Consider the following 576,716-nt stretch of genomic DNA (forward strand, 5'->3'; position numbering starts at 1 on the left):
TATTCAATGATCTTTCACTTTTCTTCTAGATCTAAATGCAACTATCTTGAGATTCTTCAATTGAGATATTTTGATATAATGCTAATAATCAAAATTTATTTTTAGCAAAAATAATATATATGAAATATGTGTGTGTTTCTGTTATGTGTAGGTTTTCTTAAAAGGAAGGAAATTCACATTGCTGGTGCTCCTGGGGGTTTATACTGGAGTAAATATTATTCCTGTAACAGGACAATGATAATGCTGAATACTTAATACAGACCATTTTGGCTGAATTGCTGTGAGAGTCATCACCAGCACATCTACACTTCATAATATAATTAGGACTTTAATGAATAAATAACCCTTTGCTCCTCGTTACAAGGTGCTATTCAGTCATTAATGCAAGGGTCATTTGTGAGCTAATTTGGCTATTGCCCTGAAATGATTGGGTTGTTGAATTGTGATAAAGGAGGAAATCATAAACTGGATAAGAATTTTAATGGTAATTACCTTCATTAGCTAATGAGATGAGCTAATTACATCCTTAAATGACAATGATTTAGTAAGCTGGCCATAAAGGGTCCCAGATAGCAGTGCATAGGCTGGCACCTTTTTAGTAGGTTTTTTTTAAAATAGTGTAAACAGAGGCCCATTAATTGAGTAGCAGTCTTCAGTGGAGTTTATTGTCTACATACTATTAATTAAAATTGGCACTATAATTTATACTGTGCCAGAATGTCATGAGAAATATGGAAAGTAATGGATGATATCATTAAAAAAAAACAAACCAAATCAAAACAAATAAAAAACATTTTTAAGTCAACAGGTAATAAACATGACCATTAGGCTAAAATATATATCCTTAAAGTACAATAAAGTGATCATAGAGCATGATGCAACTAAAATTCTAGAATTTATATTAAACAGAAATAAATATAAATGATTGTCTCTAAAATAAAGCTGCCATTCTTTGCATTCATGCAGAATATTTTATATATACTGAATTCATTTTAGATAATCGCATAATTGCAAGAAAATTCAGTTCTATGGTTCCTTCTTTTCTAATATAGAATAGAAAGGAAGGAATGATAAAAGGAAGGAAAGAGGAATGAAGGAAGGGAGGAAAAGCTTTCTTTGCTTATGAGGGATAAATTGAACAGTTAGGCTAGATGTTTAAATATAAAACAAGAAAAAATTACATAGTTTGCTGTGCAAAAGATCTCAAAATACTAAAAGTATTCAACCCCAGAATCAAAAATAATAACTGCTATTTATGAAGAAAATATCATACTATCTTAAAATGTTGACATTTTTCTTAGATTAAAAAGAAAACAAAAAGTTTAATGACCATCATCACTAAACAAAAATCATTTTGCAAAAGTTTTATTAATTAGGAAAAATACTTGGCCAGGAAAGAACTGTTTCTTTTGAAGAGAGCATTCAATGCAGACATAATTCATATTTCCCTCACATTAAATATTCATTAATTGCTTTGGTTTCATCACAAAATTCAATGGTCCATGAACGTTCACAATGTTTTCTCATGTACCATGAATATGCATTATTTTACTGCACAATGTCCAAGATATAGTTTAGCTATGAATATTTATGTTCTTTATACAGATGCTATGAAATCTAATGATACATTGTACACCCTACATGGACAGTTCTCTCGCTATAGATTCTGAGCCACAATACACTGCAGAAATAACCACAATTTGTCATAGGCTTTAGTGGTACATTACCTGCTCCTACCAACTTACATGCCCTTTCCCCCATAGAGTAAGGTTTATTGATTCTATTTTCCACTTGAATGAAGAGAGCAATACATAGCTTTTTTTTTTTCTTTTCCTTAGTTTCTTAAAATGATGCAGGAAGAACTCCATTGCTAGCATATCCTTAATAATAAGATGTTTCAAATTTTAAATTTTCAAAGAGAATTATATAAATATATACCATATGCTCCTTGCCAGAAATATAGTGTTTTACAACATTTTCTTAGTACTAATTTTCTCTGCCCTTAAGCCCTCTTACCTCAAAAATATTTCCTTCAAACTGTTCTTCCATTCCAGTTATATAGGCTGTCATTAAACAGTGGAATCTTATTCTTGTCCCTCTGGGGCTTGATAAAGCCAGAAGGCACATTATATACAAATATCTGTCACCTCTCTACCTGTCCTTTACCAAAAAATGTAAAAAACCCAAGCCATGGTTTAGGGCAAGGAAAAAAGAATAGATTGAGCAAGCATTGATCTATTCTGTCCAATTTCTCAAGTATTTTCTCTAATTCTCATTGGCCTAGCTTAAGCTACACATGTCAGGGCAAAAATAAAAAAAAGAAAAAAAAGTTTTGAAAATAAAATCTAGAAATAGAGGCCACAGATCTTGTGAACAAAGTTCATTTTCTTCTCTGATGTCAGTGACTGAGGTTCATTAAAGATATGATTGATTGAATTTTGTCATGAATTTCAGCATATTTCCTATTAATACTATAAATACTTCCTTTGACTAAATATATACTAGGCATTCTTCCAACTCAAATATCACAGACAATTAATCTTAGTTACTCAGTTGTTTTACATCCCAACCTTTTAACATCACAAAATTGCAGGTGCTTTACTACTACAAATTTTAGTGAATAATGTTTAAGATATTTTTACTTGTTTCTGCTAGGATCAAAATAAAAACCCATCTGCTTGTCCATATGTTGGAGAATGTTGACTTTTATCATTTCTACAAGGTGAGAGTCGATTGCATTTATTATTAATGATAATGATAAGATTAAGCCTAAAGATAAGGTTCCAGTTCTTTGAATTTGATGTTTCTAATTGGACATGAGATAAAATAAATAATATTGTCTGCAGACACACTTCTTTATCCAACATGGTTTAAGGTTTATGTGTTTTTCAAGTTAGAATTACAAAAATCTAAAGAATTCCTGGAGAGATTTATTCCTTGATAAATTATAATTTATATGTATGTAATTATTATATATAATGTTTGCTTATTAAACATATGTTACACATACATATATTTCATTAAAATCTATTTTTCTTCCAAAATAATAAGGAAAGTGTACTAATTAAATGCTATTATTTTAACAGACATTTTGACTATATAATTGGTAGCAACAAGCATACATTTATAAAGTCTTATGTACTTTAAAAGAATGAAGAAAAAATAAATTTTCAAACAATTGGTTTTCTCTTCAAAAGCTACAAGACTTGAGGCCTATTAATTACTGGTAATAAAATAGCAATATCAACAATTCTCTATTCTTTATTCATGTAAAAAGGAAGAATAATATTTCTGGACTCAGTATGTTGACTAATGCAATGCATTATCTCCCAAATTGCTTATTCATTGAATAAATCAATTGGCTTCATCTTCTTGATAAAGACTTCATAAACTTTTCCCATTCATGACTCCTTTTCATGCAAGGATTTTTTTTTTTACATGACACCTACTCAGTTCCTATTTGAAACATTTTTTGTCAGTGTTTGTTTATACAAAGTACAAAATTTTCATGTTGTATGTTCAGAAGCAAGGCCACAGTGAAGTCATACAATGCATCAAAACAATGTTGCCAGAAATATCTTGGATTTATAAGTTTAATTTTGAATGTATTTGTTGTCATTGCATTCAGAAAACATTTGCTATTGCAAATTTAATGGGAATCCCCACATTGAATTATGTGACCCATCTGGCATTATGACCCACTAAGAAGTATTGCTTAGGTAGTTGCTTTGATATTGGGAAAGCTGAATCCTTGTTACCAAAAAGTTAAACATTGCCTGACAATGCCATTACTAGTACAGGCTGTCATCAGCTTATGTTTATATTATTACAATACTGCTGCTAGATAAGCCTGATTGAGTTTTTCCCCATTCCATTCTATTTTCCATTAAGCTATTAAAGAGATTTTCCTGAAAAAAAATTCAATCGTGTAATCTAATGGAACAATTCTAGTGACTTTGTATTGCTTCCAGTTTTTGCTTGCATGTTGTCTTCACTATTATACAATAAGCTCCTTGAGGACAGGGATTTTTTTTTTTAATCACCTGTACTTAACATAGTACCTGGTGCATAGTAGGAACTTAATAAACAATTACTAAGTAAGTGGCCCAAATCTAAAAAGTTGCTATCTTTCCAAATTAATATTTCTAGGATAATAGGATTATGTATTTGAAGCTGGAAGAAATTGCAAAGGTCATCTACCCTCACATTTTATAAAAGAAATGGAAGCCCAGTGAGGAAAGGTAAAGTTGCCATCTTTAAAGAAACCTAACACCCACCCACCACCACTTACATGTTCATACACACACACATACACACACACACACACACACACACACACTTTGTCAAAGCAAACAAAATTTCAGAGACCTTCCAAAGTATTTATAAAATATTTAAAACTCTCTACTTGAGGTAGAAAGGTAATTTTAAAAGGATTTCTAAATCAATGAATTATTAAAATTCAGGATAGGCAAATTAACAAATTTTGCCCACAATTGACAATTTTCATTCTTAACTTAATCATTTTGCTTCCTTCATCACATGGCATATCAAAGGAATGTTAAAAATATGCACATACAAAAGATAAATATGTAGCATTAGAATAAATTGTTAAAATGAAGTATAATTCTAATAAAAATTAGATCCCTCTTTTCCTTAAAATAGTTAGGAGCATATATTTAAAACCTTCAGTAAGCATCATATGCAATGGGGAAAAACTGGAACCTTTCCCAGTAAGATCTGGAGTGAAGCAAGGTTGCCCACTATCACCATTATTATTCAATATTGTATTAGAAACACTAGCCTCTGCAATAAGAGTCGAGAAAGAGATTAAAGGAATTAGAGTAGGCAATGAGGAAACCAAACTATCACTCTTTGCAGATGATATGATGGTATACCTAGAAAACCCCAGAGACTCTACTAAAAAACTATTAGAAATAATTCATAATTTTAGCAAAGTAGCAGGATACAAAATAAATCCCCATAAATCCTCAGCATTCTTATACACCACCAACAAAATCCAAGAGCAAGAGATACAAAGAGAAATTCCATTCAAAATAACTGTTGATAGCATAAAATATTTGGGAATCTACCTACCAAAGGAAATTCAGGAATTATTTGAGCAAAATTACAAAAAAGTTTCCACACAAATAAAGTCATACTTAAATAATTGGAAAAATATTAAGTGCTCTTGGATAGGCTGAGCGAATATAATAAAGATGACAATACTCCCTAAACTAATCTATTTATTTAGTGCTATACCAATCAGACTTCCAAGAAAATATTTTAATGATTTAGAAAAAATAACAACAAAATTCATATGGAACAATAAAAAGTCGAGAATCTCAAGGGAATTAATGAAAAAAAAAATCAAATGAAGGTGGTCTAGCTGTACCTGATATAAAATTATATTACAAAGCAGCAGTCACCAAAACCATTGGCTAAGAAATAGATTAGTGGATCAGTGGAAAAGGCTAGGTTCACAAGACAGAATAGTCAACTATAGCAATCTAGTGTTTGACAAACCCAAAGATTCTAACTTTTGGGATAAGATTTCATTATTTGATAAAAACTGCTGGGATAGCTGGAAATTAGTATGGCAGAAATTAGGCATGGACCCACACTTAACACCACATACCAAGATAAGATCAAAATGGGTCCATGACCTAGGCATAAAGAACGAGATTATAAATAAATTAGAGGAACATAGGATAGTTTATCTCTCAGACTTGTGGAGGAGAAAGAAATTTGTGACCAAAGATGAACTAGAGACCATTACCGATCACAAAATAGAAAATTTTGATTATATCAAATTAAAAAGCCTTTGTACAAACAGAACGAATGCAAACAAGATTAGTAGGAAAGCAACAAACTGGGAAAACATCTTTACAATTAAAGGTTCTGATAAAGGCCTCATTTCCAAAATATATAGAGAACTGACTCAAATTTATAAAAAATCAAGCCATTCTCCAATTGATAAATGGTCAAAGGATATGAACAGACAATTTTCAGATGAAGAAATTGAAACTATTACCACTCATATGAAAGTGTTCCAAATCACTATTGATCAGAGAAATGCAAATTAAGACAACTCTGAGATATCACTACACACCTGTCAGATTGGCTAAGATGACAGGAAAAAATAATGATGAATGTTGGAGGGGATGCGGGAAAACGGGGACACTGATGCATTGTTGGTGGAGTTGTGAACGAATCCAGCCATTCTGTAGAGCAATCTGGTATTATGCCCAAAAAGTTATCAAACTGTGCATACCCTTTGATCCAGCAGTGTTTCTATTGGGCTTATACCCCAAAGAGATACTAAAAAAGGGAAAGGGACCTGTATGTGCCAAAATGTTTGTAGCAGCCCTGTTTGTAGTGGCTAGAAACTGGAAAATGAGTGGATGCCCATCAATTGGAGAATGGCTGGGTAAATTGTGGTATATGAATGTTATGGAATATTATTGCTCTCTAAGGAATGACCAGCAGGATGAATACAGAGAGGCTTGGAGAGACCTACATAGACTGATGCTAAGTGAGAAGAGCAGAACCAGGAGATCATTATACACTTCAACAACGATATTGTATGAGGATGTATTCTGATAGAAGTGGATTTCTTTGACAAAGAGACCTAACTGAGTTTCAATGGATAAATGATGGACAGAAACAGCTACACCCAAAGAAGGAACACTGGGAAATGAATGTGAACTATTTGCATTTTTGATTTTCTTCCCGAGTTATTTTTACCTTCTGAATCCAATTCTCCCTGTGCAGCGGGAGAACTGTTCGGTTCTGCAAATATGTATTGTATCTAGGATATACTGCAACATATTTAACATATATAGGACTGCTTGCCATCTTGGGGGGGGTGGAGGGAGGGAGGGGAAAAAACAAAACATAAGCGAGTGCAAGGGATAATGTTGTAAAAAAAATTATCCTGGCATGGATTCTGTCAATACAAAGTTATTATTAAATAAAATAAAATTTAAATTAAAAAAAAAAAGATTTATATATAATTTAAAATGGAAAAAAAAATTAGATCCCTAAAACATGATTAACAAAATAAGAAAGGGATTAATGAACTATGTCATCATAAATCAGATTCTCAACAACTACAGAAACCCAAAACAGACAGAAAAGTACAAATTTGAAAAAAAATAGGAGAAAAATAGATCAATTTGATAACATATTAAATGTATATTTGATCATATTCATAAAGAAAATTTAAAAAATTATTCTTGGAAAACTGTAACAGAATTGGTAAATATTTAGCAAACCCAATTAAAATTATAAGTAAGGAAAATCAATTGAAAGCAAAATACAAAATAAAATAAGACTTAAAATTGCCTGTGCCTTAAAAGGCACTGGATTGTATAGGGGATAGAGTATCAGAGTGCCAGGCCTGGAGTCAAGAAGCCCTGAGCTAAAATGGATAAGATGATAGATAAAGATAATCACAAATGTTTGAGGGGATGTAGGAAAACTGGGACACTGGTGCATTGCTGATGGAACTGTGAAATGATTCAGCATTTCTGGAGAACAATCTGGAATTATGCCCAAAAGGCTATAAAACTGTATACCCTTTGACCCAGCAGTAGCATTGCTGGGTCTGTATCCCAAGGAAATCAGAAAGGAGGAAAAGAGCCCATATGTGCAAAAATGTTTATAGAAATTCTTTTTGTGGTAGCAAAAAATTGGACAATGAGTATGTGCCCATCCATTGAAGAATGGCTGAATTAGTATTTAAAAAGTGAATGTAATGGAATATTATTGTTGTGTTAAAAATGACGAAGAAACTGATTTTAGAAAGTCTTGGAAAGATATACATGAACTGATGCTAAGCTCAGAAGCAGAACCAGGAATACATTGCCCATAATAACAGCAAGAATGTGTGATGATTAACAGTGAAAGACTTGGTTCTTCTCAGTGGTTCAGTGATTCAAAGCAATTCCAATAGACTTTGGACAGAAAATGCCATCTATATCCAAAAAAAAAAAAAAAAAGGAACTAAGGAGGCTGAATGTCAATGAACACATGGCATGTTCACTTCTTTTTTCTCTTTGTTGTAATCTCTTCATTTTTCCCACTTTATCCTGATGTTTCTTCCCCAACAGGATTTATAAAACAATGTATGTTAAAGTAAACAAATTTTAAAAAATAAAGAATCTCTGAGTTAAAATCTATCCTCACTTTCTAGCATTTAAGCCTGGGCAACTCCCTGACTCCTATTTGCATCAGTTTCCTCATTTGTAAAATATGCTGAAAAACAAATGGCAACCTCCCCCTTCTCCAAGTAAGTTTGCTAGGAAATCCCAAATAGGGTCATGAACAGTTTTATACAACTGAAGAACAATATTCAATAATATATGAACAAAACTGAAAATATCAAATAGAATATTAGCTATGTATAATAATATAAAATGATCAGATTAGCAGAACAGCAAATAGAAATATTAAATACTGTAATTTTATAAAAAGAAACTAAATTAAAATCATAAGAACTACTGAGGCACAAGATTGAAGAAAACCCAGATGTAGATAGATTTAAAGGAAAATTATCAACATTTAAAACAAAAAATACTTAATATATAAATTACGCTCTAAAATTATCATAAGAAGGAAAACAAATGAACAAATTCCTTTCAGAAGACAAAAACATTTTTAATACATAAAACAAAGAAAAATGAATCAAATAAGGAGTATAGACTATTAATATTAAAAATGCCAATTTCAAAAATTAAAGTAAAATTATAGCAAAAAAGACTAAAGTAATGAGGTTTTTTTTTCCCCAAAAAAACCCTTTTCCTATATTCAGTCTCTATAGGATTTTTAATGTGGGTGTGACAAAAAAATGGCTCAACATTTCAAAAGCAATATAGCATAATAAATCATACTAAAATAAACATCCCAAACCATATGATTATACAAGAAGAATGCATAAAAACCTTATTGGCTCATATGAGTAGTCCTATAAAACATAAGCATTGAGGGAACCTTTAAAGTATAATTTTAAATGTCTATTGTAAACTAACTACTGCACTGAATATATTGGGAAAAAACTAGAAAATTTTCCAAAAATAGACTATAGTATATCAATGGTGTCTCTTTTCCCTGATGACATTTGATATGGTTCTAGAATTGCAATAAGACCAGAGAAAGACTTCAAAAACATTAAGGCAGGCTAAGAGGATCTTGAATTATCCCTATTTTAATGACATATTAGTTTAGTTTAAAAAATCATAGTGAATAATCAAAGAAACTGTTTGAAAAATTAAATGATTTAATGAAATGCCAGACCGCAAAAACCTTTTAGAAATCAAACATATTTCTATGTCATAATAAGAAATTTCATAAGGAGAAAATTAGAAGAGAAGATCAATTCAAAATTATTTCTAAAAATTATAAATGTGCATGGGAATCAATTTAATAACACACATACAATAGCAGTTAATTATAATGTTAAAATTATATTTAAATAAAGAATAGCATAGTTACTTCAGTCAAGTTACTGCAAGAAAAATGGCAATAATATCTAACTTTAGTACTATATGAATCAACTTTATAGAAAAAAAAACACAAATTCATTGGGAGAAAGTTAATTAAAAGAAAAAGTAGAAATCAAATGGGGAAATATGCATTTCCTCTCTTGGACATATCAGACTTAATTCATGTGATCTGTTCTACTGAAAATCTTCCTTAAGTTTCTTTGTTAGGTCTGTCTCTTTCTTAAATAATCAACTGTATAGTTCTTTGTTGACAGTAGGGCTTGAATTTAGTTTAATCTTTTTACTCAGAGCTCCCACCACAATTCTCAGGTGATCACTAAATTTGTTGTTGCTGGTTCAAAAATACGGAGAAAAAAATCAAAGGAAGAAACAGAAAAAAAAAAAAAAACCTGAACTCAATAGGCTAATATGTGATTTAAAAAAAGTTTCCACAAAAAGAATTCCCAAGTCACCAAAAACTATTGGGAAATTTGAAAAGCTATTTGACAGTAATTGGGTTTCAACCATAGGCTGACACTATACCTTAAAATAAGCTCAAAATAAATATGTAATTTCAATATTAAAGAATTCATACTATAAAATTACATGATAAATAGCAATTATTTTTTACCAGTTATGAATAGGGTTGTGAAATATTAAAAAAATAAATGATAGAGATTATATAAAATATACCAAATATTTGATTACATGAAAATTAAAAGTAGTCCTATGGGAAAAATAATAAAGTTATGTTAAGAAAGAAAGAAAACAAAAATATTATGGAAGGAGGATTAAATATATTAAATTTGATTGTATTAAATTCTTATCTTTCCATTACCTGAGATATAAAGGCAAGTAAGAGACATATGTAGGGACCAAAAGTCATTCTTCAGTAGAGAAAGCTGCAAAGGAAATTAACAAATTCTTTAAAGAATTAAACAATATCAATAACCATGTAAAACTGCTCTACAGAGATAATAATCAGTCATGGAAATCAAAGCAACTCCAACGTTTTATATCCAACAGATAAAATTAACAAAGGAGGAGAAAAAAAAAAGATGGGGATAAGTCAGTGTTGGAGGGATTATGGAAATATAAGCAAACTCTTATTCTGTTATGAATTATTCTATCCATTCTGGAAAGAAAATTTGAATTTCTCAAATTCAAATGCAATACTTGTTTAATTTCTTTGACGCAGAAACTGCATTACTAAGTATATACCCAAAGCAAGTCAATGACAAAAAAGCCCCAGATATATCTAAATATTTAGAGCAATACTAGTTTTATTATAAAACATCCCAGAATAAAAAAAAATCATTTATTGAAGAAAGGCTAAAAAAAATGGTCCATTAAAACAATTGAAAATTATTATTCTATACAGAATGTACTCAATGTACACAAATATAGAAAGACATAAAATGATGCAAAGTAAAATAAGCAATTACAGGAAAATTATATCAACGATTATTGGAACAATGAAAATGTAAAGAAAAATAACAATTCAGTCAGCTGAGAAACATGTATTAACCTGCTTTGTGCCAGAAACTATACTAAAGATGAGGGATTCAAAAATATATAAAAAATAGAACCTTTCCTTGAGCTTACAACTAGTAGAGTAAACAGCAAGCAAATAAATACATAAAAGCTATATACAGGGAAAAATTAAAAGAGGGAAGGAACAAGAAAGTTTCCCATATAAAATGAGATTATGGTTAAAAAGTGAAGGAATCCATTAATAGACAGAAATGAGGGGCCAAGATGGCAGAGAGGAGGCACACAGCTGTATAAGCTCTGCTTTTTCTCTCAGAATCCATTTCATTACAAGCCTCTAAATTAATGCTTGATTGAAAAAAAATAAAAAACCCACAAATAGTTATCAAGAGAAGACATCCTTGAAATTCACAGGAAAGGTGGGTTTTTGCTCAAAGTCGGGGAAGGTTTTAGATGGGCGCAGGCTGAGGGCAGGCAGCTCATAGCCGAGCAGACGAGAGAAGGGTCGTAGGTGATCTCAGTCATCTCTGCAGGGAGAGCTTTGCTACAGGATTGAATACTCTGCCCTGGCAGCAAGCCGTAGCTCAGCAGAGAAGCTAAAAATACAGGGGGTAAAGAATATGACCTCCGGATAGCTGAAGTCTCTTGGACCTGGTCACCCCTCCCTCACAGTGTCTCAGCACATTCTGGGAGTCTCAGAGGACAGGTGCAGCAAAGCCATCACTGTCCTGTAAGGGCCTCACTGCTGCCCCTCCGCCCTCCCCACAGTGTGTAGACAAAGCTCAGTAACACCACCCAGCCCAAAGAAGAAAGGAGATTCTTTTTTTGTTTTGTTTTGTTTTTTTCTTTTTCTTTTTCTTTTTTTCTTTGCTAGGTAGTCTTTGATTCTTCTCTGACAAAATGAGCAAAAAATTTAAATGGACCTTAACCATTGACAGCTTCTATACGATTAGAGAGTAGACTCTAAACCTGAGGAGACTAAAAACAGACTGTCTCCAGGTGAATCCCCAAAGGAGGAGATCATCTGTTCCTCAGCACAGATGAATCTCATAGAAGAAATAAAAAAGGCTCTCACAAGGAGCTAGAAGAAAAATGAGAAAAGAAGAGGGAGGCTTGACAAGAGAGTGGAGAAATCATCCCACACATTTAAAGACAGAGTGGATAAAGAAATCAAATCACTGAAAAATAGAATTATTGAATTGGAAACAGAAAATAGCTCTCTAAAAAATAAAATTGGCAAAATGGAAAAAAAAAATTCCAAAGAACAAAACAACTCACTTAAAAACTCAATTGGACAATTAGAAAAAGATATAAAAAAAGTGAATGAAGAAAATACTTCATTAAAAATCAGAATCGAACAAATGAATTGAATGACTCGAGGAGACAACAAGAACCAATCAATCAAAACCAAAAAATAAAACAATGGAAAAAATGTGAAATACCTTCTTGGGAAAACATCAGACCTGGAAAATAGATCTAGGAGAGACAATCTAAGAATTATTGGAGTCCCAGAAAAATACGATGAAAAAAAGAGCCTGGACACTATTTTCCAGGAAATTATCAAAGAGAACTGCCCAGAAGTCATAGAAACAGAGGGCAAAATAGACATTGAAAGAATTAATTGATCACCTACTGAAAGGGATCCTAAAATCAAAACACCAAGGAATATAGTGCCCAAATGCCAGAACTCTCAGATGAAGGAAAAAATACTGCAAGCAGCTAGAAAAACCCAATTCAAATATAGAGGAGCCACAATAAGGATTACCCAGGATCTAACAGCATCCACATTAAAAGATTGTAGGGCCTGGAATATGATATTCTGAATGGCTAAGGAAATCAGTATGCAACGAAAAATAACTTATCCAGCCAGAATGAGCATCTTTTTCCAGGGAAGAAGAAGGACATTCAATGAAATAAGTGAATTTCATTTATTTTTGATGAAAAAGCCTGAACTTAACAAAAAGTTTGATCTACAAATATAGAACTCAAGAGAAATCTAAAAAGGTAAAGATTAATCTTGGGAACTATATTTCGGCTATAAAGATGTACAAAGAATACATATATACCTTGTTCTATAAAGTAGATGTGGAAAGGACATTGTACCAGAAAAAGGGTAAAGTGGGGGTACTACATCTCAGGAAGAGGCAAAGGAAGCTTATTATATCTGAGAGAAAGAATGGAGGGGGATGAATATAACGGGTATCTTACTGCCATCAGAATTGGCTTTAAGAGTGAAATTTTAGACATATTCAATTTATGGTGAAACTTCTCCCACCTCACTGAAAAGTAGGAAGGGAAAAGTGAAAAGGGAAGGAATAAGCTAAGCAGAAGGGAATACTGAAACTGTGAGGGAAAAGAGTAAGACAGAGGGAGGAATTCTAAGGCGGGGGGAGGGATACTAAAAAGGGAGGGCTGTGAGAAGCAAGGGGTGCTCACAAGTTAAATACTAGGGAGAAAGATAAGAGGGAAAGAAGGGAGAAAAGCATAAACAGGGGTTAACAAGATGGCAAGTAATACAGAATTGGTAATTTTAACCATAAACATGAATGGGGTAAACTCCTCCATAAAGGGGAAGCAGTTAGGAGAATGGATTAAAAGCCAGAATTCTACAATATGTTGTTTACAAGAAACACACCTGAAGCAGGGAGATACAGACAGAGTAAAGGTAAAAGGTTGGAGTAGAATCTATTATGCTTCAGGTGAAGTAAAAAAAAAGCAGGGGTAGCCATCCTCATCTCAGATCAAGCAAAAGCAAAAATTGATTTAATTAAAAGAGATAAGGAAGGGCACTATATCTTGCTAAAGGGTAGCATAGACAATGAAGTAATATCAATATTAAACATATATGCACCAAGTAGTGTAGCATCTAAATTCTTAAAAAAGAAATTAAAAGAGCTGCAAGAAGAAATAGACAGTAAAACTATAATAGTGGAAGATCTCAGCCTTGCACTCTCAGAATTAGATAAATCAAACCACAAAATAAATAAGAAAGAAGTCAAAGAGGTAAATAGAATACTGGGAAAGTTAGATATGATAGATCTCTGGAGAAAATGTAATGAAGACAGAAAGGAGTACACTTTCTTTTCAGCAGTTCACGGAACCTATACAAAAATTGACCATATAATAGGACATAAAAACCTCAACCTCAAATGCAGTAAGTCAGAAATAGTAAATGCATTCTTTTCAGACAACAATGCAATGAAAATTACATTCAACAAAAAGTCATGGGAAAACAGACAAAAAAAATGGAAACTAAATAATCTCATATTAAAGAATGATTGGGTGAAACAGGAAATCATAGACATAATTAACAACAAAATGACAATAATGAGACATACTAAAATGTGTGGGATGCAGCCAAAGTGGTCATAAGGGGAAATTTCATATCTCCAGAGGCCTACTTGCATAAAATAGAGAAAGAGAAGGTCAATGAATTGGGCTTGCAACTAAAAATTCTAGAAAAGGAACAAATTAAAAACTCCCAGTCAAACATTAAACTTGAAATTCTAAAATAAAAGGAGAGATCAATAAAATTGAAAGTAAAAAAAAAAACAAAAAAAAACCTATTGAGTTAATTAAACTGAGTTTGTTCTATGAAAAAAAAATAGACAAACCCTTAGTAAATCTGATTTAAAAAAGGAAAGAGGAAAATCAAATTGTTAGTCAAAAATGAAAAGCGAGAACTCACCACTAATGAAGAGAAAATTAGAGCAATAATTAGGAGTTACTTTGCCCAACTTTATGCCAATAAATTCGACAACTTAAATGAAATGGAAGAATACCTTCAAAAATATACCTTGCCCAGATTAACAGAGGAAGAAGTAAATATCCTAAATAGTCCAATTTTAGAAGAAGAAATAGAACAAGCTATTAAACAACTCCCTAAGGAAAAATCTCCAGGACCAGAGGGATTTACATGTGAATTCTATCAAACATTTAAAGAACAATTAACTCTAATGCTATATAAACTATTTGAAAAAATAGAGATTGAAGGAGTCCTACCAAACTCCTTTTACAACACAGATTAGGTACTGATACCTAAACCAAGTAGATTGAAAACAGAAAAAGAAAATTATAGACCAATCTCCCTAATGAATATTGATGATAAAATCTTAAATATAATATTAACAAAAAGATTACAGAAAATCATCCTCAGGATAATACATTATGACCAAGTAGGATTTATACCAGGAATGCAGGGCTGGTTCAATATTAGGAAAACTATTAGCATAATCGACTATATCAACAACCAAACTAACAAAAACCATATGAATATCTTAATAGATGCAGAAAAAGCATTTGATAAAATCCAACATCCACTCGTAATAAAAATACTTGAGAGTATAGGAATAAATTGATGTTTCCTTAAAATAGTCAGAGCATATATTTAAAACCATCAGTAAGCATCATATGCAATGAGGAAAAACTGGAACCTTTCCCAATAAGATGTGGAGTGAAATAAGATTGGCCGCTATCAGCATTATTATTCAATGTTGTATTAGAAACACTAGCCTCTGCAATAAGAGTAGAGAAAGATATTAAAGGAATTAGAGTAGGCATTGAGGAAACCAAACTATCACTCTTTGCAGATGACATGATGGTATACCTAGAGAACCCCAGAGATTCTATTAAAAAGCTATTAGAAATAATTTATAATTTCAGCAAAGTAGCTGGATAGAAAATAAATCCCCATAAATCCTCAGCATTTTTATACATCACCAACAAAATCCAACAGCAAGAGATACAAAGAGAAATTCCATTCAGAATAACTGTTGATAGCATAAAATATTTGGGAATCTATCTACCAAAAGAAAGAAAGGAATTATATGAGCAAAATTACAAAAATGTTTCCACAAAAATAAAGTCAGACTTAAATAATTGGAAAAATATTAAGTGCTCTTGGATAGGCCGAACAAATATAATAAAGATGACAATACTCCCTAAACTAATCTATTTATTTAGTGCTATACCAATCAGACTTCCAAGAAAATATTTTAATGATCTAGAAAAAATAACAACAAAATTCATATGGAACAATAAAATTTCAAGAATCTCAAGGGAATTAATGAAAAAAAAAAATCAAATAGAGGTGGCCTAGCTGTACCTCATCTAAAACTATACTATAAGCAGCAGTCTCCAAAACCATTTGGTATTGGCTAAGAAATAGATTAGTTGATCAGTGCAATAGGTTAGGTTCAGAAAGACATAATAGTCAACTATGGCAATCTAGTGTTTGACAAACCCAAAGATCTTAACTTTTGGGATAAGAATTCATTATTTGACAAAAAGTGCTGGGATAACTGGAAATTAGTATGGCAGAAATTAGGCAGGGGCCCATACTTAACACCATATACCAAGATAAGATCAAAATAGGTCCATGATTTATAAATAAATTAGAGGAACATAGGATAGTTTATCTCTCAGACTCAGGAGAGGAAGAAGTTTGTGACCAAATATGAACTAGAGACCATTATTGATCACAAAATAGAAAATTTTGATTACATCAAATTAAAAAGCCTTTGTACAAACAAAACTAATGCAAACAAGATTAGAAGGGAAGCAACAAAATGGAAAAACATCTTCACAGTTAAAGGTTCTGATAAATGCCTCATTTCCAAAATATGTAGAAAATTGCCTCTAATTTATAAGAAATCAAGCCATTCTCCAATTGATAAATGGTCAAAGGATATGAACAGACAATTTTCAGATGATGAAATTGAAACTATTTCCACACATATGAAAGAGTGTTTCAAATCACTATTGATCAGAGAAATGCAAATTAAGACAACTCTAAGATAGCACTATACACCTGTCAGATTGGCTAAGATGACAGGAAAAAATAATGATGAATGTTGGAGGGGATGCAGGAAAACTGGGACACTGATACATTGTTGGTGGAGTTGTGAACAAATCCAACCATTCTGGAGAGCAATCTGAAATTATGCTGAAAAAGTTATCAAAGTGTGCATACCCTTTGATCCAGCAGTGCTACTACTACTGGGCTTATACCCCAAAGAGATACTGAACAAGGGAAAGGGACCTGTATGTGCCAAAATGTTTGTGGCAGCCCTGTTTATAATGGATAGAAACTGGAAAAAGAATGGATGCCCATCAATTACAGAATGGTTGGGTAAATTGTGGTATATGAATATTATGGAATATTATTGTTCTGTAAGAAATGACCAGCAAGATGAATATAGAGAAACCTGGAAAGACTTATATGAACTGATGCTAAGTGAAATGAGCAGAATCAGGAGATCATTATATACTTCAACAACGATATTATATGAGGATGTATTCTGATGGAAGTGGATTTCTTTGACAAAGAGAAGATCTAACTCAGTTTCAATTGATCAATGATGGACAGAAGCAGCTACACCCAAAGAAAGAACACTGGGAAATGAATGTAAACTGCATTTTTGTTTTTCTTCCCGGATTATTTTTATCTTCTGAATCCAATTCTCCCTGTGCAACAAGAGAACTGTTCAGTTCTGCACACATATATTGTATCTATACTATGACATATTTAACATGTATAGGACTGCTTGCCATCTGGGGGAAGGGTTGGAGAGAGGGAGGGGAAAAATCAGAACAGAAGTGAGTATAAGGGATAATGTTGTAAAAAATTACCCTGGCATGGGTTCTGTCAATAAAAAAATGTTTTAAAAAAAAAAAGAATGCTAACTGGGGCCCAGGAAAAAAGACAAGACTTTGAAAGAGGTAATAAAGCAATTGGACTTTTAAAAAAAGTGACTAGCTCATTTAATTTGATTTTATCAATCTATGTGATTTTCCAAGGATCAGGAAACCTTTAAAGACATTCTTTGAAGCTTAAGACATAATAATTCAAGCAATAAGGTAGGAATGTTATTTTGAAATAACTTCTATCATATGGAATATTATTTCTAATTCAATGACTTATGGATATTTCTACACAAGCAAAAAACATGTTGGGAGCTATAGTGAAGGCAACATTTTGTTGACCTATAATTTTTGTCTAAAATATACATTTGTTAAAGAAATAAAAAGGTTCATTTCAATCTAAAAAAAATAGACAGAAGTGAGGAGGGAGGACATTACTATGTGTGGAAAAATAGAGAAAATATCCAAAGATGAAAGATTTTCATTGAACAGAAGAAAAACCCCAGCAACAACAATATCAAAAACAAAAAGTGAAATAAAACAAACAAAATTATTATGAATTGTAGAATATGTTATCAGGAAGTATGGTAAAAGAAAACTGGACATATAGGAGGTGTTATGTTATAGGTAGCTTTGAATGTGAGAAGTTAGACTTTATATTTGGTCCTGGAGACAATCAGATACCACCAAAGGTTACTAAATATGATGATGGAAGATTACTGGTGGTGGAATCAGAAAAGTTGCTTTCTAGGGAATTCAGTTTGATAGCTGAATGGAGTTTTAGGGTTGGAATGGGGTCAGGTTGATGCAAACAAATTCTCCAACAGCATGCTGCATTAGTTCATATAACAGGTGGAGTGAGATGGAGGAGGGGAGAAGAGCAGAAAAAGAGGAGGGTTGGCAATACAGAAAAGAGGAGATACATAAAAGGTGTTATGAAGGTAAATTCAGTAAAGTGGGCAACAGACTCTGTGGGAGGGGTAAGAGATAGTGAGAAATTGGAGACAACATCTACCTAGATTTTCCATCTCAGTAATTGGGAGGATGATGTTACTCTTCACAAGAGGATCAAGAAAAGGGAAATAAATTTAAATTAAAAAATAATTAAGTCAAGTTTTGACATGTTGAATTTAATATCTACAGGCTATCCAGGTATAGTTATCTGAAAGACAGTAGAAATGGAAGATTAGGACTCTTTGGTGCAGGGGTATAGCCAAGATAGCAGATTCAAGTCAGAAAGCTGCTCAAGCTCCCCCAGTTTCCCTTAAAAACTGCATAAAATCAAACATCTGAATAGTCTGATGGAATGAAACCACTTTCTAGCTTAAGATATAATGGAAATTCTTCAAGAAAGATCAGTCTCCCTGAGGTGAAAAGGGTGCCCAACTCAGCTTAGAAAGACTCTGGGAAAACTGGCAAGAGCATCTAAATCAGAGCAAATAAGCAACTAAGATGCTCACTCATAATTCATCAGAGAATCAAATTAGTGAGGCAGCTTTCAGTCCCTAGTCAGAAGGAAACTGAAAAATCAGGTGGTTTCCTGAAAAAAAAAAAGTCAAAAATGCCCCCTGAAAACACAATGAACCTTTGTGCTCAAAGCCAAGGCTTAGAGCTGAACTGGTTATCCTAGAAAAAACAGATCAAGTTTAAATGTTAAAAGAAGAGAAAATGCCAAAAGAAAATGAAAAAAAAAAGAGCAAGAAACAGAAAAGAACACTGACCATAGCAAGCTACCATGGTCACAGGGTAAAGCAAAACAAAATGTAGACAAGGACAAAATGTGCACACAATAAAATCCAAAGAGTGATATGAATTGGTCTTAAGTCCAAAAAGGATTCTTGGAAGTGCTCATAAAAAAACTTTAAAAAGCAAATAGAAGATATAGAAGAAAAAAATGAAACATGAAATAAGAGGTATTCATGAGAGAGTCAAAGCTTGAAAAGAAAGGGGAAAATTACCTGAGGGAAAAAAAATACATATCTTTAAAAAGTACAATTAATCAAATGAAAAAAGAAATACAAAAGATAACTGAAGAAAATCACACACTAAAACTAGAAAAAAGCAAGTGGAAGCTAATGAGATTGTGGAATAGCAAGAATCAGTCAAAGAAAGAAAAACAATGAAAAAAAGGAAGAAAACATGAAATAAATCATTGGAAAAACAGCCGACCTGGAAAACAGTTCCATAAGAGCCCATTTAAAAATTACTGATCTACCTGAAATTCATGATTAAAAAAAAAAAAAAAGCCCAGATATCATTCTTCAAGAAATCATTAAGGAAAATTGCTCTGATATGCTAGAAACAAAGAGGGAAATACTCATTGAAAGAATTCATCCATCACGTTCAGGAAAGAGATCCAACAAGGAAAACATCAAGGAACATTGTTGTAAAACTCCAGAACTACAATCTGAATGAAAACATATTGCAAGCTGTCAGACAAAAACAGGTCAATTATCAAGGAGCAATAGTCAGGGTTACCAAGGATCTGACAGTTTTCACAATAAAGGACTGGAGGGCCTGGAATATGATATTCTGGAAGGCAAAGTATCTAGGATTGAAACAAGGAATTAACTATTCAACTAGATTCAGCATAATCTTTCAGGGGAGGAAATGGAGCTTTAAGAGACTTTCAATCATATCTGTTGAAAAAAAAGAACAAAATACAAAGTTTAATCTACAAATATAGGACTCAAGGGAAGCCTGGAAAGGTAAACAGAGGAAACATATATCTATATATATGTGAGTGTGTGTTTGTATGTGTGTGTGTGTGTATATCTGTATCTATATGTCTATCTTTATTAAACATTAAATGCTTTACAGCCCTAGATGTGAAAGCAACATTTGTAATTCATGAGAATAGTATCTGTCTCTGGTGCAGAAAGAGAGGAGCAACATATGGACTGAGGATGTAATTGTGATTAGAATCTGATGTGGTGACATCAAAGATAAAAACATTAAGAGGTGGAAAAAGGTCTATTCTGGGAAAAAAATAGGAAAGAAGAGGTATAATCGGACAATTCATTCACAGGAAGAAGTGCAAAAGACCCATTACAATCAATGGAAAGAAAGGATGAGAAGAGATAATGAGATTATCTGAAGCTTGATCTCATCACTTTTGACTCTAAGAAGGAATTATTTGATCATTCATTTGGCTATAGAAATTTATTTAATCTTATAAAGAAGCAGGAAGAGAAAGAGAAGAAAAAGGAAGGGGCAGGATAGAAGGAAGGACAGAAATACAAAAGGAAAGGGTAAGAGAAGAGGAGAGGGGTAATAGGAAATAAGGTAGTATGTCGGGTGGGTAGAAAAAAAAAAACAATACTAAGAAAAGGAGGAAAAAACAGACCAAAAGTATACACAGCAATGAAAGTAGGATGGAGGGAAATCCAGAGCTGGTAATTATAACTGAATGTGAATGGGGTGAACTCTCCCACAAAGTGGAATCAGATAGCAGAGTGGATTTAAAAAAAAGGATCTTACAATATGTTGTTTATAAGAAACATTTTTGATAGAGACGCAAAATAAGTAAAGATTAAAAAAAAAAACTTGCAACTTTATTATCCTTCAGCTGAAGTAAAACACACATACACACACACGCACACACGCACACACACCGGTAGCGATTTTGATCTCAGATAAAACAAAAGTAAAAATAGATGTAATTCAAAGAGCTAAGGAAGAAAAGTACAACTTGATAAAGGGTACTGTAAACAATGGAGTAGTAACAATATTAAATGTGTATGCAGCAACTGATAGAGCAGACAATTTTCTTGAGAAGTTTTTACTCCAATTACAGGAAGAAATAGATACCAAAATTAAACTAACGGGGAAATGCAATCTTCCACTCTCAGAATCAGAGAAGTCTAATCACAAAATAAACAAGAAAGAAATTAGGGACATCAATAGAATCTTAGAAAACTTAGATATGATAGATCTCTGGAGAAAACTGAATAGGGGTAGAAAGGAATACACCTTTCTCTTGGCAGTACATAGCACCTTCATAAAAACTGACGATGTATTAGGCTTAAAAAATATGTAATAAAATGAAAAAATACAGAAATAATAAATGCTTCCTTTTCCACCACAATAAAATTATATTCAATAAAGATCCAAAGAAAGTTAGACTAAAATCTAATTGGAAATTAAATAATATAATTCTCAAAAATGAATAGTTCAAATAATAAATCCCAGAAATAATTTATAATTTCATCCAAGAGAATAGTATTAACAAAAAAAAAACATACTAGAACCTGTGGAATGCAGGAAAAGCAGTTCTTAGAGGAAATTACATATCTTTAAAAAGCTACATGAATAAAATAAAGAAAAGAGAAATTAATGAATTGGGCTTGCAACTAAAAAAGCTAGAAAAATAACAAATTGAAATTCCCCAATTAAATACCAAATTAGAAATTCTGATACTGAAAGTAAAAATAAATAAAATTGAAACCAAGAAAATGAACTAATAAAGCTAAAACTGGTTTTATGGGGAAAAAAAAACAAAATAGATAAACTTTTGATTAACTTGATTAGAAAAAGGAAAAAAAAATTCATCAGCATCAAAAATTAAAGGGGGAAAATTTCCACCAATGACAAAGAAATTAAAGCAAAAATTAGGAGTTATTTTGTCCAACTGTATGGCAGCAAGTCTGAAGATCTAAATGAAATGGATGAATATTTATAAAAATATAATTTGCCCAGATTTACAGCAGAGGAAATAAATTACCTTAAATAGTCCCATTTTAGAAATATAAATTCAACAAACCATTAGTGAAGTCCCTGAGAAAAAATTTTCTAGGGCCAGATGTTTCACAAGTTAATTCTACCAAATAGTTAAAGAACAATTAATTCCAATATTATACATAGTATTTGGAAAAAAAATAGGTAAAGAAAGAGTCTTGCCAAATTCCTTCTATGAAAGAAATATGATACTGACACCTAACCCAGAAAAAGCCAAAACAATGAAAGAAAATAACAGACCAATGTCCCTAGTGTAAAATTTTATGTAAAATTTTAAATAAAATATTAGCAAAGAAATTATAGCAAATTATTAACAGAATAATACACTATGACTATATAGGATTTATACCAGGCATGCCGTGCTGGTTCAATATCAGAAAAACTATTGGCATAATTAGCCATATCAATAAAAATACTAACACAAAGCATATGATAATCTAAATAAATACAGAAAAAGCTTTGAACAAAATACAGAATCCATTCCCATTAAAATGCTAGCAAGCATATGGATTAAGGGACCTTCCTTTAAGTGATAAGCAGCATCTATCTAAAATCATAAGCAAACATTATTTGTAATGAAGAGAAATTGGACACATTCCCAATAAGATAAAGGATGAAAGAAGGATGGCCATTATCAACATTATTATTCAAAATTGTCCTAGAAATGTAGCCATTCTTAGCCATAAGAAATAGAAATTGAAGGACTTAGAATAGGAAAAGAGGAATTTAAATTACCATTCTTTGTAGATTATATGAAGACATGCTTAGAGAATTCAGGGAAATAATCCAAAAATCTACTGGAAACAACTAACAAGTTTTAACAAATTTTCAGGATATAAAATAAACTCATACAAATCATCAACATTTCTATGTTGCTAACAAAGCCCATCAAGATGACATAGAAAGATAAAATCCTTTTAAAATTAATGTAGTCAAATAAAATACTTTGGGCTATATCTACCAAGACAAACCATAAAACTGCATGAACACAATTATAAACCACTTCTCACACAAATAAAGGAAGATCTAAAATAATTAGAAAATACCAGTTGATAATGGATAGGATAAGGTAATAAATTACAAATGACAATTCTGCCTAAATTGATCTACTTGTTTAGTGCCATACCAACCAAAATGCCAAAAAAAGTTTTATATAACTAGAAAAAATAATAACAAAACTCATACGGGAGAACAAAAAGTCAAAAATATTATGGGAATTAATGAAAAAGAATACAAAGAATGGTGGCTTAGTAGTACCAAACCTAAAACTATATTATTAAGCAAGATTCATGTGGCTTAGAAATAGAGTGGGGAAATAAGAAAGAAGTTAAGGAGGTAAATAGAATCCAAGAAAAGTTAGTGAGGATAGACCTTGGGAGAAAATTTAATGGAGACAGAAAGGAACATACTTTTTTTCTTGGTTATACATGGAACCTATATAAAAACTGGCCATGTATTAGGGCACAAAAACCTCAAAATCAAATGCAGAAAGGCAAAAAAAAGTAAATACATTTTTCTCAGATTAAGATGCAATGAAAATTACGTGCAATAAAAGGCCAGGGGAAAATAGACCAAAAATTAATTGGAAAATATATAATCTAATCCTAAAGAATAAGTGGGTGAAACAATAAATCATAGACACAATTGATAATTTAATCCAAGAGAATGACAATGAGACAACATACCAAAATTTATGGGATGCTGCCAAAGCTGTTCTTAGGGGAAGTTTTACATCTTTATAAGACTATTTGCATAAAACAGAGAAAGAGAAGATCAATGTATTGGGCTTGAAACTAAAAAAGCTAGAAAAAGAACAAATTTAAAACCCCAATTAAATGCCAAATTTGAAATTTTGAAAAGAGAAGGGGAGAATAATAAGATTGACAGTAAGATAATAATTTAATTAATAAATAAATCTAAGAATTGGCTTTATAATAAAAACAACAAAATATATAGACCTTTAGTAAATTTGATTGGAAAAAGGAAAGAAGGAAATAAAATTGTTAATCTTAAAAATGAAAAGGGAAAATTTTCCACCAACAAAGAGGAAATTCAAGCAATATTAGGAATTGTTTTCCTCAACTATATGTCAATAAACATGATAATCTAAATGAAATGGAGGAATACCTGCAAAAATATAGATTGCCCAGATTAACAAAAGAGGAAATATATTACTAAAATATTCCAATTTTAGAAAAATAAATTAAACAAGTTATTAATCAACTCCCTAAGAAAAATGTGGAAATCAAAGTCTTTCAGAAATGAATAGAAAATAAATGGATAGATAGAAAAAATATACATATGAATAAAGAAATGGATGGATGGATGAATTAATAGTTAAGTTGAAGAAGGAATAAACCAATGTTTGGTGATTAGTCTTTGTAAATACATGGAAGCAGGTGGTATAATGGTTAGTTTAAGCAAGAACAAGTAGACTACTGAATTGAAAAGACAAAATGGGTGAAGAAAAGTATTGTGACATGTAATTTATGCTTAATAAATGTGTTTTCACCAATTCATTTATAAAGCCCAGAAATGTATTACTAAGCATTTTATCAATGACTTTAAACAAAAATGAAGAGTTTGTTTTTCCTAGAGACAAATAGGAGATATTGGAGTTCCCTAAGCACAGAATGAAAAGGCCAAATATCCTTTGGTTAATATTAGTTTAAAACCCTACAAAGGACTAATTAAGAGAGAGGAGATTAAAAGCCATTAATCAAACTAAGAGACTTTTGCAGCAGTCCCGATTATTGGTGATGGGGACTATTAGGTATATGAATAGGAAGAATGGGACAAGTATGAGATATTATATGAATTTAAAATCAACAAAGATAGAGACAGAAACAGAGACAGAGAAAAACCAACAGAGACAGAAACACAGACAAACCAAATAGAGATACACACACAGAGAAACATCAACAGAGATCGAAAAAGAGAGAGACAGACATAGAGGAAAATAGAGAGATATAAAGAGATAGAGAGAAACAGAAACTGACAGAAATAGAGTTACAGAGACACATAGAGAAACAGAGACAGGGAGATAGACACAAGAGACAGAGGGGGGAGAAAGGAAGAGAAGAGAGAGAGAGAAAGAGAAAGAGAGGGGGGGAGAGAGAGATAGAGGAGAAAAGAGAGAAAGAGAGAGACACACACACACACATACAGAGAGAGAGAGAGAGAGAGAAGGTAAAGGAGAAAGAACCCAATCATATAAAGTTACTCTGAAAAGTGGTATGGATAGGGTTCATCTTCACATAATGATTCTAAAGGAAAAGTGTTTTTCCTACCTCAAAGAATAATCATAAATGGTCACTTGTCCAAAAAGAATTAATAGAAGAACTCAAAAAAGACTAAAAATCACATAAGAGAGATATAGGGGAAAAATCCAAAAAACACAAGATGACTGTCAAAAGAAAGTCAAATATCTCTTTTGGAAAATTTTAAAGAATAAAATGACTCCCTGAAACCAAGAATTGGGCAAAGGGGAGCCAGTGAAATTATAAGAAACAATAAAATCAAATATAAATAATTTAGAAAAATAGAAGGGAATGTGAGACATCTCAGAAGATAAACAATGCATCTGAAGAACAGATTAAGAAGAGAAAAAAATAAGAATAATTCGACTACCAGAAAACTATGATAAACAAAAGCATAAACAATCTTGATACAGAAATACAAGAAATAATTAAGGAAAAATGGCCCTGAAGTGTTGGGACAAAAGGGAAAACTCAAACTAGAAAAAAAAAAAATCACCAGTCACTATCTGTGATTCTTTGAGGAAAATTACAGGAACCAAATAAATTCCCAAAACCGCAGGTCAATGAGAAACTATGACAAGCAACAAGAACAACCACAAAAACCTATTCAAATATGGCAGGGCCACAATTAGAATCACATAAGACCTAGAAGTGTCTGTATTAAAAGATGATAGGTCTATATATCAAAGATCAAAGGAACTGGGTTGCAGACAAAAATATCATATATAGAATGTTATGCATTATTCTGAATAAAAAATAAAGGGAAATTCACTGAATTGCCAGATTTTTAGGATTTTGTTACAAATAAAAAAGCCCTGAACTCAATAAAAGAAATGATACATGAGATACAATAAAAATATAAGGTAAAGATCAAATACTGATTTCAAAGAACTCAATATAGACAACTTGTTTATATTTTATAGATGAAAATGTAAATCCTATGTCTAAGACTGTCATTAGTTATTAGGTACTTTGTAAAAAAAGATTGGGGAAGAGCTGAGTATGATGTGATTTAAAAAAAAAAAACTATAGCACTGTGTAAAATAAAATGAGGAACTATGCTATATTAATGAGGTATGATAGGAAGATAATGCAGAAGAATTAAAAGGAGGGCTGGTAGTCCTGGAATTCTACTCTCATCAGAAATGGGTTAAAGGAAAATATTTATTTATATCTGTTTATTTGTCTTTGTATGTTTCTTTATGTGTGTATATACACATTTTATATATATATATATGTATATATATACATATATATATACATATATGTGTGTGTATAAAAGTCTTCTAAATTTATAAATCATTAAGAGACAGAGGAAATAGGAAAATATAACTATAAAAAGCTGTTCAGATTAAGGAAAATGGAATAAAATGTGAGACAAAAGTGATGGAAGAATATAAGGGAGGGATCCTTGGAGGAAGATAAGTTAAGTCATACCAAGATAAGGTATGTGAAATACAAACAATAATAATAATGATCTAGAGTAGAATTTATCAGGAAGAAAAAATAAGGAATGGTAATCATTGATCTTAGACAAAGTTACAGTTAAAATGGGTTTGATCAAAAGGGATAAATAGGGAAACCATAGTATATGCCCACCATATTAATTAACATTGTTTTAGACTATTTAAAATAACTAGATATTAAAGGTTGGGATGCTGTTGCTGAGGAGAAAATGAAGAATTGGTAGACTTAGAAAAATATGGAAAGACTTGGACTTATCAAGGATGATGTTATTCACCTTCAGAAAAAAAGAGGATAAACAAGCATAATTCAGCTATATATATATATATATATATATATATATATATATATATATATATGTATGCATACATGTATTTGTGTGTATGTTCATGTATGTGTGTATATATAAAACTCAGAATATAGATATTCCAGTAAGTGTATGTATATTTACATTTAAGTATATAGAGATATGTGTGTGTGTTTCTTGTGCTTAATTGGGGCCTTTTGGGGGGAAGAAAAGGGATAAAAGAACATAGTAGAGAAAAAAGGAAACCCTATGGGGAAGCAAAAAAAAGATGGACAGCTCTGAGCACATTGTGTAGGTGTAGTATATATTATATATGTCTTCTTGAAATAGAATTTTATTGCTTTATAGTTTGAATACCCTCTTACTGCTAAGCACATGGTATTTTTTTGTTTCCTATTTTGTATTCGTTTTAAATAAAAAATAAAATGAAGAAAAGTTAATTTATGAATTATTTCCTAATCATATATTGAGAACAATAAGTCTGTCAACTCATTTAAGCTAATGTAAACATTTATATTGTACCAAGAGAAAAAAAAAAACACCAACATTATATGGTGGGTCATATATTAAAAAAAGATTTAATATTGAATAATTTAAACAAGTTTTTGAAAATTAAAAAAAAAAGGAAAATGAAAAACAAAAATGAGGTTGGCACTGATTATAATATTGTCATCCAGAGTTTAATCCAATGTAAATTAATTGGTAAAATAAAGAGACCGAGAGTGAAGAAAACACTTTAGTCAACAAATACTTGGCTTACATGCCAAATATTTGGACATGACTGCCAAAAAGCAATACTAGCTTAGAATAATAAAGTGTCTGTAAAATCTTACAAAGAAACAAGACAAAAGATAATGGATAGTATTATTTCATAAAGAAGAGCAATTTAGTGGGGGTTAAAACAAAGTTTAAAGAAACTTTGGCAAAATATCCAACTGAGAAAAATAACATTCCAAAGACATTCAAAATTGAAGAGAGAGGGCAGAGAGGAGAAGACTGTTAACAGAAAGAAAAAAAAATGAAAAAAAATACAAAAGATATTTTAAGAACTCCCCCTTTCCAGGAAGGGCAATAGAATAACAACAGTTGCATTGAAACATCATAGTCACTGATATACTTATAGATGAAGTACAATATCTCTAAAGAGAACAGAGGTTAAAATGCAGTTATTTTGTTTAATGTTTATATAGATAGTGTATGTGCTGGAGTTAATATGATTGTATATGTTTTGAGGAAGCTATATTCAATATATTAGAAGGCAAAGAAGACACCGGAGGAATGGCAAATGTCTCTCACACTTGGGGCTGGTGAGAGTTAAATACACACACACACACACATATATATATATAAAATCAACTGAAGGACTATCAGTAGCTACTGACAATGTCAACTCTCAGATCTATGTAACAATTCATATATATATGAATATACATACACACATACATACACACATATACATATAAAGAGAGAGAGAGGGGGAGAGAGAGAGAGAGAGAGAGAGAGAGAGAGAGAGAGAGAGAGAGAGAGAGAGCATTCTCAAGAATAAGGAAGATTTTATTAGGGACTAAGCAAAATTTCACAATATTCACCAAAGGCTCACATCTTTGCTCTCAAATAACTAATTGGAACACACACACACACATATACATGCATGAACACAATTCATATACACATTAGGCATACTACATATATATGTATGTGTGTGTGTGTGTATCTGTATATATGTATATATACACGCAAACATACACACATATTCATATACTGATATATGCTTTAGTGTTGATGTTCAGTTTTTTTTTTTTTTTTTAAGAAGTGCTTCACTAAATAGAATAAAAGCTGCTTTGGGGACTCCTCTAGAAGGAACTATCTAACCTTCTGATAGCAAGAGCCTTCAGGATCCTTTTGAAGGTACAGCCACAGAAATAACTCTTTATAAAAACCTTCTGATTATATACATCAATGGAAGCTTTAAAATGGAGATGAATAATCTACAAAATTTTTTGCCAATGTGCTGGAGCAGACAAAATTTCATCATGTTTCTGAATGCATATCCTATAAAACATTCCAGATTGATATATACAGGAAGATGTAAATATAGTTACATAGATATATATTATATATAATGTATATTATACAGACATTGTGTTCTATATCATATATGTGTATACATATATATTGTGTGTATATGTATATATATATATATTAAATTTTCATATATACCCATATGTATACATGATTATATACCCTCTTTGTATATATGTATATGCAAACATATACAAATATTTGTATTTGTATATGTGTGTATGTATATAAACACACAGAGACCCAAATGCTAATGGTATAAAGATACACAAATGCATATGCTGTTGCTAATTTTGTTTTTTGTACTTCATTCTCAAAGGTGATCATAACATCAGGGAAGTGATGCCATGTCATGCAAGCAAATTGGATTTAAGTGAAGGAAGGCCATGCAAGGTGAGCAAGTTCACTTTCTCCTCTGAAACCATCTGGGTCCAGTGGCCAAATATGGAACTGAATGAATGGAGATGGCTTTGGATGCAGTAGAAGATCTTGGCCTTTTTAATGTCATGAAATATAGTCCTCCTTACCTAACTTTAATCACTAAATGAGTAGTTTCCTAAATCAAACTGAAACCTATTAAAAACCTTAGCTTAAAAAGTCAAGTAACTGCCCCACAGAGAACCAGGTAATATTGTTTCTTTCCTTCCTTATATCCTCATTATTTTGAGGATCAGAGTCTGGTCCATAATCTCAATACAAATATTTCATTAGTATTGCTTAATGGCAGAGATATGTATATAGAAGAAACTTTAGTAATGAGTGAAAGGAGAATCGAGAAGCTTTCTATGGTAAGCTAACTTCAAAATATGAACATCTTTTTCTCTCTGGTGACATTAAAATAGTTTCTGCTGGAGAAGTCTTGATGCTTTAATTCCATCCATCTGAAACTGAATTTTCCATTAACCTTTGACTGACTATACATACACACATATGTATACCTATACACATATACTTATATAATGTCCAAATGAATCACACAGAAAATTCAAAAAGTAAATATTCTATATGAACTAGATGCAATATCTAGCCAAAAAGGAACTCCTTAGAAAAATAAGAGTAAATGATGTCATCAAACCATTTTATGATGAAAAGGTAAAATACATTGTCTATTGTGTCAACATATGAGCATGGTACGGTTCATTCATACTTTCAATGTCAGGAGGAGAGTGCCCTCTAGTGAAGCTTTAGAGAACAGAGATGAGAATTGCATAAATTAAACTGGTGGCCTGGAAGGATTATAACTGTCACACTGAAAGGAAACCCTAAACAAGTTTTAGTCCAGATCTATTTAAGTATGAACATTTGACTATCACTAGTTGAAATCAAGTTATCAAAAATAAGAGTTATTAAAGCAAAAAGAAAATGAGAGAAAAAAGTCCGTAAAAATAAATTTAGGAACTTGTCCCAAAAAGGAATATATATAAAATTCAATATTTTAAAAATTAAATGTTTAATTTTACACAGGTTAAATTTTCCATCCCAAGGGACAAACTGATTGATGAATATTTCTAATTTCTATTTTAAGCTCTAGTTCTAAGATATCATGACAGTTTTCCTTGGTAATTTCTTGAAATATATAATGTCTAGGTTCCTTTGATGTGGTGGTTATTGCGCACAGAAGGGAGCAAATGAAAACCTATAGGGAAGCAATAGCCAGATAACAATAATAACAAAAAAGGAAGGCCACTCTTTATTGAAATGTAATTTTTTTTCCTTATATTTTGAATCTTGTCACATTTTGTTATATACATATTTTTTCAATTTTGTAAATATAAATAAATCAATTAAAAACAAGTAAAATTGAGTTCTATTACTGAGCTGGAGGGGCTATTACCCTAATCTTCAGGTTTTCAGTTAGCTCAGTTGGGATTAGAGAGGGTGTGTGCAAATTTAATGTTCTTCTAAGATATTATGACATGTAGTTACTATTCTACAATGTGCTCTGGTGTGTGAGTGGCCCAGAGCTTTTTCTGTTGTAGAATTGTGTCCAGAATTTCCATTCACTGGAACTGAAATCTAGAGCTGTCCATGGCCTAATGGTCTTGTTGTCACTGCTAGCAAAAGTTCCCCTACTATCTTTGTCTAATTGTCCAACCCCTTAATGTCTGTGGGTTGAGAGTTCCAGAATCCACAGAAGCTGATTCAATCACTTCCATGGTCTGTTGCTGCCTTACTGCGCTAACCTGAGCTGGTTCGATCTGCAGTAGACTGCATTTCACTTTAAACCTAATGAGACAGAACTTTCCTGTCAGCCTTCTAGATTTTTGAAGGATGGAAAATTATTTTGCTTTGTTCTTTTATTAGTTTTGCAGCTTTAGAATTCATTCTGAGGTGTTACTTTAATATTATTTTAGGTAAATGTGGGCTGGTTCAGGTTAAGTCCCTACCATTATTTCATCATCTTACTTCTGCACCTTTAAGCCATTAATATTATTAAGTAACATAAGCAACACCTGTGTAAAAGAATTTATTTTGATGAGAAAACATCATAGGCTCAATCTCTTCATATTCTTTAAGTTGGAAAACCTAGCTAAATTTAAAGTGATATTTACATATTACTTTATCCAAATTCAGTATTTTACTTAGTAATGAGAAAGAAAAGTTAATGTCCACATAGTCAAACAAATAATGATATAGCTATAAATCCAATTTTTTTTGGTAGGGTGAGGTGGGTTTGTTCTTTCTGTTCAAAGAAACAAGATAATATGATATAATAAAAATAACATTTGCCAAGAAAGACATACTACTTTCAATACTTACTTGCAGTGGGAACCATGCTAAAGTCACATTACTCCTAGGAACTTCAATGTTCCTTCATCTAAAAGAGGCTTATTAATGTCTACTTCAAATGATTTTTGTGAAGAACAAATGATTTCTTTGTATGTAGTATTATCTGAAAGTACGGACATACCAGAAAGAATCAAGTCTAGCAGAAAGAATAGCTATATGTTCCCTCTATGGACAGCCATTTCTTTATGAATTTTGGCTAGATCAGGATTTCTTAATCTGAGATTCACAGACCTCCTCCCTAACATTAACAGTGGATTGGTCTATTAAAAATATAGTTCTTTAAAGTTATAGAAATACTAAAATTAGTTAAAATAATATAGTAAACTGAAGTGGTCATTGAAATTGGAAAATTATCTAGGTATGCTATCATATCATCTGCAAAGAGTAACAATTTGGTTTCCTCCTTCTTTAATTCCTTTAATCTCTTTCTTGACTCTTATTGCAGAGGCTAGTGTTTCTAATACAATATTGAATAATAATGGTGAGAGTGGACAATCTTGCTTCACTCCAGATCTTATTGGGAAAGTTCCATTTTCCCCATTGCATATGATGCTTACTGATGATTTTAAATATATGCTTCTGACTATTTTAAGGAAAGTTCCATTTATTCCTACACATTCAAGTGTTTTTATTAGGAATGAATGTTGGATTTTATCAAATGCTTTTTCTGCATCTATTGAGATGATCATATGGTTTTTGTTTATTTGGTTATTGATATAGTCGATTATGCTAATAGTTTTCCTAATATTGAACCAGCCCTGCATTACTGGTATAAATCCTATAGGTCATAGTGTATTATCCTGGGGGTGATTTTCTGTAATCTTTCTGCTAATATTTTATTTAAGATTTTAGCATCAATATTCATTAGGGAGATGGGTCTATAATTTTCTTTCTCTGTTTTCAACCTACCTGGTTTAGGTATCAGTATCATGTCTGTGTCATAAAAAGAGTTTGATAGGACTCCTTCAATCCCTACTTTTTCAAATAGTTTATATACCATTGGAGTTAATTGTTCTTTAAATGTTAGGTAGAATTCACATGTAAATCCATCTGGTCCTGGGGATTTTTTCTCAGGGAGTTGGTTAATAGCTCATTCTATTTCTTTTTCTGAGATGGGGCTGTTTAGGATAATTATTTCTTCCTCTGTTGGTCTGGGCAAGCTATATTTTTGAAGATATTCTTCCATTTCATTTAAGTTGTCGAATTTATTGGCATAAAGTTGGGCAAAGTAGCTCCTAATTATTGCTCTAATTTTCTCTTTGTTTGTGGTGAGTTCTCCCTTTACATTTTTAAGACTAACAATTTGATTTCCCTCTTTCCTTTTTTTAAATCAGATTTACTAAGGCGTTGTCTATTTTGTTGGTTGTTTCATAGAATCAACTCTTAGTTTTATTAATAAATTCAATAGTTTTTTTTTTTTTTACTTTCAATTTTATTGATCTCTCCTTTTATTTTTAGAATTTCAAGTTTAGTGTTTGACTGAGGGTTTTTAATTTGTTCCTTGTCTAGAATTTTTAGTTGCAAGCCCAATTCATTGACCTTTTCTTTCTCTATTTTATGCAAGTAGGCCTCTGGAGATATGAAATTTCCCCTTATTACCGCTTTGGCTGCATCCCACACATTTTGGTATGATGTCTCATTATTGTTGTTTTCTTGGCTGAAGTTATTAATTAGGTCTATAATTTGCTGTTTCACCCAATCATTCTTTAGTATGAGATTATTTAGCTTCCAATTATTTGTTGGTCTACTTTCCCCTGGCTTTTTGTTGAATGTAATTTTCATTGCATCGTGGTCTGAAAAGGATGCATTTACTATTTCTGCCTTACTGCATTTGAGTTTGAGGATTTTATGTCCTAATATATGGTCAATTTTTGTATAGGTTCCATAAATTGCTGAAAAGAAAACATACTCTTTTCTGTCTCAATTTCATTTTCTCCAGAGATCTATCATATCTAACTTTTCTAGTATTCTATTTACCTCTTTGACTTCTTCCTTATTTATTTTGTGATTTGATTTATCTAATTCTGAGAGTGCAAGGTTGAGATCTCCCAGTATTATAGTTTTTCTGTCTATTTCTTCTTGCAGCTCTTTTAATTTCTCTTTTAAGAATTTAGATGCTCTATTATGCTTCAGGTGAAATCAAAAAAGCAGGGGTAGCCATCCTTATCTCAGACCAAGCAAAAGCAAAGATTGATCTAATTAAAAGAGATAAGGAAGGAAACTATATCTTGATTAAGGGTACTATAGACAATGAAGCAATATCAGTATTAAACATATATGCACCAAGTGATATAGCATCTAACTTCCTTAAAGAGAAGTTAAGAGAGCTGCGAGAAGAAATAGATAGCAAAACTATAATAGTGGGAGATCTCAAACTTTCACTCTCAGATTTAGATAAATCAAATCACAAAACAAATAAGAAAGAAATTAAAGAGGTAAATAGAATATTAGAAAAATTAGGTATGACAGATCTCTGGAGAAAACTGAATGGTGACAGAAAGGAGTATACTTTCTTCTCAGCAGTTCATGGAACCTACCCAAAAAGTGACCATATATTAAGACATAAAGACCTCAAAATTAAATGCAGGAAGGCAGAAATAGTAAATGCTTTCTTTTCAGATCAAAATGCAATAAAAACTACATTCAACAAAAAGTTAGTTGTAAATAGACCAAAAAGTAATTGGAAACTAAATAATCTCATCTTAAAGAATGATTGGGTGAAACAGCAAATTATAGACACAATTAATAATTTCACTCAAGATAATGACAATGGTGAGACATCATATCAAAATTTATGGGATGCAGCCAAAGCAGTAATAAGGGGAAATTTTATATCCTTAGAGGCTTACTTGAATAAAATAGAAAAAGAGAAGATCACTGAATTGGGCCTGCAACTTGAAAAGTTAGAAAAAGACCAAATTAAAAACCCCCAATCAATTACTAAACTTTAAATTCTAAAATTAAAAGGAGAAATTAATAATATAGAAAGTAAAAATACTATTGAACTAATAAATAAAACTAAGAGTTGGTTTTATGAAAAAACCAATAAAATCGATAAACCTTTGGTAAATCTGATTAGAAAAAGGAGAGAGGGAAATCAAATTGGCAGTCTTAAAAATGAAAAAAGGAGAACTTTCCACTGATGAAGAGGAAATTAAAGAAATAATAAGGGGTTATTTTGCCCAACTTTTTGCCAATAAATTTGATAACCTAAGTGAAATGAATGAATACCTGCAAAAATATAGGCTTCCCAGATTATCAGAGGAGGAAGTAAATCGCTAAAATAGTGCCATTTCAGAAAAAGAAATAGAACAAGCTATTAATCAACTCCTTAAAAAAAAATCCCCAGAACCAGATGGATTTACATGTGAATTCTACCAACATTGAAAGAACAATTAGCTCCAATGCTTTATAAATTATTTGAAAAAATAGGGAATGAAGGAGTCCTACCAAATTCCTTTTATGACACAGACATGGTACTGATACCTAAACCAGGTAGGTTGAAAACAGAGAAAGAAAATTATAGACCTATCTCCCTAATGAATATTGATGCTAAAATCTTAAATAAGATATTAGCAAAAAGCCTATAGAAAATCATCCCCAGAATAATACACCACGATCAAGTAGGATTTATACCAGGAATGCAGGGCTGGTTCAATATTAGGAAAATTATCAGTGTAATTGGCCATATTAATAATCAAATTAACAAAAACCATATGATCATCTCAATAGATGCAGAAAAAGCATTTGATAAAATCCAACATCCATTCCTATTAAAAACTCTTGAGAGTATAGGAATAAATGGACTTTTCCTTAAAATAATCAGTAGCATCTATTTAAAACCAACAGTAAGCATCATATGTAATGGGAACAAACTACAACCATTCCCAATAAGATCAGGAGTGAAACAAGTTTGCCCACTATCACTGTTACTATTTAATATTGTATTAGAAATGCTAGCTTTGGCAATAAGAGTTGAGAAAGAGATTAAAGGAATAAGAATAGGCAATGAGGAAACCAAATTATCACTCTTTGCTGACGATATGATGGTATACTTAGGGAACCTTAGAGATTCTACTAAAAAGTTATTAGAAACAATCCACATCTTCAGCAAAGTTGCAGGGTATAAAATAAACCCACATAAGTCATCAGCATTCTTATATATCACTAACAAAACCCAACAGTTAGAGTTACAAAAAGAAATTCGATTTAAAGTAACTACTTATTGTATAAAATATTTAGGAATCTATCTGCCAAGGGAAAATCAGAAACTTTATGAGCATAACTACAAAACACTTTCCACACAAATTAAGTCTGATCTAACCAACTGGAAAAATATTAAATGCTCTTGGATTGGGCGAGCAAATATAATAAAGATGACAATACTACCTAAATTAATCTATTTATTTAGCACTATACCAATCAGACTCCCAAAAAACTGCTTTGATGAACTAGAAAAAATAAAAACAAAGTTCATATGGAAAAACACAAGGTCAAGAATTTCAAGGGAATTAATGAAAAAAAAAATCAAATGAAGGTGGCCTAGCTGTACCAGATCTAAAATTATATTATAAAGCAGCAGCTACTAAAAACCATCTGGTATTGGCTAAGAAATAGACTAGTTGATCAATGGAATAGGTTAGGTTCAAAGGACAAAACAGCCAATAACTTTAATAATCTAGTGTTTGACAAACCCAAAGACCCCAGTTTCTGGGATAAGAATGTACTAGTTGACAAAAATTTCTGGGAAAATTGGAAATTAGTATGGCAAAAACTAGGCATTGACCCACAATTAACACTGTACACCAAGATAAGGTCAAAATGGGTTCATGACCTAGGCATAAAGAATGAGATTATAAATAAATTGGAAGAGCATAGGATAGTTTACCTCGCAAACCTGTGGAAGAGGGAGGAATTTATGACCAAAGAAGAACTAGAGATCACTATTGACCATAACATAGAAAATTTTGATTATATCAAATTGAAAAGTTTTTGTACAAACAAAACAAATGCAGACAAAATTAGAAGGGAAACAATAAACTGGGAAAACATTTTTACATTCAAAGGTTCTGACAAAGGCCTCATTTCCAAAATATATAGAGAATTAACTCTAATTTATAAGAAATCAAACCATTCTCCAATTGATAAATGGTCAAAGGATATGAACAGACAATTCTCAGACAAAGAAATTGAAACTATTTATAGACATATGAAAATATGCTCCAAATCATTATTAATCAGAGAAATGCAAATTAAGACAACTCTGAGATACCACTACATGCCTGTCAGATTGGCTAGAGTGACAAGGAAAGATGATGTAGAATGTTGGAGGGGATATGGGAAAACAGGGACACTGATACATTGTTGGTGGAATTGTGAACACATCCAGCCATTCTGGAGAGCAATTTGGAACTATGCTCAAAAAGTTATTAAACTGTGCATACCCTTTGATCCAGCAGTGTTTCTACTGGCCTTATACCCCAAAGAGATACTAAAGAAGGGAAAGGGACCTGTAAGTGCCAAAATGTTTGTGGCAGCCCTATTTGTAGTGGCTAGAAGCTGGACAATGAATGGATGCCCATCAATTGGAGAATGGTTGAGTAAATTGTGGTATATGAATGTAATGGCATATTATTGTTCTGTAAGGAATGATCAGCAGGATGAATACAGAGAGGACTGGAGAGACTTACATGAACTGATGCTAAGTGAAATGAGCAGAACCAGGAGATCATTATATACCTCAACAATTATACTGTTTGAGGATGTATTCTGATGGAAGTGGATCTCTTTGAGAAAGAGAGCTAATTCAGTTTCAATTGATCAAAGATGGGCAGAAGCAGCTACACCCGAAGAAAGAACACTGGGAAATGGATGTGAACTATTTGCATTTTTGTTTTTCTTCCTGGATTATTTATACCATCTGAATTAAATTCTCCCTGTGCAACAAGAAAACTGTTTGGTTCTGCACATGTATATTGTATCCAGGATATACTGTAACCTATTCAACATGTAAAGGATTACTTGCCATCTGGGGGAGGGGGTGGAGGGAAGGAGGGGAAAAATAGGAACAGAAGTGAATGCAAGTGATAATGTTGTAAAAAATTACCCTGGCATGAGTTCTATCAATAAAAAGTTATTAAAAAAAAAAAGAATTTAGATGCTACACTACTTGGTGCATATATATTTAATATTGATATTACTTCATTGTCTATGCTACCCTTTAGCAAGATATACTGCCCTCCTTATCTCTTTTAATTAGATCAATTTTTGCTTTAGCTTGATCTGCGATCAGGATGGCTACCCCTGCTTTTTTGACTTCAACTGAAGCATAGTAGATTGTGCTCCAACCTTTTACCTTTACTCTGTATGTAACTCCCTGCTTCAGGTGTGTTTCCTGTCAACAACATATTGTAAAATTCTGGCTTTTAATCCATTCTCCTAACTGCTTCCTCTTTATGGGGGAGTTTACCCCATTCACATTTATGGTTAAAATTACCAATTCTGTATTACTTGCCATCTGGTTAAACCCTGTTTATGCTTTTCTCCCTTCTTTATCCCTTACCTCTCTCCCTAGTATTAAACTTGTGAGCACCACTTGCTTCTCACAGCCCTTCCTTTTTACTATCCCTCCCCCCGCCTTAGAGTTCCGCCCTTTCCTCACAGTTTCTGTATTCCCTTCTGCTTAGCTTATTCTTTCCCTTTTCACATTTCGCTTCCCACTTTTCAGTAAGGTGGGAGAACTTTCACCATAAATTGAATATGTCTAAAATTTTATTCTTAAATCCAGTTATGATGGCAGTAAGATACCCATGATATTCATCCCCCTCCATTCTTTCTCTCAGATATAATAGGTTTCTTTTACCTCTTCATGAGCTATAGCACCCCCACTTTACTATTTTTCTGGACAATGTCCTTTCCACCTCTAGTTTCTAGAACAAGGTATACATGTATTCTGTATCCATCTTTATAGCAGAAATATAGTTCCCAAGATTTCTTTTTACCTTTTAGTTCTATATTTGTAGATCAAACTTTTGTTAAGTTCTGGCTTTTTCATCAAAAATAGGTTAAATTCACTTATTTCGTTGAATGTTCATCTTCTTCCCTGAAAAAAAGATGCTCATTCTGGCTGGGTAAGGTAATTTTGGTTGCATAACGAGTTCCTTAGCCTTTTGGAATATCATTTCCCAGGCCCTTTGATATTTTAATGTGGATGCTGCTAAATCCTGGTTAATCCTTATTGTGGCTCCTCTATATTTGAGTTGGGTTTTTCTAGCTGCTTGCAGTATTTTTTCCTTCGTTCTGGCATTTGGCCACTATATTTCTTGGTGTTTTGATTTTAGGATCCCTTTCAGTAGGCGATCGATGAATTCTTTCAGTGTCTATTTTACCCTCTGTTTCTATGACTTCTGGGCAGTTCTCTTTGATAATTTCCTGGAAAATAGTGTCCAGGCTCTTTTTTTCATCATATTTTTCTGGGAGTCAAATTCTTAGATTGTCTCTCCTAGATCTATTTTCACTATTTCCACTCATATGAAAGAGTGTTCCAAATCACTATAGATCAGAGAAATTAAAATTAAGATAACTCTAAGATATCACTACACACCTGTCAGATTGGCTAAGATGACAGGAAAAAAAATAATGATAAACGGTGGAGGGGATGCAGGAAAACTGGGACACTGATGCATTGTTGGTGGAGTTGTGAACAGATACAACCATTCTGGAGATCAATCTGGAATTATGCCCAAAAAATTATCAAACTGTGCATATCCTTTGATCCAGCAGTGCTACAATAAAAATCACATGCAAAATAAGGCCAAGAGAAAATAGATCAAAAAGCAATTGGAAACTAAATATTTTCACCCCAAAGAATGAATAGATGAAAAAGAAAATCATAGACACAATTAATAATTTCATCCAAGATAATGATAATAATGAGACAACACACCAAAATTTGTGGAATGTAGCCAAACCACCAATAAGAGCAAATTTTAAAAAATAGAGAAAGAGAAAATTGATAAATTGGGCATGCAACTAAAAAAGCTAAAAAAACAACAAATTAAAAACCTCCAATCAAATACCAAAATTATAATTCTAAAATTAAAATTAGAGATTAAAAAATTTAAACTAAAATATATTGAATTAATAAATGAAACTAAGAGTTGGCTTTATGAGAAAACCAAGAAAATAGAAAAACCTTTAGTTAATTTATTAGAAAAAGGATAGAGGAAAATCAAATGATTAGCCTCAAAAATGAAAAGGAAGAACTTTCCACCAATGAAGAGGAAGTTATAGCAATAATTAGGAATTACTTTGCCTAACTTTATGACAATATGATAACATAAGTGAAATGGAGAAATAGCTACAAAAATATAGATTGCCACTTCTGACCAAGATGGCGGAGAGCAGGCACATAGCTGTGTAAGCTCTGCGTTTTCTCTCACTATCCATTTCATTACAAGCCTCTGAATTGATGCTTGACTGAAAAAAAACCCCACAAATAGTTACCAAGAGAAGCCATCCTTGAGATTTGCCAAGAAAGGTCTGTTTTTGCTCAAGGGTGGGGACAGTTTTGGATCGGGCGCAGGGTGTGGGCAGTGGCAGTGAGAGCACAGGAGCAGACTGGAGAGGGGGTAGGGTGTGATCACAGCCGTCTCTGCCAGGGGAGCTTTGCCACAGGATTGGATACTTTGCCCTGGCAGCAAGCCAGCAACCCAGCAGAGAAGCTAAAAACACCGGGGGGGTGAAGAATACAACCCCAAACAGTTGGAGTCTCTCGGGACCTGGCCACCCACCCCACTCCACCCCACAGTCACTCAGCATGCTCTGGGATCTCAGAGCACAGGTACAGCACAGTAGGGCTAGTGCCTCACTGCTACCCCCGCAGTCTGTAGAGGAAGCTCGGTAACACCACCCAGCCCCACCCCCCAAAAAGCAGACGTCAATTAGGGGTGATTTCTTTTTTTATTTTTGTTAGTTTGTATTTGATTCTTTGACATAATGAGCAAAAAATTGAAGAGGACTTTAACGCTTGACAGCTTCTATACAGAAAGAGAGCAGACTCTAAATCCTGAGGAGACTAAAAACAGACAGTCTCCAGGTGAATCCCCAAAGGAGGAGATCATCTGTTCCTCAGCACAGATGAACCTCACAGAAGTAATTAAAAAGGCTCTCACAAGAGAGCTAGAAGAAAAATGGGGAAAGCAGAGGGAGGCTTGTCAAGAGAGCCTGGAGAAGTCATCCCACTCATTTAAAGACAGAGTGGATAAAGAAATAAAATCCTTGAAAAATAGGATTAGTGAACTGGAAACAGAAAATAGCTCTCTAAAAAACAAAATTGGCAAAATGGAAAAAAATTCCATACAACAAAAGAACTCAATTGGACAATTAGAAAAAGATTTTAAAAAGTGAGTGAAGAAAATACTTCATTGAAATCAGAATTGAACAATTGGAATTGAATGACTTGAGGAGACAAGAAGAATCAGTCAAGCGAATCCAAAAAAATCAAACAATGGAAAAGAATGTGAAATACCTTCTGGGGAAGACAACAGACCTGGAAAACAGATCCAGGAGAGACAATCTGAGAATCATTGGACTCCCAGAAAAGCATGACGAAAAAAAGATCCTGGACACTATTTTCCAGGAAATTATCAAAGAGAACTGCCCAGAAGTCATAGAAACAGAGGGTAAAATAGACATTGAAAGAATTCATCGATCATCCACTGAAAAGGATCCTAACACCAAGTCAAATCACCAAGGAATCAAAACACCAAGGAATCCAGTGGCCAAATGCCAGAACCCTCAGACGAAGGAAAAAATATTTCAAGCAGCTAGAAAAACCCAATTCAAGTATCGAGGAGCCACAATAAGGATCACCCAGGATCTGGCAGCATCCACATTAAAGGATCGAAGGGCTTGGAATATCATATTCCAAAAGGCTAAGGAACTTGGTATGCAACCAAAAATAACTTACCCAGCTAGAATGAGCATCTTTTTCCAGGGAAGAAGATGGACATTCAATGAAATAAGGAAATTTCACCTATTTTTGATGAAAAAGCCAGAAAATAACAAAAAGTTTGATCTACAAATATAGAACTCAAAAGAAATCTAAAAAGGTAAAGATTAATCTTGGGAACTATATTTTGGCTATAAAGATGTATAAAGAATACATGTATATCTTGTTGTAGAGACTAGATGTGGAAAGGACAGTGTACCAGAAAAAGGGTAAAGTGAGGGTACTACATCTCATGAAGAGGCATAGGAAACCTATTATATCTGAGAGAAAGAATGGAGGGGGATGAATATATTGGGTATCTTACTACCTTCAGAATTGACTTTAAGAGAAAAATTTTAGACATATTCAATCTAGGGTGAAACTTCTCTCACCTCATTGAAAAGTGAGAAGGGAAAAGTGAAAAGGGAAGGAATAAACTAAGCGGAAGGGAATACGGGAACTGGGAGGGAAAGGGGTAAGATAGGGGGAGGAACTCTAAGGCAGGGGGAGGGATACTGAAAAGGGAGGGCTGTGAGAAGCAAGTGGTGCTCACAAGCTTAATACTGGGAAGGGGGGGAAGGGGGAAAGAAGGGAGAAAAGCATTAACCCGGGATTAACAAGATGGCAAGTAATACAGAATTGGTCATTTTAACCATAAATGTGAACGGGGTAAACTCCCTCATAAAAAGGAAGCATGGATTAAATGGATTAAAAGTCAGAATCCTACAATATGTTGTTTACAGGAAACACACCTGAAACGGGGAGATACATGCAGGTTAAAGGTAAAAGGTTGGAGCAAAATCTACTATGCTTCAGGTGAAGTCAAAAAAGCAGGGATAGCCATCCTGATCTCAGATCAAGCTAAAGCAAAAATTGATCTAATTAAAAGAGATAAGGAAGGGCACTATATCTTGCTAAAGGGTAGTATGGATCTTCCGGTTAAGATGGCGGAGAGGAGGCTCACAGCTGCATAAGCTCCACGCTTTCTCTCACTATCCATTTCATTACAAGCCTCTGAATCAATGCTTGACTGAAAAAAACCCACAGATAGTTACCAAGAGAAGCCATCCTTGAGATCCGCCTAGAAAGGTCTGTCTTTACTGGAGGGCTGGGGCAGTTTTAGATCGGGCGCAGGCTGAGGGCAGCGGCAGTGAGAGCACGGGAGCAGACTGGAGAGGGGGTGGGGAGTGATCACAGCCGTCTCTGCGGGGAGAGCTTCGCTACAGGTTTGGATACTTTGCTCCGGCAGCAAGTCAGCAGCCCAGCAGAGAAGCTAAAAACACCAGGGCTGAAGAATACAACCCCAAACAGCTGGAGTCTCTCAGGACCTGGCCGCCCCACCCCTTTCCCCCCCCACAGTGACTCAGCACGCTTTGGGATCTCAGAGCGCAGGCGCACACAGTCCTGCTAGTGCCTCACTGCTGCCCCCTGCAGTCTGTAGAGGAAGCTCGATAACACACCCAGCCCCCCCCCAAAGAAAGACTCCAGTTTTTTCTATTTTTCTTTGGTAGTTTGTCTCTGATTATTAGACAGAATGAGCAAGAAGCTGAAGAGGACTTTAAACCTTGACAGCTTCTATACAGATAGAGAGCAGACTCTAAATCCTGAGGAGACTAAAAACAGGCAATCCCCAGGTGAATCCCCAAAGGAGGAGATCATCTGTTCCTCAGCACAGATGAACCTCATAGAAGTGATTAAAAAGGCTCTCACAAGGGAGCTAGAAGAAAAATGGGGAAAGCAGAGTGAGGCTTGGCAAAAGGAGAAGGAAGCTTGGGAAAAGGAGAGGGAGGCTTGGCAAAAGAGCCTGGAGAAGTCAGTTAAAGAGAGAGTGGATAAAGAAGTAAAATCCTTGAAAAATAGGATTAGTGAACTGGAAATAGAAAACAGCTCTCTAAAAAACAAAATTGGCAAAGTGGAAAAAAATTCCACAGAACAAAAGAGCTCAATTGGACAATTAGAAAAAGATTTTTAAAAAGTGAGTGAAGAGAATACTTCACTGAAAATCAGAATTGAACAAGTGGAATTGAATGACTCGAGGAGACAAGAAGAATCAGTCAAGCAAATCCAAAAAAATCAAACAATGGAGAAAAATGTGAAATACCTTCTGGGGAAGACAACAGACCTGGAAAACAGATCCAGGAGAGACAATCTGAGAATCATTGGACTCCCAGAAAAACATGATGAAAAAAAGAGCCTGGACACTATTTTCCAGGAAATTATCAAAGAGAACTGCCCAGAAGTCATAGGAACAGAGGAAAAAATAAACATTGAAAGGATTCATCGATCACCCACTAAAAGGGATCCTAAAATCAAAACACCAAGGAATCTAGTGGCCAAATGCCAGAACCCTCAGATGAAGGAAAAAATATTGCAAGCGGCTAGAAAAACCCAATTCAAGTATCAAGGAGCCACAATAAGGATCACCCAGGATCTGGCAGCATCCACATTAAAAGATCGAAGGGCCTGGAATATGATATTCCGAAAGGCTAAGGAACTTGGTATGCAACCAAAAATAACTTACCCAGCGAGAATGAGCATCTTTTTCCAGGGAAGAAGATGGACATTCAACGAAGTAAGCGAATTTCATCTATTTCTGATGAAAAAACCAGAACTTAACAAAAAGTTTGATCTACAAATATAGAACTCAAGAGAAATCTAAAAAGGTAAAGATTAATCTTGGGAACTATATTTTGACTATATAGATGTATAAAGAATACATGTATACCTTGTTCTAGAAATTGATGTGGAAAGGACATTGTACCAGAAAAAGGGTAAAGTGGGGGTAGTACATCTCATGAAGAGGCATAGGAAACCTATTATATCTGAGAGAAAGAATGGAGGGGGATGAATATAGTGGGTTTCTTACTGCCTTCAGAATTAGCTTTAAGTGAAAAATCTTAAGACATATTCAATCTATGGTGAAACTTCTCCCATCTCATTGAAAAGTGAGAAGGGAAAAGTGAAAAGGGAAGGAATAAGCTAAGCGGAAGGGAATACGGGAACTGGGAGGGAAAGGGGTAAGATAGGGGGAGGAACTCTAAGGCGGGGGGAGGGATATTAAAAAGGGAGGGCTGTGAGAAGCAAGTGGTGCTCACAAGCTTAATACTGGGCAGGGAGGGAAAGGGGAAAGAAGGGAGAAAAGCATAAACCGGGGTTAACAAGATGGCAAGTAATACAGAATTGGTCATTCTAACCATAAACGTGAATGGGGTAAACTCCCCCATAAAGAGGAAGCGGTTAGCAGAATGGATTAAAAGCCAGAATCCTACAATATGTTGTTTACAGGAAACACACCTGAAGCGGGGAGATACATGCAGGTTAAAGGTAAAAGGTTGGAGCAAAATCTACTATGCTTCAGGTGAAGTCAAAAAAGCAGGGGTAGCCATCCTGATCTCAGATCAAGCTAAAGCAAAAATTGATCTAATTAAAAGAGATAAGGAAGGACACTATATCTTGCTAAAGGGTAGCATGGATAATGAAGCACTATCTATATTAAACATATATGCACCAAGTGGGGTAGCATCTAAATTCTTAAAAGAGAAACTAAGAGAGCTGCAAGAAGAAATAGACAGTAAAACTATAATAGTGGGAGATCTTAACCTTGCACTCTCAGAATTAGATAAATCAAACCACAAAATAAATAAGAAAGAAGTCAAAGAGGTAAATAGAATACTAGAAAAGTTAGATATGATAGATCTCTGGAGAAAATGTAATGGAGACAGAAAGGAATACACTTCCTTTTCAGCAGTTCATGGAACCTATACAAAAATTGACCATATATTAGGACATAAAAACCTCAAACTCAAATGTAGTAAGGCAGAAATAGTAAATACATCCTTTTCAGACCATGATGCAATGAAAATTACATTCAACAAAAAACCAGGGGGAAGTAGACCAAAAAATAATTGGAAACTAAATAATCTCATACTAAAGAATGATTGGGTGAAACAGCAAATCATAGACATAATTAATAACTTCACCCAAGAAAACGATAATAATGAGACATCATACCAAAATGTATGGGATGCAGCCAAAGCGGTAATAAGGGGAAATTTCATATCTCTAGAGGCCTATTTGTATAAAATAGAGAAAGAGAAGGTCAATGAATTGGGTTTGCAATTAAAAATGCTAGAAAAGGAACAAATTAAAAACCCCCAGTCAAACACTAAACTTGAAATTCTAAAAATAAAAGGTGAGATCAATAAAATTGAAAGTAAAAAAAAACTATTGAATTGATTAATAAAACTAAGAGTTGGTTCTATGAAAAAACCAACAAAATAGACAAACCCTTAGTAAATCTGATTAAAAAAAGGAAAGAGGAAAATCAAATTGTTAGTCTTAAAAATGAAAAGGGAGAACTCACCACTAACGAAGAGGAAATTAGAGCAATAATTAGGAGTTACTTTGCCCAACTTTATGCCAATAAATTCGACAACTTAAATGAAATAGAAAAATACCTCCAAAAATACAGCTTGCCCAAACTAACAGAGGAAGAAGTAAATATCCTAAACAGTCCCATCTCAGAAAAAGAAATAGAACAAACTATCAATCAACTCCCTAAGAAAAAATCCCCAGGACCAGATGGATTTACATGTGAATTCTACCAAACATTTAAAGAACAATTAACTCCAATGTTATATAAACTATTCGAAAAAATAGGGATTGAAGGAGTCCTACCAAACTCCTTTTATGACACAGACATGGTAGTGATACCTAAACCAGGTAGGCTGAAAACAGAGAAAGAAAATTATAGACCAATCTCCCTAATGAATATTGATGCTAAAATCTTAAATAAAATATTAGCAAAAAGATTACAGAAAATCGTCACCAGGATAATACACTATGACCAAGTAGGATTTATACCAGGAATGCAGGGCTGGTTCAATATTAGGAAAACTATTAGCATAATTGACTATATCAATAACCAAACAAACAAAAACCATATGATCATCTCAATAGATACAGAGGAAGCATTTGATAGGATCCAACATCCATTGCTAGTGAAAACACTTGAGAGCATAGGAATAAGTGGACTTTTCCTCAAAATAGTCAGGAGCATATATTTGAAACCATCAGTAAGCATCATATGCAATGGGAAAAAACTGGAACCTTTTCCAGTAAGATCTGGAGTGAAGTGGGGTTGCCCACTGTCACCATTGTTATTTAATATCGTATTAGAAACACTAGCCTCTGCAATAAGAGTCGAGAAAGATATTGAGGGAATTGGAGTAGGCAGTGAGGAAACCAAACTGTCACTCTTTGCAGATGATATGATGGTATACCTAGAGAACCCCAGAGATTCTACTAAAAAGCTATTAGAAATAATTCATAATTTTAGCCAAGTAGCTGGCTACAAAATAAATCCCCATAAAACCTCAGCATTTTTATACATCACCAACAAAACCCAACAGCAAGAGATAAAAAGAGAAATTCCATTCAGAATAACTATTGATAGCATAAAATATTTTGGAATCTATCTACCAAAGGAAAGTCAGGAATTATATGAGCAAAATTACAAAAAAGTCTCCACACAAATAAAGTCAGACTTAAATAATTGGAAAAATATTAAGTGCTCCTGGATAGGCCGAGCAAATATAATAAAGATGACAATACTCCCTAAACTAATCAATTTATTTAGTGCTATACCAATCAGACTTCCAAGAAAATATTTTAATGATCTAGAAAAAATAACAACAAAATTCATATGGAACAATAAAAAGTCAAGAATCTCAAGGGAATTTCACATTCTTTTCTATTGTTTGATTTTTTTTTTGGATTTGCTTGACTGATTCTTCTTGTCTCCTCAAGTCATTCAATTCCAATTGTTCAATTCTGATTTTTAATGAAGTGTTTTCTTCACTCACTCTTGTAAAATCTTTTTGTAATTGTCCCATTGAGTTCGTTTGTTCTGTGGAATTTTTTTCCATTTCACCAGTTTTGTTTTTTAGAGAGCTGTTTTCTGTTTCCAGTTCACTAATCCTATTTTTCAAGGATTTTATTTCTTTATCCAGTCTCTAGGCATGGACCCACACTTAACACCATATACCAAGATAAGATCGAAATGGGTCCATGACCTAGGCATAAAGAATGAGATTATAAATAAATTAGAGGAACATAGGATAGTTTATCTCTCAGACTTGTGGAGGAGAAAGAAATTTGTGACCAAAGATGAACTAGAGACCATTACTTATCACAAAATAGAAAATTTTGATTATATCAAATTAAAAAGCCTTTGTACAAAGAAAACTAATGCAAACAAGATTAGAAGGGAAGCAACAAACTGGGAAAACATTTTCACAGTTAAAGGTTCTGATAAAGGCCTCATTTCCAAAATATATAGAGAACTTACTCAAATTTATAAGAAATCAAGCCATTCTTCAATTGATAAATGGTCAAAGGATATGAACAGACAATTTTCAGATGATGAAATTGAAACTATTACCACTCATATGAAAGAGTGTTCCAAATCATTATTGATCAGAGAAATACAAATTAAGACAACTCTGAGATACCACTACAACACCCGTCAGATTGGCTAAGATGACAGGAAAAAATAATGATGAATGTTGGAGGGGATGCGGGAAAACGGGGACACTGATGCATTGTTGGTGGAGTTGTGAATGAATCCAACCATTCTGAAGAGCAATCTGGAATTATGCCCAAAAAATTATCAAACTGTGTATACCCTTTGATCCAGCAGTGTTTCTATTGGGCTTATATCCCAAAGAGATACTAAAGAAGGGAAAGGGATCTGTATGTGCCATAATGTTTGTGGCAGCTCTGTTTGTAGTGGCTAGAAACTGGAAATTGAATGGATTCCCATCATTTGGAGAATGGCTGCGTAAATTGTGGTATATGAATGTTATGGAATATTATTGTTCTGTACGAAATGACCAGCTGTGTGAATACAGAGAATCTTGGAAAGACTTACATGAACTGACGTTAAGTGAAACGAGCAGAACCACGAAATCATTATACACTTCAACAACAATATTGTATGAGGATGTATTCTGATGGAAGTGGATTTCTTTGACAAAGAGACCTAACTTAACTTCAATTGATAAATGATGGATAGAAGCAGCTACACCCAAAGTAAGAACACTGGGAAACGAATGCAAACTATCTGCATTTTTATTTTTCTTCCCAGGTTATTTTTACCTTCTGAATTCAATTCTGCCTGTGAATCAAGAGAACTGTTCAGTTCTGCAAACATATATTGTATCCAGGGTATACTGCAACATATCTAACATATATAGGACTGCTTGCCCTCTAGGGGAGGGGGTGGAGGGAGGGAGGGCAAAAATCAGAACAGAAACGAGTGCAAGGGATAATGTTGTAAAAAAAAAAATTACCCTGGCATGGAATCTGTCAATATAAAGTTATTATTAAATAAAATAAAATAAAATATTAAAAAAATATAGATTGCCCAGATTAACAGAATAGGAAATAAATTACTTAAATAGTCCCATTTTAGAAAAAAAAGAAATAGAATAAACTAGTAATCAGCACCCTAAAAAAAATCCCCAGGACCAGATGGATTTACATGTGAATTCTATCAAACATTTAAAGAACAATTAACTCCAATACTATATAAACCATTTGAAAAAAAAATTGGGGAATGAAGGACTCCTACCAAAATCCTTTTATGACACAGGCATGGTACTGATACCTAAACCAGTTAGGACAAAAACAGAAAAAGAATATTATAGGCCCATCTCCCTAATGATGCAAAAATCTTAAATAAAATATTAGCAAAGAGATGACAGACAATCATCCCGCAGATAATACACTATGAGTAAGTAGGATTTATAGCAGGAATTGCAGGACTGGTTCAATATTAGGAAAACTATGAGCATAATTGACTATCAATAACCAAATTAACAAAAACCATATGATTATCTCAATAGATGCAGAACAAACCTTTGATAAAATCCAACACCCATTTATATTAAAAACACTAGAAAGTATAGGAATAAATGGATTCTTCCTTAAAATAGTCAGTAGAACCTATTTAAAACCATCATAATAAAATCATATGTAATGGGGATAACCTGGAATCATTCTCAATAAGATAAGGAGTTAAACAAGGTTGCCAACTATCACCATTACTATTCAATATTGTATTAGAAATACTAGCTTTGGCAATAAAAGATGAAAAAGAGATTAAAGGAATTCGAATAGGTAATAAAAAAAAAAAACAATTTATATCTCTTTGCAGATGATATGACAGTATACTTGGAGAAACCCAGAGAATCAATGAAAAAGCTATTAGAAATAAACTTTAGCAAAGTTGCAGGATAAAAAAATAATCCACATGAAGCATCACCATTTTTATACATCACTAACAAAATTCAACAGCAAGAGATACAAGGAGAAATTCCATTTAAAATAATTGTCAATAGGATAAAATATTTGGGAATCTATCTGCCAAAGGAAAGTTGAGAACTATATGAGCAAAACTACAAACACTTTCCATACAAATAAAATCAGATATAAACAATTGGAAAAATATCAAGTGCTTTTGGTTAGGTTGAGCAATTATAATAAAGATAACAATACTCACTAAACTCATCGATTTATTTAGTTCTATACCAATCAAAAACTCAAGAAACTATTTTGATGACTTAGAAAACTTAACAACAAAATTAATCTGGAAGAACAGAAGGTCAAGAATTTCAAGGGAATTAATGGGAAAAAACAAGCAAATGAATGTGGTCTAGCTGAACTAGATCTAAAATTATATTATGGCTAATAAACAGAGTAGTTGATCAGTGGAATAGGTTAGGTTCACAGAACAAAATAGTCAATGACTATAATAATCTAGTGCTTGACAAACTCAAAGACTCCAGTTTGGGGGATAAAAATCTCAGTATTTGACAAAAACTGCTGGGAAAATTGGAAACTAGAATGACAGAAATTAAGCATTGACCTATACCTAACACCATATACCAAGATAAAGTTGAAATGGGTTCATGATCTAGACATAAAGAATGATATTATAAACAAATTAGAAAAAACATAGGATAGTTTACCTCTCAACTCTGTGGAGGAAGAAGGAATTTGTTACCAAAGAAGAACTAAAGATCATTATTTATCACAAAATGGGTAAAAAGGTTAAAAAGGTTAGGTTAAAAAGTTTTTGTACAAACAAAAGCAATACAGACAAGATTTGAAGGGAAGCAATAAACTGGGAAAACATTTTTACATTCAAAGGTTCTGATAAAGGCCTCATTAGTAGTATAGAGAATTAACTCAAAATTGTAAGAATTCAAGCCTTTCTTCAAGTGATAAATGGTCAAAGTATATGAACAGACAGTTTTCAGATGAAGAAAATGAAACTTTCTAGTCATATGAAAAAGGTGCTCCAAATCACTACTGATCAGAGCAATGCAGATTTAAGACAACTCTGAGATACCCCTACATACCTGTCAGATTGGCTAAGATGATGGGAAAAGATAAAGATGAATGTTGAAGGGGATGTGGAAAAATTGGGACATTGACACATTGTTGGTGGAACCATTCTGGTGAGGAATTTGGAACTATCCTCAAAAAGTTATCAAACGATGCATATACTTTGACCCAGCAGTGTCTCTACTGGGCCTATATCCCTAAGCGATCTTAAAGGAGGGAAAGGAATCTACATGTGCAAAAAATACTTGTGGCAGCCCTTTTTGTAGTGACTAGAAACTGAAATCTAAATGGATGCCCATTAATTGGAAAATGGCTGAATAAATTGTGGCATATGAATGTTATGGAATATTATTGTTCTGTAAGAAAAGACCAACAGGATGATTTCAGAGAGGCCTGGAGAGTCTTAGATGAACTGATGCTAAGAGAAATGAGCAGAACCAGGAGATCATTGTACATGGCTACAACAAGACTATATGATGATCAGTTCTGATAGACATGGCTCTCCTCAACAATGAGATGATTCAAAGCAGTTCCAATAGTTCAGTGATAAAGAAAGACATATACCCCCAGAGAGAGGTGTGTGGTAACTGAGTGTGGACCACAACATAGCATATTCACACTGTTGATGTTTCCTTGCATTTTGTTTTCCTTCTCAGTTTTTTTTTAGATCTAATTTTTCTTGTGCAGCAAGATAACTGTATAAATATGTACATATATATTGGATTTAGCATATATTTTAATATATTTAACATGTATTGGATTACCTGACATCTAAGGGAGGGAGTGGGGCAAAGGAGGGCAAAATTTGAAACAGAAGACTTTGCAAGGGCCACTGTTGAGAAATTATCCTTGCCTATGTTTTATAAATAAAAAGCTTTAAAAATTAAAAAAAAAGAAATAGTATATATATATATATATATATATATATATATATATATATATATTTAACAAAATGATTGGCATATAATAGGTATTATATAAATGCTAATGATTTTTTTGAACTAATTTTCATGACTTGAAAAGGTTTTGGTGGCCCAAGGAAAAGAACATGCCTATTATGGGCATTAGCTTATCTTATTACTTTTTAAAATACCATAGATATTATAATGCAACAAAATAGTAGTGATGATTTGATTACAAACAGATATTTTTCATTGATATTGGGTCAAATCATTTTTGTTACAATTAGTATTCACAAGTGCTGCAGGGCTTGTCCCTTGGATTTATTTTATGTTAGAGGCAGATTATCTTACAAATTCCATAATAATATCATGTATTTGAATGACTTTATTAGTAGCATATATGTCTTTTGCTAATTTGCTGATTCCTGTAGCCATCATCCAAGCTTACTGAATTTTAATCTGCACAGTGGGGATGACCACAACAACACAGCATGCAAAATGACTCAGCAGGGTCAGGATGATATTTTTTCACTCCTTGCCCTTCCTCTCTGGTGGCCAAGTTTATGATCCAGCTCACTGAAGCCATTATGAGGCCATTGTGTATCCCCTAAGCAAATACAGTGGGAGCTGAGCACTGCAGATTGTGATTAGGAACAGTAAAAGACATTCAAGTGTATCACACTGTTTAACACAAACTTCCATCATAATTTTGTTAACCCTTTCACTTCTACTGAAGACTAGACCAGAGCTGTTCATAAGCCTTACTTTTCTTTACACAAGCTTAATAGGTCTCTTTTGCATTTGGGTAAGCATAATCTAATTCTATTTTTCCCCCTCTTGCTGACAGCTGACAGAATTGGACAGAATTTTTATCTGATTTTCCTCTTGGGAAGAATTTTCCCTAGAGATTCTCTGTGTAAACTAAATATTTACTGCTGAGTGCACTGAAATCTGCAGTGAGAAATAAAAATCTGTCAAATTTCAATTTTCCTTAGTTTGGAAGTGATTTGATTTAGAAAATGAATGCTATCTCCTTAAATCCTGAATTACATGAAGATGTCATTGATTCTTCTACACAATTCTACATACTATTGTGGTAATTAAAATGGAAATGGAGATAAACCTAAACCATAACCATTTGAGATTCAATATGTCAGATTTGGTTCAGCAAAGATGGAGCTACAAAGTTCACAATAGTATGTGAGTCACAGCCATTTAGTCAACAAACATTTAAGCAGTTCTTATTTTCTAAGAAGTGTAAAGGAAAAGATTTTAATCTAAAACCATTCCCTCCCACAGTAGCCCAAGCAAAGGAAATATAGGAACTTTCACTATACTTTTCAATTGAGAAGTAGAAGATATCTCAGAGGCCATCTAAGCCAAACCATTTATTTATTGATGAACAATTATTTTCTAGAAAAATAAGGTGACTTACGCAAAGCCATATACTTAGTAAGCTACAAAAGACACAATTGGGACACAAGTCCTCTGATTATAGCTTTTTGTCATAGCATCCCAGTTATAAACTAAATGTTTTTTTTTTCTTCTTTTTGATGTTACCCTTAATTTTATTTAAATGTTTATCATAAATGTTCTTATAAAGTTAAATTATTTAAAAATCTCAACATTAAAATTCAGCTAAGATATTTAAGTACTGCTGGTGAGAATTAAGGATTTGAGAATCAATAGATATATCATTTTCATTTCTACAAATACATAGGATTAGCCTAAACCTGAGTCATCACAGCAGAATAAAGATGAGGATGACAATGATAAACAGCAATCAAAATCAATAACCTGAGTAGAAGCATTAGCGAGCTTGATAGCCCTAAAGCATTTTTTCAAAACACTTATAGACCAAGGAGCATTTGAATAAGAAAAATGTTGTGCTTTCTCATTTCAAGTACAAAATGAAATAAATATACCATGCATTCCTTATGCCATTGCTAATTTAATAATAGAATCCCCAAAAGAGGAACTGACCTGAACAAGATTTGTTTTCTCTAAGCTTTTCTTGTGCAAGCAGCTGGAATCCTCAGTGCAGTGTGTGTATTCAATGTATAAAAAGCATTGCATAAGCAAGAAAGAATTTTACAAGGTCAGATTTGAAACATATCTAAATTTGCTGCTAACATGCAACAAAAAACCCACTAATATTTTGCAATCATTATGTATTTTTATGGAAGATATATGTCCTTTTCAGAACAAAAAAAAAACAAGTGTAGGTTTTTTTTAATAATATATTTTTCCTTGTTCAAAGAATAAAGTTCTTTCAATTCAAAGGAAGAATTTTCCTGCAGTGTCTGAGGAATAGGTTGCTGAAATCTTTCTTTACAATCCAAATGACTGAAAGTATGAATGACTATGACAGTATTTTGTTGCATTGCTGATATGACAGAGACCAGATAGGAAAAAAAAAAGTGCTACATGAAGGCCTTTATTTCCTTTCTAATCCCAGAGTAAGGATTGTGAATACTTGTAATGTGCAGGCTAGCTCTCTGGTGGTCCTCAGGGATCAGCCTGAGGTTTTGGGCTTAGTGAGGGAGTGAAGTGAAGAAGCCAGGATAGCAGATGTGACTGGTCAAAGATGGAGTCTGGCCCCTGGAGTTTGCAGCCCAAAGTCTTCTGTGGCTGAGATTGCAGCAACTGAGAGCCCTCTTTCTCTGGGACTCCCTTAAATACTCCAGTGGGACTACATTATGACACCACACTGGGTATGCACAATTGTAGACCATCACATCACCACGTTACCCTAAGTATATGCCAACTAGATTGATGACATCATTACATTACATCAAGTATGTACTTAGAGAATCACCATCTCACACCAAGTAGGTACTTAACTACAAACATCTTGAAGTCTTAGATTCAAGTACACCCTTTAAGAATCCTGGCCTGCTATATCTACTGATTTAAAGAGTGGTCATTGGAGCAAAATGCCTTTTATAATGCTTACATAGATCTTTTTATTTATCTATCTTTATGGTATTATTTGGTCTTCACTTTTTATCACTAAAGTTTCTAAGGTTATTGCAATGAATAAATTAATAGAAGTAATAGCCATAAAATAAGAGTTACAAAAGTTAAGGCTACTTCAATTCAATTTAACAATACATTTATTTGTACATGTATTGAAGTAATACAATTTAATAACACATATTAGTTCCCTGCTATGAGACAGGCATTAGATACACAAAGATGTAAACAGATTATTCCCTGTCCACAAGAAGGTTATATTCACTTTGGAAAGGAAAACAAAATCTATAGATAAATAAATTCAAAATATATTAAAAGTATCTATACATTTATTTTGGCATAGTGGGAGAATATAATTGAATGGCTGGGAAAGGACAGTACAAAGAAAAGCCTTACAAAATGATAGTTGGACTAAGCTTTGAAAGCAAAACAAACCAGATACAACAATTTGATCTCCTTTGCCATTGAATTCACTGTTTGGGTTTAGTGATACAAGTCTGAAATCCAATGTCAACTCAGCATTTTTTTTTAAATTTCTAAATGAAATATTGTTTTCTTGCTGTCTTTTACTGCACCTTATAAGACTTAGAGAAAAATTTTCCAGTACTGAGTTCTTACTCCCATTGCAGATTCTTAAGACAGTGCTCTCAAATTTCCACAAGAATATAATTAGCACTATTTGCTTATATGTTATCCTCCTTTAATAACTTTTGCTGTTGATACCTTGGTATGCAGAACCAAGATGGCAGAGAGGACACATATTTCTTTCTGAGCTCTCCTAGTACCCTCACAATAATTATGAAATTCATCCTCTGAAATAGTTCCAGACTGGCAGAATTCAGGAATATTGTGAGTGAAGCATATTAACAGCAGGAGATAATTTTGAAGATTGCCAGAAATGGTCTGTTTTGGTCGGGCAAGGGAGGTAGCTAGATTCAGGCAGCAAGGCAGAACAAGGAGGCCAACACATGTTGTGCAGACCCAGTAGTGGGGCGATCTCTGCAAGGTGGTGCAGTCTCCATGCTGTGGAGAATCTACAGGGAGGATTCTACCACAGTTTTGGCTACTTTGCCATAGTTGCAAGCCAGTAGATCAGCAGAAAAGTTATAAAACATCCAACATGAACACAAAAGGTAAAGAGTGTACTCCAAAGCACCAGAGTATCATGGGACCTGACCACATGCACCCAGCACTGGGAATGACTCAGTGCAATCCCACCACAGCTGCGGCCTTTAACTTCCTGGTGCCTTTAGAGAAAGCTTGGAAAGTCTTCCTTGCCCTAAAAGCAGATCCTGTTTTTTTTTTTTTTTCTTTTTTCTTTTTTATTTTTTTTTTAATGAGTAAAAAAGCAAAGTGAACTCTAACTATAGATAGCTCCTATGGTAAAAGAAAAGAATATATTTCAAACCCTGAGGAAACTAAAAGCAGTTTGTCTCCAGATGAAGCCCCAAAGGGTGATATAACCTGGTCCCCACTGCACAAGGCTCTCCAAGAAGAAATTAAAAATGATCTTGAAAGAGAGCTAGAAGAAAAAAGGGGAATGGAAAGAAAAATTTTGAAAGAGGGTTTGGAAAAGGCACATTACTTATTAAAAGATAAGTTTGATAAAGTGGAAAAATGAAACAACTCCCTAAAAACGGAATATGTGAAATGGAAAAAGGTAAATAACTTCCAGGAAAACAGAATTTGTGAATCAGAAAAGGTAAAGAACTCTGAGGAAAACAGAATTTGTGAAATGGAAAAAGAAAATAATCAAAAAAAATGTGAAGTGGAACAAAAAAAAAAACTCCATAGAACAAAACAGCTCATTTAAAAACTCAACTGGACAAATACAAAAATACGTTTAAAAAGTAAATGAAATGTAGTATATGAATGTTATGGAATATTATTTTTCTATAAGAAATGACCAGCAGGATGAACACAGAGAGGTTTGGAGAGACTTACATGAACTAAGCTAAGTGAAATGAGCAGAACCAGGAGATCATTATATATCTCAGCAATGATACTGTATGAGGATGTATTCTGATGGAAGTGGATTTCTTCAACAAAGAGATCTAACTCAGTTTCAATTGATCAAGGATGGAAAAAAAGCAGCTACACCCAAAGAAAGAACACTGGGAAATGCATGTAAACTGTTTGCATTTTTGTTTTTCTTCCCAGGTTATTTTTTTACCTTCTGAATCCAATTCTTCCTGTGCAACAAGAGAACTATTCGGTTCTGCACACTATACTGTATCTAGGATATATGGTGAAATATTCAACATGTATAGGAGTGCTGGGGGAGGGGGTGAAGGGAGGGAGGGGAAAAGTCAGAACAGAAGTGAGTGCAAGGGATAATGTTGTAAAAAAAATTACCCAGGCATGGGTTCTGTCAATAAAAAGTAATAATAATAATAATAATAATAATAAAGTAAATGAAGAAAATAATTCACTAAAAAATCACAACTGAAAAAAATGGAAATGAATGACTCCATGAACTATCAAAAGTCAGTTAAACAAAATTAAAAAATGGAAAAAAAATAAAATACCTACTTGGGAAAGCAACTAACCTGGAAAGTAGATCCAGGAGAGAAAATCTAAGGATTATTGGATTTCCTGAAAATCATGATGAAAAAAATAGCCTAGACACTATTCAAAGAGAACTGCCCAGATGTCAAAGAATCAGAAGGTAAAACAGCTGTTGAAGGAATTCATCTAACACCTCCTGAAAGAGACCCCCAAATTGAAATTCCAACGAATATTATGGCTAAATTTCAGGACTACTGGACCAAGGAAAAAAATATTACAACCAGCCAGAAAAAAAAATTCAACTACAAAGGAGTAACAATAAGAATTAATGGGATCTAGCAGCTTTCACATTAAAGGATTGAATGGCCTGGAATCTGGTATTCCAAAAGGCAAAGGAATTTGGACTGCAGCTAAATATAAACTACCCCACTAAACTGAGCATTTTATTCCAGGAAAGAAGATGAGCATTAAATGAAACAGGTGAATTCCATTTATTTCTGATGAAAAGACCAGTGCTAAACAAACAAAAAAAATCAACATCCAAATATAGTATTCAAGAGAAGCATAAAACTGTAAAAATAATTTTTGCAGATTGTATTTCTGTAATGGGTATACATAGGGAGTGCATGTAAAATTTGATTTTACCATTATAATATAAAAAGGAACTAGAACTGGAAAGGGGATTGTACCAGAAAAATGGAAAATCGAAGAAAAAAAGAGGGAATTACATCTCATAAAGAGGTAAAGGAAACCTATTATATCTGAGGGAAAGAAGGTAGGGGGATAAACATTGTGAGAATCTTACTCTCATTAGATTTGGTTCAAAGAGAAACTATTAGACATATTTAGTTTACAGAGAAACTTCTCTCACCTTATCAAAAAGTGGGAAGTGAAAGGCAAAAAGTGAAGTGGTAGGCTAAATAGAAGAGAATACAGAAATAGTAGGAGAAATCTGTAAGAAAAGTGGGGACACTAAAGGGGGAGGGATTCTAATGGGAAAGGGCTGCTTGAGGCTTATGGTAACCATCTTGATCTCAGATCAAGCAAAAGCAAAAATGTATCTAATTAAAAGAGATAAGAGATAAGGAAGAAAACTGTACTTTACTAAAGGATATCATAGATAATGAAGCAATCTTAATAATATATATGCACCAAGTGGTATAGCATGGAAATTCCTAAAAGAGAAGTAAAAGAAAGCTGCAAGAAGAAATAGACAGCAATGATATAATAGTGTCAGATCTCAACATTGCACTCTCAGAACTAGAGAAATCAAACCACAAAATACATAAGAAAGAAGTTAAAGAGGTAAATACAATACTACAAAAGTTAGGTATTATAGATCTTTGGAAAAAACTGAATGAAGACAGAAATGAATACAACTTCTTCTGAACAATTCATGGAACCTATACAAAAATTGACCATATATTAGAACATAAAGACCTCAAAATCAAATGCAGAAAGGCAGAAATAGTAAATTCATTTTTTTTTTCAGATCACAATGCAATAAAAATTACATTCAATAAAAAGCCAGAGGAAAATAGACCAAAAATAATTTGGAAACTAAGTAATCTTGTACTAAAGAATGAATGGATGAAATAGCAAATCATAGACACAATTAATAATTTCTTCTAAGAAAATGAAAATAATGAGACAACATACCAAAATCTGTGGGATGCAGTCAAAGTGGTAATAAGAGGAAATTTTATATCTCTGGAGACTTACTTGCATAAAAAAGAGAAAGAGAAGATCAATGAATTGGACTTGCAACTAAAAAAGCTAGAAAAAGAGCAAATTAAACCCCCCAATCAAATACTAAACTCAAAATTCTAAAAATAAAAGGAGAGATTAATAAAATTGAAAGTAAAAAAAAAAAACTATTGAACTAATAAAAAAACACTAAGAATTGTTTTTATGTTAAAAAAAAACAGATAAAACTTTGGTAAATTTAATTAGAAAAAGGAAAGAGGAAAGTCAAATTGTTAGTCTGAAAAATGAAAAAGGATATCTTTCCTAACCAATGAAGAGGAAATTAGAGCAATGACTAGGAATTACTTTACCCAACTTTATGTCAAGAAATTTGATAACCTAATGAAATGGTGGAATACTTAAAATAAATAGGTTGCCCAGATTAACACAGGAAAAAGTAAATTGCTTAAATAGTCCCATTTTAGAAAAAAAAAAGAAAAACCTATTAATCAACAGACAGCTCAGAGTCCTGGAGCAGCGCAGCTGCTGAGAAGACTACAACCACAAACACCAGGGCAGACAACACAGAGTCCTGGGGCATTGCTGACAACTCCACATGGCAGACTCGGCACCAGAAGTGAGTCAGCATTGACCCAGTGCAGCTGCAGTCACTTGGAAGCAGACCAGAGAAAGTCAGAAGCGGGAGAGAGAAAGCAAGTTCCAGGCCTCTGACCACAAATGCCAGCATAGACAGCTCAGAGTCCTGTAGCAGTTGCAGTCTCAAGGTGACTGAGCAGACTACAACCAGAAACACCAGGGCAGACAGCACAGACTCTTGGGGCATTACTGACAAATCCATGTGGCAGAGCCAGCACCAGGAGTGAATCAGCACTGACCTAGCGCAACTGTGGTCTCTTGTAAAACCTCTCCCACCCTAAAGACCGACCTTAACTTAACTTAAAAACAAAATGAATAAAAAAGTAAAGAGTTCTCTAAAAATTGACAGATTTTATGGTGAAAAAGAAGAGCAGATTTCAATCCCTGAGGAGACTAAAGGCAGATTGTCTCCAAAAAAACTCCAAAAGGTGAAATAATCTGATCCTCATCACACAAGGCTCTCTTAGAATAAATTTTAAAAGATCTTAAAAGAGAGCTAGAAGAAAAATGAGGAAAGGAAATGAAGGCCTTGCAAGAGAGTTTGGAAAAGGCAAGACAAAATAGACATAGCTAAATGGAAAAAAAGCATATAGCTCATTAAAAGATAGATTTGATAAGTTTCCTTCCTTATCTCTTTTAATTAGATCAATTTTTGCTTTTGCTTGATCTGAGGTAAGGATGGCTACCCCTGCTTTTTTGACTTCACCTGAAGCATAATAGATTTTGCTCCAGCTTTTTACCATTACTCTGTATGTATCGCCCTGCTTCAGGTGTGTTTCCTGTAAACAACATATTGTAGGGTTCTAACTTTTGATCCTGTCTGCTATTCATCTCTGCTTTATGGGAGAGTTCATCCCATTCACATTTACAGTTAAAATTACTAATTCTGTATTTACTGCCATCATAATATCCCCTGATTATACTTTTCTTTTTCTTGTCCCCTTCTTTCCCCCTTTCCCCAGTATTAAACTTATGGGGTCCACTTTCCTCACATAGCTCTCCCTTTTTTGGATCCCTCCCTTTTCCCTTTGAGTCCCTTCCCCTTTCTTGTACCCTTCCCTTATTATTCTTTTGCTTTTCCCTTTTCCTGTCCCACTTTTTAATGAGGTGAGAGAAGATTCTCTGTAAAACAACTATGTGAATTATTTTCTCTTTGAGCCAACTCTGATTAGAGTAAGATTCACTCAATGTTCCCCCCCTCCCCTCTAAGTTCCCTCAGATATGATAGGTTTCCTTTGCCTCATCGTGGCATGTAGTTCCCCTCTTTTTATCTCATTTTTCTTTTTTTCTGACAATATCCCCTTTCCGTTTCTACTTGCCTTTTTTATGTTATATCAGTAAAATCAAATTATACATGTGGTCTTTATGTATATCCACAAAAGAGATACAGTTCTCAAGAATTCCTTTTACCTTTTTCTGCTTCTATTGAGTTCTATGATTGGAGATCAATTTTTTTTTGTTTGTTTGTTTAGATCTGTTTTTTTTTTCCTTAGAAACAAATGTAATTCCTCTGTTTCATTGAATGTCCATCATCTTCCATGGAATAAAATGCTCAATTTAGCTGGGTAATTAATTCTTGGCTGCATTCCAAGTTCTTTTGCCTTTCAGAATATCAGATTCCAGGCCCTTCGATCCATTAATGCTGAGACAGACAGATCTTGAGTGATCCTTATTGTGGCACCTTGGTATTTGAATTGTTTTTTTCCTGGCTGTTTGTAATATTTTTTCTTTAGTCTGATAGTTCTGAAATTTGGTCACACTATTCCTTGGAGTTTTTATTTTAGGGTTTTTTCAGAAGGTCTTTGATGAATTCTTTCAATGCCTATTTTACCTTCTGATTTTATTACTTCTGGGCAGTTCCCTTTGAAGATTTCCTGTGAAATAGTATTTAGGCTCTTTTTTTTATCATAATTTTTGGGAAGTCCAATAATCCTCAGATTATCTCTCCTAGATCTCTTTTCCAGATCTGTTGTTTTTCCAAGTAAATATTTTACATTTTTTCCTAAATTTTCATTTTTTTTGGTTTTGCTTGACTAATTCTTGATATCTCAATGAATCATTCATTTCTATTTGTTTAGTTCTGATTTTTAATGAGTTATTTTCTTCATTAACTTTTTATTTTATTAACTTCTTTTTGTATATGTCCCATTGAGTTTTTAAATGAGTTGTTTTGCTCTATGGAATTTTTTTTTTCCATTTCAGTATTTTTTTTTTTCTCTGTGTGTGAGTTATTTTCTTTTTCCAATTCACAAATCCTACTTTTTTGGGAATTCTTTACTTTTTCCAATTCACATTTCAGGAAGTTGTTACACTCTTGCATAGCTTCTCTTTCTTTCCTCATTTTTCTTCTAGTTTTCTTTTAAGATTTTTTAATAGTTTCTTCTAGGAGAGCCTTTTTGTGTTAGGGACCAACAATTGTCTATAGACTGTCTGCTATTAGTCTCCTTGGGATTTCTGTATAGAAGTTATTGATTGTCCTTTTGATTCTTTTACTCATTTTTTTTTTTTTTTTGTAGCCTGAGGGTCTCCCTTCAGGGCCAGGACATTACCAGCTTCCTCTGCAGAACAGGGATAGATGTATGGACAGGTAGCTGTTTGCCAACTGGCTACAAGGAGCAGCGAGGTACAGGAGTGCTCTGAGAACTTTCCCATTGGGAAGTAACTCAGGCCTTCATGGCTCAGCTGTGGAAGTGCCCTGAGAAGACTTACTTGTCTATGCACCTTTCCCTCCCCAAGATCCTACCAGGAATTGGGCCAAGACAAGTCTAAACATGCTTGGAGGTCACTCAAACACTGGTCAGAGCCCTGGCTCTCAAAGCTCATTAAAATAAGATCCTAATGTTCAGGGATAAGATCTTTACTGTTAAGACTCCCACACTCACTGTTCGGGTTAACAACTGCCCTGGGGCTTGAAGCTGAACAGTGAAAGTTTCACTACCCCAGACCAAAGCTCACTGTGGGGCTGTGGGTATATCAGCTGACCAGCGAATACCTCCCCCCACCCCCACCCCAGGGACCAGAAGTGTCCCTCCCCAGGTAAGTATGGTTGTGCTGCAAAAGTTTTATTGCCCCAGGCCAAGCATCCCACTGTGCAGATTAGCTTCTGCCCCTGACTGTGCCCCCAGCCATGCAGATTTGTAACTGCCTGCAGAATGCAGCTGCACAACTGTTTTGCAGTCTGTGCACTTCCAGTTTTGGGTAGGTATAGCCAGATCTTGTTAGGTTCTGGCATTTTTTGAGTATCCTCTCCCTTGGCTTTCTGCTGGTTTGCTTTGTAATCAAGGCAGAACAGTCGGCCTATGGCAAAGTAGTCTCTATAATTTTTCTATAGACAGAGGTCACCCCTGCTCCTAGTCTGCTCTGGATGCTAGTTTCTCCTATCTCTTGCCTGCACTGGTCCATTCCCGCCCTTCAGGACAAACCTGCTCTGGTGATCTTCAAGATTATTTTCGGCTGATAAGTTGTTATGCTTCTAATCTTCATGAGTTTTAGCAGTCAAGTGCTATTTTTGAGGCTGAATTTAATAATTGGTCATGAGGATATGAGAGGAGCTTAGAGAGTTGCATGTGCCTTCTCCACCATCGTGACTCTGCCCCCCTCTCTAATGTGTGGAACAAAATTTATTATAATTTAGCTGAAGCAAAAAAAAAAAAAATCAAGGCTAGACTTTTTGATCTCAGATAAAGCAAAAGCAAAAAATAGATCTAATTAAAAGAGATAAAGAAGGAAACTGCATCTTGTTAAGGGGTACCATAGACAATGCAGTGGTATTGAAATTAAATGTTTATGTACCAAGTGGGACATTATTCAAATTTATACAGAAGTTAAGTTGGTTTTAGGAACAATTAAACTGCAAACTATTCAAGTGGGTAAAATCAACATCTACCTAACAAAATATCACAAAATAAAAAAAAAAAAAGAAAGAAAGAAACCATGCAGGGTAATAAAATATATATTTTTTAAAAAATTAGAGAAGATAGACAGAAAGAAATATACTTCTATGTAAGCTGTTCAAGTCAATCTTTAATGCTTTTTTTTTCCTTTCTACAATTTTAGTCCTTTTTGTCTTTGAAATTAGCAAATATTTTGTTCACTTCTGGATTTTCTATGAAATCTAAAGATCCCATTTCATTTAATTATCTCTTCCTCCCCTTTTCCCTTGAAGAATTAAGCTTAATTTTACAGAGTAGATTATTTGTAGTTGTTATTCAAGATCCTTTACCTTCCAGAATATCATGTTCTTATCCTTTAAAATTGTAGCTGCTAAATTCTGTATAATCCTGATTGTGGCTTCCAAATAAATTTTTGGCCACTTGGAATATTTTTCTTTCACCAGAGAGTTCTGAAATATTGTTATAATATTCCTCCTTTTTATTTTTACCTTGGTATCCCTTTTCTGAGGTGATCAGTGAATTATTTCAATGTTTATTTTATTCTGAAAATAGATTTTGCATCAATTTTCCAGAATGATATTTTTTCTAGTGGAGTATCTTATCCTTTCTTCTATCTTTTCATTTAAAGAAAGTTTTTTTTTTTTTTTTGATTTCTCAAAGAATTGCTACCTTTCACTTGCTTAATTATATCTTTAAAAGAGTTGTTTTACTCAGATTTTGTACTTTATTTTCTTTTTTTTTTTCTTTTTAAGAAGTTGTTTTCCTCAATGGACTTTTGTATCACGTTTTCTATTTGGCCAATTCTGTTTCTTAAGCACTAATTTTCTTTTTCCAATATATTGACTCCCTTTTCATAATTCTCCTGCATCATTTTCATTTCCATTCTTACTTTTTCTTTTATCTCTCTTGTGTAATTTTTGAGCTCTTCCATAAGTTCTTTTTTGGCTTGAAATTATTTCCTATTTTTCTTTGGATCTTTGCCCACAGGCATTTTGACATCATTGCCCTCTTTTAAGTCAGGGTGCTGGTTTTCCTTGTCACCATAACATTTGATCATCAAATTCTATTTTTGTTGTTTTCTGATCAACATTTTTAAGAATACATCCTTCCTTTTTTTCTGAAGCCTTTTTCTTTGGCAAAACTCCTAAAGTCCAGATTACCACCCTGATTAGAATATCTTGGTCCATGGCTTTACTGACAATACACCACTCTTCATTGGTGATCAGTTAAGTGGTATCCTGGATACACATAATGTACCTGCAGGGTGATTTTGTTTCTATGCTATTCTATTCATAATAAATTATGAATAATTTATTAAATATTTGAGTACTTGCATAAATTCTTGCATAAAAGAAATTCCATTAATTATATACATTCAATTTTCTTATATCAAGACTTGCTAGATACTTTAATACCTATGAAACAAATAAAATAAGTAGTTATCCAGTTAACAAAATGTAATAGTTTCCATTCAGTTCTCTTCCACTTTCAATGAACAGGGTAACCCTCAAAGCTTATAAATTTTTATCTCCAGTCTTTGTCAGGAAAGATAACCTATACTTTTATCTGGAGGCTGTATACCACATGCATTTGCACTGCAGAAAATATGTTTTTTTAAGGAAGATGAAAAGAATAGGAATCCATGGAGAAATCTTCATGATCCACAGGCCAGGAGCAAAATTTAGCATTTTGTTTGTAGATCATGACAGTGTCTCAGTATTGAGAAAGGCTTATTTGGAATTCCTACAAGCTATAAACTCATTATTCTTCTTCTTTGATGCAATTCAAGTGTAGTGCTAAGCTTATTTCTTAAATGTGGTTATATCAACTGAGTTATCTCATTAATTCCTTTTATATGAAAACTTGAAGATTCACTATTTTCTTTTCTTTTAGACAACATCATTCTCCTCTGAGAGTTATCATTTTAGATCATACACTTTTACATACAGCAACATAAAAAAGTTCTCAATTTAAACCCTCAGCTATACAACTGAATTTCACTGTAAGAAATGCCAATTATGAATGAAATACTAAGCTAAAGCCTGATAAAAGAGGATAATAGAATAGTAAAAGCTTTGGAATCCAATATATCTAGTAATTTAAATATATCAAAAAAGATAATTTTTATAGCATGGACCACAGGATAGTACAGATTTTATTGCCATTTTCAAATGCCTTGGAAAACATGGAACATAGGAAAAATAACAAGATAAAATTTGAGACAATTACAAATTGAAAATTTATTATTAAGCTGAAGTATATTTTAGGTTAAACTAAGGGATTTTTGTGATTTAGTATAGATTAATATTTTTATTTGAATTAGTTCATGCATATTGATTATCATATTTGACAGGATTTAAGTCAGGCAGACGAAACAGGTCAGATTATTACTAAATCATCATTAACATCATAAAAAAACTTTTTCTATTATCGTAGATCTATTTTGGCATTATATAATTTATGTCTTGATGATAGTACTTTGAGATGTACAATCTTATTTTTTTTCTGATTTTTAAAACAAATTATAAGAATATTTATAAAGACTAGAAAGCAAATAGCTCATTCTAAAAAAAAATAGAGATTACCTTTCTACAAAACAAAAGTCTTGTTATCATGATTAAGTAAAGATCTTATTATGTATACAACATTAATAGCATTGTAGAACTGATTTCTGTTTCTACAATATTCTTCAAAATGCAGCTATTTCTGATCTATTTTTACAGAACAGGAAATATAAGTATAAAATCAAATGAATCAACAATAACTAATAGGATATAATAAATGCATTTTTCATAAGTTGTAGCCACCATATTTTCAGTAATATCATTTACATGGTTAAAAAAATAGTTTTATGTGATTTTGTGAAACAAGGGAATTAAATCTGCTGACCTCTACTAAAATACAAATAAAAATGATTAAATTAACCTCTAGGATAATATCAATATGAACACTGATGATAAATTTGATAAAAACTAAGAGACATTTTATTCAAGGATATCAATTAAAACATAATTTCAGGCAGATCTCCTCTATGGCACTTCTTCTCTTAAAGAGCTGGTCTGAAGTCTCATATAGTACTTTTAGGCCAAGAGACACATATGACTAAGATTTCACATGGACTCATGGTACAGAAAGCCAGATGTAGCCAGTTTATGAGAGCCAACTCCCAAATTTACAGTATGAATATTTATTTACATCATAAGATATTGAGAAACACTAAAAATTAGGGCTTAATTTATTGTTTTGTTGATTGTTCAGACTTAACAAATGAAGAAAATTTAAATACAAATTAAATTTTTAAATCTCTTCTCCTACATGTTTTTGTTTTGTGTTTTTGTTTTTGTTTTTTAAGATCTGGTTGCTGTTCATCATTATGCTCCCTTCAGAAACCATACAACACTTTATGTCAATGATCAAAAGACTATCTGGGATGATTTTTTTTTTTTTTTTGCTAGAGAGTTTTTTTTTAAATATTATTTAAATAGAATAATAAAATAAATAAAACTATGTAACAAGCTTCATTCTGATATTCATTATATTGAATTAAGTAGCACCATTTGGGGTCACACTTAGATACAATTGAAATTGATTGTCATTCAGTCCTAAGCTTAGGTAATCCAGTGAACAATGGACTGGATTCTTCTACAATATAAGGCATTGCACATGATAAAAATAATAAATACAATGCAAGAATAATATCAGGTGAAAATTCATGCAAACCTATCTACCAGATAACAGGCATAATCCAGTTTCCAGAAGTCATGTCATGTACATATAATGACATCATTTTAGCATTCTATACCCAACAAAAACATTTCCTATTCTATTTTATACATCTCCACATAAATTCTATATGTCTACGTACATTGTCCAATCTGTAATGATGATAAAAAAAATTAGCAAAGGACAAGATTTTCTAAAGATATTTCAAAAGTGTAGGATCCTAGTTTTTTCAGCACAATTTTTTGTCAAATACTAAATTCATATCCTGGAAGCAGGAGTCTCTGGGTTTATCAAACAGTTAATTACTATAGTCATTACCTGATGTGTCTTGTGTATCTAAATTGTTCTAGCCACTTCGTATTTCTTAACCAGTACCAAAGGGCTTTGATGAATGCCCAAACTCTAAAATTCTAAATATCCCACATATTATGTGGTAGAATAACTGCTAGTTCTTTATATTCCGTCAATAAAATATACCCAACCAATCTGTCTTTCCTGCCCAAATCCTTCAGTCTCTGCATGTATATGTGCGTATGCCCAAATTTCTTACTATACAATCTTTACCATACTCATAATTAACTCAATTTCTCAGCAGGTTTAAAACAATGTAGTTCAATAATTCCCCAGTTCTGTTTACTCTTCCATTTGCAATCAATAAATTATCTTGATCTATGTATCTACATTATCCTCTTTTCTTATTTAAAAGATATGAGCTTGTGGCAAGTAATGGAGATTTTAACATATAGACAGGAAGGGGGTTGAACAGATAGTTAGAAGGAGATCTTTTTACTAGCAATGAAGAAAGAATCTGTTGCCTTAATACAGTAGAATTTACAGTCACAATGGAGCAAGGGTCCTCTTCAGAACCCTGAAGGGGCAGAAAAGGATGTCATTAGTCACTCACACATCACAATTTAGAGGAGCTAAAACTTTACATGTACCTAGAAGGATCTCTGAAAACAACTGTACAAAACACTTGAAGCTTGGAACATTATCCTTGACCTCGGGAACAGAGGCCTACTTTAACAAACCATTAAAATCTCAGTAATAAGCTGAGAAAATGAGCAAACAATGGAAAAAAAGATTCTGATGATTGAAACTCAGAAGATAACAAAGTCAAAGCTGCAACATAAAAAGCCTCAAAGAAAAGTAAGAATTGGTTTCAGCCACTGGTAGAGTTCAAATGGGATTTTGAAAATCAAGTAAGAGAGATAGAAAAAATGGAAAGAAGAATTAGAGTGATGCAAAAGGAAATCCCAAAAGCTAATAAGTAGAAGAATGCCTTAAAAAGCAAAATTAGCCAAATAGGAAAGTATATGCAAAAGCTCAAAATACAAAACAATTCCTATCATCAGAATTGACTCAAAGAAGAAATAATATAAAACTAAACATATATATAGAAATCTATTTTACCCTGCAGGAAAGTAGGAGCAGAAGTGGATATGGGAATGGAGACAAGCTGATAGAAGAGAGGACATATGGAGGGGGAAGTTTTGTCAATAGCAAAACACTTTTGGGGAGAATCAGGGTGAAAGGAAAGAAAGAATGTAATAAACACAGGGGAATAAAATTAACAATAGTAAATAGGAAAATAATTTTGAAGCAAATTTCCCTGTGGTATCTCAGAGTTGTATTAATTTGCATTTCTCTGATCAATAGTGATTTAGAACACCTTTTCATATAACTACAAATAATTTCAGTTTCTTCATTTGAAAATTATCTGTTCATGTCCTTTGACCAGTTTTCAATTGCAGAATGGCTTGAATTCTTATAAATTTGTGTCAATTCTGTACATATTTAGAAATGAGGTCTTTATCAGAACCTTTGTATGAAAAATTGTTTCCCAGTTTATTGTTTCCCTTCTAATCTTGCCTGCATTTGTTTTGTTTGTACAAAACTTTTACTTTAATATAATCAAAATTATTAATTTGTGGTCAATAATGATCTCTAGTTCTTTGGTGACAAATTCCTTCCTCCTCTAAAGATCTGAGAGGTAAACTATCCTATGCCCTTCTAATTTGTTTATTCTATTTACCTCTTTGACTCCTTTCTTATTTATTTTGTAGTTTGATTTATCTAATTCTGAGAGAGCAAGGTTAAGATCTCCCACTATTATAGTTTTACTGTCTATTTCTTCTTGCAGCTCTCTTAATTTCTCTTTTAAGAATTTAGATGCTACACCACTTGGTGCATATATGTTTAATATAGATAGTGCTTCATTATCCATGCTACCCTTTAGCAAGATATAGTGCCCTTCCTTATCTCTTTTAATTAGATCAATTTTTGCTTTAGCTTAATCTGAGATCAGGATGGCTACACCTGCTTTTTTGACTTCACCTGAAGCATAGTAGATTTTGCTCCAACCTTTTACCTTTAACCTGCATGTATCTCCCTGCTTCAGGTGTGTTTCCTGTAAACAACATATTGTAGGATTCTGGGTTTTAATCCATTCTGCTAACCGCTTCCTCTTTATGGGGGAGTTTACCCCGTTCACATTTATGGTTAGAATGACCAATTCTGTATTGCTTGCCATCTTGTTAACCCCGGTTTACGCTTTTCTCCCTTCTTTCCCCTTTACCCCCCTTCCCAGTGTTAAGCTTGTGAGCACCACTTGCTTCTCACAGCCCTCCCTTTTTAGTATCCCTCCCCCCGCCTTAGAGTTCCTTCCCCTATTTACCCCTTTCCCTCCCAATTTCCGTATTCCCTTCCTCTTAGCTTATTCCTTCCCTTTTCACTTTTCCCTTCTCACTTTTCAATGAGGTGGGAGAAGTTTCACCATAGATTGAATATGTCTAAAATTTTTCTCTTAAAGCCAATTCTGAAGGCAGTAAGATACCCACTATATTCATCCCCCTCCATTCTTTCTCTCACATATAATAGGTTTCCTTTGCCTCTTCATGACATGTAGTACCCCCACTTTACCCTTTTTCTGGTACAATGTCCTTTCCACATCAATTTCTAGAACAAGGTATACATGTATTCTTTATACATCTTTATAGCCAAAATATAGTTCCCAAGATTAATCTTTACCTTTTTAGATTTCTCTTGAGTTCTATATTTGTAGATCAAATTTTTTGTTAAGTTCTGGCTTTTTCATCAAAAATAGTTGAAATTCGCTTACTTCGTTGAATGTCCATCTTCTTCCCTGGAAAAAGATGCTCATTCTAGCTGGGTAAGTTATTTTTGGTTGCATCCCAAGTTCCTTAGCCATTCGGAATATCATATTCCAGGCCCTTCGATATTTTATTGTGGATGCTGCCAGATCCTGGGTGATCCTTATTGTGTCTCCTCGATACTTGAATTGGGTTTTTCTAGCCGCTTGCAATATTTTTTCCTTCGTCTGAGGGTTCTGGCATTTGGCCACTATATTCCTTGGTGTTTTGATTTTAGGATCCCTTTCAATGGGTGATCGATGAATTCTTTCAATGTTTATTTTTTCCTCTGTTCCTATGACTTCTGGGCAATTCTCTTTGATAATTTCCTGGAAAATAGTGTCCAGGATCTTTTTTTCATCATGCTTTTCTGGGAGTCCAATGATTCTCAGATTGTCTCTCCTGGATCTGTTTTCCAGGTCTGTTGTCTTCCCCAGAAGGTATTTCACATTCTTTTCCATTGTTTGATTTTTTTGGATTTGCTTGACTGATTCTTCTTGTCTCCTCAAATCATTCAATTCCAATTGTTTGATTCTGATTTTCAGTGAGGTATTTTCTTCACTCACTCTTTTAAAATCTTTTTTCTAATTGTCCCATTGAGTTCTTTTGTTCTGTGGAATTTTTTTTCCATTTCGCCAATTTTGTTTTTTAGAGAGCTATTTTCTGTTTCCAGTTCACCAATCCTATTTTTCAAGGATTTTATTTCTTTATCCACTCTCTCTTTAACTGACTTCTCCAGGCTCTTTTGCCATTTTTCTTCTAGCTCCCTTGTGAGAGCCTTTTTAATTTCCTCCATGAGATTCATCTGTGCTGAGGAACAGATGATCTCCTCCTTTGGGGATTCACCTGGAGACTGTCTGTTTTTAGTGTCCTCAGGATTTAGACTCTGCTCTCTATCTGTATAGAAGCTGTCAAGGGTTAAAGTCCTCTTCAGTTTCTTGCTCATTCTGTCTAATAATCAAAGACAAACTAGCAAAGAAAAGAAGAAAAAACTGCAGTCTTTCTTTGGGGGGGGGCTGGGTGTGTTATCGAGCTTCCTCTACAGACTGCGGGGGAGGGGGGGCCAGCAGTGAGGCACTAGCCCTACTGTGCTGCACCTGCGCTCTGAGATCCCAGAGCGTGCTGAGTCACTGTGGGGGAGGAGGGGGACCCCCCCGGCCAAGTCCCAAGAGACTCCAGGTGTTCGGGGTTGTATTCTTCACTCCCAGTGTTTTTAGCTTCTCTGCTGGGCTGCTGACTTGCTGCCGGAGCAAAGTATCCAATGCTGTAGAGAAGCTCTCCCGGCAGAGACGGCTGCGATCACTCCCCAAGCCCCTCTCCAGTCTGCTCCCGTGTTCTCACTGCCACTGCCCGCTCCCTGGGCCCGATCTAAAACCGTCCCAGCTCTCCAGTAGAAACAGACCTTTCTTGGCGAATCTCAAGGATGGCTTCTCTTGGTAACTATTTGTGGAATTTTTTTTTCAGTCAAGCATTAATTCAGAGGCTTGTAATGAAATGTATAGTGAGAGAAAACGCGGATCTACAAAGCTATGTGCCTCTTCTCTGTCATCTTAACCGGAAGTCCCCCTAATTTGTTTATAATATCATTTTTTTTAATTTTTAATTTTAATTTTGGAAGTAATAGGGAGCCATTACAATTTATTGAGTACATGGCTAACATATGTCTTCAGAAGCTTCTCTTCCTTTTATTTTATTTTATTTTCTTATTTTTAAAAATTTTATACTAACTTTTTATTGACAGAACCCATGCCATGGTTAGTTTTTTAACAACATTATCCCTTGCACTCACTTCTCTTCTGATTTTTCCTCTCCCTCCCTCCACCCACTCCTCTAGATGGCAAGCAGTCCTATATATGCTAAATATGTTGTAGTATATCCTAGATACAATATATGTTTGTAGAACCAAACAGTTCTCTTGTTGCACAGGGAAAATTGGATTCAGAAGGTAAAAATAACCCAGGAATAAAAACAAAAATGCAAATAGTTTACATTCATTTCCCAGTGTTCTTTCATTGGGTATAGCTGCTTCTGTTCATCATTTATCAATTGAAACAGAGTTAGGTCTCTTTATCAAAGAAATCCACTTCCATCAGAATACATCCTCATAAAGTATTGTTGTTGAAGTGTGTAATGATTTCCTGGTTCTGCTCATTTCACTTAGCATCAGTTCATGTAAGTCTCTCCAAGCCTCTCTGTATACATCCTGCTGGTCATTTCTTACAGAACAAAAATATTCCATAACATTCATATACCACAATTTACCCAGCCATTCTCCAATTGATGGGCATCCATACAATTTCCAGTTTCTAGCCACTACAAACAAGGCTGACACAAATATTTTGGTACATACAGGTCCCTTTCCCTTCTTTAGTATCTCTTTGGGATATAATCCCAATAGAAACACTGCTGGGTCAAAGGGTATGCACAATTTGATAACTTTTTTGGGCATAATTCCAGATTGCTCTCCAGAATGGTTGGATTCATTCACAACTCAACCAGCAATGCAACAGTGTCCCAGTTTTCCCACATCACCTCAAACATTCATTATTATTTTTTCCTGTCATCTTAGCCAATCTGACAGGTATGTAGTGGTATCTCAGAGTTGTCTTAATTTGCATTTCTCTGATCAATAGTCATTTGGACCACTCTTTCATATGAGTGGTAATAGTTTCAATTTCATCATCTGAAAATTGTAACCTTTGACCATTTATCAATTGGAGAATGGCTTGATTTCGTATAAATTCGAGTCAATTCTCTATACATTTTGGAAATGAGGCCTTTATCAGAATCTTTAACTGTGAAGATATTTTCCCAGTTTGTTGCTTCCCTTCTAATCTTGTTTGCATTAGTTTTGTTTGTACAAAGGCTTTTTAATTTGATGTAATCAAAATTTTCTATTTTGTGATCAGTAATGGTCTCTAGTTCATCTTTGGTCACAAATTTCTTTCTCTTCCACAAGTCTGAGAGATGAACTATCCTATGATCCTCTAATTTATTTATAATCTCGTTCTTTATGCCTAGATCATGGACCCATTATACTCTTATCTTGGTATATGGTGTTAAGTGTGAATCCATGCCTAATTTCTGCCATACTAATTTCCAGTTATCCCAACAGATTTTTTTTTTTGGTTGTTGTTGTTGTTGTTGTTGTTGTTGTTTTTTAATCAAATAATGAATTCTTATCCCAAAAGTTAGGATCTTTGAGTTTGTCAAACACTAGATTGCTATAGTTGACTATTCCGTCTTGTGAATCTAATTTTTTCCACTGATCAACTAATCTATTTCTTAGCCAATACCAAATGGTGCTGGTGACTGCTGCTTTATAATATAATTTTAGATCAGATACAGCTAGGCCACTTTCATTTGATTTTTTTTTTCATTCATTCCCTTGAGATTTTCGACTTTTTATTGTTCCATATGAATTTTGTTGTTATTTTTTCTAGATCATTAAAATATTTTCTTGGAAGTCTGATTGGTATAGCACTAAATAAATAGATTAGTTTAAGGAGTATTGTCATCTTTATTATATTCGCTCAGCCTATCCAAGAGCACTTAATATTTTTTCCAATTATTTAAGTCTGACTTTATTTATGTGGAAAGCTTTTTGTAATTTTGCTCATATAATTCCTGACTTTCCTTTGGTAGATAGATTCCCAAATATTTTATGTTGTCAACAGTTATTTTGAATGGAATTTCTCTTTGTATCTCTTGCTGTTGGGTTTTGTTGGTGATGTATAAAAATGCTGAGGATTTATAGGGATTTATTTTGTATCCTGCTACTTTGCTAAAAGTGTGGATTATTTCTAATAACTTTTTAGTAGGATCTCTGGGGTTCTCTAAGTATACCATCATATCATCTGCAAAGAGTGATAGTTTGGTTTCCTCATTGCCTATTCTAATTCCTTTAATCGCTTTCTTGACTCTTATTGCAGAGGCTAGTGTTTCTAATACAATATTGAATAATAATGGTGATAGTGGGCAATCTTGCTTCACTCCAGATCTTACTGGGAAAGGTTCCAACTTTTCCGCATTGCATATGATGCTTACTAACAGTTTTAAATATATGCAATTTTAAAGAATTTTAAAGAAAAGTCCATTTATTCCAATTCTCTCAAGTGTTTTTATTAGGAATGGATGTGGGATTTTATCAAATGCTTTTTCTGCATCTATTGAGATGATCATATGGTTTTTATTTGTTTGGTTATTGATATAGTCAATTATGCTGATAGTTTTCCTAATATTCAAGTAGCCCTGCATTCCTGGTATAAATTCTACTTGGTCATAGTATATTATCCTGGGGATGATTTTCTGTAATCTTTTTGCTAATATTTTATTTACGATTTTAATATCAATATTCATTAGGGAGATGGGTCTATAATTTCATTTCTCTGTTTTCAACCTACCTGGTCTAGGTATCAGTACCATGCCTTTGTCGTAAAAGGAGTTTGGTAGGACTCCTTCAATCCCTGTTTTTTCAATTTAGCATCGAAGTTAATCGTTCTTTAAATATTTGGTAGAATTCACATGTAAGTCCATCTGGTCCTGGGGATTTTTTCTTAGGGAGTTGGTTAATAGCTTGTTCTATTTCTTTTTCTGAGATGGGACTCTTTAGGATATTTACTTCTTCCTCTGTTACTTTGGACAAGCTATATTTTTGGAGGTATGCTATTTCATTTAAGTTGTCGAATTTATTGGCATAAAGTTGGACAAAGTAACTCCTAGTTATTGCTCTAATTTCCTCTTTGTTAGTGGAAAGTTCTCCTTTCTCATTTTAAAGACTAACAATTTGATTTTCTTCTTCCTTTTTTTAAAAATCAGATTTACTAAGGGTTTGTCTATTTTGTTGTTTTTTCATAGAACCAACTCTTAGTTTTATTAATTAATTCAATAGTTTTTTTTTACTTTCAATTTTATTGATCTCTCCTTTTATTTTTAGAATTTCAAGTTTAGTGTTTGGGGGTTTTTAATTTGTTCCTTTTCTAGAATTTTTAGTTGCAAACTTAATTCATTGACCTTCTCTTTCTCTATTTTATGCAAATAGGCCTCTAGAAATATGAAATTTTCCCTTATTACCACTTTGGCTGCATCCCATACATTTTGGTACGATGTCTCATTATTATCGTTTTCTCGGGTGAAGTTATTAATTATGTCTATGATTTGCTGTTTCACCCAATCATTCTTTAGTATGAGATTATTTAGTTTCCAATTATTCTTTGGTCTACTTTCCCCTGGCTTTTTGTTGAATGTAATTTTCAATGCATCGTGGTCTGAAAAGGATGCATTTCCTATTTCTGCCTTACTACATTTGCGTTTGAGGTTTTTATGTCCTAATATATGGTCAATTTTTGTATAGGTTCCATGAACTGCTGAAAAGGAAGTGTACTCCTTTCTGTCTCCATTACATTTTCTCCAGACATCTATTCTATCTAATTTTTCTAGTATTCTATTTTCCTCTTTGACTTCTTCCTTATTTATTTTGTGGTTTGATTTATCTAGTTCTGAGAGTGCAAGGTTGAGATCTTCCACTATTTTAGTTTTGCTGTCTATTTCTTCTTGCAGCTCTCTTAATTTATTTTTTAAGAATGTAGATGTTACACCACTTGGTGCATATACATTTAATAATGATCTTGCTTCATTATCTCTGCTACTCTTTAGCAAGATATAGTGCCCTTCCTTTTCTCTTTTAATTAGATCAATTTTTGCTTTAGCTTGATCTGAGATCAGGATGGTTACCCCTGCTTTTTTGACTTCACCTGAAGCATAGTAGATTTTGCTCCAACATTTTACCTTTAACCTGCACGTATCTCCCTGCTTCAGGTGTGTTTCCTGTAAATAATATATTGTAGGATTCTGGCTTTTAATCCATTCTGCTAACTGCTTCCTCTTTATGAGGGAGTTTACCCTGTTCACATTTATGGTTAAAATTACTATTTTACTATTCTATATTACTTGCTATCTTGTTAACCCCTGTTTATGCTTTTCACCTTTCTTTGCCCCTTATCCCCTTTCCCAGTATTAAGCTTGTGAGCACCACTTGCTTCTCACAGCCCTCCCTTTTTAGTATCCCTTCTCCCATTTTAGAGTTCCTCCCCCTTTCCCTCACAGTTTCTGTATTCCCTTCTGCTTAGCTTATTCCTTCCCTTTTCACTTTTCCCTTCGCACTTTTCAATGAGGTGGGAGAAATTTCACCATAAATTGAATATGTCTAAATTTTTTCTCTTAAAGCCAATTCTGAAGGCAGTAAGATACCCACTATATTCATCTTCCTCCATTCTTTCTTTCACATATAATAGGTTTCCTTTGCCTCTTCATGAAATGTAGTACCCCAACTTTACCCTTTTCCTGGTACAATAGCCTTTCCACAACTAGTTTCTAGAACAAGGTATACATGTATTCTTTATACATCTTTATAGCAAAAATATAGTTCCCAAGATTTATTTTTACCTTTTTATATTTCTCTTGAGTTCTATATTTGTAGATCAAATTTTTGCTAAATTCTGTTTTTTTTCATCAAAAATAGGTGAAATTCGTTTATTTTGTTGAATGTCCATCTCCTTCCCTGGAAAAAGATGCTCATTCTGGCTGGGTAAGTTATTTTTGGTTGCATACCAAGTTCCTTAGCCTTTCAGAATATCATATTCCAGGTGCTTTGATCTTTTAATGTGGATGCTGCCCGATCTTGGGTGATCCTTATTGTGGCTTCTCGATACTTGAATTGGGATTTTCTAGCCACTTGCAGTATTTTTTTTCCTTCATCTGAGAGTTCTGGCATTTGGCCACTATATTTCTTGGTGTTTTGATTTTAGGATCCATTTCAGTAGGGGATTGAGGAATTCTTTCAGTGTCTATTTTACCCTCTGTTTCTATGACTGCTGGGCAGTTCTCTTTGGTAATTTCCTGTAAAATAGTGTCCAGGCTCTTTTTTTATCATAACTTTTCTGGGACTCTAATAATTCTCAGATTGTCTCTCCTGGATCTGTTTTCCAGGTCTGTTGTTTTCCCCAGAAGGTATTTCACATTCTTTTCCATTGTTTGATTTTTTTGGTTTTGCTTGACTGAATCTTCTTGTCTCCTCGAGTCATTCAATTCCATTTCTTCAATTCTGATTTTTAATGAAGTATTTTAAATATCTTTTTCTAATTGTCCAATTGAGTTCTTTTGTTCTATGGAATTTTTTTCCATTTCGCCAATTTTATTTTTTAGAGGGCTATTTTCTGTTTCCAGTTCACTCCTCCTTTGGGGATTCACCTGGAGTCAGTCTGTTTTTAGTCTCCTCAGGGTTTAGAGTCTGCTCTCTATCCATATAGAAGCTGGCAATGGTGAAGGTCCGCTTCAGCTTCTTGCTCATTCTGTCTAATAATCAGAGACAAACTACCAAAGAAAAACAGAAAAAACTGGAGTCTTTCTTTGGGGGAGGGGCTGGGTATGTTATAGAGCTTCCTCTACAGACTGTGGGGGCAGCAGTGAGGCACTAGCAAGACTGTGTTGCGCGTGCGCTCTGAGATCCCAGAGCGTGCTGAGTCACTGTGGGGGGGGAAAGGGGGGTGGCCAGGTCCCGAGAGACTCCAGCTGTTTGGGGTTGTATTCTTCACCTCCCCTCTCTTCCCCCCTCCCCCTCCCCCACGGTGTTTTTAGCTTCTCTGCTGGGCTGCTGACTTGCTGCCGGAGCAAAGTATCCAAACCTGTAGCGAAGCTCTCCCCGCAGAGACGGCTATGATCACTCCCCACCCCCTCTCCAGTCTGCTCCCGTGCTCTCACTGCCGCTGCCCTCAGCCTGCGCCAGATCTAAAAACATCCCACCCCTCCAGTAAAGATTGACCTTTCTTGGCGAATCTCAAGGATGGCTTCTCTTGGTAACTATTTGTGGGTTTTTTTTCAGTCAAGCATTAATTCAGAGGCTTGTAATGGAATGGATAGTGAGAGAAAGCGTGGAGCTTATGCAGCAGTGTGCCTCCTCTCCGCCATCATGGCCGGAAGTCCCCATATACAATTAAATATAACAGTTATTGAAGATGGGATTATTACATTTTATTGTCTGTGCATACCCTTTGATCCAGCAGTGTTACTACTGGGCTTATATCCCGAAGAAGGGAAAGGGACCTGTATGTCCACGAATGTTTGTGGCAGCCCTGTTTGTAGTGGCCAGAAACTGGAAACTGAGTGAATGCTCATCAATTGGAGAATGGTTGAATAAATTGTGGTATATGAATGTTATGGAATTTTATTGTTCTGTAAGAAATGACCAACAGGAGGATTTCAGAAAAGAGACTTACACGATGCCTTACTGATCTGCGTGATGATAGACTGGTTGTTTGGTGTCTGAATCTTTTGCTTTATCTATAATGGAGATCATGATATCTTCAGTATGCAAAATATAGTCTTGTGAACTACAGTTGAAATCAAATCCTGTATTGAAAGTATTTTGCAAAGTTTGGAGCACCATATAAATGCATATATATTTTTTTCTTTTTATATGACCAGCTATTACGTTGCCAAAAACAATTATTCCCAGTGAACAATTTCCTTCTACCTTTGTAGATCTGTAATTCTTTTGTAATTAATAGCCTTACATCCTTGCTTGGGACATTAAAAAGAAAAGTGAATCACTTAGGTTCAATGGTTATGTATCAGAGACTGGATTTGAAATTAAGTTGCTCTCACTTAGAGAATGTCTGTCTATCTACTAGGCTCACTGCCTTTCAGATTATAGTGTTATCCTAATATTATTACTTTAAGAATCTAAAGCAATTTCATTGCAAATTATACTGACAATTTCACCAAAATAAAAACAGGGGCTTATCTCTTTCTTCTTTCATGCTTTTTGCTCATTTCCCTTTTGCATGTGTTTCTCCCTCCATCCCACCTGTGATATTAATGTGAAAATACATTTATCTATAATAAAATATTAAGTATTAGTAAAAATATGATATATTTGTCATAGGCTGTCTTTTTATGCATTGCAAAGTATGTAAAAGCTTTCTTAGAAGACAGATGCATTAGGTCTTGTTACAAGTCCTAATATTACAAATTTAAGTAGCTTTTGAGTTATCAAGGTTCATTACAGTGAAACAAAAAATAGGGTAAGGAAGCTTATTGGGGCGAGGGGGTAGTCATAAAAGCACAAGGTGGTAAAGGAAGGTGAAAACCAGGACATCTGCTGGGGATCTGAATGGAACAGAATACCCTGAAGTAGGTAAGTCTTCTGGCTTTTTAAAATATTTTTTATATGAATTTAGCAGAATTAGGCATCTGAGAAAGTGAGAACCATGGACCTAATGACTTTTTCTTTAGTTATAACAGTATTTTGTGGGGAAGGTGTATGGAAGTCTTCCATACTCCTGGGGAATTGGTGGCTAGTTCATATTCATATTATTAAGGAAAGGACTTTGGGGTATTGTTGCTAGTCTTACCTTGACAAGATGACTTAGGGGTTTTGAACTTCCCCCAAGGCATGATGATAAGACTACTGGGGTCATTAGAGGTCCAGTCTCTATCCTTTTCCCTCTTTTCCCTTGGGTTATACCTGGGGATATGTGTTGATCAAAAGAGAAAGCAGTGAGAGAATCAGGACAGGATTGTCAATCTGTGCATGCAGGTGAAGGAAAACCGTGCACAGCATTGTAGAATGAAACTAATCAAGCATTATTGCTTTTCTGTTTTTTCAGTCCTATCCAAACAATTATTCTTCTGATTTTTTACATACATATATACATCCACACACACACATCCACATATACATACATACAGATACGCACACAGAAATGCATATACAATTTTTGCAAAAATTTCTCAACTTTATTTGTTGAAATGATTGCTAGTAGGTTTTTCCAAGATTATGCTGGTCTTCTCTATACATTGTGTAATTTAGTGGTATCAATGCTCAGATTGGCTAACATGACAGGAAAAGATAATGATGAATATTGAAGGGGATGTGGGAAAACTGGGACACTGATAATTGCTGGTTGAATTGTAAATGGATCCAAATATTCTGGGGAGCAATTTGGAACTGTCCTCAAAAAAAGTTATCAAACTGTGCATACCCTTTGATCCAGCAGTGTTAAAAGGGGCTTATATATCCCAAAGAGAGCTTAAAGAAGGGAAAGGCACCCATATGTACAAAAATGTTTGTGGCAGCCCTTTTTCTAGTGGCTAGAAACTGGAAATTGAATAGGTGCCCATCCTGTAGAATGACTGAATAAATTGTGGTATATGAATGTTATGGAATATTATTGTTCTGTAAGAAAGGACCAGCAGAATGATTTCAGAGAGGCCTGCAGAGACTTACATGAACTGATACTAAGTGAAATAAGCAGAACCAGGAGATCATTATATACTTCAACAACAGTACTATATGATGATCAATTCTGATGGATGTGGCCATCTTCAACAATGAGATGATCCAAACCAGTTCCAATTGTTCAGTAATGAAGAGAATCAGCTACTTCCGGAAAGAGAACTATGGGAAATTAGTGTGCACCACAACATAGCATTTCTACTCTTTCTGTTATTCTTTGCTTGCATTTTTGTTTTCCTTCTCAAGTTTTTTTTTTTTTTTGACCTTCTTTCTAGATCTGATCTTTCTCATGCAGTAAAATGACTGTGTGCATATATATGCATGTATTGTATTTAAAGTATATTTTAACATGTTTGGCAGAAATTGGACTGCCTGCTGTCGGAAGGAGGAATTGCGGGAATGAGGGGAAAGGTTAAAGCTAAAGATTTTGCAGGGGTCAATGTTGAGGGGTTATCCATGCATAAGTTTTATAAATTAAAAGGTATAATAAAGGGAAAATAATTTAGTAGTATTTACATAGGATGATTTGATGCAATAAAAATTGTAATTAATCCTCATGGCACCTTGTACAGTAGGTAGGCACAACTATTATACTCATTTAGCTGAGAAAGAAACCTGAGAGTCAAATTGCTTAAGATACACAATAGGAAAAATATTTAAGATCCCACAAACAATTATGACCCTTTCATTAATTAGGGTATTTTACATATGTTATTGAAACATAGAACTTGTTAAATTAAATATAATCTTCATAAAATGAAACTCAGCAATAGACTTCTAGTATTTTGATTCTGAATTACCTGTGGCAATTTAGAATCCTTCAAGAACTGTTATGCTAAATATATAAGGGTATTGGATTTGTGACCATTCCAGACTTTGCTTCTAAATTTCCTCTTCACAACTTTATTATAGCAATTCATAATACTGAACATAACAATTTGCATTAAATTAAATTAGGCATTTTGATGATTTTGAAGACTTAAAAATAAAGTATCTTATTGAACAATAAGAAAATCAAATGGAAGATAAAGCAAATAAGATCAAGTTGACCTGTACTATATATCTTTGCCTTACAGCTGGTATTCAGCTTCAAATGTCAGCACATATTGAAAAATAATTCACATGGCAAATGAAAAGGAGAGTGATCCTTTATATTAAACAATTCAAATATAGAGAGGACATATTTTAAAGCCAATTTATTTTTTTTCCTAAAACATGACTTCACTCCAGTTTTTGATTTTTTTTTTATTTCTCAGCTAGACCCTAGTTAATTGGATATGAATGATATGAAAGAGGGGGAGCAAAGATAGCTAAGTAAAGGCAGAGACTCACTGAGCTCTCCCCAATAATTCTTTCAAACACCATTAAATAATGACTCTAATAAGATTTTAGAGTGTCAGAACTTACAAATATGCAGAGTGAAGCAATTTTATGGCTGAAGACAACTTATAAAGTCAGCTGAAAAGGTTTGCTGCACCAGCCTGAGAAGAGAGCACAGTTTGGCAGAGCTTGCAGCAGCAAAACCTTGGCTCCAACAAACCATGAGAAGTCCACGGGGGCTCTGAAACTGTAGTAGTAGTGGTTTCCATAGTTTTTTAGCCTACAGAAAGCAAAGACTGCATGGAAATTCAGCATTACAAGTTGATTACATGAGGGTGAGAGGGGAGCACAGTCCAATGCAGGGTATAACAGCATAGTCACTGCTCCAGCAAAATAGGAACAGGCATTGGAAATCTCTGAATTAGCAAAGGCCTCTTCTGGAGATATCAGCCCATGGACAGTAAGGGAATCAAACAGTTGTTCAAAAGGAGATTACAGAGATTTTTTGCTATCACCTATCAGATTTGCTATCAGGACTATATTGCTTAGCTCATCTCAGATATTAGACACAGTCCTAGGTCATAATCCTAGGATTTGGAAAAAAATACTTGCACGCTAACATTTAGAGCCAAGTGGATTAGGGACTATCCTCACAGTTCTAGGAAAGATAAGCTGGGTTAATGGTAAAAAACAAAACAAAACAAAACAAAATAAAACAAAAACAGCAATAAGACTCTTCTTAGGATATACCACCTTGAAAGACTGAAAACTCACATGTCCCTGGACAGTTATATGAAAGCTGCCCCAAACCCCTGAGGCTTGGAATATTGTACCTTCCACCCTGGAAACAGAGCTCTACCCCAAGAAAGAGATAAAAGTCAAGTAATAGTTTATGGAAATGAGCAAACAACAGAAAAAAGATTCTGACCATACATACATAGTTACTATGGTGATAAGGAAGTTCAAAACACATGCACAGAAGAAAATAACAAAGTGAAAGCTCCTAGATCCATAGGTTGCAAGAAACATGAGAATTGGTTGCAGGCCATAAAAACATTCAAAAGGGATTTTGAAAGTCAATTAATAGAGGTAAAGAAAAAAGTGTGAAGAGAAATGAGAGTTTCTTCAAAAAGAAGTTTTTATTTTAAAAACCAATGAAGACAAGAATGTCTTAAAAAGCACAATAGGCCAAATAGGAAAAGAAGATATAAAAATGATACAAAACACACTAATTTTTGTAAAAATTAGAATTGAGCAAAATGAAGCTAAAGACAGTATGAGAAATCAGAAAATAATAAAAATAAAACCAAAGAATATCTATGTCTACCTTTCTCTCTCTCTCTCTCTCTCTCTCTCTCTCTCTCTCTCTCTCTCTCTCTCTTTCTCTCTCTCTGTCTCTCTCTTTCAGACAAAGCAAGAGACAATGAGAGAGATTTAAAGAAAGAGAGCAAGACAAACACACACATAGACAAAGAGAAAGAAGGGACAGAGGTTTTATGAAAAAGGGTGCTAAATCACTATGGATTAGAGAAATGCAAATTAAAACAACTTGGAGGTACTACCTCATACCTCTCAGATTGGCTAACATAATAGGGAAAGATGATGACAAATGTTCAGGGGAACAGGGGAAAACTGGGACACAAATGCACTTTTGGTGGAGCTGTAAAATGATTCAACCATTTTGGAAAGATATTTGAAACTATGTCCAAAAGGCTCTAATACTGTGCATACCCTTTGACCTAGTAATGTCATTACTGGGTCTGTAATCCAAGGAAATCATAGAAGAGGGACAAGGACACACATGGACAAAAATGTTGCTAGCAACTATTTTTGTGATAGCAAAGAACTGGAAAATGAGTACATGCTCATCAATTAGGAAATGGCTGAACAAGTTGTAGTATATGAAGGTAATATAATATTATTATTCTATAAAAATGATGAAGAAGATGATTTTAGAATGACTGAAAAGATTTACATGAACTGATTCTGAATGAAACAAGCAGAACCTCCTGGTTGTACACAATACATGTTGTACACAATAACGGCAAGAATGTGTGGTGATCAACTATGAAAGACTTGTCTTTTCTCAGTGGTTCAGTGATTCAAATCCCAATAGACTTTGGTCAGAAAAATGCTATCTGAATCCAAAAAAAGAACTAACGATACTGAATGTAAATCAACTTATTTTTTCTATTTTTTTCTGTTTCCGAGGCTTTTTGCCTTTCGCTCTGAATTTTCTCTCCCAACATAATTCATAAAGTGATATATAATAAAAACAAATTAATTTGCTAGGAAAAAATAAATCTATCTTGCCCTAAAGGGTAAGGGGATAAGAGAAAGGAAGACTGATAGAATGGTGAGCTGATTTGGGCAGGGAAAGTCAGAAGCAAAAGACTTTTGAGGAGTGAGGTACTTTTGAGGATAAAAGGAGAGAGAAAATAGAATAAATGGGGGAGGGTTGGATGAAAGGAGATAGTGATAATAAAAGTGAAAAAGAATTGAAGCAAGTTTCTCTGGTAATGGTCTCATTTTCAAACATAGGGAACTGAGTCAAATTGAAAAGAAAAAAGTCAGTCTCCAACTGATAAATGATTAAAAGAGATGAACAGTTTTCAGATGAAGACATCAAATATATTTATTGCCATATGTTTAAAAGTTCTAATTCCATTGACTTGAGAAATGCAAATTAAAACAATTCTGAGGAACTACTTCATATCTATTAGTTTAGTTAACAGGCCAGAAATGGAAAATAAAAAAATGTTGAAAGAGATGTGGGGAAAAAAAATGAGACATTAATGCATTTTTGGTGGGATTGTGAAGTGACTCATTTATTCTGTAGAGCAATTTGGAACTATGTCCAAGGGGTCTTAAATCCTTTGACCTAACAGTACCACTCTTAGGCATATATTCCCAAAAATGATTAAAAAAAAAGAGACATGTTCAAAAATGTTTCTAGAAAGTATTTTCTCAGGGCAAAGAACTGGATTGTGAGGGAATGCCCATTGATTGGGAAATGACTGAACAATCAGTGGCGTGTAATTTTGATGGAATCCTATTGTGCTAATAAGAAATGAAGAGCAGAATGCTCTTGGAAAAAAACCTGGAAAGACTCCTGTGGGCTGATGCAAAGTGAAATGTATTCTGCACAAAGAAATAGAACAAAATGATCCACTGTGAAAGATTTGCTTATTTTCACTAATACAGTGATCCAAGATAGTTCTGAATGATTTATGAAAAAAATGCTATTCATATGCAGAAAAATAATTGATTGTTTCTGAATAAAGATTGAAACTTATTTAAAATTTTATTTTCTTGAGGTTTTTTTTTTGGAGGAAGATCTATATTTTATTTCATAAATGACATATGGGAATGTTTTACATGATTTCACATATTACTTCTCAATAAGGGGGAGGATAGGAAAAGAGAGAATCTAGAACTCAAAGTTTTAAAAACCAATATTAAAAATCACATGTAACTTGGGAAACATGAGTTATTAATTTTTGTAAAGAGAAAATGATTTTAAAGTGTGCTTATTTATGAGTACATTTTGAGGGACTTTTAAACATTTTAAAAATTTCCTTGGCATTGGTTCTTCATTTATTATTCATGTGACTGACAGAACATTTGCCTTTAAGAGACTATATTATACATTTTTAAAAGCAAGTGATTTCATTCTGTTTTACTAGAATGCATTTGGCATTAAGCAGTGCATGAACTGCTTTTATAAACACTACTATATGGTTTGTTCAGTACTGGAAATGTGGTATAGGGCTTAGATAATAAAATATGCTCTTGGACTCAGTTTAAGCAACAAAGGCATGACTAACTGAATACTCTCACATTGTCTGCTTTTATTTCATTGGGTAATCTTGAACATAAGAATATCTTGTTTTGTTTAGAATTTATCTTTCTTCCTTTTTCTTGTATCAACCAATTTTTCATGAAACTAAACAAATTTCTTTACTTTTTCAGTTTTTTCTATCTAATGAATTTCCCTTATGATTTTTCATATTTCTATATTTACATTAATATATTTGTATGTATGTGCACTCATACAAACATATATTCTTATACATACATGTGTGTAAGTGCATGTGTGTATATATGTTTATACAAACACATATAAAATATATATGTAAATGTTGTAAAATTTTTCAAATATCCCTTTCTCCTATTTATTGAAGGTATTCTGATCTATCAAGTTTGCAATCTGTCTTCTGTTGATTCCCCAATTTTTAAGGGATCAAGTTGGATTTCTCTCACATTGATCAGATTGTACTTTAGTTAATGTATCTCTTCTATCTTTCTACAGTATCAGCACCCCGTGGACAAAGACATTGTTTTATTTTTATTAGCTCCTTCCATGATCCCAACCAAAACATTATGAATATTGCAGGAACTATTTGTTGAACAGAATTAATATATAATATATTTTTATTAAATGATGCAAAGCTACAAGTTGAAACATTTAATTATATGTATCTGGCATTTAATAGGGCAAAGTTCCTTGCAACTGCTTAGTAGCTCAACCTGTGAAAAGTGGGTCACTTAGTATAGGGAAAGCTCTGTGCTAATAAAGCAAAGGTCACAGCTTTGACTCTTGTTTTGGCCAGTTAGTTCTCACCAGGAAAAAAAAAAAACCTGCTCTGCAGCCCCAGCCACAACCATCACCTCTAACCCAAGCCAGATGCTTCCTAAATGTTTGCCATTAATTACAAGGCAAGGGAGCAGAGTTTGTATCAGTACAAATGCAACTTCACTACTGTAAAAAATAACCGCACAGTAGCATGTTATCTCTGTTACGTAAACACAGATTCTTTAAGCCTGAGGGAAAATGTCATGCTACTTTTCAAATGAACAGTGGATACATCTGTAGTAACTTAGTTAATCATCAAAATTTATCATCAAAGCATTTTTTTCCTGCAGTAGTGATTTGAACACATATCTTCTTGACTACAGATACAATGCTCTATTCCCCAAAACACCTTGCTGTCTCTATCATTGTGCATGTGTGTCTATGAGAGAGACACAGATTGGCACACACAGAGAGACAGTGAGACAGAAACACAGAGATATAGAAACAGAAAGACACAGAGAGAGGTATACACAGAGAGAGAGGTATAACGAGAGAGAGAGAGAGAGAGAGAGAGAGAGAGAGAGAGAGAGAGACAGAAAAGACAGAGACAGATAATCAGAAACAGAGACAGAGACAAGGAGAGAGAGAGAAACAGATACAGAGAGACAAACAGAAAGAGACACAAAGAAAGAGACAGAGACACATATAGAGAGAAACAGAGAGGAGAAAGATACACAGAGAGACAGAGAGTAAGAGAGAGAAAAAAAGAGAGGGGATGAATAAAGAGAGAGATGGGAAAAGGGGGAAAGGGACACAGCAGGAAAGAGAGAACCTGTATGTGTGTGCTCATGTTTTTCATAACCCCCATTGGAGGTTTGTTGGCAAATAGAGTGAAGTGATTTACCATTTCCTTCTCCAGCAAAGTAAGACAAAGGATAAGAGACTTGCTCAGCGTCATTCACCTAGTAAATGTCTGAGATCATATTTGAGCTCAAATATTCCTGACTCTGAGTCTAGTGCTTTATCCATTGCACACTTGATTGACTCTAGGGAAACTGAGAGATTCTTTGAGGACTATACTGGGAATCAAGCTCGAATCAGGTTTTTTCATGAATTAGTGTATTACCTTATTTTTTCGCCACATAAAACAAAGAAATGCACTTTAGTATCACACACAAGGAAAAGAAAAAGGAAAGAAATATATGTTGTGTAGAAAATATAAAATAGAACTGGAAAAGACTTCAAGGTGTATAGATAGTAAAGTAGAATACATAATCAATGGCATTCATTTTCTGAGTAAAAAATAAAACATACAGCATGAATGGATGAATCAGCAGTTTATTTATTCAAAATCACACAAGGGCCAGTCATAGCAAGAAATAGGTTTAGAAGATTAGAATTGGAAGAGGTCTTTTATGCTACCGCATCCATTTCTTTTTTATACAAATGAAGATACTAAGGCTTAGGGAAATTACATAATATACCAGAGATCAGTCTCTAGTGCACTATCATCTCTCCCCTGATTAAGTAATGTGGCCTTTCAGGTTAAAACAAAATATCAATAAACAAATAAAAAAAAGCAACTCTGCCCCCCAAAACACCCACCAACAAATAAAAACAAGCAAAAATGACCAATTCTATTTGTTTTGCATTCTCTCAATATTAGCACCTTTATCTTTCTAATATTCCCCACAATTAAGGCTTATGACAAGCAAACTAAGCCATCACTCAAATCGGTCTTTTTAATATCCTTAGTCTTTTAGGTAATAATCTGTCCAGTTTTCAGTATACTTTCTCTCTTCCAGTCATAAGCTTCTGCTCTTTTCTTCCTATGAGAATTAACTGTAGAGAAAATTTAGAGAATTTTCAGCAAATCCAGAAAATCAGATATTTTTCTAATTATTGTTGTGCAAAAAACTTCTTTGTGTTGTCATGTTCATGTATTATTGCCTTTGCAAAAAAAAAATGCTTAATGTGGAGCTTGTATTATTGAAAACTATGCTAGTATGGCTCACATTCTAGAAATTTCCTTCATGCCATTATCATAACTCTTCTATCTCTCATAGAAAATTCCTTATCAGTTTGTTTTATATCTTCTTATTCTTTTTACCCACTCACACTCACTTCTCAATCTCATGTAGACTGACTTTTGATCCTGAAACTCAACTGAAATGTCTTCCTTCAATTTCTTAACTGCTAATTTGAGAGAATTTCCATTGTTTTCATTTTGATTGTCATGGCTTTTTGACAATGCTACTATTTCCATTTCTCTATCTCCTAAACATAAATGGTCTCTTTTCTTGTTTTCTTTTTAATTGTTGTTTTCTTTGCTGTCTAATTATTCCTTCTTAATTTCTTCTCTTCTATGCTCAAAGTATAGCTATTCCCCACAGCTCAGATCTGGACACTTATTTTTCTTTTTGTTTACACAGGTTCATCTATTATTCCTGTACATAAAATTTCTAACTCTATACATCCAGTCCTTTATTTTTAAACTCCATTCCCATATCACCAGTTGACTACTACACATGTTCCATATTCTAAAAAGAACTCAGTAAGATCTTTCAAAAAAAAAGTCAGAATATACTATAAAATTTACTGATTCCAAAGTGTTATTCAACATAAGATAGGATAGCAACAAATGTTGAAAAATATGCATCAGGAATAAGGAATGAGAAAGGCCAATGGACTGTACATGCTATAACAACAACTTCTGCTATAAATCATGACTTTTTTCTTTAGGAAGATAGTTAAGAGATAATCCAAACAGTAATCATTTTGAAACATCCCAATAAAATGAGTCAATTATATTGTGATGGAGAGGAAATGATTGGATATGGATGTGGGAATCAAATTCAAATCAGTATTCTGAGCACAAGCAGACTGATAAATTGGTGGAAACTCAGAGATCAAATGAATATTAATTTGAAGAAGGAAAAATGCAATTACAATTTTGGCATACAGTTGGGATAACTCCAACTTTAACCTATTTAAACACACTGATGAAGCAAAAAATATTTTAAAAAAAAGATACAAAATGCAGATTTTTTCCAATCTCTAAAATAGTTAACTATACCAATGTGTGGGGCAATTTTATCCAAAATTAAACTCTCAGGGGCATCTCAAGGTATAGAACAAAAGCTTTATTAGAACATTGTGCCTCAACAATGATACTGTATGAGGATGTATTCTGATAGAAGTGGATCTCTTCGATAAAGAGAGCTAATTCAGTTTCAATTGATCAAAGATGGACAAAAGCAGCTACACCCAAAGAAAGAACACTGGGAAATGAATATAAACTGCTTGTATTTTTGTTTTTCTTCCTGGGTTATTCAATTCTCCCTGTGCAACAAGAAAACTGTTTGGTTCTGCACATATATATTGTATCTAGGATATACTGCAACCTATTCAACATGTAAAGGACTGCTTGCCATCTGGGGGAGGGGGTGGAGAGAGGGAGGGGAAAAATTGGAACAGAAGTAAATGCAAGGGATAATGCTGTAAAAAAGTACCCTGACATGGGTTCTATCAATAAAAAGTTATTAAAAAAAAAAAAGAACATTGTGAGGGCTGGGCAGTCATCCAAACTCCAAGTAAAAGGGATGTTTCCAGAGCCTGGAGAGAGCTACTCCCCCTTCTCCCCCAGTGCCTACTTGCAACTTTTATACAGAGTACCCCAAGAAACAACCCAGACCCACCCCCAGTACCCCTTATATATTCTGACTGGCTATGTAGGTTGTGTTCCCTGATTAGGAATTGGAATGTTGACAGGTTTTCTTTCCCTCCCCTATTACATGATTTTCAAGAAACTGAATTTTAGGCCTATAGGTTTGATCTACTCTGGTTCATGCTTATGAGAAACTGAAACTTAGGCCTATAGGCTTGATGTACTTTAGGGTGATGAAAAATCTTCACTTCAGCTACTTGCACTCACCAAGTAAACATTTCTTCGGCTTTTGATCTTGTCACCAGACCTGTAAGACATATTTTCATTACTTTCATCCTATACAATCCCTAGCTTTCTTAAAATTTCAATTTAAAGGCCACATCTTACAGGAGGTCTTTCTTTACCCCTATAAATATTATAACCATGAAATTATGTTCTATTTTTATATATGTCTTTGTACATACATATTTTTGTACATGTATATACATACTTTCCCCCACTTCCCCAATAGAATGTAAGCATTTTGAGTTAAGGGAATTTTTTTGTTTTGTTTTATTTTTTAGCTAAGATCCTTGGTTGTCCAATGAATAAAATTCTAAATATGGAGTCAGGAAGGCCTGAGTAGGAATCTTGTCTATGATACTAATTAGATGTGTGACCCTGGGCAAGTCACTTCCCTTTGTCTCATTTTCTTCATTGTAAAATGGTATAGCACCTATTTCTCAGTGCTGTTGTAAGGGTAATATGACTCAATATCTATAAAGAATTTTTCAAAATTTTAATGCAATATAAAATTACTATGATTACAAATATAAATTCTATAATTTTATTGTTATTTTTACCTTTGAATTTCTAGCATTTATCAAATATGTGCTTAATAAATGCTAATAAATTGATTGATTTTAGCATAACACATATTTCTTAATTATAGTCCTTAGGAAGAATTTTTAAAAATAATTTTACTGCTGTCATCCTACTTAAGTCATACCTAAATTACTGAAATAGTTTCTTCACTTCTCTTTCCCAAGGTTTTTCATCAGAGGTCAGATTATTTATTTTAGATACTTTGATAATTTATTTGAATACAATAGCTTCTTTTGTGATCTTATAAATTTTTCTTTAGTCTCTTACTTGAAAATATTCAGTGGTGTTCCACATATGAAATAAGTATAAATACAATATACAATATTTCAAATATCATCTTACTGGTTCTTATATAACAATAATAGTTCCTTTATACAAATAATACATTGGAGATCAGATATGTCAAATAACTTGTCTATAGCCATGTTGATATAAATTAGCAAAGGAAGGATTCAGACCAAAGTTTCTCCTAATTCAAAAACCACAGTTTCACATTGCTTCTAAAATCTTTGGTAATGCATTAAAAATCTTAATTATGTGACTGTGACTGCAATTTTCTTGTAGTCAAACTGAATTTCTCATTAGTCTCTGAATTAAACTTATGCTTTATGTAAATTTCAAATATAAATTGTAAATTTAAACCTCTGATCATTTTATTTCCTTTATTTGGAATTTCCACACCTCAATCTTTATCTCTTAAAGTTCTTCCCATCATTTATTTTGCAGCTCAATTATCCCTGATTTAATGAAGCCTTCCCAAATACATCCATTTAGGAATTATTGTTCTAATTTCTGCAATTTGTACTAACACCATCAGATTGTATTCCTTTTATTCACATACATTTCATATTCACCTACCAGCTTATCTGCTTTGGGAAGGTAGAAACTTTCCATTAAATTTAATGATTTTATATATATATCTATATATATAATTAAATATATATAAATAAATATAAATATAATCATTAAATATATATATACACACATATATATATATATATATAAATTATATAAAATGTTAAATTAATGTTAAAAAATAAAACCACACATTTGTACTTCCAAAACTTACAATCTAATTGGAAGAATATTAGAAAAATTAAAACATAAAATCATATAGAAATGCTTAAAAGAAGTCTGTTGATTTTTTTAAAATGGTGAGGTTTTTGTTTGTTTTCAGTGTTCTATGTGATTTGGAAAGGGCAACATCACTAAATGACAGAATCTGGGAAAGTTGTCATTTGGCCAGGCTTTTTAGGGTGAGCAAAGCATCAATAGGTGATGGAGAGAAGCCCTAAAATAAAAATGCTAATAAAGATAACGCACATGGCATCATGGCATTATATGGGAGAGCTAGATAAGTAGGCCATCTTGGCTTGGAGGAATATGTGGAAAGAAGTAGTAAGAAATGAGGCTGAAATATTGGGATGGTAATTACAAAAATTTTTTACATTTTTGTGTCTTTTCACTATTCCCTGCTCTTAGCACAATGTCAAACACAATTCTTGGCACATAGTAGGTACTTAATAATGGCTTGTTAAACTAATTGACTAAAAGAAGGAATTAGAGAAGAAATAACAAATTACTGATTATGTGCTTTATTTCATCCATCTTCGGCTTCATCTTGTAATGAAACAAAGTGGCATTAGAGTAGGGTTACAGACAAAATAGGGTATATAAATACCCACATGATGACACAAAATATGTCCTCCCCCCACACAGTACAGGAGACACCTTTTGCTCTATTCTATTTTGTTCACTAAATTAGAACCTACTGTCACCTTAGCAAATTTAAATGATTTACCATATGAATATACTCAAAATCTCCCAGGATCCTAGAAATAAGCCTATTACCAGGAAATAGACTTTCTCTACTTGTGACTCTAGCTCTTAAATCTCTATACAGTTTGTTTTCTATTTGGATAGCCAGTCACAGAAAGCTATTTTGTATATTAACATAAATATTTCTTAACAATAAGGCAAAAGATAATGGTATTGAAGAGATATACATAAGAACAGGTCCCGAAAACAAATAAACAGAGACAGCATCCCCCCCAACACATGTTTGTAGATAAAATCAATTAGATGAATAATAAAACATCTTAATATATATATATATATAAAACTAAACATCACATATCTCTATCTCTATCTACATAATATATAGATATGTGATCTATCTATATAATATATAGATATGTGATCATATTTTATTTTATGTTGTAGAATGGGCACACAATTATAGGTAACTTATTAGGAAATACATGAAGGAGGAAAACTCACATAGTTAGAGTAACTTTTCCTTCTGGTATAGAGGTGTTGATGTTATCAGCTATTTGATATTATTTTTATGCACATTCAGGAAAATTTTCAGCATATGAAATGATTCTACTCATTTTTTGACTACTTATTTTTTTGTTAGAGAAATCCTTTTCTTTGTTTCTCTACTTAGATGCAGTACTTTCTAGCTTTTAATTAGCCATTACCCTTAATAGGACATCTAGGAAGTAGTAACTCTTAATGGGAATAGCAATTATCTTTAAGAAAGACAATTGAAAAGCTCATCAAAGTAGTTATTTCTAAATTATCTAGAACACATAGATATTCATCCAGATGTGTTATTTGATGTTTTTGGAGCTAATGGTGAAAGGATTGACCAGCTCATTAGAATAAAGGAAGCAAGTAAAAAAAAAAATCTTTTATTTTTCTTTTTCAAAGTCTAACGGTAATAGAAAAGAACACTAAGTCCTTCAAAGTTTCACTTTTCACTAACTCTAGGTGTCTTTGGAAGTCTGTCATCTTCGTGAGAGCTTTCATTCAATTAAATCAGTTCTCCAACTAATTAGAAATTACTCAGCTGAAGCCTTCTATCAGTGGACTACTGCTCTCTGCCATACCTCCCATAGTATAGTTTTACATTTTATGACTTTAATTTCTCCATTGGGTTCTTTTGTAACTAGATTCTTAGTATACTTGGATGTAATCTTCTCAATGACTCAAATGAAATGATGGCTTTCTGCCTCTCAGTGATAAATTTTTCTCTTTAAAAATAATCAGACAACTCTAAATTTGTCATATTAAATTGATAGTTTTTTTTAAATCAGACATCAAATTATAAATGATTATAGAATTTCTTCAGAATTATGTCTTATTTTCATGTTATAAAATGCCTTCAATTCTTTTCATATTCCTCTTCTAGTTGCTGACCTAGTCATCTTTTTTCTTCTATCTTAAACAAGAGTCTTTGACTCTGAATTGCTCATTAGTGGTGAGTCTCCTGACTTCCTCACTCCTCACACACAGATCAAGGCTGATCCCAAGATTGTCCAGAGAGCTAGTCTGGATAGGTATATTTTGGCACCCCAATTTGGGGGCTCTAAAAAGCACACTATATTTTGGTGCTCAAACAAGGATCTCCAGAAAGCACACTATAAGGGACTCCCTGTATTATTTTAAGGTAGGCATAAATTTATAATGCCTTCATCATTTAATAATATAAAACATTTTCTTTACTAAAACCCCACTAATTCTGCTTTTTTAAAAAAAGTCACCCTTTCATCTCATACCTTATAGTCTAGCTTTCTAAATTCAAATTTTGAATTTTTTTCACTTCACATTTTTTTTCTGTTCCCCTCTCTTTTCTTCTCTTATTAAGAAGCCAAGAAAAGTAAAACTTATTGAATAAATATAGTCATCATTAACCAAATTCAAAAAATAAAAAAGAAAGAAAAAAACTCAATTGTTGCTTTGAATCTACCAGTCTTCCTAGAGATGGATAGTATGGTTCAGCATGACTGCTTTGGAATTTTGATTGGTCATTGTTGAACAGAATTATAAACTTTGAAATATTAATTATCTTAACAATTTTCTGTTATTGTATAAATTGCTCTGGATCTTATCCCTTCTATTTACATCATTTTAGACAAGTATTCCCAGATTTTGCTGAAATTATGTTCTCCATAATTTCTTATGTCATAAATCCTATCATATTCATTTACCATAATTTGTTTGGCCATTCACCATTTGATGGATTCTCCTCAGTTTCTTTTCTTTTTTTTTTTTGTCAACACTCAACAAGCTGCAATAAATACTGCTGTACATATAGTTGCTTTTTCTTTCTTTTTGATATATTTGCAATATAAAACGAGGAACACTTTAGTGACTTTTTCATGTTTGTTGCAAACTGCTTTTATGAAGGATTATATTCTCTCTCTATCTATATATTACATATATAGATAGAGAGAGATAGAACCAGAAATAGATAGAGAGATATGTAAACTGATTTTTCAAAAATCAGTAAAACAGAACAAAAAATGAAAAAAAAAGAAGAAAATGTAAAATATTTCACTGGAAAAACTAGGAAAATAGATTCAGAAGAGACAATCTAAGAATTACTAAACTAACTGAAAACCATTATGAAAAAAAGAACCTAGAAAATGTCTTTCAAGAAATTGTAGAGGGATGCAGATTGTGGGGAACTTTGGGAAAAGTATACTTGAAACAAGGATACTTACAACAGGGTGTTTACTCAGTGTAATTGATGAGAAAATGGTTCTCTAGTTCACATGTACTTAGTGTGATGTAATGATGTAATTACTCTAGTTGAGTATATACTTAGTGTGATATGATAATGTAATGATTCTAGAGTTGGCACATGCTTGTTGTACTCTAGTGGTGTAATTGCACTAAGGTCTTTAAGGGCCGAGAGGACTGGAGACAAGAGTGTCTGCTCAAGACAATTCTCAGATGAAGAAATTGAAACTATTTCTAGCCATATAAAAATATGCTCCAAGTCATTATTAATTAGAAAAATGCAAATTAAGACAACTCTGAGATACTATTACACACCTGTCAGATTGGCTAGAATGACAGGGAAAGATAATGCGGAATGTTGGAAAGGATGTGGGAAAACAGGGACACTGAAGCATTGTTGGTGGAGTTGTGAATGAATCCAACCATTCTGGAGAGCAACCTGGAATTATTCCCCAAAAGTTATCAAATTGTGCATACCCTTTGATCCAGCAGTGTTTCTACTGGGCTTATACCCCAAAGAGATACAAAAAAAGGGAAAGGGATCTGTATGTGCCAAAATGTTTGTGGCAGCCCTGTTTGTATTGGCTAGAAACTGGAAAATGAATGTATGCCCATCATTTGGAGAATGGTTGAATAAATTGTGGTATATGAATGTTAGGAATATTATTGTTCTGTAAGAAATGACCAGTAGGATGAATACAGAGAGGATTGGTGAGACTTATATGAATTAATGCTAAGTGATATGAGCAGAATCAGGAGATCATTATATACCTCAACAACATTATGAGAATGTATTCTGATGGAAGTGGCGTTCTTTGACAAAGAGAAAATCTAACTCAGTTTTAATTGATCAAGGATGGACAGAAGCAGCTACCCCAAACAAAGAACATTGGGAAAAGAATGTAAATTGCTTGCATTTTTGTCTTTCTTCCCAGGTTATTTTTACCTTCTGAATCAAATTCTTCCTGTGCAACAAGAAGGATAATGTTGTAAAAAAAAATTACCCAGGCATGGGCTCTGTCAATAAAAAGTTATTAAAAAAAAAAAAAAGAGTGTCTGCTCGAGCTAGATCTCAGACTCAGAGATTTGGACATAGACACAGAAGAGACTACAGATTCCATCCTTGCCTATCCTCATGGTGGCTTTCCTGCCTTCATCACTTTTCCAGTAAAGATCAAGGCCCATCCAGAGAGCCTCTAAAAAGCTAGTCCAGACACTACATTTTAGCATCCAGACGTGGGGCACTAAATGTGGAGCCCTAGATGTGAGGTCCTAGATGTGAAGCTCTGAAGTAATGACCTACACTCAGCAGTTCAACTGACATGATCGTAAATTAAGTGAAGTCCCTATGACCCCGAAACAGGGTGAGTACAAAAATAAATAAACAGAAAATTTTGGTAAGGGCTAAACTAGTCATTTTCATTTTTTTCAGCTGAAATGGGGCAAAAACTAAGAACATAGTCTTTTCCACCCCTAGGGGTGTGTGTAGCATGCATAGTTAGGTTAATAAAAAAGCAAGATTTGTTGCAAACTAGAAACAGATCACTGGACTCTTAAATATGTTAGAGTGTATGACTCCTTGACTCTCTAAGGAAGAAAAATTGCGGCTAGATATGTGGAAAATAGTGTGAGAACAACTAATTGTATATTACAAAGCTATGAGTCCTGAATCAATTCCTGAGGTAACACTCTTCATGTGTAGTATAATACAATTGGCTTTAAAGAACCTCACAAGTTCTAAAAAAAAAAAAAAAAAAAGGAAAAAAAAATAATGTGGATAGCCAGACAACATACTGTAGTGTTCTTTTTCTTCTTTAAAATATATAAGATAAGATGGTTCTTTCTGGGAGAGAGAAGGTTTCTCAGGGAGGTTTTCTGGAGGCAGTCTTAGTATCAGTGAAGAGTAATGATCACCCAAAACACAGCTAGGTGATAAAAGTTCAGATCTTTTATTGTCTCCAATATAGCCCGGTTAGCTTTGCTTAGAGGCCTCTTTCTCTCCTTGGTTCTAAGAGCTCTTGCAACTTTTTCCTTTGCTTCTGCCTCTGCTTTTTTCAGCTTCCAGCCAGCACCAAGCTGAATCTGTCTTGCTTCCAAAGAGCTCTTGCAGCTCTGTCCTTTGCTTCTGCCTCTGCTTCCAGCCAGCACCAAGGTAAACGTTGTAATGAATTTTTCTTGTCTCCGAGAGAGGGCTTCTGGCTCTCCCAGAGTGCTCTGTGTCTGGCCCAAAGTGTTCCTTTCCAATGTAATTCAGTTGCACTCTCACCTGAAGGAACTAACTAACCCGAAGCTAAGAGCCTCTTTATATATGATCTCCCAAAGGTTGACTCCTCCTTCTGGAGGCACACCTAAGGGAGGTGAGAATTCACCAAGTTACAAAGCTTACTTTGTGAATCTCCCATACTTGTGAACTCCAATGAGTAAAGATGTGAACACGAGCATTGTATCAATTAGTTCTGCTTAGTACCTTGTTTCAGGTTCTGGCCCAAAACATCTCAACTCTAATGACTTAACACTTTGTAAAGATTCCAACAACATAGTATATTGGAATCCTTACAAAATGTTAACTCATTGGAATTGATAGAAACAATGCTTATGTACTTAAGTTTACACCTTTGAGAGTTCACACATTAACTCACATGTTAGAGTTCATAAGTTTGGGAGATTCACAAGTTATATCTCCCAAAATCCCACTCTCGGAGGAGGAGTCAACCTTTGAGTTCACACCTTTAACAGATCATATATAAAGAAGCTCTTGGAGCCTCAGCGAAGAGTCAGTTGAGGAGTCAGTTGAAGAGATTGAGAGCCAGAATCCAGTAGAGCCAAGATTCAGAGAGAGCTGGAGACTGAAGCTGGCAAAGGCAAAGGACAAGCTGCAAGAGCTTTTGGAACCAAGGAGCGAGATAGACCTCTAAGAAAACTAATCAGGCTATTTTGGAAGAGACAATAAAGGAACTGGACTTTTAACTGCTGGCTGCATTTGGGGTGATTATTGATCTGAACTGAAACTAAGGCTGTCTCCAGAAGCTCCCCAAGAAATCTGCTCCCAGAGAATGATCATATTTTAGAAAAGAAGAGAACATTGCAGAAGTATGAGGAGAAAGTGCAGATGGGGGATTGTATTGATTAAGCAGCTGAAAGGCATGGAGAGTTTGACAAGAAATGAGTTAAGGATGGAGCTAATGAGCTTAAGGAGTGTGGTACTTCTCACTTTCACAGCTCAGTTTCACTTCTGTCTATGCCCAAGCAGATGCCCTTAGGGCACTTCCCATCTCCTGATCCTCCTCCTCCCTCAACTTTGCCTTCAACTTTGGCAGAGGAAGGATCATGAATGAGAGGAGCAGTGACACCATCAGCACCACCCATGCAGCAGTTTTGTCCATTCCATACGACAGGATTACAAAAGGTATTAGTTAAAGCTAAAGAGGAAGGACAGAATACATCTGATTTGAGAATAGAAGCATACCCTGTGATTGAAGAGTTTGACTCTTCAGGTCAAGCCAGCAGAAGATACACACCTTTTAATTTGGAAATTATCAAAGCTCTGAAAAAGACTTGCACTCTTTATGGGTCTACATCGTCTTATATTAAGATGGTATAAAATTTGGCTAATGAAATTTTAACCCCTAGTGAATGGAAATTTATAGCAAAGATATGTTTAGAACTTGGACAAAAATTGCTGTGGCTTCCTGAGTATAGTGAACATTGCAGAATACAAGCCTAATGAAGTAGGCAACCTGGAGTTAATATACCAGTTACCTTTGATTAACTAGTAAATATAGGTCCTTATGCAGACACTTTAGAGCAAATTAATTATCCTATGGCAGCATATGAGCAAATTGCTTCTGTTGCTATCAAGGTATGGGCACTTTCCCAGGATGGCAAGATAGAGGGAAGTCTTCACAAAAATAGAATAAGGTCCAAATGAACTCTTTATTGATTTTGTGGGATGTTTGCAAACAGCTGCCATACAAACTATTGGTGAAAATGTAGCAACAAAAATTATAAGACAACTTGCTAAAGAAAATGCTAATGAGGATTGCAGAGGAATTATACTAGGACTATCAAAGGATGCTCCTTTAAAGGAAATCATAAGACACTATGCCACAGTGGGCACAAATATCTTTTATACTCATGCTATGATGCAGACTTTTCAAGATCTGAAAATGGGAAGACAGAGTCCCTTTAGCAAGGGACCTCCAACGAGACTCATCAGTGCTTTCAATGTGGTAATGTAGGGCACTTGAAAGCTCAATGTTGGTATACAGACAGAGTGAAAAAACAGGATGGGAAAACAAGACCCAAAACTCCATGTCCAAAATGCAACAAAGGCTTCCATAGCTCATCAAAAATAGATTCACTCAGGTAAATGGGAGGCTAAGCTCAGCAGCTCCAGGGCCTCAGGCAAAAAAAAAAAAAAAAAAAAAAAAACACACTTGGGGCATGATGGCAATGATGTTACACCCAGAGAATCTTTAGAAGTTCAATAATCCAACATGATTAATCAGCGGAGAAGCAACCTGATAGGAGAAAGGAAATGCAATTGGGGAGAACAGAACTGTATGCAGCTGGGACTACTGAGATATTCCCTGGAGAGGTGAAATCTGTCACTGTATGGCCTATAGATCTCTTGCCTCCACACACAGTAGGCATGACCATTTTCCCCCCTGAGAGTGCTTTCAAAACAGTGTCTATCCTTACACTGATTTGGGAAACTGAGGAATGTATAGCTAATCATCCCAATCACTAATACAGGTAAAGAATGCGTGACCCAGGAGAAGTAGTAGCATCAGATTTACTGATACACACTCTTAATAGGCAATTTGGTATTATTTACCCAGATTTTGATTCCAACAACAGAATCCAGGAATATTCTGGACTGCAATTATTATAGCTGACTGTCCTATGCTCACTATGTAAATGGCATACCACTGAAATGGTTGGTAGACACCATGCAGATCGTACAGTCATTAGAGGTGCCAACTGGCCCAGACACTGGGCAAAGATTATGTCTGGCATAGGAGGATCAATAGCAGCTGAAATTAGTGCTACCTCTTTGAGGTGGATATTTAATAGTGAAATAGCAGTTTTTACTCCTTTTGTAGTAAATAAAATCCCCATCAATCTGTGGGGGCTTATAAATGGTAGGATTTCAATTCAGTACTTCGGCTTTTTAAGCAGGGCTACTGTTGAAGGCCTGCCTGCACTCTCACCTGTCCCTATTTAATAAAAAACTGATACACCAGTGTGGGTAGAACAGTGGCCCTTAACAAGTGATACAATTCAGTCCTTATTAGATATAGTACAAAAGCAACTTGAAAAAGGACAATTGCAACCTTCTCTAAGTCCTTGGAATTCCCCTGTATTTGTTGTAAAAAAGAAATCTGAAAAATGGAGGATGTTGATTGATTTGAGAAAAGTAAATGAACAGATGGAAACTATGGGAACTCTTCAGCTTGGACTTCCATGTCCTACTCAATTGCCTGGATTATAGACATTAAGCATTATTTCTATTCTATCCCTCAAGATAAGGAGGATATGAAAAGATTTGCCAGCATTAATTTATCTGAGAGTTATAAAATATATGAATTGGCAGTTTTGCCACAGGGAATGAAAAATAGCCCTACTATGTGTCCAATATATATGGCTGCTGTTCTTACCCCAAGGGAAAAAAAAACATTTTCAAAAGTTATATTGTTAAATTACATTGATGACATCTTGGGGTGTGCATTTGAGGAGCAAATAGTAGAAGCATGTCACCAAAAGACCATTAGAAACAATAAAGAACTACAAATTACACATCAATCCAGAAAAAATTCAAAGGCTCACTCCTTTCCAACATTTAGGATATGAAGTATATCCTAAGATGCTTACAGTAAGAAAGCTTTCTTTAACAAGAAAACTTGGACACCTTAAATGACTTTCATAAATTGATAGGAGATATCTAGTGAAAGTGTCCAGTCTTAGGCTCAGCTACTTATCAATTACAACCATTATATGACATTTTAAGGGGAGACACTGCTTTAAACTCACCATGCCAGCTTACAAAATAAGCTCAAGAGGCTTTGAGAGAGATTGAACTGGCTTTATCCAAGGTGGTTGAAAGAATTGCTCAAAAAAACCTTGGAAATATCAGTTTTTGCTACAAAAGAGGTACCCACAGCAATCCTTTGTCAAGGAAATAAGGTGACTGAGTGGGTAATCCTCCCAGCACAACCAGAAAAAAGCTGTACTCCTTACCCAGTACTTCTGGCTAGAATCTTATTAAAGGCCATTAAGTAAGCAGTACAATTATCTGGGAAAAGCTCTGATAAGATATACACCTTTTATACCAATGAACAAAATGTCTGCTGTGAAACCATCCCAGTGTGGCAAATTTTATTGGCCACAGCTGCAAATTTTACACATGAGTCTCCATTAAAGATAATATAGCTCTTACATAATTGGCAATGGATTTTTGCTAATATTTTATTTAAGATTTTAGCATCAATATTCATTAGGGAGATTGGTCTATAATTTTCTTTCTCTGTTTTCAGCCTACCTGGTTTAGGTATCAGTACCATGTCTGTGTCATAAAAGGAGTTTGGGAGGACTCCTTCAATCCCTATTTTTTCAAATAGTTTATTTAGCATTGGAGTTAATTGTTCTTTAAATGTTTGGTAGAATTCACATGTAAATCCATCTGGTCCTGGGGATTTTTTCTTAGGAGTTGATTGATAGTTTGTTCTATTTCTTTTTCTGAGATGGGACTGTTTAGGATATTTACTTCTTCCTCTGTTCGTTTGGGCAAGCTATATTTTTGGAGGTATTTTTCTATTTCATTTAAGTTGTCGAATTTATTGGCATAAAGTTGGGCAAAGTAATTCCTAATTATTGCTCTAATTTCCTCTTCGTTAGTGGTGAGTTCTCCCTTTTCATTTTTAAGACTAACAACTTGATTTTCCTCTTTCCTTTTTTAATCAGATTTACTAAGGGTTTGTCTATTTTGTTAGTTTTTTCATAGAAGCAACTCTTTTTTATTAATTAATTTTTTATTAATTAATTCAATAGTTTTTTTACTTTCAATTTTATTGATCTCTCCTTTTATTTTTAGAATTTCAAGTTTAGTGTTTGACTGCGGGTTTTTAATTTGTTCCTTTTCTAGCATTTTTAGTTGCAAGCCCAATTCGGCAATGGATTTTTGAAGAAAAGGTCTCTAAAGTTCCTCTTAAAGGACCAACTATCTTTACAGATGCATCCAAAAATAAAATTTGTTCTGTATACTCTCATGACTTAACAGTAAAAAGAGTAGTGAGAACTCCTTTTCAATCCACTCAGCAGAATGAATTGAATGGAATCATGCTAGACCTTATTTATTATCCAGGAGATGTCTATATAACTGATTCAGCTTATTGAGTAGGTGTGGTACAAAAGAATTTCCACATCCCAAATAACATTTGTAGCTTTTCATATATATCAGCTCTTTAAAGACCTTGAAGAGCAAGTGAGAAAGCATTCAGGTAAGATTTATATCTTGCATGTCCTCTCTCATGGTGAACTTCCACGTCCTATTTTTTATGGAAATTCAAAGACAGATAGCCTTCTAACAATATTAGCCAATACTTCTTTATTTCAGGCAGCCCAAGAGTCTCATTCTAAAAATCATGAGGCTGCTCGAGGTTTATGTTTGCAATCTGGGATAACAAAATAGGAAGCTAGGAGCATAGTAAAAGCCTGTACAGTTTGCCTTCCTTTCCTAATGAAAGCTAGTCTTGACTATAAGAAATCATCAAGGAAACCCACCCCGATATTCTAGAACCAGAGGGTAAAATCACCATCGAAAAAATTCATGAACACCTACTTAAAAAGACCCCAAAACAAAAATTCTAAGAAACATCATAGCTAAATTTCAGAATTATCAGATCAAAGCGAAAACCTTCTAAACAGCCAAAAAGAAACAATTCAAATATTTAGCAGCCACAATTAAAACTATCCAGGACCAAGCAACTTCCACTTTAAAGGATCAAATGTCCTGTAATATGATATTCCTTCCTGAAGGGCAAAAAGAACTTGGATTGCAGAAAAGAATCAACTATCCAGCAAAATTGTGCATTATCTTTCAGGGAAAAAAGATGAGCATTGAATGAAGCAGCTAGATTTCATTTATTTCTGATAAAAAAAAGACCAGAGCTGAATAAAATGTATAATCTTCAAATATAGAACTCAAGAGAAGCATAAAAAAGTCAAAATGAAGGAAAAAATGACTTTCTCCTAAAAGTTAAAAAGTTCACATCCCTTTATGGGAAAACAATATGCTTAATTCCTGAGAACTGTATCTCTACTATATGTATACTTAGAGCGTGTAAGAAGAATTTCATTTTATTATGATGATATAACAAAGAAAAATAGAGGCAGAAAGGGGATTGTATTAGAAAAAGAGGAAAATGAAGGTAACATGAGAAATTAAATCTTATGAAGAGGCAAAAAAGACATATGACAAAGGAAAGAAAGGATGCTCTCATCAAATTTGGCTCAAAGAGAACATCAGACATATTTGGCATTGCAGAAAACTTGTCCCACCTATAGGGAAGTAGGAGAGGAAAGGGGAAAGGAAAGGGGCAGGGTAATAGAAAGGAGAACAGAAGAAGAAGGGGAAAAGGTTAAGAAAGGTGGAAAAGCTATAAAAGGGGAGAGTTGTTTGAGTGAGGTGGTAGTTGGAACAAAACATTAGGAAGCAGGGAAAGGGGGTAAGGAAAGAGAAAAACATAATTTAAGGAAAATAAGATGGCAGGAAATACATAGTAATTTTAACTTTGACTGTGAATGTGACGAATTCTTCTAAAAAATTGAAATGGACAGCAGACTAGATTAAAAGTCAGAATTCCACAATATGTTATTTATAAGAAACACATTTAAAGCAGAATGATACATACAGAGTAAAGGTAAAAAAGCTTTATTATGCTTCAGTTGAAGTAAAAAGGAGGGGCAGAGATCTTGATCTCACATCAAGCCAAAGCAAAAATAGGTCTAATGAAAAGGGATAAGGAAAGAAATTTGCTAAAGAATATCATAGAGAATGAAATAATATGAATGATAAACACATATGCACCAAGTAATATAGCATCAAAAATCCTAGTGGAGAAGTTAAGAGAGTTGCAAGAGATATTAGACAGTGGGAGATCTCAATGTTGCTCTCTCAGTACTAGATAAATAGAACCACAAAATAAATAAGAAAGAAGTTAAAGAGATTAATAAAATTTTAGAAAAATTAGTTATGGCATATGGAACTTACACAAAAATTGACCAGATTATTAGGTCATTAAAAATTCCAAAATCAAAGGCAGAAAGGCAGAAATAGTAAATACAATTTTTCAGATCATAATGAAATACAAATTACATGTGATAAAGGGCCAAGGGATAATAATGTAAAAATTAATTGGAAACTAAATAATCTAATTTTAAAGAATGAGTGGGTGAAACAACAAATCATAGACACAATAGATAATTTCATCCAAGAGAATGGAAATAATGAGACAACATACAAGAATTTGTGGGACTCAGGCAAAGTGGCAATAAAGGGAAATATATCTCTAGATGCATAATTGCATAAAATAGAGAAAGAGATCAATGAATCGGTATTGCAACTAAAAAAAATAGAAAAAGAATAAATTTACCCCTCCAATTAATACAAAATTTGAAATTCTGAAAATAAAAAGAATAATAAAATTGAAATTAAGAAAACTATTGATCTAATAAAAAAAAAACTAAGTTGATTTTTATTTTAAAAATGCAATTGAAAGTTGCCTAGCTATACCAGACCCAATAATATAATAAAAATCAGTGTTCATCAATACCGTTTGCTACTGGGTGAAAAATATAGTCGTTCAATTGAATAGTTTAGGTTCACAAGATACAGTAGTAAATGAATATATTAATCTAGTGACTGATAAATCCAGAGACCCCAGCTTCTTGGATAAGAACCCAATATTTGATAAACATTGCTTAGAAAATTGGAAATTAGTATGGTAGAAAGTAGGCATTGGTCCACACCTAACAGCTTATGCCAAGATAAGGTCAAAATGAGTTCATGATTTAGACTACTCTGCGGTACTACTACACAGCTCTCAGACTGACTTAAATAATAGGAAAAGATAATGATGAATGTTGAAGGGGATGGGGGAAAACTTGGACACAAATACATTGTTGATAGAGTTGCAAATTGAATCATACATCCTGGAGACCACTTTGAAACAATGCCAAAGTGTTATAAAACTCTATATCCTATTTCATTCAGCATTGTTTCTACTGGGCCTATATCACAAAGAGGTCACACAATAGGGAGATGGACCCTCATGTGGACAAATGTTTGTGTCATACTTCATTGATGGTAAGAATGGTAAGAATGGTAAGAAACTGAAAACTGAGTGGAAGCCCATTAGTTGGAGAATGGCTGAATAAGTTATGGTATATGAATTTTATGGATTATTGTTCTATAAGAAATGATCAACAGGATGATTTCAGAGACACCTGGAGAAATTTATATGAGGAAGGCTTATAAACTATTATGAAGTAAATAAATCAGAGATATAATTTTATAATGATAAATATTATATATACATATATATAATAAATTTTGAAAGACTTTATAACTCTGATCTATACAATGAGCAATCAAAATGAAATCTCCTTTAAACTTCTTATGATAGAGAAAACATTGTTTACATTTGCAGAATGAGACATGGATTTTCAGACATTAGCAATACAGGGATCTTTTTTATGAGACTATATTAATTTATTATTGTAAGGAGCGCACCTGAGTAAAGAATATAGGACATAGTAATAATATTTTTAAAAGAAAAGAAAAAAAACGTGCATTCAAGAATCTTATATGTGAAATAACTTTTTTTTTCAACTCTATTATGAACTACTATCTTTAGATTCAACCTGTTCTGATTGACATGTCTGATCCATCCCATCTCTTGTTACTTAAGTTTCTACCCATTCTTTAATACATAGTTCAAATGTCATTGAGTCTTGAAAATGTTTTTAAGAATTTAGTTTTTCATACCTCTTTATTTTTAACCTCTCTAATATACTTTTTTTCAGGTATAGCTATCTTATAACTTTAAATTCTATAAGATATATCAGAAAAGGAAAAATTAACTTGTGTTTTTAGCCAATAAGATAAAATACAATTTCCTTATTCTATCATTCAATACCTTCTATAGTCATCTTTTTGTCCTCATTTCACTCTAATCTCCTTTCATGAAGTTGAACTTGTCCCACTCTCTTCTGTCTCCCTACTTTTACAGAGGTCATCTCTTGCAGATTCTCTTTTTATTTCTGTAGAAATCACATTTTTTTTCCTTCAAATTCAAATGTGTTTCCCCTTTATTGATTTTTATTTTTATTTTTGCAACTGAATGTAATCATTCACTCTTCATATATTTTTGAAACAAGTTCAGATTAAAGTTCCAGACATTCTAAAGTGTAACATATAATTGAGAGCACGTATCATATCAGTAGCCCACATTTGAGGATAAGTTCCTTGAAAGAAGAGCTGTAAATTAAAGTTTCTGAAAAAGGCCTCATTTCCAAAATATATAGAGAGTTGACTCTAATTTATAAGAAATCAAGCCATTCTCCAATTGATAAATGGTCAAAGGATATGAACAGACAATTTTCAGATGAGGAAATTGAAACTATTTCCACTCATATGAAAGAGTGTTCCAAATTGCTATAGATCAGAGAAATGCAAATTAAGACAACTCTGAGATACCACTACACACCTGTCAGATTGGCTAAGATGACAGGCAAAAAATAATGATGAATGTTGGAGGGGATGCGAGAAAGCTGGGACATCGATGTATTATTGGTGGACTTGTGAGCAAATCCAACCATTCTGGAGAGCAATCTGGAATTATGCCCCAAAAGTGATCAAACTGTGCATACCCTTTGATCCAACATTGCTACTACTGGGCCTATATCCCAAAGAGATGCTAAAGAAGAGAAAGGGACCTGTATGTGCCAAAATGTTTGTGGCAGCCCTGTTTGTAGTGGCTTGAAACTGGAAAATAAATGGATGCCCATCAATTGGAAAATGGTTGGGTAAATTGTGTTATATGAATGTTATGAAATATTATTGTTCTGTAAGAAATGACCATCAGAATGAATACAGAGAGGATTGGTGAGACTTACATGAACTGATGCTAAGTGAAATGAGTAGAACCAGGAGATCATTATATACTTCAACAACAATATTGTATGAGGATGTATTCTGATGGAAGTGGATTTCTTCGACAAAGAGAAGATCTAACTCAGTTCCAATTGATTAAGGATGGATAGAAGCAGCTACACCCAAAGAAAGAACACCGGGAAATGAATGTAAACTGTTTATATTTTTGCCTTCTGAATCCAATTCTTCCTGTGCAAAAAGAAAACTGTTCAATTCTGTACACATATATTGTGTCTAGGATATACTGTGACATATTTAACATATATAGGACTGCTTTCCATCTGGGGAGGCAGTGGAGGGAGGGAGGGGAAAATTCGGAACAGAAGTGAGTGCAAGGGATAATGTTGTAAAAAAGTTACTCAAGCATATGTTCTGTCAATAAAAAGTTATAATCAAAAAAAAAAAAGAAAGAAGAGCTGTATTGTCATTTTCACATGCTCATTTCCTAGGCTAGTAATTTTCATGTTGTAGATGCTTAGCTAATATTGATTAACTTAAATAATAAATATATACCAGCAGGAGGTGCACTATTAAATGTAGTTCTAGTAAATCATTTCCAAGATACAAGCAAATTTTTATACTTCTTAAAAGAACAAATACCAGTATTTCCACAATATAAGCACATTCTAAACATATTTTATGTGACCATACCAGTAGACAGAGGAACAAATAAATGCAGAACAGTTGAGCCTATTGAAGAATGCATGTGAGGAAGGAGGTAACCGATTCTCTTCCCTGAATAGTCTATAAATGAACATTCAAATCATACTCCATTCTTCCCTATCCAAAATGTTCTCAACTCAATGCAATGGGGGAGAATGGCACTAATGCATATATTCATTAGATATACAAAATTAAACAGACAGAAAATTGCATTGTTATGATTTTATGAGAAAGATTAAAATGCAGTCACTATTTTTCATTTTTAATTAATGTGCAAATTGAATTCATTAATCAACATGAAAGGTCTTTTTGATAATTGACTATGTAATTTTCAAGACTTCTCTTCAATATAGTCAAATTAAATAAAAGTTTAAAAAATGAACAAGACAAAGTCTTTCATAGAATAAAAGGTTGCAAATAATATTAGAATAATTTTAAGATATTACAAAATAAATCAAGCAAATTGCAGACTCTTCTAATTAGATTTTTCTTTTCATTTGTGGAGGGGATTTTCAACTTTATTTCTACTGTGAAGCTTACTCTAAGTATATGGTTTTATATACTCATTGCATATCATACATCCCCAATATTCCTTATCTTCCTCAAATTTGTTTTCTAAATAAATGAGATGATTTGACATGATGAGCTCATCATGATTAAAAAAAAAAAAAACTATTTCATTAGGTAATGAAAACGGAATTCAGTGAAAATGTAAACAAAATCTCTATTTTTGTAAATTCTTAATATTACAGACAATACTGATATAGATACATGTATGTGATATATAACATACAATTAACATTAAAACAATTAAAAGTGTAAATGAAACATTTATCTAATTCTGATATACATCAATGAATATTGTAGAGAGCCACAGACAGTGGGGGACCTCTCAGTGAGGTATAAGACCCTACAGCCCAGAGGGAAACTGCTGTGTCTGGTTCAACTCTCATCTCCCCCCTTGGGGTATCTCAGCTTTCCTGAGATGTAGAGGGGAAGAGGGGAACGGGAAGGCGTAACAACCTGTGTTCTACTTGAAGCAGGGATATTTAAAGTAAAATAAGCATTTACATAATAATAGTAGGGTGCTATAGTTAGCACATGCACAGTATGATATAATGATGTAATTGTACTAAAGTATTTAGGGTTGAGAGAACTTGAAATAAATGGACTCCATTTTTGAAAATCATGGGTGTCTCTGCCTCATCGCTCCTCCATTAAGACTAAGGACTTGGGCTAGAGTCCTGATCCTCCAAAGAGCTAGTCCAGATGATATATTTTGGCATCCCAACATTGGGGATCTAGAAAGCACACTATATTTTGGCACCCCAATTTGGGGGCTCTAGAAAGCAAACTTCGAAATATTCCTCTCCTCTCCTCTCTTCTCCTTTCCTTTCTTCCACTAAGAGGTTGACTCAAGTTTTCTTTCCTAGCTCATATACAAAATCATAGAGAAGAGAAAGGCAACACTGAAATTGTCAGTAAAAAGAGGAATGATTACAACAACATTCATGAGGAGATACAGGATTATAGATTTAGAAGTAAAAGGGATGTTAAAGTAAACTTATTAAAACTTCATTTAATAATAATTAATCATAATCATAATAAATTATTAAACCTATTAAAATAAATCCAACTTATTTTTTGGTATTTTATTTTAAAAACAACATAATTAGATAGATAGATAGATAGATAGAGTGTTCTAGAGAGGTGAAATGACAAGGGAACAAAAGAAATTTGCTTTAGAGCCATGATAGGAACTCAGGTCTTTTGATTACTATTCAATTGTTGTTACTCTAGCATCATGGTCTTTTGGTCATTGTAACAATGTAAAAAAACAAATAACAAAAAAATAATCATGCTGTAAGTCAGTAGCTTATGCAAACTACAAGCCAAAATACACATACATCCTTCTATCTATTTTTCTAAAACTTGTAAGGTAAGAATGTTTTTCCCCATTAAAAATGTTTATATATAAAACCATTCTTGGGCATATTTTTTGACTGATTCAAGATCAGGACCCCTTCAGGATCAGGAAGGGGAGCATTCAAGGTATTCTGAAAGTAGCAATTCACTGCATTTGTCATATTCTATTATAAACTGGCATGACATTTTAATATATTTAATGAAAGTGTACATTTTAAAGATAGTCAGAAGCAAACATCCAGCTCAATAAAATACATTAATGTTTTATAAAATTACTATGTTTTATATTATTTCAGCTCTTATGACCAGGAAATATTAAAACAAGGAGGACAGGATGTGAAAATTCAGAGGAAATGTAAAGGCTGTTTTCCTTTTAAGTGAAATAATGATCAAGAATCACAAAGTAAATCTTAACAAAAAGTATTACTGTTTTTTTCTACATATCATACTTTTTCTCAGAGTTCAATGTGATACTTAGGTTATATTTTTCTTATAGCTTCATTATTTCATTCATCAGTTATTATTTCAAATATTTCTCTTCCTGTTTCAAGCTTCACATTTCACTTCCTTTATTTAATCATTATTTTCCAGCTTCATACTTTATTTCCCCCAAAACAACAACAAAAAAAACCTGTCTGTTTCCTAAGAATCATATCTTGTCCCACACTTTTCACATCATGCAAATATTTCTACACAGTATCTCCTCCCTAAACTTTGTCTCACATTAAAAATGAACCTCCATTACTAAGAAAATTCCCTCTATAAGTTAATAATATACCCCCTCCATTTTTAATAGATTGTTTCTGCTGTCATCTCCATTCTCTCTCTAAACTTTAATCTCTCCCTGTCTACTATTTCTTTTCTAGATATATTAAAACATGTAGATCTTCTGATCTTTACAAAACTCTTTCAATCTGACCATGACTGCTATTAATTTTCTGATATTTCCTTCTATCTAGATTTAAACTTCTTGAAAAAGTTGCCTATATTTTATGCCTCAATTTCTACCCCAGACACCTTCTAAACTTCTTCAATATGATTACCAATCTCATCATTGGAAAATAAAGAAACCAACAACCACAACTACAACCAAAACCAAACCAAACAAAATAAAAATGAAAAACCTGCTCCTTCAAATATTACTTTGATAACTGCCCAGTCTGATGGCTTTTTATTAGTCAGTTTTCTTTTTGATCTTTGCAACATTTGACACTGTTGATTTTCTACTAATGTATATTTTATTCCTTATTTTGTGTGTGTGTGTGTGTGTGTGTGTGAAACTGCTCTCTTCTGCTGCTCCTTTGATCTCTCTGATGACTTGTACTCAATCTCTTTTGTTTCTTCTTTATCTAGATCACAACCACAAATCACATATACTACCCATTACTTTCCCAAAAGATCCATACTAAGTCTTCCTTCTTTTATTCTACATTATTTTGTTTACTGATCTCATCACTTCTCATGGTTTCATCTTTAGGAGATGATTCTCAGAATGATATATTTAGATATAATATTTCTTCTGAACTATAGTTCAGCATTACCAGCTGTCTCTTAGACACATAAAAATGGGTATTTCATAGGCATTTCAAATTCATCATCAACAGAACTTATTATATGAATTTCTACAACCTCAAAATTTTTAGTATCAGGGTTGCCTCACAGTCACCCAAAATTATAATACACTATACTCACCCTATATATTTATGACCAAGTTTGGTATTTTTTAACTTTGCAATATTTATTGTATATATTAATTCCCTCTACTCACAAAGCAATAATCTTTATAAATAGAAACAGATCATTGTACTCCTGGACAGTTTGAATATTCTTATAAGTCTGCTTCTGCCTCAAGTTTATCCCCATTCTAATCCACTGAAATACTCAGTTGACAAAGTACGTTTTTGATGACTGTTGCAAGTCCATGTATATTTCTAAACATATTCCAACTTTTATAGAAGAACTTTTTTGGTCACTTATTTCTCGTTCCTTCCCTCTACATTGTGTATATTTTTTTTTATACATACATATTTGCATGTCATTTCTGTGTTTAGGCTGTTAAATTATTATTTGCAGGGACCTTTAATTTTGTTTTCTTCCATATATTTATATCTATATGTATATCTATATTTATCTATCTATTTATTTGTCTGTTTGTCTATATATCTATTTATCTATATCCCCAGAAATTATGCATAGTACAATAAAAAAAAAATTATCCCAAGGACTCCTTAGCTTTACTTACTGTACCAAGATTGTGATTACCAAGAAGTTTAATCAAGTGATAGAAATATAATACCGCTATCCAGTGACCAAAAACACACACTGACACCAATAGTAACCAAAATATTTACCACAACCATTCTAGATAAGCATAAGCATTTAGACTACATATGGTTCAGTTTGTCTTTTATCTACTAACCTTCAAAGATATTCTAATTTAATACATACAAAGTATTACCTCTGATTTTGAAAGTATAGAATTTTTAAAAGTTATAAATCTGTACATGCCATTTAATGGTAGTGATAATAAACAATGATAAATGAGTAGGACTATACTTTAAAAAAATAGAAAAGGTGACATATTTATAAAGATATTTGCAGTTGTTACCTTTGTGGAATGAAAGTGTCAAAAATTAGGGAAAATACATTAATTGGGGAATGGCTAAACAAGTTATAGAATATTAATTCCATGGAATACTATTGTGAGAAATTATAAAAAGATGGTATCAGAAAAAAACCTGGAAAGATATATATGAAATGCTGCAAAATGAAGTTAACAGAATCAGAAGAAAAATTTACACAATAACAGCAATATTATAAAGATAATTCAACTATGAAAGTCTTAGCAACTCTGATCAACACAATGACAGTCACACTTCCAAAATTTCCATTTTCCAAATTCCATAATAATACATTTCATCCTTTTCCATATAAAGAATAGACTCAGAGTAAAGATTAAAGCATATTTTCTTTATCCTCTCTCTTTTCTTCTTTACTTCTTTTGTTCTCCCTCCCTCTCTCTTTCTCTTTCTGTTTCTTTCTCCCCCCTTTCCCTCTTTCTTCTTTTCTCTCTCCCTCCCTCCTTCTCTCATTCTTGTTACTGTTCTCCTTGTTATTGTTCTTTTTCTGCTTGTTCTTGTTGTTTCTTCTCCTCTTTTTCTTCATTCTTCTTTTTAGGCATAGCTAATGCATTTTTTAAATAAATTATTACACATATTTTATGGATTTATTTTATTTTTATTCTCAATAATTGGGAGAGGGGAAGGAAAAAAATAGAGCCAATAATGTGTTTTAAATTAAAAAAAAAGACTTTTAAGAGTGATTTATTCAAAATGGCTATTATTTTAAAATTCTTTATTGTTGTTGTTGGTGGTGTTTTGTATTTTCAGTTGTGTATGATCTACCTGACATTATTTGGGCTTTTTTTTTTTTTTTTTTTGGCAAAGCTACTGAAGTAGTTTATTTCCTTTTCAAAATCATTTTATAGATGAGGGAACTGCTGCAAAAAAGGTTAGTGGTGTTGCTCAGAGTTGTGTGGGGTAAAATTGAATTCAAGGAAAACAAATGTTCATAACTCCATTCCCAGTGATAAGCTATATTTTACCAATTGTACATTACTACAAATCATCTTATACTTCTATTTGTGAAAATACTTCAAGGTACATTGATTTTAGATAATTGTTTTCATTAACATGTACACAGTCAAGAGAAAGAAAGGATAAATAGCTGAGATTAAAAAAAATAAAGCTGAAAGACTCTTTCCAGTGTCTTCTATTCTCATTCTCAAAAGTACAAAGAGAAATGAAAGAAGTTCACCATACTGAAGAAGGCAATAGTAGTCCCTACTTTATATGTTTCAAAACCAAAACAAAATAGATCTTAATTTCATGTGATTGCAAGTTGATATGATATCAATGAAATATATGGCACTCACAATATGTTCTAGAATCACTCTGCATTTTTATCTATTTTTAGAATTTACTGTTTTTTTTTTTTTTTAAATCTGGGACAACACAGGGAATATCTTTTCATCTTCTTGATGAAAGTAAGTGTTTGATCTAGTATATATTAGAGTTCAAATGCCCAGATTTAAAAAAAAAAAGCTAAAACAGTGAATTATTAAAGGAAAGTTTTTGTCTTTGTATTTTACAAGAAGTGAAAGTATAAAAGGAAAATATTTTCAGTTTGCTGAGCCATGGGGATATATACATATTATAAAATAAGATGTTACTGCTGCCTATAAATAAATTTTGATAAATATGATTTATTTATATAACATTGCATATGTTTAATTTTTAAAATATCAGAAACAATACATTTCAAACTGAGAAGAATTTATATTCATTATATAGTAATACAATAAAAATAGTCAATATCATCAACACTATTTGTAAACACCGTAGTACTTTAGAACATATGCATTCATACATAAAGAAAAGTGAAGCTAAGCTAAAATTAATAAGCTTTACTATGATATATTAAATTATATTCTACCTCTTCTACCATAATTTTTTTTATCACCCTAGAGTTTTGAATAAAGTTGGTCTACTTTTGAAAAGAAAGATTCATAAAACTATTTGGGTATAAACTGCCCACTGGGGAGACTATGAATAGAAGTTTCTCTGTACTTTCAATGAAGTAAGTTCTTTTTTGTAAACTTTTACACTCATATTAGTGTTTCTCAGTATATGGTACAATGATCCTAAAGAGACCCAAGAATAGTGTTTCTTTTCTTTAATATTTGTGGTAATACAATATATACATTCTTTTTATTATATTTTAGAGAGACCTGATTTTTTACAAAAAAATATTTAATCACAGACAAGAAGTGTGTGGGTATGCAAAGTTTCAGAATAACTTTTAAAGTCGTTTCAAAATGGATTCAAAGTTCACCTCCAGGACTTCCAGCCAAGATGGCGGAGAGGAGGCACAAAACTGTGTAACCTCCATGTTTTTCTCTCACTATCCATTTCATTTCATGCCTCTGAATTAATGCTGGACTGAAAAAAAACATACAATTAGTTACCAAGTGAAACCATCCTTGAGACTCGTCAGGAAAGGTCTGTTTTTGCGCGAGGGCGGGGATGGTTATTATATCGGAAGCAGGCTGTGGGAAACAGCGGCAGCGAGAGCACGGAAGGCGGCTCAGAGCCGAGCAGAGCGGAGAGCGGGTGGGGCGTGATCGCAGCCATCTCTGCGGGGAGAGCTTTGCTACAGGATTAGATACTTTGCTCCAGCAGCAAGTCAGCAGCCCAGCAGAGAAGCTAAAAACACCGGGGGTGAAGAATACAACCCCAAACAGCTGGAGTCTCTCGGGACCTGGCCACCTGTCCCCCACAGTGTCTCAGCACGCTCTCGGATCTCAGAGCGCAGGCCCAGCACAGTAGGGCCAGTGCCTCACTGCTACCCTGCAGTCTGTAGAGGAAGCTCGGTAACACCACCCAGCCCCTCCTGCAAAGAAAGCAACCTCCATTCAAGGGTTTTTTCTTCTGTTTCTTTGATAGTTTGTCTTTGATTATTAGATAGAATGAGCAAGAAATTGAAAAAGACTTTAACCCTTGACAGCTTCTATACAGATAAAGAGCAGACTCCAAATCCTGAGGAGACTAAAAACAAACAGTCCCCAGGTGAATCCCCAAAGGAGGAGATCATCTGTTCCTCAGCACAGATGAATCTCATGGAGGAAATTAAAAAGGCTCTCCCAAGAGAGCTAGAAGAAAAATGGGAAAAGGAGAGGGAGGCTTGGCAAAAGGAGAGGGAGACTTGGCAAAAGGAGAGGGAGGCTTGGCAAAAGAGTCTGGAGAAGTCATCCAACTCAGTTAAAGAGAGAGTGGATAAAGAAATCAAATCCTTGAAAAATAGGATTGGTGAACTGGAAACAGAAAATAGCTCTCTAAAAAACAAAATTGGCGAAATGGAAAAAAATTCCACAGAACAAAAGAACTCAATTGGACAATTAGAAAAACATTTTTAAAAAGTGAGTGAAGAAAATACTTCACTGAAAATCAGGTTTGAACAAATGGAATTGAATGACTCGAGGAGACAAGAAGAATCAGTCAAGCAAATCCAAAAAAAATCAAACAATGGAAAAGAATGTGAAATACCTTCTGGGGAAGACAATAGACCTGGAAAACAGATCCAGGAGAGACATCCTGAGAATCATTGGACTCCCAGAAAAGTATGATGAAAAAAAGAGCCTGGACACTATTTTACAGGAAATTATCAAAGAGAACTGCTCAGAAGTCATAGAAACAGAGGGTAAAATAGACATTGAAAGAATACATCGATCACCTACTGAAAGGGATCCTAAAATCAAAACACCAAGAAATATAGTGGCCAAATGCCAGAACCCGCAGACAAAGGAAAAAATACTGCAAGCAGCTAGAAAAACCCAATTCAAGTATCGAGGAGCCATAATAAGGATCACCCAGGATCTGGCAGCATCCACATTAAAGGATCGAAGGGCCTGGAATATGATATTCTGAAAGGCTAAGGAACTTGGTATGCAACCAAAAATAACTTACCCAGTGAGAATGAGCATCTTTTTCCAGGGAAGAAGATGGACATTCAATGAAGTAAGCGAATTTCACCTATTTTTGATGAAAAACCCAGAACTTAACAAAAAATTTGATCTACAAGTACACAACTCAAGGGAAATCTAAAAAGGTAAAGATTAATCTTGAGAACTATATTTTGGCTATAAAGATGTATAAAGAATAGAGATATACCTTGTTCTAGAAACTAGATGTGGAAAGGACATTGTACCAGAAAAAGGGGAAAGTGGGGATACTACATTTCATGAAGAGGCAAAGAAAACCTATTATATCTGAGAGAAAGAATGGAGAGGGATGAATATAGTGAGTATTTTACTGCTTTCAGAATTGGCTTTAAGAGAAAAAATTTAGACATAGTCAATCTATGGTGAAACTTCTCCCACCTCATTGAAAAGTGAGAAGGGAAAAGTGAAAAGGGAAGGAATAAGCTAAGCGGAAGGGAATACGGAAACTGGGAGGGAAAGGGGTAAGATAGGGGGAGGAACTCTAAGGGGGGGAGGGATACTAAAAAAGGGAGGGCTGTGAGAAGCAAGTGGTGCTCACAAGCTTAATACTGGGAAGGGGGGGAAGGGAGTAAGAAGGGAGAAAAGCATAAACAGGGGTTAACAAGATGGCAAGTAATACAGAATTGGTCATTTTAACCATAAATGTGAACGGGGTAAACTCCTCCATAAAAAGGAAGCGGTTAGCAGAATGGATTAAAACCCAGAATCCTACAATATGTTGTTTACAGGAAACACACCTGAAGCAGGGAGATACATGCAGGTTAAAGGTAAAAGGTTGGAGCAAAATCTACTATGCTTCAGGTGAAGTCAAAAAAGCAGGGGTAGCCATCCTGATCTCAGATCAAGCTAAAGCAAAAATTGATCTAATTAAAAGAGATAAGGAAGGGCACTATATCTTGCTAAAGGGTAGCATGGATAATGAAGCACTATCTATATTAAACATATATGCACCAAGTGGTGTAGCATCTAAATTCTTAAAAGAAAAATTAAGAGAGCTGCAAGAAGAAATAGACAGCAAAACTATAATAGTGGGAGATCTCAACCTTGCACTCTCAGAATTAGATAAATCAAACCACACAATAAATAAGAAAGAAGTCAAAGAGATAAATAGAATACTAGAAAAAATAGATATGATAGATCTCTGGAGAAAATGTAATGGGGACAGAAAGGAGTACACCTTCTTTTCAGCAGTTCATGGAACTTATACAAAAATTGACCATATATTAGGACATAAAAACCTTAAAGTTCATCTCCAATATTTAATAGCAATGTGACTCTTATGAAGTCCCAGGAGTTCTCTGAGATACTTTCCTTGTGGTGTTCTTCTTCTTTTGTATAATATCAGATGGTTCTCTCTGGGATCAGGTTTCTTGGGGAGGTTTTCTGGAGGCAACCTTAGTTTTAGTTCTGTGTAATAATCACCTCAAACACAGCCAGGAATTAAAATCCAGTCCTTTATTGTGGCCTTCAAAGTCTTGAGCTTCAGCCCCTAGCTCCCTCTGAATGTCTCCAGCCAGCACAAAGGTGGAATATGGAATGAATCTGTCTCTGCCTCCGAGAGTGGGCTTTTGTCCCTGTCCCTGAGAGTTTCTTGCTTATATGCTGCACATTGAGTACACACCAATCATTATGTCACTGGGAAACCTTTATTTGTTGTAGGATTATATCAATTCTAAACTAGATTTAAGCATTGTCTCCTCAATTTCACTTAGTACCTTGCTTCAAGTTCAGGTCCATAACATCTCCTTGTATCTCGAAACAAAGGAAAAGACCCAAGAAACATTGGGTGGTTCCATTGCTGTCTGTACCCACCACTGAAAGAGCTTGGCAGTTATGAAAATTAACTCATGAATATCAAAAATTGTTAATAAGACTGTTATAGGACTTCAAAACTTATAGGAATCATTGGATTCCCTGACATATTCAATAATAGACAATTTATTTTGGATTTTCTCTTGGCAACTGAAGAAGGTGTATGTGTGATTGTTATTTTCTCTTGGCAACTGAAGAAGGTGTATGTGTGATTGTTATTTAAATGTCCTCCTTCTAGGACTTATGAATATGTATAATTCCTCATGTTAATTCATGTTATTTGTTACATCAATATTAGCCTGTGTTATATTACTATGTGCTTATGTAATACATCCCATGCTGATGGATTTATATATACCTGTTTCATGTAAGACCCTCCAAATTTTGGGTCAGTAATAGATCCTGCAAATTTCTAAAATCAATCCAGCTTTTAATCCCCCTTTTCAACTCTGAGCTCAAGTCATTGTCAACACTATGTTTTCACAAACAGGAGCATCTCTAGGGATTAACCATGCAGAAAAAATGACTCCTTGATTTCAAATGGATTTTCTTTACCATAGTAGTGAATAACTGGAAAATATACATATGCTTGTTTAAAGTCTCATCTGATTTTATTATTAGAAAGTCAAAGAAAAGGCTAGTTTTTATTAGCATCTCTTCTAAAGTTGTTGAATAGTCTTGTTTTATGGCTGTTAACTTGGCATAAAACTAATAAGAAGAAAGTATTTTTTCCAAATTAAAAAAAAAATCAATAATGAGTTTGCTAGGAACTTATATCATCTAGTCTTTGTTGTTGTTGTTGTTGTTGTTTTAGTTTATTATGAGATGGTAAAATTATATTTCATTGTTGGATATAGTTTGTAGAAGTGGCAATGTTTTATTAAGCTGGCAAGCAACTTAAACCAATATTAAATCATGATATCATTGACTTAAAACTAAAAGTGAAATTAAGAGACCACTAAATTCAACTTTTTCACTGAACTGATGAGGAAACTAAGACATAGAGAGGGTAAACAACTTGCTTAGGATCATGCAGCTAATAAATGAAGAAAGCTTATATACTGGGCCATGCTGTTTCCAATCCACTGCCCTATCTACAAATGCTTTTCAGGAATAGACTTCTGGGCTCTATCCAATTGGAATATGTCATAAACTACTTTTCATTTTATTATGCAGATAGGTTATTTTATTATACAGATAGAGGGTTTTTTGGTAGTTTTAATGAGACCAATGTTGTTCCGTATTTGTGGAAAATATAAATATAAATGTACATAAATATATAAATACATATATAGAATTTTCTGTTATTATTTTTATGCTCCAGGTTTATTTGAAAAAAATGCTTCCCTGGCAATAATCTGTGTGCTACTGTGAGTTTAAAATATATCATTATTAAATACAACAAAAATAATTCTTTAAAACTAATAAAAACAATTATTTTAAAGATAAAACTATGATTTTTTTAAAAAACAAAATATAATTCTTTAAAAATTCTTTAAAAACTTCTTGGGGGAGATGTTTTAAGCAATAGAATAATTAAAGGACTTTTTGTGCCACATTCTTAAGTTTCACATGAAAAGAGAATTTGAGAGTTTTATTTTGATGTTTTTGTTTGTTGCTCCTTTCTTTAGAATTAGTTTTGTACCCATGCTGAGAACACCCTAAGGCTATTCTTTCTCTAAGTACATAAATCCCATTTTTAACTGCAGCCTTTAAAAATAACCATTATTTGCTCTTAGATGCATTTATCTTTGCTTTTTTGCAGCATCTATAAATAATGTGAGAAGGATGCCTAGATCTAAGATTGGGACTCCATTTCTGAAGTAAGGTCAGCATGTTTTATAGTATGCTTGTCAACATTTAATTTCTGGAATTCAAATTTTATTGTCATTGATTTAATAAAGAAAATTCGTTTGTGAATGGCTTCCTCTCTAGCTTTCCTTATTCATATAAATTTGTCTCTTCGTTCATTAAAACATTCATGCTTTTTAAAAATGCTTTATCAAGAATTGTTATCATTAATCAAAGACATAACTAAAATATTTGCTGAACTTTATAATGAAACTCTAGATAATCTATATGTTGCTTCTATGCATTGGACTCATATTTCATTAACATTCATTTCATAATAAGGACACTTTTCCTAAAATATATATATATGTAATAATAAGAATAAAACAAAAATGATCAAAGACTGTCAGATGAGGACCATCACAGGAAGTACCACAGTCAGTATTCTGGTTTGTCTTGGATAAATTGTGTCATAAACAATGTTCCAGAGCATTTGTAAACCTTAGATTAAAGTTATTTAAATAATTGTGCCAAGCACAAAACCATTAGATCAATATGGCATTCGCAGTAAGTAAACTTACAGAAAAACACAAATCCAAAAGCTCCATTTCTAGGAAAATAATAGATTTGCCTTTTTGTCTGAAGTGTTCTCCCCTAAATAAATTTCAAGGTTAATCCACATTATAGGTAGATTAAAGTCGATGTATCCTCTTTATGCTGGCAAAGCTTTTCAGAACATATTTGAAGATTTATAACTGGGAAACCTGCCCTTAGTTAACATATTTGATATGTGAACAAGGCCTCATGGCTTCATGAAGTCCTGTTCATCTGCTGGATGGGCACTGTTCCCAATGACAGTTGGATTGGCATGCTGCCCCAGGCCTCAGGAGCCAAGTGGCAAAGCTTTAGGTGAAAAACTGCAAACGATGCCTCTCTACTCTTAGAGGGAGTTCTGCCTCACAGCTAGTCCCCATTAAGCATGTCTTTACTCTTAGTCACAACTTATGAACTTGTATTTAAATATACCTAATGAATGAGACAAAGATACCACTGCACTGTTTCTATTGCAAAACAAAACAAAAAAACAAACAAACAAAAAAAAAAAACCTGTATTATTTATCAATGTAAATTGTTTATCACAATACACAATTTGGATACTTTCTTTTCTGTCATCTAAATAAATCAATTTTTGACTATGTTAGAGTCATATAAATACTGTTAGAATAAAGTCAAAATTATAAAAAAAGAACTGGAGAAAACAATTGTCTGGACAACTATCACATAGTTGGCATGGCAGGTAGCACCATGATTTGAGACATTGGTGCTAGGGCTGTCTGAGTCTATGATCTCATTTATGTCAGGGACTGTGACAGGATTCAGAGAACTTAAGAGTTTATTCATGAAACTTGGGTCTTCTAGTTATATAATGTAATTCAGTAGTCCTATATGTAGGGTGGTTCTTTGTTATTCAAAGCATCCTTGACTTTCACATTTCCCTTAAAATCATTTGGTTTTCTCTGAGAGTATGTCACGAAGAGCATACAAAGAAGAGAGAGAAATGTTTTAGCTATGATCACCCAAAGAATGGCCCTGAAGTGATAACTTAGAGGTAGTATTGGAGAGATTTCAAACTTAACATCTAACTTCTCTGGAAAGAAATAAGAGGTTAATAAATGATTGCTAAATTGAATCAGTTATATTGAATTGGATTGATGAGGCTGTACTATTGAAGGGAGAAATAACAGTGTTATTTCTACGCATGTACTTATGAGTTGGAGAAATAATAAGAAATGACATTTATATGTGGTTTTAGTAATTTTTAGTAGCAAAGTTAGGATCAGGTCTTTCCTATTTTAAGACGTTTTATCTATTAAATAAGGGTAGCAGCCTGGTAGCAGTCATTGACAATATGTTTTGTAAGGCTCTATCTTCATTGTTGATTTTAGGAAGAATGATTTACTAAATAGTAATAAAATCTATAAAACTTAGGTCTTGAATTTTTAAGTACAGACTAACCAATTTGGTAAAATAGTCAGTTCTTTTTTGATCAATATTTTCTTGAAATTCTGATATTTCAAAGTATTTAAGTTTTTTTTTTTAATACTTATAACTTTTGATTGACAGAACCCAGGCCTGGGTAATTTTTTACAACATTTCCCTTGCACTCATTTCTGTTCCAATTTTTACCTTCCCTCCCTCCATCCCCTCCCCTAGATGGCAGACAATCTAATACATGTTAAAAATGTTACATTATATCCTAAAATGTATCCTAGATACAATATATGTGTGCAGAACTGAACAGTTCTCTTGTTGCACAGGAAGAATTGGATTCAGAAAGTAAAAATAACTGGTAAGAAAAACCCAAATGCAAACAGTTTACACTCATAAAGCAGTGTTGCTTCTCTGGGTATAGCTGATTCTGTCCATCATTGATTAATTGGAACTGAATTAAATCTTCTCTTTGTCGAAGATATCCATTTTCATCAGAATACATACTGATACAGTATCATCGTCTAAGTGTATAATGTTCTCCTGGTTCTGTTCATTTCACTCAGCACTGGTTCATGTAAGTCTCTCAGAGCCTCTCTATATTCATACTGCTGGTCATTCCTTACAGAACAATAATATTCTGTAACATTCACATATGACAGCTTACCCAACCATTCTCCAATTTATGGGCATCCATTCATTTTCCAGTTCCTATCCAATACAAACAGGGCTGCCACAAACATTTTGGCACATACAGGTCCCTTTCCCTTTTTTTTTTAATACTTTATTTTATTTTATAATAACTTTATATTGACAGAATCCATGCCAGGGTAATTTTTTTTTTACATTATCCCTTGCATTCGCTTCTGTTCCGATTTTTCCCCTCCCTCCCTCCACCCCCTCCCCTAGATGGCAAGCAGTCCTATATATGTTAAATATATTGCAGTATATCCTCGATAATATATATGTGTGCAGAACCGAGCAGTTCTCTTGCTGCACAGGGAGAATTGGATTCAGAAGGTAAAAAACAACTCTGAAAGAAAAACAAAAATGGAGATAGTTCACACTCATTTCCCAGTGTTCTTTCTTTGGGTGTAGCTGCTTCTGTCCATCATTTATCAATTGAAATTGAGTCTTTGTCAAAGAAATCCACTTCCATCAGAATACATCCTCATACAATATCGTTGTCGAAGTGTAAAGTGATCTCCTGGTTCTGCTCATTTCACTTATCATCAGTTCATGTAAGTCTCTCCAAGCCTCTCTGAATTCATCCTGCTGGTCATTTCTTACAGAACAACAATATTCCATAACATTCATATAACTTAATTTACCCAGCCATTCTCCAAATGATGGGCATCCATTCAATTTCCAGTTTCTAGCCACTACAAACAGGGCTGCCACAAACATTTTAGCACATACAGGTTCCTTTCCCTTCTTTAGTATTTCTTTGGGATATAAGCCCAATAGAAACACTGCTGGATCAAAGGGTATGCACAATTTGGTAACTTTTTGGGCATAGTTAAAGATTGCTCTCCAGAATGGTGGGATCCGTTCACAGTTCCACCAACAATGCCCCAGTTTTCCCGCATCCCCTCCAACATTCATCATTATTTTTTCCTGTCATCTTAGCCAATCTGACAGGTGTGTAGTGGTATCTCAGAGCTGTCTTAATTTGCATTTCTCTGATCAATAATGATTTGGAACACTCTTTCATATGAGTGGTAATAGTTTCAATTTCATCCTCTGAAAATTGTCTGTTCATATCCTCTGACCATTTATCAATTGGAGAATGGCTTGATTTCTTATAAATTGAGTCAGTTCTCTATATATTTTGGAAATGAGGCCTTTATCAGAACCTTTAACTGTGAAGATGTTTTCCCAGTTTCTTGCTTCCCTTCTAATCTTGTTTGCATTAGTTTTGTTTGTACAAAGGATTTTTAATTTGATGTAATCAAAATTTTCTATTTTGTGATCAGTAATGGTCTCTAGTTCATCTTTGGTCACAAATTTCTTTCTCCTCCACAAGTCTGAGAGATAAACTATTCTATGTTCCTCTAATTTATTTATAATTTCGTTCTTTATGCCTAGGTCATGGACCCATTTTGATCTTATCTTGGTATGTGGTGTTAAGTGTGGGTCCTTGCCTAATTTCTGCCATACTAATTTCCAGTTATCCCAGCAGTTTTTATCAAATAATGAAATCTTATCCCAAAATTTAGGGGCTTTGGGTTTGTCAAACACTAGATTGCTATAGTTGACTATTCTGTCTTGTGAACCTAACCTTTTCCACTGATCCACTAATCTATTTCTTAGCCAATACCAAATGGTTTTGGTGACTGCTGCTTTATAATATAATTTTAGATCAGGTACAGCTAGGCCACCTTCATTTGATTTTTTTTTTCATTAATTCCCTTGAGATTCTCGACTTTTTATTGTTCCATATGAATTTTGTTGTTATTTTTTCTAGATCATTAAAATATTTTCTTGGAAGTCTGATTGGTATAGCACTAAATAAATAGATTAGTTTAGGGAGTATTGTCATCTTTATTATGTTCGCTCGGCCGATCCAAGAGCACTTAATATTTTTCCAATTATTTAAGTCTGACTTTATTTGTGTGGAGACTTTTTTATAATTTTGCTCATATAATTCCTGACTTTCCTTTGGTAGATAGATTCCCAAATATTTTATGGTATCAACAGTTATTCTGAATGGAATTTCTCTTTGTATCTCTTGCTGTTGGGTTTTGTTGGTGATGTATAAAAATGCTGAGGATTTATGGGGATTTATTTTGTATCCTGCTACTTGGCTAAAATTATGAATTATTTCTAATAGCTTTTTAGTAGAATCTCTGGGGTTGTCTAGGTATACCATCATATCATCTGCAAAGAGTGATAGTTTGGTTTCCTCATTGCCTACTCTAATTCCTTTAATATCTTTCTCCACTCTTATTGCCGAGGCTAGTGTTTCTAATATGATATTAAATAATAATGGTGATAGTGGGAAACCTTGCTTCACTCCAGATCTTACTGGGAAAGGTTCCAGTTTTTCCCCATTGCATATGATGCTTACTGAATGGTTTTAAATATATGCTCTTGACTATTTTAAGGAAAAGTCCATTTATTCCTATGCTCTCAAGTGTTTTTATTAGGAATGGATGTTGGATTTTATCAAATGCTTTTTCTGCATCTATTGAGATGATCATATGGTTTTTGTTTGTTTGGTTATTGATATAGTCAATTATGCTAATAGTTTTCCTAATATTGAACCAGCCCTGCATTCCTGGTATAAATCCTACTTGGTCATAGTGTATTATCCTGGTGACGATTTTCTGTAAACTTTTTGCTAATATTTTATTTAAAATTTAAGCATCAATATTCATTAGGGAGATTGGTCTATAATTTTCTTTCTCTGTTTTCAGCCTACCTGGTTTAGGTATCAGTACCATGTCTGTGTCATAAAAGGAGTTTGGTAGGACTCCTTCAATCCCTATTTTTTCAAATAGTTTATTTAGCATTGGAGTTAATTGTTCTTTAAATGTTTGGTAGAATTCACATGTAAATACATCTGGTCCTGGGCATTTTTTCTTAGGGAGTTGATTGATAGTTTGTTCTATTTCTTTTTCTGAGATGGGACTGTTTAGGATATTTACTTCTTCCTTTGTTAGTTTGCGCAAACTATATTTTTGGAGGTATTTTTCTATTTCATTTAAGTTGTCGAATTTATTGGCATAAAGTTGGGCAAAGTAACTTCTAATTATTGCTCTAATTTCCTCTTCGTTAGTGGCGAGTTCTCCCTTTTCATTTTTAAGACTAACAATTTGATTTTCCTCTTTCCTTTTTTTAATCAGATTTACTAAGGGTTTGTCTATTTTGTTGGTTTTTTCATAGAACCAACTCTTAGTTTTATTAATTCATTCAATAGTTTTTTTTTACTTTCAATTTTATTGATCTCTCCTTTTATTTTTTGAATTTCAAGTTTAGTGTTTGACTGGGGGTTTTTAATTTGTTCCTTTTCTAGCATTTTTAGTTGCAAACCCAATTCATTGACCTTCTCTTTCTCTATTTTATACAAATAGGCCTCTAGAGATATGAAATTTCTCCTTATTACCGCTTTGGCTGCATCCCATACATTTTGGTATGATGTCTCATTATTATCGTTTTCTTGGGTGAAGTTATTAATTATGTCTATGATTTGCTGTTTCACCCAATCATTCTTTAGTATGAGATTATTTAGTTTCCAATTATTTTTTGGTCTACTTCCCCCTGGTTTTTTGTTGAATGTAATTTTTATTGCATCGTGGTCTGAAAAGAATGCATTTACTATTTCTGCCTCACTGCATTTGAGTTTGAGGTTTTTATGTCCTAATAGATGGTCAATTTTTGTATAGGTTCCATGAACTGCTGGAAAGAAAGTGTATTCCTTTCTGTCTCCATTACATTTTCTCCAGAGATCTATCATATCTAACTTTTCTAGTATTCTATTTAGCTCTTTGACTTCTTTCTTATTTATTTTGAGTTTTGATTTATCTAATTCTGAGAGTGCAAGGTTAAGATCTCCCACTATTATAGTTTTACTGTCTATTTCTTCTTGTAGCTCTCTTAATTTTTCTTTTAAGAATTTAGATGCTACACCACTTGGTGCATATATGTTTAATATAGATAGTGCTTCATTATCCATGCTACCCTTTAGCAAGATATAGTGCCCTTCCTTATCTCTTTTAATTAGATCAATTTTTGCTTTAGCTTGATCTGAGATCAGGATGGCTACCCCTGCTTTTTTGACTTCACCTGAAGCATAGTAGATTTTGCTCCAACCTTTTACCTTTAACCTGCATGTATCTCCCTGCTTCAGGTGTGTTTCCTGTAAACAACATATTGTAGGAGTCTGGGTTTTAATCCATTCTGCTAACCTCTTCCTCTTTATGGGGGAGTTTACCCCGTTCACATTAATGGTTAGAATGACCAATTCTGTATTACTTGACATCTTGTAACCCTGGTTTATGCTTTTCTCCCTTCTTTCCCCTTTCCCCCTTTCCAGTATTAAGCTGATGAGCACCACTTGCTTCTCACAGCCTTCCCTTTTTAGTGTTCCTCCCCCCGCCTTAGAGTTCCTCCTCCTATCTTACCCCTTTCCCTCCCAGTTTCCGTATTCCCTTCATCTTAGCTTATTCCTTCCCTTTTCACTTTTCCCTTCTCACTTTTCAATGAGGTGGGAGAAGTTTCACCATAGATTGAATATATCTTAAGATTTTTCACTTAGAGCCAATTCTGAAGGCAGTAAGATACCCACTATATTCATCCCCCTCCATTCTTTCTCTCAGATATACTAGGTTTCCTATGCCTCTTCATGTGATGTACTACCCCCACTTTACCCTTTTTCTGGTACAATGTCCTTTCCACATCAATTTCTAGACCCAGGTATACATGTATTCTTTATACATCTATATAGTTGAAATATAGTTCCCAAGATTAATCTTTACATTTTTATATTTCTCTTGAGTTCTATATTTGTAGATCAAACTTTTTGTTAAGTTCTGGCTTTTTCATCAGAAATAGATGAAATTCGCTTACTTTGTTGAACGTCCATCTTCTTCCCTGGAAAAAGATGCTCATTCTCGCTGGGTAAGTTATTTTTGGTTGCATACCAAGTTCCTTAGCCTTTCGGAATATCATATTCCAGGCCCTTCGATCTTTTAATGTGGATGCTGCCAGATCCTGGGTGATCCTTATTGTGGCTCCTTGATACTTGAATTGGGTTTTTCTAGCCGCTTGCAATATTTTTTCCTTCGTCTGAGGGTTCTGGCATTTGGCCACTATATTCCTTGGTGTTTTGATTTTAGGATCCCTTTCAATGGGTGATCGATGAATCCTTTCAATGTTTATTTTTTCCTCTGTTCCTATGACTTCTGGGCAGTTCTCTTTGATAATTTCCTGGAAAATAGTGTCCAGGCTCTTTTTTTCATCATACTTTTCTGGAAGTCCAATGATTCTCAGATTGTCTCTCCTGGATCTGTTTTCCAGGTCTGTTGTCTTCCCCAGAAGGTATTTTACATTCTTTTCCATTGTTTGATTTTTTTGGATTTGCTTGACTGATTCTTCTTGTCTCCTCGAGTCATTCAATTCCAATTGTTCAATTCTGATTTTCAGTGAAGTATTTTCTTCACTCACTTTTTAAAAATCTTTTTCTAATTGTCCCATTGAGTTCTTTTGTTCTGTGGAATTTTTTTCCATTTCGCCAATTTTGTTTTCCAATTCACCAATCCTATTTTTCAAGGATTTTACTTCTTTATCCACTCTCTCTTTAACTGACTTTTCCAGGCTCTTTTGCCAAGCCTCCCTCTCCTTTTGCCAAACCTCACTCTGCTTTTCCCATTTTTCTTCTAGCTCCCTTGTGAGAGCCTTTTTAATTACTTCTATGAGGTTCATCTGTGCTGAGGAACAGATGATCTCCTCCTTTGGGATTCACCTGGAGACAGTCTGCTTTTAGTCTACTCAGTATTTAGAGTCTGCTCTCTATCTGTATAGAAGCTGTCAAGGATTAAAGTCCTCTTCAGTTTCTTGCTCATTGTGTCTAATAATCAAAGACAAACTAGCAAAGAAAAACAGAAAAAACTGGAGTCTTTCTTTGGGGGAGGGGCTGGGTGGTGTTACTGAGCTTCCTCTACAGACTGCGGGGGGCAGCAGTAAGGCACTAGCCCTACTGTGCTGCGCCTGCGCTCTGAGATCCCAGAGTGTGCTGAGTCACTGTGGGGGGAGGAAGGGAGGGCGGCCAGGTCCCGAGAGACTCCAGCTGTTTGGGCTTATATTCTTCACCCCCGGTGTTTTTAGTTTCTCTGCTGGGCTTCTGACTTGCTGCTGGAGCAAAGTATCTAATCTTGTAGCAAAGCTCTCCCCACAGAGACAGCTGCGATCACTCCCCACCCCCTCTCCAGTCTGCTCCCGTGCTCAGTGCCGCTGCCCACCATCTGCGCCCGATCTAAAACTGTCCCAGCCCTCCAGTAAAGACAGACCTTTCTTGGCGAATCTCAAGGATGGCTTCTCTTGGTAACTATTTGTGGGTTTTTTTTTCAGTCAAGCATTAATTCAGAGGCTTGTAATGAAATGGATAGTGAGAGAAAGCATGGAGTTACACAGCTGTGTGCCTCCTCTTCACCATCTTCCACCTCTAGTTTCTTTACGTGTATTCTTTATATATCTTTATAGCAGCAATATAGTTTTCAAGATTTCTTTTTACGTTTTTTAGGTTTCTCTTGAATTCTATATTTGTAGCTCAAACTTTTTCTTTAATTCTGGTTTTTTCATCAAAAATAGGTGAAATTCACTCATTTTGTTGAATGTCCATCTTCTTCCCTGGAAAAAGTTGATCATTTTGGCTGGGTCAGCTATTTTTGTCTGTATACCAAGTTCCTTAGCCTTTCAGAATATCATATTCCAAGCCCTTCAATCCTTTACTGTGGATGCTGCTAGATCCTGAGTAATCCTTATTGTGGCTACTCTATATTTGAATTGATTTTTTTCTAGCAACTTGCAGTATTTTTTCCTTTTTCTGATAGTTCTGGAATTTGGCCACTATATTTCTTGGAGTTTTGATTTTAGGATCCCTTTCAGTAGGTGATAGATGAATTCTTTCAATTTATATTTTATCCTCTCTTTCTATAACTTCTGGGCAGTTCTCTTTGATAATTTCCTTGAAAATCGTGTCCAAGATCTTTTTTTCGTCATCTTTTTCAGGGAGTCCAATAATTCTCAGATTCTCTCTCCTAGATCTATTTTCCAAGTTTGTTGTTTTCCCAAGAAGGTATTTGACATTTTTTTTCCTGATTGTTTCATTATTTTGGTTTTGCGTGACTGATTCTTGTTGTCTCCTTGAGTCATTCAATTCCATTAGTTCAATTGTGATTTTCAATGAATTATTTTCTTCACTCACTTTTTTATATCTTTTTCTAATTGTCCAATTGAGTTTTTAAGTGAGTTGTTTTGTTCTATGGAATTTTTTTTCCATTTTGCCAATTTTATTTTTAGAGAGGTATTTTCTTTTTCCAATTCACTAATTCTGTTTTTCAAGGATTAGATTTCTGATGAATGTTGGAGGGGATGTGGTAGAACTGGGACACTGATGCATTGTTGGTGGAGTTGTGAATGAATCCAACCATTCTGGAAAGCAATCTGGAATTATGCCCAAAAAAGTTATCAAACTGTGCATACCCTTTGATCCAGCAGTGTTACTACTGGGCTTATATCCCAACGAGATCTTAAAGAAGGGAAAGGGACCTGTATTGCCAAAATATTTGTGTCGGCCCTGTTTGTAGTAGCTAGAAACTGGAAATTGAATGGATGCCCATCAATTGGAGAATGTCTGGGTAAAGTGTGATATATGAATGTTATGGAATATTATTGTTCTGTAAGAAATGACCAGCAGGATGAATACAGAGAGGCTTGGAGAGACTTACATGAACTGATGCTAAGTGAAATGAGCAGAACCAGGAGATCATTATACACTTCGACAACGATATTGTATGAGGATGTATTCTGATGGAAGTGGATTTCTTTGACAAAGAGACCTAACTGAGTTTCAATTGATAAAAGATGGACAGAAGCAGCTACACCCAATGAAAGAACACTGGGAAACGAATGTGAACTATTTGCATTTTTGTTTTTCTTTCCGAGTTGTTTTTACCTTCTGAATCCAATTCTCCCTGTACAAGAAGAGAACTGTTCAGTTCTGCAAACATATATTGTATCGAGGATATACTGCAACATATCTAACATATATAATCTCCTTCTTTATGCCTAGGTCATGAACCCATTTTGACCTTATCTTGGTGTACGATGTCAAGTGTGGGTCAATGTTTAGTTTCTGCCATACTAATTTCCAATTTTCCCAGCAATTTTTGTTACATAGTGCATTCTTATCCCAGAAACTGGGGTCTTTGGGTTTGTCAAACACTATATTATTAAAGTTATTGGCTGTTTTGTCCTTTGAATCTAACCTATTCCATTGATCAACTAGTCTGTTTCTTAGCCAATACCAGATAGTTTTAGTAACTGCTGCTTTATAATATAATTTTAGATCTGGTACAGCTAGGCCACCTTCATCTGATTTTTTTTCATTAATTCCCTTGAAATTCTTGACCTTTTGTCTTTCCATATGAACTTTGTTGTTATTTTTTCTAATTCATCAAAGTAATTTTTGGGAAGTCTGATTGGTATAGTGCTAAATAAATAGATTAATTTAGGTAGTATTGTCATCTTTATTATATTTGCTCGCCCAATCCAAGAGCATTTAATATTTTTCCAGTTGGTGCCATTAATATTCTTGAGTAAGATTGATCTAACTTGTTCTCAACTTGCTCATATCTACACTTTATTAATGAATAAACAAATCTTTGATAATATCCACTCTCCAGAATTCATTTTTCTCATTATAAGATTATTTAATTCATAAATAAGCAAGTAACAAAACTGAGATTTGGGTTATAACTCAAACTTTTGGAGCTAATATAAACAGTTTTGTAATGATCTGATGTTATTAATGAATCTTTGAAGGGACTCTAATTTAAAACCAGAATATATTTTAGTTATTGGGAAAATCTGGCTTACTAACTCAATAAATTGAAAGGATAATTTCCTAAATTAATAAATGAATGAATGAATAGAACAAATCTGCCAGCCATGATGTGAGAATACCTAACAGAGAACATGATTTTGCTATATTTTAGAAAACATTGGGATCTTCTTAGATAATATGGGCACAAACCTTTTTAAACAAATTCAGACCCCATAATATCTCATACAACATACTTATCATCACCCTAAAATCTATATTATTATCTATGTTTTTTATATATTGGTGTACTATTTGTTATTCCTGAAACTTGGTCCCACTTGATAACATAGCCTCCTGGGCTGTAACGGGCTGAGTCTTGATTTGATGCACTGAGGTCCCAAGCATGTGAGGCTAAATAATAATTGGACCATGCTCTATTAATATATATGCTTGGAGAAAGAATGGCCCTGCCCACTCTTTGTGCAAGTTCTGATGTGTTTTATAGGAAATGACGTTTTTGGTGGGTGGAGGCAGGGGAGTGCAAAGGGAAGCAGAAGGAGAGACTGTTGGCTGGCGTCTTGACACAGCTGCTCACATAACTATTGCTACAACCCTTCATCTCCGATCTCCCTCTGCTAGCTGGCTTCTTGTTGCAGCTGCCCATATTGCTATTGCAATCCCCCCTCACCTTTACTGAGAACAAAGATTGAAGATTTTTCCCTTAACCTGAATTCCTGACTCTGACTGATTTTAAATATACAGTCATCACACTTGGCTACACTTTGCAGTACTGGATTCATCTTCACTCATTGCCTTTAGCTTACCAAGTAAAGCAGGTAAACCAGAATGATTCCTACTCTTGATTGCTATTTTTGACTTTGTCCCCATTTTTGTCCTCCTTCTTTGAGGGTCTTGCAATTTATATCTACCACTCAATCAAAACTCTGATAGCTATCATTTACAGACCTCCAGATAATTCTTATTTCTTCCTTCGTGTTTTAGACAACAGATTTATAATTTTCCCAGCTTCCCAAGGTCAGTCTCATATGAATCTTCATATTTTGAGCGTTTAACATATATAATGGCTCTCCATCTAGCAATTAATCACTTATTTCCTCAACATATTTACTCCCTGGGACCTATGCCTCTAATTTACTTTAGCCACACACAAATGATGATAAAACCTCAATCTTTCCATCCACTTACAAATGCAGTACCTCGAGGGTGGAGTCAAGATGGCGGAAAAGGCACACATGATTTTCTGAGCCTCTCTCATGCCCTCACTACCAATTATTAAATTCAGTCTCAAAAATAGCACTTGACTGGTAAAATTCACAAAGATTGGAAGTGCAACAACTCACCAACTGAAGATAATCTGGAAGATTACCAGAAAAAGTTTGTCCTCAGCAGCAGGAACAGACCAGCGCAGGCAGGGATAAAATTAGAGGCTAGCATTTGTAGAGAACTGGAAGCAGGGGCGGTTTCCATGCTTGGAAGGAAGTGAGTTCTCTGGATAGGCCAACTGTTTTGCTTTGGTTGTGGAGTAGTGGACCAGCAGAGAAATTATAGCCTAGGATAGAGGGTACTCTGAAAGTATGCCAGAGCCTGACAGGATCAGGCTGTGCCCACCCAGGACCAGATGTCACTCAGCATAGACCATATCACAGCTCTGCAGTGGTATTCTGAAACTAGGGGCTTTTGCTGGGACAGTCACAAATCTGCACATCATGAGGCACAGACAGGGGCAGCCTCTAATCTGCACAGTGGGCCACTCAGCCTGGGGCAGTGGAATTTCCCCAGCTTGACTATACTTCCCAGGAAGAAGATACTTCTGGTGCCATGAGAGGTAGGGCAAGAGCTAATACTCAAAGCAGGCTTTTGCAGGGGAAAGTGATACTTTTGTTGCTCAGCCTCTAGCCCCAAGACAGTCTCTACTCCTCACAATGAGGCTGCTCTCAGGAAACTCCCGCAGCTCAGCCCTTGATTCCTAGGCCTAGTCACTTCCAGTTTGGAGCCTTTCCCAGAGCACTCCCAGAGCTCACCCACTCTCTGCAACCCATAGACAGGACAGCTACTGTCCATATACTTATCCCTGCTCTGCATAGGAAGCTGGCAATCTCCTTGCCCTGCAGTCAGACCATAAAGGCTTTAGAAAAAATGAGTAAAAGAATCAAAAGGACAATTGATAGCTTCTAATCAGAAAGAGGGCAGATTTTAAACCCCGAGGAGACTAATAGCAGTCTCCAGACAGTATCACAAAGGGGTTCCCAACACAAAAGGCCAAATTTCAGAACTATCAGACTAAAGAAAAAAAAAAATTACAAGCATCCAGGAAAAAAACAATTCAAATACTGAGGTGCCACAATAAGGGTCACTCAAGATCTGGCTGCCTCAACATTAAAGGATTGAAGGGTCTGGAATCTGATATTCTAAAAGGCAAAAGAACTTGGAATGCAGCCACAAATAAACTATCTAGCTAAGATGAACATTTTCTTCCATGGAAGAAGATGGACATTTAATGAAACAGATGAATTCCATTTGTTTCTAAAGAAAAAATCAGATCTAAACAAAAAAATTGATCTCCAACCATAGGATTCAAGAGAAGCAGAAAAAGGTAAAAATTCTTGAGAATTGTATTTCTGTTGTGGATATACAAAAAGAGTACATGTATAATTTGATTTTACTGATGTAACATAAAAAAGTGAAGTAGAAATGGAAAGGGGATAGTGTCAGAAAAAGGGAAAAGGGGAGCTAAAAAGAGGGACACTACATCCCATGAAGAGGCAAATGAAACCTATTATCTGAAGGAATTTAAAGAGGAAGAGGAACATTGTGTGTTCTTACTCTCATCAGAGTTGGCTCAAAGAGAAAATAATTGATATATTTGTTTTACAGAGAAACTTCTCTCACCCCATTAAAATTGGAGGGTTAAAAGGGAAACGGAAAAGAGTAATAAGAGAAGGGTACAAGAAAGAGGAAGGGATTAAAAGGGGGAAGGAAGAGATCCTAAAGAGGGAAAGCTATGTGACGCAAGTGGTGCTTATAAGTTTAATACTGGGGAAGGGGGGAAAAGGGGTGGGGCAAGAAAAAGAAAAGCATAATCTGGGTATAACAAGATGGCAGGAAATACAGAATTAATAATTTTAATCATAAATGTGAATGGAATGGACTCTCCCATAAAGCAGAAGCAGATAGCAGACTGGATCAAAAGTCAGAAAACCTACAATATGTTCTTTACAGGAAACACATTTAAAACAGGGAAATGCATATAGAGTAAAGGTAAAAGGTTGGAGCAAAATCTACTATATTTCAGGTGAAGTCATAAATGCAGGGGTAGCCATCCTTATCTCAGATCAAGCAAAAGCAAAAATTGTTGCAATTAAAAGAGATAAGGAAGGAAAATATATCTTGCTAGAAGGGTAGTAAAGACAATGAAGCAATATAAATATTATACATATATGCACCAAGTGGTATAGCATCCAACTTCCTAAAGAAGAAGTTAAGAGAGTTGCGAGAAGAAATATACAACAAAACTATAATAGTAGGAGAACTCATCCTTGAACTATCAGAATTAGATAAATCAAACCACAAAACAAATAAGAAAGAAATTAAAGAGGTAAATCGAATATTAGAAAAATGAGGTATGATAGATCTTTGGAGAAAACTGAATGCTGACAGAAAGGAGTACACTTTCTTCTCAGCAGTTCATGGAACCTATATGAATATTGACCATATATTAGGACATAAAGACCTCAAAATTAAATGCAGGAAGGCAGAAATAGTAAATGCTTTCTTTTCAGATCACGATGCAATAAAAACTAAATTCAACAAAAAGTTAGGGGTAAATAGACCAAAAAGTAATTGGAAACTAAATAATCTTATCTTAAAGAATGATTGGGTGAAACAGCAAATTACAGGCACAATTAATAAGTTCACTCAAGATAATGACAATGATGAGACATCATTCCAAAATTTGTGGGATGCAGCCAAAACAGTAATAAGGGGGGATTTTATGTCTTTAGAGACATACTTGAATAAAAGGGAGAAAGAGAAGATCAATGAATTGGGCTTGCAACTTAAAAAGCTAGAAAAAGACCACATTAAAATTTCCCAATCAAATACTAAACTTGAAATTCTAAAATTAAAAGGTGAAATTAATAATATTGAAAGTAAAAAAAATGAACTAATAAATAAAACTAAGAGTTGATTTTATGGGGAAAAAAAACATTAAAATAGAAAAACCTTTGGTAAATCTGATTAGAAAAAGGAGGAAGGAAAATCAAATTCTTAGTTTTAAAAATGAAAAGATAGAACTTTTCACCAAATAAAGAGGCTATTAGAGCAATAATAATGAGTTACTTTGCCCAACTTTATGCCAATAAATTTGATAACCTAAGTGAAATGGATGACTACCTCTGAAAATATAGGATTTCCAGATTAACAAAGGAAGAAGTAAATTGATTAAATAATCCCATTTCAGAAAAAAAAAAAAAAACATATAGAACAAGCTATTAATCAACTCCCTAAGAAAAAATCCCCAGGACCAGATCACTTTACATGTGAATTCTATTAAAAATTTAAAGAACAATTAGCCCCAATGTTATATAAACTATTTTTTAAAATAGGGAATGAAAGAATTCTACCAAATTCCTTTTATGACACAGTTATGGTACTGATACCTAAACCAGGTAGGTTGAAAACAGAGAAAGAAAATATATCACTCTTTGCTGATGATATGATGGTATACTTAGAGAACCTCAGAGATTCTACTAAAAAGCTATTAGAAATAATCCACACCTTTAGCAAAGTTGCAGGATACAAAATAAACCCACATGAGTCATCAATATTCTTGTATATCCCTAGCAAAATCCAACAGTCAGAGTTACAAAGAGAAATTCCATTTAAAGTAACTACCGATAATATAAAATATTTCAGAATCTATCTGCCAAGAGAAAATCATAAACTATATGAGCAACACTATAAAACACTTTCCACACAAATAAAGTCAGATCTAACCAATTGGAAAAATATTAAATGCCCTTGGATACCTTGAACAAATATAATAAAGATGACAATACTACCTAAACTAATCTATTTATTTAGCACTATACCAGACTCCCCCAAAACTATTTTAATGACCTAGAAAAATAACAACAATGTTCACATGGAAAAACAAAAAGTCAAGAATTTCAAGGGAATTAATGAAAAAAAAATTAAATGGAGGTGGCCTAGCCTCCTTGCTTTCTCCAAAATAGCCTGGTTAATTTTTCTTAGAGGCCTATCTCTCTGCTTGGTTCCAAGAGCTCCCTCCAAATGTCTCCAAATCCAAAGGTTTGTCCTTCATCTTCCAGCCAGCACCGAGGTGGAAGATCTAAATTTATATTGTAAAGCAGCGGTTACCAAAACCATTTGGTATTGGCTAAGAAATAGACTAGTTGATTAGTGGAATAGGTTAGGTTGAAAGGACAAAACAGCCAATAACTTTAATAATATAGTCTTTGACAAACTCAAAGACCCCAGCTTTTGGGATAAGAGCTCACTGTTTGACAAAAATTGCTGGGGAAATTGGAAATTATTATGGCAGAAACTAGGCATTGACCCACACTTAACATTGTACACCAAAATAAGGACAAAATGGGTTCATGACCTAGGCATAAAGAATGAGATTATAAATAAATTAGAAGACCATAGGATGGCTTATCTCTCAGACCTGTGGAAGAGGAAGGAATTTATGACCAAAGAAGAACTAGAGATCATTATTGATCATAAAATAGATAATTTCAATTATATCAAATAGAAAAGTTTTTGTACAAACAAAACTAATGCAGACATAAGGGAAGCGATAAACTGGGAAAACATTTTTACTGTTAAATGTTCTGATAAAGGCCTCATTTCCAAAATATATAGAAAATCGACTCTAATTTATAAGAAATCAAGCCATTCTCCAATTGATAAATGGTCAAAGGATATGAACAGACAATTCTCAGACAAAGAAATTGAAATTATTTCTATCCATATGAAAAGATGCTCCAAGTCATTATTAATCAGGGATATACAAATTAAGACAACTCTGAGATACCACTCCATACCTGTCAGATTGGCTAGAATGACAGGGAAAGATAATGTGGAATGTTGGAGGGCATGTACGAAAACAGGGACACTGATACATTGTTGGTGGAATTGTGAATACATCCAACCATTCTGGAGAGCTATTTGGAACTATGCTCAAAAAGTTATCAAGCTGTGCATACCCTTTGATCCAGCAGTGTTACTACTGTTCATATATCCCAAAGAGATCTTAAAGAAAGGAAAGGGACCTGTATGTGCAAGAATGTTTGTGGCAGCCCTCTTTGTAGTGACCAGAAGCTGGAAATTGTTTAGATGCCCATCAATTGGAGAATGGCTGAATAAATTGTGGTATATGAATATTATGGACTATTATTGTTTGGTAAGAAATGACCAGCAGGATGATTTCAGAAAGGCCTGGCAAGACTTACATGAACTGACGCTGAGTGAAATGAGCAGGACTAGGAGATCATTATATACTTCAACAATAATATTATATGATGATCAATTCTGATAGATGTGGCTCTCTTCAAAAATGAGATGAACAAATCAGTTACAATAGAGCAATGATAAACTGAACCAGCTACACACAGAGAAAGAACTCTGGGAGATCACTAAGAACCATTACATAGAATTCCCAATCCCTATATTTTTGCACACCTGCATTTTTTATTTCCTTCACCGGATAATTATACAGTATTTCAGAGTTTGATTCTTTTTGTACAGCAAAATTAAAAAAAAAAGAGAATATCAGTCATTAATTGAATCAGTAATTGAAGAAAGTTTTGTAAAAGAAAAAGTATTTTTCTTTACAAAGAAAAGTCAGGGAGTAATAGGGGTATAAATATATTTCTATAGATCCTTATTTCTCTACTGATTCAGGGCTATATTTATTAATCAAGAAATGGTTGGGCAGCTGGAGAAGCCACAATCAACAAAAGGAAGTCCTTTACTTTGCTTCCCCTGCTTCTTTTCCTCTCTCCATACTCAGAAAACAATTGGGTTGTTAGAATGCTTATATAGCTTATATGATGTAAGAATCATCAACACTATTGCATTTAATGAGATGCAGATCCTCCAAATTACACCATTTTTTGTGTGTTTCTTTTACTATCTACCATGTCACTCCCTGAAAATGTCTTCAGTATTGTCATCTGAGTTATTAATGCAACTTAATGAGCAGTAAACCCTTACATTTAACAACCTGATACGTATGTAAGACTTCTAGGCTCTTCTATCATTTTTTAAATGAACTTTCTTTTTTATGTGACCTTTGGCCCAATTCAATGTGTGCTCTTTGAGAACAAAGACTATCTCAATATTTTTTGTTATCTCATCTCTTAGTATGGTGATTGGTCTATAGTAATCACATGACAAATACCTAATCATTCATGTTCAAATTTATCTATCTATCTATCTATCTATCTATATACACATAATGCATAAAATACACATAAAGTATTTATTTCTTTACGATTTGTAAAACATTTTACATATGTTTACTCATTTGATCTTCACAATATTCCTGAGGTAGGTGTTACTTTTATTTCTGTTTTATAGATGAGGAAATTAGAACATGGAAAGACTTACACAAAATAATTAAGAATGAAATGACCACAACCAAGCAAACATTGCATTGCATACTGTAACAATAATATTATTTTAAGAAAAACATTGAATAAATAAGTTATTTTTTTCTATTAAAATACTCAAATTCATTATAAAAGATATAAGAAGAAAGATGTTATCTACATCCAGAAAAAAAGCTTTAATAGAAGTTTGTATAGAATAATTGTACACATGTATATGTGAATACATACATGTACATATACATTTATGTGTATACACACACCTATGTGTGTCTAATGATAGCCATTTCTGGTGTGGCTGTAGGAAAGAAAAAAAAGAAAAAAAGAAATTTACATAATAATTTTGTCGTATATTTAAAAAGAATATCTAATTGTTGTTAGTGTATATAGTATATATAGACATATTTAATTTGCATAAAAACATATATGCAAATATATACCTATGTCAGTGTCTATCTACCTACTTATTCTAATTGACTATTTTCTTCAAATTTAGATGATCATATATAAAGAGGCTCTTAGCTTCAGGTTAGTGAGTTACTTTGGAATATTGCCAGGGATCAGAGAGGAGCACTCTGGTAGAAAGCACACAAGTCCTCTCTCTGAGGCAAGAGAGATTCATTGCATCTTCCACCTCAGTGCTGGCTGGAGGCTAAAGGACAAACCTTTGGATTTGGAGACATTCGGAGGGAACTCTTGGAACCAAGCAGAGAGATAGGCCTCTAAGAAAAATTAACCAGGCTATTTTGGAGGAAGCAATAAAAGATCTGAACTTTTAACACGTGGCTGCATTTGGGGTAATTATTGATCCAAATTGATACTAAGGCTGCCGCCAGTAAACCTCCCCAAGAAACCTGCTTCCAGAGAGAACCATTATATATATATTTTTTTAATTTAATTTTATTTAATAATAACTTTGTATTGACAGAATCCATGCCAGGATAATTTTTACACAGCATTATCCCTTGAAATCACTTATGTTTCGTTTTTTTCCCTGCCTCCCTCCTCCCCCCCCCCCCCAAGATGGCAAGCAGTCCTATATATGTTAAATATGTTGCAGTATATCCTAGATACAATACACATTTGCAGAACCGAACAGTTCTCCCGCTGCACAGGGAGAATTGGATTCAGAAGGTAAAAATAACTCAGGAAGAAAATCAAAAATCAAATAGTTCACATTCATTTCCCAGTATTCCTTCTTTGTGTGTAGCTGTTTCTGTCCATCATTAATCCAATGAAACTCAGTTAAGCCCTTTGTCAGAGAAATCCACTTCCATCAGAATACATCCTCATACAATATCGTTGTTGAAGTGTATAATGATCTCCTGGTTCTGCTCATCTCACTTAGCATCAGTCCATGTAGGTCTCTCCAAGCCTCTCTGTATTCATCCTGCTGGTCATTCCTTACAGAGCAATAATATTCCATAACATTCATATACCACAATTTACCCAGCCATTCTCCAATTGATGGGCATCCATTCATTTTCCAGTTTCTAGCCACTACAAACAGGGCTGCTACAAACATTTTGGCACATACAGGTCCCTTTCCCTTTTTTAGTATCTCTTTGGGGTATAAGCCCAATAGAAACACTGCTGGATGAAAGGGTATGCACAGTTTGATAACTTTTTGGGCATAATTCCAGATTGCTCTCCAGAATGGCTGGATTCGTTCACAACTCCACCAACAATGCATCAGTGTCCCGTTTTCCCGCATCCCCTCCAACATTCATCATTATTTTTTCCTGTCATCTTAGCCAATCTGACAGGTGTGTAGTGATATCTTAGAGTTGTCTTAATTTGCATTTCTCTGATCAATAGTGATTTGGAACACTCTTTCATGTGAGTGGTAATAGTTTCAATTTCTTCATCTGAAAATTGTCTGTTCATATCCTTTGACCATTTATCAATTGGAGAATGGCTTGATTTTTTATAAATTTGAGTCAGTTCTCTATATATTTTGGAAATGAGGCCTTTATCAGAACCTTTAATTGTAAAGATGTTTTCCCAGTTTGTTGCTTCCCTACTAATCTTGTTTGCATTCGTTCTGTTTGTACAAAGGCTTTTTAATTTGATGTAATCAAAATTTTCTATTTTGTGATCAGTAATGGTCTCTAGTTCATCTTTGGTCACAAATTTCTTTCTCCTCCACAAGTCTGAGAGATAAACTATACTATGTTCCTCTAATTTATTTATAATCTCGTTCTTTATGCCTAGGTCATGGACCCATTTTGATCTTATCTTGGTATGTGGTGTTAAGTGTGGGTCCTTGCCTAATTTCTGCCATACTAATTTCCAGTTATCCCAGCAGTTTTTATCAAATAATGAAATCTTATCCCAAAATTTAGAATCTTTGGGTTTGTCAAACACTAGATTGCTATAGTTGACTATTCTGTCTTGTGAACCTAACCTTTTCCACTGATCAACTAATCTATTTCTAAGCCAATACCAAATGGTTTTGGTGACTGCTGCTTTATAATATAATTTTAGATCAGGTACAGCTAGACCACCTTCATTTGATTTTTTTTTTCATTAATTCCCTTGAGATTCTCGACTTTTTATTGTTCCATATGAATTTTGTTGTTATTTTTTCTAAATCATTAAAATATTTTCTTGGAAGTCTGATTGGTATAGCACTAAATAAATAGATTAGTTTAGGGAGTATTGTCATCTTTATTATATTCGCTCGGCCTATCCAAGAGCACTTAATATTTTTCCAATTATTTAAGTCTGACTTTATTTGTGTGAAAACTTTTTTGTAATTTTGCTCATATAATTCCTGACTTTCCTTTGGTAGGTAGATTCCCAAATATTTTATGCTATCAACAGTTATTTTGAATGGAATTTCTCTTTGTATCTCTTGCTCTTGGATTTTGTTAGTGGTGTATAAGAATGCTGAGGATTTATGGGGATTTATTTTGTATCCTGCTACTTTGCTAAACTTATGAATTATTTCTAATAGCTTTTTAGTAGAATCTCTGGGGTTCTCTAGGTATACCATCATATCATCTGCAAAGAGTGGTAGTTTGGTTTCCTCATTGCCTACTCTAATTCCTTTAATCTCTTTCTCGACTATTATTGCAGAGGCTAGTGTTTCTAATACAATATTGAATAATAATGGTGATAGTGGGCAACCTTGTTTCACTCCAGATCTTACTGGGAAAGGTTCCAGTTTTTCCCCATTGCATATGATGCTTACTGAAGGTTTAAAATATATGCCCCTAACTATTTTAAGGAAAAGTCCTTTTATTCCTATGCTCTCAAGTGTTTTTATTAGGAATGGCTGTTGGATTTTATCAAATGCTTTTTCTGCATCTATTGAGATGATCATATGGTTTTTGTTTGGTTGGTTGTTGATATAGTCAATTATGTTAATAGTTTTCCTAATATTGAACCAGCCCTGCATTCCTGGTATAAATCCTACTTGGTCATAGTGTATTATCCTGGTGACAATTTTCTGTAATCTTTTTGCTAATATTTTATTTAAGATTTTAGCATCAATATTCATTAGGGAGATTGGTCTATAATTTTCTTTCTCTGTTTTCAGCCTACCTGGTTTAGGTATCAGTACCATATCTGTGTCATAAAAGGAGTTTGGTAGGACTCCTTCAATCCCTACTTCTTCAAATAGTTTATTTAGCATTGGAGTTAATTGATCTTTGAATGTTTGATAGAATTCAGATGTAAATCCATCTGGTCCTGGGGTTTTTTTCTTAGGGAATTGATTGATAGTTTGTTCTATTTCTTTTTCTGAGATAGGAGTGTTTAGGATTTTTACTTCTTCCTCTGTTAGTTTAGGCAAGTTATATTTTTGGAGGTATTCTTCTATTTCATTTAAGTTGTCGAATTTATTGGCATAAAGTTGGGCAAAGTAACTCCTAATTATTGCTCTAATTTCCTCTTCATTATTGGTGAGTTCTCCCTTTTCATTTTTAAGACTAACAATTTGATTTTCCTCTTTCCTTTTTTTAATCAGATTTACTAAGGGTTTGTCTATTTTGTTGGTTTTTTCATAGAACCAACTCTTAGTTTTATTAATTAATTCAATAGTTTTTTTTACTTTCAATTTTATTGATCTCTCCTTTTATTTTCTGAATTTCAAGTTTAGTGTTTGATTGGGGGTTTTTAATTTGTTCCTTTTCTAGCATTTTTAGTTGCAAGCCCAATTCATTGACCTTCTCTTTCTCTATTTTATACAAATAGGCCTCTAGAGATATGAGATTTCCCCTTATTACCGCTTTGGCTGCATCCCATATATTTTGGTATGATGTCTCATTATTATCGTTTTCTTGGATGAAGTTATTAATTATGTCTATAATTTGCTGTTTCACCCAATCATTCTTTAGTATGAGATTATTTAGTTTCCAATTATTTTTTGGTCTACTTTCCCCTGGCTTTTTATTGAATGTAATTTTCAATGCATCGTGGTCTGAAAAGGATGCATTCACTATTTATGCCTTACTGCATTTGAGTTTGAGGCTTTTATGTCCTAATATATGGTCAATTTTTGTATAAGTTCCATGAACTGCTGAAAAGAAGGTGTACTCCTTTCTGTCCCCATTACATTTTCTCCAGAGATCTATCATATCTAATTTTTCTAGTATTCTATTTATCTCTTTGACTTCTTTCTTATTTATTTTGTGGTTTGATTTATCTAATTCTGAGAGTGCAAGGTTAAGATCTCCCACTATTATAGTTTTACTGTCTATTTCTTCTTGCAGCTCTCTTAATTTCTCTTTTAAGAATTTAGATGCTACACTACTTGGTGCATATATGTTTAATATAGATACTTCTTCATTATTCATTCTACCCTTTAGCAAGATATAGTGCCCTTCCTTATCTCTTTTGATTAGATCAATTTTTGCTTTAGCTTGATCTGAGATCAGGATGGCTACCCCTGCTTTTTTGGCTTCACCTGAAGCATAGTAGGTTTTGCTCCAACCTTTTACCTTTAACCTGCATGTATCACCCCGCTTCAGGTGTGTTTCCTGTAAACAACATATTGTAGGATTCTGGCTTTTAATCCATTCTGCTAACCGCTTCCTCTTTATAGAGGAGTTTACCCCGTTCACATTTTTGGTTAAAATGACCAATTCTGTATTACTTGCCATCTTGTTAACCCCGGTTTATGCTATTCTCCCTTCTTACTCCCTTACCCCCCTTCCCAGTATTAAGCTTGTGAGCACCACTTGCTTCTCACAGCCCTCCCTTTTTTAGTATCCCTCCCTGCCCCCTTAGAGTTCCCCCCCCAACTTACCCCTTTCCCTCCCAGTTAGCGTATTTACTTCCACTTAGCTTATTCCTTCCCTTTTCACTTTTCCCTTCTCACTTTTCAATGAGGTAGGAGAAGTTTCACCATAGATTGAATATGTCTAAAATTCTTCTCTTAATGCCAATTCTGAAAGCAGTAAAATACTCACTATATTCATCCCTCTCCATTCTTTCTCTCAGATATACTAGGTTTTCTTTGCCTCTTCATGAAATGTAGTACCCCCACTTTCCCTTTTTTCTGGTACAATGTCCTTTCCACATCTAGTTTCTAGAACAAGGTATACATGTTTTCTTTATACATCTTTATAGCTGAAATATAGATCCCAAGATTAACCTTTACCTTTTTAGATTTCTCTTGAGTTCTGTGCTTGTAGATCAAATTTTTTGTTAAGTTCTGGCTTTTTCATCAGAAATAGATGAAATTCGCTTATTTCTTTGAATGTCCATCTTCTTCCCTGGAAAAAGATGCTCAATCTCGCTGGGTAAGTTATTTTTGGTTGCATACCAAGTTCCTTAGCCTTTCGGAATATCATATTCCAGGCCCTTCAATCCTTTAATGTGGATGCTGCCAGATCCTGGGTGATCCTTATTGTGGCTCCTTGATACTTGAATTGGGTTTTTCTAGCCGCTTGCAATATTTTTTCCTTCGCCTGAGGGTTCTGGCATTTGGCCACTATATTACTTGGTGTTTTGATTTTAGGATCCCTTTCAATGGGTGATCGATGAATCCTTTCAATGTTTATTTTTTCCTCTGTTCCTATGACTTCTGGGCAGTTCTCTTTGATAATTTCCTGGAAAATAGTGTCCAGGCTCTTTTTTTCATCATACTTTTCTGGAAGTCCGATGATTCTCAGGTTGTCTCTCCTGGATCTGTTTTCCAGGTCTGTTGTCTTCCCCAGAAGGTATTTCACATTCTTTTCCATTGTTTGATTTTTTTGGATTTGCTTGACTGATTCTTCTTGTCTCCTCGAGTCATTCAATTCCAATTGTTCGACCCTGATTTTCAGTGAGGTATTTTCTTCACTCACTTTTTTAAGATCTTTTTCTAATTGTCCAATTGAGTTCTTTTGTTCTGTGGAATTTTTTTCCATTTCACCAATTTTGTTTTCCAGTTCACCAATCCTATTTTTCAAGGATTTGGTTTCTTTATCCACTCTCTCTTTAACTGACTTCTCCAGGCTCTTTTGCCAAGCCTCCCTCTCCTTTTGCCAACTCTCCCTCTCCTTTTGCAAAGCCTCCTTCTCCTTTTGCCAAGCCTCCTTCCCCTTTTGCAAAGCCTCCCTCTCCTTTTCCCATTTTTCTTCTAGCTCCCTTGTGAGAGCCTTTTTAATTTCCTCCATGAGATTCATCTGTGCTGAGGAACATATGATCTCCTCCTTTGGGGATTCACCTGGGGACTGTCTGTTTTTAGTCTCCTCAGGATTTGGAGTCTGCTCTTTATCTGTATAAAAGCTGTCAACGGTTAAATTCTTTTTCAGTTTCTTGCTCATTCTGTCTATTAATCAAAGACAAACTATCAAAGAAACAGAAGAAAAAAAACCCTTGAATGGAGGCTGCTTTCTTTGGGGGAGGGGCAGGGTAGTCGTGAGGCACGGGTCCTACTGTGCTATGGCGTGTGTGCTCTGAGATCCGAGCGCTCTGAGATACTGTGGGGGAGGGGTGGCCAGGTCCAGAGAGACTCCAGCTGTTTGGGGTTGTATTCTTCACTCCCGGTGTTTTTAGCTTCTCTGCTGGCCTGCTGACTTGCTGCCGGAGCAAAGTATCTAATCCTGTAGCAAAGCTCTCCCCGCAGAGACGGCTGCGATCATGCTCCACCCCCTCTCTGCTCTGCTTGGCTCTGAGCTGCTTTCTGTGCTCTTGCTGCAGCTGCTGCCCGCAGACTGCTTCCGATTTAAATACCGTCCCCGCCCTCGCACAAAAACAGACCTTTCTTGATGAGTCTCAAGAATGGTTTCTCTTGGTAAGTAATTGTATGTTTTTTTTTCAGTCGAGCATTAATTCAGAGGCATGAAATGAAATGAATAGTGAGAGAAAAACACGGAGGTTACACAGCAGTGTATTTCCTCTCCACCATCTTGGCCGGAAGTCCGAGAACCATTGTATTTTAAAGAAGAAAAACAACACATTTCAGTGCTCTGAATGTGGGGCTGACAGGCCCCCTCAGTGGATTTCAATGGAAAAGCCTCTGATCCTGATCCAGTGGAAAAGTCTCCTCAACCCAGAATTTAGGGTGAGTACAACAAAGAAATTTTGTTAAAAGAGTTAAAGTAGAATTTCAGTTAAGATGGGACAGATGTTTAGAAAACAACCTTCTGTTTCTGTTCAAGGAAAATGTTTAGAGAGCCTTGTCAAAGTTATGGAAAGCCAAGGTTTGATTATAATTTTACAGCAGATCACTGAACTTTTAGAAACTGCAAAGAACATATGTCTTTGTTTCTCTCTGGAAAAAGAATTGGATCTAGATGAGTGGAAATTAGTAGGAGAGGATCTTTGTCAATTCTATAATAAAAATGGACTTAACTCAATTTCCAAAGACATACTTAATACATATAATTTAATACAACTGGCTTTAGGGAATTTTATAAGTGTTAAAATAAGGAAAAAGAAGAAAGTGCCAACTAAACTAAGTGAAAAGCTTTGGAGTGTGATACTTCACAGCAGGAAAAATTAGATCATTCCACATCTCATGACCCTTCCCCCTTAATTAACCCTTCATAGGTGGAGGAAGAAGTAAGAGGGGGAAAGGGAATAATGCAATCAGAACCACCTATTAAGGCATCTCTTATGAAGCAGAATATGACAAGATTAGAAGAGGCATTAATTAAGGCAAAAAATGAAGGAGAAGATATATCTGATTTTATAAATGCATATCCTGTGATTGAAAAATCAGCATGCATGAAACCATTGATCTTCCAATGTTACCTTAGACTCATCATATCACCTCTACAAATGTGTTTCCTCACATATTAACTGAGGAATTTAGACTACATGAACTCTACAATCCCTTCCAGTTCTAAAATTAGTAATGTTTATTTTTTTATGGGCATAGTGGCATATTACTGTATTTTCTTATTATGGGAAAGCTTAGATTATGAATCGCTAAGGTTTTCTAAAATGAAGTAAAAGTCATTCAGATGTCTATAAGAAATTTGGCACTAATATTGTGATCCTCCTATAATACAGGGGCCAGAAATGGAACAATCAAATCTTTGACAATCAATGGGATTGGCCTCAGAAATGGCTTGCTGCACTCGCAAAGAGGGTGAGACTGTTAAACCTAGCTAAAAAATGAATGCATGAATTTGTTTGTTTGTTTGTTTGTTTTATTATCAGTTTATTCCTGAAATTTCAGTGTCAAAAAAAAGTTCAGTTGAACATAGGTAACTACTAGTTTATTGAAGACTAATAAGCTATCATCTAATAAGAATATAATTGTTTCTCTTGCACATGGAGAAGTCAATTAATCTATTGATTGATAATAAACAATTATTAAGTAATTTTATGTGTCAGGCACTTTGCTAAGCAGTGGGTCTACAAAAGGATTCAAAAAAAAAATTCTCTGTCTCCAAGTAGCTTACAGATAACATGCAAACAAAAATATTCAGAACAAACATATTTTTGTCCATATTTCACTGTTGTTTATAATAAATCAATCTGATTTATTGAAGGAAAAGGAGAAAATAAAGAAATCATATTGGAATTTAGAAAAAAGTCAGAGATTATAAAGCACAAGGATAATGAGACAAAGAACACCAGGCTGATAGTCTGAGCTCTGCTACATTGAGAAAGTCCTCCAAGCTGCATTCTATATGTGTCATTCTATTCTTGTTGCTTAGTTGATTTTCCATCTTGTCTGACTGTAACATCTTTGGGGATTTTCTTGACAAATATACTAGTACATTTTTCATTTTTTTTTCTATCTCATTTTTAAAAGGAGGAAACTGAGTCAAATAGAAGTAAGTGACTTTTTGAAGGAAATTCAGCTAGTATTTGAGGGTAGATTTACATTCAGGTTTTTCTGACTCTAGGCCTGAAACTCCACATATTTTGCCACCTAACTCCACTTACTTTATTCTGTTTCATTCCCTTCTCAATTCTATTCTCCTTTTGTCTTCTCTTTGCCCCCCATTCCTTCTTCTTGTGTTTTCCTTTTGTTCTCTTCTAAAGGAAACTGTGCAATAAGACCTAAACTCTCTAACACACTCAGTTTTCTCTCCCTTCCCCCCATAAAATGGGAATAATAATACTTATATTACACACACACATATACTTCATAGTATTATTGTGAAGAAATGTTTCCGTAAAACCTACATAACTGTAGATTGCAAATGTTCTATTCTGAATAGTTAGAAGCAGTTTATCATTAGACATTAAAGAAAAACAAGAACAGATTTTGATACATCTGAAAATTTCAGTTAATTTCTATTCATTTGGGTGTACTGCTTCGAAATTACTTTGGTAAAGATTTACTTTTTTACTTTTTTAAATATTCATAATTTGGCTTTGATAAAACAGAATTAAATCTTACAGATTTTAGCCTCCAAATCAAAGCATCGAATTTTGGCCCTGAAATTCAGAAAAATAGAACATTCATAACTTATATTATAGCCAACACTCTAAATCAAATGCCAATAGTGACTTTTCACATTAAAGCCAATTGTCATATCTGGTCGACAAGGTTCTCCATCTGTGTATTGACTTGCAGTTCCCTAGTTGAACATAAGGTAACAACCTCCACAAAATAGACAGCATCAAATAATTTACTTATTTGTGGTTTAAGAGAACAACAGCCACATTTTTTTTTAAAAAAGCTGTTTTTTTTTTTTCTTTACATTTTTTAATTCTGTCTGACTTTGTCTTTCATTTTAGGATTCTGCTTTGATTTTTAGGCAGAATGATTTTTTTTCCCCTCCTCTCTCAGTCTGTCCTTGACAACTATGTACACAAGGGGGAAGACCATACAAAGCTTGAACAATTGATTTTTAGTTGGTCTTGAAAAGTATAATTCAGGTTTTCATGATTAAAACATTGAAATAATTGTTTTTGTTTAATTAGGGACAAATTTCTTAGAATTATAGCTCTAAAAAGGAAAAAAAAATGCTGGCAATGTTTCATCTCTTGGGTGTCACTATAAGTGCAGTTTTCTAACTGGTATGCTCAAAAGCAAAGAAATAAAAATTAGATATTGACAAGATGTTATCTCAATTGAAAAAAAAAAAAGCCAAGAACAATTCATTTGACATATTTTGATAGGTAAAGGACATGTTCCTCTTTTTCTTCTTCCTTTTTTTAATTCAGAAAATGCTTTTGTATTCTAAGTCAGACTAAAGTTTCTTTATCTAGTTAATTTGTTTTAAAATTAGCTATTAATAAGACAGCTTTTTCAGGGTTGAGCAACACCACCAATATGCACACAGGGAGCAAGAGACCTGACTGAAAGGTCCATGGGTAGTACCAAGAGTGAGAATTGAATAATCAAAGTTAACTTATCTTTTTGTTTTTGAAGTCCCTTTTTCACTGTCCCACTGTGCTAATTACCATATGCCATGTGTAAGTAGTGATGCGCATTTTCTACTAGCTGTTCAAACAGCTGTTAATGAATCCTGTCACCATCAGTGATTCTGTGGAGCTTTGAATTTTTAATAAAAGCTAAAAGAGAAGTTGATGCAGCACTGCAAACTGAAGTTTTGGTCATGTTGCTAGAGTTTTGTTTTGTTTTGTTTTTTAATATGCTTCAAATAATTCATTAAACTGTTAGCTCTTTGAGAGAAAGCTCCTTGAGAGAAGGGCTTATCTTTTGCCATTCTTTGTATCCCCAGCCCTTTGCACAGTGCTTGGTCCATAATGGGTATTAATAAAATGCTTATTGATCTTCTGGATAAATAAAGAGATTTTAAATCATAACCTTCATTGTATTCATTAAAATTATAAAGACAAGAAAAGTCTTTATAATTTTAATGAATACAATGAAGGTTATGATTTAAAATTATTATATTTAAAAACAAATAACCAAAACAATTAAATAATAAAAGAAATTGAAAAGAGAGAGAGGTCAAAACAATGATTCAATTCAAAACAAGTTAGGGAAATTTTTATTTACTTTTATTATTTTGGATTCAGGATCATTCTCCCTGCAAATCTTGGTAAACTAAATTCTACCTTAATATTAACTTCATCTGAAAAAAATCTGACCCATGGGATGTAAAATTTTATTTGAGACTTTAGCATTCCTTAGCTAAGAGGTAAAATGATGAATCTCAAGTGTCCCTGCCTCTTTAAAAATATGTAAATCCTCTTCCTTAATTAGTGTAATTGTAAATCCTATCAATTTACTTTAATTTGTAACATGCTTCAGTTTGACTAGCATTCAATGAAGGTTTTTTTTTTTTTTTCCTTAAGAGATATATGAGATCATGATTGTTTAATCAAGTTTGTTCAACTTTTATGACATCAGAGGAAGTACAGGACAAAGGATATATCTTCTTAATTTTTACAGACTAAGAGGAATATATACAATTTCATTATGTAAATTAATTTTCTCTATTATTTTGATATAATGTTGTCCATAAAATATATATTTTTTCAGAACCCCTTCATTGTTCAGGTCATTTCTTAGACTTGAACATATATTTGAACATAATAATAAAAGCTGGGTTTTTAACTCTATAACCTTTACATTATGGAAAACATATATTTGGTAGTAGTATGTTACTATATGCTCTCAGAGAGACAATGAGAGCTTGTCCCATATCAAACTGTTCAAATTTAGTTTCCATTTATCAATTTGGTGCTTCAGCTATATGTGTACACACATATAGCATGCAATTTCTGAAATTTTCTCAATCAAATAATTTGACTGTTATTTTTGGTTAATTTTTCTTAATATAACTGATTAAAAATAGAATTTCAAAATATTTGCTATAGGTTTTAGGAATGATTAAGAAAATTTGGGGCAATGCTATAAAATAACACTTTTTTTTTCTTTTTGTCATTTTAAATTAAGCATTTGAAGTCAATGTGAATTGACCAGGTCGATTCACTGTGCCATTTATTTATTTATTTTTTCTTCCTTAACTTTATTTCAATATTGGAGTAGCATGGTTTTGTGAATAGAAATTTGGGCTAGGACATATGAATGGATGGATTAAAATTCCATCTTTAAAAATCAGTGGCTGTATGAATATGGCAAGTAACTTAACCTTCCTGAGAGCGTCAGTTTTCTCATTGGTAAAATTCAGCAGTACTTACCTCACAGGGGTGTTGTGTATCCTTAAACCACAAGCAAACTGAATTGCAAATTTTAAAGCATCCAATAAATTGCAGTTCTTGAGATTGTGTATAGATTAGAGGAAGAGAACGGATAATATTGTCCTTTTATTTTATTTATTTTTCATTGACAGAATGATTACTCGTTTAATAAGTATTTAACTCATAAAACAGAAACATTCAAAAACTATAAGTCATTGTCACTACTATGGAGGTTTTTACAATGGTAGTGGTGTGATATATAAAAGTTCACCACAAACAAGTCTTCAATATTGATCCTAAAGTGCAGATAGAAGTACTAAGTCAAAGCAAGGAATTAAATGAAGGAATGAATGAGGATAACCAGGAAAAGATAACTGCAAAATATGAATTATAAATATCCTTATTTCATGATTCCATTGTGGAAAGAATAGGAGCCAAATAGTTATTTATTCATTATTTTCTTTGTCATTCCACTTGGGATATTGACAAAGTTATTTCTGAGACTGTTGGGGCCCTTGGATTCAAATGAAGCTTGGGATGGTTCTAAAAGTCCCATTATAGATAAGTCCCAAATTAAAAGAGGTTTCATTGATATTACCTCTGATTTGGCACTTTATAATAAAAATAACTACAATAAAAAATACAGTAACCTAATAATCTCATCACATAAGAAATAAAACTCTTATTACCCTAATTTTAAAAGCAAGGAGATTCTCTTCACTTTAGAAGGCAAAATTGTGGAGCAAGCAAAGAATAAGCTAAAACCTTCCCATGTTCATTTCCAGGCAACCATAAAACAATGCCCCAAACAGGTCCTAGCACAGAAGGTAAAAGAAAAGAGATAGGATGACAATCTGTTAGCCCAGGAAACTTGGAGAATAGGTGGGAGGGTTACTGTTTACTCAGGTAAGGGTCAGGTCGCACAGCCCAAGACAGGCAATTCCCCAGAGAACCAACAGCAAACCCCATCTTAGCAAATCAGCAGGAGATACTGAGCCTCATGGTGGTGGAGTAGGTTGATAACAACATCAGAACCTCTATGAGATTATGAACATGTTCTTCAGGTATAGGAAAAATTGTGTTCATGTATAGCCATGGCCAGACATTCTGCAGCAGCTAGATCTCTATGTACCTCTGCACAGCCCTGAACTGTGAGGTATCCTCCACACCAAGTGCTTAAATATAGCTTTAGGGAAACACAGAAACAACCTACATGGTCTCAGCACATGATGAACATCATGGATAAAACCTCTATTTAGCACCGGGTAAGCTGCTAGACTCCTATAACCTCCAACATCATCAGCCCTACCTCCCCTCGCCCAGTTAGAATGTACTAGGCAAAAGGTCCCCTGAGGGCCTCAGCTAAGCATTGTTAAAGCACCAGGTAACATCCAAGTCCTGTAGCAACTGGCATTAAAACTAAGAGAGAGTGTTCTTTTATTCCATCTGGAGCAGATCTCAAATTTAAGACAGGGGGAGAAAAAAAACAGCAGAATGAGACAGAGAATGGAACACGCACACACAGAGACAGAGACAGAGAGAAATAGAGAGCCAAAGTCAAAGAGAGAGAAATTGGGGATAAAGAGAAAGAAGAAAAGAGAGATAAGCAAAAACATCAAAAACAAGAACAAGAAAATTAATCTGAACATAGGAAGTTATTATGGTGATAGGGAAGACCAAGACACATGTTAGGAAGAGGACAAGTAGTCAGAGAAGAGAAATTCAAATATCAACGAATTACAATAAACATCACACAGGACTTGGCAGCAATAATATTAAAAGACAAGAGGTCATGGAATGTAATATTCAGAAAAACAAAGGACCTAAGACTACAACCAAGGATTATCTATTTGGTGAAATTAAACATAAAACTTCAAGGGGAAAGATCATTCAATAAAATAAAATGATTCCAAAGTTTCATAAGGAGACTAGAAGTAAATGAACATTTGACCTCCAATATCAAGACAAAAGAGAAGAACAAATAGATAAAAAGGTAAAAAAATGCAATATTCAATATTATACATGGGAAAATTACATTTGTAGTTCTTAATTGTTTCCATAATGGTTTAACTGCAAGGAATACAAATATTCAGAGGGTATGGGTAATAGTGAATTAAAGAAAATGATATTTTAAAGCAACCAATGAGAAAGAAAAGTACATTGTATTCAGAAGGAATGGTGAAATAAAATTGTGTAAATAATTTCATATGAAGAGGTGCAAAAGAGCTATTACAGTAGAGAAGATTGGATAGTGGGGCAATGAACATTAATAGAATCTTACTTGCATCTGTTTTATTTCAAAGAGGGATTAATATATAGAAATCTATTTTACCCAACTGGGAAGTAGAGGAGGAGGAGGAGATTAAGTAAAGGGGCAGGATAGGGAATGATAGAAAAGAGGACAGATCAGGGAGAAACAAAACACTGTTGAAAAGAAAAAAGGATGAAAGGAGAGAGGACAACAAGATGAAGAATTACATGGAGGGAAATATAGGTACTAATCATAAGCATGAATTAAAAAAAAAAACATAATCCTACAATATGTTGCTTACAAGAACTTTAAACAGAGAAACATGCAGAGTAGAAATAAATGTAAGGAACTAGAGCAGACTTTAGAAGATTTAAGCTGAACAAGCATCATATGTAATGGGATAAACTGAAACCATTTCCAATAAGATGAGGGGTAAATCAAGGTTGCCCACTATCACCATTACTATTCAATACTGTATTAGAAATGCTAGCTTTGACAATAAAAAAAGAAGAAAAAAAGATTAAGGGAATTAAAGTAGGTAAATGAGATAAGAAAATTACATTTTGCTAAAAGTTGCCATAGATAATGAATATCAATAATAAACACAAATGTACTAAGTAGCATATCATCAATATTTTAAGTGGAGAAGTTAAGTGATTTGTAAGGAAAAAAAAAAAAAAAACAAGTACCAAAACTATATTTATGGGAGACCTCAGTTATCATCTCTTAGAACTTGATAAATTCAATAAAATAAACAAGAAAGAAAATGAGGTAAATAGAGCATTAGGGAAGTGATAGAATTATGGAGAAAACTAAATGGAACAAAAAAGAATATGTTTTCTTCAATAGCACATAATATCTATACAAAAATTGACCATAGGAAAGGACATAAAATCCTCAAAATCAAATGTAAAAAAATGGATATACTAAATGTATTCTTTTCAAATCATTAATTGATTCATATTCATATTCAATGAAGGACAGTGAAAAGATTATTTAAATTAATTGGAAAATAAATAATTGAATCTTAAAGAAAAATTCATCCAAGAACAAATCATAGAAACTATCAATAATCTCGTTGAAGACAATGATAACAAAACAACATACCAAAATGTATAGGCTACATCGAAAATAATCCTTAGGGGAAATTAATTTCTCTAAATTCTTACAGAAGCAAATTGGAAAACAACAAATCAATGCATTAGGCATGCAATTAAAAACAAATTAAACTTCCCCATTAAGCACCAAATTAAACATCCTGAAAAGCACAGGTGAGATTAATAAGGTTCCAAGAAAAAATATGAAGCTAATAAATCTAGGAACTGGTTTTATATGGAAAAATAAGATAGGTAAGTCATTGGTCAATTTGATTAAACAAACAAACAAACAAAAAGGAAATCAAATATACAGTATCAAAATCAAAAAGGGTGAAATTGGCAACAATGAAGAATAAATTAAAGCAGTCATTACTTAATCATATGCAAATAAATGTGATAAATCTAAGGAAATGCAAAACCTAATATCCAAACAGGGAAAAAAAAAATTTAAAGATGCATGGATAGACTCCCTAAAGAGAAAAAAAAAATGTCTAGGACCACATGGTTTCATAACTGATTTATATCATTTAACCTTCAATGCTATATAAACTATTAAAAAAAAAAAAAAACAGGTGAAAGGGCTCTACCAAACTCCTTTTATGACAGAAAACATGGTGCTGATACCTAAACCAAAAAGAGATAAAACAAAACAAGAACATTCTCTGATAAATATTGATGTATCATTTTGAACAAAATCCTAGCAAGTCAATTATTGCATTATATCAGAGATTATACACTATGACCACATCAGATTTATACCAGGTATGCAAGTTTGGCTCAATATTGTGAAAATTATCAACATTATTGACTATACAAATAAGGAAATCAGCAGAAATCATATGCTTATTTCAATAGATGCTTAAAAAGCTTTAGACAAAATATAACAACCATTCCTATTTTAAAAAATAGTGGAGGGCAAAGAAATAAAAGGCAATTCCTTAAAGTGATAAGCAGTATTATTCAAAACCATAAGTAAGCATAATAAAGTTGAGCTAGGAATCTTTGAAATAAGGTCAGGAATGAAGTCAGAATACCCATTATCTCTTCTATTATTCAATATTGTCTTAGCAATATTATCTTTTTTTTTTAATTTTGTGAATCTACTTGAAGAAACAGAAATAGCAAAGAGAAGAACAGAAAAGCAATACAAAACAAAATGAAAGAAAACACAAGAAAACATTATCATGTGCCCAGCAGAACATCAGGGAGGATTCAAAATATATAACAACAAATAATAATTCAAGAAAAAATATATCAATATAATCAATTATATTGCTCTGTATCTCTCTTTTCTTTACTTCATTGTAAATTGTGTTTAATTCTCTACTGTGCACCTTACTTACTTTATTTTTTTTAAATTCTTTCATTCCCCCACCATATCCCTAAGCAGGTTATACTTAAGAAAGGTTTTTTTTTTACATATATTCATATAGATATATACACAGACATGCATACACACACATATACACATATTTCTCCCTTTCATCTCCCTAACATCCCCAAACAAAATAGTCAAAAAATATGTATGTATTAATATATATGTATGTGTATATATTTATGTGTATAGATAGATACACACACACACACACACACACACACACACTCACATAACCATATTCTCTTCTTCATCTGTTCTCCAGATCTGTTGTTTTTCTTATGAGATAATTCACATTCTGTTCTATTTTCTTATTCTTTATAATCTTTTTATTATTTCTTGCACTCTCATAGCTTTACTGGCTTCACAATTGTAATTTTTAAAGAGTTATTTTCATCTTTTTAGACACTATACCTCATTTTATAATTGGTTAACTTCCCCTCTTCCCTTAATCTTCTTGGGTTTTTTTGGATACTTCTAATTTTCTTTTCTTTACTTTTTCCTTAATGTCTCTCATTTGATTTGAATTCATTTTTGAGTTCTTCTATAAATTCTCTCTTGGCAGAGAGTCATTTCACCTTATTCTACAGGGTAGATTTTTTTTGTTTTTGTTTTTGTTTTTGTTTTGTTTTGTTTTTGTTTTTGTTTTTGTTTTGTTTTTGTTTTTGTTTTTGTTTTGTTTTTTGTTGTTTGTTTGTTTGTTTGTTTTGCTTAAGTGTCCCCCTCTGATTCCAGTCTTCCCTGTCATATGTTTCAAAGGTAACATTCTTTCTTTTTTGCCTCTTACTTTTTTTTTTTTAATAAGAAATATTAAGTAAGCACCTCTGATAGTGGGCTGTCAGAATGGTGCCTTGAGATTCCCTTCACTACTCTGCTTGGACCAGGACCCTTAAACCAAGAACTCCCCTCCCACAGGTGTCCAGAGCCATCAGTGCCCCTGCCCAATTCTTCTGCATTTACCAGGTGCCCGTTCCTTCTTGCCCATGGCCAATACATCTAAGCCTTGGTGTTCCTAGTCAGTCCAAGTTTTACTCTTTCTTTCTGAAGTCAAACTTGCAGCTGACAAACAGTATGGGAGGTAAAAGTCGCTGTGGTTCCTGCTGAGGCTCCAGCCACAACCAGATACCACCAGGAGTCCTCACTTGATCTTTCTGTGGAGCTACCCTGGAGGTGTTTGCACTTTAGAACCAGAGGGTCTTAAGATCTTATTGGATTGTTTCAGGATGACCCTTATGGCTCTCCAAGTCTTCTTGGTTTTTCACTAGTATATGCTTGTCCTGAGGTGCAAATTTGTTCTATTTGTTGGGGAAATCAGAAGAGCATGAAATTTACCAACCTACTTTATCATCGTTCCAGAATCTGCCCCCCCCCCCACAAATATTATCTTTAAAAATAAAAAAAGAAAAATAAATCAAATAGGCACTGATGGAGAAAACAATAAACTATCTTTCCAGATGATGTTATACTTAGAAAATATTAGAACATCAATTAATATTATTTGAAATAATTAATGACTTTATCAAAGTTGCAAGATACAGGGTAAAGTCACATAAATCATCAGAATTTCTTTATATAACTAACAAAGCCCAGCACATAAAAATTGAAAAAGAAATACCACTTAAAATAACTACAGGTCATAAAATGCCTGGGATTCTACCTGTCAAGACATACTCAAGAACTATGAACACAATTACAAAATATTCACACAAATAAAAGTTATATTTAAACAACTTGAAAAATATCAATTGCTTATGAGTAGATCTGTGAATATGGATCTGAATTTATTTCACACACAGGACACATTAATTTCATTTATGTCTTTTAAAAAATGAGAGTCTCCAAAAAACAGCATTAGTTTAAAAGACTAGAATGTTAGCATGGCACTGCTAACCTTTTATTTATCAAGATAGTTTAAATTTGACAAAATTATAAGCCAAAAACCACATTAGAAATTAAAAGTTTAGGTGAAAACAGGAGAAAACATTGTGATGGCCATGAGAATAGAGAAAAGGGAATGGATTTAAAAGACATTTTGCGCATTGAATCATCACAGGTTGGCAACTAATGAATTATGGGGTAGTAAGGAATAAGTGAAGAGCAATGAAAATGATAGACTAAAAAGAAAGGAGAGAAAAATGGGAAAATAAGAAGATGCTAGAGTTTAAAGGATGAGTTTGAAATGTCTTTAAAACTTGTAAATCTGTATATCATCTGGATAAAAATTATCATTGGAACTCCAAATCATTTTCTTTTATATATGTTCTCCCTATTATAGATCTCATTAGATTCCATAAGTTCAATTATGATTTTTATGTAGCTGTCACACACAGTCATCCTAACCTAGTAGCCTGAACTTTGGGGTCTTATTACCAATTGCTAATTGGACATTTTGTATTCCCCAGAGGCACTTCAAAATTAGTGATTTAAAAACAGAATTCATTATATATTCCCCAAAGCTTACTTTCTTCAAAACTTTTTATATTTTTTAAGGACAATACCATTAATCACCTGGATTTACATCTTTCAAGCTTTATTCACATTTATCCTATATATATATATATATCTCACTTAATCTTCTGTTACCTTCATACCATGAGTACTTGGGACAGTGCATGAAAAAAAGTATTGGATATTTATTAAATGTTTGTTGATTAGATGTTGGTTTAATTAGTTTCTAGAAAATTCTGAAAGGAGAGATTGATTATATAATAGGAGAGAATATGTCAAATTTCCACTTCTAATCCATGACATCCATGTCAAACAGTGTAGAAAAATCAATAAAGATGAAGATTCAGAAGAAAAAGAGAATTTGGCAACTCAGAGATCACTGGTTATTTTGGATAGAACAGATTTGGTTGAATGATGATGAGCAAAACTCAAGAAAAAGTTGAGAAATTAGTGACAGAAGAATAAGTGAAAGAAATAGTGACTTTTTTTTTTCAACCAGCTAACCTATGAAAAAACATTGGTATGTAAAGAAGGTATAGAATAATAGTTTGTCTGAATGGGAAGACAAAGCAATTTTTTTAAGTTCTATTTTGTTTTGATTTGCTTTTATGATAAAGGTAAGATATATATGTTGGTAGGCATTAGGAACAGTTCAAATAAATAAAATGAGATTGAAGATTAGAAAAAGAGGTAAGGTTATTCAAGGACAAACTTTCAGAAGACACAGATGAGGGTTTTTAAGTAGAGGAATTGACCTTGTGATGGAAAATAGGTACTTTTTCTTCCAGGTTAAAGTAAATAAGAGAAGATGGGATAAGTTGATTGGTTTTAAGATGCAGAAAAGAGGCAAGAGAGACCTCAGGAGAATATTCTTTATTTTTTACAGAAGTTTAATGTAAAGTCTCCTCCTATGGGGAAGAATATTAATGAGAGAGACTTGAAGAGGGGAAAAAAATGGAATAGAAAGCTTTTTTGTGGAATTCAAAATAGTATAAATTAGGTAACAATAACAAAAACTTCACCTTGTAACAATGAAGGACAGAAATTAGATAGTATACTGTATATTTAAAGTGAACTTACTCAGGCTTATGCTATTTCCTTTCAGCTCCACTAAGAAATGGGTGAATAGCAGCACAGTATATTTTGGCAAGATATGAATAAGATATTTTTAAGAGCCAAATTTTTTTCAGAAATACAAGACAATATAATACTGAAAAGTTACAAGGTCTAAAGTGGCAAAGAAATAAAGTCAAAGTAGATGTGACACAACCTTAGGAGAGAGGAGAAAGATAGAATAGAGGAAAAGAGAGAGGCAGAGAGGTACAAAGGAGATGAAGAAGGAAAATAAATGTAAGGGAAAGTGATGAAAGAAATACTGGAGTTATTGGTAGGAAGGAAGACATGTAAGAAGTAAGGTATTGGGAGGTATAGAATGATAGGAGGTTGTGATTAGAGAAATGGATTTTTGAGCTATTTGTTATGAAATTGGACTATTTGCCAATAATTGTAAAACCAGTATGTTTGTAATCATCCTTGTATGTGACTAAGGTAGAACAAAGGGAAATGTCATGGGAGATAGGAAGAATAAAGAATTAGGAAGCCAGAAGAAATAATTATCTGGAAAGTACTGAGTAACTGCTACTAACATCTGAAATTAAAGATAAATCATAGTAGAGAAAACCTCAAAAGAGAAAGGATAGATGATAGCCAATAGAAAGTGAAAAAAAAAAGATTGGATACTAAATATTACTATATAGAAAACGTTTATTCTAGGTAAGAAATAAAACCCAAGGGTCACAATTTTAAAGTAGGAAATATGGAATAAAAAGATAATTATAAGAGTTTATGAGTTCTATAAAAAATCATTGGAAGGGGAAATGAAAAAAAAATCTAGCAGAGTTTTATGTGACACCAATTTAAGTGAGATTCAAGAGCATTTCTAAATAAAAGGAGGAGAGGGACTATAGACATGAAATTGAACAGATCAGCTGATTTTTTTTCTAAGTGATTCATCCATGTTCAGCATTAATTATAGTAAAACTCTTACTTTTGAACTCTCACCTCATCTCTTAATTATCATGTGACAAATTAAGTGTCACATTACATAATACAGAAAGTTGTCAAACTCAATCAAATAAAAATGAAAAAAATCTAAGAAATGGTATTTAAAAATTAATTCCAAGACATATTAATGTTTAATTAAAATAATTAATAATTACTTCCAAGACATCTTCCAAGAAAAAAGATTCAAAATAATGTACAATAAAAATAGCTTTGTTTCTTTAATACCTTAATACTTGTAAAAGGTGGTTTGGCAAATAGCTGGTATTTAATAAATGATTAATGACCTTTAATTTTCAAGAACGTTGCCATGTATGTATTGCAAGTGTTATTATCTGTGTTAAATATGAAAAAAAAAACAAACTTTCAAAAATGTAGTGACTTGCATTACAAATGAGGATGGGGGATATAGCTGAGAAAATATAGACATATAAATTATGTGTTGATTGTTCTTCATTGACCTTTTTATCATAAAATTGATATTTGCCATCAGATATTTACTAACAATATGATAAAATTTGAATCATCAAACTGTTTTTTTTTTCTTTTTTGTAAGTAGTATTTAGTTTTTCTGATTACATGTAAATATAATTTTCAACATTCATTTTTATGTGATTTTGAATTACAAATTTTTCAACTTTTTCACATATACAAAATTTTTTATAACATGATTTTTGTCATATCAGAGAATTGGAAATTAAGGGAATGCCCATCATTTGGGAAGTGGCTGAACAAATTAAGATACATAAATATAATGGGGCACTATTGTTTTATACAATCATGAGCAGGTATATTTCAGGAAAAAAAAAAAAAAACAACTGGAAAGACTTACATGACCTGTTGTTGAGTGAAGTGAGCAGAATCAGGAGAACACTGTACTCAAAATCAGCAATAATTTTTCAATGATTAACTATGATAGACTTAGCTCTTCTCAGCAGTGTAATGATCGAAGGTAATTCCAAAAGATTCATGATAGAAAATGTTATTTTATATATAAAAAGAACTATAGATTCTGAATGCAGATTGAAGCATATTAATTTCACTTTTTAATTTGCTTTCTCATGACTACCTTTTTGTTCAGATTCCTCTTTCACAGCTAGACTAATGTGGAATAAAGTTTAACATGACTGTACATGTATAACCTATAACAAATTGCATGTTATCTTGGGGAAGAGAAGTAGAGGAAGAGAGGAGGAAAAATGATCAAAATCATGAAAACTGTATTTACATGTAATTGTAAAAAATAAAATATTACAAAAAAGAAAAAAAGTTCAGTAATTCAAATGTTATTATATTGTTAATAAATATCTGAGGATAGATTTGGTATCATTTTTTTTCTCCTATGCTTCACTGTCTCTCAAAGATATTATTTTTATGATAAAAAAGTAAAAGAAGAACAATTAGCAAATAACTTATATGGCTGTTTTTACAACTCTATCAAATTTCCAATAATTTTTTATATGTGGGCATATCAAGGCTGTGCTTGATAGAAACATGAGAAAGCACTAAGCAGGTTATTGGAGATTATTTTTCATATTTGGCCATATCTTCAAACTTAAAAAAAAATCAATTTACAAATTTAGAAATATTTTACATTGTGAATCGATTTAGTTAATTTAAAATAATTACTTAAAGAAAAGCAATATTTTAAACAAGATAGAACAATAGAAATAGTTCCCTGACTATTAACATCATGCATGTTAATGAAAGTGCTTGAGAAAACTCTTTTAGTAAGGACTAGAGTGGGTTAGCCAAATAGTATACTGAATAAAGGCTTATACCTAAAATCAAGAATACTCATTGTCCTGAGTTTAAATCTAGCCTCATATAAACTTACTTTTCTCAGTTTATTCATCTGTAAATATGAGCTGGATAAGGAAAAGACTAAATATTTCACTTTTTGCCAAGAAAATCCAACGTGAGTTCACTAGGGTGTTTTGCCTTAGAACATGTATGCTATATTTATGAGGGTTTCTTAATATCACAAAGTGTCTATTTTAAGCAAATCTTTCTTGTTTTTACAATATGATGCCATTCCATTGGCTCACCAGATCATCTGTTCTCCAGTCATCATTTTCATACTTCCTCCACTCAAAAACACATTGTCCAGCCTTGAGCTCTGTCCCTGACTCTGGTAGTATAGCTTTCAACTTACTTTGTCTCATACCAGGCCACTAGTATATTTTTTATATTTTCATCATTATTCTATCATAGTAGTATCATCTTCCACATTTACTGTACCATTTTATAAGTTATATGCATCTTTTAGAAAAATAAGCAAGATTTGTATACATTTGGCATGTATATAATCACACAAAACTTTTGAGAGATATTTTTTTTTCTGCAATAATCTAACCTGTTCTTAAGTATGATGCAAGCTGCATAATGTTATTCAAAAACAGTAACATCTGAAATACTTCAGTTTTCATACTGGATTTTTACAATGTGAAATATATGATGGATATCTTTCATTCCAATTGTGTATAACTTATAGGTGCATATATTTCCCTGCTTTATGCCTTCCCTTATTGTAATAATCAGATCATAGCCTAACAAAATTGCTTTTGTTATGCCTTTCAATAAATCTTCAAGATTTTGATGTGTGATGCATTTTAGATTTTTTTTTTATAATCAAATTTAATCCTTCTTTTTATGTATAAGGAATCTGCAGTGGAGGTAGGTAATATGAGCCTTGTTAGCATCTAAAATTATATTTTTCTGACCCCTAAACTAGAATTCTGTCTTTTGAGCTATGCTGCTATTCAAAATAAATTGATGTGAAAGAGATTTTGAGGTTAGTGCTTTGTTCTGCTAGCTTAATGTTTCTCCATAATCAGTGAATATACTGGTAAAGCAAATACATAATATACCAAAAATATAAATAAACATAATATACCACAAAATATACCACAAAATATACCAAAAACAAACAAACAAACAAACAAACAAAAAAACCCTTTTGACTCAAGAAAGGAGATAACATACATACATACACAAAATTTTTAGGCTACTGTGAGGAGAAAACTTCAGTGCCTGTGGATATTAGATAAGATATAATATCAAATATGGTAAGTAAACTGAGCTTTGAATACCTTCTAAGAGAAAGAAGTAGGAAGTAAGTGATTCAGGCAAAAAGAGATGGCCTCTGCAAAAGCATAAAGATAGAAGGTGGAAGATTATATATGAATAGCAAAAAGGCTGGTTTAATTACATCAAAGAATGTGAGAAGGGGTAGATATAATATATGCAAAGGCTAGAAGAGTAGATTGGAGCCAGGTTGTCAAAAGCATAAAATGTCAAATCAAAGGGATTTTATTTAATCTTAAAAGTAATATCAATATATGAGGATTTATTTCATACAGGAGAGACAATTTCAGATTCACACTTTAGTAAAATTTTGATAGCAGTATGGATGATTGGAGAAGGAAGATCTTATCGACATAGGGCTCCATCAGGAAGCTACCATAATCATTTATGGGGAGAAGTAATAAAAGTCCAAATAAGGTAATGATCATATGAATGGAAAAATGGAGATCGATGAAAGATAGGTTGCAAAAATAGACTCAATAAGCTAGGACTTAGGGGGAGGAAGAAGGAAGATAAAGGATTAAGGGCATTTTCAAAGCTATGAATCTAAAAGACTGTATAAATATTGCAATTTGTTTTTAACAGGAAGGGAAGACGGGAGGGAAATAAAAGATTTACACAAAACATCATACAGAAAACTGTTTCATTGTGTACTTTGCAAATGTGAAATACTTACAAGACATCTAATTCAAAATATCCACTAAACAGAATGTGATATACGACTGAAGCTTCTAAAAGAAATCATACCTAGATATATAAATCTGACAATCATTTTCATAGGGATGATAATTGAACTATGAGAGCTAAGGAAGTCATTAGGAGATTATAGAGAAAAAAGAGTGGGACACTTGGGATAGAGCCTTGAAGCAAGTAATCCAGTAGAGCCTTTTTTGTTAAATAAAAGGGATTGAGAAGTAACAGACAGACACATAGGAGGAATACAAGGTAGTTTGTTCATTGGCAATTCATTAATTAATTGTGTGTGTGTGTGTGTGTGTGTGTATACACATATATACACTTTTTCATATGTGTGTATATGTGTATTTACATATCTATGCATGTGTGTATGTATGTATATATGTGTGTGTATATCATATGTGTAGCAAACTATTTATACATAGATATATACAACAAATGCATATGTCTTGGTATATACAGATATAAATATACATGTATCTATGTGTGGATATAGTTTAACTTAAATAAATATAATTATTGTGATATCTCTAATAAGAAGCTGAATATTAAAAAAGGCTGCAACATTTCTTCTGCACTGTGTTACCTAAATTAGTTTGATTGTGTCGGGATTATATTATTCTATTTTTATTCACATTGCTCTTCTGACATAGTATTCCAACATTCAGTTTTGAAAAGCTCAACTAAAGAAGGAGAATCAATAAAGAGAATAAAGTTTCTCCAAAGCAACTACAAAAAAGCCCTACCAAAAGCAATTCATGAAAAAAAAGATCAGTGACAGCAATCAATTCTCCTCAATCCTGGGTGTTATGGAAAGTGCTGACAGCATTCAGATAGTGTTTTGTTGAACTGCAATCACTTTCACTTTGGTTTTCAAGTTGTGATATGTGGTTGAGAGTAAATCATCAATCATGTGGCTAAGTATTCTATAACAAGGCATGACTCTCAAGTTTGGCCTTTGAAAATGGAAATGGAATTCAAGTCAAAGCAAACTAGCTCAGCGTAACCTAATATTCCACGTTCTACCCTTAAGATCCCTTTATAATAGTTGCACAATAGTTTCAAAGCTACTAGCACCATGATTCTTTGCCTCTACTGGTCAATGAGCTTTGAACGATTTATTTTCCAAGAAAGATATGAGAAAAACAAAGATGTGTTTGCAGTTTTTACTTATAGGTGTTACTGAAAGTTATATTTGCCAAAACTCTTGACCGCCAAACATAAAGAATCAGTCTATTCCCAAATGCACTTATATTTTATTGTTTAAATTTAATAGTTGACATGCACAAATGAATAATATTATATATACATACATATACATGCATATATATACACATTCATACAAATATATGTAGATACACAAGTATTATACCTTTGCATATAAATATACACATATGTGTGTGTCCATAGTAAACTAGAACTTCAAGTTTGTTTAATAAAATTCTTCATATAACAAAACTGCTTTGGATACATTTGAAGAGCTTTAATTCTTAATATGGACATAGGCCGAATATGAATATGAACACATTTTCCAGAATATGATTGATGCTACTTATTTTGTACTATGTCCTTGTCAGTATCATATTTATTTACATTTACAAAAATATTATCATATTTATTTACATTTGGAGAAAGGGGGTAGTGTCTAAGAGTAAATAGAATGGTGAAAGATCACAGATATCAAGGTTACTCTCCTTAATTAATTTTTATTTAATTACTTTACACTTATTTCCTATAATTTTGTCCTGCATGTAAGTATATACACACTCACTCTTTCTACTCTTAGAAAATAGCTTCTTGAAAAGAGAGACTGTTTAATTCTTGGTACTTGTATCCACAAGATTTTAGAGACCCCCTGTTAATTTGAATGGCACAAACACTGATTGATTGTTACTTGTGCACTCATTTTCTCCTTAGGAGAGGGCAAAATGTTAGAAAGCAGGCCTTATATAGTACTTATTTTTATGTCTTCAGTACCTATCATAGTTCTTGCACATAATAGGATACTTTAAAATCTTTTGAATTAGATTGAACAGTATTAAAATGAGTATCTCACATTATTTTATCTCTTCATTAGTTTCACCCCCCCACACACACACACACACTTCGACTTGGCATTCTCATTATATTACATTTTAAATTTTACATTCATTCCATCATGCAACAATCTTTTAAACTTTCCATTATGTAGTTCTTCCTCCTGTATTCTGGGTATAATAATACTTATTATTAGAACAACATTTATGTATCTCAAGGGAGCATTTTGGTGATTAATCACTTCATGTTATGGAAAGCATGACTGAGATGCAACATACTTATAAAACTGCAAAGAGATAGGAGTAAGCTTAAAAATGTCCATATATTTATTGTTCTGTTATATTACTCTAATTTAGAAAGCCAAAATTATATAGAACATATAAAGTATGTGATATATATATATACACACACACACACTCACATATGTATAGATATATACACAGTGTGTATAATATAAACTTTACAATAAGTGTGTGTATACATATATATGTGTATATATGTATATATATATATATTATATATGTGTATATATATATATGTATGTGTGTGTGTGTGTGTGTGTGTATATGTTTGTGTGGCATTATAGACTTTAAAGTAATACTTGGCCAAAGGGTTTTTCAGTATCTCTGTCAAAGAGCATTTAAGTGAAAGTTTATGTTTTTCAGACCAGTCGATATAGACAGAAATCTTATTAATTACTGAGAACAAATTGATTTGCTTTAGACATCAAAATATAGCAAATATATCTTGTTAAATGTGCTCCTATGACATTAAAGACTGCAAAATTGTAGAGAACCTGGACCATTTCCTAATGAATACAATATACCACATAGTCAATCTAACAGAGTTTTTATAATACTAGATTATTTCCAGTAGTCAAAATGGTGGAATAAGCAATGAATTGTAGTAATATTCCTATATTTCTTCCTTACAAATCATAAAACAGAGCCCAAGACAGTTCCTGAACAGTGGAACCAGCAAAGAGACAGAGTGAAAGATATTTTAGCCCAGGAAATTTGAAGTATCAGCAGGAGGGGACCCTGTCACTTGCTTAAAGTGGAGGACACAATCAAAGTCAACAAGCTTTCCAGGGATCTGGAAAAAGGCCTTGCCTCAGCAAAACAACAAGAGAGTCTGAGCCCCAGAGTAGTGGAGTAGATGAACACCAATTCTACCTATTCTTTTTTTTTTAATCAAAGCCTTTTGTTTTCAAAACATATTCATGGATACTTTTTAAACTTTGAATCTGGAAAAACCTTGTTTCCTATTTTTTCCCCTTCCCCACACTCCTTCCCCAAGATGGCAATTAATCCAATATATATTAAACATGTTAAAATATGTTAAATCCAATGTATGTAAACATATTTACATAATTATCTTGCTGAAAAAGAAAAATCAGATCAAAAAGGGAAAAAATGAGAAAGAATATAAAATAAAAGCAAACAACAAAAAGAATAAAAATGCTATGTTGTGATCCACACTCAGTTCCCACAGTCCTCTCTCTGGGAATAGATGACTCTCTTCATCACAAGATCATTAGAACTGACCACAATCATCTCATTGTTGAAAAGAACCATTTCCATCAGAATTGATCATTGTATAATCTTGTTGTATAATGCTCTCCTGGTTCTGCTCATTTCATTTACCATCAGTTCATGTAAGTTTCTCCAGGCCTCTCTGAAATCATCCTGCTGGTCGTTTCTTAGAGAACAATAATATTCCATAAGATTCATAGACGATAACTTTTTTTCAGCTTTTAAACATGTTTAATAAACATTTATGTTAAAATTATTTGATCTGAAGTGTCATGAATTCCTTTTTTTTTTTTAACTTTTTATTGACAGAACTCATGCCAGGGTAATTTTTTATAGCATTATCCCTTGCACTCACTTATGTTCTGATTTTTCTCCTCCCTCCCTCTATTCCCTCCGCCAAATGGCAAGCAGTCCTTTATATGTTAAATAGGTAACAGTATATCATAGATACAATATATGTGTGCAGAACCGAACAGTTCTCTTGTTGCACAGGGAGAATTGGATTCAGAAGATATAAATAACCCAAGAAGAAAAACAGAAATGCAAGCAGTTCATATTTGTTTCCCAGTGTTCTTTCTTTGGGTGTAGCTGCTTCTGTTCATTGTCCCCATCAATTGGGACTGAATTAGCTCTTTTTATTGAAGAGATCCACTTCCATCAGAATACATCCTCAAACAGTATCATTGTTGAGGTATATAATGATCTCTGGGTTCTGCTCATTTCACTTAGCATCAGTTCATGTAAGTCTCGCCAGTCCTCTCTGTATTCATCCTGCTGGTCATTCCTTACAGAACAATAATATTCCATAATGTTCATATACCACAATTTACTCAACCATTCTCCAATTGATGAGCATCCATTCATTTTCCAGCTTCTAGCCACTACAAACAGGGTTGCCACAAACATTTTGGCACATACAGGTCCCTTTCCCTTCTTTAGTATCTCTTTGGGGTATAAGTCCAGTAGAAATACAGCTGGATCAAAGGGTATGCACAGTTTGATAACTTTTTGAGCATAGTTCCAAATTGCTTTCCATAATGTCTGGATGTGTTCACAATTCCACCAACAATGTATCAGTGTCCCTGTTTTTTCACATCCCCTCCAACATTCTGCATTGGCTTTCCCTGTCATTCTAGACAATCTGACAGATGTGTAGTGGTATCTCAGAATTGTCTTAATTTGCATTTCTCTGTTTAATAATGATTTGGAGTATATTTTCATATGGCTATAAATAGTTTTAATTTCTTCAGCTGAGAATTGTCTGTTCATATCCTTTGACCATTTATCAATTGGAGGTTTCTTATAAATTATTCTCTATATATTTTGGATATGAGGCGTTTATCAGAACCTTTGACTGTAAAAATGTTTTCCCAGTTTATTGTTTCCCTTCTAATCTTGTCTGCATTTGTTTTGTTTGTACAAAAACTTTTCAATTTGATATAATCAACATTTTCTATTTTGTGGTCAATAGTGATCTCTAGTTCTTCTTTGGTCATAAATTCCTCCCTCTTCCACAGGTCTGAGAGGTAAACTATCCTATGCTCTTCCAATTTATTTATAATCTCATTCTTTATGCCTAGGTCATGAACCTATTTTGACCTTATCTTGGTGTACCATAGACTATAACTTATTCAGCCATTCTTTAATTGATGGGCATCCACTCAGTTTCCAGTTTCTTGACACTAGATAAAGGATTGCCAGAAACATTTTTTTTCCATGTTGGTCCCTTTTCCTCATTTATTATCTCTTAGGGACAAAAGCCTAGTAGAAGCACTGCTGGATCAAAAGGTATATATAGCTTCATAGACCTTCGTGTATAATTCCAAATTACTCTCCAGAAATGTTAGATTAGTTCACAACTACACCAACATTGTACTAGGGTCCCAGTTTTCTCCCCTCTCCTTCAACAGGCATCATTATTTTCCTGTCATTTTAGCCCATCTGAGAGATATGTAGTGTTACCTCAGAGGTGTATCAATTTGCATTTCTCTGATCAATAGTAAATTAGAACCTCTTTTCACATGACTAGAAATGAATTTTACCTATTCTTGGTGAACAAAACTTATTTTATACACACATACACACACACACACTTGCATGTATATATATATACACACACACATGCATATATAAAATTATATAAAAGTTAACTTTTGAAACAGTCCAATTTTGTATTGCTCTGTATGAATGAAGGGTAATGCTTGTAGCAGTTTGTTCATTTCTATTTAATATATTCTAAAAAGTGTTTCTTAATTTTTTTTTCCTTTACATTATGCAATGTAAACCTGAGCTTTCCAGAAAACATTAGTATTCATGGGTGATTGTCTCTGTTCATTCATTTATTTAACTATGTATCCAAACTCACAACTACATTCTACGACATATGTATATAAATATGCTACACAAATATATTATTTTTGTCTGATTATATAGATAATAATATGGATACAGTTTTTAAAAAAGCAACAACCACAACACTATTTCATGACAAAATAACTGTCTATGGATCCAGATTTTCATATTAACTATTTGTTATGGGGCATGTTGCTCAGCTCCTATGAATGTCAGTCTTCTCATTCATAAAATGAAAGGAAGGGAATAGGCTGTCTCTAAAATATCAGAATTTTAGATTTAATATCTAGTGAGCCTATGATATCAGTGCTTTTGTAATAATATTTTTTAAACAATTTCATTTGTAATTTCATTCAAACATTTATCTTCTGCATTTGAGCCCAAATGGCTATGTATATGTTATTGTCCTCTTTCCAGCTAAAGTAAGCAATGATTTATCTTTCATGTTCCATCATAGTTAATTCCTCTTTCATATGTCATACTGAAAATCAAAAAGAGTAAAAAAAGAAATCCACCACTTTCTGACTTGCTAAGGACTAAAACACACAAATGTCATAGTGCCACAATTGGGGCCAATGGTAAACTAATCCTGAAAATACAAAAAATATCTTTCAGGCTGGATCTAATAAAAATAAAATTGACTTCAGGTAAAATCATAGGACTATTTACTTCTATTTTTGATTTATAAAAAAACAAACAAAAGAAAAAAAAAACAACAACCCCGAAAAACTCAAATATTGTTTGTAGAATACAACATACCTAAAAGAAAAAAAAATGTTAAAAAATATTTAGTGGTATGTGAGCTTGGTCTGAGCAAAAAAAGACATCTGATAACCAAAACTTGTTAATATTATCTTGAACTAAATAGAGTTGTGACTTTCAGAAACAAGAGAGTAATAAACCTTTGGTATTAGGCCCTTGGTTTGCCTACATTCAGAAACAATTGTGCAGTTTTCAATGTCATAATCTATGAAGGGCATTCATAACCTAGAGATTGTCAATAGGAAAACAATCATTTTAGGGAAGAATCATTAATTCATGTCATAGAAATTTCAGTTAAATGATGACTCTAAAACTAGTTAGTTTGAAGGGAAGATGAAGGTGGAATGGGATCAATCTATATATATATATATATTGTGTTCTAATATTCTAAAGGCTTATATGTGGGAGAAATATTATATTTTTTTCCTCTTTGGCAACACAAAAGAGAACCAAGAAAAATAGGTAGAAGGTAAAAGGAAGAAAATATATCATAATGTCAGAGAAAACAAACAAACAAAAAAAAGGAAATGAGAGGGTTTATCCTCACTGAAAATATTTCAGAAGTTTAGATAACTTCTGGTTGAATACATTATAATAAAGGATTAATTTTACTATGCATCATATTCTTTGCTATGCATATGAGTCCCATGTATACAAGAAATTGTTTAATTCTATGATTCTGAAAAGTTTCTGCATTTTGTCATTCCAGGAATAAAAATGATGCCATTACTCCTATACTAATTGAGACATTTGCAGAATAGTAAAATTAAATTTCATTCAATGATTTCAGACAATCATTATCATCTCTGTAAATTTTGCTAAAGCTGTCTTCATTATCTACCACATGCCAAACACTATGCTAAACACAGGAATTACAAAATGAGGTAAAAATCCATCTCTCCTCTGAAGAATCTCAACATCTGTAAGTGGAGGCAAGGAGCAGACAAATATCTGCAAACAATTTATATGCAAGTTAAACAGGATATAATTAAAAGAGGAAAGTATTCAATCAAAGAGGAGTTAAGAAATACTACCTATAGAAGATGGGATTTTAATTAGGACTTGAAGGAAGCCAGTGAAGCAATAGGCAGAGATAAAGAAGACCATTCCAGACCTGGAGGACTACCAAAGAAAATAACTGAGAGAAATGAAGTGTTTTCCTTTGTTGTTTGTTTTCTTGGAACAACAAGGAGTCAATCTACATTTAATTGAAGAATTGTGGTGAGCTAGAAGGTATGAGAAAACTGGAAAAGTAAAAGGACACTAGATTTTGAAGGACTTAGAATACTAGAGATTTTGTATCCTATCCTCACTGAAAGTTTATTGAGTAATATAGTGACATGGTTGGATCTACTCTTTAAAGAAAATCCTTAGAATCACTTAGAACAGAGAGAACTGAAGCAGGTAGGTCAATCATCAACATACTGAAATAGTTGAAGAGATGAAAACCTATATCAAAATGGTGGCAGTGTCTAAGGAGAGAAGGGGGTGCACTGGAGAGATAGTACAAAGGTGAGATAAACATACCTTGACAATAGATGGGATATTGGAAATGCTGAGATAGAGTAAGCTGAAATGAAGCTTGATGTAACAGGAGGATGGTGTTGCCTTTGATAGTAATAATGAATTTAGGAGTTGGGGAGAAGAACAAATAGGAACAAATTGTGAAACAAGCCCTTCCCTACTCAGTGAAGATAATGGTAATAAAAAACCTTCCCAGTGACTTGCACAAAATGTTCCTATGTATTAGTTGCTTTGGTTATATTTGAACTTAATTGTGAACTACATTCATATACTATATGGTTCTATATTATTTTTCCTTTCAAACTATACTGCATGCCATTTTTGTCCTGGATTCTTATTGGTTTAGATATTAAATTCTCAAATGCTTTTAATTTGCAGTGACACTTTTTCCTTTCTAAATTCCATTCAATCAATTGATCACTCAAAATCTATTATGCACATAGTATTTTCCAGGCACCGTGCTAAACACTGGCAATACAAAAAGAAACAAAAGATACACCTCAGCTTTAAGCAACTTACATATAATGAATTCTTATTATTTATAGTCTAAATAACACAACCATAGTTCTTTCTCAATTTGACCTATAGAAATGAAATCTATTTGCATGACTTCTGTTAAATAATATTGTATTGCTTTAGAAGACAATTTGATGTGTTTAGCACAGTCAGGTCATTCTGACATGAAAAGAGTGTAATTTCTGCATTTCTTTTTGTTTGTTTGAAAAAAAAATTAAGGATTGAAAAAAGCTTTAATGATTTCACAACTTAAACTACACTCACAAGTATCATTTAATTAATTATACAAAAGAAATATTCATCATTTTTAATATATAGTTTTATTTTTTATTTTTTTCAGTCACTTCTTTTGGCATATTAGTGGTTTTTGTCTCACAAAAATATAGAACCTATTTGTTTTACTAGTTTCTTTTTTCAGAAGTATAACAGAATAAAATCTAATTCACAAATTTCCTCATATTTTGGAAGTTTACACGAATAGTCCTTGTGAATATGTTGATATAATTATGTTTACACAAATAACTTCTGCAAACATAATATAAATTTATTTTCAGCTAACATTTTAATGAATAGAATAAATCACACATGCATATAAAGTAAATGCACATGCACAATTCCTTCAATTGTGCATGAAATAAATGAAAAAAAAGTAAGACATTATTGTTTTGAAAGTTTAATTTTCAGTTATGATAAAATATTGGTTTAATTTTATGATATATTGATGTATATAATTATTGATCTAGAATGCATATATCATAAGATCAAAGATGTAGAAGTAAGGACAATAGAATCCATCTAATCTAATTTCTTCATTTTATAAGGTCAACCAAAGTGAAATGAGTTGGCAATGAGTCAGACAGAAACAGGATTTAAATCTCATTCCCCATATTGCTAGAAGTATAATATTCTTTTTCACTGAAGTGTACTTCTTTCTCTTTTGTTTTCCAAATAGACTAATATTTTTTTTGTAATCTAAAACACAAAGGTGATTTAAACAGAAGTGACTAAGTTGTAAGAAAAATTTGATTACTCACAAGATTTCTATACATATAAATTTTATAAAAGTATCACCAAAAGTTTTCAAAAAAGCAGTTATCACCTAATTTAATTTTGTTATATTTCTTTCTAAAAATGTGTTTGGATGGCATTATATTTAAGTCCCAGTCATCATTTATTATTTATAAAGGCTATTGCTTCATACTCATTTCCTAAAAACCCATAGCATTTATTGAGAAAGCATAGAAAATGCAAAAATGTAGCAAATAGAAACTAGTTCAGAGGTTTCTGGGATCATCTGGCATTTTGATATTGCCCAAAGTTGATTTTCATGGATTCCAGCCTGTAATTGCAAAGAAAAACCCCTCATCATACCTAAATTCAAATAGCTTCTTTTACAGTTTTGCTAATTAGAGACTAGGGAATCATTGAAGTGATGCAAGAAACATATTAGGTTTTGACAGGAGTTTAAAGAAATTTTATAAACTGACAGGTACAGGAACCCGATATTGTAACAGATTACTGATGATAATGACTTTATAATATAGTTTGAGATCTGGTATTACTAAGCCACCTCTTTTTTTTCAATAATTCCTTTGATATTCTTGAACTTTTCTTCTAGATGAATTTTGTTGTTATTTTTGGTAGATCTATCAAATAGTTTTTTGGAAAGTTTGATTGGCATGACATTGAAAAATGTCAATTAGTTTAGGCAGAATTTTCATTTTATCATAAACATAAATGTTATGTAAATATAGTTTGTGTTGAGAATCACCAAGCAGACATATATAGTTTATTATATGTGTAGTTATAAAAGAGGGTGGTTCTTTTTTATTTTTAGTTTTTTATTTTGAAAAAAATTTCTTTACATTATCCCTTGCACTCACTTCTGTTCTGACTTTTTCCCTCCCTCCCTCCATCCACTACACCAGATGGGAAGCAATCCTATACATATTAAACATATCACAGTATATCCTAGATACAATATATGTGTGCAGAACCAAACAGTTCTCTTGTGCCACAGGAAGAATTGGATTCAAAAGAAAAACAAATTAAAAAAAAAAGTCAGAACCCAGGAAGAAAAACAAAAATGCAAAGAGTTTACATTCATTTCCCAGTGTTCTTTCTTTGGGTGTAGCTGCTTCTGTCCATCATTGATCAATTGAAACTGAGTTAGAGCTTCTCTTTATCAAAGAAATCCACTTCTATCAGAATACATCCTCATACAATTTCGTTGTTGAAGTATATAATGATCTCCTGGGTCAGCTCATTTCACTTAGCATCATTTCATATAAGTCTCTCCAACCCTCTCTGTATTCATCCTGCTGGTCATTTCTTACAGAACAATAATATTCCATAATATTCATATACCACAATTTATCTAACCACTCTCCAATTGATGGGCACTGCTGGATCAAAGGATATGCACAGTTTGATAACTTTTTGGGCATAAGTCCAGATTGCTCTCCAGCATGGGTTGATTCATTCACAATGCCACCAAAAATGCATCAGTGTCCCAGTTTTCCCGCATCCCCTCCAACATTCATCATTATTTTTTCCTGTCATCTTAGCCAATCTGACAGGTGTTTAGTGGTATCTCAGAATTGTCTTAATTTGCATTTCTCTGATCAATAGTGATTTGGAACACTTTCACATGAGTGGAAATAATTTCAATTTCATCATCTGAAAATTGTCTATTCATATCCTATAACCATCTATCAATTAGAGAATGGTTTGATTTCTTATAAATTAGAGTCAATTCTCTATATATTTTGGAAATGAGGCCTTTATCCAGAACCTTTAACTGTACAAATGTTTTCCCAGTTTGTTGTCTCCCGTCTAATTTGCATTACTTCTGTTTGTACAAAGGCTTTTTAACTTAATAAAATCAAAATTTTCAATTTTGTGATCAATCATGATCTCTAGTTCATCTTTGGTCCCAAATATCTTCCTCCTCCACAAGTCTGAAAGGTAAACTATTCTATGTTCATCTAATTTATTTATAATCTCATTCTTTATGCCTAAATCATGGACCCATTTTGCTCTTATCTTGGTATATGGTGTTAAGTGTGGGTCCATGCCTAATTTCTGCCATACTAATTTCCAGTTTTCCCAGCAGTTTTTGTCAAATAATGAATTCTTATCCCAAAAGTTAGGATCTTTGGATTTGTGAAACATGAGATTACGATAGTTGACTATTTTGTCTTGTGAACCTAACCTATTCCACTGATCAACTAATCTATTTCTTAGCCAAAACCAAATGGTTTTGGTGACTGCTGGTTTAAAATATAGTTTTAGATCTGTTACAGCTAGGCCACCTTCATTTGATTTTTTTTTTTTATTAATTCCCTTGAGATTCATGACCTTTTATTCTTCCATATGATTTTGTTGTTAATTTTTTCTAGATCATTAAAATATTTTCTTGGGAGTCTGATTGGTATAGCCCTAAATAAATAGATTAGTTTAGGGAGTATTGTCATCTTTATTGTATTTGGTCGGCCTATCCAAGAGCACTTAATATTTTTCCAATTATTTAAATCTGACTTTATTTGTGTGCAAAGGTTTTTGTAATTTTGCTCATATAATTCCCGACTTTCCTTTGGTAGATAGATTCCCCAATATTTTATACTATCAATACTTATTTTGAATGGAATTTCTCTTTGTGTCTCTTGCTGTCAGGTTTTCTTGGTGGTATATAACCTGAGGATTTATGTGGATTCATTTTGTATCCTGCAAATTTACTAAAGGTATGAATTATTTCTAATAGCTTTTTAGTAGAATCTCTGATGGTCTCTAAGTATACCATCATATCATCTGCAAAGAGTGATAGTTTGGTTTCCTTATTAACTACTCTAATTCTTTTAATCTCTTTCTTGACTCTTATTGCTGAGGCTAGCATTTGTAATACAATATTGAATAATAATGGTGATAGTGGGCAACCTTGCTTCACTCCTGATCTTACTGGGAAAGGTTCCAGGTTTTCCCCATTGCATATGATATTTACTGACAGTTTTAAATATATGCTCCTGACTATTTTAAGGAAAAGTACATTTATTCCTATCCACGTAAGTGTTTTTATTAGGAATGGATGTTGGATTTTATCAAATGATTTTTCTGCATCTATTGAGATGATCATATGGTTTTTGTTAGTTTGGTTATTGATATAGTCAATTATGCTAATAGTTTTCCTAATATTGAACCAGCTCTGCATTCCTAGTATAAATCCTACTTGGTCATAATGCATTATGCTGGTGATGATTTTCTGTAATCTTTTTGCTAATATTTTATTTAAGATTTTGGCATCAATATTCATTAGGGAGATTGGTCTATAATTTTCTCTCTCTGTTTTCAGCCTACCTGGTTTAGGTATCAGTACCATGTCTGTGTCATAAAAGGAATTTGGTATGACTCCTTCATTCCCTATTTTTTCAAATAGCTTATATAGCATAGGGGCTACTTGTTCTTTAAATGTTTGGTAGAATTCACATGTAAATCCATCTGGTCCTGAGGATTTTTTTCTTAAGGAGTTGATTAATAGCTTGTTCTATTTCTTTTTTCTGAAATGGGACTATTTAAGCAATTTCTTCCTCCTCTATTAATCTAGGAAACTTATATTTTTGGAGGTAGTCATCCATGTCACTTAGGTTATCAAATTTATTAGCATAAAGTTGGGCAAAGTAACTCATTATTGCTCTAATTTCTTCTTCATTGGTGGAAAGTTCCCCCTTTTCATTTTTAAGACTAAGAATTTGATTTTCCACTTTCCTTTTTCCAATCAGTTTTACCAAAGTTTTATCTATTTTATTATTTTTTTCATAAAACCAACTCTTAGTTTTATTTATTAATTCAATATTTTTTTTACTTTCAATATTATTAATTTCTTCTTTTATTTTTAGAATTTCAAGCTTAGTATTTGAGTGGGGATTTTTAATTTGGTCTTTTTCTAGCTTTTTAAATTGCAAGCACAGTTCATTAATCTTCTCTTTCTCTATTTTATTCAACTAAGCCTCCAACGATATAAAATTTCCCCTTATTACTGCTTTGGCTGCATTTCACAAATTTTGGTATGTTGTCTCATCATTGCCATTATCTTGAGTGAAATTATTAATTGCATCTATAATTTGCTGTTTCACCCAATCATTCTTTAAAATGAGATTATTTAGTTTCCAATTGCATTTTGGTCTATTTACCCCTAACTTTTTGTTGAATGTAGTTTTTATTGCATTGTGATCTGAAAAGAAAGCATTTACTATTTCTACCTTGCTGCATTTAATTTTGAGGTCTTTATGTCGTAATATATGATCAATTTTTGTATAGGTTCCCTGAACTGCTGAGAAGAAAGTATACTTTCTGTCAACATTCAGTTTTCTCCAAATATCTATCATACCTTGTTGTGGTTCAAATGTGGGGTCCCTGTTCGGGCGCCAAAATGTGGTGATCTTTTTCTTCTAGCCCGGTTAGCTTAGAGGCCTATCTTTCTGCTTGGTTCCAAGAGCTCTTGCCGCTTTGTCCTTTGCTTATGCCTCTGCTTTCTTCAGCCTCCAGAGCCAGCACCACTCTTCATGTCATTCCGCTGAAATCCCGACTTGTAGCTTCTTCACTCTGAACAACTTTTTCTGCCACCAGCCAGCCAAGTGGAAAATATTCTGCCTTGCCTCGGAGAGAGGGCTTCTGGTGTAACTCCACTGAAATCTCGACTTGTAGCTTCTTTACTCTGAAGAACTTTTTCGACTGGCCCATTGAAGCTCTATTTATGCTAGTGCTCTCTGGCCCAAAGAGCTTCAAGGGAGGTGTGAACTCATTGAACTCCAATGAGTAAAGGTGTGAACACAAGCCTTGTATTAATTAGTTCTACTTAGTACCTTGTTTCAGGTTCTGCCCAAAACATCTTCTTGTAAGATTAGATCAACTCTAATTAGTTAGCAGTTAGTAAGGATTCCAACAATACCTAATTTTTCTAATATTCTATTTACCTCTTTAGTTTCTTTATTATTTGTTTTGTGATTTGATTTATCTAAATCTGAGAGGGCAAGATTGAGTTCTCCCCCTATTATAGTTTTGCTATTTATTTCTTCTTACAACTCTCTTAACTTCTCCTTTAGGAAGTTAGATGCTATATCACTTGGTGCATATATGTTTAATACTGATATTGCTTCATTGTCTATAGTACCCTTTAGCAGGATATCGTTTCCTTCCTTATATCTTTTGATTAGATCAGTTTTTGCTTTTGCTTAATCTAAGATAAGGATGGCTACTCCTGCTTTTTTGAGTTCTCCTGAAGCATTAGATTCTGCTCCAGCCTTTTACCTTACTCTGTATGTATCTCCCTGCTTTAAATGTGTTTCCTGTAAACAACATATTGTAGAGTTCTGACTTTTAATCCAGTCTGCTATCTGCCTCCACTTTATGTGAGAGTTCATCCCATTCACATATACTAATTCTGCATTTCCTGCCATCCTAATATCCCCAGGTTATGCTTTTCTTTTTGTTGCACCCCTTCCCCCTTTCCCTAGTATTAAACTTTTGGGTCCCACTTGTGTCACACAGCTCTCCCTCTTTAGGATCACTCCCTTCTCCCTTTGCATCCCTTCCCCTTTCTTGTACCCTTCCCTTATTACTCTTTTTCCTTTCCCCTTTTCCTTTCCCACTTTTTAATGAGGTGAGAGAAGATTCTCTGTAAAACAAATGTGTTAATTATTTTCTCTCTGAGCCAACTCTGATGAGAGTAAGATTCACATAATGTTCCTCCCCCCTCTAAGTTCCCTCACAAATGATAGGTTTCCTTTGCCTCATCATCGCATATAGTTTCCCTCTTTTTAATTCCCCCTTTCCCTTTTTCTGACAATATCCCCTTTCCATTTCTACTTTCCTTTTTTATGTTGTATCAGTAAAATCAAATTATACATGTGGTTTTTATGTATATCCACAACAGAAATATAGTTCGCAAGAGTTCCTTTTACCTTTTTCTAATTCTCTTGGGTCCTGTGGTTGGAGATCAAATTTTTTGTTTAAATCATTTTTTTTCCCCTTAGAAACAAATGGAATTCTTCTGTTTCATTAAATGTCCATCTTCTTCCATGGGAAAAAAATGCTCAGCTTAACTGTGTAGTTTATTCTTGGCTGCAACCCAAGTTCTTTTGCCTTTTAGAATATCAAATTCCATGCCCTTTGATCCTTTAATGTTGAGTCAGCCAGACCTTGAGTGACCCTTATTGTGGCATCTCACTATTTGAATTGTTTTTTTTTTTTTTTTTTCCTGGCTGCTTGTAACATTTTTTCTTTATTCTGAAAATTCTGAAAGTTGCCCAGAATATTCCTCGGAGTTTTCATTTTAGGGTCTTTTTCAGAAGGTGTTGGATGAATTCTTTCACTGCCTATTTTACCTTCTGGTTATATTACTTCTGGGCAATTCTCTTTGATGATTTCCTGTAAAATTGTATCTAGACTCTTTTTTTCATCAAAATTTTCTGGTACTCCAATGATCCTCAGGCTATCTCTCCTAGATCTATTTTTCAGGTCTGTTTTTTTTTTTTTTTCCAAGAAAATATTTCACATTTTTTTCAATCTTTCATTTTTTGGGTTTTGCCTATTTCTTGATGTCTCAATGAATCAGTCATTTCTATTTGTTCAGTTCCCATTTTTCGTGAGTTATTTTCTTCAATAGCTTTTTTACAACTTCTTTTTGTATATGTCCAAATGAGTTTTTAAATGAGTTGTTTTGGTCTATGGAATTTTTTTTTCTATTTTTATATATATATATATGAGTTTTTTAACCTTTTCTAATTCACATTTCAGGAAGTTGTTGCTCTCTAGCATAGCTTCTCTTTCCTTTCCCCATTTTTCTTCTAGTTCTCTTTTAAGGTTTTTAATAGTCTCTTCTAGGAGAGCCTTTTGTGTTGGGCACCAACAATTGTCTGGAGACTATCTGCTATTAGTCTCCTCAGGGTTGAAAAGCTGCTCTCTTTCTGTATAGAAGCTATGAATCTACTTTTTGATTTTTTAACTCGTTTTTTAAAGCCTGTAAGTTCTGCCTTCAGGGCCAGAAGGTTACCAGCTTCCTCTGCAGAACAGGGATAGGTTTATGGATTGGTAGCTTCCTGCCAACCAGCAGCAAGGTACTGGAGTCCTCTGGGAAAGAGTTTCCCAACTGGAAGTTACTCAGTCCTGCATTGTGGAGCAGCAGAAGTACCCTGCAAAGAACCCCACTGTGAGGGTTAATGATTGTCTTTGGGCTAGCCACTGGACAGTGAAAGTTTCACTACCCCAAGCCAAATCTTGCATTGGGGCTGTGGGTATTAGCAGTTGAGCAGTGAATAGCACTGCATGGACCAGAAATTTCTCTGCCCTGGGAAGCATAGTGGTGCTGGCGAAGTTCTATTTCCTCAGACTGAGCCCCCCACTGTGCAGATTAGAGGCTGCCCTGGGCTGTTGCCCCTCCCCCCACCATGCAGATTTGTAACTGCCCCCAAAAACCCACGTATTGCACGATGTGGCTGCAGCGCTGTGTTATGGGTCTGCCTGAGTCCCTTCCGGTTGTGGGTGGGTGCAACCAAATCTTGTTAGGTTCTTATGTTTTTTAGAGAGTACCCTCTGTTTTAGGCTTTAATTTTTCTGGCAGTTTACTGCTTTGTAATCAAGGCAGAACAGTTAGCCTACAGCAGAGTTGTCTCTACAACTTCTCTAGCCACAAAGATAACCCCCATCTCTGGTTTGCTCAGAATGCTAGTCTCTCCCTGCCTGCACTGGTCTGTTCCTGGCCCCTCAGGACAAATCTTTCCTGATGATCTTCCAGATTATCTTTGGCTGATGAGTTGTTGTGCTTCTAAACTTCATGGGTTTTACCAGTCAAGGGCTATTTTTGAGCCTGAATTTAATGGCTGGTTGTGAGGAAATGAGAGGAGCTTAGAAATAGCATTTGCCTTCTATGCCATCTTGGCTCTACCCCCTACTAATCTTTTCAAGGGGGTGGTTCTTAAATCTTTTATACTCCAAATTTCTTTTTGCCTGAGAAAGTGTTTATATAAACTGGTATATAGGTTTATGAAATATGTATACAAATTAAACATTTAATGGTAATAAATTCTAATTTCATGACTCCATATTCAATTTTGAGGTCCCATATTGTGTCACAAAACACAATTTAAAAAGCTGGGCTTTGGAACATAAACATTACTGAGTGGACCCTGAAGTAGTAATGAAAGTACACAAGCTAAACTAGCATATAAATTAGCAGGAAAAGAGAGTTTTATTAGATGTTTATTTAATTTGCACTCCAATGTACACGAGATCTTGTGGTATATTGAAACATGTTTAACAATTGGTTTTCTGGTGGAAAAAAACTGCATGTATGTGTGTAGATATGTGTGTGATATAGACATGTATATCTTTGTATATAAACACATAAATATGTATGTGTATACTTCTCGACATATAAATATATTATGCACATGTACATGTGTGCATGTTCATATGCATATATATACACATCCAAATATATGAGAAGATATATAATTTCAAAAATGCTCCATTATATCCCCGATAATAATTACTTTAATTTATTCCTAATATGAGTCTGTGGTATGAGTAGTGACAAAGTATGTTAGGTATTTACAGTGGCCTTAATAAAATCTTTGAGAAGAATTTTTATGAAAAATATTAATATTTTTCTTCAAGTTCTACTGAAAACACCTTGATTTTTTGTATAGAAGACATTATATCTTACTGGTGTCATGATATTTAAAATGTCAGATTATCTCACAATCCTGAAAAACAATTTTTTCTCTGGGAAACAGAGGGAAAATTGGATTCTGTTTGAAATGACACTATTTATATCTGTCATGAGAATAAGGAGTCTAGCCCAATGTGGAGGTATTGTCTCCAATGCCCTTAAAGAAATTGTTGCACTGTTTCCTGTGTGGGATAGCCAGTCTCATTTTAATAAGGCTGCTGATTAAGAAGTCTTCAGGAACTGGAAGTCATTATTTTGATGCTGGAAGCATGTACAGAACTTACATTATTTAAGTGATAAAAAATAAGTACCAAAACAAAAACAATATCACAACTTTTGCAACTTTAAGCTTCAAATGAGTTTCTTATACTTTAGACTTTTCATTCTCTATATATCACATCATGGGGCTGAATTGCAAATACAGAATAATAGGAAAAAGACATTTGGTTCAATTATACCCAAAATCAGCATCCTATGGATGCCCTGGGGCAAACCTAGTTCTTGAGCTGATGCACAATAAATATAAGAGAATAACAAGAAATTTTCAAGTGCAATTTAAGTAGTAATCATAGAACAAAACACATTGAACCATATAATCAAAGATACATATAGCAAGAGAGAGTTTGTGGAAAACTAAAAAATATAAAAACCCATGATCGGAAAAACCAGCATAGTCAAAAATACTTTGAAATATTGATTTGGACAATAGACTGAAAAAACAATAAAATACTTGGTGATAGATCAGTGCATGTAAAATCAGAAATAATAAACTGAAATATATTTAACTGAACGTTACTTTTATTCAAAATTGTTATTTAATCAGTGTTGTATATGGTTCATATTAACACTCTCTCCTTCATAGTCACAAGTTCTCTGTAATTTTATGATGTAGGAGAGTACCCTGAGGTCAACAAATGATTAACTGGTGTGACCATGGTCACACACTTATTTTGTTTTAGAGACAAGAGTGGAAAACAGCTACTCTAGACAGTAAGACCATCCCTTAATCAACTGTCATATTGTTTTCCTTATTAAATATTATCCTATAAAATAATATTTTGTTTGCACTCGACAATCTGTAAGATATGGAAAGTATGCTTGTTTTTCGAATTCATAAACTGATTTAGAAACATCTAGCTACTTCCCAGTGTTCTCACAATTAGGAATAAGAAAAAACAAAACAAATTCTTTCATTAGATATAGATCTGAACATCTTATTCCTCAGAGGAAAATGACAATCAAATCATCTTTTGTTGCTAGCAAAAATTTGAATTTGTTTGTTTGGTATTTCAACCTTTCAACACCTAATGCATCCCTTCCTGTCTACCTTCAAATCATTTAATCTATTTTCCCTAACTTCTATGCATAAATTCTTCATTTCAGATAAATTGTATCATCTGCTTACTCTTGTACATGTTCTTTCTCTATTCTGTTTCTTTTATTGCTTCCAGTCACTATGCTTAGAATGAACTCATATCTCTGTAAGCCAGTAGCTTATGAATTTATCCTCATCCATTAATGTGCAACTGAAATACTGCCTCTTTAATTGTGGCTCCCTTGATTCTCCCATTAAATAATGAAAATTTCTCCCATATTCTTACATACCACACATTTTATACAGATATTTTACAGTTAACATGGATTCTTTTATATAGGTCACATACTTTTACTCCATTTCAAATATTTTCTTAATGACTATTATCTTCAAATCACCTACATTAAAAAAATACTTTATCTTTCCAAATCCCTGAGATTTTTGTTTCTTTTTTATGAAATGTATTTAATACTTTCTTTTCCCTAGTAAACTATATAATCAATTTTTCCATTTGTTTTTAACTAATGAATTCAAAATTCTCTTCCTTCCTGTCTTACCATCTTTTTTCATGAAGAGGTCAAGAAATTATACATATGTTATACTATGTAGTCTTGCCAAACATTTCCATTATAGAAATGTTCTGTGAAGCTAACCTATTCCATTGATGAAGTTCTCTATTTCTTAGCCAGTACCAAATGGTTTTGGTGACTAATGCTTTATAATGTAATTTTGGATCTGGTACAGCTAGGCCACCTTCACTTGCTTTTCTCTTCATTAATTTCTTTGACATTCTTGACCTTTTGTTCTTCCAGATGAGTTTTGTTGTTATTTTTTGTAGGTCATTAAAATAGTTTCTTGGGAGTCTGATTGCTATAGCACCAAATAAATAGATTACTTTGGGGAGTATTGTCATCTTTTTTATATTTTCTCCACCTATTCATGAGCACTTGATATTTTTCCAATTGCTTAGATCTGACTTCATTTTTAGAAAGTGTTTTGTAGTTTTGCTTATATCATTCCTAATTTTCTCTTGGCAGATAGATTCCCAAATATTCTATGTTATCAATAGTTATTTTTAATAGATTTTTTTTTGTATCTCTTGTTGTTGAATTTTGTTAGTGATATATAAGAATGCTGATGATTTATGTGGATTTATTTTATATCCTGAAACTTTACTAAAGTTGTGGATTATTTCTGAGAGGTTTTTAGTTGATTCTCTGGGGTTTTCTAAATTTACCATTTAAAATGTTTGCTAGAATACACATGTAAATTCATCTGCTCATGGGGATTTTTTCTTAGAGGATTGATTAATAGCTTGTTTTATTTCTTTGTCTAAAATAAGACTATTTAATACTTTATTTCCTCTTCTGTTAATCTGGGCAATCTATATTTTTTTAGGTATTCCTGCATTTCTCTTACATTGTCAAATTTATTGGCATAAAGTTGGACAAAGTAACTCCTGATAATTGCTCTAGTTTCCTCTCCACTGGTGGATAATTCTCCTTTTCATTTTTGAGAGTAACAATTTGATTTCCCTCTTTTTTTCTAATCAAATTGACTAAAGTCTTATCTATTATGTTTTTTTTTTAATAAGACTAAGTCTTGGTTTTATTTATTAATTCAACAGTTTTTGTTGTTGTTTGTTTGTTTGTTTCTCTCTCCTATTTTTAGGATTTCAAGTTTGGTATTTCATTGCAGGTTTTTAATTTGTTCTTTTTGTAGCTTTTTTAGTTGCAAGCCCAATTTATTGATCTTTTTTCCCTATTTTATTCATTTTTTTTTAGTTGTTTTTTTTTTTTAAATTTTATTTTATTTAATAATAACTTTGTATTGACAGAATCCATGCCAGGATAATTTTTACACGACATTATCCCTTGCAATCACTTATGTTTCATTTTTCCCCTCCCTCCCTCCCCCCCCCCAGGATGGCAAGCAGTCCTATATATGTTAAATATGTTGCAGTATATCCTAGATGCAATACATATTTGCAGAACCGAACAGTTCTCTTGTTGCACAGGGAGAATTGGATTCAGAAGGTAAAAATAACTCGGGAAGAAAATCAAAAATGCAAATAGTTCACATTCATTTCCCAGTATTCCTTCTTTGGGTGTAGCTGTTTTTGTCCGACATTTCTCCAATGAAACTCAGTTAAGTCTCTTTGTCAGAGAAATCCACTTCCATCAGAATACATCCTCATACAATATCGTTGTCGAAGTGTATAATGATCTCCTGGTTCTGCTCATCTCACTTAGCATCAGTCCATGTAGGTCTTTCCAAGCCTCTCTGTATTCATCCTGCTGGTCATTCCTTACAGAGCAATAATATTCCATAACATTCATATACCACAATTTACCCAGCCATTCTCCAATTGATTTCCCTATTTTATTCAAGTAAACATCTAAAGAGAATATTTTTTAATTTTACTAATAGGTTTCTTGAAATGGCAAGGAGTATTTCCTCTTGCTAGATCTCTTCCTGGCATGCAGCACTAACTCCACAAGCCTCCCTTCTAGAACTCTGCCTACACAGTTCTGTATGCACTGGCCATGGGTAATCCTGACAAGAGGTAGCATAAACAGCCTTTAGCAGAACTTGTTCTCTTTCTTGTGCTCCTGATTTCTTGCACTCTTGCTTCCTGCTACCCCCACTCTCAGGATGACTGAATAAAGACAATAGTTGCATTTCCTGGTTGGTCTGTGTGTGATCCGGGTTGGAGCCCAAAGGCAGGTAAACTGGCCTAGTCATGGGCCACTAAGAGGTAGACAGATAGAGAAGCTTTAAGGGACACCTCAAGTGGCACCCAGACAGGGATCATGCATCTAGGACCTCACCGTGTAGCAGGCCTACAGGGTAAGAAGAAAGACAGAACTCTGCTCTAGTGAATAGAATGTTAGGGATGGGACAAACTATTGTTAGGGTCCCAAACCAGGAGGTGCTAGGGAAAGACATTTATAAAATAGTAAAGCAAGTAGGATTGGAAATTGATTTAAAAATGTTGGAGGTAGTAAGTAGTCAGATGGCTTCCTATGATAAGGAAACACTGGGAGCCATCCCAGAATGGCATCACCTGATTTATCAAGTGATTAAAAATACAGTAAGAGGTGCAAGCTGCAATCCATTAAAAAGTAGATAATGAAATGCAAACAGAGAGTCATAAAACAAATGAGGGTCATAAACTGGCACTCACCTGGACCAACCCATAAAATGGAACCAGCAGAAATTAGCTGTGGAAAAAATCAGGAAATAAGCAAGAAGACAAAGGAGATGGACATGATGAAAAAGGAAGAGGTAGTGGGGAAGAAGCAGGAAGTGGATATGATGGAACAGGAGAAGGCAAAGATAAGATGAAGAATGAGGAAATAAACAGAGAGACACATGACATTAAGAAAAAAAAGATGATGATAAAACAAGGGAAAATAAAGCAAACAGAGGGAAGGTACCCTCCATCTCCAAAGAATGGCCGTCTCCCTCATTCCCTGATCTCCCTGAGGACATATGTCTCCAATTTGCTCCCTCTGTGTTCCCTTGTGGAGGCTTTGGGGCTTCCCAGACAACTTCAGATAAATGATACAGAAAGCTGGAAGGTATGAAAGAAATGAGAATCAAATGCAATATGATGCAGCTATGTACCAACGTGCCCAGTTAGCATTTAGCAAAATTCAAACTTCTAGAAAGCAGAAGCCCTAAATGAATAAAATTAAACAAGGCACAAATGAACCTTTTCCTGATTTTGTGGCCTGCTTACAGGTGGCTATTGAGAGAGCAGTGGGCAGAGGAGAAGCCCTCAACCTCCTTATACAGAAATTGGTGCAGGAGAATACTAATACTAACTGCCAGAAAGCCATGATTACTTTACATAGGGAAGCTGGCTTGGAAGAGATGATAACAAGATGTGAGAATGTCTGCTCCGGTGCCTCTCAAATGTATGTCCTTGCAGATGCTAGATCTAAAGGGGTTGCAGCAGAAGATCTACCCTAGCAATTTGCAGCCAGACAGGGCATATTCCAACCCCTGATAGTCACAAGTCACAGGTACAATCTATGGGGCAGGGACATATGTGTTGAGCCTTATCTTTTATCAGGCATACATAGCGCAGGTGCTAGAACCAATTAGGAAGGCATGGCTTCATACCATGATACTGAATTATATGGATGATATACAGTTATCAATGAGCAGTGGGGAAGATCTCTCTGCCCTGCTTAAAGAGACCATAAGCATTCTCACTCAACTTGGATTGGTGGTCACCCCAGAAAAGATCCAATATAATTATTTCATCATTTACCTGACATTCCACATGGGGGACTTCTACAGTTACTAATCAGATACCTAACATACAAGTAGACAAGATGAATACTCTGAACCTATTTCAGAAACTAGTTAGACAAATTGAATGGTTAAGGGCTTGTGCCCCTATTCCTATTTCTTTGATGCAGCCTTTATATAACATCTTGAAAGGAGAGTCTGATGTAAATTCCCCTCATAAATGGACCTCCTCTGCAAAGGACACAATTTATAAGCTCATTGCTCTCACTTCTAAATCTGAGATGGGAACCCACGTGTCCCATAGAGGTCTCTTTAGTAGACCAAAAAGTCCTTTCATATTACACCACCTAGTAAAATTTTAGGATATGTGTACATGACAAAACCACAGAAGCTATTACCAAACTATATTGAAATGCTGGGAGAAGTTGCCCTTAAGGCAGTAAAAAGAGCTTGTCATCTAACAAGGAAAAGAAGCTTACTTTATTTATCCTTTGAACCATGAGCTAGAGAAGTCATGATGCAAATGTATTTGCCATGGGGCTATTGTACTCAGTGGGTTACACTAAGCCCCCATTCTACATGCTTACTCCTTCCCTTGCTGTTCATATGGTACAGCCCCTCATAAGACAATTGTTGATGAGTCAGTGCAAGCACAAAAGTCTTTATTGACACTACAAAGAACCACAAGGGCTCAATTTATCATGAGCACTCAAAAAAGATTCTGGTGTTGGAGAATATGTATGATTTCACCCAGAAAAACGAGCTTTTTCCTATCCTCCAGGCCTGTAAAAGGTACTCTGAATCCATTAACATCCTATCAGATAGCTTGTATGCTTTCCGAGTGCTCAGAGGCATTGAGGTTGCTGTCATACAATCTCAGAATTCTTCAATTGCTAACTTTCTTGCTGAATTGAACCTGATTTTAACAGACTAGGAAACATGCTGTTTACAATCCTCTCACCAGTGCTGTGCAGGAGACATATTTGCTGGCATTGAGGTGGCAGACTGTGCTTTACAATGCTCCCTTCTCATGGTTGCCATACTCTCTGAATACGCCCATGAATTTTTCCACTTACCTGATAATTCTCTACATGGCCTTTATGGCCTCACCTGGGAATAAGCCCAACAGTGTATTCAGTGTGTTCCATTTCTCCCTCCTCCACCTAGTAAAGGAATTAATCCCTGGGATTTATTCCCCAGTGATTTGTGGCAAATGGATGTGACACATGTGGGCCATGTGGCCACCCATGTTTGTATTGACACCTTTTCTAAATTCCTTTGGGCCACAGTGGCCTCCTGTGAGAACACTCCTTTGGTAATTAAACATTTGTGTAATTGCTTCTCCTCTCATGGAATTCCTAATACCATAAAGACTGACAGTGGTCCAGGTTATACATCTAAGCAAATGGCCACCTTCTCCATCACATTTGCCATTAACATGTTACAGAGCTTCCCTATAATCCACAGGGTCAAGCTCTAGTTTAATGGGCCCATCATGCTCTGAAGGTAACCCTTGTTAAACAGAAAGGGGGAGGAAGTAGACAGAATCCCTGATGGCCTACATCAGAGTGGATGTGGATGAGACCTTAAATACTTACAATTTTTTTTGTACCTAGGCAGGGATACCAGTCTCTCTTCAGGAATGATACATTTGGCACAATCTTATAGATGGGACAGAAAACTAAGCATCATGAAAACAGCACTTCAAGCACTAGAGAACATTCAAAATGTCCTTTGGAAGGACAAAAAAAGACATTGGCAAGGTTCATCCTGAGTATTTTGAAGAATGCCAGGATATTTATGTCTTACAGATCCTGATGGGGAAGGCCACTGGATTCCAGAAAGAAGAACAAGGAAAGTTGCCCCTTTTAAAACAGGGCTGAAGAAAAAGAAAAGGTTATGACCTAGAAAATGCCTGAGATAGTACCATACTGGTGAGATGACTACCCTTGCCAGACTGGCTTAGTGATTGGATTCAATATACTTCTTTTCCCATCCCCTTTTATTGTATCCCATGGGCTCTATTCAGCCATTTTTGTATTGTTGCTTCTTTTGCTTTTGCCTACCTTGTTAGGATGCTTTATACTTATTCTTTAAAATTCTGTTAAAGTGCTTACAAAAGAGCTTCTCATTCCCCAACATGAGAACACTAAGTCTTAATTTAAAAAAAAAAAAGTGTGGGGGAGTTGTTAGGGGCAATGAAGTACTGCTCTCTCTCTCTTTGAGATATACCTTGGAGCTTATACACCAAGTCAGCTGGTAGGCTGGGCCCAGGAGGTAAAAAGGGGCTTGGCCTCTGAGGCAGGAGGTTGTGTCTGGCAGGAGTTAAAGGAACTGCTGATAGGTTTCTTGAGGTGGCAAGGGCTGTGTCCTCTTCCTAGATCTCCTCCTGGGACACAGTACTAAATCCAGAAGCCTCTCTTCTAGGGCTCTACTTACTCAGTTCTGAGTGGGCTGGGCACAGACAATCCCGGAAGAGAAGCAGCGTAAATGAATAGCCCTGAGCAGAGCTCGCTCTCTTTCTTGTGCTCTTGTGCTCTTGCCCTCCTGCACAACTCTGCTCCTGCTACTCCCATTGAGAGCTTGAGTGAACAAAGACAGAAAGTTTGTACCTCCTGGTCTCCATCTGTTCCTGTGTGAACTGGGCTGGAGCTTGAAGGCAAGTAAGCTAGCCTAGTTGAAGGCCACCGACTGGTGGGCAGATAGAATAGCCTTAAGGGATGCTACAAATTTTTAAAATTCATCTTTACATAACCTTGTGCTCTAATTTTCCCCCTTTCTTCCTCCATCTTCTTCCATACATGATGAGCGGTCCAATATATGCTAAACATGTGCAATTCTATACATATTTCCACAAATATCATGCTACACACACACACACACACACACAAAAAAAAAAATCAGACCAAAAAGAAAAAAAAAAAAAAGAAAAAAAAATACAAGCAAACCACAACAAAAAGAGAGAAAATATTATGTTGTAGTCCACATTCAGTCCCCACTGTCCTCTCTTCAGTGCAAATGGTTCTTCTCATAACAAGGCCATTGGAATTGGCCTGAATCATCTCATTGTTGACGAGAGCCATGTCATCAGCATTGATCATTGAATAATCTTGATTTTGCTTTGTATAAAGTTCTCCTGGTTCTACTCATTTCACTTAGCATTAGTTCATGTAAGTCTCTCCAGGCCTTTCTGTAATCATCCTGCTGGTCGTTTCTTATTGAACAATAATATTCCATAATAATCATATACCATAAATTATTAAGTCATTCTCCAATTGATGGGCATTCACTCAGTTTCCAGTTTCTTACTTGGAAGTAAGGACTGGAAGTCCTTACAAAAAAGTACTGCCACGGAAACTTTTGCATATATTGGTTTCTTTCTCTCCTTTATGATCTCTTTAGGATAGAAGCCCAGTCAAACACTGCTGGATCAAAAGATTTGCATAGTTTGATAGCCCTTTGGACATAGTTCCAAAAGCAAACATTATTTGTAATGGAAAGAAACTGGTCACAGTCCCCATAAATAATGCCTGATTGAAAAAAAATAATGTCAATTGATCATGATTTTGCTCAGCTAATATAATAAAAATGAAAATTCTTCATAAATTGGTCTATTTGTTCAATATCACACCAAATTGTCAAAAATTATTTTATAGAGCTAGTAAAAAAAAAAAAAAACATAACAGAATCCATTGCTCTTCATTTAAAATGTCGAGAATATCAAGGGAATTAATAAAAAAAAAAAAAAAAAAGAAAGTATGTTGGCCTAGGAGCACCAGACTTAAATATGTATTATAAAGCAGTAGTCATTAAAATCTTTTGATACTAGTGAAAGAATTGAGTGGTGGATCAGGGAAATAAGTTAGATTACTAGTGTATTCTAATATTTGAAAAAGCCCCAAATTCTAGCTTTGAGATAAGTACTCACTATTTCATAAAAATTGCTGGTAAAACTGAAAAGTTACATGTTAGAAATTTGGCATAGACCAACATCTCACATCCCATAACAAAATAATGTCAAAATGCGTCCATGCTTTGGGCACAAAGGGCTCATATATGCCATGTTCACTTTTTCTTTTTCTTCTATTCTTTTTTTTTTTCTCTCATGGTTTTCCCCCTTTGTTCTGATTTTCTCACCCAACATGATTCATAAAGAGATATTTATTTTAAAAAAATTAATGCAAATGTATAACCAGGAAAAAAAAAGTAAAAAGTAAAATTAAAAAAAAAAAACCCACATCACAACAACATTCAGATAACACTCTTTGTTCAATTATTCTCCAATTGATGGGCATCTCTTCAATTTTCAACCTTTGCACCCAGAAAAAGGCTACTATAAATATTTATGCAAGTAGATTCTTTTCCTTTTACTTTTTAAAATATCTTTTGGTATACAAACCTAATGTTAATAGGACCAGGCCAAAGGATATGTATGATTTTATAATTCTTTAAACATAGCTCCAAATTGCTGTTGAATCAATGCCCAACTCCATCAACAATGCACTAATATTTCATTTTCCCCACCTTTCCTCCAACATTTGTCATTTTGCTTTTCTGCCTGATTAGCCTATATAGTTGGTTTGTAGTAGTACCTATAAATTCTTTTAATTTGTATTTCTCCAATCAATAATGAAGGACTTTTTTGGGGGGGATCTCTACCTTCCCTTTTTTAAAAAAATCTAAAAACTGTTTATATTTTTTGATCATTTATCATTTGGGGGATGTCTCTCTTTTTTATCTGTTTTACTCAATTTTCTATACTTTTGAGAAATGAGGGCTTTTCCAGTTACTATCACTAATTGAATTTTCCTCCATCTTATACCCCCATTTTTCTATTCTGTATCTCCTTTATTCTCATATCTTCTCAAAAGTGTTTTGCTTATGAATTTCCCTCTACTAGTTTGTCCTCCTTTCGATCACCTCTCCCTTCTTTTTCCCCTTCCTTTTCTTTAGGATATGGTAATGAGGTTTCTATCCCTTATTGAGGGCATATTTTATTCCTTATTTTAGCACATTTCGATTACAGTAAAAATCACTCACTCATCTTTCCTTTCTTTTCTTCCCCTCCAGTGTAAAAGCTTTTTTTCTTGCCTTCTTTATGTCAGATATTCTACTTCATTCTACATCTCCCTTTCCTTTTCTCCCAGCATATCCCTTTCTGATACCTGAATTATTGTAGATATCATCTCTTTATATACAACTCATATCTATTCCTTCTGTCTTCCTTTACTAACTACTCTAATAATGATATAGTTTGTATGAATTCCAAGTATTATCTACCTCTGTAGAAGGGATAGTTTAATTTAAAGTCCTTTATCATTTCTATTTCATATTTAGCTTTTTAAGCTGCTTTTAAATCTTGAATTTGAAAGTCACATTTTCTATTCAACTATTACTAGAATGCTTGAAAATTCTCTGTTTCATTTAATGCCCATTTCCTCTCCACCAAGAATCATGCTTAGTTTTGGTGGGTAGACATTTCAAGGTTTTAATCCTAACTCTGCTGTTCTTTGGAATATCATACCCCAAGTCCTCTGATCCTTTAATGTAGAAGCTATTAAATCTTGTGTTATACTGACTGAGGTTCTATTATACTTGAATTATTTCTTTCTGGGTCCTTGTAATATTTTCTAATTCTTTTGAGAGCTTTGGAATTTGACTCTAATATTTCTGGTAGTCATTTCAGAAGGTGATTAATGGATTCTTTCAATTTTTATTTTACTCTCTAGGTTTAGAATATCAGTACCATTTTCTCTGAAATTTTTTGAAAGATGCTATGTAGATTTTTTTGTTTTACTTTTCTTCCCTCCTTCCTTCCTTTCTCCCTCCTTTCTTTTTTTCTTCTTTTCTTTCCTGCCTTTCTACCTTTTTCCATCCCTCTCTTCCTCCCTCCCTCCCTTCCTTCCTCCCTTCCTTCTTTCCTCCCTCCCTTCCTTCCTTCTTTCTTTCCTTCCTTTTCTTTTTTTTTTAAATTATAGTTTTTAGGTTCTATGATAATTTTAAGTGATCACTCCTGAAACTAGTTTCAAGGTCAGCTGCTTTTCCAATGAGATATTTCAAATTAACATCAATTTCATGCTTTTCATTTTATTTGATTGAATCTTGACTTCTCATTAAGTAATTAACTTCCAATAGTTCAATTCTAATTTTTAAGGAATTATTTACTTTAGTGAGCTTTTGTGCCTCCATTCCTTTTGATCAATTCTAGTTTATGAGGAATATTTTCCTTTAGTGAATTTTTGTATCTCTATTTCCATTTGGCCAATTCTTCTTTTAAAGAATTTTTTTTCCCCTGACTGGACCTCATTTGTTTTTATGTGCTATTTTCTTCTGTACAAAGATACAAAAATATCTCCTTTATTAAACTTTTAACTCATTTTCATGGTTTTCTTGCTTTACTCTCATTTTTCTTCCCAATTGTTTCTATACATCTATTACTTGATTTTAAAGATCTTTTTTGAACATTTCCATGTCTTTAGAACAATTCTTTTTTTTTTTTTTTTCTTTTTTCTCAGAGGCTTTGGATGCAAGAGTTTTGACTACGTTATATTCTTATGAGTATACATTTTGGTCTTCCTTATCAATATAGTAACTTTCTATGGTCAGAATTTTTTTTTTAGTTGATTGCTCATTTTTTTTTCCTTTTTTGATAAAAAAAAGAAAAAAGAAAAAAAAAAGGTTCTGCTTCCAAGATGAAGGATGCACTGTCCTAAACTTTAAATGTTTTATACACCTATTTTCAGAGATATTTCTAGGCACCTGCAAATTTTCTACTCTTCCAGGTTAGTATGATTTAAAGAGTGGTGTTAACTATTCTCCTGGCCTGTGCTATTGTCTGTAAGTGATCCTAAGTATTTGTTTCTGCCTTGGAATTTTGAAATAGCTCTCTGCTTCACTGCAGTTGCAAAATCTCATGTGCTAGTACTCTTGCTTTGCTGTCTCTCCCCCTTGTCCTGTGACTGCCACTCAGGATTGTTACTCAGTAAAGTAGAGTCCTGCCACAATAATAACCTTTGGACCAATTGTTGATCTCCCTTATTATCTCTGACCTGAGAACTTCAGAATTAGCTGGTGCCAGAGCTAAGCCAATGGTTTCCAAAGCTTGCTCTTGGTTTGATAGAGCCTGGAATGAGTTGGAGTGATCTACAATAGATTGTTTTCTATTCTCATACATGTGGAACAGATCTTTCCTGCTGACCTTTTAAGTTGCCTTGGTCTGGAAAATGTTTTCACCTCAGCTTTTTGTGGGTTCTGTTGCAGGAGGAGTTTGAGAGCAATTTCTGCATTTATTTGCCATCTTTGAAGGCTTATGTTCTTATGTTACATTCTTTTAATATTTGAACAATTTGGGAGTTCAATGGCCTTGTCTTATCTAAGCTTAATACCTTCATAAGATCTATGCCCTGAAAACAATAGATACTTAAGCATGTGTCAGTGCTCAGTTTGTGGGAGGAAACACAGTAGAGTACTGTAGTTAACTAAAATTGGCTTAGCAGATTTATCATAAATATTTATGCCATGGAAATCAGAAAATATTATGAAATGGAGCTTAATGTATTGATAGTCTAGACTTAAGAAACATCAAAAAAATATTAATAATTCAGATTTAATTTAGATTAAAGGCTCATAAATAAATGCATCATTATTTTATAAATATGAGATCATAAAACATAAAAGAAAAGAGAATATAACATAAAACAAATCTTTAAACCAGAAATCTCAGCCAAAAGAACTGTTTACATCAATGGAAGCATAATACTACTAGAAAGTATGCTCCATGGAGAAAAGGGTACTTGTAGCTTTATTTTTGCATCTCCAGCATCTGTTTAAAATTAATTAGTTGAATTAATTAATTAGTTAATTAATAAATTGAAATTGATCTTATCCTTTCTATTTTCAAGAAAATGTATTTCTTTATGAAGGCAATTTGTAATAAGAATATGGGAAAATAAATATATATACACATATGTGTATATATTAATATGTGTATGTATGTGGGGGGGATTCTTGAGCAGTAAATAAATTCTTTCTATTAACTTAAAAAGAACAAGTGTTTTTAATATGAAGAAATTATTCTTGTACATTGGGGGAAAAAAAAAAAAAAACAACTTGACATTTGAGAAATAGAATGGAAAATACTAGAAGTTTCTTGTATCTATCTCCTAGCATAAAACTGCACAAAGAGGGTATTCAGTGATACATGTTATTTATGAAACACACATGGGTTTTCCAGCATCCCTACTGATCAAGATCATTATTTTTTTCTTGGAAGTTTCAGTACAAATAATACCCTCTCTTAGTTAGATACAAAGGGCATAGTGAACAGAATAGAATTTCCCACCTACATTTATTTTGCAACTACCATGAAACTTGACTTGCTTTTGCTATTGGTTTATTTTCATGGAAGGATTTAATAAACTATTAATTCCAAGAAACAGAATCATCCTATTTTATGCTCCCAAGATTTTAAACTTCTAACTACAGTTAATTCCAGAAACTGTCAATCTTTAACTCTTGTTTCTGCTTAGCTGCTGTCACATTGTTAGCATTATACAAATATTATATGAGGAGAATTGTGACTATCATGACTGCCACAAGGAAGATGCTTTTAAAGATGCATAGTGACATATTTCCAATGAATCTTCAGAAATATCTCAAATAAATCTGGGAAGTGAATAATTAGATTTATATGTATGAAGATGGCCAGACATAAAAGGCCAGACATAAGTGGAAAACTAGTAGTCATAAATACTTTATATTTACATGCAGAGTGTTAAGATGTTTAAAGTAATGATAAGAAAGCTCATTTCAATTCCTGGAAAAAATGTTGGAATATACTATTGAAGATGTGGTTATATATATTTGGAAAAGGAAGTGATAAATTTTAACAAAGGCATGTTTCATTATTAACATGATACTTCAGTGTAAGTTAATCTCCTTAATGTGGAGGTTCTTGCACTGTCCGGTCTAGAACTATGGTGCACCCATCTTTTAGCAAATAGTGGTTATCAAATATTTACATGCTATCCTAGTAAGAAATATGGAAAGCTGAAAATTAGATGATAGTGCATTTGGGTTACATAAGTCTAAGTCATATCCAATGGTTCCATGTCTATTTTAAAATAGGTCTTTGCTAGAATGCCCCATGGGGTTTATTTAACATTATTTTTAATGGCTTAAAGACACAGATGGCACGAGGGCCAAATATCAAGATGACATGAAGTTGAGAGGGAGTACATGCACTGGATAAGAGAGTCAGATTTCAAAAAATGCAAGGAGAATTTAATAGAATAAAATTCAATAGAGATAAATAAGAAATCTTATATTTGGCTTCAAAAATGATTTTAAGAAAGTTTTGGCTAGTCAGGAATTTATCTTCAAAATGTATTAATTGTGGTGACTTTTTAGGTCAGTATAAATCACAAAAGTTAACTGTCTGATATGGTAAGAAAAACATTAATATAATCATAAACTATAATTAGATGTATTATACCAAGTATAGTGAGGTGACAGTTCCTATGCAATATAGCCTGATCTTATTATATCAGTAGCATAATTTCAAGTTTGGCCATAGTTTAAAAAGAAAACTGGAGAACATCTAGAAGTCAACTAGGATAATGAAGATTAATTAAAGGACTTGATGTTTAGTCTGAAAAAAGATGTTTTGAGTAGTTGTGATTGAAGGCTTGTCTCATGAGAAAGATTTATATTTGTCTGTGTGGTCTTAAAAGATAGAAACACCAATAATAAATAGCTAAAATAGGTATTTTCAGAATTATCTCAAAAAGAAATGAGCTGCTTTTGGAGGTCAGAGTTCTTCTTTACTGGAAATCATTAAACAATAGTTTCATGATCACTTGGTAGAGACAATGTAAAAAGATTTTTTTTTTTCAAGAACACTACTTTGCCTTTTGAGGTCCCTTCTAATTTACTATGATTTTATGAGTTAATGAGAAATAAATGTAAGAATGACTAACCATTGGTTAAAGTCTAATTATAGTAGAACCATAACAGATAGATCTGAATAGTTTTTTTTCTTCTAGTACATCTTTTTGCTCTAATGGAAGAAGTATCTAAAGTGAGAAACAAACCAAAAAAAGAACAACAACAACAACAACAACAACAACAACAACAACAAAAACTATTGAGGATAGAAAAATTGGAAAGAGGGAAGATGTTAGATTTTTGACTAAGGATTGGAATGGGTAGGGTGGTCATTGTTTTCAATAGTATAAAATCTCTATGATTTGTGAGTAGGTTAAGGATAATTACTAAACATGAGCAATTAATTATTTCACTTCCAAAAAGAAGGTTTGTATTACTGTGGAACTTCTCCCTGTGATGTTTTTCATTCTATGACCAGAAATATTTTAGAATTCCTTCCACACTATTTATTTATCTAATACACCAAGTTTATATTAATGATACATGTTTATTTATCTTATTACCTGCACTATTTCCTCTTCTCATTAGAACAAAAAAAAAAATCAAACTATACCCTTTGTATTATAGTTACAATGTCTAATATATATTTTGATTATTAATTTGGATTTGTTTTTGCACAGAGTGACCTTCTGACCTCTGTAGGAGTTTTTTAGATAAAATTTAGGATACATTTCATTTGAACTACTAATGGGATCCAAAATTGCTTCTGGAAATTAGTCACTTAAGTCCTTTAAAAATAAAATTTAGCCATGATTAGTGACTTTTTCTTTTGATGTGCTATAAGACCACTCTGAGCCTTCTTCAAAAGAACCATTATTTAGAAGGGGTTTTGACAGCTTTCAAAAGCTAATTAATTATAGACCATTAGAAACAGAAAAAAAAAAATTATTCAGAATTATTGCAATGTTCCATAAATCTACTTTTGCAGAAGAATAGAGAACAAATCATTGTAAAGCATACATTTGCTATTTTGTTTCTCAAGTAGCTTTTAATATTTGGTGAGGGATAAATACCATATCTGGATAGGCAACTTGCATAAAATCCTCTTTTTAATTTGCTCATGCTAATTTACTATTCTGTGTTAATTTCTAGTGGATAATCATGAAAACTAACTATTATATAGCTTTTAATAAGATAGTAGGGAATAAAGAAAAAAAAAGCCCACTTCTTTATTAGAGCATATATTTTAAAGCACAGGAAATATTGGAAGAGAGCAATAGCTTCTGAAGCTTAAGTACAATGATTATTTTAGAAATTAGAATAAGAATGGGGAAGTCATTAACTCAAAGACTGCAACAGAAATCAATACCTTGATAAGAGGATCACAACCTAGCAAAGTAGCATGAGCGAATTAAGCAACAATCCAAAAAGAAGCCAAAAAAAGTTATCCATTGAAGTTTCAAAGAATCTCTTGTGATAGGTATTGAGAAGTACATAAAATTTAAAGGATTGTTAATTAATGGGAGAGCAGCAATATATATAGATGGTATAGAAAGACAATTGTTTTTCTTATGTTTTTATTTTTTTCATAATTTGTCCTTTATTTTAAAAAACTGAATTTGATCTTCAGACATCAATACATAGTCAATATTTTGTTGCAAGCATTGATGATATTAAACGTTTCAAGACCAAGGGAGGTGAGCTAAAGTCATTGTGATAAAAGCTCTAGTGTTTAGAATAAAAATTCATGTTTTTTGAGATCAAATTCTTTGTTTTGTCACTTCAGCTACACTTTGCTTCTTTCCACAACATATATGAAATATATGAAATATAATAGGACATTTACATATTTCCTTTATATAATATGATACCTTTGTTTTTTATATAGCTGAGTAAAATGAAAGTACTTTTGTTAACTTTAGTAAGAACTACAGCATTTCTGGTCTTAAGCCATAAAGAGAAAATAGATTGATCTGTGCCATTGTAAATTTCTTTCCATAATTGTACTAGGTTTTTTCTTCTGGTACCCAACAATGCTTTCCTCAAATCTGCCTACTACTTGTCATTATTCAGTCATTTTTCATTTCGCTCTGACTCTTTGAGACTTCACTTGTAGTTTTCTTGGCAAATATACTGGAATACTTTGCCATTTCATTGTACATTTTTTTTTTTTACAGATTTTTTTTTTAATGTTTTTTACAGATGAGGAGACTGAGCAAACATGGTTGTATAACTTGCCAAGATTACATAGCTACCAGTATCTGAAGACAGATTTGAACTCACAAAGCTGAGTTTTTCTGATTCCAAGCCTAATACACTATCCACTGTGCCATCTAGCAGGCATAGATTTATTATTTGGCTATTTTTAAAGGCCTCTCTCCTAATTTTTTTTAAACCTTATATTTTGGTCAGTATGGAAGAATACAATGTAACTCCATTTTTTCCCAAGGGTGAATGTTACAGAGAATTTTTATTTGTAATGGAGTACTTAAATTTCCAATATTTCTAAGTTTTAGATATGAAATCAGAGACATCAAAGTCATTTTTCCCTAAATCTATATTTTTAAACAATGAAGAAAATATATAGTAATTCAATTTTGAAAAGAAAAAAAAGGATGGAAAATATTTTCAGTTGTGGAATATATAGAATATTATAAGTTATAATGACTTGTTTTATTGTTCCTTTCTATGTCTTATGTAAAACAGCATTGATTCCTATTCAGAAAATATCAAATGACTAATATAAAAAAATTGTATAGTTTGGGAATTAGACAAAATGATAATATAATATTCATTGTTAGATTGATTTAAATACAATGTTGACAATTAGTAAAAGAAGAATACTTTTCAAAAATGCATCCAAATTTATTTTCTTAGAATAATTTAAATAATATTTATACTGAATAGTTACCAATAAGATAATTTATGCTTTTGTATGAACACATAAGCACAATATGTGTGTGTGTGTATATATATATATATATATATATACACACACACACATATAAGTGTACATTTATGCACAAGCACATATAGGTGTATGTTCTAGCTATTCAGAGAAACTTAAAACTGCCAAATCATAAAGATTATGTTGCATTAAACGAAAAACAATCCCATTTGCAATAATATGTTTTCATATATTTTACAGTAAAAATTCAAAATTCAAATCAGTGCCTTTAACACTGTTTTTGGAATTGCAAAATAAAATTCCTTATTTTTTTTCATTTGATCTTTCCCCCCTCCCCTGATTCTTGATCACAATTGCATTCAATATGCACATTTACTGATTTTGTGGAAAACAGGAACATAAAATACATCAGAGATTTGTGCCATTGTAAATTTCTTTTCACAATTATACTATATTTTTTCTGGTACCCATCAAAGAATTCCTCAATTTTGCCTACTTTGGTAAGCCAAATAGTGTTTCTTTTAGCCTCAACTATTTAAACACACATGTACACATTCTTAGAATGCAGAAAATGATAATTTTTTCAGCTAGAAAAGAACTAGTGATAATCTATTCTGACTCCCACATGCTGTTAGCATCATTCAGTGTTTGAACAGAATATGTATGTATTCATAGAATGGAATTCTTAAGATGTTTTGACCTGAAAGTTCTTTGATGATGCATCAGTGAAGAGCTTTTAAAAAGCAATACTTCTCCAGTGGATAAATTAGCTAATCCTCAACTTTAGAATAACTTGTTCAGATAGATATTCACATAGCAAGTAGGCAGTGAATGTTGTAAAACCTTACACAACCAAGGATGAGAATGAGTGTTGCAGTGGCATTTATGAATCAACACTCTTTTGAGAAGAAAAAGCTTCTATCCTCATATAGTAGGTTGAAGTTTGCGTTTCCCTGTTTTTAATCTCTTTTCAATTCCCTGCCTTATTGATGTCATAAGTAAACTGATGGATTGCACCAGGAAGTTAGTGAGTTGTCAAAATTGAGAATTTAAATAGAGTTTCCTGCTTTTGCCCATAAAAGAAATTCTGAGGTTCAAGTTAACATTAAAAATAGTATGGTATATCTACAAAAGTGCCCATTTTGCTTTGCCAATTTTATTTTCTCATCCATGTAGCAAAGGTTTTTGCACTGCTTTTAGGCAAAAATGGTAATGTGTACCATGCAAAGGATGTTTTCTACATAAAACTCAATTTTAAAGTATGTCTCGGTAAGCATTGATATATCAATATTCTACATAAAAATTTCATTATAAGTGGTGACTTATGCTAGGCATAAAGATATAAATAATAAACCTTATTTTATGATTTTAATTATATCTGTATTCAAATAAATACAATCCTTATATGCATACTGATTATAGATTGGATAAGGCATACTAGGTTATTTTTGCTTTATGTAGTTATCAACCTAAGTAGTTCACTGATAGTACTTAACATACAGAAGAAAAGCTGTAATCAACAAAATCGGCATAACTGATAATTTATCTCCTTTATTCATATTTTTTGGAAAAGTATTGCGTTATGAAGAGACCTGTCCCCAGCTATATTATTAATTTCCAATTTGAACTTAGAAAGTTTAGTGACATCTTGGTGTCCTTATTTCCTTCATTTGTAAATGTTGGAATGATATTACATGTTCTCCAAATCTAAAATTTTTAACATTAAGTATGTCATAAGTTGTCCTAGCCAAGAAATTTATTCCTCATGATTATCTGCTACAATTGTACATCTCTCTTTCTTAACTAGATATATTTTGGGAAAAGACATGTACTATTTATCATTATATTCATCCTGAAAGAAGGTGACCATTATAACACCATGATGAAATATCAGTCATATTAAAGGTTTTTATTTTGTTTTATATCAAATGAAATAAAATGTATCAATGCTACTGAATGGACTTAAAGAATGACAAATTAATATTAGTTATGTTTTGTTGTATTATTATTTACTTTGTTAAACATTTTAATGTATTTGGGTGGGCCACACTCAAAAGTGTTGCTGTCTGCCTGGCCCACAGGATTAAGGCCAAAGTCTCTATAGTACATTAATTAATTTCAGAATATATCAATGTTTTTTTCTCATAATGCTTTTGTCTCATAATGGGGTATTACTCCTTTAAATAGTATTATAAGTATAATAAAGCTGTACAGGCCATTGACTGCTATTATTTTAGATCCATATCATCAATAATTTCAAAACTATGAACCAGCTTATTTGAAGACACATGGACATTCTTGATGATAATATCCAAAGTATTGAATTAGAAAATCAATGGATATGAAATATTCTCTACTCCTTCAAACTACAAATGAATGGTCTGGAGCACTAAAAGATGAAAAATAATAATCTTCCTGGTCACAGAAGGAAATTATTAATCTCTTTATTGTTATGTTGCTTCTTTAAGATTGTCCACTTTTTCTATCTATCATATTAGGTAAAAGCAAATGATCTAATGATCATTAAATGTTATATTAAACAACTACAACAACAACAAAAAACTTGTAGTCTCTTCATTTTTACCTAAAAATTGGTAATATAAATGATATTACTCAAGAGGACCTGATATTAGAAATAATACTCTTCTCCAATTGTGCCAGTTACCAAATCAGAAACTTTAAAGTAATCGTTTGAGTGATTTATTTAAAAAAAAAAGATTGCAATTGCATTTTTTGAATTAACATCATTTAAATGTCAATGTATTAATAACTATTATATGAATTATCCAATAAATACATTAAAATAGTCTAAAACTATGTAATTATACAATTAAATTACACACTTTTGCTCTTTTAAATGTATGTAGACACATAACTGACAGTTTGTAGTGATTAATTGAATTATCTCACAATTTGGTTTTACTTTTATTAGTCATGTTGTCATCATTCTTAATTCTGTTCTATTGTTCTATACTCATTTTTTTTACAATGAAAAATAATTTCAATTTCAATTGATGATAAATATAGTGAATAAAACTAAAAGTCTCACTTTATATCCAAAGAAATTATTAGATACATTTCAGAAAGGGGGATGGAAATTGTCATTATTCAATGCTTGGAAATTTAAAAGAGCTTTAATTTCTTCAATATGCTTATTGCCTTCAGATGGCACCCCTTCAAAAACTTGGATAGATCTTTGTAGGGATGTATTGAAATCATATTTACTCAGCTTGAAAGAAATTGCTAAATAGTCAGTTGAAGCATTTATACCTCAAAATGTCAATCTGACTTACTGTCTTTGGTTTTTTTATTGTCAATACTAAAACTAGTATATATAATGCACATTGAACTAAAAAGTACATGAATTCCCCTTTTTAAACATTTACCAACTTATCCTTCTCTCTCTCTCTCTCTCTCTCTCTCTCTGTGTGTGTGTGTGTGAGTGTGTGTGTATGTGTGTGTTACACATTTTAGATCAGTAGGAGGATAATGTCTCAGAAAATGAACATGGTATAATTAATAATAGTAATAGCACAGTTCCAGGGGCAGAGCTAAGATGGTAGAATGAAGACGGGAAGGTGCTTGAGGATTCCCAGTTTCCTTCAAAAACCACATGAAACTAAGCCTCTGAACAGAGTTTAATGGAATGAAACCACTCTCTACATCAAGATATATTGGAAGGATTTCAAAAAAGCGCAGCCTCACTGGGGTGAAAAGAGTGTTCAGCCCAGTTTAAACAGTGAGTGGGAAAGCCTGTGAGAGTGTCTTAAACATAGCAGATAAGCAACTGAGACCTTCATACTGGCTCAGAGTGGAGCACAAAATCTCCAGTTGCAAATCACCAAACACAGGGAGCCCTTGTACTAGAAGCCAAGGCCCAGAGTATCACAAGAAGCTTTGGACAATGCACCTTTTAACCTAGGAGCAAAGCTTGGCCATAAAAGGCACAAAAGAGCAAATTTTAAACAGAGAAGAAAAGAAAATGAGAAACTGAAAAGAACCTCATTTATCAAAAGCTACAATGGTAACAGGGAAGATCAAAATATCAACTCAGATGAGGACTAAATGCCCACAGAGGGAATCTCAAAGAATGATGTGAATTGGTCACAACAGTTTGATCTTTATATTATATATACATTATTTACATGAAATATGATGCTCACTCTCCATAGATAATTAATTCTTGGTTGTAACCCCAGGTTATTTGCCTTCAGAATATTTTATTCTAAAGGCTTCTGATCCTTTACTATAAAAAATGTCAGATTCTATATAATTCTAACTATCACTCCTCAATATTTGATGTTTTTGTCTAGCAACTTGAGTGTTTTTTCCCTTAAAATTATAATTCTAGAGTTTTGCAACAATGTTCCTTGGAATTTTCCTTGTGGAACTCTTTCTAGAGATGATTTTTCAATGACTATTCCCCTTTCTGGTTCTAGTATATAAGAGTAGTTTTCTTGCTGATCACTTGAATAGTGCTATCCAGACTGTTTTGTCAGTCATAGCCTTTTAAATTGTCCCTCCTGGATCTATTTTACAAGTCAGCTATTTTTCCCATGAGATATTTTGCATTTTCCCCCATTTTTTCATTGTTTTGAGTTTATTTGACTGATTCTTGGTGTCTCATTGAATCATCAGCTGTCCTTTATCCAGTTCTAATTTTTAATATGTTGTTTTCTTCAGTTAGCTTTTTTATCTTTTCCCATTTGATTAATTCTACTTTTTCAGGTGGTGTTTCATATAGTTGTTTTTTGCATTTGGCTTAATGTATTTTTTAGGGAATTATTTTCTTCGGTGCATTTTTTCCTCCCTCTCTCAAGCTGTTGACTCTCTCTTATATACCTCTCATGTATTTTCTCATTTTTTTCCTTCATCCTCTCTTAAATGCTTTTTAAAATGAACAACTCCACTAAGTTGATTTGGGCTTGTGACCAATTCACATCATTCTTTGAGATTCCCTCTGTGGGCATTTAGTCCTCATCTGAGTTGATATTTTATATTTTTATATAAAAATAAAAATTATTAAAGAAATAAAAATAAAAATAAATCTATATGCACCAAGTAGTAGAGCATCCAAATTCCTTGAGAAGATGTTAAGTGAAATACAAAAAGAAATAGACAGAAAAAATATATTAGTAGACGACCTCAACATTCCTGTCTGAGAGTTAGACAAATCCAGTCACAAAAAAACACAAGAAATGAATTACGGAGGTTAATTGAATCCCAGAAAACTTAGATATGATAGATCTCTGGAGAAAATTTAATAGGGACAGAAAGGAATACATCTTTTTCTCAGCAGTACATGACAACTACACAAAAATTGTTCATGTATTAGGACACACATATCTCAAAATCAAAGGCACAAATAGTAAATGTTTCCTCTTCAGATCATGATACAATAAAATTTTTATTCAATATTAAATAAAACCATCAGAGAATAAGAGACTAAAAAACAATTGGAAATTAAATAATCTAATTATAAATAAAGGATAGGTCAAACAATTAATCATACAAATATACAATAATTTAACCCAAGAGAATGACAATAATGAGACAATATTCCAAAACCTATGGGATACAGTCAAAGCGGTCTTTATGGGAAATTCTATATCTCTAAATACTTATATGAATGAAATACCAAAAGAAGAGTTTAATGAATTGGGTATGCAAACCAAAAAAAGTAAAAAGCAAAAACAAAAACAAAAACAAATTAACCCCTCCCCAATTAAATATCAAATTAAAAATCAAAATGGGTCCATGACCTAGGCATAAAGAACGAGATTATAAATAAATTAGAGGAACATAGAATAGTTTATCTCTCAGACTTGTGGAGGAGAAAGAAATTTGTGACCAAAGATGAACTAGAGACCATTACTGATCACAGAATAGAAAATTTCGATTACATCAAATTAAAAAGCCTTTGTACAAATAAAACTAATGCAAACAAGATTAGAAGGGAAGCAACAAACTGGGAAAACATTTTCACAGTTAAAGGTTCTGATAAAGGCCTCATTTCCAAAATATATAGAGAACTGACTCAAATTTATAAGAAATCAAGCCATTCTCCAATTGATAAATGGTCAAAGGATATGAACAGACAATTTTCAGAGGATGAGATTGAAACTATTACCACTCATATGAAAGAGTGTTCCAAATCATTATTGATCAGAGAAATGCAAATTAAGACAACTCTGAGATACCACTACACACCTGTCAGATTGGCTAAGATGACAGGAAAAAATAATGATGAATGTTGGAGGGGATGCGGGAAAACTGGGACACTAATGCATTGTTGGTGGAGTTGTGAACGAATCCAACCATTCTGGAGAGCAATCTGGAATTATGCCCAAAAAATTATCAAAATGTGCATATCCTTTGATCCAGCAGTGTTTCTATTGGGCTTATATCCCAAAGAAATACTAAAGAAGGGAAAGGGACCTGTATGTGCCAAAATGTTTGTAGCAGCCCTGTTTGTAGTGGCTAGAAACTGGAAAATGAATGGATGCCCATCAATTGGAGAATGGCTGGGTAAATTGTGGTATATGAATGTTATGGAATATTATTGTTCTGTAAGAAATGACCAGCAGGATGAATACAGAGAGGCTTGGAGAGACCTACATGAACTGATGCTAAGTGAAATGAGCAGAACCAGGAGATCATTATACACTTCGACAACGATATTGTATGAGGACATATTTTGATGGAAGTGGATTTCTTTGACAAAGAGACCTGAGTTTCAATTGATAAATGACGGACAAAAGCAGCTACACCCAAAGAAAGAACACTGGGAAACGAATGTGAACTATCTGCATTTATGTTTTTCTTCCCGGATTATTTATACCTTCTGAATCCAATTCTCCCTACGCAACAAGAGAACTGTTCGGTTCTGCAAACATATATTGTATCTAGGATATACTGCAACATATCCAACATATAAAGGACTGCTTGCCATCTAGGGGAGGGGGTGGAGGGAGGGAGGGGAAAAAAAAATCGGAACAGAAATGAGTGTCAATATAATGTAATTATTAAATAAAAAATTAAAAAAAAAAAGAAGAAGAAGAAATAAAAAGATCACTTACCAAAAAAAAAAAAAAAAAAAAAAAAAAAAAAAAAAAAAAAAAGAAATAAAGTCAGATCTAAACAATTGTAAAAATATCAAATGCTCATTGGTAGGCTTCTTTAATATAATAAAATTAATAATTCTACATAAATTGTTTATTTTTAGTACCATTACAATTAAACTGTCAATACAGTATTTTATAGAGTTAGAAAAAATAAGAACAAATTTTATCTGGAAGAACAAAAGGGCAAGAATATCAAAGAAATTAATGAAAAAAAATTCAAAGGATGATGGCCTAACAATACCAGAACCTAAAATATATTATAAAACTACAATCATCAAATCAATGAAAACAATCATTTGTTACTGGTTAAGAAAGAGTGGTGGATCAATTTCATAGATTCGATATACATGACACAATAATCAATGACTATGATAATCTAGTATTTGACAACTCCCAAACTCCAGCTTCTGGAATAAAACCTCATTATTTCACAAAACTTACTGAGAAAACTGAAAAATGTCAGAAACTCAGCTTAGACCTACATTTTACACCCCATACCAAAATAAGAATAAATGGATACAGGATTTGGCCACAAAAGGTGATTACCATATGCAAATTAGGAGAGCAAAGAAAAGTTTACCTATCAGATCTTGAAGAAGGGAGGAATTCATGACCAAAGAAGAACTAGAGAACATAATGAAATAAAAAATGGACAACTTTGACTGCAAAGCAATAGATTCAAGAGTAAAACGGAAGTACAGTGCTGAGAAAAGCTTTTAACAGGCAATGTCTTTGATAAAGGCATTATTTCCAAAATACACAAACAACTGTGTCAAATTTATGAGTACATATCATTACCCAGTTAATAAATGCTTAAATGATATGAATAAACAATTTTCAGTTGAAGAAATCTACATCTACAGTCATGTGGGAAAAAAATAGTCTAAATCAGTATCAAAGTAAGAAATACAAATGAAAACAACTCTGAATACTACCACATATATCTTAGTATTGCTTACGATGACAGGAAAAATATTATGTATTGGAGGGAATGTGGGGAAATTGGGACACTAATGCATTGTTTATGGAGTTGTGAAATGATCCAACCATTCTGGAGAGTAATTTGGAACTATGTTTAAAGAGCTATAAAAGGTTGTATATTCTTTGATCTATCTGTGCTACACTTGGGTCTGTATACCAAGGAAATCATAAAGGAAGGAAAAGGACCCACATATGAAAAAATGTTTGTGGCTTCTTTTTTTGGTGGTAGCAAAGCTTTGGAAAAAGAGTAGATGCCCATCAATTGGGCATTTAAAAAGAAAAAAGTTCAAATGTATGTAAGTCAAGGAAAAGAGTACAGTAGATGGTGGGACTGTTTGGAAGGTTAGAAGAGTCAGAAAATGAATGATAAAAATGTCAGGCATCATCCTTTATTCAAAAGTAAGATTCTGGGAGGAATTCAGCATTGGGAAATGAGAACATGACAGGGTTAAGAGATGTTCCAAAGTGAGAAGATATAAGATTTGATGTTTCAAGGTAAAAAGAAAACTGTGACAGGATGATGAAATCTGGAAAGTTAGAATTAGAGCCAGGAAGGAATGTACAGATGGGGATGATAATGATCATGTTAAATAATGATACTATTTGGAGAAAGATAGGTGGTACAGTAGATAGAGCACCAGCGCTGAAGTCAGGAGGACCTGAGTTCAAATCTGGCCTCAGACACTTAACACTTCCAAGCTGTGTGATCCTGGGTAAGTCATTTAACTTCAATTGCCTTAGCACAAAAACAAAAAAAAAAAAACAAACAAAAATAATAATAATTAGTAGCAATACAAACTTATATAATGCATACACTTATGAAACATCTCATAAGACCATTGTGAATAAATTTTATTTGTTGTTCCATAATATATTTGGGACAATTTTTGAGTTAGTATCACTTGTGTGGCATATATGAAAAACATACTTCTTTGACTAATTTGAAAGCTATAATTTTATTTAAACCTCCCTTGAAATTCCAACTTTCAGCTCTGGAATCTTTCCAAAAGATATTAAATTATATACTGTTTTTGAATTCTGAATTTTAGAGACATATGATAACTTAGAGATTATCTGCTCCATTTTCTCATTTTACAACTGAGGGAACCAGTGTTCAGAGGGATTAAGATATTTAGTTGAAATTATGCACCTAGTTGTGATGTAGCCAGTATTAGAACTTGGGTATTCTGTCCTTCATGCATCTGTTCTTTCTATAATAACACAGCAGCCTGCAGAGACACATTGTGTTTTTCTCTTACCACCCAGTTGAGTGTTCTACCTTGTTCTCTATATTCTCATTTAGATAACTTTTTTAGGCTCATATTCCCTAGGGAAAACATCCTTATCTACTATAAAATACTACCTTAAAATTTTCCAATATACCAGAGCCCTTGACATACAGTAAAAATACAGACAATTGCCACATATAAGAGATGGGTTGTTTACTCAGAAATAACATTTTTAAAAAGAATGAATTTTAGTTTTCTTTTTTAAAAATTTTAAAATACCTTTTTATTGACAGAACCCATGCCAGGGTAATTTTTTACAATATTATCCCTTGCACTCATTTCTGTCCTGATTTTTCACCTCCCTCCCTCCACCCCCTCCCCTAGATGGCAAGCAGTCCTGTATATGTTAAATATGTTGCAGTATATCCTAGATATAATATATGTATGCAGAACTGAACAGTTCTCTTGTTGCACAGGGAGAATTGGATTCAGAATGTAAAAATAAACTGGGAAGAAAAACAAAAATGCAAGGAGTTTACATTCATTTCCCAGTGTTCTTTCTTTGGGTGTAGCTGCTTCTGTCCATCTTTGATCAATTGAAACTGAGTTAGGTCTCTTTGTCAAAGAAATCCACTTCCATCAGAATACATCTTCATACAGTACCGTTGTTGAAGTATATATTGATCTCTTTCTGCTCATTTCACTTATCATCAATTCATGTAAGTCTCTCCAACCCTCTCTGTCTGAATTTTAGTTTTCAACCTTCATTCTGACAGAAGAAAGAAAAAGTCAACTGCATCATGAAAACCACCACACTAAAAACAATGAGAAGGAAGACAAGCTACTAAGTAGACCTACTAATACATATATCACTGCACATTTATGAAAAAGAAATGAACTAAGAAGTTTTATAAGTTCAACTTATATTACTTTGTACCCCAAGTTCCTGTGAGACAATGAAAATAATACATCAATTTACTACCTTGCTCAATTCTTCTGACATGGAACCTAAAACACTGCTAAGTAAACAATTTCTTGTTAATAGTCAAGTCAAATTAAAAGTACCCTTGATAAACTATTCATACCCTTTGATCCAGCAGTGTCGCTATTGGGCTTAAATCCCAAAGAGTATTAAAGAAGGGAAAGGGGAGGAGTGGAGCCAAGATGGCAGAGAAGGCACAATCGACTTTCTAAGCTCATCTCATTCCCCTCATAACCAACTATTTAATTCAGCCGCAAAAATAGCTCTTCACTGCTTAAATTCATGAAGATCAGAAGCACTACAATTTACCAGCTGGAATCAATCTGGAAGATCGCCAGGAAAGGTTTGTCCTGAGGGACCAGGAACAGACTAACACAGGCAGTAAGAGGCTAGCTTCCTGAGCAGACCAGGAGTGGGAGTGATCTCTGTGACTAGAGAAGTTATAGAGATGACTCTGTTAAAAGCTAACTGCTCTGCTTTGATTGCAAAGCAATAAACTGGCAGAGAAAGTAAAGCCTAAAACAGAGGGTACTCTAAAAAATGCCAGAACCTAATAAGATCTGGCTATAACCACTCAAACCCAGAAGTGACTCAGGCAGACGGTAATGCAGCTCTGCAGCCACATCCTGAAGTTTCGGGCTTTTGCAGGGGCACTCATAATTCTGCACTGCAGGGGGGTACAGCCTGGGAAGCCTCTAATCGGCACAGTGGGGGGCTCAGCCCGGGGCAATAGAACTTCCCCAGCAGACTGTACTTCCCTGGGCAGAGGGACTTCTGATCCCTACAAATCCATCCACTGCTCAACTGCTAAAATCCACAGCCCCAGCACAGGATTTGGCTTGGGGTAGTGAAACTCTCACTGCTCAGCGTCTGGCCCCAGGGCAGTTATTATCTCACACAACAAGGGTTCTTGCAGAGCACTTTCCCAGCTTGGCCCTGCAGGCCTGAGTTACTTCCGGGTGGAGAACTCTTTTCCAGAGCACTCCAGTACCTCACTGCTTTTTGTAGCCAGCTGGGAGGACAGCTACCCTTCCATACACTTTTCACTCCTCTACAGAGGAAGCTGGTAACCTCTTGGCCCTGAAAGCAGACCCTACAGGCTTCAACAAAATGAATAAAAAAATCAAAAGGATGATTTCCATACAGAAAGAGACTAACAGCAAACAGGCTCCAGACAATTATTGGTCCCCAATACAAAAGGCTCTCCTAGAAGAGAGTATTAAAAACCTCAAAAGAGAGCTAGAAGAGAAATGAGGAAAGGAAAGAGAAGCTATGCAAGAGAGTACAGAAAAGGCATATAATTCACTAAAAGAAAAAATTGATAAAGTGGAAAAAGAAAACAACTTCCTGAAATGTGAATTGGAAAAGGTAAAAAAGTCCCAAGAAGTGCAGGGAAACAGAATTTGTGAGTTGGAAAAAGAAAATAACACACTAAAAAAAAAAAATTAGTGAAATGGAAAAAAATTCCATAGAGCAAACCAACTCAATTGGACATATACAAAAAGAAATTAAAAAAGCTAATGAAGAAAATAACTCACTAAAAATCAGAACTGAACAAATAGAAATGACTGATTCGTTGAGACATCAAGAATCAATCAAGAAAAACCAAAAAAAAAAAAAAAAAAGAAAGAAAGATTGTAAAAAATTGTCAGATATTTACTTGGAAAAACAACAGACCTGGAAAATAGATCTAGGAGTCATAACCTGAGGATCATTGGACTACCTGAAAATTATGATGAAAAAAAGAGCCTAGATACTATTTTACAGGAAATCATCAAAGAGAACTGCCCAGAAGTAATAGAACTGGAAGATAAAATAGGCATTGAAAGAATTCATCGAACACCTTCTGAAAGACCTTAAAGACTCTAAGGAATATTGTGACCAAACTACAGAATTTTCAGACTAAAGAAAAAATTTTACAAGCAGCCAGGAAAAAACAGTTCAAATACCAACGTGCCACAATAAGGGTCATGCAAGATCTGGCTGCCTCAACAGTAAAGGACCAAAGTGCCTGTTATCTGATATTCCAAAAGGCAAAAGAACTTGGAATGCAGCCAAGAATAAACTACCCAGGTAAGCTGAGCATTTTTTTCCATAGAAGAAGATGGACATTTAATGAAACAGAGGAATTCCATTTGTTTCTAAGAAAAAAAAAAAAAAAAGACTTAAGCAAAAAATTTGATCTCCAACAACAGGATGCAATAGAAGTAGAAAAAGGTAAAAGGAACTCTTGAGAACTGTATTTCTGTTGTGGATATACATAAAAACCACATGGATAATTTGATTTTACTGATATAACATAAAAAAGGAAGTAGAAATGGAAAGGAGATAGTGTCAGAAAAAGAGAAAAGGGGAGATAAAAAGCGGGAAACTACATGCAATGATGAGGCAAAGGAAAACTATCAAATCTGAGGGAACTTAGAGAGGGGAAAGAACATTGTGTGAATCCTACTCTCATCAGAGTTGGCTCAAAGAGGAAATAATTGACATATTTGTTATACAGAGAACCTTCTCTCACCTCATTAAAAAGTGGGAGAGGAGAAAGGAAAAGGAAAAAGAGTAATAAGGGAAGGGTATAAGAAAAAGGAAGGGATTCAAAGGGAGGAAGGAGTGATCCTAAAGAGGAAGAGCTGTGTGATGCAAGGGGGATCAATAAGTTTAATACTAGGGAAGGGGGGAAGGAGGGCAAGAAAAAGAAAAGCATAATCTGGGGATATTAGGATGGCAGGAAATACAGAAGTAGTATATGTGAATGGGATGAACTCTCACATAAAGTAGAGGCAGATAACAGACTGGATTAAAAGTCAGAACTCTACAATATGTTGTTTACAGGAAACACATTTAAAACAGGGAGATACATACAAAATAAAGGTAAAAGGTTGGAGCAGAATCCATTATGTTTCAGGTGAAGTAAAAAAAAACAGGGGTAGCCATCCTTATCTCAGATCAAGCAAAAGCAAAAATTGATTTGCTCAAAAGAGATAAGGAAGGAAACTATATCTTGCTAAAGGGTACTATAGACAATGAAGTAATATCAATATTAAACATACATGCACCAAGTGGTATAGCATCTAACTTCCTAAAAGAGAAGTTAAGAGAGTTGCGAGAAGAAAGACAGCAAAATTATAATAGCGGGAGATCTCAATCTTGCACTGTCATATTTAGATAAATCAAATCACAAAACAAATAAGAAAGAAATTAAAGAGGTAAATAGAATATTAGAAAAAATAGGTATGATAGATCTTTGGAGAAAACTGAATGGTGACAGAAAGGAGTTTACTTTCTTCTCAGCAGTTCATGGAACCTACACAAAAATTGACCATATATTAGTACATAAAGGCCTCAAAATTAAATGCAAAAAGGCAGAAATAGTAAATGCTTTCTTTTCAGATGACAATGAAATAAAAACTACATTCAACAAAAAGTAATTGGAAACTAAATGATTACATCTTAAAGAATGATTGGGTGAAACAGCAAATTGTAGACACAATAAATAATTTCACTCAAGGTAATGACAACTGTGAGACATCATACCAAAACTTGTGGGATGCAGCCAAAGTGGTAATAAGGGGAAATTTTATATCCTTAGAGGCATATTTGAATAAAATAGAGAAAGACGAGATCAATGAATTGGGTTTGCAACTTAAAAAGCTAGAAAAAGACCAAATTTAAAACCCCCAATCAATTACTAAACTTGAAATTCTAAAATTAAAAGGAGAAATTAATAATAAACAAAAAAATTATTGAACTAATAAATAAAACTAAGAGTTGGTTTTCTGGAAAAAAAACTATAAAATTGATAAACCTTTAGTAAATCTGATTAGAAAAAGGAGAGAGGAAAATCAAATTAGTAGTGTTAAAAATGAAAAGGGAGATCTTCCCACCAATGAAGAGGAAATTAAAGAAATAATAAGGGGTTACTTTGCCCAACTTTATGGCAATAAATTTGATCACCTAAGCAAAAATGGATGACTACCTCCAAAAATATAGGCTTTCCAAATTAACAGAGGAAGAAGTAAATTGCTTGACTAGTCCCATTTCAGAAAAAGAAACAGAACAAGCTATTAATCAACTCCTTAAAAAAAAATCCCCCACACCAGATGGATTTAAATGTGAATTCTCCTAAACATTCAAAGAACAATTAGCCCCAATGCTTTATAAACTATTTGAAAAAAATAGGGAATGAAGGAATCCTACCAATTCCTTTTATGACACAGACATGGTACTGATACCTAAACCAGGTAAGTTGAATACAGAGAAAGAAAATTATAGACCAATCTCCCTAATGAATATTAATGCTAAAATCTTAAATAAGATATTATCAAAAAGACTACAGAAAATTATCCCCAGGATAATGCACTATGATCAAGTAGGATTTATACCAGGAATGCAAGGCTGGTTCAATATTAGGAAAACTAACAGTATAATTGCCCATATTAATAACCAAATTAACAAAAACATATGATCATCTCAATAGATGCAGAAAAAGCATTTGATAAAATCCAACATCCATTCCTATTGAAAACACTTGAGAGTATAGACATAAATGGACTTTTCCTTAAAATAATCAGTAGCATCTATTTAAAACCAGCAGTAAGCATCATATGTAATGGGGACAAACTGCAACCATTCCCAATAAGATCAGGAGTGAAACAAGGTTGCCCATTATCCCTGTTATTATTTAATATTGTATTAGAAATGCTAGCTTTGGCAATAAGAGTTGAGAAAGAGATTAAAGGAATAAGAATAAGCAATGAGGAAACCAAATTATCACTCTTTGCTGATGATATGATGGTATACTTAGGGAACCCCAGAGATTCTACTAAAAAGTTATTAGAAACAATCCACACCTTCAGCAAAGCTGCAGGATACAAAATAAACCCACATAAGTCATCAGTATTCTTATGTATCACTAACAAAACCCAACAGTTAGAGTTCCAAAGAGAAATTCCATTTAAAATAACTACTGATTGTATAAAATATTTAGGAATCTATCTGCCAAGGGAAAATCAGAAACTTTATAAGCAAACCTACAAAACACTTTCCACACAAATTAAGTCTGATCTAACCAACTGGAAAAATATTAAATGCTCTTAGATTGGGTGAGCAAATATAATAAAGAAGACAATACTACCTAAACTAATCTATTCATTTAGCACTATCCCAGACTGCCAAAAAACCTATTTTGATGACCTAGAAAAAATAACAACAAAGTTCATATGGAAAAACAAAAGGTCAAGAATTTCAAGGGAATTAATGAAAAAAAATCAAATGAATGTGGCCTAGCTGTACCAGATCTAAAATTATATTATAAAGCAGCAGTTACTAAAACCATCTGGTATTGGCTGAGAAATAATCTAGTTGATCAATGGGATAGGTTAGGTTCAAAGGACAAAACAGCCAATAATTTTAATAATCTAGTGTTTGACAAACCCAAAGACCCCAGTTTTTGGGATAAGAATGCATTATTTGACAAAAATTGCTGGGAAAATTGGAAATTATTATGGCAGAAACTAGGCTTTGATCCACACTTAACACCATACATCAAGAAAATGTCAAAATGGCTAGGCATAAAGACTGAGATTATAAATAAATTAGAGGAGTATAGGATAGTTTACCTCTCAGACCTGTGGAAGAAGGAGGAATTTATGACCAAATAAGAACTAGAGATCACTATTGACCACAAAATAGAAAATTTTGATTATATCAAATTGAAAAGTTTTTGTACAAACAAAACTAATGCAGACAAGATTAGAAGGGAAACAATAAACTGAGAAAACATTTTTACAGTCAAAGTTTCTGATAAAGGCCTCATTTCCAAAATATATAGAGAATTGACTCTAATTTATAAAATCTCAAGCCATTCTCCAATTGATAAATGGTCAAAGTATATGAACAGACAAGTTAAAACTATTTCTAGCTATATGAAAATATGCTCCAAATCATTATTAATCAGAGAAATGCAATTTAAGACAACTCTGAGATACCACTACACACTAGTCAGGTTGGCTAGAATGACAGGGAAAGATAATGTGGAATGTTGGAGGGGATGTGGGAAAACAGGAACACTGATACATTGTTGGTGGAATTGTGAACACATCCAGCCATTCTGGAGAGTAATTTGGTACTATGCTCAAAAAGTTATCAAACTGTGCATCTCCTTTGATCCAGCAGAGTTTCTATTGGGCTTATCCCCCAAAGAGATACTAAAGAAGGGAAAGGAACCAATAAATGATAGGAACAGTAAACTAAGGCCCTCTCTAAATATTGTACCCAAGACAGAACATTATTTTTTTTAAATAACATTTGAATAGAATTCATTCAGTAAAGACAGAACTGATTAAAGTCAGATAACAAGTCAAAAGAATTCTTTAATGTCAAAAGAAGGAGGGTGGACTGAACACAATTTTGGAATATGATGTTTTTCTCTGATATGAAATTACTCTCCTTTGGGAAAGGTAGGTGATACAGTTGGTAGTGTCTTACGTCTCCAGGAAGAGAGACAAGTTCAAATCCAACCTTATACACTTACTAGTTTTGTGATCCTGAAAAAGGTACTTGATTTCTGTCTATTTCAGTTTTTCACTATATAAAAAGAATAATAATTACCACCTACACACCTTCCCAAGGACTGATATGACAATCAAATGAGATATTTGCAAAATGTCTAATACAGTGACTGTAACATGGTGCATACTTAATAGCAGGTGTTCTCAAGAAAGATTGTCTTTCCATAACAGTGGAGATTATGAGTTCATATACATTTTTGATTGAGACTAATGAAATTGAAAAGTAAGCATGCAGATGGGAAAAGTGGGTGACACAGTGGATAGTACCAGTCCTGGAACCAGGAATACTCCTTTTCTTGAGTTCAAATGCAGCCTCAGATACTTAGCAACTATGTAACTCTTGGCAAGTCATTGCCTCAGTTATATCACATTTAAAATGAACTGGAGAAGGAAATGGAAAACCATTTTAGTATCTTTGTCCAGAAAAACCCAGAATGGGATAATTAAATGCCAGGCCCAACTTAGAATATTAGGGGAGAGACCTGCAGTACTGGGGCTATACTGTTGGAATCTTTAAAAACTGCTAACTCATTAGAAGTCGATAGATTATTGATCTACTCTTACAAGGAGATGTTTTGGGCCAGAACCTGGAACAAGGTACTATGTAGAACTAATTGATACAATGCTTGTGTTCACACAAGTACTCATTGGAGTTCACAAGTATGGGAAATTCACAAAGTAAACTTTGTAACTTTGTGAATTCACTCCTTCCTTGGGTGTGCCTCCAGAAGGAGGAGTCAATAAAGAGGTCCTTAGCTCCAGTTTAGTTAGTTACTTTGGGTTAGAGGGAGTTCAGCTGAATTAGATTGGAGAGGAGCACTCTGGGCCAGACACAGAGCACTCTAGGAGAGCCAGAAGCCCTCTCTCAGAGGCAAGAAAGATTCATTACAACTTTTGCCTTGGTGCTGGCTGGAGGCAGAGGCAGAAGCAAAGGACAAAGCTGCAAAAACTCTTAGAACCAAGGAGAGAGAGAGGCCTTGAAGAAAAGCTAACCAGGCTATATTGAAGATAATAAAAGATCTGAACTTTTATCACCTGGCTGCATTTTGGGTGATTATTACTTTCAACTGATACTAAGGCTGCCTCCAGAAAACCTCCCCAAGAAACCTGCTTTCTCCCAGAGAGAACTATTATATTTTAAAAGAAGAAAATCACCACACTATACGAAAGATATAGCTATTTCCCATTCATTGCTTTCCCTAAGAAGAAATCATTCTCTGATACTGTCAATACTGCTCATAGCCTTTTATTCACTTTTAGACTGCCAATGAAACTCTTTAGTGATATTTCTTTATTGCTTATTATTTCAATTTAGATTTTTAAAAATCTGTTATAACAAATACACTAACCAGTGATATCATTATTCACAACTTTGAAGAGTCAGAGTTATGAATTGCTGAGATTTATTAAACTAAATCTGTAACTGTACAGTATAAACTGTCAAAGAATTTTGAGCTAACAGAGTAATAGCAAGGGAAGTTTGTCAGGATGTTTCATTGAGTTACCTGACACACATGCAGAAATTATCTCCAAAAACATATTTGTGAAATCTTAATCAATATATGCTCAAAGGGTAGTATATAGGTTGGACATTTATTTTCCCTTGCTCCTGAAAGGCAGAATATCCATACTTAAAAAGACATGAGTTATCATATTACTGTAGCAAAGGAAGTAGTGCAAAGTCCCCAATCTATGCAGATTGTCCATTGCCTTAAGTATGAATTTCAGATGATCTTACCTTCCTCATTAGCATCAATTACAGTTTTATGAATAAGCATTATGACTCATTAGCAAACATCATGCTTAGCTATTTACTAGTCTAGCCAATGTCAATCTTATGTTTCCACATGAAACTAATTTCTTTCCTGTCTTTTTCACCAACTTTTTGAGACCTGTCTAACATGATTTTCCATATAAGCATAATTCTACACACTCACCCTGCAAGTGTAGCAGATTTATATGTTAAAGTTATATTAATAGTTATATATATATATTCCCTCACCTAACCACCAATCTCTTTAATGCAAAGGAATTAACCACAAAAAATAGATGACTTTACTTTAGTAAGAATTAAGAGACTTATCCAATTACTTAATATTTAACCGACAATAATATGTAACTAAGAAACAGTGAAAGGAAAAGTGAAAAAAAAAAAACATTTTGGCTGAATAATAATGTTCAGTGTGGGAATGATATATAATGAAGTTGGAAAAAACAGAATAGAACCATCTAGCCCAGTTGAATTTTTAAAAATTGTCTTTAATACTGTTAAACTAGAAACTAAAATCAAATTTTATAATTTATAAATTGTAAAGTCTATTCCTAAAAGAATTCATATGCATGTAATTTTAATAATGTAATTATGTATAATTTATTTTTGTTGTTGTTTGGTTATTTTTCAGTCAAGTCTGACACTTCATGACTCCATCTTGGGCAGTTTCCTGTCAAAGATCCTGGACTGGCTTGCCATTTCTTATTCTTCTGTTCATTTTTATTAATGAAGAACTGAGACAGACAGGGTTAAGTGACTTGGCTAAAGTTACAATGCTAGTAAGTCTCTGAGATAGAACTGAACTCATGATGAGACTTCCTGATTTTAATCTCAATGTGCTGTGCCAATTTGGAAATAGAAATTCAAATCCCACCCCTGTCACTTGCCTTTGGAACAATGGTCAACTAATTTATTTTATAAAGATCTCAGTGTCCTCATCTGAAAATGGATTATCTAGACTAGATTATTACTAATAACCTTCCTATCTCTCAATCCATATTTTTATTGACTTTAGAGTTTGACACAAAGCTCCACAGACTTAAAATAAAAAATCAAGCAAGAAATAATGAAGCACATGCATTATTTTCCTTTGTTTTGACTATATCTGAGTAGAGTTTCTGTTATATACTAAGAGAAAATAAAATCAAAATACCCAGTTTTAAATATAGTCAAGGACTGAATCATAACTGTCAACAATAAAATGCCAGAACTTCATTAAGCTTTTTCTGAAATATCCAGCTGGCCTGGAAGGTTAATCTATTTAGAGGTCAGGAAGTAATCATATGGAATGTTCATTAAGTCATATGCAATTATAGTATACAATCTGTCACACGGAAGAAATAACATCTATGTTGATTATAAAAAGGTGTCAAGGTTGACTCCCAGTAATCAAGAAACAACCTTAGATCAAGTTCAGTTTTATAAATGGAGATTTTATCTTTAAATTTAATATTCTTCAACTAAATCTTTCTTTAAGGCTCAATATAACATGTAAATAATGTTGGTTTCAGGAATTCTGAGTGACTCAAGTGTTATTTTTGGCATATTCTACTAAGTTTAAAATGCCTTTTATAAAGCACTATTTGTATAAAGCAACTATATTGTTGATCTTTTTACTAAGATTGAGAAAAAAGTTAACTCTTTGATGGCAGGAACTATATGTGAATGGAAGAGCCATCCCATTCCATAGGAATAAAAGAAAATATTTTGGAATTGAAAAAGTATAACTCCAAAATTAAGAAAAAAAGGAATTGGGAAATATTTGCACCAAATTTCTCTAAGTCTCATAATCAAGATATATTAAGAAGCAATTTGAATTTTGAAGACAGAGACATGCTCCAAATGAGAATTAGTCAAAATATGTGAATAATTTAAAAAGGGAGAACTCAAAATTATCAAGAAACATATATAATATTGTAAATTGTAAATAGATAAAAAAGAAAAATAAGTTTTATTTTACATCCATAAAAAAAAAGACAAGAGGAAAAGAATAAATTTTGGAGATGCTCTGGAAAAGATACGCTAATTTACTGTTGGTGAAGATATAAATCAGTCTTGTCATTCTATAAAACCCTTTGGAAAAATGTCATAAAAATTACTCTAACATACCTACCTTTTAACCCAACTATTCAACTATTAGACCTAGGTCCCTCAAAGTAAAAGAAATAACAAAGGAAAAAAAAATAAAAGAAATAGAATTTCTGGACGTCAATAACTATACTTGTTATCCTTTTATCACTAATGCCTACCCCAGTGTTTGGAAAATTGCAAGTAATAAACTTTGCTCATTAGTTTATATGTTGATTTACATACTCTATACAATCATTTATGTATTATGCAACTATTAAATCCTGGACAATAAGAATTCTTCATTTATTTTTTTCTAATTTTAAAATTAGGCCAAACTGTTTTGAATAACTAGGAACTTTATTTAGAAAGCTCTAGAATTAGCTTGTTGACTCTAATCCGAGTATTCTATCCAATGAACTACTTCAGCTTCCCTCCATAATATATAGGGTATTTCTTTTCAACTTGTATTCCAAGATATATCTCCTCTAAAACATATACAATTTGCATATATTTATAGATAATTATAAGTAATGTATGATAATTTTATATTTATTTAAAACTATATATAAAATAATAAAAAGACATACAGAAAAGGAAAATAAAAACAAAAAAAAATTCATGTCCTTAACAAAATATGAGAACGGATTCATAATATGAAATCATAAATTTCCATATCAATAAACATGCATAATAAGAAAAGAGATTATATTCATGATTGTCCATCTTTTGTTTGCTTAGGTATTTTAATTTTTTTTCCCTCAATGACATTTCATTTTTCCAAATATATATAAATATAGTTTCAATATTGATTTTTCTAAGATTTTGTGATCCAAATTTTTCTGCCTTACTTCATTACCTCTTTCCCCCAAGAGAACAAGCAATGTGATATGGATTAAACATGTACAATCCTTTTAAACATATTTCCATATTTGTCTTATTGTATAAGAAAAATCAGACCGAAAGTGGGGTAAAGAGACTCAAAAAAGAAAAAGTGAAAAAGAAAGATAAAAATATTATATTTTGATCCCTAATCATTCTCCACATTTCTTTCTCTGAATGCAGATGACATTTTCTATCTCAAGTCTATTGGAATGATGTTGAGTCACTGCATTGCTAGAAAGAACCAATATATCGATCATCACATAATTTTGTTCTTACTGAGTATAACATTGTCTTGGTTCTGCTCACTTCATTCAGCATCAATTCATGTAACTCCTTCCATCCTTTCTGAAATGATAATGCTCATCATTTCTTAGAGAATAATACTATTCCATTACAGTCACATGCCTTAACTTGTTCAGTCCTTTTTCAGCTGATGGAATTCCACTCAATTTCCAATTCCTTGCCTCTATAAAAAGAGTTGCTACAAAGATTTTTGCACATGTGGATTCTTACTCTTATTTTATGATCTCTTTGGGATATAATCCAGTAGTGGCACTGCTACATCAAAAGGTATGCACAGTTTTATAGCCCTTTGGACATAATTCCAAATTGCTTTCCATAATGTTTGGATCATTTCACAAAAATACCAACAATGCATTAGTTTCCCAATTTTCCCATATTCCATCCAAACATTTATCATTATCTTTTGCTGTCATTTTAGCCTATCTGAGAAGAATGAAGTGAAACTATATTGTTGTCTTAATTTGCCTTTTTCTAATCAACTGTGTGTGGTTTTTACTTTATTCTCCCCACTTTCATTCCACCAACTTCCCCAACCAGACTATAGTTAAATACAAGTATATTCACATTTGCAGATACATATATTTATATACACTCATATATACACCTACATGCATACACATATATGTAATGGGCTGAGGCTTGAGTTGATGCACTGAGGTCCCAAGCACGTGAGGCTAAATAGTAATTGGACCATACTTTATTAATATATATATATATATATATATATATATATATATATATATATATATACTTGCACAAAGAGTGGCCACAAAGAGTGGGTGGGGGCCATTCTTTCTCCAAGCATATATATTAATAGAGTATGATCCAATTACTATTTAGCCTCACATGCTTGGGACCTCAGTGCATCAACTCAAGCCTCAGTCCATCACACATATAGAAGCATAAATTCACTTATATGTAGATATACATTTAAAACAATATTATAACATATAATGTAGATTAATACCTTGATTGAATATTTAATTATGACTCTGAGATCAGTAATTATTTATCCTACTTTTTTCTGATATATTCAACTCCTGATTCTTCTTATAAAACATATTCTAATAATGATAATAGCAAAAATAAAAGAATAAGATAGAAAAAAGAATAAAGTTAAAATTGCAGAGCATAGGACAAAGAATGTCTTATAAAAAAGCAAAGAAAAAGTAGGCAGTCATAAATATGTTTTCTATTATTATGTGTGATTTCTTGAAATAGAAATTGATTGTTACAAAATTTGAATCCTCTCGGATATTTTACTTGGCCCATAACATTTTCCCCATTTTTCTATCTTTTTTTATACTTTTCCCCCTTCTTTTGTATTTTGTTTTAAGTAAATTTAAATTTAATTAAATAAATATAAAAATAACATGCTTCACAATTATCTAGCAGAGTAAATTCCCTATTTATTTGATATTATAGATCTGATTTTCTGATAATATTTAATAGTTGTCTATTTGTTGAAAGTCCCACAATGCAGGAAGCTATATAATGTCATTTGGAGATTTTCACCTCCATTTTTGTTTACCATGTTTTCATGTGTAAGAAGGTAGAAGATAGTAAAAATCAGTGTACTATATACTACAATCTTAAAAATTTTACTCAACAGTTTGTGTCTTCCTTATTCTATTTTTAAACATTTCTTCAATGCCATACCTAACAGCAGTCTAAATATGTTTATTTCTATCTTCTTTTGAAATTTTGTTTTTTTGATAAGTTTCACAGAATATCATGAGTTATCACAATTCAAGTCAAAGAATGTATGTAATTGAATTCTCTCTAATAACAAAGACAAATATATCAATATTCATTTTATTAAGTTCCTACTATATTCCAAGGTGTGTATAAAGTATTCAGAAAGGATTAGCACATCCCAAATACTCTTCTCCTTGGTTTCATAAATACTTTGTAATTGTCTCCTTTGTTCCTTAGGAAAATATCTATGATATCAGTCCCTGTAAATCCTCCTTCATCCAGCTTTCTTCTTCCTCTAGATACAATTCTATTTTCCTAGATCACATTCTCAAGATTGTTTTTACCTAAAGGGCTTCTTCTCTTGTTCTCCTAACATCTGGGACATCTTTCAACAAAGTATACATTTGTATCTAGGAAAATAGAATGTGCTTTAAGTACTATGTACTTAGTACTTAAGTATTAAGTACGAGAAATGTTTTTTCATAACTAAATCATAGGTATAGAGAAATGAGTTATTTATATTTCCATTTATTCCACCAGTTTTTCATTCATTTATAAACTTTTTAAGGTAAGTAAATAGATTGTATCTGTTTCTCTATAATACCTAGAAGAGTGCTCTGCATAAGACATCCTTCATGGAAAATTGGCCAACGTAGAGGCAGCCATGCATATTTTCATGTTGGGAATTTTAAAATATTGTAATAACTTTAAAGCATTATATCAAAATAAGACAAATAATGTGTATGTACTTTAAAAGCTCTATATAATAAAAATATTGAAACAAAATATATCTTACTCTCTTGGCAATAATCAACATATATGTACTTATGCATGATCACATTTTAAAGTCATTAATAGTGATATTTTGTTAATTTATCCCTAATTAATAAAAATTTATTCCAAAGTTTATCTTTATAGTTAGAACTTGAACAGGACTTTCTTTAAAATTGAGATTAACTTTTCAGTTTGAAATAATCAAATTTTTTTATTTTGTGATTAGTAATGATTTCTAGTTCTTCTTTGGTCATAAATTCCTTTTTCTTCTACAAGTCTGAGAGATAGACTATCCTATGTTCCTCTAATTTATTTATAATCTCATTCTTTATGCCTAGGTGATGAACCCATTTTGACCTTATCTTGGTATATGGTGTTAAGTGTGGGGCTATGCCTAGTTTCTGCCATATTAGTTTCCAATTTTTCCAGCAATTTTTGTCAAACAGTGAGTTCTTATCCCAAAATCTGGGGTCTTTGGGTGTCTCAAACACTACAGTATTAAAGTTATTTTTCTGTTTTGTCCTATGAACCTAACCTATTCCACTGATAAATTAGTCTATTTCTTAGCCAATACCCAATGGTTTTGATAACTGTTGCTTTATAATATAATTTTAGATCTGGTACAGCTAAGGCCTGGAGGTTTACTAAAAGAATCCTTAAAAATATTTAAATTTAATGAAACTAATTTTGATTCTTTTATTTTTTTTTCTTGACATAAAGTGAATTATTAAAAACTTAACCTATCAATAGATATATTAAGATAGGTGTGAATCTCTGCCCTTTATCTGATCTTCTGCATAGCAATTGTAAAATCACTATATGGCATTTCCAAGAAGACATTTTCCCCTTATTAAAGAAGCAAAACTTATGTGCTATAATGAAAACTCTTTTCAGGTATCCCTTAATATAAAGGAGTAGAGATATTACCAATAAAGAATGACTTCCCCCTTCTCCCGCCTGATAGTACTAGTAGTATAGTTTAAGATGTTTAAATCAATTGTAAAGAGGCAATTATTATACAAATTTTCTTTATAACTTTTAAGTAAAACTAAGTTAAAGAAAATATGACACAGTGGAGATAGATTTGTAATTAGAGGACTTGAATTCAAATACCAGCCATGTTTATATGCCTTTGGGCAAGTCATTTTAACCACTCTTTTCCTCATCTACCAAATGAGATAACTGGTTATATTAACTATTAGCTCTGAATTTGTGAATCTCAGAAATATATTCTAAGTAAATTTGTTTTGATTGTGGTTTGACTGGCTTAAGATAAAATGTCTTGTTTCTCCCAATTCTCCTTATTACAGTGCATGATTATTTTCATCAAGTCAAAGATGCTGAGCAGATGGATGAAAATAAAGTATGAAGAGAATAAAAAAAAGAAGAAAAGAAAAAGGGAAAGATAAGAAATTAGTTTGAACAAAGGAGGTCATAGAATATATGACATTTCTAATGATTTTGATGATAAAAAGCAATCCAAAAGAAATTACTAAAAATACTAGAACAACAATTATTACAGCAAGACAGCAATAAATCATGGAATTGACTATATTTCAAGTTATTAATTTAGTCAATCAATTAAAAATCATCTAGCTTTTATTATGTTCCAGGTTTTATGTCCAGTACTGTGAAACATATGTCCAAGGAATGGAACAATCTTTACTTTCACATTTTTACTCAGTTTGCTTTCTAATAGGGAAATATAAGTGCTATATATATATATATATGTGTGTGTGTGTGTGTGTGTGTGTGTGTGTGTGTGTGTATGTGTGTGTGTGTGTGTGTGTGTATGCATATATGGATACATAGTCAAATGTCTAAATGTATGTATGCATAAAGAAACATATTTATATGATATAAAATGTGCCCATATACATTTATAAATATATATGCAATTATGGCACAAAAATACAGTGTACAGTGAGTAAATAAGTGAGCAAATTAGTTAAATATAAAGTTGTGTGATTTGGAAAGCATTACCAAGTAGAAGGATTAGGAATAGTCTGTTTTCTTAGTTTCACTTTAAAAGATTAATAGTACTCTATGAGGTGAAGACAAGGAGAGGACTACCAAGTGCAAAGGGACAGAGAGAAGAGATAAAATATGAATGGCAATCCAAAAGTCAAATGAAAGTTAATGAATTTGGTGGAATAGGTGACCAACATGTTCATATCTGTACTTAAGACATCAAATGGAGAAACTTGAGGCTAGTAGACTAATTAAGAGGGTATTGCAATAAATAATGTGAGAGTTTAATGAAGGTCTGAACTGAGGTGGCATCTGTGTAAGTTGAAAGGATAATAGATGAGACATGACAACTAATTATATATGTAAAGAGGAATGAGGATTTTAACATAACACCAAATTATGAATTTGAAACACTGGAAGGATGATGATGCCTTTAAGATAAATAAGGATATTATAGCAGATTCACCTAAAGATTATTTCCTTAATTCTCTTCTCTTCTTTCTTTATATCTTTTGATGATTTTATCTTCTTCAATTTCTGTAATTAAAACTTGTGATTAGATCATTTTCAAAGCTAGAAGTGATATGATTAAAAACTATGTAAGTAAAATTACATATCTCATCAAATGTCCAATTTTATATATTGAGTATTCTTCCTTGAACAAAGATTTCCAATTATCATACAAACAATATACCAAAATCTAAATTCATCCTATTCTTTACATAAATTTCCCTTCTTGTAACTTATTTAAATTTGTATTACCATAATCTGCCCTACAATGTTACCTTGTAACCTCAAAGACACCTTTGGTCCACTTATTTCCACTTTTATTGAGTCAAATATTTGCTAATTTGATTTCAGTATAGTAAATAGAGTGCTAAAACTAGAAACAGGACGTTTTAATTCAAATCTAGCTTTAGATCCTTATTACTTATGTGATTTAGGCAAGTCAATTAATCTCTGCTTCAGTTTACTCAATTATAAAAATGTGGATCATAGCATAAGATTCTCAGGATTGTTTTCAAGATAAAATATAATAATTCTTATAATTTTAAAAGCTAAGAACACTAAAAATGTTAGTATTTAAAGTCATCACTGCTTCTGTAGCCTACTATTATAATATGCTTCAAAGTTCTAACTTATAATCCTCCAAAATCTTTTAGTTGCAACACCACCACTTCATTCTGCAACATTTTTCTGATATTAAAATGTCTCTTCTGAAATTCTGCATTTCTTGCTAAAGAAACCAATATACTAATTCAATCTACAACCTGGGAAGAATACATATATGGACGTATTCTGAAAAATAATTTTTCAGCTGCTGTTTTCTCTAATAGAATATATAATTTTGATTTTAAAATATTTTTCCCATTTTTTTTTCTCAGGGAGGGGAACAGTGTCACGAACTAAATAAACTGTTGCTGATATATTGGCTTATATTATTATTTCTTATATTGTACATTGCAGTGAAATTTTGCCATTCTCTGTCCCCAATTCTTATTTATTCTTCACCTATTTGTTGACATTGACTCATTTGTTATATTCCTGCAATGTTGAAGGGACTTCCCTCCAATATTCATATGTTAAAGATCTCTGACGTTTCTTTTTTCCAAATTCAACTCAAGTGCCTTTTCATGTATGAAACTTTTCCAGATATCTCTTCCTATAGGAAATCTCTGCTCCCTCAGATTTTTTATAGAAAAAAACAAAAAAAAAACTTTTTTTTTTTTTTTATATTTAACAAATGGTCCCTTTTTCATAATTATCTTTGTATGTCCCCTTTGCCTACAATGATGGAGATTATAAATGAGATAATATACACATACCTATGTATGTATGTGTACTCAGTGTACAACATATAAGCAAGAAGCTCTCGGGGCCAGACACAGAAGCCCACTCTCGGAGGCAGAGACAGATTCATTCCATATTCCACTTTTGTGCTGGCTGGAGACATTCGGAAGGAGCTAGGGGCTGAAGCTCAAGACTTTGAAGGACGCAATAAAGGACTGGATTTTAACTCCTGGCTGCATTTGAAGTGATTATTACTTTGAACTGAAACTAAGGCTGCCTCTGAAAATCTCTCTAAGAAACCTACCCTCTCCCCCAGAGAGAACTATTCTACTTATTTTAGAAGAAAAAGAACACCACATTTTTCATATAGCAGTTTCAGCTGCTAGAATAATACAAAGTACACAAATGCATTTAATAGAGCTTTGATTTATTTTATTTGAGGTTAGGTTAATAATTTTATATATAAAATGGTGTAACAGGAATGGCAGGCTAAATAAAGACATTAAACTTAGGGTCTTATGAAATGGGCTCAAATATTAAATCTGATGGTTGCTAGATATTCCATCTTTAGTATGTTTCTTTATATAAGTGGGCTTCAGCTTTCTCATCCATCAAAGCAAATAATATGATAACTTTGTCTTCATCATAGACTTATGATCATATTTATTTACAAGTCACGAAATCACCTAAACATTTGAGTCAGTATGATATGTTACATTCTTTGCTTGTTTGAATGAAATACAGAGAAATCTTCATTATAGTATATACTAGTAGGCAAAGTTTATTTAGATCCCCATTGGTTCAAGAAACAAATTTTGTGAAGTGTTTGTTTCTATTAAAATCTATAATATTCAAAATTATAATTATGAAAATGAGGATAATTGGTTCTAACACAATGGAAATATGCAGTTGGAATTTGAGTAATGCAACAACTTTAAGGGATTAATCATTTACATTATGATGTTTAGTTATTCTGAAGCATTGTAAATGCAAGTGTAATCCAATTAAATATTTTTGTGATATATAACTAAATTTGATTCATATTCCATATAATCAGAGATTAGTATACATCCAATTTTAAGTTGCCCAATCAATTCTTTTCTGGAATGTATGTAAATATTGTAGCTTTTTTAACATTTAAGATTAGAATGCAAATGGATTCAGGATTTAATATAACTTAGTAGGAGATACATCTCCCTGTTATTTGTTCTAGAGGAACTTTGTAAATTACTGAAACACATTGTTGTTTGAAGGCAGGAGAGATATGATGAAGAAGTGGTTATGAATTATTAGTGATATATATGATTATTTTTTAAATTCAATGTCAATTAAAAAAATTACCAAGCATTCATTTTTTTTTTTCTTTCTTCCACCTTCTTACTGCCCCCAACTGAATATTGACTGAGATAAGAGTCCTTTAATCCAGAGGGATTAGTTACCAACTTGTCAGTAAACTATCCTGGAGAATTCTTAGGGAAGAAAAGGCTTTTGCATGGAGGAGCATTGTGGCAGTAGAGTTTATGAGTATACAAAATATTGGCAAAGAGTTCTGTTTTTTGGAAACCATACTTCTAGCTGGAGTTTATAACTGGCTAGGGATATTAACTATCTAATATAATCTTTGGAGGAAGATAGTCAAAGATCCTCAGACTCTAATGTCAACACCTTTATTTTTAGAAATGTCAGATTATCCATAATTAGAATAAATACATAATGAAGAAAGAATGTATCTTCTCTACCACAGAATTTCAAACAGTCTCTTAGCCTCAGAATCTATTATAACTGGAATATTAGATATGCTTTTTATACAAAGGATATGTTTTCATAGAGAGTTCATTTACAAAGTATACTAGCATAATCTATTGGGGTCTCCCTTTTTCATCTATATTTCTTTGAAGTCAAAAATGAAAACCAAATCACATAGCAATAACAAAAAGAAGGAGGAGGAGAAGGAAGAGGAAAATAATGATGAGGAAGAATAAGAGGAGGAGGAGATAGAGGAAGAGGAGGGAGAGAACCCAAGGGACAGTAAGTGTTAGCACTTTCATTCAAATACTAGATGGTATTGAGTGATCCATCAAATGAAGCTATATTATTTTTCCCCCAGCTCAGAGAAGATAGAATTTGTTATCAATTGCCTTGGCTTTCTTCTCAAGGGAGATGCCTAAAAAATATCAGTGCTTTAGAAATCAGTGTAAAATAACACAAACTCACTTTATTTTCCTTCAGTCACAGCTATGTTTCTTTTTATTAAGACTGCTCTCCCCAACCTCTCCCAGGAGAGTCAGTGGTATTCTTGTTTTCTAATGCTGGCTTCTTACAGTTACTTTCAAAATTCCATTAGATCTCAAGACTTCTTTTGACAGAAAATCTTATTATTGCATACAGGCAGATCACTAATGTTAGTGTTTACTTGCACATTGATTCTCGTATTTGTTAATTCCCTCCCCCCACCCCCACCCCAGCCCTAAGGATTAAGGTAAATATGAATTCCTTTTAAAAAGAATGTTTATGTAATCAATACTGTTGGAATCCTTACTAACTGCTAAGTAATTAGAGTTGATCTAATCTTACAAGAAGATGTTTTGGGCAGAACCTGAAACAAGGTACTAAGTAGAACTACCCATAATCCCTCTCTCTGGAAGGAGCATAAATAGGCCAATGGGCCAGTCGGAGAGGGCTGGAGAGAGTGAAAACGCTACAAGTCGGGATTTCAGTAGAGTTACGCCAGAAGCCCTCTCTCCGAGGCAAGGCAGAATATTTTCCACTTGGCTGGCTGGTGGCAGAAGTGTTCTGGAGAGAGGAAGACGCTACAAGTCGAGATTTCACCAGAATGACATGAAGACTGGAGCTGGCTGGGGACTGAAGACAGCAGAGGCAGAGGCTGAAGGACCAGACCTTTGGATTTAAAGACATTTGGAGAGAGCTCTTGGAACCAAGCAGAGAGATAGGCCTCTAAGCTAACCGGGCTATATTGGAAACAATAAAAGATCTGAACTCTTATCACCAGGCTGTGTTTTGAGAAGAAAAAGATCACCACATTTTGGCGCCCTGAACGTGGGACTAACAGACCCCTCAGTGGATTTCAGTGGAAAAGCTCCGATCCTGATTCAAGTGGAAAAGCTCCGATCCTGATTCAAGTGGAAAAGCCTCTGATCCTGATCCAGTGGAAAAAACTTCAACCCAGAAATTAGGGTGAGTGCAACAAAGAAATTTTGTTAGAAGAGTTAAAGTAGAATTTCAGCTAAGATGGGACAGATATTTAGAAAACAGTCTGTTTCTGTTCAAGGAAAATGTTTAGAGAGCATTGTCAAAATTATGGAAAGCCAAGGTTTAATTATAAGTTTACAGCAAATCACTGAACTTTTACAAACTGTAAAGGACATATGTCCTTGTTTCTCTCTTGATAAGGAATTAGATCTAAATGAATGGAAATTGGTTGGAGAGGATCTTTGTCAATTCTATGATAAAAATGGGCCTAACTCAATAATTAATACATATAATGTAATGCAATTGGCTATAAGAAGTTATTTAAGTGATAGAATGATGAAAAGGAAAGTACAGGAGGAAGAAATGCCAACTTTACTAGGTGAAAAGGAGGACGAATCAGATGAGAATGGAGTTAATTACAATTCTGAGTATGATACTTCACAGCAGGAGGAATTAAGTGATTCCACATCTCATGACCCTCCCCCCGCAATTAACCGTTCATGGGTGGAACAAGGGGGAGGGAGAGAGACAGAAACACAGTCAACTTCTCCTGTAAAGCAGAATTTGACAAGATTAGAAAAGGCATTAATTAAAGCAAAAAATGAAGGAGAAGATATATCTGATTTTATAAATGCATATCCTGTGATTGAAGAGCTCAACTCCTCAGGTCAAAAAGAGAGAAGATACACTCCTTTTAATTTGGGAAAAATTAAAGATTTGAAAAAGGGTTGCACTATTTATGGGGCTACATCATCTTATGTGAAGATGTTACTGGATAATTTGTCTTATGAAATCTTAACCCCGAATGACTGGAAATCCATAGTGAAAACTTGTCTAGAACCGGACAAAATTTATTGTGGCTTTCGGAGTTTCATGAATTATGTAGGATTCAAGCCCAACGCAATAGGCAAACAGGAGCTATTGTACAAGTTGCTTTTGACCAACTAGCTGGTGAAGGTCAGTATGCAGAGAGTTCAGAACAGATTTATTATCCCATAACAGTGTATGAGCAAATTTCTAAGGCTGCAATAAAAGCTTGGAATTCTCTCCCTGGACAGAAAGATGGAAATAATGCTTTCACAAAAATAGAGCAAGGTCCCAATGAACCTTTTGCAGATTTTGTGGGACGTTTACAAACAGCTGTAATAGGAACCATTGGAGACAATGCAGCAACAGAAATAATGACATTAAACTTAAGGTCTTATGAAATGGGCTCAAATATTAAATCTGATGGTTGCTAAATATTCCATCTTTAGTATGTTTCTTTATATAAGTGGGCTTCAGCTTTCTCATCCATCAAAGCAAATAATATGATAACTTTGTCTTCATCATAGACTTATGATCATATTTATTTACAAGTCACGAAATCACCTAAACATTTGAGTCAGTATGATATGTTACATTCTTTGCTTGTTTGAATGAAATACAGAGAAATCTTCATTATAGTATATACTAGTAGGCAAAGTTTATTTAGATCCCCATTAGTTCAAGAAACAAATTTTGTGAAGTGTTTGTTTCTATTAAAATCTATAATATTCAAAATTATAATTATGAAAATGAGGATAATTGGTTCTAACACAATGGAAATATGCAGTTGGAATTTGAGTAATACAACAACTTTAAGGGATTAATCATTTGCATTATGATGTTTAGTTATTATGAAGCATTGTAAATGCAAGTGTAATCCAATTAAATATTTTTGTGATATATAACTAAATTTGATTCATATTCCATATAATCAGAGATTAGTATACATCCAATTTTAAGTTGCCCAATCAATTCTTTTCTGGAATGTATGTAAATATTGTAGCTTTTTTAACATTTAAGATTAGAATGCAAATGGATTCAGGATTTAATATAACTTAGTAGGAGATACATCTCCCTGTTATTTGTTCTAGAGGAACTTTGTAAATTACTGAAACACATTGTTGTTTGAAGGCAGGAGAGATATGATGAAGAAGTGGTTATGAATTATTAGTGATATATATGATTATTTTTTAAATTCAATGTCAATTAAAAAAATTACCAAGCATTCATTTTTTTTTCTTTCTTCCACCTTCTTACTGCCCCCAACTGAATATTGACTGAGATAAGAGTCCTTTAATCCAGAGGGATTAGTTACCAACTTGTCAGTAAACTATCCTGGAGAATTCTTAGGGAAGAAAAGGCTTTTGCATGGAGGAGCATTGTGGCAGTAGAGTTTATGAGTATACAAAATATTGGCAAAGAGTTCTGTTTTTTGGAAACCATACTTCTAGCTGGAGTTTATAACTGGCTAGGGATATTAACTATCTAACATAATCTTTGGAGGAAGATAGTCAAAGATCCTCAGACTCTAATGTCAATACCTTTATTTTTAGAAATGTCAGATTATCCATAATTAGAATAAATACATAATGAAGAAAGAATGCATCTTCTCTACCACAGAATTTCAAACAGTCTCTTAGCCTCAGAATCTATTATAACTGGAATATTAGATATGCTTTTTATACAAAGGATATGTTTTCATAGAGAGTTCATTTACAAAGTATACTAGCATAATCTATTGTGGTCTCTCTTTTTCATCTATATTTCTTTGAAGTCAAAAATGAAAACCAAATCACATAGCAATAACAAAAAGAAGGAGGAGGAGAAGGAAGAGGAAAATAATGATGAGGAAGAATAAGAGGAGGAGGAGATGGAGGAAGAGGAGGGAGAGAACCCAAGGGACAGTAAGTGTTAGCACTTTCATTCAAATACTAGATGGTATTGAGTGATCCATCAAATGAAGCTATATTATTTTTCCCCCAGCTCAGAGAAGATAGAATTTGTTATCAATTGCCTTGGCTTTCTTCTCAAGGGAGATGCCTAAAAAATATCAGTGCTTTAGAAATCAGTGTAAAATAACACAAACTCACTTTATTTTCCTTCAGTCAAAGCTATGTTTCTTTTTATTAAGACTGCTCTCCCCAACCTCTCCCAAGAGAGTCAGTGGTATTCTTGTTTTCTAATGCTGGCTTCTTACAGTTACTTTCAAAATTCCATTAGATCTCAAGACTTCTTTTGACAGAAAATCTTATTATTGCATACAGGCAGATCACTAATGTTAGTGTTTACTTGCACATTGATTCTCGTATTTGTTAATTCCCTCCCCCCACCCCAACCCCAGCCCTAAGGATTAAGGTAAATATGAATTCCTTTTAAAAAGAATGTTTATGTAATCAATACAATTTAATTATATATATATTTGCTTCTCAATTCTGTTGGTTTTTCAGAAATATTTATTTTCCATCTATGTTAAATATTGTCTCCTTATAGAGAACAATTTTCTTATTATATCTATAAATTATTTCATGATATTCACAAACATTTCAGTTTATATATATATATATTACATATATATATATATATACACACACACACATATATAGTACTCATGAAAAAAGAAGCAATTATTTAATAGTTCTCAATTCAAAACAATGTATAGATAAAATATTCACAATATTAAAAAAAAAAATCCAGGAGCAGCAAAAAATGACGGATGGAACATAGGAGGTAAAAATCAAATTCATAACTAGAATTAACACTCAGTTTGAAAATGAAAAGTCCCTGGGGTTAAATTTCACTTTTCCTGTTATGTTGATTAATTTTGGAACTCTTTTGTGCTCTACCCACCAAATATCTGGTCATTTTCTTTTGGTTTTCTATACTTATATGATGACTTTTATTTAAAAAATGACAAGTCTGCATTTTACTATTTCTAGAATTCTTCACCAGAATATGAAATTCAAGTGAAAGTTATTTTACTGATCTATCAATATTTAATCAAAGTCAATTTAAAAAAAAAATTCTGTCACATGCTATTTTTAGCATATCTACATATTTCCTAGCACAATAGTAATAGGAAACATATTACTTTCAACAATGCTTTTGCTTTATTTGGACATATATCTATTAATATTGTTTCCAAATTTAAAAATATCCCCAATACATTCTATATTTTCCCATTGTTTTGGATTCTTTTCTGAAATCAACATTTTAAAAATAATGAATTCAGTATTGAAAGAAATCAAAAAGGATCTCCTGATTAACCTTATTTTTAAAATGAGAAAGATTAGGCCCAAATACAGATCAGGCTACATCTAGATTACTATTTCTAAATTGATCATCAGCAGTAGAAGAAAGTTATTGACAAGTCTTTTCATCAACACTTCATTATTATATAGATATGACTCTGTTGCCAAAGAATATGCCAACAGAACATGTTAAGTAGGTTTCTCTAGATTAGAAAACCTTTTCTGGATAAGCCCCCAAACTCTGGATTTAAGAATTGGACTTTGGATGGAGTCTGATGATGTGAGAGTTCAATAATCTTTCACTTCTTAGACTAAGATAAAAAAATCTTCTACTGCTGATGATCAATTTAGAAATAGTAATCTAGATGTAGCCTGATCTGTATTTGGGCCTAATCTTTCTCATTTTAAAAATAAGGTTAATCAGGAGATCCTTTTTGATTTCTTTCAATACTGAATTCATCATTTTTAAAATGTTGATTTCAGAAAAGAATCCAAAACAATGGGAAAATATAGAATGTATTGGGGATATTTTTAAATTTGGAAACAATATTAATAGATATATGTCCAAATAAAGCAAAAGCATTGTTGAAAGTAATATGTTTCCTATTACTATTGTGCTAGGAAATATGTAGATATGCTAAAAATAGCATGTGACAGAATTTTTTTTTAAATTGACTTTGATTAAATATTGATAGATCAGTAAAATAACTTTCACTTGAATTTCATATTCTGGTGAAGAATTCTAGAAATAGTAAAATGCAGACTTGTCATTTTTTTTTCACATATTCACAGAACACAAAGTTTGGAGGTAGAAAAACCTTAATTCAAATCCAGTCTCAGATACAATTTCTGTGGCCCTGTGCAAGGTACCTAACTTCTTGTTTGTCTCAATATCCTAAATTTAAAAAATACAAACACTAAATATATCTAACTCTTGAAATTTATGTTATCATCAAATGAAAAAATCCTCTTAATATATAATATAATATATTATAATTTATAATATATATAATTTAATATATAATAATATAATAACCTATAATAATTAAATAATATAATAATTTAATATATAATAATATAATAAACTAGAACATAATAATGATTATTAAATTCATAATACAATTTTATATCATTCTCTGGACATTTTGATTCTATAAATTCAGCCTAGGATTTTGTTTTCCTTTGGTTGTTGCATTACAATATTAAGTTGCAATTTGCTTGTAAAGGAGGAAAATCCTGTAAGTGTTTGGATTTTTAAAGGAGAATTTGATATTATCAGTAGTTCTTTCAATATATACTTAGGCAGATAAATCTGTGAATCCAAGTGCAAATCATTTCTTTTGACAGTATTTCACTTAATTATATTAGATTTTGTATTTTGTTCTTGTGTATTAAAATCTTGAATCTTTTTTTTAAATAAATTTTTATTGATAGAACGCATGCCAGGGTAATTTTTTACAGCATTATCCCTTGCATTCACTTCTGTTCCGATTTTTCCCCTCCGTCCCTCCACCCCTTCCCCCAGATGGCAAGCAGTCCTTTACATGTTGAATGGGTTGCAGTATATCCTAGATACAATATATGTGTGCAGAACCGAACAGTTTTCTTGTTACACATAGAGAATTGAATTCAGAAGGTATAAATAACCCGGGAAGAAAAACAAAAATGCAAGCAGTTTATATTCATTTACCAGTGTTCTTTCTCTGGGTGTAGCTGCTTCTGTCCATCTTTGATCAATTAAGGCTCTCTTTATCAAAGAGGTCCACTTCCATCAGAATACATCCTCAAACAGTATCGTTGTTGAGGTATATAATGATCTCCTGGTTCTGCTCATTTCACTCAGTATCAGTTCATGTAAGTTTCTCCAGTCCTTTCTGTTTTCATCCTGCTGGTCATTGCTTACAGAACAATAATATTCCATAACATTCATATACCACAATTTACTCAACCATTCTCCAATTGATGGAAATCTTTTCATTTTCCAGCTTCTAGCCACTACAAACAGGGCTGCCACAAACATTTTGGCACATACAGGTCCCTTTCCTTTCTTTAGTATCTCTTTGGGGTATAAGCCCAGTAGAAACACTGCTGGATCAAAGGGTATGCACAGTTTGATAACTTTTTGAGCATAGTTCCAAATTGCTCTCCAGAATGGCTGGATGTGTTCACAATTCCACCAACAATGTATCAGTGTCCCTGTTTTTTCACATCCCCTCCAACATTCCCCATTATCTTTCCCTGTCATTCTAGCCAATCTGACAGGTGTGTAGTGGCATCTCAGACTTGTCTTAATTTGCATTTCTCTGATTAATAATGATTTGGAGCATATTTTCATATGTCTATAAATAGTTTCAATTTCTTCATCTGAGAATTGTCTGTTCATATCCTTTGACCATTTATCAATTGGAGAATGGTTTGATTTCTTATAGCTTAAAGTCAATTCTCTGTATATTTTGGAAATGAGGCCTTTATCAGAACCTTTGATTGTAAAAATGTTTTCCTAGTTTATTGTTTCCCTTCTAATCTTGTTTGCATTTGTTTTGTTTGTACAAAAACTTCAATATGATATAATCAAAATTTTCTATTTTGTGGTCAATAGTGATCTCTAGTTCTTCTTTGGTCATAAATTCCTCCCTCTTCCACAGGTCTGCGAGGTGAACTATCCTATGCTCTTCCAATTTATTTATCATCTCATTCTTTATGTCTAGGTCATGAACCCATTTTGACCTTATCTTGGGGTACGGTAAAATCTTGAATCTTTATTTTATCAAGCAATAAATTTACTGAGCCTTTCAATATTAATATCTGTCCAGATCAACAAATCACCCTTGGCAATCTCCTTACTGTGGCTCCACTACCCAAAATTTTCCTTCCTTCCCCCTCAAACTTTAAATCTTACTCTTGTTTCTCTGGCTCTGATAGGTGAGATTTTAAGTATCTTTCTTAGGCAAAGCATACAAGTCTTCTTGCCTTCCTGCAGTAACCTGATCAAACCTATCTCTTCTTGTTCTTCTTCTTTTTTATTATTATTATTATAACTTTTTATTGACAGAATCCATGCCTGGGTGATTTTTTATAACATTATCCCTTGTACTCACTTCTTTTTTGACTTATCCCCTCCCTCCCTCCACCCCCTCCCCCAGATGGTAAGCAGTCCTATACATGTTAAATATATCACAGTATATCCTAGATACAATATATGTGTGCAAAACTGAACAGCTTTCTTGTTGCTCAGGAAGAATTAGATTCAGAAGTTAAAAATAACCCTGGAAGAAAAAACAAAAATGCAAAGAATTTACATTCATTTCCCAGTGTTCTTTCTTTGCGTGTAGCTGCTTCTGTCTATCATTGATCAATTGAAACTGAGTTAGATCTTCTCTTTGTCGAAGAAATCCACTTCCATCAGAATACAGCCTTATACAGTATCATTGTTGAGGTATATAATGATCTCCTGGTTCTGCTCATTTCACTTAGCATCAGTTCATATAAGTTTCTCCAAGCCTCCCTGTATCCATCCTGCTGGTCATTTCTTACAGAACAATAATATACCATAACATTCATATACTACAATTTACCCAGCCATTCTCCAATTGATGGGCATCCATTCATTTTCCAGTTTCTAGCCACTACAAAGAGGGCTGCCACAAACATTATGGCACATACAGGTCCCTTTCCCTTCTTTAGTTTCTCTTTGGGGTATAAGCCCAGTACTAGCACTGCTGGATCAAAGGGTATGCACAGTTTGATAACTTTTTGGGCATAATTCCAGATTGCTCTCCAGAATGGTTGGATTCATTCACAACTCCACCAGCAATGCATCCGTGTCCCAGTTGTCCCACATCCCCTCCAACATTCATCATTATTTTTCCTGTCATCTTAGCCAATCTGACAGGTGTGTAGTGGTATCTCAAAGTTGTCTTAATTTGCATTTCTTTGATCAATAGTGATTTGGAACACTCTTTCATATGAGTGCAAATAGTTTGGATTTCATCATCTGAAAATTGTCTGTTCATATCCTTTGATCATTTATCAATTGGAGAATGGCTTGATTTCTTATAAATTAGAGTCAATTATATATTTTGGAAATGAATACTTTATCAGAACCTTTAACTGTGAAAATGTTTTTCCATTTTTTTATTTTCCTTCTAATCTTGTCTGCATTAATTTTGTTTGTACAAAAGCTTTTTAATTTGTTATAATCAAAATTTTCTATTTTGTGATCAATAATGATCTCTAGTTCATCTTTAGTCACAAATTTCTTCCTCCTCCACAAGGGTGAGAGGTAAACTCACCTATGTTCATCTAATTTATTTATAATCTCATTCTTTATGCCTAAATCCTGGACCCATTTTGCTCTTATCTTGGTATACGGTGTTAAGTGTGGGTCCATGTCTAATTTCTTCCACACCAATTTCCCGTTTTCCTAGCACCTTTTGTCAAATAATTTATTCTTATCCCCAAAGTTGTGATCTTTGGGTTTATCAAACACTAGATTGCTATTGTTGACTATTTTGTCTTGTGAACGCAGCTTATTCCACTGATCAACTAATCTATTTCTTAGCCAGTACCAAATGGTTTTGGTTATTTTGCCCTGTGTTTCTATGTTATCCTTGATAATTTCCTGGAAAACATTGTCCAGGTTCTTTTTTTCATCAAATTTTTCTGGGAGTCCAATAATTCTCAGATTGTCTCTCTTGGATCTATTTTCCAGGTCTGTTGGTTTCCTAAGAAGGTATTTCACATTTTTTTTTCCATTGTTTGATTTTCTTGGTTTTGCTTGACTGATTCTTGTTGTCTCCTCCACTCATTCAATTCCATTTGTTCGATTCTGATTTTCAATGAAGTATTTTCTTCACTCTTTTTTTAAAATATTTTTTTCTAATTGTCCAATTGAATTTTTAAGTGAATCATTTTGTTCTATGGAATGTTTTTCCCATTTCTCCAATTTTATTTTTTAGAGAGCTATTTTCTGTTTCCATTTCGCTAATCCTACTTTTCAAGGATTTGATTTCTTTAACCACTCTGTCTTTAAATGAGTGGGATGACTTCTTGCCAAACCTCCCTCTCCTTTTTGAATTTTTCTTCTAGATCTCTTATGAGAGCCTTTTTAATTTCTTCTATGAGATTCATCTATGCTGAGGAACAGATGATCTCCTCCTTTGGGGATTCACCTGGAGACACTCTGTTTTTAGTCTCCTCAGGGTTTAGAGTATGCTCTCTATCCATATAGAAGCTGTCAATGGTTAATGTCCACTTAAAGTTTTTGTTCATTTTGTCAGAGAAGAATCAAAGACAAACTAGGAAAGAAAAAAAGGGGAAAAAAAAGGAATCTGCTTTCTTTTTTGGGCTGGGTGGTGTTACTGAGCTTCCTCTACAGACTTCAGGGAGCAACAGCGAGGTCCTAACAGGACAGCAATGGCTGTGCTGTGCCTGCTCTCTGAGACTCTGAGAGTGTGCAGAAACATTGTGGGGGAGGGGTGGCCAGGTCCTGAAAGACTCCAGCTGTTAGGGGTTGTATTCTTCACCCCCTGTGGTTTTTGCTTCTCTGATTGCCTGCTGACTTGCTTCCAGGGCAAAGCATCCAATCCTATAGCAAAGCTCTCCTTGAAGAGATGGCTGAGATCACAGCCCACCCCGCTATGGTCTGCTGGGCTTTAAGCTGCCTGCCATGCTGTAGCTGCTGCTGCCTGACCTCAGCCTGCACTGGATCTAAAACCTTCCCCGCCCTCAAGCAAAAACAGATCTTTCTTTGTGAATTTCAAGGATGTCTCTCTTGGTAACTATTTGAGTTTTTTTTTTTTCAGTCAAGTATTATTCAGAGACTTGTTATAAAATGAATTCTGAGAGAAAATGTAAAGCTTACACATCTGTGTGCCTCCTCTCCTCCATGTTGGCTGGAAGTCCCAAATGGTTTTAGTGACTGCTGCTTTATAAAATAGTTTTAGATCGGGTACAGCTAGGCCACCTTCATTTGATTTTATTTTTTCATTAATTCCCTTGAGATTCTCGACCTTTTGTTTTTCCATATGAATTTTGTTGTTATTTTTTCTAGATCGTTAAAATATTTTCTTGGGAGTCTGATGGGTATAGCAATAAATAAATAGATTAGTTTAGGGTGTATTTGTCATCTTTATTATATTCACTCAGCCTATCTAAGAGCACTTAATATTTTTTCAATTGTTTAAGTCTGAATTTATTTGTGCAGAAAGTTTTTTGTAATTTTGCTCATATATTTCCTGACTTTCCTTTGGTAGATAGATTCCCAAATATTTTATGCTATCAACAGTTATTTTGAATCAGAGTTTCTCTTTGTATCTCTTGCTGTTGGATTTTGTTGGTCATGTATAAAAATGCTGAGGATTTATGGGGATTTATTTTGTATCCTGCAACTTTGCTAAAGTTATGAATTATTTCTAATAGCTTTTTAATAGAATCTATGGAGTTTTCTAAATATACCATCGTATCATCTGCAAAGAGTGATAGTTTGGTTTCCTCTTTACTTACTCTAATTCCTTTAATCTCTTTCTAGATGCTTAATGCCAAGGCTAGCATTTCTAATACAATATATAATAATAGTGATAGTGGAAAACCTTGTTTCACTCCTCATCTTACTGGGAATGGTTCCGGTTTACCCCATTACATATGATCCTTACTGACAGTTTTAAGTATATGCTCCTGACTATTTAAAGAAAAGTCCATTCATTCCTGTACACTCAAATGTTTTTATTAGGAATGGATGTTGCTTTTTATGCATCTATTGAGATGATCATTTTTTTGTTGTTAATTTGGTTATTGATATAGTCAATTATGCTAATAGTTTTCCATTACATATGATCCTTACTGACAGTTTTAAGTATATGCTCCTGACTATTTAAAGAAAAGTCCATTCATTCCTGTACACTCAAATGTTTTTATTAGGAATGGATGTTGCTTTTTATGCATCTATTGAGATGATCATTTTTTTGTTGTTAATTTGGTTATTGATATAGTCAATTATGCTAATAGTTTTCCTAATATTGAACCAGTCCTGCATTCCTGATATAAATCCTACTTGGTCATAGTGTATTATCCTGGAAATGACTTTCTGTAATCTTTTTGCTAGTATTTTATTTAAGATTTTAGCGTTAATATTCATTAGGGAGATTGGTCTATAATTTTCTTTTTCTGTGTTCAACCTACCTGGTTTAAATATCAGTACCATGTCTATATCATAAAAGGAATTTGGTAGGATTCCTTCAATCCCTACTTTTCAAATAGTTTATATAGTATTGGAGTTAATTGTTCTATAAATGTTTGGTAGAATTCACATGTAAATCCATTTGGTCCTGGGGATTTTTTCTTAGGGAGTTGGTTAATACCTTGTTCTATTTCTTTATCTAAAATGGGACTGTTTTGTCTATTTACTTCTTCCTCTTGGCCGGAAGTCTCCATACCTGTCTCTTCAAAATTACTTCCCAACCCCTATTCATATATTGTCTTCTTTAAATTATAATCCTTTCATGGGAGAGATTATAGTCATGGCACAGTGATTTACAAAAAGGAAACATTTATATATTCTCTCTCTCTCTCTCTCTCTCTCTCTCTCTCTGTGTGTGTGTGTGTGTGTGTGTGTGTGTGTGTGTGTGTTTGTGTGTCTCTCTCTCTCTGTCTCTGTGTGTGTGTATGTCTGTCTTTCTGTCTGTCCGTCTGTCTCTCTCTTTTCTCTCTCTCTTTCTCTCTTTCCTCCCACATTTCCGCATGTCTGGTAGTCATTGATATAATTTTTAAAAGACAGACAAATACAGAGTCTTTCAACAATTCTCTGGATTAAATTCTCTCTTTTTTTAAACTTTTTATTGACAGAACCCATGCCAGGGTAATTTTTTACAGCATTACTCCTTGCACTCACTTCTGTTCCAATTTTTCCCCTCTCTCCTTCTACCCCCTCCCCCAGATGACAAGCAGTCCTTTATATGTTAAATAGGTTACAGTATATCCTAGATATAATATATGTGTGCAGAACCGAACAGTTCTCTTGTTGCACAGGGAGAATTGGAATTAGAAGGTATAAATAACCCGAGAAGAAAAATGGAAATGCAAGCAGTTTATATTCATTTCCCAGTGTTCTTTCTTTGAGTGTAGCTGTAAGAGGCTCTGAACCTGAACCTCCTAGAGTGAGTTGAAGACTCCTTTGTGACAGGACCCACCCTAACCCGGATTCCTGGATTACCACACTAGCAATGCTGAAGTGGCAGAGCCTGGCCGGGGGCAGGAGAGGCACAGAAAGGATGGGCTCCTCCTTCGGGGAGGGATTGGGGAGGAGTCTCTACCCCGATTGGTGAATGACAAGTGGAGGGAAAAGAGCAATAAAAAGAGTGAACACAGGATGGTTCAGGGAGACACTGCTGACTTGTAACTTCAATAAACATCACTGTGTTCTATCCACCTCGGCTCTCTGTCTGGTGATTCCCTCCTCCCATCTCAATGAGGAGGGCCGGAGACGTCCGAAGCCCCGTAGGCTCGGGGAAGCTGGAAGAGGCAGTCACCGTTGTGGTTTCCTGTGACCGGTCCTGGCCCCCAACAACTGGAGCCCGAACAGGGACTTGATTGAAGACGAAGCCAGACCAAGAGTCTACTCACCGCGGGAACCAGGAAGAGGTAAGTGCTGTGCTCTTTCACCTCATATTGCTGCTGGTCAGCAATTGAGAAGACCAGACAGCCTAGTTGAACTAACTCAGAGAATAGTTCACTAGAAGGCAGAAGAATGGGACAGAAACAAGTGAAAGCCTGTATTGAGCCGCAGGATGCAGGCGTACTCGCCTGTCAATTGTATAAATTGCGTAAGAGTAATGGGGTAGAGATCAATATAGGAACTTGTAGGGAATGGGTCGGAAAAATATTTCAAGTCAGCCCCTGGTATAGACCGGTATAGACTCCGACCGGTGGGGAGTGGTTGGCCAACAGATGGCCTCCTACCACAAAGAAGACCCATCTTTTCTTTCCAAACAAGATTTTGTGATGTATACGGTAGTGGGGGCGGCTTTACATCCTACACCCCCACCGCTTACAAACTCTCTAGAGACCCAGGTAGGTGATTCCCTTTATGGTACGGATAGTGAGGATGAGAATGATTTCTCCTGTGATCCCCCGCCAATATACCCGTGGGATAGTTTAAGAAGGGCAGGGAATGAAAAGTTTCAGGAGGAACCTGAGAAAGAAAGAAAGGGAACTTTTTTGATGCTTGACCCTGGGAAAAAGGGAACTTTCTCAGATCAGGGTTATAGAATAGAAGATAAAGCAAGTAGGATTTATGTCGAAATCAGGGGAGGAAGAACAAGTAAACAAAGACCCACCCTTTAGTCTACATAGAAACTTTTCCAGGGAACCAGGCAATGAGGGACGCAAACAAAAAGCCATAAGTATGCAAACTGGAGAATCAGGAAATGAGAATCGAGAAAGACAAAACCTTGTCACTATGCGAACCCCTCAAACAAAAAGAAGTACATACCAAAGTATATTAACCACAAGTTTGAGAGCGGCCTTAAAGGAAGGGGAGAATGTGGATCTAGATGAATGGGATTTGAAACCTGGAGCGTTCCCAGTGTTCACACAAGTTTTAAATGATGGGACTCGTGCACTCGCTCATCGGCCATTGCCATATAAATTTTTGAAAGATATGAAGGAAGCTGTTGAAAAATATGGGCCAGGTTCTACTTATGTAAAGAAGTGTATTTCTGCCTCTGTTACAGTTGCACCATGGCTTCCCTATGATTATGCAGAAATCATGCAGACAGTTTTAGGCCCGGCAGAATTTGTTGCCTTCAAGGCCTATGCACAAAGGTGTGCGAGAGCATATGTGGAGGAAATGAATATAGCTAATTCTGAGGAGGCCATAAATATGATCACAGGACAGGGGAATTGGATTACTCCTGAAGCCCAGCTCCAGTTTAATGATCAAGTGCTAAGAGCTGTGCAGACAGTTCACACTAGAGCCCTTGAAAAAATGGGGGTTCAAAACGGGACAAATAAAATATCAGGACTTAAACAGAAACCTAGTGAGAAACCTCTACAGTTTATATCTAGAGTACAGGAGACAGTAGAAAGTACATTTGGAAGAACTGGGGCCAGCCCTCAATTAACTTTACAATTGATTAAGGAGAGCCTCAGCCCTGAATACAAAACAGTTTTAGCTGCCCTTCCACCCAGCCCTACCCTTGAGGAATTGATTGATAAATTATTAGATATTCCAGAGAAGGATCCTATGGCTATGCTCACTGAAACAATGGCCAACCTTGTGAAAGGAATGCAAAAATCAACAGATGAGAGGAAATGTTTTAATTGCGGGAAGTCAGGTCATTATAGGTCAGCTTGCAGACAGCCAAAAAAGGGGATACAGTGTTATTCCTGTGGAAAACCAGGGCATATTGCCAAATATTGCAGTTCAGGACAGCCACAGAAGGCGGGAAACGGGAGACCGGGAGGCCAAGGGGGGATGAGCTGTCCAGGCAAATTCCGCCCCCAAGCAGAACCCTTTCGACCCAAGCAAGAGGAGAGATAATAGCATTAAATGAACCCCTGATCGAGCTCTCCCCATGGAGCACAGTCACCGTAAAAGTAATTGAACAAAACTACCCTCGCTTGGTCATCAGGTCTGAATATTTTCCTTCTATTATTGTACATAGTCAATTAGTAAATCCAGGGGAAAAAGATATCTGGATTACGAATCCTCATGCCTGGCCAATTGAGATTACGTATGAAAAGGAAATAGCAAAGACCATTCCACTTCCATGGATAGATAAGGATTATATAAAGACAACTCCTAGAACTTTAATAAATTGGGCACAGCAAATCACAGCAGACCACCCCATGATCATACTAGGGGTAGAAGGACATCACTTAGAGGGCATGTTGGATACTGGAGCAGACGTCTCAGTAATAAGAGAAGAGGATTGGCCTTTAAAATGGGAAAAGAGACGGAAGCCTCAGCCAATAACTGGAGTGGGTGGTTTCCAGGTTGCGTATACAACCCCAAGATATTTGAGATGGAAGTATGAGGATAGACAGGGTGTTTTCAAACCACTCTGTGTGGCTGGGCTTCCTGTAAATCTATGGGGACGGGATGTCTTGAATAGCATGGGGGCGCAACTAAGTACTGAAGATCATCATTTAAACTGATTGGGGCCACCTGGAAAGCGAGGGCTATCCCCTTGAAATGGAAACGTAATCAACCTATATGGGTGGACCAGTGGCCCCTAACACAACAGAAGTTATGAGCCCTCCACGAGATAGTTCAAAACTTATTAAAGGAAAAACATATTGAACCATCAACAAGCCCCTATAATTCTCCAGTGTTTGTCATCCAAAAGAAGTCAAGGAAATGGAGAATGTTAATAGATTTAAGGAAGGTGAATGAGGTGATGGTGCCATTTGGTGCACTTCAACCTGGCCTACCTTCACCTGTTGCCATCCCAATGGGATGGAAAATTATCATAATAGATATAGCGGACTGTTTTTTCTCAGTTCCCTTGCATCCAGATGACTGTGAAAAATTTGCATTCTCTGTTCCTTCTATTAATCTGGAATCCTCCGCAGAGCATTATCAATTTAAAGTGCTCCCTCAAGGAATGGCTAATAGCCCCACCTTGTGTCAAATGTATGTAGCTGTTATTCTTACCCCTATTAGGGAGAGATTTCCTATAGCAAAAATAATCCATTACATGGATGACGTATTGATCTCACATCCTCAACAAAAGATTATAGATGAAATATTAGAACAAACTATTATAGCATTAAATAAGAATCACCTTCAGGTAGCCCCAGAAAAGATTCAGAAAGGATTGAATTTTCAGTATTTAGGCCATCGAATTAATGGGAATCAAGTGTCTAAATAAATTCCCAGAATGACCTCAGAGAAGATAAAGACACTTAATGACTTCCAAAAATTAATAGGTTCGATCCAGTGGATAAGGACCTCGATTCCTATAACAGATCAAGAGATGGAACCCCTCTATGCAATTCTTAAAGGAGACCCAAACTTAAATTCACCCCGAGAATGGTCTAAGGATGCTCTAAAGGTCCTGGACATCATAGCACAGAGAACTCCCCAAACCCTTACACGTGTTGATATAAAGGAACTTATAAGGTTGACTATACTTAATAATGAAGGAATGATTGCTGTCCTTTTTCGATCATGCGGAGTTTTAGAATGGGTAAATGGAAGCAAAGTGAAGAAATGTTTGAGAGACCACCAAGAATCACAAGCAGCAATAGTTATGAAAGCTAGTGAAAGACGTGTACAACTTTTTGGGAAACGCCCAATCATTTACTCATCAACCCCTCAAGAGGTCCTTAGAGAGTTGGCTCAAGAATATGAAGCTTGGGCTGTGGTATATACCACCCATACATTCACTTCTTCACCTCTTCCCCCATCGTTCGGGGATGGAAAGAGATGCCCATAACTTTATCTAGAAGCCCTCTTTCACGATACCCCGTAGATGACGTAAACGTGTTTACAGATGCCACTAAAGCCAATAAGGCTGCTGTGTATATCCCTGAAAAGAAAATATTAGAAGTAATACAATCCCCTTTCTCCTCTGCTCAAAAGAATGAGCTAGCAGCCATTTGTTTTGCATTAAGGCTATTGCCTCATGAACCCTTTAATTTAATCACTGACAGTCTATATTGTGCTAATGCTCTTCAACACATAGCTGATGCTGAGTTGGATATGTCAAGCTCCTCTATTAAGGAACTGTTTAAACAAGTTCAAAGTCTACTCCTTGCTAGAAAGGAACCCATGTATGTCCTTCATGTCAGATCTCACACCTCGCAGTGTGGGCCTATATTTCAGGGCAATTCTATAGGTGATTCTTCCCTCTCATCTCCTGTCACAACTATATGGTATTTAGCCTCTGAGTTAGCTCATTCTCAATTCTACCTATCCGCTCGATCTTTACATCGGTTGTATGGTATTTCCCGGGATCAAGCCCGTCAGATAGTCAAACACTGTACTGCCTGTATTCCTTTTAGGCCCCCTCCTCGAGAATCTACTTCTAATCCTCGAGGTGATCTACCAAACTCTCTTTGGCAAATGGACGTCACTCACTTTCAATCTTCTTTGATTCATGTAACTGTGGATACATTTTCTGGCTTTATAATGGCAACTCTACAGAACAGTGAGGCCACAAAAAGTGTAATACAACATATGCTAGAATGTTTTGCAGTTGTTGGAGTACCCCTTACTCTAAAAACTGATAATTGCCCTGCATATACTTCTCGAGGCTTTAAGGCCTTCCTAAACGAGTTTGCCATTCATCATATTACAGGTATTCCTTATAACCCTACAGGACAAGCAATAGTGGAGGGTGCTAATCAATCTCTAAAATGCACACTCATTAAACAAAAAGGGGGAGTGGCTGGACGGCTGACTAGAGCACAAGTAGCCAAAGCAGTATTTACTCTGAACTATCTACAAATCAGAGAGGATGGTACAACACTAGCCATGAAATTTTACACTACCTCCCCAATTAGAAATGACAATCATAAAAAACAAAACAATGAGTTACGCCCATGGACTTGCCTGGAGGGCAGTACTGTGTGGTGGAAAGACGAGAAAGGAAATTGGAATGGCCCTCACAAGGTCCTTGTGAGAGGCAGAGGATATCTTTGTGTCTCTACAGGTGAGAATGGAGAAGGAGAAAAGAGATGGATCCTGTTACAAAATGTCAGAGAAATCCAGCAAACGCCGTCGATGATCTCTGAAGCTGAAACGGAAGGAAGGAAAAGAGAAACAGAAACAACAGAATGCAGAAAAGAAACTTTGCAAGAGGGGACGTAGCGGCATGAGAAAAAATGTGTCCAGCAGGGCAATGTGGAAATTGATCACAGGTTTTTGGCTAGCATCCTGACTGATTCCGGTACCGCCTCCCCTATGGTCCCCCATAAATACCACCTCCACTTCCGCTTTAGTAGCCCCTTCCCCAGTGGTGGAGGATATTCCACAAACTCTAGTCTCCGTGGTATTTAAGGGTGTGGAGGCGCCTCTGGGAGACACAATCTCATCCATAATTTTCAGGTTATTGCTGTGGAAGAGCCAATGACAGGAATATTGTGGCCCCATGATCCAGGAACATCATACCTTATGGCTGCAGGGACACCCAATGATGGGATTATTGTGGGTCCGTTCTCCAGATGCACACCCCGGCAGGTTTTTGCTGGGGTGCTGGGACGGGTGCCGCCCACATAGCCTAAGACAGGGGCCCTGCCTTTTCCTGGCCCTGAGGGCCTGGTTATTTAGGTACTGGATATGGATACAGGCCACATAGCCTAAGACAGGCCTTCCACCAGCCCTTGAATTGGATTATTGATGCTTCTGTCTATTACCCTGCGTTTTTCTCAATTCTCCTAAGAACCACCCATGCTGCTCTTGAAGCTCTTAAAGCAGACATTTTGTACCCATTAAAAAACAAAAAGGGGGAGTTGTAAGAGGCTCTGGACCTGAACCTCCTAGAGTAAGTTGAAGACTCCTTTGTGACAGGAACCACCCTAACCCAGATTCCTGGATTACCACACTAGCAATGCTGATGTGGCAGAGCCTGGCCGGGGGCGGGGGAGGCACAGAAAGGATGGGCTCCTCCTTCGGGGAGGGATTAGGGAGGAGTCTCTACCCCGATTGGTGAACGACAAGTGGAGAGAAAAGAGCTATAAAAAGAGCGGACACGGGAAGGTTTGGGGAGACACTGCTGACTTGTAACTTCAATAAACATCACTGTGTTCTATCCACCTCGGCTCTCTGTCTGGTGATTCCCTCCTCCCGTCTCAACGAGGAGGGCCGGAGACGTCCGAAGCCCCGTAGGCTCGGGGAAGCTGGAAGAGGCAGTCACCGTTGTGGTTTCCTGTGACCAGTCCTGGCCCCCAACATGTAGCTACTTCTGTCCATCCTTGATCAATTGAAACTGAATTAGCTCTCTTTATCAAAGAGATCCACTTCCATCAGAATACATCCTCAAACATTATCATTGTTGAGGCATATAATGATCTCCTGGTTCTGCTCATTGCACTTAGCATCAGTTCATGTAAGTCTCTCCAGTCCTCTCTGTATTCATCCTGCTGGTTATTTCTTACAGAACAATAATATTCCATAATATTCATATACCACAATTTACTCAACCATTCTCCAATTGATGGGCACCCATTCATTTTCCAGCTTCTATCCACTACAAAGAGGGCTGCCACAAACATTTTGGCACATACAAGTCCCTTTCCCTTCTTTACTATCTCTTTGGGTTATAAGCCCAGTAGAAACACTGCTGAATCAAAGGGTATGCACAATTTGATAACTTTTTGAGCATAGTTCCAAATTGCTCTCCAGAATGGCTGGATGTGTTCACAATTCCACCAACAATGTATCAGTGTCCCTGTTTTCCCACATCCCCTCCAACATTCCACATTGTCTTTCCCTGTCATTCTAGCCAATCTGACAGATATGTAGTGGTATCTCAGAGTTGTCTTAATTTGCATTTCTCTGATTAATAATGATTTGGAACATATTTTCATATGGCTATAAATAATTTTAATATCTTCATCTGAGAATTGTCTTCATATCCTTTGATCATTTATCAATTGGAGAATGGCTTGATTTCTTATAAATTAGAGTCAGTTCTCAAAATATTTTGGAAATGAGGCCTTTATCAGAACCTTTGACTGTAAAAATGTTTTCCCAGTTTACTGTTTCCCTTCTAATCTTGTCTGCATTTGTTTTGTTTGTACAAAAACTTTTCAATTTGATATAATCAAAATTTTCTATTTTGTGGTCAATAGTGATCTCTAGTTCTTCTTTGGTCATAAATTCCTCCCTCTTCCACAGATCTGAGAGATAAACTATCCTATGTTCTTCCAATTTATTTATAATCTCATTCTTTATGCCTAGGTCATGAACCCATTTTGACCTTATTTTGGTGTACGATGTTAAGTCTGGGTCAATGTCTAGTTCCTGCCATACTAATTTCCAATTTTCCCAGCAATTTTTGTCAAATACTTTATTTTTATCCCAAAATCTGTGGTCTTTGGGTTTGTCAAACACTAGATTTTTAAAGTTATTGGCTGTATTGTCCTTTGAACCTAACCTATTCCATTGATCAACTCGTCTATTTATTAGACAATACCAGATGTTTCAGTAACTGCTGCTTTATAATATTATTTTAGATCTGGTACAGCTAGGCCACCTTCATTTGATTTTTTTTTTCATTAGTTCCCTTGAAATTCTTGACCTTTTGTTTTTCCACATGGACTTTGTTGTTATTTTTTCTAGGTCATCAAAATAGTTTTTTGTGGAGTAAATTCTCTAGGCTGACACCATTCAGTAATCAATGTACTTGAGTTCTCAATTTTGGTGGGGCTTTGTTTGTTTGTTTTTTGAGACAATTGGAATTAAGTGCCTTGCCCAGGGTCACACAATTAGGAAGTGTTAAATATTGGAGGCCAGATTTGAACTTAGGTCCTCCTGACTCCAGAGCCAATACTCCATACATTTTACCATCTAACTGTCCCCTAAGGTCCCAGTTTTTAAAGACTTCTAAGAATAACTAAATATATTATCTTCCAAACTATGTATTTCCTATATTTATAAATTGATATGGATATAATCCTACATATACACATATTTACATAATATATCTTATATTAATTACATTTTGTATATCATTCATATAAAATTTATCCATGTTATTCCACAAATATGTATTATATATACATATTTACCTATCTATAAGATTACGTTGATCTCTATAGATATTTTATCTTTGTACCTATGATTGTTGACTAATCTCTGTAAAAAGATCCAAGAAAATGAATTGTCCATGGTCCTGAAGCCAAATTTTATCAGCCACTCTTTAAATCTTTTCTTTCATGCTTATAACTGTATAAATCTGAATATAAAACAGTTGTTCCCACATAATTAAAATCTTCCCAACCATTTCCCTCTGAAATATCAGCAACATGGGTGTCCAAATACTCAATCTCTATCCCATAAACAATTCAATAGTAGAAAAAAGGGAGATCTAGAAACCTATTATCCCTATCCAATTCCTTAATAAAAAGAAAAGGAAGGAAGGGACAAAGTTAATTGCTTTTTTATATATGGAAATTTTTAAGACTGAGATTTTGTCTTCTTTTTTTAAGTGAAGAAACCTGTGGAATGATCACAGCGAAAAAAAAAAAAAAAAGTAATGTGTGCCTCAACAACAATACTGTCATTATAAATTCCATTATTATCAATTTCCTATTATTTCAGTCATTTAGGATTTCATTTTATATATATATATATATATATATACATATATATATATATGTATATATATATATATATATATATACATATATATATATATATATATATACACACACACACACACATATACATATTCTACTAGGAATAATAGCATATAGTATTATATAAATACTAGAAGAATGGGTTAAATGATTACCTAAATCTTATCAAGACAATAAATAAGTGCAAACACAGAAAGAAGCATGGTCTCGTTTATACTGATGTTAAGCTCCTCCCTCCAGACTGTTTCTACATCACATTATATATAGTTAATCACAGACATGGTGAAATAAAAGATAAAGAAAGTTCCATTTCATTTCAATTCCAGAAATGAAGTAACATTTCAAATTGCCAGAAACACTTGTTGTTAATTGCTTGTATTGATTGTTTCAGTTCTGTTGTGGTAATCCAAATCTCCTTCCAATAGCTCTCTGCATTGTAAAGTAAGACATTCTTTGATTCATGAATTCTTAAATTGGTAGTGAAACCTAAATTTCTAACCATTAAACTCCTGTGTGTATCCATAGCTGAACAGTTCTTAGCGCCACATTATTTAACTTCCATTGACCAATATAATTCTTACAAATGGGGCTATTGCTTTTAACATAACCTGTCAAAAGAAATAACAGGAATACAATGTTAGTGTTCCTTTTTCTTTCTTCTTTCTACAAGTATACTTTGTCTTGAAGACTAATGCTAAAAGTAAAATAAAATGACATTCAGTAATGTCATTCATTTAAACTTTTTATCATTTGATGTAAAATATCCTTGTTTTTTTTTTTCTCTCTGATTTCACGTTCTAATCAAAATTGACTTGAGAAGCCAAAACCTGACTTTTTTTCTTACTTCGTTTTTCTGTTTATAATAGATGCCAAAGAATTGAGAGATCATGAGACCTTTATAATTTGTCACTCAGGGAAAGAGTACAGTAACGTTGAGTTGCTCATAATGAAAGAGAAACACACACACACACACACACACATATATATACATATACATATACATATACATATATATATATATGTATATAGCTATATATATATATATACAGATATAGCTATATATATATATATATACAGATATAGCTATATATATATACAGATATATATATATATACACACACAGATATAGCTAGGTATATAGATATATGATTTAGTGTAAATTATATAATTTGGTAATTTAGAAAGATAATTTTAAAAAGATGCAATAATTAAAGAAATGAGGAAGAAAACAATGTAAATCCAAGAAGTAGTCCAGTCAAATAAACCTTTTACAGAGCAGTAAGGGATAGAGTTAATACACTTGTATTCATTTTATACTGCAAATTACTCAAAACATCCCATAACTTGGGAGAGTTGATATAAAGTTAACCAATTGAATAAAGTTTGTATGTAATAAAATATAAATATGTATGAAGAGGGATTTTATTAATATGAATAATTTATTAGGAGCTCTCTCATGAGTCTGAATATGCTTCACAGCACTTTAGCATTGTGGTTTTAGTATAAAAAAAGACATATTTATTTATTTTTTGTTCATGTGTACCTTGAGTTAATTTCTTTGTTGAGTTTATAATATTAAACAAACTTTTTCATGTTGCATACCATATTTGGCTGCTAGCTTTCTGAAAGAGCCTTTCTTTGTATCCCCAAAGTTTAAGAGAATACTTGTTACATAGTATGTGCCTAATAAATGAATGTTGACTGTTATTTTGAAATATTTATGTATGTATATACACATATACATATGTATGCATATATACATAGATACATGCACACATGTGTTGAAAGGTTATTTCTATATAAATATATACATATATACACATACAAGCATGTGTGTGTAAATGGCAGTAAGGCAGTGGAGAAAATCACTACAAAAATTCCTTATTGTTCTCAAGCTAACTTTTTCCATTATTTTTCAGTGTTTGGGGTTTAGTAATCAAAGGGTAAAGTACTTAACATTCTTATGAATAAGCACTTTGACTTTAGATTTGAAAGTAGATGGATTAGAATGACCTCCTTATCTTGAAATATTTATGAGTATTCCCTTACTTGCAAAGGGAAAGCCAATGGTCAAGCTCATCTGAGCCAAACTGACTTTAAAATGTAGTCATCTAAATCCAATGTTCCATAAGTGAGTGACTCTATAATAAATGAATGTTTTGCCAGCAGCAATGAACTTCAAAGCTATTTTATTTTATATGTACATAAAAAGGACACCTAACTCTATTGCTTCATTTTCATTTTGAACATAGGTGAATTTTATATTCATATTTCCTGAAAAGCAACTGACAGAAAAGAACAATAGTGTTAAAGAAAAACAAATCAATTATTGGAACACAAAGCTAGTCATGTTCTCAAGGATTGCTGTTTCACAGTATAGAAATATGAAATAAAATACAAATCCCATTACCCTGCAGATACACAAACACATGCACATATACTTTCAAGAGATGCATTTATGCATATTTTCTACCTACAATTAGATTGTAACCTCTTAGGGGCAGACTTTTTCCCCCAATACTTATCACTTAGGCTTTTACATAATATATAATAAAAATATGGCAGATTGGTCAAATCTTTCTGGATGAAGTCTAGGTACATCCTGAAAGAATGAAGATAAAATTTGCTCTGGCACTGTTGTTCTGATTAAGGTTTTTGCCTCCAGTGAAATTAATTTCTAAAACTTTGAATAAATCTGTGTCATAATCCTTACTTTAAATGATTTGAAAGGAAAAAAAAGTTATGGATTACCCAAAATAATACAGTCAGTGTAGGGCATTGTAATCCTATATCAGTTCTGTCTGTTGCCCATATGAATGTTATTTCTTTGTATCTGGAGTTTTTCTTTATGTTTAAGTTTCTGTTCTTCACAAATAAGCTTCCCTCAACTCCTACTTTTCCACAAAAGGCAGGCTTATGTCTCTCTCATTCTCTCTTATTTATTTATTTTTCTTCAGAAAACCTATAAAGGATGAGCTCAGGGGGATTTCATCTTGGAACAGCAATAAAGCCCCAACTCTATAGCCACAGGTTTGACAATATTTTATCCACCCTCTAGGAAATGAGTCTCAAAAAAAATGCAAAGCTAAGGAGCATAACAGTCAGTGCTTCTGTTCCTAATCCAGAAAAACTTAAACTGGCTTTTCAATATTGTTTTCCATTATAGAAACCTTAGGTAGACATTCAGGGGAAATATATTGCTTTCATTGCTGTTTATTTCCATGGCCCATCATGTCCTCAGCTACAAAAATCTGTAATCAAAAGTCATGTAGAGATATTTGAGCTGTTGACCCAGGAATTTGCTGCTTATAGTGATGCTGACTCATATTTACTTCTGGATATCCATGTAATAGACATTGTTTATTATAAAGATAGACCTAAAATTCTCCTACACACTTCTTTTTCTTAACGTTTAATTTGAAACTGACTTCTGCTTAGCTTGTACACCAGAATATGTAAATGCACATGTGATTCATACTGGAGAAAGTTAACTTTCATAGTAGAAGAAAAAGTCAGTATCATTAAAATACATGTTAGAATTTCATGCAAATTTAATTCATTAACATTTAAAATGAATAAGTGTACAATCTTATACAATAAATCAAAAACAATTTCATGAGTACAATAAGGAAAAGCATAATTATATTTCAAGTGGTTTTCAAAAAGATCTGCAGATCTTGGTAGTTTGCTAATAAAATATGAATGGATAAAACTAATTGTCAAATTAAGAACAAACAATTAAATAGGATAGAAACTAATAGAATTTTTGGAATTTGCAGAAAGAAGTATTTTAGTTTTGTATAAATGGGAGAAAAATGCATTTGTTCAAAATAGAAAAGGCTGTCATAATATGTAGTAGATTCTAAAAGAATTGAAGATCCTCAAGCCCAAGCTTGGGGTGCGGAGGAGGGCAGTCACTGGTCAAGATTGTGATAGAATGTATTTCTTTTTTTCTTCCAGGCATAGTGTAGAGTGGAGGATTTAGAATCCTTTTCAAATCAAGATTATACCATTATATAAATCAAATTTTAGCTTTCACAAAGACTATCAAGGGAATGAGTGACATTTATTGATATAACAGCATAATTCCAATTAATATAATTGAAGAAATATCTGTGAGAAAAAAATCTACTATTGTTCTGCTTTTCCTAGAAATAAGGAAAAAGTACTAGTTATATTCACTTTTGGACATCAGAGTTACCTTAATAAGTGTTGGTAGATATTGCATAAGCCTTAACCTTAATGAAGAGAATGAAGTGCTTATTTGGGGGAAATGAAATCATCTTGTGGTTCCCCACCATCCAATTAAGATAGTTTGTCATCCATATCTGAATATGATAATAATTAGAATTATGTCATCATCAGAAGGGAATGTACTCTGAATTGCTCTTCTGGTAATGTAATCAATCAATGAAGGTTTTCTTGTCTAATCTTCCTTGTCATCCACACCACATATTTAGAAGTTGGTCTGTTTGGTGGTCCCATATGAGGCCAACAGAACAAAGTGAATCCATAATGGAAAAAAAAAGTATTTAAGAAATTATACTGGAAGATGGTGATTTACTTCCTGTGCATAAATGGCATATGTATTTTCAGATGTAGGGGAAGAATGGAGAAAAGTCTGTCTTTTTTTCTGAGTTACTCTATTTTTATTTTTATATAATGTGAGTATAGTTTTTTGAATTTTTGTTTCACTATTGAATTTTATTATTGCAAAGAATGCTTTGTGATAATACAAACTATGAGGTTAACAACAACAGCAATACTAATTACTCATATTTATATACTTTTTTGAAACTAGCAAAGTAAAGATAAACTCACCAAGGCCAATTATTTGGATTTAGGAAATATGTATTTATTTTATTATTTATTATATTGCATTCAAAGGATAGGAGCTGGAAATAGATTAAATCAATTATTTCATTCATCTAAAGATATACTAAATGAGAAAATTCCTTTTATCAATACAATTTGGCACTTTCTCTGTAATAAATAGCCTTAGAGAATTTTCTGTAGAGAGGTTAATGACTTTTGACCTTCCTGCAACAAATGCAAAAGTAAGAACACTCATAACTATCATTAAATGTATATGGGATTATCACTAAAATTATATAGGATCAAATAAAATAGTTCTTACTACATAATTTATTCATACCTCCTAACTCTTTAATCAGTTACAATTGATTTAAATCCTTTAATTATTTTATCTTTTAGAAAGATTGTTCAAGAAATATTCCAGAAAGGACCCAAGTACCATGCAAAAACCTTATCTTTCATTTTTAAAAATGTTGCTGGTATTAGTAAAACACTTCAGCTGTCTATCATTCTTTACCCCAGTTATATATACAGGATGTTTTAGCTAAAAATAATAGATGAACTTTGTCAGAGAGGGTTGCTACCTTTGCTATATTACTTAGTTATAGTCACTGTTGTTTCCTTTTATTTTTAAAGCATGGTTGCTAGAAGACATTTTTTTTTGGGGGGGGGGTGGTCAGTAATCATTAGATTTGCAGTCAAAGAACACAGATTTGGAATTTTTCTCTTCCACCTTGACCAAGGAAATTGTTTTTTTTTTGTCCTTGATTTCCTTGAAGACTTTGATTTAGATAACGTTAATCCCAAATTCTTATGAGAATTTTGCTTTTTTATTTTATTTTTTTAAATTAAGCTTTTTATTTTTAAAATATATGTGGATAATTTCCAACATTCGTGTGTATATATATATATATATATATATATGTATATATATATATATATGTTAAACATGGGCAATTCTTCTATAAATATTTCCACACACACACACACACACACACACACACACACACAAAAATCAGATCAAAAAGGAAAAAAAATGAAAAAGAAAACAAAAAGCAAGCAAACAACAACAAAATGCTATGAATGCTATGTTGTGGTCCATATTCCATTTATTCCTAAATGTTCTAGTGTTTTTAATAGGAATGGTGTGTTGGATTTTTCTGCATCTATTGAGATAATCATACAACTTCTCTTAGTTAGGTTATTGATATAGTTATTTAGGTTTATAGTTTTCCTACCATTGAACCAGTCCCGTATTCCTGATATAAGTTCTACTTGGTCAGAGTGCCTTATTCTGGGGATGACTTGCTGTAATCTCTTTGCTAATATTTTATTCAAGATTTTTGCATAAAATTCATTAAATAAATTGGTCTGTAATTTTCTTTCTTAGTTTTGACTCTACCTCATTTAGGTATCAGCACCTTGTCTGTGTCATAAAAAGAAATGGGTAGGATTCCTTCTTTCTCTATTTTTCTAAGTATTGGAATTAATTGGTAGAATTCATATGCAAATCCATCTAGCCCTGGAGATTTTTTCTAAGGGAGCTGATTGTTCAATTTCTTTTTTTTTTAATAAGACATTATTTAAGTAATTTATTTTTGCCTCTGTTAATCTGCAATCTACATATTTATAAGTATTCCTAAATTTCACTTAGATTATCATATTTATTAGCATAAATTGGGCAAAATAGCTTCTAATTATTGCTCCAATTTCCTTTTCATTGGTGAAAAGGTCATTCTTCATTTTTAATAGTAATAATTTGATTTTCTCACTTTTTTCTGATCAATAAACTAAATCTTATCTATTTTTTTCCATAAAACCAGCACTTAGTTCTGTTTATTACTTCAATAATTACTTTGAATTTTATTAATCTTCCCTTTTATTTTCAGAATTTCAAAATTGGGATTTAATTGGAGGTTTTTAGTTTGTTCTTTTTCAGCTTTTTTATTTGCTTGCACAGTTCATTGATCTTTTCTTTCTGTATGTTAGGCGTGTAAGCATCTAGATGTGTTCCCTCAATTTTGGTATGCTATCTCATTATTGTCATTCTCTTGGATGAAATTATTGTTTCTATGACTTCTTGTTTCACCCACTCATTCTTTAGGATCAGATTATTTATTTTCCAATTAATTTTGGTCTATTTTTCCCTAGTTCTTTATTACATGTGATTCTTATTGCATCATTACTTGAAAAAATGCATTTACTATTGCTGACTTTATATATTTGATTTTGAGGTTTTTAATGCCCTAATATATGGTCATTTTTTGCATAGGTTCCTTGAATCATCAAGGAGTATACTTTCAATTTTCTCCAAAGATCTATCATGCCTAACTTTTCTAAAATTCTATTTACCTCCTTAACTTCTTTCTTATTCATTTTGTGCTTTGATTTATCTAGTTTTGAGAGACCAAGGTTAAGATCCCTCACTAGTATAGTTTTCCTGTCTATTTTTTCTTGCAACTCTATTAACTTCTCTTTTAGGAATGTAGATGTTATACCACTTGTTGCATATATGTTTAGTGTTGGTATTACTTCATTATCTATTGTACTCTTTAGCTAGATATAGTTTCCTTTATTTTCTCTTTTAATTAGTCATATTTTTGCTTTTGCTTGATTTCAGATCAGAATAGCTACCCCTGCTTTTTTTTTTTTTTTTTTTAACTTCACCTGAAGGATAATAGAGCCTGCTCCAGCCAAAATATTACCTTTATTCTGTATATATCACTGCTTAAAATGTGTTTCTTATAAACAACATATAGTAAGATGTTGGAATCCTTACTAACTGCTAAGTAATTAGAGTTGATCTAATCTTACAAGAAGTTGTTTTGGTCAGAACCTGAAACAAGGTACTAAGTAGAACTAATTAAGACAAGGCTTGTGTTCACACCTTTACTCACTGGAGTCCACAAGTATGCTAGCTTCACAAAGTACACTTTCTACACCTCCCTTAAAAGCTCATTGGGGCAGAGAGCACTATGGGAGAAAACCCATAATCCCATTCTCTCAGAAGAGGCAGATAAAAGGCCAGCGATGACGGATCTATGGCAGAATACATTTTTTCCTCTTGGCTGGCTGATCGCGCTGGACTCGAGAGGAACGACTCTGGTGCAGAGAACATTTTGACGGATTTCAGTGGAGCTACGCCAGAAGCCCTCTCTCCGTGGCAAGTTGGTGGCTGGGCTCCCCAGAAGGAGATAAGAGAGACCTTCCATCTCTGTCTTGGTTGGAGGCAGAAGAAAACAGAGGCAGAGGCTGAAGGACAGAAACTTTGGATTTGGAGACATCCGAAGGGCTCTAAGCCTCTAAACCGGCTGTGCTTTGAGAAGAACAAACTCCAACATTTGAACTCTAACAGTAAGATTCTGGCTTTTAATCCAATTTGCTATCAGCTTATGTTTTATGGGAGAATTAACAGTTAAAATCAATAATTCTACATTTCCTACCATATTATTTCCCCAAAATTTTGCTTTTCTTTCCTTTCCATCTTTCTCTCCTCCCCAGTATTTTGCTTCTGACCACCAGCTTCCTCAAACAGCCCCATTTTATAGTACTCCTTTCTTATATCTTTCTCTTACTATTCCTGTTTTCTCTTCTATTAGCCTCTCCCTTTCCTTTCCCCATTCCCCTCCCATTTCACTATAGAGTGAAACAAGTTTTTCTGTGAAGCCAAATATATCTGATATTCTCTTTGAGCCAAATCTGATGAGAGTAAGATTCACATAATGGCCATTTTCCTCCCCCTTTTTTCCCCTCAATTATAGCAGGTATTCTTTGTCCTTTCATGAGATGTAATTTACCTCCATTTCCTTCTTCTTCCAGTACAATTTCCTTTCCACTTCTAGTTTCTTTTTTATACTATCACAATAAAATCAAATTATAGCTGCCCCCTGTAAGTATGCCCATAATAGCAACATAGTTCTCAAGAGGTCTTTCCTTTTTACCTTTTTTGCTTCTCTTGAGTTCTGTGTTTGGAGATCAAATTTCCTTTTTATCTCTGGTCTTTTTAAAAGAAATAAATGAAATTCACCTGTAAAATTCCATGTCCATCTTCTTCCCTTAAAGATAATGCTTAATTTGCTAGAGAGTTGATTCTTATCCACAATCAAATTTCCTTTGCCTTTAGGAATGTCAGATTCTAGGCCCTCTGAACTTTTAAAGTAGAAGTTGCTAGGTCCTGTGTAATCCTGATTGTAGCTCAATGGTAATTGAAAGGTTTCTTTCTGGATGTTTGCAATATTTTCTTCTTGATCTGATAATTCTGCAATTTAGCTACAATATTCCTGAAGTTTTCATTTTGGGATCTCTTTCAGGTGATAGCTGAATTCTTTCAATAACTCTTTTAACCTTTGGTTTTAAGATATCTGAATAGTTTTGCTTGAAGATTTCCTGAAAGATGATGTCTAGGCTCTTTTTTTTTCATTATGGTTTTCAAGAATTCCAATAATCCATAGGTTGTCTCTCCTAGATCTATTTTCCAGGTCAGTTGTTTTTCCAGTGGGGTTTTTTACATTTTCTCCAACTTTTTTTCAGTACATTGGTTTTGTTTGGCTATTTCTTGATGTCTCATTGAGTAATTCATTTCCATTCTTTCAGTTCTAATTTTTAATGAATTATTTTCTTCAGTTACCTTTTTTTAGTTCCTTTTGTATTTGGCCAATTAAATTTTTAAATGAGTTATTTTGGTCATTTTTTTTCCATTTCACAAATTTTGTTTTTCAAGAAGTTGTTTTCTTTTTCGATTTTGTCAGACCTATTTTGTAAGGAGTTATATGCTTTTTCAATAAACCTATTTTGTTAGATGTTCTCTTCAAATCATTTCTCTTTCCTTATCCACATTCTGCTGCAATGTTTTAGTTTCCTTTCCCCATTTTTCTTCTAACTTTATTTTATAATCCTTTTTGAATTATTCCAAGAAAGCCTTGTGAGATGGGAATCAACTCATAGGTGATATTCTTTTGTTTTTTTATTAAAATGAAGTCCTCATAGATAATATGTTGTAACTCAATTTATGCTTAAACATGCAGTTTTAATTGCCAAAGCCTCCAAATTCTAAGATAATCAGCAGTTCAAATCAGTCATGACTAAACAAACCTAAAATTGATAAACTCATGCTTAATAATATTTCTGACTATATTATGAGTTACTTCTATTTACATAACAACTTTTCTATTTGTTTTCATAATATAGCAGTGCAAAATTTAATATTTTTCAGAAAGCAAAAAGAAGGTTCAGAAAGTTTTAGTAACTTAGTTAAGGTTAGAGAAAAATAGTGAAACCAAAAAGAAAAATTTTGCCTCTTGAATCTTGAAATTTTATTTCCACCATACATTTAGAGTTTATAAGTTAGAAAGCAATATTGTTGTGAAAGAAAATTCAATTGCAAGTTTTCTGAGGAAAATCTGTTAGTTAATCATATAGGAATGAAATCAATAAAAATTTTAAAAACTTCTAATCCCAGAGGTTGGTGGTTCATTGGCCTGGAAGACAAAGAAACCTGTATTCAAATCTGGCCTCAGAAAATTATTATTTGTCTCAGGAAATCACTTAAAGTCAGCTAATTTTTGTCTCATTTTACTATGTGAATAACAATAAACCTTTCCTCAAAGGGTGATTGTAAAAATTAATTGAGCTAATAATTGTTTAAAAAATTAGCCTAGCAATAGCACTAATGATATATACATTCTTATTCTCTCTTCTACTTCTACTATACTATATATCAGACACTGTATTATGTGCTAGAAATTCAAAGAAAGACAAAAATGCAGTTCCTGTTTTGAGGAAGTGTCTATTTTTTATTTTCTAATAATTCAGGTAACATTTGAAGTGAAAAAAAAATGTATCAAGAAGCTATGTAAACTATAAATTGGAGATAATCCAGAGAGAGAAGTCTTTATAGTCATGGATGCTTGCAGAACTTTTTTTGCAGGAAATACAATTATAGCTGGTATTGGAATGAGTTTAAAATGGAGGTGAAAATTCTGAAAAATTACAAGGGAAAAAAACTGACTGTTTCCCTAAAATCATTCTGAATGTTAGATTTTAAAATACATTGTAGATTTCTAATTTTTAAGTGAAGAAATAAAAAAAAATAAGAAGCACTAAGACATATGGTATTAAAATAAGTCTTTAAACAATGTGTTTAAATGCCTGGTCAAAATGATTTCTTTTGGCATGGCTTTGAAATCTCACTGCTAAGTCTCTAGATTATGCTTAAATGCATTATTCCATTAATTAACAAAGTCAAAGATAACATTATATCTTTAAAAGCAGTTATAGTTTTACTTGTGAGAAAGATTTGATAAAGATAAGCAGTAGAGATGAATACAAAACCTCAAATAAATTATTGAGCAGTGAAAGTAGCTTAAGGCACCTAAATCAATATTTAAACTAGAGAACATATTTAAAGTATTTTTGTGGAGGGAAGAGGGCAAGGTTATCCCTATCAGAAATACAAATGATTGGAAAGAAAGACCAAATGAAATTTCTTGTTTTTGCTTCAAAGTATTGTCAACTTGTGCCAAATTTTAGAAGTTAAATCATTAGAGTGTCCCTGATTACTTAATTTTACTTTTGTTATCATCTAATGTATTCTTTATTTAATATTTTAAAAACTAAGAAATTTAATTTCTTCTATTGCTATATTGTATGAACTTTGGACTTAACCTATCGAGATCTTATTAAATAGTCAAATTTCAGTGATGGAAAACTAAGTGCAAAGGATAAATATTTAATAGCAATAGCTTAGAAATGCTTAGCAGGAGGTCTGGTATGTTGGCACACATTAAGGGACATTTTTCATTATCTCTTCCTCTTCCTCATAATGTAAGGTCCAAAACATATGTTGCCCCATATGTCCCAGATGAATTAATACATATTTTTACATGTTTTGGGACAGTAGCAAAATCAGTAATGGAAAGAAACTTGCAAAACTCAACCTAAATTCCTATAACAAACCTAAAAAGATTTATTGAATCACAATTTATTATTTCAAGCTGAATATTAGGGCTAGAAGAATTCTTACTCATCACTTTATCCAACTTTTGTCATTTTGTAGATAACAAAACTGAGGCCCAGAAATGAACCAATTTTTCCAAAGTCACTTAGATAGTTTGTATTACAGTCAGACCTCATACTTAAATCTGCTGACAAATCTAATTCTCTATCTGATAAGCTGAAGGAAAATAAAATAAAACATATATTAATTATAAGTAAAAAATAAATAATAAAAATTATAGAATGTAAAAGGCTGAAACTTGAATCAGACAACCGAGCTCTTAAGCCTAATTACCTATTGAACCATGACACTATTAGCATATATTTGGAATTTCTCTTTTCTCACTTAAAGCTGGCTCAATGTTTGGGGTGAAGAGAATTGTAAGTAAAAATTAGGAGGTGGAGTGAGAGAGGCAAGAGAATGTTACTTGGCCACAGGACAAGGAGGAGAAAAGTGTGGAGATTCTGGACTCTAGAATCAAGGAGGGATCCTTGGCAAAACTCCTGGCAGTTTTATCCATCCAATGATTTTTGCTTATCCCGACTCTGGATGATCATGAGGCCTCCAGGGAGCTAACTTGGATTTTACAATAGTATTATGTTTTCTAGTTGCAAACAGTTTTGGAGTATCTTTGGTAGAAAATATTGTTGGCTGAATCTTAAAAAACTTGAATAGTTGGTAATTTTAAAGCAGTGATCTAAAACATGATGGAAGAGTGAGAGGCAGTTCCCTAGAAAGCTATGGCTTGAGTTTGAGGAATATGTGAACCAATCAAAGATTGAGAAGACAGACTATATATCACTTTCCCCATGACAGTTAATAATGAGGGTTTTCTATATACCAACCATATGTTCTCTTCACTTAACCAACACTCTGACCCTCCACCCATATTCTCAGATGTGCATTCTCGCAGCCTTGTCTCTTATGAGCAAATCACTATTCCACAAAGCAGTTAGGAGCTAAAATTGCACAAGAAACATTTTGAAAATTATTTCTATCTCCATTCTTCTCATGGCAAGCTCTTCTTCCAACTCCTCAAAATACCTTTAAATAAATATCTTTGTGAACAAATTTTAGAGCATAAGAATCCACAAAATGATGGAGTGAAACAATTTTTAGCTGAAGACAACTTAGAAGGTCAGCAGAGTTAGAAGGTTGATACAGGATAGGGGTGTGGTGTAGACCAAGGGCAGGTTGTACCAGCACAGCCACAGTGAACTAAGAGCAGGTTTTGAGACTTCTTAATCAGTAGTAGTAGAGTGGTATTTTCTAGACTTTGAGGCTCATGGACAACAAAGACAGCAGAGAGGTCAACAGAAAAGGTTTTTCTTAGTATGGTGAATGGGAAGCCCAAGCAAATAAGAAATGGGCCATGAGAGTCACTGAATCAGCAGGAGCAGTACCAATAACCACATTGGCAGTGAACAGAGGTCTTATCCCACATTTAGAGGGTCAAACAGAAGGGGATAACAGGAATTTCTTTGCTAACACTGAAGCAGTTCTCTCTTTCTTTGCCCATTCTCAGATATAGGAAGCAATCCTGGCCCTCAGTTTCAAGTTAAAAAGAACACTAGCACACTAGAATTTACAACTCCAGAAGAATTCTTTATAAAAGAGCATTTATAATCACTCAGAGACCAGAGCAAAGGCCAGGAGAATTGTAAACACACTTCTCATATAATACCATCTTTGCAGAACTGAAAAATTAGATCTCTAGAAGGATATGTGAAAACAGCTGCACAGAGAATTTCTGGGAGTCAGGAAATTGCCGGAGTTCTCCCAGTTTCCCTAGAAAACCACATGAACCAAAGCTTCTGGACAGAGTATAATGGAATGAAACCACTTTCCAGCTCAAGACAGGAAAAACTTCAAAAAAAAAAATCAGTCTCAACGAGGTGAAAAGGTGTTCAGCCCAGGTCAAATAGACTCTGTGAAAACTGATGAGAGGGTTTTAATCACAGTAAATAAGCAACTAAGACTCTTAGTCCTGGCTCAGAAAAGGAGCAAACCAGTGAGACAACTTCCAGTACCATCTCAGAAGTCAAATTCTGGGAAACCAAGCTGTTTCCTGGAAAAAGCATCCAAGCTAACTCCTACAAATGTAAGAGGCCCTTGTGCTTTAGCCAAGGCTCAGAGCTGAACAGGAAGTTAATGACTTTGAGAGAGAGCAAGAATGAGTTGAACAAATTAAAAAGAATGAAAAAGTGGGGGAAATGTGAAAATCCTCATGGCAAAACACCCAATGTGAAAAATAGATCAAGAAGAGATAATTTAAAAATTATTGGTCTACTGAATGTCATGATCAGAAAAATTGCCTGTCTATCATTCTACAAGAAGTCAATAAGAAAAACTGCCCCAATATTCTAAGAACAAAAGAGTAAAAAAACTCATTGAAAGAATATATCAATCATATCTGGAAAGAGATTCCACAAGGAAAACCCCAATAAACATTGTTGTGAAACTTTAAAACTATAACCACAAGGAAAAAAATACTACAAGCTGCCAGAGGGGGAAAAAATCAGATGTCAAGGAGAAATGGTCAGGATTTCCCAGAATCTCAAAGCTTCTGTAGTAACAGATCAGAAGGCCTGGAATAATATATTCTGGAAAGCAAACAACTTGGAGTTAAAAACAAGAACTGAATACTCAAGGAGACTCAGCATCATTTTTTCAGGGGAGGAGATGGAGCTTCAATGAAATAAGAGACTTTCATTCATTTCTTTTGAAAAGAACAGAATTAAACAAAAATGTAATCTACAAACACAGGATGCAAGAGAACCATAAAAAAAAAAATGAACAGGAGAAAAATATATTTAAATGTTAAACTCTTACACCCCTAGCTAGTAAATCAATATCTGTAATTCTTGAGAACTATATTATCTATTACTGGGGCAGACAGATGGGGGACATCACATGGACTGAGAGTGTGGTTGTGAATGGTCCCTGATGCAATGACATCAAAGAGAAAGGCATTGAGGGGACAGATAAAGGTCTGTACTGGAAAAAGAAGAAAAAGGAGGTATAATGGGACAAATAGTTCACATGAAGAAGAGCAAAACACCTATTGCAATCTAGGGAGAAAAGGGCATAGGAATGAGCATAATATGATACTTGATCTCATCAGTTTTGTCTCTAAGAGAGAATAGCTTAATCACTCATTTAGATATAAAAATTTATCTAACCCTGTAAGAAGTAAGAGGAGAAAGAGAAAAAGAAAAGGGAGGGACAGGACAGAAGGGAAGGCAGAAAGAGCTTGACTAATGGGCCAGAAAAGGAAAATGACAAATCTTGTTGGAAATGTTAGTGCAGTTATGAACTGATTCAACCATTTAGGACAGCAATTTGAAATTATGCACAAAAGCCTACAAAACCATGCATAGCTTTTGACTTAATAGTACCTCCATTTTAGGTAGAAATCCACAAAGAACTTTTCTACAAAAGAAAATGACCTGATATACTATTCTAATGTCAAAAAATTGGGAGTTGAGGGGGATGGATGCCAATCAACTGAGAAAAGACTGAATGAAAAAGTGATATGTGATTATGATATAATACTTGAGAATTGAGCTCTCAGGAAAAAAAAAAGTTGGAAAGTCTTCCATGAGATCATGCAAAGTGAAATTTTGTACAAAATAATAGCAATGTTGTAGGATGATCAGCTTTGAATGACTTTACTATTATCCATAAAGAAATAATCCAAGATGACTCTGAAGAGCTTATGATGAAAAATGCTATGTGTACTAGAGAAATACAGTGGAAAACGTGGAGATTTAATGAAATAAATGTCTGAATGCAGACTGAAGTATACTTTTTAAACTTTGTTTTTCTTGAAGATTTTTTTGGGGGGGAAGAATTATTTTACAATATGACTTTTATTGAATTGTACTGCATGGTTTCACATATGCCTTCTCAATGGGGGGGATGGGAAAAAATGCCGGAAAAGAAAACTCAGAGTTTTAAAAACAAATTTATTTTTTTCTACAGGTAAATGGTAAAAAATATCAACAAAAACAACAACAAAAAATATCATTTGTGTACCTTAAACTTTTCTAATTAAAAAAAAAACCCTGCTTTTCAGTACTGGCAAATAATAGGTAACGGGGACTATCATTGGCAAAATAGCTGCAAGACACATTTATAGTAATTAAATGTTATTTAGGCTCTAAATTTTTTGTAGTAGAGTACTATTTTCTAAGTAATATGATGGGTAATATTGCTCTATAAAACCAAATATAAATAGATGACAATCATCTTAGTCATTTCTATTTCAGAAATTATTGAAGAAGCAGGAAAACGCTTAATTCTCCTGGAGAGAAGACACTGGATGTGTATAACACTAAAATATGGCAATTGGAAAGTCAGTATTTATGTGTCATATAAGAAATCCTTCATGCCTCATTTGCAGCATTGTAAATAGTTAGATTTAAAGGGATTTGTTCCTAGGAGACTCAATTATGAGGAACTAAAAGTTGTCATGAAAGTAACAACTAAGTTCTGTAAAAGTGACAATCATTTGAACACATTGCATTGGGAAGAAAAATTCACTTACTGACCAAGATTTAATTGACCTACCAGTTATTGACTGAGGCTGGAAAGTAGTCACATAGGAAATGTCTGCACTGCCTTTGACAATGCAATTCATAGGAAAAAAATATTATTTTGAGAAAGACAATTGCCAACAATAAAGAAACCAGTTGATATATGTAAACAAATATACGTAGATAGATGAAGAAGCTGAAAATTCCATTTTTAAATAGCAAGGTATGGGGGGAAATCTTTTTTTTTTTTAGATGCACCAATTTCTATTTTTTTTAAGTTTATTTTAATAGCCTTTTATTTACAGGTTATATGTATGGGTAACGTTACAGAATTGAAAATTGTGAAACCTCTTGTTCCAATTTTTTTCCCTCCTTCTCCCCACCCCCTCCCCCAGAAGGCAGGATGACCAGTGGATGTTAAATATATTAAAATATAAATTAGATATACAATAAGTATACATCACCAAACCGTTATTTTGTTGTACAAAAAGAATTAGACTCTGAAATATTGTAAAATTAGCCTGTGAAGGAACTCAAAAATGCAGGTGTGAAAAAATATAGGGATTGGGAATTCCATGTAATGGTTCTTATTCATCTCCCAGAGTTCTTTCGCTGGACATAGCTGGTTCAGTTCATTACCGCTCCATTGGAACTGATTTGGTTCATCTCATTGCTGAAGGTGGCCAGGACCATCAGAAATGGTCATCATATAGTATTGTTGTTGAAGTGTATAATGATCTCCTGGCCCTGCTCATTTCACTAAGCATCAGTTCGTGTAAGTCTCTCCAGGCTTTCTGAAATCTCCTGTTGGTCTTTTCTTACCAAACAATGATATTCCATATTCATATACCACAATTTATTCAGCCATTCTCCAATTGAGGGCATCCACTCAGTTTCCAGTTTCTGGCCACTACAAAGAGGGGTGCCACAAACATTTGTGCACATACAGATTCCTTTTCCTTCTTTATGATCATTTTGGGATATAAGCCCAGTAGTAACACTGCTGGATCAAAGAGCATAGTTCCAAATTGTTCTCCAGAATTATTAGATGTATTCACAATTCCAACAATGTATTAGTGTCCCTGTGTTACCACATCCCCTCCAATATTCCACATTATCTTTCCCTGTCATTCTAGCCAATCTGACAAGTGTGTAGTGGTATCTCAGAGTTGTCTTAATTTGCATTTCTCTGATTAATAATGACTTGGAGCATCTTTTCATATGGCTAGAAATAGTTTCAATTTCTTCATCTGAGAATTGTCTATTGATATCCTTTGACCATTTATCAATTGGGGAATGGATTGATTTCTTATAAATTAGAATTAATTCTCTATATATTTTGGAAACGAGTGCTTTTTCAGAACCTTTGACTGTAAAAATGTTTTCCCAGTTTATTGCTTCCCTTCTAATCTTGTCTATATTAGTTTTGTTTGTACCAAAACTTTTCAGTTTGGCATAACCAAAATTTTCTATTTTGTTATCAGTAATGATCTCTAGTTCTTCTTTGGTCATAAATTCCTTCCTCTTCCACAGATTTGAGAGATAAACTATCTTGTGTTCCTCTAATATATTTATAATCTCATTCTTTATGCCTAAGTCATGAACCCATTTTGACCTTATTTTGGTGTATGGTATTAAGTGTGGCTCAATGTCTAGTTTCTGCCATACTAATTTCCAATTTTCCCAGCAATTTTTGTCAAATAATGTGTTCTTATCCTCAAAACTGGGGTCTTTGGATTTGTCAAACACTAGGTTGCTATAGTTATTGACTGTTTTGTCCTTTGAACCTAATCTATTTCACTGATCAACTAATCTATTCCTTAGCCAATACCAAATGGTTTTGGTAATTGCTGTTCTATAATATAATTTTAGATCTGGTACAGCTAAGCCACCTTCATTTGATTTTTTTTTTTCATTAATTCCCTCAAAATTTTTGACCTTTTGTTTTTCCATATGAATTTTATTGTTATTTTTTCTAGGTCATTAAAATAGTTTGTTGGGAGTCTGATTGGTATAGTGCTAAACAAATAGATTAGTTTAGATAGTATTTTCATCTTTATTATATTTGCTCGCCCTATCCAAGAGCATTTAATATTTTTCCAATTGGTTAGATCAGACTTAATTTATGCGAAAAGTGTTTTGTAGTTTTGCCCATAAAATTTCTGATTTTCCTTCAGCAGATAGATTCCTAAGTATTTTATACAATCAGTAGTTACACTATCAGTGGAATTTTTCTTTGTAACTCTGACTATTGGATTTTGTTAGTGATATATAAGAATGCTGATGATTTACGTGGGTTTACTTTGTATCCTGCAACTTTGCTAATGGTGTGGATTATTTCCAATAACTTTTTAGTAGAATCTCTGGGGTTCTCTAAGTAGACCATCATATCATCAGCAAAGAGTGATAATTTGGTTTCCTCATTGCCTACTCTAATTCCTTTAATATCTTTATTGCCAAAGCTAGCATTTCTAATACAATATTGAATAGTACTTGTGATAGTGGGGAACCTTATTTCACTCCTGATCTTATTGGGAATGGTTGCAGTTTTCCTTCATTACATAAGATGCTTACTGATGGTTTTAAATAGATGCTGCTGATTATTTTAAGGAAAAGTCCATTTATTCCTATACTGTCAAGTGTTTTTAGTAGGAATGGATGTTGGATTTTATTAAATGCTTTTTCTGCATCTATTGAGATGATCATATGGTTTTTGTTAATTTGGTTATTATTTTGGCCAATTATATTGATAGTTTTACTAATATTGAACTGGCCCTGCATTTCTGCTATAAATCCTACTTGATCATAATGTATTATCCTGGGGATAATTTTCTGTAGTCTTTTTGCTAACATCTTATTTAAGATTTTAGCATCAATATTCATTACAGAGATTGGTCTATAGTTTTCTTTCTCTGTTTTCAACCTACCCGGTTTAGGTATCAGTACCATGTCTGTGTCATAGAAGGAATTTGGTAGGACTCCTTCATTCCCTATTTTATCAAATAATTTATATAGCATTGGGGCCAATTGTTCTTTAAATGTTTGGTAGAATTCACATGTAAATTCATCTGGTTCTGGAGATTTTTTCTTAGGGAGTTGATTAATAGCTTGTTCTATTTCTTTTTCTAAAATGGGACTATTTAAGCAATTTAATTTCTCCTCTGATAATCTGGGAAGCCTATATTTTTGGAGGTAGTCATCCATTTCACTTAGGTTATCAAATTTATTGGCATAAAGTTGGGCAAAGTAACTCCTTATTATTTCTCTAATTTCCTCTTCATTGGTGGAAAGTTATCCCTTTTCATTTTTAAGACTACTAATTTCATTTTCCTCCCTCCTTTTTCTAATCAGATTTACCAAAGGCTTATGTGTTTTATTGGCTTTTTCACAGAACCGACTCTTAGTTTTATTAATTTGTTCAATAGTTTTTTTTTTTACTTTCAATATTATTAATTTCATCTTTTAATTTTAGAATTTCAAGTTTAGTAATTGATTGGAGGTTTTTAATTTGGTCTTTTTTTATTTTTTTTTTTTAGTTACAAGCCCAATTAATTGATCTTCTCTTTCTCTATTTTATTCAAGTAAGCCTCTAAGGATATAAAATTTTCTCTTATTACCGCTTTGGCTGCATCCCACAAATTTTGGTATGATGTCTCATGATTGTCATTATCTTGGGTGAAATTATTAATTCTATCTATAATTTGCTATTTCACCCAATCATTCTTTCAGATGAGATTGTTTAGTTTCCAATTACTTTTTGGTCTATTTACCTCTAACTTTTTGTTGAATGCAGTTTTTTATTGCATTGTGATCTGAAAAGAAGCATTTACTATTTCCGCCTTCCTGCATTTAATTTTGAGGTCTTTATGTCCTAATACATGGTCAATTTTTGAATCGATTCCATGAACTGCTGAAAAGAAAATGTTTTCCTTTCTGTCTCTATTCAATTTTCTCCAAAGATCTATCATACCTAATTTTTCTAATATTCTATTTACCTCTTTAATTTCTTTCTTAGTTGTTTTGTGGTTTGATTTATCTAAATCTGAGAGTGCAAGATTGAGATCTCCCACTATTACACTTTTGCTGTCTATTTCTTCTTGCAACTCTCTTAACTTCTTCTTTAGGAAGTTAGATGCTATACCACTTGATTGCATATATGTTTAGTATTGTTATTGCTTCATTGTCTATGCTAACCTTTAGCAAGATATAGTTTCCTTCCTTATCTCTTTTAATTAGATCAATTTTTGCTTTTGCTTGATCTGAAATAAGGATGGCTTTCCCTGCTTTTTTGACTTCACCTGAAGGATAATAGATTTTATTCCAGCCTTTTACCTTTACTCTGTATGTATCTCTCTGCTTTAAATGAGTTTCCTGTAAACAACATATTGTAGGGTTCTGACTTTTGATCCAGTCTGCTATCTACCTCCTCTTTCTGGAAGAGTTAATCCTATTCCCATTTATGGTTAATATTACTAATTCTGTATTTCCTGTCATCCTAATACCTCCAGATTATGTCTTTTGTTGGCATATTTACAATATTTTTCGAATTCAATAAAAAATACTTATTGTGGATCAATCAATGATGAAATATATACAAAAAGTTCAAGGGGATTTTCCAAAAACATTAAGATTTTATTGTCTACTATTTACGGAGTAGTATAAGTTTTCTTATATCAAAAGATATAATGTTCCAAACCTGGTTCATTTTTTTTTAGCTTCATAATTAAGGAGAAATCACAATGTCTTTTAGCAGAGTGAAAAAATAAAGAGAGTTCTTTGTAAAGTAACTTTCAAGTTTTGCATTCTATTCTATCTCTTTGTCTAATTCCCTTTTGCAGGCTGATGACACATGATAGGAATGGAAAACATAGATCTGCAGATGGATCTCAATCAATTGATTAAACACTACATTTCAGGGACTGTATTGCATTAAACAGACACAAAGGCAAAAGTTAGTATCTGTCTCCCAATACTAGTGTTTTGAAAAGAGATAATATACATAGTAATAATTTTATGTATAAGATACAAGTAAATGTTATACCAACTATAAGATTTTTTTTGGAGGTAGGTTGGTAGACAGGTAACAGGCAGAATGATGAGGAAATGAAATGATCAGGCAGGCATAGAGTAAGGATGAATGAGCAGATTCTTGAAAAAAGCTAGGAATTCTAAAATGTGTTATAATGAGCAAATATATTTTAAGCAAAAGAAATAATGAATACAAAGCATGGAGCCAAATAATCTTAGAAACATTAAGAAATCTAAATTGATTGTGTGCACATACAGAAAATTCATGTGTATTAGGGATCAAAAAGTAGAATGGGACTCTAAATATCAGAGGATTTTATATTTCAACCTGGAGATAACAGGTTAATAGAAATTTATTAATAAAAAGTGCTTTAGAGGGTAAAAATTTTGATTGCCATATGAAGCATGAACTATAGTGTTGAAAGATTTTAAGCAGAGTACTAGTAAGATGGCTATTGCAACAATGCAGTAATAGAAGGTGATGCAATAAAAATAAGATGATAAATACTTAAAGTATGAAAATGACCTTGTGTGTGAAGAGAAAGGGTAAGAATTGTGAGATATTCTGAAAGTAGAATCTACAAAATCAGGCAAATAACTGAAGAAAAGTGTGAAGTGGGTTTAAGGAATTCAGAAAATGATTCAGTTTTGATGCTTAATTGATTGTAGGTATGGTCATTCCCTCAAAAGAAATAAGTGATGTCATGTGGGTTAATATTAGGAGAAAAGATGTAGATTTGCGCTCTGAACATGATGAGTTTGAAGTTTCTTTGCAACACCTGAAAAAAAATTGATATGAACTAGAACAAAGGAGGAATTTTGAGGAAAAATAGCTATCTTTGTATGTGACTCTCAAATCATCTCCATAAAGAAGATAATTGCTATATGATTTGGTAAGATCACTAATAGAAAACTTAAAGAAAGAAGAGATTATCTAGATTAGTGCCTTGTTGTATAACCATAGCTAAACTGCAGAGGATTAATGATGATTCACTAGAGGAAAATAAGATATATTTAAAGAGTGAGGAAGAGAATTAAGAAAGACAAAAACTAAGAGAGAGAGAGAGAGAGAGAGAGAGAGAGAGAGAGAGGAGAGAGAGAGAGAGAGAGAGAGAGAGAAGAAGAAGAAGAAGAAGAAGAAGAAGAAGAAGAAGAAGAAGAAGAAGAAGAGAAGAAGAAGAGAAGAAGAAGAAGAAAGAAGGAAGGAGGGAGGGAACTAAAGAGGGAAGGAGAGAGGGAGGGAAAGACAGGGAGCTTGCTACACTTGCTTGTTCACTGCCTAGAGCTATAAAGCCATAACTAGAATATCAAGTCAGGAAAATCAGACCTTTCATTATTGAACCAATCATCATCATTTCTATGAATTTCAACCTTGAAAGCAACACAGTGTCAATTCTTAGTTTTGGCCATACCTGGTTAATTGTACTGAATTTGTTGGTCTGCTTCATTCTGTGTTAGCGTGAACTATGTTATTATGTTAAAAGATAGCTGACTAACCTCAAAAATCTCAAGGCAATGACATATTATTGTCTTCAAAATGGTATTTATTTTCATATTTAAAAATTCATAGAATAAAAGAAAGTGTCTTTTGGGAAAGAAATAAAGACAATGCAAAAAGGTTTTCTTTAAAGTCTATTCATGGGGAATTTCCAGTGAACACATTCCCACTATCAAAAAGAACAGATCAGGAATTCTTCTTCAGCTTAAAATCTTAAGTTTCTAGATCATTGAGAGATCAATCAATTAATCAATCAAACAATCAAATAAACAAATTACTACAATAATAATATGCCCATCAAACACTCAGTATGCAGAGGTAATATTTGAATCATAAGCATATTCAGAAATTCCTGTCTAGCCACTACATGACAGTGACTTTTAACCATATGATATGGAGAGTAAAGAGAGAGATATATTTTTTTAAATTTTGATTATTTAAATGTTGATTCCCAAAGTGTCACATGTGTTGGTCAATCTGCCATCTGGGGGGGCGGGGAGGATAAAAATTGGAATAAAAGTTTTGGCAATTGTCAATGCTATAAAATTACCCATACATATAACTTCTAAATAAAAAGCTATAAAAAAACAGATTCCTATAATGTGTTGTTTCCAATAAAAAACACTTAAACCAGAATGATACAATAACAGCAAAGGTAAAAAGTTGGAGGACAATCAATTATGCTTCAGCTGAAATTTTTAAAAGGCGGACAAAAGCAGCTACACCCAAAGAACGAACACTGGGAAACAAATGTGAACTATCTGTATTTTTGTTTTTCTTCCCGGGTTATTTATACCTTCTGAAACCAATTCTCCCTATGCAACAAGAGAACTGTTCGGTTCTGCAAACATATATTGTATCTAGGATATACTGCAACATATCCAACATATAAAGGACTGCTTGCCATCTAGGGGAGGGGGTGGAGGGAGGGAGGGAAAAAAAATCGGAAAAGAAACGAGTGCAAGGGATAATGTTGTCAATATAAAGTAATCATTAAATAAAAATTAAAAAAAAAAAAAAGGCAGGGATAACAATCCTGATATCAGACCAAGCAAAAGGTAAGATACATCTAAATAAAAGATTAAAAAAGGTAACTACATCATACTAAATGATACCATAGATAATGAAGTAATAACAATACTAAAATATATGCATCAAGTGGTGTAGTATCCAAATTCCTAGTGAAATTATGAGAGCTGCAATAAGAAATAAATAGACAGCAAAACTATACAAGTGGCAGATCTCAATCCGGACGGAACTAGATAAAGAACTAGATAAAGCAAACCACAAAATTAAAAAAAAAATAGCTAAGGAGGTAAATAAAATTGTAAAAAAAAAAAAAAAAAGTTAGGTATGATAGACCTTTTGAGAAAATTGAATGGAGACAGAAAGGAATATACTCCTTTTTTGGCAGTACATGGGACTTAACCAAAAATTGCCCATGTATTAGGCCATTAAAAATCTAAAAATCAAATGCAGAAATACAAAAATAATAAATGGATTTTTTTTGGATTAAGATACAATACAAATTACATACCATAACATAAAACTTAGAGGAAAATAGACCAAAAATTAATTGGAAATTCAAAAGTGTAATCCTAAAAAAATGAGTGGGTGAAACAACAAACCATAGACACAATTGATAATTTCATCCAAGAGAAAGACAATAATGAGAAAACATATAAAAACTTATGGGATACAGCCAAAGTAGTTATTAGGGAAAATTTTATACCTCACAATGTTTACTTGAAAAAATAGAGAAAAATTCTGGGACAAGATGGCAGAGAGGAGGCACACAGCTGTGTAAGCTCCCCATTTTCTCTCAGAATCCATTTCATGACAAGCCTCTGAATTTATGCTTGACTGAAAAAATAAAAACCACACATAGTTACCAAAAGAAGACATCCTTGAAATTCACCAGGAAAGCTCTGTTTTTGCTCGAGGGTGGAGAAGGTTTTAGATTGGGCGCAGATTGAGGGCAGGCAGCTCACAGCCGAGCAGATCTGAGGGGGGTGGGGGGTGGTCTAAGTTGTCTCTGCAGGGAAAGCTTTGCTACAGGATTGGATACTTTGCCCTGGCAGCAAGCCAGCAGCCCAGCAGAGAAGCTAAAAACACCGGGGTTGAAGAATACAACACCAAACAGCTGTAGTCTCTTGGGACCTGGCCACCCCTTCCCCACAGTGTTTCAGCACGCTCTCAGAATCTCAGAGCCCAAGTGCAGCACAGCCATCGCTGTCCTGCTAGTCCCTTGCTGCTGCCCCCCACAGTCTGTAGAGGAAGCTCGGTAACATCACCCAGGCCCTCCCCCCAAAAAAAGCAGATTCTATTTGGATTTTGTTTCCTTTTTTTCTTTGCTAGTTTGTCTTTGATTCTTCTCTGACAAAATGAGCAAAAAATTGAAAAGGACCTTAACCCTTGACAGCTTCTATACAGATAGAGAGCAGACTCTAAACCCTGAGAAGATTAAAAACAGACTGTCTCCAGGTGAATCCCCAAAGGAGGAGATCATCTGTTCCTCAGCACAGATGAACCTCATCGAAGAAATTAAAAAGGCTCTCACAGGGAAGCTAGAAGAAAAATGGGAAAAGGCGAGGAAGACTTGGCAAGAGAGTCTGGAGAAGTCATCCCACTCATTTAAAGACAGAGTGGATAAAGAAATAAAATCCTTGAAAAATAGGATTAGTGAGCTGGAAACAGAAAATAGCTCTCTAAAAAATAAAATTGGCAAAATGGAAAAAAAAATTCCATAGAATAAAAGAACTCAATTGGACAATTAGAAAAAGATATTTAAAAAGTGAGTGAAGAAAATATTCCATTAAAAATCAGAATCGAACAAATTGAACTGAATGACTCAAGGAGAAAAGAAGAAATCAGTCAAACAAAACCAAAAAAATCAAACAATGGAAAAGAATGTGAAATACCTTCTTGGGAAAACAACAGACCTGGAAAATAGATCCAGGAGAGACAATCTGAGAATTATTGGACTCCCAGAAAAGTATAATGAAAAAAAAGAGCCTGGACACGATTTTCCAGGAAATTATCAAAGAGAACTGCCCAGAAGTCATAGAAACAGAGGGTAAAATAGACATTGAAAGAATTCATCTATCACCTACGGAACGGGATCCTAAAATGAAAACACCAAGAAATATAGTGGGCAAATGCCAGAACCCTCAGATGAAGGAAAAAACACGGCAAACAGCTAGAAAACCCCAATTGAAATATAGAGCAGCCACAGTAAGGATTACCCAGGATCTAGCAGCATCCACATTAAAAAATTGAAGGGCCTGGAATATGATATTCTGAAAGGCTAAGGAACTCATTATGCAACCAAAACTAACTTATCCAGACAGAATGAGCATCTTTTTTTTTTCTAGGGAAGAAGATGGTCATTCAATGAAATAATAGAATTTCACCTATTTTTGATGAAAAAAAAAAAAAACAGAACTTAACAAAAAGTTTGATCTGCAAATATAGAACTCAAGAGAAATCTAAAAAGGTAAAAAGAAATCTTGGGAACTGTATTTCTACTAAATACAGACTGTCTTTCCAGGTCTGTTGTTTTCCCAAGAAGGTATTTCACATTCTTTTCCATTGTTTGATTTTTTTGGTTTTGTTTGACTGATTTCTTCTTTTCTCCTCGAGTCATTCAGTTCAATTTGTTCGATTCTGATTTTTAATGGAATATTTTCTTCACTCATTTTTTTAATCTTTTTCTAATTGTCCAATTGAGTTCTTTTATTCTATGGAATTTTTTTTTCCATTTTGCCAATTTTATTTTTTAGAGAGCTATTTTCTGTTTCCAGCTCATTAATCCTATTTTTCAAGGATTTGATTTCTTTATCCACTCTGTCTTTAATGCATGTATACCTTGTTCTAGAAACTAGAGATGGAAAGGACATTGTACAAGAAAAAGGGTAAAGTGAAGGTGCTACAGCTCAAGAAGAGGCAAAAGAAACCTATTATATCTGAGAGAAAGAATGGAGGGGGATGGATATAATGGGGATCTTACTGCCATCAGAATTGGCTTTAAGAGTAAAATTTTAGAGATATTCAATTTATGGTGAAACTTCTCCCACCTCACTGAAAAGTGGGAAGGGAAAAGTGAAAAGGGAAGGAATAAGCTAAGCAGAAGGGAATACAGAAACTGTGAGGAAAAGGAGTAAGATAGGGGGAGGAACTCTAAGGCGGGGGGAGGGATACTAAAACGGGAGGGCTGTGAAAAGCAAGTGGTGTTCTCAAGTTTAATACTGGGGTGGGGGGTAAGGCAGAAAGAATGGAGAAAAGCATAAGCAAGGGTTAACAAGATGGCAAATAATACAGAATTGGTCATTTTAACCATAAATGTGAATGCGGTAAACTTCCCCCATAAAGAGCAAGCAGTTAGCAGAATGGATTAAAAGCCAGAATCCTACAATATGTTGTTTACAATTATTATTATTCAATATTGTATTAGAAACACTTGCCTTGGCAATAAGAGTCAAGAAAGAGATTAAAGGAATTAGAGTAGGCAATGAGGAAACCAAACTAAGGTTATTATGGAATACCAAGGAATAAAGGGAAAGAGGGAGAAAGAATGAGGAAAATTATCTCATAAATGATAAAGCAAAAACTTTAAAGTGGAGGAGAATATGAGAGAGGTGGCGAAGAGTAGAAAGTAGACTTTACTCATCAGAATTAGCTCAAAGAGTAAATAACACACACAGTCAGTTCTATATATGAATCTATGTTATTCTATATGAAAATAGGGGAAGAAGAGAATAAGAAAATAGTCTGCGATGATCAAAGGGAGGTGAAATTGAGAATAATGGTAGTCAAACAAAACACTTTTGAAGAGGGACAGAATGAAAAAAGAGAGAGAGAGAAGTGAATAAATGGGGAAAGGAGCTGAAGTTGGTAAATATTTAACATTCATAATAATGACTTTTGTCAATATATCTTTGCATTGCATTATGTTTTGGTAATGCTTGTTTTATTCCATAATTAAAAATAATTTTTTCTTTATTATTTGCCATCTTGTTAACCCCTATTTATGCTTTTCTCCGTTAAAAATCCCAGAAGTCCCCCCCAAGAAACCTACTCCTAGATAATATTATATTTTAGAGAAGAATATTAGAAGAAAGTAAAAGGTACAATTGTTAAAATATTTATGGGAGAGAATTTTATGAAAGACTCAGCAGTAACATATTGGGACTGAGGGTAAAACACTTTGAATTTACTTATATGTTTACTGGTGGTCTAATGAGAGAGTAGAATCAATCTTTTATTATAAGTAGGGTAGGAAGAAACTAACCAGTATGTGGTAAGAGAATTGAAGCTTAACACACAGTATTCTTTTCAGAAACATTTAGTTAAAAAGAAAGATGGGGAATGAGGAAAATAGTGGCTAGAAGAGATATCAATGGTGGAAAATAAATTCCAATTTTTTTATGTAAATATAAAGGAAGATAAAGACCAAAGTAAATAAAAATGTGCAGAAATTTTTATACAAAAGTGAAGGAAAGTGAATTATAGTTAGGAGAGTGAGCTTACTGAGGAAAGATATATAATATAGACAAAAAATGTTGAACTTCCAGGCATATGAAGCTTAAATCTTATAACTAACTAGCTGTCGTGGGGGCAAGTCACTAACTTTTGGATGTCTTAGTGTTCTCATATGTAAAATACATATATCTTCCTCACCAGTACATTCCAGTAATCAAATAAAATCATGTGTGGAACAGCATTTCAGGAAATTTATACACAGAACTATAAGATTTTGTGAGCTTCAGGATCATGAAGAGAAAAAAAAATTAGATGATTATTTCCATTGTTTTCAAAACATATAATTCTGACATTTCCCATATGAATTTTTTACACCTGAAATTGGCATAGGGAAATAATAGTTATGAATCCGCAGAGATTCTCCTTGTGGAGACTGCCAAAGTCTCTGATAAATTATAAGAGACAAAAATGAAATAGTCATTACATAAAGAGGAAATAAATATTTTAATGAACTCATTTAATTTAGTAAAGGAATGATTGGATATTTGTAAATTATTATCAGGTATGATTAGCAGCAGAGAAAAAGTCATCTCCTTCCTTTTTGGCTGCCTCTCAGAATTTCTTGCCTTTAAGCACTAATCTCAACCCCTCTGGAATAAAGATTATCACCTAAATTAATAATATATTGGTGCTGCTGTATCCTCATTACAATGTTCAATATCTATTTTTTCTTCTATTGACTCCACATATAATTATATGCTAAAGAAGAAAACATTTCTATGTTGTGGGCAGAAGGTCACTAAGTTTCCTTATATTCATATATGCCAATAAAATGTAAATTCTAAAATCCAAGGACCATGAAAAAACATATCTTTTTATGCAAAATGATTAATTTTACTGAAAGAGAAATTATCTTAAAATTAGAAAAATGTATAATGTACATATATATGCATATATAATGTGTATGAATATGTCTATGTCCCTATATTTAATACATACACAATTACATATGGGTGTTTGTGTGTGTGCATATATACATATATACATGAATACAAAATATAACTTAGAACCATTAAATGTATTTCTAGTTCAAGTAATATTATTCTGATATTACATGATTTGATAAAGATACATAATAAAGAACTATTGAATTTGGAACCAGGAAGTTTTTAAGTTAAAATAACAAACACCATGACACTATAATAGTGTATGATCTGCCTAGATAGGTGGAAGTTTTATAATTTGCAGTCCTCAAACAGAGGTCGAAGACATCTATTGAATATATTATAGTGAAGTTGTCTTTAATGCATGGATTTGACTACCTGGCCAACAAACAAAAAGCTAAATAAATAGGTATATAAACCTGACATTTTCTTCATCTGTTCAAAGATCTAAAATCAATTTTGTGGGGGGTATCTTTTCACATCTGGAGTTTTTTAACTTTTTATGATGTCTAATTTTTATAACCAAATTGATTTGTTGTTTCTATCTCAGATGTGTAGATTATACTTGAATATATTTATGTTCCCAGTATAAGCAGCATATATTCAGAAGCTTATCATTAAGAGAAAAAAGCCTTCTCTTTTAGTGAAACATTAATAAATTCCCCAATTGTTAAAAAATCAAAGGATATGAACAGACAATTTTCAGATGATGAAATTACAGCCATCTTTAGTCATAAAAAAATGCTCTAAATCACTAATAATTAGAGAAATAAAAATTAAAGAAACTCTAAGGTAGCACTTTACACCTCTCAGATTGGCTAAGATGACAGGAAAAGATAATGATAAATGTTGGAGGGGATGTGGGAAAACTGGGACACAAATTCATTGTTGGTGGAGTTGTGAAACGATCCAACCATTTTGGAGAGCAATCTGAAAATATGCCTAAAGGGCTATAAAACTTTGTTCCAGCAATGCCACTACTAGGTCTGTATCCCAACGAAATCATAAAAAAAGGGGAAAGAACTTACATATACAAAAATGTTTGTAGCAGCTCTTTTTGTGGTAACAGATAATTGAAAAGTGAATAGATGACCATTGATTGGGATGGCTGAATAAATTGTAGTATATGAATGTAAAAGAAAACTCTTATTCTATAAAAACTGATGAATAAAGTTATTTTAGAAAGACCTGGGAAGATTTACATGAAATGATGCTGAACAAAACAAGCAGAATCAGAACAAGGAATACATTGTATACAGATAACATCAAGAATGTGTGATGATCAGTTTTAAAACATTTGGATCTTCTCTTGAGTCAGGGATCCAAAACAATCCCAATAGACTTTGGACAGAAAATACCATCTGAATGCAGAAAAACAAAACAAAACAAAACAAACAAACAAACAAAAAAACTATGGGGAATGAATGTAAATCAGCACATGTTATGTTCACTTATTTTTTCTGTTTTTTTCCTTCCTCTCCCATGATTTTTCCCTTTTGTTCTAATTTTTCTCCCCCAATGTGATAAATAAATCAATGTGTATTAAAAATAAATAACATCACTTACAAAGAAACATTGATAAATACAATATATTAGAAAATAATGTTATATATAAAGCAAAAATCAGAGATTTTTTCCCTAATATTTTGTTCTAAACAATAATGTAAAGTTCCTAGAGACTCAGACTTATAATCATGAAATCTTAAGTTCTTGCCTTTCCTTTGAACTACATTATGTCTCACAAAAGACATTATTTAACCTATCATGTCTCAAAAAGCTCCCCATTTATAGTGGAGCTAATAGAAAATTGCCAATCTGTATTGTGAAATATTCACATTAAGTCCTCTTCTCACTAATGAAATAATCAGTATGGACTTTGTGCCCCCCATAACCAAAACAAAACAAAAAAAAAAACAATTTTTTCAACAACCTTTTTATATGATTGTCTTTATTTGAACCTTGTTTTACTTTAAAAGGGCCAAAAGGAATCAGAAATTCTCATTTCTAAGATTTACACAACAAATCGTAAGAAAATCAAAACTTAGAATATATGTATATATGATGCATATATATATATATGTATATATATATATACATATATATATACTTAAACATATTGTGTATACATACATTTTATTTCATCACACAAGTTTACAAAAATTAATATAAAGTGATTTGATTAAAAGCTATGATTTCATAAATGTGAAAACTATAGTCCTACTAAGAATCTTTTAGGATGGCATACAAATGTCATATCTTTCATGAGCGATTTGTGCCTATTTTTGCATGATTTCATATTGGATCCAGGCAGTATTGTATTATGATTATAGAAGTCAATAGCTCTATTACCTAATGGGACCTCAGAAATATTATTTCAGACGAAGAAACCAATGGTATTAAATGATTTATGAATGTCACATACTTAGTAATTCCGAGGGGCAAGTAGAGAATCTAGGCACTAGGCATCAAATTACTAATACATTGCAAACCCTCTAAAATTATTAAATTAGTATTACTGATATTCAACCACAGAAATAAATTTGATGTTATCAACAATAAAAGGCAAAAGATACTTAACCTTTTTTCATACATCATGCAATCTTTTGGCAGTCTGGTGAAATCTTTCGATTACCCAGAATAATGTTGTTATTGTTATCTTGCTTATTTGTTTATTTTATTTTCTTCCTTAATATTGTCAGGAAAAGCTTTATATCAGTTAATGGTAAGGGGAAAATCCAAATGTGATCTTTTTCTCATCCAAGATCATAGAACCCCTGAAACATAGAACCCTTTACGAAATTGATTGATGAAATGTTTCATGGAAACAATAATCACACAGGCTTTTTATGGCCAATGTGTAACCCTGGAAACTTTTGTCCATATCTCCCAATGCTTTAATTTCTCAATCTTATTGCCCGATACTGAAACCCTTTCTAATATCATATGCTTTTTAATATTAAATTTAGATTAGAGTTTGGAGAACCACAAAAGTATAGAGTACCCAGTAAGCACATTTGAGAAGCATTTGTAATATCTGATAAAGAATATGAAAGATTCTCCAATTTATTTGGGTCCTTCAAATCAGTGCAGGGGAAAAATCTAAGAGCTCTTTCATTTTAACCTAAGTCTCAAAGATAGTGCCACTGAAGACTTTCCAATATTTCATTAATCATGAAGTTTCTCTTGTGAATAGAAATGACCAACCCTCATCAATAATTGAAGTGCAAGCTGAAGAATCAATTAAGCTTCAATTATGTAAACTATAATATAGTCCTTACATTACAATTTTTAATATGCAAATAATAACTCTGCCTGACTTTTGAATTAAGCATTCCTATCAAAAGTAATTGGTTTGATATCTTTATTCAAAGACACATATAGTTATGGAAATGAAATATCCAGGTACAATATTATTTTATTATATAGGACAAAATGTAAAGAAAAGGATAATGTATAGAAAACAAAATCAAAACTAAACAACATAAATTTATAATATAATCCTGAAAAAATGCATTGTAATTCAAATAAAATACTTATTTTAGTCAAGGAACAAATATTTTTTCAGGGTCAATAGTGCATAACATCTTCTTCTACTTTTCTGAAGATCAGAAAGCATTTGGAAAATTACTTTATACTGATTTACAAGTTTTTAGAAAATGTATGAAAACTGTAAATCACCATGAAATTTCATGTTGGTATTCATTTGTCAATGGAAGGCAGGAGAAACCTGCCACCCATAGACCCCAGCTACATTCATTTGGAAGGACATTTTTCATGGGATAAAATGTTCCCTTGGTTCCATCAGTACCAGCAAAATAAACAATAAGAATTTTTAAAAGCCTTCTTTTAGCATAACATTGATAATTTATTCCTCTCCAGAATTTACAAGAACATATGTAGCAGGTGATATAAAAAGCTCCCCTTTGAAACTTCACCAGTTAGAACCTTAAGAGTACTTGAGTACAATGGAATGCACATTGTTTAGAATCCCAATACACTGACAAAATGCATCTTAACTTTCCTTTGTAATTTCTAACACAAAAACCAATCCATTTGTCATAAAGAATAAATTAATGCTGTATAGAGAATCTAAATGAACATATGTTTGGTGGTCAATAACTTTGGCTTTAAAAAAGATATGTATACAAATACACAATGGTTGTATAAGTATATACAGAAAAACAAGCCTGAAGTAATTACATAAAATAATGATTTGTATTTTTAAAAAGTGAATTATATTTTTTTTCAGGATTTTGTTCACTATTTTATTGTACTCACTATTAAAGTCATGAATTAGTTCTTCAATCTTCTTAATAGCCAACTGAAGTATAAACAATCAATCGATACTTCATTATATTTCTTCAGTGCTTCTGGAGCTTTTAATTGTATTGATGTGACTATTCCAACCAGAGACACAGATTGCGATCCATCCACAATGCAGCAGCAATTATTTCCAAGAGGGTCTGTGGCAAAAACAAAGACATAAAGAAATAATCACTTTTTCTGTCAAATTTCATGATTGTTGAATCATAGCTCTGTAAGCTATATAAATGAGAGAGAAAAGGACTTCCAGATATTACTAGTTTTGTTACCCTTCTGTTACATGTGCTCTCTTTCCCCTAGATTGTATATACTTGAAGGTGAGTGAGGGTGAGTTCTGGGGAGAATTAAAAGTAAACTATTAAAACATACTACCTTAACAAATACCCCTTTGGATGATTTCAAAGAGCCTACTGAGATTTACATGAACTGATGCTGAGTGAAATGAGCAGAACCAGGAAATCATTGTACATAACAGTAATGAGATTATATAACAATCAATTATGATAGATGTGGCTCTCTTTAACAATGAAATGATTCAGACCAGTTCCAATAGTCTTGTGATGAAGAGTGCCAGCTACACCCAGAGAGAGAATGTGGAAACTATGGAAAACATAGTGTTTTTACTCTTTTTTGTTGTTGTTTGCTTGTATTTTATATTCTTTCTCATTTTTTTCTGCTTTGATTTGAATTTTTTAGACAGCAAGATAATTGTATAAATATGTATGCACTTGATGGATTCAACATATATTTCTGCTATTTTAACATATATTTGACTACTTGCCATCGGTGAGAGGGGTTGAGAGGAGGAGAAAATTGAAACACAAGGTTCTTCAAGAGTTAAAGTTGAAGAATTATCCATGCATATGTTTTGAAAAATTAAAAAAAAGCTTTAATAAAGAAAACAAAAACAAAAGAAATACCCCTTTGCATGAATTATATATGAATTATTTTCAAATAAAAATGTGGATAAATACAAGCTAATAGAATTAGGAATCATCCCTGATCTCTAAAGTAATATTCTTATAACTTTGAGTTATAAGATGAGGCCAGTCTAACCCTGGGAACATTATTCACCCATGAAAATGAGGATAAGTATCCTCAAAGCTTACATGGAACACATAGGTATGCTAATAGAATTACAGAATGTATAAACCAGAAGGGTACTTAGAGATTATCTAATAAATTTTAAAATTGCAAAACACTTAGTGAATGCTATATCATTTGTTCTAATATTCAAACTCATTTCCAATATTTTTAAGTATATATTTAATTCACCCAAACTATGTTATAAAATTTTGATTATTTCCCCACAAAGCCAACTAATCCATGGTCACAGACATTCATGCAATCTTTCATTATTCCAGGAAATAATCTAAGGCTATATTTTAGAAAAGTTGCTCTGAAAGCGAAAAATAAATTCATCTATTTGGAGTTGATGAGAAGAAGAAGTTCCAACTTAAAATGAAATGTTCATTTACTTTTGCCTCATCCTTGAATTGCACATAAAAATAAAACAAAACATTTAAATGCTTCTGAAACGCACCATATGAAATTAAAATTCTATCTATGTTAAAAGTGCTTCAATATCACACTAAAGTATAGGGCATAAATCATTAATAATGATTTATACCCTTCCATTTAAGGATTTTTCTAAATCTAAAATCAAATTTTGATTCATTTCATAGTGAATTAACTAAATTATATATATATGCTAATATCATATACATTTTTAGAGGTATAATACTATATATTTCTCCAGATGCCCAAAGAAGGGATATGAAATTATAATTAAAATTACACACATACACACAGAGTATATATAAATTATAATATTTGTAGCCATATTTTATATATCTGAAAATTAAGACAGTACTAACATAAATATTTCACTCCTGTAAGATATGGAACTATGCTCCAGAAATATAAAATGTAATTCCAAAATAGTAGAGCAGCTACCAAGATTTCTGTTTGAAAGTGGCCATGATGTGGACAAATATTCTGTAACATTAATTATGAATTAGGAGGGCATCTTTCATGAGAGATGTGGGTTTTCATTAATGGCAAGCTGAAATATGCAAAATTGATTTATGTTGACACTTAAAGTACTTTTGTTATAGTACAGGTCCGTATCTGACATTAAGCAAACTAAAATGCATTGGTTATGCTTAAAAGCTTCTCAAAGAACATTGTTATTTTACAAGACAGAGAACATAACAACTATTTAAATATGAGCATGGAGAAAAAAACACGAATAACCTGTTTCTATAGCCAAATCTCAACTAGGGATGGGTTTACAATATGAAAACCCTTGAAGGGCCATGGCAAGAATGCATAAAGACATTCTGCTGTTCCTGAAACAATTGCAGGTTTCTCAAAAATTTTAACTTACAATTTGTAGTTATTTTATAAATAAGCAATAGGGAAAAAAAGAATAACATTTTAGAGAAAGGAAAAGAAAAATAATTCACTACTTTTAAAAAATTCCTTTGGAATTGATAAATTTTAAATCTGCTAACATATAATTTTTCTTTATTTTTTAAAATTTATGGTCGTTTTAAAATTAAAATAACTCCATGAAACTAAAATATATACCCCCCAAACATGGTTTCCCCCTCTTGTTACAAAAATAGAAAGGCAATAGTTACTTTATATGTGATGAGAGAAAAATGACTGTTATTCTTAACTGTATGTGTATGTGCTACACAATTCTCTATGTGCGTATAACAGAGACAGACAGAGAGACAGAGAAAAAATAGAGACAGATAGATAAAGACAAAGAAAGTGAGACAGAAATAGAGACAGGGAAAGAAATAGAGAGAAACTAGTAAATGCAGGATATTTGAGTTTTGAAATAAATCAAATGGAAAGGACATTGACAAGAAATCACTAGACTTGGAACCACAGAACCTATGTTAATAATCCTGCCTTTAATATATTGGACTAATAGAAAATTTCACTAATAGACTTTAGAAAAATTATAACCTTTCTACTCTATTTTCCTCACTTATAAAATAAATACTTTGACCTAGATCTTTTATCAAATATTTTCAAACTCTGTTATCCAACAATAATAGTAATAACATATTCCTGATTATAGTAGAGTGTTTTAGAGTTTGTAAATTCTTTAAATAATTTAACCTGTACATACAAAAACCTTGTGAGACAGATATTTCAAATATCATTATTTTTTTTCATCTACGACTCAAGGGACTAAATTATCCAAGATTATACAACTAGCAAACATTGCAGGATGTTCCAAAGCCAGATTCTCCTGATTCTAGTTCTAGCATTTCTTTTACTATGATGAACAATAACAAGTCTTTCTGAATTCAAGTCTAGTACCCATATCTACACATTGAAATACTACCTCTCCACATATTCACTGTCTTCAAGGATATTAAATTCAGTTTAGCCAAAAAACAAACAAACAAACAAACAAAAAAAACAAAAAAAACACTTTCTTATTTTATTCTTGCAGAAAAGATAGTAAAATGTGGAAAAATTGTTAGATGTTCAGATGGATAACAAAATATTTGAATAACCAGATAACAAGAATAGACATTGATGGTTGGAGAAAATTAACATCAGAAAAAAAGTTCTGGGAATGTGCTCATTGTATCTTTTTTTGGAGGGTGAGGAAATCAATGATTTGAAATAAAAAAATAAAACACAGTATACTTACAAGATTTGGCAATAACTCCAAACTTGGTTGAATATCTAACAAACAAAATGACAGTTGTGCTAAAGGGAACATCCTAGTAAACACAGAACTTGAGAATTCATATTGCATTTAATATTGATAAATATTAAAGTTTTACACTTCAGTTTTTTAAAAAAGTAACAACTTTGCAATATACAAGTTGGGAAAGGAGTTCATCTGAAGAAAAGTTTCAAGTTTTGGTGGACTTCTAGTTTAACCTAAAAGATCAAAGTGATACTATTTGTCCAGAAATGTTAAGGATGTTTCTATTGTATTTTCTCAACATATGACACCTGTAGTAACATTTCTAGTTTGAGGTTCCAATTTTGAAGAAAAGGAAAGAAATTAATAAGCTAAAGAAAATTCAAAAGAAAGTAACTAGTAGGATAAAGAACTATAATAGGGTAATTTGAAGATTTCAGAGAGCTGACCTTATAAAAGACAAAAAAAAAAGAGACATATTTGATATCTTCACATATTTGAAGAATGGTTTCATGGAAGTCAACCTGTAAAACTTATTCTACTTGACTTGAATGAATTAAAGCAGGAATATGGAATGAAATTATGAAAAGGTTAATTTATGCTTGATATGGTGGGGGGTGTCAACATATTTTTCATATTCTCAAAATTGAATGGCCTGCTTCTGCTTACATTTTCCCTTGAGAAAGATATTAATGCAGAATGTTGGAGGGGATGTGGGAAAACTGGGATACTGATACATTGTTGGTGGAATTGTGAATACATCCAACCATTCTGGAGAGCAATTTGGAACTGTGCCCAAAAAGTTATCAAACTGTGCATACCCTTTGATTCAGCTGTGCTACTACTGGGCTTACATCCCAAAGAGATTTTAAAGAAGGGAAAGGAACCTGTAAGTGCAAGAATGTTTGTGGCAGCCCTGTTTGTAGAAGCCAGAAACTGGAAACTGAATGGATGCCCATTAATTGGAGAATGGCTGAATAAACTGTGGTATATGAATACTATGGAATATTATTGTTCGGTAAGAAATGACCAACAGGATGATTTCAGAAAGGCCTGGAAAGACTTATATGAATTGATGCTAAGTTAAATGAGCAGGAGCAGGAGATCATTATATACTTCAACAACAATACTATATGATGATCAATTCTGATGGATGTGGCTCTCTTCAACAATGAGACGAACCAAATCAGTTCCAACAGAGCAGTAATGAATCAAATCAGCTACACCCAGCAAAAGAACTCTGGGGAATGAGTATGAACCACTACAAAGAATTCCCTCTATTTTTGTCCACCTGTATTTTTGATTTCCTTCACAGGTTAACTGCACATTATTTTAAAGTCTGATTCTTTTTGTACAGCAAAATAACTGTATGGGCATGTATACATATATTGTATTTAACATATATTTTAACATATATAACATGTATTAGTCAACATATACTTTAACATATATAACATGTATTAGTCAACCTGCCATGGAGGAGGGAGAGGAAGGAGGGGCAATTGTTAGAAAAGGTTTTATAATTGCCAATGCCGAAAAATTACCCATGATATATCTTGTAAATAACATATATATATATATATATATATATATATATATATATATATATATATATATATATATATAAAGAAATAAATAAGTAAAAAAGAAAGATATTTAAATAAAGGACATAAGAACACATTGTGGGTATACTGGATGATTTTGTTTTCATTTCATCAGTATATCAATTGCATGATGGTAAGCTTGCCCAGCATTCTGAATAATAGACATTGTTGTTTGCTTTCCCAGTAACAAGTGTAGTGTTACAAGGCTCTCTTTGCTCCCATGCCTTTTAGGAAGTTGTTTTCAGTCATGTTGTCAAATATCTTCAATAAGGATGGACATGGCACCAAGGTCATACACCAAATCAATGGTAAATTCTTCAACTAGAAAATGTTAAAAGCCAAAACTAAAATGGAGGCAAGACTGGTGCATTTTTTTTGTTTGTTTGCAAATAGTAGTGCACTCAAGATAGCCCTAAAGATGAGATGCAACAAAGTATGGGTTGATTCTCTGCTGCTTGTGCTAATTTTGGACTAATAATTAATAACAAGAAACACAGCTACTCCATCAGCCATCATAATATCATCCCAATGTGGAACCATAAATTTTGAATGTTTCTATTTGTGTTGTCTTAAGGAGATTATGAAGGTCAACTACCATAATAAGATACCAGCTACCTTTTCTCCTTTTGAAAGTGTTGTTTTCTTAAGTGAATACTTTTTTACATTTGAACAATTGTATTTTTTAAAGAATTACCTTCTTTTTCCAAGTTGTTGACTCTTGCATACTTTTCATTCTTTTCTCATTTTTTTTTCTTCTTCCTCTCTTATTTACCATGTAAAGTCTTCTTAAAAAAGCCTCTTAGACATTGAAACAAATTTATATCACGTTTTGAGATTTGCTCTGTGGACATTTTGTCCTCATCAAAGTTGGTGACTTGGCCTTCCCGTCACCATAGTAGCTTTCTATGGTCATAGTTCCTTTCTGTTTCTTGCTCATTTTTTTTTTCCTTTTCTTTTGGTATTTACTTTTTTTTCAAGCTCTGTTTCAGGAGTAGAGGGAATGCTGTCTTAAGCTTCCTGCACAGCTCTAAGCCTTGGCTTTGAGAACAGGGATCTCTTGTGTTTTCAGGGGTAGCTTTATTTGCTCTTCTCAAGAAACACCCAAGCTTCCCACAATTTGGTTTCTGAGCTGGGACTGAAAGCTGCACCACTGACCTGCTCCTCTACTGAGTCAGGACAAAGGGTCTCAGTTGCTGATTTGTTGTGATTAAGATCTGCTCATCTCGTTTCCTAGAATCTGTCTGAACTGGACTGGATATCTTTTTTTATCCCAGTCAGACTGATTTTTATAGAATTTTTCCAATGAAGTTTGAACCAAAGAGTGGTTTCACCCTATCGGATTCTGTTCAAAGGCTTGGTTTCATGTGGTTTTTGAGGAAAACTGGGAGAGTTCAAGCAGCTTCCTGGTTTCACTCTGTCATCTTAGTTCTACTCCTGGAAGTGTGAAATTCTTTTCTCAAACTAAACTGCCAAGCATTCAAACTCTACTGGAAAGAATGCAACTCCATTGGAAGAGGCATATTATTTTGATACCAACAATATGATATATAAGGTGGTATCTCAGAGTGATTTTAATTTACATTTCTCTAACCAATAGTGATTGATCACTTTTTTGTTTTCATATGGCTTTGATTTCTTCAACTGAAAATCACTTGTTCATATTCTTTGGCCATCTTTAAATTGGGGAATTATATTATAAATTTGACACAGTTATTTATATATTTTAGAAATGAGGTTTTAACAGAAACTGGTTATAAATTTCCTTCAAATTTTCTGATTTCCTTCTAATATTGCTGCATTGGTTTGGTTTATGCAAAATCTTTTTAATGTAAAGTAATCAATGTTGTCCATTTTGCATTTAGTTTCTTTTTGGGCATAAATCTCTTTCTTCTCCAAAGATTTGATTATGTTTTTTTGTATGAAAGTCACTTACATACAAGATTTATTTTAAATTCATATGAAAACAAAAGCTCTTTATCTCCATAGAGCCAGCAGCAGTGGAATTTTCCAAAGGTACCCATCTTAGGATCCCTATCACCCACATAAGTCTTGTCATATACAATCAGCTGTGGCCTAGCCTGTGATCTTTCTATTCTAATATTTGAAGAAAAGTAGTGACATTTTGTCCCTTTATTATTCTTCCAATTGTCTTAATTCCTTTGAAAACTCTCCTTTTCCCTTACTATAACTGCATGTTTTTATATTATTTCCCATTCCTTTTTTTCTTTTTTTTTTATTTTATAATAACTTTTTATTGACAGAACCCATGGCAGGGTAATTTTTTATATTATCCCTTGCATTCACTTCTGTTCCAATTTTTTTCCCTCCCTCTCTCCATCCCCTCCCCTAGATAGCAAGCAGTCCTATATATGTTTAATATGTTGCAGTATATCCTAGATACAATATATGTATGCAGAAAAGAACAGGTTTCTTGTTGTACAGGGAGAATTGGATTCAGAAAGTAAAAATAACCTGGAAAGAAAAACAAAAATGTAAATAGTTTACATTCATTTCCCAGTGTTATTTCTTTGGGTGTAGTTGCTTCTGTTCATCTTTGATCAATTGAAACTGAGTTAGGTCTCTTTGTCAAAGAAATCCACTTCCATCAGAATACATCTTCATACAGTATCGTTGTTGAAGTATATAATGATCTCCTGGTTCTGCTCATTTCATTTAGTATCAGTTCATGTAAGTCTCTCCAAAGCTCTCTGTATTCATCCTGCTGGTCATTCATTACAGAACAATAATATTCCATAACATTCATATACCATAATTTACCCAACCATTTTTCAATTGATGGGCATCCATTCAATTTCCAGTTTCTAGCCACTACAAACAGGGCTACCACAAACATTTTGGCAATACAGGTACATTTCCCTTCTTTAGTATTTCTTTGGGATATAAGCCCAATAGAAACACTGCTGGATCAAAGGGCATGCACAGTTTTATAACTTTTGGGGCATAATTCCAGGTTGCTCTCCAGAATGGTTGGATTCGTTCACAACTCCACCAACAATGCATCAATGTCCCAGTTTTCCCGCATCCCCTCCAACATTCATCATTATTTCTTCCTGTCATCTCAGCCAATCTGACAGGTATGTAGTGGTATCTCAGACTCTTAATTTGCATTTCTCTGATCAATAGTGATTTGGAGCATCCTTTAATATGAGTGCAAATAGTTTCAATCTCTTCATCTGAAAATTGTCTGTTCATATCGTTTGGCCATTTATCAATTGGAGAATGGTTTGATTTCTTATAAATTAGAACCAATTCTCTATATATTTTGGAAATGAGGCCTTTATCAGAGTCTTTAATTGTGAAGATGTTTTCCCATTTTGTTGCTTCCCTTCTAATCTTGTTTGCATTAGTTTTGTTTGTACAAAGGCTTTTTAATTTGATATAATCAAAATTTTCTATTTTGTGATTGGTAATAGTCTCTAGTTCATCTTTGGTCACAAATTCCTTTCTCCTCCATAAGTCTGAGAGATAAACTATCCTATGTTCCTCTAATTTATTTATAATCTCGTTCTTTATGCCTAGGTCATGGACCCATTTTGATCTTATCTTGTACAGTGTTAAGTGTGGGTCCATGCCTAATTTCTGCCAGGCTAATTTCCAGTTATCCCAGCAGTTTTTGTCAAATAATGAATTTTTATCCAAAAGTTAGGATCTTTGAGTTTGTCAGACACCAGATTGCTATAGTTGACTATTCTGTCTTGTGAACCTAACCTATTACACTGATCAACTAATCTATTTCTTAGCCAATACCAAATGGTTTTGGTGACTGCTGCTTTATAATATAGTTTTAGATCAGGTATAGGTAGGCCACCTTCATTTGATTTTTTTTTTCATTAATTCCCTTGAGATTCTCGATCTTTTATTGTTCCATATGAATTTTGTTGTTATTTTTTCTAGATCATTAAAATATTTTCTTGGAAGTCTGATTGGTATAGCACTAAATAAATAGATTAGTTTAGGGAGTTTTGTCATCTTTATTATATTCGCTCGGCCTATCCAAGAGCACTTAATATTTTTCCAAAGTCTGACTTTATTTGTGTGGAAAGTTTTTTGTAATTTTGTTCATATAATTCCTGACTTTCCTTTGGTAGATAGATTCCCAAATATTTTATGCTGTCAACAGTTATTTTGGATGGAATTTCTCTTTGTATCTTTTGCTGTTGGATTTTGTTGGTGATGCATAAAAATGCTGAGGATTTATGGGGATTTATTTTGTATCCTGCAACTTTGCTAAAATTATGAATTATTTCTAATAGCTTTTTAGTAGAATCTCTGGAGTTCTCTAGGTATACCATCATATCATCTGCAAAGAGTGATAGTTTCGTTTCCTCATTGCCTACTCTAATTCCTTTAATCTCTTTCTGGGCTCTTATTGCAGATGCATGCCTTTATTTATTTAGTTAGTTATTTGCCTCCTGTTAGGCCTCTCTTATTTTTTCTCATGATAATGACATTAGTTATATAAGAGCCAACTGTTCTAATTTCTTCTTGCAGTAAAATTGACTGAAGAACAATTGTGGTATAATCAAAAGGATTAACATTTGAAGTCAGAGCACTTGGATTAAACACTTGGCTTAGCTTCCCTTTTTTTTTAATGGCTGGGCAACTCCATTTCTCATGTTTCTGTTTTTGTCAACTACACAATTAAGAGAATGAACTAGAAAATTTCCAAGATCCTTCTGTTTCTATGTTAAAGGCATAGCTAAGGTAAATTTACCTTTTCACATTAAACTTGGTACATAGTCATACAAAGAATATTGTTTAAGTCAAGATGCAAATACAATCAGAGCCCATTTAAAAAAAAAGGATTATGTTACTTGATGAATGTTACTGAATAAGGGGGGGGGAAAATTCATATCCAAAATGAGGAAGAATCATAGTACTTTAAAATATAATTTAAACTAGCTAAGAAATTACATTTTCCATGTATGTTTCATTAGATTTGATGTTAAATATACCATATCATTCATTTTAATGCTAAAAAGATACATTCTAATTAGTATGATTTTGAAAGTTTAATTTGTAAACTCACTTACTAGTTAATGAAGTTTTGGAGAATGGATGATTCCACTTATCAGCTGTCTTATTTGAATTATCATTTCAATATAGTTTGAAGAGTAATATGCCAAATTAAAGCAATCTTAATGTATTTATTAAGGCTGAGTGAAAAAAAATTTAATTTTGATATTTTAGTCAGAAGTATTTATTTTACTAACATAATCTGCTATTTTTGTGGATGACATTTTAATTCTTGTTCTGTTTTAATTGTAAATTTAAATTGCTATCTTATATAAGATACTAAAATGAAGAACAATGCATTTATAACATTAATTTTTTGGAAAATACTTAAAATAGTTATGGTTATTGGAGTAGAACCAAAATTATATCCACTAAAATGATGTTTTCATTTAAATATACCTCACTTTTAAAATTTAGATTTGAAGTTCTAATACTTCTGTTTCTTGTAAAGCTATAACATAAGAGTAAAAAAAAAAAAGCAGTTTCTATAGTTGCACTTTCAGCAACATTAAATCACTGTCTGAAAAATCTGTTACTATGGTTCTAATGTGAGTTTATATTGATCTCACTGCAGGAAGCACCCTTCCTATTTTCTGATCATGCTAAAAATCTATGAAAATTAAAAAATAATTCATCAGTGTCCCAGTTTTCCTGCATCCCCTCCAACATTCATCATTAGTTTTTCCTGTCATCTTAGCCAATCTGACAGGTGTGTAGTGGTATCTCAGAGTTGTCTTAATTTGCATTTCTCTGATCAATAATGATTTGGAACACTTTCATATGAGTGGTAATAGTTTCAATTTCATCATCTGAAAATTGTCTGTTCATATCCTTTGACCATTTATCAATTGGAGAATGGTGTGATTTCTTATAAATTTGAGTCAATTCTCTATATATTTTGGAAATGATTTACATGAACTGATGCTAAGTGAAATGAGCAGAACCAGGAGATCATTATACACTTCGACAACGATATTGTATGAGGATGTATTCTGATGGAAGTGGATTTCTTTGACAAAGAGACCTAACTGAGTTTCAATTGATAAATGATGGACAGAAGCAGCTACACCCAAAGAAAGAACACTGGGAAATGTATGTGAACTATCTGCATTTTTGTTTTTCTTCACGGGTTATTTTTACCTTCTGAATCCAATTCTCCCTGTGCAACAAGAGAACTGTTCAGTTCTACAAACATATATTGTATCTAGGATATACTGCAACATATCTAACATATATAGGACTGCTTGCCATCTAGGGAAGGGGGTGGAGGGAGGCAGAGGAAAAATCAAAACAGAAACGAGTGCAAGGGATAATGTTGTAAAAAAATTACGCTGGCATGGATTCTGTCAATACAAAGTTATTATTAAATAAAATTTTAAAAAAAGAAAATATAAAAAAAGAAAAGAAAACATTTGGAGGCCCTAAAAAAAAAAAAGAAAGAAAATTTATATATATATATATATATATATATATATATATATATACACACACACACACACACACACACTATGTCCTTGAACTTTTTTTCAATGACTAATGAACATCAAGAATTCAGAAATCATTTAACATCCACAGGTAATTACTGTAAAGTAAACTGAATTATGAGGCTATGAATTATAGCCTCTTTATCAGAAAATCAATAGAAATTAGCTGGGTTAAAGAAATTCAACTTCTCTGATCCTAAAACAACTATGGTCTAGAAGTCAGTCAATCACATTTGTAATAACAATGTTTGTGCCTGTATCATAATTTTACATACTTAAAAATTTTGGTATTAGAGGCTTTTGATTAAGAAAAAAAACAAATTCTTTGTTTTTATAAGCTTTTAGTTTTTAATTTTTTTAAATTTATGTAATAAACCATGTATTTAAGGAACCAGTATTTTATTTTATTTTATTTTATTTTTATTTAATGATTACTATATAATGACAACATTATTCCTTGCACTCATTTCTTTTCCGATTTTTTTCCCCCTCCCTCCCTCCACCCCCTCCCCTAGATGGCAAGCAGTCCTTTATGTGTTGGATATGTTGCAGTATATCCTAGATACAATATATGTTTGCAGAACTGAACAGTTCTCTTGTTGCATAGGGAGAATTGGATTCAGAAGGTATAAATAACCCGGGAAGAAAAACTAAAATGCAGATAGTTCACATTTGTTTCCCAGTGTTCGTTCTTTGGGTGTAGCTGCTTATGTCCGTCATTTATCAATTGAAACTTAGTTAGGTCTCTTTGTCAAAGAAATCCACTTCCATCAAAATATGTCCTCATACAATATCATTGTCGAAGTGTATAATGATCTCCTGGTTCTGCTCATTTCACTCAGCATCAGTTCATGTAAGTCTCGCCAGTCCTCTCTGTATTCATTCTGCTGGTCATTTCTTACAGAACAATAATATTCCATAACATTCATATACCACAATTTACCCAGCCATTCTCCAATTGATGGACATCCATTCATTTTCCAGTTTCTAGCCACTACAAATAAGGCTGCTACAAACATTTTGGCACATACAGGTCCCTTTCCCTTCTTTAGTATTTCTTTGGGATATAAGCCCAATAGAAACACTGATGGATCAAAGGGTATGCACAATTTGATAATTTTGGGGGCATAATTCCAGATTGCTCTCCAGAATGGTTGGATTCGTTCACAACTCCACCAACAATGCATTAGTGTCCCAGTTTTCCCGCATCCCCTCCAACATCCATCATTATTATTTCCTGTCATCTTAGCCAATCTGACAGGTGTGTAGTGGTATCTCAGAGTTGTCTTAATTTGCATTTCTCTGATCAATAATGATTTGGAACACTCTTTCATATGAGTGGTAATAGTTTCAATTTCATCCTCTGAAAATTGTCTGTTCATATCCTTTGACCATTTATCAATTGGAGAATGGCTTGATTTCTTATAAATTTGAGTCAGTTCTCTATATATTTTAGAAATGAGGCCTTTATCAGAACCTTTAACTGTGAAGAGGTTTTCCCAGTTTGTTGCTTCCCTTCTAATCTTGTTTGCATTAGTTTTCTTTGTACAAAGGCTTTTTAATTTGATATAATCAAAATTTTCTATTTTGTGATCAGTAATGGTCTCTAGTTCATCTTTGGTCACAAATTTCTTTCTCCTCCACAAGTCTGAGAGATAAACTATTCTATGTTCCTCTAATTTATTTATAATCTCGTTCTTTATGCCTAGGTCATGGACCCATTTTGATCTTATCTTGGTATATGGTGTTAAGTGTGGGTCCATGCCTAATTTCTGCCATACTAATTTCCAATTATCCCAACAGTTTTTATCAAATAATGAATTCTTTTCCCAGAAGTTAGGGGCTTTGGGTTTGTCAAACACTAGATTGCTATAGTTGACTATTCTGTCTTGTGAACCTAACCTTTTCCACTGATCCACTAATCTATTTCTTAGCCAATACCAAATGGTATTGGTGACTGCTGCTTTATAATATAATTTTAGATCAGGTACAGCTAGATTCGCCAAGAAAGGTCTGTCTTTACTGGAGGGCTGGGATGGTTTTAGATCAGGCGCAGGCTGAGGGCAGCAGCAGTGAGAGCACGGGAGCAGACTGGAGAGGGGGTGGGGAGTGATCGCAGCCATCTCTGCGGGGAGAGCTTCGCTACAGGATTAGATACTTTGCTCCGGCAGCAAGTCAGCAGCCCAGCAGAGAAGCTAAAAACACAGGGGCTGAAGAATACAACCCCAAACAGCTGGAGTCTCTCGGGACCTGGCCGCCCCCCCCAACCTCCCCACAGTGACTCAGCACGCTCTAAGATCTCAGACCGCAAGTGCAGCACAGTCCTGCTAGTGCCTCACTGCTGCCCCCTGCAGTCTGTAGAGGAAGCTCGATAACATACCCAGCCCCTCCCCTAAAGAAAGACTCCAGTTTTTTCTGTTTTTCTTTGCTAGTTTGTCTCTGATTTTTAGACAGAATGAGCAAGAAGCTGAAGAGGACTTTAACCCTTGACAGCTTCTATACAGATAGAGAGCAGGCTCTAAATCCTGAGGAGACTAAAAACAGACAGTCTCCAGGTGAATCCCCAAAGGAGGAGATCATCTGTTCCTCAGCACAGATGAACCTCATAGAAGTAATTAAAAAGGCTCTCACAAGGGAGCTAGAAGAAAAATGGGAAAAGGAGAGGGAGGCTTGGCAAAAGAGCCTGGAGAAGTCAGTTAAAGAGAGAGTGGATAAAGAAGTAAAATCCTTGAAAAATAGGATTGGTGAACTGGAAACAGAAAACAGCTCTCTAAAAAACAAAATTGGCGAAATGGAAAAAAAAATCCACAGAACAAAAGAATTCAATTGGACAATTAGAAAAAGATCTTTAAAAAGTGAGTGAAGAAAACACTTCACTGAAAATCAGAATTGAACAAGTGGAATTGAATGACTCAAGGAGACAAGAAGAATCAGTCAAGCAAATCCAAAAAAATCAAACAATGGAAAAGGATGTGAAATACCTTCTGGGGAAGACAACAGACCTGGAAAACAGATCCAAGAGAGACAATCTGAGAATCATTGGACTTCCAGAAAAGAATGATGAAAAAAAGAGCCTGGACACTATTTTCCAGGAAATTATCAAAGAGAACTGCCCAGAAGTCATAGGAACAGAGGAAAAAATAAACATTGAAAGGATTCATCGATCACCCACTGAAAGGGATCCTAAAATCAAAACACCAAGGAATATAGTGGCCAAATGCCAGAACCCTCAGATGAAGGAAAAAAATATTTCAAGCAGCTAGAAAAACCCAATTCAAGTATCAAGGAGCCACAATAAGGATCACCCAGGATCTGGCAGCATCCACATTAAAAGATCGAAGGGCCTGGAATATGATATTCCGAAAGGCTAAGGAACTTGGTATGCAACCAAAAATAACTTACCCAGCAAGAATGAGCATCTTTTTCCAGGAAAGAAGATGGACATTCAACGAAGTAACCAAATTTCATCTATTTCTGATGAAAAAGCCAGAACTTAATAAAAAGTTTGATCTACAAATATAGAACTCAAGAGAAATCTAAAAAGGTAAAGATTAATCTTGGGAACTATATTTTGACTATATAGATGTATAAAGAATACATGTATACCTTGTTCTAGAAATTGATGTGGAAAGGACATTATACCAGAAAAAGGGTAAAGTGGGGATACTACATCTCATGAAGAGGCATAGGAAACCCATTATATCTGAGAGAAAGAAGGGAGGGGGATGAATATAGTAGGTATCTTACTGCCTTCAGAATTGGCTTTAAGTGAAAAATCTTAAGACATATTCAATCTATGGTGAAACTTCTCCTACCTCATTGAAAAGTGAGAAGGGAAAAGTGAAAAGGGAAGGAATAAGCTAAGCGGAAGGGAATACGGAAACTGGGAGGGAAAGGGGTAAGATAGGGGGAGGAACTCTAAGGCGGGGGGAGGGATACTAAAAAGGGAAGGCTGTGAGAAGCAAGTGGTGCTCACAAGCTTAATACTGGGAAGGTGGGGAAAGGGGAAAGAAGGGAGAAAAGCATAATCTGGGGTTAACAAGATGGCAAGCAATACAGAATTGGTCATTCTAACCATAAATGTGAACGGGGTAAACTCCCCCATAAAGAGGAAGTGGTTAGCAGAACGGATTAAGAACCAGTATTTTAAAAAAGATGAGCACACGTGATTTTTTAAAGAAATTTAATTTATAATTATATGGAAGCTTTATATAATCCCAATAAATCATAGGCAATCTGATTACTACAAGTTGTCTTTATACCACAAGGAGCAATGCATCATCAGCAACAGTAATCTTAATAGAATTTTTTGTCTTGAATAAATCCCTTGGAAAGATTAGAGCTTTCTTTCTCATAGGATACATATAAATTGTATTAGGTTCTTCATTATATATTTCTCAAGTTTAGATAATATATCAGATATTTCCCCACATATATCTTTAAATGTTGCAAGAAAAGGATATATCCTATTTACCTATTCTTCAGGTGAAAAAAAAATATAGATTTAAAAGTGAATCCCTCCTGGATAATATATACTGTGTCAGGTTAATAAAATCATAAATTTAGATCTAGGAGGCACTTTGCTGTCCATCTAGACAAAATCTTATCATTTTACATATGAAGAAACTGAGACCCAAAGAACATAAATGATTTTCTATAATAATAATCATATATCTGCATAAATACATTAAGATAATTATTTGCAACATGAAAACCAGGACTAATATGGAGAACCTTTATAATCTCAGTGTGTCACATTTCTGCTATTATTTTTTTTTTCTATAAATGAAAGGCAAGGAGAAAATCCCTCTAGTTAAAGAGAGTAATATGATAGAGACAAAAGGAACTCTAAGAATTTGTAAGAGTGCAACAAAACAAATCTATTGTGAATGTCTGGGGTGAGGAAGACAAAAACAAGCATTAATCCAGGAGAACATGAAGATAAATTTCCTAACTATGTCCAAAAAACCCAAATGATCAATTAATCAATCCAGTCCTGAAACCAAATTAGAAAAGAAAACATATAAGATGCAAAAAGTATATCCTGTTATAACCTAAAATAGATATCCTTAAAATGAATGTAAGGGCCAAAATATTGTTTAAATCTCTACATAGATCAATGAGATTGTAAGGGAAAAATTCACATCATAGGTTTAAATATTAGTTTTGCCATTTAAAAGAATAATGACATTGGTTAAAATATTTTCATTTCTGATGCTTAATCTGCTCATCCACAAAATGAGCAAATTGGATAAACATTGAGATTTCTTCCATTTATATCCATTTATATAAAATATATATTTATATAAGTTTTATATAAAATATATATTTAAATTTTTGTATTTGTCAATGTTTTTCTAAATTCTTTCTATACTGTAATAAACACATAGTGCTCCAGCACAGTTACTGACATATAACAGGTACTTAAAAATGTTAATTCCTTGAAGATCTAGCCCTATAATTTAAGATTCCATTATTTTCACAATTTTGGATAAAGGAATATGTCTAAACTAATTCCTTTAAATAACTGAAAGACATTTTTTCTTTAAAGTGATCACTTTTCCAGTAAGGTTTCCTAACTATAATATGGAAGCCCTTTGTAAAATACTAATGTGTCTTTTGAAATTACCATAACATGTTTAGTCACCCAAACTTCACAATCTGAATCATACTTATTTTTATCTTCTTATTTATGATCACTCTCTCTTCAACCAACATCCATATATTTGCCAAGTATTGATTCTGCTGTATTACTTATGGATTACATAGTATATCTAGAAGCAACATTCTTTTCTCTAATCACAGTACTGTCTTGGAATCTTAAAATAGCCTCTTGGTTGGTTATCCTGACTTTTGCCTGTGTTCCATATAGCTGAAAGATATATATCACCAAAGTAGAGGTTTGATCAATCATTTTTTGTTCTGTTCAGAAATTTCCTAATTCCCTACAAGATCAAATGCAAAATACTTAGGCATTTAAAACTTTTTTGTTGTTGTTTTAATAAGAATGACCAAGACTGCATTTCCAGGGAAGTAGATGTTACTTACCTTCACAAACCCATCATTTTGCTCATTTTTGCATATTTTCCGTGTGTTCTGTATGTCATTTTATCTCCAAACTCTGTGATTTTGTGTTGGCTGCTTCTCTCAATCTATAATCTTCCTCCTCATTTTTTGCATCTGAGAATCCCTTACTTATTCCAAAGGACAACTGAATTATAACATTTAATGAGATCAATCTTTTTATTTTTTTATTTTTTTAATTTTTTTTTGCCTTTTACCTTTTCTTTTCTTTTTTTTTTAATATTTTATTTTATTTTATAATAACTTTATATTGACAGAATCCATGCCAGGGTAATTTTATTACAACATTATCCCTTGCACTCGCTTCTGTTCCGATTCCCCTCCCTCCCTCCGCCCCCTCCCGTAGATGGCAAGCAGTCATCTTATGTTAAATATGTTGCAGTATATCCTAGATACAATATATGTGTGCAGAACCGAGCAGTTCTCTTCTTGCACAGGGAGAATTGCATTCAGAAGGTAAAAACAACTTGGAAAGAAAAACAAAAATGCAAATAGTTCACATTCATTTCCCAGTGTTGTTTCTTTGGGTGTAGCTGCTTCTGTCCTTCATTTATCAATTGAAATTGAGTCTTGGTCAAAGAAATCCACTTCCATCAGAATACATCCTCATACAATATCGTTGTCGAAGTGTAAAGTGATCTCCTGGTTCTGCTCATTTCACTTAGCATCAGTTCATGTAAGTCTCTCCAAGCCTCTCTGTATTCATCCTGCTGGTCATTTCTTACAGAACAATAATATTCCATAACATTCATATACTACAATTTACCCAGCCATTCTCCAATTGATGGGTATCCATTCAATTTTCAGTTTCTAGCCACTACAAACAGAGCTGCCACAAACATTTTAGCACATACAGGTCCCTTTCCCTTCTTTAGTATTTCTTTGGGATATAAGTCCAATAGAAACACTGCTGGATCAAAGGGTATGCACAATTTGGTAACTTTTTGGGCATAATTCCAGATTGCTCTCCAGAATGGTTGGATTTGTTCACAGTTCCACCAACAATGCATCAGTGTCCCAGTTTTCCCGCATCCCCTCCAACATTCATCATTTTTTCCTGTCATCTTAGCCAATCTGACAGGTGTGTAGTGGTATCTCCGAGTTGTCTTACTTTGCATTTCTCTGATCAATAATGATTTGGAACACTCTTTCATATGAGTGGTAATAGTTTCAATTTCGTCATCTGAAAATTGTCTGTTCATATCCTTTGACCATTTATCAATTGGAGAATGGCTTGATTTCTTATAAATTTGAGTCAGTTCTCTACATATTTTGGAAATGAGGCCTTTATCAGAACCTTTAACTGTGAAGATGTTTTCCCAGTTTGTTGCTTCCCTTCTAATCTTGTTTGCATTAGTTTTGTTTGTACAAAGGCTTTTTAATTTGATATAATCAAAATTTTCTATTTTGTGATCGGTAATAGTCTCTAGTTCATCTTTGGTCACAAATTTCTTTCTCCTCCACAAGTCTGAGAGATAAACTATCCTATGTTCCTCTAATTTATTTATAATCTCATTCTTTATGTCTAGGTCATGGACCCATTTTGATCTTATCGTGGTATATGGTGTTAGGTGTGGGTCCATGCCTAATTTCTGCCATACTAATTTCCAATTATCCCAGCAGTTTTTATCAAATAATGAATTCTTTTCCCAGAAGTTAGGGGCTTTGGGTTTGTCAAACACTAGATTGCTATAGTTGACTATTCTGTCTTGTGAACCTAACCTTTTCCACTGATCCACTAATCTATTTCTTAGCCAATACCAAATGGTTTTGGTGACTGCTGCTTTATAATATAATTTTAGATCAGGTACAGCTAGGCCACCTTCATTTGATTTTTTTTTTCATTAATTCCCTTGAGATTCTCGACGTTTTTTTGTTCCATATGAATTTTGTTATTATTTTTTCTAGATTATTAAAATATTTTCTTGGAAGTCTGATTGGTATAGCACTAAATAAATACATTAGTTAGGGAGTATTGTCATCTTTATTATGTTTGCTCGGCCGATCCAAGAGCACTTAATATTTTTCCAATTATTTAAGTCTGACTTTATTTGTGTGGAGACTTTTTTTATAATTTTGCTCATATAATTCCTGACTTTCCTTTGGTAGATAGATTCCCAAATATTTTATGGTATCAACAGTTATTCTGAATGGAATTTCTCTTTGTATCTCTTGCTGTTGGGTTTTGTTGGAGATGTATAAAAATGCTGAGGATTTATGGGGATTTATTTTGTAGCCCGCTACTTTGCTAAAATTATGAATTATTTCTAATAGCTTTTTAGTAGAATCTCTGGGGTTCTCTAGGTATACCATCATATCATCTGCAAAGAGAGATAGTTTGGTTTCCTCATTGCCTACTCTAATTCCTTTAATATCTTTCTCGACTCTTATTGCAGAAGCTAGTGTTTCTAATATGATATTGAATAATAATGGTGATAGTGGGCAACCTTGCTTCACTCCAGATTGTACTGGGAAGGATTCCAATTTTTCCCCATTGTATATGATGCTTATTGATGGTTTAAAATATATGCTCCTGACTATTTTAAGGAAAAGTCCATTTATTCCTATGCTCTCAAGTGTTTTTATTAGGAATGGATGTTGAATTTTATCAAATGCTTTTTCTGCATCTATTGAGATGATCATATGGTTTTTGTTTGGTTGGTTATTGATATAGTCAAATATGCTCATAGTTTTCCTAATATTGAACCAGCCCTGCATTCCTGGTATAAATCCTACTTGGTCATAGTGTATTATCCTGGGGATGATTTTCTGTAATCTTTTTGCTAATATTTTATTTAAGATTTTAGCATCAATATTCATTAGGGAGATTGGTCTATAATATTCTTTCTCTGTTTTCAACCTACCTGGTTTAGGTATCATTACCATGTCTGTGTCATAAAAGGAGTTCGGTAGGACTCCTTCAATCCCTATTTTTTCAAATAGTTTATTTAGCATTGGAGTTAATTGTTCTTTAAATGTTTGGTAGAATTCACATGTAAATCCATCTGATCCTGGGGATTTTTTCTTAGGGAGTTGGTTGATAGTTTGTTCTATTTCTTTTTCTGAGATAGGACTGTTTAGGATATTTACTTCTTCCTCTGTTAGTTTGGGCAAGCTCTATTTTTGGAGGTATTCTTCTATTTCATTTAACTTGTCAAATTTATTGGCATAAAGCTGGGCAAAGTAACTCCTAATTATTGCTCTAATTTCCTCTTCGTTAGTGGCAAGTTCTCCCTTTTCATTTTTAAGACTAACAATTTGATTTTCCTTTTTCCTTTTTTTAATCAGATTTACTAAGTGTTTGTCTATTTTATTCGTTTTTTCATAGAACCAACTCTTAGTTTTATTAATTAATTCAATAGTTTTTTTTTTTTACTTTCAATTTTATTGATCTCTCCTTTTATTTTTAGAATTTGAAGTTTAGTATTTGACTGGGGGGTTTTAATTTGTTCCTTTCTCTTTGACAAGAGAAAAAAAGTCCTTTCAATGTTGGGTAGACATTGTGGCAAGTTACTAAGAGTGCACAAATAATAGATAAAAAAGGTGAATACAAATGAAAAGGTAATTAGAGAAAGTACATGTTTCAGTGAAATAAAAAATTCTTCAAAGTATTAGATTACCATTATTATGAACTTGAGAACTACTGTTTTTAAGGTCACTGTCTTAGTTGTCTTTTTATTTGACTTAATAATATTCAATAGTATTTCTCACATAGAAGTTAAAATTCAAAATTATCTTGAAAATAACATATTAAAATCCCTCTTGTTTTTTTTTGGGGGGAAAGGGATATTTAAAATATGTATTTGTTTAAACATTTATGATATATACTTACCTATTGTAATTTTCTGTCATATATTCCCCAATTGAACCTTTTCTTGTAATAAACAAAAAAAGCTAAGCAAAACTAATTGACAAAAATGCATCATTATCTTATGTATTCAACATTTTCTACCCAAAGCTTTCATATTTCTTTACAAAATATGAAGTTATAATTTGCTATATATTCTCATAAACCAATATTTATTATATCAATTAATTATTTTTGTCTGTATTTCAGTACTACTTTAATTTACATTACTCTGGCTTTGGTATATTTTGTTCTCCTGGTTCCATTATAAAGCCTCACACTACTCCCAGTGGTAAAAATAGCATTACAATCAAGATGGTATAAATAAAAGAGATAAGATTGTGTTAATTTCCATGAATAATTAAGGTATCATTCTGCTTATTATCAAATGTTTTTAACAGACCTTAATATTTAAGATTCAATTTATCTTTAGCAATTCATTTTTCTAATTCTGTAGATAATCATTGCTGATATGGGCACAAGTCATTTATAGCAAATATGAAAACATCCTTACTACCCAAATAATTTGCAACATTAGAATAAATTTCTGCTGGAAATACGTATTTTCATTCCAACAGTTGTCAAATACATACAAACATACACACACACACACACACACACACACACACACAGAGCAACAGCAACAACAAAAAAGAAAATAATATGGTGTTTGTCTTTTTTCCTCCTTTTTAAATGCCATTTGGTCCAAAGACTAACAAGGCAGATAATGGTAATGAGAAGGTCATAAATATGATCCTCCTGGGAGGTAATGAAAATAGTGTGAACTGAGAGTTAGTTCATCAAACTTGCACCTAGAAGAAAAAAGAAACTCAGTTGCAAGTGTAAATTTAGATACTATAATTGGGTCATTTTAAAGGGTAGACATTTGTAATGACAAGGTCAGAACCTTAATTGATCTAAAAAATGTCAGAGAGATGCCTAATAGGCTCCTAAAAGAAAGCATTAACTACATGATTAAACTTAATGAGAATAAATTCTTCTCCTGTGAGAAAAAGGTCAACAGTAGCCTGAACTTGAAAAAAAAAAAAAGAATCCACATACAAAAAGCCAATTAAACTGAAGATAGTATATATTTTACTTTTATCTGTAAAAGGTTCATTTTATCAGTCCTACTTACTACTACTTTCATAGTAAGTTCAATCTTACTGATAAAACATAGATTTCAAGAAATCTCCAATTAGATCAAAGTGTCCTAAATAAATATCATCTTCTACATTAAAAAAACTCCAAGAAACAACTTCCAATCATTCTTTCTAGCATTTTTTTTTCAATGACACTACTGTATCACTAATACTATATATACATTTAAAATGGCACAAACATGGATTGAATTAAAAATTAAGATAATTAAGTGGCTTTACAATTAATTTAGTAAAACAACACTCAACGAATTGAATTCTGTGTGTAATATAGCATATTAAAAAGTAAATCACAAAATTATAATCTTTTGTGCTATTTAGATAATGTTTTTATTTTCTTCTATGGCCAACTCCCTTTTTGGAGTAATCTTTTGTTGGGTGTAGGAAAAACAAGATGCCATTAACTAGAATTAAGACATACTCCCCAAAGTTAATATGTCTTTTCATTTTTTTTCCTTTTTCTTTTCTCATAACATACCTTGTTAAATAATTATCCTTGCCTAATATAGAATTATTCTGTTCAAACATTATTTTTCAAAGCACCACTGTTTTTGACACTGAAATAAGTTGCAAAAGTAAATAAAATCATGAGTTTTTAAATTATGTGTATTATACTTAACATAATAAACCAAACTTTAGAAAATTTAGAATACCATTAATTTGATGGTTATGGTCTACAAGATGAAAAACATTTGAGCTGGGAATTAAACACAAATCATAATTCTGACAATTTCATTTTATCTCAATTTAGGAAAGTCACTTCATTTTTCTGTCCCTTAGGTTCCTACTTAAAAAAAAAAAAAGATATCTATGATCCTTATTCATTATAGTTACCTTTTAGTACTATTGAGAGAAAGGTATTATTAATCTAAAAATATACTTAAATGTGACATTATTATTAGGAAGAGGAGGAAAAGGAAGAGGAGGAGGAGGGGGAGTAATAGTAGTAGCAGCAGCAGTATTGTAATTATTTATCATCCATCTTTTTAATGGAATTCAGAATGAAAAAGTAGAAAGGGAAATTATAACTTAGTTATAGTTATAAAAGACAGTTCTAGTAGAAGGAACTATGATGGAGAAAATATCTACCTTATACTGTCCCAACATTTAAACGATAAATATGAAACTTCCAAATACACATTGAACATAGATATTGGGAATAATTAACATTGTGATAGCTAATAAAGAATATTTTTAAAGTTTTATGCATCATTTTCCCTGGGTTTTTATATGCTACAGTTTAATATGTAATGATAATCTTGATTCCACAACAATTTATTCGATGATTTGGAATTCTGAATCTCTTTCATAAGAACTCTCTCAGCCCATGAAAGATAATAAAGGTATGATGAATGATTCTAGCCAATAGGCTCTTTATTGCAATATTTTTGATAGGTAGTAAAGTTCTGCACTTTGCAGTGTTGCAAAGTTCCTACTTATTCTTGCTTTGCATTGATTTATAAGAACTTAGTAATAATGGATAATCCTTTCCTAAATTTTGTTGGTAAAAGACAATAAGTACTTTTGTGACATCTACTATGTCACTACTGTAGTCACTGTTCTAAAAGTCTTGGGAACATCATTATATTTGATCCTGATAAAAATACCTGAGTGATAAGGTTGTTATCTCCATTTTATAGAATTTAATAAATCGAGGCAGATGGAAATTATGATATGCTCTGAAAAATACTGGATTTGAACTTCATTGCCCCTGATTCCAGGCCTGTTTCTCTAAGCACTGAGTTGGTCCTAATTTACTTTTATAAATTTCACCTTTTGTATAAATAAATCAACTTGACTAAATATTTATTTGATGTTTCTTTCTTCAAAATTATTAGTGAATTCATGTTGAATTCACACATAGTAACCTTTTGATCATGGATTTAGCTCATTGCATAGAATCAATTTCAAAGGTAACTCACTTTACATTAGACAATTTATTGTTGCTTGTGGTGTCTAATTGTCCCAAATTTTGTTTTTAATGGTATTTTTTTTGCCTATGTGTATATACACATACATACAGATATATGCATACATATATGTACAAATATACATATATGTATATATTTACATATATGCATGCATATATATGTATGTGTGTGGTGATCTTCTTTTAAAATAAGTAGAATAGTTCTCTCTGGGGGAGAAGGTAGGTTTCTCGGGGGAGGTTTTCTGGGGGCAGCCTTAGTATAAGTTCAGATCAATAATTACCCCAAATGCAGACAGCTAGTAAAAATACAAATGTTTATCTCTCCTTCCAAGTCTTGTCTCTTTCCTTGGGCCCAGATAACTAGATTCTTAGAGGCCTATCTCTCTGCTTGGTTCCAAGAGCTCCCTCCAAATGTCTCCAAATCCAAAGGTTTTGTTCTTCAGCCTCTCCTTCTTCTTTCTTCAGCCTCCAGCCAGCACAAAGATGGAATGAATCTCTTGTCTCCTTCACTTATGACTCAGCTAGCTTTCTGGCAAGTCTTTCAGACCAGCTTAGTCTCAGTGGGGGAAGTACAGGAGCCCAGCCACCACAGAGAGCCTTCTCAATCTCCTGCTCAACTCTCGACTCGTAGCTTATTCCTCCCAAAACTCTCCTTCTTCCACCAGCCAGCCAAGTAGAAAATATATATTGGAATGAATCACTATTCACTGGCTTTTATATGACTCTTCTGAGAGTATGGGATTATGGGTTTTCTCCCATAGTGCTCTCTGGCCCTAAGAACTTCAAGGGAGGTGTGAATTCAGATATCTCATACTAAACCCCAAAATTTCCCAAACGTGTGAACTCCAATGCGTAAAGGTGCAAACACAAGCATTGTGTCAATTAGTTCTACTTAGTACCTTGTTTCAGGTTCTGGCCCAAAACATCTTCTTGTAAGATCAGATCAATAATCTATCAACTCTAATGAGTTAGCAGCTTGTGAAGATTCCAACATATGTGTTGTATGTCTATGTGTAATATATACCATGTGCTGATAATGCCTATCCATCTGCTGCCTCCTTTGTGGTGGTATTTTTTTTTTGTGGTGTGATTTTTTAAATTTAGCTGGTATATCTTGTATGCCAAATAATATCAGAAGGATTTTGTTTCTGTTCATCAGAACACTTTTTCCAGTTTTTCTATGATACATTATATAATTATAGACATGTTTATTAATATTAGTATTGTGTAAGTATTACTTATCTTAAATATGTTCTTACCATTAAGCTTTGATTTTAAACTAACAGCAAGTTTATTAATTCAATAAGCTATAGTCTTTTCTTGTTTACCTAGAAGGTTTTATGCCACTCCTGAAGCTCTCAAGGTATTTCTAATCACCATCTTTGTCTGTTAATTGAATTTAACATCCTGATTCTACTTCAAAGACAGTAATGTCTGTCCTTCCTAAATATTGTTGGGAAATGTCCAAACCGGGGTTTCTTGTGCACCCACAAAGATACCCACCAACCAGGATGTTTCTATGCCTGTAGGTCAAATTTTGTGAGTAGGTGATCTAAAGGGAGCAGCATATCCTGGAAGATTGGATTGGTAGTAGCTTTAGGTTCTTAAAGAAGACAGTAGGAACTTCCAGGGGAGGAGATAAGATGGTAGAGATTACACATGTTTCTCTGACCTTCTCTACAACCCTCAAAATAATTATGAAATCCAGCCTCCCAATTAACTCTGGACCTGCAGAATCCACAAATATTGGGAGTCTAACAAATTATCAGCAGAAGATAATTTCAAGAATCATCAGAAAATGTCTATTTCAACTGGAAATGGAAGGGAAGCAGCCAGCACATCTAGCTGAGTACAGACAGCTGCAGAATTCTGGGGCAATACAGACTCCACATGGCAGAGAATCTATAGGAAGAAAGATACCGGAAAAGATGTGTTTTGATAAAAAATGGGAGGGTGTGAAGGTCTGAAACTCTAAATAGGTGCATTTGAATCAGACAACCAAGTACTTAAGGCTAATTATCTGTTGGACAATAACTCTGTTAGCAAGTTTGGAATTTCTCTGCTCACAGTTAATGCTAGCTCAAGGATTAGGGGGGTGGAGTGAGAGAGGTGAGAGAATGTCACTTAGCCTCAGGAGGAGGAGAAGAAAAATGTAGAGATTGCTGGAGATTCTGAACTCTAGAATAAAGGAAGAGTCCTTGGCAAACCTCCTGGCAGTTTTGTCGATCTCCTTCACTTCTCCCCCTAATGACCAAAGACTTTTCTTTATCCTGACTGGCTGATTCTGAGGCTTCCAGGGAGCTAGCCCGAACTTTACAGGAGGAAGGTAGTCTAACACAAATAGCTGACTACAAACACCAGGACAGACAACTCAGAGTTCTGGGGTGTTTTGGACTCAGCCAGCTTTGCTGACTTCGAGTAGCAGAGAATCTATGGGGAGCAATCCACAGGAATTTACAACAGTGTTGGCCACCCTGTCCTGGTTGAAAGCCAGTAGATCAGCAGAGAAGTTATAAAACATCTAACACAAACACAAATGATCAATAGTGAACCTCCAAATGCCAGAATCTCATGGGACTTGGCCACACTCACCCAGCACAGGTTCTGAATCAGCACTGACCCAGTGCAATGAAACCACTTGAAAAACTGTCTCTGCCCTAAAGGCAGATATTAGATTAAAAAATGAGTAAAAAAATAAAGAGGACTCTAATGACTGAGAGTTTTATGGCAAAAGAGAAGAACAGATTTCAAACCTTGAGGAGACTAAAGGCATATTATTTCCAGATGAAGCCCCAAAAGGCAATATATTCTGGTCTCCATCACACAAGGATCTACTAGAAGAAATTAAAAAGGATCTTAAAAGAGAGCTAGAAGAAAAATGGGGAAAGGAAATGAAAAATTTGCAAGAGGGTCTGGAAAATGCAACACAGAAACTATCTGAAGAAAATTCACTTACAAAATAAACTGAATGAAATGGAAAAAAACACATATAACTCATTAAAAGATAAATTTGATAAAATGGAATAAAAGCAACTCCCAGAAAAACAGAATTTGTAAAACAAAAAAAAAAGAAAAGAACTCCTTAAAAACAGAATTTGTTAAATGAAAAAAAAAATCCATAGAACAAAAAACTCATTAAAAAATTGATTAGACAAATACAAAGAGAAGAAAATAAAATAATAATGAAGAAATAACTCACTAAAATTCAGAATTGAACAAATGAAAATGAAAGACTCAGTGAGAAAATAAGAATCAATCAAGCAAAACAAACAAAAAAAAATAGAAAAAAATATAAAATACCTAATTGGGAAAACAACTGACCTTAAAAATAGATCTAGGAGAGACAATCCAAGGATTATTAGAGTTCCTGAAATATATGACGAAAAAAGAACCTAGACACTACAATTCAAGATGTCAGAAAATCATCAAAGACAACTGCCTAGATATCATAAAAACCCCAAGGAATATCGTGGCTAAATTTGAGAATAGTTGGACCAAGGAAAAAATATTACAAGCAGTCAGAAAGAAAAAAAAAATCAAATACCAAGGAGCCACAATAAGGATTACTCCAGACGCAGCAGCTTCCACTTTAAAGGAACAAAGGGCCTAGACTCTGATATTCCAAAAGGCAGAGGGACTTGAAATGCAGCCAAGAATAAATTAACAAATTACCCTGCTAAACTGAGCATTTTCTTTCAGGGAAGAAGATGGAGATTCAATGGAACTGTTGAATTCCATTTATTTTTGATGAAAAGATCAGAAGTAAATAAAAAAATGATTTAAAAAAAGTGATATCCAAATACAGAATTCAAGAGAAGAATAAAAAGGTAAAAAATGAAAAAAAATGGAAAAAAAAAACTCTGGAGAACTGTATTTCTGCTCTTGTGCATATTCATTGAGTGTTCATGCATAATTTGTTTTTACTGTTATAATATAAAAATAAACTAGAGATGGAAAGGGGATTGTAACAGAAAAAAAAAAAGGCAGAAAGTAGAGGTAAAGTGATGAAAATTATGCCTTAGGAAGAGGCAAAGAAAACATATTATAATTGAGAGAAAGAAGGGAAGGTAAGAAATATTGTGTGAATCTTACCTCATCAGATTTGGTCCAAAGAAAGTATTATATATATATATATATGGTTTCACCAAGAAACATTTCTCATCTCACAGAAAAGTAGAAAGGGAAAGGGGAAAAGGGAAGGGTTATGCTAAATAGAAGGAAAAGAGAAATAGTAGGGGAAAAGTATAAGAAAGAAGGAGGGTCTCTAAAGGTCAAGGACTCCTTGAGGCAAGTAGTGCTCTTAAGTAAAAAACTGGGGAGGAGAAAAAGGGGAAAGGATACAAAAAAAAATATTATTTGGGGTTAATGAGATGGCAGGAAATATGGAATTATTAGTTTTTACTGTAAATGTGAATGGCATTAAGAATGAAATTATAAATAAATTAGAGGAACATAGGATAATTTAACTCTCAGACTTATGAAGGAGGAAGGAATTTGTGACCAAAGATGAAGTAGAGATCATTATTGATCACAAAATAGAAAATTTTGATTATATCAAATTTAAAAGCCTTTGTACAAACAAAATTAATGCAAACAAGATTAGAAGGGAAGCAATAAACTGGGAAAACATTTTCAGTTAAAGGTTCTGATAAAGGCCTCATTTCCAAAATATATAGAGAATTGACTCTAATTTATAAGAAATCAAGCCATTTTCCAATTGATAAATGGTCAAAGGATATGAAACAGACAATTTTCAGATGATGAAATTGAAACTATTTCCACTCATATGAAAAAGTGTTCCAAATCACTATTGATCAGAGAAATGCAAATTAAGACCACTCTGAGATACCACTACATACCTGTCAGATTGGCTAAGATGACAGGAAAAAATAATGATGAATGTTGGAGGGCATGCGGGAAAACTGGGACACTGATGCATTGTTGGTGGAGTTTTGAATGAATCCAACCATTCTGGAGAGCAATCTGGAAGTATGCCCAAAAAGTTATCAAACTGTGCATACCCTTTGATGCAGCAATGCTATTACTGGGCTTATATCCCAAAGAGATACTAAAGACGGGAAAGGGACCTGTATGTGCCAAAATGTCTGTGGCAGCCTTTTTTGTGGTGGCTAGAAATTGGAAAAGGAATGTATGCCCATCAGTTGGAGAATGGTTGGGTAAATTGTGGCATATGAATGTTATGGAATGTTATTGTTCTGTAAGAAATAACCAGCAGGATGAATACAGAGAGGACTGACGAGACTTACATGAACTGATGCTAAGTGAAATGAGTAGAACCAGGAGATCATTATATATGTATGATACTGTATGAGAATGTATTCTGATGGAAGAGGATTTCTTTGACAAAAAGAAGATCTAACTCAATTTCACTTGATCAATGATGGATAGAAGCAGCTACACCCAAAGAAAGAACACTAGGAAATAAATGTAAACTGTTAGCATTTTTGTTTTTCTTCCCGGGTTATTTTTACCTTCTGAATCCAATTCTTCCTGTACAACAAGAGAACTGTTCAATTCTGCACACATATCTTCTATCTAGGAAATACTGTGATGTATTTAACATATATAGATAACTGCTTGCCATCTGGGGGAGGGAGTGGAGGGAGGGAGGGGAAAAATTGGAACACAAGTGAGTGGAAGGGATAATGTTGTAAAAAATTACCCAGACATGGATTCTGTCAATAAAAAGTTATAATTATTTTTTAAAAAAGAGTTACCTAGGGGAGAAAATGTGGATGGGTGAACTTTCCCATAAAATGCAAGTGGATAGCAGATTGTATTAAAAGTCAGAATCCTACAATATGTTGTTTACAAGAAACAGTTAAAGCAGAGCAGTACCTACAGTATAAAAGTAAATGCCTGGAGCAGAATTTTTTATGCTTCAGGTGAAATTAAAAAAAAAAAAAGCATGGGTGTCCATCCTGACCTGAAATAAGGCAAAATTTAAAAAAAAGTGATCTAATTAAAAGAGATACAATAGCAAAATGTATCTTGCTAAAGGGTACCATAGATAATGAAGCAATATCAATACTAAACATATATGTACCAAGTGGTGTAGCATGTAAATTCCTAAACAAGTTAAGAGAGTTGCAAAAAGAAATAGAGAGCAAAACTACAATAGTGGGATACTTCACACTTGCTCTCTCAGAACTAGATAAATCAAACCACAAAATAAATAAGAAAGAAGTTGAAGAGGTTAATAGAATACTAGAAAAACTAGATATGGTAGCTCTTTGGAGAAAATTGAATGTAGATAGAAAGGAATACACTGTCTTCTTGGCAATTCATGGAACCTATAGAAAACTGACCTTAGGACATAAAGACCTCAAAATCAAATGCAGAAAGGCAGAAAGAATACTGCATTTTTCCAGATCATGATGCAATAAAAATTACATTCAATAAAGGGCCAGAGGATAATAGATCAACAAGAAATTGGAACCCAAATAATCTCTTCTTAAAGACTGAATGGGTGAAACAGCAAATCATAGACACAATCAATAATTTCATCCAGAAGAATGACAATAATGAGATCACATACCAAAACTTGTGGAAGGCAGTCAAAGTGGTAATAAGGAGAAATGTTATTTCTCTACACACTTACTTGCATAAAATAGAGAAGGAGAAGATCAATAAATTGGGCTTGCAACTAACAACCTAGAAAAATAACAAATTAAAAATCTCCAATTAAATACCAGTCTTGAAATTCTAAAAGTTTTGAGACATAAGTAAAATTGAAACTACAAAAAAAAAAAAAAACTATTGAATTAAAAAACTAAAATTTAGTTTTATGAAAAAACAAACTAAATACATAAATATTTAATTAATTTGATTAGAAAAAGGAAAGAGAAAATCTAATTGTTAATCTCAAAAAAAAAAGGGAAAACAATTCCACCAATAAATAGGATTTTAGAGCAATAATTAAGTTACTTTACCCAACGTTTTGCCATTGAATTTTATAATCTAATTAAAATGGAGGCATACCTACAAAAATATAGAATACCCAGAATAAGAGAAGAGAAAATAGAATACTTAATTGAGTCCTATTTAAGAAAAAAGAAATAGAACAAGCTATTAATCAACTCCCTAAGAAAAAAATCCCCAGGATCAGATGGATTTACATGTGAATTCTGCTAAACATTTAAATAACAATTAATTTCAATGCTATATAAACTATTTGAATAAAAAAAAATAGGGACTAAAGGACTCCTACCAAATGTGTTTTATAACACAAACATGGTGCTGATATTTAAACCAGAAGAATGAAAAGATAAAAAGAAAATTATTGACCAATCTCCCTAATGAATATTGATGCAAAAATCTTAAATAAAATATTAGCAAAGAGATTACAAAAAAAAAAAAATCCCCAGGATAATACACCATGCCCAAGTAGGATTTAAACCAGAATTGCATGGGTAGTTCAATATTAGGAAAAACCATTAGCATAATTGACTATATCAATAACAAAATTAACAAAAACCATATGATTATCTCAGTAGATGCAGAAAAATCATTTGACAAATTCCAACACCAATTCCTATAGAAAAACACTAGAGAATATAGGAATAAATTGACTTTTCCTTAAAAGTCTATAGCATCTACTTAAAACCATCAGCAAGCATCATCTATAATCAGGATAAACTGAAACCATGTAATAAGATCAAGATTAAACAAGTTTGCCCACTATGACCATTACTATTGAATATTGTGATAATTTGTGATAAGTTGGTTTCTTCATTACCTACTCTAAATACTTTAATCTCTTTTTCTTTTCTTATTTCCAAAGCTAGAATTTCTAATTCAATATGATAAAATTAACACAGATCAGGTTCACCCATTTATATTATTATTATTATTCCCTTTAGCCCATTTACCAAAAGCAGTTGATATGGAATCAGGAAGGTTAGATATTAGTCTTATTACTAATATTTAGCAGTGTAATGTATAACATTGAAAATTAGTCCCTTAAGATTCCTTTCAGCTGATTTAGCTCAAATACCTGTAGAAACTTTGTTTCATTTCATATTCTGGACATTGTCATGCCTACCACTTAAATTATTGTCTCTCACTGCAGTAATTGAAATAAGAGATTCTTAAATTGGAGGGGTTTTAAAATAAATTCTACATCAGTTTCTGTAATTTATTTCAGTTCATTCATTTCATAGAAAATGCCTATCCAAATGACTGATTATATGGTATTAATAAAGGTGGGAGAAAGGAAGGACATAAATAAGACATACACACACACACACACACACACACACACAACTAAGTCAAATTTTTTTTAAAAATATTGATTTAAATATATTCTGTATTGCCATCAGGGAAGTGGGAGTTGGAAATGAGAGTAGGATGCCTTTAAAACCCACATGCAAATTGGAGTAATAGAATGCCAATTCCAATGGCAGCATCCTGAATTCTTCATTTTTTATTGAAAATGTCTCATTCTTAACATTTTCTAGAAATTTTTTTGCAAGAAATTTCAGAATGTTGATTAGTGTGGTACATGAAACAATCATCTACCTAAACTTTCATATGTTCAATTTGAGATATTGAAGCACAACTGTTGGGTAAGAGGGGTTGAGAATATGGAAATAAAATATTCTTAAAGTTACTCAGGTCATGATAACAAATTTGGATATAGAGTGACATATATGATGAAAAATATATGATGAAAAATACTGTCAGGCCTTTTAGACACAGATGGATGATTTTATGATTATTTTGAAAATATGAGGCAATCCTTTCATTAGTTTTAGAGGTAAAAGAAAAAACATATTTAAGATTCTAAAAAGAAATTAAAGGAATTTCTTATTATAGTCATGTATAAATGTTTAAATATTCTCTTAAGATATTGATTTGTTTACATTGCCCAGGTGATTAAATTATAAAATCCTCATAAGTTAAACTACTTTTAATTACACAAAAATGAATGGAAAAAGAGACCAGATTATTGTAGAGGTTAATGTTTAATTAGCCCTCCTTTAGCATTGCACATACTCCAGATGTTCAGTGACATCATTAACAGATATTTAATATATTTGAAAAAAATACACACACACACATATATATATATGCCCTTATTATGATTTTAAAAATACAAACATGATATTAATTTATTCAGTAAACATTTTATTAAGTAGTTACCTATACTGAACACTTAGAGATGCAAAGACAAAATAAAATTATTCATAAACTCAAAGGTCTTGCACTCAGTTGATGGGGAAAGGAGGTGTATACAAAAAGACATTATACATATATACATATATATATATATATATATATATATATATACACACACACATACACACACACACACACACACACAGGCATGCACACACGCACACACACAGTCAGTAGATACAACATAATTTATGTTGAAGACAAGAATAGTAACTGAACAATCACATTTACATTAAATGGCATTATTTCAAATTAAATAGTACATAAGCATAATGTAAAAAAAAAAAAAACTTTCCAAAAATATTTTACCTCAGTTTCACATATGAAGATAAGAAATGTAGGCCATTCCTTGTATATATTATAAAAAACAAAAACAAAAACAAAAACACTTTCCTCAATAGTCCCTAACCTATTTTATTTATCTCTCTGACTTCATTATTTTCAGGTTGCCACTCTTATTTAAATATTTTCACATAGTTACACAAGGAATTTACTTGTCTCAAAGTGTATTTCCTATTCAATTTCTTTGAAAGATATATTTCTACCAAAAGAAAATTTAAAAATTCTACATTATAATGACACACTTGTGAAAATGAATCCATAGGAAATAACATTTCTTATTGTCTTAGAAAGCTTTGTAATAAAAGTATAACCAACAGTTAAAATATAAAATTAATTTAATTGTCTTTCAGACTTCCTGCTGTATTTGAAAATTTCTTCATCATTGTCATTTTAATAGCAGAGACAACACTAAGGAATTTCTTATTAAAATCATAAACCATGAGTTGTATAACAATTCCCTTTTCAATCCATTTTGTTTCTAGATATTAATACCACAAAAAGTGCTGCTATGGATATTATGGATATGATTTCTTTCATATATAGAAGCTTGGGCAAATAACCTCATTTTCCTATGTTTTCATTTACTCAATGTGTTGGAAAAACTACATGAATTTGAACATGATCTAATCTATAGATCCTTTGAAGTTTAACCTGATCATTAATTCCATATGGGAATATACTTAGAACTTCTATGTTTTTCCACAAAAATTAAAATAATTATATGAAATCATTTAAGAGACAGTTTAGTAAATTGAAAGAAACACTTAATTTGATTTCAGGAGACATGGGTTCAAAACTGAGACCTGCCATTTAATATTTATATGGCATTGAACTTGTCAATTTCTGTAATGAGGTGGATAGAGTGCTGGGTTTAGTCAGGAAGAATCGGATACAACTGAAAAAATGCTGAACACAAAAATAGTTATCGTCACTATAGATTGAAAAAAAACTCTCTAACATATTTGTTATATCCTCATATTTGTGTTCACAAAGAAGCTCAGATTTCCTTATACCAAATTTATTCTTTTCTGTTGAATTAATATTATAGAAAACAAGAAGAAGAAAAAAACTCACTCACAAACACACATACAGATACTTTTTTGAAATTATTTAACTAATTTTGGAAGCAAAGAAAGCCAAAGAATGACAGTATAAAGGGGATAATAGGATCAACTCAGAGGAAAGGTTTGGTTTATGTGGCCATCTGCTTTATGAGAGTCAGTTATTAAAATCTAATTAGAACCAGCTTCTTACTATCTACAGTTATTAATTCTGGAACTCATCTTTATTGTTAGTTTTACTAGTTGCCTCTTTTTTCTTATGTAAAGTCAAGAATGGATTAGGTGACAATTGATGCTGACTATTCCTTATCTTCTCATTTATATCAAACTTGTCAAAAGTTTTAGGGAAACATAATTCTTTTATTTCCTCACAAAATATACCAGGCCAGACTTAGTTGTAGAGTATTATTAAATATTTCTTTAATTCACTTAAACTATTTATTTATAGGGAAAATGAAAATATAACTGGGAAGCTAACATTATCATAAAATAGTATATCATTGGATTTTCTAATTGATAAATTCTAATTTGCTTATGTAGGCACCTAGATTATAACAAACTTAAGAGGAGGGAGAATTATATTTCTTTATACACCCCACATTTCTTTTATATAATATTTTGAAATTGTTATCCTCTAAATAAACATGGGATAATGTAATTGGACTTGGAAAAGGTGGAATTTGTCCTGATATTTTTGCTGCCAAAGTTCATAGTTCAAAAGTATGCTATACACATTGTGATGAAAAGATGTTTCCAGTTGTTCTTGATTCACTGATCATGAATATATTTCTCATTCTAGTCTTCCTTTCACAAATAGCTATGACATTATGTGGCAAGAAGTACAAAACAAGCAACATCAAAACAGAACCAGATGGAAAGTTCCTTCATCTCAACATTGAAAACATTTACACCAGTCAACAGTAAATAAATATGAATTGTTATACCCTTTGATGTAGGCAAAAAACCACCTTATTCTCTATTTCTGAGAAGCAAGAATGTTACAGAGACCATAAATTAAGTTAACTTTTTTGAAAAAAAAAGTCTTTGAACAGATGGTCTCAGAATATTTTAAAATCTTTCACGATTATTTTTATTATAGAGATGATTTATGACTTAGAAAAATAATTTCTAATTTGTGTACACATATTGATAAGATTCTATGAAGCATATTATAGATTCAAAAGCAAATTACTCATACTGATATTAATAATTATGTTAAATCTGACTCCTCACTCAGTTTTGATTTATATGCAATCACCAAGTCAGATTCTGGATATTTTACCTTCTTTGAAAGCACAATTTGTCTTTTTTTCATGCTGAAGAAAAATATAGGAAATTGATAACATTGATAAAACAAATTCACAAATCCCATAGAGTAATGTACAAGAGTTTATTTGTAAAACACGGGGATTTTAATTGTTGACTCGTGTTGGAAGATTTTATTGTCATTGTAGTTAGTAGCCTTGTTCAATCATTTTCCAAGTCATTTGTTGCAAAAAAAGTTTTATTTATTATAAATAATAGGAAAATGTTTATAGAATATAGAGTTACTTATGCAATTATTTTACATTTGTCTTCTTATACTTTACCATAAACTGAGTTGACATTTTAATCACTCTGCAAGTATATGAAGAATGTTGGCTCAAATACATGTATGTTCTAAAAGCTTTATTTTTCCTTCTACTAAAAGCACATTTGCTAATCCTTATCAAATCTTAGATGACCTAGTCAGGATATTAAAATAAATCCTTATATTTCAGAGTTAATTTGGAATACAGGTGACTATAATAAATATTAACTATGACAAATAGAAATGCATGTATATGAAATAATAATTTTCATATCATATGTGCTAATGGAAGCACAATCAAGTCACAAATACAAAATATAATAGTGACTAATTGAAGCTTACATTTCAGCAATAAAGAAAAGTATTTTTTCTTGTATCGATTGTTGCTTCCTAGATTTTTGTTCCAAAATAACTGGTATTTTAGAGTAGGCAATGAGGAAACAAAAGTATCACTCTTAATATGATACAATGGCAAATTTAGAAAATTTTAGTGAATCGATTAAAAACATTACTAAAGGGCTAGAAACTGTAAAATGAATGGATGCCCTTCAATTGGAGAATGGTTGAGTAAATTGTGGTATATGAATATTATGGAATATTATTATTCTGTAAGAAATGGCCAGCAGAAGATGGGGAGCAGGCACATATGACTCTCTAAGCTCCTCTCATTACCCTCATAACCAACTGTTTAATCCAGCTTCAAAAATACCTTTTCACTGCTTAAATTCATGAAGATTAGAAGCACTAAAATTTACCAGCCAAAGTCAATCTGGAAGATCTCCAGGAAAGGTTTGTCCTGAGGGGCCAGGAACAGACTGGCATAGGTAGCAAGAGGCTAGCATCCTGAGCAGACAAGGGGCGAGGGTGATCTCTGTGGCTAGAGAAGTTATAGGGACCACTCTGCTATAGGCTAACTGCTCTGCCTTGATTACAAAGCTGTAAACTGGCAGAGAAATTAAAGCCTAAAACAGAGGGTACTCTAAAAAACACTAGAAACTGACAAGATCTGGCTGTAACCCCTCAAACCCAGAAGTGACTCAGGCAGACTTCACCACAGCCCTGCGGCAACATCCTGCAGTTTGGGGCTTTTTCGGGGGCACAGCCTGGGCAGCCTCTAATCGGCAGAGTGGGGGACTCAGCGTGGGGCAATAGAACCTCCTCAGCTGACTGTGCTTCCCGGGCAGACACTTCTGGTCCCTGAAAATACATTCACTACTCAGCTGCTAATACCTGTAGCCCCAGGGCAGGCTTTGGCTTGGGAAGTGAAACTCTCACTGCTCAGCATCTAGCCCCAGGGTAGTCATTATCTCACACAGCAGGGTTCTTTGAAGAGCACTTTCCCAGCTGAATCCTGCAGGCCTGAGTTACTTTCAGATGGGTAACTCTTTCCCAGAGCACTCCAGTACCTTGCTGCTTTTCATAGCCGGTTGGCCAGACAGCTACCTGTCCATATACCTTTCACTGCTCTGCAGAGGAAGCTGGTAACCTCCTGGCTTGGAAGGCAGACCTTACAGGCTTTAACAAAATGAGTAAAAAAAAAAAAATCAAAAGAAAGATTTATAGTTTCTATACAGAAAGAGAACAGCTTTTCAACCATGAAGAAACAAATAGCAGACAGTCTCCAGACAATTACAAAAGGCTCTCCTAGAAGAGACTATTAAAAACCTTAAAAGAGAGCTAGAAGAGAAATGGGGAAAGGAAAGAGAAGCTATGCAAGAGAGTACAGAAAAGGCACATAATTGACTAAAAGAAAAATTTGATAAAGTGGAAAAAGAAAACAACTTCCTGAAATGCGAATTGGAAAAGGTAAAAAAATTCCCAAGAAGTTCTGGGAAACAGAAATTGCAAATTGGAAAAAGAAAATAATAAAAAAAAAAAATAGTGAAATGGAAAAAAAATTCCATAGAGAAAAACAACTCAATTGGACATATAGAAAAAGAAGTAAAAAAAGCTAATGAAGAAAATAACTCACTAAAAATCAGAACTGAACAAATAGAAATGACTGATTCATTGAGACATCAAGAATCAGTCAAGCAAAACCAAAAAAATGAAAGATTGGAAAAAAAATTGACAAATATTTACTTGGAAAAACAACAGACCTGGAAAATAGATCTAGGAGAGATAACCTGAGGATCATCAGACTACCAGAAAATTATGAGGAAAAAGAGAGCCTAGATTTACAGGAAATCATCAAAGAGAACTGCCCAGAAGCAATAGAACTGGAAGGGAAAATAGGCATTGAAAGAATTCATCCAACACCTTCTAAAAAAGACCCTAAAATAAAGACTCTGAGGAATATTGTGGCCAAACTTCAGAATTTTCAGACTGAAGAAAAAATTTTATAAGCAGTCAGGAAAAAACAATTCAAATACCAAGATGCCAAAATAAGGGTCACGCAAGATCTGGCTGCCTCAACATTAAAGGATCGAAGGGCCTGGAATCAGATATTCTGAAAGGCAAAAGAACTTGTAATGCAGCCAAGAATAAACTACCCAGCTAAGCTGAGTATTTTTTTTCCACGGAAGAAGATGGACATTTAATGAAATAGAGGAATTCCATCTGTTTCTAAGGAAAAAACCAGACTTAAACAAAAAATTTGATCTCCAAAAACAGGAATCAAGAGAAGTAGAAAAAGGTAAAAGGAACTCTTGAGAACTGTATTTCTGTTGTGGATATACATAAAAACCATATGTATAATTTGATTTTACCGATATAAGATAAAAAAGGGAAGTAGAAATGGAAAGAGGATAGTGTCAGAAAAAGGGAAGAGGAGAGATAAAAAGAGGGAAACTACATGTGACAATGAGGCAAAGGAAACCTATCATATATGAGAGAACTTAGAGAGGAGGAGGATCATTGTGTGAATCCTTCTCTCATCAGAGTTGGCCCAAAGAGGAAACAATTGACATATTTGTTTTACACAGATTTTTCTCACTTCATTAAAAAGTGGGAGAGGAAAAGGGAGAAGGAAAAAGAGTAATAAGGGAAGGGTACAAGAAAAGGGAAGGGATTCAAAGGGAGGAGGAAGGAATACTAAAGAAGGAGAGCTATATGACTTTGGTGGGACCAATAAGTTTAATACTAGGGAAGAAGGGAAGGAGGGCAAGAAAAAGAAAAATATAATCTGAGGATATTAGGATGGCAGGAAATACAGAATTAGTAATTTTAACTGTAAATGTGAATGGGATGAACTCTCCCATAAAGAGGAGGCAGATAGCAGAATGGATCAAAAGTCAGAACCCTACAATCTGTTGTTTACAGGAAACACATTTAAAACAGGGAGATATACACAGAGTAAAGGTAAAAGGCTGGAAAAGAATCTACTATGCTTCAGGTGAAGTCAAAAAAGCAGGGGTAGCCATCCTTATCTCAGATCAAGAAAAAGCAAAGATCAAACAAATTAAAAGAGAAAAGGAGGGAAACTATATATTGCTGAAGGGTACTACAGACAATGAAGCAATATCATTATTAAACATATATGCACCAAGTGGTATAGCATCTAACTTCCTTAAAGAGAAGTTAAGAGAGTTGCGAGAAGAAATAAACAGCAAAACTATAATATTGGGAGATCTCAGTCTTGCACTCTCAGATTTAGATAAATCAAATAACAAAACAAATAAGAAAGAAATTAAAGAGGTAAATAGAATATTAGAAAAATTAGGTATGATAGATCTCTGGAGAAAACTGAATGGTGACAGAAAGGAGTATACTTTCTTCTCAGCAGTTCATGGAACCTACAAAAAATTTGACCATATATTAGGACATAAAGACCTAAAAATTAAATGCAAGAAGGCAGAAATAGTAAATGCTTTCTTTTCAGATCACAGTGCAATAAAAAGAACATTCAACAAAAAGCTAGGTGTAAATACACCAAAAAGTAATTGGAAACTAAATAATCTCACCTAAAGAAAGATTGGGTGAAACAGCAAATTATAGACACAATAAATAATTTCACTCAAGATAAGGACAATGATGAGACAGTATATCAAAATTTATCGGATGCAATCAAAGCAGTAATAAGGGGAAATTTTACATCCTTAGAAGCTTACTTGAATAAAATAGAAAAAGAGAAGATCAATGAATTGGGGCTGCAACTTAAAAACTTAGAAAAAGACCAAATTAAAAAGCCCCAATCAATTACTAAACTTGAAATTCTAAATTTAAAAGGAGAAATTAGTAATATAGAAAGTAAAAAAAAAAAAAAAAACTATTGAACTAATAAATAAAACTAAGAGTTGGTTTTATGAAAAAACCAATAAAGTTGATAAACCTTTGGTAAATCTGATTAGAAAAAGGAGAGAGGGAAATCAAATTAGCAGTCTTAAAAATGAAAAAGGAGAACTTTCAACTGATGAAGAGGAAATTAAAGAAATAATAAGGGATTACTTTGCACACCTTTATGCCAATAAATTTGATACCCCTAAGGGAAATGGATGACTACTTCCAAAAATATAGGCTTCCCAGATTATCAGAGGAGGAAGTAAATTGCTTAAATAGTCCCATTTCAGAAAAAGAAATAGAAGAAGCTATTAATCAACTCCCTAAAAAAAAAAAATCCCCAGGACCAGCTGGATTTACATGTGAATTCTACCAAACATTCAAAGAACAATTAGCCCCAATGCTTTATAAACTATTGGAAAAAATAGGAAATGAAGGAGTCCTACCAAATTCCTTTTATGACACAGACATGGTACTGATACCTAAACCAGGTAGGTTGAAAACAGAGAAAGAAAATTATAGACCAATCTCACTAATGACTATTGATGTTAAATCTTAAATAAAATATTAGCAAAAGGACTACAGAAAATCATCCCCAGGATAATACACCACGATCAAGTAGGATTTATACCAGGAATGCAGGGCTGGTTCAATATTAGGAAAACAATCAGTATAATTGGCCATATTAATAATCAAATTAACAAATAAACAAATAAACAAATTAAGGTGGCCTAGCTGTACCAGAGCTAAAATTATATTATTAAGCAGCAGTTACTAAAACCATCTGGAATTGGCTAAGAAATAGACTAGTTGATCAATGGAATAGGTTAGGTTCAAAGGACAAAACAGCGAATAACTTTTATTTAATTCCCTTGAAATTCTTGACCTTTTGTTTTTCCTTATGAACTTTGTTGTTATTTTTTTTAGTTCATCAAAGTAGTTTTTTGAGAGTCTGATTGGTATAGCGCTAAATAAATAGATTAATTTAAGTAGTATTGTCATTTTTATTATATTTGCTTTTTTGTGATCAGTAATGGTCTCTAGTTCATCTTTGGTCACAAATTTCTTTCTCCTCCATAAGTCTGAGAGATAAACTAGCCTATGTTCCTCTAATTTATTTATAATCTTGTTGTTTATGCCTAGGTCATGGACCCATTTTGATCTTATCTTGGTATATGGTATTAAGTGTGGGTCCATGCCTAATTTCTGCCATACTAATTTCCAATTATCCCAGCAGTTTTTATCGAATAATGAATTTTTATGTCAAAAGTTAGGATCTTTGGGTTTGTCAAACACTAGATTGCTTTAGTTGACTATTCTGTCTTGTGAAACTAACTTTTTCCACTGGTCAACTAATCTATTTCTCAGCCAATACCAAATGGTTTTGGTGACTGCTGCTTTATAATATAATTTTAGATCAGGTACAGCTAGGCCACCTTCATTTGATTTTTTTTTTCATTAATTCCCTTGAGATTCTCAACTTTTTATTTTTCCATATGAATTGTGTTTTTATTTTTTCTAGATCATTAAAATATTTTCATGGAAGTCTGATTGGTATAGCACTAAATAAATAGATTAGTTTAGGGAGTATTGCCATCTTTATTATATTCGCTCAGTCTATCCAACAGCACTTAATATTTTTCCAATTATTTAAGTCTGACTTTATTTGTGTGGAAACTTTTATGTAATTTTGCTCATATAATTCCTGACTGTTCTTTGGTAGATAGATTCCCAAATATTTTATGCTATCAACAGTTATTTTGAATGGAAATTCTCTTTGTATCTCTTGCTTTTGGATTTTGTTGGCAATGTATAAAAATGCTGAGGATTTATGGGGATTAATTTTGTATCCTGCTACTTTGCTAAAATTCTGAATTATTTCTAATAGCTTTTTAGTAGAATCTCTGGGGTTCTCTAGATATACTATCATATCATCTGCAAAGAGTGATAGTTTGGTTTCCTCATTGCCTACTCTAATTCCTTTAATCTCTTTCTCGACTCTTATTGCAGAGGCCAGTGTTTCTAATACAATATTGAATAATAATGGTGATAGTGGGCAACCTTGCTTCACTCCAGATCTTACCGGGAAAGGTTCCAGTTTTTCCCCATTGCATATGATGCTTACTGAAGGTTTAAAATATATGCTCCTAACTATTTTAAGGAAAAGTCCTTTTATTCCTATGCTCTCAAGTGTTTTTATTAGGAATGGCTGTTGGATTTTATCAAATGCTTTTTCTGCATCTATTGAGATGATCATATGGTTTTTGTTTGGTTGGTTGTTGATATAGTCAATTATGTTAATAGTTTTCCTAATATTGAACCAGCCCTGCATTCCTGGTATAAATCCTACTTGGTCATAGTGTATTATCCTGGGGATGATTTTCTGTAATCTTTTTGCTAATATTTTATTTAAGATTTTAGCATCAATATTCATTAGGGAGATTGGTCTATAATTTTCTTTCTCTGTTTTCAGCCTACCTGGTTTAGGTATCAGTACCATATCAGTGTCATAAAAGGAGTTTGGTAGGACTCCTTCAATCCCTACTTCTTCAAATAGTTTATCTAGCATTGGAATTAATTGATCTTTAAATGTTTGATAGAATTCAGATGTAAATCCATCTGGTCCTGGGGTTTTTTTTTTAGGGAGTTGAATGATAGTTTGTTCTATTTCTTTTTCTGAGATAGGAGTGTTTAGGATATTTACTTCTTCCTCTGTTAGTTTAGGCAAGCTATATTTTTGGAGGTATTCTTCTATTTCATTTAAGTTGTCGAATTTATTGGCGTAAAGTTGGGCAAAGTAACTCCTAATTATTGCTCTAATTTCCTCTTCATTAGTGGTGAGTTCTCCCTTTTCATTTTTAAGACTAACAATTTGATTTTCCTCTTTCCTTTTTTTAATCAGATTTACTAAGGGTTTGTCTATTTTGTTGGTTTTTTCATAGAACCAACTCTTAGTTTTATTAATTAATTCAATAGTTTTTTTACTTTCAATTTTATTGATCTCTCCTTTTATTTTTTGAATTTCAAGTTTAGTGTTTGATTGGGGGTTTTTAATTTGTTCCTTTTCTAGCATTTTTAGTTGCAAGCCCAATTCATTGACCTTCTCTTTCTCTATTTTGTACAAATAGGCCTCTAGAGATATGAGATTTCCCCTTATTACCGCTTTGGCTGCATCCCATACATTTTGGTATGATGTCTCATTATTATCATTTTCTTGGATGAAGTTATTAATTATGTCTATAATTTGCTGTTTCACCCAATCATTCTTTAGTATGAGATTATTTAGTTTCCAATTTTTTTTGGTCTACTTTCCTGTGGCTTTTTATTGAATGTAATTTTCAATGCATCATGGTCTGAAAAGGATGCTTTCACTATTTCTGCCTTACTGCATTTGAGTTTGAGGTTTTTATGTCCTAATATATGGTCAATTTTTGTATAAGTTCCATGAACTGCTGAAAAGAAGGTGTACTCCTTTTTGTCCCCATTACATTTTCTCCAGAGATCTATCATATCTAATTTTTCTAGTATTCTATTTATCTCTTTGACTTCTTTCTTATTTATTTTGTGGTTTGATTTATCTAATTCTGAGAGTGCAAGGTTGAGATCTCCCACTATTATTGTTTTACTGTCTATTTCTTCTTGCAGCTCTCTTAATTTCTCTTTTAAGAATTTAGATGCTACACTACTTGGTGCATATATGTTTAATATAGATACTTCTTCATTACTCATTCTACCCTTTAGCAAGATATAGTGCCCTTCCTTATCTCTTTTGATTAGATCAATTTTTGCTTTAGCTTGATCTGAGATCAGGATGGCTACCCCTGCTTTTTTGGCTTCACCTGAAGCATAGTAGGTTTTGCTCCAACCTTTTACCTTTAACCTGCATGTATCACCCCGCTTCAGGTGTGTTTCCTGTATACAACATATTGTAGGATTCTGGCTTTTAATCCATTCTGCTAACCGCTTCCTCTTTATAGAGGAGTTTACCCTGTTCACATTTATGGTTAAAATGACCAATTCTGTATTACTTGCCATCTTGTTAACCCCGGTTTATGCTTATCTCCCTTCTTACTCCCTTACCCCCCTTCCCAGTATTAAGCTTGTGAGCACCACTTGCTTCTCACAGCCCTCCCTTTTTTAGAATCCCTCCCTCCCCCTTAGAGTTCCCCCCCCAACTTGCCCCTTTCCCTCCCAGTTACCGTATTACTTTCCACTTAGCTTATTCCTTCCTTTTTCACTTTTCCTTTCTCACTTTTCAATGAGGTGGGAGAAGTTTCACCATAGATTGAATATGTCTAAAATTCTTCTCTTAATGCCAATTCTGAAAGCAGTAAAATACTCACTATATTCATCCCTCTCCATTCTTTCTCTCAGATATACTAGGTTTTCTTTGCCTCTTCATGAAATGTAGTACCCCCACTTTCCCTTTTTTCTGGTATAATGTCCTTTCCACATCTAGTTTCTAGAACAAGGTATACATGTATTCTTTATACATCTTTATAGCCGAAATATAGTTCCCAAGATTAATCTTTACCTTTTTAGATTTGTCTTGAGTTCTGTGCTTGTAGATCAAATTTTTTGTTAAGTTCTGGCTTTTTCATCAGAAATAGATGAAATTCGCTTATTTCATTGAATGTCCATCTTCTTCCCTGGAAAAAAGATGCTCAATCTCACTGGGTAAGTTATTTTTGGTTGCATACCAAGTTCCTTAGCCTTTCGGAATATCATATTCCAGGCCCTTCGATCCTTTAATGTGGATGCTGCCAGATCCTGGGTGATCCTTATTGTGGCTCCTTGATACTTGAATTGGGTTTTTCTAGCCGCTTGCAGTATTTTTTCCTTTGCCTGAGGGTTCTGGCATTTGGCCACTATATTCCTTGGTGTTTTGATTTTAGGATCCCTTTCAGTAGGGGATCGATGAATTCTTTCAATGTCTATTTTACCTTCTGTTTTTATGACTTCTGGGCAGTTCTCTTTGATAATTTCCTGGAAAATAGTGTCCAGGCTCTTTTTTTCATCATATTTTTCTGGAAGTCCGATGATTCTCAGGTTGTCTCTCCTGGATCTGTTTTCCAGGTCTGTTGTCTTCCCCAGAAGGTATTTCACATTCTTTTCCATTGTTTGATTTTTTTGGATTTGCTTGACTGATTCTTCTTGTCTCCTCGAGTCATTCAATTCCAATTGTTCGACCCTGATTTTCAGTGAGGTATTTTCTTCACTCACTTTTTTAAGATCTTTTTCTAATTGTCCAATTGAGTTCTTTTGTCCTGTGGAATTTTTTTCCATTTCGCCAATTTTGTTTTCCAGTTCACCAATCCTATTTTTCAAGGATTTGGTTTCTTTATCCACACTCTCTTTAACTGACTTCTCCGGGCTCTTTTGCCAAGCCTCCCTCTCCTTTTGCAGAGCCTCCCTCTCCTTTTGCCAAGTCTCCCTCTCCTTTTGCAAAGCCTCCTTCTCCTTTTGCCAAGCCTCCTTCCCCTTTTGCAGAGCCTCCCTCTCCTTTTCCCATTTTTCTTCTAGCTCCCTTGTGAGAGCCTTTTTAATTTCCTCCATGAGATTCATCTGTGCTGAGGAACATATGATCTCCTCCTTTGGGGATTCACCTGGGGACTGTTTGTTTTTAGTCTCCTCAGGATTTGGAGTCTGCCCTTTATCTGTATAAAAGCTGTCCAGGGTTAAATTCTTTTTCAGTTTCTTGCTCATTCTGTCTATTTATCAAAGACAAACTATCAAAGAAACAGAAGGAAAAAAACCCCTTGAATGGAGGCTGCTTTCTTTGGGGGAGGGGCAGGGTATTCGTGAGGCATGGGTCCTACTGTGCTATGGCGCCTGCGCGCTGAGATCCGTGTGCTCTGAGATCCGAGCGGGCTGAGACACTGTGGGGGAGGGGTGGCCAGGGCCCGAGAGACTCCAGCTGTTTGGGGTTGTATTCTTCACCCCCGGTGTTTTTAGCTTCTCTGCTGGGCTGCTGACTGGCTGCCAGAGCAAATTATCCTGTAGCAAAGCTCTCCCCGCAGAGACGGCTGCGATCGCGCCCCACCCCCTCTCCACTCTACCCGGTTCTGAGCTGCTATCTGTGCTCTCGCTGCAGCTGCTGCCCGCAGACTGCTTCCAAATACCGTCCCCACCCTCGCGCAAAAACAGACCTTTCTTGACGAGTCTCAGGGACGGTTTCTCTTGGTAAGTAATTGTATGTTTTTTTTTTTTTTTCAGTCGAGCATTAATTCAGAGGCATGAAATGAAATGAATAGTGAGAGAAAAACACGGAGGTTACACAGCAGTGTATTTCCTCTCCGCCATCTTGGCGGGAAGTTCGCTTCTGTCCATCATTGATCAATTGAAACTGAGTTAGGTCTCTTTGTCAAAGAAATCCACTTCCATCAGAATACATTCTCATACAGTATCGTTATTGAGGTATATAATGATCTCCTGGTTCTACTCATTTCACTTAGCATCAGTTCATGTAAGTGTCTCCAAGCCTCTCTGTATTCATCCTGCTGGTCAATTTTTAAAGAACAATAATATTCCATAACATTCATATACCACAATTTACCCAGCCATTCTCCAATTGATGGGCATCCATTCAATTTCCAGTTTCTAGCCACTACAAACAGGGCTGCCACAAACATTTTGGCACATACAGGTCCCTTTTCCTTCTTTAGTATTTCTTTGGGATGTAAGCCCAAAAGTAACACTGCTGGATCAAAGGGTATGCACATTTTGATAACTTTTGGGGCATAATTCCAGATTGCTCTCCAAAATGGTTGGATTCATTCACAACTCCACTAATAATGCATAAGTGTCCCAGTTTCCCCGCATCTCCTCCAACATGCATCATTATTATTTCCTGTCATCTTAGCCAATCTGACAGGTGTGTATTGGTATCTCAGAGTTGTCTTAATTTGCATTTCTCTGATCAATAGTGATTTGGAACACTCTTTCATATGAGTGGTAATAGTTTCAATTTCATCATCTGAAAATTGTCTGTTCATATTCTTTGACCATTTATCAATTGGAGAATGGCTTGATTTCTTATAAATTAGAGTCAATTCTCCATATGTTTTGGAAATGAGGCCTTTATCAGAACCTTATAAAGAGCTCATTTCCAAAATATATAGAGAATTAACTTAAATTTAAAGAATTCATGCCATTCCCAAATAGATAAATGGTCAAATCTTATGATCACTCAATTTTCAGATGCACAAATTGAAACTATTTCCTCATTTTAAAAACTGCTCCAAATCACTATTGATCAGAGAAATTAAGACAATTCTGAGATACCACTTCACACTTGTCAGATTGTTTAAGATGATAGGAAAAGATAATAATGAATGTTGGAGGCCACAAGGGAAAACTGGGACAGTGATACATTGTTGATGGAACTATGAACGAATCCCACCATTATGGAGGGCAGTTTGTAACTATGCTCAAAAAGTTATCCAACTCTGCATACACTTTGATCCAGCAGTGTTTCTACTGGGCTTATATCCCAAAAAGATCTTAAAAAGGGAAAGGGACCCAAATATACAAAAATGTTTTGGCAGTCCTTCTTGTAGTTGCTAGAAATGGGAAACTGAATGGATGCCCATCAATTGGAGAATGGCTGAATAAATTATGATACGTCAATGTTATGGCGTATTATTGTTCTGTAAGAAATAACCCAACAGGACTATTTCAGAGAGCCCTGGAGAGAGTTACATGAATTGTGCTAAGTGAAATGAGCAGAACCTGGAGATTATTATACATAGCAACAACAAGACTATACCATGATCAGTTCTGATAAATATGGGTTTTTTCAACAATGAGATGATTCAAATTAGTTCCAATTGTCAGTGATGAAGAGTACCATATACACTCAGAGAAAACTCTGTGGGAACTGAGTGTGGACCACAAAATATCATTTGCATGCTTTCTGTTGATGTTTGCTTGAATTTTATTTTCCTTCTATATCTTTTTCTTTCTATATCTGATTTTTCTTGTGCAGCAAGCTAACTGCATAAATATGTATATATTTATTGGATTTAACATATATTTTATCACATTTATTATGTATTAGACTAACTTGCCATTTAAAGGAGGGAATTTGGGGATGGTAGGAAAAATTGGAGCAGAAAGTTTTGCAAGGGTCAGTGTTTTGTAATATGCATGCATATGTTTTATAAATAAAAATATTTATTAAAAAATAAAACTGTGAAAGTGAACATTAAAAGTTCAAGCTCTTTTCAGAAAAGGAAGAAAACCCGACAATAACTCTGCAGATGAAAATCAAGATATATGTATATATATATATGTATGTGTGTGTATGTGTATATATGTATATAGTTATATATAGATAGATAGTTACTATTGTAGCACTTAGCATTCATTCATAGCAATAATAAAATCTATCAAGAAATTACTGATTAAACACTTCCCAAGTTCAAAGTTTAAGGACTTTGTGTATTCTCTGATATCCAGCCACAATGATTCATTTCACAGAAGGCACTTCTAAGAAGAGGCCATCTCCTCTCCTAAGGTAATAAAATTAATTATGGAGATGTACAGTTTGATGATCCATTAGATGATATGTTGTCACCTATACTGCAAAGTCTCTATGTTCTTTTGCTGCCTGGGGGAAATTTGGTTGATTCATCACCTCTTTCACTCAGAGGGCCAATCATTTTAAATGATTTTATTGACCCATGGCTCTGTTCAGCATCATATGCTTCAGTGAACCAAGCAATAAACAGCTGCTCTGTGCAGGTGAGTCACCATCATGGAAAATATAAGGACTGAATGAGCATGCTGTCTACTATCATGCAATCCCATCTTATCCAATTTTCCTGAATTTCACTTTATTGGATGTTATTTTAAATGTCCTTTAGTCTTATGCAAGTCATTTTTTAAGGCCTTAAAGAAATTTGAAAAGATTGAGAATGGAAAAAACAAACAAACAGAGGAGAAATAATAACAATCATTTTGAGTTGTATGATTTTCAAAAATTAAGTTTAAATCTATGTAATTATGTTGACTTCAAGAGATATTTGTTATGAGTGCCTATTGTGTATAAGGAAAGATTGAGCAGTAAGCACTAGGGAAACAATGATAAATATTCTAAGGCAATATATAAAAAACAGTGAAGCAGCATGACATAGTGAGTCGTAATTTATTGATACTCCTGACTGGTGTTAATTTTTAGCTTTGACACAAATGGTTTGATTTTGAACAATTTACTTAACTTGTCAATTTGTAGGCAATTGTCCAGAACTATAATTTCCTGATCAGGTAACAATTTCCATTGGTTGATGGAAGAGCATATATGAGTAATTTCCCTATACTAATGAAATCATAGTTTTAAGCCAACAAACACACATGTACACATACATATACATCAGTATAAGAAATGGTTACCTGGAGAAATATCAGATATTTCCCTTTACTGAGTTATTTCAGTAGTATCTGGGTAAACTTTTATTATTATTATTATTATTATTATTTTTTACAATTCATTATCATGTATATGAGTTTTAGAGATCTTTAAATACTACATGATCAAATATACCATAAAGATTTAAAATTACATGATTAAGTTGTTTCTAGTTGATTTATTGAAGATATATATGATGACAATTTTATAATATCAAGTGTCAGAAATCATAGAGTATCAGAGGAAAAAAATAGGTCTTAAGGTAAAATTACAGATAGTATTTTTTCTCATAGATGGTTCTTGCCATGAACAAATACTGAAATTTCATTATATAGTGTGATAAGTGAGGACAATATCATATGTTTCACTTTGATGCTTTTAATACAAAATTATCACATATGTAACACTTGAACAATCTGAGTACTTAATAAATGTTTATCAAATTTAATATTGGTCTTATTGTACTATTCAAAAAAAAGTAAGATTAATAACCATTCAAGCACTAATTCTTCTAAAATATGACATTATATGATTCTTATAAAGCTTATGCTAATCTTTGAAAAATATACAAAGATTGTACATTAGGGATATGTGAAAGGAAGAAAAAAGGAATTTTATAGGCTTAAAAAATATTTAGAGACAAGAAGGTCACATTGTCTCTAAACAAGGTTTATCGAAGAAGAAGGTCAACCTTCTTCATCAATGTAAATACTGACAGTAATTATGAGAATGTCTCTTTACTTATCAGAGTGCACCAAAAATTCTCTGAGGTGCTGAAATGTAGAGTTGTTAAAAATTGGCACAAAAAGCTTACTTACAATGAGTCTCTTCCACCATGAAACACTACTTAAGACAAAACAAAATAAAATAACCAAACAACAACAACAACAACAACAACAACAACAACAACAACAACAACAACAACAACATAACAAAACAGCAACAGCATTATGTAAATTTAACAAGACTGGTTTGGGTGGGGTGGGTTAGATATAAAGACTGATTCTGGACTTCCGGTTAAGATGGCGGAGAGGAGGCTCACAGCTGCATAAGCTCCACGCTTTCTTTCACTATCCATTTCATTACAAGCCTCTGAATTAATGCTTGACTGAAAAAAAAAAAAAAACCCACAAAGAGTTACCAAGAGAAGCCATCCTTGAGATTCGCCAAGAAAGGTCTGTCTTTACTGGAGGGCTGGGACGGTTTTAGATCGGGCGCAGGCGACAGGCAGCTGCAGTGAGCACTGGAGCAGACTGGAGAGGGGTGGGGAGTGATCGCAGCCGTCTCTGTGGGGAGAGCTTCGCTATAGGATTAGATACTTTGCTCCGGCGGCAAGTCAGCAGCCCAGCAGAGAAGCTAAAAACACTGGGGGTGAAGAATACAACCCCAAACAGCTGGAGTCTCTCGGGACATGGCCACCACCCCACCCCTCCCACAGAGACTCAGCACACTCTGGGATCTCAGAGCGCAGGCGCAACACAGTCAGGCTAGTGTCTCACTGCTGCCCCCGCAGTCTGTAGAGGAAGCTCGGTAACACCACCCAGCCCCTCTCCCAAAAAAGCAGACTCCAAATTAGGGGTGATTTCCTTTTCTCTTTTTGCTAGTTTGTCTTTGATTGTTTGACATAATGAGCAAAAAGTTGAAGAGGACTTTAACACTTGACAGCTTCTATACAGAAAAAGAGCAGACTGCAAATCCTGAGGAGACTAAAAACAGACAGTCCCCAGGTGAATCCCCAAAGGAGGAGATCATCTGTTCCTCAGCACAGATGAACCTCATAGAAGAAAATAAAAAGGCTCTCACAAGGGAGCTAGAAGAAAAATGGGAAAAGGAGAGGGAGGCTTGGCAAGAGAGGCTGGAGAAGTCATCCCACTCAATTAAAGAAAGACTGGATAAAGAAATAAAATCCTTGAAAAAATAGGATTAGTGAACTGGAAACAGAAAACAGCTCTCTAAAAAACAAAATTGGCCAAATGGAAAAAAATTCCACAGAAGAAAAGAACTCAATGGGACAATTAGAAAAAGATTTTAAAAGACTGAGTGAAGAAAACACTTCCTTAAAAATCAGAATCGAACAATTGGAATTGAATGACTAGAGGAGACAAGAAGAATCAGTCAAGCAAATCCAAAAAAAATCAAACAATGGAAAAGAATGTGAAATACCTTCTGGGGAAGACAACAGACCTGGAAAACAGATCCAGGAGAGGCAATCTGAGAATCATTGGACTCCCAGAAAAGTATGATGAAAAAAAGAGCCTGGACACTATTTTCCAGGAAATTACCAAAGAAAATTGCCCAGAAGTCATAGGAACAGAGGATAAAATAGACATTGAAATAATTCATTGATCACCCACTGAAAGGGATCCTAAACTCAAAACACCAAGGAATATAGTGGCCAAATGCCAGAACCCTCAGATGAAGGAAAAAATATTGCAAGTGGCTAGAAAAACCCAATTCAAGTATCGAGGAGCCACAATAAGGATCACCCAGGATCTGGCAGCATCCACATTAAAGGATCGAAGGGCCTGGAATATGATATTCCAAAAGGCTAAAGAACTTGGTATGCAACAAAAAATAACTTACCCAGCTAGAATGGCCATCTTTTTCCAGGGAAGAAAATGGACATTCAATGAAGTAAACGAATTGCACCTATTTTTGATGAAAAAGCCAGGACTTAACAAAAAGTTTGATCTACAAATACAGAACTCAAGACAAATCTAAAAAGGTAAAGATTAATCTTGGGAACCATATTTCTGATATAAAGAGGTATAAAGAATACATGTATACCTTGTTCTAGAAAGTAGATGTGGAAAGGACATTGTACCAGAAAAAGGGTAAAATGGGAGTACTACATCTCATGAAGAGGCAAAGGAAACCTATTATATCTGAGAGAAAGAATGGAGGGGGATGAATATAGTGGTATCTTACTGCCTTCAGAATTGGCTTTAAGAGAAAAATTTTAGACATACTTAATTTATGGTGAAACTTCTCCCACCTCATTGAGAAGTGAGAAGAGAAAAGTGAAAAGGGAAGGAATGAGTTAAGCGGAAGGGAATACGGAAACGGGGAGGGAAAGGGGTAAGATAGGGGGAGAAAATCTAAGGCGGGGGAGAGAGATATTAAAAAGGGAGGGGTGTGAGAAGCAAGTGGTGCTCACAAGCTTAATACTGGGAAGGGGGAGAAGGGGGAAAGAAGGATGAAAAGCATAAAGAGGGGTTAACAAGATGGCAAGTAATACAGAATTGGTCATTTTAACCATAAATGTGAATGGGGTAAACTCTCCCATAAAGAGGAAGCAGTTAGCAGAATGGATTAAAAGCCAGAATCCTACAATATGTTGTTTACAGGAAAGACACCTGAAGCAGGGAGATACATGCAGGTTAAAGGTAAAAGGTTGGAGCAAAATCTTCTATGCTTCAGATGAAGTCAAAAAAGCAGAGGTAGCCATACTGATCTCAGATCAAGCTAAAGCAAAAATTGATCTAATTAAAAGAGATAAGGAAGGGCACTATATCTTGCTAAAGGGTAGCATGGATAATGAAGCTATATCACTATTAAACATATATGCGACAAGTGGTATAGCATCTAATTTCTTAAAAGAAAAATTAAGAGAGCTGCAAGAAGAAATAGACAGCAAAACTATAATAGTGGGAGATCTCAACCTTGCACTCTCAGAATTAGATAAATCAAACCACAAAATAAATAAGAAAGAAGTCAAAGAGGTAAATAGAATACTAGAAAAGTTAGATATGATAGATCTCTGGAGAAAATGTAATAGAGACAGAAAGGAATATACTTTCTTTTCAGCAGTTCATGGAACCTATACAAAAATTGACCATATATTAGGACATAAAAACCTCAAATTCAAATGCAGTAAGGCAGAAATAGTAAATGCATCCTTTTCAGACCACAATGCAATGAAAATTACGTTCAACAAAAAGCCAGGGGAAAGTAGACCAATAAATAATTGGAAACTAAATAATATTATACTAAATAATGATTGGGTGAAACAGCAAATCATAGATATAATTAATAATTTCACCCAACAAAACGATAATAATGCGACATCATACCAAAATGTATGGGATACAGCCAAAGTGGTAATAAGGGGAAATTTCATATCTCTACAGGCCTATTTGCATAAAATAGAGAAAGAGAAGCTCAATGAATTGGGCTTGCAACTAAAAATGCTAGAAAAGGAACAAATCAAAAACCCCCAGTCAAATACTAAACTTGAAATTCTAAAAATAAAAGGAGAGATCAATAAAATTGAAAGTAAAAAAAAAAAACTATTGAATTAATAAAACTAAGAGTTGGTTCTATGAAAAAACTAATAAAATAGACAAACACTTAGTAAATCTGATTAAAAAAAGGAAAGAGGAAAATCAAGTTGTTAGTCTTAAAAATGAAAAGGGAGAACTTGCCAGTAACGAAGAGAAAATTAGAGCAATAATTAGGAGTTACTTTGCCCAGCTTTATGCCAATAAATTTGACAAGTTAAATGAAATAGAAGAATACTTCCAAAAATAGAGCTTGCCCAAACTAACAGAGGAAGAAGTAAATATCCTAAACAGTCCCATCTCAGAAAAAGAAATAGAACAAACTATCAACCAAATCCCTAAGAAAAAATCCCCAGGACCAGATGGATTTACATGTGAATTCTACCAAACATTTAAAGAACAATTAACTCCAATGCTAAATAAACTATTTGAAAAAATAGGGATTTGAAGGAGTCCTACCAAACTCCTTTTATGACACAGACATGGTACTGATACCTCAACCAAGTAGGTTGAAAACAGAGAAAGAAAATTATAGACCAATCTCCCTAATGAGTATTGATGCTAAAATCTTAAATAAAATATTAGCAAAAAGATTACAGAAAATCATCCCCAGGATAATACACTATGACTAAGTAGGATTTATACCAGGAATGCAGGGCTGGTTCAATATTAGGAAAACTATGAGCATAATTGACTATATCAATAACCAACCAAAAAAAAAAAAACCATATGATCATCTCAATAGATGCAGAAAAAGCATTTGATAAAATTCAACATCCATTCCTAATAAAAACACTTGACAGCATAGGAATAAATGTACTTTTCCTTAAAATAGTCAAAAGCATATATTTAAAATCATCAGTAAACATCATATGCAATGGGAAAAACTGGAATCCTTCCCAGTAAGATCTGGAGTGAAGCAAGGTTGCCCACTATCACCATTACTATTCAATATCGTATTAGAAACACTAACCTCTGCAATAAGAGTCGAGAAAGATATTAAAGGAATTAGAGTAGGCAACGAAGAAACCAAACTATCACTCTTTGCAGATGATATGATGGTATACCTAGAGAACCCCAGAGATTCTATTAAAAAGCTATTAGAAATAATTCATAATTTTAGCAAAGTAGCTGGATACAAAATAAATCCCCATAAATCCTCAGCATTATTATACATCACCAACAAAATCCAACAGCAAGAGATACAAAGAGAAATTCCATTCAGAATAACTGTTCATAGCATAAAATATTTGGGAATCTATCTACCAAAGGAAAGTCAAGAATTATATGAACAAAATTACAAAAAAGTTTCCACACAAATAAAGTCAGACTTAAATAATTGGAAAAATATTAAGTGTTCTTGGATAGGCCGAGCTAATATAATAAAGATGACAATACTCCCTAAACTAATCTATTTATTTAGTGCTATACCAATCAGACTTCCAAGAAAATATTTTAATGATCTAGAAAAAATAACAACAAAATTCATATGGAACAATAAAAAGTCGAGACTCTCAAGGGAATTAATGAAAAAAAAAATCAAATGAAGGTGGCCTAGCTGTATCTGATCTAAAATTATATTATAAAGCAGCAGTCAACAAAACTATTTTGTATTGGCTAAGAAATAGATTAGTTGATCAGTGGAAAAGGTTAGGTTCACAAGACAGAATAGTCAACTATAGCTATCTAGTGTTTGACAAACCCAAAGATCCTAACTTTTGGGATAAGAATTCATTATTCGATAAAAACTGCTGGGATAACTGGAAATTAGTATGGCAGAAATTAGGCAGGGACCCACACTTAACACCATATCCCAAGATAAGATCAAAATGGGTCCATGACTTAGGCATAAAGAACGAGATTATAAATAAATTGGAGGAACATAGGATAGTTTATCTCTCAGACTTGTGGAGGAAAAAGAAATTTGTGACCAAAGATGAACTAGAGACTATTACCAATCACAAAATAGAAAATTTTGATTATATTAAATTAAAAAGCCTTTGTACAAACAGACCTAATGCAAACAAGATTAGAAGGGAAGCAACAAACTGGGAAAACATCTTCACAGTTAAAGGTTCTGATAAAAGCCTCATTTCCAAAATATATAGAGAACTGACTCAAATTTATAAGAAATCAAGCCATTCTCCAATTGATAAATGGTCAAAGGATATGAACAATTTTCAGATGATGAAATTGAAACTATTGCCACTCATATGAAAGAGTGTTCCAAATCATTATTGATCAGAGAAATGCAAAGTAAGACAACTCTGAGATACCACTACACACCTGTCAGATTGGCTAAGATGACAGGAAAAAAATAATGATGAATGTTGGAGGGGATGCGGGAAAACTGGGACACTGATACATTGTTGGTGGAACTGTGAACAAATCCAACCATTCTGGAGAGCAATCTGGAATTATGCCCAAAAAGTTACCAAATTGTGCATACCCTTTGATCCAGTAGTGTTTCTATTGGGCTTATATCCCATAGAAATACTAAAGAAGGGAAAGGGACCTGTATGTGCTAAAATGTTTGTGGCAGCCCTGTTTGTAGTGGCTAGAAACTGGAAATTGAATGGATGCCCATCACTTGGAGAATGGCTGGGTAAATTGTGGTATATGAATGTTATGGAATATTATTGTTCTGTAAGAAATGACCAGCAGGATGAATACAGAGGGGCTTGGAGAGACTTACATGAACTGATGCTAAGTGAAATGAGCAGAACCAGGAGATCACTTTACACTTCCACAACGATATTGTATGAGGATGTATTCTGATGAAAGTGGATTTCTTTGACAAAGATTCAATTTCAATTGATCAATGATGGACAGAAGCAGCTACACCCAAAGAAAGAACACTGGGAAACGAATGTGAACTATTTGCATTTTTGTTTTTCTTTCCGAGTTGTTTTTACCTTCTGAATCCAATTCTCCCTGTGCAAGAAGAGAACTGCTTGGTTCTGCACACATACATTGTATCTAGGATATACTGCAACATATTTAACCTATATAGGACTGCTTGCCATCTAGGGGACGGGGTGGAGGGAAGGGGAGGAAAAATCGGAACAGAAGCGAGTACAAGGGATAATGCTGTAAAAAAAATTACCCTGGCATGGATTCTGTCAATATAAAGTTATTATAAAATAAAATAAAATATTAAACAAAAAGAAATAAAAAATCTCCAGAATCCACATTCCACATGTATTTACAGATGAATTCCACAAACATTTTAAGAAAAATTAATTGCAATACTATGTGAACTATTTGCAAATATAAGTAAAGAAGGTGTCCTGCTAAATTTCTTCCATGATACAAATGTGGTATTGAGAACTAAACAAGAAAGAGCCAAAACAGAGAAAGAAAATCACAGACCAATTCTCCCTAATGAATATTGATACAGAAATTGTAAATAAAATATTAGCAAAGAGATTATGGCAACTTGTTAGTATAATAATACATTATGACCAAGTAGGATTTATATCTGAAGTGTAGGGTTGGTTCAAGATCAGGATAATGAAAAGATGAAAACAACAAACAAAGAAACAAAAAACCTTTGACAAAATATAGAAGCCACTCCTATTAAAAACATTATAGAGTATATGGATAAAAGAAACTTTCCTTAAAATAATAAGCAGTTTCTCTCTAAAACCAAGAACAAGTATGATTTGTAATGGAGAGAAGTGGGACCCAATCCTAATTAGATCAGGGTGAAACCAGGATGCCCATTATCATCACTACTATTCAATAATGTACTAGAAATATTGGCTTTAGCAATAAGAAAATTTAAAAAAAAAAAGAAATTAAAAGGCAGTTGGTGGTGCAGTGGATTGAGCACCAGCCCTGAAGTGAGGAGATCCTGAGTTCAAATCTAGCACACTTCCTGTGACTGTGAAAGTCACTTAACCCCAATTGCAGCAGCAAAAAATAAAAATAACAATAAAGGAATGAGAAGAGCAATGAGGAAATAAAATTATTACTCTTTGCAGATGATATGATGATATACTTAGAGAGTCCTAGAAAATCATCCAAAAACTTACTGTAAACAATTCATAGCTTTAGCAAAGTCACAGGATATAAAATAAACCCAACAAATTGTCAATATTTCTATGCAATACTGATAAGGCCCATCAGCAAGAGATAGAAAGAGACATTCCATTTCAAATAACTAAATTAAAACAAAATAACTAAATGAAAATACTTGGTTGTCTGCTTGCCAATAGAAACCCAAGAACTATTTGAACACAATGATAAAACACTTCCCACACTTATAAAATCATTTCTGAAAAATTTGAAAAATATCAGTTGCTCATGGGTAGGCCAAGCTAATATAATTAATAAGTGACAATTCAGTCTATATTGGTCCACTTTTTCACTGTCATACCAATCAAACTGCTGATAATTTTTAATAGAACTTGAAAAAATATAACAAAATTCATCTGGAAGAAAAACAGATCAAGACTATCAAGGGAATTAATGAAAAAAATACAATGGTTATTGGTTTAGAAGTATCAAGCCTAAAACTATATTATAAAGCAGGAGTCATCAAAACCATTTGGTATTGGCTAAGAAATAGTGTGGTGCATCAGTAGAACAGATTAGATACATACAACACAATAATTAAGGGTTATAGTAATCTAGTATTTGAGAAACTCCCAACTACAGTTTCTGGAAAACAAAATCACTATTTGACAAAAATTGCTGGGAAAACTGGAAAATATGTCCTAAACTCATCATGAATCTATATCTCACACTCCATACAAAAATAAGTTCAAAACAGGGACATGATTTGGATATAAAGGATGATACCATAAACACCTTAGGACAGAAAGCAATGATTTATCTCTCAGATCTTTGAAGAAGGGAGGAAGTTATGACCAAAATAGAACAGGAGAACATTATGAAAAGTAAAATGAACAACTTTGTTTACATTAAATTAAAAAAGTTTTGCATAAATAAAACCAATAGATATGAGATTAAAAGGGAAATATAAAGCAGGGGAAATATCTATACAGCCAGTATTTCTAATACAGATTTTATTTCTGTAATATATAAACAATTGTGTCAAATTTATAAGAATACTAGCCATTCACCAATTGATAAAAGGTCAAAAGTTATGAACAGACAATTTTCAGATGATGAAATAAAAGCCATGTGTATTCATATGAAAAAAAAATGTTTTAAATCACTATTGATTAGTAAAATGCAACTTAAAACTATTCTGGGGTACCATGTCATATCTCTCAATATAACTAAAATGGTAGGAAAAGATAATGAGAAATATTGGAAAGGATGCAGGAAAATTGGGATACTAATGCGTTGTTAGTGATGTGAAATGAGCCAATCATTGTGGAGACTATGCCCAAAGGGATGTAACACTGTACCTATCTTTTGACTCAGTCATGCTACTATTTGGTCTATATCCCAAGGAAATCATAAAGAAGGGGAAAAGGAGCCACATGTGCTAAAATATTTGTAGCAGCTCTTTTTGAAGTAGCAAATTGGAAAATGAGTACAATCCCATTAATTGGGGAATGGCTGAATACCTTATGGCAGGCAAAGATAATGTAATATTACTGCTTTAACAAAATGATGAAAAAGATTATTTTTGAAAGGCTTGGAATGATTTACATGACTTGATGCTGAACGAAACAAGCAGAACAATGAATATATTATAAACAATAACATCAAGAATGTAGGATGATCAACTATGAAAGATTGATCCTTCTCAGTGATGCTGTAATTTAAAGCAATTCTAATGGTCATTGGACAGAAAATGCAATTTGCATCCGGATAAAGATTTGTGGATACTATGTTTATTTTTTTCCTGTTTTTTTTTTTAAATTTTATCTTTTTCAGTGTTTTTCCCATGTACTCTGATTTTTCTCTCCTAATATGATTCATAAAGGAATATGTATTGCAAATTAATACATTTAAAAAAGTTATCACTTATTCTTCAAGTTTTCACGTTAATTCTTATCTCCTCAGTTCCCATTTTTTTTGATTTCAAATAAATTTTTGACATTTAATCATTATTGTCTTTCCTGGTTACTCCTTAATTTCTGATTCCATAACACTGCTCTCTCATTTATATTTCTATGTTTCAGATTTTGTTGCAAAGAGTTTGGATGCACTATTATTGATACATTTTCCCCTTAAATAAGCATGTATGTATCTTAGTTCTTTTATACTAAATATATTATATATCATAAAGGACATACATTTCATATTATCTCAAATTCAAATTTTAAAAAACAAATTTCTTTTTCCTTCTAAAAATCATTCTTCTAAACTTTCTCTTTTACTTTAGTTTTCTGAGAACATCCTAACCTTTTCAGGTCACTATATTTTCAAGCTCATAATTGCTCACTTCCTTTGTATCCCACACTTCCCACATTCAGTTACTTTCTACATTGTGCAAATTATGTTTCTATAATTTCTATTTCATCTGTACTGTTTTGTATCCTTACATAATCTCTATCCCAATTCATAGTCTCATCATCTTTCACCTAGAAAATTATAATAGCATATCAAATATTTGTTCTCCCTTATGTCTCTTTATTCTCTTTATTCAGCTGCCAGGTAGACCAATACATGTTAAATATGTTGAAATACATGTAAATCAAATGCATTTATACAATTATTGTGCTGCAGAAAAGAATCAGATGAAGAAGGAAGAAAAACTTGAGAAAGAAAACAAAATGCAAGCAAACAACAACAGAGTCAGAATGCCCTATTGTCTACACTTAGTTCCCACAGTCCTCTCTGGGTATAAATGGCTCTCTTCATAACTGAACAAGTGGCACTGATTTGAATCATATCATTGTTACAGAGAGCCATATCCACCAGAATTGATCATTGTGTAGTCTTGCTACCAGGTATAATGATCTTCTGTTTCTGCTCATTTCACTTAGCATGAGTTCATGTAAGTCTCTCTAGGTTTCTCTGAAATCATCCTGTTGGTTTTCTCTTACAGAACAATAATATTGCATAACATTCATGTACCATAATTTATTCAGCCATTCTCTAATTGATGGGCATCCACTAAGTTTACAGTTTCTTGCCACTTCAAAAAGGGCTGCCACAAACATTTTTATACATGTGGCTGCCTTTCCCTCCTTTAAAATCCCCTGTACTTTTTCTAATCAAATTAACTAAAGGTTTATCTATTTAGTTGTTTTTTCATAAAACCAACTCTTAGTTTTATTTATAAAATTCTTAAAAAAAAAAACAGAATTTGTGAAATGCAAAAAAAAAAACCATAGAAAAAAACTGATTAAAAATTCAATTGGACAAATATAAAAAGAATTATAAAAGGAAATGAAAAAAATAATTCACTAAAATTCAGAACTGAGCAAATGGAAGTGAATGACTCAATGAGACAACAAAAATCAGCCAATCAAAACAACAACAACAACAAAGAAAAAAATAGAAAAAAATGTAAAATACTTAATTGGGAAAACAGCTGACTTGGAAAATAGATACAGGAGAGATAATCTAAAGATTACTGGATTCCCTGAAAATCATGATGAAAAATAAAGAGCCTAGATACTATTTTTCAGGAAATCATCAAGATAATTGTCCAGTCTCATAGAATCAGAAGGTGAAATAACCATTGAAAGAATTCACTGAACACCTCCTGAAATAAACTCTAAAATTAAAACTTCTAGGATTATTGTGGCTCAATTTTAGAACTATCAGACAAAGGAAAAAAATGTTACAAGCAGCCAGAAAGAAAAAAAATTCATATACCATGGAGCCACAGTAAGGATTACCCAGGATCTAGCGGCTTCCACTTTAAAGTATCAAAGGGCATGAATCTGAGATCCCAAAAGGCAAAGGAACTTAGAACACAGACAAGAATAAATTACTCTTCTAAACTGAGAAGAAGATAGACATTCAGTGAAACAGGTGAATTCCATTTATTTCTGATGAAAAGACCAGAACTAAACAAAAAAAAATGTGAACTTCAAATAAAGAACTCAAGAGAAACATTAAAAGGTAAAAAGAAAAGAACTCCTGAGAGCTCTGTTTCTGTTATTGTTATACATAGAAAGTGCATGTATAATATGAATGGAGAAAAGAATTTGTAGTCCTAGTCTAAATTTTATTCAGACCTATTATTTTCTAAATGATATATGCAAAAAGGTTACAGGAGAAATACTTCTAGGACTTCTCATAACTAGGCATTTATCAAGTTATAGAATATATAATCTTTAATTTGAAGGATTTTTTTTTTAATTTGGAGATAATTTTTCTTTCCTTATTTAGCTTAAAGCTTTGTTGTCATCCAAAACACTATATTTAAAAATAAAGAACTCTAAAGAGATTTTAGAATGTATAATGCATTGGTACAGAGGTACTTCTATATTCATACAACAGTTAAAATTTACATAATAACTTGTATTTGTAAAGGGGCATCTTTAAGGTCAGCAGAGTGCTTTTTATGTTATCTTATTTTATCCTTACAAAAACTCTTGTCAGATTCTCATTTTACATTTTTATGTATAGATAATCATTTTACATATTTACAGATACTCATTTTGCAGAATAGGTAGCTTAGGATGAATCAATTTAAGTGAATCATATAGGAATGGCACAGTGGGATGTGAATTAAGTTAGTTTTGAACTCAGGGCTTCTTGAATACAAGTCCAATACTGTTCATCGCACTACCTAAGTTGGAAAGTACTAAGTACTATCTTCAAGTGACCAGCAGAAGTGGAACAATGATTTCTCTCCTGACAGCATAACTCTACTAGTGCTTTGATTCCTCCAATATGCCACAGGATGCTCATTAGTGGGAAAACTTTATTGTCATGTAAGATCCCACTGGTTTGGGTATTTCATCTCATGGCCAACTTCTGCCACTTTGATTGGTGGGCAGAGTCATAAACTTTAAAGAAGGAAGTCACTTGAAACAGCATATTATTTTTCATCTCATCATTTTTCCATTATGTATCAATTATGTCCTGGAATTCTCCCCTCCTCCTTTTCAAAGCTATTTTTTTCCAATTAGATTATAAACTCCTTGAGAGCAGTAGTGACATTATTTTTTTTTTAATATTTGTATCCACAGAATTTAATACAGTGACTTGCAAATAATAATACATGTTTATATTAATGATCTATAAATGTTTATTGACTGAATAATATGCAGTTTTATGTTTCATGGAAAAACTTCATATTAAGTTTGTTAATGAGGAATATAGTTATAACTATTATGAATATGATAAAACACTTGAATCCCACCATATTAAAAGAATACCAAATAATTGCATATAATATTGCTTAAGATAACTACCACTTAACTTTTGAAATCTGAGTATTGTTGATAATTATTAGTGATTCTAATAGAGGAATGATGGAAGAAACAATGTGGTGACTAAAATTTTCCTAAAATGTTTTCAACTAGCAAATAATGAATGAATTTCTAATAATACGTTGATTAGATGGGGTATGTATATGAGATATAAAAGAGACTGTACTTTGAAACATAGTGGCTATAACTCTGGAATAGGCATGATTAGTATGGAAAGTTGACTATTTTTCTCAAAGATTATTTTGCTTAACATGTACATTACATCTGATCTGTTGCTTCATAGTTTGATTTTTATGAAGTTTTTATGTTAATGATGTGTCTCATTCTACCTTTCCCCCCTTTTTTTGTTATCCTTCTATCTTGAGAAAATATTAGAATGAAAAACTCAGTAAGGAAGTAGTAAGCAAGTATCTGAAATAGATCTAAATTTATTATTTCCTGAATCCAAGTCCAACAAACCATTGCAACAACTTTGTTTTCATTCTGTAACAACCAACTTGGTCAAAAAGAGTATAACTGCAGGAGAAAAAACATCATAACAGGAAGTATAATTTTTGGAACATTTAGATGATAATAATGAATAGTGAGTGGGTGAGAAAATGAGTGACTCACTGAAGTAATAAAAAAACTTTTAAAACTTTGAAAAAGTTTCCTCTACAGAGGATTACTTGGAACAATGTTCATAGAAATCCTCTTTTCTCTCTTTCTTCCTCTCTACCCTCTTCTGTTTTTCTCTCTCTCCATCATTCCCTATGCATTACTCAATATTATATTCTGTTTGTTTTTTTTTTTTTTTTAGTACTCACTTTACAACATTATAAATGACCATTTACAATCCTATGTAGAGCTGAAGTGCAGTTTATTGAAGAAAAATCTTGGCAAATGAAATGACTTGTCCACAGATTTAGCTAGGAAGTTAACTTTCTATTGATTTACATCAGAAGCATTCAATAACTGAGTGGCAGAAACTATACTCAGGATATTGTTACTATCCAACTTCTGAAATTTATGAAAAATTATGAAAATCAGACATAAATAATTAAAAAAAAGAGGTGGTTGTTTTAACAAAAAAGTTAATTTGCCAAAATAGTACAAATCTGCCAAAGGGAGAAGATGTTATAAATAGAAGTGGTTTTCTTTTCTTTTCTTTCTTTCCTTTTTAAAAATTCTCTATCTGTTCCTATGCAGGAACTCCATGAAGGAGCACATGCTGGAAAGTCATCGAATTTATTATGCTGCAGAAACAGATTTCTATGTACACTGTTCCAAGTATCCCTCTGAATATAATAAGTAATTAGCAAAACAAAATTATTCCTTGGCTCTGTTTGCAGAGCTTATTAGAGTCAAATGAACACCACAAATGGGGGAAGAAGTCCTTCCATCTTACCCTCACCTTCAAAATGCTTGCTTTCAAAGAGTATGCAAACATATTTACTTTTCTTAGCACACTCCATCTAATGATGTTCTTTGTAAAATGGCCAAGTATTTATCTATATTACTTTTAATTGTGAAAACACTTTGCAGGCATTAACTTAATCAGCTTATTATTGCTGTGTGGTTGTGGATATTATTATTTCTAATTAATAGACAGGGAGAAAGAGAAAAAAAGTTAAGTGGCCTGGCAAAAACCTGCAGATGTAATCTGCTATAATGTAAGGATTAGAACAAAAGATTTCTAATAGATTGATTCCTAATAGACTCTTTATTTCCCGTAATAGGAAATAGCTGTATTTTTAAAACAATAGAAATGGGGCAAAGGAAATAAATATATATAAAAAATTCTTTCAGAAGCATTCTTTAAATGGATTTAATTAATGTTCATTTAGCATCTACTGAGGAAATAGACACAATTACATAATAGAAATTTATTGGTCTTAAAATAAAAAATGCAACTTCAAGTCTCAAATCTTCCACTTCTTCATTGTGTGGTCATCATTATATCATTTAACGTTTCAATTTTCTCATCTGCAAAATGAGCAGAATGCTCTTAGTAGCTCACTTATTTGTTGTGAGAACAACCAAAATGCTCTTGTGTTGAAGACATCATTTGCATTCCTGCACCCACTGATGACAAATCTAGTCCTAGTTCTATTATGCTGCCCACTTCATTATAGATACAACAATGACTATGTGCAAAACACCATGCTCAAAACTTAGAAGATACAAAAATATATTTAGCTTCATCTCTTCTCCAGAAAACAACTTCTAGTCAGTTTGGGGAAAGAAGATATAAAAATATTATAAAATGAAGTAAAGATATAAAACAATATAAAAGAAGTGTCACTAATGAGTTTTATAGCAAAATGAATGCTTTAAATCTACAGAAAAGGGAGAATTAATGTGAGTTGAAGCAGAGGCAAAAGGTCATGAGGGATCATATTAAAAAGTTAGAATCAAGGTAAAAGCTTGATTGTTGGCTACAGGGAGGGCATTTTAGGCATAATTGCTTATTATACATTCAAATGAGATATCTCCAAGACATGTTACACATATTTTCTCAATTCCTTCTAAACTTGCCTGTTACTATTGAGATAACCATCTTCTCACAGATCTCCAGATTCACAGTTTAGATCAGTCTTAGCTTCTCAATATATCTCACTCTACATATCCAATCAATTTCCAATCAGGCTATTGATATAATCCTTGTAATATCTCCTGAATCCCCTTTCTCTTCTCTGACACTGCCACTACCTTTATTCTACTTTTTTTTAAAAAAAATCTACTCACACCTGGGTTATTGCATTAGACTATTTATTTGTCAGCCTGCTATAAGAGCTTCCCAATGTAGTCCATCTTTCACTGAGTGATCAGTGATTTTGCTAAAGCACAGGTCTAATCATGTCAGTCTTTTCCATCCCAACTAACATTCCCCCTTCTCAAGAGATATCCCTTAATCTCTTAATTATTTTTTTAGCTATTACATGTGTATTTTATTTGTAGTTTATTTTGTTCATAGTTGTTCGTATGTTGTCTTCCATATTAGGTTATGTGTTTCCTTGATGGTCAAAAGTGCCTTTTACTTTTTTTTTTCTTTTGTTTGTTTGTTTGTTTGTTTGTTTTTTTACTATCCCCAGTGTGTGTAGTAAAGTGCTTGGAACATAGTAGACATTTAACAAATATTTATTTATTGACTGAATTAAGAGTAGGAGTTTTACTGTATAGGTAGTGGTGAGTCTAGTCATGAATGGTTTTGGACAGAGAGAGAATGACCTGATGAAATCAGTGATTTTGCAGTAATAGATTGTTTTTTTTTTTTTAAAGACAGAATGAACGAGAAGGGATTTTAAGCAAGGAGATTTTCAAATGGTTATAGGTTTAGACCTGGCCATGTCTTCAGAGATCATTTAATTCAACCAATTCATTAAAAAAAAATTCAAAAGGTAAAAACTAGCAAGTTTGTCATGCTCAAAAATCACAAGACAGTTTGAAGAAGACGAAGTTTTTGAACCCAACATCTTGTTTTCTATCCAAAACATTGTAGTAGCTCAAATTGCCTGCAGATATGAGCTATATGAGGATCAGAAAAATGTCTGACAATTTTTTTTTCAATTTTTCATAGTGGCTGGAATCAAAGCTTGTCTGACATGATCAATAAACATATGGATAGTGTTGTTTTTTATGGAAACATTGAATCCATTGTTTTGTAACTTAAATCCATTCTACATTGTTAATAACATTTTTTAAAAATCTTTTTTTGTTTTGTTGTGCAAAGCACTCTTTTAGGAACTAGAGTATTCAGTGATTTGAAACTAATTCGCTCAGATGATTTTCTACAATGTGACCTGGGGCAAGTAATTCAATCTCAGTCAGGCTCTATTTCCCGAAGAATGGGGATAAAAACAGCACTAAACCTACTGAGTTATTGTAAGGAAAAGATATGAAGAACAACTCTGAGTTGTTCTATAAATAATAAAAATTATTTATTGAATGCAAATTGAAAATTTGGATGTCATTTCTTTTGTTCAAATATTTCATGCCTAAATAGTTCTAAGAAGCAAAAAAAGTTAATTACATATTATAATATTTCACAAGTGCATTAGAATGCTGCAGAACAAAGAGTTATGTGAGTTCTGAGGGATAAAGTTCATCCTAACAGGGTCAGATAAAGCTTTATGGTATTTGATATGAGATTTAAAATATGAAATCAACAGAAGAAAGGGAAATTTCTCTGAAAATGAGAAAAATAGGGATGATGAACAATGGAGGCAGGAGAATTTGTGATAAATTTTCAGAGAAAGAATAATCTAATTTGGCAGCTCTTCACAATATCCCAGTGAATTTAGTGTTATTATTATCCCTATTTTTCAGATAAGGAAAGAGAATTGACTGAAACTGGTTTGCTTTCTCAAGATCACATAACTGAAAATGATCTGAGGGAATTAGGTTTATAACTTAATAGAATAAACAAAATAAATTCATATGAGCTAAGTATGAAAAGGTTTGGTGTCATCAGATTTTCTGGGGTTTTGAGCACATAAAAAAGGAGTATGCTATTTACTCGGTAGTCAAATGAGAGCCATGGAAGATTTTTGAGTCAAAGTGAGATGACATCAGTCCTATGTATAAGAAAAATTATGCTGCTACATGCATGAAAGAATGATTATAGGAAAAAAGACAATAGAATAGTAAAACATGACTTTTTATCAGTTACACTGAAACTAGGGGTAGCCCCTCAGTTTATGTGTTTTTCTGCCACAAAGGTGAGGATAGCAATCATAAAATCTGATGGATATGTTTGCCACAAAATCAAAATTTATTCCAGTCTCAGATTTTTGTCCTAACTACAACTCAGAGAGTTTATGTTCTTATTTTTATTATTGTTGTTTTCCTCAACTCTGTTTGATTTTTTGAGGGAAGGGAGGTGTCTGTGTGTTTATCTGTGTGGACAAATTGAAGATATTTTGAGAAATATAAGAAATATAAAATACAATTCAACTTTCTCATATTATCCAGAGCATGCCATATACTTTTATTTTTGACAAATAATTCAATGTCATAATTCAGAGTGGCCATAAGTTCAATTAGTAGAATGATTATAGATGAAATATCTGTAATCACTGGCCAGTTCATTGTTATTTACCACCATGACAATGGTGTTCAAAAAAACAAACAAAAAAAGCACTGCATATATTAAATAGACATCATCTCTGCAAGCTAAAATCCTGAAAATGGAACTGGCCAGTGTGCTTCAATTTTCTCATCTGTAAAATGGGAATAATTACATCTGTATTGCTTACCTCAATGATATATTAAAAATAAAGAATGATGTAAAATTTAAAGTGCTCTACTAATCTAAAATATTAATGTTGTTACTTTTAATTATTATCCTTGAAAATTTACAAATATTTCTCTTACCTATAGACTTAAATTCCAGTTCTGTGCAAAACTGTAACCCAATTTTTAAATTTCCCCCCATTACTTATTCCCTAATTCTTTCCCCTCTAACCCAGTCAATGAACACTTCTCTTACTTGTTCTTTTTTGTCTTCACTATCAGCAGAAAAGTAATTTCTTCCCCAATGGAAACTTCTATATACTGAGCCATAATATAGAAATGATAATACTAGGAATATTAATATATGACAGTTGTTAGGCCTATTCATATTTTAAAAGAGGACAATAAAACAAGGCAACAAAAGAAAGAATTCTTTCATTGTTTAATTTTAGACCAATTCTTAATATAGTCCAAACTCTATCCTAAGAAACAGTGCTTTTAGAGAGAAAATCATTTTCTTACAAAAAAGATAAAAATGTTCTCTGCTTCTCTTCCTTTTTTCTAGCAATCTGCCTAGCCTTCCTGAAGACAGGATTGTGATAATTCTTACATTCAATCTGTCATTCACCAGGTTAGAATTAATTATGCTTCATCATTATATATTCTATCTTAATTTTTATTCCTAGAAGGTGGGGAGAAGCCAAAAAACATCCCCAAAGTTGAGAGGACAAAGAGAATCATTGCAAATAACAGGAACTTTTGAGTCCTGATGCATTGAGTAAGGAATTCATGCTATATAACTTTCTTTCTAAGTTTTGACAAGTTGTTTTACCTCATTAGGCCTCAGTTTGGCCAAATAAAATAATAAAAATAAATTAGTTAATGCTGAAATTCTTTTTCATATCTAAATCTGTAGTATTATACCCTTGAATCTCATAAAGAAATGGAGCATAAATAAATATTATTTAATCTCCAAAGATTAATCTATAACTTGACTTTCACTCAAATTCACAAACTAAATACTCAAAGGATAGACATTTATTATTCACAGTGTTATAAGGGTCACCCTGATGGGGTAGATTTCAAGCACTGCTACTTATGAGTCCATATCAGTGGATTTCTCATTTATAATCATACAAATTTGATCATCTTTGTTGCTGAGTTACTAAATAGCACATTAAGAAGAAGAATTAATGGTGGCCTAGCATTACAATACTTAAAACTATTTTATAAAGCAATAATAGTCAAAAGCATTAAGAATTATCTGAGAGAGAGTGCTGCAATAAATAAGATACATATAACACAATAATCAAAGCCTATAGTAATCTAGTAATTGATAAATCCCAATCTCCAGCTTCTGGAAGAAAAACTCAGTATTTCACAAAAAAGTACTGAGAAAACTGGAAAATAATATGTCAGACACTTACAAATAGACATATATCTCATACTCCATGCCAAACTAAGGTCAAAATGTGTACATGCTGTAGGCATAAAGGCTGATACAAAAAGCAAATTTTTACCTATCAGATCTTTGAAGAAGGGCGGAATTTAAAACCAAAGAAGAACTAGAGAAATATGAAATGCAAAATGAACAACTTTGATTACATTAATTAAAAAGTTTTTGAACAAACAAAACCAATAGAAACAAGATTAAGAGGTAAGTTAAAAGCTGTGGAAAAAAAAATACAGCCAGTGTTTCAGATAAAGGCCACCTTTCAAAGATATATAAAGAACTGTGTCAAATTTATGAGTCATTCCCCAATTGATAAATGGTCAAAATATAGGAACATACAATTTTCAGATGATGAAATAAAAACCATCTATAGTTGTATGAAAAGATACTCTAAATCACTGTTGATTAGAAAAATGTAAATTAAAATATCTTTGAAGTACCACCTCGCACTCCTCAGATTGGCTATGATGACAAGAAAAATACTGATAAATATTTGAAGGAGTTTGAGAAAACTGGAACTTTAATGCATTGTTGGTGGGCTTGTGAAGAGCAGTTTGGAATTATGTACAAAGGGCTTTCAAACTATTCATATCATTTGATTCAGAAGTGTTACTACTCCTCATATAGGAGGAGAAAAAAAAAAGATCCATATGTGCAAAAATGTTTGTAGTAGTTCTGAAGCGGGTTGGGGTTGCTTTAAGAAACTGTATTTCCTATTGATCTGTGATTCCTTTCTGATTCCCAGCTCCTCCTGGCTGAGGCATATCCTCCCCAGACAAGTAATCTTTCCAGAATGCCAGAGCCTTGATTCAATTACAAATCCTGGGGATAAAAGCATCCCTTTGAATTCCAATAGGAAATCCAGGCTTGTCCCAGCTCCAATTCTGACTTGCTTGGGCCACCCAGCCCCCAGTCGTTCTGATCTGCTTGGGCTTCCCAATCCCCACCAAGACACTCAGTATAATAAGCTTCCATCAACTAAAGTCTTTGCAGATGGATCTTGATAACTCACTCAGCTGCCAGGATTTTCTGTCCACTGAGAACTGCATTTTCAATGCAAAACTCCCTTTTCCATAGATCTGCCACTGTAGAAGTCAGTCTCTTGTAAAACTGATTTCTATCTTACAATAAACTTTCATTTTGCAACTAATATTCAGGAATGAGTGACTTCTTTCACTCCTAAAACCTGTGGCCGATTTAAAGGGGATTCTTAATAGCTCTCTTATAGCCACTAACCTCTAGACCACCAGTAATGTAGACCCCTCTAAACCTCACCAGTTCTTTTTGTGTTGAAAAAAAATTGAAAAGTGAGTAGATGCCCATCAACTGAATAATGACAAAATAAGTTATGGTACATAAAAGTAATGGAATATTATTGTTACCTAAAAAAAAAAATTTTAAAAGCTGATTTTAGAAAGGCCTGGGAAGGTTTACACAAATTGATGTTGAGCAAAACAAGTAGAAGCAGGAATATAGCATACAAAGTAAGAGCAAGAAAGTGCAATCATCAAGTATGAAAGACTTGCTTCTTGTTAGCAGTTCAGTGATAAAAGATAATTCCAATAAACTTTGGATAGAAAATTAAAATTGCATAGAGAAAACTGTGGAGAATTAATGTATATCATCATATTCTATATTCACTTTTTTCTTTCTTTTTTTTTCTCATTGCTTTTCCCTTTTGCTCTGATTGTTGTCTTTCAGCATTATCCATAAAAAGTGTGTTTTACAAAATAATGGACATGTGGAACCAGAAGAAAATAAAACAATAAAAAATAAGAGGAAAAAAAGAACAGTTGGAATAAAACATTACTCCTAAATCCTTGTAACACTTTCTCTCACAATTGGCACAGGATTTTTGTGGATACTGAACACAAATTTAATATATAAAGTAAGAAAGGCATATATAGAGGTACTATAGCACAAAGTGGCAAATCAAAATAATAGAAATGTGTTATCTCCTTTGTGAAATTCTTTTAAAGTCCCTCTAAAGAATAGTTTTCACCTGGGATCTGGGTTTCATAAACTTCTGTATAGTTAATTTCATGGATTTATAGTGATTAGGCTATGTTTATAACAGAACTGAAGTGTTCTGCTCACTAAAATTGCTTTACTTAAGGCTATTGCTCTGAGATGAATGTATTGTTTTCCCCAACAGGATTCACCTCCCCATACTTGTTCAATCTCTGATGGCATGACATGGGAACTAGGAATAGGAGATAAGGAAAAACAAAACAAAACAAAAACGAAAACAAAAACAAAAACAAAAAAACAAAAAAAATCCACTACTTCTTATATTTCAAAGGGATTACCTTTTCTTAAAGGTAATACAGATCCAATGCTCAAAGTATAATTCTCCATAATGAAACTTTCAATCAGACTGGTTCATCACTTAAATAAATGCATTGTTTGGTATAACTTCTTCCCAAAGTACAAACACAGGATTGAGTTAATATTTTATCCGATCAAAAGATGTTTTATTTCTGGTTACATAACTGCCTTTATCCAATGGAGTAATCATTACAATCCTCTCAAACTAAGGATTGATCCAAATCTAATTTAAATTATGATAAATTGGTTGATTTATTCAAGGTGCTTAAACTTCTATGATTACGATCATTTGAGTGACAGTTGAATTCTGTCCAGACAAAGTCAATGAAAGATTGCTTCTGAAAATTAGAATCTTCTATCAATTTGGTTTTAAGATAAACAGGGTGCCTGAGGCTTTACAGGAAAAAAAGCACTTACTAGAGAGTTAGGTGTTTGAACAACTACTCTTCCATACAATTTATCTTTGAAGAACTCTCTTACTCACTTGGATATAACCCTCTTTTTCAATGAATAATTTGCCACCACCTTTCTGGTAATAAAATCTTAGAATCAGAAACAGTCCTCTTTAATGTACATTATATAATGTCCTTGACATATACATATGTCATTCCTCCCTAGAATCATTCCCACCAGATTTTGATACTAGACACTTGTATCAATATATATCCTATGTCATTATCACTAATCACTATACCTCACTTATTTCTGTTTTGTCTTTGAGTTAGAGCTTCTTTGACTGACTGCCAAAATGTGTAGTCTAATTCCCTAACAATGATTTCACCAACTAAATGTGAAAAGGGGCTACAGATAGGGAGAGTTAACATTATATCCTTCAAATCACAACACATTTGTGTTGTTCAGTCATTTCAGTTTTGTATGACTATATGTGACACCATTTGTGGTTTTCTTGGAAGATATAGGAGTGGTTTGCCATTTCCTTCTATTCATTTTACAAATGAGGAAATTAAAGCAAACATGGTTTTGTTGACTAGGGTCACATAGCTAATTTAGTTTTTAAGGCTGAGGTTGAGCTCACAGAGATGAGTATTCCTATCTCCAGACTTGTGTATTGAGAATGCAATACCAGAGAAAACTGAAGCAAGACAGAGATTGATTTTTAATCTTTTAATGTGGAGAGTTTAGGCTAGCTCTCCAAGATGGGACTTTGATCCAAAGCATTTTGGCCTAGCTAAAGCAAGACAGGGAATTTATATAGGGCTTTAGCTAACAAGGATTTAAGAAAGGTAGATAAAGGGGAGCAAGGATGTTGTGAGAAGACAAGCCATAATTCCAGGAAAGGATAATAACTTAATCAATGACTCCAGGATAGGGGTCAAGATAAGAAAGTCACAGACAGGACATCCAGCCATGATGACAGAGAGGAGGCACACAGCTGTGTTAGCTCCATGTTTTCTCTCAGAATCCATTTCATGACAAGCCTCTGAATTAATGCTTGACTGAAAAAAAAAAAAAAAAACAAAAACAAAAACAAACCCACAAATACTTGCCAAGAGAAGACACCCTTGAAATTCACTAGGAAAGGTCTGTTTTTGCTCCAGGACATGGAAGGTTTTAGATCCAGTGCAGACTGAGGGCAGGCAGCTGCACTGAGCATGGGAGGCAGCTCATAGCCAAGCAGACCAGTGGGGTGGGGTGTGATCTCAGCCTTCTCAGTGAGGAGAGGTTTGCTACAGGATTGGATACTTTGCCCTGGCAGCAAGCCTTCAGACAAGCAGACAAGCAAAAAACACAGGGGGTGAAGAATACAACCCCAAACAGCTGGAGTCTCTCGGGAACAGGCCACCCCTCCCCCACAGTGTCTCAGCAGCTCTCAGAGTCTCAGAGCACATGCTCAGTACAACCATCACTGTCCTTTTAGAGCCTAGCTGCTGCCCTCCCCAGTCTGTAGAGGAAGCTCAGTATCACCACCCAGCTCAAAAAAAGAAAGCAAATTTCTTTGGAGTTTTTTTTTTCTTTTTTCTTTTTTTCTTTGCTAGTTTGACTTTTATTCTTCTCTGACAAAATGAGCAAACAATTGAAACAGACGTTAACCATTGACAGCTTCTATATGGATAGAGAGCAGACTCAAAACCCTGAGGAGACTAAAAACAGACTGTCTCCAGGTAAATCCCCAAAGGAAGAGATCATCTGTTCCTCAGCACAGATGAATCTCATAGAAGAAATTAAAAAGGTGCTCACAAGTGAGCTAGAAGAAAAATGGGAAAAGGAGAGGGAGGCTTGGCAAGAGAGTCTGTAGAAGTCATCACAATCATTTAAAGACAGAGTGGATAAAGAAAACAAATCCTTGAAAAATAGCATTAGTGAACTGGAAACAGAAAATAGCTCTCTAAAAAATAAAATTGGCGAAATGGTAAAAAAAAAAAAAAATTCCATAGAACAAAACAACTCAATTGGGCAATTAGAAAAAGATAGTAAAAAAGTGAGTGAAGAAAATACTTCATTGAAAATCAGAATCAAACAAATGGAATTGAATGACTCGAGGAGACAGCAAGAATCAGTCAAGCAAAACAAACAAAAAAAAATTAAAATTGGAAAAAAAATGTGAAATACCTTCTTGGGAAAACAACAGACCTAGAAAATAGATATAGGAGAGACAATCTGAGAATTATTGGACTCCCAGAAAAATATGATGAAAAAAAGAGCCCAGACACTATTTTCCAGGAAATCATCAAAGAGAACTGCTCAGAAGTCATAAAAACAGAGGGTAAAATAGACATTGAAAGAATTCATCAATCCCCTACTGAAAGGGATCCTAAAATCAAAACACCAAGAAATATAGCAGCCAAATGCCAGAATCCTCAAACAAAGGAAAAAATGCTGCAAGTGGCTAAAAAAACCCAATTCAAATATAGAGGAGGCACAATAAGAATTACCCAGGATCTAGCAGCATCCACATTAAAAGATCAAAAGGCCTGGAATATGATATTCGGAAAGGCTAAGGAACTCAGTATACAACCAAAAATGACTTACCCAGCCAGAATGAGCATCTTTTTCCAGGGAAAAAGATGGACATACAATGAAATAAGTAAATTTCACCTATTTTTGATGAAAAAAACAGAACTTAACAAAAAGTTTGATCTACAAATATAGAACTCAAGAGAAACCTAAAAAGGTAAAAAGAAATCTTGGGAACTCGATTTCAGTTATAAAGAAGTATAAAGAATTCATGTATACCTTGTTCTAGAAACTAGAGGTGGAAAGGGCATTGTACCAGAAAAAGGGTAAAGTGGAGGTACTACATCTCATTAAGAGGCAAAGGAAACCTATTATATTTGAGAGATAGAATGGAGGGGGATGAATATAGTGGGTATCTTACTGCCATCAGAATTGGCATTAAGAGAAAAATTTTAGACATATTCAATTTATGGTGAAAATTTCCTACCTCATTGAAAAGTGGAAAGGGAAAAGTGAAAAGGGAAGGAATAAGCTAAGTGGAAGGGAATACGGAAACTGTGAGGGAAAGGAGTAAGATAGGGGTAGGAACTCTAAGGTAGGGGGAGGGATACTAAAAAGGGAGGGATGTGAGAAGCAAGTGGTGCTCACAAGTTTAATACTGGGGTGGGGGGTAAGGGGGAAAGAAGGGAGAAAAGCATAAACAGGGGTTAACAAGATGGCAAGCAATAGAGAATTGGTCATTTTAACCATAAATGTGAATGGGGTAAACTCCCCCATAAAGAGGAAGCAGTTAGCAGAATGGATAAAAAGCTAGAATCCTACAATATGTTGTTTACAGGAAAAACACCTGAAGCAGGGAGATACATGCAGGTTAAATGTAAAAGGTTGGAGCAGAATCTACTATGCTTCAGGTGAAGTCAAAAAAGCAGGGGTCACCATCCTGATCTCAGATCAAGCTAAAGCAAAAATTGATCTAATTAAAAGAGATAAGGAAGGGCACTATATCTTGCTAAACATAGCATAGATAATGAAGCAATATCAGTATTAGACATATATGCATCAAGTGGTGTAGCATCTAAATTCTTAAAAGAGAAATTAAGAGATCTGCAAGAAGAAATAGACAGTAAAACTATAATAGTGAGAGATCTCAACCTTGCACTCTCAGAATTAGATAAATCAAACCACAAAATAAATAAGAAAGAAGTCAAAGAGATAAATAGAATACTAGAAAAGTTAGATATAATAGATCTCTGGAGAAAACTAAATGGAGACAGAAAGGAGTACACTTCCTTTTCAGCAGTTCATGGAACCTATATAAAAAATGACCATATATTAGGACATAAAAATCTTCAACTCAAATGCAGTAAGGCAGAAATAGTAACTGCATCATTCTCAGACCACAATGCAATGAAAATACATTCAACAAAAAGCCAGAGGAAAATACACACACAAAAAAATTTGGAAACTAAATAATCTCATACTAAAGAATGATTGGGTGAAACAGCAAATCATAGACATAATTAATAACTTCACCCAAGAAAATGACAATAATGAGACATCATACCAAAATGTGTGGGATGCAGACAAAGTGGTAATAAGGGGAAATTTCATATCTCTAGAGGCCTACTTGCATAAAATATAGAAAGAGAAAGTCGATGAATTGGGCTTCCACCTAAAAATACTAGAAAAGGAACAAATTAAAAATCCCCAGTTAAACACTAAACTTGACATTCTAAAAATAAAAGGAGAGATCAATTAAATTGAAAGTTTAAAAAAAACTATTGAATTAATTAATAAATATAAAATTTGGTTCTATGAAACAACCAACAAAATAGACAAACCCTTAGTAAATCTGATTTAAAAAAAAAGGAAAGAGGAAAATCAAATTGTTAGTCTTAAAAATGAAAAGGGAGAACTTGCCACTAATGAAGAGGAAATTAGAGCAATAATTAGGAGTTACTTTGCCTAACTTTATGCCAATAAATTCGACAATTTAAATGACATAGAAGAATACCTTTAAAAACATAGCTTGCCCAGATTAACAGAAGAAGAAGTAAATATTCTAAAGAGTCCCATTTTAGAAAAAGAAATAGAACAAGCTATTAACCAACTCCCTAAGAAAAAATCCCCAGGACCAGATGGTATGAATTCTACCAAACATTTAAAGAACAATTAACTCCAATGCTATATACACTATTTGAAAAAAATAGGTATTGAAGGAGTCCTACCAAACTCCTTTTACGACACAGACATGGTACCGATACCTAAACCAGGTAGGCTGAAAACAGAGAAAGAAAATCATAGATCAATCTCTCTAATGAATATTGATGCTAAAATCTTAAATAAAATATTAGCAAAAAGATTACAGAAAATCATCCCCAGGATAATACACTATGACCAAGTAAGATTTATTCCAGGCGTGCAGGGTTGCTTCAATATTAAGAAAACTATTAGCATAATTGACTATATCAATAACAAAACTAACAAAAACCATATGATCATCTCGATAGATGCAGAAAAAGCATTTGATAAAATCCAACATCCATTCCTAATAAAAACACTTGAGAGTATAGGAATAAATGGACTTTTCCTTAAAATAGTCAGAAGCATATATTTAAAACCATCAGTAAGTATCATATGCAATGGGGAAAAACTGGAACCTTTCCCAGTAAGATCTGGAGTGAAGCAAGGTTGTCCACTATCACCTTTATTATTCAACATTGTATTAGAAACACTAGCCTGGGCAATAAGAGTTGAGAAAGAGATTAAAGGAATTAGAGTAGATAATGAGGAAACGAAACTATCACTCTTTGCTGATGATATGATGGCATACTTAGAGAACCCCAGAGACTCTACTAAAAAGCTATTAGAAATAATTCATAACTTTAGCAAAGTCGCAGGAAAAAAAAAATCCCCATAAATCCTGAGCATTTGTATACATCAACAAAATCCAACAGCAAGATCTATAAAGAGAAATTCTGTTCAAAATAACTGTGGACAGGATAAAATATTTGGGAATCTATCTACCAAAGGAAAGTCAGGAATTATATGAGCAAAATTGCAAAAAAAAAAAAAAAAAAAAAAAAACTTTCCACACAAATTAAGTCAGATTTAAATAATTAGAAAAATATTAAATGCTCTTGGATAGGCTGAGCGAATATAATAATATGACAATACTCTCTAATCTATTTATTAATGCTATACCAATCAGACTTCCAAGAAAATATTTTAATGATCTAGAAAAAATCTAAATACAGTAGCCTACTGTAGTTTCCCCCCCAACCCCTTAAAGCTTCTAATTTCTCTTTTCTTCAGGGTTTAATCTAACAAGTAAGGATAGAATAAAAGTTCCATAAAAAGAAGCTTCTTCACAGCTTTTGTTTGCCTATTTTCTATTCAGTCTTTCTTTTCTGATGTTTAGCCCTAAGGTAAATGCTTGCCTAGTGCAGTAGAAGGAATGGTTTTTAAAAAAAAAGTTAAGTTCTTTCATCTCAGCAATGGTATCTTCTATTCTCCCTAGATTCCACCCTTCACAAACTATACAGTTTCCTATGGTAAACTGCAAGAGTTTATCCTTTTTCACTTTTCAGTAAGTTCCATTGAGGAAAAAAAAATATTTAGAATAATTGTGTAATTTTATGTAGAATCAGATCATCATGTTCCTGGATCAAAGACACTTGGTTCAGCAATAATGAGAATGGTTGAGATGTGTATTCTTTAATACAAAATCTATAGGATATTACTAAGTTCATTACTCAAGAGGTTCTTCTGATGGAGTAGAATCAGTGTCTTCAGAACCAAATTTTGTATAATTCTTTGTATGTATATATTTGTGAATATCTGTGTGTGTGCACACATGTACTATTTCTTTGTAAATTTCAAGTATTGTAAAAAGAAAATGTATTTTATTAAAACAATTTGATTCCTATAATTTAATATGTCATTGATAATAAAGTAATCCTATCATTTTCCCCTTCTTCTGCATCTTATTCGAAAGAGAATTCATTTTTAGGAACTTGCACTTTTCTCAAATTATGCATGCCAGAAAATTGATTCACTTTCCACTTCAAAGATGTTTACAAAGATACAGAGGATGTTTCTACTTTAGAAATTATTTTTTCCATTACACACTTCTTATAAAGTAATATCACATAAGTATAAAAATGACACATTAAAATAATTGTAATATTTACTTATATTGCTACTATGAAAGACCTAAACTTATGTACTTACAAGTAATAACATGAAAATAACTTTATTGTAGAGTATCAGGTAAATTATTGGCAAATAATTTTAATAATTACTTATATTACAATCAATATCCTTGTTGGTCTTCATTATTTCTGTTTTGCCAGAAAAAATTGCTAATTCAAAAAAAAAATTTTTTTTAAGAGGAAAAGACAATTTTAAAGAATCATTTAGTTGCTCAATGTACTATGCTTATGAATAACATAGTAAAAAAGAGCCCCCTAATGGCTCAGTTATCTGTGAAAATAAAACAGATATTTCATCCTCTGAGTTTTGGTCTAGCAGAGGAGTGAAATGAATAACCAGGAAAGTAAAGTGATACTATTTTGTTTAAAGCAGGTTTGAATGACAGTCCATCTTATGTTCAAAAATACAGGAAAGTGGGGAAATCCCTAAACCTAGGAATAGGGATAAGGGGGAGAAATGTTTAAATGCAGAGTTAAACAGAAGTGCTAAATACTTGATCTCACTGTCACTATACACATTCTTGCAGAATTTGGCAGATTTTAATCCTATCAAAAATATAGTAAGTATAGCATTCACAAAATAAAATCATGATTTTATGATTCTGAAATTAGTAAAATTTTTAGAATAAGAATTTTTAGAAAAAAAAATTAGAACAGAAAAATTTTAGCATACACCTTATAAAGGGTGTAAAGAGAGAGGGATTGTAGCAGAGTGGGAAAGAGAAAAAATGAGTGTATATTACACAGCTTAAGCAATCATTCAGTGCATGAAAAATAAACATGATATTTATTCCTGTCAGATATAAAAACAAAAATATATTTACTCAAGTGGGCACATCTTAAAAAACTCATGTGTTTATATAAAAAATTATACTTTTTAAATGTGATACCTTCAAATATTCAATACAATACAAAATAAGTACATTGACAAAAGGATGATTAAAAAGTTTTAAGCAATAGTTGAATATAGGAATTGTTCTTTAAAAACTTTAAAAGCTAAAAATAATAACAAAATAAAATAACAGTTGATGAAGTAATTAAATATAACTCATAATTTCTTTGAAATGATGAATTACTTTATTAATGAAGATGAAAATATTAAAAGTAAATAAGGTATTTACTCTACACAAATAAGTAATATATAATACACCTAGAATTCATTCTCTCTCTCTCTTTTTCTCTCTCTCTTTCTCTTTCTCTCTCTCTCTCTCTCTCTCTTCTTTTTTCTCTTTTTCTCTTTCCTTCTTTCTCTCTCTCTCTGCCTTTCTCTATGTTTATGTATAGTTAGACATAGTTAGGTATGTAGTATATATATGTGTGTGTATTTCTATGCACATGTCATTTATATGTATGCAAGTATCTATACAATATATCATTTATAATGTAGTCATCCCGAAAAAAATCAAAGAGAATTCTATATATTTGTATAATATAGTAATATATCCATACAACCTATAAACTATTGACTACTTTTCATGGCTATTATTTTTTCCATGTGACAAGGAATAGAAAGTGCAGGGAATATTTTGGTGGAAGCCCTTGTTTTAAATAAAATGTGAAAGCACATAATTTTAATCAATTATAAGTGTGCATCCCTGTCTCTTCTAATGAATTCCACATTATGATCTTTACAATTATCCATACTGCAACATAATTGAATTATATCTAGATATTGGGAATAAATGCAAATTTTAAAGTACACATAACTAAGAAGACCCAAGACAATGATAGTAGGATTTTAGTATGGTCTTGTCCTCTTTTAGAGATTAAGGAAATACCTCAAGTCATTTTTATTCATGAACACATAACTTTCTACAGCTAACATTTACTTGGAAGTCATGAAGTTTGTTGGAACTAGGGGGAAAGTGAATCACTTTTTGAATATCCTTCACACTAGATTAGTTACTATTAGAGCTGTTTAACTAACAGAGCAATCCATGAAAAGTTGCACGAACATATGAATAGCATTTTTTTTCTCCCTTATCAAAATAATGATTCAAGGAATATTCAAAAGGTAGAAGCTGGGGTAGTGGGGTCATGGGGAACTTGCTTCAGTAATAAGAATCATTTCTTCATGAATTAAAAAGCAGAAAAAATAACAACCGCAACAAATACTGACACCAAGTTTGTTACAAATCATCACAGCTCCTCCAGACATGAAAGAAATCTTTTTTGTCTGGAAGCACATGGCTGTCTTTTAGCAATTGACTCTTGTCACCTACAAACCTGAAGTCGATCAACTCCGGGATTGCTGCATTGCCCAAAGCTGATCATTCATACAGAGAACTAGTCCCTTCTATAGATGTAATGAAACCTCCTTTCACCCCCTCCACATCCCTGATGAGACTATAATGTGTGAAAAGTTTACCACTGTCAAAAGACTCTTTAAGAGACAAGTGTTATTGACAGATCAAAACAATGAACTTGATCAGACTACTGTCAAACAGCAGATATGGAATAGTCATGAAAAGCTGTGTTTGTGATTTGGTCCTAGAGAGAACACTACCTTCATTTTCATAAGTATAATAAGATGGCAGTCTAATGCCATGTTATTTAAGACAGATAATTTTTATGCTTGAGTTAAGACTGCAGTCAAAAGACAGATCACACCTACACACACACACACACACACACACACACACACACACAAATTCCTGACAATCACAGAGAAGCATGTACCATGTTCTATATCTGTGTGGAATATATAGTAAGCAATTAATGCAGTGAAGATGTACTGAAATACTATTATGCATCAAAGTTGCATAATTTATGTGGGACAATTTATATTGAAAATTTCCATGAGTTAGAAAAATGCCATTTTATAATTGTTCTATTTTATTACAATGTGCTTGTTCCTTAAAGTCCAATAAAGAATCTCAATCCAGTACATTATCTTCTATCCTGGATACACAAACTGTTAAAATGGCACATATTTACACAGAGACTCTCAGGGAAACATTGGCAATCAAGTATATGTATAGGCAGCTGTAGATATAACAAATGCATAGGGGATTGGGAAGCATGCAAGGCAAGACAAGTATACATTTTCTTTGAATGACTAAAAAGAAAAGAAAAAGCCCTATAGATAAAAACAGAATTTCCTTACCTGGAGGCTCAAACTGTTTCTATTTAATCCTGGGACTTGGGAAAATTGGAAAGGGAGGTTGAAATATGTACATATATTTTCTTCAGGAAAAGAAACTCTTCTTCAAAGATGTAGGAGTAAGGTAAACTATTCCAAGATTCAGTCTGTTTTTCTTGCAGGGACTCAGAACTGGCATCCTTTTGCAAGGTAGCTCAGTAACTTGCTCAGTGAGGGAGCTGAGTATTAGGATTTTCAGATACCAGCAGTTCCATACTGATATTCTAATCTGCAAACAGCCTGCTTCTCTTTCTCTCTCTCTCTCTCTCTCTCTCTCTCTCTTTCTCTCTCTCTCTCTCCTCCTTCCTCCCTCTTTCCCCCTTCTCCTTCTCTCCTCACCTTGACGTTCACTCAGCTCTGAGGCTGAGCTCTTTCTGCTGCTGTATAATCAATCTAGCCTGTCTGAAGCTAATAGTCCTCTATTTAACCAGCCAATCAATAGCCAGTATTCCACTGCTGGTCCCAGGAGTCTTTTTTTCCAGAAGTGCTACAAACAATAAGAGTTTTGCCAGCACTTTAGGCAAGTATTTTTTTTTTTCATCATTTTATCCTCCTTCTAGATAGTCTATGAGAAATCACAGGCTCCTACCTCCTTAGTACTGGTAGAGCTTTAGGCATTTCTTTTAATTTCTCTCTTCTTACACAGCCTCTGGGTAATATGGACTGAGCACACACCTACTTGCACTTTCCATCAGCATTTCAGCTTTACTGCATAGTACCGTATGTTAAAGATCTTTCTTCCCCAGTTGAAGCATGAAAGATAAAATGCTGTAAGCAGAATTCCATGAGCTGATAAGGGTAGTTTACATGGACTACTGAATCCAATAACATATATGACTACAATGTATTTTTTTTTTCAGGGCCAAAAAAGTGAATATTTTATTCTGAAAAATATTTCCTCAGTAGTGTTGCTTTGGTTCTTCTAATAAAAAGAGGAAATACATGGATTTTTTGAAAAGTTTTTTTTTAATTTTTTTGAGTCAGGCATCAGTTTGTTTCATATGTTTCTAAATTTTAATTATAAAAATTCAAAAGATTCTTCTCTGAAATCACTCAATAGGTCTTCCATACTTAAATCATCCCCGTAAAAGGTTAAGAAGATTTTCTTCTCAAGTCTACTTCTTCACTTTCTGCAGCTGTGACCAGTCATAAATAAGACAAAACACAAAGCAGGGGATTGAAGAATAGGCTATCTGCCACATCCCACATGCTACAAAAAATAGATTCCATTGACCCAGATCTTTTCATATAGGGTCAAGTTTTCCAAGCCCTAGGAAGAAATGACTGTCTGTTTCAGTCTCTAATTAGAAGGTGCGTGCTTATCTCAATTTCACACAGCTTGGTCAGCCTCACAGTTCCTTCTTCTTTTGTATAAGTGCATTACTGTACTCATTAAGGTAAAGTGTGTAAGAATGCTTAACTTCCCTTCAATTCCCACTGCAATTTCAACCCTGAGCAGAATTCATTTTAGGACTAATCTTCAGCTGCAAATAATACAAGGGAACTTTTACCACACATCCCAGGAAATAGAGGAGTAGGAAAATGACATACTCTTTCTGTGGCAAGTGGGAACACAGTAACAGACTGGGAACTGACATGGAAGTAATTAGCATGAGAGATGCCTTCTTAGCAAAAAGGAACTTTGATTGAACTAAGACAAGAGTTCAAGTCTAACTTTCCCAAACAGGACACTAGTACTATAGAAAGGTCGTTTGATCTTACAGTGTACTACGCAACTTTTTAAGAATGTAAGTTATATAGTGAATACCAATATGTATTTATAAAAGGAGTTTTCTCATCAGGAATGGCATATGTCAATGAAAAGAAGACTATTTCAATAACCAAACAAAGAAATTTAGTAAAATTATCATTGAAAGCATATGCACACTTTACTACCATTTCTGTCTATTGAAATATTTATCCTATGTAACAGAACCATACAATCTTCAAATTAAAATAGAATCACTCTTCTCTGCCCTTTCTTTTCTCTGTACAATCCTCACAAATTCCTTTGGTTGAATTTCATATAGAATTATTTATAGTATTTTTTACCATCATTATTACTTGTTTTGCGTTGCTTTTTAGCACCTCAAAATGCTTCCTAAAATACAGCAACCAAAATTGAACACAGTATTCCATATGATTTATGACTTAAAATCAGAGTATGGCAGAATTGTTACTTCCCAATATTTATGAGAGTATATCAACCATTGAGGTTATGCTTTTGACCCATTTTCTTAAACTAGATCTTGTAGTAAAAATAATCACCAACTTTTTCAAAAAAGAAATTGCATTCTGGAGCAGATCTAAGATGAAAGAGAGGACACATGCTTCTTTCTGATCTTCTCCCACAACCTTCAGACTAATTGGCAAATCAAGCCTCTGAATAATTTCTGGACTGGAAGATTCCACAAATATTGGGAGTGTTACAAATTGCCATCAGAATATCATTTTGAAAATCTCTAGAAAAGGTCTGTTTCAATCCAGCATGGAGGGAGGCTGGCCAAGAACAAGAAAGCCAAGCACAGACGCCAGTGCAGATTGTGCAGACCCGGGGTGGCTACTCTGTCCTGGTTGCAAGCCAGTATTGTAGCAAAGAAGTTATAAAACATTCAAAACAAATACAAAACGTAAAAAGTGCATCCCCAAAATGTCAGAAACTCACAGGACCTGATCAAGCTGACCCAGCACAGAAAGTCAGTAAACACTCACTCAGTGACCCAGCACAGCTGCAGCCACTTGAAGAGGAAGTTTGGAAAACCCCCTTGCCCTAAAAATAGATCTGAACTTTAAAAAAAGAAGAAAAATACAAAAAAAAAAAAAAAAAAAAAAAACAACTCTAATAACTTTTTATTGACAGAACCCATGCCAGGGTAATTTTTTACAACATTATCCCTTGCACTCTCTTCTGTTCCAATTTTTCCCCTTGCTCCTTCCACCCCTCCCCCAGCAGAACTATACATGTTAAATAGGATACAGTATATCATAGATACAATATATATGTGCAGAACCAAACAGTTCTCTTGGTGCACAGTGAGAATTGGATTCAGAAGATATAAATAACATGGGAAGAAAAACAAAAATGCAAGCAGTTTATATTCATTTCCCACTGTCCTTTCTTTGGGTGTAGCTGCTTCTGTCCATCCTTGAGCAATTGAAACTGAATTAACCATTCCCAATAAGATCAGGAGTGAAACAAGGTTGCCCACTATCATCGTTACTATTTAATATTGTATTAGAAATGCTAGCTTTGGCAATAAGAGTTGAGAAAGAGATTAAAGGAATAAGAATAGGCAATGAGGAAACCAAATTATCACTCTTTGCTGATGATATGATGGTATACTTGGAGAACCCCAGAGACTCTACTAAAAAGTTATTAGAAACAATCCACACCTTCAGCAAAGTTGCAGGGTATAAAATAAACCCACATAAGTCATCAGCATTCTTATATATCACTAACAAAACCCAACAATTAGAGTTACAAAAAGAAATTCCATTTAAAGTAACTACTGATTGTATAAAATATTTAGGAATCTATCTGCCAAGGGAAAATCAGAAACTTTATGAGCAAAACTACAAAACACTTTCCACACAAATTAAGTCTGATCTTACCAATTGGAAAAATATTAAATGCTCTTGGATTGGGTGAGCAAATATAATAAAGATGACAATACTACCTAAATTAATCTATTTATTTAGCGGTATACCAATCAGACTCCCAAAAAACGACTTTGATGAATTAGAAAAAATAACCACAAAGTTCATATGGAAAAACAAAAGATCAAGAATTTCAAGGGAATTAATGAAAAAAAAATCAAATGAAGGTGGCCTAGCTGTACCAGATCTAAAATTATATTATAAAGCAGCAGTTACTAAAACCATCTGGTATTGGCTAAGAAATAGACTAGTTGATCAATGGAATAGGTTAGGTTCAAAGGACAAAACAGCCAATAACTTTAATACCATAGTGTTTGACAAACCCAAAGACACCAGTTTCTGGGATAAGAATGCACTATTTAACAAAAATTGCTGGGAAAATTGGAAATTAGTATGGCAGAAACTAGGAATTGACCCACACTTGACATTGTACACCAAGATAAAGTCAAAATGGGTTCATGACCTAGGCATAAAGAATGAGATTATAAATAAATTGGAAGAGCATAGGATAGTTTACCTCGCAGACCTGTGGAAGAGGGAGGAATTCATGACCAAAGAAGAACTAGAGATCACTACTGACCACAAAATAGAAAATTTTGATTATATCAAATTGAAAAGTTTTTGTACAAACACAACAAATGCAGACAAGATTAGAAGGGAAACAATAAATTGGGAAAACATTTTTACAATCAAAGGTTCTGATAAAGGCCTCATTTCCAAAATATATAGAGAATTGACTCTAATTTATAAGAAATCAAACCATTCTCCACTCAGACAAAGAAATTGAAACTATTTATAGACATATGAAAATATGCTCCAACTCATTATTAATCAGAGAAATGCAAATTAAGACAACTCTGAGATACCACTACATACCTGTCAGATTGGCTAGAGTGACAGGGAAAGATAATGTGGAATGTTGGAGGGGATGTGGGAAAACAGGGATACTGATATATTTTTGGTGGAAATGTGAACACATCCAGCCATTCTGGAGAGCAATTTGGAACTATGCTCAAAAAGTTATCAAACTGTGCGTACCCATTGATCCAGCAGTGTTTCTACTGGGCTTATATCCCAAGGAGATACTAAAGAAGGGAAAGGGACCTGTATGTGCCAAAATGTTTGTGGCAGCCCTGTTTGTAGTGGCTAGAAGCTGGAAAATGAATGGATGTCCCTCAATTGGAGAATGGTTGAGTAAATTGTAGTATATGAACGCTATGGAATATTATTGTTCTATAAGGAATGACCAGCAGAATGAATACAGAGAGGACTGGCGAGACTTACATGAACTGATGCTAAGTGAAACGAGCAGAACTAGGAGATCATTATATACCTCAACAATGATACTGTTTGAGGATGTATTCTGATGGAAGTTTATCTCTTCGAGAAAGAGAGCTAATTCAGTTTCAATTAATCAAAGATGGGCAGAAGCAGCTATACCCAAAGAAAGAACACTGGGAAATGAATATAAACTGCTTGCATTTTTGTTTTTCTTCCCGGATTATTTATATCTTCTGAATTCAATTCTCCCTGTGCAACAAGAAAACTGTTAGGTTCTGCACATGTATATTGTATCCAGGATATACTGTAACCTATTCAACATGTAAAAGATTGCTTGCCATCTGGGGGAAGGGGTGGAAGGAGGGAGGGGAAAAATCGGAACAGAAGTGAATGCAAGGGATAATATTGTAAAAAATTACCCTGGCATGAGTTCTATCAATAAAACGTTATTAATAAATAAATAAATGAATGAATAAAAAAATTAAAAAAAAGGAAACTGAATTAGATCTCTTTGTCAAAGAAATCCACTTCCATCAGAATACATGCTCAAACAGTATCATTGTTGAGGTATATAATGATCTCCTGGTTCTGCTCGTTTCACTTAGCATCAGTTCATGTACGTCTCGCCAGTCCTCTCTGTATTCATCCTGCTGGTCTTTTCTTACAGAACAATAATATTCCATAAAGTTCATATACCACAATTTATTCAACCATTCTCCAATTGAGGGGCATCCATTCATTTTCCAGTTTCTAGCCACTACAAACAGGGCTGCCAGAAACATTTTGGCACATACAGGTCCCTTTCCTTTCTTTAATATCTCTTTGGACACATACAAAAAGAAGTAAAAAAAGCTAATGAAAAAAATTACTCACTAAAAATCAGAACTGAACAAATAGAAATTACTGATTCATTGAGACACCAAGAATCAGTCAAGCAAAACAAACAAAAAACAAACAAACAAACAAACAAACAAACAACAACAACAACAACAACATAATAGAAAGATTAGAAAAAAAAACATCAAATATTTATTTGGAAAAACAACAAACCTGGAAAATAGGTCTCGGAGGAAGAACCTCAGGATCATTGGACATTCTGAAAATCACGATGAAAAAAAGGAGCCTAGATCCTATTTTACAAGAAATCCACAAAGAGAACTACGCAAAAGTAATAGAATCAGAAAGTAAAATAGGTGTTGAAAGAATTCATCAAACACCTTCTGAAAAAGACGCTAAATAAAAACTCCAAGGAATATTGTGGCCAAATTTCAAAACTATCAGATTAAGGGAAAAATATTTCAATCAGCCAGGGAAAAACAATTCAAATGTCAGGGTACCACAATAAGAGTCACTCAAGATCTGGCTGCCTCAACATTAAACAATTGAAGGCCTGGAATCTGATATTTCAAAAGACACAGAGAGAGAGACACAAAGAAAAACAGAAAGAAAGAGGAGCAGGAAAAAGATACAAAGAAGAAAGACAGAGAGAAATGGAAATGCAAAAAGAGAATATCTGTGGCAAAAGGAGAGAAGACAAGATATCCAGGGTGAAAAAGTAAACATGATTATAATTGGTTAGATATAGTGAATACCCATCAATCATGGCAGTATAAACATCTGGGTGGAAGTTACCAAGGTGGTGGACCTTAGGGATTGTCCCATCTGACCCTTCCCTGAAGAATCCTTTATGTAATATATTTAGTATATTTATTTAGTGTATTTGAAAAAAGAGTACATCATTCTTATTTTTTGTTTGTTTTATTGTTGTTGTAGTTTAAAGTCCTCTAGTCTCCAAAGTCATGATTCTACTTTTGGGTACTCTGATGGGAAATTTGTTTGTCTTCACATTGAGATCGAATATGCCTTTATAATTTCCTTGCATTTATTCAACTTTTTCCATGAGTAGACAAAAAGAATGAATCAAATCTCTTCCTCCCTAGGAACCCATATCCAAAATCACAAACCATTTGACTGACATTTTGTATATATTTAACATATATAGGACTGCTTGTCATCTAGGGGAGAGGGTAGAGGGAGAAAGGGGAAAAATTTGAACAGAAGTAAGTGCAAGGGATAATGTTGTAAAAAATTACCCTGGCATGGGTTCTGTCAATAAAAAGTTATTATAATAAAAAAAAAATTAAAAATGGGTCCATGATTTAGGCATAAAGAATGAGATTATATATAAATTAGAAGAACATAGGATCGTTTATTTCTCAGACTTGTGGAGGAGGAAGAAATTTGTGACCAAAGATGAACCTAGAGACCATTACTGATCACAAAATAGAAAATGTTGATTATATCAAATTAAAAAGCCTTTGTACAAACAAAACTAATGCAAACAAGATTAGAAGAGAAGCAACAAAATTAGAAAACATTTTTACAGTTGAACGTTCTGATAAAGGCCTCATTTCCAAAATATATAGAGAATTGCCTCCAATTTATGAGAAATCAAGCCATTCTCCCATTGATAAATGGTCAAAGGATATGAACAGACAATTTTCAGATGATGCAATTGAAACTATTTCCTCTCATATGAAAGCGTGTTCCAAATCATTATTGATCAGAGAAATGCGAATTAAGACAACTCTGAGATACCAGACAACTCTGAGATACCACTACACACCTGTCAGATTGGCTAAGATGACAGGAAAAAATAATGATGAATGTTGGAGGGGATGCAGGAAAACTGGGACATTGATACATTGTTGGTGGAGTTGTGAATGAATCCAACCATTCTGGAGTGCAATCTGGAATTATGCCTCAAAAGTTATCAAACTGTGCATACCCTTTGATCCAGCAATGTTACTACTGGGCTTATACCCCAAAGAGATACTAAAGAAGGGAAAGAGGCCTGTATGTGCCAAAATGATTGTGGCAGCCCTGTTTGTAGTGTCAAGAAATTGAAAAATGAATGGATGCCCATCAATTGGAGAATGGTTGGGTAAATTGTGGTGTACGAATGTTATGGAATATTATTTTTCTGTAAGAAATGACCAGCAGGATGAATACAGAGAGACTTGGAGAGACTTACATGAACTGATGCTAAGTGAAATAAGCAGAACCAGGAGATCATTAAATACTTCAACAATGATACTGTATGAGGATGTATTCTGATGGAAGTGGATATCTTTGACAAAGAGAAGATCTAACTCAGTTTCAATTGATCAATGATGGACAGAAGCAGCTACACCCAAAGAAAGAACACTGGGAAATAAATGTAAATTCTTTCCATTTTTGTTTTTCTTCCCGGGTTATTTTTACCTTCTGAATCCAATTCTTCCTGTGCAACAAAATAACTGTTCGGTTCTGCACATATATATTATATCTAGGATATGTAGTAACATATTTACCTTGTATAGAACTACTTGCCATCTGAGGTAGGGGTGGAGGGAGTTAGGGGAAAAGTCGGAACAGAAGTGAGTGCAAGGGATAATGTTGTAAAAATTATCCAGGCATGGGTTCTGTCAATAAAATGTTATAATTGTTAAAAAAAAAAATACCAAACAACTGAAAAGACAGAAAAGCACAATATAAAAATAACATGCTTACTTAAAGGGTCATCATGATATACAGCCTTCAAATGTGTTGCTAGCTATATGACATCTCTTTTAACAACAGATGAAGTTGAGAGGAATAGTACAGTAATCTATTAAGGATTTTGCTTATATTTCAGATAAAAGTTCATAACTTTATTATCCCTCCTCCATATCCAATAAGTTCTTTTCTATAAATTCTACTTTTATGATGTCTATGTATGTTTCGATTCTCACTTCTGACATTGTAAAACTCTGAAAAAAGTGCCCATCACATGAATTACTGAAATAGATCACTGGTTGTCATTTCTGTTTCAAGTTTCTCTTCACTACAGCTTATTCTCTACTCAACTATTAAATTGATATTTAGCCTAATGAAATGTGAACTTCTTGATAGAAGATACTATTATTTGCCATTACTTATTTCCTCAGTACTTAGCAGTACTCCAGAAACTAAGAGCTGCTTAATCACTTCTTGTTTACTTGAATTTTCCTACATGTATAAAAGGTGGGTTTTCTCATCCTATCAAAGAATAAGAATAAAAGAGTAGAAGGATTTTTTTTCTTCAGATTTATCAAAAATGATAATAATAATGACAATGAAATATTGTGAAATTGCATTTCACAAAGAAGCAAAGAAGACTTATTATAATTGAGGGAAAGAAGGGAGGGAAATAAACATTGTGTGCATCTTATTCTCATCAGATTTGGCTCTAAGAGAGAATACCCATATATTGTATTTCACACAGAAACTATCTCACTTTAAAGGAAAATGGGAGGAAAAAAGGAAAAGAAAGGGATATACTAATAAAAGGGAAAGCAGAGGTGTTAGGGGAAAGGAGTAAAAAAGTAAGAGGGGCTCTAAAGGGGGGAGGTTGTTTGAGGGAGGTGGTCATCAAAACCAAGATACTTGGGAGGAGGGAAGGGGGAAAGGAAAGAGAACGGCATAACTTAAGGAAAATTAGGAAGTACAGAATTAGTTATTTTAACTTTGAATGTGAATAGAATGAATTCTGCCATACAACAAAAGTGTATAGCAGACTGCATTAAAAGCCAAAATCCTACAATATGTTGTTTACAGGAAACACACTTAAAATATAGTGATATATATATAGAGAGAGGGAAGATAAAGGGCTAGAGTAGAATCTATGCTTCAGGTAAAGTTAAAAAAAATAGGGGTAACAATCAATCCTGATCTCAGGTCAAGTAAAAGCAAAGATAGATCTAATTAAAAGAGATAAGAAAGGAAACTATATTTTATTAAAGGGTACCACAGATAATGAATGAAACAATATCAATAATAAACATGTATGCATCAAGTGCTTTAACATCTAGATTCTTAAAAGAGAAGTTAAGAGAAATGCAAGAAGAAACAGACAGCAAAGCTATACCAGTGGGGAATCTCAACTTTGCTCTCTCAGAAATAGATAAATCAGAAATAAATAAGAAAGAAGTTAAGGCGGTAAACAAAATGTTAGGAAAGTTAGATATGATAGATTTTGGAGAAAAATTGAATGGAGACAGAAAAGAGTTTACTTTTTTTCTCGTGGTTCATGGAACCTATACAGAAATTGGTCATATATTAGGGCATAAAAATTTCAAAATCAAATGCAAAAAGGCAGAAATAGTAAATGCATTTTTTCAGATCATGATACAATGCAATATAAGACCAGGAAAAAATCGACCAAAAATTAATAGGAAATTAAATAATCTAATCCTAAAGAATGAATGGGTGAAACAACAAATTATAGACACAATCAACAACTTCTTCCAAGAAAATGACAATAATGAGACAACATACAGAAATTGTGGAATGCTAGCAAAGTGGTTATAACGGGAAATTTTATGTCTCTACATGCTTGTTTGCATAAAATAGAGAATGAGAAGATCAGTGAATTGGACTTACAACTAAAACAGTTTAAGAAAAAAAGAACAAAATCAAACCTCTCAATTAAATCCCAAATTTGAAATTCTGAAAATAAAAGGAGAGATGGATAAAATTTAAAACAGAAAACTATTGAATTAATAAATAAAACTAAGCATTGATTTTATGAAAAAAATAGGTAAGCTTTAAATTAATTTGAATAGAAAAAGGTAATAAGAAAATCAAATTGTTAGTCTCAAATATGAAAAGGGAGAACTTTGCACCAATGAAGAGAAAATTAGAGCAATAATTAGGAGCTATTTTACCCAACTATATGGTAATAAATTTGGTACCCTCAATATAATGCAGGAATATCTATAAAAATATAGAATGCAGGGGTTAAGATAAGAGGAAACAAATTATTTAAATAGTCCCATTATAGAAAAAGAAATAGAACAAGTTATTAATCAACTCTCTAAGAAAACATCCCCAGGACCAGATGGATTTACATGTGAATTCTATGAAACATTCAAAGAACAATTACTTACAATGCTCTATAAAATATTTGAAAAGTAGGAAAAGAAGGAGTACTACCAAATTTCAAATAAACCCAGGAATTATATGAACAAAAACAAAGCACTTTGCACACAAATAAAGTCAGATCTAGTCAGTTGGGAAATTATCAAGTGCTCATGGGAAGGCAAAACAAATATAATAAAAATGACAATACTACCTAAATTAATCTATTTATTTAGTGACATACAAATCAAATTCCTAAGAAATTACAGATCTAAAAAAAATAATAACAAAATTTATCTGAAAGAAGAAAAGGCCAAGAAGTTCAAATGAATTAATGAAAAAGTGCTAATGAATGTGGCCTAGCTATATCAGACCTAAAATTATTTTATCAAGTAGGATTTGGTACTGGCTAAAAAATAAAGTAGTGGATCAGTGGCATAGGATCACATGATAAAATAGTCAATAACTACAGCAATCTAATCTGACAAACCCAAAGGCCCAGCTTTGGGGATAGGAATTCACTATTTGACAAAAACTGCTGATAAAACTGGAAGCTAGAGCTTGGAAGAAATTAGGGCTTGACCCACACTTAATACCACATACCAAGATAAGACCAAAACCATTCATGATTTAGACATAAAGAGTAATACTATAAGCACATTAGGAGAACATAGGATAATTTACTTTTCAGATCTGTGGAGAAGGAAAGATTTTTGTGTCCAAAGAAGAACTGGAACATATAATTGAAAACCAGATAGATAATTTTGATTATATTAAGTTTAAAAGTTTGTGTACAAATAAAACTAATGTAGACAATATCAGAAGGGACAAAATAAATTGACAAATGATTTTTACACTGAAGTGATCTGATAAAGTTCTCATTTCTAAAATATATAGAGAATTGAGTAAAATAAAAAGAATTCAAGCCATTCTGCAATTGATAAATGGTAAAAGGTTATGAACAAACAATTTTCAAAGGAAGAAATTAAAACCATTTCTAATTATATGAGAAGGTGCTCTAAATAACTATTGATCAGAGAAATGCAAATTAAGACAATTCTGAGACACCACTACACACCTGTCAGAGTGGCTAAGATGACAGGAAAAAAATAATGATGAATGTTGGAGGGGATGCAGGAAAACTGGGATATTGATGCATTGTTGGTGGAACTGATAACGGAGCCAACCATTCTGGAGAACTTGGAACTATGCTCAAAAAGTTGTCAAAATGTATATACCTTTTAATTCAAAAGTTTTCCTATTGGTCCTGTATCCCAAAGGAATGTTAAAGAAAGGCAAGGGAACCCACATGCACAAAAATGGTTGCAGCAGGCCTTTTCATAGTGGCAAGAAACTGGAAACTGAGTGCATGTTCATCAGTTGGAGAATGGCTGAATAAGTTATCATATATGAATATTTGAAATATTGTTTTATAAGAAATGATCAGGAGGATGATTTTAGAGAGATCTGGAGAGATTTACATTAATTGGTCCTACGTGAAATGAGCAGAACCAGGAAATCATTGTACATGACAATAACAACATAATATGATGATCAATTCCAATGGATCTAACTGTTTCTACCCGTGAGATGACTGATGCTAGTTGCAATGATCTTGTGACAAAGAGAGCCATCTAAACCCACAAAGAGGACTGTGGAAATTGAATGTGGTTCACAGCATAACATTCTTATTCTTTTTATTGTTGTTTGCACACTTTTTTTTTTTTTACTTATTTACTTTCTTTTTTATCTGATTTTTACTTGTGCAGCAAGAGAATCGTATAAATATCTTTATACGTATTAGATTTAACATATCTTAACATTTAACATATATTAGATTACTTGACATCTAGGGGAGGGGATTGGGAGGAGTAGAAAATCTGAATCACAAAGCTATGCAAGAGTTAATGTTGTCAAATTATCCATGCATATATTTTGAAAATAAAAAGCTTAAAAATAAAAATAAACACAAATAGTTTATTTATGGTACATTTTAATTTTTTTTTTCCTTGACTTTTTAGTTCTGGAATTTTGCTACAATATTTTTTGGAGTTTTCCTTGTGAGACTTTTTCAGGAGGTGATTGATGGATTCTTTTAATGAACATTTTGCTGTCTTGCTCCTTTTTTTTTTCTTTTTTTTTTTTTTGGTTTTGGCTTTCTAGTAGTACAATATTTTTGAAATTGCTTCTCCTGAATCTGTTTTTCATGTCAGTTATTTTTCCAATGGGATGTTTTATAATGCCTTCTATTTTTTTCATTCTTTTTAGTTTGCTTGTCTGAAACTTAATATAGAATCATTTAATTTAATTTGTCTAGTTCTAGTTTTTAACATATGATTTTATTCAGTTGGTCTTATTCTGCTTTTCCTCTTTATTAATTTTACTGCTAAAGATGTTTTCTTCAGTAGATTTTTTTTCTTGCATTTGGCCAATAAGTATTTCTCTTTTCCAAGCTGTTGACTCTCTCTTGCATATCCATCATTTCTTTTCCCAATTTTTCTTCTATCCCTCTTATTTGCCTTTGAAAAATTTTAATGAGCTCATTCAGAAAGACTCTTTTGGACTTGAGACCAATTCATATCTATCTTTCCTTTGGGATTTGCATGTAAGCATATTGTCCTCTTCTGAGTAAATATTTTGTTCTTCCCTAACATTACAGTAGGATTCTTGATCAAGATTCTTTTTTTGTTTCTTGTTTATTTTATTTATCACCCTTCCCACTTTACCCATATGTATCATGACTTTTAAAGTCAAGTTCACTTATGGCTTCTATCCCAAACTCCTTGTGCAGCTTTGTGTTTTGACTGTGAGCATAGGAGTCCACTGTATTTGGTGACTTATTCAAAAAGCTGGGAATAGCTGGATTTAGTCCAGTCTGTTGTTTCCTAATTTCCTGGGCTACCAATTTGTCTTTTGTTTTGGGATAAGAGACTGTATGGAGGGCTGGAATTATAAGTGTACCTGAATCAATGACAGATGGATGCTTAATGTTAATGTTTCTCTAAACATATACTTAATGTGGTATGGTGATGTAATGCTCAGTTGCTGTAGTGATGTAATGGTACTGAAGTATTTAAGTGCTGGGAAAATTGAGAACGACTCTCTCAACTACAGACACAGAGGACTTCCTCGGCCACAGACACAGACAGAAGAAAAAACTCTGGACTCCATCTTTGACCACCATCATGGATCACCTGCCTTCATTACTCCTCCACTAAGACTAAAGATTTGGACAGATCCCAAAGTCCTCCAGAGAGCTAGTAAGGACATTACATTTTAGCATTCAATGTTGGGTCAGAAGAAGAGAAAGAAACTTTGCTGTTTGTTGAAATTCATTATTTGAAATATGATAGCAAAAGCAGTTTTATATTATTGGGAATTTAAGGTTGTATTTGATTGGATTTTTAAGTTAAAATATAGGTTATTAAAACAAAATGTTGGTAGCTTACCCGAGAGGAGGTTGTGTTTGTATCTTCCTAATGAGATAGTATGTTGCTTACTAGAAGTATTGAGTAATTTGTAAACTATGAGTAAACTATGCCTTAAAAATTTGTCAGCTCGGGGTGGAGCCAAGATGGTGGAGAAAGTACACACTTCATTTTAAGCTTCCCTTCTACCTTCACTATTAATTACCAAATTCAGGCTTGCATATAGCGCTTGACTGGTATAATCCACAAATACTGGGATTTCAACAGATTGCAAGCCAAAAAAAAAAAAAAAAAAAAACTGAAAGATCTCCAGAAAATATTTGTCCTGATCAGCAGCATCAGACCATCGCAGACAAGAAAGTAGAGAAGCTACCATACTGAGTGGATGCGGGCAGGGGCAGTTTCTACGTGGATGGAGATTTTTGCAAGGAGGATTCTACCACAGGTTAACTGCTCTGCTTTGGTTGCAAAACAATGGATCAGCAGAGAAATTACAAAAAGGCCAAAGATAGAGTATACTTCAAAAAAAGAAAAAAAAAAAAACCTGCCAGACTCTAACAGGATATGTCTACACCCATGCAGCACCGGAAGTGACTAAGCACAAGCTACAACAGATTTGTGCAGCCACAATCTGCAGAGAGGGGCATTTGCCTGGGGCAGCCAACTTCTGTACACACAAGGGTGCACTCCCCAGGGCAGCAACAAATCTGCACAGTGGGGATTGGGGGAGGGCGGTTCTGGCCTGGGCAATAGAACTTCCATAGTGTGGCCATGCTTCATAGTGTAGAGCAGAGACATTTCTTGGGCAAGGCTCCTAACAGAGCACTTCCACAGCCCTGCCATTCTTAGCAGCCCATTTGTAGGATAATTACTGTACATATATCTATTCCTGCTCTGAAGAGGAAGCTGGCAAACCCCTTGCCCTGAAGGCAGATGAAAAGGGCTTTTAAAAAAAAGAGTGAAAAAGCCAAGCATATGTTAACCATTGATAGCTTCTATGAAGAAAGAGAGCAGGTTTTCAATCCCGAGAAGATTAATAGCAGACAATCTGCAGAAAAAAAAAAAAAAAAAAACAACAACAACAACAACAAAAAAAGCTAATGAAGAAAATAACTCATTAAATAACAGAAATGAAAAAAATAGAAATGAATGATTCATTGAGACATCAAGGATCAGTCAAACAAAAACAAAAAAGGGAAAAAATAGGCAAAAATGTTAGCTACTTGGGAAAACAACAGACCTGGAAAATACATCTAGGACAGATAATCTGAAGATTATTGGACTTCCTGAAAATTATGATGAAAAAAAGACTAGGTGATATTTTACAGGAAATCAACAAAAAGAACTGTATACTTGTAATAGAATAAGAAGGTAAAATAGGCATTGAAAGAATTCATTGAACAACTTCTAAAAAAGACCCTAAAATAAAATTGCCAAGGAATATTGTGGCTAAATTTAAGAACTATGAGACTAAGGAGAAAATAATACAGGCAGCCAGAAAAAAAAATCAAATACCAAGGAGCCACAAAAAGAATCACTCAGGATTTAGAAACTTCCACATTAAAGGATCAAAGGGACTTGAATCTGATATTCTGGAAGGCAAAGGAGCTGGGAATGCAGCCAAGAATAAAGACCCAGCTAAGCCAAACATTTTCTTCCAGGAAAAAAGATGGACATTTAATGAAACAGGTGAATTCTATTTCTTTCTAAAGAAAAAAAAAAAAAAAACAGAACTAAATAAAAAAAAAATGATCTCCAACTATATGACTCAAGAGAAGCAGAAAAAGGTAAAAAGAACTCTTGAGAAATGTATTTCTGGTAAAGTCTAAAGAGTGCATGCATAATGTGATTTTCCTGAGATAATACAAAAAAGGGAAGTAGAAATGGAAAGGTGCCAGTATCAGAAAAAGGGAAAAATGGAAAAGGGGAGATAAAAAGAGGGAAACTACATCCCACAAAGAAGCAAAGGAAACCTATCATATCTGAAGGAACTTATAGAGGGGAATGAACATTGTATGAATCTTACTCTCATCAGACAGAAAAAATAATTGACATATATGTTTTACAGAGAATCTTCTCTCACCTCATTAAAAAGGGGGAGAGGAAAAGGGAAAAAGAAAAGAGTAATAAGGCAAGGGTACAAGAAATGGGAAGAGATTCAAAGGGGGGAGGGAAGGATCCTAAGAGAGTGAGCAGCGTGATACAAGCTCAGCATATAAGTGTAAAACTGGGAAAGAGATTTGGGAGGCAAGCAAAAGAAAAGCATAATCTAGGGATAATAAGATGGCAGGAAATACAGAATTAGCAATTTTAAGCATAAATGTGAATGGGATGAACTCTCCCATAAAGTGGAGGTGGATAGCAGAACAGATTAAAAGCCAGAAACCTATTACATGTTATTTACAGTAAATACATTTAAAGCAGCAAGATACATATAGAGTAAAGGTAAATGGCTGAAACACAATCTATTATGCTTCAGGTGAAGTCAAAAAAGCAGGGGTAGCCACCCTTATCTTAGATCAAGCAAAAGCAAAAAATGATCTAATTAAAAGAGATAAAGAAGGAAAATATATCTTGCTAAAGGATAGCATAGATAAAGAAGCAATATCAATACTAAACATATATGCAACAAGTGGTATAGTGTCTATCTTCCTAAAGGAAAAGTTAAGAGAGTTGCAAGAAAAAATAGAAAACAAAACTAAAAATAGTGGGAGATCTCAACCTTACACTCTCAGAATTAGATAAATCAAACCACAAACCAAATAAGAAAGAAATTAAAGAGTTAAATAGAATATTAGAAATGGTAGGCATGATAGATCTTAGGAGAAGACTGAATTGTGACAGAAAGGAGTACACTTTCTTTTCAACAGTTCATGGAAACTATACAAAAATTGGTCATATATTAGGACATAAAGACCTCAAAATTAAATGCAGAAAGTCAGAAATAGTAAATTCATTCTTTTCAGATCATGATGCAATGAAAACTACATTCAATAAAAAGCTAGGGGTAAATACACCAAAAAGTAATTGGAAAATAAATAATTTCATTGTAAAGGAAGATTGGGAGAAACAGCAAATCATAGACACAATTAATAATTGTGGGGACTTCTGGCCAAGATGGTGAAGAGGAGGCACACAGCTGCATAAACTCAGCATTTTCTCTCAAAATCCATTTCATTACAAGCCGCCGAATAAATGCTTGACTGAAGAAAAAAAACAAAAACAACAAATAGTTAGCAAGAGAAAACATCTTTGAAATTCACAAGGAAAGAACTGTTTTTCCTTGAGGGTGGGGACGGTTTTAGATCTGGCCCAGGCTGAAGGCAGGCAGCAGCAGTGAGAGCCCAGCAGGCAGCTCACCGCAGAGGAGATCAGAGGGGAGTGGGGTGTGATCACAGCCATCTCTGTGGGGAGAGCTTTGCTATAGGAATGGATACTTTGTCCTGGCAGCAAGTCAGTAGCCCAGCAGAGAAGACAAAAACACCTAGGGGTGAAGAATACAACTCAGAACACCTGGAGTCTCTCAGGACCTAGCCACCTCTACCCCACAGTGTCTCAGTATGCTCTCAGAGTCTCAGAGCACAGGCGCAGCACAGTCCTGCTAGTGCCGTGTTGCTGCCCCCTCACCCCTGCATCCTCCCTCCACTCCCAGTCTGTACAGGAAGCTTGGTAACATCACCCAGCCCCTGCCCCAAAAAAAGCAGATTCCATTTGGGTTTTTTTTCTTTTTTTCTTTGCTAGTTTGTCTTTGATTCTTCTCTGACAAAATGAGCAAAAAATTGAAAAGGACCTTAACCATTGACATCTTCCATATGGATAGAGAGCAGACTCTAAACCCTGAGGAGACTAAAAATAGACTGTCTCCAAGTGAATACACAAAGGAGTAGATCATCTGTTCATTAGCACAGATAACTCTTATAGAAGAAATTAACAAGGTTCTCACAAGAGAACTAGAAGAAAAATGGGAAAAGGTGAGAGAGGCTTGGCAAGAGAGTCTGGAAAAGTCATCCTACTCATTTAAAGACAGAGTGGATAAAGAAATCAAATCCTTGAAAAATAGGATTAGTGAAATGGAAACATAAAATAGCTCTCCAAAAAATAAATTTGGTGAAATTGAAAAAAATTCCATAGAACAAAAGAACTCAATTGGACAAATAGAAAAAGATATTTTTAAAAAGTGAATGAAGAACATACTTTACTGAAAATCAGAATTGAAGAAATGGAAATGAATGAGTTGAGGAGACAATAAGAATCAGTCAACCTAAACCAAAAAAATCAAACAATGGAAAAAAAATGAGAAATAAATTCTTGGGAAAACAACAGACCTGGAAAATAGATATAGGAGAGACAATCTGAGAATTATTGAACTCTCAGAAAAGTATGATGAAAAAAAAAAAGAGCCTGGACACTATTTTCCAGGCAATTATCAAAGAGAACTGCCCAGAAGTCATAGAAACAGAGGACAAAATAGACTTTGAAAGAATTCTTGGATCACCTACTGAAAGGGATCCTAAAATCAAAACACTAAGAAATATAGTGGCGTAATGCCAGAACCTTCAGGTGAAGGAAAAAAATACTACAAGTGGCTAGAAAAAAGCAATTCAAATATAGAGGAGCCACAATGAGGATTACCCAGGATCTAGCAGCATCCACATTAAAAGATCAAAGAGTATGGAATATGGTATTCCGAAAGGCTAAGGATACGCAGTATGCAACCAAAAATAACTTACCCAGCCATCATGAGAATCTATTTCCAGGGAAGAAGATGGTCATTCAACAAAATAAGTGAATTTCACCTATTTTTGATGAAAAAACCAAAAGTTAGCAAAAAGTATGATCTACAAATATAGAACTCATGAGAAACCTTAAAAGTTAAAAAAGAAACCTTGGGAACTATATTTTTGCTATAAAGATGTGTAAAGAATACATCTATACCTTTATCTAGAAACTACAGGTGGAAAGGACATTGTAGCAGAAAAAGGGTAAAGTGGGGCTAGTGCATATCACGAAGAGGCAAAGGAAACATATTATATTTGAGAGAAAGAATGGAGGGGGATGAATATAATGGGTATCTTACTGCCATGAGAATTGGCATTAGGAGAAAAAATTTAGGCATATTCAATTTATGGTGAAACATCTCCCACCTCATTGAAAAGTGAGAAGGGAAAAGTAAAGAAGGAAGGAATACATTAAGTGAAAGGGAATATGGAAAATGTGAAGGAAAGGAGTAAGATAGGGGGAGGAATTTTAAGATGGGGGTAGGAATATTAAAAAGGGAGGATTGTGAGAAGCAAGTGGTGCTCACAAGCTTAATACTGGGAAAGGGGATAATGGGGGAAAGAAGGGAGAAAAGCATAAACAGGGGTTAACAAGATGGCAAGTAATGCAGAATTGGTCATTTTAACCATAAATGTGAATGGGGTAAACTCCCCCATAAAGAGGAAGCAGTTAGCAGAATGGATTAAAAGCCAGAATCCTACATTATGTTGTTTACAGAAAATAGACCTAAAGCAGGGAGAGACATGCAGAGTAAATGTAAAAGACTGGAGCAAAATCTACTATGCTTCAAGTGAAGTCAAAAAAAAAAAAAAAAAAAAACAGGGGAAGCCATGCTGATCTCAGATCAAACAAAACCAAAAAAAAAAAAAATGATCAAATTAAAAGAGATAAGGAAGGGCACTATATCTTGCTAACGGGTAGCATGGATAATGAAGCAATATCAATATTAAACATATATGCACCAAGTGGTGTAGCATCTAAATTCTTAAAAGAGAAATTAAGAGATCTGCAAGAAAAAATAGACAGCAAAACTTTAATAGTAAGAGATCTCAACCTGCATTCTCAGAATTAGATAAATCAAACCATAAAACAAATAAGAAAGAAGTCAAAGAAGTAAATAGAATACTAGAAAAGGTAGATATGATAGATCTCTGAAGAAAGTGAAATGGAGACAGAAAGGCATACACTTTCTTTTCAGCAGTTCATGGAAGCTATACAAAAATTGACCATATGTTAGGACATGAAAACCTCAAACTCAAATGCATTAAGGCAGAAATAGTAAATGCATCCTTTTCAGATCACAATGCAATGAAAATAACATTCAACAAAAAGCGAGGGGAAAGTAGACCAAAAGAATTGGAAACTAAATAATCTCATACTAAAGAATGATTGGGTGAAACAGCAAATCATAGACATAATTAATAACTTTACCCAAGAAAAATGACAATAATGAGACATCATACCAAAATGTATGGGATGGAGCTAAAGTAGTTATAAGGGAAAATTCCATATCTCTAGAGGCCTACTTGAATAAAATAGAGAAAGAGAAGGTCAATGAATTAGGCTTGCAACTAAAAATGCTGGAAAAAGAACAAATTAAAAACCCAAAGTCAAACACTAAATTTGAAATTCTAAAAATAAAAGGAGAGATCAATAAAATCAAAAGTCAAAAAACGATTGAATTAATTAATAAAACTAAGAGTTGGTTCTATGAAGAAACCAACAAAATAGACAAACCCTTAGTAAATCTTACTAAAAATAGGAAAGAGGAAAATCAAATTGTTAGTCTTAAAAATGAAAAGGGAGAACTCGCCACTAATGAAGAAGAAATTAGAGCAATATTTAGGAGTTACTTTGCCCAACTTTATACCAATAAATTCAGAAACTTAAATGAAATGGAAGAATACCTTCAAAAATATAGCTTGCCCAAACTAACAGAGGAAGAAGTAAATATCCTAAACAATCTCATCTGAGAAAAAGAAATAGAACAAGCTATCAACCAACTCCCTAAGAAAAAATCCCCAGGACCAGATGGATTTACATGTGAATTCTACCAAACATTTAAAGAACAATTAACTCCAATGCTATATAAACTATTTGAAAAATAGGGACTGAAGGAGTCCTACCAAACTCCTTGTACGACACAGACATGGTGCTGATACCTAAACAAGGTAGGCTGAAAATAGAGAAAGAAAATTATAGACCAATCTCCCTAATGAATATTGATACTAAAATCTTAAATAAAATATTAGCAAAAAGATTACAAAATATCATCCCCAGGATAATACACTATGACCAAGTAGGATTTACACAATGAATGCAGGGCTGGTTCAATATTAGGAAAACTATTAGCATAATTGACTATATCAATAACCAAACAAAAACCATGTGATCATCTCAATAGATGCAGAAAAAGCATTTGATAAAATCCAACATCCATTTCTAATAAAAACACTTGACAGTATAGGAATAAATGCAGTTTTCCTTAAAATACTCAGGAGTATATATTTAATACTATCAGTAAGCATGATATGAAATGGGGAAAAACTGGAAGCTTTCCCAGTAAGATGTGGAGGGAAGCAAGGTTGCCCACTAATACCATTATTATTCAATATTGTATTAGACACACCAACCTCTGCAATAAGAGTCGAGAAAGTGATTAAAGAATTAGAGTAGGCAATGAGGAAACCAAACTATCACTCTTTGCATATGATATGATGGTATACCTAGAGAACCCCAGAGATTTTATGAAAAAGCTATTAGAAATAATTCATAACTTTAGCAAAGTAGCAGGATACAAAGTAAATCCCCATAAATCCTCAGCATTTTTATACATCACCACAAAAATCCAACAGCAAGAGATACAAAATTTCATTCAAAATAACAGCATAAAATATTTGGGAATCTATCTATTAAAGGAAAGTCAGGAATTATATGAGCAAAATTACAAAAAAACTTTCCACACAAATAAAGTCAGACTTAAATAATTGGAAAAATATTAAGTGCTCTTGGATAGTCCGAATGAATATAATAAAGATGACAATACTCCCTAAACTAATCTATTTAGTGTTATACCAATCAGACTTCTAAGAAAATATTTTAATGATCTAGAAAAAATAACAACAAAATTCATCTGGAACAATAAAAGGTTGAGAATCTCAAGGGAATTAATGGAAAAAAATCAAATGAAGGTAGCCTAGCTTTACCTGGTCTAAAACTTTATTATAAAGCAGCAGTCACCAAAATCATTTGGTATTGGCTAAGAAATAGATTAGTTGATCAGTGGAATAGGTTAGGTTTATAAGACAGAATGGTCTACTATAGCAATCTAGAGTTTGACAAACCCAAAGATCCTAACTTTTGGAAAAAGAATTCATTATTTTACAAAAACTGCTGGAATAATTGGAATTTAGTATGGCAGAAATTAGGCATGGATCCACACTTAACACCATATACCAAGATAAAATCAAAATGGGTCCATGATTTAGGCATTAAGAAAGAGATTATAAATATATGAGAGGAACATAGGATAGTTTATCTCTCAGACTTGTGGAGGAGAAAGAAATTTGTGACCAAAGATGAATTAGAGACCATAACTGATCACAAAATAGAAAATTTTGACTATATCAAATTACAAACCCTTTGTACAAACAAAACTAATGCAAACAAGATTAGGAGGGAAGGAAGTTCTTTTGCTTTTCAGAATATCGGATTCCAGGCTCATAGATCTTTTAATGTGGAGGCAGCTAGATCTTGGGTGATCCTCATTATGGCACCTCAGTATTTGAATTTTTTTTTTCTGGTTGCTTGTAATATTTTTTCCTTAATATAATAGTTCTGAAATTTGGCCACAATGTTCCTTGGAGATTTTATTTTAGGGTCTTTGTCAGAAGGTGTTCCATGAATTCTTTCAAAGCCTATTTTATCTTCTGGTTCTATTACATCTGCACAATTCATTTCCTGTAAAATACTATCTAGGCTTTTTTTATCATCATGATTTTCGGAAAGTCCAATAATTCTCATATTTTCTCTCTAGATTTATTTTCCAGGTCTGTCATTTTTCCAAATACATATTTCATGTGTTTTGTTTTGTTTTTTTCCAATTTATCATTTTTCTTTTTTTTTTTTTTTTTTTTTTTTTTGGTTTTGCTTGACTGATTCTTATTGTCTCAATGAATCATTAGGTTCTATTTGTTCAGTTCTGATTTTTAATGATTATTTTGTTCATTAGCTTTTTTTTACTTCTTTTTGTATATTTCCAATTGTGTTTTTATTTTTTTATTTTTTTAAAATTTTTTTTTTAATTTTTATTTAATAATTACTTTATATTGACAGAATCCATGCCAGGGTAATTTTTTTTTACAACATTATCCCTTGCACTAGTTTCTGTTCTGATTTTTCCCCTCCCTTCCTCCACCCCCTCCCCTAGATAGCAAGCAGTTTTATATATGTTATATATGTTGCAGTATATCCTAGTTACAATATATGTTTGAAGAACCGAACAGTTCTCTTGTTGCACAGGGAGAATTGGATTCAGGGGACTTCCGGGGCAGAGCCAAGATGGCGGAGCAGGCACACATGACTCTCTAAGCTCCTCTCATTACCCTCATAACCAAATATTTAATCCAGCCTCAAAAATAACTCTTCACAGCTTAAATTCATGAAGATAAGAAGCACTACAACTTACCAGCCGATCCGGAAGCTCACCAGGAAAGGTTTGTCCTGAGGGGACAGGAACAGACTAGCACAGGCAGGGAGAGGCTAGCATCCTGAGCAGACCAGGGGCGGGGGTGATCTCTGTGGTTAGAGAAGTTATAGAGACCACTCTGCTATAGGCTAACTGCTCTGCCTTGGTTACAAAGCAGTAAACTGGCAGAGAAGTTAAAGCCTAAAACAGAGGGTCCTCTAAAAAACACCAGAACCTAACGAGATCTGGCTGTAACCCCTCAAACCCGGAAGTGACTCAGGCAGACTTTACACCAGGCCTGTGGCCACATCCGGCAGTTCTGGGCTTTTGCGGGGGCAGTTACTAATCTGCACGGCAGGGGGGCACAGTCTGGGCAGCCTCTAATCGGCACAATGGGGGACTCGGCCTGGGGCAATAGAACATCCACAGCAGACTGTGCTTCCTGGCCAGACACTTCCAGTCCCTGCAAATCCATTCACTGCTCAGCTGCTAATACCCACAGCCCCAGGGCAGGGTTTGGCTTGGGGCAGTGAAACTCTCACTGCTAAGTGTCTAGCCCCAGGGCAATCGTTATCTCACACAGCTGAGGTTCTTTGAAAGGCACTTTCCCAGCCCGGCCCTGCAGGCCTGGGTTACTTTCAGGTGGGGAACTCTTTCCAAGAGCATTCCAGTACCTCGCTGCTTTTTGTAGCCGGTCGACAGGACAGCTACCCATCCATATACCTTTCACTGCTCTGCAGAGGAAGCTGGTAACCTCCTGGCTCTGAAGGCAGACCTTACAGGCTTTAACAAAATGAGTAAAAAAATCAAAAGAATGATTGATAGTTTCTACACAGAAAGAGAACAGCTTTTCAACCCTGAAGAGACTAATAGCAGACAGTCTCCACACGATTATTAGTCTCCAATACAAAAGGCTCTCCTAGAAGAGACTATTCAAAACATTAAAAGAGAGCTAGAAGAGAAATGGGGAAAGGAAAGAGAAGCTATGCAAAAGAGTACAAAAAAGGCACATAACTCATTAAAAGAAAAATTTTATAAAGTGGAAAAAGAAAACAACTTCCTGAAATGTGAATTGGAAAAGGTAAAAAAAAAGCAGAGTTTGCGAATTGGAAAAAGAAAATGACTCACTAAAAAAAAAAAAAAAAATTAGTGAAATGGAAAAAAATTCCATAGAGCAAAACAACTTAATTGGACATATACAAAAAGAAGTAAAAAAAAGCTAATGAAGAAAATAACTCACTAAAAATTAGAACTGAACAAATAGAAATGACTGATTCATTGAGACATCAAGAATCACTCAAGCAAAACCAAAAAAATGAAAGATTGGAAAAAATATCAAGTATTTACTGGGAAAAACAACAGATCTGGAAAATAGATCTAGGAGAGATAACCTGAGGATGTCTATCAATTGGAGAATGGCTGAGTAAATTGTGGTATATGAACGTTATGGAATATTATTGTTCTGTAAGGAACAACCAGCAGGATGAATACAGAGAGGACTAGCGAGACTTACATGAACTGATGCTGAGTGAAATGAGCAGAACCAGGAGATCATTATATACCTCAACAACGATACTGTTTGAGGATGTATTCTGATGGAAGTGGACCTCTTTGATAAAGAGAGCCTTAATTGATCAAAGATGGACAGAAGCCGCTACACCCAGAGAAAGAACACTGGAAATGAATATAAACTGATTGCATTTATGTTTTTCTTCCCGGGTTATTTTTACCTTCTGAATTCAATTCTCCCTGTGCAACAAGAAAACTGTTTGGTTCTGCACGAGATATATTGTATCTAGGATATACTGCAACCCATTCAACATATAAAGGACTCTTCCCATCTGAGGGAGGGGTGGAGGGAGGGAGGGGAAAAATCGGAACAGAAGTAAATGCAATGGATAATGCTGTAAAAAATTACCCTGGCATGCGTTCTATCAATACAAAATTATTAAAAAATTAAAAAAAAAAAGAGAGAGAATTGGATTCAGAAGGTATAAATAACCCGGGAAGAAAAACAAACATGCAGATAGTTCACATTCGTTTCCCAGTGTTCTTTCTTTGGGTGTAGCTGCTTCTGTCCGTCATTTATCAATTGAAACTCAGGTCTCTTTGTCAAAGAAATCCACTTCCATCAAAATATGTCCTCATACAATATCATTGTCGAAGTGTATAATGATCTCCTGGTTCTGCTCATTTCACTTAGCATCAGTTCATGTAAGTCTCGCCAGTCCTCTCTGCATTCATCCTGCTGGTCATTTCTTACAGAACAATAATATTCCATAGCATTCATATACCACAATTTACCCAGCCATTCTCCAATTGTTGGGCATCCATTCATTTTCCAGTTTCTAGGCACTACAAATAGGGCTGCTACAAACATTTTGGCACATACAGGTTCCTTTCCCTTCTTTAGTATTTCTTTGGGATATAAGCCTAATAGAAACACTGCTGGATCAAAGGGTATGCACAATTTGGTAACTTTTTGGGCATAATTCCAGATTATTCTCCAGAATGGTTGGATTCATTCACAATTCCACCAACAATGCATTAGTGTCCCAGTTTTCCCGCATCCCCTCCAACATTCATCATTATTTTTTCCTGTCATCTTAGCCAATCTGACAGGTGTGTAGTGGTATCTCAGAGTTGTCTTAATTTGCATTTCTCTGATCAATAATGATTTGAAACACTTTCATATGAGTGGTAATAGCTTTAATTTCATCCTCTGAAAATTGTCTGTTCATATCCTTTGACCATTTATCAATTAGAGAATGGCTTGATTTTTTTATAAATTTGGGTCAGTTCTCTATATATTTTGGAAATGAGGCCTTTATCAGAACCTTTAACTGTGAAGAGGTTTTCCCAGTTTGTTGCTTCCCTTCTAATCTTGTTTGCATTAGTTTTGTTTGTACAAAGGCTTTTTAATTTGATATAATCAAAATTTTCTATTTTGTGATCAGTAATGGTCTCTAGTTCATCTTTGGTCACAAATTTCTTTCTCCTCCACAAGTCTGAGAGATAAACTATCCTATGTTCCTCTAATTTATTTATAATCTCATTCTTTATGCCTAGGTCTTGGACCCATTTTGATCCTATCTTGGTATATGGTGTTAAGTGTGGGTCCATGTCTATTTTCTGTCATACTAATTTCCAGTTATCCCAGCAGTTTTTATCAAGTAATGAATTCTTATCCCAGAAGTTAGGGTCTTTGGGTTTGTCAAACACTAGATTGCTATAGTTGACTATTCTGTCTTGTGAACCTAACCTTTTCCACTGATCCACTAATCTATTTCTTAGTCAATACCAAATGGTTTTGGTGATTGCTGCTTTATAATATAATTTTAGATCAGGTACAGCTAGGCCACCTCCATTTGATTTTTTTTTCATTAATTCCCTTGAGATTCTCGACTTTTTTTTTGTTCCATATGAATTTTGTTGTTATTTTTTCTAGATCATTAAAATATTTTCTTGGAAGTCTGATTGGTATAGCACTAAATAAATACATTAGTTTAGGGAGTATTGTCATCTTTATTATGTTCGCTCGGCCGATTCAAGAGCACTTCATATTTTTCCAATTATTTAAGTCTGACTTTATTTGTGTGGAGACTTTTTTAATAATTTTGCTCATATAATTCCTGACTTTCCTTTGGTAGATAGATTCCCAAATATTTTATGCTATCAACAGTTATTCTGAATGGAATTTCTCTTTGTATCTCTTGCTGTTGGGTTTTGTTGGTGATGTATAAAAATGCTGAGGATTTAGGGGGATTTATTTTGTGGCCAGCTACTTTGCTAAAATTATGAATTATTTCTAATAGCTTTTTACTAGAATCTCTGGGGTTCTCTAGGTATACCATCATATGATCTGCAAAGAGTGATAGTTTGGTTTCCTCATTGCCTACTCTAATTCCTTTAATATCTTCCTTGACTCTTATTGCCAAGGCTAGTGTTTCTAAAATGATTTTAAATAATAATGGTGATAGTGGGCAACCTTGCTTCACTCCAGATCTTACTGGGAAAGGTTCCAGTTTTTCCCCATTGCATATGATGCTTACTGATGGTTTTAAATATATGCTCCTGACTATTTTAAGGAAAAGTCCATTTTTTCCTATGCTCTCAAGTGTTTTTATTAGGAATGGATGTTGGATTTTATCAAATGCTTTTTCTGCATCTATTGAGATGATCATATGGTTTTTGTTTATTTGGTTATTGATATAGTCAATTATGCTAATAGTTTTCCTAATATTGAACCAGCCCTGCATTCCTGGTATAAATCCTACTTGGTCATAGTGTATTATCCTAGGGATGATTTTCTGTAATCTTTTTGCTAATATTTTATTTAAGATTTTAGCATCAATATTCATTAGGGAGATTGGTCTATAATTTTCTTTCTCTATTTTCAGCCTACCAATTGAGTTTTTAAATGAGTTGTTTTGCTCTATGGAATTTTTTTCCATTTCACTAATTTTTCTTTTTCTTTTTTTCTTTTTAGTGAATTATTTTCTTTTTCCAATTCACAGATCCTACTTTCTTGCAAATTCTTTGTCTTTTCCAATTCACAAACCCTACTTTCTTGTGAATTCTTTATCTTTTCCAATTCACAAATTTTACTTTCCTGAGATTTTTTTTTTTTTTTTTTTTTTTTTTTACTTTTCCAATTCACAAATTCTGTTTCCCTGCACTTCCTGGGAATTTTTTGCCTTTTCCAATTCAGCTTGCAAATTTTCTTTTTCCTTTTGCCATTTTTCTTCTAACTCTCTTTTGAGACTTTTAATATTCTCTTCTAGGAGAGTGTTATGTTAAGAAGGCTAAGTAACTTTCCCTTTGGGGCTATTGTCTGGAGGCTGTTTGCTATTAGTCTTCTTGGGATTGCAAATCTATACTTTTTTTTGTATAGAAGCTATCGATTGTCTTTTTTATGTTTTTACTCATTTTTTAAAGCTTTTAGAGTCTGCTTTCAGCACAAAAGGATTACCAGCTTCCTCTGCAATGCAGGGAAAGATGTAAACAGGCTTCAGGCAGGGAGGTGTGGGAATGCTCTGGGGAAAAGTTCCCTCCTTCAAACTGGAGGTTATTCAGCACAGGTCAAGCTTAGGAAGTGCCCAGTGGAGAACCCTGCTATGTGGTTTAGCACTGCCCTAAGGCTATAGACTAAGCAGTGAAAGTGTCACTACCTGAGGCCAAAGCACCCTGTGGGGCTGTGGATATTAGCAGCTAAACAGCCAATAACCCCGTTCAGACGAGAAGTGTCTTTACTCTGGAAACAAATCATTCAGTGAAAGTTCTAATGCCCCAGGCCGAGCCCCTCAGAGGCTGCCCTGAGCTGTGTCTCCCTGCCATGCACATTTGCAACTGCCCCAAAGAAAAGCCTGTACTGCAAGTTGGGCCTGCAAGGTTGTGCTGTGATCTGTGCTGTCACTTCTAGTTTGGGGTGTGTACAGCCAGACCCTGTTAGGTTCTGACATTTTTTAGAGTCACTTCTCTGCTGATCTAGAGCAATCAGTCTATGCTAGTGTCATCTCTGTAATTTTCTAAACACAGTTACCACTCCCGCCTGGTCTACACAATATGTTAGTCTCTACTTCTCTCCCTATTTGCACTGATCTTCTCCCTGGCCTCTCAGGACAAACCTTTTCTGACAAAATTCCAGATTATCTTTGGCTGATAAGTTGTTGTACTTCTAGTCTTTGAGATTTTTACCAGTCAAGTGCTATTTTTGAGGCTGAATTTAATGTTGGTCATGAGGGTAGGAGAGGAGTTTAGAAAGTTGCATGTGCCTTTTCCACCATCTTGGCTCTGCCCCCATTTTAGCCAATCTTATAGTTGTGTAGTGGTATCTCAGAGTTATCTTAATTTTAATTTCTCTGATCAATAATGATTTGGAATACATTTTCATGTGAGTAGAAATATTTTCAATTTCATTGCTCCAAAATTGTCTGTTTATATGCTTTGACCATTTTTCAACTAGAGAATGGCTTGATTTCTTATAAATTAGCTGGAAATGAGGCCTTTATCAGAATCTTTAAATGTAAAAATGTTTTCCCATTTATTGCTTCCCTTCTTATCTTGTTTGCATTAGTTTTGTTTGTACAAAAGCTTTTTAACTTAATATAATCAAATTTTTCTATTTTGTGATAAATAATGACCTCTAGTTCTTCTTAGGTCACAAATTCCTTCTTTTTTCCCAAGTCGGAGAGGTAAACTATCCTATGTTCTTCTAAATTATTTATAATTTCATTCTATATGCCTAAATCATGAACCCATTTATTTACAACCAGCAGCAAGCATCATATTTATGGGGGTAAACTGAAACCATTCCCAGTGAAATCAGGAGTGAAACAAGGTTGCCCACTATCACCATTACTATTCAATATTGTATTAGAAATTCCAGCTTCAGCAACAAGAGATGAAAAAGAGATTAAAGGAATTAGAGTAGGTAATGAGAAAACCAGATTATCACTCTTTGCAGACCATATGATGGTATACTTAGAGAACCCCAGAGATTCTACTAAAAAGTTATTAGAAATAATCCACAACTTTAGCAAAATCAAAGGATACAAAATAAATCCACATAAATCCTTAGCATTTTTATACACCACTAACAAAATCCAACAGCCAGAGATACAAAGACAAATTCTATTTAAAATAAGTGTCTGTAGCATTGTGCAAATTTTGGTTTGTTTTCTCATTATTGTAATTCCTTTGATAGAAATTATAATTGTGTCTATGGTTTGCTTTTTTCACCTATTCATTCTTTAGGATGATATTATTTAATTTCCAACTACTTTTTGTTCTATTTTTGCCCTGGCTTTTTCTTTAATGTAATTTTATTGCATTATGATCTGAAAAAAATTCCATTCTCCATTTCTACCTTTCTGCATTTGATTTTGAGGTCTTTATGTCTTAATGTATGTTCAATTTGGGGATAGGTTCCATGAAATACTGAGAAGAAAGTATACTCCTTTCTCTTTCCATTCAATTTTCTCCAAAGATCTATCATACCTCACTTTTCTAATATTGTAGTTACCTCTTTAACCTCTTTCTTATTTATTTTGTGGTTTGACTTATCTAGTTCTGAGAGTGCAAGGTTGATATTTCTCACTATTATCGTTTTGCTGTCTATTTCTTCTTTCAACTCTTAACTTTTCCCTTAAAAATTCCCAAGCTATACCATTTGTACATATATGTTTAGTATTGATATTGCTTCATTATCTATGGTACCCTTTAGCAAGATATAATTTCCATTCTTATCTCTTTTAATTAGATCGATTTTTGCTTTTGCTTGATCTGAAACCAGGATGACTACCCCTGCTTTTGTTAGTTCACTTGAACCATAATTGATTCTGCTCCAGTCTTTTACCTCTACTCCATATGTATTACTCTGCTTTAAATGTGTTTCTTGTAAATAGCATATTGTCAAATTCTGACTTTTAATCCAATCTGCTATCTGCTACTGCTTTATGAGAGAGTTCATCCCACTCACATTTCTAGTTAAAACTACAAGTTCTGTATTTCTTGCCATCTTATTATCTCCATATTATACTTTACTTTTCATTTTTTCCTTTTTTACCTCCCCAGTATTTAACTTACAAACACCACTTGCCTCAAGCAGCCAGCCCTCTTAGAATCCTTGCCACTTTAGAGACCCTGCCCTTTTCTTATACCTTTCTCCTTCTATTTCTGTATTCCCCTGTATGCAGCTTATCACTTCCCTTTTTGCCTTTCCCTTCCTACTTTTCAAGAAGGTAAGAGAAGTTTCTCTCAAAACTAAATATGTCTAATATTTTTTTTTTCCCTTTTTGAGCCAACTCTGATGAGAGTAAGTTTCACACAATGTTCATCCATCTCCCTTTTTTCCCTCAAATATAATAGGTTTCCTTTGCCTCTTCATGAGCTGTAAATTCCCTATTTTTACCTCCACTTTTCTCTTTTCCCAGCTCAATCCCTTTTCTAACTTTAGTTACTTTTTATATTATAACAGTAAAATCAAATTTTACATGCATAATTTTAGAGTCTCAAGAACTGTTTGGTGAATTCTTTCAATAGCTATTTTGCCTTCTGATTCTATGACACTCAGGCAGTTTTCTTTGATGCTTAAATAGTGTCTAGGTTCTTTTTTTCCTCCTTGTTTTTAGGGGGTTTAATAAATCTCAGATTATTTCTCTTAGATATATATTTACAGATTAGTTGTTTACTCATGTAGGTATTTTACATTTTTTCCTATTTTTTTCATTTTTTAAAAATTTTGCTTGACTGATTCTTGATGTCTGTTTGAGTCATTCATTTCCATTTATTCAATTTTGAGTTTTAGTGAATTATTATCTTCATTTACTTTTTTTTTTTTTACTTCTTTTTGCATTTGCCCCATTGAGTTTTTAAATGAGTTGTTTTGTTCTATGGAATTTTTTTTCTATTTAACAAAAATTTTTAAGGAGTTATTTTTTTTTTCCAATTCACAAATTCTGTTTTCTTGGGAGTTCTTTAACTTTTCATTTCATATATTCTGTTTTTCAGGAAGTTGTTTTCTTTTTCCATTTTGTCAAATCTTTCTTCTAATGTGTTATATGCATTTTCCAAACCCTCTTGCAAAGTTTTCCTTTCCTTTCCCCATTTTTCTTCTAGCTCTATTTTAAGATCCCTTTTAATTTCTTCTAGGTGAGCTTTGTGTGGTGGGGATCAGGTTATATCACCCTTTGTGGCTTCAGCTGAAGACAATTTGCTTTTAGTCTCCTCAGGGTTTGTAATCTGTTTTTCTCTTTCACTATAGAAGCTACCTAGAGTTAGAATTCACTTTGTCTTTTCACTTTTTTCAAAAGAAATTTGGGATCTGCTTTTAGGGCAAGGAAGGTTTTCCAAGCCTCCTCTATAGGCACCAGTAAAGTACCAGCACCAGCAGCTATGCTGGGTTCCTGCTGACTCAATCATTGTGGTGGGTGGGCATGGGTGGTTCCCATGAGGCTCTGGTGTTTTTGGTTCACTATTTACCTTCTGTGTTTTTGTTGGGTGTTTTATAACTTTTCTGCTAAGCTAGTGGCTTGCAACCAGGGCAGAGTAGCTAACACTGGTATAGATCTTCCTCGTGGATTCTGTTATGGGCCAGAACTCTGAAACAAGGATTCTCACAAGGTGTTAAATAAGTTGAATTGATAAAGACAATAGTTGTCTAGTTTAACATAGTGCTTAATAGTTCTCTAAGTTTAGTATGATTGATTTACTCTTACAACAAGTAATGGTTTCCTAGTGATATAATGATTTGTTTTATACTCATTGTAGAGCATATAAGCTTGGATGCGGAGCCAGATTCATTTTTAAAGCCAGAGAAGACAAGCGGACTGGAGGCAGGAGCTTAGGCTCTCAGAGTCAAGGAGAGACAGATTCATTCATTACATCTCACACCACTGTGGAGGATCTCCTTCTTCATTTTCTCCACTGAAATCAAGTCCTATCTGAAGACCAGGAGGAAGTTAGTTGAGCACCAGATGAAGGAGACAATAAGACTTTTAGACTTTAAAAGTTGGCTATTCTTGTGATGATTACGGAAAATAAGGCTGCTCTAAAACCTCCAGAAAACCAAAACACTACAAGATTCTATGCAGCAGAGTCTGTACTGCCCCATGAGATGGTACCCCACTCTGGGGCTGCACAGTATATGCTGGCCTCAGTTCTCTGGCCACCTCTACTGCTCAACTGAAACAAAACATTTCTGGTGATCTTCACAATTTTCTTTTGTTGGTTATTTGCTGCACTGCCAGTATTTGTGTATTCTGCCAATCTAGCACAAATTCAGATGCTGAATTTTATAATTAGTGTGAAGGTAGTAGGGGAATTCAGAAAGAAACAAGTATTCTCTCCATCATCTTGGCTCCACCCCCAAATGAATTTCTTTATTTCCTTTTTTTTTAACTTATTTTTGTATTTGTCCAAATTTTTAAATGAGTTGTTTTTTTTTCCCCCCCCTATGGATTTTTTTCCTTTTTTTTTTTTTTTTTAACAAATTCTGTTTTTAAAGAGCTATTTTTTTCCTTTTCACAATTCTCTTTTAGGGAGTTGTTTTCCCATTTCATCATATCCACCTTTTAATGAGTTACATGCATTTTTTTTCCATTTTATTAAGTACATTTTGCGTTGCATTTTCCAAACCCTCTTGATAAGTTTTTATTTCCTTTCCCCATTTTTTTCTAGCTCTCTTTTAAGATTTTTTTTTAACTTCTTCTAGTAGTTCCTTGTGTGATGGGTACATATCACCTTTTGGATCTTCATCTGGAGACGATCTGCATTTCGTTTTCTTTGTGTTTGGAATCTGTTCTTCCCTTTCATTATTAAAAAAAAAATCTGTGGTTAGAGTTCTCTTTTGCTTTTTTTATTATTTTTTTTTAAATAGTTGGGATCTGTTTTAGGACTTGGGTAATGTCCAAGCTTTTTCTACAAGCAGCAATAGCTTAGCTGAGTCAGTGTTTACTGACTTAAGGAGCTGGGTGGCGGTGGCCAAGTCCAGAGAGATTCTGGCATTTCAGGGTTCACTCTTTACCTTTTGTGTTTGTATTGGATGTTTTATAACTTCTCTGCTGATCAGGGTAGAGCAGCTAACACTGCTATAGATTCCTCTGTGTTGATTCTCTGCCATGCAGAACTTCTACCCTCTGGGTCTGCAAAGCATGAACTGGTGTCTGTGATCCGCATTCTTGTGCTTGGCTCCCCTTCCTTCGTGCCTGATTGTAACGACCTATTCTGTAGGTCTTTGAAATTATCTTCTGCCACTAATTATTACACTCATAATATTCATGGGTTCTGCCAGTCCAGAATTTGTTCAGAGGCTGGATTTTCTAATAAGTCTGAGGGTCATGAGAAAACATCAGAAAAACTAGAACCATCCCCAATAAGATCAGGGGAGAAACAAGGCTGCCACTATCATCATTACTATTCAATATTGTATTTGAAATGCAAGCTTCAACAATGAGATGAAAAAGAGATTAAAGAAATTAGAGTAGACAATGAAGAAACCAAATTATGACTCTTTGCAGATGATATGATATTACACTTAGAGAACCCCAGAGAATCAACTAAAAAACTATTAGAAATAATCCACAACTTTACTAAAATTGCAGGATAAAATAAATCCACATAAATCATCAGCATTTTTACACATCACTAACAAAATCCAACAGCAAGAGATACAAAGAGAAATTCCATTTAAAATAACTATTGATAGTACAAAATATTTGGGAATCTCTATGCCAAGGGAAAGTCAGGAATTATATGAGCAAAATTACAAAACATTTTCCACATAAATCAAGTCAGATCTAAACATTTGGAAAAAAAAATTGTGCTCTTGGATAGGTCAAATGAATGCAATAAAGATGAAAATACTACCTAAACTAATCTATTTATTTAGTGCTATACCAATCAGATTCCCAAAAAATTACTTTAATGACCTAGAAAAAATAACAACAAAATTCATCTGGAAGAATAAAACGTCAAGTGTTGGAATCCTTACTAACTGCTAAGTAATTAGAGTTGATCTAATCTTACAAGAAGTTGTTTTGGCCAGAACCTGAAACAAGGTACTAAGTAGAACTAATCAAGACAAGGCTTGTGTTCCCACCTTTACTCAAAGTCCACACCTTAAAGCTCTTTGGGCCAGAGAGCACTATGGGAGAAAACCCATAATCCCATTCTCTCAGAAGGTTCAGAGATAAGGCGAGACAGCCATTCCAGAATACATTTTTTCCTCTTGGCTGGCTGATCGCACTAGACTCGAGAGAAACGACTCTGCTGCAGAGAACACTTTTGACGGACTTCAGTGGAGCTACGCCAGAAGCCCTCTCTCCGCGGCAAAAGTGTGGCTGGGCTCCCCAGAAGGAGATAAGAGAGATCTTCCATCTCTGTTGGAGGCAGAAGAAGGCAGAGGCAGAGGCTGAAGGCAGAACCTTTGGATTTGGAGACATCCGAAGGGCTCTAAGCCTCTAAACCGGCTGTCCTCTGAGAACAAACTCCAACATTTGAACTCTAACATTTGGCGCCCAAGCGTGGGAACCAAGGACCCTACTTTCACTGAAGAAGTCTCCAGTGACCAGGAACTGAGTGAGTACAACCTTTTTTGGCTGAAATGGGACAGATCCTAGGTAAAGATTCTCCATCCCCCACCCCAACCCCAGACCCACCCAAGAGTGGTGCTATAGAAAGCCTGCTTAAGCTGATAGAAGATCAAGGGCTACTTGTAACTTGGGGACAGACAGCTAGACTTCTGGCTACATTAAAACGCACCTCCCCTTGGTTCTTAGAGGAAAAGCAAATCTCTCTAAAAAACTGGGCATTGGTTGGTCAACAGATGTCTGCATATAACAATGAAAACGGTCCTCGTTCAGTTTCCATTGCAGTGTTCTATTTATACAATACAATACAGATGGCCTTAAAATACCAGGATATCCAAAGGGGGAAGCCTGAGATAAAGGAGGAAGACAAAGAACAGATTAATGGCCATATCCCCACAGGGCAGGGAGACTTAAGTGAGGCTCAAGGGTGGGGTGAATCTGAGGCAGCCTCAGCCCCACCTGAGGAGCAGGTAATTGACTCTCCTCTATCAACTCCACCCTCCGGGATGGAGGGAGGAGGGGTAGTGGGGGGGGGGCAGTGACAGCACCAGCACCTCCCCCCCAGCATCTAGCACCTTCCCCCCAGCATCCAGCACCTCCCCCCCGGCATCCAGCACCTCCCCCCCAGCATCCAGCTGCTCCTTTGAGTAGATTGCAAAAGGGACTAATTAAGGCCAGAGAAGAAGGGAAAAATGTATTAGAATTTCAACACCACATTTTTCCTGTAATTCAACAGTTTAATTCTTCAGGTCAAGAAAGTAGAAGATACTCACCTTTTGATATAGAAATCCTCAAAGACCTGAAAAAAGCTTGCACTCTTTATGGGGCTACATCAGCTTATGTTAAGATGCTATTGCAAAATTTGTCTTTTGAAATCTTGACCCCTAATGACTGGAAATCGATAGCAAAAATATGCCTAGAACCTGGACAGAACTACTTGTGGCTTGCTGAATATAGTGAGCTCTGTAGGATACAAGCCCAACAAAATATTCAAAGTGGAGTTCATACGGCAATCACCTGTGACCTATTAACAGGTACAGGTCCTTATGCAGATGTCGCAGCACAAATTGGTTATTCTGTAGCAGCATATCAGCAAATTGCTGATAATGCTATCAAAGCGTGGGCTTCTCTTCACAATAAAGACGACAAAGGGGGGGCCTTCACAAAAATAACACAAGAGCCAAATGAACCCTTCGCTGACTTTGTGGGACGCTTGCAGACAGCTATCATAAGAACAAATGGAGAAAATGCAATAACAGACATCTTGATAAGGCAACTTGCTAAGGAAAATGCTAATGAGGTTTGCAGAAGAATTATACTAGGACTGCGCAAGGATGCTCCTTTAGAGGAACTCATAAGACGCTGTGCCACAGTGGGCACAGGTGCCTTTTATAGCCAGGCTATGATGCAGACTTCCCAAAATCCAAACATGAGAAGACAGAATCCCTCTTGGCAAGGGACTTCCAGAGAGACTCGTAGATGCTTTCAGTGTGGAAAAGTAGGACATCTGAAAGCTCAATGTTGGTATAGAGATAGAATGGGAAGACAAGGTGGGAGAACAAGACCCCAAACCCCATGTCCAAAATGCAACAGAGGCTTCCATTGGGCCTCAGAATGCAGACAGATTCAGGGAAACGGGATGAGGGGCCCAGCCCCAGGGCCCAAGGCAAAAAACACTTGGGGCATGATGGCAGCCAATGGTGCACCCAGAGAGTGCCTAGAAGTCCAGTACCCAGACATGACCAATCAACCAGAAAGCCATATGATGGGAGAAGGGGATTACACAGTCAACCAGCCAGGAAGCAACCTGATGGCAGAAGGGAATTACAATTGGGGAGAATAGAGCTGTATGCAGCTGGGACAACTGAGATACCCCCTGGAGAGGTGAAATCTGTTCCTCTCCAGCCTATGGATCCCTTACCTCCAGGCACAGTAGGCTTGACCATTTCACCTTCTTGTATGTACAAAACAGTGTCCATCCACACACTGATGTGGGAAACTGGGGAATGTGTAGATAATATCCCAGTCACTAATACAGGTAGTCAATGTGTGACTTATCACCCAGGAGACGTAGTAGCATCAGGGTTACTCATACAGAATCCTAATAAGCAGCCTCGTGATAGTCACCCAGGTTCTGACTCCAGACCACAAAAATCAGAAATATACTGGACAGCAGCAGTAACGGCTGACCGACCTATGCTCACAATCTATATAAATGGCCTACCATTGGAAGGATTGGTAGACACAGGTGCGGATCGTACAGTTATTAGAGGTGCCAGTTGGCCCAGTCACTGGCCAAAGATTAAAGCAGATACCTATATGTCTGGAGTAGGAGGATCAATAGCAGCTGAAGTTAGTGCTGCCCCTATGAGATGGACTTTTGAAGGCAAAACAGGAGTTTTTACTCCTTTTATAGTTGAAAAAATCCCCATCAATCTGTGGGGAAGAGACGTTTTACAACAATTGGGGTTAAAAATGAGTACTTCGGTTTTTTAAGCAGGGCTGCTGTTGAAGGCCTGCCAACACTTTCACCTATTCCTATCCAATGGAAAACTGATACACCAGTGTGGATAGAACAGTGGCCCTTAAGTAGCGATAAAATTCAGGCCTTATTAGATATAGTACAGGAGCAGCTTGAACAAGGGCATTTACAACCTTCTCTAAGTCCTTGGAATTCACCAGTGTTCGTTGTAAAAAAGAAATCAGGAAAATGGAGGATGCTCACTGATTTAAGAAAAGTGAACGAACAGATGGAAACTATGGGAACTCTTCAGCCTGGACTTCCATCTCCTACTCAGCTTCCTAGAGAATGGCCTCTTTGGGTTATAGACATCAAGGATTGTTTCTATTCTATTCCTCTGGATAAGGAGGATATGAAGAGATTTGCCTTTTCGGTGCCCAGTGTCAATTTAGCTGAGCCTTATAAAAGATATGAATGGACGGTTTTGCCACAGGGTATGAAGAACAGCCCCACTATGTGTCAAATGTATGTTGCTGCTGCTCTTGCTCCAATAAGAAAAGCATTTCCAAAAGTTATGCTATTACATTATATGGATGATATATTGGGTTGTGCACCTGAGGAACAAATTCTAGAAGCATGTCTACAAAAAACCATAGAAACACTAAGATACTACAAACTTCATATCGCTACAGAAAAAATTCAAAAGCATGCTCCTTTTCAATATTTAGGATATGAAATATATCCTAAGGCACTTACACTACAAAAACTGTCTTTAAGAACAGAGAGGTTGAACACCTTAAATGATTTCCAAAAATTAATAGGAGATATCCAATGGATGCGTCCAGTATTAGGTTTAACTACCAATCAATTGCAACCCCTATATGACATTTTAAGGGGAGACACTGCTTTAAATTCACCACGCCGGCTTACAAAAGAAGCTCAAGAGACCTTGAGAGAAGTTGAACTGGCTTTATCCAATGTAGTTGAGAGAGTAACTCAAAAACCCTTGGAAATATCAGTTTTTGCTACAAAAGAAGCACCCACAGCAGTCCTTCATCAAGGAGACAGTGTGATAGAGTGGGTGAACCTCCCAGCACAACCAGAACAAAGCCTTACGCCTTACCCAGTGCTTGTGGCTAGAATTCTATTAAAGGCCATTAAGCGAGCAGTACAATTATCTGGGACAAGACCTGACAAGATATATACCTTCTATACAAATGCACAAATTAATGTATGCTGTGAAACCATCCCAGAGTGGCAGATTTTATTGGCCATGGCTCCAAATTTTGCACATGGATCTCCATTAAAGATAACCAGACTACTGCATAATTGGCAATGGATTTTTGAGGAGAAGGTTTCTAAGGTTCCTCTTGAAGGACCAACCATTTTTACAGACGCAGCCAAACAAAATATTTGTGCTGTATACTCTCATGATCTAACTGTAAAAAGAGTAGTCAGAACTCCTTTTCAGTCCACTCAGCAGAACGAATTATATGCGATCATGCTAGCTCTCACTTATTACCCAGGCGACATAAATATAATATCTGATTCAGCCTATTCAGTAGGTGTGGTACAAAGAATTGCCACAGCCCAAATAAAATTTGCAGCTTCTAATATATATCAGCTCTTTAAGGAACTTCAAGAGCAAGTGAGAAAGCATCCAGGAAAGATTTATATCCTGCATGTCCATTCACATAGTGGACTTCCAGGTCCTATTTTTGATGGAAATTCAAAGGCAGATAGCCTTTTAACTATGTTGGCCAGTACGCCTTTATTTCAGGAGGCCCAGGAATCCCATTCTAAATACCATCAGGCTGCTCGAGCTTTGCGTTTACAGTTTGGGATTACAAAAGAAGAAGCTAGGAGCATAGTGAAAAGCTGTACAGCTTGCCTTCCCTTCCACGCTCCTACACTGCCTCCAGGGAAGAACCCTCGTGGTTTGAGACCCAATGAAATCTGGCAAATGGATGTGACTCATTATAAATCTTTTGGTCGTCTGTCTTTTATCCACGTTGTGGTAGACACCTTTTCAGGATTCACTTTTGCCATACCAGCAGCAAAAGAGACAGCCCGAGTGGTCACTGAATTCCTCATTCAAGCATTCGCAATTATGGGTGTGCCACAAGAAATAAAAACAGATAATGGACCGGCATATACTTCCAAACATTTTGAACACTTTTGTGCACAGTATAAGATTCTACACACTACTGGCATACCCTTCAATCCTCAAGGTCAAGCAATAGTAGAAAGAAGAAACAGAGACATTAAGACACTCCTCCAAAAACAAAAGAAAGGAGGAGCCACGGGTAACCCTAGAGAGCTTCTAAATTTAGTTCTCTATACCATTAATTTTTTAATCTTTGATAAAGATGCACTGGCTCCAGCAGACAGGTTTTATAACCCACCAGAAGAGCAGTGTCCAGTGCGAGCAGCTCCACTATCTTTAGATAATCGCCAGGTGATGTGGAGAGACCCAGAAAGTGGTGAATGGAAGGGACCAGATAGACTAACTGCTTGGGGGAGAGGATTTGCTTGCATCTCTACAGGTGGAGAAGGAATCAGATGGGTGCCTACGAGCCGCATTCGCCTTGTCCATCGCAGAAAGATGGAGCAGACCCTTGAAACAAAGGAGAAGACCCAAGAAATATCGGGTGGTTCTGTTGCTGATTGTGCTCATAAGAATTATTAGATTCCTGGCACATGAACTAATGGACAGTGGAATCCTATTGGACTGTTTCTAGGACTTATGGACATGTGTAAATTTTCAGATTGATTCTTGTTATTTGTTACATTACTACTAGCCTGTGTTATATTGCTATGTGCTCATGTAAATTATGTATAATGCCTCCCATATTGATGGATTTATGTATACCATGTATATCTGTTACAAAGTTCTGGCCCATATTGATGGATTTATGTGTACCCCCTCAGAAACCCACTATGTTTTAAAACAAAAGAAAGGGGGAGATGTTGGAATCCTTACTAACTGCTAAGTAATTAGAGTTGATCTAATCTTACAAGAAGTTGTTTTGGCCAGAACCTGAAACAAGGTACTAAGTAGAACTAATCAAGACAAGGCTTGTGTTCCCACCTTTACTCAAAGTCCACACCTTAAAGCTCTTTGGGCCAGAGAGCACTATGGGAGAAAACCCATAATCCCATTCTCTCAGAAGGTTCAGAGATAAGGCGAGACAGCCATTCCAGAATACATTTTTTCCTCTTGGCTGGCTGATCGCACTAGACTCGAGAGAAACGACTCTGCTGCAGAGAACACTTTTGACGGACTTCAGTGGAGCTACGCCAGAAGCCCTCTCTCCGCGGCAAAAGTGTGGCTGGGCTCCCCAGAAGGAGATAAGAGAGATCTTCCATCTCTGTTGGAGGCAGAAGAAGGCAGAGGCAGAGGCTGAAGGCAGAACCTTTGGATTTGGAGACATCCGAAGGGCTCTAAGCCTCTAAACCGGCTGTCCTCTGAGAACAAACTCCAACATTTGAACTCTAACAGTCAAGAACTTTAAGAGAACTAATAAAAAAAAAAATGAAGGTGGCATAGATGTACTCGATATAAAACTATATTACAAAGCAGTGATCACCAAAACTATTTGGTATTGGCTAAGAAATAGACTAGTTGTCATCGGAATAGGTTAGGTTTAGTTCAATAACTATAATAAACTAGTATTTGATAAATACAAAGACCCCAACTTTTGAACTAGGAATTCACTATTGGACAAAAACTGCTGGGAAAATTGGAAATTAGTATGGCAGAAACAAGGGATTGACCCACACTTAACATTGTACACCAATGTGAGATCAAAATGGGTTCATGATCTAAGCATAAAGAATGAAATTATAAATAAATTAGAAGAACATAGGATAGTTTACCTCTCAGAGCTGTGAAGGAGGAAGGAATTTGTAACCAAAGAAAAACTAGAGATCATTACTGATTGCAAAATAGAACATTTTGATTATATCAAGTTAAAAAATGAATGCAGATAAGATTAGAAGGGAAGCAATAAATGAGAAAATCATTTTTACAGTTAAAGATTTTGATAAAGGCCTCATTTCTAAAATGTATTGAGAATTGACTAATTTATAACAAATCAAGTCATTCTCCAATTGAAAAATGGCCAAAGGATATGAACAGACAATTTTTCAGAAGATGAAATTGAAAATATTTCTACTCATATGAAAATGTGTTCCAAATCATTATTTATCAGAGAAATACAAAGTAAGACAATTCTGTGATACCACTATACACCTGTCAGATTGGCTAAGATGACAGGAAAAGATAATGATGAATGTTGGAAGGAATGTGGGAAAACTGGGACACTGATGCATTTTTGGTGGAGTTGTGAATGGATCCAAGCATTCTGGAGTACAATTTGAGAACAAAAATAATTGCTATTTATAGTCATTCTACTAACAACAATCAATAGTCAGGGGAAGACCATGCAAAGAGAGGTCATTCATGGGTTTCCCTCTTCATAATTAGAAAAACTATTGGTGTAAAATAGCAAAAAAAGAAAAAAAAAAGTGATATTCAAGTACAATTAGTCTGTACCTTCCATAAAACAATATTCTTTATTGAGAGAAAAATGTCCTATACTAATACATGTTAGTTTATAAATTGATATCATTGCAATATATTTTCAGGGATGCAAATAAGTGTCTTTTTATTGGGAGGAAAATGAGGAGGAATAGAATTCAAGAACTGAAAAACAATTTTTAAATATACTAAGATGACATAACAATAAATAGCTCCTTTGCCAAATTAGACTTCAAAATGGGATTTTAAAGATTATCTTAATGGACTGATTTACTACATTTTGATGCTTAAGGACATTAACACGTGCTTTTTTTTTTTTTTTCAGACAAAATATCTCACCTGCCTATAAACAATCACAGACATAAATTGCTCAAATACTAGAACTGTATAGATTTCCTGCCATTTCTTTTCCAGGCAATAGAAAGTTGATTTTCTTCCCTATTTTATATTACTGCTGAGAAATATCAAGAACAATGTTCACTGTAGCCACAATTGTTCAACTTAATTCAATTCTTTCACTAGCAATATCCAACAGAGATTTGAACTAGATTTTGTTGCTGAGACTACTTCCATTGAATGGCTGTGATAAAAAATAAAATTAAATTAAAAAAAAAGAAGAACCTCAGAGATAATGTTCCTTTCTCTGTAAATTAGAGTTGTCCTTTGCTTTGATATATCTATGTTTGAATCCAGTTATTGTCTGGTTACATGAAATAAGAGCTAGTAGCAAAATCACATTCTGTCTCTTGAATTCATTAAGACTAAATGCTATATAGTGTATATGTATATACACATACATGTATACATATTTGTGTACTCATACTCTAACTGTACATGTAAGGAAGTATAAAGTAGTTATCTGAATTGCTCTCTTATAAGTAGTAGATTTGTGTGAGTGATTATAAAATCTTAGTTGGAATGAAACTTCTAGTTTTCATTCCACTTCCAGATGAAGATTGTCTAGCCCATTTCTACATCAACTTCTAGAAAAAAAATCAAGTACATTTTTTTTTGAACCAAAGGCTCTCCACTCCACATGTGAATTCAGCTTTTGGTCTGATTTTTCTTGCACAATATGACAAACATGGAAATATTGCTAAAAGACTGTATATATATATATATATATATATATATATATATATATATATATACACACACACACACACACACACACACACACACATATATATATACACACACACATATATATATCCTATATTAGATTGCTTTCTCCTTGGGGAAAGAAGAGGTAAGGAAGGGAGTGAGAAAAATTTGGAACACAAAGTTGCACAAAAATGGATGTTAAAAATATCTTTATATGCATTGAAAAATAAAATACTATTGAGAAAAAAGTGATGTGGAGTTGGGAAAGAAATTATTTGTACAAAAATATTTATAACAGGGTTTTTTATGGTAGCAAAGAATTGTAAATTGAGGGAATGCCCATTAATTGGGGAAAAGCTGTGGCATGTTTTTGAGATGGAATACCACTGTGCTATAAGAAATGATGAACAGGATGACCTTAGCAAAACTTGTAAATACTTACAGGAACTGATGCAAAGTAAAGTAAACATAAGCAAGAGAACATTGCACACAGTAACAGCAATAACTTATGATGGCCAACTGTAAATGATTTAGTGATTTTCAACAATACAATGATCCATAGCAATACCAAAGAATCCATGAAAAAAAAATATTATCCACCACCAGAAAAATAATACTGTTTTTCACTATTTTTTTCAGGATTTTTTTCTCTTTTTTTCATTTCTTTTGTTTTGCATGATTACATATATCTATAATCTATATCAAATTGTTTACCATTTCAGGGAAGTGGAAGAAAATGGAAAGAGGGAGATAATTTGGAACTCAAAAAAATTAATGAATGGTAAATGGAAATATACAAATATGTTTAAAATGATTGTATGTGTATCAGCTATATCAGAATGGTTACTGTCTTGGGGAGGGGGTAGGCAAAAGAAGGAAAAAAATTGAAACAAAATCCTCAACTTTATTTGTATTTGGAAAAATAAAATATTATTAAGGGAAAAAAAGTCTCACCTATATGTACCTTGTTTTCTATACCTTGATAGATAGGATAATCCATCCATCCATCTATCTGTGTATTTATCTATCTATCTATGTATGTCAGTCTCTCTATCTGCATATCACTGTATCTATACATAAATTTATCTCTCTATTGTTAATACTATTTGTACATGTTTATCTTGTTTGTGTTTATGTCTTGTCTCCCATTTCACTGTGAGATCCTTAAGAGGTGAGATTCAGTTTGTTCTATGTTGTCTATTAACTAACTCTCCCTTGATTCTCTGTGTTTTGTACAGTCCCTACTTCATCGTAGAAACATAATAATGTTTATTGACTTGATAACTTCTTGGCAAGCCAAAAAAAAAATAGCAACTGAATATTTGTAGAAAAAGCGTAAATTGTAGAACATTTCAGAATAATTTGTAAATTTTTGCTTAGACTGTTCATGCTTCTTTTAATTGACTTTAGTATTTATTAAAATAAGAATTCCCAAACTGAGTAACCTAATTAATCGTTGCATTTTTTTGTGCTGAGCTTGGTATTTTGGTATAAATTTCAAAACAGGAACAAGACAGATTCACTTTCATGCTTCTTCTAACTTAATTAAAACATGAACCCTTACTTAATCAAAGAAATCAAATACTTTAGACAAAACAAATTGAGCTTACCATTGCCCTCCCCCTCCCTCTTCCCTTAAAGAATCAAATTATTGGTTAAACTTATGATTTTTTTTTTCATTCTAGTCAGAGATGTGTAGTGGATTATAATTCTTTGCTTGGGTAATCAAATTATTTTATTATCCTTATGAAACATATATTTTCATATGACAGATTATCTTCTTTGGATTAAGCAGAGGTCTTCTTAATTTATGATATTTTTCCAAAATAAAGATTTTAAAATGTAATAGAAGCTGAAACAGGTGACTCTTATAAAGTGCAAGTGATTTGGGATATGCAAAAAAAAAAAAAAAAAACTGTATCAAGTAATCAAACACGAATATTTGACATTATTGAGACAATCTGATTGATTGTGGCAAATATATTGTAATGTTTTTAAGAAGAGAAACCCAGAAATATTTTAGTAATAATACTATTATTTTCTTTACTTTAATTTATTACTATTTTCAAATTATATACAACATCAATTTTAATTTTATTGTAGTCCCAAATGCTTTCCTCCCTTATATCCTTTAAACTTTTCCTTAAGACATCAAGCAATTTGATGTAGGTATGTATACATGGGTAGTCATGCAAAACACATTTCTGTATAACCAAAAAATAACAAAGTAAAAGTAGTATGTCTTAATCTACATTTTGATTCCATCAGTTCTTCCTCTGGAAGTAGATAGCTTTTTTTCATCAAAAGTCCTTTATAGGGAGCCAAGATGGCGGAGAAGTCACACACGACTTTCTAAGCTCCTCTCATCCCCTCAACCAACTATTTAATTTCAGCCTCAAAAATAGCTCTTCACTGCTCAAATTCATGAAGATTAGAAGCACACAACTTATAAGCAGAAGATAATCTAGATTGCCAGGAAAGGTTTGTCCTGAAGAGCCAGGAACAGACTAGCTCAGGCAGCGAGAGGCTAGCGTCCTGAGCAGACCAGGGGTGGGAGTGATCTCTGTGGCTAGAGAAGTTATAGAGATGACTCTGCTATAGGCTAACTGTTCTGCCTTGATTCCAAAACAGTAAACTGGCAGAGAAATTAAAGCCTAAAACAGAAGGTACTCTAAAAAATGTCAGAACCTAATGAGAACTGGTTGTAACCACTCAAACCAGGAAGTGATTTAGGGAAACTGTAAGGCAGCCCTGTAGCCACATCCTGCAGTTTGGGTTTTTTGCTGGGGGGGGGGGGGGGGCAGTTACAAATCTGCACAACATGGGGGCTCAGCTTGGGGAAGCCTCTAATCTGCACAGAAGTGAGCTCAGCCAAGAGCAATAGAACTTCCCCAGTAAGACTATGCTTCCTGGGGCAGAAACACTTCTGGTCCCTGCAGGACCATTCACCACTCAGCTGCTAATACTCACAGCCCCAGGGGTGGATTTGGCTTAGGTGAAACTCTCACTGCTCAGTGTCTAGCCCCAGGGCAGTTGTTATCCCACACAGCAGGGGTTCTTTTCAGGGCACTTTCTCAGCTGGGCCCTGCAGGCCTGAGTTACTTCGAGGTGGGGAAAGATTTCCAGTCATTAGGGGTCAAGATTTCAAAAGCCAAATTTTGTAATATCATCTTAACATAAGCTGATGTAGCCCCATAAAGAGTGCAAGCTTTTTTCAGGTCTTTGAGATTATCTATATCAAAAGGAGAGTATCTTCTACTTTCTTGACCTGAAGAATTAAACTGTTGAATAACGGGAAAAATATGGTGTTGAAATTCCAATACATTTCTCCCTTCTTCTTTGGCCTTAATTAGTCCCTTTTGCAATCTACTCAAAGGAGCAGCTGGATGCTGGGGGGGAGGTGCTGGATGCTGGGGGGGAGGTGCTGGTGCTGTCACTGCCCTCCCCACTACCCCTCCTCCCTCCATCCCGGAGGGTGGAGTTGATGGAGGAGAGTCAATTACCTGCTCCTTAGGTGGGGCTGAAGCTGCCTCAGATTCACCCCACCCTTGAGCCTCACTTAAGTCTCCATGCCCTGTGGGGATATGGCCATTAATCTGTTCTTTGTCTTCCTCCTTTATCTCAGGTTTCCCCATTTGGCTATTCCTAGAGTTTTTTTCTTTTCTCCTAGAACTTATACAGTATCTTAAGGCCACCTGTATTATATTGTATAAATTGAATGCCTCGATGGAAATTGAATGAGGACCATTTTCATTGTTATATGCAGAGAGCTGTTGACCAACCAATGCCCAGTTATCTAGAGAGATTTGCTCTTCCTCTAAGAACCAAGAGGAGGTGTGTTTTAATGTACTCAGAAGTGTAGCTGCCTGTTCCCAAGGTATACATAGCCTTGATCTTCTATTAGCTTAAGCAGGCTTTCTATAGCACCACTCCTGGGTGGGGCTGGAGGTGGGGGGGTTGGGGGGGATGGAGAATCTTTACCTAGGAACTGTTCCATTTCAGCCAAAAAGTAACTAGTTTAGTCTTTAAGAAAATAAGTTCCCTGTTTGTCTTATACTCACCTAAGTTCCTGGTCACTGGAGACTTCTTCAGTGAAAGTAGGGTCCTTGGTTCCCATGTTTAGGCGCCGAAGCAAAAGTCCTTGCTCTTTAGGGGGAGGAATGAAGGAGACAGACAAAACTGCCAGGAATTTTGCCAATGATGGAGAGTCCAGAATCTCCACAATTTTCTCCTCTCCCTCCTGTGGCTAAGTGAGTCTGGCTTGTCTCACTCCACCTTCTAATCCCTCTTACAATTATCTGTATACACCCAAAGATCTAGCCAGCATGGAATAGTGAGAAAGGCCTTTTCCCAAACATATGCTAAAAGAGTTATTGTCCAATAACTATTGTCCAATAGGTAATTAGCCTTAAGTGCTCCATTGTGTGATTCAAGCTCATTGGCACCCATCTGATTTCCTTCTCCATCTGTAGAAATACAAGCAAACCTTCTCCCCCAAGTAGCTAACCTACCTGATCCCGTCCATTCACCATTTTCTGGATCTCTCCACATCACCTGGTAATTATCTAAAGATAGTGGAGCTGCTCGCACTGGACACTACCCTTCTGGTGGGTTATAAAACCTGTCTACTGGAGCTAGTGCATCTTTGTCAAAAATCAAGAAGTTAACAGTATAACGAGCTAAATTTAGAAGTTCTCTAGGGTGATCTGTGGCTCCCCCTTTCTTTTGTTTTTGGAGGAGCGTCTTAATGTCTCTGTTTCTCCTTTCTACTATTGCCTGCTCTTATATTGTGCAAAAAAATGTGCAAAATGTTTAGAAGTATGTGCAGGTCCATTATCTGTTTTTATTGCTTGTGGCACACCCATAATTGCAAAAGCTTGTATAAGGAATTCAGTGGCTGTCCCTTTTGCTGCTGGTATTGCAAAAGTAAATCCCGAAAAGGTGTCTACCACAACATGGACAAAAGACCGACCACCAAAAGATTTATAATGGGTCACATCAATTTGCCAAATGTCATTGTGTCTCAAACCATGAGGCTTCTTTCCTGGAGGGAGCATAGGAGCATGGAAAGGAAGGCAAGCTGTGCTGGCTTTTACTATGCTCCCAATTTCCTCTCTTGTTATTTCAAATTGTACAGATAAAGCTCTAGCAGCCTGATGATATTTAGAATAAGATTCTTGGGCTTCTTGTAATAAAGGAGTATTGGCCAATATGGTTAGAAGGCTATCTGTTTGTAAAATTTGGACCTGTGGCCAATAAAATTTGCCACTCTGGGATGGTTTTACAGTATACATTAATTTGTGCATTAGTATAAAGGGTATATGGCTTGTCAGGTCTTATCCCTGATAATTGTACTGCTCTCTTAATGGCCTTTAATAAAATTCTAGCCACAAACACTGCATAAGGAGTAAGGCCTTGTTCTGGTTGTGCAGGGAGGTTCATCCACTCTATCACACTGTCTCCTTGATGAAAGACTGCTGAGGGTGCCTCTTGTGTAACATAAACTGATATTTCCAAAGGTTTTTGAGTGACTCTTTCAACCACATTGGATAAAGCCAGTTCAACTTCTCTCAAAGCCTCTTGAGCTTATATTGTAAGCTGGGGTGGTGAATTTAAGGCACAGTCTCCCCTTAAAATGTCATATAATGTTTGTAGACATGTCTTTTATAGACATGCATCTAACATTTGTTCCTCAGGTGCACATCCCAGTATATCATCCATGTAATGTAATAACATTACTTTTGGAAATGTTTCTCTTACTGGAGTAAGAGAAGCAGCAACATACATTTGACACATAGTAGGGCTGTTTTTCATTCTCTGTGGAAAAACACTTCATTTATATTTTTTATAAGGCTCAGCTAAGTTAACACTGGACACTGAAAAGGCAAATCTTTTCACATCCTCCTTATCTAGAATCCTTAATATCTTTATCCCAAAGAGGCCATTCTCTAGCAATTGAGCAGCAGATGGAAATCCAGGCTGAAGAGTTCCCACAGTTTCCATCGGTTCATTTACCATTCTTAAATCAGTCAACATCCTCCATCTTCCAGATTTCATTCTTACAACAAATACTGGGGAATTCCAAGGACATAGAGAAGGTTGCAAGTTTCCTTGGTCAAGTTGCACTATATCTAATAAAACCTGAATTTTATCATTTGTTAAGGGCAACTGTTCTATTCACATTGGGTATCAGTTTTCCATTGGTTAGAAACAGATGAAAGTGTTTGCAGGCCTTCAACAGCAGCTCTGCCTAAAAAAAACCCAACATACTTATTCGTATTCCTAATTTTTGTAAAATGTCTCTTCCCCACAGGTTGATGGGGATTTTTTCAACTATAAAAGGAGTAAAAGCTCCTGTTTCACCTTCAAAAGTCCATCTCAAAGGAATAGCACTAACTCCAGCTGCTATTGATCCTTCTATGCCATACATGTAGGTGTCTGCCTTAATCTTTGGCCAGTGACTGGGTCATTTGGCACCTCTAATGACTGTATGATTTGACCTGTTTCTACCAATACTTCTAATTGTATGTCTTTTATATAGATGGTGAGCATAGGACAGTCAGATGTCAGAACTGCTGTCCAGATTATTCCTGGATTTTTTTGCTTGGAGTCAGAATCCAGCAACTATCACCACATTGCCTATCTGGAGTCTGTATCAGAAAACCTGATCCTACTACTTCTCCTGGTTGACAAATACCTTGTTGTGTACCTGTATTAGTTACTGGTATATTATCTACACATTTATATTATCTATACATTCACAAGTTTCCCACATCAGTGTATGGATGAACACTGTTTTGTAAGTACTCTCAGGATTTGAAATGGTCAAGCCTACTATGCCTGGAGGCAAGGGATCCATAGGCTAGCAAGGAACAGATTTCATCTCTCCAGGAGGTATCTCAGTATTCCCAGCAGCAGACAACTCCATTCTCCCCAATTCTAATCCCTTTATCCCATCTTGTTGCTCCCTGGATGATTGATTGTATAACCACTTTCTCCCATCAGATTGTTTCCTGGCTGATTGGTCATATTTGGGTATTGAACTTCTAAAAGTTCTCTGGATATATCATCAGCTGCCATCATGCCCCAAGTATTTTTTCTCTTGGGCCCTGGGGCTGGGCCCCTCATGCCGTTTCCCTGTATCAGTCTATGTTCTGATGCCCAGTGGAAGCCTCTGTTGTATTTTGGACATGGGGTTTGGGTCTTGTTCTCCCACCCTGTTTTCTCATTCTGTCTCTCTGCCAACATTGAGCTTCCAGATGCCCTACTTTATCACATTGAACCCATTGACAAGTCTCCCTGGAAGCCCCTTGCAAAAAGGGATCCTGTCTTCCTATGTTCAGATCTTGGAAAGTCACATCATAATCTGGCTATAAAAGGCATTTGTGCCCACTGTGGCACAGCACCTTATGATCTTCTCTAAAGGAGCATCCTTGTGTAGTCTTAGTGTAATTCTTCTAAAAACCTCATTAGCATTTTCTTTAGCAAGTTGCCTTATCATAATTTCTGTTGTTCCATTTTCACTAATAGTTCATATAATAGCTGTCTGCAAACATTTCACAAAATCAGCAAAGATTTCATTTGGCCTTTGTGCTGTTTTTGTGAAAGCTTTTCCTTTGTCCTGTTTACCTGGAATAAAACCCCATACTTTGGTAGTAGCAGAAGAAAGTTGTTCATATGCTGCTATGGGGTAATTAATCTATACTGAAATGTCTACGTAAGAAACTACACCTGTTAGTTGGTCATAGGTGATTGGAGTTTTAACTCCACTTTGACTTTTTCATTGGGCTTGTATCCTATAGAGCTCACTATATTCAGAAAGCCACAACAAATTTTGTCCAGGTTCTGAACATATCCTTGCTATAGATTTCCAATCACTAGGGGTAGGACTTCATTAGCCAAATTCTGTAATAGCATCCTAACATAAGGTGATGTAGCCCCATAAAGAGTGCAAACCTTTTTCAGGTCTTTGAGGATTTCTTGATCAAAAGGAATGTATCTTCTATTTTATTGACCAGAAGAGTTAAACTGTTCAATCACAGGATACATTTCTATTCTCAAATCAGCTATATTCTGCCTTCTTCTGTGGCTTTAAGTAGTGCCATTTGCAATCTAGTCATAGGAGGGGGTAATTGCTGAGGGGGGAAGGTGCTGGGGATATCACTGCCCCTCCTGCTACTCTTCCTCCCACCATCCTGGAAGGTGAAGTTGATGGGGTGTGTCAAGGACCTGCTCTGGTGTAGGTGGAGTTGAAGCTGGGCTGTGAGAGTGATAATCACCAAGTCCTTCAAGTTCACTTAAGTCTTCATGCCCTCTGGCCATATTGCCATTAATCTGTCCTTTGTCTTCTTCTTTTTCCTCACACTTCCACATCTGGCTGTGCTTAAAACTTTTCTTTTTTCTGTAACTTGCAGGATTTTTTAAGACCAATTGTATTATGTTGTACATATAGAATCTTTCCATGGAAAGTGAATCAGGACCATTATCATTATAATATAATAATAGTAGGAGATCAACTAGTTTTCAATTGTCTGCCTCTATTTCTTCTTCCTTGAAGAATCAAAGGGACATACATTCTAATGTATCTAAGAGTCAATCTGCTCCCAAGTTACAATCAAATCCTGTCTCATTATTAGTCTGAGTATGCTTTCTGTAAATTTTTGGGGGCATGGGATTCAGGGTAGGGGTGGGAGAGGATCTTTTCCTAATATCTGCCCCATTTCAGCTAGAAAATCAGAGTTACTAGTTTAGCTCTTAACAAAGTAAGTTCTCTGTTTGTCTATTAAACTACTCACTCTATTTCCTGGTCACCTGAGACTTCTTCAGTGAAATTATGGTCCTTGGTTCACACATTGGGCACCAAAATGTAAAGTCTGGAATAGCAACTTGGAGGCCTCAGGGTCAGCCAGAGTCAGGATAAGAAAAAGCCCTTGGTCATTAGGGGGAGGAGTGGAGGAAATAGACAAAACTGCCAGCAGTTTTGCCAAGAATCTGAAGTCCAGAATATCCATACTTTTCTCCTCTCTGTCCTGTGGTCAAGTGAGTCCAGATTGTCTCACTCCACCCTCTAATCCCTCCTCTGATTATCTCAATACACCAAAAGATCAAACCAGCATGCAATAGTGAGAAAGGCCATTTTCCCAAACATATGCTAATAAAGTTATTGTCCAATAGGTAATTAGTCTTAAGTGCTTGGTGGTGTGTTTCAAGCACACAGTTTAAGAGTTTCAGCCCTTTGCAAAAAGTTATTTAGAAAATTAAATAATCTAATCATAAAGAATGAATACATAAAGCTGCAAATCAGAGGAACAATCAATAATTTCATCCAAGAGAGTGACAATAAAGAGAGACCATACCAAAATTTGTATGATACATCCAAAGTGCTTACAAGGGAAAATTTTATATCTTTAGATACTTACTTGCATAAAACAGAAAAAGAAAAAATGAATTAATTAGGCTTACAATTAATACAACTAGAAAAAAACATATTAAAACCCCTCAATTACATACCAAACATGAAATTCTGAAAAGAAGAGGGGAGATTTATAAAATTGTAAATTAAAAAATTGAATTAATAAATACAACTAAGAGTTGGTTTTGTGAAAATACCAACAAAATAGATTAACCTTTAGTTAATTTGATTTGAAAAAGGAAAGATGAAATAGGAGAAATTTTCATCAATAAAGAGGAAATCAGAGCAACAATTAACAGATTTTTTTTTTTTTGCCCAACTCTATGCCAATAAATTTGATAATGTAAATGAAATGGAGAAATATCTTCAAAAATATGAATTGACCAGGTTAAGGAAGAGGAAATAACTTATTTAAATAGTACCATTTTAGAAAAAAGGGAGAACAAGTTCTTAATCAACTCCCTAAGAAAAAATCCTCAGGGCCAGATGGATTTACATGTGAGGTCCATCAAACATTCAAAGAACAATTAATTATAATACTATAAAAACATTTTGAAAAAAAATAGGGAAAGCAAGAGTCCTACCACATTAATTTTATGACACAGATGTTGTGCTGAAAGCTAAACCAGATAGGGTGAAAACAGAGAAAAAAATAGAAACCAATTTCAATAATGGACATTTAAGTAAAAATCTTAAATAAAATATTAGCAAAGAGATTACAGAAAGTCATCCCCAGAATAATACACTATGACCAAGAAGCATTTATACTAGGAATGCAGAGCTCGTTCAATATTAGGAAAACTACCAGCATCATCTACTATATCAATAACCAAACTAACAAAAATATGTTTATCTCAAAAGATGCATAAAGCATTTGATAAAAATCCAACATGCATTCTTATTAAAAACTCTAGAGAGTAGAGAAATAAATGGACTTTTCTTTAAAATACTCAGTAACATCTATTTAAAACCATCAGCAAGCATCATATGTAATGGAGACAAGTTGGAACCATTCCCAATAAGATCGGTAGTAAAACAAGGCTGCCCACTATGACCATTATTATTCAATATTGTATTAGAAATTTTAGCTTTGGCAATAAGGGAAGAAAAAGAGATGAAAGGAAGTAGAGTAGGTAATGAAGAAACACAATTATCATTCTTTGCAGATAATATGATGGTATTCTTAGAGAACCTTAGACAATTAAGCAAAAAATGTACTAGAAATAATTCAAAACTTTAGCATAGTTAGAGGATACAAAATAAATCCATATGAATCATCAGCATTTTTATATATTACCAACAAAGTCCAGCAGCAAAAAATACAAATAGGAATTTCAAATAAAATAACTCTCGATACTATAAAATATTTGGGAATCTATTTGCCAAAAGAAAGTCAGGAACTATATGAACATAACTACAAAACCCTTTCCATACAAATAAATTCAGACCTAATCAGTTAGAAAAATATCAAGCAGTCATGGGTAGGCTATACAAATATAATAAAAATGATAGTACTACCTAAATTAATCTACTCATTTAGTGCCATACCACTCAAACTCCCAACAAATTATTTTATAGTCCTAGAAAAAATAGTAACAAAGTTCATCTGGAAGAACAAAAGATTAACGATTTAAAGGGAATTAATGGAAAAAAAAAACATGCTAATGAATGGGGTCTAATTGTGTCATACTTAAAACTATATTATAAAGTAGCAGTCATCAAAACTGCTCCATACTGGCTAAGAAATGGAGTAGTAGTTAACCAGTTGAATAGGTTAGGATCACAGGACAAAATAAGCAATAACTACAGCAATTTAGTATTTGACAAATCCAAAGACCTAGCTTTTGGGACAAGAACTTGATATTTTGCAAAAACTGCTGGGAAAATTGGAAAATACTACGGAAGAAATTAGAGCTTGATCAATCCCTAATACCACTTACCAAGATAAGATCTAAATGGGTTCACAATTTAGACATAAAGAGCAATATTATAAGGCAATTAAAACAACAGAGGCTAGCTTACCTCTCAGATCTGTGAAGAAAAAAAAGAATTTGAGTCCAAAGAAGAACTGGAACTCATAATTGAACACCAATTTGACAACTTTGATTATATTCAGTTATTTTTTGCGTGTACAAACAAAGCTAATGCAGAAAAGATCAGAAGGGAAACAATAAATTGGATATCATTTTTACATTTCAGGGTTCTTATAAAGGCATTATGTGATAAAGGGGATGTGAGAAAACTGGGACACTGACACACTGTTGATGGTACTGTGAATGGATTCAATAATTCTGGACCATTATTTGGAATTATCCTCAAAAAGTTACCAAACTGTGCATACCCTTTAATCCAGCAGTGTTTCTATTGGGCTTATATCCCAAAGTAATCTCAAAGGAGGGAAAGGGATTCACGTGAGCAAAACTGTTTGTGGAAGATGTTTTTAAAGTGGCAAGAAACTGGAAACTAAGTTGATGCCCATCAGTTGGAAAATGGCTGAATAAATTAGGGCATATGAATGTTATGGTATATTAATTTTCTGTAAGAAATGAGCAACATGTTGATTTCAGAGAGGGCTGAAGAGAATTAACTTAACTGATTCTGAGTTAAATGAGCAGAACCAAGAAATCATTATACATGGCAACAACAAGACAGTATAATCAATTCTGATGAATGTGGATCTCTTCAACAATGAGATGATTCAAACCAGTTTCAAATGTTAATTGATAAAGAAAACCATCTACAACTAGAGAGAGAACTGTGGGAATTGAGTGTGAACCACAGCATAGCATTTTAACTCTTTCTGTTGCTGTTTGCTTGCATTTTGTTTTTTTTCTCAGATATTTTTTCTTGATCTGATTTTTCTTGTGTATCAAGATAACTATAAATATGCATACATCTATATGTATATGTATATGTACATAAATATATATATAGGATTTAATATATATTTTAACATATTTAAAATGGATTAGTCTACCTGCCATCTAGGGGAGAGGAATAGGAGTTTGGAACAGAAGGTTTTGCAAGGCCAATGTTGAAAAATTACCCATGCATATATTTTCTAAATAAAAAGGTTTAATTTTTTAAAAAAATTATACAAGCCATTCTCTAATTGATAAGTAGTCAAAGGATAAGAACAGACAATTTTCAAATGAATAAATTAAAATTATTACTAATCATATGAGAAAGTGCTCTAAATCATTATTAATCAATGCAATGCACATTAAAGTTAACTATAAGACACAGTTACACACCTGTATTTGGTTAATTGGCTAACATTACAGGAAAATACAAGAATGAATATTGGAGAGGACGTGGGAAAATTATTACACTAAAAATTATTGATGGAGTTGTGAATGGATCCAGCCATTCTGGTGAGCAATTTGGTACTATGTTCAAAAAGTTATCAAATTGTGCATACACTTTAACCAAGAAGTGATTCTATTGGGCCTATATTCCAAACATATATTAAAGAAAGGAAAGGGCTCCACATGTGCAAAAATGTTTGTGGCAGCCATTTTTGTGTTAGTAAGAAACTGGAAATGGAATGGATGTCCATTAATTGGAAATTGCCTGAATGAATTATAATATATGAATGTTATAGAATATTATTTTTCTTTAAGAAGTGATCACCAGGATAATTTCAGAGAGGACTGGAGAGACTTACATGAACTGATGCTACATGAAATGGCCAGAACCAGGAAATCATTATACATGGCAACAGCAAGACTATATGATGATCAATTCTGATGCACATGTCTTTCTTGAACAAGGAGATGATTCAAACCAGTTCCATTTGTTCAGGGATGAAGAGAGCCATCTGTATCCAGATAGAGAACCATAGTAACTGAGTGTGAACAACAAAATAGCATTCTCATTCTTTCTGTTGTTGTTTACTTGCATTTTTTTTCTTTCTCAATTTTTTTTTCCTTCTTGATTTTTCTTATGCAGCAAGATATCTCTATAAATATGTATACCTATATTAGATTCAATGTATATTTTAACATATTTAACATATATTGGACTACCTTTCATGTAAGGAAGGGGGAAGAGGGAAAATGAGATAATTTGGAACAAAAGGCATTGCAAGGGTCATTGTTGAAAAATTACTCATGCTGATTTGGAACTATACTCAAAAGGTTATCAAACTGTGCATACCCTTTGATCCAGCAGTGTTTTTACTGGGCTTATACTCCAAAGAGATACTAAAGAAGGGAAAAGGACTTGTATGTGCCAAAATGTTTGTGGCAGCCCTGTTTGTAGTGGCTAGAAGCTGGAAAATGAATGGATGCCCATCAATTGGAGAATGGTTGAGTAAATTGTGGTATATGAAAGTTATGGAACATTATTGTTCTGTAAGAAATGACCAGCAGGATGAATACAGAGAGGACTGGCGAAATTTACATGAACTGATGCTAAGTGAAATGAGTAGAACCAGGTGACTATTATATACCTCAACAACGATATTGCTTGAGGATGTATTCTGATGGAAGTGGATCTCTTCAATAAAGAGAGCTAATTCAGTTTCAATTGATCAAGCATGGACAGAAGCAGCTACATCCAAAGAAACAACACTGGGAAATTAATATAAATTGCTTGCATTTTTTTATTTATTCTTGGGTTATTTATACCTTCTGAATCCAATTCTCCCTGTGCAACAAGAGAACTGTTCAGTTCTGAACACATATATTGTATCTAGGATATACTGTAACCTATTTTACATGTAAAGGACTGCTTGCCATCTGGGGGAGGGGGTAGAGGGAGGGAGGGGAAAAATCAGAACAGAAGTGAGTGAAAGGGACAATGCTGTAAAAATTTACCCTGTCAATTAAAAAGTTATTAAAACAAAAAGAAAAATTACTCATTCTGGACCCACACTTAACACCATGCATCAAGATAAGATCAAAATGGGTTCATGATTTAGGCATAAAGAAAGAGTTTATAAGAAATTAGAAGAATTTAGAAGAAAATAGGATAATTTACTTCTCAGACTTGTGGAGGAGGAAGGAATTTGTGACTAAAGAAGAACTAGAGGTCGTTATTGAGCATAGAATAGAAATTTTTGATTATATCAAATTAAAAAAAACTTTTGTACAAACAAAACTAATGCCAACAAGATTAGAAGGGAAGCAATAAACTGGGAAATATCTTTACAGTTAAAGGTTCTGATAAAGGCCTTATTTCCAAATATATAGAAAATAGATTCTAATTTATAAGAAGTCAAGCCATTCTCCAATTAATAAATGGTCAAAGGATATGAATAGAAACTTTCAGATGATGAAATTGAAAATATTTGTACTCATATGAAAGGGTGCTCCAAATAACTATTGATAAGAGAAATGCAAATTAAGACAATTTTGTGATACCACTACACACCTGTCAGATTGGCTCAGATGACAGGAAAAGATCATGACAAATGTTGGAGGGGACGTTGAAAAACTGGGACACTGATACATTGTTGGTGGAACTATGAATGGATCCAGCCATTCTTGATAACAATTTGGAACTGTGCTCAAAATGTTATCAAATTGTGCATACCCTTTCATCCAGCAGTACTACTGGGCTTATATTCTAAAGAGATCTTAAAGAAGGGAAAAGGACCTGTATGTGCAAAAATGTTTGTGGCAGCCCTTTTTGTAGTGGCTAGAAACTGGAAATTGAATGGATGCCCATCAATTGGACAATGGTTGAATAAATTGTGGCATATGAATGTTATGGAATATTATTGTTCTATAAGAAATGACCAGCAGGATGAATACAGAAAGGTTTGGAGAGACATACTTGAACCAAGGCTAAGTGAAATGAGCAGAACCAAGAGATCATTATACACTTCAACAACAATAATATATGAGGATAAATTCTGATGTAAGTGGATATCTTTGGCAATTAGAAGATCCAATTCATTTCCAATTGATCAGTGAGAAACAGAACTAGTACACCCAGAGAAAGAACACTAGGAAATGAATGTGGACTGCTTGCAGTTTTGTTTTTTTTTCCCAGATTATTTTTACCTTTCTGGGTCCAATTTTTCTTATGTAACAAGAAAACTGTACAAATATATGAACATACATTGTATTTAAGATATACTTTAACATGTTTAATAAGAATTAGACTGTCTGCCATCTAGGGGAGGGAGTGGAATGAAAGAAGGGAAAAGTTGAAACAAGTGATTGTAAGGGACAATTTTGAAAAATTTCCCATGCATATGTTCTGACAATAAAAAGCTATAATAGAAAACAAACAAACAAACAAAAACAACAAAACAAAAACAAAGATTACCCTTGCATATGTTTTGTAAATAAAAAGCTTTAATAAAAAAAAAATAAACAATTTATGTTAGAGATCTGTAAATCTACAATTCTTTCAAGGTTTTATAGTCCAAGGAGAGGTGTAGTCACCACTCTTTGTTCTGTGTTTTGGCTGTGAATCATCACAGATTCTCTTTTCTGCCCTGTAACTATGACCAAGTACTTTGATCCTGATAGTGCTCTCTTCACTCTGGTATTGAAATCAGAATCCCAAAAAGAGCAATCCAAGAAAGCCAACATCCAGTTACAAAAAAGTACCTCCTGTAACCTTCTTCTGTCCAGTTGTTTTATTTCCTTTATATTTTGTAGGCTAAGAATTCTGGAAGTTCTCCCTTCCAATTTAGTGTCTTTTAAGTCCTGTCTTGGCTTGCCATGGCCTTGCCTGCACCTGACTTTATTCTACTTACTCAAGTAAGACACTTTCTGTTGACCTTTTAAGTTGCCTTGGGTTTGAAAATTGTTTCACTCTGTCCTTTTGTAGTCTCTGATCTTCTAGAATTCATTTTGAGATATTACTATAGATTTATTTGGAGGAAAACTGCAGAAAATTCAGATAAATTCTACAAATGAATAACATTACTGAAATAACTGTATAATATTCATACATATTGATTTGAAGTTGATTTCACTCTTTTATGTAAGTTTGGATATTTGCAGAATTATACAAAAGTTATACACTACATACATGTACATGTATATAAACACATAAACTGTAAATTCTTGTTGGTAGTTTTTAGACATCTTAGGAAAAAATTGTATTTCCATTTTACATTAGATGAATTTTGTCCCTGTATTTTAAGGCACTCCATAGCCAGCGTCTTGATATTAAAGGGTTGTTGATGGTGAAGAAAAAGCAAGAACAAATCCTATTTTATTGAGTTCATATCTTTTGAAATAAGAACATATTTGGAGTTATAATGCTTTCAATTTAAAAGAAACTGAAAAGAATGTTGTTTAGCTTTCAAAAGCCTTACTTAATCCACTATTTTCCTCCTTATATAGATCAAGAATGTGAAAAAGTGTTTGCCATTTTATGAAAAGAACAAAGAAGCTTTGCTTCATTTCATTTTTCTTAAATGAGCCTTTGTTGCTAAGGCAAATTAATATGCCAGTAGATATTTCTGGCACTTCAGAAAATCAAGAATATCCTGGCTATAATGAACAATGCTGCCCAGCAGGTATCTCTAACTGAATAACAAACAAAATTAACTTTGTATGCAAACACTGCTTACAATAATCATTTGACAGAATAGGCCTAAAAAATCTTTTTTTTTTTTTCCTGACTAGAAATAAGCAGATTGCATAGTACTTTAGATTGTAATTTCAAAGAATGGGCCAATTAGTTTGCTTAAAAAGCTGCAACAACAGAACAGCCTTAAAATTGAATGACTCCTCCACTCTTTTATCAAAGTCTCAATGTTGATTCCCTATCTTTCTTGTTATTCTCTTCTTTAAAATTCACACCCTAATTGACCATTGAAACATCTTTTGCTCTGGTTTCTATATATTCTCTTTTTCTTCAATCTGAATAAATCGCCTTTATTATTGTTTAATAGCTTTTTGTTTACAAGTTATATGCATGGGTAATATTATAGGATTGAGAATTGCCAAACCTTTTGTTCCAAATTTTCCCCCTTACCCCCGAAACAATCGTTTAGATGGCAGGATGACCAATACATGTTAAATATGTTAAAGTATAAATAAAATAAAAATATAAATATACATGTACAAACGGTTATTTTGCAGTGCAAAAATAATTGGATTCTGAAATAATGTCCAATTAGCCTGTGAAGGAAATCAAAAATGCAGGTGGGCAAAAATGTAGGGATTGGGGATTCTAAGTAATGATTCTTTTCATCTCCCAGAGTTCTTTCCCTGGATGTAGCGGGTTCAGATCATTACTGTTCCATTGGAACTCATTTGGTTAATCTCACTGCTGAAGATGGCCAGGTCCATCAGTATTGATCACCATATAGTATTGTTGTTGAAGTATATAATCTCCTGGTCCTGCTCATTTCATTCAGCTATAATGCAGGTAAGTCTCTCCAGGCCTTTCTGAAATCATCCTGTTGGTCATTTCTTATTGAACAATACTATTCCATAATATTCAAATACCAGAATTTATTCAGTCATTCTCCAATGGAGGGGTATCTACTCAGTTTCCACTTTCTGGGCACTACAAAGAGGGCTGCCACAAACGTTCTTTTTTATTTTTTTTAAATGGTTATTTATATATATATTTTTAAAATTACTTTTTATTTGTTTTTATTTTATTTTATTTTATAATAACTTTATATTGACAGGATCCATGCCAGGGTAATTTTTTTACAACATTATCCCTTGCACTCACTTCTGTTCCAATTTTTCCCCTCCCTCCTTCTATCCCCTCCCCTAGATGGCAAGCAGTCCTATAAATGTTAGATATATTTCAGTATATCCTAGATACAATATATGTTTACAAAACTGAACAGTTCTCTTGTTGCACAGGGAGAATTGGATTCAGAAGGTAAAAAAAAAAAAAAAAAAAAAACCCGTGAAGAAAAACAAAAATTCAAATAGTTCACATTCGTTTTCCAGTGTTCTTTCTTTGGGTGTAGCTGCTTCTGTCCATCATTTATCAATTGAAACTGAGTTAGGTCTCTTTGTCAAAGAAATCCACTTCCATCAGAATACATCCTCATGCAATATCGTTGTCGAAGTGTACAATGATCTCCTGGTTCTGCTCATTTCACTTAGCATCAGTTCATGTAAGTCTCACCAAGCCTCTCTGTATTCATCCTGCTGGTCATTTCTTACAAAACAATAATATTCCATAATATTCATATACCACAGTTTACCCAGCCATTCTCCAATTGATGGGCATCCATTCAATTTCCAGGTTCTAGCCACTACAAACAGGGCTGCCACAAACATTTGGCACATACTGGTACCTTTCCCTTCTTTAGTACTTAATGGAGATATAAGCCCAGAAGTAACACTGCTGGATCAAAGGGTATGCACGGTTTGATAACATTTTGGGCATAATTCCAGATTGCTCTCCAGAATGGTTGGATTCGTTCACAACTCCACCAACACTGCATCAGTGTCCCAGTTTTCCCGCATCCCCTCCAACATTCATCATTATTTTTTCCTGTCATCTTAGCCAATCTGACAGGTGTGTAGTGGTATGTCAGAGTTGTCTTAATTTGCATTTCTCTGATCAATAATGATTTGGAACACTCTTTCATATGAGTGGTAATAGTTTCAATTTCATCCTCTGAAAATTGTCTGTTCATATCCTTTGACCATTTATCAATTGGAGAATGGCTTGATCTCTTATAAATTAGAGTCAATTATCTATATATTTTGGAAATGAGGCCTTTATCAGAACCTTTAACTGTGAAGAGGTTTTCCCAGTTTGTTGCTTCCCTTCTAATCTTGTTTGCATTATTTTTTTTTTTTGTACAAAGGCTTTTTAACTTGATATAATCAAAATTTTCTATTTTGTGATCAGTAATGGTCTCTAGTTCATCTTTGGTCACAAATTTCTTTCTCCTCCACAAGTCTGAGAGATAAACTATCCTATGTTCCTCTAATTTATTTATAATCTCATTCTTTATGCCTAGATCATGGACCCATTTTGATCTTATCTTGGTATATGTGTTAAGTGTGGGTCCATGCCTAATTTCTGCCATACTAATTTCCAGTTATCCCAGCAGGTTTTTTATCAAATAATGAATTCTTATCCCAAATTAGGATCTTTGGGTTTGTCAAACACTAGATTGCTATAGTTGACTATTCTGTCTTGTGAACCTAACCTTTTCCACTGATCAACTAATCTATTTCTTAGCCAATACCAAATGGTTTTGGTGACTGCTGCTTTATAATATAATTTTAGATCAGGTACAGCTAGGCCACTTTCATTTGATTTTTTTTTCACTAATTCCCTTGAGATTCTCGACTTTTTATTGTTCCATATGAATTTTGTTTTTTTTTTTTTTTCTACATCATTAAAATATTTTCTTGGAAGTCTGATTGATATAGCACTAAATAAATAGATTAGTTTAGGGAGTATTGTGGTCTTTATTATTTTGGCTCGGCCTATCCAAGAGCACTTAATGTTTTTCCAATTATTTAAGTCTGACTTTATTTGTGTGGAAAGTTTTTTGTAATTTTGTTCATATAATTACTGACTTTCCTTTGGTACATAGATTCCCTAATATTTTATGCTATCAAGAGTTATTTTGAATGGAATTTCTCTTTGTATCTCTTGCTGTTGGATTTTGTTGGTGATGTATAAAAATGCTGAGGATTTATGGACATTTATTTTATATCCTGTTACTTTGCTAAAGATATGAATTATTTCTAATAGCTTTTTAGTAAACTCTCTGGGGTTCTCTAGCTATACCATCATATCATCTGCAAAGAGTGATAGTTTGGTTTCCTAATTGCCTACTCTAATTTCTTTACTCTTTTTCTCGACTCTTATTGCAGAGGCTGGTGTTTCTAATACAATATTGAATAATAATGGTGATAGTGGGCAACCTTTCTTCACTCCAAATCTTACTCAGAAAGGTTCCAATTTTTCCCCATTGCATATGATGCTTACTGATGGTTTTAAATATATACTCCTGACTATTTTAAGGAAAAGTCCATTTATTCCTATGCTCTCAAGTGTTTTTATTAGGAATGGATGTTGAATTTTATCAAATGCTTTTCTGCATCTATTGAGATGCAGGGGAGGGATGGCCAGGTCCCAAGAGACTCAAGCTGTTTGGGGTTGTATTCCTCACCTGGTGTTTTTAGCTTCTCTGCTGGGCTGCTGGCTTGCTGCCAGGGCAAAGGAAACAATCCTGTAGCAAAGCTCCCCCCGCACAGACGGCTGAGATCATACCCCAACTCCTCTCCGGTCTGCTCAGCTGTTAAGGTCTTCCTGCCCCTAACCTGTGCTTGATCTAAAACCATCCCCACCCTCGAACAAAAACAGACCTTTCCTGGAGAATTTCAAGGATGTCTTCTCTTTGTAACTATTTATGGGTTTTTTTTCAGTCAAGCATTAATTCAGAGGCTTGTAATGAAATGGATTCTGAGAGAAAAACATGAAACTTTGTGCCTCCTCTCCGCCATCTTGGCCGGAAGTCCAGTGTAATGAAAATTATTTTTATTGACAGAAAATATGTTAGGGTAATTTTTTGACAATGTTATCTCTTGCACTCACTTCTGTTCTGATTTTTCCGCTCCCTCCCTCCACCCCCTCCCTCAGATGGCAAGCAGTCCTATACATGTTAAATAGGTTACAGTATATCCTATTTTTTTAAATTTAATTATTATTTTATAATAGCTTTTTATTGACAGAACCCATGCCAGGTTTTTTTTTTTTTTTTTTTTTTACAACATTATCTCTTGCACTTGCTTCTGTTCTGATTTTTCCCCTCCCTCCCTTCACCCCCTCCCCTAGATATAGATGTTTGCAGAACTGAACAGTTCTCTTGTTGCACAGGGAGAATTGGATTCAGAAGGTAAAAATAACACGTGAAGAAAAATAAAAATGCAAATGGTTTACATTCATTTCCCAGTGTTCTTTCTTTGGGTGTAACTGCTTCTGTCCATCATTTATCAATTGAAACTGAGTTAGGTCTCTTTGTCAAAGAAATCCACTTCTACCAGAATACATCCGCATACAGTATTGTTGTTGAATGATCTCCTGGTTCTGCTCATTTTACTTAGCATGAGTTCATGTAAAGTCTCTCCAATCCATTTGTATTCATCCTGCTGGTCATTTCTAACAAAACAATAATACTCCATAACTTTCATATACAACAATTTATTCAACCATTCTCCAATTGATGGGCATCCATTCATTTTCCAGCTTCCAGCCAAGACAAACAGGGTTGCAACAAACATTTTGGCATATACAGGTCCCTTCCTCTTCTTTAATATCTCTTTGGGGTATAAGTCCAGTAGAAACACTGCTGGACCAAAGGGTATGCACAGTTTGTTAATTTTTTGAGCATTGTTCCAAATTGCTCTCCAGAATGGCTGGATGTGTTCACAATTCCACCAACAATGTATCAGTGTCCCTGTTTTTCCACATCCCCTCCAACATTCTGCATTATCTTTCCCTGTCATTCTAGCCAATCTGATAGGTGTGTAGTGGCATCTCAGAATTCTCTTAATTTGCATTTCTTTGATTAAAAATGATTTAGAACATATTTTCATATGACTAGAAATTGTTTTAATTTATTCGTCTGAGAATTGTCTGTTCATATCCTTTGATCATTTATCAATTGGAAAATGGCTTTATTTCTTATAAATTAGTGTCAATTCTCTATATATTTTGGAAATGAGGCCTTTATCAGAACCTTTGACTGTAAAAATGGTTTCCCAGTTTATTGTTTCCCTTCTAATCTTGTCTGCATTAGTTTTGTTTGTACAAAAACTTTTCATTTTGAAATAATCAAAATTTTCTATTTTGTAGTAAGTAGTGATCTCTAATTCTTCTTTGGTCATAATTTCCTTAATCTTCCACAGGTCTGAGAGGTAAATGATCCTATGTTCTTCCAATTTATTTATAATCTCATTCTTTATGTCTAGGTCATGAACCCATTTTGACCTTATCTTTGTGTACGGTGTTAAGTGTGGGTCAATGCTTAGTTTCTGCCATAGTAATTTCCAATTTTCCCAGAAAATTTTGTCAAATAATGCATTATTATCCCCAAAGCTGGGGTCTTTAGGATCTCTCCCTTTTCCCTTTGAATCCCTTCCCCTTTCTTCTACAATTCCCTTATTACTTTTTCCCTTTCCCTTTTCCTCTCCCACATGAGGTGAGAGAAGATTTTCTGTAAAACAAATGTCAATTATTTCCCCTTTGAGCCAACTCTGATAAGAGTAGGATTCACACAATGTCCCTCCCCCTCTCTAAGTTCCCTCAGATATGGTATTTTTCCTTTGCCTTATCATCACATGTAGTTTCCCTCTTTTTATCTCCCCTTTTCCCTTTTTCTGACACTATCCACTTTCCATTTCTACTTCCATTGTTCATGTTATATCAGTAAAATCAAATTATACATGTGGTTTTTAGGTATATCCAAAACAGAAATACAGTTCTCAAGAGTTCCTTTTACCTTTTTCTACTTCTCTTGAGTCCAGTTGTTGGAGATCAAATTTTTTGTATAAGTCTGGTTTTTTCCTTAGAAATAAATGGAATTCCTCTGTTTCATTAAATGTCCACGTTTTTCCATGGGGGAAAAAAAATATTCAGCTTAGCTGGGTAGTTTATTCTTGGCTGCATTCCAAGCTCTTTTGCCTTTTGGAATATCTGATTCCATGCCCTTCCATCCTTTAATGTTGAGGCAGCCAGATCTTGTGTGACTCTTATTGTGGCACCTGGGTATTTGAACTGTTTTTTTTTTTTTTTTTTTCCTGGCTGCTTGTAAAATTTTTTCTTTAGTCTAAATATTCTGAAGTTTGACCACAACATTCCTCAGATTCTTTATTTTAGGGTCTTTTTCAAGTGTTGGTTGAATTCTTTCAACACCTATTTCACTTTTGGGTTCTATTACTTCTGGGCAGTTCTCTTTGATGACTTCCTGTAAAATAGTATCTAGGCTCTTTTTTTTTTTTCATCATAATTTTCAGGTAGTCCAATGATCCTCAGGTTATCTCTCCTTAATCTATTTTGCAGGTCTGTTGTTTTTCTAAGTAAATATTTGACATTTTTTTCCCAATCTTTCATTTTTTTTTGTTTTGCTTGATTGATTCTTGATGTCTCAATGAATCAATCATTTCTATTTGTTCATTTCTGATTTTTAGTGAGTTATTTTCTTCATTAGCTTTTTTTACTTCTTTTTGTATATGTCCAGTTGAGTTGTTTTGCTCTATGGAATTTTTTTTCCATTTCACTATTTTATTCAGTGAGTTATTTTCTTTTTCTTATTCACAAATTCTGTTTCCCTGCACTTCTTGGGAGTTTTTTTTCCCCCCTTTTCCAATTCACATTTCAGGAAGTTGTTTTCTTTTTCCACTTTATCAAATTTTTCTTTTAGTGAGTTATATGCCTTTTCAGTACTCTCTTGCCTAGCTTCTCTTTCCTTTCTCCATTTTTCTTCTAGTTCTCTTTTAAGGTTTTTAATAGTCTCTGCTAGGAGAGCCTTTTGTATTGGGGACCAACAATTTTCTGGAGACTGTCTGCTGTTAGTCTCTTCAGGGTTGAAAAGCTGCTCTCTTTCTGTATAGAAACTATCAATCATCCTTTTGATTTTTTTACTCATTTTGTTAAAGCCTGTAGGGTCTGCCTTCAGTGCCAGTAGATTACCATTTTCCTCTGCAGAGCAGTGAAAGGTGTATGGATGGGTAGCTGTCCTTCCAGCCGGTTACAAAAAGCAGTGAGGTACTGGAGTGCTCTTGGAAAGAGTTCCTCACCTAGAAGTAACTTAGCCCTGCAGAGCCCAGCTGGGCAAGTGACCTGCAAAGGACCTCAGCTTTGTGAGATAACAACTTTCCTGGGGCTAGATGCTGAGCAGTGAGAGTTTCACTTCCCAAGCCAAAGCCTTCCCTGGGGCTGTGGGTGTTAGCATTTGAACAGTAAATGGATTTGCAGGGACTGGAAGTGTCTGGCCAGGAAGCACAGTCTGGCCAGGAAGTAACTGCCCCTGCAAAAGCCTCAAACTGAGGATGTGGCCACGGGGCTGTGTTATGGTCTGCCTGAGTCACTTCTGGATTTGAGTGGTTACAGCCAGATTTCGTTAGGTTCTAGCGTTTTTTAGAGTGCCCTCTGTTTTAGGCTTTAATTTCTCTGCCAGTTTACTGCTTTAGTCAAGGCAGAGCAGTTAGCCTATAGTAGAGTTGTCTCTATAACTTCTCTGGCTACAGAGATCACCCCCGCCCCTGGTCTGCTCAGGATGCTAGTCTCTAGCTGCCTGTGCTAATCTATTTCTGAACCCTCAGGACAAACCTTTCCTGGCAATCTTCCAGATTGACTTCATGGTAAGTTATAGTGCTTCTAATCTTCATGAATTTAAGCAGTGAAGAGCTATTTCTGAGGCTGAATCAAATGAGAGGAGTCTCTAATAAAATGAATATTGTGTGTGCCTTCTCCGCCATCTTGGCTCTGCCCTCAAGAATCAGACTTTGAAATAGTGTACAATTAGCCTGTGAAGGAGCTCAAAAATGCAGGCTAACAAAAATAGAGAGGGATGGGGAATTTTATGTAGTGGTTCATAGTCATCTCCCAGAGTTCTTATTCTGGGTGAAGCCAGTTCATTTCATTACTGCTCCATTGGAAATGATTTGGTTCATGTCATTGCTGAAGATGACCAGGTCCATCAGAATTGATCATCGTATAGTATTGTTGTTGCAGTATATAATGATCTCCTGGCCCTACTCATTTTACTCAGCATCAGTTCATGTATGTCTCTCCAGGCCTTTCTAAAATTGTCCTAGTGGTTCATTTCTTACAGAACAATAATATTCCATAATATTCATAAACCACAATTTGTTCAGCCATTCTCCAATTGATGGGTCCAGTTTCTGGCCACTACAAAGAAGGCTGCCACAAACATTCTTGCACATACAGGTCCATTTCTCTTCTTTAAGATCTCTTCTTAAGATCTCTTTAAGACCATGACATAAGCTGAGTAATAATATTGCTGGATCAAAGGGTATGTTCAGTTTGATAACTTTTTAAGCATAGTTCCAAATCGCTCTCCAGAATGGCTGGATGTATTCACAATTCCACCAACTAGGTATCAGTGTCCCAGTTTTCTCACATCCCCTCCAACATTCCAAATTATATTTCCCTGTCATTCTAGCTAATCTGACAGTTGTGTAGTGGTATCTGAGTTGTCTTAATGTGCATTTCCCTGATTAATAATGACTTGGAGCATCTTTTCACATGGCTACAAATAGTTTCAATTTCCTCACCTGAGAACTGTCTGTTCATATCTTTTGACCATTTATCTATTGGTGAATGGCTTTTTTTCTTATAAATTAGAGTCAATTCTCTATATATTTTGGAAATGAGGCCGTTATTACTGATGGTTTTACATAGATGCTACTAATTGTTTTAAAGAAAAGTCCATTTATTCTTATACACTCAAGTGTTTTTTAATAGAAATGGATGTTGGATTTTACCAAATGCTTTTACTGCAACTATTGAGATGATCATAATTTTTTTTTGTTAATTTGTTTATTGATTTGGTCAATTATACTAATAGTTTTCCTAATATTGAACCAGCCCTGCTTTCCTGGCATAAATCCTACTTGATCATAGTGTATTATCCTGGGGATGATTTTCTGTAGTCTTTTTGCTAATATCTTATTAAGATATTAACATCAATATTCATTAGGGAGATTGGTCTATAATTTTCTTTCTCTGTTTTCAACCTACCTGGTTTAGGTATCAATACCATGTTTGTGTAATAAAAGGAGTTTAGTAGTACTCCTTCATTGCCTATTTTATCAAATAGTATATATGGCATTGGAACTAATTGTTCTTTAAATGTTTGGTATAATTCACATGTAAATGCATCTGATCCTTGGAATTTTTTCTTAGAGAGTTGATTAATAGCTTCTGCTATTTCTTTTTCTGAATTGGGATTATTTAAGCAATTTATTTCTTCCTCTTATTCTGGGAAGCTTATATTTTTGGAGGTAATCATCCATTTCACTTTGGTTATCAAATTTATTGCCATAAAGTTACGCAAAGTATCTTCTTATTATTACTCTAATGTCCTCTTGATTGGTGAAAAGTGCCCCCTTTTCATTTTCAAGACTAACAATTTGATTTTCCTTTTTCTAATCAGATTGATCAAAAGCTTATCTATTAATTAGTTTTTTTCATAAAATCAACTCTTAGTTTTATTTATTAATTCAATAGTTTTTTTTTGTTTGTTTTTTACTTTCTTTATTGTTAATTTGTCTTTTTAATTTTAGAATTTCAAGTTTAGTACTTGATTGAGGTGTTTTAATTTTACTTTTTTCTAGCTTTTTAAGTTTTAAGCCCAGTTCATTGATCTTCTTTATTTTATTTAAGTAAGCCTCTAAAGATATAAAATTTCCCCTTATTACCCCTTTGACTGTATCCCACACATTTTGGTCTGACATCTCATGATTGTCTTTATCTTGAGTGAAGTTATTAATTGTTCTTATAATTTGCTGTTTCACCCAATCATTCTTTAAGATGAGATTATTTAATTTCAAATTACTTTTTGGTTTATTGACCCCTAACTTTTTGTTGAATGTAGTTTTTATTGAATCGTGAGCTGAAAAGAAAGCATTTACTCTTTCTGTCTTCCTGAAATTAATTTTGAGGTCTTTATGTTCTAATACATGGTCAATTTTTGTATAGATTCCATGAACTAATAAGAAGGAAATATTTTCCTTTCTGTCACCATTAAGTTTTCTCCAAAGACCTATCATAACTATTTTTTCTAATATTCTATTTACCTCCTTAATTTCTTTCTTGTTTGTTTTGTGGTTGATTTATTTAATTCTGAGAGTGCAAGGTTGAGATCTCCTACTATTATAGTTTTGCTGACTATTCTTGCAACTCTCTTAACTTTCCTTTAGGAAGTTAGATGCTATACCACTTGGTGCATATATGTTTAGTATTGACATTGCTTCAATGTCTATGATACCCTTTAGCAACATATAATTTCCTTCCTTATCTCTTTTAATTAGATCAATTTTTGCTTTTGCTTGATCTGAGATCAGGATGGCTACCCCTGCCTTTTTTACTTCACCTGAAGCATAATAAATTCTTCTCCAGCCTTTTACCTTTACTCTATATGTATCTTCTTGTTTTAAATGATTTTCCTATAGACAACATATTGTAGGGTTCTGATTTCTGATCCAGTTTGCTATCCACCTCTGCTTTATGGAAGAGTTGATCCCATTCACATTTTTGGTTAAAATTACTAATTTTGTATTTCCTGCCCTCTTATTTTCCCCAGGTTATGCTTTTCTCTTTCTTTCCATCCCTTTCCCCCTTTCCCAGTATTAAACTGCTCTCCCTCTTTAGGATCCCTCCAACCCCCTTTGAATCCTTTTCCTTTTTTTTTTAATACCCTTTCCTTATTACACTATTCTGTTTCTCTTTTCCTCTCCCACTTGTTAATTAGGTGAGAGAAGTTTCTCTATAAACCACATATGTCAATTATTTTCTCTTTGAGCCAAGTCTGATGAAAGTAAGATTAACACAATCTTCCTTTCCTTCTCTAATTCCCTTCAGATATGATAGGTTTCCTTTGCCTCTTTATGGGATGTAGTTTCTCTCTTATCTCCCCTTTTCCCTTTTTTTGCCACTACCCCCTTTCCATTTCTACTTCATTTTTTTTTTTGTGTTATATCAGTAAAATAAAATTATAGATGTACTTTTTATGTATATCCACAGCAGAAATCAAGAGTTCATTTTACCTTTTTTTGCTTCTCTTGAGTTTTGTGGTTGGAGAGCAATTTTTTGTTTAGATGTGTTTTTTTCCTTAGAAACAAATGGAATTCATCTATTTCATTTCCATCTTCTTCCATGGAAGAAAATGCTCAGCTTAGCTGGGTAGTTATTCTTGGCTACATTCCAAGTTTTTTTTTTTTTTTTTCCATTTGAAATATCAGATTCCAGGCCCTTCAAATCTTTATGTGGAGGCAGCTAGATCTTGAGTGATCTTTATTATGGCACCTTGGTATTTGAATTGATTTTTTTTTGGCCTGTTTATAATGATTTTTCCTTAATCTTATATTTCTGAAATTTGGCCACAATATTCCTTGGAGTTTTTATTTTAGAGTCTTTTTCAGAATTCTTTCAATGTCTATTTTACCTTCTGATTCTATTACATCTGAGCAGTTTTTTTTTTTTAATAACTTTTTATTGATAGAACGCATGCCAGGGTAATTTTTTTACAGCATTATCCCTTGCATTCACTTCTGTTCTGATTTTCCCCTCCCTCCCTCCACCCCTTCCCCCAGATGGTAAGCAGTCCTTTACATGTTGAATGGGTTGCAGTATCTCCTAGATACAATATATGTGTGCAGAACTGAACAGTTTTCTTGTTGCACAGGGAGAACTGAATTCAGAAGGTATAAATAACCCGGGAAGAAAAACAAAAATGCAAGCAGTTTATATTCATTTCCCAGTGTTCTTTCTCTGGGTGTAGCTGCTTCTGTCCATTTTTGATCAATTAAGGCTCTCTTTATTGAAGAGATCCACTTCCATCAGAATACATCCTCAAACAGTATCGTTGTTGAGGTATATAATGATCTCCTGATTCTGCTCATTTCACTCAGCATCAGTTCATGTCTGAGCAGTTTTCTTTGATGATTTCTTGTAAAATATTATCTAGGCTTTTTTTTATCATAATTTTTGGAAAGTTCAATAATGACATAAATCTGGAAAATATAACATACTGGATAATGAAACTAGCATTTATGTATATATACACACAGAATTAGAATATATCTAATTCTGTGAAATAATAGATAGCAGACAAGAATATCTAGGTAACATCTATATAGCATTAAAAAAGAGCTTTACTTAAATTATCTTATTTAATATTTACAACAGCCCAAGAAAGTTCATTTTCTTATTTTCCACATTTTAGAGGTGAGCACTTTAAAGTTGACAAAAAATAAATGACTAAGCTGGGGTCACAGAGCTAGCAAGTGAGGTGGGATTCAAATCCAGATCTTACTGTCTCCATGTTCAGCCCTCTAGCTACTCCTTCTACCTGGAGATGAAGATAGTGTTCTAAATTGACATTCAAATAATAAATTCACAATTAGGGGAGAAAAGGGCATATTTTTATAATACTTTCTGTGAAAAATATATGGAGTTTTCATTGTACTGAAAGCTTTGTATGAATTTGCAATTCTTCAGGGAAGCAAAAAAAAACAAACAAACAAAAAACGTTATTGTAGGCTCTATTAAGGAAGGCATATTGTTCAGAAAAAAAAAATGTTATAAATTGGCCTCTCTCTGTGTGTCCTTCTCTGTGTCTCTATCCCTGTCTCTCTGTCATTGTCTCTTTGTCTTTATCTTTCTGTCTCTGTGTCTCTGTGTCTCTGTTCTTATGTCTCTGTCTCTCTCTCTCTCTCTCTCTCTCTCTCTCTCTCTCTCTTTCTCTGTGTGTGTGTGTGTGTATGTGTATGTCTGTCTGTTTCTATGTCTATATCTCTGCCTCTCTCCCTTTATTTTTTCCTCCTACCCTTCTCTTTTTTAAGATTATAGCTGGAAAACTTTGTTCTTTTTGAAAGACCAAGGAAAAAATGGACATCTAGAAAAGAAATCCCAGAGAGAGAGAATAAGAAAATCTTAAAAAAAATTAGTTAAATACAGTAGGAGTGTTTAGCCTAAAGACCTAGAAATATATATTTGGGGAAATGTATGATAACATTCTTCAAGAAATTGAAGGGTTTTCCTTTAGAAGAGGGTTTTATCTTTCTTGTCTGAGAAAGTAGTAGTTGAAACAATGCATGGATCTTCTGATGCCAAATTTAGGCTGAAAAAAAGTTCCTTAATGGAGTTATAAAAAATGTATCTAGGTGCTTCAATTGGTATATTATGTTCTTCCTAAATGTTCCTCAAACAAATAATGATTCTCTACTGTCTGGGGATGTTGCAGAGTGTAAGCTGTTCTAAAAGTCCCTTCAAATATGAGGATATTGACTCCACAACTGACTACATATGATACTCTCACTCAAACTTTTTTTTCCCCAAAAATGCATGTTTAAATATTTTTCAATCATGTTTCATAAAGCATGATTTCCAAATCCTTCATCATTCAGTTTCCTCTTCTTTGTGTATACCAATTGTCAGTGTTTCAAGTAAAATACAATTCTCACAAGTCAGCGCAATAACCTGAGCTAATAAGGCCAGTGCAATTCAGATGAAGTTTTATGAGAAGTATCCAAGTTACATTACTAAGAACAAAGTAAATTTGAGCATCTGCAGTTACATTAGAAATGTGGATAATGTAATGAAAGCCTTTTTGGGTCACAGAAAGAAGAGATATAAATGGAAATAATGACCTTTCCTTGAATTTTCTAATTTTAGTGAAAGTACTCTTTGTTATTCTAAATTATATGAATAAATTTGTTTATTGCTGTTTTATGAGTTCTTTCTACTAATTATCTATTAAATGAAATGAGCAAAAACTAACAGAAGGATAAAATGCCTCCAGCTTATTTCTTAATTGTATATGCTCATTTGCATTTATCAATTGATACTGTATTAGAGCAAAGCATTGAATTTAGCATTGAGTAAATTTTAGGATGAATCAATAATTGACCTATGAGAACTTAAAGTTTCATTGGAGGAAAAAGAAGAAAATACATGCACAAAATCATTAAAAATGAAATTAAAAAATTACATATAATGGCCTGAAAAATTGGTATAAATATTTAAGACTATCAGTAATCAAAGGAATAAGAATTTCATTTTAGATTAGAATAAAGACAGGAGGAACAATAATAAAAAAAGCTTTCAGATACTTCATTCTCAACTAGTTCACAGGAGCATGAGATATAAAATTAGCAATGAATGTCAGTAGATTTTTATCAGCTGTAGCCTATTCTCACTTGGTATAAGAGAACATCAGCTTTGTTGTTGATGCTTTCCACATGGCTGATTACACAGCAGGGAAAAATCAGAAACCTAACTTCTGCTCTACTGAGGCTGTTAACACTACTTCTATATCCATGTAGACATTTTCAGGGCTTTCTTATATCCCCCCCTTCTTTTGACCAGTGCCAAAAATCTGATGAGGAAAGTTTACATTTAAACAAAGAGTATCTTTCCTCACCTCAGATAATGTTATCACAAAAGATTCTATGTATAATTTGTGTAAAGATGGATGTTTCTTTCCATACCTGAGTTTATAAATACACAGAGTCAGGAAGAAATAAAAAATGCAGAAAATAGAGAATTTTCCTATAACTTCACAATGAACAACATGTTATTTAATTAATTAAAAAAAATGGTACACTCAAACATTGTAAGAATATCACTGACAGCTCACAAGAAATATCTTATAAAACAAGCAATTAACCATGTTCTTTATATACACATATAAAATGAACAAGTTATTAAACAACTGAGAAGTTTGGAATAAAGAACTAGAGGTACTTGTGGAAAGAAATCCCTGAAACTTAACCAAAAGACAGAAAATGTGGGGGAAGGATTTTCCACTTCTCCCTCTACTGCACCTTCTGTACTGTAGTTATCAAACCAGTAGGAGACAAAGCACTGAGCCACGAAGCCTAGTGTAATAGTAGGCACTATTTCTTCAATTTACATAAGAATTGTTAGACATAGGCTATTAAATTTCAGTCCTCTAACTCTAGAGAACCAATATGCTCTTCTTTGTATGAATTTATGAAAAATCCATTATCAAACATTCTTACTTCAAATTGAACAAAAAGGACTCATAATTTACTTGTACAACAATATATTGGTGTTTTCTAGCTAATTTACCAAAATTACACATTTGTGACCTAAATTAATTCTGATATGTACTTTGATAAGTTGATTGTCCATTCATAGATGATTTCATTTTCTTAGAAGTCACTAAGCTTTGTTCATTTAGTATTTGATTTGCAAGGTTATGAAGGATGTGATAGCATCAATACTATCTCTACTGATTTTGCAGGAGTGGAGTCAAGATTTTCTGCAGGACACATGTTTCTTTCTGAACTTTTCTTACTACCCTCACACTAATTAACAAATCTAGCCTCTGAATCAGCTCTGGACTGACAGATAAAGCAATTTTGGAATGTAACAAATTACCAGCAGAAGACAATTTCAAAGATTGCCAAAAAAGATCTGTTTCTTTCTTTCTTTTTTTAAAAAGTTTTTTAATTGACAAAACATAAGCATGGATAATTTTTTCAACACTGACGTTTGCAAAAATTTCTGTTCCAAATTATCCCTTCCTTCTCTCTTCCCCCTCCCCTAGATGGCAGATAGTCTCATACATGTTAAATATATTAAAGTATATGTTAAATACAATATATGTATACATATTTATACAGTTATCTTGTTGCACAAGAAAAAATCTGATTTAGAAAGAAGTTAAAAATAACCTGGGAAGAAAAACAAACAAACAACAACAACAACAACAACAACAACAACCAAAAAAAAAAAAAAAAAACAAGCAAATAATAAGAGAAAGAGTGTAAATGCTATGTTGTGGTTCCCACTCATTTCCCAGTTTTCTTTTGCTGGGTGTAGCTGTTTCTGTTCATTACGAATCAAGTGGAACTGTTTTGGATTCTCTCATTGTTGAAGATAGCCACTTCCATCAGAATTGATCCTCATACCGTATTGTTATTGAAGTGGATAATGATCTCCTAGTTGTGTTTATTTCCCATAGCATCAATTTATGTAAATCTCTCCAAGCCTCTCTGTATTCATCCTGCTGTTCATTTCTTGTAGAGGGCTGAAACTCTGAAAAGGTGTGCTTGAATCAGATAATAGGGCACTTAAGGCTAATTATCTATTTGATGTGAGATAATGGCTCTATAAGAATATATTTAGATGATACAATAATTTGATGGCTCTTCTCTTGATTGGCTTTTACTGAATGTTTGGTGGTGAGGTAATCGTAGGCCAGGATTGGAGGGCTGAGGGAGAGAGTGTCAAGGCACTTGTCTGCAGAATGAGTAAAAGAGACAATGGAGACTCTGGGCTCCAAAATCCACGACACAACTTTGGCAAGCTGCACAGCTTGCCTGCCTCCTTCACTTCTCCCCCTAAAAAGCAAGGACTTTTACTGATCTTGACACTGACTGCTCCTGTGGCCCTCCAGAGATCTATCCCAGACATTATTTCTCACAGAACAATAACATTCCATCACATTCATAAACCTGGTTCTGCTCATTTCATTTAGCATCAGTTCATGTAAGTCTCTCCAAGCCTCTCTGTATTCATCCTGCTGGTCATTTCTTATAGAACAATAATATTCCATAACATTCATATACCACAATTTACTCAACCATTCTCCAATTGATGGGTATTCATTCAATTTCCAGTTTCTAACCACTACAAAAAGGGCTGCCATAAACATCTTTGCACATATAGGTCCCTTTCCCTTCTTTAATATCTCTTTGGGATATAAGCCCTGTAGTAACACTGCTGATAACTTTTTGAGCATAGTTCCAAAATGCTCTCCAGAATGGATGGGTCTATTCACAACTTCACCAACAGTGCATCGGTGCCCCAGTTTTCCCACATCCCCTCCAACATTTGTTATGATCTTTTCCTGTCATCTTAGCCAATCGGACAGGTGTGTAGTGGTATCTCAGAGTTGTCTTAATTTGAATTTATCTTATCAATAATGATTTGAAACACCATTTCATATGAGTAGAAATAGTTTCAATTTCATCATCTGAAAACAGTCAGTTCAGAAAAGGTCTGTTTCAACTGGGCACAGTTGGAGGCAGGCCAAGTGCAAGTAAGTCAAAGACAGATACTGAGTGCAGGCAACATAAAATCTTGGGACAGCATGGGCTGGAGAATCTACAGAAAGGAAGCTACAGCAATGTTTAATACTCTGCCATGGTTGCAAGCCAGTAGATTAGCACAGAAGTTATGAAACCTCCCACACAAGCACAAAAGGTAAATAGTGAATCTCAAAATACCAGAATCTCACTAGACGTGGTCACATCCACCCAACACTAGGATTGACACAGCATTAACTCAGTGCTGCCACTGCCACTTGTAGAGGAAGCTTGGACAACATCCTTTGCCCTAAAAGCAGATCTCAACTTAAAAAAATTGATTACAAAAGCAAAGAGAATTCTGACCATAAAAAGTTTTTTTTTTTTGTTTTTTTTTTTTATGGTGAAAGAGAGGAACAGATTTCAAACCCAGAGGAGACTTAAAAAAAAATTGTCTCTAGATGAAATTCAGCAGATAATATAAATTACTTCCCATCATGCAAAGCTCTCCTAGAAGAAATTATAAAATATATTGAAAGAGACCTGAAGTAACAATGGGGGAAAGAAATGAGAACTTTAAAAGAAGGTTTGGAAAAGGCAACACAGAAATCATCTAAAGAAAATTCCCTACAAAATAGTGAAATGGAAAAAGCATATAACTCCTTAAAAACAGATTTGACAAAATAGAAAGAAAAAAAAAAACACCTTCCAAAAAACAGAATTTAAGAAATTTGGAAAATAATTCCTTAAAAAACATAAACTCAGTAAAAATCATTAAAAAATGAAATGGAAAAAAAGTTCCATAGAACAAAACAACTCATTTAAAGAATTCAATTGGACAAATACATAAAGAAGTTCTAAAGTAAATGAAGAAAACAGCTCACTAAAAATCAGAACTGAAAAAATATAAATGAATGAATCAATGAGGCATCAAGAATCGATCAAGCAGGGTGGAGCCAAGATGGCAGAAAAGACACATACTTCATTCTAAGCTTTCCTTCTACCCTCACTACTAATTACCAAATTCAGCATCAGAAATATGCTGATTGACTGGTAAAATTCATGAATATTGGGAAACAACAAAGTATCAAAAAAAGATCACCAGATCTGGAATCTCGAAGATTACCAGAAAAAGGTTTGTCCTGGTCAGCAGGAGCAGGCCAGTTCAGACAGGAAGGTAGAGCACAGATGTTATCACATTGAGTGGACCGGATTGAGGGAAGGAAATGGGGGAAGAAAGGAGGTCTCTGAAGGTGAAGATTATGCAGAGAAGATTCTACCACAGATTGGCTGCACTGTTTTGGTTGCAAAGCAATAGATGAGCAGAGAAGTTACTAAAAGGCCAAAGGTAGAGTGTGCTCCAAAAAACACCAGAATCTAAGAGGATCTGACTACACCCACCCAGCACCAAAAGTGACTCAGCAGAGACTACAGCACAATTGTGCAACTGCATTCTGCAGTAATGGGCTTTTTTGCCTGTCTGTACAGCAGGGGGGCTCTGCATGGTGCAGCCACAAATCTACACAGTGGGAGGGAGGGGCACAGCCCAGGGTAGCCACACATATTCACAGAAGGAAGGCTCTGCCTGGGACAATAGAACTTCTGCAGTATGGCTGTGCTTCCCAGGGCAGAAACACTTCTGATGTGGGGCTCTTCCCAGGGCACTTTTGCAGCTCACTGTTTTTAGTAGCCTGTTTGCAGGACAGCTACTGTCCATATATCCACCCCTGTTTTGCAGAGGAAGCTGGTAATCTCCTTGCCCTGAAGGCAGATTCTAAGGGTTAAAAAATAAATAAATAAAAAAGCCAAGCATACACTAAGCATCCATAGCTTCTATGAAGAAAGAGAACAAGTTTTCAATCCCAAGGATACTAATAGCAGACAGTCTCAATATAAAACCCCAAGGAGGATGTAACCTGGTCCTCATCACAGAAGGCTCTCCTAGAAGAAATTATTAAAAAAAAAATCTTCAGAGAAAGCTAAAAGAAAAATAAGGAAAGGAAAGAAAAAGTCTGCAAGAGAGTACAGAAAATGTATATAATTCACTTAAAGAAAAAGTTAATAAAATGGAAAAAGAAAACAACTTCTTGAAATGTGAATCTGAAAAGGTAAAGAACTCCCAGGGAAACAGATTTTGTGAATTGGAAAAGATAAAACATTTCCAGTAAAGTAGGATTTGTGAATTGGAAAAGATAAAGAACTCCCAGGAAAGTAGTGTTTGTGAATTGGAAAAAGAAAATAACTCAGTAAAATAAATAAATAAATAGTGAAATAAAAAAAAAAAATTCCATAGAGCAAAACAACTCTTTTAAAAACTCAATTGGATATATACAAAAAGAAGTAAACAAAGCTAATGAAGAAAATAACTCATTAAAAATCAGAACTGAATAGAAATGAATGATTCATTGAGACATGCAGAATCAAGCAAGCAAAACCAAAACACATCTAAAAATAGAAAAAAAAAATGTCAAGTATCTACTTGGAAAAGCAACAGACCTGGAAAATAGATCTAGGAGAGATAATATGAAGATTATTAGACTTTCTGAAAATTTTAATGTAAAAAAGATCCTGACAGAATTTTACAGGAAATTATCAAAGAAAACTGCCCAGATGTCATAGAATCAGAAGGTAAAATCGGCATTGAAAGAATCCATTGTACACCTTCTAAAAACTACCCTAAAATAAAAACTCCAAGGAATATTGTGGTTAAATTTCAGAATTATCAGACTAAGTAAAAATATTAAAAGCAGCCAGAAAAAGAAAAAAAAAAGATAAAAGAAAACAATTGAAATACCGAGGAGCCACAAAAAGAATTACTCAGGATCTAGCTGCTTCCATATTAAAGGATTGAAGAGCCTGGAATCTGATATTCTGAAAGGCAAAAGAACTTGGAATGCAGCCCAGAATAAACTACCCAGGTAAATTGAGAATTTTCCTCCAGGGAAGAAGATAGACATTTAATGAAACAAGTGAATTCCATTTGTTTCTAATGAAAAAACAAAACAAAACAAAACAAACAAACAAACAAAACTAGAGCTAAACAAAACAAACAAACAAACAAACAAAAAAATTAACCTCCAACTATAGAACTCAAGAGATGCAGAAAAAGGTAAAAAGAACTCTTGAGAACTATATTCCTGTTATGGACATACACAAAGAGTGCATGTTTAATTTGATTTTACTGATATAATGTGAAAAAGAAGTAGAAATGGAAAGGGGATAGTATCAGAAAAAAAGGAAAAAAAAGAGGAGATAAAAAGAGGGAAACTACATCCTATGAAGAGGCAAAGGAAACCTATCAAATATGAGGGAATCTAGGGAGGGGAAGAAACACTATGTGAATCTTACTCTCATAAGATTTGGCTCAAAGAGAAAATAAATGACAAATTTGGCTTACAGAGAAACTTCTCTCACCTCATTAAAAAGTGGGAGACGAACTCTCTCATAAAGTGGAGGTGGTTAGCACATTGGATCAAAAGCAAGAACACTACAATATGTTGCTTAAGGGAAATACATTTAAAGCAGGGAGATACAGAGCAAAGTTCATCCCATTCACATTTGTGGCTAAATTTACTAATTCTGTATTTCCTACCAACTTATTATCCTCAGATAATGCTTTTATTTTTCTTGTCCCCCTTATCCCCTTTCCCAATATTAAGCTTGTGGGCACCACTTGTGTCACCCAGCTTTCCCTCTTTAGGACCCCTTCCACCCCCTTTGATTCCCTTCCCCTTTCTTGTACTGCTCCTTTATTACACTTTTCTTTTTCACTTTTCCTCTCTCACTTTTTAATGAGGTGAGGGAAGTAAAATTTTTAAAGAAGGCAAATTTAGGCTTAACATCAGAATTCTTCTTAAAGGTATATTATCTATAAATTATTCTATAGCTAGTGGGGAAATATGATAACTTGATTATCAGAATTAAATTATTATAATAATCATATAACCAGAGACTAAACATTTATCAAGTACCTTATTGCACATGGTATAATGGATATATTTGTTAAAAAATTAGACAAGAAAAAAAAAAGAAATAAAATTTTTATAAGAGTCCCATATGGTAGTATTTCCCTGTTTGGAGGTTTTCAAAAAAATACATTGTGTGATTATTTTATTAGGTATTTTACAATGAGAGTTTCATTCATGTATAAATTTGAACAGAATGTTTGAGTTTCTATTCAATTTTTTCATTCATTTCATTGAATTTAAATTTCAAATACTGTTCAAATCATGTGAAAATATAAATGGATTATACAAAAGTATTGTTTATGAAGGAATGCTACTTCTCTCATCCAATGAAAATTTATTAAAGTGTTTATTTACTTCTGTGCACTAGGTAAAGAGATAGAATACAAATAAAATCACAAAGAAAGACAAAGCCTCCCATATTTAAGAGCTTCCATTTTAAGATAGAATGATAATAAATAAAAGGAAGCTGAAAATTGTCAAGGAGGTAAAGCAGGGGTAAACAGGTGAAGCTATGACAGGAAAAGTCTAGAGTATGGCCTGGATGAAACATGATGGAAATAAGTATCCAATTAGATGTAAAGGTTTTGTGTGTGTGTGTGTGTGTGTGTGTGTAGAAGGGGTTAGAGGAGGGTTTTACTATGTATTAATTCTAGGATTGTAATAACCTTTCAGGATTAAGTATCTTTTCTAGAGCACAATAGAGAAGGTCCAAGGTGTAGCTTAGGCAGACATTTAAAAGAAAAAAAAATACTCTATTATTTAATTTATATAATTACTTGCTGGAAATGGTCCTTTCTGATTCAGTAACTGATCTCTACAACAAATACTGCAAGATATGTATACTAGTGAAGACAGTGTGAGATGGATTAAATATATTAAATTACAATCAATATCTTAAAGAGTAAATGAAAATATTAAATATTTATTGTTATGTTATATATTTTTCCAGGGCACTTTGAATGATTTTCTCTTATTTTCAAACCCATGGCACCATTTCCCAATCAACTATTGTTTCATCAAGTATAAAAAATTCACAGAAAATAAATCAAATATATATATTAAGCACTTAACATCTGTAAACACATAATAGTGCAAAATACTACTGTAGATACTAAGAATGTAAACATTAAGAACAAAAAACAAAACAAACAAAAAATAAACAAACAAAAAAAGACAGTTTTTATTTAGAAGGAGCAGGTCTTATTTGGATAGGGAGAGCTCAGGTCAAATATACCTTGACCCCAAAATCATAACAAAATGGTGAATGATAGATGCAGAGAGGTGATTCAGACAAAGTAGTTGCTCAAAGGACATCTGAAAAAAAAAAAAAAAACTTGTTTAGCTAAGAGGCCTACAGACTTTTCTGATAAAACATTAAATACACACACACAAAAAAAGGAAGTAAACTTCAGAATTTTTCTTAAATGTATATTATTTATAAATTCTTCTATAATTAGTGAGAAAATTATGATATCCAAGTTGTCAGAATTAAATTATTAAAATAATCATATAACAAGTTAGAAAAAGATATATAAGGACAGTCTAAAAATTTCTGAAGTACCTCATTGCACACAGTATAATGGAGAGATTTGTCAAAAATTGGAGCAAAGATAATGGTAGAAAATCTTTAATCCCTATAATATTTATCTCCACATTTATTTCATTCTATGTTTTGTTATATTTGTTAAATCCTAAGGAAAATTTAACCAATATTAATTATCTCTATTATCCATGCTATGTTATCTACTTCTTTCTGGTTCCCAGCAGTAGAGCCCTGAATTTACTTGTGCTAATTTTTTAACTGAAGAAAATGGTTGAGAAAGAAAAGGAAGGAGAAACACAAAGCAGTTCATTTTGCAAATAGTTTTCCATCAAAGACTTTGAAGATATTGATTTAATTAAACATTTTTTCTAACATTTGAATGACATTTAATTTAAAAACCTGCCTCACACACTTAGAATTAAGTAAAAGTATATTTATTTTCTTTCCTAATATTGTTCAAATAATAGTAGAACCATTTGAAATCGATTATTAAAAATTCTTTTTTTCTGATAAATATTCAGCAAAATGCAGTGCTTCTGAATTATGGAACATTTTTGGATTCCCAAAGATTTGTAGCAAAATTTATTTATGTGTTACCAAGATTTGAGCTAATGAAGTATAAAGCATCAGGAACAACTATAAAATTGGACTGGATGTTTGTTATGCAAATAAGTGAGTAAATATGCTTTCTGGTCAGAAACATATCTTCACATTTTCAACCGATAGTTTATATTTATATGCATTTGCTAAGAGTCGTGTCTATCTATTTGTCTGAGACACAATTATTTCTCCTGAACAAGGCATTCTAAAAATTGGAATGCTATTGAAGCTAATTTACTTTACTAATTCATATGGCCTCTGCTAGACAGCAAATGGCAAGTTATTCATTTCAAAACTAGCACTTGAGCATTGCAAATCAGTCAGGGGAAGTGAAGGTCATCTATTCAGCTGACTGATTTCAGTAGAATAGAAGTTCTTCTAGGAAGTCCTTTAGGAAACATGAACTGCCAAATTCTGAATTTTCATCTAATCATTGCTTTGTAAAGTTTACTAAATAATGCATGTTTCCTAAATTATGGAAATATCTGTAACATTCTCACAAACTTTATCATGTTAGGACAGTTTCTTCACAAGATGTGCAATATTATAAAATTTGTAATTATTTTGCATTGTAATACACAAGTGATTGTCATTATATATGTGGACATATATAGATACACAACACATGCATGTGGAAATATATATATATATGTGTTCATACATGTGTATATGCCTATATGCCTAGACAAAAGCATATATAACTACATATGTAAATACATACATACATGTGTGCATGTCTATTTATATCTGTCTATCTATCTGTATCTTAAACCTGAGCTTGACTCTATTTCACGTACAGATTAGCTGTATGATTGGGGTACAGACAGTGTACAGGAAGAGTAGGAGTGAGTCCTGTTATGGACAGCTTATATGTTTGGTGTCCACCTGATTTACTCTCACCCGTGACTCTAAAACAACAACAGCAACAACAATAACAACAAATTAATGACAAGACAACAACAAGCATACCAGCCCTTTGTCTATTCCAATTTATTTAAAAAAATACAGAGAGGTTTAACTTTACTGGAGGCAGGCTCCATGCAGAACCATGTGAAATGTGAAGCACTCCTGTTCCCAGATAGAGGTTACACAAAAGCACAAACAAGAAATCCCAAACTCTCACTGGAGCACTGCAACAGGGACAGGTATTAATTGGAAGTTTTTTAGGCCACTATCCAATCCTGGATGGCAAATTTGGGGCAGAATGGAAATTAGAACTATTCACCATTCACCTTGCAGTTATTTACTGTTTCCTAGTGGGGAGTCCCAGAATGCTATACTAAAAGAAAAGGTTATTCAGAAGCCAGAAGAAGCAGTGGTGTGGCTCAAACTTCAATGTCAGAGCTGGTGTTGTTTTTCAGTGTATTCCAGATTGTAAAAAAAAATAATAATAATAATAAGCTAGGCAGAAAACTCAAACCAAAATGAAACTTAAAATTTTGTCACTTTGAACCCACAAAGATTTTTAAGACTAATAGGGCTAGAATTTAATAGCAATTTAATTATGTGTAGACTAAAATTCAGTTCTGAAATTTGCAGATCTCGGACGAGGGGAGACCTGGATCAAAACCCTTTGCACTGAAAACTTTCAAGTTTCCAGCAAGTCTCTGGGATTCTGCAATAACACAACACATTAAAACCCAAGGAAGTAGTAATAGTGCCAGCCAATATTTCCTCCAGAATTGTAGTAAACTTCAATTCTAACTCCAAGCCAAAAATTAGAAAGGAAGATGAAGGATAGAAAGAAATTCACCATAATGAACTATGATGTTGGAAGGGATACTCAGGTCACTGATGCAGAAGAAGAGAATGATTCAAAAATATCTACAAGCAATGTCTCATAAAGGGATGGGGAAAAGGGGGATATCTTGGGTACAATTTTTTCTCGACTTCTTAGAAGGGATGAGGCAATAAAATGTATATACTGCAAATTTTATGTAAATGAAATGAGAGTAATTTAGGAAGTATCATAGAAGGAATTATAAAGGAAATTGACAGCTTCACATAAGAGGTATGAAATACGCCAAAGCAACAAACTGTGAAAATTAGGATGGAATAAACAGAAGGACAACAATTCTTAAAGAAAAAAGAAATTAAAATATAAATACTGAAAAAATAAGAAAATTTAAATTATTTAATAGCAAAAACAATAGATTTGAAAAACATAAAGGAAATAAATAAAATAGTTTTTACTATTTGAACCTCCCTCCAAAAAAGAGGCTAGACATCTTATCTCAAGAATTCAAAGAACTAGACAAATCTCTTAGAACAAGAGGGCGAAGTAAATATATAAAGAATCCCTAGTAATATCCTGGGAGAAACTCCAAATTAAAAACTACCAGAAATATTGTATCAAAATTCAGAGTTGATGGGTCAAAGAAAAAAGTACTTCAAGCACTTAGAAAAACAAAAGCAAGTAAGAAGAGAATTCAAGTTCTCAGGAGCTGTAGTCAAGATTTATGATTTGACAGTCACCATTGTGAAGCATTGGACAACTAATAAAATTAGTTCCACAAGGCAAAAGATATGGATTTTCAACTAAGAATCACTTTTTTAGGGAAAAAAATGAGTATAATATTTGTTGTAGGTGGGAATGGACCATAAATAAAATAGGAGTTCTAAACATTCTTTGTAATATTCTCTCTAAAATGTAATGTTCTCTTGTTGGGAATCTCTGGAAGCAGGCTTCATTTCAGTTCAGTAATCACCAGAAGTGCAGTCAGGAGTTAAAGTCCAAATCCTTTACTGTCTTCTTCAAAGTCTTGACTCCTTCATTTGCGGCTTGGCTAGTTTTTTTTTTGTTTTGTTTTGTTTTTTTGTTATTGTTGTTGTTGTTGCTTTGTTTTTGGTTGTTTGTTTGTTTGTTTTCTGGAGGCCTTCTGGATCTTGGTTTCAGTGGAGAAGCGAAGGAGAACAGCCTGCCACCACTTCTCTGGTCTTCCCTAGTTCTCCTTCTGGCTGAGTTTGTCATACTCTCTCATCATATATCCTCTCTCATCATAGGTGTGAATCTTGTGTAACTATAGTAAGTGCTAAGTACATGTACTGACTTGGAGAACTGTTAAGCACCATGCTAAATTAGATAACTATTATCTCTATCAATTCCATTGACTTGTTTCTAGTTCTGACCCATAACAATTCTTGATAAAAAAAAAAAAAAAAGCCCTGAGATACAGAAAAAAAAAATAAAGCTCAAAAACAAGTGAAATATAAAAAATAATGAATGAACAATGTTGAGTACAACAATAAATTATGTTCAAATATGGCGATATAGCTTATGTGCTTTTTTTGAACCCTATTTTCATTGGGGTTCCTTGAGGTACTGCAGTTACACAAGACCTATTTGTTATGTCTTAAAGATCCTAAGAAAGGAATAGACAAAATCACTTCAAATTCTTTAAAACTATTCTAACCAAATTTTAGCATGTCAGAATAGATGAAAACACCAAATACAGCATTTTTCCAGCCAATGAAAACTTAGAAAGTTAACAGATAAAGTTTGTGACACCAGGATGGGAGTCCAGCATGTAGTCTCTGTGCAAGAAGGAAGGTAGGAAGGAAAAGACAAGAAATTTCTATTTCCTCACTATAATCATGTATGTTTCTTCTGTATCTACTCTTAAAATTGCATCCATTTTTGAGGAGCTTCTTCTGAAAAACCAATAAGCTTCCAGGAAACATATACTTTACAAATGCACTGAAAATAAAGGTAATGAAAACTTGAAAACCATTCATTGCTTGTAAGTTGAGGGGGAAAAAAACTTTTTTTTTTGAAATTTCCATTTGTTTTACAATCAATGCCAACAAATATTAATGACTTACCTCACCACTTTGAATCATACATAATGATGCTTTAAGTATTCCTGTTGTGCAAATGCTACCTTATTACACTAAGAAAAAATATTAAATTCTTTAGCAGCTTTAATTAAACTTAGTGGGCTGCAAAATGCAATAAAGAACTTCATTTCACTTGCTAAAATATGCATCTTTATCTGTAAAAGTGCACTGTCACTTTCTTGACATTTGAACTATTCCATTACTTAATGGAAAATGTTTTCACACTAAAAATATAAAATGAAAGGCATATAAGACTACTATGCTTTTAGAACATAGTACTTTGTTCTTAGAACAAAGAATATAATATAGTTATATGGGTGTGTATATGTATGTATATATGTATACACACATACATGAATTTTGGTTGATGTCTTAGAGCTAACTTTTGGTTCATGTATGGGAACATACAGAAAGTCACTTTGCTTGAAACATTGTTTGAAAAAAAAGAATAATAAAGAAGATACAAAAGAAGACAAGTTTGTGGTTGTAATGTGTTCAAATATTGGGCAGTATGTTTTGTATTGCATCCTAGAGAAAATAAGGATGAGCTGAAGATAGATATTTTAATTTGTCTTGGTATCCACTCTATCACAACACTGCCTACAATTGTAACTTAATCAACATTTTTACTGATTATTTAATGGATATTAACTAAAAAATGAAGAGGCAGAAATCTAATAAATTTATTTATGATTAAATTTCAAATGAAGGAGCTAGGTTTCACTCATTTCACTAATGAAATAACAATAGAAAATTAAACAATATTTCAGAGATACAATATAATTTTCTGTCCTGAACATTGTGAAGAGCTTTAAATCTTTCAACTATTTCACTATATTAGCATCAACAATTACAGGACAAAGCATGACTTAACTGAACAAATGCTTTTGGAATAAAAATATAGAAGAATTATTTTAAAGGGATCACTGAATATCTTGAGAAATTTGGTGTTAAAGAGAACATTATTCATACCTTTTATATGATGCTGATTATTTGTCCATAGGCAAGTCACTTCTATATTTCTAAGCTTCAACATTTTCTTATAACATAGAAATAACTATGCCAGTAAGGAAAAATAGTAAGATCTAAGAAAGAGATAAAACCTAGAAATTCATGGTCCATCTCTGATACATATTTACTTTGGAATTCTTTGTCAATGTCTCAAATAAGCCTTAAGGTAAAAGTTTGAGAAGTGAGGAATCTGATTTCTAATTAGAATACCTGTGTGTAGAGGGAGGTAGAGTTGGGGGGGAATGAGACGACCATGTTAGCACCCAGAATACCTTGGACTCAGCTGGAGTCAGGATAAGCAAAAGTCCTTAGTCTTTATTCTTGGTCTTTAGGGATAGAAGTGAAGGGGATCTTCAGCAAGCTCCGTCTTCCTCGTCCACCACAAAAGTGACTCTGGCTAGTCTTACTCCACCCCTTGGTCCCTCCTACAATCTTCTGAATACACCAATCATCAAACCAGCACAGGATAGTGGAAATGGCCATTTTCCAAGCATATATCCATAGAGTATTGTCCAATCGGTAGTTAGCCTCAAGTGCTTGGCTGTCCTGACCTCAGTGCATCTACTCAAGAGTTTCAGCCCTCGACATCTCCTAGTTTCTTTTGTTTTAGAACACAGGTGCTCACGACATCCTTGACTTCTCAGGAAAGGATGTGAAAACACTGAAAAGGAGGTGATCATGCCCGCCCCCTCCCCTCCCCCCCCGCCGACTTCTCAGGAAGGGAGCTGAAAGCACTAAAAAGGAGATGATCATGCCCTCCCTAACATCTCAGGAAGGGAGATGAAAAGAACCAAAGGGAAGTGGACATTACTAATGGGTTTCTGGGCTGAAGGGCCATATTAGAAACAGATATGCACAAACCCATCAGCATGGGAGGTATTACACAAGCACATAGCAGTAACACACAGGCTATTAATGGTGACTTTTCCTACAACCAGTGCAGGCTCAATGTGGTACAACAAACATGAATTGTATATGCAAGTAGTGATATAACAAACAATATGAATCAATATGGTATTGTGAGAGATTTCCAGAAGTCCTAGAAGGAAAGTATATAAACAATAGTCACACATACACCTTCTTCAGCAGCCAAGATATAGTCCAAAAGCAAACTATTGTCCATTGCTTCATGTGTTAGGGAATCCAATGATTCCAGCAGTTTTTGAAGTCCTGCAATAGTCTTATCATTTCTTAGAAAATCCAACGATTCCTAAGGGTTTTGAAATCCTACAAAAATTGTATCATGTCTCAGAGGATCCAATGATTCCTGAGGGTTTTGAAATCTAACAATTTTTGATTTCCATGAATCAAACACCATAACTGCTATGCTCATTCAGGGCTGGGTCCAGTTAGCAATGGAACTACCCAATGTTTCTTGAATTTTGTTGGGCTTTTATGCTATAGAGCTCACTATATTCAGAATGCCACAACAAGTTTTGTCCAGGTGCTAAGCATGTCCTTGATATAGATTTCCAGTCCCTAGGGGTTAAGACTTCATAAGCCAAATTCTGTAATAACATCTTAACATAAGCTGATGTAGCCCCATAAAGAGTGCAAGCCTTTTTTCATGTCTTTGAGGATTTCTATATCAAAAGGAGCGTATCTTCTACTTTCTTGACCTGAAGAGTTAAACTGTTGAATCACAGGATACATTTCCAGTTGCAAATCACCTAAATTCTGCCCTTATTTCATGGCTTTAAGTACTGTCTTTTGCAATCTAGTGTTAGGAAAGGGTGATTTCTGGGGGGGAGGTGCTGGAGGTGTCAATGTCCCTCCCACTAATCCTCCCCCACCATCCCAGAAGGTCAAGTTTTTGGGGGCATGTCAATAACCAGTTCCGGATTAGGCGGGGTTAAAGCTGCTTTGTAAGAGTGAGAATCACCACGCCCTTCACCACCCCCTTCACCAAGCCCTTCATCCTCACTTAACTCCCCATGCCCATTTTAATCCCTCCTTTGTCCTCCTCATTTTCCTCATATTTCTTCATCTGGCCATTCTTAGAATTTTTCTTTTTTTCTAAACTTGCAAGATTCCTTAAGGCTAATTGTATTATGTTGTATGTATGTAATGTTTCCTTGGAAATTGAACAAGGACCTTTATCATTGTTGTATTCATATAATTGTTGTCCTACTAGCTTCCAATTATCTAGCCCTGTCTCCTCTTACTTTAAGAACCAAGGGGACATGCATTCTAATGTACGCAAGAGTCTAGCAATCTGCAACTAAGTTACAATTAAGCCTTGTCCCTTGATCAACTTAAGTATGCTTTCTATAGCGCCCCCTGGGGGTAGAGGTAGGCATGGGACTTGGGAAGAATCTTTTCCCAATATCTGCCCCATTTCAGCTAGAAAAGGTGAGTAGTTTAGCCCTTAACAAAGCAAGTTCCCTGTTTTATATTTAAATATTCACCATATTTCCTGGTCACTGAAGACTTCTTCAGTGAAGTTAGGGTCCTCGGGCCCCATGCTTGGGCGCCAAATGTGAAGAGCGTGCTAGCACCCAGGATACCTTAGAATCAGCTGGAGTCAGGATAAGCAAAAATCCTTAGTCTTTATTCTTGGTCTTTAGGGATAGAAGCAAAGGGGATAGAAGTAGGATCTCTGCAACCTCCTTGTTCCTCCTCCACTGCAAAAGTGACTCTGGCTCATCTTACTCGACCCTCTAGTCCCTCCTACAATCCTCTGTATACACCGATCTTTGAGCCAGCATAGGATAGTGGGAAGGGTCATTTCCCAAGCATATGCCCATAGAGTATTGTCCAATTTGTAGTTAGTCTCAAGTGCTAGGTGTCCTGATCTCAGTGCATTGACTCAAGAGTTTCAGCCCTCTACAGGGGGGTAGGAGGGTGGGGGGGGGAGGGGAGGGTTACTGTGTATGCATATGTGTGTACAAATATACACATACATATACACAAACATTTTCCTCCTTGATACTATTTCTTAAAATCTTGGAATTAAATGCCCAAACCACTGTTAATACCATAGAAACTACCTCATAGAGTTGTATTAATGAATTGAAATCATGAATATAAAGTTCTTTGAAAACAAAACATTATGTAAGTGTAAATAATTATTAATTCATCATTCTACTGATTTTCATTTTTCATGTTGGGCATCTTCTGGGAATTCCATTTATATTTTAAAAAATAAACCAGAAAATGGCAGACACAACTTTCTGTGACCTCTCAAACCAACAGTAGATTAAGCCTCTAAACTGGTTTTGCAATCAAAGAATCCACAAATATTTGGAGTAAAACACATTTCCAGAAGATATGTTGGAAGAACTTCAGAATAGGTTTGGTTCAAATAAGTAGGGGGACAATCTGCTGAACTATGACATCAACATAAGGAGCCTGGGGCAAGAAACTGGATCAGGGAATCAGAGCATTGAAGCTTTCATGCACCTGGGAAACTTTTGTGAGCCTCTTAAGCTACTCTGTCCTGGATTCAAGTGGATGATATAACAGATTTGCTACAAAAGTTAAATTGTAAACCACTGATCCCCAGAAGAAACTCAGGACCTAGCCACAATTACCCAGCACTGGAAGTCAATCAGCAGAACTGTCCCAGGGCAAACTGAAGCACCTTTTCATTATGAGCAAAAAAAGCCTTCAAAATGAACAAAAAAACAAAAGATACTCTCAACATAGACAGCTTTTATGGAGGTAGGCAAGAATAGACTTCAAATCCTAAAGTTCTTAAGGCAAATCAACTCCAGATGAAGCCCTAAAGGGAGATATGAGCTGGTCCTCATTTCACTAGGCTTTCTTGGAAGATAGCATAAAGGAACTTAAAAGAGAATTTGGGAATACGGGGAAAGGAAATGAGATATTTGCAAGAAGGGATGGGAAAAGTATATAACTCCCTATGAAATAGATTTGATGCAACAGAAAAAAAGTATATAACATCTTACAAAATAAATATGAAAAAGATTCCACTTTCTTAAAAAAAATTGTGAAATGGAAAATAATGCAATGAACAAAATAATTAAATTGGCCAAATACTAAAGGAACTAAATAAGGTAACTGAAGAAAAGAATACACTAAAAATTAGAATTAAACAAATGGAAGTGAATGACTCAATAAGAGTCGAATCAGTCAAATAAAAATAAAATTAAAAATATAGAAGAAAATATGAAATACCTCCTAGAAAAAAAAAAGCAACTGACCCAGAAAATAGATCTAGGAGAGACAATCTAATGATTACTGGACTATTTGAAACCATGATGAAGAAAAACAACAAACAAACAAACAACAACCAAAGGAAAAAAAAAGACATTATCTTACAGTAAATCATAAAGGAAAATTTTCCTCAATTGAAAGAATTCACCAATCACCTCCTGAAACAGACTCAAAAATGAAAACTCCAAAGAATATCATGGTAAAACTTCAGAAGTATTGCACCAAGGAAATGATACTGTAAGCAGTCAGTAAGTCAGAAAGTCAGAAAGAAAGTTTCAGAAAGAAACACCTTAAATACTGATGAGCCACAATTAGGATTAACCGGAATTTAGAAGCTTCCATTTTAAAGGATTTTAAGACTTGGAATCTGATATTCCCAAAAGGCAAAGGAACTTGGATTACAGTCAAGAATAGACTATCCAGCTAAAATTAGCATTATTTTTCAAGGAAAAAATGGACATTCAATGATATTGGTGATTTTTACCTATTTCTAATGAAAAGAGCAGAATCAAATAAAAAATTTGATCTATAAACACCGAACTCAAGAGAAGCATAAAAAGGCAAGAAGGAGAAAACGTTTGAGAACTATATTTCTGTTATGGGCAAACATAGAGAGTGTGAGTATAATTTGATTTTATTATGATAATATGATAAAGAAATTAGAGGTGGAAAGGGGATCATACTGAAAAGAGGAAAAAGGAGGTAAAATATGGTGAAATTATATTTCATGAAGAGGCAAAGGAAAACCTTTTATAACTGAGGGAAAGAAGGGAGGAGGTGAGCATTGGGTGAATCTTACTCTCATCAGATTTGGCTCAAATAGAGAATATCAGACATATTTGGAGAGATATGAAGAGAAACTTGTCTCACCTTATATGGAAAAGGGAGGGGAAAGAAGAAAGGAAAGGAAAAGACTAATAGAAGGGAAAAGGTATAAAAAAGGGGAAGGTACTCTAAAGGAGGAGGACTGTTTGAGGAAGATGATCATCAGAAGCAAAATAGTGGGGAGGAGGGAAGAGGGAAAGGAAAAAAAGAAAAGTTTAATAGTGTAAATGAGATGGCAGGAAATACAGAATTAATTATTTTACCTGAGAATGTGAATGGCATGAATTCTCCCATAAAACCGAATGGATAGAAGATTGGATTAAAAGCCAGAATCCCACAATATGTTGTTTACAAGAAACACATTTAGTGAAGAGTGATACATATAAAGGTAAAAGGCTGGAGCAAAATCCATTACGCTTCAAGTGAAGTTAAAAAAAAAAAAAAAGAGCAGGGGTAGCCTTCCTGATTTCAGATAAAGCAAAAGCAAAAATTTATCTAATTAAAAGAGATAAAGAAAAAAAATATATATATATATGTCTTTCTGAAGCAATATCAATACTAAACATATCTGTACCAAGTGGTATAGCATCCACATTCCTAGAGGAGAAGTTAAGAGAGATGCAAGAAGAAATAGAGCAAAACTATACTAGTGAAAGATTTGAACCTTGCTCTCTCAGAATTAGATAAATTGAAGCACAAAATAAATAAGAAAGGAGAAAAGGAGATAAAAACAATGCTAGAAAAGTTAGAGATGATAGATCTTTGGAGAAAATTTAAAAAAAAATAAGGAGTATACATATTTTCTTTATGGTTTACTGAACCTATACAAAAATTGACCATGTATTAAATCATATAAACTTCAAAATCCAGTGAAGAAAGACAGAAATAATAAATGCATTTTTAAAGATCATGATGCAATAAAAAGCAAATGCAATATAAATCCAGGAGAAAATAGACCAAAACTTAATTGGAAATTAACTAATCTCATCCTAAAGAATAAATGGTTAAAACAACAAACCATAGACACAATCAACAACTTCATCCAAGGGAATGAAAATAATGAGACAACATACCAAAATTTGTGGGATGCAGGGAAAGCGGTGATTAGGGCAAATTTTATATATCTATATGCTTATTGCATAAAATAGAGAAAGAGAAGATCCATGAATTAATTTACAACCAAAAAAGCTAGAAAAGGAACACATTTAAAACTTTCAATTAAATGCCAAATTTGAAATTCTGAAAATAAAAGGAAAAATTAATAAAATTTAAAATAAGAAAACCATTGAATTAATAAACAAAACTAAGAGTTGGTTTTACATAAAAACCAATTAGAAAATGGAAAGAAGAAAATAAAATTATTAGTCTCAAAAGTGAAAAGGTTGAACTTTCCACCAATTAAGAGAAAATTAGAGCAATAATTAGGAGTTATTTTGCCCAACTATATGATAATAAGTTTGATAATAATCTCTATGAAAGGAAGAATATCTACAAAAAATATATAGATTATCTGGGTTAACAGAAGAGGAAATGTTATTTAAATAGTCTCATTTTAGAAAAAGAAATAGATCACACTATTTATTAACTCCCTAGAAAAAAATCTGGAGGCAGATGGATTTACATATGAATACAACCAAACATTTAAAGAAAATTAATTCCACTACTAAATAAAGTATTTGAAAACAAAAAATAGGGAAAGGAGAGTCCTATTAAATTTCTTTTAGAACACAGAGATGATGCTGATAGCTAAACCAGGTAAGGTGAAAATGGAGAAAGAAAACAATAGTCCAATTTCCCTAATGAATTTTTGTAAAGGGCTGAAACTCTTAAAAGATGTGCTTGAATCAAACAGCTGTGCACTTACGGCTAATTACCTATTGGACAATGACTATTAGTATATGTTTGAAAAAAATGGCCCTTCTTACAGTTCTGTGCTGGCTCAGTGTTTTTGTGTATACAGATAATCATAGGCGGGATTAGAGAGTGGAGTAAGACAAACCAGACTCATTTTGCAGCAGGATGAAGACAAGGGAGGTTGGTGGAAACCTTGTGGCAGTTTTGTCCAATTCCTTCACTTCTCCCCAAAAAGACCAAGGACTTTTGCTCATCCTGACTCTGGCTGATCCTGAGGTCTCCAGGGTGCTAGTCTGGAATTTACAAATATTGATGCAAAAATCTTGAATAAAATATTAGCAATGTGATTACAGAAAGTCACCCTCAGGATAATATCCTGTGACCAAGGAAGATTTACACCAATATTAGGAAAATGATGGGCATAATGTACTACATCAATAACTAAACTAACAAAAACTTATTATCTCAATAGATGCAGGAAAAGCATTTGATAAAATCCAACACCCATTCCTATTAAAAACTTGAGCATATAGAGAAAAAAAAAATTGATCAGTAACATCTATTTAAAATCATCAGCAAGCATCATAAATAATGTGGATAAACTAGAACCTTTCCCAATAAGATCCCGAGTGAAACAAGGCTGCCCACTATGGCCATTACTATTCAATATTGTATTAAAAATATTAGTTTTGGTAAAAATATAACAAAAAGAGATTAAAGGAATTAGAGTAAGTAATGAGAAAACTCATATATTATCACTGGTATACTTAGAGAATCCTAGAAAATCAACTAAAAAACTACTTAAAAATTCACAACTTTAGCAGTTTTGCAGGATACAAAACAAATCCACATAAATCATCAGCATTTTTACATATTACCAACAAAGTCCAGCAGTAAGAGATACAAAAAGAAATTCCATTCAAAATAACTGTCAATAGTATATGGGAATCTTATCTGTCAAGGGAAAGGGAGGACTACATGAACACAACTACAAAACATTTTCTATACAAATAAAGTAAAAGCTAATAAGCTGAAAACATATCAGTTGCTCATGGGTAGGCCGAGTGAATATAATAAAAATGACAATATTACTTAAATTAATCTACTGTTCAGTAACATATGACTCAAATTCTCAAGAAATTATTTTACAGATCTAAAAAAAAATTTAAAAAAAAGTTTATTTGGAAGAAAAAATAGTCAAGAATTTCAAGGGAATTAAAAAAAAAAAGACAATATATGTGGCCTAGTTGTGCCAAACCTAAAACTATATTATAAAGCTGCAGTCATCAAAACCACTTGGTACTGGCTAAGAAATGGAGTAATTGATCAATGAAATAACTTAGGATCACAGGACAAAATAGTCAACGACTACTACTATTTTGTGTTTGACAAACCAAAGACCTCAGATTTTGGGACAAAAACTCACTGACAAAAATTGATGGAAAAGTTAGAAAATAATATGGAAGAAACTAGACATTAACCCACACCTAATACCATATACTATGATAAGATCAAATGAGTTCATGGTTTAGACATTAAGAATGATATTATAAATAAATTAGAAGAACATAGGATAGTATACCTTTCCTATCTATGGAGGAAGAAGGAATTGATGTCCATAGAAAAACTGGGACACACTGAACACCACATCAGTAATTTTGATTATGTTAAGTTAAAAAGGTTTTGCACAGGCAAAAGTGATTCAAACAAGATCAGAAGGGAAACAATAAATTGAGAAATAATGTTCACATTTAAGAGTTCTGAAAAAGGCATCATTTCTAAAATGCATACAAAACTGACTCAAATTTATAAGAATGCAAGCCATTCTCTAATTGATAAATGGTAAAAGGATATGAACAGACAATTTTCAGATGAAGAAATTTAATCCCTTTTATTCATATGAAAAGGTGTTTTAAGCCACTATTGATTAGAGAAATGCAAGTTAACACAACTCTGAGATATCACTTAACACCTCTCAGATGGGCTTGGAATACAGGAAAATATAATAATGAATGTTGGAAAGGATGTGGGAAAGTTGGGACAATAATACACTGTTGATGGAATTGTAAACAGATCCAGTCATTCTGGAAAGCAATTTGGAACTGTTCTCAAACAGTTATCAAACTATGTATAACACTTGACTGACCCAGCAGTGTTTCTATTGGGCCTATATTGTAAAGGAAGGAAAGGGACCCACATGTGCAAAAATGTTTGTGACAACACTTTGTAGTTGCAAGGAACTGAAAATTGAGATGATGCCCATCAGTTGGAGAATAGCTGAATAACTAATGGTATATGAATGTTATGGAATGTTATTGTTCTATAAGAAATGAACAGGAGGATGATTTCAAAGAAAACTTGAGGGAGTTACATGAACTGACTGATGCTAAGTAAAATGAGCAGAGCCAGGAGATCATGGTACACGGCAACATCAATATTTTATGATGATCAATTCTAATGAACATGACTTTCTACCAATGAGATAACTGATGACAGTTACAATGATTTGTGATGAAGAGAGGCATCTATACTTGGAGGCAGGATTGTGGGAAGTGAGCAGGGATCACAACATAACATTTCTCCCTGTTTTTGTTATTGTTTGTTTGAATTTTGTTTTCTTATTCATTTACTTTTCTTTTTGATCTGATTTTTCTTGTGCAGCAGAGAATTGTATAAATATGTTTACACAAATTGGATTTAACATATATTTTAACATGTATAACATATATTGGATTGTCATCTAGGGGAGATGGTGAAGGGAAAGAGGGGAAAATATGAAACTCAAAGCTATGAAAGGGTGAATGTTGAAAAATCATCCATGAATATATTTTCAAAATGAAAAGCTTTTAAAAAATAAATAAATCTAACTTTTTTGTTTTAATTCAGTCAAATGTTTTAATTTAATTCAAATAAAATTACATAAGTTTTTAAACTGTGAATGATTTAGCTGTCCTCACAATACAAAGATCCAGGACAATTCTCAAGAATTTATAATGAAAAATGCTAACATTCTTCAGAAAAAGAAACTGGTGGAACTGAATACTGATTGAAGGGTTTTTTAAAACTTTTATTATGATTATTATTATTCTATTTTGATGTGTATTTTTTATCCACATGAATATTAGAAAATGTTTTGCATGATTGTATGTATGTATGTGTATATATATATATATATATATATATATATATATATATATATATATATATATATATGATTTGGGACAGCTAGGTGGTGCAGTGGATAGAGCACCAGCCCTGAAATCAGGAGGATCTGAGTTCAAATTTGGGTTCAAACAACTCCCTAGCTGTGTGACCCTGGGCAAGTCACTTAACCCCAACTGCCTCAGCAAAAAAAAAAAAATATATATATATATATATATAAATAAATTTATAAAGTTGCTTACATATATTTGAGGAAAACAAATATAATATAAGCAATTACATTGGATCTTTTTTTTTTTTTAATTTCAGGTTTATTGGAAGTACTTTATACTTCTGATTAAATTCATTATTCCTTCCCTTCCCTGTATTCATCATTACATTTCTCCTTCCCCCTCATTTTAATCTTCTTTTAATTGTTCCCATCATAATTTTCATATTTATTTTTTTTTATTTCTTCATTAGTCTAAGAAGATATTTGCATTATATTCTACCATGATATAAAAATTAAGAAACATTTAAAGCTTATTTACGTGCAAGACAAAATGACCTAATCTTTTCATTTACTATCCTTACAATTGGTGGAGTTACCCAAGTCATTATAGACCATAGTAGTAATTAATTTCCACACACATGAGTACTTTGGAATTTTGTTTTGATGATTTTGTTGATCAAATAAGCTAAATCTTTCAGAGTTGATCATCATTACAATATTGCTGTTACTATGTACAATGATCTTTTGGTTCTGCTTACTTTATTTTGCACCAGTTCATATATATTGTCCCCAAGTTGTTTTGTTTTTGTTGTTTTTACTTAAAAACATTTAACCTATCATTCTGTATAGTACGATAATGCTCCACAGCAATCATAAGACATGAATTCTATAGCCATTACTCAATTCTTTTTCCTCCTCTCAAATTCCAATTCCTTGCCACTACAAAAGTGTTGCTATAAATATTTTTGCATGTATAAATCGTTTTTTTCTTCCTTTAGGCTAGAGAATTGGGAGTTCTATTGATGGGTCAAAGAATATCCCCTATTTCATAGCCTTTTAGATAAAATGCTAAATTGTTCTCCAGTGGTTGGATGCATTTACAACTCCACCGATAATTCATTTGTGTGCTTATTTTCCCTCATTCTTCCTAATATTTGATATTTCTAATAGGTGTGACTTCAGAGATGTTTCAATATGTTTTTGTCTAATCAATAGTGTTATTTTTTCTTTTGAATATTGATCATTTTGATTTATTAAAAAAAAAACTACTTGCTCACATGTCTTGACAATGTAATAGTTGGGAAATGGCTACTTTTTAAAAGTAAATTTGGCTGAAATTCAGATATATATTTGAGGAAGTGGGGGAAACTTTATCAGAGAAACCTATTGTAACAAAATTGATAGGCTTCCTTGTCTGTAGTGTTTTTTATCAAGATTTTTTTTCTGAGGGTCTCTTTTAATCAGGACTATTTTTGCCTTTGCTTTTATTAAAATCATAATTGGTACCCTTGTTTTTCCTTTTCTTCAACTGTATTATAAAAGATTTTCCTCTTCTCATTTTTCCTGTAGATTAGTATTTTCCTACTGTCTGTTTCCTATGTGTATCTTTTAAATGACATACTGTCAGGTTCTGGAATGCAATTCATTTTCTTATCAACTTCTGTTTCATGGGTGCAATTATTCCATTCATGTTAACAGCTATGATTAGTAATTGATTATTTCTCTCCTCCTTTACTTTACTATCCTTCTCTCTTTTTATCCTATCCCTCCTCAAAAGTCTGTATTGCTTTTGACCACTGCATTCCTTAATTTTCTTCCCTTTCATCAGACTTTCTCTTTCTTTTATTCTCTCTTCTCTTATTTTCCTGCTGGATACAATAGCTTTCTATATCCAAATGAAAGGATAAATATCTATATCTAAACATATATATTTATATACATCTGTACACATATATAAACATATATGTATTTATGTATAAATATGTTTAATCACATATCTATACATGTGTTCTTCCCTGTTTGAACCAATTCAGATGGCAGTAAAGCAGACATTTCCTACAAATCCATATCACCCCCATGTTTCCTTCAACAGTAAAAACTCTTCTTTACATGACTCTTTTTTTGTGAGAAAGTTTTCTTCATTATGCCTCTTCTTTGAACATTTTCCTAGCATGTTGAAACCATAACAGTAGAACTGGCTGACACAAATGCCTTTTGTTAGCTACTACTTTTAAATGACCTAATATTGCCACAGTTTTTAGAATTACATGGATCGTCTTCCCTTATGTGAATGTACACAGTTTAACTTTATTGAGATGCTTTGGATTGCTTTTTTATGCTGTGTGTGTGTGTGTGTGTGTGTGTGTGTGTGTGTATGTGTGTGTGTGTATTTCTTTTGAATCATGTGTTTGAATATAATATTTCTAATCAGTTCTGATCACTTAAATAGTGATACTTGAAAATCATTAATTTCATTAAATATCCATTTCCCCTAGATGGATCAGACCTAATTTTTCTTCTTATCTTTCCCACCCGAATCAGTTGTAAACTGCTCCTTTGACTTTGAGAATATCATGATCAAAGTCTTCTTTTTTTTTGTCATGGAAGTTACTAAATCTTGTGTTCTCCTGACTATGTCTCCATGAAATACAAATTCTCTCTTTTTTAGTTTATTACTATATAATCTCCTTGATATGACAACTATATAACTTGGCTAAAATGTTCCTGAGCATTTTTATTTTACAATAATTTTCAGGAACCCAGCCAAGATGGTGGAGAGGAGGCACATAGCTGCTTAAGCTCCACATTTTCTCTCAGAATCCATTTCATGACAAGCCTCTGAATTAATGCTTGACTGAAAAAAAACCCCACACATATCTACCAAGAGAAGACATTCTTGAAATTCGCAAGGAAAGGTCTGTTTTTGCTTGAGGGCAGGGAAGGTTTTAGATCCGGCCCAGGCTGAGGGCAGGTGGGAGCAGTGAGAGCCCAGCAGGCAGCTCACAGCCAAGCAGACCGGAGGGGCTGGGGTGTGATCTCAGCTGTCTCTGTGAGGAGAGCTTTGCTGCAGGATTGGATACTTTGCTCTAGCAGTAGGTCAGTAGCCCAGCAGAGAAGCTAAAAACACAGGGTGTGAAGAATACAAACCCGAACAGCTGGAGTCTCTTGGGACCTGGCCACCCCGCCCCCTCAGTGTCTCAGCACACTTTAGGAGTCTCAGAGCCAGGCGCAGAACAGTCCTGGTAGTGTCTCACTGCTGCCCCTGCAGTCTGTAGAGAAAGTTTGGTAATACCACCCAGCCCCTCCCCCCAAAAAAGCAGACTCCATTTAAGGGATTTTTCTTTTTTTTTTCTTTGCTAATTTGTCTTTGATTCTTCTCTGCCAAAATGAGCAAAAAATTGAAAAGGACCTTAACCCTTGACAGCTTCTATATGGATAGAGAACAGACTCTAAACCCTAAGGAGACTAAAAAGAGACTGTCCTCAGGTGAAACCCCAAAAGGAGGAGATCATCTGTTCCTCAGCCCAGATGAATCTCATAGAAGAAATTAGTAAGGCTCTCACAAGAGAGCTAGAAGAAAAATGGGAAAAGGAGAGGGAGGCTTGGTAAGAGAGTCTAGAGATGTCATCCCACTCATTTAAAGAAAGAGTGGATAAAGAAATCAAACCCTTGAAAAGTAGGATTACTGAACTGGAAACAGAAAATAGATCTAAAAAATAAAATTGGTGAAATGGAAAAAAAATTCCATAGAACAAAAGAACTCAATTGGACAATTAGAAAAAGATTTTTAAAAAGTGAGTGAAGAAAATACTTCATTGAAAATCAGAATCGAACAAATGGAACTGAATGACTCGAGGAAACAAGAAGAATCAATCAAGCAAAACCAAAAACTTAAACAATGGATAAGAATGTGAAATACCTTCTTGGAAAAACAACAGACCTGGAAAACAGATCCAGGAGAGACAATCTGAGAATTATTGTACTCCCAGAAAAGTATGATGAAAAAAAGAACCTGGACACTATTTTCCAGGAAATTATCAAAGAGAATTGCCTAGAAGTCATAGAAACAGAGAGTAAAATACACATTGAAAGAATTCATCGATCACCTACTGAAAGGGATCCTAAAATCAAAACACCAAGAAATATAGTGGCCAAATGCCAGAACCCTCAGATGAAGGAAAAAAAAAAGACTTCAAGTGGCTAGAAAAACCCAATTCAAATATAGAGGAGCCACAATAAGGATCACCCAGGGTCTAGCAGCATCCACATTAAAAGATTGAAGGGCCTGGAATATGGTATTCATAAAGGCTAAGGAACTTGGTATGCAACCAAAAATAACTTACCCAAAAAGAATGAATATCTTTTTTTCCAGGGAAGAAGATGGGCATTCAACAAAGTAAGTGAATTTCACCTATTTTTGATGAAAAAACAAGAAATTAATAAAAAGTTAGATCCACAAATATAGAACTCAAGAGAAACCTAAAAAGGTAAAAATAAATCTTGGGAACAATATTTCTACTATAAAGATGTATAAAGAATATGTGTATACCTTGCTGTAGAAACTAGATTTGGAAAGGACATTGTACCAGAAAAAGGGTAAAGTGGGGGTACGACATCTCATAAAGAGGCAAAGGAAACCTATTATATCTGAGAGAAAGAATGGAAGGGGATGAATATAGTGGTTATCTTACTGCCTTCAGAATTAGCTTTAAGAGAAAAATTTTAGACACATTCAATTTATGGTGAAACTTCTCCCACCTCATTGAAAAGTGAGAAGGGAAAAATGAAAAGGGAAGGAATAAGCTAAGTGGAAGGGAATATGGAAACTGTGAGGGAAAGGGGTAAGATGGGGGGGGAACTCTAAGGCGGGGGAAGGGATACTAAAAAGGGAGGGCTGTGAGAAGCAAGTGGTACTCACAAGCTTAATACTGGGAAGGGAGGTAAGGGGAAAGAAGGGAGAAAACATAAACAGGGCTTAACAAGATGGCAAGCAATAGAGAATTGGTCATTTTAACCATAAATGTGAATGGGGTAAACTCCCCCATAAAGAGGAAGTGGTTAGCAGAATGGATTAAAAGCCAGAATCCTACAATATGTTGTTTATAGGAAACACACCTGAAGCAGGGAGATACATGCAGAGTAAAGGTAAAAGTTTGGAGCAAAATCTACTATGCTTCAGGTGAAGTCAAAGAAGCAGGGGTCACCATCCTGATCTCAGATCAAGCTAAAGCAAAAATTGATCTAATTAAAAGAGATAAGGAAGGGCACTATATCTTGCTAAAGGGTAGCATAAGTAATGAAGCAATATCTATATTAAACATATATGCAGCAAGTGGTGTAGCATCGAAATTCTTAAAAGAGAAATTAAGAGAGCTGAAAGAAAAAATAGCAAAACTATAATAGTGGAAGATCTCAACCTTGCACTCTCAGAATTAGATAAATCAAACCACAAAATAAATAAGAAAGAAGTCAAAGAGGTAAATAGAATACTAGAAAAGTTAGATATGATAGATCTCTGGAGAAACCTAAATGGAGAGAGAAAGGAGTATACTTTGTTTTCAGCAGTTCATGGAACCTATACAAAAATTGACCATATATTAGGACATAAAAACCTCCAACTCAAATGCAGTAAGGCAGAAATAGTAAATGCATCCTTTTCAGACCATGATGCAATGAAAATTACATTCAATAAAAAGCCATGGGAAAGTAGACCAAAAAATAACTGGAAACTAAATAATCTCATACAAAAGAATGATTGGGTGAAACAGCAAATCATAGACATAAGTAATAACTTCACCCAATAAAACGATAATAATGAGACATCATACCAAAATATATGGGATGCAGCCAAAGCAGTATTAAGGGGAAATTTCATATCTCTAGAGGCCAGCTTGCATAAAATAGAGAAAGAGAAAGTCAATGAATTGGGCTTGCAACTAAAAATGCTAGAAAAGTAACTAATTAAAAACCCCCAGTCAAACACTAAACTTGAAATTCTAAAAATAAAAGGAGAGATCAACAAAATTTAAAGTAAAAAAAAAAAAAAACTATTGAATTAATTAATAAAACTAAGAGTTGGTTCTATGAAAAAAACCAATCAAATAGACAAACACTTAGTAAATTTGATTAAAAAAAGGAAAGAGGAAAATCAAATTGTTAGTCTTAAAAATGAAAAGGGAGAACTCACCACGAACGAAGAGGAAATTACAGCAATAATTAGGAGTTACTTTGCCCAACTTTATGCCAATAAATTCGACAAATTAAATGAAATAGAAGAATACCTCCAAAAATATAGCTTGCCCAAACTAACAGAGGAAGAAGTAAATATCCTAAACAGTCCCTTCTCAGAAAAAGAAATAGAACAAACTATCAACCAGTTCCCTAAGAAAAAATCCCCAGGACCAGTTGGATTTACATGTGAATTCTACCAAACATTTAAAGAACAATTAACTCCAATGCTAAATAAACTATTTGAAAAAATAGGGATTGGAGGAGTCCTACCAAACTCCTTTTATGACACAGACGTGATACTGATACCTAAGCCAAGTAGGCTGAAAACAGAGAAAGAAAATTATAGACCAATTTCCCTAATGAATATTGATGCTAAAATCTTAAATAAAATATTAGCAAAAAGATTACAGAATATCATCCCCAGCATAATACACTATGACCAAGTAGGATTTATACCAGGAATGCAGGGCTGGTTCAATATTAGGAAAACTATTAGCATAATTGACTATATCAATAACCAAACAAATAAAAACCATATGATCATCTCAATAGATGCAGAAAAAGCATTTGATAAAATCCAACATCCTTTCCTAATAAAAACACTTGAGAGCATAGGAATAAATGGACTTTTCCTTAAAATAGTCAGGAGCATATATTTAAAACCATCAGTAAGGATCATATGCAATGGGGAAAAACTGGAACCTTTCCCAGTAAGATCTGGAGTGAAGCAAGGTTACCCACTATCACCATTATTATTTAATATCATATTAGAAACACTAGTCTCAGCAATAAGAGTCGAGAAAGAGATTAAAGGAATTAGAGTAGGTGATGAGGAAACCAAACTATCACTCTTTGCGGATGATATGATGGTATACCTAGAGAACCACCTTGCTAGGTCCCTTCAAAAAATCCAAGTTATGTCAAGGCTCTGAGTCTCACCCTCTATGGAGGTTGTGGACATTCTAGCTATGTCATGTCAGAAATTCCAGTTCATGTCACTGTTACTAAATTTCCCTTACAAAATCTGTCCATAGCCCATGACATCTTTGCTAAACCCACTTTGGGTCAGTTCACCATGGTACTTTGCCTTGCAGTGTCTTTCCTTTCAATCCTCTCCCATACCATATGGTGTCTCTCCTCTGATTCCTCCACCATGATTCGTGGTGTTTCTTCTCTTGCCTCCCACTCTATATATCAGGTGTCTTTCTTCTTCTTACACCTAACTGTAGATGTTCACAGATAGTGAGTAATGCTGGGTGAGGTATAAGACACTTTAGTCCAGTAAAAAGAACCCTTGTGATAGACCTGGTTTAGCTCCTCATCCCCACTAAGGGTGCCTTGGCCTTCCTGAGAAGTCAGAGGGTGTGATAATCTGTATTGTAATTAAAGCAGAGATATATTATGTGGCAAGGAAACATCTATACTCAATAGCAAATTGTTTATGTGGTCCCATATGCTCAGTATCCTATAATAAGCTCATATACAGTATGCTATAGTTATATAAGTGTATTAGAGTATAAAAGGCTGAGAAATTATGAATAAATAAGCCCCCATTTGACCATCTTTATGAGTTCTGCCCCTTCACCACTCACCCATGATCAGGATTTAAGCTGGTACTAAAAATCTCTAATGAACAGATCTAGACAGCAAACTTTTAGGATGATAAATTCCTTTTAGGAATTAACTTGCCAGCTGAGGGCATACCACAACCTTGTGAGGTATTTCCTTTTTCCTGGGTAATTGTGAGTTCCACAAATAAACTTGTCTTTCCATCATTAATTATTAAAATTTCTTTCTTGCTAACTATATTTTCTCCCATTCTATTACATCTTTACCATTCCTAATGTCTACTGTATCTCTTCATTTTGTCTGTAACCTCTTCTAAATAAATCTATCTCTCCAAATAGAGAATGGCCATTGTAAAGTCTTCACATAACCAAACCCCAACATTTGTTGTTCTCCTAAATCACATCATCTGGTGCCTCATCATTTGCTACATCAGCCACTTCATAAGGCTCCCATTGTTAAATAAACAAACAAAAGAAATACTCTTTCTAGAATATGGAACCTAATATAAGAATTATTTCATACTTTTTGGCAAGATAATTTTCTAAACTTGACACAAGCAAGCCCTCCCCTGCCCATTCCACATATCTATTAAAGAAAAACCCTGAGGTGTATATATGAGGTACTATATATGAGGTATAGAGAGATAGAGAGATAGATATAAATACAGATATAGATATATGAGTTCTATATTTGAGGTAATATCTCTAGGACTTATGAACATGTATAATTCCTCACGTTGATTCATGTTGTTTGTTATATCAATACTAGCCTGTGTTATATGAATATGTGCTTGTGTAATACCTCCCATGCTGATGGATTTATGTTTATCTGTTTCAAGTAAGACCCTTCAACCCAGAGGCAACCTGCTAACAATATCTGCTTTGGTATTCTCACCTCCCTGAGAAGTTAGGGAGGACATGATTACCTCTTTTTTTAGGTGTTTTCACCTCTCTTCTTTGAGAAGTCAGGGAGAGCATGACCACCTGTATTCCAAAACAAAAGAAAGTGGGAGATGCAGAAGGCCCAGAACTTTGGAGAAATATACTTGAAACAAGTTGTTACCTCAGTGTAATTGATGAGATAGTACTTCTCTAGTTCACATATATCTAGTATAATATAATGATATAATATCCTATAATGATATAATGACATAATTACTCTAGTTTGACATAATGATACAATGACTCTAAATTGGCTTATTGTTATGGGCTGAGGCTAGAGTTGATACACTGAGGTCCCAAGCATGTGAGGCTAAATAGTAATTGAACTATACTCTATTAATATATATGCTTAGAGAAAGAATGGCCCTCACCCACTCTTTGTGCAAGTCCTGATGTGTTGGATAGGAAATGATGTTTTAGGTGGGTGGAGGCAAGGGAGTGGAAAAGGGAAGCAGAAGGAGAGACTGCTGGCTGGCATCTTGACACAGCTGCTGCATTGCTATCATGACCGCCCTTCACCTCCAATCCCCCTCTGCTAGCTGGCTTCCTATCTGCCCATATTGCTATCGCAATCTTTCTTGCCCATATTGCTATTGCAATCCCCCCTCACCTCTACTGAGAATAAAGATTGAAGATTTTTCCCTTAACCTGAATTCCTGACTCCGCCTGATTTTAACGGGGTCATCACATTTGGCACTTTCAATGAAGAAGTCTCCAGTGACCAGGGTAAAATGGGACAGATCCTAGCTAAAGATTCTCCATCCAACATCCCAACTCCTCCACCCCCAGCCCCACCCAGGAGTGGTTCTATAGAAAGCCTGCTTAAGCTGATAGAAGAACAAGGATTACTTATAACTTGGGAACAGACAGCTAGACTTCTTGGCACCTCCCCTTGGTTCTTAAAGGAAGAGCAAATCTCTCCAGATAATTGGACTTTGATTGGGCAACAGCTCTCTGCATATTACAATGAAAACGGTTCTCATTCAATTTCCATCAAGGCATTCTATTTCTACATAATACAGTTGGCCTTAAGATACCGTATAAGTTATAGAAGAAAAGGAAAAGGCTCTAGGAATAGCCAAATGGGGAAGCCTGAGAAAAAGGAGGAAGACAAAGAACAGATTAATGACCATATCCCCACTGGACATGGAGATTTAAGTGAGGCTCAAGGGCATGGTGAATCTGAGGCAGCTTCAGCTCCACCTAAGGAGCAAGTAATCGACTCCCCTCCATCAACTCCACCCTCTGGGATGGAGGGAGGAGGGGTAATGGGGGCGGGGGGGGGAAGTGACAGCACCCGTACCTCCCCCCCAGCATCCAGCTGCTCCTATGACAAGATTGCAAAAGGGACTAATTAAGGCCAAAGCGGAAGGGAGAAATGTGTTGGAATTTCAACACCACATTTTTCCTGTAATTCAACAGTTTAATTTTTCAGGTCAAGAAGGTAGAAAATATGCTCCTTTTGATATAGAAATCCTCCAAGACCTGAAAAAGGCTTGCACTCTTTATGGAGCTACATCAGCCTATGTTAAGATGTTATTACAGAATTTGGTTTTTGAAATCTTAACCCCTAATGACTGGAAATCTATAGCAAGGATATGCCTAGAACCTGGACAAAACTACTTGTGGCTTTCTGAATATAGTGAACTCTGTAGGATACAACTCCAAAAAAAATAATCAAAGTGGAGTTCATGCTGCAATCACCTGTGACCTACTAACAGCTGTAGGTTCCTATGCATACTTCGCAGTACAAATTAATTATTCCATAGCAGCATATGAGCAAATTTCTGCTAATGCTGTCAAAGCATGGGCTTCTCTCCAAAATAAAGACGACAAGGGTGAGGCCTTCACAAAAATAACACAAGGGCCAAATGAACCCTTTGCTGACTTTGTGGGACGTTTGCAGACAGCTATCACAAAAATGAATGGGGAAAATGCAGTAACAGACATTTTGATAAGGCAACTTGCTAAGGAAAATGCTAATGAGTTTTGCAGAAGAATTATACTAGGACTGCACAAGGATGCTCCTTTAGAGGAGATCGTAAGGCTCTGTGGCACAGTGGGCACAAATGCTTATCATGCCCAAACTACGTTGAATATAGAAAGACAGGGTCCTACTTGGCAAAGGAATTCTAGAAAAACTCGTATATGCTTTCAGTGTGGAAAAGTTGGACAGTTGAGAGTTCATTGTAGATATGGAGATAGAATGAGAAGACAGGGTGAGAGAATAAAACCCAAAACTCCATGGCCAAAATGTAACCAAGGCTTTCACTGGGCCTCTGAATGTAGATTGACCCAGAGAAATGAGAGGCAGGGCCCAGCTCCAAGGTTCAATCAAAAGATAGGTGGGGCATGATAGCAATTAAGGTTACACCCAGAGAGTCTTTAGAAATTCAGGACTCTAATGTCATCAACCAACAGAAAAGCAATCAGGATTACAGTTGGGTTGGAGCTTCTCTTCATTCTCCTGCAAGGAACATCCGGTTATTTCCTTCCCCAAACAAATGACACAAAGAACTTTGTTGCCTGGCTGCAGGCTGGATTGTCACATTCACTGGCAAAGCCTTGCCCCGTGTCCCTTGTATTGTTAAAGATCACAGTTAAGCTTCCTGAGGGCTTTAGGGCTTGAGAGCAGCAATTTTTCCGTCATCTAACATTAAGTTCCCTTGTTAGGTGAATGCTGCATTTTACTTTGGTCCCATAGTGTAGTTTGGGGCTTATAGTTGACCAATTTCTCTCTCAGCACCGTGAACCTGGGGGAGCAAGATGGCAGCTACTTGTTAGCGTACCCTCAGTCAGAGTGATTGTGTCTGAGTGTCTCAGCCCCGCTGTGGAAAGTGCAAACAGCTCCACTATCTTTAGATAATCGCCAGATGATGTGGAGAGATCCAGAAAGTGGTAAATAGAAGGGAATTAGCTAGGTTAACTACTTGGGGGAAAGGATTTGCTAATATTTTTACAGGAGGAAAAGGAATCAGATGAGTGCCAATGAGACATATTCTCCTTGTCCATTGCAAAGAGACGGAGCAGACCCTTGAAACAAAGAAGACCCAAGAAATACCGGGTGGTTCTGTTGCTGATTGTGCTCACCATTGAAAGAACGTGGCAGTTATGGCATATGGCTCATGGACATAGAAAATTGTTGGACTTCAAAACCCTCATGAATCATTGGATTCTTTGAGACATAAGACTTGAAAGCCTGAGAAATGATAAGACTGTTATAGGACTTCAAAATCTGCTGGAATCATTGGATTCCCTAACACATAAAAAGACTTTTCAGGACTTCAACAACTTGGGGGATCATTGGATTCCATGATATGTGAAGCAATGGAAAATAGATTGATTTTGGACTATCTCTTGGCTGCTGAAGAAGGCCTATGTGTGACTGCTGTTTACATACTCTCCTTCTAGGACTTCTGGCGATCTTTTACAACACCATGTTGATTTATATTGTTTATTATACCATTACTTGGGTGTACAATTCATGTTTGTTACACCACATCAAGTCTGCACTGACTGTGGGGAGAGTCATCACTAATAGCCTCTACATTATCCCTGAGGAATCAAGGATGGCATGACCACCTATGTTCTAAAACAAAAGAAAGAGGGAGATGTAATGGGCTGAGGCTCGAGTTGATGCACTGAGGTCCCAAGCACGTGAGGTTAAATAGTAATTGGACCATACTCTATTAATATATATGCTTGGAGAAAGAATGTCCCCACCCACTCTTTGTGCAAGTCCTGATGTGTTGTATAGGAAATGACATTTTTGGTGGGTGGAGGCAGGGGAGTGGAAAAGGGAAGCAGAAGGAGAGACTGCTGGCTGGCATCTTGACACAGCTGCTGCATTGCTATCATGACCACCCTTCACCTCCAATCCCCCTCTGCTAGCTGGTTTCCTGTCTGCCCATATTGCTATCGCAATCCTTCTTGCCCATATTGCTATTGCAATCCCCCCTCACTCCCCCCTCACCTCTACTGAGAATAAATTTGAAGATTTTTCCCTTAACCTGAATTCCTGACTCTGCCTGATTTTAAATACGTGGTCATCACAGCTTATACCCAGTATAGTGTAATGATATAATTGTAATAGGGTATTTAAACTGGGTACAAAGTCAGATTGGGGTGGGGGTGGGGGAGAAAACTGGTTGAGACTGTCAGACTGTCAGACTACTGTATAAGACTGGGTCAGACTGAGACTGGGTAGACTATGACATACAGAGAATGTGTAAGAGCCAATCAAGACTTTAGACTCTATTCTTGTCCACTCTTCTGGTGCTATCCTGCTGAGATCAAGGCCTTTCTGGAGGACCTCCAGAAAGCTAGCCTGAACATTATAAATTATAACTTCTGTTTCTGCCTTGCTGTTTGGTATGTGCTTCATTTTTAGAGTTTACATTATTGTGTGTTAACAATTTCTATAGTTTCATTCTTTCGTTTACCTTAATCGGTAAGTCTGGGTTCCTTACAGATAACTCTTCTATAATTTCTTGTGATTTGATAAGAAATTGCCCTTATGAAACATCACAATTTCCACAAATACACTTGAGTCAGCAATTTGTTGATTATTCTTCTTTTGAAGTTTCATTTACTGAGTTCCTATGGATTTCACATAGAGACACATTTTATTCTCATATTTGATCTTTGCTTATTGACAGGCACTAATGCTGAGGTAAGATACAATCATTATATTGAACAAATCTAATCACATTTATCTGGAATTTGCAATTGTTCAAAGAAATATCTATTTGTTGCAATACAATTTCTATATGTTTGAATAAGTTTTTCATGTGCTATAAGACTATCTAGTAATCATCTTTGTTTATAAAAATGAAAATCTTTATTTATCTGTTTTATAATAATTAGATCTGTGATTTGTATTTTATAGATTTTTCTTAAAAATCTCCCATCCCATACAAACCTATTGTAGTTCATTTTACTGCTTCATGATTACACATTAAACCTGGGACTACATAGATTTGTCTTGGCTTTAAATTTATTAAATTGATTAAATTTCATTTTTTATACTCAAAACATTCTCTTTGCTAAGCCTATGTTCAGAATGAGAATTGAAAGAATTGCTGAGTCCAAATGACATGGATGTTACTGGAGACAGTTTCCTGAAATTAAGGTCCAATTAAATGTGTTTCTTTTTGTTTTTAATGAAGTCATTTAAGTTGATGCCATTCATGGACATTAAATGTTAGTAAAACATCTTAATTTTATTCCCTCTTTAATTTGCAAGCCATACTGATTTCTTTTTAAAAACATTGATAATGAGTTTAATCCTAGTCATCATTGTAATAAAATTAAACTGTCTTCAAAAGATTCTATATTCTTAGCAATTAATGTTGATATTATCAGGTAGTAAGTACAATTTTACTGTTATTAATGATATTATAATTATTATATTGTTTCTATTACTAAGGGAACCTTAATGGTAGAGTGGATTGATTGTCCAGACTGAATTCAGAAGGTCTTATCTTCCTGATTTCACATATGGGCTCAGGTAAAAAAAAAAAAGGCAGACAATTCTAAAAATGTTGCTAAGTTACCCAGAAATATAGGTATCTTACCATTAAGCAAAAAAGTATATTACTGTACATAACTATATTTAAGATTTATAGTGTATGCTATCTTACTAAAGGCATTAATAGCTACTAGAATTTAAGGAATAAATGAGCATTGCCTTGGTTATATCTGTCAAGTACTTCCTTTTTAAATGATTAGAGAAACCACAAGCGCCAATAAATTTCCTTTCTTTAAACTACTCTAAAATTATCCTTACGAACAATATATTGCAATATGTTTCTATACACTGCATATATGCACATATATATGTGTGCATGGTGTATACCCATATACAAACGCAAAAGTTAAAAATCTATAAAATAACAACAGAAGAAATTATATTTTAAAATATCAGATATAACTAAAAAATCATTTAAAGATGATTTTACTTAAATAAGATCAACCCTGTTGTTTAAAGAAATTTACTAAATATATTCCATGTATGACACTGAAAAAAATATCTAACAATTCGATCCAATTGCTATCTGAACAATAAGCTGGAACAAATATATTAATAGGAAAGTTTAACAGAAAATTAAGGGCAGAGAGCAAAAGATTATTCCAGGGATTAACCATAAATTGATTACTTTAAGTAAAGTGATATTTAAGACTCAAGAATCTTAACTAAAAATTACTGACTGATTTCTCACTTAATTCCCAAATAGAAAGGCAATCAATGCATCAAATGAATAAAACATTAGGAGCTTAAAAACAATGAAAAATTAATTGGCCTACATATTTTTTTAAAAGAGACTATAAAGGATGAGGAAAGAAATTAGGATCTTGTAAACATTTCATCACAGAAATTCAGATAATAAATAACTGAATTTCAATTCAAGATTTTAGACTCTGAAAATAGTTATAATTTGAGGTACTGTGGTGTTCTTCTTATTCTTTAAAATAATATAATACAAGATGATGGTTCTCTCTGGGAGAAGGTATGTTTCTCAGGGGAGGTTTTCTGGAGGCAGTCTTAGTTGCAATTGAAAGTAATAATCACCCAAATGCAGCCAGCTGGTAAAAATACAAACATTTATTTTCTCCTCGCAAAATTGCCCAGTTAGTTGAGGCTTATCTCTCTGCTTGGTTCCAAGAGCTCTTGCAGATTGACCTTTGCTTTTGCCTCCAGCCAGCACAAAGATGAATCTGTCTCTCTTGCCTTCTGAAGTAATTCTCTCTTGGCTCTGGCTCAACTCCGACTCATGGCTTCTTCTGACTTGAAGTTCTTCTCTTCATGTAATTTGGCTGAATTCTGTCTGAGAACCTCTGTCTGTATCTTTTATATGACAGAGAGGAATTGTGAGATACAAGAGAGAGGGATTATGGGTTTTCTCCCATAGTGCTCTCTGGCCCTAAGAGCTTCAAGGGAGGTGTGAATTCAACAAGTTACAAAGTTTACTTTGTGAATCCCCCATACCTGTGAACTCCAATGAGTAAAGGTGTGAACACTAGCATTGTATCAATTAGTTATATTTAGTACCTTGTTTCAGGTTTGGCCCAAAACATCTTCTTGTAAGATCAGATCAATATCAACTGTAATGCGTTAGCAGTTTGTAAATATTCCAAAATCTCCCCCTTTCTTTTGTTTTAGAACATAGGGTGGTCATGACCTCCCTGACTTCTCAAGGAGGTGAGAACCCCCCCCAAAAAAGGTGATCACACCTTCCCTAACATATCAGGAAGGCAGATGAAAACACCAAAGGAAATAGAGATATAATCAAACCCTCTCCCCCAAGTAGTTAACATATCTGGTCCCTTCCGTCCACACTTTTTGAGTCTCTCCACGTCACTTGGCGATTATCTAAAGAGTGGACCTGCTCACACTGGACACTGCTCTTCTGGTGGGTTATAAAGTCTGTGTTCTGGAACCAGTGAAACTTTGTGAAAAATCAAGAAGTTAATAGTATAAAGAGCTAGATTTAGAAGTTCTGTAAGGTTACCTGTGGCTCTGCTTTCTTTTGTTTTTGGAGGAGCATCTTAATGTCTCTGTTTCTCCTCTCTACTATTATCTGTCATTGAGGATAAAAGGGTATGCCAGTAGTGTTTAAAATCTTATACTGTGCACAAAAGTGTGCAAAATATTTAGAATTATATGCAGGTCCATTATCTGTTTTTATTGCTTGTGGCACACCCATAATTGCAAAGGGATTCAGTGACCACTGGGGCTGTCTCTTTTGCTGTTGGTATTGCAAAAGTGAATCCAGAAAAGGTGTCTATCACAACATGGATAAAAGGCAGATGACCATAAGATTTATAATGGGTCACATCCATTTGGCACATTTCATTGGGTCTCAAACCACAAGAGTTCTTCCCTAAAGGGAATGTAGGAGTGTGAAAAGGAAGGCAAGCTGTACAGGCTTTTACAATGGTCCTAGCTTCCTCTCTTGTTATTCCAAATTTATAAATGTAAATCTCAAGCAGCCTGAGGATATTTAAAATTAGATTTTTGGGCTTCCTGAAATAAAAGGGTAACATGGTTCGAGGGTTATCTGCCTTTGTATTACCATCAAAAATAGGACCTGGAAGTCCACTACGAGAATAGATATGCAAAATATAAATCTTATAAAGCTTTCTCACTTACTCTTGAAGTTCCTTAAAGAGCTGATATATATAAGAGGCTATTAATTTTATTTGGGCTGTGGCAATTCTTTGTACCACACCTACTGAATAGGCTTAATCAGATATTATATTTATATCTCCTGGATAATAAGTAACAGCTAGAATGATTGCATACAATTCATTCTGCTTAGTGGACTGAAAAAGCATTCTGACTACTCTCTTTATAGTTGCCATGAGAGTATACAATGAAAATATTATGATTGGAAGCATCTGTAAAGATAGTTGGTCTTTTAAGAGGAACTTTAGAAACTTTTTCTTCAAAAATCCATCACCTATTATGTAATAATCTGATTATCTTTAATGGAGGCCTGTATGTAAAATTTGGAACTGTGGCCAATAAAATTTGCCACTCTGGGATGGTTTCACAGCATACATTAATTTGTGCATTAGTATAAAAGGTGTATGTCTTGTCAGGTCTTATCCCAGATAATTGTACTGCTTGCTTAATGGCCTTTAATAAAATTCTACCCACAAACACTGGATAAGGAGTAAGGCTTTGTAGTAGTTGTGCCAGGAGGTTCACCCACTCTATCACACTGTCTCCTTGTGTGCAGCACAAACTACTATGAGTGCCTCTTGTGTAGCAAAAACTGATATTTCCAAGGGTATTTGAGTGACTCTTTCAACCACATTGGATAAAGCCAGTTCATCTTCTCTCAAAGCCTCTTGAGCTTATATTGTAAGCTGGCGGGGTGAATTTAAAGCACTGTCTCCCCTTAAAATGTCATACAATGGTTGCAATTGATAGATAGTCAAGCCTAACATTGGACCCATCCATTGGATATCTCCTATCAATTTCCAAAAATCATTTAAGGTGTTAACTTCTCTGTTCTTAAGGAAAGTTTTTGTACTGTAAGCACCTTAGGGTATACTTCATATCCAAATGATGAAAAGGAACATGTCTTTGAATTTTTTCTGGAGCTATGTGCAATTTGTAGTTCTTTATTGTTTCTATGGTCTTTTGTAGACATGATTCTAACATTTGTTCCTCGGGTGCACATCCCAATATATCATCCATGTAATGGTAATATCATTACTTTTGGAAATGTTTTTCTTATTGGAGTAAAAGAAGCAGCAACATACATTTGACACATAGTAAGGCTGTTTTTCACTCTATATGGAAAAAACACTCCATTTATATTTTTATAAGGCTCAGCTAAGTTAACACTGAACACTGAAAAGGCAAATCTTTTCATATCCTCCTTATCTAGAAGGATAGAATATAAACAATCCTTAATATCTTTAATCCAAAGAGGCCATTCTCTAGACAATTGAGTAGGAGATGGAAATCCAGGCTGAAGAGTTCCCATAGTTTCCATCTGTTCATTTACCTTTCTTAAATCAGTCAACATCCTCTATCTTCCAGATTTCTTTCTTACAACAAATACTGGGGAATTCCAAGGACTTAGAGAAGCTTGTAAATTTCCTTGGTGAAGTTGCTCCTGTACAATATCTAATAAGGCCTGAATTTTATCTTTGGTTAAGGGACATTGTTCTATCCACACTGTTGTATCAGTTTTCCACTTGTTAGGAACAGGTGAAAGTGTTGGCAGGTCTTCAACAGCAGCCCTGCCTAAAGACCCCAAAGTACTTATTTGTATCCTAATTTTTGCAAAATGTCTCTTCCCCACAGATGGATGGGAATTTTTTCAATTATAAAAGGATTAAAAACTCCTGTTTTACCTTCAAAAATTCATCTCAAAGGGGTACCACTGATTTCAGCTGCTATTCATCCTCCTATGCCAGATATGTAGGTGTCTGCTTTAATCTTTGGCCAGTTACTGGGCCAGTTGGCACATATGATGACTGTTTTATCTGCATCTATGTGTACCAATCCCTCTAATAGTATGCTATTTATATAGATAGTGAGCATAGGTCGGTCAGCTGTCACAGCTGCTGTGACATTTCCTGGATTTTGTTGCTTGGAGTCAGAATCTGGTCAATTATCACCAGATTGCTTATTAGGAGTCTGTATCAGTAAAACTGATGCTACTACTTCTCCTGGTTGATAAGTCACACACTGTGTTAGTGCTGGGATATTATCTCCACATTCCCCAGTTTCCCACATCAGTGTATGGATGGACACTGCTTTATAAGTACTCTCAGGAGGGGAAATGGTCAAGCCTACTGTGCCTGGAGGTAAGGGATCCATAGGCTTGAGAGGAATAGATTTCACCTCTCCATAGAGTATCTCAGTTGTCCCAGCTGCTTATAACTCTATTCTCCCCAATTGTAATCCCTTTCTCCCATCAGGTGGCTTCCTGCCTGATTGGTCACGTCTGGCTATTGAACATCTAAATAATCTCTGGGTGTAGCATCAGCTGACATCATGCTCCAAGTATTTTTTTCCTTGGGGCCTTGTGGGTCCCTCATCCCGTTTCCCAGAATCAGTCTACATTCTGATGCCCAATGGAAGCCTCTGTTGCATTTTGGACATGGGGTATTGGGTTTTGTTCTCCCACCCTGTTCTCTCACTCTTTCTCTATGCCAACATTGAGTTTTCAGATACCCTACTTTACCACATCAAAAGCATGATGAGATTCTCTAGAAGTCCGTTGCTAAAAGGGACCTATCTTCCCATGTTGTGATCTTGGGAAGTCTGCATCATATCCTGGCTATAAAAGGTATTTGTGCCCACTGTGGCACAGTGTCTTATGATCTCCTCTAAAGGAGCATCCTTGAGTAGTCCTAGTATAATTCTACAAACCTCATTAGCATTTTCTTTAGAAAGTTGCTTTATCATAATGTCTGCTACTGCATTTTCACCAGTGGTTTGTGTGACAGCTGTCTGCAAAAGTGCCACAAAATCAGCAAAGGGTTCATTTCTCTCTTGTGCTATTTTTGTGAAGGCTTCTCTCTTTTATGTTTTAACCTGGGAGAAAATCCCATGCTTTGATAGCAGCAGCAATTTGTTCATATGCTGCTATGGGATAATCAATCTGCACTGAAATGTCTGTAAAAGAACCTACACCTATTAGTTGGTCATAGGTGATTGAAATATTAACTCCACTATGACTGCTTTGTTGGGCTTGTGTCTTACAGAGCTCACTATATTCAGAAAGCCATGACAAGTTTTATCCAGGTTCTAACCATGTCCTTGCTGTAGATTTCTAGTCTCTAGGGGTTAAGACTTTATAAGCTAAATTCTGTAATAACATCTTAACATAAGATGATGTGGCCTCATAAAGAGTGCAAACCTTTCTGGTCTTTGAGGATTTCTAAATCAAAAGGTGTGTATGTTCTACTTTCTTGACCTGAAGAGTTAAACTGTGGAATCACAAGATACATTTCTATTCTTAAATCAGACATACCCTGACCTTCTTCTGTGACTTTAATTGGTGCCTTTTGTAATCTAGTCATCGGAGGGGGTGATTGCTGGGGGGAGGGGGAAGGTGCTGGTGATATCACTGCCCCTCCCACTACTCCTCTTCTCTCCCTCCCAGAAGGTGAAGTTGATGGGGTGTCAATGACCTGCTCAGTAGACTGAGTTGAAGCTGCCTTGTGACATAGAGAATTACCACGCCTTCAACATCACTTAAGTTCTCATGCCCTCTGGAGATATTGCCATTAATCTACCCTTTGTCTTCCTCTTTTTCCTCACACTTCTTCATCTGGCTGTTCTGAAAATTTTTCTTTTTTTCTATATCTTGCAGGATTCTTTAAGGCCAATTGTATTGTTGTTTATATAGAATGTTTCCTTGGAAATTGAATAAGGACCTTTGTCATTGTAGTATTCACATAGTTGACCTAGTAGTTTCCAATTGTCTGTCCTTACATCTTCTTCCTGTAAGAACCAAGGGGACGTGTGTTCTTATGTAACCATGAGTCCAGCAATCTCCTCTAGTAAGCCATGTCCCTTCATCAACTTACATATGCTTTCTATAGTGCCCCCTCAGGGTGGGGGTGGGGGTGGGGCTGAGGGAAAATCTTTTCCTAATATCTGCTCCATTTCAGCTAGAAAAAGTTACTAGTTTAGCCCTTAACAATATAAGTTTCCTGTTTGTCTATTTAAATACCCTATTTCCTGGTCACCGGGGACTTCTTCAATGAAATTAGGGTCCTTGATCCACACATTGGGCACTAAAAGTAAAGACTGAGTTAGCACCCTGGATGCCTTAGAATCAGGTGGAATCAGAATAAGCAAAAGTCTTTGGTCTTTATTCTTGTTCTTTAGGGGTAGAAGTGAAGGGAAATGGACAGAAGCTCTCCACAACCTCCCTTCTCTTCATCTACTGCAAAAATAACTCTGGCTTGTCTTACTCTACTCCCTAATCCCTCCTACAATTCTCTGTATACACAAAAAGATGGAGTCAGCACAGAATATTGGGAAAGGCCATTTTCCAAGCATAAGCTAATAGATTGTCCAATAAGTAATTTGCCTTAAGTGCTTGCTTGTCTGAATCTAGTGCATCTACACAGAGTTTCAGTCCTTTACAAGGAATATGTTCCCAAAGACCATTTAGTACAATTTCTTTATTTCACCAATGTGGTCCATTGAGGTTAAATGATTTGTTCAAGAAAATAAATATAGTAAACATTAAAGTGTGATTTAAACCTAGGAGCCAGTGATCTTTCTACATAATTGCAATGTTACCTGTAGAAAAGGAGAAAAGGAGAGGGAGAGATAGATGTGGAAGAGTGAAAGGGAAACAAAAAGAAAAGTTCCGATTCTCACCAACAGAGTAATTAGATTGGAAAAGTCCAATTTATATTTTCAAGAAGCCTAGTAAACATAAGATTACCAGATAGGAAAAAACAAACAAACAAACAAAAACACAAGCCCCAAACCAGTAAGTAGCAGATTATAAGTAGTGAGTAAAACTGGAAATTATTATGGAACAGATTGACGTCATTTATTGGTCTAAACCTTTTCATCTTCAAATCTATCATAGCTACTCATTGTCTTCCCTCTCAGGAAAAAAAAAACACCAAAACACCATTTTCTTGGAGATCTGTCTTCTCCCTTGTCTCATGTTTCTCATACAACAACTCTCAAATATGTTTTACCATTACCCATGCCTTTACCACTATATTTTATAATTAGATGGCTCTTCTCAAGATAAGGCAAACTCCAATTGATGCACTGATGATCACATTATATCTAGTCTTGTGCAGCAGATTACATCCTTTATCATCCACATTTTTTAAAAAATATTTTTTATAAATCTTCATTTCCTCCATGTTCAATAGCTACTTCACTACTGCCTATAAACTTGCCTATAAATACCCATTTTCATGAATTTTACCTTCATTCTCTAAGGGGACCAAAATGACATCAGTTATTTGATATATATATATATATGTGTGTGTGTGTGTGTGTGTGTGTGTGTGTGTGTGTGTTAGAATCAAGTTACACTATGTCTGCCTATGGCTCATTAGGCTAATATGAGCTCTACTATGGCCATCTTGGCCGGAACTCCAGTCTGATAACTTTTTGAGCATAATTCCAAATTGCTCTCCAGAATGGTTGGATCCATTCACAGTTCCACCAATAATGCATCAAGGCCCCAGTTTTCCCACATCCCCTTCAACATTTATCATTATTTTTTCCTGTCTCCTTAGCTAATCTGATAGATGTTATAGTGTTATCTCAGAGTTGTCTTAATTTGCATTTCTCCAATCAAGTGATTTGGAACACTCTTTCATATGAGTAGAAATAGTTTCAATTTCATCATCTGAAAATTGTGTTCATACCCTTTGACCATTTATCAATTGGAGAATGGCTTGATTTCTTATAAATTAGAATCAATTCTCTATATATTTTGGAAATGAGGCCTTTATCAGAACTTTAATGATAAAAATGCTGCCCCCACTTTATTTCTTCCTTTCTAATATTGTCTGCATTAGTTTTCTTTATGCAAAGGCTTTTTAACTCAATATCAACATTTTCTATTTTGTGATCAATAATAATCTCTAGTTCTTCTGTGGTCACAAATTCCTTCCTGCTCCACAAGTCTGAGAAGTAAAGTATGTTCTTCTAACTTATTTATAATCTCGTTCTCTATGCCTAAATCATGAACCCATTTTGATCTTATCTTGGTGTACTATTTTAAGTGTGGGTCTATGCCTAGTTACTGCCATACTAATTTCCAGTTTTCCCAGCAGTTTTTGTCAAATAGTGAATTCTTATCTCAAAAGTTAAGATCTTTACATTTGTCAAACACTAGACTGCTATAGATAGTTACTTGTTCTTCTAACTTATTAATAATCTCATTCTGTATGCCTAAATCATGAACCCATTTTGATCTTATCTTGCTGTACTGTGTTAAATGGGAATCCATGCCTAGTTTCTGCCATAATAATTTGCAGTTTTCCCAGCCGTTTTTGTCAAATAGTGAATTCTTATCCCAAAAGTTAAGATCTTTGGGTTTGTCAAATACTAGATTGCTATAAATAGTTATTGACTATTTTAACTTGTGAACCTAACCTATTCCACTGCTCAACAAGTCTATTTCTTAGCCAATACCAAAATATTTTGGTGACTGTTGCTTTGTAATACAGTTTTAGATCAAGTATATCCAGGCCACCTTCATTTGATTTTTTTTTCCATTGGTTCCCTTGAAATTCTTGATCTTTTGTGCTTCCATATGAATTTTGTTGTTATTTTTTCTATGTCATTAAAATAATTTTTTGGGAGTCTGATTGTTTTATCACAAAATAAATAGATTAGTTTAGTTATTTTATTATCTTTATTGTATTTGCTCGGCCTATCCAAAAGCCCTTAATATTTTTCCAATTGTTAGATCTGACTTTATTTGTGTGGAAAGTGCTTTGTAGTTTTGCTCATATACTTCCTGACTTTCCTTTGGCAGATAGATTCCCAAATATTTTATGCTGTGGACAATTATTTTAAAGGGGATTTATCTTTGTCTCTTGCTGTTGGATTTTGTTGTATAAAAATGCTGAGGATTTATGTGGATATATTTTGTATCGTGCAACTTTGCTAAAGTTGTGGATTGTTTCTAATAGCTTTATAGTAGAATCTCTGGGGTTCTCTAAGTATACCATCATTTACTTTAATCTCTTTCTCAACTCTTATTGCAGAAGCTAGCATTTCTAATACAATATTGAATAGCAATGGTGATAGTGGGCAACCTTGTTTCACTCATGATCTTGTTGGGAATGGTTCCAGTTTATCCCCATTACATATGATACTTACTGGTAGTTTTAAATAGGTGTTACTGATTATTTTAAGGAAAAGTCCATGTATTCCTATATTCGCAAGTGTTTTTTTTTTTTTTTTTTTAATAGGAATGGATGTGGGATTTTATCAACAGCTTTTCTGGCATCTATTAAGATGATCATAAGATTTTTGTTGTTTTGGTTATTGATATGGTCAATTATGCTAATAGTTTTCTTAATATTGAACAAGCCCTGCAATCCTGGTATAAATCCTACTTTTTCATGGGTATTATCCTGGGGATGATTTTCTGTAGTCTTTTTGCTAATATTTTATTTAACATTTTAGCATCAATATTCATTAGGGAGATTTGTCTATAATTTTCTTTCTCTGTTTTAAACCTACCTTATTTAGGTATCAGCATCATTTCTGTGTCATAAAAGGAATTTGGTAGGACTCCTTCATTCCCTATTTTTTCAAATAGTTTATATATCATTGGAGTTAATTTTTCTTTTTTTTTTATTATAACTTTTTATTTACAAGATATATGCATGGGTAATTTTTCAGCATTGACAATTGCAAAACCTTTCTTTCCTATATTTCCCCTCCTTGTCTCTTCTTCCCCCAGATGGCAGGTTGATCAATACATGTTAAATATGTTAAAGTATAAGTTAAATACAATATATGTATTCATGTCAAATAGTTATTTTGCTGTACAAAAAGAATCAGACTTTGAAATATTATACAATTAGCCTATTCAATTTACTCAAATTTACTTACTCAAATAAAAGGAAAAGCTATCCCTCTTTGTTGCTAAGGTTTTGCCACCTATGACCTTCAGCCCATCCATTCTTCCTCCATCATCTAAGACTTTGGTTCTTACAGCATATCCCTCCTTCTTCAATCTCTTCCAGTAGTTTTTCCAAAACTCTAGGTCAAGTAGAAGGAGGAAAAAGACAGAAGGGGAGGAAAGAAGAAAGGAAAACTAGAGCAAAGAAGAAACTTTTTCACCCTATTTCCTTATTCCTCTTCCTCCTCCTCCTTCTCTTCCTCTCCAATTAAGGCAGACCACAGATTTTCAGTTTTAGTATGTCAAATTTTACCTCACTTGAAGGCAGCATAATCACAAACTCCCTGCCCCCCAAAATCACCAGAACTGGAGTAAGTTTTGTGGAAACTTTGTAGTCAACATTCTATAAAGTATACATATATTTAAGTAGATTATATATATATATGTAATACATATATATGTATGTATAACTTTTACTGGAACTCAAGAATTTTTTCTATCTAAAAGATTAAACATTTCATAATTCAAAATAGATAGTTTGACAATTACAAAACCTTTCTTTCCTATGTTTCCCCTCCTTGTCCCTTCTTCCCCCAGATGGCAGGTTGATCAATACATGTTAAATATGTTAAAGTATAAGTTAAATACAATATATGTATTCATGTCAAATAGTTATTTTGCTGTACAAAAAGAATCAGACTTTGAAATATTATACAATTAGCCTACTCAATTTACTCAAATTTACTTACTCAAAGCCTGTGAAAGAGATCAAAAATGTAGGTGGACAAAAATAGAGGGATTGGGAATTCTATGTAGTGGTTCATCATCATCTCCTAGAGTTCTCTTGCTGTATGTAGGTGGTTCAATTCATTACTGCTCTATGGAATTTGATCTCTTTAATATCTCTGGGCTCTGGGAATCAAATTTGCAGTTGCTGATAAAGCTGTTACTGAAGCCTACTGTTTTTGCTCCCACTAAGTATACTTTTGGATGGCCCCCACCCCTGTGTTACACATTTCTTCTGCCAATGGGATAAGTTGTCATAGAGTAGGAAAAAAAATCTCCCTCTGACTTTTTTATTGTCTCTGACACTCTAGAATTCTTTTTGCAGTATTTAATTTTACTTGGATAGGAAAGTTGGAAAAATGTGGCTTGTTTGTTCCTTCTACTCTGTCATTCTGACTCTGAATTATACAGATTGATTTCATTTTTAAGTCATTCTGGAACAACTCACTATTCCTATACATTTTTATGACTTCTGTTGTGTTTCTCTGATGGTAAAACTGAGCACATACTGGTAAATATTTTTTTGCAGGAATCTCATGCCCACACTGAAAGAACTAATTCTTTTCGGAATCCTTTCAAAATACCTCATCAAGTACATTCTTAAATTGTGCATTCTTCTTTCTTCAAAATTCACCTACGCAGAAAAATCGAATATAATCATTTGTGGCATTCAATGAAATAGAAGAATGTTAAACATTCTTGACCAAAAACATCAAAGCTAAAAAGAAAATAATGACTTTCAAATACAAATCTCAGGAGAAATGATACTTGTAACTCATACAAACTTTATCATTATTAGGAGTATATATAGACAGAGGGCACAGTCTTTAGTTGAATGTGAAGGGATGATATCTTAAAAAATAAAATAAAACTATGTAGTGAGAGGGATGCACTGGAAGAAAAGGAGAGGTAAAATGGGGTAAATAATCTCAGAGAAAAGAGGTAAGAAAAGGACTAATAGTAGATGGTGCAAGAGGGAGATCAAGGGGAATGAGTGAACCTTATTCTCATCAGAATTGTCTCAAATAGGGAATAACAAACAATTGGCATAGAAAGCTTTCTTACACTTCAAAAAAGTAGGAGGAGAAGGTATTTAGAGAAGGGGCTAAATAATAGAAAAAAGGCATATTGAGGGTAGAGGTAGACAGAAGCAAAACACTTTTGAGGAGAAACAGAATGAAAGTAGAGAGAGAATAGGATAAATAAGGAAATTGAATGGAGGGAAACATGATTAGCAATAATAACTTCGAGGGTAAAGAGAAACAAGTTTCCCTTATATTGACCTAATTTTCACTATTGATCATAGAAATGCAAATTAGCACAATTCTGACATATCACTATACACCTTTCAGATTTACTAAGATGACAAGAGTAGATAATAACAAATGTTGGAGGGGATGTGGAAAAACTTCAATAGTAATATATTGTTGGTGGAATTGTGAATGAATCCAACCATTCTCAAGAACAATTTGAAACTATGCCCAAAGGGCTATAAAAATGAACATAACCTTTGATCCAGCAGTGTTTCCACTGGGCTTATATCCCATGAAATTATTAAAAGAGGGAAAGAGACTCCCATGTGCAAAAAAAAATTGTGGCAGTCCTTTTTATAGTAGCAAGAAACTGGAAGCTGAATGGATGTCCATCAATTGAAGAATGGCTCAATAAGTTCTTGAATATGTTGGAATGTTATGGAGTATGATTGGTCTATAAGAAAGAATTATCGGGATGATTTCGGAAAGGTTTGAAGAGACTTCCATGAACTGATACTGAATGAAATGAACAAAACCAAGAGATCATTGTACACAGCAACAGGATTATATGATGATCAATTCTGCCCTCTACACTCAGAGGACTATGAGAACTGAGGGTAAATTACAACATAGCATTTCACTCTTTTTGTTGTGGTTTGCTTGAATTTTATTTTATTTCTCATTTTGTTTTTAACTTTTGTTGTTGTTGAGGCAATTGACGTTAAGTGATTTGCCCAGGCTCACACAGCTAGGAAGTGTTAAGTGTCTGATATGAACTCAGATCCTCTTGACTTTAGGGTTGGTGCTCTAACCTCTGTGCCACCTAGCTGCTCCATTTTTTAAACTTTTTGACCTCATATTTCTTGTGCAGCAAAATAATTATATAAATATGTAATATCACTTTGGATTTAACATGTATTTTTATCATGTTTAACACATATTGTATTACATGCCATCCAGGGGAGGATAAGGGTTGAAAGGAGTGAACAACTGGAACACAAGGTTTTTCATGGGTCAGTGTTGAAAAAATATCCTTGCATATGTTTTGAAAATTAAAAAAAAAAAAAAACTTCAATAAAAACAAAGAACTTATTTCTCAATCATAAACAGAAGTGAGTCAAATTTATGAGCCACTCCCCAATTGATTAATACAATTGATTAATTATACAATATAAAGTTTTTACATGAAGTGATCAACAATAACTATAGGTATAATTTTTTTAAAAAAAATTAACTCACTTATTGACCGGAGAAATTCAACTTAAACTAATTTGGAGGATACTTCTATTTTTTTTTAATAATTTTTTTATTGATAGAACGCATGCCAGGGTAATTTTTACAGCATTATCCCTTGCATTCATTTCTGTTCTGATTTTACCCCTCCCTCCCTCTACCCTTTCCCCGAGATGGCAAGAGTCCTTTACATGTTGAATGGGTTGCAGTATATCCTAGATACAATATATGTGTGCAGAACCGAACAGTTTTCTTGTTGCACAAGGAGAATTGAATTCAGAAGGTATAAATAACCCGGGAAGAAAAACAAAAATGCAAGCAGTTTATATTCATTTCCAGTGTTCTTTCTCTGGGTGTAGCTGCTTCTGTCCATCTTTGATCAATTAAGGCTCTCTTTATCAAAGAGGTCCACTTCCATCAGAATACATCCTCAAACAGTATCGTTGTTGAGGTATATAATGATCTCCTGGTTCTGCTCATTTCACTCAGCATCAGTTCATGTAAGTCTCGCCAGTCCTCTCTGTATTCATCCTGCTGGTCGTTCCTTACAGAACAATAATATTCCATAACATTCATATACCACAATTTACTCAACCATTCTCCAATTGATGGACATCCTTTCATTTTCCAGCTTCTAGCCACTACAAACAGGGCTGCCACAAACATTTTGGCACATACAGGTCCCTTTCCTTTCTTTAGTATCTCTTTGGGGTATAAGCCCAGAGAAACACTGCTGGATCAAAGGGTATGCACAGCTTGATAACTTTTTGAGCATAGTTCCAAATTGCTCTCCAGAATGGCTGGATGTGTTCACAATTCCACCAACAATATATCAGTGTCCCTGTTTTCCCACATCCCCTCCAACATTCCCCATTATCTTTCCCTGTCATTCTAGCCAATCTGACAGGTTTGTAGTTGTATCTCAGAGTTGTCTTAATTTGCATTTCTCTGATTAATAATGATTTCGAGCATATTTTCATATGTTTATAAATAGTTTCAATTTCTTCGTCTGAGAATTGTCTGTTCATATCCTTTGACCATTTATCAATTGGAGAATGGTTTGATTTCTTATAGATTAGGGTCAGTTCTCTATATATTTTGGAAATGAGCCCTTTATCAGAACCTTTGATTGTAAAAATGTTTTCCCAGTTTATTTTTTCCCTTCTAATCTTGTTTTCATTTGTTTTGTTTGTACAAAAACTTTTTAGTTTGATATAATCAAAATTTTCTATGTTGTGGTCAATAGTGATCTCTAGTTCTTCTTTGGTCATAAATTCCTCCCTCTTCCACAGGTCTGACAGGTAAACTACCCTATGCTCTTCCAATTTATTTATCATCTCATTCTTTATGCCTAGATCATGAACCCATTTTGACCTTATCTTGGTGTATGGTGTTAAGTGTGGGTCAATGCCTAGTTTCTGCCATACTGATTTCCAATTTTCCCAGCAATTTTTGTCAAATAATGCATTCTTATCCCAGAAACTGGTGTCTTTGGGTTTGTCAAACACTATATTATTATAGTTATTGGCTGTTTTGTCCTTTGAACCTAACCTATTCCATTGATCAACTAGTCTATTTCTTAGCCAATACCAGATGGTTTTAGTAACTGCTGCTTTATAATATAATTTTAGATCTGGTACAGCTAGGCCACCTTCATTTGATTTTTTTTTTTCATTAATTCCCTTGAAATTCTTGACCTTTTGTTTTTCCATATGAATTTTGTTGTTATTTTTTCTAATTCATCAAAGTAGTTTTTTGGGAGTCTGATTGGTATAGCACTAAATAAGTAGATTAATTTAGGTAGTATTGTCATCTTTATTATATTTGCTCGCCCAATCCAAGAGCATTTAAGATTTTTCCAGTTGGTTAGATCAGACTTAATTTGTGTGGAAAGTGTTTTGTAGTTTTGCTCATAAAGTTTCTGATTTTCCCTTGGCAGATAGATTACTAAATATTTTATACAATCAGTAGTTACTTTAAATGGGATTTCTTTTTGTATCTCTAACTGTTGGGTTTTGTTAGTGATATATAAGAATGCTGATGACTTATGTGGGTTTATTTTATATCCTGCAACTTTGCTGAAGGTGTAGATTGTTTCTAATAACTTTTTGGTAGAATCTCTGGGGTTTTCTAAGTATACTATCATATCATCAGCAAAGAGTGATAATTTGGTTTCCTCATTGCCTATTCTTATTCCTTTAATCTCTTTCTCAACTCTTATTGCCAAAGCTAGCATTTCTAATACAATATTAAATAGTAACGGTGAGAGTGGGCAACCTTTTACTCCTGATCTTATTGGGAATGGTTGCAGTTTTTCTCCATTACATATAATGCTTACTGCTGGTTTTAAATAGATGCTACTGATTATTTTAAGGAAAAGTCCATTTATTCCTATACTCTCAAGAGTTTTTAATAGGAATGGATGTTGGATTTTATCAAATGCTTTTTCTGCATCTATTGAGATGATCATATGGTTTTTGTTAATTTGATTATTAATATGGCCAATTATATTGACAGTTTTCCTAATATTGAACCAGCCCTGCATTCCTGGTATAAATCCTACTTGATCATGATGTATTATCCTGGGGATGATTTTCTGTAGTCTTTTTGCTAATATCTTATTTAAGATTTTAGCATCAATATTCATTAGGGAGATTGGTCTATAATTTTCTTTCTCTGTTTTCAACCTACCTGGTTTAGGTATCAGTACCATGTCTGTGTCATAAAAGGAGTTTGGTAGGACTCCTTCATTCCCTATTTTTTTCAAATAGTTTATAAAGCATTGGGGCTAATTGTTCTTTGAATGTTTGGTAGAATTCACATGTAAATCCATCTGCTCCGGGGATTTTTTTTTAGGGAGTTGATTAATAGCTTGTTCTATTTCTTTTTCTGAAATGGGACTATTTAAGCAATTTACTTCCTCCTCTGATAATCTGGGAAGCCTATATTTTTGGAAGTAGTCATCCATTTCACTTAGGTTATCAAATTTATTGGCATAAAGTTGGGCAAAGTAACCCCTTATTATTTCTTTAATTTCCTCTTCATCAGTGGTAAGTTCTCCTTTTTCATTTTTAAGACTGCCAATTTGATTTTCCTCTCTCCTTTTTCTAATCAGATTTACCAAAGGTTTATCAATTTTATTGGTTTTTTCATAAAACCAACTCTTAGTTTTATTTATTAGTTCAATAGTTTTTTTTACTTTCTATATTATTAATTTCTTCTTTTAATTTTAGAATTTCAAGTTTAGTAACTGATTGGAGGTTTTTAATTTGGTCTTTTTCTAACTTTTTAAGTTCCAGGCCCAATTCATTGATCTTCTCTTTTTCTATTTTATTCAAGTGAGCCTCTAAGGATATAAAATTTCCCCTTATTACTGCTTTGGCTGCATCCCATAAATTTTGATATGATGTCTCATTGTTGTCATTATCTTGAGTGAAATTATTAATTGTGTCTATAATTTGCTGTTTCACCCAATCATTCTTTAAGATGAGATTATTTAGTTTCCAATTACTTTTTGGTCTATTTACACCTAACTTTTTGTTAAATGTAGTTTTTATTGCGTTGTGATCTGAAAAAAAAGCATTTACTATTTCTGCCTTCCTGCATTTAATTTTGAGGTCTTTATGTCCTAATATATGGTCAATTTTTGTGTAGGTTCCATGAACTGCTGAGAAGAAAGTATACTCCTTTCTGTCACCATTCAGTTTTCTCCAGAGATCTATCATACCTAATTTTTCTAATATTCTATTTACCTCTTTAATTTCTTTCTTATTTGTTTTGTGATTTGATTTATCTAAATCTGAGAGTGCAAGATTGAGATCTCCCACTATTATAGTTTTGCTGTCTATTTCTTCTCGCAACTCTCTTAGCTTCTCTTTAAGGAAGTTTGGAGGAACTACTTCTTAGCCATTATAATGTCTAAAAAGACAGAAAAGAAAACTAATAAATGATGACAGAGATGTATGAATATATGGGGAAATGAGACATTAATGCCCTATCGGTGAAATTGTGAACTGATTCAATTATTCTGTAGAGCAATCTGGAACCATGCTGAATGGACTATAAAACCATCTATACCCTTTTACCTAGCAGTACAATTATTGGATTTGTATCCCCAAAGAGATTTTTTTTAACAAAAGGAAAATGATCTATATATACAAAAATATTTATAGAAGTTACTTTCTCAGGGCAAAGAATTGGAAATAGATGTGGATGCTCATCAAATAGGGAATGCCTGTTATTGTGGTATGTGATGATAATGGACTACTTTTATGCAATAAGAAATGATGAGTAGGGTGAAATTAGAAAAACCTGGAAAGACTTACAGGTTATAAAGGAAAGTCTAATATGATGTCTACAAAGTAACAACATATTGAACAATTACCTTCTGTGAATGACTTAGCTATTCCCAGCAATGAAATCACCCAGGACAACTCTGAATGACTTATGATAAAAAATGCTATCCACATACAGAAAGAGAATAAATAGTGTCTGATCATAGATTTAAGCATATTTTTTTTTACTTTGTCTTGAGGTTTTGTTTTGTTTTGTTTTGTTTTTGTCTTCCAAAACATTACTATTACTGAAAGAAAAAAAAAAGAAATCTCAAATATATTCTTGAAAACATGGCAGGTATTTAGTAGAGTATGATAATTTTTTGTAAAACAGCTTTAATAGTAACTAAAACACGATAAAATTTTACATTATTTTTGTAGTTTAAAAAAATCATTTCAATTAAATAATATTAAAAGTAATGGTGATTTTGAAATTGATAATAGCAATACTAATTATTATATTCATATATATATATATATATATATATATACATATAATTTGTGCACACAGAACAATATGTGTGTATTGTAACACAAAATAAACATTTGACAAAGACATTAAAGATATTCTTACTCTCAATGTGTAGATTAAAAAAAAAAAACTGAGGTCTGAGAATTTAAGTAACTTCATATAGTAAATATTACCAGCAACATCTTAGCCCAGAACTTCATAATTTCAAAACTTCTTTTCACTATATCCTGCTGACCATCAAATAATAAATAAAAATAAAGAAATGTTGCATATCAAGGGCTCATATTATTTTTTTTAAGTTTTAAAAATTAAGTGGACACAAACTTGAATATTTTTAATGTAAATTTTACTTGGAAACAGAAACATCCTTGTGTCACATTATAAAATAGATGTACACATAAGGGTTAGTATGTCAAATAGTACTTAGGATATCAGAAAAATTAATGCAATTTTGAGTCATGAGATGAGATTTAAAGAAATTTAATAATTTTAAAAATTTGGGCAGGTCATATATTCCCTGTATTTTTCTTTCTACCTGTGTATGGGAAGTAATTGGATTAGGTTATTGTAAAGTATGTGCTAGCTTCCTGGAGAGCCTCAGGGTCAGTCAGAGTCAGGATAAATCAAAGTCTTTGGTCTTTAGGAGAAGAAGTGAAAGAGGGAGATAAGCTGCCACATGGCTTGCCAAAGATGTATTTTTGATACTGGAGTCCAGTCTCCAGCCTCTCTCCTTCTCATCCTGCTGCCAAATGCCTCTCATTTCTCTTCCTCCACCCTTGAATCCTTGCCTATGATTATCTTACTTGCCAAACATTCAGCAAGCAACAAAGGTGAGGAGAGCCATCATCCAAATATATGCTTATCGAGCCTTTGTCTCACATCTAATAGGTTTCCTTAAGTGTTCTCTTGTCTGATTCACAGTTTCAGCCCTCTACAGGTGATCTTTAGAGTCCTTTTTCTCTTCCAAAGTTCTAGGTTTCTCTATAATTTTTTTTAGAAATAATAGTGACTTTATATTCTTTAATATTTATTCTCTTTTTGATCCTCTTCCCTTTCCACAAATAAGGAATGGCATCTGCTTTTAATCCTAGAGAGATTATGGCTCATGTGTAGGACATCTTCTGATTAAATTAATATTTGAATTGGGAATCCCATGATAAAATATGCATTATACCACAACTGAAGTGAATACACAATTATTCTCAGGGATAGTCTCATTTTAACAACCATCTTATTTTCAATACATTTTTGAGTTTGTATACTAGCAAATACTACACAGATCAATACATTCATACATACAGATAGATATAATGTATATATACATATATACGCACATACATTTATATGCATATATGTGTGTGCATACATATATATGCATGCATATTTAATGAGATTGAATTTAACGCTATAGCTTTCAGAATTTGAGAAAAGGAAGAGACAGTGGGACTATTAAAAAAAAAAGTATTCCTTTAGATTTCTGTATGTCCTCTAAATTCATCATCTTAGTTCTTTCACACAAGATAATTCCAAGGGGAAAGAAATAGTTGGAGCATAATATATTAGGTATGTGACTTCATTAATTGGCCTCCTTTTCTGCAGATGAGAGTACAGGATGATTAAAAGATTAATTACAACATAGAATGCTAAAATATATTCACAAGGTTTATAATGAAAATCTGCTAGAACCCTGTAAGCCTTTTTGGAAGTAAAAAGTTTAATCAGACAGAGAAGTCACTGTATTGAATGGACAGTGAGTTACGATGACCTTGTTGGAGATATTCAAAACATAACTAATTTGAAAAGCCTGCTATAATAGGAAAAGCCAAAGAATGAAACCAAATTAGTTTGACTTCATTAAAATATATTTAATAGTATTTTAATCCATGCAATCCTCTTGTTGCTTTGCATACTCCTACTTAATGTAGACTCATGAGCCATATTTTTTATTAGTTATGCTTTAGTGGTACAGCTTAATTTAACACATTTGAAAATAAATTTAGAAACAAGTAACACCAGAATTCACTATTCTTACTAATTTGTACTGACTAAAACAGATTATTTTCTTATGTATAATCTAACTATCTATAATTTCCTCAAGTGTTTAATCCTGTATTCTTATATAGACACAAGACCCAGTGTTCTTTAATTTATTGTCTTGATTTATAGAAATATTTTATTGGAGAATTGAATAAGTAAAACCCTTGAAAGGGATTAAAATAAAGCTATATGGGATTAAAATTATGTCTATACTTTTTGACATGCAAAACATTGTGGTGGCACAATGTTTGGCTTTGATTTAAGAAGACCTGAATTCAAATTAAGAATCAAATACTTGCTATACATATGATTCTAAGAAAATCACTTAAGCTGTCTATTTCAGTTTCTTTAACTATAAGAGATAATAACTTCTGCCTCACAGTGTTGTTGTGTAGATTAAATGAGATGCCATCAGTAAAGTACATAAAAGGGTACTTTGGTACAGAGTAGAAATTCTTTCCTTTATGTTTTCCCCTTTTCTTAAACAGAAAAAAATCCTTTATAAATTTATATTACATTTATTTTTCAATAAAGAATTTCACCTTCCTCTCTAGTAAATAACAAAAATATTATTCAACAAATCAAAGCTGTGTATAATATTCTGCATCTGCAGTCTATTACATTTGGAGTAAAGAAAGAGAAGCACATTTTCTTAGTTCTTCTCTGAGGCAATTTATCTCAATCTCAAAAATAATTTTATAGTATTAATTTTCTTTCTTTTTCCAATTTCAAATTATTTCATTTTTTTCTTTCTGCTTGCTTTACTTTGTAGTAACTCATAAGCTTTCCATGTTTTCTTCAATTCTCCATAGTTCTCATAATATATTAATTTAATCCTATGTTTTATTAAAGATGCATTAGATATTACCTATCTGATGGACACAAAAAGATTTATTCTGTATTTAAAATGAACACACAACAGGGTGATGTAGTTATTATTATGCTATTTTTTATTCACTTTAGAATCTGCTGGTGTGAAAGGATACATAACAGGATGAGAAAGATTAAGGAAAAGGAAAAGAATAGCAGCTGGACCATTGGAACACTCTAATTATAGGTTGGGTTCCTGTACTTAAGAACCTCCTCCAAAAAAAATTCTCATTAGACAATCAGTTCTTTTATTCTGAAAATGTTTGTCATGAAAGTATTAAATAAAAAGATGAAATTCAAGCTATAGGTTCAATTTACTCACTGATTTCTTCAAAAAGCAAATTATCAAACACATAATGTCTACAAGAAATTGTTTTAGACATAGAGAAATATAATTTAGATATGTTACCTTTATATCTGAGTCTTATAATCTTTCAGGGAAAATATAATCTAGAAAGATGGCTCTGGGAAGCTAAAAAGTAATCAGAAAACACCAAGCTCACCAGATCTCTGGCTCAAAAGAGACAAAAAAAGTATCTTAGAGTAAACCTAGAAATATAAAAATAAACACGTGTTAGGGCATTATAGTGATCCTCCTGGAACAACCAGAGAAGATCCAAAGAAAGATACTTAGGACTGAGGTTTGAATCAGTGAATTTGAAAAACCTTCAGGTTTTTTGAAATTTGAAATTTGTAAAGTCTTCAGGCTAGTTCCTCTGAAATAACAAATGGCAGGCTCTGGTTATAGATGGATTAGGAAGTATTCTTGACTTTAGTCACATTAATTTTTACTTCTGGGAAAGTTGAGTTTTCCATCTAATACGGTTGGACTGAGGGAACATTTACTAATATTGAATACTAAATCCAGTTGCATTGCTCCATATTGTTCTGGGTGAGAAGGAAATGGCAAAGGCCTGGTGAGTGCAGAAGCAATAGGTCAAGGCCACCACTGATTGTAGGTGCTTAGAGGAAGGCCATGAAGTTTCATTTTCAGGCCAAAGAGAAAAACTAAGGATCTGATGGGGAATACACTGAAATAAACAAGCCAAAAAATAAAAATAAAATAAAGTTAAATAGTCACCTGCCCTAAAGAATCCATAGGAGAACTCAACAAGGATCTTTAAAAAACAAGAGAAATGGTTTGAGAAACAATTAAAAAATAAAAAAGTCCGAGAAAAATAAGAACATTATGAAAAGAAAGTCAACCAACTAGAATAAAATAACCAGAATATTTGTATTTAACATTTTTATTTTTTTTCACAATTACATTTATTATTTTATTTTATTGATTTTTTTTATTTACAAATTATATGCATGGGTAATTTTACAGCATTGACAATTGCCAAACCATTTGTTCCAATTTTTCCCAAACTTTCCCCTACTCCCTCCCCCAAATGGCAGGTTGCCCAATACATGTTAAATATCTTAAAGTATAAATTAAATATAATATTAGTATACATGTGCAAACAATTATTTTGCTGTACAAAAAGAATTGGACTTTGAAAGAGTGTACTATTAGACTGTGAAGGAAATAAAAAATGCAGGTGGACAACAATAGAGGGATTAGGAATTCAATGTAGTGGTTCATAGTCATCTCCCAGGGTTCTTTCGCTGGGTATAGCTGGTTCAATTCATTACTGCTCTATTGGAACTGATTTGTTAATCTTATTGTTGAAGATGGCCATGTCAGAGACAGATAGCCATACAGACAGAGAAAGACAGACAAAAGACAGAGACAGAGAGACAGAAAAAAGACAGAGTCAGCATAAGCACACTTCAATTTATATTTAGACAATCACTTTCTTCTTTCAGTATAGATAAGATTTTTCATCATAAGTCCTTCAGAGTAATCATGGATCATTATATTACAAAGAATAACAAAATACTTCACAGGGGATCATTCCAGAACATTGCTATTCAATGTTCTGTATACAGTACATTTCAATTTGCTTGAGTTCTTGTAGAACTTGTAGGTTTTTTGAAGAACATCATGCTCATCATTTCCCATAGAATACAAACATTCCATCACAATATCAGACAATTTGTTCATCAATTTCTGATTATTGGGCATGCCTTCAGTTTCTTATTTCCTCCCCATAGATACTATAAATATTTATATACATATAAGGCTCTTATTTCCCTATTTCTTTGTTTTTTAAAATTTTTTTTGGGATTCATACCTAGTAGTGGCATTTTTAGGTCAAAGGATATGTATGATTTTAGAGCTTTTTGGGCATAGTTCATATCTTTTGATCATTTATCTATTAAGAGTTATAGAAAACAATAATGACCAATTGTTCATAAATTTAATTCACTTTCCTATATGTTTGAGAAATGAGGCTGTAGCAAAGACACTTGCTTCAAAGTTGTTTTTTACAATTATTATTGCTGACTTCATTTCTCCCCATTTATTCTATTCTCTCTCTCCTTTCACCCTGACTTTCCACAAAAGTGTTTTGTTGCTGACCACTCTCTCCCTTAATATTGCCTCTCTTCTATCAGCTTCTTTCCCTTCTTTTATTCCCTTCCCCTTCTTATTTCTTGTAGGATAAGAGAGATTTTTATACTCATGTTTATATAACATATTATTCCCTCTGTGAACTAATTCCAGTGAGAGTAAAGTTCAATCACTCCCCTCTGATCCCCCTTTTTTTTTCTTCCATTGCAATTTTTTTCTTATCTCTTTTATGGCAGATAATTTATGCCATTCCACCTGTACCTTTCTTTTTCCTCCAATGCACAGAATACATTGTTCTCAAATTTATAAGTTTGTACACACACACACACACACACACACACACACACACACACATTCCTTAATGTTAACCTTATACTTGTGCCTCTTTCTATATCTATTCCTTCTACTTGCCATAATAATGACAAATTAATAATGACAAATTCTAATATTTACAAGTATCATGCTCCCATGTAGAAATGTAAACAAATAAATGTTATTAAGTCCTTTATGATATCTCTTTCCTGAATTAAGCCTCTGCTGAATGTTGTATTTAAAAATCAGATTTTTTATTCTGCTCTGGCCTTTTCATCACAAATGCTTGAAATTACTCTCTTTCATTGAATTCCCACCTTTTCTCATGAAAATATGCTCATTTTTGAGTAGATGATTCTTGCTTTTAATCCTAGTTCCATTGTTCTTTGGAATATAATATTCCAAGCCCTCTGGTTCTTTAATGTAGAAGCTGCGAAAACTTGTGTTATCCTGACTGTGGCTCTGCTATACTTAAATTGTTTCTTTCTGGATGCTTGCAATATTTTCTCCTTTAACTGTAAGTTCTGTAATTCGACTGAAATATTCCTGGGAGTTTTCATTTTGGGATCTCTTTCAGGAGGTGAACAAAAGATTCTTTCAATTTCTATTTTACTCTTTGATTGTAGAATACCAGGATAGTTTTCCTTGATAATTTTTAAAAAGTTGATGTCCAGCATATCTTTTGATCATGATTTTCAATAGACCAATAATTTTAAAATTATCGCTTCTGAATCACTTTTCCAGGTCAGCTATTTTTTCAATGACATGTGTCACATTTTTTTTTTCTCATAAAGTCATTAACTTCCATAGAACACCATATATCAAGATAAAAAGAGGCAGGTTTGTGGATGGGAGGGAAACACAATAGCCTGAGAAGCTAAGCATAATCTTGAACAATGACAATTACAACAAAAACAACAAAGATATTTGATGTATTGCCAGGCTTCAGGATTCTGTTGCCAATATGCCTTGATAGAAAAATTGACCAACAAGTCCAAAAGAAACATGAGATAAACATCAAGGCTAGTTATAATGGAACCATATAAGTAAAAAACTGTTTATGTTTTATAATGAAAATATAAACCATATGTCTACATTGGCATTCATAATTGGATAATTTGAAAAAAAGACAAGTATAGCTGAATATGTGATCCTAAAAATAAGGAATTTAAAACTTTTTTTCATTCAACGGATGATTTTTTAAAATATTTTCTTAGTAAGCTTGTTAGAGATTTAGGAATTAAGACTTAATTTTAAAATAGAGATCAAAGATATGATGCCATGGTAAATAGTTTGATCGTTTAAAAATATGTTATAGCAGTTATTAGCACACATACTCTATGCTTTGTAGAATCCCTGAAAAATAGTAATTTTTTAAAAATAAATTATGTTAAAAAGCTTTCAATAGGCTTGGGATGAAAAGAGCCATATACATCCAGAGAGAGAACTATGCAGAATGAATGTGAATTAAAGCATAGTATTTTCACTTGGGTGATGATGTTCTTTGTTTGCTTGTTACTTTTTTTTTCCTTGTGTTTTTTAACTTAATTTTTATTGTACAACATGACAATATGAAAATATATTTGGAAGTATTGAATATGTTTAACCTATATTGAATTAGTAACTGTATAGTGGAGTGGGAGAGGGAGAGAATGGAGAAAAATTGGAACAGAAGATTTTACAAAATGAATATTGAAGACTTTTTGTATATATTTAGAAAAATTAAACATTCTTGTTAACACCCAAGAATAAAGGAGAATCACAAGTCCAGTTTTTTTTTTTTTTTTAATAATTATAACGTTTTATTGATAGAAGCTATGTCAGGGTAATTTTTTACAACATTATCCTTTTCACTCACTTCTGTTCCAATTTTTTCCCTCTCCTCCAGCTGGCAAGCAGTCTTATACATGTTAAATATGCCACAGATAATCCTAGATACAATATATGTGTGCAGAACCGAACAGTTCTCTTGTTGCACAGGAAGAATTGGATTCAGAAGATAAAAATAACCCAGGAAGAAAAACAAAAATGCAAACGGTTTACATTCATTTCCCATTGTTCTTTTTTTGGGTGTAGCTTCTTCTGTCCACCATTGATCAATTGAAATTGAGATAGATTTTCTCTTTGTCGAAGAAATCCACCTCCATCAGAATACATCCTCATATAGTACTGTTGTTGAAGTATATAATGATCTCCTGGTTCTGCTCATTTCACTTAGCATCAGTTCATGTAAGTCTCGCCAGTCCTCTCTGTATACATCCTGCTGGTCATTTTTTACAGAATAATAATATTCCATAACATTCATATACCAGAATTTACCCAATCATTCTCCAATTTATGGGCATCTATTCATTTTCCAGTTTCTAGCCACTACAAACAGGGCTGCCACAAATATTTTGGCACATACAGGTCCCTTTCCCTTCTTTAGTATCTCTTTGGGGTATAAACCCAGTAGTAGCCTTGCTGGATCAAAGGGTATGCACATTTTGATAACTTTTGAGGCACAATTCCAGATTGCTCTCCAGAATGGTTGGATTCGTCCACAACTCCACCAACAATACATCAGTGTCCCAGTTTTCCTGCATCCCCTCCAACATTCATCATTATTTTTTCCTGTCATCTTAGCCAATCTGAGAGGTGTGTAGTGGTATCTCAGAGTTGTTTTAATTTGCATTTCTCTGATCAATGGTGATTTGGAACACTCTTTCATGTGAGTGAAAATGGTTTCAATTTCATCATCTGAAAATTGTCTGTTCATATCTTTTGACCATTTATCAATTGGAGAATGTCTTGATTTCTTATAGATTAGAGTCATTTCTCTATGTACTTTGGAAATGAGGCCTTTATCAGAACCTGTAATTGTGAAAATGTTTTCCCAGTTTATTGCTTCCCTTCTAATCTTGTTTGCATTAGTTTTGTTTGTACAAAGGCTTTTTAATTTGATATAATCAAAATTTTCTATTTTGTGATCAATAATTTGATCACAAATTCCTTTCTCTTCCACAAGTCTGAGAGGTAAAGTATCCTATGTTTTTCTAATTTATTTATAATCTCGTTCTTTATGCCTAAATCATGGACCCATTTTGATTTTATCTTGGCATACGGTGTTATGTGTGGATCCTTGCCTAAGTTCTGCCGTAGTAATTTCCAGTTTTCCCAGCAGTTTTTGTCAAATAATGAATTCTTATCTCAAAAATTAGGATCTTTGGGTTTGTCAAACACTAGATTGCTATACCTGACTATTTTGTCTTGTGAACCTAACCTATTCCACTGATCAATAATTTATTTCTTAGCCAATACCAAATGGTTTTGGTGACTGCTGCTTTATAATATAGTTTTAGATCAGATACAGCTAGGCTACCTTCATTTGTTTTTGTTTGTTTGTTTGTTTGTTTGTTTTCATTAATTCCCTTGAGATTTTTGACTTTTTGTTCTTCCATATGAATTTTGTTGTTATTTTTTCTAGATCATTTAAGTATTTTCTTAGGAGTCTGATTGGCACAGCACTAAATAAATAGATTAATTTAGGGAGTATTGTCATCTTTATTATATTTGCTCAACCTATCCAAGAGCACTTAATATTTTTTCCAATTATTTAAATTGACTTTATTTGTGTGGAAAGTGTTTTATAATTTTGATCATATAATTCTTGCCTTTCTTTTGGTAGATAAGGAAATAATTATAAACACTAGTTGACTGATTAATTCTAATACTAACAAAAGGTGCAAACTTAGAAAAGTGATTATTTCTTCTTGGCCTTTAGTTTCCCTATTTTTTAAATGAGGAAATAAGATTAGATGGTTCACAGGCAAGTTAGTCATTGGGTACACTACAAAAGAGTCCCAAAATACTTTTCTTTAATATTCAATTGTGTGAAATTAAAGCCTCTGTAGGTTAAAAAAAATGACCTAATCATGCAACTGTGTGTAATAGAAAGAGTAGTGAAATTAGTATCTATGATGTGTTAATGCTGGTTTGATTGTTCAATTACTGTGATTGTAGAGAGCTTATTTTACCTTTTTGAGTCTCAATTTCCCCAATGCCTCTAAATTGGGAACATGATTTATACTCTTATTTCTATAGCTATCATAAAGTGCTTTATCAACTTAATATTTAATTCATGCTTATGATGTGTAATGAATATTGTTTCAAACAACATGCATTTCTGCAATTAAGCTCTTTTTATACCCAAATTTGGTATTTTATTAATTTCAAGTGGTCACTTGATATTCATGGACTCTGACTAATCTAACTATGAACCTGAAATTACTTTTCATTTTTGCTTGGCAAATAAATAGCACATCATTCAGATACATTCAAAAAATCAGCAGACAATACCTCTAATGGGATAAAAACTCTATTAAGAAGCAATAAGGCTTCAGCTGAAATCCCCAAGGCTTCTCAGGGTCCCACTTCATGAGATTTTCTCTAAAGTAACCTTTCAAAGTCATCCACAAATGTTCTTATTCTAGATCATACCGACTTCTAACCTTTGTAATCTTAGACACAAGAGAAAATAGAGAAAGGAAGATGCTATAAAAAATACAATTATACTTTTCAAAATGCAGCTAGACACAAAGCTACAGGGATCCTATGATTTACAAAACTCAATTAAACTTTGATGTATTTCTGAAACATTAATATTGATTATATTTTCTTCTTCCTTTAATATAGTATTTTGTTTAATAAGCATAGTATTTTGTTTAATACCTTCTCAAATTGAGAAGAATTGGAAAATGTAAATAGTAATAGAAAGAGGAGAAAAAATGGCTATGAATTGGGGATTGGGGGAAGAAAGGAAACAAACTGACAGAAGCAAAGATAGAACTTTTATATGTCATATTCCCTAAAAATATGAAATAATCTTCAGTCGCCTTTAAACTCTTCTACTATTTTATATTTCCATGAGATATTGTATTTTTAATTGGCTCTGAGATACTAAAAGTCCAATCCAATTAAGTGGTGATAAGTTTTAATGGCAGCATTATCAGATAATACCAGGGGTGCATTAAGAGGATTCACTATAGCTTTTAGTCCCTCCTGAAAAGAAAAGCAATAAAATAAGGACCACTAGAATTTCCAGATGTTAACTCCAGCAGTTTTGAATAGAGGCACAAATAAAAATGTTGAAAACTGAAGTCAATGGAATTCTGTACCAGGACTTTTACTTAAGAATAATTATGCCTTAGAAAATGTGTTATAGGGCAGTTAGATGGTGCAGTGGATAGAGAAGCAGCCCTGAAATCAGAAGGACCTGAGTTTGAATCTGACCTCAAACACAACACTTGCCATCTGTGTGAAGTCACTTAACTGGGCAAGTCATTTAACACCAATTGCCTCAAAAACAAACAAAAAACAAAGAAAGAAAGAAAATGTATTATATTTTCTTTTCTTCCAAAATATAAAATAAACTGCTTGATGCAAAATATTAGTATACATAGAAGTCTGTGCCTCATGCCTAAATTACATTCAGTTTAATTATCCTTTCAAAAGTTGAACTAGTTCAGAAAAAGTAAATGTTGACCTGAATCTTCATTCAAATCTCTAATTAGCCTCAATGAACTACTTTTTATACTAAAGAGGACTAAGTGAGCATTTTCCAACATATTGTTCACTCACCTTATCAATCTGTGCGTCAGCCAGTTCATTTTTCAAAATATCTAATGGGAGACTACCAAATCTCATCATTTGGATAAACAAGTAAATTTGCACCCTCCCTCTAAGATAGATTGAAATACATTCTTCAATATCTTATGATTAACAAGTACAATACTTTTCTTTATTTCTCTTATCTTGAGAAATTAAAATAAATTACAGAGATGAGATAATATACTTTGATGAGAAGCTCAGTTAAATTATAAGGAGTTTGAGACAAACATTCTAATGGGAAAAGAAAAAGAGTTTGCAAAGAAAAGCTCAAAAAGTATTTCAAATGAATGATTTACAATTAGATATGAAGCTTTTTACAAAGATGAAAGAGGTGGATTCTCTAAGAAAAATTTGGTTATTTGCCTACCAAGAAATGAGGATGTTAGTCTGCAGTTTCCAAGCATTCAGTAAGTAAAAGAACAAAAAGAAATTAGGCTTTTGGCTGGTCATTTCCTGATCACAGAACTGAGAAAATTAGTTGTTCATTCAGAATATAATTCTAACTCTAACTCTACTTATGTATGTGTACATACATATGCATATATATAAAACACATGTATGTATATACATACTTATATACACATATTTATGTAATCACACATATATGTATGTATATGCACATATACATATACACATATAACAACAGATATTTTTTACCAGTTTCCTTGTCATATATCAAGATGTGGTAGAAACCTTTTGAAAATTTGTTAAATTATTAACCATTTGTGGCAGAATTGACTGCTACCATTAGTTTAATTGGACCCATAGAAATAAGGTAGGGAGTAAAGGAAAGGAACGTTTATTGGTGCCTACTATGTTCCAGACACTGTGCTAATAAGTGCTTCATAAACACTGACATCTTTGAAAGGAAGATGATGTTATTATATCCATTTTACAGTTGAAAAAAACTGAGGCAAAAAGTTTAAGTAATTTTTTTAGGGTTACACAGCTATGGTGTCAGAGGCCAATTTAAAACTCAGGTTTCCGTGTCTCTGGACAAAGTGCTCTATTCACTGTGCCCTCTTGTTGATTTATAATGTAGTGTTATTATGATTTCAACAATCAACAATATTATGATTCAACAATACAACAACAAACAAAACTTTAGAGATACTGCAAGTTCAATGGCAGTTCATTGTATTAAAGTGAATAAAGCAAGTCAAACATGTTTTCTTTTGTTTCTCAGTACATATAAAAGTTAAATTTATGCTGTACTGTAGTTTCTGAAATGTTCTGTAGTACTATTTCTAAAAGTAAAATGTATATACTTTAATTTAAAATATTTTATTACTAAAAAACTTATAACTATCATCCAGGCTTTCAATGAGTTATAATCTTTTTTGTTGTTGTTGCTTTACAGTCTTGTCTAGAAATTAATAGTCCCTATGATCAGGGTAGTGGTTGCTGAAGGTTAGAGTGGCTGTGGCAATTTACTAAAATAAGACAAAAATGAAATTTGCCACATTTATTTACTCTTTTGTTCACTAAAACACTTAGAGGTCATTTTAGGGTTATTAATTGGCCTAATTTCAACATTGTTACATATAGGAAGACCTGAAGAGAGAGAAAGAGGCAAGGACACAATGAAGTAGTTAGTACATACAAAGCATTTATTGATTATTTATTTTTATATGAACATGTATTTTGCTGCCCCAAAACAATTATAATAGCAATATCAAGGATCAATAATTGTGGCACCATTACACACATAATAATAATGAAACAATGTTTGAAATATTTTAAGAATTGTCAAAATTTGACATAGAGCTACGTTAGGAGTACAGGACATGGTGTTGGAAAACTTGCTAAATGCAGAATTGCCAGAAATCTTCAGTTTATGAAAAAAAAAAAACAAACAAACAAATGAAAAATAACAACTATACTTCTGTGAGACACAAAACAAAGTGAAAAAACTGTCCATTGTAATGTTTTGGTGATTAAGGCTTTTTTAGGTTTGTGGTGTCTTAGAAATGAAGTGTCATGCTCAAAACTTTATTGGTCCAAGACATCAAAATTCAAATAAGTAACATATCTTCAATAACATATATTTATGACATAAAATGTCAGCAAAAGAATTGAGTTGTCAGTGTTCCTTTACTGATTTTTTGTGCCATAAATGCATGGAAATGCATGTCTGAAAAAAGTTAAAAAAAAAAAAAAGAAATAAAAAAGTTCAGCTATCTTGTAAAATAATATTCCATCCTGATTTGGCCAGGCTCCATTAGAAATAAGAGAAGTTGCACCCACTAGTATTAACCCTATATATTTGATAGATGACTTTCCTCTCCTGTTTTTAAGCAAAGTAAATATTATTAAGTGTTATAAGGTCTACCAGTGTCTTATTTCATTACAGTCTCTAATCTGAACTACATTACTGGATTATGACCTGGCTCAGAACCATTTTTACTGATTGAGGAGATAATATGATGTGATGTAGTAAATGATCAACCTGGATTAAACAATATCTGTGGATCAGAGCTTATTTCTGCACTGATATCCCACTGCCTCCATCTCATGTCTATCACCCCAGTGAAAGCCACTTTGTACATTAAATTTAAATTCAGAAAGACCTGAATTTACATCATTAGTAGCAGATGTGTGTTAAAGTCTCTAGAATCCTCCATGACTCAGTTTCTTCTTCTGTAAAGTGTAGATAATTATATCCTTACTATTTTGCCTACAGGATTTTTATGAAGTATAAATAACATAATTTATGAAAGTCACTGAATATATACTTTTGTAAGTTATTGCTTTAGTTTCAATCATTTTTGACCTCCATATTAGTTTCCTTCCTTTCTACAGGAATTCAGGATACAACACCTAAATTAGAGATAGAATTAATGGAGATTTATTCTGTTATGGGAATTGTTAAATTAACACTGTCAGCAATTATATTACTATAAGTTAGAATTTAGGGGTAAAATCTGGTGAAATGATAACCAAATTACGCCAGTGAAATGATACTAAAAATGGGAGAACAGCAAACTTCATTCAGAGAGGCGATTTTAGTATGAAAGCCTCTAGCATTTCTTAGATCAAGAAGTTACCCCCTCCTAATGGTCTTTTGCCCAAGGGTATAATTCTTTTAAAATGGTTCTACCTGGATGTGACCACTGGACATACTATATCTCCATTGAGCTACATTGAGAGTTGCATGTACAGAGTAAAAACACCAAATATGGGTAAGAAGTCTAAAAGGGCTCATTAGTTCTCACACCAGAAATGCTAATTTTTCTTGAAGACTCTTTATAGTCTGGATTATGTGGATATATGTATTATATGGATTGAAGAATTTTTTTGTTATTCTGTAGCACAGAATTATAGAAAATAATCTAATAGAATTAATATTGCAATGGTATGGGCTTTGCTTATTTCATTAATTCATTTTTCTGTTTTGCTATTAAAATAATTGTACAATTTGAAATAATTAAAGGAATTTAACCTAATTTAAGAGTTATATTTTTAAAAAATCACTCCATGAATCATAAACAGAAAAAAATAAAAACAGGAATAGAGGTATCATTTGCCATAGCAAAAGTTTATTGTTAAAACACACACATAAACACAGTTCATTTTTCCCCAATATTCTTTTTGTTGCCTTTTTTTTTTGCTGAGACAATTGGGATGAAGTGATTTGCCCCTGGGTCACATAGTCACATAGCTAAGTGCCTGAGGCCAGATTTGAATTGAGGTGCTCCTGACTTCAGAGCTGGTGCTCTATCCATTGAGCAACTTAGCTGCCCCTTTTTGTTGCCATCATTTTCTAGCTTCAGTCCTTCAGTCTCAACTATCTGTCTGTTAATTTTTATTAATTGGGCTGCTCAGCAAACTTTAAGAAGATTTTATCCTCTTCTATAGTCAGTTGTTTAATGAAGTGTTATTCATTCTTCCTTTTGCCTTTGTAATAAGATTTTTATAAATGACTTTATATACTAAGTTAATACCTATTCCCCATGACATCACACCATTTCATGTGCAAAGACTAGCAATTGTTGATTAAGGTATTTTTTAGGTTTTGTCAGTTCTATTTATTAAGGTAACTGACTTACATTGTTGAATTCATTTATGAAATTATTATGATTTCTTATAAGTAAAATATTTAAATAGCCAAAAATTTAATTTCACTTTTTCATTATATATTATTTATTTTTGTATTAATCTATAATGTATCTCTATCAACAGCTTAATTGTAAATAGAGAGTTGATTAGGCAATGAATATCAGTAAAGAATAGCTTTCTATATGTCATTTTTTAAAAATTCTTGTTCGGACTTCCAGTTAAGATGGCGGAGAGGAGGCACACAGCTTTGTAGCTCCATGCTTTCTCTCACTATCCATTTCATTACAAGCCTCTGAATTAATGCTTGATTGAAAAAAACCCCCACAAATAGTTACCAAGAGAAGCCATCCTTGAGATTCACCAAGAAAGGTCTGTCTTTGCTGGAGGGCTGGGACGATTTTAGATCGGGCGCAGGTGGCAAGCAGCTGCAGTGAGAGCACGGGAGCAGACTGGAGAGGGGGTGGGGAGTGATCGCAGCTGTCTCTGCAGGGAGAGCTTCGCTACAGGACTGGATACTTTGCTCTGGCAGCAAGTCAGCAGCCCAGCAGAGAAGCTGAAGAATACAACCCTAAACAGCTGGAGTCTCTCGGGACCTGGCCGCCCCCCCTTCCCACTCCCCACCCCCCACAGTGATTCAGCATGCTCTGGGATTGCAGAGCACAGGCACAACACAGTAGGGCTAGTGCCTCACTGCTGTCCCCCCGCAGTCTGGAGAGGAAGCTCGGTAACACCACCCAGCCCCTCCCCCAAAGAAAGACTCCAATTTTTTCTGTTTTTCTTTGCTAGTTTGTCTTTGATTATTAGACAGAATGAGCAAGAAACTGAAGAGGACTTTAACCCTTGACAGCTTCTATACAGATAGAGAGCAGACTCTAAATCCTGAGGAGACTAAAAACAGACTGTCTCCAGGTGAATTCCCAAAGGAGATCATCTGTTCCTCAGCACAGATGAACCTCATAGAAGTAATTAAAAAGGCTCTCACAAGGGAGTTAGAAGAAAAATGGGAAAAGCAGAGTGAGGCTTGGCAAAAGGAGAAGGAAGCTTGGGAAAAGGAGAGGGAGGCTTGAGAAAAGGAGAGGGAGGCTTGGCAAAAGAACCTGGAGAATTCAGTTAACAAGACAGTGGATAAAGAAGTAAAATCCTTGAAAAATAGGATTGGTGAACTGGAAAAAAAAATTGGCAAAATGGAAAAAAATTCCACAGAACAAAAGAACTCAATGGGACAATTAGAAAAAGATTTTTAAAAAGTGAGTGAAGAAAATACTTCACTGAAAATCAGAATTGAACAATTGGAATTAAATGACTCGAGGAGACAAGAAGAATCAGTCAAGCAAATCCAAAAAAATCAAACAATGGAAAAGAATGTGAAATACCTTCTGGGGAAGACAACAGACTTGGAAAACAGATCCAGGAGAGACAATCTGAGAATCATTGGACTTCCAGAAAAGCATGATGAAAAAAAGAGCCTGGACACTATTTTCCAGGAAATTATCAAAGAGAACTGCCCAGAAGTCATAGGAACAGAGGAAAAAATAAACATTGAAAGGATTCATCGATCACCCACTGAAAGGGATCCTAAAATCAAAACACCAAGGAATATAGTGGCCAAATGCCAGAACCCTCAGACGAAGGAAAAAAATATTACAAGCGGCTAGAAAAACCCAATTCAAGTATCAAAGAGCCACAATAAGGATCACCCAGGATCTGGCAGGATCCACATTAAAAGATCAAAGGGCCTGGAATATGATATTCTGAAAGGCTAAGGAACTTGGTATGCAACCAAAAATAACTTACCCAGCTAGAATGAGCATCTTTTTCCAGGGAAGAAGATGGACATTCAACGAAGTAAGCGAATTTCATCTATTTCTGATGAAAAAGCCAGAACTAAACAAAACGTTTGATCTACAAATATAGAACTCAAGAGAAATCTAAAAAGGTAAAGATTAATCTTGGGAACTATATTTTGACTATATAGATGTATAAAGAATACATGTATACCTTGTTCTAGAAATTGATGTGGAAAGGACATTGTACCAGAAAAAGGGTAAAGTGGGGGTAGTACATCTCATGAAGAGGCATAGGAAACCTATTATATCTGAGAGAAAGAATGGAGCGGGATGAATATAGTGGGTATCTTACTGCCTTCAGAATTGGCTTTAAGTGAAAAATCTTAAGACATATTCAATCTATGGTGAAACTTCTCCCACCTCATTGAAAAGTGAGAAAGGAAAAGTGAAAAGGGAAGGAATAAGCTAAGCTGAAGGGGATATGGAAACTGGGAGAGAAAGGGGTAAGATAGAAGGAGGAACGCTAAGGCGGGGGGAGGGATACTAAAAAGGGAGAGCTGTGAGAAGCAAGTGGTGCTCACAAGCTTAATACTGGGAAGGGGGGAAAGGGGAAAGAAGGGTGAAAAGCATAAACCGGGGTTAACAAGATGGCAAGTAATACAGAATTGGTCATACTAACCATAAATGTGAATGGGGTAAACTCCCCCATAAAGAGAAAGCGGTTAGCAGAATGGATTAAAAGCCAGAATCCTACAATATGTTGTTTACAGAAAACACACCTGAAGCGGGGGGATACATGCAGGTTAAAGGTAAAAGGTTGGAGCAAAATCTACTATGCTTCCGGTGAAGTAAAAAAAGCAGGGGTAGCCATCCTGATCTCAGATCAAGCTAAAGCAAAAATCGATCTAATTAAAAGAGATAAGGAAGGGCACTATATCTTGCTAAAGGGTAGCATGGATAATGAAGCACTATCTATATTAAACATATATGCACCAAGTAGTGTAGCATCTAAATTCTTAAAAGAAAAATTAAGAGAGCTGCAAGAAGAAATAGACAGTAAAACTATAATAGTGGGAGATCTTAACCTTGCACTCTCAGAATTAGATAAATCAAACCATAAAATAAATAAGAAAGAAGTCAAAGGGGTAAATAGAATACTAGAAAAGTTAGATATGATACATCTCTGGAGAAAATGTAATGGAGACAGAAAGGAATACACTTTCTTTTCAGCAGTTCATGGAACCTATACAAAAATTGACCATATATTAGGAAATAAAAACCTCCAACTCAAATGCAGTAAGGCAGAAATAGTAAATGCATCCTTTTCAGACCACGATGCAATGAAAATTACATTCAACAAAAAACCAGGGGGAAGTAGACCAAAAAATAATTGGAAACTAAATAATCTCATACTAAAGAATGATTGGGTGAAACAGCAAATCATAGACATAATTAATGACTTCACCCAAGAAAACGATAATAATGAGACATCATACCAAAATGTATGGGATGCAGCCAAAGCGGTAATAAGGGGAAATTTCATATCTCTAGAAGCCTATTTGTATAAAATAGAGAAAGAGAAGGTCAATGAATTGGGCTTGCAACTAAAAATGCTAGAAAAGGAACAAATTAAAAACCCCCAGTCAAACACTAAACTTGAAATTCTAAAAATAAAAGGAGAGATCAATAAAATTGAAAGTAAAAAAAAAAAAAAAAACTATTGAATTAATTAATAAAACTAAGAGTTGGTTCTATGAAAAAACCAACAAAATAGAGAAACCCTTAGTAAATCTGATTAAAAAAAGGAAAGAGGAAAATCAAATTGTTAGTCTTAAAAATGAAAAGGGAGAACTCGCCACTAACAAAGTGGAATTAGAGCAATAATTAGGAGTTACTTTGCCCAACTTTATGCCAATAAATTCGACAACTTAAATGAAATAGAAGAATACCTCCAAAAATATAGCTTGCCCAAACTAACAGAGGAAGAAGTAATTATCCTAAACAGTCCCATCTCAGAAAAAGAAATAGAACAAACTATCAATCAACTCCCTAAGAAAAAATCCCCAGGACCAGATGGATTTACATGTGAATTCTACCAAACATTTAAAGAACAATTAACTCCAATGCTAAATAAACTATTTGAAAAAATAGGGACTGAAGGAGTCCTACCAAACTCCTTTTATGACACAGACATGGTACTGATACCTAAACCAGGTAGGCTGAAAACAGAGAAAGAAAATTATAGACCAATCTCCCTAATGAATATTGATGCTAAAATCTTAAATAAAATATTAGCAAAAAGATTACAGAAAATCGTCACCAGGATAATACACTATGACCAAGTAGGATTTATACCAGGAATGCAGGGCTGGTTCAATATTAGGAAAACTATTAGCATAATTGACTATATCAAAAACCAAACAAACAAAAACCATATGATCATCTCAATAGGTGCAGAAAAAGCATTTGATAAAATCCAACATCCATTCCTAATAAAAACACTTGAGAGCATAGGAATAAATGGACTTTTCCTTAAAATAGTCAGGAGCATATATTTAAAACCATCAGTAAGCATCATATGCAATGGGGAAAAACTGGAACCTTTCCCAGTAAGATCTGGAGTGAAGCAAGGTTGCCCACTATCACCATTATTATTTAATATTGTATTGGAAATACTAGCCTCGGCAATAAGAGTCGAGAAAGATATTAAAGGAATTAGAGTAGGCAATGAGGAAACCAAACTATCACTCTTTGCAGATGATAAGATGGTATACCTAGAGAACCCCAGAGATTGTACTAAAAAGCTATTAGAAATAATTCATAATTTTAGCAAAGTAGCTGGCTACAAAATAAATCCCCATAAATCCTCAGCATTTTTATACATCACCAACAAAACCCAACAGCAAGAGACACAAAGAGAAATTCCATTCAGAATAACTGTTGATACCATAAGATATTTGGGAATCTATCTACCAAAGGAAAGTCAGGAATTATATGAGCAAAATTATAAAAAAGTCTCCACACAAATAAAGTCAGACTTAAATAATTGGAAAAATATTAAGTGCTCTTGGATCGGCCGAGCGAACATAGTAAACATGACAATACTCCCTAAACTAATATATTTATTTAGTGCTATACTAATCAGACTTCCAAGAAAATATTTTAATGATCTAGAAAAAATAACAACAAAATTCATATGGAACAATAAAAAGTCGAGAATCTCAAGGGAATTAATGAAAAAAAAATCAAATGAAGGTGGCCTAGCTGTATCTGATCTAAAATTATATTATAAAGCAGCAGTCACCAAAACCATTTGGTATAGGCTAAGAAATAGATTAGTTGATCAGTGGAAAAGGTTAGGTTCACAAGACAGAATAGTCAACTATAGCAATCTAGTGTTTGACAAACCCAAAGCCCCTAACTTCTGGGAAAAGAATTCATTATTTGATAAAAACTGCTGGGATAATTGGAAATTAGTATGGCAGAAATTAGGCATGGACCCACACTTAACACCATATACCAAGATAAGATCAAAATGGGTCCATGACCTAGGCATAAAGAACGAGATTATAAATAAATTAGATTTACATAGAATAGTTTATCTCTCAGACTTGTGGAGGAGAAAGAAATTTGTGACCAAAGATGAACTAGAGACCATTACTGATCACAAAATAGAAAATTTTGATTACATCAAATTAAAAAGCCTTTGTACAAACAAAACTAATGCAAACAAGATTAGAAGGGAAACAACAAACTGGGAAAACATCTTCACACTTAAAGGTTCTGATAAAGGCCTCATTTCCAAAATATATAGAGAACTGACTCAAATTTATAAGAAATCAAGCCATTTTCCAATTGATAAATGGTCAAAGGATTTGAACAGACATTTTTCAGTGGATGAAATTGAAACTATTACCACTCATATGAAAGAGTGTTCCAAATCATTATTGATCAGAGAAATGCAAAGTAAGACAACTCTGAGATACCACTACACACCTGTCAGATTGGCTAAGATGACAGGAAAAAATAATGATGAATGTTGGAGGGGATGCAGGAAAACTGGGATACTAATGCATTGTTGGTGGAGTTGTGAACGAATCCAACCATTCTGGAGAGCAATCTGGAATTATGCCCCCAAAATTATCAAATTGTGCATACCCTTTGATCCGTCAGTGTTTCTATTGGGCTTATATCCCAAAGAAATACTAAAGAAGGGAAAGGGACCTATATGTGCCAAAATGTTTGTAGCAGCCCTATTTGTAGTGGCTAGAAACTGGAAAATGAATGGATGCCCATCAATTGGAGAATGGCTGGGCAAATTGTGGTATATGAATGTTATGGAATATTATTGTTCTGTAAGAAATGACCAGCAGGATGAATACAGAGAGGACTGGCGAGACTTACATGAACTGATGCTAAGTGAAATGAGCAGAACCAGGAGATCATTATACACTTCGACAACGATATTGTATGAGGACATATTTTGATGGAAATGGATTTCTTTGACAAAGAGACCTAACTGAGTTTCAATTGATAAATGATGGACAAAAGCAGCTACACCCAAAGAAAGAACACTGGGAAACGAATGTGAACTATCTGCATTTTTGTTTTTCTTCCCGGGTTATTTATACCTTCTGAATCCAATTCTCCCTATCCAACAAGAGAACTGTTCGGTTCTGCAAACATATATTGTATCTAGGATATACTGCAACATATCCAACATATAAAGGACTGCTTGTCATCTAGGGGAGGGGGTGGAGGGAGGGAGGGGAAAAAAATCGGAACAGAAACGAGTGCAAGGGATAATGTTATAAAAAATAATACCCTGGAATGGATTCTGTCAATATAAAGTAATTATTAAATAAATAAATAAAAATTCTTGTTCAATCCTATTGTTTATTAAAGTTTTTATTTACAAAGCATATGCATGGGTAATTTTTAGTTTAGTTTTTTTTTTTTTTAACTTTTTATTGACAGAACCCATGCCAGGGTAATTTTTTTACAGCATTATCCCTTGCACTCACTTCTGTTCAGATTTTTCTCCTCCCTTCCTCTACCCCCTCCCCAAGATGGCAAGCAGTCCTTTATATGTTAAATAGGTTACAGTATATCCTAGATACAATATATGTTTGCAAAACCAAACAGTTCTCTTGTTGCACAGGGAGAATTGGATTCAAAACGTATAAATAACCTGAGAAGAAAAATAGAAATGCAAGCAGTTTATATTCATTTCCCAGTGTTCTTTCTTTGAGTGTAGCTGCTTCTGTCCATCCTTGATAAATTGAAACTGAATTAGTTCTCTTTATCGAAGAGATCCACATCCATCAGAATACATTCTTAAACAGTATCCTTGTTGAGGTATATAATGATCTCCTGGTTCTGCTCATTTCCCTTAGCATCAGTCCATGTAAGTCTCGCCAGTCCGCTCTGTATTCATCCTGCTGGTCATTCCTTACAGGACAATAATATGCCATAACGTCCATATACCACAATTTACTCAACCATTCTCCAATTGATGGGCATCCAGTCATTTTCCAGCTTCTAGCCACTGCAAACAAGGCTGCCACAAACATTTTGGCACATACAGGTCCCTTTCGCATCTTTAGTATCTCTTTGGAGTATAAGCCCAGTAGAAACACTGCTGGATCAAATGGTATGCACAGTATGATAATTTTTTCAGCATAGTTCCAAATTGCACTCTAGAATGGCTGGATGTGTTCACAATTCCACCAACAATGTATTAGTGTCCCTGTTTTCCCACATCCTCTCCAACATTCTGCATTGTCTTTCTCTGTCATTCTAGCCAATCTGACAGGTGTGTAGTGGTGTCTCAGAGTTGTCTTAATTTGCATTTCTCTGATTAATAAGGATTTGGAGCATATTTTCATATGGCTAGAAATAGTTTTAATTTCTTCACCTGAGAATTGTCTGTTCATATCTTTTGACCATTTATCAATTGGAGAATGGATTGATTTCTTATAAATTAGAGTCAGTTCTGTATATATTTTGGAAATGAGGCCTTTATCAGAACTTTTGACAGTAAAAATGTTTTCCTAGTTTATTGTTTCCCTTCTAAACTTGTCTGCATTTGTTTTGTTTCTACAAAAACTTTTTAATTTGATATAATCAAAATTTTCTATTTTGTCGACAATAGTGATCTCTAGTTCTTCTTTGGTCATAAATTCCTCCCTCTTCCACAGGTCTGAGAGGTAAATTGTCCTATGTTCTTCCAATTTATTTATAATCTCATTCTTTATGCCTAGGTCATGAACCCATTTTGACCTTATCTTGGTGTATGGTGTTAAGTGTGGGTCAATGCCTAAGTTCTGCCATACTAATTTCCAATTTTCCTGGCAATTTTTGTCAAATACTGCATTCTTATCCCAAAAACTGGGGTCTTTGGGTTTGTCAAACACTAGATTATTAAAGTTATTGGCTGTTTTGTCCTTTGAAGCTAACCTATTCCATTGATCAACTAGTCTATTTCTTAGCCAATACCAGATGGTTTTAGTAACTGCTGCTTTATAATATAATTTAAATCTGGTACAGCTAGGCCACCTTCATTTAATTTTTTTTTTTCATTAATTCCCTTGAAATTTTTGACCTTTTGTTTTTCCATATGAACTTTGTTGTTATTTTTTCTAGGTCATCAAAATAGTTTTTTGAGAGTCTGATTGGTATAGTGGGTTTATTTAGATATAAATTATATAGATTATAATATAAATATTTAGATATTTATATTATTAGATATATTTATATTATTAGATATAAATTTATATTATTAGATATAAATAAATATTTAGATATAAAATATATAGATTATAATAGGTTTATTTAGATAAATAGATTAGTTTAGGTAGTATGGTCATCTTTATTATATTTGCTCACCCAATCCAAGAGCATTTAATATTTTTTCCAGTTGGTTAGATCAGACTTAATTTGTGTGGAAAGTGTTTTGTAGTTTTGCTCATAAAGTTTCTGATTTTCCCTTGGCAGATAGATTCCCAAATATTTTATACAATCAGTAGTTACTTTAAATGGAATTTCTCTTTGTAACTTTAACTGTTAGGTTTTGTTAGTGAAGTATAAGAATGCTGATGACTTATTTGGGTTTATTTTGTATCCTGCAACTTTGCTAAAGGTGTGGATGATTTCTAATAACTTTTTAGTAGAGTCTCTGGGGTTCTCTAAGTATACCATCATATCATCAGCAAAGAGTGATAATTTGGTTTCCTCATTGCCAGTTTTTATTCCTTTAATCTCTTTCTCAACTCTTATGGTCAAAGCTAGCATTTCTAATACAATTTTAAATAGTAATAGTGATAGTGGGCAACCTTGTTTCACTCCTTATTTTATTGGGAATGGTTGCAGTTTGTCCCCATTACTTATGATGCTTCCTGCTGGTTTTAAATCGATGCTCCTTATTATTTTAAGGAAAAGTCCATTTATTCCCATACTCTCAAGAGTTTTTAATAGGAATGGATTTGGATTATATCAATTGCTTTTTCTGCATCTATTGAGATGATCATATGGTTTTTCTTAAATTGATTATTAATATGGCCAATATACTGATAGTTTTCCTAATATTGAACCAGCCCTGCATTCCTGGTATAAATCCTACTTGATAGTGGAGTATTATCCTAGGGATGATTTTCTGGAGTCTTTTTGCTAATATCTTATTCAAGATTTTAGCATCAATATTCATTAGGGAGATAGGTCTATAATTTTTATTTTCTGTTTTCAAGCTACCTGGTTGAGGTATCACTACCATGTCTGTGTCATAAAAGGAATTTGGTAGGACTCCTTCATTCCCTATTTTTTCAAATAGTTTATAAAGCATTGGGGCTAATTGTTCTTTGAATGTTTGGTAGAATTCACATGTAAATCCATCTGCTCCCAGGGATTTTTTTTTTTTTAGAGAGTTGATTAATAGCTTGTTCTATTTCTTTTTCTGAAATGGGACTATTTAAGCAATTTACTTCCTCCTCTGATAATCTGGGAAGCCTATATTTTTGGAGGTTGTCATCCATTTCACTTAGATTATCAAATTTGTTGGCATAAAGTTGGGGAAAGTAACCCCTTATTATTTCTTTAATTTCTTCTTCATTGGTGGAAAGTTCTCCCTTTTTCATTTTTATGACTACTAATTTGATTTCCCTGTCTCCTTTTTCTAATCAGATTTACCAAAGGTTTATCAATTTTATTGTTTTTTTCTTAAAACCAACTCTTAGTTTTATTTATTAGTTCAATAGTTTTTTTTTTTTTTTTTTTTTTTACTTTCTATATTACTAATTTCTCCTTTTAATTTTAGTATTTCAAGTTTAGTAATTGATTGGGGGTTTTTAATTTGGTCTTTTTCTAACTTTTTAAGTTCCAGGTCCAATTCATTGATCTTCTCTTTCTCTATTTTACTCAAGTAAGCCTTTAAGGATATAAAACTCCCCCTTATGACTGCTTTGGCTGCATCCCATACATTTTGGTATGATGTCTCACTGTTGTCATTATCTTGAGTGAAATTATTAATTGTGTCTATAATTTGCTGTTTCACCCAATCATTCTTTAAGATGAGATTATTTGGTTTCCAATTACTTTTTGGTCTATTTAGACCTAACTTTTTGTTGAATGTAGTTTTTATTGCATTGTGATCTGAAAAGAAAGCATTTACTATTTCTTCCTCCCTGCATTTTATTTTTTGTTCTTTATGTCCTAATATATGGTCAATTTTTTTTTTGTAGGTTCCATGAACTGTTGAGAAGAAAGTATACTCCTTTCTGTCACCATTCAGTTTTCTCCAGAGATCTATCATAGCTATTTTTTTCTAATATTCTATTCTTTCTTTCTTATTTGTTTTGTGATTTGATTTATCTAAATCTGAGATTGCAAGATTGAGATTTCCCACTCTTATAGTTTTGCGGTCTATTTCTTCTTGCAACTCTCTTAACTTCTCCTTTAGGATGGTAGATGCTATACCACTTGGTGCATATATGTTTAATACTGATATTGCTTCATTGTCTATAGTACCCTTTAGCAAGATATAGTTTCTTTCCTTATATCTTTTACTTAGATCGTTTTTTCCTTTTGCTTGATCTGAGATAAGGATGGCTACCCCTGCTTTATTGACTTCACCTGAAGCATAATAGATTCTGCTCCAGCCTTTTACCTTTACTCTGTATGTATCTCCCTGTTTTAAATGTGTTTCCTGTAAACAACATATTGTAGGTTTCTGACTTTTGATCCAGTCTGCTCTCTGCCTCCTCTTTATGGGAGAGTTCATCCCATTCACATTTATGGTTAAAATTACTAATTCTGTATTTCCTGCCATCCTAATATCCCCAACTTATACTTTTCTTTTTCTGGCCCTCCTTCCCTTCTTCCCTAGTATTAAACTTATTTGTCCCACTTGCGTTACACAGGTCTCCCTCTTTAGTATCTCCCCTCCTCCCTTTGAATCCCTTCCCCTTTCTTGTACCCTTCCCTTATTATTCATTTTCCTTTTCCCTTTTCCTCTCCCTCTTTTTAATGAAGTGAAAGAAGAATCTGTGTAAAATAAATGTGTCAATTATTTCCTCTTTGAGCCAACCCTGGTGAGAGTAGGATTCATACAATGTTCCTCCCCCTCTCTAAGTTCCCTCAGATGTGATAGGTTTCCTTTAGCTCATTGTTGCATGTAGTTCCCCTCTTTTTATCTTCCCTTTTCCCTTTTTCTGACACTATCCCCTTTCCATTTCTACTCTCCTTTTTTATGTTATATTGGTAAAATCAAATTACACATATGGTTTTTGTGTATATCCACAACAGAAATACAGTTCTCAAGAGTTCCTTTTACCTTTTTGTACTTCTCTTGAGTCCTTTTGTTGGAGATCAAATTTTTTGTTTATGTCTGGATTTTTCCTTAGAAACAAATGGAATTCCTCTATTTTATTAAATGTCCATCTTCTTCCATGGGAAAAAATATTGAGTTTAGGTGGGTAGTTTATTCTTGGCTGCATTCCAAGATCTTTTGCTTTTCAGAACATCTGATTCCAGGCTCTTTGATCCTTTAATGTTGAGGCAGCCAGATCTTATGTGACCCTTATTGTGGCATCTTGGTATTTGAACTGTTTTTTTCCTGGCTGCTTGTAAAACTTTTTCTTTAGTCTGCAAATTCTGAAGTTTGGCTACAATATTCCTCGGAGTCTTTATTTTAGGGTCTTTTTGCAGAAGGTTTTTGATGAATTTTTTCAACGCCTATTTTACCTTCCGGTTCTATTACTTCTGGGCAGTTCTCTTTGATGATTTCCTGTAAAATAGTATTTAGGCTCTGTTTTTCATCATAATTTTCAGGTAGTCCAATGATTCTCAGCTTATCTCTCCTAGATCTATTTTCCAGGCCTGTTGTTTTTCCAAGTAAATATTTGACATTTTTTTTTCCAATCTTTATTTTTTTGGTTTTGCTTTACTGATTCTTGAAATCTCAATGAATCAGTCATTTCTATTTGTTCAGTTCTGATTTTTAGTGAGTTATTTTCTTTATTAGATTTTTTTCCTTCTTTTTGTATATGTACAATTGAGTTCTTTTGCTTTATGGAGTTTTTTTTTTCCATTTCATTATTATTATTATTATTTTTTAGTGAGTTATTTTCTTTTTCCAGTTCATAAATTCTGTTTCACTGCACTTCTTGGGAGTTTTTTTTTTTTTTTACCTTTTCCAATTCACATTTCAGTAAGTTGTTTTCTTTTTCAACTTTATCAAATTTTTCTTTTAGTGAGTTATGTGCCTTTTCTGTACTCTCTTGCATACCTTCTCTTTCCTTTCCCCATTTCTCTTCTAGCTCTCTTTTAAGGTTTTTAATAGTCTCCTCTGGAAGAGCTTTTTGTATTGGAGACCAACACTTGTCTGGAGACTGTCTGCTATTAATCTCTTCAGGGTTGAAAAGCTGTTTTCTTTCTGTATAGAAACTATCAATCATTCTTTTGATTTTTTTTTTTTACTCATTTTGTTAGAGCTTGTAGGGTCTGCCTTCAGAGCCAGGAGGTTTCCAATTTTCTCTGCAGAGCAGTGAAAGATATATGGACCGGTAGCTGTCCTGCCAGTTGGCTACAAAAAGCAGTGAGGTACTGCTGTGCTCTGGGAAAGAGTTCCCTATCCAGGAGTAACTCAGGCCTTCAGAGTACAGCTGAGAGAGTGCCCTGCAAATAACCCCCACCCCCACCCCCTCACCACTGTGTGAAATAATGACTGCCCTGGTGCTAGATGCTGAGCAGAGAGAGTTTCACTTACAAAGCCAAATCCCACCCTGGGGCTGTGGGTGTTAGCAATTAAGCGGTGAATGGATTTGTAGGGACCAGAAGTATCTGCCAGGGAAGCACAGTCTGCTGGGGAAGTTTTATTGCCCCAGGCTGAGCCCCCCACTGTGCCAATTAGAGGCTGCCCAGGCTGTGCCCCGCTGCCATGCAGATTTGTAACTGCCCCCCACAAAAGCCCCAAACTGTGGGATGTGGATGTAGGGCTGTGTTAAAGTCTGCCTGAGTCACTTCTGGGTTTGAGGGGTTACAGCCAGATCTCATTAGGTTCTGGCATTTTTTAGAGAACTCTCTGTTTCAGGCTTTAATCTCTCTGCCAGTTTACTGCTTTGTAGTCAAGGCAGAGCAGTTAGCCGAAAGTAGAGTGGTCCCTATAACTTCTCTAGCCACAGAAATCACCCCCGCCCCTGGTCTGCTCAGGAGGTTAACTGACTGTGCTATTCTGTTCCTAGCCCCTCAGGACAAACCTTTCCTGGCAAGCTTCCAGATTGACTTCGGCTGGTAAATTGTACTGCTTCTAATCTTCATGAATTTAAGCAGTGAAGAGCTGCTTTTGAGGCTGAATTAAATAGTTGGTTATAAGGGGAATGAGAGGAGCTTAGAGAGAATTGTGTATGCCTTCTCCTCCATCTTGGCTCCGCCCCCTCTATCTGTCATTTTTGAGCTACTATTCTATGTTCACCACATGCAGTTTCTTACAATTCTTTGTTTAAATAAAATACTCCTTATGTATAAGCATTAGATTTCTCTGTACTATGTATATCTTGGCCTCTTCATTTATGAACTCTGCCCTTCATTTTACAAAGTAATTTTTTAGCCATCCTAACTTTTACCCATTTACCTTGATATTTATAGCACTGAAGATAAATATATATATGCTGATTTCAGTTCTTAATAAAATCTCTCTAGTTTTTTTTTTTTTTTTTACTGTTTACAAAATATTTCATGTACATTAGCTCCAATTATTTTCACATTAGTCTTTTTGCAAGTTCTTATTCACAAAAATGCAATGTAAAATGAACAGTTATTCCCTGAAATATTAACTCTTGTTTTTGGATGCTGCAAAACTGATTCTCTCAACCTCTCTACTATATAGCTTTTTGGAAAAAAAAAAAACTGTTAGTTACACATTTATATATTTGTAATTTCTTTCTATCCTGTGGCTTCATTTATAATAAGAAAATAAAAATTTATCTAATTTGTTTCATCTGGTATTATAGATGCCAGTTGCATAATGGATGCATGAACTAATTTAAGTGTGCAGTCTAGAGGAATGGCTGGGTAAACTGGAATAAGAATATGATAGAAAACTATTGGATTAAAAAAAATGATAAATGGATGAGTTTCAGAAAGAACTGGAAAAATCTGTATGAACTGATACAAAGTAAAGTGAGTAGAACAAGGAGAACATTGTATAATAACAGCAATACTATAAATATAATCAACCATGAAGAAGTGAATAACTCTGAAAACTGAAGAATCCACCAGAATTCCACAAAACTAGTTCAGATAGAGAGAGGACAGACTCAGAGTTCAAAGAGAAATGTATTATTTTACTTTTTTGAGGGGAAGGAGCATGGGGAAGGTTGTGACTGATTTTGTTTTGCATTACTGCTTATTTATAATGGGTTTTCTTTTTCTTTCCTTCACTTTGTGTGGTGAGTAGGAAAGGGAGGGAGAAAGTGTGTAACAAACAAAAAACAAACAAATCAACAAAAGATTAAAACAAATCTCTGTGCTTAAAATAAAAAAAAAAAATTAGGCTGACACCTGGAGTTTTAACAAATACTTCTATTCCATTCTATCAGTCATTTCAGGGGCAGAATTGAAGGATTATAGACTTAGTGTCTTTCTATATTTTAATTTGTTTCATGGGTCATTTGTCAGAAAAAAAAATAACCCTGAATAGCCGTAGTATTTATTATGAGTTTTTCCTCATTTATCTAGAGTGGGCCTTAGTGCTTTATGTTTGAATTGACTTATAGGAATCATCCCATGGAACACCCTCAAATTTGGTATTGCCAGTTGAGTTGCCTCTTTAAATTTTTTCTTTGTTTTTTTAATAAGTTCCTTTAAAAGTTTAAGAGTTCCAGAGATCCATATCAGGTGAAAGGTGAAAGGCAGGAGGGTGTCAGTTTCTGGCATTTTGTAAAAAGGATGCTCACCAACAAGAAAATTAGACCATTTAAAAAATTCAATTTTCATTTTCCTTTTTGGGTGTGTATACCAAAACAAAACAATAACAAAAAAGAAAAAAGGAAAAAAAAAACCATTGTCCCCATGCTTAATTCATCATCTTCACTAAGGATCTTTCTTTCTTTCTTTTTTTTTTTTTTTTGTTCCTTTTTGGAAAAATCCTGAGTCAAAAATCAAGCTATAAATCAATTTTTCCCAAGATGATAGGGAAGTTGTTTAAACCTTAAGTGTATGAAAAGTGGGAGCTTAACTCTCTTCCCAATTAAATGTCAAGCTCTTCAGGAATGAACTAACAGAATTAATTAATCAAAAAATTAATTAATTAAGCACCTACTATGTGCAACATATTGCCCAAGTCAATGTTAGAGATTCAAAATGAAAGCAAAAACATATTCCATGTAATCTCTTCCATTAGCATTGCTTATCCATGTTCTATATGAGGTTGAGTGGAATCATCCTCAGGATACAATCTGAGTAAAACAGCATTTGTAATTAAGTTAATTTTCCTCTAAAATTTCTGACTATGTCTTCCTACATATATTTTCATTGAATCTTTTGAAATCAGTTCTCTCAAACTTCAACATTGATTTATCAAGGATTTCTTAGGAATTTAAATTTATAATTTACTATATGGGTATTATGGTAATATTCCCGCTGTTTTTATTCTACTTCTCAAGTTGTCTTGCTATTATTTAAGCTCTCCCCATCCATGGATCACTCCCTTGTTTTCTTCCCCTACCCATTTCTTCCCCTTCTGCCCATCTTTTCCCCCTTATTTGTTTATAGATTTAGGAGGGTGTTATTATACTCTTTATGCTATATATGTAGTTTTGCTTATTTAACCCATTCTCAATGTTACTAGGTTTTCAGAACTATGAGACTACCTCCCCCCTCTAATGATTCTGTATTTATTCTTCCTCTGTACATCATTTGTATATCATTATTATTTTACCTTAACTCAGCCACAAACTTTCTTTTCAACAATCCTATTGCTGATGTAAACCTCTAACATATGGTATACATTTTTATACAAAAAAAATTCAAAAACAAAACATAAACAATGTGTTCATGTTATGTTTCTTGAAATAAAAGTCCTGAAAATCTGCAAGTTCACTGAATATCCATTTTTTCTCATTCAATATTATGGATAATTTTGCTGAATAATATATTTTTACCCAAAGGCTTAGTTCTTTTGTTTGGTGGTAGATATGATTCTAGGACCTGCAGTCTTTTATTATGGCTACTGAGAAGTCCTTCTCATTTATTTTCACCTCCTCCTCAAGCCAGGGCCATTTCTATCTCTCTTTCTAATTCTTTCACGAATTCTGCTTGACCTTAGGTCCAATTAGTATTTTTCTTTAAGGCTCTGTTTGCAACTTTTTCACAATGTTGTTACAGTTTTATATGATCAAATTGTTTGTTGTTGTTTGCTCATTTTCTTCATTCCATTTCTTGACATCGAACTTTGTTACCATCGGGATCTGTGCATTTACTTAAGCTGTAGAATATAGATGACTGTTTTCAGCCTGTGCTGTGAGTTTCTTCTTCTTTTCTTTCTTTTTTTTCCTTATTCTCTTTTCTTCTTTTCTCCTTCCACTCCTCCCCCTCTTCTTATCTTTTTCTTCACTTCTAAGGTAGTGTCATCCTGAGAGAGATAATGGTCACTGCTCCTCTGGTTTGCACTGTGGTTTTTACCCAGAAATGGCCTCTACTTTCTTGAAATTGTAAGTACCAGGATCAATTTTGCCTAGCAATTTCAACCAGGGTCCCTGCTTCTTTTTGAGTAGACCCCATTACTCCTCTATGCTATGCAACTCTAACCCAGAATTGCCCATTAGTGCCCATCAGAGGAAAAGCTCCTAGAAATGCTGTTGCTCTTGTATATGTAGGCTCAGTACAGGTCTCCATTATGGTGTCATAGATTTTTTTTTTTTTAACTGGGCAGTTACAATTTTATTTTCAACATTTTAAAGTTGCTTGGAAATAAATATTGAGAAAGTTCTGCCAGGCTCCCTCTTGGCTCATCTTGGCTCCACCCTTTCCAAAATAGGCATCCTTTCTTCTAAATTTCCTATTGAACACTTTAAGAAATATGATTCAGAAAGTTGGGTTGACTTATAAATTTATTTATTTTTTTAAATTATGGCTTTTTATTTACAAGATATATGCATGGGCAATTTTTCAGCATTGACAATTGCAAAACCTTTTGTTCCAACTTTTCCCCTCCTTGCCCCCTACCTCTCCCCCCAGATGGCAGGTTGATCAAAACATATTAAATATGTTAAAGTATAAGTTAAATAAAATATATGTATACATGTCCAAACAGTTATTTTGCTGTACAAAAAGAATTGGATTTTGAAATAGAGTACAATTAGCCTGTGAAGGAAATAAAAAATTCAGGTGGATAAAAATAGAGGGATTGGGAATTCTATGTAATGGTCCATAGTCATCTCCCAGAGTTTTTTCACTGAGTGTAGCTGGTTCAGTTCATCACTGCTCTATTGGAACTGATTTGGTTCATTTCATTGTTGAAGAGGGCCACAGCCATCAGAACTGATCATCATATAGTATTCTCGTTGAAATGTATAATGATCTCCTGGTTCTGCTCATTTCACTCAGCATCATTTCATGTAAGTCTCTCCAGGCCTTTCTGAAATCATCCTGCAGGTCATTTCTTAGAGAACAATAATATTCCATATAATTCATAAAGCACAATTTATTCAGCCATTGTCCAATTGATGGGTATCCACTCATTTTCCAGTTTCTGGCCACTACAAACAGGGCTGCCACAAACATTCTGGCACATACAGGTCCCTTTTCTTTCTTTAAGATTTCTTTGGGATATAAGCCCAGTAGAAACACTGCTGGATCAAAGGGTATGCACAGTTTGATAACTTTTTGAGCATAGTTCCAAATTGCTCTTCAGAATGGCTGGATGTATTCACAATTCCACTAACAATGTAGACTGATTCATTTTTTAAACCAAATCTTTCCATTTTTTTCTTTTTTTAAATAATTATAACTTTTTATTGCCAGATCCCATGCCTGGGTAATTTTTTTTTACAACATTATCCCTTGCACTCACTTCTGTTCTGACTTTTCCCCTCCCTCCCTCCACCCCCTCCTCTAGATGACAGGCAGTTCTATACATGTTAAATATGTTAGAGTATATGTGTGCAGAACCAAATACTTCTCTTGTTGCACAGAAAGAATTGGATTTGGAAGGTAAAAATAACCCGGGAAGAAAAACAAAAATGCAAACAGTTCACATTCATTCCCTAGTGTTCTTTCTTTGGGTGTAGCTGCTTCTGTTCAGCATTGATCCATTGAAACTGAATTAGATCTTCTCTTTATCAAAGAAATCCATTTCCATTAGAATACATCCTCATATAGTATTGTTGTTGACGTGTATAATGATCTCTTGGTTCTTTTCATTTCACTTGTTCATGTAAGTCTCTCCAAGCCTCTCTGTATTCATCCTGCTGGTCATTTTTCACAGAACAATAATATTCCATAACATTCATATACCACAATTTACGCAGCCATTCTCCAATTGAGGGGCATCCACTCAGTTTCCAGTTTCTGGCCACTACAAACAGGGCTGCTACAAACATTTTGGCACATACAGGTGCCTTTCCCTTCTTTAGTATCTCTTTGGGATATAAGTCCAGTACTAACACTGCTGAATCAAAGGATATGCACAGTTTGATAACTTTGGGGGTATAATTCCAGATTGCTCCCCAGAAGTTCACAACTCAACCAACAATGCATGAGTGTCCCAGTTTTCCTGCATCCCCTCCAACATTCATCATTATTTTTTCCTGTCATCTTAGCCAATCTTACAGGTATGTAGTAGTATCTCAGAGTTGTCTTACCATTTCTCTGCATTTCTCTGATCAATAGTGCAAATCTTTCTATTCAAAAAAATTATATGGGCACTGCAAAGTTTGATAAAGCTTGATCTTCTCAAATATATACATTCATTCATTATAAAATATTTGACAGTTTTCTGACACCTTGACATGGCAAAGCAAACTCTTTTTTGATTTGAGAGTGTTATGGTAAGTACATTCATAGCAGAAAAAAAAGTAAAATTATTTAAAATGCTTTTTACAAAATTTTCATTCTTGAATATGTGTTTTCCAATCACAGTTACAGATGATATCCTATCCAACATTTATATACATTTATTGTGATTTGTGTCTTGTCTTATAAAGACTTGGAAAGGTAGATCTTCTTTAAAGAATGACTTTAGTCTCTCTCTCTCTCTCTCTCTCTCTCTGTCTCCCCCTCCCTCCCTCCTTCTCTCCCTCTCTCTCTCTGTGTGTATGTTATGTGTATAATATATGTATGTATGTATATCTGTATTAGTATATTGTATAAATAGATAGACATTTCATGAGGTGCTAAGGAACACTTTCTTATATGGCATTTCCATTTTCCCCATGATGGTTTCTATGACCCAATATGTTACCAGGAAACTTTCTTTGTAATATGCCTTAGCAACTTAGACCTTATATTTTTCTAATGCCCTAGGAAATATTTGAAATTTAGATTGTTTTTTGATCTTGTAACAGTCTACCAATACTACCCTGACCTTCATCTCCTTTCTTGGAGCCCTGGGAATAGCAATGACCTTCTTCTTGTCCTACCCCAATCACCAGATTTTTGTAAGAAGCCAAGTTGATGCAGTCATTATCAAGGGGGATAGTTGGAAAGAAGAGAACAACATTAATTGCCACTTGAAATCGCTCCTGATCAAGTGCTCCTAACTTAGCAAATGAGCATATGTGATCCATTCCTACTTTTAACTCATTCTTTATAGACAGCTTCTAGGGAAGCAACTCTTATAAAATGAGGGAACAATCATCCTCATTAATTGTTAACATAGGTTAGCCAAACTTAATTATATGAATCAATTAAATGCATCAAAGGAGAGACAGGAAGTGACACTGCTATGCAAAATTGATACTTTTCAACTAACCATAAAATTGCCTCAGAGTCTTGGGACTCTCAGTTGGGAGTTGCTCAGATGGGAGCAACAGTGCCACACACACACACACACACACACACACACACACACACACACACATGAAAACACACACACAACCTCTTTTAAGCCCTAATATGACTCCATTATTAAAGGAAAAATTACTGTGTGGGAAGTCCCTCCTTCTATACCAATATGAAAGGTAGTATTTAATTAACTGCCACCAACAAAAAGATGCTTGAAAGTTCCCTGGGAGTGGTAGCATCCTAAGGAATATCACTTGTGCTTCTAGACTAGCTGTCATGATCTTCATTCAAAGAAATACTTTTATGGCAAAAGAGAGAGGTAGATAATAACAAGGAAAACAAGATAAACTAATGAAATCATCAATGCTTCTTGAGGAAGAGACAGGAGGCAGTATAAGACCCTACCAAAATCAGCTCAGAATCGTGAATCTATGAATCTTTGGAATAGTAATACTTCCATTCAATAATAGTCTCTTCAGTCATCATCCAAGGAAGAAAATGCGGTTGAAATGCAACTTGACAAGCACTACTTCAGGTATGTTAGTCAAAACTATTCAAAAACCATAAAAAGGTTCATGTTGTTATTTCATTTTTTAATTACATGTCTTTTATAGTGTCAAATTCTCAGATGTGATTTTATCAGGTTAAATGACTGTAAAGAAGAATTATTATAATTATAATTTGCTAATGTACCCAAAATATCATGAGACCTTTCTAAATTACTCATAACTGAAACATTCTATTTGTGTACATTCCACCTTTATTATATGAGTTTTTGAAGTTTTACTTTTCTATTTATATCCTCAGAATATACATTGGATTTTGAACATAATAAGTATTTGATAAATGCTTTCTTTTACTCATTCCAAGGGAAGAATATCAAATAACTGGGATTACTGAAAAAAATGTACCATTTCTTAAATGCCATTAAGTTTTATATCTACTATTCTAACCTTGACCTACCTCACTGTTTCTTTGTGTTGCCTTTGCAAAGCATGTGGATTAATGGGTTAATTTGATAAGTTATCTATCCAAATACATGATATAGTTTGAGCAGTGCATGTATGTGTAGATATATATGTGCATACCAATACAGGGATGATATAAACATAAATTTTCATTTTTTATTAAAGCTTTTTATTTACAAAACATATTCATGGGTAATTTTTCAACACTGAGTCTTCAAAGCCTTCTGTTCCAAATTATCCCATCTTTCCCCCATCAATCCCTTAGATGGCAGGTAGTGCAATGTGATGTTCTTAAGTCTGGTTTCCTGGTAGTCTCTGGGCACAGCTTTCCTTTCAGTTCAGTAACCACCATGAGGATAGTCAGGTGTTAAAGTCCAAAAGTCTTTATTGTCTTCTTGCCTTATGCTAGGCAGCTGTCTGGAGAGCCTTTCAGTCTGGCCTTGGTCTTAATGGGGGAAGTGCAGGAGGCCAGGCCAGCCACCAGGAGCCTGACTGAAAGTGAAATTAATTTCTGTCTCCTTGGCTTCAAGAGCTTCTAGTGAGTTTGTCTTCTGTGGCTCTCAGTCCCTTCTTATATGCTCTACACTGAGTATAAACCAACCATTGTATTTCTAGGAAACCATTATTTGTTGTAAGATTAAATCAATCATATAGAACCATGCTAAACTAGATAACCATTGTATCATCAATTCCACTTAGTTAATACCTTGTAAGAAGTTCAGAATTCTGGCTCATAACTGTGCAATACATGTTAAATATGTTACAATATATGTTAAATCGTATATATATATATATATATATATATATAATATATATATATTATATATATATATATATATATATATATATACATATATAGATAGAGAGAGATAGAGAGATATAAATAGAAATAGAGATAGATCTATATATATAATATATAGATACTATTATATGGATATACACATATTTATACAGTTATCTTGCTGCAAAAGAAAAATAGGATCAAAAAAGAAAAACAAAACTGACAAAGAAAACAAAATGCAAGCAAAAAATAACAGAAAGATTTAGAATGCTGTATTGTGATCCACACTCAGTTCCCAGATTCCTCTCTCTGGGTGCAGATAGTTCTCTTCATCACTGAACAATTAAAACAATTAGAAGTTTTTTTTTGTTTGTTTTTTTTTAATTAGAACTGGTTTGAATCATCTCATTGTTAAAACGAATCCCATCCATCAGAATTGATTGTTGCTTGGCCTTCTTTTCATGTATAATGATCTCCTGGTTCTGCTCATTTCATTTAGCATCAATTCATGTAAGTCTCTCCAGGCCTCTCTGAAATCATTCTGCTGGTCATTTCTTAGGGAACAATAATATTCCATAAGATTCATAGACCATAACTTATTCAGATTCAGACATTCTCCAATTGATAGGCATCCACTCATTTTTCAATTTCTTATGACTACAAGGAGGACTGCCACAACATTTTTGCCCATGTAGGAGCCTTTCTGTCCTTTCAGATCTCTTTTGGACATAAGCCCAATAGAAACACTGTTGGGTTAAATGCACAGTTTGATAATTTTTTGAGCATAGTTCCAAATTGCTCTCCAGAATAGTTGGATAAAATCACAGTTCCCTCAACAATATATCAGTGTCCCAGTTTTCCCACATCCCTGCCAACATTCACCTTAACATCTCCTGTCATCTTAGCCAATCAGAGAGGCATGTAGTAGTATCTCGGAATTGTCTTAATTGCATTTCTCTGACCAATAGTGTTTTGAAGCACATTTTCATATAACTAAAAATAGTTTCAATTTCTTCATCTGAAAATTATTTGTTCATATCCTTTCACTATTTATCAATTGGAGAACAACTTTAATTTTCATAAATTTTTGTCAATTCTATATATATTTTAGAAATGAGAACTTCATCAGAACCTTTGAATGTAAAAGTGTTTTCCCAGTTTATTGCTTCCCTTCTAATCTTGTCTGCATTAGTTTTGTTTGTAAAATATATATATACATATATATATATATATACATATATATATATATATGTATATATATATATATATGTTATATTAATAATCAAAATTATTTGTTTTGTGATCAGTAATGATAGCTAGTTCTTCTTTAGTCATATATTCCTTCCTCCTCCATAGATCTTAGAGGGAAACTATTCTATGTTATTTTAATTTGTTTATAATATCATTCTTTATGTCTAGATAACCGATTTCGATCTTATCTTGGTGTATGGAGTTATGTGTGGGTCAATGCCTAATTTCTACCATACTAGTTTTCCACCTTCATTTGCTTTTTTTTTTCATTAAGTACTTTGAACTTCTTGACCTTGTATTTTTCCAGATGAATTTTGTTATGATTTTTCCTAGTTCAGTAAAATAGTTTAGAGTTTCTTGAGAGTTTGATTGGTATAGTACTAAATAAATAAATTAGTTTAGTATTGTCATCTTTATTATATTTGCATGACCTATCCAAGAGCACTTTATATTGTTCCAATTGATTATATCTGCCTTTATTTGTGTAGAATGTGTTTTGTAGGTTTGCTCACATAGTTCCTAACTTTCCCTTGGCAGATAGATCCCCACATATTTTATACTATCAACAGTTATTTTCAATGGAATTTCTCTTTGTATTTCTTCTTGTTGGATTTTGTTAGTGATATGTAAAAATTCTTATGATGTATGTGGATTTATTTTGTATCTTGCAACTTTGCTAATGTTGTTAATTATTTCTAATAATTATTTCATTGATTCTCTAGGGTTCTCTAAGTATACCATCATATCATTTGCAAAGAGTGATAATTTGATTTCTTCATCACCTACTCTAATTCCTTTAATGTCTTTTTTTCCCCTCTTCTTGTCAAAGCTAACATTACTAATACAATATTGAATAGCAACAGTGATAGTGGGCAACCTTGTTTCACCCCTGATTTTGTTCCTGTTTATCCCCATTATATATGATGCTAGCTGATGGTTTTAAATAGATGCTACTGACTATTGTAAAGAAAATGCATTTATTCCTATACTCTCTAGTGTTTTTAATAGGAATGCATGTTTGATTTTATCAAATGCTTTTCCTACATCTATTGAAATAATCATATGTTTTTGTTAATTTGGTTGTTAATATGGGCAATTATGCTAATAGTTTTCCTAATGTTATACCAAAAACCACAGATTCTAATTTCAATAATTTTGTCTGTCTCTTTCACATTTCTGAGGCTTATATTGAAAAGTCTTTAGACTATCCTTGGGACTTGTTGAAATATTACTTTAACACCATTAATTATAAACATATACATAATATTTCTATAAATAGGGTATTGTTTCGTTTAGACTCTGTATAAGGAATCTCTCATGCCCTAATTGAACAACCCAAATAAATACTTTTGATTTATACTTCAATTTATGGCATTTTCAGTGAATTACTGAACAAAATTATTTTCATGTCCACATCTAAGCAGTAATTGGCCTTGTTTAATTTTAATATATTCATGGAAGACATCAAGTTAGAGGTGAGCACTAAGTCAATTTTTTAAATTAAAAAAATTGATTTTTCTGTAGCAGTCAACCAATTTTGAGACCTCAAAGTTTTGTCCTCTTTAAAAAATGTCATCTAAAAAATCTTGCTTTTTTACTTTCACATTTTCATCAAAGGTATCTTTAATGTTTGCAAAAAAATATTCATTCAATTTATGATTAAGGAGAAAAATTCCAAAGACTGATATTTATTAATGTATTTCTAGTCACTTTTTGAAAGCACCGTCTTTTATATTCCTTTTTTAGAATCTTGCTTTCCCTGAAATACTATGAAGGTGTGCTACAAAGTATGTGTAAAATTAAGTATCAATTTTTATTGTGTATACATTTTGTCAAAACCAACTAGTCTCCTTAGTATATTCTTTACAGATATTTTTAAATTCTCACATTTGTGTCAGCATGTGTAAAACTATTGTGACGGTTCTACAGATTCTGTATATATGAATGTATACACATACTACACATACATGTATAAACATAAGCATATAAATAAATATATAGGAGTATAGAATGCATATGTGAATGATAGAGGCATAGATATAGCTTCATCCAATATATCTTCATTGGTATACACACATATACTGTTTTTTTCATGCTTCAATTTTAGACACATGATTTCATTAGCATAAAGAAGCTCCCACATAACCCTTGTCCACATAAAGATTAACAATTCTTCTATACTTTATGGTCTTATAACATTGCCTGTGGAATTGAGAGGTTAAATGATTTCCTTTCCAATCTCATACATAGTATATCAGAGGCAGGCTTTGAATCCACATATATCTGGAACAAAATGTCATTTCAGAGTACAATAATGCTTACTATTTCTCAAAGTGTCATTACTTTAAAAAATGCATTGTAAAAATTGATACACCAATATGGCTGTCTCAAAGTTGAAAGCTCTAACCTATCCACCAAACTATTTTTCTAATTATGTGAAACCTATTTTCAAATAGGTTGGAATCCTATCAAGAATAGTTTTTAACTCCATAATATCTCTAGGACAGAGAGATATACTTGGAAGTCCAAATCATAAAGGGTTGAGTTCAAATCTGTATTGATCATTTATTAGTTTTGTTACCCTGGAACATAATTCAACTTATCTTGGTCTTGATATTCTCAGTTACAAAATGGGCTTAAAATAGCATCTAGCTCTTAAGTTTTTTGTGAAGATCGAATGATATTACATATGTCAAGTGCTTTTTTAAACTTTACAGAACTATTTATTGGCTTTTGCAATTGTCTTAATTAAATTTAGAGACTACCCAGAAGCCAGAAATGCCTTTTGAAAAGTCCAGTTCAGGATCAATAAATATGTGGAAGGCTTGTATGCCTATCTATAAATGTCTATACAAGCTTTATGCATGTCTTTCATAAATAGGCTTTGCAAAAGTGAAATTTAAAAAGTGATGATATATATCTTTTTTAGAAAATAAAGTTGACCATACATTAACTAAAGTCAATGATTGGTTATCAATTAACTAATCAATACAAAATCATTGCTTATACACTCATGTTATCATGGGGTTATAAATGAAATAAATTCAATTTCTATGTACAAGAATCCTGGCATAATTTTTCAAATAATCAATATGTTGAATTTTTTCATATACCTCAAGTTAGTTCTCCAAATGTTAATTTACTGGTAAAGAATTAATTAAGGAATTAATTCCTGTAAACTCAAAACTAAATTGCAGATAGCATACTGTGACTTACTGACCTTCCTTAGAGCAATTCATTAAACAGATGGTAGAAAATGACATAGGCATAATGTGGGTTCCTTTTTATTTTTTTAATTTGACATGTCCTATTTAAAATAGCTTCATGACCCATTTTAAAGATGATTGAGAAATGTCTAAGCCATTCACTATTTCTATGTACTCCCAATAGAATTCAGTCTGATACATAAAACCTGAACAAGACTTTTCTTTCTTTTTTTTTTTTTTTGGTGGTGGAAAGTCTACACTTTATTGTTAGTCCCTTCTAAAAGAACAACATTTTTTGGGGGGGGTTAAATATCTTTTTTTTTTTAATAATTAAAATAATTAATTATTTACAAGTTATATGCATGGGTAATTTTAAACATTGAAAATTGCCAGAGCTTTTGTTCTAATTTTCCCCCTCCTTCCCCTCATCTCTTCCCCCCATGGCAGGATGACCAATACGTGTTAAGTATGTTGAAGTATAAATTAAATACAATATAAGCATACATGTTCTAATAGTTATTTTGCTGTACAAAAAGAATCAGAATTTGAAATAGTGTACTATTAGCCTGTGAAGGAAATAAAAATGCAGGCAGACAATAATAGAGGGATTGGAAATTCTATGTAATGGTTCATAGATATCTTCCAGAGTTCTTTCACTGGGTGTAGCTGGTTCAGTTCATTACTGCTCTAATGGAACTGATTTGGTTCATCTCATTGTTGAAGAAGGCCACATCCATTAGAAATGATCATCATATAGTATTGTTGTTGAAGTATATAATGATCTCCTGGTCCTGCTCATTTCACCCAGCATCAGTTCATGTAAGTCTCTAGAGGTCTTTTTGAAATATTCCTGCTGGACATTTCTTACTGAAGAATAATATTCATATACCACAATTTATTCAGCCATTCTTCAGTTGATGGGCATCCACTCAGTTTCCAGATTCTGGCCACTACAAAGAGACCTGCCACTATCATTCATTCAGATACAGGTCCCTTTCCCTTCTTTAAAATTCCTTTGGGATATAAGCCCAGGAAAAACACTGCTGGATCAAAGGGTATGCACAGTTTGATAAATTTTTGAACATAGTTCCAAATTGCTCTCCAGAATGGCTGGATGTATTCACAATTCCACCAACAATGTATTAGTGTCCATGTTTTCCCACATCCCCTCAAACATTCCACATTATCTTTCCCTGTCATTCTAGCCAATCTGATAGGTGTGTAGTGGTATCTCAGAGTTGTCTTAATTTGCATTTCTCTGATTAATAATGACTTGTAGCATGTTTACATATGACTAGAAATAGTTTCAATTTCTTTGTCTGAGAATTGTCTGTTCATATCCTTTTGCCATTCATCAATTGGGGAATGGTTTGATTTCTTATAAATTAAAGTCAATTCTCTATATATTTTGTAAATGAGGCCTTTATCAGAATCTTTGACTGCAAAAATGTTTCCCCAGTTTGTTGCTTCCCTTCTAATCTTGTCTGCATTACTTTTGTTTGTACAAAAACTTTTCTATTTGATGTAATCGAAATTTTCTATTTTGTGATCAATAATGATCTCTAGTTCTTTGGTCATAAATTCTTCCCTCTTCCACAGGTCTGAGAGGTAAACCATCCTATGCTCTTCCAATTTATTTATAATCTCATTCTTTATACCTAGGTCATGAACCCATTTTGACATCATCTTGGTGTATGTTGTTAAGTGTACGTCAATGCCTAATTTCTACCATACTAATTTCCAATTTTCCCAGCAATTTTTGTCAAAGAGTAAGTTCCTATCCTCAAAACTGGGGTCTTTGGGTTTGTCAAAGACTAGATTGTTAAAGTTATTATCTGTTTTGTCCTTTGAACCTAATCTATTCCACTGATCAACTAGTCTATTTCTTAGCCAATACCAAATAATTTTGGTAACTGCTGCTTTATAATATAATTTTAGATCTGGTACAGCTAGGCCACCTTCATTTGATTTATTTTTTTCATTAATTCCCTTGAAATTCTTGACCATTTGTTTTTCTGTGGACTTTGTTGTTATTTTTTCTACGTCATTAAAATAGTTATTTGGGAGTCTGATTGGTATAGCACTAAATGAGTAGATTAGTTTATGTATTATTGCCATCTTGATTATATTTCCTTGCCCTATCCAAGAGCATGTACTATTTTTCCAGTTGGTTAGATCTGACTTTATTTGTAGGGAAAGTGTTTTGTAGTTTTGCTCATAGAGTTTCTGATTTTCCCTAGGCAGATAGATTCCTAAATATTTTATACTATCAGTAGTTACTTTAAATGGAATTTCTCTTTGAATCTCTAACTGTTGGATTTTGTTAGTAATATATAAGAATACTGATGACTTATATGGGTTTGTTTTGTATCCTTCAACTTTGGTAAAGGGATGAATTACTTCTCATAGCTTTTTAATTGAATCTCTAGGATTCTCTAAGTATACTATCATATCATTAGTAAAGAGTGATAATTTGGTTTCCTCATCACCTACTCTAATTCCTTTAATCTCTTTTTCAACTCTTATTGCCAAAGCTAGCATTTCTAAAACACTATTGAATAGTAATGGCAATAGTGGGCAACCTTGTTTCCCTCCTGAGCTTACTGGCCATAGTTGCAGTTTTTTCCCCATTACATATGATGCTTACTGATGGTTATAAATAGATGCTACTGATTACTTTAAGGAAAAGTCCATTTATTTCTATACTCTCAAGTGTTTTTAATAAGAATGGATGTTGGATTTTATCAAATGCTTTTTCTGCATCTATTGAGATGATTATATGGTTTTTGTTATTTTGGTTATTAATATGGCCAATTATACTAATAGTTTTCCTAATATTGAACTAGCCCTGCACTACTTCTATAAATCTTACTTGATCATGGTGAATTATGCTGGAGATGATTTTTGTAGTCTTTTTGCTAATATTTTATTTAAGATTTTTGTATCAATATACATTAGGGAGATTGGTCTATAATTTTCTTTCTATGTTTTCAACCTACCTCGTTTAGGTATCAGTATCATGTCTGTGTCATAAAAGGGATTTGGTAGGATTCTTTCTTTCACTATTTTTCTCATACTGTATAAAGCATTGGCATTAATTCTTCTTTAACTTGGTATAATTCACACATAAGTCCATCTGGTCCTGGGGATTTGTTTTCAGGGATTTGATTAATAGTTTGTTCTATTTCTTTTTCTGAAATAGGACTATTCAAGCAATTTACTTCCTTCTCTGTTAATCTGGGCAGCCTATATATTTGGAGGCAGTAATCCATTGCACTTAGATTATCACTTTTATTGCCATAAAGTTGCACAAAGTAATTCCTTGTTATTGTTCTAATTGGTGGAGAGTTCTCCATTTTCATTGTTAAGACTAACAATTTGGTTTTCTTCTTTCCTTTTTCTAATGAGATTTACCAAATATATATCTATTTTATTGTTTTTTTTCATAAAACCAACTATTAGGTTTATTTATTAAATCAATAGTTTTTTTTTTATTTTCAATAGTATTAATTTCTCCTTTTAATTTTAGAATTTCAAGTTTAGTAATTGATTGGGGGTTTTTAATTTGGTCTTCTTCTAGCTTTTTAAGTTGTAAGCCCAATTCATTGATCTTCTCTTTCTCTATTTTATTCAAATAAGCCTCTTAAGATATAAAATTTCCCCTTATTACCACTTTGGCTGCATCCCACAAATTTTGGTATGATGTCTCATCGTTGTGATTATCCTGAGTAAAATTATTAATTATGTCTATAATTTGCTGTTTCACCCAATTATACTTTAGGAAAAGATTATTTAGTTTTCAATTACTTCTTTGACTATTTTCCCCTAATGTTTTGTTGAATGTAGTTTTTATTGCATCATGATCTGAAAAGAAAACATTTACTATTTCTGCCTTCCTGCATTTAATTTTGAGGTCTTTATGTCATAATATATGGTCAATTTTTGTATAGTTTTCATAAACTGCTGAGAAGAAAGTATACTCCTTTCTGTCACCATTCAGCTTTTTACAGAGATCTATCATACCTCATTTTTCTAATATTCTGTTTACCTCTTTAATTTATTTCTTGTTTGTTTTGTGGTTTGATTTATCTAATTCTTAGAGAGCAAGGTTGAGATATCCCACTATTTCAGTTTTGCTGTCTATTTCTTCTTACAATTCTCAACTATTCCTTTAGAAAGTTAGATGCTATACCACTTGGTGCATATATATTTAATATTGATATTGTTTCATTGTCTATGCTACCCTTTAGCAAGATATAGTTTCCTTCCTCATTTCTTGTAATTAGATCAATTTTTACTTTTGCTTGATCTGAGATAAGGATGGCTACCCCTGCTTTTTCTCACTTCACCTGAAGCATAATTGATTCCTCTCCGGCCTTTTTCCTTTACTCTGTATGCATCTCCCTACTTTAAATGTGTTTCATGTAAACAACATATTATACAGTTCTAACTTTTGATCCAGTTTGGTATCTGCCTCTGCTTTATGGAAGAATTCATCCCATTCATATTTACAGTTAAAATTACTAATTCTGTATTTCCTGCCATTTTATTATGCTCCAATTATGCTTTTCTTTTTCTTGCCCCCATTATCCTCTTTCCGCATATTTAATTTATGGGCCCCACTCGACTCACACAGTTCTCTCTCTTTAGTTTTCCTCCCTCCTCCCTTTGAATCCCTTCCTCTTTCTTGTACACTTCCCTTAGTACTCTTTTCCTTTTCCCTTTTCCTCTTTCACTTTTTCATGATGTGAGAGAAGATTCTTTCTAAAAATAAATATGTCAATTATTTTCTCTTTGAGCCAACTCTGATGAGAGTAAAATTCACACAATGTTCATTCCCCTCTTTAAGTTTCCTCAGGTATGATAGGTTGTCTTTGCCTCTTCATATCATGTAGTTTCCCTCTTTTTATCTTCCCTTTTCCCTTTTTCTGATCATATCCCCTTTCCATTTCTACTTCTCTTTTTTATATGACATCAGTAAATCAAATTATACATGTGGTCTTTATGTATATCTGTTGGAATCCTTACTAACTGCTAAGTAATTAGAGTTGATCTAATCTTACAAGAAGTTGTTTTGGCCAGAACCTGAAACAAGGTACTAAGTAGAACTAATCAAGACAAGGCTTGTGTTCCCACCTTTACTCATTGGACTCCACAAGTATGCTAGCTTCACAAAGTACACTTTCTAACTTCAAGAGAGTTCACACCTCCCTTAAAGTCATTGGGCCAGAGAGCACTATGGGAGAAAACCCATAATCCCATTCTCTCAGAAGAGGCAGATAAAAAGCCAGCGATGAAGGATCTATGGCAGAATACATTTTTCCTCTTGGCTGGCTGATCGCGCTAGACTCGAGAGAAACGACTCTGCTGCAGAGAACACTTTTGGGATTTCAGTGGAGCTACGCCAGAAGCCCTCTCTCCGCGGCAAGTTGGTGCTGGGCTCCCCAGAAGGAGATAAGAGAGATCTTCCATCTCTGTTGGAGACAGAAGAAGGCAGAGGCAGAGGCTGAAGGACAGAACCTTTGGATTTGGAGACATCCGAAGGGCTCTAAGCCTCTAAACCGGCTGTGCCCAGAGAAGAACAAACTCCAACATTTGAACTCTAACATATATCCACAACAGAAATACAGTTCTCAAGAGTTCCTTTTCCCTTTTTCTGCTTCTCTTGAGTCCTGTGGTTAGTGATCAAATTTTTTTGCTTTGATCTGGTTTTTTCCTTAGAAACAAATGGAATTCATCCATTTCATTGAATGTCCATCTTCTTCCATTGAAGAAAATGCACAGCTTAGCTGGGTAGTTTATTCTTGGCTGGCTTCCAAGTCCTTTTGCCTTTCAGAATATCAGAATCCAGGCCCTTTGATCATTTAATGAGGAGGCAACCAGCTCTTGAGTGATCCTTATTGTGGCACCTTGATATTTGAATTGTTTTTTTCTGACTGCTTGTAATATTTTTCCCTTAGTTTGATAGTACTGAAATTCTACTACAATATTCCTTGGAGTTTTTATTTTAGGGTCTTTTTCAGAGCGTGTTCAATGAATTCTATCAATGCCTATTTTTCCTTCTGATTCTATTACATCTGGGCAGTTCTCTTTGGTTACTTCCTGTACAATAGTATCTAGGCTCTTTTTTTCATCATAATTTTCAGGATAATCCTCAGATCCCCAGATTCTTGATGTCTCAGTGAATCAGTCATTTCTATTTGTTCAGTTCTGATTTTTAATGAATTATTTTCTTCCTTAGCTTTTTTACTTTTTTGTATGTGTCCAATTGAGTTTTTAAATGAGTTGTTTTGCTCTGTGGCATTTTTTTTTCCATTTCACTATTTTTTTAAAGCAGTCATTTTCTTTCTCCAATTCACAAATCCTACTTTCTTAGGAGTTCTTTTTCTTTTTCCATTCACAAATCCTACTTTCCTTGGATTTCTTTACTTTTTCCAATTCTCAAATTCTGTTTCCCTGCACTTCCTGGAAGTTCTTTACCTTTTCCAATTCACATTTCATTAAGTTGTTACTTTCTTGCAACTTTTCTTTCCTTTCCCCATTTTCTTCTAGTTCTTTTTTTTTTTTTATTTTTTATAATCTCTTCTAGGAGATTTGTGTGATGGGAACTAGGTTACAACTCCCTTTGCAATTTTGTGTGGAGACTGTCTGCTATTAGTCTCCTTGGGCTTGAAAACCTGCTCTCTTTCTTTATAGAAGCTATCAATCATCCTTTTAATTTTTTTTACCCATTTTTTAAAGCCTGTAGGGTCTATTTTTAAGGCAAGGAGGTTACCAGCTTCCTCTGTAGAACAGGGATAGGTGTATGGACAGTAGTTTTTCTGCCAACAGGCTGCAAAGAATGGGGAGTTATGAGAATGCTCTGGGAAAAAGTTCCTTATCAGAAGTGACTCAGACCCAAGTAGCACAGGGCTGAGCTGTGGGAGTTCCCAGTTGAAGAACCACACTCTGTGGATTAGGGACTGCCCTGAGGCTAGAGGATGAGCAGTGAAAGTGTCACTACCCCAAGCCAAAGCCCATTGTGGTTCTGTGGGTATTAGTAGCTGTCTAGCAAATAGCCACATGGATTGGATGTGTTTCTGCTCAAGGAAGCACAGTTGCACTTCTACTGCCCCACACTGTGCAGATTAGAAACTGCCCCGGGCTGCACCCCCCTACTGTGCAGATTTGTGACTGTCTCTGCCAGTGCTGCAGAATGCAGCTGCACAGCTATGCTGTGATCTGTGCTGAGTCACTTCTGCTTTTGGGTGGGTATAGCCAGATCTTCTTAGGTTCTTGCATTTTTTAGAGCACCCTCTACCTTTGGCTTTAATTTATCTGCTTTGCAAGCAGAGCAGAACAGTCAGCCTATGGCAGAGTCATCTTTGTAAATTTTCTAACAACCCTTCCCTCTGCTCAATATGCTAACCTCTAATTCTCTATTCCCATTTGCTCTGGTCTTCCCAGAGCACCCCTCAGAACAAACCTTTTCCGGCTATCTTCCAGATGGTCTTTGGCTGGTAAGTTGTTGTACTTCTAATTTTCAGGAATGTTACCAATCATGTGCTATTTTGGGGGCTGAAGTTAATAATTGGTCATGAGGGTATAAAGGAGCTTAGAAAGTTGCGTGTGCCTTCTCTGCCATCTTGATTCCACCACTCCTGAGCAAGATTTTTCAATGGTGTCATAATTTTCTACTGAAGATCACAAAGACGCATCCAAAAGACTTTCATTTTATGATCTTAATACCATCTAACATAGTATTTTTCTAAGATGTTGGAGAACATTAACTGATTTTCACTAAAGAATATGGGAATTTCCATATATTATTTTATTTTTAAATAGTTTATATTAGAATCACATACAACCAAAATTAGTCAGTTCTATAGAATTGTTTTGTAACTATAACTAATAAAATTATTTGAACTACTGCTGAAATAACCAGATAGTACTTTAAAACTTGCTTTTATATAATGTTAAAATAATTCAACCAAAGTGCATGGTATCAGTATATTAACCAGTGTCTACTGGAATGAAAATATATATTCATATAATTTAAATGAAAAACTCAGTTATTTTAATACCATTTCATTAAAAAGCTTTGATATCTTAACCATATTCTATTTTTATATATTAATGAGATTTTAATGCATAATTTTTTCTTTATTATAAATGTTTTCTTGTCAGTCTAAATCCAGACATTCTTCATTGTCATTTCCCCATAAATCCACAGGAAAAAAAACAAACAAACAAAAAACAACAACCTTGTATTTACCCTTTAAAAAACATTTGTTATCCAGAATGAAATGATAAGAACATACTAGAGGTGGTTTTTTTTAATATTTTATTTTATTTTATAATAACTTTATATTGATGGAATCCATGCCAGGGTAATTTTTTTTTTTTACAACATTATCCCTTGAACTAGCTTTTGTTCTGATTTTTTCCCTCCCTCTCTCCATCCCCTCCCCTAGATGGCAAGCAGTCCTATATATGTTAGATATGTTGCAGTATATCCTAGATACAATATATGTTTGCAGAACCTAACAATTCTCTTGTTGCACAGGGAGAATTGGATTCTGAAGGTAAAATTAACCCAGGAAGAAAAACAAAAATGCAAATAGTTCACATTTGTTTCCCAGTGTTCTTTCTTTAAGTGTAGCTGCTTCTGTCCATCATTTCTCAATTGAAACTCAGTTAGCATTGACCCACACTTAACACCACACACCAAGGTAAGGTCAAAATGGAAGTGGATCTCTTCAATAAAGAGAGCTTTAATTGACCAAAGATGGATGGAAGCAGCTACACCCAAAGAAAGAACACTGGGAAATGAATATAAACTGCTTCCATTTTTGTTTTTCTTCCCAGGTTATTTATACCTTCTGAATTCAATTCTTCCAGTGCAACAAGAAAACTGTTCGGTTCTGCACACATATATCATATCTAGGTTATAATGTAACCTATTCAACATGCAAAGGACTGCTTGCCATCTAGGGGAGGGGATGGAGGGAAGAAGGGGAAAGATCAGAACAGAAGTGAATGCAAGGGATAATGCTATAAAAAATTATGCTGGCATGGGTTCTATCAATAAAAAAGTTATTAAAAAAAAAGAAAAAAGAAACTCAGTGAGGTCTCTTTGTCAAAGAAATCCACTTCCATCAGAATATATCCTCATACAGTATCGTTGTCGAGGTATATAATGATCTCCTGGTTCTGCTCATTTCACTTAGCATCAGTTCATGTAAGTCTCTCCAAGCCTCTCTCTATTCATCCTGCTGGTCATTTCTTACAGAACAATAATATTCCATAACATTCATATACCACAATTTACCCAGCCATTCTCCAATTGATGGGCATCCATTCAATTTCCAGTTTCTAGCCAATACAAACAGGGCTGCCACAAACATTTTGGCACATACAAATCCCTTTCCCTTCTTCAGTATCTCTTTGGGATATAATCCCAGTAGTAGCACTGTTGGATCAAGGGGTATATGCAGAGTTTGATAACTTTTTGGGCATAATTCCAGATTGCTATCCAGAATGGTTGGATTCGTTCACAACTCCACCAACAATGCATCATTGTCCCAGTTTTCCCGCATCACCTCCAACATTCATCATTATTTTTTTCCTGTCATCTTAGCCAATTTGACAGGTGTGTAGTGGTATCTCAGAATTGTCTTAATTTGCATTTCTCTGATCAATAATGATATGGAACACTCTTTCATATGAGTGGTAATAGTTTCAATTTCATCCTCTGAAAATTGTCTGTTCATATCCTTTTACCATTTATCAATTGGAGAATGGTTTGATTTCTTATAAATTTGAGTCATTTCTCTACATATTTTGAAAATGAGACCTTTATCAGAACCTTTAACTGTGAAGATGTTTTCCCAGTTTGTTACTTCCCTTCTAATCTTGTTTGTACTAGGTCTGTTTGTACAAAGGGTTTTTAATTTAATATAATCAAAATTTTCTATTTTGTGATCAGTAATGGTCTCTAGTTCATCTTTGGTCACAAATTTCTTTCTCCTCCACAAGTCTGAGAGATAAACTATCCTATGTTCCTCTAATTTATTTATAATCTTGTTCTTTATGCCTAGGTCATGGACCCATTTTGATCTTATCTTGGTATATGGTGTTAAGTGTGGGTCCATGCCTAATTTCTGCCATACTAATTTCCAGTTTTCCCAGCAGTTTTTACCGGATAATGAATTCTTATCCCAAAAGTTAGGATCTTTGGGTTTGTCAAATACTAGATTGCCATAGTTGACTATTCTGTCTTGTGAACCTATCCGTTTCCACTGATCAACTAATCTATTTCTTAGCCAATACCAAATGGCTTTGGTGACTGCTGCTTTATAATATAATTTTAGATCAGGTACAGCTTGGCCACCTTCATTTGATTTTTTTTTTTTTTACATTAATTCCCTTGAGATTCTTGACTTTTTATTGTTGCATATGAATTTTGTTGTTATTTTTTCTAGATCATTAAAATATTTTCTTGTAAGTTTGATTGGTATAGCACTAAATAAATAGATTAGTTTAGGGAGTATTGTCATCATTATTATATTTGCTCGGCCTATCCAAGAGCACTTAATATTTTTCCAATTATTTAAGTTTGACTTTATTTGTGTGGAAACTTTTTTTGTAGTTTTGTTCATATAATTCCTGACTTTCGTTTGGTAGATAGATTCCCAAATATTTTATGCCATCAACAGTTATTTTGAATGGAATTTCTTTTTGTATCTCTTGCTCTTGGATTTTGTTGGTAATGTATAAAAATGCTGAGGATTTATGGGGATTTATTGTGTATCCTGCTACATTTCTAAAATTATGAATTATTTATAATAGCTTTTTAGTAGAATCTCTGGGGTTCTCAAGGTATACCATCATATCATCTGCAAAGAGTGAGAGTTTGGTTTCCTCATCACCTACTCTAATTCCTTTAATCTCCTTCTCAACTCTTATTGCCGAGGCTAGTATTTCTAATACAATATTGAATAATAATGGTGAAAGTGGGCAACCTTGCTTCACTCCAGATCTTACTGGGAAAGGTTCCAGTTTTTCCCCATTGGATATGATGCTTACTGAAAGTTTTAAATATATGCTCCTGACTATTTTAAGGAAAAGTCCATTTATTCCTATACTCTCAAGTGTTTTTATTAGGAATGGATGTTGGATTTTATCAGATGTTTTTTCTGCATCTATTGAGATGATCATATGGTTTTTGTTTGTTTGGTTATTGATATAGTCAATTATGTTAATAGTTTTCCTAATATTGAACCAGCCCTGCATTCCTGCTATAAATCCTACTTGGTCATAGTGTATTATCCGGGGGATGATATTCTGTAATCTTTTTGCTAATATTTTATTTAAGATTTTAGCATCAGTATTCATTAGGGACATTGGTCTATAATTTTCTTTCTCTGTTTTCAGCCTACCAGGTTTAGGTATCAGTACCATGTCTGTGTCATAAAAGGAGTTTGGTAGGAGTCCTTCAATCCCTATTTTGTCAAATAGTTTATTTAGCATTGGAGTTAATTCTTTAAATGTTTGATAGAATTCACATGTAAATTTGTCTGGTCCTGGGGATTTTTTCTTAGGGAATTGATTGATAGTTTGTTCTACTTCTTTTTCCGAGATGGGAGTGTTTAGGATATTTACTTCTTCCTCTGTTTGTTTGGGCAAGCTATATTTTTGGAGGTATTCTTTTATTTCATTTAAGTTGTAGAATTTATTGGCATGAAGTTGGGCAAAATAACTCCTAATTATTGCTCTAATTTCCTCTTCGTTAATGGCGAGTTCTCCCTTTTCATTTTTAAGACTAACAATTTGATTTTCCTCTTTCCTTTTTTTAATCAGATTTACTAAGGGTTTGTCTGTTTTGTTGGTTTTTTCATAGAACCAACTCTTAGTTTTATTAATTAATTCAATAGTTTTTTTTTTTCTTTCAATTTTATTGATCTCTCCTTTTATTTTTAGAATTTCAAGTTTAGTGTTTGACTGGGGGTTTTTAATTTGTTCCTTTTCTAGCATTTTTAGTTGCAAACCCAATTCATTGACTTTCTCTTTCTCTATTTTATACAAATAGGCCTCTAGAGATATGAAATTTGCCCTTATTACCACTTTGGCTGCATCCCATACATTTTGGTATGATGTCTTATTGCTATCGTTTTCTTTGATGAAGTTATTAATTATGTCTATGATTTGCTGTTTCACCCAATCATTCTTTAGTATGAGATTATTTAGTTTCCAATTATTTTTTGGTCTACTTTCCCCTGGCTTTTTGTTGAATGTAATTTTCATTGCATCATGGTCTGAAAAGGATGCATTTGCTATTTCTGCATTACTGCATTTGAGTTTAGGATTTTATGTCCTAATATATGGTCAATTTTTGTATAGGTTCCATGAACTGCTGAAAAGAAAGTGTACTCCTTTCTGTCTCCATTACATTTTCTCCAGAGATGTATCATATCTACCTTTTCTAATATTCTATTTATTTCTTTGACTTCTTTCTTATTTATTTTGTGGTTTGATTTATCTAATTCTGAGAGTGCAAGGTTAAGATCTCCCACTATTATAGTTTTACTGTCTATTTCTTCTTGCAGCACTCTTAATTTCTCTATTAAGAATTTAGATGCTATACTACTTGGTGCATATATGTTTAATATAGATAGTGCTTCATTATCCATGCTACCCTTTAGCAAGATATAGTGCCCTTCCTTATCTCTTTTAATTAGATCAATTTTTGATTTAGCTTGATCTGAGATCAGGATGGCTACCCCTGCTTTTTTGACTTCACCTGAAGCATAGTAGATTTTGCTCCAACCTTTTACCTTTAACCTGCATGTATCACCCCGCTTCAGGTGTGTTTCCTGTAAACAATATATTGTAGGATTCTGGCTTTTAATCCATTCTGCTAACCATTTCCTCTTTATGGGGGAGTTTACCCCGTTCACATTTATGGTTAAAATGACCAATTCTCTATTAGTCGCCATCTTGTTAACCTCTGTTTATGCTTTTCTCCCTTCTTTCCCCCTTATACCCCTTCCCACCCCGATCACACCCCACCCCCTATCCAGTCTGCTCCCGTGATCTCACTGCTGCTGCCCTCAACCTGCGTCCAATCAAAAACCGTCCCCACCCTGAGCAAAAACAGACCTTTCTTGGCTAATCTCAAGGATGTCTTCTCTTGGTAAGTATTTGTGGTTTTTTTTTCAGTCAAGCTTTAATTCAGAGGCTTGTAATGAAATGGATAGTGAGAGAAAATGTGGAGCTTACACAGCTGTGTGCTTCCTCTCTGCCATCTTGGCCGGAAGTCCCTAGAGATATTTTTAAAGAAAGCTTTATACAATGGCATATCAATATCAGTACAATGGCATAGAATAAATGCAAAGTCTTGTATTGGCTATTAACTTAATTTAACTCATAAAACAATACTCCAAAAGACAATTTATTGAAATTAATATTTTATTCATTGATATGGAGAAATTTTGTTGCCTAATATTTAAAAGGAAAGCAAAATGAATATGTGTCAGGAAGAACCATATTCAAGTCACTTAATTTCAGTAACCATAATTCCATTTATTTCCCCAGATTGGTGTATGTGTGTGTATGTGTCTGCATGTATGTGTTTGTGTGAGAGAGAGAAAGAGAGAGAGAAAAAGAAAAAGATATATATATATATAGAGAGAGAGAGAGAGAGAGAAAATATATACAGATCTATTCAATATAGATATAGATATTTAACATTTATCAAAGATTAAAAGACAATGTTCATATAGCATGAAGTGAAGGTTATTAAAATCATGAGTCAAGAGTAGAGTCTTTATGGCTAGCAGGAGGATTTGTTAGGTAGCCTTATAAAAATATGAAAAGGAGTAAAATATGTCTGAAGCTGTATTATTTGTCCCTTATGCCTCAAGCACCTGGCACACATTATTAATCAAGACTTGCTTGATCTTTAAAAAATATAAAAGAATCATTTTCATGTAGGTTGTCATTAAGCAACAAAATTGCATGGATGATATTGACCATACATCATGGATTTGGGGAAAAATTGATTTTGAATGATTCTAAGGACATTCTGAATATTATGGCCTAAAATTCTAGGAGAGAGGTTAGTGAGTCAATAAGAGATGGGAAATGCTCAAGAATGACATTCTGAAGACAGTATTTGAAATGGGTCCAATGAGAAGACTTAAAATATAATCTGTTTGAGGATAACAATAAAGTTATAAAAAGAAATCTATCAATTTATTAACAAATATGTAAATGAAAAGAAAAAGAAAACTTCAGGTTACAAAGGATAAATAGAATATAATACTCTAAAAATAATTGTAAGAATGACAAAATTCAGAATAAGTCACAATTGGCAATTCAACCTAATGATAGGGAAGGAAAACAAAAAACACTGAGCATTATATTCATTTTGTTGTTACCATTATTAAAAGCATAATAAAATGAAGTAGTAAAGAAGAGATATCATTGGAGTGATAATTATTATTATGAACTTACTCTTAACTAAGTATATTTTTTCTAAATCATAATATTATAATAATTATCAACATGTCAACATAATTATATATCATGCTCTTTTGATATGTTATTATATACCACATTGATATTATATTATATTAATTTTAATGAGGATTAAATTATAAAAGTGATAATAATAAACAATATTATAGCTAATATTTTTTACTTTACTAAGCTCCTTAGAGTTATTATTTTTATGTGATCCTAAAAACAACCCTGTATGATAAATATTATTATTATTTCATATTTTACAAATGAGGAAGCTGAGGGTGGGGTTGGGGGGTGATTAAGCAAGTGGCCTAAAGAAAAGTTCTGAGGCTGGATTTGAACACAGATCTTACTGATTATAGATCAGTGTTCTATATATTATGCTTCCTATGTCAATTCTAATCATGACACTCCCTCCCAAACCCTCTACTTATTAAGTAGAATGTATTTTGCATTGGAAATAAAAGAATAAAAATTAATGTTAGTGAGCTGATAGAGTAAACCTGTAAGGTTATATAAAACATCTAAGGAAACTTGAATCAACTGACTTAGATGAAGAAAACCATATACTGAAAAATTTATAGATTTTCTTCTTGGTTTTGCTTTTGTTATGCCACAATAAGCATTATTTGAAAGAGTGAAAAATAGGAGCAGTAAAATACTAAAGAAGGTCAAACCTTGCTTTAAGTTTCCAAAAAGGTCAAAGAACAAACAAGATATATACTCTGTAGGACAATAAGTTTGAATTTAATTTCTGAGAAAATTGTACTATAGATCATGATGATAGATAGTTGATGAACATCCACCAAAAAGGGCATCACTGATTATTTTTTATGTTTTGTTTTAAATTTTATTAAAGTTTTTCATTTACAAAACATATGCATGAGTAATTTTTTAACATTGACCTTTGCAAATGTTTCCCTCCTTCTCTCTACCCCCTTCCCTAGATGGCAGGTAGTCTAATACATATTAGATATGTTACAATATATAATAAATCCAATATATGTATACATATTTATACTGTTATCTTGCTACACAAGAAAAATCAGATCAAGAAAAAAAAACAAACAAACAAACAAACAAACAAACAAACAAAAAACCAGCTGAGAAAGAAAACAAAATGCAGCAAACACTAACAGAAAGAGTTAAAACACTGTGTTTTGGTCCACATTCAGTTCCCACAGTCCTCTCTCTGGGTGTAGATGACTCTCTTCATTACTGAACAATTGGAACTGTTTGAATTATCTTATTGTTGAAGAGAGCCATGTCCATAATAATTGATCATCGCATAGTCTGGTTGTTGCCATGTGATCTCCTGATTCTGCTCATTTTACTAAGCATCAGTTCATTTAAGTCTCTTCAGGTCTCTCTGAATTCATCCTGCTGGTCTTTTCTTAGAGAAAAGTAATTTTTCATAATATTCATATGCCATAATTTACTCACCCATTCTCCAATTGATGGGCATCCATTTAATTTCTAGCTTCCAGCCACTACAAAAAGGGGAAGCATTAATTATAAAGAGAACAGCTTCTGCTTTATTAATCTAATTAATTTTGTTGTCATGTTATCTAATCTAGTTGGTATATTAGAAATATAATTTAACTGCATTTTGTGTAAGCTTTAGATAATGTGTCTGATGTTTTTCTTATGGAAATGATGGGAAAATATGGTATGGATTATAATAGTCAGTTGTATTTAGAGTTGATTGGTTGTAATGATCTGACAAGGAAGGATAATAAAATTAAAGCAGCATTGGCTTATAAGTCTATGGTAAAGCAAACAAAGCCCACTAGGGTTGGTGGCAAATTTACTGTAAGTTTTCCAAGCTTTCTAGATGTTTTTGAATGAGTTTCATGCAGTTACAAAAGTACATTAGTGACAAAGTAAGGAAAGCATTCATTAAAAATTACACTAATTTAATGTATAATTTCTATTTCAATGTGATTTGTATTGATTTATGTACCCTCTATTAAACTCTCAATTTTATTTTGTTTTGTTTTTAACTGTAATATCACATATAAATAAATCTGTTGATTGAACCAAAACTACTCAAGATCCCAAAACAACTTGGTGATAAGCCATTCTCTTATCGAGCATGAAGGTCTCAGCAAGACATTAGTAGTTTCAAGACTATAAGTCCAAATTATTTAATTGTTGGCTAAAAATGATTCTGCTTCTGTCTTAATAGAATTTATGTCAAGAAATTATTGACACTATTATTGGCTTCTCAAGCTCTCGGCATGAGTTTGTGTGAACTAAATGAAATGGAGAACTGTATAAAATGATGTATAAAACAAATTAAGTAAACAAAATCAGCAAAATCACATGCACAATAACCTTGGTAATATAAGTGAAAAAAAAACACAAAAGGGTCTCATAACTCTTATTGGTTGCAAGACCAAGCTTATTCCCAGAAAAGGCAGGTTTATGGGCATATAATACAAGGGTCCTATCATTTTTGGTACCAATTTGTTTTATCCTTTTTTAAAATAGAAAAATCAGTGCAGATTGCATACAATACACCATTTTGGTCTCTGAAAAAATTGTTAATTAAATATCATACATATTTTTATGTATTGATATATATATGTATATGTATACATATGTATATCAAAATATATGTTTTATTATATATACATCTCTCTCTCTATATATAGGCCTATGAGTCTATGGTAAAGTAAACAAAGCCCATATGTGTATCTATACATTCATTTTATCTAAATTTTAGTGAATATCCCTCTGATTGAAATTAGTCTTTTCAATAAATTGGTAACTCTACATGAACTTTTCTGCCTCAGGAATACATCAATTATTTTAGTATTCAATTAATACGCAAGTCAGCTTTTTATCTCGAGGTTATTAAGTTAAAAAGAGAAAATTAAGATACAAGATCAGGTATGGAGAGGAAACAACTAGGTCATTCAATTCTTTTAATATCTTCAGGCTGAGTTCAAATCACAAATGTTAGCTAATTAAGCCTCATATCCTCCCTTAGAGAAAGACAAATGTTAAGTATTATTAAAATTAAACCTCTCCAAACATCCTGCTCCTCCCTCACCTCCCCCCAGCTTTTTAACAAATAAATTTTGGCTTAATCTTCAAAGGTTATATAAGGTAATTTGAAAAGTTGCAATTGAAAAGATAAGATTATGATAATGGATAAATGGAACAAATGTGACAAAGTCATTAAATGCAAGACAACTATGGTAAAGAAAAATTAAGTAAACAAAATCAGCAAAATCAGATGCACAATAACCTTGGTAATATAAGTGAAAAAAAAAACACAAAAGGACATCATAACTTTTATTGGTTGCAAGACCAAGCTTAACAAATAACTAAATTGTTAGTTATAAAACCAGTGGATCTTACCTCCTTGTCATTTAAATCAATATCAAAATCCGCCATGGAATACCATCTGTAAAATATGTTGAAGTGTAAAATGAAATAATCTGAGAAGTCACTAGGTACTTAACAATATATTTATTCAAATATTATGTTCAAAACGCATTCAAATAAGAGTTGTAGTGACTTTTGGGCAAAAACTGTGGATTGTATTACATTCTCTCTTTGAATGTTTACTCTTAGTTATTTTTTTCCTGTATCTTTAACCTGATTGTTTATTCTAAAGAATGAGATTCAGATTTTATGTGATAAATCAAAACATGAACAAAAATTATGGCTTTATGTTTTATATACAAATATTATATGTCTGTGCAAATTTATTTCCAGTCAAACAAGACATGCAATTCCATTAGTATTCCCAATGGTTATTAACATTTTAAAAGCAAGTATCCTCTCATTAATACATTTTTGGTACATACCTACAGTATATTTATATTTATTTGAAATAGATAATCCTAATCCAGTGAACTGCACACTTTTCATAGTCCCATTTTACATTTAGAAAAGAATTGGTAATACTCATGAACCAATACAATATTGATTTCATCATTGCAGGAATTGCTTTCAATGATGTAGACTGAAACCCTCTCTATGTCTTAGGATGTATGTGGGCGTCATGAGCTTAATTTGGTTTAAAAAGTCCATCATTTGGAGTGGGCAGTTTTCTATTACTGAGGCTTCCTTCCTTATTTCCTTATTTTCTTCCTCCTCCCCTCCCTTCCTTTTTTTCCAACTTCCCTCCCTTTCAAGTTGGCCAGAACATATTATTTTAGGCAAATGTATATTTGGCATTTGAACTACATGTCCAGTACATTGGAGTAACACTCTGTGGAATAGGGATTGAATGCTTGGGAGTTTAGGTTGAAACGGACATTAGCATCTGACAATTTATCTGCCCAGATAATCTTTAGAACTTTCCTCAGACAATTCAAATGGAAGGTGTTAAATTTCTGGCATGTTGCTGTTATATTGTACTTCCCATTTTCATAGGTACAACAATAAGGTCAGCACAATAGCTTATAGAATTTGAGCTTAATAAGCATCCTGATACCTTTGCTCTTTCATACTTTCTTTCAGGACCTCCCAAACACTGAGTTAGCTCTAGCAATTCATGAATCAACCTCATAAAGTGTGGGCACATTTATGGAATGTATACTGTAAGAGTAAATTAATTCATCCTCAGCATTCAATTTTTCTCCATTTGATGTAACTGGTGGCTCCATGTATGGATAGGGTAGTGCTGACTGATGAGGAACCCCTATTTTCTTATTGCCCTGCCAAAATTAGCATAAGCCTAAGAAGATTGTTGTGTACTTTGTTTTATGTCAGATTCAGAGACTGTATGTTATACATAATCATCTGCAACTAAAATAATCACACACCTACTCTCCCTCTATTTTAGTCTTAGGTCGTAGCTTTTTCAGCTGAAAAAAAATTAGCTTCAGTATAGTACTGGCTTTGATGCTATTTTTATCCTTGTTGAAGATGTAGAGCAATATTGATGAAAAATCCATGCTAAAAACCATAAAAACAAGCACATAGTCCCCCCTTACTCCATTAATGACTGGAAGGCATGAGAGCATCATTCATTATCTATTAGCCATGCAATCATGTCATATAAAATTAACATAAAATATTGTTAAACATCTTCTGGAAAAAAATGTTTGCCATTACCTTCCACAAGCCCTTAAAACTGACATCATATTGATGAATACTGTGCTGTTTCTGTGATCTCTCCTAAAATGATCAGTCAACAAACACTATATTGACCATTCTGTGGCCCTTTCTGAAAGCACATGCATTATCAGATAGATGACCATCTTCCAGGAAAGGAATCAGCTTATTACAAGGGATTCTGACAAGAATCTTAGAAACAATGACAAAAAGACAGAACCCACTGTGATTATCACATCATAACTTATTCTCTCTATCTTTACAAAGATGGACAATGGAGAAAGCCTTGAACCCTATGATAAATTTTTTTGCTATGTAATCAAGATAATTTCAGTCAGCTTTTAAAAACAGTATCTTTAATTCATGAAATATGAGCGTTTCTACAACATAATATAATTTAAAAGATGATTACATATGCAACTGTGAAGCTTCTATGTCAACTTGCTATTATTTTCAAATGTATAAAAAATCATCATGTAAATTTCTTTTTTTCTTCCCACCTCCAAAGACAGTTAATATTAAATACAAATAAATGAGTTTTTGTGTGCCTGCATATATACATTCACAAATGTACATATGTATATGCATATATATGTAAGTTCTTATATATATATATATATATATATATATATATATATATATATATATATATATACACATATATATATATATTACTATTTCTCAAGTCAGTTTTTGTATGCACAATGAATTTTTACCTCCTAAATTTCAGTTAGAATAGAATCAGCATCAAGTGCTTTGTCACACAAGAGGAGGCTAATGGCATTGTAAATGTCTTCAGTTAGAAATTTGGCTATAAAGGGATTGACTTTAAACTGGAATTTAGAGTTAATATCTTTGGCATTAATTTATGATAATCTCTTGAATTATGAGAGTACTTCTCTTTAGTTTCTACTCTTTATCATTAATCACTATGATTCTATCAGCATTTAATAATTGAGAGGTATCATAGATCTTAGGATTATAAATAGCATTTAGGGCAACATAAAAGTGCTTTGGATTTTTACTATTGACACAAAACTGCATTTAATCTATTTTTTTATTTTTATTTTTATTTTTTTACAAGCCAAGAATTGTGTGTATTTCTAAGCTTCTCTTGCACTTCACTTTTGATGGAATTAAATTCTTTCTTCTTAGAAATGAATGAACTATCCTGCTGGTAAACCCTGAAAGTTCTTGTGTTTTTCATTTATGAACTTCCGAATTTCCATTTGATTGTCATTGAGCCAATTCTGATTTTTGTGAGTATTCTGCCCTACATAAGTAAATGGGTCTGTATACACCAAATTTCTGAAAATTATCTTCTCTTTTTCCATTCCAGTGTTGCCTCTTATGTGGTTTCAGCATTCCCTTCAAGTTGTCAACAAACTTCACACATAAAGAAGAGCAATAATCTATAGATATGAAGGCAACTGATAGTCCTCTTGCCTTGGAGTTACCTTTTTTGTTGAACAGGAAAATTTAGCTTGTAGAGGATAAGTCTATGATTTATCCAGTACTCTGCACCACACATCACTTTGCTGCTCTCATAGCCTCTCTTTTTCTTGTTGTTATGACATATTCTATTAAATGAAAGTGTCCGCTAAGAACATGTATTCATGAAGTTTATTGTGTTTAGTGAAATGGAAGATAGTGTTGGTAATAAAGTCACAAAATTCATAATTTTTTTAGTGGTAAATGACCATTTGTTATTGCTGTTTCTAATCCCATTCCTCTCAGGGACTCACTGGAACATTTAATAATTTGCCCCACTCTGAAATAAAGTCACCTAGAATCACCAACTAGTCTTCTTTTGGCCCATTGAGGATATTTTCCAGATCTTCATAAATATATTCTTTGACACAGTCAAAAGAGATTTGTCACTCCCTAACTCAGCAACACAAAAATGGGCCTTCCCCCTGTAAAGTTCTATAAATTATCATCAATGTAGTTTAAACTATCAGCTAAAATATTTTTACTATAGTGTTAGCACTATACATCCTACAACTTCTTAGAATCACAGAAAGTTAGGTGACAGATGAATACCAAAGGTAGAAAGTAGCCCTGAAAATAATTGCCAACCTTCACACCAGAGATACTAGTCTTCATTTAACATCTCGTACACAACTCATTTCACAAAATTATATAAACAAAAACAAAACCTTTGGATGAAACAATATTTTATATGTAAATTAGATTTATAACCATGGCATTATATATGAAAATTGTATTCCTGAACAGTTAATCCCCTCAAAAATAAAATGAAAGCTTTCTCTTACATAAGCTTGAGATTCTTACATAGTCAGACTGATTGTGGGATTTGAAAATTTTCTAGGACAGAGGTAGACTAGTTAGGATTATTTGTATCTCAGTAGAGATTCATAGACTCAACATATCAATTCATCAGAAAAACCATTATATTAGAATGTATATAAAAGCAGAATTGAATAAAGAGGAAGGGTAAAATGTTACTAAACAGGAGGAAAGGAGCTCATTAGTATGGGACAAAAAAAAAATCTAATTTAATGCTGTAAGAAAATAGAAAAGTTTTTTTTTCCCCTTCCATAGGAATCATTGAAATTTTATTTTATTTACACAGAAATAATTCCCAGATTACTTTGTTGTCTACACCCTAATAGTGTCTATACTAGCAAGAAACAATCACTTTCTAGAGAAATGAACAGTGGGAAAGCAAGGAATCCAAGCAGAGAATTAGGAGGATAAATAACTGGTTTGGGAGACTAGGAGTCAAATTAGTATCATTTATCTTTTTTTCTAGCAATTTGGGGGATAATTCAATTAATAGGTCAGTGATTTTGAACTTAAAGAAAATTTGTGATTTTTTTTAAATAAAATTTTTAGTTATTTCTGTTTTCCTCTCCTTTTACTATGCCAAAAATAGTAACCTGGGACAATTAACTGGATACTACTTGTCTGAGATTGGTGTATTTCTGATTAGAGCAATCCCCTTATTTATGAACTATATGTATAAGGTCTTTAACATATTTCTATAATATATAACAAATGAAGAGAATAGAGATTATAATAATTGCATTTATACGTGTTTGAGATTACAAAGCTTTTCCTGAGGATTTCAAAGTGTATAGTGCAAGAATTAAACTCATTTTGCACATGACAAAATCATTAACCTTAACTCAACAGATGTTATTTTGCTACACTTGAATAGTACAATTTAAAGTAAATTATTTCCTAACTTGCTCCCCTTAATTTTTTTTTATTGAATGAACACCATTTCTTTCTTTTTTAAAAAAAATAATATAGTTTTTTAATTTATAAGTTATATGTATGGGTAATTTTACAGCATTGACAATTGCTAAATCTTTTGTTCCAATTTTTCCCCTCCTTCCCCCCACCCCTTCCCCTAGATGGCAGGATGACCAGTAGATGTTAAATATATTAAAGTATAAATTAGACACACAATAAGTATAGATAACCAAACTGTTATTTTGCTGTCCAAAAATAATTGATTCTGAAATGTTGTACAATTAGCCTGTGAAGGAAATGCAAAATGCAGCCAGGTGAAAATATAGGGATTGGGAATTCAATATAATGGTTCTTAGTCATCTCCCAGAGTTCTTTCACTGGGCATAGCTGGTTCAGTTCATTACTGCTCCATTGGAACTGATTTGGTTCATCTCATTGCTGGAGATGGCCAGGTCCATCAGAATTGATCATCATATAGTATTGTTATTGAAGTATATAATGATCTCCTAGCCCTGCTGGTTTCACTCAGCATCAGTTCATATAAGTCTCTCCAGGCTTTTCTGAAATCATCCTGTTGGTCATTTCTTACTGAAAAATAATATTCCATAATATTCATATACCACAATTTATTCAGCCATTCTCCAATTGATAAGCATCTACTCAGTTTCCAGTTTCTGGCCACTACAAAGACCTGCCACAAACATTCATGCACACACAGATCCCTTTCCCTTCTTTATGATCTCTTTGGGATATAAGCCCAATAGTAACACTGCTGGATCAAAGAGTATGCAGAATGAACACTATTTCAATGCAAAAATTAATAAATGAATAGATATATAAACAAAAAATAAATAAATACATAAAAATATGTTATCATGACTACAAATACTGACCTGGTATATTATGTAGAAATTAGATGAAGGGGCAGTAATAAATTTCAGGATAATTGGTTCTACCTATATTTGTTCTCTGAGACATCACCAAAACACTGATCACAATAGCCTCAACAATTTAAGTGTTTCCTTGAATGGTGATATCAACTCTGATACAAAGTTTTAAACTATATTGTACTTGCAGGTTGCATATTGTCTTTAAAAACAACATGTTAACATTATCTAGCTTGTGTGATGTATTCTTTTGTTTTAACTATTTTTCTGTAACAATTTAATCTGGTTCTATGACCCATAATAAATATTGATTCAAAGCCAAGATGCTGGAGCAAAAGCAGGAACTCACTCTAATTCTCTCTGAAACCCTTTAAATGCATTTAGTATCTTTAAATAATGATTTTAAATACATTTTAGAGTATCAAAATCACAAAAAAGATGGAATGAAAAAAAAATTTCCAGTGCAAGACAATGTAAAATGTCTGGAAGAAAGATTTGTGACATCTGGTTGAGAATACAAAAGAGGAGCAGATCTTGAAAGCCATTAAATCAACAGTAGGACCTATCAGCCTACAGAAGATAAGGGTGTCAAACAACTGATCATAAGGAAATTACAGGGGGTCTCCATGATAGAAATGGTGCAGGGCTCATTCTTTGGTCATACATAGATTCTATTTACAATCTTAGGTGGTATTCCCAGGGTGAGGAACAGCATTAGCACAACAGAGCTTACAACTGTAATGGATCAGGGACTCTCCTCACAGTTCCAGGGGAGACAAAAAAGTGCTTCTGGTCACACATAATCCAGAGTATAGACCAGTAGAAAAGAAAATATTCTTCTTAGAGCTCCTTAGGTCCTATTCCATTGGAAAAACTGAAAACTTGCAGGTCCCTAAACATATCAATGGCAAAAAGATACACAAAACATTAGGACAGTGAACATTACAGAGGGAAAGCAGAGGACAACTTTTTTAAAAAGAGTACAAAGTCAATAAACATTGAAAATTAACAAATAACAGAAAAAAGATTCTGAGCAATTACTATGGCAACAGGACCTACATCCAACAACTTCAACAAAATTATTAATTGGTCTCAGAACATGGAAGAGTTGGAAAAAAAATTTTTATTATAACTTTTTATTTACAATGGGTAATTTTACAGCATTGACAATTGCCAAACCATTTGTTCCATTTTTTCCCATCCTTCCTCCTACCCTTTCCCCAAATGGCAGGTTGACCAATACATGTTAAATATGTTAAAGTATGAATTAAATATAATATAAGTATATATGTCCAAACAGTTATTTTGCTGTACAAAAAGAATCAGACTTTGAAATAGTGTACTATTAACTTGTGAAGGAAATCAAAAAATAGAGGGATTGGGAATTCTATATAATGGTTCATAGTCATCTCCCAGAGTTCTTTCACTGGGTGGAGCTGGTTCAGTTCATTACTGCTCTATTTGATTTGGTTCATTTCATTGTTGAAGAGGGCCATGGCCATCAAAACTGATCATCATATAGTATTCTTGTTGAAGTGTATAATGATCTCCTGGTCCTGCTCATTTCACTCAGCATCAGTTCATGTAAGTCTCTCCAGGCCTTTCTGAAATTATGCTGCAGGTCATTTCTTACAGAACAATAATATTCCATAGCATTCATAAAGCGCAATTTATTCAGACATTGTCCAATTGATGGGCATCCACTCAGTTTCCAGTTTCTGGCCACTACAAACAGGGCTACCACAAACATTCTTGCACATACAAGTCCCTTTCCCTTCTTCAAGATTTCTTTGGGATATAAGCCCAGTAGAAACACTGCTGGGTATGCACAGTTTGATAACTTTTTGAGCATAGTTCCAAATTGCTCTCCAGAATGGCTGGATGTATTCACAATTCCACCAACAATGTATTAGTGTCCCTGTTTTCCCACATCCCCGCCAACATTCCGCATTATCTTTCCCTGTCATTCTAGCCAATCTGACAGGTATGTAGTAGTATCTCAGAGTTGTCTTAATTTGCATTTCTCTGGTTAATAATGACTTGGAGCATCTTTTCATATGGCTAGAAATAGTTTCAATTTCTTCATCTAAGAATTGACTGTTCATATCCTTTTACCATTTATCAACCAGAGAATGGCTTGATTTCTTATAGATTAGAGTCAATTCTCTATATATTTTGGAAATGAGGCCTTTATCAGATCCTTTGATTGTAAAAAATGTTTTCCCAGTTTATTGTTTCCCTTCTAATCTTGTCTGCATTTGTTTTGTTTGTACAAAAACTTTTCAATTTGATATAATCAAAATTTTCTATTTTGTGGTCAATAGTGATCTCTAGTTCTTCTTTGGTCACAAATTCCTCTCTCTTCCACAGGTCTGTGAGGTAAACTGTCCTATGCACTTCAATTATTTATAATCTCATTCTTTATGGCTAGGTCATGAACCCATTTTGACCTTATCTTGGTGGATGGTGTTAAGTGTGGTTCAATGCCTAGTTTCTACCATACTGATTTCCAATTTTCCCAACAATTTTTGTCAAATAATGCATTCTTATCCCAGAAACCGGTGTCTTTGGGTTTGTCAAATACTATGTTATTAAAGTTATTGGCTGTTTTGTCCTTTGAACCTAACCTATTCCATTGATCAACTAGTCTATTTCTTAGCCAATACCAGATGGTTTTAGTAACTGCTGCTTTATAATATAATTTTAGATCTGGTACAGCTAGGCCACCTTCATTTGATTTTTTTTTTTCATTAATTCCCTTGAAATTCTTAACCATTTGTTTTTCCATATGAACTTTGTGGTTATTTTTTCTAGTTCATCAAAGTAGTTTTTTGGGAGTCTAATTGGTATAGCACTAAATAAATAGATTAATTTAGGTAATATTGTCATCTTTATTATATTTGCTCACCCAATCCAAAATCATTTAATATTTTTCCAGTTGGTTAGATCAGACTTAATTTGTGTGGAGAGTGTTTTGTAGTTTTGCTCATAAAGTTTCTGATTTTCCCTTGGCAGATAGATTCCTAAATATTTTACACAATCAGTAATTACTTTAAATGTAATTTCTTTTTGTAACTCTAACTGTTGGGTTTTGTTAGTGATATATAAAAATGCTGATGACTTATGTGGGTTTATTTTATATTCTGCAACTTTGCTGAAGGTGTGGATTGTTTCTAATAAATTTTTGGTAGAGTCTCCGGGGTTCTCTAAGTATACCATCATATCATCAGCAAAGAGTGATAATTTGGTTTCCTCATTGCCTATTCTTATTCCTTTAATCTCTTTCTCAACTCTTATTGCCAAAGCAAGCATTTCTAATACAATATTAAATAATAACAGTGATAGTAGGCAACCTTGTTGCACTCCTGATCTTATTGGGAATGGTTGCAATTTGTCCCCATTACATATGATGCTTACTGCTGGTTTTAAATAGATGTCACTGATTATTTTAAGGAAAAGTCCATTTATTCCTATACTCTCAAGAGTTTTTAATAGGAATGGATGTTGGATTTTATCAAATGCTTTTTCTGCATCTATTGAGATGATCATATGTTTTTTGTTAATTTGATTATTAATATGCCCAATTATATTGATAGTTTTCTTAATATTGAACCAGCCCTGCATTCCTGGTATAAACCCTACTTGATCATGGTTTATTATCCTGGGGATGATTTTCTGGAATCTTTTTGCTAATATCTTATTTAAGATTTTAGCATCAATATTCATTAGGGAGATTGGTCTATAATTTTCTTTCTCTGTTTTCAACTTACCTGGTTTAGGTATCAGTATCATGTCTGTGTCATAAAAGGAGTTTGGTAGGACACCTTCATTCCCTATATTTTCAAATAGTTTATAAAGCATCAGGGCTAATTGTTCTTTGAATGTTTGGTAGAATTCACATGTAAATCCATCTGGTCCCGGGGATTAATTTTTAGGGAGTTGATTAATAGCTTGTTCTATTTCTTTTTCTGAAATGGAACTATTTAAGCAATTTAATTCCTCCTCTGATAATCTGGGAAGTCTATATTTTTGGAGGTAGTCATCCATTTCACTTAGGTTATCAAATTTATTGGCATAAAGTTGGGCAAAGTAATCTCTTATTATTTCTTTAATTTCCTCTTCATCAGTGGAAAGTTCTCCTTTTTCATTTTTAAGACTGCCAATATGATTTCCCTTTCTCCTTTTTCTAATCAGATTTACCAAAGGTTTATCAATTTTATTGTTTTTTTTCATAAAACCAACTCTTAATTTTATTTATCACTTTAATAGTTTTTTTTTTTTTTTTACTTTCTATGTTATTAATTTCTCCTTTTAATTTTAGAATTTCAAGTTTAGTAATTGATTGGGAGTTTTTAATTTGGTCTTTTTCTAACTTTTTAAGTTCCAGGCCCAATTCATTGATCTTCTCTTTTTCTATTTTATTCAAATAAGCCTCTAAGGATATATAATTTCCCTTTATTACTGCTTTGGCTGTATCCCATAAATTTTGATATGATGTTTCATTGTTGTCATTATCTTGAGTGAAATTATTAATTGTATCTATAATTTGCTGTTTCACCCAATCATTCTTTAAGATGAGATTATTTAGTTTCAAATTACTTTTTGGTCTATTTACACCTAACTTTTTGTTGAATGTAGTTTTTATTGCATTGTGATCTGAAAAGAAAGCATTTACTATTTCTGCCTTTCTGCATTTAATTTTTAGGTCTTTATGTCCTAATATATGGTCAATTCTTGTGTAGGTTCCATGAACTGCTGAGAAGAAAGTATACTCCTTTCTGTCACCATTCAGTTTTCTCCAGAGATCTATCATACTTAATTTTTCAAATATGCTATTTACCTCTTTAATTTCTTTCTTATTTGTTTTGTGATTCGATTTATCTAAATCTGAGAGTGCAAGATTGAGATCTCCCACTATTATAGTTTTGCTGTCTATTTCTTCTCGCAACTCTCTTAACTTCTCTTTAAGGAAGTTAGATGCTATACCACTTGGTGCATATATGTTTAATGCTGATATTGCTTCATTGTCTATAGTACCCTTAAGCAAGATATAGTTTCCTTCCTTATCTCTTTTAATTAGATCAATCTTTTCTTTTGCTTGATCTGAGATAAGGATGGCTACACCTGCTTTTTTGACTTCACCTGAAGCATAATAGATTCTGTTCCAGCCTTTTACCTTTACTCTGTATGTATCTCCCTGTTGTAAATGTGTTTCCCGTAAACAACAGATTGTAGGGTTCTGACTTTTGATCCAGTCTGCTATCAGCCTCCTCTTTATGGGGGAGTTCATTCCATTCACATTTGCGGTTAAAATAACAAATTCTGTATTTCCTGCCATCCTAATATCCCCAGATTATACTTTTCTTTTTCTTGCCATCCTTCCCTTCTTCCCTAGTATTAAACTTATTGGTCCCACTAACATTGCACAGCTCTCCCTCTTTAGTATCCCTCCTCTTCCCTTTGAATCCCTTCCCCTTTCTTGTACCCTTCCCTTATTACTCTTTTTCCTTCTCCCTTTTCCTCTCCCACTTTTTAATGAAGTGAGAGAAGAATCTCTGTAAAACAACTATGTCAATTGTTTCCTCTTTGAGCCAACTCTGATGAGAGTAGGATTCACACAATGTTCCTCCCTCTCTCTAAGTTCCCTCATATATGATAGATTTCCTTTGTCTCATTGTCGCATGTAGTTTCCCTCTTTTTATCTCCACTCCTCCCTTTTTCTGACACTCTCCCCTTTCCAATTCTACTTCCCTTTTTTATGTTATATAAGTAAAATCAAATTATACATATGGTTTTTATGTATATTTATAACAGAAATACACTTCTCAAGAGTTCCTTTTACCTTTTTCTACTTCTCTTGATTCCTGTTGTTGAAGATCATTTTTTTTTTAAGTCTGTTTTTTTTTTTCCTTAGAAACAGATGGAATTCCTCTATTTCATTAAATGTCCATCTTCTTTCATGGAAAAAAATACTCAGCTTAGCTGGGTAGTTTATTCTTGGCTGCATTCCAAGTTCTTTTGCCTTTTGGAATATCTGATTCCAGGCCTTTCGATCCTTTAATATTGAGGCAGCCAGATCTTGCGTGACCCTTATTGTGACATCTCGGTATTTGAACTGTTTTTTGTTTTTTTTTTTTTTTTTTTCCTGGCTGCTTGTAATTTTTTTTCTTTAGTCTGAAAATTCTGAAGTTTGGCCACGACATTCCTTGGAGTCTTTATTTTAGGGTCTTTTTTAGAAGTTGTTCGATGAATTCTTTCAACGCCTATTTTCCCTTCCAGTTCTATTACTTCTGTGTTGGAATCCTTACTAACTGCTAAGTAATTAGAGTTGATCTAATCTTACAAGAAGTTGTTTTTCTCTGCAATGATAAAATTATACAAATAGTCATATTACTCCTGTTCACTTCCTTCTGTTTCAGTTCATGCAAATATTCCAAAGTTTTTGTGAA

Source organism: Antechinus flavipes, chromosome 1, assembly GCF_016432865.1.
Source record: "Antechinus flavipes isolate AdamAnt ecotype Samford, QLD, Australia chromosome 1, AdamAnt_v2, whole genome shotgun sequence".
Lineage (NCBI taxonomy): Eukaryota > Metazoa > Chordata > Mammalia > Dasyuromorphia > Dasyuridae > Antechinus > Antechinus flavipes.